Consider the following 509,357-nt stretch of genomic DNA (forward strand, 5'->3'; position numbering starts at 1 on the left):
TAGGTCTACCTACTAACCAAAAATAATGAAATGGGATAACCACATTTTTAAAATCTTTTTAAAATTACATTAACGATATTAAATGATATAATAAATAACTATAAGTAGCATACATAGATGATTCGCTATATGTACTCTCTCTCTCTCTCTCTCTTTCGCTCTTTACTATTGTATTCTCTTTCTAGATTTTAGATTTAATCAAATGCATATGTTCAAATATATATATATATTTATTTATGTATATTTATATATTTAAGACCCGCCCCTCAATCGGCATTCTTTATCTCGCTCAGACTGCGACAGGCCTCCCTCTCTCGCTCTCTCTCACGCTCTCTTTCTCGCTCTCGCTGCTCTTCTTCTAATTTAAGCACTTTGCTTTTGAGACCGCAGAGAATTTCCGCTGTCGCAATATTTTTAATGGTGCTCAAATCCAAATGTTGGCTGTGATTGTTGTTGTTGTCATCGTTGTCGTGCTCCCCATTGCTGTTGTTGTTGCTGTTGTTGCTGCCGTGCTCTGTTGTTTCAGCAACATGTTGCTGTTGTTCCATTTCCAAGCTGCGATTAATTGCATTCAACAATTTGTGTTTGCCCAGCGCCAATGCGAGCTCAACACCAACACCATTGTTGTTGTTATTGTTATTGTTGTTGTTGGTTTCGGTGTTGGCCTTGTTGCTGTTGTTGTTGTTCGAGTCGGTTTCCATGTCCAGGCCGTGATTGTTGTTGTTGTTGTCGTCGTATTTCGAGAGTTGCTCATCAAGTGCATTGTTGTTGTTGCTGTTGTTGTTATTGTTGTTGTTGTTGGCTTCCTCTAGTTCCACTTCACGTTTGACCAATTGTATGTCGGGTGGTGGCGGCGTGGGCGTTTGTGGGCGTGGTCGATTACCATTGACGAGATTTAAGGCTTCCTCATCATCATGATGATTATTATTAATAATATTATTGTTATTATTATTATTATTGTTGTTGTTGTTGCAACTCTTGCTGTTGTTGTTGTTGTTGTTGGTCAGCTGATGATTCTCCACCAGACGTATCTTAAAGTTATCGGAATTTCTAGGCACAATTGTTGTTATCGGTTCCATAATATCCTGGCTGTGGGCGTGGCTGTAGGCGTGGCTGTTGCTGTTGTTGTTGTTGTTCAGTGCATCATCATGTTGTTCCGCACTCGGATATCGTTCCATTTCCTTTAATCTCTTTGCCTCCGTGTTGCCCAGCTCCGTGTTGTTGTAGTGCATTAGGATTTTCCTTTTGGCCAAATATTTATGTTGCTTTCGTGCAGAATCGAGCATTTTTTTGCTATTCGCCTGGAGAATCGCATATGAGTTGCTCTCTGTCTCAGAGACTGTGTTGTTGTTGCTGTTCGTGTTGCTGTTGCTGCTGCTGTTGTAGTTGTTGTTGTTGGTGCTGTTGCTGTTGTTGTTGTTGTTGCGATTGAGATTCTTCATAAAGCTCTCGGCGAGCGTTGCCTTCGATTTGATATGCTCCCTAAAACCAGCATATCCTTGACCCCCTCCACCACTTCCCCCTCCTCCCCCGCCTGGACTGGCCAGAGACAGTGGAGTGGGTCCATTGAGCGAGGATTGCTCCAGAGCTGTGGCTCCATAGCCAGCATGGCCACTGGTGATATTCACACTATGCGTGCCACGCTCATAGCGACACTCGGTGCCATCACTTTCCAGTGGAGAACTGATGTCGCTCGCATCGCTGTCCAGATTTTTCTGCAACGAGTGAGTAAAGGGAACATTGATAAATATATTCCATCGGTCTACTTATTATAAATTTTCTTCCTTTTGCAGATATTGGCCATTTTTGGGAAAGGGATGTTTTAAACAAGGCTGCAAACCGGTTCTGAACCGGTACTCGTTGAACCGGTTCGGTTCAGGTTATTAAGCAGCCTGAACCGGATCATGAACCGAACCCTTGAAATTATTTACTTTGCGAGCCCGAACCTAAATCGATCCGCTTTCTAAAATAAACGGTTCGGTTTGAAAAAAAAAATAATTACATACATTTTATAGTTTTCTAATATTACGCAATTATATGAGACTTTGTATTAAAATAAGTCATATTTAAATCTTTAAATAAATTTAAAAAAAAAAAGAAAATTAAATTAAAATATAAACCAATTCGCAAACCGAACCGATGTCTTGCTCAATGGTTCGAACCGCCGAACCGAACCTTTAACAACGTTTTGGAAGCTTGCAGTCTTATTTTTAAAAGACATAATTTTAATCTAATTATATCGTGCTTTGAAAAACTTTTTTTTCCATATTTTTGTTACAATAATTTTACAGTTGATGTTAAATCAAAAAAGAAAGGAATAAAATAAGCAAATAAATATTCAGATATTTACCTCTGTGTGGAGTCCTTTAATTTTCATGGCCTCGGCGACCTTGAGGAATACGGGCAGATCCTCGTACTTGACATTCACCTGCCCGCTGTACATAAAGTCGAGCAGTCCAGCCATGTGACTGGCCTCGACGTCGGCCATCAGGAGTATGGGATGACTCGATGGGTTCTCAAGGAAGATCTGCTGGAAATACGGACTGCATACGGATAACACCTGCAATTATAGAGAAAGAGAGAGACAGAGAGAGAGAGAGAAAGAAAAAGAAGAAGAAGATAAGGAAAAAAGAGCACTGTTAGTTTACACTGTTAAAAAATATGTATGTATTTGACTGATTTTGTTAAAAAAACTTAGTTTTTTAAAAAAGCTATAAAAAAAATTATTTAAAAAAAATGGGTCGAGCGCTCTAAAAATAATCGTAATCAAAAACTAACTGATCGTTTACTGGTGTTTTTTTTTTTGGGTTTAAGGTTAAGTTAAACAAAATTTTTTATTTTAAAATTTAAATTTTTGACCCAATTCTTAGTTTTGTGAAAAAAATAATCATTAAAAAAAATTTAATAACAAAATTATAGTTTTCAAAGCATTTTTACCATATTTTTTTTTTTTTAATTAATCAAAAAAAAGTAGTTTTTTTTGTAGAATTTTACTCTAAAAGTTGTCTTATTTGCGAAAAAAATAATAAAATATATTATTATGACCAATATTCTAGAATCTAGATTTTAGAAACCGATCTTTTATATTTTTTCTCAGTGTACCAATTTGTGGGCCTTGAATATTTTGCCGCCAGCTGCGATTGTCACATCCACCATCTTCTCGTCCTTCTGCAGGGAGTGGAAGCCACGACACATGTTGCCATGGAAATTGTTCCACGACAGCAGATACTGATCAATGGTGTTGGGATCGGTGTAGGGTTGCTGTTGCTGCTGTTGCTGCTTGTGCTGCAGTTGCTGCTGTGCTGCCTGATGTTGGGTGGCTGTGATGTGAATCTGTTGTGCTGTGGTTGGCGGCGACGAGGGACGCGGCGTGGATGATTGATGTGGAATCTGATGATGATGTTGCTGCTGTTGTTGTTGTTGTTGCTGCTGCTGCTGTTGTTGCTGCTGCTGCTGCTGTGCTTGCTGCAATTGCTGCTGTGCCTGTTGCTGTTGCTGCTGCAATTGCTGCTGTAGATGCTGCTGTTGCTGCTGCAACAGATGCTGTTGTTGCTGTTGCAATGCATGTTGCAAGCCCGGCGGCGATCGATGCGGATGTGGCGACAACGAAGCTTGATGCCCCATGAAACGTTGTTGCTGCTGCTGTTGATGATGTTGCTGCTGTTGCTGCTGCTGCTGCTGCTGCTGTTGTTGCTGCTGCTGTGCCTGCTGCTGTTGCTGGCGTGCATGCTGCTTGATCTTGACCATGTTCTCCTGCTGCTCCTGCTCCCGCTGCCGCATCAGCTCCTGCTTAATCTTGTACTGTTGCATAGACAAATCATCGACACTCTTGGACAATTTAACCATGTCACTGTTGCTGTTGAACTTGTTGCCAATATTGCTGTTGCCCAGCATCGGTTTCAGCTCGAACTTGTAGTCCCCGCTCGCTCCACTTGCTGCCGCTGCCAGCTTCCGCTCTGCCGCGAGAGCAGCACGCTCCTTTTGCCGCCGTATGAGCTCATCGATTTCCATATAAGCGCCACTTGTGGCAGCTGCAATTGCCGAGGCAATTATTGGATCATCCTCGAACACACTGTCGTCGAGTGTCTCCTTCAGTGTCTTTGTCGATGAGAAAAGTCTCAGCGATGGATCGTTCACCTGATCGCTGAAATACACATCCATCAATGTGAAGAAGGGCCATTCCCGACGCTTCGGCTCCTCCGACATCTTGATGGCCTTGTATTCCTGCAACAGATTGTTCCATTTCTTGATGATCTTCGACAGCGGCAGCGGCACATTTAGCTCACGTTCCACAACGCTGTCAATAAAAATTAAAAATAATGTTTTATAGAATATCCAAAATTGATTACAAATATTCCCTAACAAAATATTTAAATGAATTACATTTAGAGGAACAAAATAGGATGAAAGAAAAAGGAAATTAAAATTTAAAACAAACATTTAAGAGCAAAACTCTAAATAAAACGTCCTTTTAATTATTAGCATAATGTAGCTTAAACTTTTTGACTTTATTTGATAATCCTTTCAAAAAAGTATTACTAAAAACATAATACAACAAGCACACGCATACCAAAATTATTCTGTAGAAATGGTAAGATACAATTTTATATTTTTGTGGCTGGTTTTTTTTTTATTTCCTTATGTCTGGAAAAAAAATTTTGCATTAAATAATATAAAGAAATTGTGTTTGCGCATCCTTTTTTACTAGAATAATTTTTTTATTTATATTTGATTTGAAAAAATTTCTTACTTTTGCTAAGTGAATTTTATTTAATTTTTATTAAATTTTCTTATTTAATTTGTTGTAAGCTTGGAAATTTTTTTAATTCAATTTACCTTAATTTGACATCTTTATTTTTTGTTCCTAATTTTCATATTCTAATTACATTTTTAAAAATGTTTGTTTCAAATTTCGTAGTTTTTTGTAACATGCTTCCAGCATTCCAAAATACTTTTTGGGTCTAAAAGCAATTTAAATCAAAAACCTTAGTTTCAGACTTTTCGCATAAAAAATTTGTCGAGAAAGCATACTCTTACTAATAGAGAAAACTTCTGAATTAAAAAACGATTTATTTTGGTATTTTTCTCTTGTTTTGTATGATGAAAATACAAGTTTTATGACAAATGTGATTTTAGAAACTGTTTTTTTTTTGTAGTATAATTTTTGTCTCTCTTTTTTGTATTCTTTCAATTATTTTTCAATATTATCAGACATAGGAAATCATTTTTTTTTACTTACGCCCAAGCATATTTCGAGGCATTTCTTTTGCCCGTGAAGAGTGGCGAGAGTTCGGCCCGTAATCTGATCAATGATTTGACTTTTTCAGCTTCCCCTGAAAATAATAAAAAAAGCAAAATAAAAATTAAACAATTGTACAAATTATGCAATCGATGGTGTTGCGTAAGTTGAGGGATCGTTATAAGTAGATGCTTAAGAGCAGAGAAATTAAAGCTGCCAGAGAATAGAGTGGGCAGAGAGAGAAGGGAGAGAGAGAGAGAGAGGAGGGAACTCAAGTGGAGAGTGGATAAAATATTTGCAAAAATAACTTAGATAACTGTTGCTTTTTCAAGCATTAAACATAAATGCGCATAAAAATAAAATATAAAATGAAATATTGTTAATCATCCGATTTAAATGATCTACCTCACAGCTGGGGGCAACGATCTGACAACGGCAACTTTCCACCTGCCACCTGCCACCTGCCACTTACCACTTGCCACTTGCTGCTTGCCACATTTGCCAGTTGCAACTGCAATTCAAGTCAAGTTTAAGACCTCCAGCAACAACAACAACTTAAAAAACAACTGCAATGTTTCAATGAACCCGTCACCAAACAATTCCACAAAAATAAAAATAAAAATAAAAATAAAAATAATCATTGCAATCTCGTGAAATATCTGCTTGAAATCGATGGCTGCCTGGCTAGCTGGTTAATTGCTATAACGAATCTAGCAACTTTTACCAAGTTAAGACCATAAGCGAGACCAAAATCGAAACCGAAACCAAAACCAAAAACCAAAGCCAAGAGCCAAGAAAACACAAGATCAACTTAAGCTTCGAGGCTCCTCAAATCGCATCTTAACTTGTCTTACACACACACACACACAAACACACACATATATATATATGTATGTATTTATGGCATGTGTATATATCATCAAGTATACGCCATGGGCAACAGCACATAATGACTGATAACTATTCAACGTTGAAGAATTCATTAGCAGATTTCACTTTCGCTCATGACGACGACGCGACGTTCGCTTATTTCTTTTTGCCGTCTTTCTTTATTTATTTATTTATCGTTCACTTTTTTTCCCTTCCCTCTCTCTCTCTCTCTCTGTTGGGATTTTTTCTTTGCTTCTTTCTTTCCTTCTTTCACTTCTTTCTCGTTTAAGCCAGGCCAAGCAAAAGAAGCAGCTACAACTGTGCGCCTGCTACTTCGTTCACTTTTTGACCGTTTATTTTACAACTCGAGAGAAAATAACGCAACTCGATTCGACTTGCAGCTCAAGCCGGATCTAAAGCTGACAAAAGGAGACAGGCTTAAACCGAGACTGTAGCTGAAACTGAGACTGAGACTGAGACTCGACTGCATTCTAGCTGGGCCCACGAAATAAATTACTTTCTAAACTTGACTTCGATTATTATTGTAAATCTGAAATGGAGCTGCCATAATTTACATATTTTTGTGCCAGCTGAGTACAAGTTAAGTCCTATAAGAATGTTTGGAAAATTTTACTAACTATAACAATCTAATACTAATAACAAAGTATTCAAAAACATGCTTATAATTTGGAAAATTTTTAGAGGAGAATAAACTTGGTTGTGAAAACTCGGGAAATTCTATTCTTATGGAATTTAAAAAATAATACTAACAATAACACATTAAACAAATAATTAAAAAACATACTTTTTCTTAGGAAATTTTTAATGGTATAATAAAATAATAATAAAAATATTTTGAAATTCCAAAATCAATATTTAAAACTTTTAAATAGACGAGAAATTAAAATTGGAATACAGAATTGGGAAAATCTAAAATTAAAAATTTGTAACAATTAGATTTCATATAAAACTTAGTTCTTTGTTTGGGATTATTTTAGTTTTTTTTGTTAAATTATATTTTTAAATAAAAATGTATATTTCTATTTAAAAAGAAAATATAATGATAAATCGATGCTACTATAGTCTAATATTTTTAAACTAGCCTTTTTACAACTTCTGTGGTCTGAAAGATTTTATAACTTAATTTTTTTTTTTTTTTTAAATTTTTCTATGCAACTTTGATTTCAGTTAATTGTATATAAATTGAATTCTCTGTTTTTTAGGTAGTTTTTTTTTTTTAAATTTGAATTGTAGGTATTTGTAATTCTCACACAAAAATCTGCTAAATTCGATTGAGGTAGCACATAAGTAACGCTCGAGTGATACGGCATCTATAACATGACAGGGCAAGGCCATATTCGATAACAATCTGGCATTTGATTCATTTACACAAAGCTATAACCTAGCCCAACCCCAAAAAACTACACTTAATAAAACTAAATATATATAGAGAGATAAACGATAAACAAAAATATTCGCAATACAACAACAACAACAACCACAACAATGACAACGTTCGCTGCAAATGCTTGTAAAACAACCTCAACCTTCTTCAGGTTTCCACGATTCGCATTCGCCAAAGATTCACAGACAAATAAAGCGCATAAGGCAGCATAAATAAAGCTCAGCTCAGAGAGGGAGTGTAATAGGATTGGGGAGGGGGTGTATGAACGGGGTGGGGAGGAGGTAAGTTGAAGAAGTGGCTCAAATTGTTGCCTGGGGGAACGAAGAAAAAATAAATGAGTTTCACTTTCTTTGCAACAAGTTTTGTGCGCTGCGTCTGCGAGTGTGTGTGTGTGTGTCTCACGCATACACACACGCATGTGTAGAGCCGTCTTCTGGTTTCTACTTTCCGTTCGCGCCCTTTTATGTAACCCAAATCATCTGCAGCTTCTCTTTCTCTCTCTCGCGCTCTCTTTCTTTGTCTTTCTACAGACCAATCGAAGTGTTGTCTTAGCAACAACAACAACAACAGCAATAGCAACAACAACGTGTACCGTTAGTTTCTCTTTTGACCTATATTTGAGCAAAGACGCGTCTTTGTTGTTGCTTTTGGTTCTTTAGCTGCCTCTCTCTACGTCATCTTCTGCTGCCTCTAAGTCTTCTCTCTCTTTTCGTTCTGCTGAGTAACATCTCTCTCTCTCTCTCTCTCTCTCTCTCTCTTTATCTTTCTCTCACTTCCGTTTGGAGCACTTTCTTGTGCAGAGAACCGGTTCTAGGCCTTAGGAACTGCACACTCATCGCCCCCATGAAGCAAACATTTGCATTTCTTTTGGGAGAATCTTCAACATTTTCTTTTCGTTTCAGATCATTTCTTTTCTTTACAGATCTTAAATTTAGACATGGCTTAAAGCATGGCCAATAGTTTGTATTGCTTCCTTTAGTTGTAGCCAACTTTTTTCTTATTTTTTTTGTAGCTTTCAGTCACGCTTATTTCTTTTCTTCTTCACTCACTTCTCACTTCTAATTCTTCCCCTTTGTATGTTTATTTGTTTATTTGATCAAATGCGAAATTGTTAACCGTGACGTTTTGTTTATTCACAGTTTTCTTCTTCTTTTTTCTTGATTCTTTTTCAATCTGTTGCTCGCGTGAGAATCTTCAATTGGGTCAGGATTTTGTGATCTTGTGAAGACTGTTTGCATCCAATGAAGCATTTGACGTGCCCTACTCTCAATAATCGCAGATGAAAGTGAATAGAAATTGGATCAGGCACGATTAAGTTTTATTTATCTGTCGAGCGATCTAACTTTATGTTTATTCAACAATCTATGTAGTTAGCGATCTTTTATATATTGGAATATTATCTATTTATTGATTCTTCTAGCTTTTATATTAAGAGATCAAATTTGCGAACGATCTATCTATCTTTCTATCTATCTATCTATCTATCTATCTATCTATCTATCTATCTATCTATCTATCTATCTATCTATCTATCTATCTATCTATCTATCTATCTATCTATCTATCTATCTACTTTAATGGGTATGTCTCTATCATTGCTAATTGAAAGGCTTGAGCAACTTCAAATAGTCATAACTTTGTTAAAACTCGACCAATTTTCAAGCGGAAAGTAATTTTAAACATGAATTTCCCTCTTAATTTGTTCTGCATTCAAATTTTAATAATTTCGGAAAAAAAATATTTTTGTATCTAAGTCTTGATTTCGATGCTAAGGGTCCCCCCTTTGATATTTCGAAAATTGAAAATTTTAAATCGCAAGTTTTCACTTTTAATCAAATCCTTATATCGTATTTAGTATAAAACAACACTTTAAACTTGATTTTGATACCTTTCATATTTCTGTAAAAAATCATGTCAAATTGCACAAAAATTTTGACTTGTAAAGTTGCCAAGTCAAAGGGTTATCCAACTTCAAAAATTCATAGCTTTGTCAAAAATAGACCGATTTTCAAGCGAAATGACGTTTTGAAAATGATTCTGCCTTTAAATTTATTTTGCATTTAAATTTAATTAAATTAAAAAAAAAAATTTCCATTTGGATCTCGGCTCCGATTTCAATGCTAAGGGTCCCCCCTTTGATATTTCGAAAATTGAAAATTTTAAATCGCAAGTTTTCACTTTTAATCAACTCCTTAAATCGTATTTAGTATAAAACAAAACTTTAAACTTGATTTTGCGACCTTTTATATTTCTGTAAAAAATCATGTCAAATCGGACAAGAATTTTGACTTGTAAAGTTGCTAGGTCAAAGGTTTGACCAACTTTAATCACTCATAACTTTGTCAAAACCTAACCGATTTTCAAGCGAATTGTCATTTTGATCATGATTTGGACTCTTTATTCATTCTGCATTTAAATTTATGCAAAGGGTTTCCTTTTTTTATCAGCACAAATTTACTTTGGCCTCAACAATCTCCTCACGATTGAAGCTGGCCCTGAATGCAATGTGAAACTCTTGTTTCGATTGGCGATGCAATGCCAAGGCGAATGCAAGAATTCGAATGCGTTTTGTGCAGTGACAGCAACAGCAACAACAACAACAACAGGAGTAACAACAACAACAACAACAACATTGACTGCAACTGCAATGGTAACAAAAACCAGACTCCATTGAAATACGAGACTTTGATGCGGCTTTCCAACAACAACAACTTGCAGTTATCTGAGTCTGCAGTCAGTTTTCTACTTGTGTTGCATTTCTTAAGAGTTTTCACCAACCGGAGTCAGACTCAAAGACAGAGACAGAGTCTCAGTCTCAGTCTTAGTCAAAGTCCCAGTCTCAGTCACTTGAAATTGCGCATACGACCCGTTGTCTAGCTTACCGTGTAAGTCATCGACCAGGCAAACAGCAGCTCTAGGCCTGGCATTTAATTCTCAGCTCGGCTTTTACTTTCTCCCAAATGTGTTTTGCCATAATCTAAAGCGTCAGGCGAATCTTTAATTTATTTTCATTTTCATTTTCATACAGTCAAAAGTTAGAAGAAAGGCAAAGACAGAGACAAAAGTCAAAAAGTTGCTAATTAACTGAAATTTAAGAGAGCAAAGAAACGAAAAAAAAAATAATGGTAAAAAAAAGCGAGCAGCATTTTTCACGTTTTCCACATTGGCCTGTGGCAAGTGACTTTTCTCTTTCTGGCAATTTTCATTCCCCAAGTTGAATGTACGCTAACCGACTGTGGAAATTCCGTACTACTTATAAGCAGACATGAATAACAGCATCATGATCATTATCATCATTATCATTATTATGATTATCATTGTGGCATTTTATTGTTAATCATTGACGTTGTCAGAAGTAATTTAGGAAATCCATACACTATATTTATATGTATATAATATAAATAACTGATTTATGTGCTCACTTTAGTAAATTTCTCTACTCTTGTTGTTGTTGTTGTTGTTGCTTTTGGGAAATCTATGGCTTTTCATGTTGCAGTTGCTGTAGAAGTCGAAACCTGCTTGTTGCAGTTGCAGTTGCTTCAAAGTGGATGTTGTTGTTGTTGTTATTATTATTGATGTTGTTGTTGTTGTTATTATTATTGATGTTGTTGTTGCTGCTTTGCTGCATTTGTTATTGTTGGCATCTCGTTAGTCGCTTTTGTCTGCCAGAAGGCTTATGAACTTTAACAAAGATTTTCCTTCTTTCTTTCTTTCTTTTTTGCTTTCCGCTCTTCAGCGAATGTTTTTTTCGAAAGTGCAACGCGGCGTATGAGCAACTTCTGCTGCAGCGTATTAATATACCCCTCTCTGCGTTTGCTTATTTATTTGATCATTTTATATTTGCATTTTCTAATTGTTGCTTTGATTTATTGCCGTTTGTCAATAAAAGCGAGTGAAAAACGTTTTTATTATTTTCATTGTAAATCTTATTGACTTTTTTGCCTACATATTGAAAACTAAGAGCATTCGACTCAAGTATAAATTAATTTAAAATAAAATTTATGATCTTAAGCTTAGTATTTTAAATTGAAATTAAATTAAAAAAGTATAGAATTTTAAATTGAAAAGAAAAGTAAAAAAAATGATTTGTCTAAATAAATTTTGAATTTATAGTTAAGTATTTTAATTGAAATTAAATTTAAATTAATATTTTCTTTCTCGCTCTTTAAAATTCTTAACGATTATTTAAGTATATATATTTTTATTACAATGAAAAAATTACACTTTTAAAATTAAAATTTGTTTATTATTTAATTTTAAGTATTACACATTTATGAGTCAATGAATGACAGCAAATTAATATTATAATTATTACACTGACATCTAACAAAAATTTGAATTTTGCAAATATAAATCAAAATAAAAAAGAATTTTATTCATCATGAAATTACATTTTAAAATAATTTAACTATTAAAAATGAAAGTTCAAATCTTAAAAATGTATTGTATTAATAAATACTTTTTTATGGAGTGATAAAAAATACTTTTCTTTTCTTTTTTGCTACTTGAAATTCTTATCGTTTGCTTTAGTAAAAATTTATATATATTTTTAAATACTAGTCACAATTTCTGTGTGTTCGCATAACGCGTGAGCTTAGCTCGGATTAGCACACAAGCACTCTCACACACACATAGGCACACACACACACACAAACACACACTCATACAACACACAACTTTCACTTTGCGCTGTCAGAAGCAGCAGCAGAAACAGCAACGACCACAAAGCATAAGTAAAGCTCTAATGTTAATGTAAATAGCGGTAAGAGTCACACACACACACACACACACACACACACACATATACACTCACGCACATAGTTACGTGCCATAGATGCGATCGTGTAGATACAGATACAGACAAAGGTTCAAATGACTTTGGCGCGTCTCGCAAAATTGCAAAACAGAAACAAAATCAAGATGGGGAATAAAAAACGAAAAATATATTAAAAAAAAAATCAAATCATTCATTAAAGATATTGTAGATAAAAGCGAATAAATGTATGTATGTATGTTACGATTACCTTAAAAACAAATTCAAATCAAATTGTGGCATCTTACATAAAAAAGACTTAACCTTCGCCAAATGAAAGCCAAAATCATATTTTTCTTCTTTTTGCAAGCGCAATTACCCACTTGCCTGTCATATTTTTCAATTCAAAATAATTATTTTGAAATTGTTAAATTATTGGTTTTCATAAAAAGTGACTTCTTAGACGGTCCAATGATAAATCGAGTGACTATTATTCAATTCCCATGACAAGAAAAGCTGAACTAAAGGTGCTACAGATAAGAGAGAAAGAAATGCAGAGGGGAGAAGGGAAAGAGGAGAGAAGAGAGAGAGGATGGTGGTGTAAAGAGACGCCGAAATTGAGGTGAACCTAAAGTGAAAGTTCTAATAAGTGAGCAAGTCGAGGAGGCAAGTCGACAGACAGACAGACAGACAGACAAAGTACAAAGACGAGTACTCAACGATGCGGGCAAGAAAACCACCAAATGGTGGATCAAACTGTGGCTCAGCAGGCGAGCCACTGTTGTGGTAGTCCGCCAGTTAAATATGTTATATGGGAAAGAAAGGCGAACGAAATGTGAGTACAACAAACTCATAGATACATAGGTGGATAGATAGATAGATGGTTGGATGGATGGATGGACGGATGAATGGAATAAAATTAAACATTTTCTATTGTGAGCTGCCAAAATGTATCTGTGAGATACAAAAGGCTCATTGTATCTATACTGGTTATTAGCTGGCCATAATGAGATTCTTTCTTTCTTTTAAAAGTATGTAATTACAACTACACCAGACTGTTCAACCATTTTCTGTTAATCTTTTTAGTTGTATAAAAAATGTTTTATACAATTTAAGTTTTTTGTGAATTTAAAATCTATTTTTTTAACTTTATTTTACATGACATGCATTTCATCGGCTATACAGTTACTAATGCTCTATTTTTTCTATTAATTTAAATAGAGTTTTTCCACTCCTCTTTACTTTTATTCTTAATATTTTCATATATTTTTTTAGTTATCAATTTAAAACTTTTTTTTAATCTGTTTTATTTTAGTTTTACAATTGAATAAAAGCTTCAATATTTATAAATCTAAAAAAGTTAATAAATAAATTTAAAAATGGGTAATATTTTTACTTGTTTTACAATATTTTAATACTCTTTTCTTTTTTATTTCATTTTTATAATATTTTTTACAATATTTTAATAAAATAATAAATATTTACAAAACTAATTAAATTATTAAATAAATTTAAAAAATGGAAAATATTTTCGCTTGGTACATATAATATTTAAAGCCTATTCTCTTGGCGTTTTTTACCTCATTTCTTGGCCCATTAAATGTAGAATTAACAAGCATTGCATATTGCAAAAAAGTACTTTTTGTTTTTAAGGAGGAAGCGAAAGAGTTGTCATAAAAAATATGTTAAGCTCTCGCAAGTTTTAAGGGATTATCGCAGCTAGACTTAGATTAAAACTTTTAAAATTTTATAAATTATAAATTTCTTGTTATTAAATTGCAGCTTTGTTACTTTAACATTAAAAATTCTTAAGTAATAATTATAAATAAAATCTTAACAATATTTATGAGCAGCTTATAGTAAAAACATTTAAGTAAAAAGCTTTAGCTTAATCGCAATTCTTTTTGCCAATGCAATTGCCGGAAGAGGGGGGTAAATTTCTCTTTTGGGTGCTTAATGACGGGGCTTTCATTAGATGCGACAACGAAGCGGTAAATGCGCGTTACTTGGCCAACATTTCGAGGCAAACAACAAACGACAAAAGACAAGCGACAAGACAAGAAACAAGAAACAAGCGAAGCTCAAGCGCAGGTTGCATAATCGCATTCAAAACGAAAATAGAAAACAGAAAACAGAAACGACAACAACACTAAAAATATATAACTATATGTATATTGATGAATGCCTGTATTTATTTATGTATGCTTGTATGTAATTTGTAGCGGTTTATCAAGCAAACGGTATTATTGAGCAACCTCCACTCGAATCAGCTCGAATCGACGCCAACATTTAAACTATTTTCTTGTTATGCACTTCAAAAAAGCAAAACGCGTGATACACACACACACACACACACACACACTCATTTTTTTTGGCAACACAATTATAACTTGGCCAACAGAAAACCCGATGAGTCATTCTAAATAATTGCGCGTGCTAAAGTGCCAGCAATAATAATATTTATAAAACTAAATATCAATAGCATAGAAATCAAATCGCAAAATCGAATATCGAAAACCAAATCGAAACCAGAAATCGATACAACATACAAATATTGCGCATACGCCGTGCATTCCAGAGAGATCCACACGCGTCGTGTATCGCCCAGGAGCTGTTGCAATCGAGCTCTGAGCTTGTAGACAAACAAGCAACAAGCAACAAGTTGGGACATTGAACTCGAAAAATGCGAAGCAACAATTTGTAAACAAAACTGGCTTATGTAACAGCTTAATTATAATGGAAATGAAAATGCCAAAGCAACCAAAAATGACAAAGACAGGCCACAATATTTATTTATTAATATACATTTATTTGCTTATCAGCGAAGGCTACGCAAAGCAAGAATCTACCTTGGACTTTGCTTGAAAATAGGTCAGGACTAAGACAAGATTGGGCCAATAAAAACAAGTTTGCGTAAAGAAAGATATACAAAAAAGGAAACATAAATTTTACAATTTGCAAGGGCTTACAGCGGCGATCAGTATTGCCATTTTGGCTAGTTTATAGCTAGAATATATGCTTAATTTTTGTTATTGCAAAGGTAGAAAATTTAAGAATTTTAAAAGAGATTTGAATTAAATTAATATATTTACTGGCAAAAAATATTTTACGAGCAAACAGAATATAATTGAAGCCTTTACATTTTCTATAGTCTTTTTATCAATTTTTTAGCTAGATTAGAAAAAGTAGTCAAAGCTTCTTGATTTGACTACTTTTTCTAATTGACTTATATTATTTAACTAAACCATTATATTTTTTTTGTAAAAAAAAATATTTGACGAGTAAATAAAATATAATTGATGAAGATATACAGATATACTATATATTTAATTTTTGTAATTGCAAAAGATAGAAAATAAGGTTATTTTTAAAAAGACTTGACCATTTTTTCTGATTGACATATAACTTCATCTTATAATACTTAACTAAAAGAATATATTTCCTATCAAAAATATATTTTAGTTGCAAACAGAATAAATTAGAAGCATTCTAATGCAAAAAAATACAAAAGAAATAAAATTGTGGTACGGAAAAATCCAAGTTATCAATTCACAGATTTTAATATTCAGTGATATTTTTGTAAAGCTATTTTTAGCTACATATTTGCTTGGAATAAAATTAGCTATTTTAGCCCTTAAAATTCTAGCAACACTAACCGCGACGGAGGCAGCAGCATAAATATAAATAAAAAAAAAAAGAAAATGAAAAGGCATAAGAAAAGAAAAAAAGAAATGAAATGAAAAAAAAAAATCAAGCAACAACTTTCACCTATTAATATTCGAGTCGTAGCAACGGCAGAAGCAAGCGGCCAAAGCTTGCAGATCGAGCGAAAGAGAGAGAGATAGAAAAAGAGAAAGAAAGAAAAAAAGAGGGAGAGAGAAGAGCAAGCAGAAGCAGAAGAAACGAACGCAGCTTGGCGCAGTTGATGGCGATGCTTATGAGGGGCAACAACGTTGTCTCGTGTCGACGGCTTTTGGGTGAATGCAGCTCAAGACGATGCTGAAGACAGTCAGTTTGAACAATTTCTACTTTCTACAATTTCTAGCTAAGTTTTATCCGAACTAACAATGCCAGCTAATGGAATATGGGCATGTCAAGTATACGACCCTTTGTTTAAATAAAACTAAGCACACTTACAGCAATATCTGGTCGAGTATTGACAGTTTGCATTGACTGTGGGTGCCATAATCTCGTTGACAGCCATATCCAATTGTAATGTGTCCTTTTAATAATATATATCCTTGCTTTTTGTTGTAGTTTGCGTTAATATTGTAATCCAATGGTAATGAACAAGCACACACCAAATTATTTGGTGCTTTCAAAATTGTTTTGATTTGATTTGATAGTTTCTCTTTGATTACGGTCTGCTTATATGGTTGTCTGCCTGGTTTCCATGGTAAGATATATTGGAATTCAAGAGGCACTCACGCACACTGAGGCCCCAAAAAACCACAAGCAACAAAAACCAAACCAAAAGCTTACACCGTTAAAAAACACTTTCACTTTTGCTGGTCGCTTGATATGCAGAGAACACAAAACAGTTTAATGCGACTTTTATCTTGAGCTCTTTATTTCTTTTTTATAGTATTAAGTATGTATCCAGTTGATTTTCTGTTAAGTGAAAATTAAATTCCAGGCGCACTAAAGTCAAGAGGAGTCAACATTTTGTTGCCATACAATTTACACAGCATCTTTAATATTTATAATAATAATGATAATTCTAGAATTGCTCAAGTCTCAATTCAAATGCACTTTAAACACACACACATTTGTTGTAGCTATAATCCATAGTGACTTTCTAACAGTTGGAAGTAAAAATAGTGCTCGTCGCTGTTATAGAGTCTTTACTGTGCTGGCGATTCTTGCGCGCCGACCGTTTGAACGTAACGTCTGCCTCGAACCACTGTAGACGTCTGTGCGGCAGCGCGCAGTGAAACCAGCGCTTATCCTCAAAGATCGCTAAGAAATTTCATGCCATTCCATTTTGTTTCAGCTTTCGCTTAACCAACACACACACACACACACATAGAGATATATAAGTGTATAAGTGTACACTCACTCTGCAAGTTACAAGCACAGCTTTGGTTCTGTTACCATTACCATTTCTTTCTCTTTCTCTCATACACTCACACTCATACTCTCGCACTCACACTCACACACTGACACTCTCTCATAGCAGACAGCTTTGCGCTCGCTACGAGTTTGGTTCTTCGTTGAAGTCTTTTGTTTTGGTCTGCAGTTTGGCTTGGCCATGTGCTTTCGCCTTGGGAGAAAAACACACACACACACACACATGCACACACATACATTTTGACAATGCTTAATTATTTTTAGTTTATGGCCGTTTCGTTTCCACCACGTTTCAAATGGACTTTTATAACTTTAACTTTCTTTGCCGCTTGCCTTCTAAGCATGCTTTGCTTTTTGTTCGTTTCATTTCATTTCTTTTCTTATCTTACTTTTTTCTATTTTCTTTATTCATTTTTTATTTTCTTTTTCTATTTCTATTGCTGTTTCATCTTTTTGTCGCTGCCGCTGCTTGGCTGCAAATTACAACTTTCGTCTATTTTCGTCAAGATTTTTTTAATTATATAATTTAAACTTTTTTCTTTTGTATACATATTGTATACATATATTTTTTTGTCTCTGGGCTTTTGTTTCGCTGTAACTTCTGCACAAGTAATTTACTTTCTTGTTGCCATTGTTGCTTTGGTTTTACTTTTATTTGCATAAAGCAAAGCTCACGGCTAATTACGCACAGTAGAAGAGTGAAATTTCCAATGGATTCTTAATTATAATTTAATTGACTTGTGACTACAGAGCATAGATCACCAAGCTTGTATCTAAGTATGCTCATATTAAATGTTATTTAGATATTATTTTTTGTAAACTTTGTTTAAATTTAAATCATATATTTTTATTTATTTATAATTTACACATTACAAAAAAAAAACAATATAATAAATTGAATAAAAATAGTACTAGTAATAAAAATTAAATAACTAAAGATACAAATATCAGAATATATTCATTATAATTTATAAGAAAATCCTTGTAGTAATAATACAAATAAAATTTAAGAATTTTTTTTTAAACTAAGGGCTTAGGAATGATCTCCGGAGATGGCAAAAGCTACTTGGCTTTTTTTTTTTTTATTATTTGAACTGTTTGTTTATTTGAGCTGTTGATGGTTTTTTTAAATTTATTTGAACTGTTTATTTATTTTAGCTGTTGAGTATTTTTTATCACTCATAAAATATAAAAATTTAACGTTTAACTCCTTCAGTTTCAAACTAAAATTTTATACAAATTTTTAATTTCTAGATAATATTTTTTTGTAAAATGGGGAAAATCAAAAAGGCTTTGATTTTTTTAAATGATATATATATGCTTTTTATACTTTAAAAAATATATAAATTCAACTTTTGAGTCTAAATTTTAAATGTTATATTAACTATTAGTATACATAAATTTTGAATCTTTTGTGCTGCAGTTACATTTGGTCAAGTCTTTGACTGCAGTCTGCTTAACAAGCGTTTCAAGATCGAGTTCCCTCCATTTGCCAGTCTTAGACTCAATCTCAGACTCAGTTCGAGACACAGACCTTGTTTAAAGTATCTCAATGTTTAGGCTCTTTTTGTTGGCTCTGCACTTACAGTTGCTTCTTTTGTCGTTTGTTCGTTGTTGTTGTAGAAAACTTTCTAATGTAGAAGCCGTCTGCTGTTTCCTCTCCCTCTCTCACTCTCTTAGCTCTCTTCTGCCTCATACTCTATCGCTTCAATTGAATCGACCCGCTGCTCACACAGTAGTTGGTAAGAGCAACATCAGTTGATAGGCCTCTTTTTCTTTTTACAGTCAGCTTTTTCTTTCTTTTGAGATTTTTCCCAAGCATTGTGAAATCGCTGGAGAATTTCAATCGTGTACGAGTAAAGCATTTGTAAGAGTTTCAAACTTTACACAATTACAAATTACAAATTACAATTACAATTCTATGCACATGGACGTGTTGCAGGTGAGTTCACATAAGTAAAGTACCTGAAAATCTGCTGATGATGCACTGCCTGATGATTATGATGATGGTCAGCGGCATCCGTTGGACCGATTGATGGTAATACTCGTACCGATGCCGTTACTGAGCTCTTACTGCTATTTGGGTGAAAGTTGTATGTTAAACACACTCACTGAGTACACTCAGTCTACGCTCGTAACGTAAATCTTCTTCTTAGACCATGCCAAGAATTGCATTTAAATCGATTTATTCGATTCGAAAGAAAGTAATTGCATAAATTGCATACTTTTATATATTCATTCACTAATAAATTGATTATTAAATGGAGCAAAATAATAAAAAACATTTTATCTTTCATAAGATTCTTAAAAAAAGTAAGCAATCTTTTTATTAAAAATTGTATGCGCCCAAAAAATCATAGAAAATTGGAAAACAATTCAGAAAATATAATTGTTTAATATTTAAACTTTTAAATTTCTTTATTCTAAAGTTATGAATCTTTGTATTAAATAATTTGTATAAGCTTAGAAAATTAAGAAAATTTGGAATCATTTAAAAAATATACAAAAAATTAATACCTCTCCCAAAATTTTAAAGGCCTGCAGCCTTAACTAATTTATTAATTTTAAAGGCTTGTTAATTTAAAAACCTTTATTAGAAAAAATTATTTTCTTTTTGACAGCTAGTTGCCATTAAATCAATAAATAGGTTAAGTTTTTAAAATGCAAACTTTTTCAATTGAAAAGTTGCTTAATTAGCATCGTTCATTATTTAAAGACTGAGAAAGAATCAAGAGAAGGTGACACATCACAAGACTTTTAGCTGAAATTCGAGAGCGTATAAAAGCATTTTCACTTTTTAATAATTAACATAATATTATTAACCAGCAAAGCAAAGAAAGAAGAAAACAAAAATAAATAAGAACCAAAAACGTAAAAAAAAAAGAGACACCATAACCAAAGCAATGGCAAGCGCATTAAACAAAAACCAAAATCACAGAGTCTGACAAATGTAAGAAATAAGCCATGAAAGTTGTAAATTCAATGAAGTGAGATTTCAGTTTTCAGATTTCATTACGAGTCGTAAAGAACAGCCCACGAATCCCAGTGCAAGCTGAACAGATTAAAGAGGAGAATCAGAGAATGACTAAAAATACATGTAAGTGAGGAAACATTAAGCCCAAAGAATTTTAAGTGAAATGAATTTGAAAGCTTTTCCCGTCGAGACCTGACCCAATTACCCATTTTAAACCATGGCCCAAATTGCCGTAGAAGCTAACAAAAATAACGAAGAGATTTGAGAAAAGAACCACCAAGATGTGAGTGTGACGGAGTCACAGTTATGTGACGAACCACGCCAGACAATCGAAAGTTTATGTCATGCAACAGCAGCAACGGCAACAAAGTTAAACGCTGCACATTGGGACAAAAATTTCTAAAATTTAAAGTATACAGGAAAACTTCTTTAATACTTTGATGAGCAAATATCTGAAATATTTATTAAAAATTATAAGAATGGATATTCGCAAGTTTGAGAAGTTTCAATTAAATACAAAAATACTTTTAGAAATAAAATAAAAATAGTAGAAAAGCAAAGTGAGAATTTTAATTATTAGATATAAAATATAACAAATTTTCTTTGAAAGTTTGCGGATTTTTTTTTAAAGAAACGAAAGAGAATCAGAAAAACAGAAAAAAAATGGTTAAGAATATATGAAAATATATATTTAAAATTAAATATGTTCATTAAAGATATTTTTAGAAAATGAAATAGACATTAAAAAATAAGTAAGAGTTTAATTTTATTTTTTTAAATATTTTAAATAATATTTGTTAGTTTGAGAATTCCCATTTTAGATAGTTTTACAAAAAGAAAAAAAGAAAGAAATGGATAGGAATTAAGAATATTATTTTGGAAAGTAATTAACAAAAGATATGTACGCTCGCCAGTGAAATTCTACAATTATACCAATTGCATATGTATGTGTGTAGGTACGCATAAATTTTGGAAAGTCATGACGATGAAATTGTTCTTGTGTAGATGCGCGTATCTTTCATAGGCCTACCAAACATCATGAACAATTGAGAGCAGCCGAAACGCAAGAAAAGAAAAAGTAACTTCACACCAACACAAGCACACCAAAACACTCACACACACACACACATTGATCAAAGTCTGCTGGCCAGCAAATCGAAAAGATACACGAAACGAACACTACAGAAAATAAAATAATAAAATCGAAACATGAAACATTCTGATTGTAAGAGCGTGGAAGTAGGTCAACGTCGCTGCCGCCGTCGCAGCGTCGCAGTCACCATCACCACAACCGTCGTCGTCGTCGTCGTCATCGTCGTCATCGCCAACGCGCTCTCGAACTTGGCTTTGGTCTCGACTCAGACACCAAAACCAAACGGCAACAATAAGAAGAATAAGAAAATATATACTCACACACACATTCACTTACGCTCACACACAAACATTCACTTACACACACACACACACACACACTGATACGCTGTTGGAATATTTAAGCATCCGCGTCCACTTGCACTTTCTTTTTCAAGCGCTGTCGCGTCCGCCGCTGACGTCGACGCCGACGTCATTGCTGTCACAAAACTTGATTTGCCTTTTGCTTTGGCTCATTCTACTTCTTCTACTTCTTCTTCTGCTCAGCTCCCAGTCACATAGCTTGCGGCTTTCAGCTCCCAGTCCAAGTCCAATTGCCATAGCGGCGCAAGTTCGTGGCTTAAGTCTTTCGTTTGGCACTCGCTCACGTTCGCTTCGCTTAGCTTTCGCTTTGTGCTCTTTCATTGTTTTGGGGTGCCCTGCTGTCCAAATATTCTCTTGGTCTTTTGAGCGTCTTGCATTTAGGCCTCAATTTCACCATCTTGTATAACCATATCCAATTTAAGTTGTGTAAGGAAACAGAACTTGTAGATTATTACATTAAACATTATTTTTATTTATTATTATTTATAAATCTCTAGCATACTAAAATAAAAATTTCCATGAGTTTTTTGTAATCCTGAATCCAAAAACTAATGCTATCTGGTGTTAGAATATTGATTGAAATAAACCTTGAAATAATTATATATATTTTTTTAAGTCTAAATAAGAAGTTCTCAAATACATTTTAAATAAATATATTTTTTTTTATAAAATTATTTGAAATTAATGGTTCTGTTAAAAATTAAATCCAGAGAAACATATTCCTTAAAATCTCCTACATTTTGTTTGCTTGATTTCAAAAGCAGTACACATATAAATCTGTAGAGATTTGGGGGGGTCACACTTGTATATTACACAACATTATTTTTTAAGCGTGCTGTGTTTTAATTTTTTGTTTTGTTTTTTGTATGTTTAAATTTAAATTTGAGATGCTCAAACGAGAAAATTTTTTTCGTCTCTCTCTCATTTCAAATTCTACCACATTTACCAAACCAAAACGCGATGAACTTTGTTTTCTGTTTTGTTTTGAACCTTTCAAGCATGTTAACCATAATTGTTGCACATTTTGGCATGATAATAAATTCGTTTAATATTTCAGTTGCATTTGAAAAAGATTTCAATATGCATAAATTGTTTCAGCTTATAAAAAAGGAAATAAATTATTGCATACTTTTAACTATGCCCAAAAAGTGTTGCCTACTTTCAGGCATGTCAATAATTTTAAAGCTGAACGAAGAAAGTTTTTCGAAGAAACTAATTTTTTTAATTATTAAAACTTATACGAAACAGTTCAGCTTAAATTGTATTTAATAAAAATTACAATCAACATTAATCACCTTTTATATAACAATTTACTTACCTTTAAAAGTGTAGGAAGAGCATTTAATAACACAACTATATGTTCTGCTGATCAGATGTGTGAACGAAATTAAACAATTAACCGAACAATTGAAAGAATTTCACTTAATCACTTCCGATTTGTCAATTATTTTTAGCTTAACAAATTCTATATATATAATCGAATATCATTTATATATAACTTGCCACGTAACAAAGCATGAAAATCTGCTTAAAAGGATAAATACAAATTGCATGAGTAGAGTATAAATAAAGAATGCGAGTAAAGCAATGAGAAATGCAAATAGTCAGACAAATATCTGTGAATAAAAAAATCTGCTCAAATGAATCTCTCAACGCTGTGGCTGATTTTGGTAAATTGCAATGAATTGGCATGAAAAATGCACGCCACGGTAAAATTCGCAACTTCACGACAATACGACGTGACGAGACGAGGGGAGGGATGAGGGATAAGTGAGGAGGTAGGCGTGGTGGATGCTCTTCCTCGAGCTGCTCGCGGATATCAACCTTGATGTTGATTAATAGGTGTCGCTCTGTTAGCGGCGTCTATTTTGGTGACTGCATCGTTGTCTGCATCGATGCTTCGATGCTGCGTGCCTGCGTCCCTGACTATCTCTTTCTCACAATCTCTACCTTACTCACTCGTTCATTTTCTCTCTCTGTTTCTCTTTCAAATTTTCTCTCGTTATTTGTTTGCATCAGGGTCCACGGTTCGCCAATTGTCTTGCAGCATCTGTCAGTCCTTCTAAGGTTCGTTTCTATTTTCTGAATTGGCAACGAGACGAAGTATCTTCGGCACTTTAACGATGACTGCGGGCAGGGGAACGGACAAGGGTTGGGCATGGGCACAAATGCTATTAGCCTGGCCACGCATATTTGCTAATCAGTCATTCAAATAGTTGGCATTCCCAAGCTCTCTTTCCCTTTCTATCATTCTCTCCAATTATACCCTACACTGTGGCATCCCAGACTAAGTCTGCTTAGAATTGTTCGTACTGCACTTAGAGACACTTTTGTAAACACAACACATACTAAAGAATCTAAAGCACATTATAGCAACTTTATTTTAAGTGCAGCGTGCTTAAATGTCGCATATAACTCGGCACTTTCTTCAATTGCTTTCTCGACAATTAAGAAAACGGCTTATATGGATCGATTCACGATACGCTCTACACATTTTCTCTGTCTCTGCTTGGCTGCCAACTAATTGAGTTCTTAACTCAATTGACAATCGCCATTTGGGAGAGCCTTCGATATAAAGACGACCCTTGGCGATTGCTGTGCCATTTGTTGTTGAGTCTGGACGCCAACAAGAATCGAACGTGCGATTTATTTTCACCACATCCTTTCGTTGGCCTAAAAGGTGTGTGTGGTGTGTGTGTCTGTGTGTGCAAGTGTGTGTAATATTTATACCATCGAATTCATAAGGAAACAAGAAATTCACAAGGATATAAAAACTCTACATCTCTTAGTCTCTCATTTGGAATACGCGATACAATTTCTAGCGTCTATTTTAAAGTGAAATATCAGCTTTCCCTTATTGAATTACAGTTAAAAATTAAAGAAATTTGACTAACTTATATCCAATTATCTGAACTGAGACACAAAAATAAACTTTTGTAACTTATCATCTCGTAGTAATACTTGGAATACGTGAAAAAATTGTAGAATACATTTCAAGTGGCATATTTTTTTTCTACTAATAAGTCACAATTGGAAATCCAAGAAATGTCATGAAAAACAATTGGAATATTTTAAAGTTAGACTTATTTTCTCTTAGTCTAAGTTGAAGTAAGTGAAAAAGTTTATTGAATCTATTTTAATGTGAGAACTAATGAATCAGAAATGAAATTCAAAGCTATTTTATGTATATTTTGTAGTTATTTTTCAAGTGAAAAGCGTGAAAACTACATAACATAACTTGAAATATGTGAGAGCTCTTTAGTAATCATATTAATACTAAATAAATATTTGATGCTAAATTTTAGAACAACCTATTTTAGCTTTCAATTTCAGTTTAATTTGGATTAATACTCGATTTTCCTATGATTAATTTTGTGTCACAGTTGAAAATCTCAGAAATTTTTATATCTATTTAAGTATCTCATGTTGAATGCTACAGATTCAAAAATATATATATAAAGACTCTTCTGTTACCTGTCTGATCATCGATCATGATATTAATTTTTATTTATATTTCCAATTAAAATAGAGAATATAGAGAATTCTGTAAAAATTCAATAAAAAGAATTTTATAAAAACATCGAATATTAGATAATCCAATTAAAAGTAGGAGCAACTCTCAGAATATATTTAGACTGGGAGATATATCTAAGTAATATTTTCTACTTGAGTATTCCAATTAAAAAAATGATCTAATATGCAAGGAAGTGAAATTTATCAGAGATCCATGTCATCTACAATTCCAGATAAACAACTGTCAAAATGTGTGACGATGATGCGGGTGCATTAGTTATCGACAACGGTTCGGGCATGTGCAAAGCCGGCTTTGCTGGTGATGACGCCCCCCGTGCTGTCTTCCCATCGATTGTGGGTCGTCCACGCCACCAGGGTGTGATGGTGGGTATGGGTCAGAAGGATTCGTACGTTGGTGATGAGGCTCAGAGCAAGCGTGGTATTCTCACGCTCAAATATCCAATTGAGCATGGCATTATCACCAACTGGGATGATATGGAGAAGATCTGGCATCACACCTTCTACAATGAGTTGCGTGTGGCTCCCGAGGAGCATCCAGTATTATTGACAGAGGCGCCACTCAATCCCAAGGCCAATCGCGAGAAGATGACCCAGATCATGTTCGAGACCTTCAACTCGCCGGCCATGTATGTGGCCATCCAGGCTGTGCTCTCACTGTATGCTTCTGGCCGTACCACCGGTATTGTGTTGGACTCTGGTGATGGTGTCTCCCACACTGTGCCCATCTATGAGGGCTTCGCTCTGCCCCATGCCATTCTGCGTCTGGATTTGGCCGGTCGCGATTTGACCGATTACCTGATGAAGATCCTCACCGAACGTGGCTACTCTTTCACCACCACCGCTGAGCGTGAAATTGTGCGTGACATCAAGGAGAAATTGTGCTATGTCGCCCTGGACTTTGAGCAGGAAATGGCCACCGCTGCTGCCTCCACATCCCTGGAGAAGTCCTATGAGTTGCCCGATGGTCAAGTCATCACCATTGGCAACGAGCGTTTCCGCTGCCCAGAAGCTCTCTTCCAGCCCTCGTTCCTGGGCATGGAATCCTCTGGCATCCACGAGACTGTCTACAACTCGATCATGAAGTGCGATGTTGATATCCGTAAGGATCTGTATGCCAACTCTGTGCTGTCCGGCGGTACCACCATGTATCCAGGTAAATAATTAATTAAAAACAAAAAATCTAACCCCAAGATTGCCATAAAAAATACTACACTCACTCTAAAATGTAGAAAATACCTTCAACTTGTCCACAAATTTTATTATTTGTTTGTCAAAATGTTGAAAGTCTTTTTTTTTCCAAATTAAGAAGCATTTTTCTTAATTCTAGGCCAGTTTTGCTTTTAAATTTAGAAAGTTCAGATGGTTGAAATCCTCTATAATTTTAGAAAAAATTTAAAATATAAAAAAACTTACTTAAATATTATACATATATTTTTTTAGAAATGTATAAGTTGATTTCTTTAATTAAGAGACAAGTTTACAAAGTTTTTCTTAATTCCTTCCTTAAGATTTAGAAAAATTTAACATTTTAGAAAAATTAACTAACATTTATGTTTTATATTTTTGAGAAAAAATTTCAAAATGTTAGATACATAGGTAATTTTTTCTGTCGATTTTCTTTAATATAAAAGTAAATGTTTTTAGTGCATAGTTATTTATGAATATATTTTTTTGTACTTCAGGTATTGCTGATCGTATGCAGAAGGAAATCACTGCCCTGGCTCCATCGACCATCAAGATCAAGATCATTGCGCCACCTGAGAGAAAGTACTCCGTATGGATTGGTGGCTCCATCTTGGCCTCTCTGTCCACCTTCCAGCAGATGTGGATCTCCAAGCAGGAATACGATGAGTCCGGTCCCGGTATTGTGCACCGCAAGTGCTTTTAAATCTTTCCCCCGTTGCGAAAGATCAACAAAGACAACAACCAACCTAGCAATGTCACAAACCACCACAAACACCAACACATACTCCAATACCTACACCAACAGAAGCGAGCTTTTCAACAACGTGAGCACGCTGCACATTAAAAAAGATCAGCAAAGAAAGAGAACAAAAAGAAGACAAAGAGGATAACAACAACAATCGTAATCTTTTGCACATAATTATCATTAATTATTCAAAGAGTCTATACTAAAACTCTTTATACAGTTACCAATACCAACAAAATAAAAATAAAATAAAAAAAAGGAAACACTGACGATTTTCACATTTTACATCTTCAAGTGAAATTTGTCACAGTGTTGAACATATTTTATAAACTTATCAAAAGTGTATATGAAAGCGCTTTTAATATTAGTCTGTGAAATTAAAGCCAAATATATATCTTCCATTAAAAATATAAACATTTTCAATAAAGACAATTTTTTTCTATTACCATAAAAAAGTTTGAGACGCAATATTAAATTCGGTTTAACAACAGTTTTTATTTTTATTCAATTATTGTTATTGTTATTATGTGTTGTGCTTATTTTAATTAGATTTATGTAAATGCTTAGAATAATTTATTAATTTATAATTTATAATACCAAAATACATTAGTATTGAATAATTGGCAGCGAGGGCAGTGCGGTTAGTTCAATATGATTGTATTTGTATATATGTATATGTGCGAGTATGTACATATATGCATATGCATGTGTGTGTGGGTGTGTTGGTAAGTTGCTAAGCGTTTTGATTGAACACAAAAGGAAAATTATTTTTAAATGTACTGATTTTTTCTAGAAAATCATCAAAAATATTCTTTCTGGAAGATAAGATTTAAACATTTTTTTTATTTTTCAAAAAAAAACTCTCATCTTGATAGAGCTGTGTGCTGCCAAGAATCAGAATACTATATTGATTGTCTAATCCTACACTTTGCGGAGCTGAAGTCGCAACTGCTCCAGGTTTGCTTTTGTCAGTACTATATAGATCTTCATTACTGGCAAATGCAAACCTGGAGCAGTTGCGATTTCCTCTGCCAAGGCACAAAAAAGGAGGTTTTAATTTTAAAAATTATAGTTTATATTCTTTCTGTTCTGACTTCTTTTAGACAATTCGGGTTTCTATTTTTCTTTCTTTTGGCGTGGATTTTATTAAATATGAGTATTCTTTTTTAGTGTTAACTAAGTAAATGTAATTATTTATATAGTACACATGTATACTCGTATATATCGTATATAAAATGACTTAATCAAAGTAAAATAAGTATACAAATATTGTATAAACCGGCATTGCACTTTGCTTAGTAAAGACTTCGAAAACAACACTTTACGTACATACAATGATCGTTCGAATATCAATTAGTTTCTTAAATGGATTGATTATTCTTGCATTTAATGAATAACTAAAGCTTTTTCATTTATCGAGCGAGCACTGTACATTGAAAACGAAAAGCGTTGCGAAGCCTTTGCATTTTTTAGCTTAACATCTGATTGTATTCTTAAAAATATTCTTTATGTACTTAAATTTATAAATATCATATGTTAATTTGATTAACAAGCTTCTTAATATATAGTACATGTAATTAATTTGTTAACTACTTGACTATTTACAGTGCTTAAACTCTATGAATGGCGATGAAATATGCTTGTAATTTCGTTATTTGATTTAATTTTTAAAGGTTTTTTTCCTTCCTTTTAATCAGACATCTACAACATTCTTTTGGCGTCCAGTTTGTTCGAGTTCTGGGATTCTCCAAAGTGGAGCCAGATTCATATTTCGAAAATACTTTTACTTTTTTTTCCTTTGACATTTTTAAACTATAGCTACATACATTTACTGTACTTGTGTGTGTGTGTGTATGTAAATCGTTTTAATACTATTAAATTTGTATGGGTTTTGTGCAGTTGACTCGTGTGCACATCACGATGCTTCAATTGGCAGATCTCATGGAGATGGCATCAATTGCTTGCTCTGGAACTGGCAGTGAAGATAAGCAAGTTGTTTTGCACAAGAGCCGACCGTTGCGCAAAACTAGCACCAAGGATTTATCAAGCCCACTTGGAGGCTGCACCAGTCAGTCAGGCAGTCTCCGCGATCACACAGCTTCCACGTAAAGTCCGGATGAGGCCGATATCGAGCAACGTCCGCAGAAGCCACCACAAAAGGCTCGTCGTGAGAACGGCGACGTATCAAACTGTTATTTATGGAGAGAGAAGAAATTAGATATCTGAATAAAGATGCGATTTTATACCGAATTCAAAAAGAATTTTAACAAATAATTGCATAAATATTAAAATTGCTCATAATTATGTATTAACAGAAAACAAGGAAACTAGATTTTGCAGAAACTATTATTACAAAATTAATATTAGATAAACAATCAAAAAAAAGCCAAAAATTATAAAAAAAATGTCCAAAATATTTTAGTGAAAGTCGCGTCTTAAGAATAAAAAAAATAATAAAACTTGTTAAAAAAAAAATTGTGGAAAAATATAAAGAACAAAAAACGAATATGAAGCTAGTAATTTAAAAAACCGAATTATGAATCATATTATTATGATAATTGGACAGTTAAAAATTGGAAAAATCCAATGCATAAAATATTTTAGAAAAAATACGCGTATTATATATTATTTGGTGAAACTTTGATAATACTCTTTAATGTATAACATTATTTTTAAAATCATCTTTATTTTGAAAAAACAAAAATGGCTTTAAAAAATAATTTTAAAAAGCTGCTACTTTGTACTAATATTAATGAACCATATGTGTTCTAATTTTTATACTTTTGACTTATTTTTACTTCCTTTTTTCTTCTAATTGGAATTTCTCGAAATTTCATTTCTAGTTTTATTGTCATGGTTTGTGTAATTCTTAAAAAATATACAAACTGATCTGTGTTCCATTACTTACGTCACTTGTCCGTTTCATGATCGCTCGACTGCCATAGGTGTTCCAAACGGTGCCTGGTCGCATGGCAAATCCGGTGCGTTGCAGACTGATGGAGAAATCTCCCTGGGGGCAGTTCATATTCCGATTATAGCAGTCACCCGCTGATCCCAGTGCCTGGCGATTTCCCCTCGATTCGGCAAACTCGAAATCATTCTCGACAATTCGCAGTTCACTAATGTTGAGTCGCAGTTTGCTGAAATGTGTGCGTCCAGAGTTCTGGGGATTGGCATACTCATGGGCACGTGATTCAGGTGGACAGCTATCAATATTCCGTGTCTTGTACTCGTAGTAGATGGAATAGTTCTCCTGTGGCTCCACAGTGATGTACTCCTTTGGCGCCGCCGTGTTCATTTGATGGCAATAGATTCGCACCTGGCGGGATCGCACCTGCAGCGAGTAGTCGCCATCCTTGTAGATGCGATACATGCGCTGCACATCCGCACAACTCTGTGCACTTCGACTGTTCACATTCTCCGCATAGCTATAAGTTCCCTTACTGTTGCTCATCAGACTTCTCGAAGAGCAGGCCAAGGGCGGCGTGCACTTGTGTTTCTCCACTTTGGGTTTGCCGGCAACTCGTCGTCTTTGCGAATCGTAGTAGAGGATGCGTCGTCTTTCGTAACCCGAGCAGTCGCACTGTAAGTACAAATTTAATTATTACACAAACTAAATTATCTTTAACCAGAGCTACACAAATTTAATTATTTCATTAACTAATTTATCTGTTACCAGAATTGTGATTAATTTTATGAATCCACCAAACTGTAATTTAAATACAAATTCTATTTATTAACTGTAGTTTTTTAAATTCTCAAAAGTCACGTGTTTCCAATTATATCACAAATTTTATTATAGCTCTGAGTAATACTTGGAAAAATGCTTTCAAAAACTAAAGTTGTTATTGAATGTGAATTCCAATTTCACTAAATACTTAGTTAGAATTTTACTAACACACACTCCGAAAGTTTGGTAAGCTCTGAATCTATTATCCTATCGTGTTGATATTTTTAGATCAGTTAGACAATGCAGTAAGTATTATATGGTCCAAATCTCAAAGTTATAGCTTAAAAAATGTCCTAATACATTGTTTTCTTTTTTTTTTTCGATTTGCAGGAACAAGGAAACATTCTAAGTAAAAGTATTATTATTAAATTTGGTATCTCTAGCTCTTTTAAACTCAGAGACCTAGGGGATAATACTGACGGACTTGGCTATTAAGACATTGTTGTTGCTGCTAATCAAGAATATATATATACTTAATCCCACCCTTAATACACCCTTTGGACATTTTAATAAGACATTCTAAATATTTCAGGCTTCACTCACAGGCGTCAACACTTTGTATTGTCGTCGCACACAATTGCTGCATATTTTCCGGTTGATCGGTCGCTTTCCCTCACAATGCTGCTCGCTGACTCGGTTTCCTTGCCACGCCTCGCAGTGCACAAAGCGTGTCTGATATTCCTCGGCACAATCCTTGGAGCAACGTGACCACTCCGAGCTGTTCCAGCGGCAATTGATCTTGCACACTTTGGTTGATTTTCGCAACGTGGGCTTGCGCACCTTCAGAGTTGTACAGAAGGAGTCGCCGATATATTCCCTTCGCTTGGGTGCACCTGGCACCTCTGGCTTGTAGACGCGAGTACATCTCTGCAACTTGCGTTTAATTCCCGTGCCACATTCCACAGAGCACTGCAGGAAAATATTTGTTAAGAAGTTAAATGAAAATATACATAAATTATTCACTTACCTTTTCCCACTCACTGGTGTACTTGATGTGGCAGCAGTTTCTTACAGCCTTAGGCTTCTTGTCCAGAGGACACTGATTGCCATAAGGATGTGTACAGCTCACAGTACGATTCATCTTGCACCACTCGCTACATTCGCCCCACTCTCCAGCTAGCCAGTGGTTCACCGATCGTGTGTTTATCTGTATAAAGTAATATATGTGGAGAATAATAATAAAAGAATAGTTGATTATTAAATGTCTTACTAAGAGATGTTTTGCAATTAAAATAGATGCAAAATAATGATAAAAATTACATTCCGCAAGGAAATCGGTAAAGATTTGACAAAGTTATGACAGTATACAATTTTTGAAGAAGTACGGAAAGTACGGAAAAGGGATTAAAAAAATGGACAGTGATCGAAAAAAATAAAAATTTTTAAGTGACTAAAATTTTGATGCAGAATTAAAATAGATGCAAAATAATGATAAAAATGACATACCGCAAGGAAATCGGTAAAGATTTGGCAAAGTTATGAGAGATTGAAATTTTGGAAAAAGTGTCATGGGGAAAGTACGGAAAAGGGATTAAAAAAATGGACAGTGATGGAAAAAAATTAAATTTTTTTAGTGACTAAAATTTTGATGCAGAATCAAAATAGAGGCAAAATAATGATAAAAATGACATTCCGCAACAAAATCGGTTAAGATTTGACAAAGTTATGACAGTATAAAATTTTTGAAGAAGTGTTAAGGCAAAGGTATAGAAAAAGGATTGAAAAAATGAACAGTGATGGAAAAAAATTAAATTTTTTAAGTGACTAAAATTTTGATGCAGAATCAAAATAGAGGCAAAATAATGATAAAAATGACATTCCGCAACAAAATCGGTTAAGATTTGACAAAGTTATGAGAGATTGAAGTTTTGGAAAAAGTGTCATGGGGAAAGTACGGATTAAAAAAATGGACAGTGATCGAAAAAAATGAAATTTTTTAAGTGACTAAAATTTTGATGCAGAGGCAATTTAGAGGCAAAATAATGATAAAAATGACATTCCTCAACAAAATCGGTTAAGATTTGACAAAGTTATGACAGTATAAAATTGTTGAAGAAGTGTCGAGGCAAAGGTATGGAAAAAGGATTGAAAAAATGGACAGTGATCGAAAAAAATGAAATTTTGTAAGTGACTAATTTTTTTGATGCAGAATCAAAATAGAAGTCAAATAATGAAAAAATGTATATTCCACAAGGAAATCGGTTAAGATTTGACAAAGTTATGACAGTATAAAATTTTTGAAGAAGTGTCAAGGCAAAGGTATAGAAGAAGGATTGAAAAAATGGACAGTGATCGAAAAAAATGAAATTTTTTAAGTGACTAAAATTTTGATGCAGAATCAAAATAAAAGCCAAATAATGAAAAAATGTACATTCCACAAGGAAATCGGTTAAGATTTGACAAAGTTATGACAGTATAAAATTTTTGAAGAAGTGTCGAGGCAAAGGTATAGAAAAAGGATTGAAAAAATGGACAGTGATCGAAAAAAATGAAATTTTGTAAGTGACTAATTTTTTTGATGCAGAATCAAAATAGAAGTCAAATAATGAAAAAATGTATATTCCACAAGGAAATCGTTAAGATTTGACAAAGTTATGACAGTATAAAATTTTGAAGAAGTGTCAAGGCAAAGGTATAGAAGAAGGATTGAAAAAATGGACAGTGATCGAAAAAAATGAAATTTTTTAAGTGACTAATATTTTGATGCAGAATCAAAAAAGAAGACAAATAATGAATAAATGTATATTCCACAAGGAAATCGGTTAAGATTTGACAAAGTTATGACAGTATAAAATTTTTGAAGAAGTGTCAAGGCAAAGGTATGGAAAAAGTGGTCAATGATAGAAAAAAATACAATTTTTTAAGTGACTAAAATTTTGATGCAGAATTAAAATATAGGCAAAATAATGATAAAAATAACACTCCGCAACAAAATCGGCTAAGATTTGACAAAGTTATGAGAGATTGAAGTTTTTGAAGAAGTGTCAAAGGGAACGGTTACTTACCGTCACATCTGGATAAAAGCGACAGGGTTCAATAGAGCAGGCGCGCAGAGTTTCACTGAATTCGTTCTTGGTCCTGGAATTACAGAGTTCATTTCCAACGGGCGTTCCATTCAGAAAGCAGCGCACTTCGCGTACTTGGCTGCCAGTTCCACAGGTCTTGGTGCACTGCATCAAGTTAAGAGATATACATTAAGATCATCTCAATGCCATAGAATGATCAATGAGTACTTACTTTTGACCAGTCCGTGTAGTTCCAGCATCCTTCGCGACATTGCTCGTGTCGCACAATCTCATACTTGAGTTGGCAGTAGGACATGTCCACAATATTCGAGCGCTGAATATCCGTGAATGTCTGGATGCAATTGAATTTTTTCTCGCGAGTTCCCAGCTCTCCACAGGCGGCTGAGCATTCCGATATGCTCGTCGTATTCAATCTAGAGCAAGAAGAGAATGGAAATAAGTATTTATTTTATTCTATTTTTATATTATTATTAAAGAATAAAACAGTTCTAGTAAGCTTAGTTTAAACTATATTAAATTTAAATGTTTTAAAATCAGGGTTAAAAAAATGAAATAAAAAACACCGACAGGATAGTGAAAATTTAGAGGGGAAATCATAATACGGGTTGGTAAAAAGGGAAACGAAGAAAAAAAGTATAAAATAAAAATTTGAAATAAAAAAATAGGGAATATCTAAAATAAGAATATTAACTTTGACTTTTCCAGATGATTTTTTTTGAAATAAATAGATATTAAATGTACTTAAATGTAAACACTTTTCCATAGTGTTAGTCTTTTTATGAGTATTTCTGGAACCAATTCAAAATATTTAATTATAGTAATTTTTTTTAATTTTATAGTATTTTTGCATGGCTTTTTGTTTCGACATATTCTTAAAATTTAGAATTTAAATTAGAAGATCGCCCGTTCTTAAAATTTAGGTATGCTTAGAATTATTTGTTCTTATAGGGAATCCTAAACTCACGTAAGCACACAGTCTGTATTGCAATCACGATACTCCGTATTTGGCATCGAGGATTTATCGCAGAATTGATTGGCCACTTTGACGCCCTGGTTGGTGCTGATGCAGGCGGCCTGGCGGTGCATGGTGCCCTGGCAGAGTGAGTCGCAACTGCTCCAGGTTTGCATTTGCCAGCGGTTCAGCATCACCACCTCCGGCTCGGCAGTTTTCGGCTTATCCAAAGTGTAGGTATATTTAAGCAGCACAGTGTCCTGTTTCTTGGCAGCACTCAGGTCTATCGAGATGAGCTGTTGTTGTTGAAGAAAGAGAAGTGCATAAAACGTTAATTCAAAGATTAAAATTATATTCGTTTGCTTTACCTCGAGAACTAGATTTCGTGTGGTTTTAAATGAGTATGTGGTGCTCACACGCTCAATAGTGCTGTTGGATCCATTGTAATCCATTGTAACGCCAGCATGGGAGTACTTCTTGGCATAGGGAGTGACCACCTTAACACTATTTATCAGTGGCACATGCTGATCATTGCTTATCACAATATAGTTCTGGTCTGGATAACCGGGCTGTGTGATTATTATATTGGAGGCACCTGCAAGCATTTTTGTAACTTTTTAATGTCTATGTAAAGTTTTTAATTTAGCAAAACAAATATATATACTTTAAATATAAAATATTATACTTTAAAAAGGTTGACGTCAGCTATATTGTTGTTTGACATACGTAGAGATTATAATTTTTTTAATTATAACTATTTTATGATTTTTTTTCCATATTATTTAGTCGCGAAATTCTCGTTCCAAAAATGTATTAATTTCGCACCTTGTGCGAGCAGAATAGTAAAATTTGTCGATCAGTGTTGCCTACTTTTTAAAAGCTTTTTCTGGCTGGAACTTATAAATGGATATCGATACATACCAAATGCATAGCTTTTATTTTCACGGACAAAGTTGTTATAGGAAATAAATTAATTGCAAGGATAAGCTAAATATATATATTTAAAATAGTCAACTTTCTGGCTAATAGCAATTAAAAACTATTTTTTTTTTGTAATCTAACTCTGAAAATAGTCAGAACTAGCATTAAAATATCGAAGTTGGCAATAGTGCTAGCAACGATAGTAACGCGATACATACCAAATGCATAGCTTTTATTTTCACGGACAGAGTTGTTATAGGAAATAAATTACTTGAAAGGATAAGCTAAATATATATATTTAAAATAGTCAACTTTCTGGCTAATAGCAATTATAACATTTTTTTTCTAGTAATCTAACTCTGAAAATAGTCAGAACTAGCATTAAAATATCGAAGTTGGCAACAGTGCTAGCAACGATAGTAACGCGTTAGTTTGGCAACGCCTTTTAGATCTTAACTGATATGGCAGCTCCAAACTAAGAGATAGAAGAAAATGGATATGTGTAAGTTGTCTTTTGCCGCCGATCAAATGAAGTCAGTGTTTTTTTTTTTAGCAAAGTGGCAACAACAACAAAAACAATAGAGTCTTTGTGTGTGAGTAACACACTTACACTTACACTACACACTTAAAAACACACACATGCAACTAATAAAAGAAGAGAATCGAATGTTCTCGTGAAAATTCAAGTCAGAAAATTTTTCAGTTGGATTTGATGTGCGGTTGCTGTCAAAACGCTTGCGTAATTTAATTAATGAAATTATGCTAATAATAAGTGGTTGAATTGTTTCGTTCATGTTTGCTTTGTACTCAAGCGTTGCATAATTTTAATTATGTGTTTTTTCACGTGTGTGTTTCACCTGCTAAAAATAATAATTATTGCATTTCCGGTGCAACGTAACAAGTGTGTGCGTATGTGATTAAAATAGCTCAATGAGCGCTATCAGCTGCCACACCGATTAAAGTGTTCGTGTGTGTGTGTGTGTGTGAAAATGACTGTCGCGCTGTCAGACTCCGGTCATCAGGCGCCGTGATTAAATTAAATTGTCCGAGAATCAGTCGGTACGTGAGACGCTTTAATGCTTTTCCAATTGGAATTTGCAACGTCAGCTGATCAAGAGAGCAGAGAGCAGACTTCATATCAGCCGCAGTCCAGTCGGGAGCAGTGCGGCGCCTTGAGTCACGTGTCTTCTAATCAAACAAGGTGAGCTGACTTATTAAATACGATTAGGTAAGGGGTAATCCCCCAATGCGGGATTCATGTAACAAATAGAAGAAGGCATCTTCGATCAGGCCATGTCTGTGTTTTTGAAGAATTACTAGAAGAGCTAGAGGTATCAAACTAGGTGCATGCATATCATATTTTTATTAGAATTGTTTTAAAATCCGAAATATTGATTTAAAATTTTAAAGCAAAATTAAAGAAAAAACGAAAATCTCCGACTATTACTTGAAGAGCTAGACGTATTAAATGTGTAGCACATTGGATTAACAATAATTTCAAAAAACTTTCAATGTAAAGAAACTGGTTACTGGGTATCTCACTGTCGAGCACACTCAACTTTAGCATTCCCACTTGTCTTATTCGCAATTCACGCTAGTGACGAAAGCAGACCCCAAAAACATACACGCATAGAAACACCTTTGATTAATTTTGTTTTCTTCTTCTTCTGCCCCTTTTTTACACTTTTTGTGTTCTTGTTGTTGTATGACTCAATTTGCGATCGATGTCGTAAAAACTATTTAATTGCACATTAAGTCCCGGAACGCAGAAACATTTACCATTAGCATTCATTCATCAAATCATTAGCCAAATTTTATTTATAGAAATCTTTTTGGATGTATGAGGGTGTGTATAGATTTTGAATTACGAATATAGTTTTGGGTGTACGCACCTTTTGGTATTGTCGTGATATAGTAGAGACTCTGGGGGGGCCTTTCCTGCTTCAACAATTCGGAGACGTACACAAGTCCGTTGACTTCCGTACATGTATCGTTGTCGAAACATTTGATGAATGATCTTAGTGTAACATTTTCGACATTATTATCAAAGCTGTCCACGTTGCAGGTGGTGCCGTCCTTAACCCTTTCCTGCAGCTTAAAGTAGGCGCTATCGTCCTCCAGGCGACAGTACAGTTTGCACTTGTCCGTCTCATGAGTGTTCACTGTAATATTATTTAATTACTTAAAGTTGTACATTGTACACGCATATAAAAATATTTGTCCCAACTAAAAAGTTTGACTTTGATTTAAAATCACTAAAAATTTCAAAAATTACTCTTCCTGTTTTAATGAACTCTTCTTGAATAGACTTGCGCTTTTCTTACTATTTTTGTAATTTCACAATTGTATTTAAATTTTTTCTAGTTTTCTAAAAATATTGTAGCGAAATCAAAGCTGAATTTCTGATAAGGGATTTTTGTGATTAGGTGTGATTATACTCACGTCCATATTTTGGTATCCATTTGGAGGCGGGACTAATGCCAGGAATCTTAAAGTTTTTGCCATTCATATCGTAGCACTGTTGCTCTCGGGGATCCGGGGTGTCCAGGGGGCAGTTGAAAGTGTTGCAAGAACGATACTTCTTGCGACTGCCATTACAATACTTGCCACCATTTGAGGGCACCGGATTGTTGCACTCACGTCGCGATTCCTGGACGCCTCCGCCGCAAGTCAAGCTGCATGGAGTAAATTCAGACCAAGGACCCCAACCGCCGTGCACAATCTGATCGGAGTTGCCACCGCGTGGCACACAGTGACCCCTTTGACACCAGTACCGGTCGTTGTTGCAGGGCGTGCCATCCGCCCAGGGCAGATTGCTGGAGCGGCACAGCTCGTTGGGGTGCGAATTGGCATTGCAGAAAAGTCGTCGGCACTCCGTCTCGAAGGTGCAATGTGTGCTCTGATTGCCATGAATCAACTGACACTGATGATCCAGTGAATATATCTCACCCGGCAATTTTGTGTTCAAATTATTCCAATATTCTCGAGTCGGTGTATTCTCTAGGCAGGATTTGTCCATTTTTCTAAGAATATTTTAAATATCAATTTTTTAAAAATCTATTTTTATATTATAATTTTTTTCATGACAACTCTTATTTGTCGCAATAATATTAATACAAATATGAATGAATATCATAAAAACAATTAAATAAATTTAAAATGAATGCTACTTACTCGAGAAACTCGGAGACATAGTGCTGGGAGCATTTTGACCAGGACCAGGGATGCATATGATCACCCATTATGCTGGACATGATGTGAAGCGTGCGATTCTTGCCCGACTTTGTGTTGTGTCGCTTGCAGCGATCATCATCGTCATGTGGCATATTCAGACTATAAACGGAATCGATAAAAAATTAGAATTTAGCAAACTATAGTACAGCTATGTGAGAGAATGTAATGACTCCAAAGTTCCAATTTAAGTGAAAGTTGTTTAATGTTCGGAAAAAAAATCGAATGATAATTTTCAATCAAAAATTAAAATCATCTTTATGAGTTTTTAATTTAAGCACGCATTTTATAATAAACTGAATTTGTCTCAGCTCCGTTGTGTCAAAATTTCACCCTCCTCGGTCTTACAGTTTGGCCTGTACAAATATCAGTCAGTTAGTCAGTCAGGACAAACTGTTTTATATATATAGATTTCTTATCAACGCTTTTCGAATTTATCATACGGTGTTTTAATCGAAAATTGTTTTCTTTGACTTTAAAAATTTTTAGTTTTTGACGTATTTTGTAGTCTTAGTCTCTAAGTTTTGAGTCAAAACTCTTAATTTTGGACATAATATTATTATTTTATTTTGATTTTTTTTTAGTGCCATACACATAAAAGTATCATTTATTTTTTATCTCTAATTGAGATTGTGTGATCGAAAAAAAAGAGGATTAAGTAAACTTACATGTGGCCCAGTTCATGGGCAATAGTGAAGGCGGCAGGAAGTCCATTGTCCTGCACAATGGAACAGGAACGTGCCTTGCAAACGGTGCCCAGCTCGGCCAATCCCAGAGTACTGCATCTCTCCTCGCGTTCGCTGCTACATATCTGATCCCTATGGGGTAGCCCAGACTTCAAGTACTTCAAGTACTCTTTAAATAGAGAGTCTTTACTCACCTTGTGATTAGCATGGCAGTGTCATAGTGATATCCTTGCTTGCTCAGGAATGTACAGAAACGCTTGAGTTTCTGCTCGGACGGTGCATAATTTTTTCCCCTCTCATGGGGAAATGGATCGCTCAGTTTCAATAGATTGATTAGGGAAATGTGTATGGAATTACCAATGCTGGCATCCGAAAATATATTCGATACAATCGAGAATAGAGTGAGTATAAAGGAATGCAGATCGCTCTGGTGGAACTCAATCATGGTTTGATCAACGGCAATTAAAACCTCCAAAGTGTACACCTGATTGCCCGTATTGAGAAAGTGTCGCTTGCTGCGCGTGAGAAGCGGTTGCTTATTCGCCGCCAATTCGAACTCCTCCAATGCCATATCCAAGTCGGAGACAGCGTGTCTGGGATTTCGCTGAGAGTGTCGCCAGACGCGGTGCAAAATCTCGTCGCCGTTCGTCTGGTTTACCGGCTGAATGAGCAGCGTGCCAAAACTAGTTTTAATATAACCAGTCTAAAGAGAGTGGAGGGAACGGAGAGCGGTAATAGCTAATTAGTAGTCATAATTTGTGATATTTTGATAAGCATAACTCTCAATGCAAATGGCAAATGAAGGTCTCAGCCACCTGCCGAACTTGCTTGCTTGAAGAGCAAAGATTACACTATATTTAAAAAAAAATTATATTAATTTTACTGCAAATATCCACCAAAGGAATGGAAGAATTATATTTTGACAAAGGTCTAAAACATTAGTCATTATTAGCTTTGTTTTATTCGAATTTAAACTAAATTTATCAACTTTACTCTAGTTTAGGTTTGGTATTTTATTTACTTTGTTGAAAATAATTTTGGGAAAAAACTTAAATAAATTATTATTATTTTATGTGCAGTCTATCTTATTAATATTAGATAATATTTTTAAAATTTGGGATAAACAAATTTGTGCAATTTGACTTTATAAATTTTGTGGCAGAACTCAAATATTTTATAAAGATTCCAAAAGAAGGCTTTAAGATCATTGTCCTATCATTTGTAGCAGGAAAAACTATTTTATAGCCTACTTTATTCAACTTTTGAGCATTTAATTGTTGGCCTTACCATCCCGCCGCAGAGTCTGACAGCCACTGCAGATTGATTGTCGCCCTCGACATGTCCCTTGTAATAGCAGCCGAGATAATATCCCTGCTCCTCTTCGTCTGATTCCTCGGTGCGATTGTTGAGTATGCGTATGACGCGAAAAGTATTCGAGGGTATAAATGAAGTGTCCTGATGCAGCACCAGATGCAGTCGCTGGTTAAATACTTTGAGCACATATTCCGGATGTGGATCCCAGATCTCACTGGACTTGTTGCGGAATGTGCCCGTCATGCTGAATGCGGATGTGGCATCTACAGGATGTAATCAGGATAATCCGGATAATTAGATATCCTTTGGTAGTACTTTACACTTTATTTATCCACTCACCTCGTTGACTGCTGCTGTCGCTGTTTCGCTTCGACTCGTACAGTAAATCCTCCTCGTTGAGACTAATATTGTGCACCTTGATGGGCGTGACAAAGGTGCTGAGATTGTCATCGCCAATGTCCTGGATATTGCCAAATACGTGATCGCTCTCAATGTCCGTTTTATCACTCCAATTGATCACAATAGTGTCGTTGTTGAAATTCTTAGATATCTGTCTATCGAAATTATCCAATCGAATGCTGGTGCTATGACTTGGTGCACTGCTCAGCAGAAAGATAATTCCGCCGATTGTGAAGAGCACCAAGAGGGAGATTAATATGGAGGCAGGTTGGCGCCAGTGTGTCGACATGTTCTGGCTGTATTTATACTTGTAAAACATCCACTCGCAGCTCTTCTTAAGCACGAGCTAAAAATATAAAGAAAAGAAAGTCTTAGTCGAGCTGTTGTTATAAATATGTATATCAATATCATGCGATTAGGCAGAAAGTTCTCTCACATTCTCTCACACCTTCGTGGCAGATTATGTCAGATTTTCAGCACGTTTCACTGAACCAGCTGGTCACAAATAATTCCCCAAGTGAGACACTGATTAACTCTCAAAAAAAAAAACTATTGATCAAGGCAAAAATGCACACCTGCCAATTTGTAGATCTATAGACCTGTTGAAAAGACTTCCTTGCAAACGCCAAATAATTCGCACATTTTCGCAGCATTTTTTTTCTTCTCTTTTTTTTTTTAAACTAAATTGTTTAAGCGCAGAGGTGTAAAGTGTGCCAAAGGCGCTTTCTGCTATTTCTATGCCAACAAAAAAATTGCAGAAAAATAGATGAAAAGGTGAAAAAGATGAAATACTCGTGGCTGTATTTAAGTACCACCTCGGGGCATTTATTTATATGCCTTTAATTTGTTAATTTACGGTTGAGATGTGTCTTGGCTTTTTCTATTGTTTCTTTTTCTTTTTGCTTTTTTTTTTTTGGTATGTGCAACAATGATCAATGTTGTTTTTATTGTTTTATTGCTGTTACGTTGGCATAGAAATAAATTTTAATTTCTATTAAAATTCAGACAAAAATATTCACGAAATTAGTTGCCAAATCAATTTGGCTAAATAATGGCCGCATTTTACATAATTTTACGGCAGCTCTGTGAACTCTGCGACTTGTCGCACCACCACAGCAACACCGCACCACCAAATCACCAGCGTAAACGACATGTCAAAGCATTTGTTATACCACCAAATTGTCGCATCGAACGTGTTTTGGCTTTTGGTCGCAACTGATTGACCGATAAGTCTTGCCAACTGGACTCAAATTGGATAAATGGATAAATGGATGATGGGGCGTGCCGTGTGCTATGCTCGAATTTCCGTTGTTTATGAATACTATGAATACTTTGGTTTAGGGGACAGACAAACCTTCAACCTGATCTGGCAATCGATTCGAATATTGTTTGACATTTTGTGTTGACTGATATTGAACATAGATCAAATGGATCACAAGATTTATATTCGCCTCAATAAATGTAGAGCGTACAATAAATCAGTAATTTAATATCTATCTTCATCGGAGTAATTTCAAGACACTAATGAACGTTTCTATTTATAGACACAATTTAAGTTCTTCTTTATTCTCATCCACTTCAACCTTAAACTAAAGAATAGTTGCCTACTTTTCGGACGACTCTTGAGTAGAATTCACGTATCTTAAATGATAGTGATGACTATAAAAATAAAGTTGTTTCGATTAATGAAATAATTCCTGATATAAGTCATTTGAATAAAGTATTCAAATTTTATTTAAATGCTTTTAAATATTAGCACCCAACAATGATTTAAAATTTAGCTTATGAGATTGAATTGCAGATTCTAATTTTTATAACTAACTATTATTATTGATTGGAATGAAATAAGTATAAAATAATAATTGATTTACAATTTTTGTTTAGAAATCATATATCAGCTGCAATGGGATTTTTGTATAAAGCATTGAATATATATAGATTTGTGTATACTTATTTTATTATAATTTTACTATAGGATATATATTTCAATTGAAATGGAATGTGTATTTTGCTGAGTGTGTTATAATATTTTTTTTTTTAATTATAATCTTTTCAGTTCCAATTGGAAAGTCATGAATTGTGACTTAGCTTTAAACAAGAAATTTTCTTATTTATTGCTGACATATTTATCATTAATCAAAGCGTCTATCTGTATGCACAGACTGTCAGGGTTATCAGTGGCTCTTTCTCAGAGCTGCTTTCTCGGAATTCTTGTTTAAGTTGTTGTTATTATTTTAAAATTCGTTTAAGAAATTCTATTGAAAATCTGGTGTGAGGCTTATCATAAATTTCATCCAATGTTTAAATGGCCGCGTGCGATTTGCAATGCAAATGTCTCTGTTTGATTTTTTTCTTCGGCTTTATGTATTTAATTAAAGCGCCATTCTGATGAGCTGTGTTTATCTTTCGATTGTTAGTTATGCAGGCTGCTTATTAACTTGTTTCCAACAGCCTTATAAATATGCAAATATGCTTTCGGTTTTTATCAGCGTCAAGTGATAGCCGCAAATGTTTGGATAATATATATATATATATATATATTTTTTTTTTAGTGGTCTGTTTTCATTTCCACTTAATATAATTCATATAATTTATTATAAAGTCAAAGTGGTTCCTGGCCTCTGACTAATTGAGCGCAGCGACAAAAGAAAAAATACTCAAAAAGAACCCTAAAGAAAGATGGCCAGCAAATGGGGGGAAAAACCTGTTTACAGCTGGTCAGCAAACAAGCGATTTGTGTGTCAGTCGATTACTTTATATATTTGCCGAGTGCTATAATTTATGCCAATGGCTACATTTTGGCCGACACTCTGTCTGCGCGGCAGTGTGACGATGACGACGACGACGACGCCTCACAGTCTGTTCCCTCGAGCAGCGTGAAGGCCGTTAACGATGCCACATTGACCACAGCTTCGCATTGGGCTTATAGACTTTTGACTCGATATTTGTTGTAAACCGCACAATTTGTGGCCAGCTAATTGAGCGAGAGATCGAGAGGGAGATCGCAGAGGTGTTGGTGTTAAGTGAACGCAACTGAGACGCGATCGAAGCGAACACAACGCGGCGTATGCGCAATGTACGCTTAATTACACCGCTTGTTGCGTTTAATTTGTATTTAATGACTTAATTGCAAAGCCAAACAACTGGCGCCCCTACACTTACTCTCTTTTTGGCCACGTTCAAAGTTTTGCGAATTTATGTCGACCACGTGTCGTATACGTAATGCCGTCAATTGTTTTTAATTTGCTGTCTCGCATGCGCAGACTACAAATTAACAAATTATAATTGGCAAATTAGCAAATTATCAGCTATGTATTTTATGGTATTCATATATTAATTGCCAGTTAAATCAAATCATTCAAACATTTGATGGAATTTTGAATTTAGAAGGCAGTGTTGAATTTCAGCGCATTTTATTAGCCACACGTTTACAATAAATTACAGACATGGCCTTATATGACCTTATACAGTTCATGCAATTGCATTCAATATTACATTTAGCCAATTTCTGTTCGATATTCAAATGCAGACACTACTCAAATCCGGACGGTTGTGTTTATAGAGTGATAAGTAAATAAACTTGTTGAATTTATGAGCATGCGCTTTTTTGGCTGCCTTAATGCACTGGAATCGTGATCGTGTCGAATTAAATCGAATACTCTATTGAATGCGTACAAATGAAGGCAATTGGCTTAAATAGGACAACGAATAAGAGTTGAATAAAGCAAACATTTGCAAACAATATTCAGCAGCAACGTTTAATTAGAACTCACGAATGCCCAAAGTATGTGTAAATATTTTCAAATTTCATTTGGGCATTTCCCGGAAAATGTTTTGCATTTTCTGCAACGGCAACAGACAAACAAAAGTAAAGTAAAGACCGTGGGAAGAACTTGATGAAGCGAATGGCAAAACGAAAACAAAAATGCGACTAAACATCCAGAACAGCAAAACAAAACAACAACATGTCTATAAAACTGTTTCATAGGTTTCCCTGGAAAAAAGAATCATTGTCGCTCTGTCTGAAGGGGAAATCCCCTTCAAGAGCAAGAATGATCGCATTCAACTGTCTCTATATATAGATAATGCCATTAAGATGAAAATGAAAATGAAAATGAAAATGAAGAGATGCATTTGGCATTGTGTATCTAAATTGAAATCAGCATTGACCTGAAGTGCATTGATAACTTAACAATTATACGAGTTTTCAATGCACAATTTACAATTGAAAGCCATCAGCAAAACGCAAATCAATTAACCTTGAGAAAAATGCGTTTGGCAAAAACTTAATTGAAAATTGAAAAATGGAAAATATAGAAAAGAAAAAAAATAGGCATCAAAATGCATTCAACAATAAATTCAAAACTACAAAATTGACTCTAATGCCATTTGGCTTAACGAGCCAACTGACTGACGGAATGACGGAATGGCGGACTGGCGGGACAGTGTCTGCGATTAAACGTCTGCCATGTGCTGTCCATATCATCAACATCATCAGACTCGTCATCAGCATAGACAACATGTCAGTTGTTTATACGCCTCTGCCTCTGCCTCCGTCTCTGCCTACGTCTCTGCCTCTGCCGCAGTCGACGCCACGCATATGGCGCAGCCGGAGGTAGACCCCCAAAAGTAATTTCGCCGAGTTAATTATTGCGTCTTTAACCTTGAAATTAACGAGTATATTTCGATCGTTTTAGAACTATAAAATTATCAACTTTGTTTAGCTTTCGTTTCATAAAACTTGCACAAAATAAACTCTATAGAAATATTAAGAAAAAACGAAACGAAAAAATCGAATGTTTGACTTTGATATTCTTATATTTTGCATACTAATACTGTGCGATTTGGCGCGATTCTAAATCATATTTGCCATTGCTTTAAAATTGCATCTCATAATTTTTTATGCAGAAACTTTGATCTGTAAGTGATCTCTTTAAAAATTTTACTGTCAGTGGATGAGTCATTTTGAGATACTCAAGTCCGGAACACACTTACACTTATCTGCAAAAGTGTCGTAAAAATTTTAATGTATGCAATAAACTGCAGCATGGAGAATCCCAAAGACAGAGACAGAAGAAAAGAGATTGCATGCAATATGTGTATTTATTCAGGTTTTATTTAATACTTTACTTAATGGTTCCCCTTTTTGATTTATTTGGCACACTTTTGCCCAAATGGCGTGGAATAACACAAGCAAAGTATTGCAAATTTCAATTTATGGTCACACGCGGCGTATGCGTTATGTGTATTATTATCATCTGTGGTTGAATGCAACTAACAATTACCTGTAATTGTGCTACAAAGTTCCCTAAAACATAGATATAAAGATTTTTTGGCTTGATTACATGTATGTTTTGTAAGCAATTTAATTGATATTCACATTTGAGATATAAGAGGAGGTTATTTTATGTTATTTGTAGTGCATTCAGCATTCCACACAGCCGCACATTCTCACGTTCACATTTACATTCGATTCGGTTTATTTACATATTTCATGTGTAGTATCTCTGCAGTTGCTTGCCCACGTCGTGGCAAAAACATATAAATTACAAATATTTATTTGCTTTTGGACGCTTACAAAGTGTGCGTGTTTATTTGGACAGTGCAAGTTAATGCCAAAGGCATTGGCCTGGTCCAAACTGGGACTGGGACTGCACATGAAGTGGAGGGAATTAAAACACCTGGCGCCACGCCTTTTAATTGCCAGAATATTGAACTGGATGTGAGAAATGCACTGATTATAAGAAATCCAATTTTTAGACGAAACATATTCGATTTGTTTGAAATAGATTAATTTAAAAACTATTAGTTAAAAAAATGTATTCAGAACTTAGTTTCTTAATACAGTTATGTTGTAGTTATTATATTATAAGAAACTTATGTGTAATAATTTTTAAAAAATCAAAATAGAACTATTTATATTGCTAATAAAATTGTGATTTTTTTTTAGCATTTTCCTATGCAGTTTTTCTTGTCAATAAAATTTTAATAGACACGATTCTTGATTATATAGATTAGTGTTTCTTATCACTATAATTTTCCAACCAAAAATGTTGACTAATTTACCAAAAAATAATCAGACACAAGGCACCTTTATTTTGTGGCTTAAAGCACTGCAAATTATTGGTCAGTTCAAAGAGGAGGTTTCTCGGAACACACTTTGGTTGGTGCGAAATAAACAGATGGCTAATTCGGGACACGTTTTGAGAGCTTTTGCGATCGTGTTTATAATACACGCATAAATGTGTTAATAAGCATTTAAGCTTAATTGCCATTCGTGGTGAGATCTTTGTGGCCAAAAACTGGACGTGGCCCGGCAACACAACTTGGCCAAAAGGAATTCACAGAATTTCGAATTTCGCATTTCACATTTCGATTGTAGATTATTGTTTATTTTTGATTTTCGATTTTCGTTCACTCAGGTTGCACATAAAAAAATAAGAGCTCTATTAACTAAACTAATCACTGGGCAAAGTGTAAACAAAGCAATATTCCATTGGTATGCCAACAATTTCAATAAACAACATACAAATTAAAACTAATACCTTCATATTTATGTTTAACATTTCGACAAGGAATACAAAATAATAATAATAAAAATACACTCGCACTTGGAATCCTTGTCGCAACGAATTGCACAGAGACGACTACAGCGAATAATCGAATCTGCCAGGTATATAAGTCGAGTTCACCTGGCAAGTGTTATGAATTCACCGGAAAAGACACGTAGCAAGTTAACCACAATGACACATCTCGAAAACCGCAGCGGATGTTGAAATTAAATGCTAATGAAATTCCTAATGAAAGCGAAAAGAGATAAAAAGACTGCATACATAAAGGCGCATATCTTCTCAAGCGAAGTCTCAACATCAGACTCTTTTATTTTGGTTGTTTTCCTGGCCAGCCAAGAGATTAAAAGGCAGTAAATATTGTTTAAGGATGACAATTATTGTATTTCCAAAAATATTTTTCTTTCCGGCTGTTACACAATTGTTTTATATATGGGTTAAGTTCCAAAAATACACTTAAAAAGAAACCAGTAAATCGACATAATATATTTTTGTGTAAAGTTTAACTTTGCATTTTTCGAAAGGAATTTTGATACCAAAATTAAAAAATTAAGCTTATAAAGTTTTTGGAGGTATGCATATTTTTTTGATTTTTATAATTGTTTTATTTTTCTGTTATGTTCCTACTTTGATTTCTTAAAATTTGTAGGTGTTTTTGTTATTTTTACAAGAAATATTGGGAAATTTTGTGTGGCAAATTACAATTCTGAGTACTGTAAGGAAATGTGTAAATGTGAATAAACTTGAATTACACTGAACAACAATTCATTGACACACGTTTTTTCTGTTTTCTCTCTTTTGTTTTGTTATTGTTTCATTCTTGTTGTTGTTTGTGTTGCGGTTGTTGAATGTGTTGTATTTTCTGTAGCTTTTTCTTCTTCTTCAACAACAACAAACACGAATTAATGAAGGTTGTTGCCATTGTCATTGCCATTTTTAATTGCCTCTGATAATGCGCTTGAGTTATGGGCTGCAACGTCTCTGAAACTTCAAGTTAACTATTGCCTGTCATCGTCAACGTCATGTAAACATTCTGTTGCATTTATTGTTATTCTTATTGTTATTATTATTCTTTTTGCTGTTTGTTGCTGTTACTGCTGCCCAGTTTGGTCGTGTTGACAATGAATGGGGCAACCCTCGCAACCATTAAATTGCAAGCTGACATCCATTCAATTGAATCTGCAACATGATTGATTGCATTTCCATTAAAGAAAAACCCAATTGTCATCGGCTCAAGAATGCAAATGTCTTAATAAATTATTTAAAAAAATTTTAAATATATATTTTGTCGAAATAAATAGCAAAGAACAAAAAATTATTTTCTGTTCCTTATTTATTTGTTTATTTTAAGTCAACTAACAACAGTTTTTAAAAATATTTCTTAGTGTTATTTGTCTTAATAAATTTATAATACGTCAAGTAATTATTTTTCAATAAAAAAATGAAATATTTATTTGGCAAAAAAAAAAATGTGATTTTTAATTCTTTATTAAAAAAAATATGATTTCCTAGTTTTATGTTATCTTTTTTTTTTTTGTCAAAATAGGGGAATATTGTGTTTCATTGACCTTAACTATATTTAAAAATAAGAAAAATACCTATCTGTCGTTTTTAGTGCTTTACATTCAGAAATTCACATTTTATTGCTTTTATAATTTTTTTTTGATGAGTGATATTTTTGTGGCAATTTAATTAAAAATAGTCTCTATATTTTTGATGGGAAGACCACACAGGGGACTTACTCACAGGTATTCTGATTGGCAGCCGGTCAGGGATTGAATCATAGAAAAAGCACATGCTCGACTCATCCAAATATATATTCATATATATAGTTAGCATATATATATGTATCTAAACCGCAGAACACAAAATACTTGTATTATTAAGTAGTTGAAAATGAAAATTAGATAATTAAGACTTTCAGCTCTAGATCTTTTGTATAATCAAGATGCTAGCACATATCCAGGTGAGCATTATTAATTTTATGTGCCCCAGTGTGAATGTGAATACGAAAGTGAGTGTGAGTGAGTGAAGGCGGCCAAAGTTCGAGTACTCGCACAAAAGGAAAAGTAAAAAAAGCCAAAGCGAATAAGTGGAATGCCAATTTTGCAAGAGAAAATAAACAAATCGGGTTAGAAAATTGGGGTGATGAGGATAAGAATTGGAGGCTGGAACTCTATAGCTGCTTCTGATATTTTATTTGATTTTGATGGGCGCATGTTTTGTGTCTGCGATTGAAAAAAGTTTCCTATGATATTGAGCACGCGTACTCAATTAATTGAGTATTGATATCAAAGCCCAAAATGCTCATAATGATAAACAGCCAAGAAAAAAGAATATGATGTCCAACAGCTGCAGCTGTCAGTTAAAAGATGTCTGAGAGTCGACTGTCAGTTGGCATTAAAAGCTGTCCCATTACCATGATCAATCCCCAAACCGAATCCCTGACATTGCAAGCTTTATTTTAAAAAGGCGCCACATCAATCATCGCATTAATCACATTCAGATGAACTTAAAAGAACTGAAAGTAATTTCTTGTTATCAGAATTAAGACGAAACCTAATGAGTAGGATCGATTACCAGCATAACTGTGGAATTTGCACATAATATACTGAATCATTAAGAGTCATTTAATTCCCAGCGGTCACTTCTTGGGAAATTTCTTAGTAGTTGTAGTTTTATATTAAATTCGTTTCCGGCGAAGTCAACCATTTAATTGGAGTCTAACGAAAACTGATATGAGTTCTTTTGAAATTTAAAAGCATTCAGCTTATAAGCGATTGAAATCTCCAATTGTTTAATAACCAGCTCATTCTCATTCTTAATTTGCTTGTGGCATAAAGTGCATAATAATAAATAAATACTATATTCAGGTCTGGTATTTGTATGCGGAAGAGATTTGTGTGAAACCTTCATATGGTTTCATTTATTCTAATAATAATTGTCTTTTATTTTTTATGTGCTACATTAATTTGCGGGTACAACACTTGGGTCTGGGTGAGTTTCTCTGCCAGACTGTCAATTAACCTCAGAGCTTTGCGTTGATAATATAAGTTATGGCTTTTTAATCGCTAAAAATTTGCATGCCCACTGTATGTGTGTGTATGTGTGTGTGTGTGTGAGTATTGCACTCGAACTTGCGCTCGTATTTCAGTCTGACTGTCTGTCTGTCTGTCCGTCTGTCTGTCTGTCGCTGTCATTAGCCAGGCCTCTTTTAACAGCCAAATGAGGAAACGGGCTTGAACGGGAAACTGTCCCTGACTCGAAGTGCAAGTTGAAGTTGAAGTAAAGTCGATGCCTTTTGATACACTCTGCATGCATTGGGTATTATCATTTTGTTACGAGTTTTGTAACGTATAAAAAAAGGCTTGAAAAACCCCATATATTGTATGACATAAAATATACACAAATAATATCTCAGGTTGCAATTCCCAAAATTTAATTTATTGCACAATAAAATTGTCTCAGCTATGTTGTGTGAAAATTTCAGCCTCCTAAGTCTTATGGTTAAGGTTGTGCAATGATCAGTCAGTCAGTGAGCATGTCAGGACAAAGAGTCTTATATATTTAATATATATTTAATATATTTTTATAAGACACTCTCAGGTTGTATATTTGAAATTCTATTATTCAATCTTATTTATGCTTAACTAACTTGAACTTAAACTAAAAAAAGGGTAACAAAACTTTAACATATCAAAGCTAAGGTTTTTGTCTTGTTTGAATTTCATTCAGAAAAGAAGGCAACTCAACTTGGGTGCTGTGAGTACTGAACTGGTATAAATAATTCATTAGTCGCTTACATTTTGTATCTGTCAGATACATATTGGCTTAGTATTCGTATGTCGCTTGTTGCACGTCAGTGACCCCTTCAGAGACTCAAACTGCAGTTGGCATTATACAAATTGTGAATTTGATTTGTGCTTCGTTTTGTTTTTGTTATTCCTTTTCTGTTTTCTGTCATTGTCTTTGTCTCACTTCTTTCTTCGTAATTTTTCAACGGGACACATGAATCAGTCGGAATTCTACAATTCTACATATATACTCATATGTACTCGGTACTCGACATTATATTTTTCTTTCAGTCTGTCCGTCTGTCCGTCTGTCTGTATGTATATCAATATTTTGGCGGGTCAGTGCACTTTGGAAAGCGCGACAATTATTTACAGCTCGAAATTGGGGATTGGTAATATATATGTGTGTATTCGAATTCGTATGTATATCAATGCGAGTATCAGGCGTATAATTAGACAAAGCGGGGCAATTAAAGCGCGCTCTAATCACATTAACCACGGCTCATTTAGGTCGCCATGCGATACGCTTAGGTTGGAGATCGAGCTCGTGTTTGGGATCGTGATCGTGACCGTCAATGGGATCGGGATTCCAAGTGCTCTCGCTATTTGCATAGGCAACAACTTGACGATCTGGATCTGTGTGTTGTGTGTAACGTTGCCACCCAGCTTGGTACAGCATCATTAATCTTAATGATACGAAAGTTGCGACTGATTAATTTGTTCGATAATTAAAATTGATTGGCCTCTGGCAAACGGGAGAAAACAGTACGCACACTGGACTCTCGCTGGCAAACAGGCAAAAAAAACAACAGACAGACAGACAGACAGACAGACAGACAGCCAAGCGACGATATTCACAGCCTCTCACATAATAAATGATCTTCGCAAAACCAAAACAAAACAAAACAACAATAACAACCACAGAAAGTGAGCAAAGAAACAATAAAACGGAAGCAACAAATGGTCAGAGAAGGAAGTGAGCCATAATAAAGTCATGGAATACCTTGAGGATTGTATACCCTAAAAAAAATAAACAAATCTGAGAGTGAAAAGGATATGTAGGAAATACTTGAATTATAGATAGAACAAAGGAGAGATACAAGTCGGTAAAAAATGTCAGGTATATTCTTAAAATTTGTAAAAGCTATAACAAACATTTGTAGATGTTCCTAATATCAACTTTGGTTGCTTAAATATTCGCTAAGATATTTTACAAAATTTAAAATTGATTTAACTAAATAAAATTCATTTATAAAATTTTAAAATACATTTTAAATTGGTTTATTTATTTTATAAAATGCAAAAACCGCCTTATTGCTTTTTCAAATCAACTCTTCTAAGTTGTGTACAAATTTCAGCCTCCTAGGTCTTATGGTTTGCGCTGTGCAATGATCAGTCAGTGAGTCAGTCAGGACAAAAAGTTTTAAGTACTTTAAAATCTCTATAACTAAAATGAGAAGAAAGTGTTTAAGAGACATTTCTTTAATCAGGATTTGGGCTGACTTTTAGTCCGTTACAAGCTCGTTGTAACAGCTTATATACCCAACAACTATGTTATATCATAAGAACTGAACATGAGCTCTAAATTTGAAACGGGTAATGCGAATTTTAGATATACGAGTTCGAGTATGTAGGGAAATGTTTAACGCGACTTTTGAGAGAGAATTTTAGCGGGTTTTGCAGTCACGCAATTTCCGGCACGTTTTTTGCATATATACTTGCATGAGAAATAATAACAAAAGCCAATAACAATTGTAGATCATGTAATTGTGACATGTCTATTAAATGTTTCCATTGTTATGGCCTACAGACAACGCCTAGTCAAATCATTGCATTGTTCAGGAGCATCTAGTTAGGATCTTTAAGTTATTCCGACTAAAATATCTTTATTTATTTATTTAGTTTATTTCGTAGTTATTTATTTATAACAGAGAGATTTGTCAGAATTAACAGCGTAATTTTGAGTTGTTTTATTATTCAATTATTCAAATTTTTGTTGCCGGTCCGCTAAGTCGAAAAATTATGTCACAGCAGAAAAGCGTCAAAAGTGTGCACAATATATTTATCTAGATACATTTGTGTATCTGTGGCTGATGCTCTTAAGTCGAATTTCGGTATGTCTAGTCGCAGCTAATAAATCTTACAAGAAAATATGCGCCGACTCGACAGACTCTACTCACATTTCGAGCACTCAACACTCAACTCAATTCAACTCGGCCAAATGTGCCACATAGTTTGTTTTTATTAATTTCATTATTTTATATTTACATTTATTTTCATATTCATTTTAACATATTTGATATGCTCGTATAACAAATGATGTTGCTGTTGTTTTTTTTTTACTTTTAATAATTGCCAATTTATAATTTTTCTTTTTTCTTTTGTTTATGTCTAGCATATATCACAGTTTTTATTGCAATTTGGACTTTTTCGCTGATGATGCTTTCGCTTGGTTTGCTTTGTTTTTGCCTTATGGGTGGATTAATTAAATTATTTTATTGTTTCCTCGTTGTTGCTTCTTTTCGGATTATATAACACTTTTAATAGCAGAGCACCGAGAACCGGCAAACGTTCAACCCTCTGCACACAGACAGATCAGAATCATGATCTTTTTTAAATTTCAAACAAATACATATATCAAAATCCTGACACGCTTCTATCTGTTCCCCAAACATAAGCACAAACAATGGGCATAGGTAAAGTAAATAAAAAGAAATGCCAAAATTATAAAAATACGGCCATGTGCTATTTTTGTAGCCATACCTCTAAGTATTCCTCTCGTTTCTATGCCATGCAGTTTTTTATTTGGGGTTTTCATATTTTTTTTTTTTTTTTGGCCTTCGATACCTTTGGAAATTTTATTTTTGCTATAAATCTAACCTCAAATCTTCTCACTCATCATTTGTCTAAATTTTTTTTTTGAACAAATTTTTTTTTATTTTCTTTTCCTTTTTTTCGTTTTTTGTTTATTTTTCCTACATTTCTCCTGCGTTTTGTTTGGCTTTGCGGTCGCTTTCTTCAGCTTTTGCCTTTAAAATATATTAACTAATTATTTTATATATAAATTTTTTTAATTTTTTTTGCAGCACGCTCACACCCACTAGCACAAAAAACAATCGTGGGTGTTACTATTTTTAGTAAAAGGGCGTGTTTAGTTTATTTTCAATTTTATAGTTTTCTTTTCTTGAATGTGTGAAAGTTTGGCATAAACATTGATTCGATTTCATTTCAATTGGGATTTCTGAAAGACATCCCAATCAACTAATTTAGATTTGCTGCTATGACTAAAGTTAACTAGGATGTATCGATTTTTTTAATCTTTTTATAATCACCTTTAAATTGATAGCTCGAAAATTAATCGCTGAAATTTCACTTTCCCAATTTCGTTTGGAGAATATTTTCGTAACTTTTTATAAAACTAATGACATTTGCGACGCCAGGAAGAATAAGTTCGATATAATAATGAAGAACTTATGCCATTATAAGAATTTCGAATGCATTTTACATTTTTGTCCCACAGTATTATGAATTAGATCACTTTTTTTGTTTTACACGCATTCCAATAATTTAATTTGTTTCGCAAATCTCGAGAAATATGAAAATTTGTGTGGGCATGAAAATGTTTTAAAACATATACCGCGCCGACTGTGCGAAATTCGAAAGCAGACTGAATCATTGGCAAGTGAAAACATAAAGTTTTTCCGCCGTTTTTCCGACTATCTCTGAAAAATTCTCTCGCAGCTTTGTATAAACACACAGAAAAGTATCGGCAATCTTGCAATGCTCAGGCTACGAAGAGAATGGCAATTCTACAGTTGGGGTTTACACAAATATTTTGCTTTCTTTTCGCAATGTATTTATTCTAATTTTCATCCTTGGATACGTTTACATTGAGTCATGTTTGTATGTGGTTACAGTTGCCTGCTCTTCTTTCCCTTTTCTGTTGACTTTATTATTTCCTGCATTAAAGCTAAACATTCAAAAAAATCTGTCTTGAAGCTTGGTACGCAGAAAATTACAATCCGATTCGTTAGACTTTAACTCTATATTAAAAAATGATTTTGAAAAACAATTGAAAAATTAAAAAAGTTATCGGAAAGTATTCAAAAACGAGGACAAGATAACTAAAATACTTATAAGCTACAATTGAATCTAAAAAAAAAAAATGTGGACACAAATTATGTTCACTTTTATCCCACTTTTTTTTACTCCGTACCTAGCTTTAAGAAATTGCCGAATTTTTCTCAAATCTAATAGATGTTCGTGTTTCTCATATACGATCGTTGGCGCCGATTTTAAAATTAGAATTGTTCTGCATTTGTGTGTGTGAGTGTGTGTTTATTTCGTCAAGCATGCTAATTATACCCTGTACGCATTTTAAAAAATATAGAAAGGGTATCTAAACTATGTGTAAGAAAATATATTCCCTGCTCACTAAAATATGCGTATATTCTTGATCAGGCTGTCGATAATGTTTTCTATATTTATAAAATATAGTATTCACTAAACACTATTAAGCATTAATCAGCAAGGGTATTAAGTGTTCGTCTATTCTTCATTGTTTTTATTTACATACTTTTTTTTGTAGTGTATAGTAAATTGGTGGATATTTCTTTTCTATAACTATATATTTATGTCCATATATTATAATATATTACAGACATCTGCAAATTGCAAAATAAAACAAGTCAGTACGCTTTAGTCAAGTCCCCGACTATTAGATACCCGCTACCCAATTCAAAATTTAAATATATTTCATTTGATTTTATAAATTATTTTAGTATTCATCACATTTAATATTTAAAGGAATTGTTTAATCTTTTAACGAGAGTCTTATCTTAAAAATTGTGACTGTTAGGCGTATTTATTTCAAAGTTAATTAAATTTTAAAATATAAAAATAAAACTCTAATTTCCTTAGGTATAAAACCGCTCTTAACTCCAGTTTGAGAGTGTCTAGCTCTTATAGTCTAAGTCCCTGACAGTTTTAACTAAATTTGCGTAAGAAATCAAGTCAAAATTTTGAAATGTATGTTTCAAAAATGTTTGTATGCCAAATTTGGTTCCTCTAGCTCTTAGATTTTTTTTTAGATCCAGGTGTCACAGACAGACGATCAGATTAGACTGACTTGGTTAGGTCAACTTGACTGTTACAGCTGATTAAGAATATATATAATTTGTGGAAGCTACCTGTTTGCAACGAATGCAATATACCCTTGTACTTGTACCGAGTACCGGGTATAATTAAATAAATTCGAAATAAAATCTTCTCAAACTGGCGCCAAGGACGCCTCGATCTTGACCATAGACTAGATATAATATAAACTTGGTTCGTTACACACACTTCCATTCAAGCTCCCCCCATTTATTAACCATATTTTTGTTGTGCGTGCCGTGACATAATCCGAGTGTATACTCTCAGATCTGTCCCTGAGCCTGGAACTGGAACTGTGGCGTGTGTCGAAAGTCTCCACAGTGTCTGTCGTTTTTTTTTTTTTTGGTTTTTTTGGTTGTTTGTTTTTTTGGATGCTTTGGATGTGGCTGAGAGGGTGTGGCAACGTTTTGCCTCATTGGACGCTGCGCATCAACGAATGCCTTCTATGAATTTATGATCCCATAAAGTCGGAACGCCTGGGCGACTGGGCGGGCATCTTTTTGGCGCATTTCCCGATTATTGTTGTTGTCGAATTTTTTTTGTTGGTATTCGGCGTTAATTGCCAAACGGCTGTGACAAGTCTCGTGCCGCGCCCACGAATTGTCGCCTCACTTGCCGCTCTCTTTGATACCCTGCCATTTATCGGCTAGTGCCGACATTGAGATGAAAGCCAAAGAATAACTGCTAAAAATCCGTTTTTGAATGTGATGTGGGTGCGTTGATCTTGTGAGTTCATCTCAATCTTCTAGGAAGTCTTTATATATGCAATTTATTATGCAAACCGTTTCTACATATTTTTCAGGCATTATATCAACTCTAATTAAATTGAATTTATGTGGCTTTTTCAAGAATATGGCACACTTTAAATATTTAGGGAGAATTTCGTTTTGTCAAACTCGTTCCGTTTATTTCCAAGAGATTTGAGATCATTGTCATTAGATTTGATAAAAAAAAAATAAAGGATAAGTAAAGCTTCACTGTTATTTGTTAAACTCGTTCTGATTATGTTTAAATGATCTGATAAAATCTGTAGCTTCTGTGGTTTGGACTGCGAGTTTTTAGCGATTTCAAAACACTAACTATGTTGTATGTATTTTAGTTTAAGCTATACCTTTCGACCGGTATATAACTCTATCTGATCGGCCAAAAGTAACAGATTATCCATTTTTCCTGTGTGCATATTCATTTCGTCACTAGCGTGTATTAAACACTATTATTTAACAATCACTACTTATCAAAGATAGATCACGTGTGGTATGTTTAATTTAAATGTATTAATTTAACAGATTTAAACACAAATTCAAGGCGGACCGCACAAAAAACCACGACTGTCTGCTACGAAAAGAGTTGGCTAATGTGCATCTCGATCAACTAGGAGGTCTTTATATATGCAATCTATAATGCAAATAGTTTCACCATAATCCTTAGCCATCATTTATTTCACAAAGCTTTAGTTAAATCGAATTTATCTGACTTTCCTAGAGTGTGTGACACTTATGTTATGCATTTAAGCGGAATTCCATTTTTTTTATCAAACTCGTTTTGCTAATTTCCAAGAGTTTTGAGATCGTTGCTAATTAGATTTGATAAGACAAAAAAAGGACAATTCAAAATATGAAAGCTACACATTTATTTAGCATATGACTTTTGTAGAGTATATAGTCGTATATTAAATCTAAGATGTTCGATTATAAACTGCAAAACTGGTTCCCCCAAAAGTGATGAGCGATCCAATTAAGATTAAGATTTCAATAGCTGCAAAGACAACAACTGCTTGCTATTTTTTAATGATTATGTTTTCCTAATTACAAGCATAATAAAATCATAATTAAACAATAAAAAAAAGCTAGCTGACTTTTATGGCAAACCACTTACACACACACACACACACACACACAGTACGAGTATTCATTTGAAAACAAGGCAACAATTCTATGATTCTATGAATATGCTGCGCACTTGGGAGCATAAATTTTACAACACATTTAACAAGACATTAAAATTTAGCGGCAAGCAAATTTTATTGCCCACCAATTGAGGTCAGCATAAAGAAAAAAGTAGCGGAATGAATTGAAAAACTGCTGAAAACAGAAAACTCGATTTCCTTTTTTTGACCACTTTAAGAGACTCAACTTAATAATAACTTGGACTCTACGCATTTTAATTACCTGAAGTAACACTTCGATGGCATAGTTTGGCTTTTCGGCCTCATTCTGTGCGGGCCTTGAGCTAGCGGCTAACATCTTGAGGTTCACTGATCACTGATCACTGGATCACTTTAACACTAGATCACTTTAGTAATCACTTAAACAGTATTTACTCTTACACCTAGAGAAAAATGCATTTTTAATTTTAATATTTACACTTTGATTTAACAGTCAGATATAGTCAGTTAAACTATAAATTTATAAAAAATAAATATATTTAATTTTGATAGTTTTCATATTAATTATAAATGTCCAACATACTTAATTGAAATAATATATTTTTAAAATAGCTAAAACTACAGTTTGAAAAACGCTTGGACTCGAATTCAACAATGCCGAGTTTAAAAAAAGTCATATATAAAAAAATGTTTAGCTGGCTAATTGACAGTCATAAAATTTAATGATTGTCCTAAAAGGACCTTAATTAAATCAAATAGTGTGAGAGAAAATAAACAAGCTAGAACCCATTGAGAATTCTTAATTAAATTTTACTTTAATATTTTCATTGATTATTAAAGAAAAAACTATGTTTAATCCTTAATATTGAATAAATTAATATAAAGAAGTTCTAAATAGATTTTTATTTGAATTCAATTTTAATAACTTTTACGAATGATGTTTAGTTAGATATTTGGTTAGCTCTACAAATTTTCCATAAAAAATATGTATTTCAATAAGTTTTACTAATTTTCCATTAAAAAAATATTGAACTTTTAGCCGTTAAGTATACGTATATTACTATATATTTATATTAGTATATTCATATAGTTTGTGTATGCTTTAATATGTTTTTAGTTAAATCAAAGTGTTTTATATAATTTTAGTCAGTTTTCTACAAAAATACGACTGTATTTAATATTACTAATTTACTATGCGTTTTTTCTCGGGGTGTATTGATTTCCACTTTGCCTTTTGGCTATTTGCACTGCATTTTCCTCGACACGATAACACTCTTGATAACTGAGAGTATATGCGCAGACGCAACACCCACATGCAATTTACGCTTGGCCACAACGCAAACAGAGCAACAGCAACGACAACGACAGCAGCAACAGCAACGACAACGACAGCAGCAACAGCAACAGCAACAGCAACATGCACGCCAGCAATCAACAACAGCAACTCACGCAATTGCAATGCGATGCGAGTTGCCCTGGGAAAAGGCAGGAGCCCAAGAAATGTCGTTGGTGTTGCATGAACTCGTGGCCAAGTTCACTAAACTGTTGCACAGATACCGATACCGAAAACGATACCTATACCTCTGGTCAGAGGCAAGACTTGAACTGTTTTTTCTCTCTCTTTGCACTTGAGCAATTTGTTAGGCGTTTAAGCTGCGCTTTTATAAATTGTGTTTCTTTTAAGGCCAAGCCTCGAACCCAATTGAGTGTGCAGTGTAGTCCTTTATCTTTTTAAGCGTGGGTGTGTTTATGTATCCTTGTGTGTGTGTGTGTGTGTTGTATTTGTTTATTGTCGCGCACTCGCGTTGTCCGCATGTTTGACTCTACATGTCGCGAGCAACTGAGAGATCACTGAGATCTATCTGCTTTTGTTGCTGCCTTCGGATGCTGCCTCGACGCTGAAGCAGACGCAGACGCAAGCGTAGACAGCGACGCCAGCAGCGACGCAAGAACGGAACAAGTTACAAATGTTACTGCACAACAGAAACATTAACACAACAGCAACAGCAGCAACAACAGCAGCAACAACAGCAGCAACAACAGCAGCAGCAACATCCACAACATCAACAAAACAGACACGAAAGAAAGGGCGCAGTTGCTGCTGTTGTTGTTGCTGCTGTTGTTGTTGCTGCTGCGTCTGCGTTGGCGTTGCTGTCTGCTGCTTAAGGCAAATAAATGACCTGCCCCTCCCCACTGTCTGCCACACAGTGGAACAATAGTGACCATCTGGTTTATATTTTGCAAATTTTATTTCTGCAATCATAAACTCATCAAGGATCTAATAAAATAGAAAATTATATCGATCACTTTTTCCAAAATGATCGTAATTTAAAATTTTTTAAAATTAATTGTTCTAAAATCCTTAACTAATCAAAAAGAGCCTCTTCCTATACAATTTTTTTGGTCGCTTAAGATCATTTTAAAATAAGGATTGCTATGTTTTGTTCACAATATACCTTGGAATGTTCTATAAAGCTAGCAATCCAAAAACATTGCCAAATCTCTTGCTGGTTTTCCAGAAACTAACAACTTACTTGTATAAATCAAACTATCTTATGACAAATTTGAGAATATTATATAATATTGTAAGAACTTTTTAAGGAAATTGCAATTGCAAATTATTTTCAAATTTAAATACTTATATTTTAAGTACTATTTAGTTGTAAAACGATACCAACAATTTTTATTTTCGTGGATATTTAAAATAAAATAATGATCCTTCGAAAATTAAAACCTCTGTCAACTCCATATTTCTGGTTTATTTCTTAAAATATGTTTAATTCTACAGCTCTAAGCTTGTCCAAGCTTTAGTTGTTGCATTTAAAAGCATTATTATATTTTATATTTATAAGCAAAAATGACCAATTTGCCCACTGTGCGTTCGTGCCACACATCTGAAGCATTGAAGCCTTGCCAATAAGCAACAACAACTGTTTGTTTTTTAGCTGTAAAAGTCAAACATTTTCCTAATGAATTATTATTACAATTTAATGAAAAATGAGCTGTGGCAACAGCTGTCCAATGATACGATTTGATCTTTGATCGACGTAAACAAATCTAAAGGCAATGATCGCATGGTCACTGCTCTGAATCTTTGTCTTCATTGTGGTCTTAATTACAACAACTGTAGAGTATAATGCGAAATGAGAAATTTCAGTAAAAGTGACGAGCCCATAACTCAGCTCGTATACCCTATGAATAACCATACTAAATACTATACACGTGTGCCAGGCAAAAAATCAAAAAGAAAAAGTAAAAAAGATTGTCTAGATTTATTTATATTTATAGTATGCAAAACTCGATACGACGGGAAGACATTCATGACATTCTTCTTCTTTTTTGTTTTTATTTTATGTGTCTTTTATCGTTTATTAATGAATTTCTGATGCCTATCAAATGAGCTATTTAGTGTGTGTGTATAAAGCCCTTCTTATAAAGAGCGCACATATTGGACACTTATTAACGCTTCATTAAATTCTTGTAGCGCCCACAAATAAAATTAAAGCGACAGCTGAGACATGTAAGAAGAAGCTGGAGAAGCGTAAGAGAAGAAAGAAACAAAGATTTTCTCAGTCTCGTATGTAAAACTGGTTTTTTTTTTGGCTTACGATAAGACTTCTGCGTTGTTCTCTGGGAGCACATGTTGGCCAGCAAACACACAAGATAAAATCTAAGTTAATTGAGCTTCTCAAGTGCCCTACACGGAGATTGGGGGAGTATAAAAGAGAGAGAGAGAGAGCGAACCGGAACTATTAGAAGCATTGATTAAAATAAACCGATAAAAAATTACCAAATTAAGTTAAATAGCGAAAGGATCAGATAAGCATAATTTGCTTATTACGTGCTCAATTCAATTCTCAAAACGACAATTAACAAAACATAAGTAAGATCCGCTTTATCTCAATCTTATGATAAAACGCCTATTTGAGTCGTGCGTACTTGAGTGTAGGGTATCTACAGAAATAAAGAAACAAAAATGCTGATTGAGGTCCAAAAGAAATCAACAGCATTAAAATTAATAAATTTTTCGTATTATTTTAACAGACCCAAAGACAATGCCAATGTACAGAAAACGAAAATTAAATAAAATAAAGGGGAAAACAAAACAAAGTTCATATAAAGCGAAGCTTTTGGGGACTTGAGAAACCAATTCTTGATCTGGCCTGGGCTCTGGTCAATCCATCAAAAGAGATTATATTCATTAACTAGGCAGGCAGTCGGCAACAGGCCTTAAGTTCGGACTTGGAATTGAAATTAAACAGCGAACTGCTGGAATTTCTGAAATATTTTTGACAGTTCTCATCAGAATGTGTTGAAATTGTTATTATTATGATGTTGATGATATTGTTGTTCTTGTTCTTATTGTTAGTTACGAGCAATTTTACAAAAATCATCCAGCAGATCGTATCGCATCATCATCGTAGTGCCACCATGACATACCAAAAATTTCAATTTCGAATGCGGACAGATCTGTGAACTCCATTAAAAAACCGTTTCAGCATACAAGTACTCATAGTTGTAGTTGTTGTCTTTAGTCTGATTCCTCGATCGTTTTTCCAACATGTGTCAAAGTCGTGAACATCTTGACATCACATATAAATATGATTGGGGGTCGATCAACGTCAGCTCTTAACCTTGTAATGATATATATCTAACTAAATGTCGACCAAGTATACAAGTAATACTTTGTACACAGCTATTTACATATATTTTAATGGTACAGATTTCTGCAGCTGTCGGATGTTCTCACAGTCCGACGAAATTATACGAGAATTACGAGTAATTTACAAATGTTCGGTTTGACATGTTTACATAGGCCAACAAAATTATTGGGAACACAGACAGACATGGGCCAAAAAAGGCTAATAGCTACTTACAGCTACTTTCCCAGCTGCTCTTCATCAGGAATTGCGTAAAAAACGAATCTGAACCGAGGCGACCCTATTTATAAGTATACATCAAAAGTGAATAGCTTCCGGATGCTGCGCTAGACAAGCTTTTTGAAGATTTAAATGATAACCGACCAGAGAGACACACACGAAAATTATAAAATAATTTGTTGTCTAAGGCCAAACCAAAACAAACATTTGAATTTTTAAGTTTTTAGCACCAAAAAGGAGCGAATTTTGTGAACTTGAAGCATCAACTCGACTCCGAAATGAAACTGCTTTCAATACCCGCAATATCAACTCATCAGATCTCAGATCTCCGAGATCCGTTACCAAATAAGTCTCTTGATTCGCAAGTGGGCTAACCAGTGCATTCAAGCCATTGTCTTTAAACAATTTAAGGCAACGAATATGGCATACATTAAAAATAATATTAATATTTATGCGAGTCTCTCTTTTTGAATTTAATTATCCAACGCCATTTGAGGTTTGATGCACACTCATTGGGTACTCGAAAGCCGCTTTTTTTTTTGTTTAAACTCATTTTTTCAGTGTTTAAATTGACAGTGCTTTTTTCCCTAGTGGGTAGCTCTAAGTTGCAACATGCGACAACGAGCACACATATGAGTATTTTTTAGTACTTAGTTAGCTGCTCAACCACCTGCAACATTCAACCTAATCAAATAAAGGTGCCAGCCGTACCTTCAACTACGGTTATTGCATTTAACTCTCTGGGAGGGGCATCTATAATCCAAGCAATTCAAGCCAATCTAGAGATTCCACATAAAATCTTGGCGTTCAATACGAGTATGGTAATAAATGCTTTCAGCTTAACGCATTTATAATATTAAGAAAATCAAATGCTAGAGTGTGATCGATTACGAAATACACTTCTGACACCTTTAAATTTTTTGTAAAAAATCATTCAAAATTTTATACAAATTTTGACTTGTAAACTTGCTAAGTCAAAGGTTTGACCAACTTCAAATATTCATAACTTTGTCAAAACTGAACCGATTATTAAGCGGAATATCATTTTGGTCATAATTTGGGCTCTAAATTCATTCTGCATTCAAATTTTGTGTGTTTAAAAAAATTAATATTTTTCGACCAAGATTCGATGTCGATGGTAAGGGTCCCCCCTTTGAGATTTTGAAAATTGAAAAATTTAAATCTCAAGAATTCACTTTTAATCAACTCATTATATCGTAATTAGTATAAAACAACACTTTAAACTTCATTTTGAGACCTTTCATAATTTTGTAAAAAATCATGTCAAATCGGACTAAAATTTTGACTTGTAAAGTTGCTAGATCAAAGGGTTATCCAAATTCAGACATTCATAACTTTGTTAAAACTAGACCGATTTTTTAGCGGAATATCATTTTGATTATGGTTTGGCCTCTAAATTCGTTTAGCATTTAAATATATTTAATTTAGCAAAAAAAAAAATATTTTTGATTCTAGGTCTTGATTTCGCTTTAACTAACTTCAAACTTCTATAACTTTGTCAAAACTGAACAGATTTTCAAACGGAATGACATTCAAAATTCTCCTGAATTTAAATTAAGGCTAAAATTAAGACAAGGCCAGTATACTTTTCTAACAATTAGTAAAAAGTATTCAATTTTTTCGAATTTTAATAGTTTCTCAAAACTGAATACGATTTACATCCAATTTGATCGTTTATGCAGTAGTTCGGCAATACCGTTACCTACTTTATAACATAACTCATCACACCCTCTAACAAGAGTATAAATATTAATAATTTAAAAGATCTACGTTTAGTTTTTCAATCAAAAACTTGTTTATCCAAAGATTATTGTTAAGTGGCCATACTTCCTGTCTTATAAATTTACCAAATTCGTTGGGTATAGCTATAAAATTGATAGACTATTACTTAAGAAGAAGACATTTAGGGATCGGCGATGTCTCTGTTATTATTAATAAAAAGAAGGTAATAAAATTTATAATATTGAATATAAAAAGTTGAGATTAGAAATGCAAACAATGCTAAACCAAATGAATACACTCATTAGCATGCTTTGGTATTTTGAGTATGTAGTCGATCTAGTTGATTATTGCTGAATCGCGTTTAAGCTTATAAATCGATGAATTTTTTTTTTAAACTTGATATGCGAAAAGCGCAAAAAACCAAGTTGGATTGGTTTGGTTGTTGATTGTTGGGAAATCAATCGCTTTTACTACCAAGTTCGAGTACAAATTTATTTATTATTTATTTATTTATTATGCATAACTGTGTTTTACTAACCAATCTGCAGACGATGGCAATTGTTTCGAAATTGTTGTTGAATTTTTATTGATATTTTGCATTGTTTGCGATTTTTGGTGCGTTCATTAACCGCTGATGTTTCTGACCCCCAAAAATACAAAAATTAAATACAGAGTCTCAGTTTATTAGGTTCTGGTTCTAATTTATTGTATTTATTATGTTGTATGCACAACCATGCCATCAATCTAAATGCTTTGCATTACCTGTTCAATTGGGCCTTTATGCTCATAGTTTGTGGTATTTTTATTTGTAGTTTGGCAATTGTCATGTTTGCCAGGTGGCATGACAAATCCAATGAGAGTTCACCTGTGGGTGTATATCTACGGGCATTGTTAAAACAAGTTTCTGCATTTTGTTTTTATTTTTTTATTTTAGCAAATCGAAGTCTCTTTTTGAAGTGTGTCTGATTCTTTTGGCCATATGATATGACCCAATTTCCTTGACACATGCCTGGCAGGTTTACAAACCCAAAACTGTTACGGTTAACAATTAATTCTGCTAGTGCGAATATTGCCCCAACACTTTTAACTTACAATATTCAAAGTAGTTGTTTTTTTTAGACCCTGTACCTAAAAAGTACAAAGGGTCTCTTAGGTGTGTCTCAAAAACTATAAAAGCTAAAGCCACCAAATTTGGTATGTATGCAAAAACATAAAATAATAATAAATTGACAAGTGTAACATACAAAAAATTCTATAAATTACCAAGTATAGTATCCAAAAAATTATTCAAGTATTTTTTGTATTTTTTTTGTATTTTAATATAAAATTTTAAAATAAAACCAAAACCTTTTCATAAAAAACAGGAAATAAGAAATATTCTATGACTTTATAAAGAATAATTAAATTGATTAACATTTTTAAAATTAAAGAAACAAAAACAAAAAATTTTTCTATCAAAAATAGTAAATGGAGATAAATTTTTCAGGTTTGATTTTTTGAACTCTGTTGTTTTTTCAATGTCCGATTTTCCAGATTAAGTACAGGGTCTTTCACAGTCAAGCTCTCTTAACTTCTGCCTTTCCTACGAGTCTTTTCTTGTTTCTTTCTTGCAGATTTCATTAGTCAATAATTGAGTTTACCTGTCTGTTTTGTCAGTGAACCCATAAACACGAACTGTGCCCCGGGGGCAGCCAAACCCGAAGCCAAAGTCGTAACGTTTAAAGCTCGGACTGTGGCATTCATTGAGAACTGAGAATTAAGAATTGAGAATCGGAGCGTCAAAGTTCCCACGCTTGAAATTCTTCACGCATGCCCAGAATGGGGCATGCAACTTGTGGCAACCTTAGACTTTCGCCTTCGACAAATATTCTCGTTAGTTTATTGTTAATGCAAATTGGCGGCCAGTCGACTTTAATTTATAAGTCGATTTTTAATATACTTATTTATGTAGAACAGATGCACAATCGATAGATAGATTGCAGCCCACAAATACATAATCGTATAATCATAATAAACACATTCACGCAACAATAACAACAACAACAAGAGCAACAACATCCACATCCCAAGTAGCCTCAGTTTCAGCCTCAGCCTAAAAAGTAGCACGTGTGTGAGTTTTGGGCTGCTGTTGTTGTTGTGTGTAGTTGTTGTTGTTGTTGTTGCTTTGGTAATGACCCAAATTTCATAGCTAAATACGCCTAATGGTCGTTTAATTATACGACAGACAGCGACAGCAGCAACAGCAGCCGCCGAAACATAAATACAAACTAATTGTACAATAACAAGACATTCCCGTCATACAAACACACACACACACACACATACACGCATATGTGTGTGTGTGTTTATATCGATCAGCCTTATAACAATAGGCCAAACAATGGATATCTTAACAAATACATTCATAATTGCATTTTAAATGCTTATTAAATAAATATAATAAATTTGAATGCTTACACAAAAGTTCCGCCAACGCTCAAGCGCCATCTAGCGTTCTGTGGCACAACTAACGCACACAGCTGTTATTGTTTTTCTTATTGTGGATCTAGCATCTGTTGGTCTAGTCTGCAGATTTTCATTGCCAAAAACAAAAGTGTCAATAAATATTCAAATTAATGTTCTATTCTATAAATAAATGAATATTAAATATTACAGTGTAGTATTTATTAAGTAGTATTTTTATTTGTGTGGTGTATCGGGAAAAGTGAAATATATTAGCTTAAAAACATATTTCAGGATAATCTTAATAGATTTAATTAAATACAATTTAATACAGTATAATAGTATTGCGATATTTTCAAGTAACAGTTGCAAATTGTAATCGCTAGTGATGGTAATTTAACAAATATCAAATTTATTGATAAATTGCAGCAACATTTGATAAATTGTCGCCTGTCTCGTGAAAGGTTCACAAATTTAACATTAATAGAGCTCACAGCAATTTACAGCAGCAACAAGTTGCTGTTGCTGTGCTTGTTTTTGTTGTTGTTGTTGTGGTTGTTGTTGGAACGCAGTAATTTGTGTATATTGTTGAGTAATTGACACGCCTGCTTTACCTAAGCAAAATTGTCAATTGTTTGGAGTGCTAAAAATTAATAAGTGTGTTTAGGTTTCTCAAAGTCTTTTCTTTAGGCCTTTTGACTGATTTCGTTGCGCTCTTCATGCTGTCTATATCTTGTTGTATTTAGTTTTGTTTGTTTTTTTTTTTATAATATTTTGTTTACTGTACTTGAAGGCAATGACTGTGTTCAGCATGCGGCATACAAATTGCTCCTATTCGATTTTATTTTTATATTTATTTTTTTTATTTTTTTGAGAGTTCGTGCCCGCAAGCTCATTACAATCAGCAGCAGTTAACATACTATATATATATACATACATTTTAATCTATAATTGAATTCAATTTTGCAAAAATATATATTGCAAACAAACTATACGCTTTAAAACAAATCGATTTAGAAATATTTCAAATTGTTTCTACCTGCGTAAATAGAATTCATGTTTCGCTTCAGAAATGCATTCTAAATGAAATGCTGAATTTGTATTTAAAATTTAAATTATTCTCTGAGCTACTAGTCTGGCATTGCTTGTGTTTTAATTATAAATATAAAATATTGATTAAATTTGTGCAACAATTATTCTTTTTGCCCATCAAAATAAAGTGTCTGAATTTTCAAAAATCTGTGAAACATGTGTGTGCATAAATCTTTTGTCTTGAAGCTATCAAAATTCATTTAATGCTGAGCGAAATAGATGGAAAAAAGGGTTTATACTGCAATAAAAATTTAATCATTGGCTTGACTTACGTCATCAATGAAAATGGCTTTGATTGCCAATCATTAGATTAATGTTTATCATATGCATATAGCTACATTTATATACTTAAACTGTAGATACATATTCTCATAATAGACTTTTGTATATATATATATATATGATGTGCACGAGTATTTTTTTAAACTTGATCGCACATGCACTTGTCTAAATAAAAAATAGAACAAGCAACGCATACAAATATGCACAATTCTTGAAAAGAAAACATATGTTATATATCGACCGATCTATAAATGTATATCAATATAAAGATCCATATGGACTTATGTTTATGTAAGTATTTAATCCAATTTGTTTAGCTCTTCTTTCTCAATTAATAATTGCATGTTTTAGTTACCAAACTAATAGATTATTTTAAATTAGCTTTTTGTTTTGATTGTCTAGTAATTATTAATAGCCAGAGGCAGACGTGCCTCAACTCATAAACACCAAATAAAGCTGCACTGATAAGAGAGCTTAGCTTATTCTGAGAATGTTATCACCAAACTCGATGTCATGTTGTTAGGCGTACATATGTATGTGTGTGTGATAGACAGATCATCAGTCTGTGCTGATGAGGAAACGATTTCATCTCGATCAATTGTACAACTTGGCGTATACATAACAGACACTTACGCACATTCATACGCCCCGTTGGCCCGCGTGAGTGTAAAATGTGTATGTCTTTGTGTGTATGTGTGTGTGTGTGTGTGTGTGTGTTCACTGTAGCTAAACATTTGAGTAAACATCACATCACATTTGTGCCACAAATTAACATCTATCAGTTGCCGAGTACTCTGTGTACTCTGAGCACAATATCAACAGCTATCACCAGGTGACTGTTCTTAAGGGCCAAGTTAATACGTTTTTGGCCGTGTGTGTGGTCCTAGGTCTATAAGCGGCATTTAGCAGCCGGCAGCGAAAACAAACACGGAAATATTTGTTCAAGCAAATGCAAATAAATAATAAACAAAACTGGTCAATTTAATTATGACAATAAATCGAATTTATATGCAAATTATAGTTTGTATCATTTTAACCAGAAGCCCGCCAGCAAACTTATATAGATAACAAACAACAAATAACAAATAGATAAAAGGGTGTGGGACTATAATGCGATTATGAACAAAGCTGAATATCCACATAAATAAATATATATGATTATCATGTTCATGTTCCAAGAAGTTTTTATTCAAATGATCCTTCACATCCAGGAACTGCACGCTGCATAGCAAATTCTTCTCTCCAATCAAAACGACCTCAGTCGATCCATAAATCATCTAAGTCAAATGTATAAATAAAACCTCAACATTTCGTCTAATTCCGGGGAATGGAAACAAAGGAATTCCGACAGATCGGGACTGCCCAATGAGCTCCTTGAAATAATCATAAAAACAACCAGAAGAAATAATTTGAAATCCCTGCCATTAAAGAATCTTTTTTGTTTCGATCTTTTTGTTAAGTTGGGCTTGTGTTCGGTTCATGGGATTGCTGCACCCATTTGAGTTCAATGATAAAGCGGTGATGTCTAAAGCTTTCAAATATTGCCTTTAAATATTGTAGAGGGGTTTGTCTAAGGGTGAGGGGGAGAGGGAGGGAGGCTAAGCCAGAGTGACTTTGACTTCTGAATTCAGGCAGAAGAGTTTAGCATATGAATAAAAGCATCGGGTCCCCACTTTATATGCAAAGCGTTAAACTTAAGTCGATAATACCAGAGCTATAGATGCATACAGTAAGTCAAGTAATTAACGTGACGAAACATAAAATTGACATATTTTACAAGTTGAAAAAAATAAAAAATATTTTATGTTATTTTCTTATAATTTTCTAAAGAAGAAGAAAAATATCTTAATTGAATTTAAATATTAAGGAAAATAATAATATATACGCATGTGAATCTTTATATCAAAATAACGGGTTTTTGTTTTTTAAATTTAATGAATGAGTGAGTCAGGATAAAGATTTTTATATATTTTTAGATTAAAACCAATTGAAAAATTGAAAACTAATAATGTTTATTTTGTTTGTCAATGTAACTACTTGACGCACTGTATATCTGGCGATGATGATGCCACCAGAGCGATGACAACAGTTTTTTGTTATAATTAAACGAGTGCCATAAAATCGACATAATAATAGTTAATGAAATTATGTAAAGTTATGTTACAAGTTCCATCTGCAAGAGTGAAGAACGCTCACAACAAATGACAGCAAATAAATAAAAAATCATTAAAAGCGTTTCTTCTCGTTTCGGTTAGCTCATAATGGCCAAGACTGCCGCAAACGAGCCAAAACAAACAGGCTAAATACCAAATAAAGCATTAAAACTGAAGAAGGCAACCTTAGGCCGAAACCGAAACCAGATTTAGCTAATTTTTCAAGTTTATAGGCGGTTCTAGCTTTGATGTAAGCCCAACAAATCAGTTAAACAAATTATTAGTTATCCAAATGCAAATACGTGTATCTTCCTCCCAATAACACTCAAATCGCTTTGCTGAAAAAATTCATTCACAACTTTTGACATGCGAAAAAAAATTAAAAAGATAAGAAAAAAAATATATACATATAGAAAACAAATGTGTAGAAAAATTGAACACACAATTATTAGAGGTGTTTTCGCCTTGAATGGGCGACTGGACATTGGTAAGCAATTATGCTAATACCTTGCTTAAAATGGCTGCCTAAACTCCATATTAATATAATAAATAGCCAGACGAGCTAGCACAACAAAATGAAACAAGATTCGTAGTCCGAAATACCAAAACTGAAATCTGTTTTAAAACCAACTAGGTTGAAAATGTTGAACATTAATCTTGACTGATAAATTAAAAAAGAATTAATTAAAATCAACAAACACATGTCGTCTCACATCTCTGCCGCGTTGTGATTCTTGCTGACATTCATTTTATTTTAATTTTTTAATCACTTTGACAGTTGTCGTTCTTTTTATTTTTTAACTTGAAATTGTTTAAGAATTTTTTTTTAATTTTAAGTTTATTTTTTGCACACGAACGTGGGTGGCTCTAAGCGGGCCGGGTGTGTAATTGTGGGAGATTTTGGGCCATATAGCACGTAATAATAATAATAAATAATATTCAAAATTTAAAGCCAACAAACCAAACTTGAAACCGAGTCGGAGACTTTGTCACCAACACCCTAAAGTCACGCCCGCAAAAAACACTTCAATTTACGATTATTTCTCTTTATTTTGCCCTTTTTTTTTTTTGTCTCAGTTGAAATAATTGGCCATTATAATTCAGTGGGCCTATTTGTCGCTCTTTATCACTAAGGGCCCTGACGCACCTTTTTCAAAATACAAATATCAAATAAAATTGAAAGAATTATTACCACAGATTCGTCATATTCAAGTACAACGTCTGTGCTGAGCAGAATAATTCGAGTTAATTATAAAAGAAGAATACTCGTATTCAGCAGAATGTTACCTTTAGTTACTATCGTACGATCATACCTAGTAATCGTACTCGTGGTCGTACCTATACCCTAGAGAGTATATGTATACCAACACCACCCATTGGAATCGTGCCTCGGCTTACAGCAAATTTGTGGCATTTGCGAGTGACAGACAAATGTTTAATTTCTTAAAAAAATGTGCTGCTTATACCCATTGGAAATGGATAGAGGAGGGTATTACAACTTGGTGAAAATGTGTGTGGAAAAAATGTGAAATAATTTTCTTTATTAAATTAATGATTTTTTTTAATTATCAACAAATGAGTCTCCAAAGACTCAAAGATGGTATGTAGCTTCAGAGCAAGTTTAATTTTATATTGTGTTTAATATTATTCTTTGTAATTATTTACATTTATTATTTCTAAATATATCGATTTTTATTTTACTTAAATTATTATAGTTTTTATTTTATAACAATGAAGAAGTTTATTTTAATATAGCCTTTAATATTATTTTTTGGAATTATTTACATTTATTAATTCTAAATATAAAGTTTATATATTTATTTATTTATTTTTATAACAATGAATAATATACTTAGAGATTATTTAAGAAATCATTTTCCATAGTGCTTATCAAGAAAAGCAGCACTGTCGCCATCTAGCTCTCATTACTTGCAATTCGTTACAGGGTATCTTGTAGTCGAGCACTCTCAATTGCAGCGCTTTTACTTGTTCCCCATTATTTTTTGTTGATGTCAACGAACGCTAAAATTTTTTCATGATATTTATTTAAAGTAGACAAAATAAATAACGTGAAAAGACAAAATAAAAAATTGGCAGCAACAACAAAATGGGCTAAGAAACATGCGCAAAGCGTCGTCGTACGACAGAAATAAATACATTCTATAAATATTCAAATTCTTAGCAAAGTACGAAAATCATTGTTGAAATACAAATTGAATGGGGCAAGACTTAAATTCTTTACAATAAATAAAAAAGAAAATATGTATACATATATAATATGGATATGTGTGCTCGTACTTACAGCAACTAGCGCCACATAAAAAATGACACAATTTATTTTTAAAAGGAATTAAGAACCAAACGAGAAAAACAAATGCAAAAAGCTAGAAAAATAAAACAAAAAATTGCCCCTATTTTTCATTTGCGCTTAAGTGTGCTCTTATAATGTCGAGTCGAGTCGAGTCTGTTGTGGGCGAGTTTTTAGCGGGATCCACAATAAGGGCAGGGCATTCAATTGACGCCATTAGGAACTGGGCGTGTCTAGTCCAGTTTCTGGGTGTCATGCCCAATGTCAATCCATAGGGGTTAAACACATGGCCATAAAGAGTCTTATCAATACTCGGACTCGTTGTCGTACTCGTACTCGGAACGGCGAACTTATAATATTGAACATGTGTTCTGACAGCCACATTGACTTCCTAATACGCAGCCAACATTATTTATGAATTCTATTTACATGTGAGTACACCCAACTAATATGAATATGAATACTCGTGTGGATTCATACGAGACGAGAACATGTAAGACTTCGTGTTGTTTTTCCAAATTACACTTCAGTGTAGATAGATACATGCTTACATCGTCCTCGTCTCTCTATGCCTAGAAAAATACGTACAGTACGTTAAATAATAATTTAGACAAAGAAAGCGAATTTATTTATTTCATTGGTAGAAATAGTTGAACGTTTAATCAGTTGATTTTTCTCTTCGTTTTAAACTTATAAGTCTGTTTGAGATCCCTTTTTTAATGTATATTTTTTAAAAAAGTGAAAAAGATTTTTTTTAGCAAACTAAAATATGTGAATTCTTATTGTTGGTCAAAAGAATTACTTGACATACTGTACATACATAGGTGACGAGGTGCTACAGGTCGTAGCGCTGATAAAATGTAAATGGATATTGTTGGGTGATTAATGGGTTTCCGTTTTGTTTACACAGGCAAAAATGTCACGTTCCGAAAACCAGACAAATTGATCTAATCACGCCTTCTGTGGGAGTCCGAAAACTGAGCTATCCGCAACTCTTAGACAACTTCAAAAATCAGCCAAGTAAGACATTAAAAATGTGCTGGATTTGCATTTCATAAATGCAGCTGCAACTTCAATTGTAGCATGAGATCTGAGATCTAAATCTGAATGTGAGTCTCATTCATGCCACGATATCAAATGTTGTTTTATGGACAAGTGAGTATAATAAACATGTCAATATTTTATTAATTTACATACATAATTATCTGGTTGTAAACAATATTGTTATTAACATTTATCTCGTGAATCACCTGATTCCGTAAATTTTCTAGCTACAAATATGTATGTAGTAGAATAAATCTTAACATTGTATACTGATAAAGATAAAGATCTGACTGATAAAGATCTTAACGGAAGCACATGTCAGAAATGGCGCAACTCTTATCGGTCACTTATGTATGATGTCAAGATATGATATGTATATGAGAAAACACACATAAACATTTACGTACTACATACTATATGACGTTAGTTAATGAAAGTGAGTGTTAATGTGTAAACAATTAGTTGGTTCATGCTCTTATCTTGTCTACTTATTAAGCGTTAAATATTATATGTTTTTTTTTTAAATGTAAACCATTCTTCTTTAACATATATCTTACATTTTTTGGAATCGATAATCTCTTTAGATATTTTTCTTGTATGTTTAAAAATTTTTTTTTGACAAATGGACTTACAATTTATTTTATTTTTTAAATAAACCATTATATAGCATTTGAAGCAAAATTTCTTTTAAAAGTTAAGTGTCTTTAAGTAAATAAATAATAGCATATAATCTAAAAGTTGATTTACCGATATATATTTCTTCTTATCTTAAACTTTTTAAATTTAAATGTATATTTTTGGTGTTAAGTATTGCTAAGGTTAAAATTTAAATTTGATGTACATTTTTTAATAGTGTACTGTTTTTTTAAGTTTATTTAAATATAATTAAATGTTTGCAATTTATTTATGACTCTTTAAATAAAAAATGTTTGTTTGTTGAGCAACATTGATTAAATTTTTATCATGCATTTTCCCTTACTGTTTAGGTGATCCCTGTCAATTTATACAAGATTTGTTTTAAATCTAACTACTTTCCAGTGCCTCTGCCGACTTGCAATTGAATTTGACTTTGTTTTCTATATTAATTTATTTTATTTTGTAACTTGTTGCTATTGTTTTTGTTGTTATTGACTGACTGTCTGTGTGCTCAGTGAAGCGTGTGTATTTAAATGCGGTGGTCGACGACGCTTTCTTTGTATTTCTTTGGGCTTTAGTTAACAAAAAAGTGAATACAAAAAAAAAAAGCAAAATCAAAATAGAAATAAAAACAAAAAAGACAAAATTGAAACCAAAAAAAGAAAACGACAAATCAAATGAAATTATAAAAGAAATGAAAGAACTCGACAAATTCGATGCGAATCAAAGCAATAAATTAAGTTGCGTTTTTTTTTTTTTTTTTTTGGTCTACGCAAGCCGATTTCGATTAAATAAATAAATGAAACAACGTGAAACAAAAGACAATCGATCGGCTAGTGAAGAGAAGAGAAGAGAAGAGAAGAGCAGAGACCCAAACTGAAAACCCAAAACCCAAAATCACGCCATGAAATATGAAACGAAGGGCTGGCAATCAGTTCAGAGAAGTCCGAGAAGTTTTTGAGCTACAATCTGCAGTATTTATGTATATGTGTATTTACCTGTTTCTCGACCAGCGGCTGTGTGTAGATAAATTCCTTTTTGGGTGAGTAGAGTTCCGGCGGCGTTCCTTTGTACGAATAGCGCAGGACATTGTCGTCGAGGGCGGCAAATGTATCTGTCTGCTCCTCCTCCTCCTCCTTCTCTTTGCTCTCCCGCTGCAACTCCTCATAAGGTATTCCATTGTAATTCGAATTATTGCTCCAACTTTGCTCCTGCTCCTCACTTGGCCAGCAGAGTTGCTCGGATTCATTGCCCTGACGGAGCAGTCGATGATCCTCAGCTGGCAGCGTTGATCCTGTCTCCGTTCCTGGCGACGCATTAGACATAGCGGTCTAACAATTTGCTTGGCAACGGTTTAAGTACGGCAACAATTCAGATATGTGTATCTATGTATCTATGTGTGTGCGTTTGTATCTCTTATGTTGATTTTGCGGGCTTGTTTTTTTTGTTAATTGAAATGCGGCACCGCACCACACACACACCACACACCACACACACACACACACACAAACACACCACCGAAGCACAACGCACGCGCTCAGGCATCCGCGGTTGAGACTGTGAGCAACATTGTATCTTCTATCTTGAGTAGGACTAAATTGGACCTCTACATAAAATAAAACGATTAAAGAAGTTAGCAACTAACTAGCAAAGATAAACGAACTGATACGGATGCTGCTATCACATGTATCTGCGTAAGATCAGGTAAATACACACAAGTACATGTACAGTTAGTAAAGTATTTATTTTGACCAAAAATATATATTATTTATTTTCCGAGCCCTTTTAATTTTTTTTTAACTTATTCTAAAAGTTATTAGCAACTAACATAAAATTAAAAAAACTTAAAGTTTTATTTTTTTTTTTTATATTTTGTTAAAGCAATTACTTGACTAACTGTATGTTTTTACTAAGTTAAGCTTGTCAAATAAAAGTGTTCACTGAAACATCAAAATCCAATGTTATATTTACACGATTTGCACATAGATACTACAAAAAGATACAAAAAGTATCTCGACATGTGTATTTATGTACTATTTATGTTGTTGCTTTTCATGCTGCATATTCAACTTAATATTTTATTAACTTTAGCATTTTTTTTTGGCAATTTTTTTTCTTTCTTTCGCTTTTAATTTTTGTATATTTTTTTTTGCCTTTTCTTAAACTTCTTGATTAACAACAGCGACATTTAACGAAGGTTGCCGCCAACCAAGTCAAAGTTGAGAGCAAGCACGAGATACACACAGCTATACACACGCATGCGCAGTCATAAATACATATATTTATATATATATATATATTTAATTCATAACAAGGCTCAAAGCATTATTACCGTTATTAACTGTCACGACGCGTTGCCAAACATTTTGAAATAATAATTTGAAATTGATATCGACAACGAATTTAGAAATTTGAAATTTGAAATTTCGCGTGGAATCTGAATAAAAATGTAACTCTCGAATTTGTCGAAAGATCGCCAAATCGCTGCGCGCGCAAAATAATAAAATCAAATCAAATCAAAACGACGACGACGAAAATACGAAAATACGAAAAGACGAATGCTTAAGAAAACAAAATGTTCGGTTCGCGCGCGTTTTCGTTGCGATCGGTCGAGTTATCTCTTCAGACTGTTTTATATGCTTCTGCTTCTGAGTTGCGGCTACGCTAAAAACTGCTGCATGTTTGAATATGCTATACAAACACACACACACACACACACACACACACACACACATACATGACTAAATACATACATAAATCACACACACACATACATATGCAATGCCTTCAAACACTTGCGATCGGCTTTAGATTTTTAGTTTGTTACCAGACGCCGTGGAGTATGGTTTCTAATGCTACAAGACTGCATCCTGTCTCTATATCCGGCCCGACTTCCCAGCGGAGGATACAACAATAACTCTTCTCGCTCAGGAACACGATCTCTATATCGTGCCGGCCCGAAGCACTCAGCACTATCGCAAACGTGTCAAGCGATCTTATACAGAAAGAGAGAGAGAGAGAGAGAGAGAGAGCTACACGTATACACACACCTATATATACAGACCTATACATATACGACAAACGACGCGCTGAGTAAAGCTTAAAAAGAGCGCAAGCTTCGAAAAGACTCTCTTAAAACCCACTCGCAGCTTCGGCTGAAAAAAGCACCAGTAAAATATAAAAAAAAAAATGCGATTATAATGCTGTTTACAGTGTTAACTCAAGAATACCCTAACAAACAATTTGCACCTATTATGCAATAGCTTCAAATTTCAAAAGCAAGCTTACTGAATAACTTTTAAAAATAAATGGAAAAATGTGTGTTAAATATGTACTTTTGAAAAATGTTTTCTAATTATTATATTGCATATAATTAACATTAAAGAACTCAAATATTACGAAGATTACGATTCCACATTGATATAGAGCCGGTTTTCAATATCTAGTTAAGGGGTTTGATAAATATATCAGCGCTATTTTTACGTCAAATGTATAAAAATTAACATAAAATTAGAAAATATCTTTATGAAAAAATGTAAGCAGACTTTGAAAACCGGCCATTATTTATCAAAATTTAGATATCACACCATTTATTTTCGGTCCAATAATTCCCCAGACTGCACTTTATTTAAGTGTCCGATTAAACTCCTATGTTTATTATCAATCGTAAAAACATTTTTAATAACTAGACAGTTTTTAGTTTATATATGCCACAGTTAATGGAAAAACAGTATTAAAATTACGTTTTATAATGAAGAAATCACATTCCGAATTTGCTATCTACTTTTGTCTGAGACTCACAGACTTAATATTTGTATACTTACATTACTTTCATCATTTGGCAATTAATCCATCTCAACGTTACATAACTTTGCACTAAGTTGAAATACCCAATATTTATCAAAATTTAATGGTCTCAGCGTAAAAAAAAAGCACTTTGAAAACACACACGCCCGCATCGTCTGTTTTTCTAGCTTTGATAATTCTGATTAAATTAAAATTTTTTTTTGATTTATCATGAACCGCAAATGTTATAGTTTGTTTTCAATAAAAAATTCTATGTTATAAATATTACACAATTTGATTATATTTCTTGAAAAAATACAAGTTTTGTTCAAATAAAATAATTACAATTTAATGAAAATGCATTTTTATATATTAGCTTTTTATTCAAAGCTGCGAAAGATGTAAAAATTCATATTTCACTTTTCCTTCAAACAAATTTGTAGTCTCCGATATCTCTATTACTTTTGGATGCAACTTAACGACTGTAACTGCAAATTGCTAAGGGTTTTCCGAGGGCTGCATTACGTGAATGGCGCCAAGATTGTAACGGATGATAACAAGATCAGCAGAAGTTCAAGACCGGAAAATGATATACATGATATAAAAATGTTTGATGCAATCTTGATGGCTGCTAAGAGTTTTAAGATATTACAATTTACCATTCTCAGAAAAACAGGTGAGAATGACTGACTTGACAACACCCGATACACATATATGCCCTTAAATATTTACCCAGCTTAAACTTATAAACTATATTACTATATATTTCAGAGAAAAACGTATATGTTCTTTAATTTGTTAATATAACATCTTATAATGTGAAAGTGATCAACAATGCAATACCCTATAAACTTTAAAAAAAAAGTTATAGTCATAGAGATAGAATTTTTCTGAGTTCTGAAACATATTTCTCAGAAAAATTAAGTAAATTTGGCCAATGTGTAGTGCTTTAATTTATTGGTCTTTTTAGAGACCTTGAAGAATAATTGGAAAATGTTAATTAATGATTCAGTTAGCTTCACTATGAGTTCTATAAGTTCAGCTCCAGTCTGACGACATCAATGTTCGAATATAGCATTAGGTTTCATTAGTTATTGAGAAGTGCTCTCCATACATGTATAAGACCAAGTATATATTATATTCTATGGCGAATTACCATATGTAGCAATTGACCTTTTTGCATATAAAAAATATTCTCTTTAATCAAACGCAACAACACAAGAATTAATCAATTAAAAAAGACAACGAGGCGCACATTAAAATATAGTTGAAAATTAAAAATCCATTTCGCAAACACTGTTTGTTGTTGTGCAACACTGGCAATGCCACTTAGAGCGGTAATAATAATGCTAAAAATTTGGCAAAGCGCAAAATGATAATGAATAACAGAACAGAATAGACGAATAGAAAAGATCAGAGATCAGAGCAAAGCTCCGATCTAAATACTAAATACGTGCAACAAGGCGTTGCATGATGGTTCTGCAACGTGCAACACATGTTGTGTAATTAACAACAGTCAGGAAAATGAAAATGCAATTTAAACAAGCAACATTAAACAGCAGCCGACCAACAAGTCTTACAAAACAGCCAACATTTTTATCTATTACTACACCGATGACCAAAATACACTCAGAAAGTTCACATTAAATCAAAATAAAAATTCCCGGAGTGCAAAGAAATTATGATGAATAAATTAACATATAAAAATATTATTATAAAAGACACTTGACTAGTTTTGATTAGTAACTTAAAGTGGGTTATGAAATCAAAATACCATTTAATAAAACTTAAACATGGGCAACTTCAAGGGGCAGAACGTAAAGGCAATGATCAAACACACTTGAGACATGGCATATAGTTGAAAATCTATAGACGGAAATAACTGATGCTGAGGCTGAGCATTTCAACCGCAGCGAACCACCCAACCACAATCTACAAACCACAAACCACAATCTACAAGCAATCTAATATCCGCTGGGCAATTCGATCATCTTAATAATTAACGCATTTAGATCATTTAGACTCGACGCAGCACGCGCAGCTATAAATTTAAAATGTAAACTTTTATTTCAATAAAGTATAGTTTCAGCTTTAGACCCTGTTAAAAAAAAAACCATATAAAGAGTTTTGTGGGAAAAAAAAATTCTGAATTTATGCTTACATTTGAACTCCTTCAAGATTTTTATTAAAATTAAATATAATAAAATAAAAAAATTTTAAAGCTACACTGATAAAAAAAAAAAATGTTCTAAAACCAAGATTTTGTTCTTAAACTAAGAATTATGGTCTAAAAAGCGCTTAGAAAACACAAAACTCTTAAAGGCAGAAAACACATTTTGTATCATTCTTAATATCAAATAAGAATTCTTTGAAGAGAACATTTCAAATGAGACCAATTTTTTATTATAAGGATAATATTTCTTAAAATGTAAGTCAACAAATAAAAAACAATTGGAATGATTGGTATTTATCATTCTTTTATTGTTGTTTTATTTTAATGTTTATACATTTTTTCTGCCTTGATAATTTTATAAGCATACGTTTAATTTTTTATTCCTTCAAGGAGTGGGACTCGAACCCGCACTTTCTTTTAACTACTATTAGCTTCAAATACATTTTTTATTTTTTTATACTTTCCTTATGTTAAAAACTGTTTTTTTATATTTAATATTATAAGTATTAGTAATTTGGATTTAAAAAGATTTTATCTTATATTTAAGATGAACGTTTTCGATTTTAAAAAATGGTATTTTTTTCAGTGTAAAGACAAAAAGAGATAAACTATAGTACAATTTGATATTCACAGAAACTCTACAGAGTCTCTCACAGTCGTGTACGCTGTACTGCTTTTCTACCAGTTTGTTTAGCATTAGTTGCCAAAATAGATTCGAAATCAATGATGTTGCCACACAGCGATCGTATCGATCCATTGCGGATGTGGCAGGTTCGTGTATCTTGCAGATGCAATCTCTTGGCCAACGATGATCGCAAAGTTCCAATAGATATGTACATAATATGTGTACGAATATTTACGATCATCTGTATATTGTATCTGTATCTGTATCTGTATCTGTGTTTATATAAATATACATCTAGAAGATGCCTGTCAGACAGTGCGTCTGTTCATCTGTCTGTGCGTCCAACACGCGCTGAACTCTTAGTCATTTTTTGGGATGTGCCGATGTGAGTGTGTGTGTGTGTGAGTGTGTATCTGTGTGCGTACATGTTGTGCGTGCTTTGCTATGTTTATGTCTCTTTTTTTTCTTTTTTCTATCTTCTGTTTTTTTTTTTTTTTTTTTTTGTTGCCAACACGCTTGATTAATAAATATTGATCCTGATTGAATGATGGAAAGCTTACGAAAACTTAAATGGCCATGCGAGTTGTGAATACACTCATACCGATACTCATTATTATTGTAGTATTCACAGATAGTTAAAGAGAGCTCAGGTTTTTTATTTTTTCTTTGCAAGTTCGCCTGACAGCTGCTCAATCAAATCAAATCAAGTCAAATCAAATATTTGGGCTATCTAAACACAAAACCTTTTTGACATTCACCCCCGGCATTCGGCATGCGATGGGATCGGATCTGTGCATCTGTGATGTCTAAATTTGCAAAAAATATAAAATAAAGAAAGAGAAAAAATCAAAGTCAATTACGTGCGCTGTCAATCAATGGCAGGAATCGAAATCGAAATCGAATATCGAGATGAAGATCCGAATAGGTTCAAGAAGAAAGAAGACATGCGTAAGAGCATTTTAGTGCGCAAGTTGCGTGGTCAAAATGACGAGTGCCGAGTATCTCAAAGATACATTTCGCTTAAGTGTATGGCATACATCATCCATTCAGCTACATAACTACATACATACGTACATTAATTCTTCCCAGATGGCGTTGTCGATGTCGATGTCCATGTCGATGCTGCCCATTGTGCGTTGACCCTGAGACAAAAACGCCCACGCAATGCGCAAATATAAACTAATGTATATATAAATATCCATTCAATATTCGTATTTCGTACATATATAGTATGTCTTGCCATTCAGAGAGATGGCACATGGAGAAAGTGTGTTGGTTCTGCACATTTTGAGAACAATTTGGCAAATGCTTCAAAAGAATCTCTTGGGAGTCGTTTACCCATCATCTAATGAGAATTCATTGATGAGTACATTGTGATCATAAAGTACTTCAATCTTATAAGTATACATAGAAGAGTTAATTATGATCATAACCCATCTTTCTTTCAATTATTTTCAGTTACATTTTTATCTTTTCTGCTTTCTTCTCTTATTTTATCTTGAATGCAAAACAATTTTTATTCGGCATCTTAAGTTTCAGCATCAAAATAATACAATAAGATAATAGAAACCCATCTTAAAAGCATAAATTGAAGATTTTATCCCCAATCTTATCCTAAAGCTGTTTACTTTTTTTAATCTTTTCAGTATTAAAATTAACATTCTATTTAAGTTATTCGAATTGTTAATCTAAAATATAATTTTTTTTAATTTTATACTGAATGTTTAATCACTATATTTGTCGACTGCTGTTAGCTGTCGTTAAATAAAATAAAAAGAACTCATTGATGAGTTAATTATGAACGTATTTCGGGGCAAAAAACCCGAATTAAGATGAATACAAAATTATACTAAACAACAGATAAAGGTACCTGCATACTGTTCAACTGTTTCCTGGAGAGTTCCAAGGTTGTTAACGCTTTTGAACTATGCGATGAATGATGCCAAATGAGAAATAGAAACCATTCAGATCCGAAAATATAAAAAATATGCTGCGGTCAAGCACTGGGCACTGGGAATAAAGTCAGGCCACAATTATGCTCTCAAATTTCAGAAATGCAGCTCCTACCTAAAAGAGCATAAAATTCTTCAATTGAAACATTGTTTTTTTATTCAATGAATCGCGAATGAGACATGCATATAATATGCAATGTCTAAACTCAATATGAGAAGCCCTCAAGAAGGCATGGGGAGGGAGCTAAAAAAAATATGTTGTCTGTATATATTTCTCATTAATTCGTTGGTTCATTGATTCCGAAAACGAAATTGAATGCACTCATAAAAATTATGGAGTTGCATAAATACCAGGGCGTATTAGAAACGGCAACAGCAACAGACGAGCAGCCCAAAATGCATATATCTACATACATAATTACATGCTTAAAAATATGTATACAATCGTATATATTTTTATGCATATATATACGTCTATATAGACGTTGATTCCACGCTGCGTCAGCAGCACGAGCTCCAACAGCAAAGAAACTCTCCAATTGCACAGTGGGGCTTAGAATTTGGTTAAAATAGCTACAAAATCAGCAAAGCATTTCATATTAAGAAATTTCCTGTAGTTTGACCCTCTTCTAGTTCGAATTTCGCAAAATGCCGTCCTATTTTCACGATAAATAAGTTTAAGCTACGTTATGTCAAAATTTCAACCTCCTAGGACTTGCAGTTTGGGCTGCATAGACGTCAATCAGTCAGTCAGTCAGGACAAACAGTTCTATGTATAATTGACTTAAAGAGGTTTTATTTTTCGGAGGTTCTTAAAGTTTTTTTTCATGTTTAAGGTCGAAATTTATAATTTTTGTTAGCTAAATCAGAGAAATCGCCCACTGTGCATCGGGTGGGCAAGAAAAACTAATGTGAGCCGCTTATGTCTGGTGTTCTATGGCTTATTGCTTATGGCTTTTGCATTTTGGCTTATTGCCTAAGCCTAAGCTCTTGTTTATGGTATGGAAAATGGGCTTATGTATTTTTAGAATTGCACATGATACTCGATTAATTGGAGATGCTGTCAATTGCAACACAACGCTCACCACTTGCCACTTGGCTGTGGCATCAATTGATCCTCGCCGGCGATAGTCACAGCTGTAGCCAACATTTTGCAGCTGCCAAGACAAGTCGAATACTTGAATTCCGGCTGAAAGAGAGAGAAACAGACAGACAGACAGATAGACAGGCCGAGTTGAGTTTACACCTTCAGTTGCCTTGACCTATTGACATTACACATTTGAGGCGCATTTTAATTACGCGTTGAGCTCTTCGTGAGTTTCTTGCATAAGTCCAGGAATGGAATAGTGGTTAGGAAGGGGGGTAAGTGGCATTTGTCAGCTAGCCGGTTGCAAGGGGCGGAATTTCTAGTTACGGTAGCGCCAACAAATTGTCATAATGATTTATAAACATGCAAAACAAGTCAAACTAGCTGTAATTCAATTGCTAGACTTCAGATACCCAGTAGACCATTAAAATACAAAAAAAAAAAACCATAGAAAAGTTAAAAAACAAATATTTTAATATTTAAATTGGAATATAATAAAGAAATAAATAATACAAAAACATTTTATTTTAGGATAAATTTATATTATGATTAGGTTTAGTTACAACGATTTTAGTTCATAAGCTAATGTGTATAATTATATGGAATCTACATGCTTATAGCGCTGCGCAATAAATAAAAATAATAAGGTAACAAAAAAACCGAAAAATATATTTTCATAAAAATATAGTTCATATTATAGTAATATGTGTGTTTTAATATACAAATTAATTTCATGTTGACCTTACCTTTCAATTAAATTATACACATCTTAATTTACCCAATTTCATAACTTTAATACAGGGTATAATTATATTTTTAGAGTCAAAGATCTACAGCATTATTCACAATATAGAAACTCACTATTGCTACCACTATATATCAACCACAATTGACCTTTTGTCACATGAGAACAATAGCGTCGTCTAGATACTCAGTCCCTATCCCAATTCCCATCCCCTTCTCGATCCGAGGCACAGTCACAGTCCCCAGACAGACGAAATTAATTATAGTCTTGTAAATTGTCTTGAACAAAATTATTAATTGATCGCAGATAAACGTTATGTGGCAAAATACAACAACAACAACAACAATGCTGTAATTTCTGAAAGAATTAAATGACATTTACAAGACTCTTAAAACTGGCGCCACTCGGAATGCTAAAAGTCACGTTGACAATATGATGATGTTACGACTATAGCGGGTTCCTCCCAACTGAATTATGAATTAAAAATTATTTCAATATTTAAATGGAGATATTGCCAACTAAAACATGCCAGCTGTATCTAAAAGCAGTATCGCATACATCATTATAAATTAAGTAAAGATTTGTTATATGTTAATAAGACAACACTATCTAATTAACTACTTGAAGCCGATGAAAGTATGCAATAAGCTATCTTATTAACACTTTTGGGAAATTAAAGTATGCTATTAAGATGTTTCATCACAGTTTTTCCTTTTACTGTTTAAGTTTTTTTAAACTTACAGAAATTTTAAATAACTAGAGAATTTTATTTCCGATTTACAAAATTGTGTAACTTAAAACAATTTAATTTATTCGAAACGAAACTGTTGCATATTTATAGGCTTTCTAATTAAAATGCATAATCTTAAGACAATTTTTTAAGAACATAGTTAACTGAATCCATTGCATTTAAACGTAAAATCCGCGGAAATTGATTTTAAATTAAATTTTTTTTTCATATTTCATCATAAATTCATTTAAATTTAATTATTTTCCTAAAAAAAAATGTTGGCTCTCTGGATCTGTGTTTCGATTTTAATGCTAAGGGTCCCCCCTTTGAAATTTTGAAAATTATAATTTTAAAATCTCAAGTTTTCACTTTTAATCAACATCTTATATGTTAATTAGTATAAAACAACACTTTAAATTTGATTCTGAGAGGTTTCATTTTCTTGTCAAAAATCATGTGAAATCGGACAAAAATTTGGACTTGTATAGTTGCTTAGTCAAAGATTTGAGCAACTTCAAATATTCATAACTTTGTCAAAACTTAATCGATTTTCAAGCGGAATGTCATTTTGATCATGATTTGTCCTCTTAATTCAATCTGCATTTAAATTTTAATAATTCCGAAAAAAATATGTTCCCGATAAATTTTTAGTTTTAAGGCATAGGGTCCCCCCTTTGAAATTTTGAAAATTATAATTTTAAAATCTCAAGTTTTCACTTTTAATCAACTCCTTATAAAGTAATTAGTATAAAACAACACTTTAAATTTAATTCTGAGAGGTTTCATTTTCTTGTCAAAAATCATGTGAAACCGGACATAAATTTGGACTTGTAAAGTTGCTAAGTCAAAGGTTTGACCAACTTCAAATATTCATAACTTTGTCAAAAGTTGACCGTTTTTCAAGCGGAATGTCATTTTGATCATGGTTTAATCTCTTAATTCATTCAGCAGTAAAATTCAATTAATTTCGTATAACATTTTTTTTCATTTGGTTCTAAGTTTTGATTATTAATAATAGAGTTAATTTCCAACATTATTTGAAAATGTAACGTAATACAAAATATAAAATACGTTCAAAGTGTTTGAGTTAAGCTAGTGTTGCATATCATATTAAAGTAATTGGGAGTTCTGCAACACTGTTCATTGACAGTTGTTGTGCCGGCTGAGGAATCAAACTGTAAATAAACGAAAACCAGTTAGAACTGAACGCACCCTCTGAACAGTTGTTGGCCATGGACGAAAGCGAGGAAACGTGTTACCCTGGCAACGACAGCCAAAGCAAAGACTCGAGCAAACAAAGGCATCGAAAATCCAAGAAGTCCTCTGGCGTCGAGGAACAGGATGAGATGCAAGATGCTCCAAGCACTGCCAGCTATTTTAGCCTATGCATCACGGGTCAAATCGTATCGGCCACATTTCCACTTGGCCCTGACAAGGAGTTTATATTCTGTCGCTACGAGCTGATTGCTGGCCCGGATTGGCAGCTGGCTTCTGGGCCGCAGCACGGTCTGACGCAGATGTCGACCAACAAGAGTGGACACTTCAATGACAAGATTGTCTTCAACATGCCCATCGAGGTCACCTACAAAAGCACGAGTCCCTTTGGCTGTAAGTTCGTTAAATCACTTTGAATCCATCGCTTATTGAACTCCTTTTGCAGGGCCACAAATCTTGATCAGCGTCTATGGCCAGAGCGGAGCCAGGGACGAATCCTTGCTGGGTTATGCCCATGTCCATCTGCCGGTCTTTGGCAGTCGTCCACAGGATGAACAGTCGTCCAGTTTAAACAAAGTGCCCATTCTGACGCCCAGGTGCCAAAATATGATAGGTGACGTGACCAGTTGGTTGCTGCGTCGCCAGCCAGAGCTCAAGGATCCCAAAGTCCTCTTAGACAATCTGCAGAGCAAGGGTAAGTTAACTGATTAACTATAAAAATATTGTAGTATATTATTAAAATTTCAAAATAAATCTAAAATATCCAAACACAAAAATAGTTAAGTTCTTATAAGCTAATAAAAATTAAATAACCAATATTAGGAATAGCATAAGTAGGAAAATAAAATAAAAAAAAAAAATTTGGAATTGAAAAGATGAGAAAAATTCGAAATTTAAAATTGTTTTTGAAATCAAGAAACAAATATATAACTTCTGATAAGATTAAGTAATTAGGAAAATTAAATTAGAGGAAACAAATTTGGATTAGGAAAGTTTATAAGAAATGTAAATCAAATGCACTTTATTGTAGATTATTTATTTTACTTAAAATCGATCATAATCAAAAAAAAAATACTTAAATCTATTAAGTTCGAAAAAAAAAATGTATAAATCTATTTTTAAGTAAAAACACTATTCTTTGTACTTAAAAGTCCAGAAATTCTATTAAAAAGCAAACAGCATAGAAACATATTATAATACTTATGTTTATTGAATAAATTGAGTATCTATCCATTATCTTTTGTATTTTTAGAAAACAAAATTTGTGATCATTACTTTAGAAATGGATTTACAAAATAAAATGTAAATGTATTGTACTTTTTAAAAGAAAATCCAAACAGCAATTTGCTAGTATTAATGCAATACATATTTTCAAATTCTAATTAAATTATTTCACTTTCTTTCTAAACTTGTCATTGGTTTTCTATCCTAATTTTGGTATCTCTAAATTTTAATTTCATGCTGCTTCTTTGTCTTAATTTATGTAATTCATTTGTATTTTTAATGTTAAGTCAACTCTTACCTGTTTCTGATATTAAACTGTCTAAAATTTCTAAATTCCTTTAGGTCTCTCCATCGAATCCTATGGCACGTTGGAGCTGCAACTGCACACGATAATGAGAGGAGCACATAAACTGGGCTATAATTGGCATAACTGAATACTTTTAAGGGAGATCTGTGAATAAAACGTGAAAATGGAAAACAAATGAAGCAAGCAAGCGTTTTTCCTAATCTAATTGGTCAGAGGGTGGTTCGTACAGTTAGTAAAGGGGAGTCAGGCGATTGCCTCAAACTTGACCATGACCAGAAGTGACTGCTTCTCTACACGAGTATGACGCTTACACTAATCCGACGCAGCAATTGGGAAACGAATTTGAAATCCGGCTATTTTGGATTGGCCAAGTGCGTTCTAATTGGATTAGGGGGCAATTAGTCTAAGACGCGCTGGACACAAGTGTTTCCTCAGGCAGCTCGCATATAAAGGCAGTCCAATTGAACGACCCAAGACATTCGCGTCCAGTCCGGCGCCAAACATTCAATTGCTATGGACAGCAAACTGTTGTAAATCGGAGTTGAGTGGAGTTTCGATATATTGAAAGCAGTTCAAGTTCTAGTCAAGTTGGGAAACTCTGTCAACTGTTGGAGTAAGCCACAGTTGGAGCCATGATCAGTCTAAATCATCCAACATACGCCTTTCTGCGGGATGGGCGCAATCTCAGCCTGGCGGAGAGCGTTCCCCAGGAGATCATGCACATGGTGGATCCCTACTGGTATCAATGGCCACCATTGGAGCCCATGTGGTTTGGCATTATCGGATTCGTCATCGCCGTTTTGGGGTAATGTTACTATTTTTATTATTTATTTTGCAAACAATTTTATTTATTATATAATTTAAATCACAATTAAGCAATTTTTTGATTAAACAATTTCAATGACTTGGAAATCATTTTTTCCCTGTATTTAACTGAATTTTTATTAAAAACTCCCATATAATATTTACATAAAATGTTTAATTCTAAATGTTTTCCTTACAGAATGATGTCGCTGTCGGGTAACTTCATTGTGATGTATGTGTTTACTTCATCAAAGGGATTGCGTACACCGTCCAACATGTTTGTGGTTAACTTGGCCTTCTCCGACTTCATGATGATGTTCACCATGTTTCCTCCCGTTGTCCTAAACGGATTCTACGGCACCTGGATCATGGGTCCTTTCCTGTGCGAGCTTTATGGCCTGTTTGGTTCGCTGTTTGGCTGTGTGTCCATCTGGTCCATGACACTGATTGCCTATGATCGCTATTGTGTTATTGTCAAGGGCATGGCTCGTAAGCCTCTAACGGCCACGTCAGCTGCAGTTCGTCTGCTCATTGTCTGGCTCATCTGTGGCACTTGGGCTTTGTTGCCCATGTTTGGCTGGAATCGATATGTGCCCGAGGGCAACATGACGGCTTGTGGCACGGATTACTTTGCCAAGGATTGGTGGAATCGCTCCTACATCATTGTCTACTCACTCTGGGTCTATCTCACTCCCTTGCTGACCATCATCTTCTCCTATTATCATATTCTCAAGGTAAGCAATAGTTTATTTTAATTTGAATGGGGGAGTCTTTTGATTCATCCCAATCCTCAGGCTGTAACCGCCCACGAGAAGGCCATGCGAGAGCAGGCCAAGAAGATGAATGTCACCTCTCTGCGCAACACGGAGGCAGAGAAGAGCAAGGCCATTGAAATCAAGCTGGCCAAGGTTGCATTGACCACAATCTCATTGTGGTTCTTCGCCTGGACTCCCTATACAATCATCAACTATGCGGGCGTCTTTGAGTCAATGCATCTATCGCCTCTTTCCACAATTTGTGGTTCGGTTTTCGCCAAAGCAAACGCTGTTTGCAACCCAATTGTTTATGGTCTAAGGTGAGTTTAACTTGAATTCGTAAAATGAATTCTAAAATACCAATATCTAAAAGATAAAATTAGGACCACATAAATAGGAATCTTGTTATTAGTATAAAAAAGTTAGCAAACATTTTATTACCATATGAAAATTAAGAAAAATTTGCTTAAAACGCAAAAAAGTCGTTAAAAATGGAAGTCAAAAGCATTTTATGAAAATCGCTCAACATTTTAAATTAAAACAAATTCAACTGAAATCTGAAAAGTCGAGGCTCCTTTTTCTAATATAATTAATATAATGCTATTATTTGTCCAGTTTAATTTGAACTAATTTCTATACATTTTAAGATTTTAACCAGACATAGAAAAAAAATGAGCATGTTTATATTTTTGATTTCTAGTTTTTGGTTTCATTAAATTAGTTTCTACTTTTTTGTCATTGTTTTTGAAACACCCTAAAAAAAAGATTTAAAAATAAATATTTCCTTTAATTTCCTTGCCAGCCATCCCAAGTACAAACAGGTGCTGAGAGAGAAAATGCCCTGCCTGGCCTGTGGCAAGGATGAGCTTGCCTCAGATTCCAGGACTCAAGCCACCGCTGAGATTAGCGAATCTCAGGCCTAGAAAAATAAAAAATGTATAAATAAATATTAAAACGACGACTGCAGCAGACGATGACGTGGATAATGAACCCGATGACTTGTGATTTTTGGGCACGGGAACTGAAAGCTTTACAGGATTCTAAACTATACTACGAGTAATTAAATTTATTTTGCATACAAACAATAAAACTTAAAAAAAAAGATTGCATATCAAAATGTAAAAAAAATCTAAAGTAAAAATAAAAAATTAAATTAAAGTGCAATTGATATAAAATCAAAAATCAGTTCTTTCCTTTCGAGTCTGAAATAAGAGATGACTGTATCAGCTGCTTTATAAAGCACATTGCCCCAAAGAGATTTACGCCTTTTATTAAAAAATTAACATTTCAAACAGTCGCAGAGGTCGAGATCATTTTCATCATCATGTGAATTGTTCGATCGAGGGATTGAGGATGATATTTAGCCATAGTACGTGTTTAGATCCAGGTCGATAAGAGTGCCGTTGTTTCGACGTTCCCGTAGTTCCTGCGTGTAAAGTGCATGTCCTTGCAGCAGAATAAAGTCTATGAGTCGCTTATTTGAGCTTTGGCGGAGTGCATCAGGATCGGCGCGTTTGCGTAGATAGTTAAAGCAGCAGGTTCTGTCAAAAAGAAAATAAAAAAAATATTAAATAAATATAGAGTCTAGACATATTGATGTATTCAAATATTTCTTAGGTACTATAAATATATAAATAAATAAATAATAATAATACTACGATTGATATGGCAGCCTGCTTCCTGACACTTACCGGAAGTGCTTGGTTCCACAGGCGCTGGCACACTCCTTGCCACAGGAGTCGCATGGTATGGCATTGGAGCAGGCAAACCACATGAGGCATATGCCTGGCATGAAGAAACATTAAACATATTTAATTATTTACTTATAGAAAAAAATTTAAAAGTGAAAACAAAAGTAATTTTTTAAATAACTATTTAATTTTTTAAGGAATTAAAAATGTGTTAACTTAAAATATAGAGTATTAAACAAAAAACTAACCAGAAAATGAATTAAAAACAACTAGAAATATTATAAAGATGTGAATATACTTACATAATAAGAAAATCTGAACATGCATTTTGTCGAAATCGTGGAAATCTTGGAGAGGAAATGTCTTTCAGCAGCTTGTGATACGCATAGGAAGTGCTGTGATAAGCTGACTCGACTGATACAAAAACTGAAAGAACAGTGCTAGAGGTGTATCTGCTTTTATACATGTCCAAGATAGACAAAGAAACACACACACATATATACACACACCTACATGGTAGTAAAATTCAAAGTGACCAGTGAAGCATGTTGCAGACCAAGTACTAAAAAGATTTATCCAAGTCTGGATATATAGACATGCAACGCATAATAAATTATCCTTACGCACACATACACACACACACACAGTCAAACGCACAATTGCAACTTGCGCAACAAGTTTGTGTAGCATACTTTTTGAGGCTGCTGTGTATGTGTGTGTGTGTTGTGGGTTAACCGCAATCAAAACTGTTTGTAACAGGTTATAAAAGTTTGAACTGGACATGACACGCATGTGAATGACATTAAAAATTTGAGAGCCATTCAGCTGTATTAAATTAAGCTATTATTAGAATAAATTTGCATTTATAGCATTCAAGTTTAAAATAAAGTTGAAAGAAAATTAAATCATTAGTTTAAAATTTCCTTTTGTCGTTTATTTACGACATACGATATAACGTTATGTGCCTGCGATATAAATTCGACAGCTCTAACAGGGTGGCAGCGCCGCAACACAGCAGCAACAGCTGAGCGCGAACAATCGATAAGCGATAACGAGGTGGCAGCGCCGTCAGTCAAACGCAACAGCTGAGCGAGCAGAAAAACAGCTGTTTGAATAACGCAGCCAAATTTAAGCAGGTGAAAATTGTAATATTTTGTGAGATAAATTAAAGAATAAATGAATATGTGGGAACCGCCACGACTGAGTGCATCACTACGTGCCAAAACAGAACTCGAATCAACGTCACAACGCTCCAATGGACTGGGAAATGGACGTTTCCCATCTGCAGCGTCCACGACGACAATTTGCTCTGAGTAAGCGACCTGTAATTAACACTACTGATGAAATTCCACTTATCTGTAATAAATGTGTGTGTGTGTGTCTGTGTTTATTGCTAGGAAAAGCGAACAGACCATAGGGAAACTCCTCGCACAGTTGCCAGTAGAAAAGCAGCCGGCAATAAAGGTGCAACTGCAAAAGCTACGCAATCTTGTCCAGGAATGCATGGGATACGAGGAGCAGCCACAGGTGGTGGAACATGCGGCACTCTATCTGTTCTGGCTGCTGCTCGAACAACGCGTGCTGCTGGTGGCCACCACAAATCGATTGCATGCCATGTTTGGTCAGACATTCGATAGGAAGAGTAAACAGATTCACAGCACAATCTTGGCCATAGCTGATGCACTGGAGGAGCATGAACTGCAGGCCTTGAAGCGCTGGATGCAGTCACAAAGGAAGACCTACGATCGTCCGCTGTGGGGTGAACATATCCATATAAATGTCACTCCCGCTGAATGGCAGGATGTGAGTTTGCTAACGAATCTTTCGCCGGATGCCTTGCTCAAGAATCGCACTGTTAACAAGTTTAGCATGAAACTCAAGTCTAATGGGGCGTCCATGCTGCCCGCAGTTCAGAGCACAGATGGCTACAAGCTCAGCTCGGAGCTGGAATCGCTGCTGAACATCTCACAGCAGCTGGAAGATGAGCAGCTACTCAGTCGAGTGGGTGAAATACTTGCCTCCAAGCGCAGCAGCGAGGATCTGCAGAATGAGCTGATTGAGCTGCTGGGCTTTGAGCACTTTGAGCTGGTGATGCAGCTGCTCCAAGAGCGCATGAAGATCGCCCAGCAGCTGGAACAGTTTGCGACGAGAACGCGGCGTGTCAAGCAGGTGAAACAGAAGCGAGAACAGGGAAATGTCGGCACAGAGAAGCGTCCAACAGTGGCCACCGCTGTGGTGGTGCAATCCGAGCAGGAGAAGCAAATTGGCAAGCTGCAGCGACGCGAGGAGAAGAAGCTACAACGCATCCTGCGCAGCATCAAGGACAATGAGGAGCATGAAGAGGAAGCGGGTGGAGCAGTTGCCATTTCCGCACAGCAGCTGCGCATGCAACATCAACGCAAGCTGCTGGAGGCGGCACAACGGGAACCGCTGCTGCTGTCCACCAAGGCGGAAAAGGCCGAGCACTCCACGCACACGTACACGGCTCCCATACGTTATCCCTATGTCTTTGATAGCCAGCTGGAGGCCAAGCAGCATGCGGGATTCATTGGCGGCAGTCGGATAACATTGCCAGAGAATGCACAACGCATCGACGGCAAACAGTGGGAGGAAGTCAAGATTCCAGCGAGTGAACCGCCACCTTTGACCGTGGGCAATCAAAGGATTAAGATCAGCGAACTAGATGACATTGGACAGATGGCATTTGCCAACTGTAAGGAGTTGAATCGCATACAATCCGTCGTCTATCCTGTGGCCTATCACAGCAATGAGAACATGCTGGTCTGTGCGCCAACTGGAGCGGGAAAGACCAATGTGGCCATGTTGAGCATCGTTCACACAATACGCTGTCATCTAGAGCAGGGCGTCATCAATCGGGATCAGTTCAAAATAGTCTACATTGCGCCCATGAAAGCCCTTGCCTCGGAGATGGTCGAGAACTTCTCCAAGCGCCTGAAATCGCTGCAGATTCTGGTGCGGGAATTGACGGGCGACATGCAGCTGACCAAGGCGGAGATGTCGGCTACACAGATACTGGTGACCACTCCAGAGAAGTGGGATGTAGTCACCAGAAAGGGTAAACCAATTGATCCATTAGTTCACTCTAAGCATTATCAAATATACTAATAACAAATTGTCTTCATTCCAGGCAGCGGAGATGTGGCGTTAATCAGTCTCGTGAAGCTGCTCATCATTGATGAAGTGCATCTGCTGCACGGAGAACGTGGTCCGGTTGTAGAGGCACTGGTGGCACGCACTCTGCGTCTGGTGGAGTCCTCACAGTCCATGATACGCATTGTGGGATTGTCGGCAACGTTGCCCAATTACATTGACGTGGCGCACTTTCTGCGTGTGAATCCCATGAAGGGTCTGTTCTACTTCGACTCGCGTTTCCGACCCGTTCCCCTGGACACCAACTTCATTGGCATTAAGTCGGTGAAGCCGCTGCAGCAGATTGCCGACATGGATCAGTGCTGCTATCAGAAATGCCTGGAGATGGTTCAACAGGGTCATCAGGTGATGGTCTTTGTCCATGCCCGCAATGCCACCGTGAGAACGGCGAATGTTCTCCGTGAGTTGGCGCAACAGAACAACACAAGTGCAGCATTTCTTCCGGCGGATAACAATGCTCATGGTCTGGCCAGTCGCTCCATACAGAAGAGCAGGAACAAGCAGCTGGTGGAGCTGTTCTCCTGCGGATTGGCAATGCACCATGCGGGCATGTTGCGTGCCGATCGTCAAATGGTCGAGAAGTACTTTGTGGAGGGTCACATCACAGTCCTCGTCTGCACGGCAACCCTGGCCTGGGGCGTCAACTTGCCAGCCCATGCCGTTATCATACGTGGCACGGATATCTATGACGCCAAGCATGGCAGCTTTGTGGATCTGGGCATCCTGGATGTCCTGCAGATCTTTGGACGCGCCGGACGTCCTCAGTTCGATAAGAGCGGCGTGGGCACCATCATCACCAGCTACGACAAGCTCAATCATTATCTCTCCCTGCTCACCAATCAGTTCCCTATCGAATCCAACTTTGTGCAGTGTCTGGCGGATAATCTGAACGCTGAGATTGGACTGGGCACCATTTGCAATGTGGAGGAGGCCATCGAGTGGCTCAGCTACACGTGAGTACAGTATAAATCAGTGACTGACCCAACTATCTACTTTTTCAATGAATTCGTCATTTCATCAGCATTAAAAAATTTTATGCTAATGCAAATTTCTTTTCTTTAGCATTGAAAAATGTAGATCTTATAAAAATCCCATCTCATAAGCCTTGAAAAATGTATTGCCAATGGAAATCTCAGCTCATTAGCATTGAATAATGTAATGCTAATGAAAATCTAACCTCATTAGCATTGAAAAATGTAGTGCTTATGAAAATTTCAACTCACTAGCATTGGATAAATAGTGCTGATAAAAGTCTTATCTCATTAGCACTGAAAAATGTAGTTCAAATGAAAACGACATTTCAATAGCATTGAGAAAAGTAGTGCTAATGACTAGCATTGAAAAAAATAGTGCTAATGAAAACGACATTTCACTAGCATTGAAAAATGTAGTGCCAATGAAAACCTCATCTCATAAGCATTAAAAAATGTAGTTCCAATGAAAATCTCATCTCATTAGCATTAAAAAATGTAGTGCTAAGAAAAGTCTTATCTCATTAGTATTGAAAAATGTAGTGGTAATGAAAACGACATTCAATAGCATTGAGAAAAGTAGTGCTAATGACTAGCATTGCAAAAAATAGTGCTAAAAAAATCGATTTTTCACTAGCATTGAAAAATGTAGTGCTAATGAAAATCTCATCTCATAAGCATTAAAAAATGTAGTGCTAATGAAAATTTAATCTCACTAGCATAGAAAAATAGCAGTGGTAGTGAAAATATTTAGAATTGTAATTGAATAATAAAAGTAATTCAAACTTTTTCTTTGCATTGAATATTTCTTATTAAATCTAATTTTAATGTGCATTGTAATTACATTTTTTAATCTATAAATCCCTTGACATTGTTCTATAAACTTTAATTGATTTCTCTTTTAGTTATCTCTTTGTCCGCATGCGAATCAATCCCCATGTCTATGGCATTGAGTACGCCGAGCTGCAGAAGGATCCCACCTTGGAGGCACGTCGTCGACAGCTCATCATGTCCGCATCGATGAGTTTGGACAAGGCCAAGATGATGCGCTTCAATCAGCGCACAATGGACATGAACATCACTGACTTGGGACGCACTGCATCACATTTCTACATCAAATACGACACGGTGGAAACCTTCAACGAACTGATGAAGCCTTTCATGAACGAATCCGAGCTGCTGGCCATGATGTCACAGGCCCAGGAATTCCAGCAGCTCAAAGTGCGAGATGACGAGATGGAGGAACTGGACGAACTGCGGGAATATTACTGCAAGCTCAAGGCGTTTGGAGGCAGCGAGAATGTCTGCGGCAAGGTAAGATATATAACAAGTTATTAACTAAATTATTTAATTTTGGGAATTGATTTAATCGATTTAATTAACAAATACGTTTAACTAGTCCAAGAAAATACTTCTAATTATATAATTAAAATAATTTAACTTCAATTTATATTTATTTTTAGAATCTAAAGCTAAAATTGATCTTTTTGAATGAGCATTAATAGAATAAATTGTCTGCCAAAATTGACCATACTTTTAGGATCTTTAATATCGGTCCGTTAATATTTTTGAAAACAAGCTAAAAATATATATTGTTTTCCAATAATAATATCCGGAAACTCGAAAAAACTATTATATATATTATAAATATATATTACATACAATTTGAAGTTATTTTTTATTTTAATTTTTAATTAATATTACATAACTAATTTAAAAAAATTATATAAATGATAAGTCAATTCTTAGCTCATTATTTTTAAGCTTATAAATCTTTTGATCCCACTTTACATGCTCTTGCTCTTTATTTTTCCAGGTGAACATTCTGATACAGACATACCTGTCCAATGGCTATGTAAAGTCCTTCTCCTTGACCTCGGATATGTCGTACATTACCCAAAACATTGGCCGGATTGCCCGAGCTCTGTTCTCCATTGTGCTGAGACAGAACAATGCAATCCTGACCGGAAGGATGCTGCAGCTGTGCAAGATGTTTGAGCGGAGGCAGTGGGATTACGACAGTCATTTGCGACAGTTTCCGGCTATTAATGCGGAGACGATTGACAAGCTGGAGCGACGTGGACTGAGCATCTATCGGTTGAGGGACATGGAACAGCGGGAGCTGAAGGAATGGCTAAGGAGTGATCGTTATGCGGAGTTGGTGATACGATCCGCTCAAGAGTTGCCTTTGTTGGAGGTGGAGGCGAGTCTACAACCGATTACGAGAACTGTTCTTCGGATCACTGTAAACATTTATCCGGATTTCACTTGGAATGATCGTGTGCACGGCAAGACAAGTCAACATTTCTGGCTGTGGATTGAGGATCCCGAGTCCAATTACATATACCACTCGGAGCTGTTCCAAGTCAATCGTAAGAGTGTGTTTAGCGGACAATCTCAACAGCTGGTGATGACCATACCACTAAAGGAGCCACTGCCTCCGCAGTATTACATTCGAGTGACCAGCGACACTTGGCTGGGCAGCACCACATGTGTTCCCCTGTCATTCCAGCATCTGGTGCTGCCGGAACATCATCCACCACTGACGGAGTTGCTGCCACTGCGTCCACTGCCCGTGAGCAGTTTGCAGAACGATCTCTACGAGTCGCTCTACAAGTTCTCACACTTTAATCCCATCCAGACGCAGATCTTCCATTGTCTCTATCATACGGATAACAATGTGCTCCTGGGTGCGCCCACAGGAAGTGGCAAGACAATTGTCGCGGAGATTGCCATCTTTCGTGCTATAAATCTGAATCCCAAGTGCAAAGTGGTTTATATTGCTCCACTCAAGGCGCTGGTTAAGGAACGCATCTCGGATTGGCAGCAACGCTTCGAGAGATCCTCCTTGGGACTGAAAGTGGTGGAGTTAACTGGTGATGTTACTCCAGATATACAAGCTATACGTGAATCCCAATTGATTGTGACCACGCCGGAGAAATGGGACGGCATCAGTCGGTCCTGGCAGACGCGGGAGTATGTGCAGCATGTTTCACTCATTGTCATCGATGAGATTCATCTGCTGGGCGAGGATCGTGGTCCTGTCATTGAGGTTATTGTCTCGCGAACTAATTTTATCAGCTCCCACACGGGCAGATCCATACGTATTGTGGGCTTGTCCACGGCTCTGGCCAATGCACAGGATTTGGCCAACTGGCTGGGCATCCAGCGCATGGGATTGTACAATTTCAAGCCCTCGGTGCGTCCGGTGCCGCTGCAAGTGCACATCAATGGCTTCCCGGGGAAACACTACTGTCCTCGCATGGCCACCATGAATCGTCCCACTTTCCAGGCCATCAGAACCTATTCTCCCTGTGAACCCACCATTGTGTTTGTCTCCTCCAGGCGACAGACGCGTCTCACCGCCTTGGATCTGATCACCTTTGTGGCCGGCGATGAGAATCCCAAGCAGTTCCTCCACATTGCCGAACAGGAAATGGAGCTCATACTGCAGAATATACGTGATCAGAATCTTAAGTTCTGTCTGGCATTTGGCATTGGATTGCATCATGCCGGCTTGCAGGAGCCGGATCGCAAGTGTGTCGAGGAGCTGTTCCTCAATCGAAAGATTCAGGTGCTGGTGGCCACCGCGACGCTGGCCTGGGGCGTCAATCTGCCCGCCCATCTGGTGGTCATCAAGGGCACCGAATACTTTGACGGCAAGGTGAAGAAATACGTGGACATGCCCATTACGGATGTGCTTCAGATGATGGGCAGAGCGGGTAGACCGCAATTCGACAACGAGGGAGTCGCCGTCGTTCTGGTCCATGATGAGAAGAAGAACTTTTACAAGAAGTTCCTGTACGATCCGTTCCCCGTGGAGTCGAGTCTCCTGGGTGTGCTGCCGGAGCACATCAATGCGGAGATTGTGGCGGGCACAGTGCAGACGAAGCAAGCTGCCCTGGATTACCTCACCTGGACGTACTTCTTCCGTCGACTGTTGCGCAATCCATCCTACTATCAGCTGGAGGGCGTGGAGCCGGAGAATGTGAATGCCTTTATGTCCAGCCTGGTGGGCAAGGTTGTTTATGAGCTAACGGGAGCTGCCTGCGTTGTGGAACGTGATGGTTATCTGGTGCCCACATTTCTGGGCAGGATTAGCTCCTACTACTATCTGTCCTATCGTACCATGAAGCATTTCCTGGAGGATCTAGAGCCAGGCATGGATACCAAGCTGGTTCTCCTCGCCATCTGCGATTCCTACGAGTTTGATCAGCAACCTGTGCGCCACAACGAGGATAAGCACAACGAGGAGCTGGCGGAGATTTGTCGCTTCAGGCCACTCTCAGCCAGCTGGGATTCACCTTACACCAAGACATTCCTGCTGCTCCAGGCACACTTCTCCCGTCTGGCACTGCCCAACTCGGATTATCTGACGGACACAAAGTCGGCGCTGGATAATGCAACACGTGTGATGCAGGCCATGGTGGATTACACGGCGGAACGAGGTTGGCTATCCACCAGTCTGGTGGTGCAACAATTGATGCAGTGCGTCATCCAGGCACGCTGGTTCGATGCATGCGAGTTCCTTACACTGCCCGGAGTGGATGACAGCAATGTTGATGTCTTCCTAAACATACCACATGACAATCATGATTACTTGACACTGCCGGTCCTAAAGGAGCTGTGTAGAAAGGACTATGAGCTGCTGGCTGCTCCACTGCGTGATGCCTTCGAGGAGCACGAGATCGAGCAGATTTATAGGGTAAGTAGACACAGTAAATTCTCCATAATTTCTCTATCTAATCAATCTTTTTCTGCAGGTTATTCAAGATTTACCAGAGATTGCATTGCAAATATCTGTGGAGGGACGTTATCTGGGGGAGGAATATGCCAAGCGACCGCTTTCCATTGTGGATGGTACCATCGTGTGGACTCCATTGCATGCCAACGAGGAGTATGTGCTGTGTGTGGATCTGCAGCGTCTCAATGTTGCCGGACAACGTCGAGGCGCTGGACAAAGCAATGCCATCCACTGTCCCAAGTATCCCAAGCCGAAGAACGAGGCTTGGTTCTTGACTCTCGGCTCGCAGTCCAACGACGAACTGTTGGCCATGAAGCGTCTGAGCTTGCGAGGAACCCGCTCCTCCAATCGCATATCATTTCAAGCGACGCCTCGTCGTGGACGCCTGCAGCTCACCCTGTATTTAATGTCCGACTGTCTGATTGGCTTTGATCAACAGTACGATCTGCACTTTGAGATTATCGATGCCAAGGCATAAAAAAAATGACACAAATTATTAATTAATATTCATTCATTCTTCAAACTGGAGGCTTAATTAGTACAATAGTTATTATAATAATAATAGTAGTCTAACTGAAGTTGCATGTGATTCCCAGTCTAACATTTTTATATATTGCAATCTGCGATCTTGAACTTGCAGTGACAGCTATTATGTTAAGTATCCATGTTGTAATTATGCCCATTAAAGCCAACCACTGAAATCTTTTTACCAACAATTATCAATATTTCTATCTATCAATTTTTGGACCTACCACAAACTAAAGTGGGGGGTACGTGGAATTGTTTTACGTGTATTTATAGACATTTAGAGATAAGAGTATGACTTTAGACCCTGTAGCTAAATATGACAGAGGGCCTACTAGGTGTGTCAACAGGAAAAGGTGTCAAGAAATTGTGGAGAAGGCTTCATTCGCTGGCTTAAAATTTATTTTATTATTTTCAAAATGTTTTCAATTTTTTTTGAATTTTGTAATCTTATAAAATTCTTAATATATCTATTACAGTCTCTTTTAAAAATTATAACTTTAGATAATGATTTTATTATAATTTTTCATCGTTTTACGGAGCTGTTCTAAAAATTTCATCAGGCTAATTGGCTAATGAACTCTAACTTTAAGAAACAATTTTACAAAGCACAGAACTGAAGAATGAAAAAGATATAAATGAAGTAGCAATAGCATAATTAACATTATTTAATTGTTTATATGCAATTAAAATAATTTATTTTTAAAATAAGACACAAGTAAGCAATCTAGTAAGGTATTTCTACAAAATTTTTGGTTTTTTTCATAACTAAAAACTTTCTTCTAAAAAATACGCAGAGAATAAGAATTTTCTTTGATCAGTGTTCAGGGTCTCTGCTAGCTGTGTTCGCTCGACTGTTCTAATAGTTTGATTAATGTATAGATTAAATTAGATTAGATTGAGACCTGCCTACTTTTCGTACTTTGCTTACACTCTTCGTGCCATGAAAAAGCAAGTGCAAATTATGAAATACGAGTGATATAAGCGAGACTCTATAAAGTGGGCTGTCAGTGAGTCGAAGGCAGTCAGACGAGTTTTACAATTGATCGCGTCAAAATGTTTTCTATACTTGTGTTGGGACTCTCGGTGTTGGCGTTGGTTTGGTATTATCTCAAACACCATTACTCACACTGGGAGCGAATTGGTTTTCCGTATGATAAGAGTGCTGGTATTCCATTTGGATGTCTGGGCAGTGTTTGGAGAATGGAGAAGGCCATGGGCATGGCCGTCTACGATGTCTACTTGAGGAGCAAGGAGCGCTTTCTGGGCACATATCTGCTCTTCCGTCCGGCTGTCTTGATACGTGATGCCGAATTGGCACGACGAGTTTTGGCCCAGGATTTCGCCAGTTTTCACGATCGTGGAGTCTATGTGGATGAGGAGAAGCATCCGTTGTCGGCCAATCTCTTTTCGCTGCCTGGCCAGAGTTGGCGTAATATGAGACAAAAGCTCTCGCCGTGCTTCACCTCCGGCAAACTAAAGGGCATGTACAGCACCTCGGAGGACATTGGCAATAAAATGGTGGGACATCTGCACAAGGAGCTGCCGGAGCAGGGTGTCAAGGAAGTCGATCTCAAGGCTGTTTTGAGCACCTATGCCATCGATATAATTGCTTCCACCATTTTCGGACTCGATATCAACAGTTACGAGCAGCCGGAAAATAAATTCAAAAAGATGGTCTCATTAGTTCGAAATAGAACTCGCTTTAATGCACTTTTGGGCATGATGATATTCCTGGTTCCCGCGTAAGTAAACTTTTCTGCGAGACAGTGTTTTATTATTTAAATCAATTTATCGTAATTTGGCTTATTAGTATATTTATTAAAATTCATCCTTTTAATTAATTATCATCTACTTCGTGTATTTTGTATTATTTCTGCCAATGTTACAAAGAAATGAAGATACGTTGCCCAAATTAATAAAAAAAAAGATTATTCAGGTGTGTTCCACAAATACAAAACGTACGAGAACCAACCAAACCTATACATTGTTGGTTGGTTTACATTTTTGGAACACCTTTATCAAATATTTTACTGATTTATTTTAAATACAATATTTATTCAAATTATTTTATTTATGTATTGATTTAATATTTCTCCCAGTATGAACAGCTTCTGTAACAAATTTTTGTGAAGTTAAAAGTTAAATTAAAATTATTTCTTTTATTTTTTTGGTGTACTTATTAATATTTATTAGAAATATAAACGAAACAAAAATGTATGGGTTTCTGATAGGTTTTCGGTTGATTAGTATTTCTGGAACACCCCTGATTTACATACTAATTTGCATGTATTTTTATAAATCTTTTTTTTCTCACAGTGTGCCAAAATTGTTCTTCCGATTTGGCTTACAGAATCCGGTCGGATTGGCCATGTTGGCCATTGTCAAGGAGACCATCGAGCATAGGGAGAAACATGGTATTGTGCGCAAGGACATGCTGCAGTTGCTCATGCAACTGAGGAACACTGGCAGCATCGACGAAGATGACACAAAGATCTGGAGTATGAAGACCTCAGCCGACGGTAGGAACCTTGAATATAAATCTATTCTTCACTTAATTTTTAAAATCCAAACAGTATTTGTTATCATAATCCCATTTAAACAATTTTTATCCTTTCAGGACGCTTAGAGAGCATTTCTATGGAGACCATTACCGCCCAGGCTTTCATTTTCTATATTGCCGGACAGGAGACTACGGGATCAACGGCTGCATTCACAATTTATGAGCTTGCCCAGCATCCGGAGCATCTGAAGCGACTGCAGGATGAGGTGGATGAGACACTAAAGCAAAACAATGGACAAATAACCTACGATGTGCTCAACAAGATGGAATTTCTTGAATTGTGCATGCAGGAAACCCTGCGCAAATATCCTGGACTGCCAATGCTAAATCGAGAGTGTACACAGGACTTTACTATACCCGACTCCGACCATGTGATTAAGAAAGGCACTCCAGTGGTTATTTCCCTTTATGGCATACACCGTGATCCAGAGTACTTCCCCGATCCCGACAAATACGATCCCAATCGATTTGCCGAGGAGACAAAGAACTATAATCCCATTGCCTACATGCCTTTTGGTGAGGGTCCCAGGATTTGTATTGCCCAGCGCATGGGTCGCATCAATTCCAAACTAGCCATAGTCAAGATACTCCAGAACTTCAATATCGAAGTGATGGGCAAACAGGAGCCACAATATGAAGCGGACGGAATTGCTCTGCAGCCCAAGGATGGAGTCAAGGTGCGTCTGTCCAAGAGGATTCCCAAATTTTAATACAAAAGTGTTAAAATAATGAAATTAGTGAATATTTACGATGCTGAATATTTAATTAGATAAATTACCAGCCAAAATTGTGAAATTAATAGAAAATTTACCAAAAAAAAAACAAAAAGCAACGAAAATTGAAAAGACAATTTATAATACAAAACCCTTTTAAATCAATTAAATTTTACCGAAATTATAAAATCGACTCAATCAAAATTTACCAAATTTAGAGATTCGATTTATATAGAAAATTCACTAAAAATTTTAATAACATTGAAAATTGTTGTGATCAAAATTCGATTAGTTAAAGTCCCCTTGACTCGATGAAAATTTAAAAAAAAATGTGAAATCAATGAAAGTTGACTATGGCTGAAAACTAGATTAGATAAGATATCCATTAAGATAGTGACTAGTAGATAACTAACAGTAGTAAAGCCTTCTTATCAACGAAACACAAATACTTTGATTCTAGTCAACAAATTTGCTTGTTTATGATGAATATGAATATGAGTGTGAATATGTATGAATAGAATAAACACTTTTTATTAAATGCTTGAGATTGTTGCACTTGTATTATCTCTGAATTAAGTCAGTATTTATATATAGTAGTAGATTATAGATTAATAGACTGCAGAATAAAGTTACATATATACAGGAACTGATGCATAGACTTATTTAATGGCGGCTCGTTTCATCGGGAAGATGTGGGGGGCCTATCGTATAATGCCGGATTAATTATTCTCACGCTGTTCCAGTTGCTGTTGCTGCTGTTGTTGTTGTAGTTGCAGTTGTTGTTGCTCATTCTCATACATTTTCTGTTTGTTCTTTTGCCTAAAGATCTCCTTGCTGGCCTCCTTAATGGCCTCAAAAATCTTCGCCTGTGACATTATTTGCTTTTGTACATTCTCAACAGCGGGCTCTGCATTGATGTCAATTAGATCGCTTAATCCCTCATTTAAGTACTCATTATTATACGGCTTCTCATCGATATCGTTGCGCTTAATGAGCGAATAGGGCGGATATGACGGATACGAGGTACGCTTCCGACCACAGCCTTAAATTAATAATATTATTATTAAATTTCAACTAATTTAGAAAATAATTTGTACAATTTGTAAAATATTTAATTACATTTATTTCATTTAAAAAATTTAAACTTAACGTTTTTTTCAATATTAGAAAAAATATGATAACTAGCAATGTCCAAAATTACCTGTAAATGCATTGCAGAAAGGACGTTTCTCGTATTTCCATTGAATAACGCCGCTCAGTTTGTGCTGTTGAATAAAACAAACAAAAAGTGATATTAAATATAAATTTTTTAAGTTTTATAACTATACAAATATACAAAAATACTCTCTTCAGAAAATTTCTGATATTGTAAAATACTCATATTTTATTAACTAAAATTACGCATAACTTGGTGATATCCTTGCACATTTTGCCAGGACTTAGCTATAATAAACATTATCGATTGCCAAAAGTTCTCGAAAAGCATTGCATACTTTTGAGCATGTTGATTAAATTACTTAAAATATACAATATCGCAAATATATTTTGTATTGCATACTTTTCTGCTGATAGACAAAATCAACACTCAATGTTTCTACGCTAGATGCCGCCACTTTCAGCTTAAACGAATTTTCGAATAATCCTTTCACAAAAACAGTGAAAAATTGGCGATCTGACGAAGTTATTGCCGACTTCTGCCATGAATATATTGACTTCATTTTGTATTTTTATTGTATTTTGTATTTTATTTATTGCACATTTACTCACATTCACTTCATTGTTTTCGGTCTCTAATGATGCATGGGTTAGAAATACACATATGAAAATTGCAGCCAGGCATAGAGAAATTTCCAGAGTGGTTTTCATTTTGAGCAATATTGTTGATTCGGCTCGATTTAACTGAAACTGGGACTGAGATTAGCCGCTTGATGCCTGCACCGTTAAACGCTTCAGTGGCAATTGAAAGAAAATCGCGTTCGCGGTCCTTGGTCAACAAGTCGGCTACGCAATGTGAGACTTGTTCCTTTCAGGTTATGACAGGACAGCCCGCTGTGCAGCGAATGTATTTCGGTTACCACTTAATAGCCTTTTGTGTTTTTCCCGACCTTACTCATACCCCGTCCGCGGAGCCTTCACTTCGTCTTTGCATTGACATTTAACGTTTGGCCTTTGCCTTTGCCAAGTTTTTCATAATTTAAGATTAAAGAAGATTAAGATTATGCAATCAGTTCTAGTCTTTTAAAGTAACTCTTTGTTTTTATTTGGTTTAAATAAAAAAACGGATGAAAACAAGGGGCATAACTCTTTTTTTTACAAAGTTCTGAAAGAAAAAATTAAATTTTTTTATCATTTATTTGGTATTCTTAAAATTATTTGCCCAAATTCTTATAGAAAATCTTTATGTCTATGAACTTCTGTCTAACCCATGAGATACTACGAAACTTACTTTGATCTATCAGGTAATAGCTTGTAGAAGAACAAAACTAATTTGAACAGTGTAAATGCAACACCGACACATTCTCGTGAGAGCAGCGAGAAGTCCATCTATTTATAAAGAACCGACACGAAAAGCAACTCGCAGACATGTATATATACATTATATACGAGTCCGAGTACGATATAATCAGCGGTTCTTGTTCCTAAGTGTGCATTTTCCGAAAGTTTTCTTCACGATTCCACAGGAATTTTCGGCCAAAACAACGGGCCATTTCGAAACGATTCTCAGTGGAAACGGAACACGGTCGTCTCTGGGTCGGAATTTAATAAAGAATAATTACAACAGACATCAGTTCGACGGGCAATAAATAAACAATTACTGCAATTTGTTTAAGCAAAATATACAAAACGAAAGATTGAAATAAAGGCCAAAATAACAGAAATATTTGTGGCACGCTTGATATTGGATTTGATTATCGTTGAATTGTTGTTTGTGAATCGAAACGGTGTCGGAATTTCTATCTCATTTCTACTTGTACTAAAATAGCATGTGAGTAATAAAGAATTCTATAACTTATACAATTTAATTGATGAACAACAAACCGGAAAGAGTTGGGCACATTTTACATAAATTTGTATCTAGCAAATATCTAGCAGATACAAATGTATCTGTACCTGTCTGCGACTATCTATAAGTGTCACACATTGCACATTATACGTTTTTTTTTGTGTTGTTTGCTGGTAAAGTAAAACACTAAAAATACCTCAGCTATTTTCAGTTGTCGTCAGTTTTTACTGTCTCACGTTCGTGTTTGACAAGTTTCCAGTCCTGTTTCGGCTTTTCCTTTCACTTGTCGCCCACTCGGTTTGTCCGAATTTCCGAATTCCCGAATTGCCGACACTTTGTTTATAAATAATTAAAACGAAAATTGCGAACATATAAACATTTCAACACGAGTGTCTGCTAATTACAACGAATACTCGTAAAGTCCAAAAGGTGATCGTTAAAAAATAATTTCACATGAGCAGGAAAATTGTCTGCATTTTCAGAAACGAACACGGAAAAAAACATGTCGCTGCATTTGTGCTTTGTTATGGCGTCGTCTTTTTATTTATAAATATGATAATTTATTTTATTTATTTTATCCGATTCGATTCTCTCACGCTCCTATTTTTAGACAAAAGATGTCAGAGCCCACGGCCCAACAACAGCAACAGCAGCCACAGAATGGCAAGGAGCGTTCCAAGTCAACTGAGGAGAAAGAAATTCCCCGTGAACCGGCGTTGGTTTGCAAAGACATCAATGTAAGAATCCTCCCTCTCTTTTAAAACCGGGAATATACACATAATATGACAGGGTATATTTTTTCGAAGCATTGTCTAAAGAATATAAAGTCAAGCAATAGTTTTAATAAATTTAAATATTCACACATTTAATTTTAAGCAAAAAATATTATTTTGTCGGTTGTTTATTTTTATATAAATTGAATATAAGTTTGTATTAGTTCCTAAGACAATTAATGAAAAGAAAGAATTTATAAAAAGAATTTCCCTAAAGCTCAACTATTTTTTAAATTAAAAAACAAATATGCAAATTATTTAATTTTTCAATATTTTTACTTAATTTGGTTAATTTTTATTACTTACAACTTTTTTATACATTTTTTAAATCATATTAATATAAACTACCGGGTATCTTATAGTCAGACATTTAACAATAGATATCTTATTTGTATTTCACTATCTTTTTTCCTTATTAATATTCCTTTCATTGGTTCCCTTATCACAGATTAAGACTGAATTGGAGTGCCTGGTAAAGCTGCTCGATGGCAAGATCTACAAAGAAGAGGAAGTGGCCATGGAGGAGCTGCATCAGTATTTGATCGAGGACGATGGCTCCTGGGCGCTGGGTGACAATTTCCTTGTGTTTGTGCAGCGTGTACTGCGCGATTCTCAGGCTTTTTCGCCGGACACACGGATACACATGATTCGCACGTTGGCCTATGCCGCATTGAAGGATGATGTGATCATAATACTGCATCAGGATCGCAGGGATCACACCTTGATGAACTTTGCACAGGACATTGATAAGCACACACCCGAGGAGCAACAGGCTTGGGCCATGTTTGTGAGTACAAGAAATCTATTTATAAGTAGAGATCGCAACATAACTGATCTCTTTCCTGGCAGACTTGCAATCTCTTTGAGAATGTGGGACCCTCGGAGTGGCTGCTGTACATTTCGGAATGGGAATACAATGGACAGACCATCTCAAACATAAGGGTTACCACCAAGGTGGCGGTACACTGCATCCTCTCCAATTGTCCGCAGTTGAAGAACATTGGCTCGATGATCCTCTACAACATTGCGATCAAGGAAGTCAAGACGGTGGTAAGACTGGAAAACTTTTCTTTACACTTCTCTTAGTAAACAGTTTTATTTCTTAGGTATTTGATGACGTTGCTGTGGAGCTGGCCATGGCCATTTTGCAATTCTTCCAGAGCAGCCCCAATGAAGATCAGATCTTCCGCACGCTGAAGGCGCTAGCGCGTTTCCTCGAGGTATTGACCCATATTCGGTGACCCATTTCTTAATTCTCCCCATTGACAGCTGTCAACTCATGTCATTTTCATTTGTTTTTTTGCTTAGGTATCGCCCGATGTTCAGATGATCATTCAAATGATTGGACCGCATCCAAAACAATTCGCTGGCAAAAGCGAACGTGTTGACGAGCTGATAAAGATTATTTCTCGCAAAGTGCCCGCCTAAGAGAAGGATAGATATGGCGAGTGCACGGTGGGAAAGAGAGAAATAATCATAATTTAAGAGTATAATCAATCATAGGCATACACAATGTAGATCTTTCATTTTTGTAAAGCATTTTCGCGACACAATAAACATTTCTATTCTTTATTTCGATAGCTCTTTTGAATTTTCTCTTTCAGAAAACAAAATGGTAACGAGATTTATTGTTAGAATCATTATAATTATATTCCACGAAACCAATTATTTAAAATATATACAATATTAATAATTTTCAAATTTTTTTTTTAAATTATTAATGTTACAAATACAAATTCAATACTTTTTTTTGAAACATTTTAAAATAAGTTTTTTAAGCGTGAATTGTATAAAAGTGACAATTATAAATGTTTCCGTAGCTTTTATTTTAAAACTAAACAATTATAGTTAATATCAAATATTTGCTTAAATTTTTTCAATAGATACATATTTAAAACTGTATAACATAATTTTATTTTATATTTTTTAATTAAAATCGGATATTCTTCTTTTTACTTTTAAAATAAAATAAAAATGTTTTTGATTTTATTTTAGTTTTTCAATTGAAGTTAAATTATTGTGTTAGAATTTTATATAAAAATATCTATTATTTCTCAAGCAATATAATAATAATTTAAAAAAAAAATTGTATAATCCCAATTTAAATTTTAAAACTTATTAGAGTTACATATCCAGTTTCGAAATTTTCTCTTCACATCATGTTATCTCCACAGCAGAGTTTGAGGAGTGGAAATCCATTTCCACCGTTAGCTCTTAGTTGGAGCCAATGCTTTTGGTTGGAGACGAACATTTCGGATGGCAGCTGAGTGTCCTGGGCACTCGCATCCTCTGTGGATTAAAGAGAAAGCGGTGAGAATAAGGGTAAATCCTTAGCAGGAAAATTACTTACGCGACTTCTTGTCGAATTTGGGGGAATGTGTAATGGAAATGATGTCTTCCGGCTTGCGAAGTAGAATCTTGCCAACGCCTTTGCACATGCGGAGCACCTCATGGTTGCTCAGCTTGTCCAGCTGCTGCTCATCCAGCAGAGTACAGCTCAGAATCCATTCGCGGACATCATCAAAATCATTTAACAGACGCAGTGCACCATTGACACTAAAGCGAATGCGTTTCTGGTAGATAAAATCCAGCCACGCCTCGCAGATGAGCTTCAGTATGAGCTTGAGTATGACAATGTCCTTGGTGGCCCGTATGCTGGGCAGGAAGATCTCGTCCAGCACATAGCCCACATACAGGCTCTTCTCCTCGTCGTTGTAGACACTCCTCTGCCAATGGCTGGCGGCGGGAAAGCAAAGTGTAAAGTTGGCCAAGCTCTGGACGCGGCAGACCGCTGACAATATCTGAACACATTCATCGGTAGTTTTCTGGAAGGAAATGCAAGGATTAGAGAGTGTTTAAATAGCTAAATGTTATATATTTTAGTTTTTAATATGGAATATTTATTTAGTAATTTAAATAGTGACAGAGGATATCCGCTACAATTAAGAAGTTATAATTTCTGATTGAAATAAGAAAATAATTTGTTTACTATGCGTATGTGTAATTTACAGTGCGTATGAATTATCTAAATGTACTTTAGTATAATACTTTTAATATAATTAAAAGAATAAAGTTCACTTAACACTCCTAACTTGTTTCATATTTATTTATTATTTATATAAATCTATATTTAATTATTTGTAGTCTTTTAATAAATGTGCAGTAGCTTTGATTGCCCAAAATAAAAGTTGAATGGAATATTTAATTTAATTCCTTTGTTTATTCCTTCCATTTCTTTGTTTATTTGTATATTCATTTTTTTTTTATTTACTCACTATGTATTTATCTGCCTTTATTTATTATTATTTTATTCGATTCACTGAAAGTAAGCTTACCTTGAGCAGATCAATGTTGTTGGTGGATTCGGTGATCAGCTTGGTGCGCAATGCGACACACACCAACATCAGAATATCACTCAAATCGGCAGTGAGTTTGGGCAGTTTAAAAGTGGTAAAGACACTCAGACAGAGCTTCACATCGTGTTCCAGTATTTGAAAGAAACGATCCATTTTCCATTCGCAACACAGCAACTTCGCCTGCTCGGTGACCCAAAGACGCATCGAGTGCACGGAATGATCTGAAATGGAAAAGTGGGTAAGCCTCAGCTTGGGAATATAAAATAAAATAAAATAAAATGCATGTTGTATTAAATAAATTAGCTACTAGAAAAGTGGTGAAAACACGACAAATTAAAAATAAAATAAATAGTTAAGAAAATTATTCGGTTCATTAGCACTAAGTTATTATACTCTTATACCCTGTAGAACTAGTATTACTCACCCATCCTATGGAGTATGGGAATCTGTTCGGCAACCGGCAACAGGCTGGAATTGTTGTGCACATCCGTGTTGGAGAAGTACTGATTACTCAGGCTGACCAGGTTGGAGAAGACACTGATCCACACAGTTCCCGTAGGAGTACCATGTTCCTAATAATAAATATCTAAATAGTATTAAAGCGCTCACTTGAAATTGAGTCTTACATTCTTGGGAGCATCGCGATATTGCTCGACGACCTGTTGAACGAGACGCTTGGGATTATTCGATGATATGAGAGTCAAGCGAAAAAATTGATCCCAAATATTATTGCACATAAATCCAGTCAGAATTTCGCCAATGCCACGCAATGTGGAGTAGACAGGTTCGGGAATATCTGAATAAAAGAGAAAGCTCTTAGTAAATATAAAATATATTATATGTTAGTAAATTTACCATTAACATTCTGATGATAAAGCCAACAGCGTATGGAATCGATGTGGGTGAGATTGTAGCAGGACATGGGAGTGTCTATCCACCAGAGCAGTATGTGATCCAGAATAATGCCCACATAGGACCAAAGTAGACGCAATCCACGCACAATGTAGACATTCATATCGATCTCAGCTGCCTTCCGATTGTCTTCAATATAAATCACTTTTAATACTTAGACAAAAATTTTCAAATAATAAATTGCTTATAAATTTTATTTAAATTTCATAATTTAATACTTTTTTTTTTGAATTTTTTCAGAAAAATTAAAAATTTGTGTTATTTTCTAGTTTTATTATAACATTTTCAAATTTCTTTAGCATTTGAAATCATTTTTGATATTTTTATAATTTGAAGGTTTTTTAGATATTCTAAAATTTTTATAATTTGCTTAAAAATTTCTGCAAAAATTCCGCCAACATAACAAAAATATATCGTAATACACGAAGTCAAAAATTTTTTATAATTTGATTATAGTTGAAAAATTATAAATACGTGTTAAAATATAAATTTTAAATAAAACTTTTAGTTGATTTATTATTATGTAAATTTAAAATAAATATAAATAAACTTATTTTTTTCACTTGTAACAGTTTCGCACAGTACTTACCAAATATAGTTGGACATATTTCCGTGGCCTTCGCTATGAGTTGGGCTATAAAAATGCGTTCCTTTTGCAGAAAACTCTCAGTGTGTTTGCAGCGCAGACTCTGAGGATCTTGGCCCTCAACTGCTGGCTCCGCTCCAGCTTCGCCCAATGCATTGTAATCCTGGGCAGAATCACAATACGGCTGATAATCGCCGGCTGCAAAGGAGATGTTGAGAGTGCGCAGTATCTCCAGGCTGGAGGATGTGGACTCATCGTTATGCTGCTGCTGATGCTCTCGCCAGGCATCCTGCTCTCCCATGTTGAACAGCCCGAAAACCAAATCCAGAGCATTCTGTTCCACCCTCGTTTGAGCCACATACTACAAATTCACAACGAAAGACAGAAGACACACTAAAAACAAATTGAAATTATGATAAAAATGCGAACTAACCTGAAGCACAAATCCAAAGTCAATGTTCTTCAGGGACATCAACAGAGCTGGATACATGTTGCTGCAGACATTGGCGTGCATCTCCTCCTTGCACTTGCCACTCAACTTTGGCTCCATCTCCAGCTCCGTCTGTGCATCTTGCTCCGGCGGCAGCTGTGATTGCTCCTGCTTTATCCTCTGATCCTGCGTAGCATTCACATTACGGCAACGATTGTAGAGTTGGGTAATATGAAGCGCCCAGTTAAGCCACATCTCGGACTGCATCGACTTGCGGAGCAGCAGACTCAGCTGCAAGAGGGGAACCAGTTAAATAAATCATAATCAATAAATCGTAATCAAAAAAAAAAAAAAAAATTTTACATATTCTAATATTATCGGCCTAAAAACTAAAAATACTCACAAAATAATAATAAAAAAACAATTGAGAAAACCAACGCTTTTTTAATAAAATTGAACCAACATTTTTAAATTTTCAAAAAAAATTTAAAATATGATTATACAAATGTTAAGCTATTTTTATATCGCGTCAATACAAATATATTCGTAATATAATATATGACAATTAATAAACCAAAAATTAAGTATTTGGGACTATGACTAGAAAATAATAAAATAATACATTATAGTTGAATCATTAACTAAATTTAGGATCTTTAAAAAATTTGCAAATATTTTTAATCAACAATTTGATTGGCTTACAAAATATAAAAAAAAATAAAAACAAAGTAAAATAGAATAAATAAAAAAGCACTGTAAAAATAATTTTGGTTTATTAATGGACTACAATATTCAAATTTTTAAGATTGTTAGAAAGAGAAAGAGCCGGAATAAAAATATAAAAAAAAATATATTAAACAGAATATAAAATAATAAAGGTTTTAATAAATTTATCAAATGCTCAAATTTCGAAAATTTTACTGTATAAGAGTCCTGGTAGTCATAATTACTGTACTCACTGTACGCTTGAGCACAAAAGTCAGTTGACAGAATCGTCGATCGTTGAGTTCCATGATCAGATTAAACTTGCGCATGAGGAGCGCATTATAGGGACTCCGTTTGATCTTCTTGGAGAGGGACTGAAAGTCGGCATTCTTCGTCTCGTCCTTGAGACTCCAATAGAGCTCCACCACATGCTCGCACTCCTCCAAAATGGTATCCTAAGAGGCGTGACTATAGTATACAAAAGATATCACCAAAAATGGAACTTACATGTTCACTGAAAATGGCCGAGTTGACATCGATCACAATCCGCTTTGTGATGCGTCGCAGCTCCAGGCCAAGATTACCAATTTCCGCGAACGTGTGCATTGGCTGCGATTTGTTCCGGCAGTACCATTTTGGTGTCGTGCTCATTTTCGGAATAGTCCTCTCTCTCACTCACTCACCTACTACCTCTCTCTCTCTCTCCCTCTCTCTCGCACACTGCAACCCGGAACCAATCACCTGCCCCTCAGTAAATCGCTTTTTAATTATTTTGTGTCTTCCTGGCACGCATTCGCCTCACGTCCTTTTTTCCGTATTTCCTGTGTCTTGTCTGTGTTATCAAATGCAAATTTCGCCAGCTGTTTAATCGATGCCAGGACGCAACCCCACATCGCCTAGCAACGCACGCATGTTGCCACATGTGGCAGCCTTTGGCAAAGGTCTCCCAAAAACTTTGCCTCCTTCAAGCCAAAACGGTGTCTAGTCATTAAAGCAACATTGACAGACAATCATCAGTGTACCCTACGTGCCGCAGGCAGAGTCCATCAGTTCATCACATAAACTACATTTCGGAATCAAAGCCCAGTAATACATACTTTCTTAACAAATACATGATTAAGTCAAGGTATGGTAAAAGTGGACAGTGATCGAAAAAAATAAAAAATGTTAAGTAAATTAAATTTTGATGCAAAATCAAATTAGAGACCAAATAATGAAAAAATTGGTATTCCGCAAGGAAATCGGTTAAGTTTTGACAGAGTTATGCAATTTTAAAATTTCTGCAAAAGTTTCAAGGGTAATAGTATGGTAAAATTGGACAGTGATCGGAAAAAGCAAAATTTTTTAAGTAAATTAAATTTTGATGCAAAATCAAATTAGAGGCCAAATAATGAAAAAATTGGTATTCCGCAAGTAAATCGGCTAAGTTTTGACAGAGTTATGCAAGTTTGAAATTTGTGCAAAAGTGTCAAGGGTAAGGTATGGAAGAAGTATAGTACAGTGATCGAAAAAAACAAAATTTTTTAGGTAAATTAAATTTTGATGCAAAATCAAATTAGAGACCAAATTATGAAAAAATTGGTATTCCGCAAGGAAATCGGTTAAGTTTTGACAGAGTTATGCAAGTTTGAAATTTCTGCAAAAGTGTCAAGGGTAAGGTATGGAAAAGGTATAGTAAAATTGGACAGTGATCGAAAAAACAAAATTTTTAGGTAAATTAAATTTTGATGCAAAATCAAATTAGAGGCCAAATAATGAAAAATTGGTATTCCGCAAGGAAATCAGTTAAGTTTTGACAGAGTTATGCAAGTTTCAAATTTCTGCAAAAGTGTCAAGGGAAAGAAAGGAAAAGGTATAGTAAAATTGGACAGTGATCGAAAAAACAAAATTTTTTAGGTAAATTAAATTTTGATGCAAAATCAAATTAGAGACCAAATTATGAAAAAATTGGTATTCCGCAAGGAAATCGGTTAAGTTTTGACAGAGTTATGCAAGTTTCAAATTTCTGCAAAAGTGTCAAGGGTAAGGTATGGAAAAGGTATAGTAAAATTGGACAGTGATCGAAAAAAACAAAATTTTTTAGGTAAATTAAATTTTGATGCAAAATCAAATTAGAGGCCAAATAATGAAAAAATTGGTATTCCGCAAGGAAATCGGTTAAGTTTTGACAGAGTTATGCAAGTTTCAAATTTCTGCAAAAGTGTCAAGGGGAAAGAAAGGGAAAAGGTATAGTAAAATTGGACAGTGATCGAAAAAAACAAAATTTTTTAGGTAAATTAAATTTTGATGCAAAATCAAATTAGAGACCAAATAATGAAAAAATTGGTATTCCGCAAGTAAATCGGTTAAGTTTCGACAGAGTTATGCAAGTTTGAAATTTCTGAAAAGTGTCAAGGGGAAGGTATGGTAAAATTGGACAGTGATCGAAAAAAACAAAAATTTTTTAATTAATTAAAATTTTGATGCAGATTCAAATAAAAGGACAAACAACGAAAAAATTTATATACCGCATGTAAATCAGCTAAGTTTTGACAAAGTTATGTGACCTCAAAGACTTCATGATATTTTAAGTACGATAAAGTGTTGTGGACAAGGTACAAAAACAATACCATTTATTTTAGTACGAAATGTGTACAAATTTCACATGGTAGGCTAGTTTTTTTGAGTAAACTGAGTAGTAATAACTATAACAATGTAATGCAAAGCAACAGAGTCTTAAGGATTGTAAGACCGAGTGTAGCGCATTTTCGACTAAAACAAACGCATCTAATTTTCGGAGTAATTTCCCCATTATAAATGAACAGTTGCAAAAGAGAGTTCAATGAAGTAATACAATAATCACGGCAAGTTTATTGATATATGTATGTGTGGCTATAGATAAGTTTGATTTGATTTTATATATGTGTATAATATATTTTGTGTAGTATTTCATTTTCTTGAATAAACGAGCTGTAAATATTCAACACATTCTTTTCTCGCTTGTTTTGTTTGTTTGTTTGTGTTATATCATTATCAACTATGCTTATTTCTCTCATTATCATCATCATAATCATCATCGTCTTCATCTATACACATCAACATCATCTGGTTTTGTTTTGCTATCACATTGAATTGTTACATTTATAGTAGTAGTTGCTCTTGCTGCATTGTTGCCTGCTTAAAATCTTTAAAACATTATTTAAACTTCATCTGAAACATATAGGTATACAACTGTATCTTTATCTGTATCTGTATCTGAATTTGTATCTGTATCTGTGTGTGTGTATCTGTGGGTTATGCTTGTGTTCTCTTGTGTTGTGTGGTGTACAAAACTAAAATGTTAAACATTTGCTGAACATTAAACGAACTGATCCGTCATATAATCATAATAAAATTATTGCGCCATTACGTTTACACAAATTACATTTAAAATTGCTTGCGCTTTTTTCTTTTTTTTGTAACTACACACTAAAGTTTAGTGGTTGTTGCTTAGTTCCTTATTCTCTCTCTCTCACTTTCTCTCTATCGTTCTTCATCCTTTTTCTTTTTTTGATTTTCGGTTGATTTTTCTTTCTTTACGATACTGTTTAAAATATAGAAATAATATGTGTATACATATAGGTATAATATATATGCTTCATCTGTTTCACGTAGTGTAAAATATATGTATAACGTATTTGTATATATATAGATTGATTTATATATATATATATATATCTGTATAGAGATTTTCTATGTCTATGCTTAGGCCTATCCACGCTTCGTTTTGCTTCGCTTAACCCTCTGTAGTAGTTGTTGTTGTAGTAGTACAATTAGTAGTAGTAGTAGTAGTAGTATCCTGCAGCTCTTCAAGAGTTGGAATATCGTCTTGTAGTTTCAGCACTTGCAACCTTGGGTTATAGTGCCCGGCTAAATAATATGTATCATTGTTATCGTATATGGTTTGATATTGCTTCGAGTCAGCTCCAAACTTGTCAACGTAGCTAACAAACTGCAGCACCTCGCAACGATGTGAAATTGTCTGCACATCGTTCTCATCCTCATGTGGCGATTCAAATAAAGCACCCTGTAAACAGAAGGTTTAATTAGTAATATAGTTATTATTAAGCTTAACGGAGTGATTTGATTTACCGGATATTTGAGGTTTGGACAGCCCGTGGTCTCCTCCGGATGATAGAACCACGCCACACGCACCACTCTATTGCCCGCGGTGGTCTCCCACATGGACTCGATGCGTCCAATGTAGGGACGATCCGGTCTACCCGTTGATAGAAATACTGCACAGTCCCCGACCTGGAATATAAAGTATATTTTATTGAAATTTCTATAAGAAGTGCTGTTGAATTTGTGGTACTTGTGTTTACTTACCGTTATAGTCTCCTTGCCCCTTTTGATTGTTTTGTAGAATTGCTTTCTGGCACGCCCCTTGACGCCTGCCTTGCGGTAGGCGGTTCCAAACCAACCCCACAGCTGCCGTTCCGGCAGAAAGGCTGCAATCTTGCTGCTGCCCTTGGAGTTGTTGTGCTCGACCAGATCGTCGCCCTTGACCTAAAAGAAAGAGACACACAATTGTAGATTAAAAATGATTTTTAAATTCTAAAAAAAAATTAATGAAGTAAATGAGAAATGTGCATTGCAAAGTAAGTAAAAAATGCACAGAATTGTGAATTAGAAAGCATTTTAAACATTTTAAAAAAAATTAACAAAGTAAAAGAGAAATGTGCATTTAAAATTTAACTGTAATGATTATAAATTATAATAAGAAATTTTATTGTATCTATAATTGAATAAATAATTATTGTTTATTTTTTTAAAAAAAGTTGAAGTCAAGTAATTACTTTAAATTTTTTAATTTAGAAGTAATACAATAATCCATTATTACATTTGTATAATAATGTATATATTTTGTATTCAAATCAAAAGTTAGATTTTAAACTGAGTTAGTTAAAGAAAGATGCAATTGTAATTTTCTCATTCATCCAGTTAAACTTGTAACTCTTATTCAAAATCTCTAACCACTAGACCTTACCTCATCGGATACCTCGGACATAAGGTTTGACGTGGTCTCCTCCTCCATGTCCAGTTGCTCCGCCTTCACCTTAACTTCGACCTTGACGCGTTGCGCTGCCGGCGCCGCAGTTGCAAGTTCCTCTGCTACTGTCGCTGCCGGCAACTCTGGCTGCTCTGCATCCAGCGTCGTTGTCAAATATTCCTGAGCCGACGGTTCAGCCTCTTCGCTGTCATTCTTTCGATGATGCTTCTTATGCTTCTTGCGCTTCTTATGCTTGTGATGCTTTCGATTGCCATCGTCCAGACAGTTGCCATCTCCAGGTGCTGCCACCTGTCCGCCGTCCTCGTTCTGAAAGCCATTAGACTCTACGGATTGGCCAATGCCATTCTGTGCCTTGGACAGCTTCTTTAGGCTCTTCTTAAGCCGCTTCTTCTCGCTGCGCTGCGTAAACAGTTCCATGGTGGCGGCCAATGAAGTTGTGTTATCGCTGCTCATACTGAATCCATGATGACTGTGAGGCGTCGTCTCATCACCAGCTTGGGATGTGGTTGTCTGCTCCGGTGCACTGCCTGCTCCACTGTCGCCACTTCGCATCGCGCCACGCTTCTGTTTGCCTACAGAGTAAAGGGGATTATCGTTGTACTCTGTATCGTGGTCGTGGACGGGAACGGGAATCAGGGGGAAAACGAAAAAAAAACAACAGAGATAAATAAAGAGATCCCACACAGAAAGCATAGAAAAAAAGAGTCGCAAATTGGGATAATGCGTAGGTAATGAAACCGCAATTTGTTTCGGCTTATAAAAAGTCAAAGATTGCTCAACAAATGTTGATTTCATTTTCCAAATAAATGCAAAATTCAAATCATTGGCAATAAATATAACAAACATTTTCGTTTTGCCATTAAATTTTTATAGTAAAAACTTAAGTTTATCTGGCATTGATATTTAAATATTTGGAATATCACAATACAAAATGATAAGTTGTAATTTATACCAACATTGTTAATGCCAAGTTTTAATTACAAATATGCATTAAAAGTAATGTAATTATTGTTTGTGATGTAATGTAGTATGAATGTTTCTGTCGCACCTGCAATGGGATAATTGCTGAGGAGTAGACGTATGTTTTTCAAGCGGATCCTGCCGCTGTCGCCGTCATCAAACTCCACGCTAACAAAGTCCTGAGGCGAAGTTGTCACCGCTGACGTGGCTGGAGGATTTGCATCCTCCGTTGCTTCCGACTCGATGGCACGACCCGGATAGAGGCATCTGTATTGTTGACTCCAATAAGCGCATAAACGCGTGCCCACGGGCACACAATCCACACTCTTTGGCTTCACCTCGAGTATCTGTGGATGAAGAAAGAATTGGAATATTTTTGTTAAATTAGGTGAAACAAAAAATAAATATTAGGAATCAGAAGAAAACAAAAAATCAAGCCAAAAATAGAAAATTCAATCAGTAAAAATATAGCTAATTAATATACAAAAAAATAGTATCTTTGTTTTTTTTCTATTTTTTAAATAATACAAAAATTACAAAAATATACAATAAATTTTAAATGGTTCTTAATAGCTGTTACAATAAAATGATACTACTATTTTGTGGTTTCTTTTTTTTTTGAGTATTTCTGAAAATGTGTAAAAGCCGAAAAAAAAAGATTCTTAAATTATGCGATCTTTAATAGATAGTTTTAAGTTTGGATTTTTCCTATTATTGCAATAAAATCGTTTTTTTACTCAATCATTTCCTCAGTTTATAGACTAAAAACTTTGGTTTCCTAATTTTTATGACCTGATTACAAGTTTCCTAGTACTGTGCTCCTGCTATTATCCCCTAATATAATATCTCATAATGATTATAAAATTAGTTATATAAATAGGTATAGCGTGGAGGATCTGTCAAACCCACCGTATCCTTGAGTATATCCTCGCGTGACATCACATGCGATTTGTTGCCTCGCTCGCCATCCAGCGTGATGGCATAAACATCTGGTGGACGCAGTGGTTTCATCACTCCCGCATAGAACAGTCCTCCCATATCGGTGAGGACACGTGTCTCGTCCCGATACAGATGCTCGCTGGTCAACTGCAGTTCCGCATCCGCGGCGCTGAGTCGTCGCTTGGCTTCGGTGGCCATTTGAGCATCTGCCGCATTTGCTTTCAGCTTGCGCTCCTTGCGTGCCGCGGACTTTGTGCTGCCTGAGTGTGAGTGTGAGTGCTTGTGCGAGGAGCTGGAAGAACTGGAGGAGGTAATTGGTGCAGCAGCGACGGCGGCGTCCAGAGCACTCGGTTCCAGACGCACAAACGACGACGATGTGCTCGGCGAGCTGTTGCTCGGCAAGGTACTGAGCTCCTGTGCCTGTGTACTGGGCGGAGGCGGTGGAAACGAGTGCGTCTTCTCCGGGAAACGCAAGAAACTCGAAGCCTGCAGATTTCCACTCGAGAATTTGGGGAATTTATAATCCCGCAGAGGTGAAGCGGTCCTGGGGAGTAAGAGAGAAATACTTGTGAGTTAAAATGTATAACATTTGTTAATCATTGACAAGGGGGCGGCTACAGTCGAGCACGCTCGACAGTAGGATACCCTGTGCCCAGATACCTTGTACTAAAAGTTGATTTTCAACCGATTGCTCCTATGACAGCTATATGAACCAAATTTGGTCAGGATGTATAACACTAGCTTAAATGCATATTATATCAGTTTGGTTTAGATATCTCAAAAATCAAAAATCTTTTTTATACTAAAATTTGATTTTCGACTGAGCATCTGTATGGCAGCTCTATGATATAGTGGTCCGATTTGAAACAAATTTGGTCAGGATGTATAATACCAGGCCAGATGCATATTCTATTAGTTTGGTTCGGATATATCAGCAAACAAAAAACATTTTCATACTAAAACTTTATTTTCGACCTATTGTTCCTATGGCAGCTATATGATATAGTGGTCCGATCCAAAAATAAAAACAAACATGATCTGCGTACGGTATCCAGGAAACTACATGCCAAGTTTGAAGTCCTTAGCTCTAATAGACTCCGAGTTCGACGCGATCAAATAAAACGGACAGACGGACAGACAGACGGACGGACAGACAGACGGACGGACAGACAGACAGACGGACAGTCAGGCTTTTCTGTCCATTTTTAATGGGTATACAAGGAATACAAATTATAGTCTACTCACCCCAGGACACTGGACAACGTGGAGCTGAGCGTCAACTGCGGCTGATGGATGGGCGTCGACGTCTGTTGCATTGGCAGCGTCTGTTGGAGCTGTTGCAACTGTTGCAATTGCTGCAATTGTTGCAGCTGCTTGGAGCACTTCTTCTTCTTCTTGTGCTTGGAAATCTCGTCGAGCTTTCGCTTCTTCTTGCGATACTGTCGTGTTATGTCCGCTAAACGCATTCGCATGCTGTTGTCCATGATGCTAAACACCTCCTGGCCAAATCTCTGCGCATAACTGGGATCTATGGTGTGCAGCGCGCTTCTCAGCTCCGATTGCAGCTCCTCATCCTGCAGCTCTGGCTCCTCCGGCTCTTGTTGCTGTTGCTGTTGTTGTTGTCGACTTGTGCTGTGACGTCGCTTCTTCTTGCTCTTCTTGCTGCAACGCGAGGATTTGCGACTGTCGCCGCCAACCAAACTGGACTTGGAATGTTTGTGCTTCTTGCGCTTCACGGGCGTCAATTCGACCGGAGTGCCAGTCGCGGATGCAGCTGCACTGGACGTTGTGGGCAACTCAATGCCTTGCATGGATGGAAATGTGGGTGAACTGCGAGTCGTCGCTGGCGGCGTGGGAGTGCGTGAGGTGGGCGTGGCAAACAGACTGCTACCCTGCACCTCCTCCTCCTCCTGTATGCGCTGCTCGGCCAAAGCACAGAGCAACTTTAAGCCGCCCAGCGGCTCCGATTGCGTCCGCTCCACATCCAGCAGCGGCGTGGACTCCAGCTGAGTCATCTGAGCGGGCTCCGACATGGTCATGGCCATGGAGTGGGGCATGGGCAATGGCTGTGGCGGCACCAACGCCTCACAGTGCTCCATGGGCTCCTGTTTGACCCGCAACAAGGGTGTGCTATTGGTGCTGATGTTGGAGAGCAGCACCAGACCCGTCAGATCCTCAGGCGTTGTCTGTTGTGTGGGCAGCTGCTCCAGCTGTGCTCCGACTCCTGCTCCAGTTACTGCTCCCGTTCCTACTCCTATTCCTGCTCCTACTCCCGTTCCTACTCCTGTTCCCACTCCTATTCCCGCTCCTGCTGCTGCACTGGCACTGTATATGTCACTGGGACTCGTTTGGGTATGGCACTCATTCGGTTGATTGGCGTTTGCTTCACTCGCGCCCGCTGGCTTCGTCAGCTCCAGCGGCAACTGGGATTCCTGCACTTCCTGCGTCGTCGCTTTAAGCGGACACGAAGAGTTCTCATCCTCGCTGCAGACGGGCGTATCCGTTTGTATATTTACATCCTGCATTTGGGGCAACAACAACGAGTTGCCGCCCGCCAATCTCGGCGGTGTCTGCGGCGTCAACGGTGCATGCAACTTATAGTTGAGCGCCGTCTCATCGCAGTGGGTTGTGGGTTCAGTTGTTGTTGCCGCCGCTGCTGATGCTGCACTGCCTCCATGCATGGATAGATTGAGTAGTGTGGGCGTCGGCGTTGTAGGCGCCGTCTGGAAGAGTATTTGATGCGGCGTCAACTGGGAGGCATTCGGTTCCATTGTAGCCGATGTGGGCGGCGTGGGCAGACGCATTAGATTCAGTGCCTGTTGCTCTGACTCACGCGACGCTTCCGGCAGCGGCAGTGGCAACGGCAACGGCAGCGGCAAAGGTTGCGTCACCGCATAATCCTCCAGCTTCAGCGCCGTCGGCGGCAGCAGCAAGGAGTTCATGGGCAACGCCGGCTTCGGCGTCTGCGTCGGCAAGCTGAGGAAACGCGAGGAGCTGGAGGAGCTGAGACTGCTCAGGCTACTTAGACTGCTGCTTGTGCTGCTGGTGACACCGGCTCCCAGCCCGGATGCAGCCAGGCTCAGATTGATGCTGGAATTCGTGGTCGTTGTGCTGCTCGTCTGTTGATTGCTGTGCTGGCACAGCGTTGAGCTTCCTCCCGTCGCCGTCGCCGTTGCCGCCGCTGCCAGATACAGCTGCAATGTGGATGCATACGAGGGCGTGGCGCCCAACGTGTTGTGGGCGCCCAACGTGGAGTGTGCACCCATCGAGGGAAAGATAAAATTGGACGACGCTGGCGACGACGCTGCACCCGCTGCCGTCGCCTGTGGAATATAGGCCGAGGGCCAAACAAACGCCGCTGCCGCCGCCGCCTGCTGGAACGGATCTGTGGGCGTTAAGAGGGGAAAATTTGATATGCCTGTCGAGTTCGAGTTTCGAGTTCGAGTTTCGGTTTGCAATTCACAATATTTGTTTGGTTTTTGTATTTTTTTTTTTTTAAAGGATTTCGAGTTGGGAGGGAAGAAAAGCGGAGTTATAAAAGCATGAATTAGTTTTGTTTCCAAATTAAGTTAACTTACGAATAATACAAAGAGAATGAGATAAGCATTAGTTATGATCAGAGAACCGCAAAATAAAATTGCAATATCATCAATATTTTTTAAAATTAATTATGTTCATTAGTAAACTAATAGTATTTTTTCAATTTATTTAAAATGTCACTAAATAATAATGAAACTTCTGTTTAAATTGAATTATCACATTTTTCTTATTTTATATTAAGCTATAAAAAACAAGTGCTATTCTTGAATTTTTATTTACTTGTTAACTTTAACCGAAAAACTCAAATAAATTTGTTTTTTGTTAAGCAAATGTTAAGAAGTGTATCTTTTATATTTTCTTTACTAAAAACGATTATAAAAATCCTCGGATAATACTGCAATGCATTGGAGAAAACAAATTTGTGAAAGTTTTATGAAATCATTTTCCAAATGTGACTTGTACGATCGTTAATAAAGGTCCTTTTTGGTTACACCAGATAAAGGGTATTGTGATATAAATTAATACATTTGTAATACACTACATGTTTCAAAAGATATTAAAATTTGACTATTATTTCTTTTTTTTTTAATTATTTACTTATGATTTTGAATACAAAAAATAAAAAAGGAGTTGACTTTTAAATTAAAATTATTAATTGGCGATATTTTAATTAATTTAAAAATTATTTACCACTTTAAATACATTTTCATATTTTGTTCAACATATTATTTAATTACAGATATTTTCGGTTTCTGAATATGATAAATGATTCATGAGTATAATGGCGCGTACTTAGATGACAAAGAGACAAACACAAAGAGAGAAAGATAGAGAGAAAGAAAGAGAGAGTTAGAAGAGAAGTGAGACTTACCGAGCGCTGCTGGAGTCGCCGGGAGCAGCACCACCTGACCTCGACTGGCCTCGCGAGAGTATTGCAAACCCACCGTAGCGGGCGACATGGAAATCACTGATTCAATGGGCAATGCATCTACAAAACAAAAGCCAACAAAATCAACATAAATAAATAAATGCAAATCGAATTTGGAAGAAAAGGGGGAAAAAGAGGGGAAGTAAAAGAATAAGAAGCACATGCAGACTGCAATCAGCACTGAAACTCACTTGGATATTGCCAAAAAGTCGACGGTGCTCGATTGATGCCCGCTGCACTCAAAGCTAATTCCTCGGCGGTTGCCGTTCCCGTTGTCATCAGATCCCCGTTGCCCGTGAAATACAGATTACCGCAACTGGTGGCACCTGCAATAATGGAACAGATAAATACACAACATTAGTCATTAGTCTAGTCAGCAGTCGTTAGTCTATTCGCTAGTGATACGAATTTTCAGCAATAATAATAATAAAGGCACAAAGGGAATAATATACAATAATAATCACTAGGCAACTCGTAGCTGGCTGCTTAAAAAAAGAAGAACAAAAATTAATTATTTTAAATAATTTAATCAGAGAAGGAATAAAATACATACTTTCTCCCTATTTTAGATTTCCTATAAATGCTTGTACTTTGAACATATTCCTTATTTAAATATTTAGTTTTGTTTTCTTGCTTTTATTATTTTTTTTATTTATTTAAAATATTTTATTATTTTCCATACGTCTTTCCTTTTTATACCGGTTACTTAACAAATAATTTAAAATTACAAATGGGTGTACTCTCAATATATGTCTTATTTAAATATACACATTTTTGGTTCATTTCTTTCATTATTATTTTTTTAATTAGTTTTTATAACTTTTATACTGGGTTTTTCTGGTCTATGTTGTTGTAATTCTTACTAAGAAATAAATATATACATATATTGTAATTTATATTTAATATACTTGTTTAATTAAAATTGCAGCAACTGGTGGCACCTGTGATAATACTATAAATTTCACACAATATCACTAGTATATAAATTAAATGTACTTTTTTAGTTGGTATGCATTGCAGGCACAAAGTTTGCAACTTTTCGACTCGAAGTTCAATTATTTAATAAACTTTTTGTTTTGCACCGCAGCTATACATGAAAACTACCTATGTGTCAATGTATGTGTGTAAGTGAGAGAGAAAGAGAGAGAGAGAAAGAGCTGTGTGTGTGTATACGTAAAATATTGCAATGTCCTTGAACTATGCATTTGGCTACTCCGACCCCGAACCCGACTCCGACGCCCTGTTGACTTGCCACTGCCATAATCCAAGCGACCCACCGACCTATCAACCCCACTGACCCACAGTGGTAAAGAGACATAAATTAAGTTATACTAACTAAAACTTTTAAAGCTCAAAAAATTGTTTATTTTACAATATAATCAATTACCACTTTTCGGCATTTTTTCGGTAATTTAACAAATATTTTGCATTAATTTAAAAATAAATTTAAAACAAGTTTTCTATGATTCAATTTTACCTTTAAAAAAATATATGTAAGAATAAAATAAAAAAATGTCTTTACTACTTTCGATGATATTTTTTTAATTTAAGCTAATGTAGGCTGTTTTCCCCACTGTGCGACCGACCCGCAAGGAACATCCCTTAGTCAGTGGCTGAATAATTTTACAGAAATTCGATTAAAGCGTACACAACTCACTAATTGCATTACATTATGGGACTATTAAGGACCTCAGATTGATGTTCTCTCAACAGCGAATGCAATTAGCGTTAAAGTTCTATTTTTTGAGACCAAGATGTACTATATGGTATATATTTACTACTGCAGCCAGTTGGTATATAAAAATAGAATCCGTACAGGCGTTGAGGGGCGACTTTACCATATGGTCGCATACCCAAACCACTTACGCGTGTCATATTGCTTTGGCAATCGTCCTGTTTTCCGCCTCGAATCGACTAGGACTCGGGACTCAGCATGAGCATCCCTTGCCAACAAGTTACCCTCAACCACAGCATCTGGCTCAGCCTCAGGCTGTGAATCTATGCTCCCCTCATCCACATCCTTCGGCACTTCCTGCAACGCCAACGCACCACCTTCAACTTGTACCTTGTACAAGGACAACTCAACACGCACCCACGACCAGCAAAAAAAAAAAAATATAATAAAGCAAACTACCTATGAGTAATCCATCTTTAGATCTACGCCACTTTGTACACCCTGTACATAAAAAATACAAAAGGTATATAAAGTTTGTAAAAATTGAGAAACATAAAATAGATTTTTAATAAACGTTACATTAAAAATCGGTTCACAATGGACATGTCCCTATGTCTATCTGTGTATACACCAATATCTTGTAGATTTTAAGAGCTAGATAAACCAAAATTGCTATTTAGACTGATGAAATCAACTGGTTTCGAAAATGAACAATAGACTACTTTTTATATATTTTATTTTTCAAATAAAACAAAAATAATTTGTCGATTTCAGCATTTTTCTGTAATTTTTTTTTATTTCTGGACCCATTTTTAGACAAAAAATTAATGTTTTGACACAAATATCTTAAATTTTTAAAATGTTTCTTAATATTTGGTAACCGTCACATTTAAAAACGAAACGGAAAGAGCTCTTAGAGACAAAAGAGCAAAATTCCGCCTTTTGAAATGATTTCTGTAGTTAAGATTTGCTCCTATAAATGTTATTTCATTTCCCTGCTTTTTACAGCATAAGTACTAGGTCTCCCACAGTCTAGTTCTCTCGACATTAGCATTTCCTACTTGTTAAATACGACGCAAAAAATACCCTAGTTAGTCTATCATAGAAGTAGTTTCAATGAGTTTTTCCCCGCCCTGCATTTTACGTTTCAATCTGAGGGCACAAGTCAGGGCTGTCACAACATCAACAAGAAGAAGAGAGACCGAAGCATCTACATCCTCGTCATATGATTTCTGTCCTGTCAATTTTAAAAGGGGGTGTGTTTATTTCGAAGCCCTTCTACATGGACAACTTGTAAAAGTAAAAGACACCCCTAACTCACTGATGGAATTCTTTTAATATTTGCCGAAATCCTATTAGTGCCATAACAGGCATCGAGTCACAATTATGAGGATAACAATGCCTCGAGGGATCAGACGAGGCACGACGTTGTCCAAGCCAAACAAACAATCACTGGAAAGCACAAAATCTCCGCTCTCAAATTCAATTAGTTGCTAGAATTGGAGATACCCTACCTTACACCGTTTCTTCGAATACTTTGAAGCACTTCTAGGCTATGTACAAGGATATGAGATCTGTTCAAGTGTGAAGTCTTTAAAGGGGATGCTCCACAGCACGGAAATAGATGCAATCAATGTATATACAGTGGTCACTCAACAAATTGAACGCTTATAAATTTATCTTATATAAATAAAATTATATAAATACAGAAAATAAATTTAATAACATAACATTTTAATTCAATTCGTATATAAGAAAAACTATAGATATTATAACAAATTTTCGCCGATCTACGAGTGAAATTCTGTGTTTTAACTATATTATTACAATTACAAATAGTTGCACAAACTGTAATTATTCAGAAATTTATATTTTGCACAAATTAGAAACAGAAAATTTACCTACTTTGCAATAATTAAATTAATTTCGAATATTAAATTGAAAATTTTAATTTTTAAGCAAAATTAAATTGAAAACTTGAATGTCTAAGCAAAATTAAGTCTGACAATTATAAATATTAAAAAAAAAATCAATATAGTATATTATAATTGAACAAATTTTTCATCTTATATTTTTTTTTATGACTTTTTACTAAACTTTTGTTTGGAAACAAAACGATAAAAACCAAGTGGTTCTAATTTGTGAGACTATACTTTAATAAAATGAATAATAGTAATAATAAAGCAGTAATGCTGAATTATTATTATAAAGACTATACTTCAACTGACGACCGAAATTATTGATCTCGTTACTATGATGTATATCCCTGTATACTACTTGACACAGAAATCACTCGTCAAAAAATAATTATATTATTTTAATTAAAATATTCTAATGAAAATGAATAACAAGTAAGTTTAGAAAGAAATTTGAAATCTGGGATAACATTAAATAAGCAAAGTTGTTGCTTGCGAGTGACTACTGTATCTGTGATGAGTCACGTTTCGTCCAGGTTATGAATAAACCACAGACGGAAAAGCAAAACCACGACAAAAATATGGATCTGGTAATGTTTGTCACACTTCTTATAGAAGCATCAGCCAAGAGTGACTGATGGTGGTGATGATACTTGTAATGATGATGTTTATATTGCTTACCCAGATCGGCGACACGTATGCCAAAGCAGTTCATGTCCTTGTTGAGTGGCTGTTGCAGAGGAAGAGTTGATCCGCTGTTGAGTGCCACGTTGTTGGATGCCTCCTGTGGACGTTTCCTGGCCACCGCAATGCCAATGGGCACCGAATTATCTGTAGGAATAACATGGGACATTTTTAAGATATGTTTATGATAATTATAAGGATAGACAACTTACTTGTGCTGCAGCTGGACTTCTCCAGATCGGTTACCTTGGGCGAGGAGGCTTCAATTTTGACCAGTGTAGTTAAAGTGGATGCAGACATGGTTTTGGATGTGGCGGAGGCGGTAACCGATGAGGAGGTGACACTGCCCAGGCCAAGGGAGGTGGAAGCGGTTTGCAGGTGATGATGATGTTGTTGTTGATGATGGTGTTGCTGGTGTTGTTGTTGGTGGTGTTGTTGCTGCTGCTGTTGTTGTTGTTGATGGCAATTGTTGGAACTAATCTCAGACACCTGACATGGCTCCCTTTTGATTTGGACAAATGTATACGAGGAGTTTGTCTGCTGATGATGATGTTGTTGCTGTTGTTGCAAGTTGGGCAAAGGCAGCGGCATATAATGCGGCAGCGAGGCGCCACCAAACTGTTCCAAATGCAGCGCATGTCCAGCTGTTCCTGCTGCTCCTCCACCTGCTGCTAATCCTAATCCTAATCCTGTGGCTGCTGTTGTTGTTGCTGTTGTGGCGGGCATTAGAAATGTGGCAGCTGCAACATCCGCGCTGCTGTTGTTTGCCACATTTGCTGCATTAAATGTGGCCATTTGTTGTTGTTGTTATCGTTGTTGTTTTTGTAGGGTATATAGTCTCTATATGGACTCTAGTGTAAAGTTGGCAACATGGGGCATCTTTATGGCCCCCACCATATGATTCACATACAAGTAAGTATATATAAATCTATATCTATATACTTTATATCTGCTACTAAACATCCATTATCATCAACACACACACAGGCACACACACGCACACACAGTCTACATTTTTACGTGTGTGTTTATTTTGTTGCCACAAATTTTCTTTTGGTTGCAACATTTAGCGCGCATTTGTTTGCATATTGTCAACTTGTATGCTTTTTATTATAAATAAATGACATAATCCACGCGCGACGTACGTATGCAACTTGCAATATCTATATACATATATATATATATTTATATATATATATACGTGAGTATGTACAAACTGGACCCGTGCTAGCTTCACTGCGGTGACAGCGGAGGTGTGAAGAAGAGGAAGACGAAGCAGCAGAAGCAGAAGAAGAAGAAGGTGGAGGCGAACGATCCCCACAAAAACGCAAGCGTCGTCGTCGTTGCACAGCGTGTTTAAGATTTTCGCACACACACGTACACAGCGCACAGCGTTCCACCTACAAAATGGCACGCAACTTATACGCGCTTTTTTTGTTTTTGCGAATTAGTAATCCCTGGAAAAAAGTCCACGGGAGACAACAAAAAAGAAGCAACTTCAAGTTTTCACTGTTTGGCAAGTGACAATCGTTTCGATAGTTCAATCTGATATTACTTTCGATACATTGCACTTACTCGATACTTTGACTGCTGTCAAAAGTATGTTCATCGATAGCATTGCACGTTTACAATCAGCGCGGTATATTTAAAAGAATATAATAAATAAATAATAATAATTAATATTCATTTATTTCCATGCTCTTTATTATAGCAGCAATCTATATAAACCTCGTATTTGCGTTCAACTTTTAATTTTGAATGATATTTAAGAATTTTTTAAATTATTAAAAATAGGTATGATGTAAATAACATATAATATGGCTTGACAATTAATAAATAAAGAATTTCGCAGTGTATTGGCAATTGACAATCGCTACTCGATATTAATCGATGCCATTGCACAAGTATCTTAAAGTATCAATTGATTAGCGCGCGCTAAGCTGTCATTTTGAAAACATTGAAGTTGTAAATAAATGTTTGAAAAGCAATTTATTCAAGATTATTGCTGTAATTGTTTATTGTAAGTTACATTATGCTTATTGTTATGTCACGTATGATAATCATAGCTGCATTCTTTGTAATTAACTGTATAAATATGGGGATTTGTCAACTTAAAATACTACAAAAAGGGGGAAAAACATTTCGACAAGAAATGCAATAATAATGTAATAAGCTACATTTGCAACATTTTAACACAAGTTACAGTAATTTTGTGTTGGATATCAACTTAATCTAGAGGTAAATGCGTCGCAAATCCTTTGGCGTGGTTATGGAATTGCACTGCGGGCACAGTTTGCGTGCTCCGAGTGTCTGGAGCCAGCACTGCTCGCAGTGGACATGCCAGCAGGATACGGAAATGGCGGGATTCTTGTAATCATCGATGCAGATCAAGCATTTCAATTTACTCTGCGCTTGTTTCTCATAGAGACGCAGACGCGCTTTCAAGGATTCAATGATTTGTTGTTGATTATTATTAGTGCTTCTGGATGCTTGAGATGTGGATGGTTCCAGACTGGTTGGGTCATCCATCGGTTCAGTCGTTGCGGCGCTGGAATGATGATTTTTCTGATGAGCTGTCTCATTGGCGGAGATCAGTCGCCGCACATACATGGTGACATCCGCCGAGGTAACTCCCTCAGCTCCTCCTCCTCCCTCCTCGTTGTTATCCTCGCTGGAAAGTGGTATGACATCCGCTTCACCATATTGCGTCGGTCCATAGATGTGTGTATCATCCTCATCCACATTCACATCATCCTCATCCTCATTGCTCTGCTGTCCATTATGATATTTAATGGTCTGTCCCAGGTTGAGAGCACTGTAACCGCCTTGCACCAAGCTGGAGACACGTATGCGCTTCTGTCCCGCCCACTCGTATTCCTCGTACTCCTCGCTGTCATCCTCATCCTCGCTGGACGGACGCTGCTCACCATTGTGTCCATTCTGACGCAGACACTCATTGGCATGCTCATGGATCTGGGATTGGGGGAAATTGACATTGCAAACGGGACAAGTGCGGCTTAGCTCAGCAGGAGTCGAAGTGGGTGCAGGTGTGGGAACAGCAGCGGGAACAAAAGCGGATGTGGCTGCGGAGGCGGAGGCGGGCTGAGCTGGCGGAGGAGGAGGTGTGGCACGTTTGCGTGTGCGTTGACGCTGTCGTGACTGTCGATTGCGCTGCACACGCTGGAACACACTCCAAGGCTTCCTCTGACCAGTTTCCCCGCCAGACTGAGATTGTAATCCAGTTGTGGTTGTTGTAGTCACTGTTGTTGTTGTTGTTGCTGTTCCTTCTGTTGTCGATCTCAATTGCATGCTGTGCAAACGCTCCACTTCCACCTGACAGTGATCGGCCACCTGACTCCGCTTGATTGTCGCCTCGCAGCTGGGACAAATCACATCAACATCAACATCCTCGTCACTTTTATTATTTGTTGCCAGCGTAAAGTTCTCCGAGTTGCCAACTGTCTCGGTTGCCATTTTGTGCTGCTAATTAATTGTTAGCAACCTTGCGATTGCAACTGGGCGCCACTCTTCTTTCTTTAATTTTTATTTTTGACTTGGATTTCCTTTATAATTGCAGATTTAAAGTTAAGTTTTTTCCCCCGAGCGTATAAAATAAAAAACAACAAACGCGACGCCGATCTAGTGATGTAACTTCAGTTGTCAAACAATCGTCAGCTAATAGCGATAGTATCGATATAAGTCACATATACGCGCCACCATCGATACATTATTAAGCATGTTCTTGCAACTATCGAAATTTCGCACAATCAACCAACACCACTCTTGGCAATTTTATAGCTAGTTTTGGCTATTTTCATAGTTCAATAGCTAAAAATATTTTGAAGTTGCTACTGCCCGAAATTTGGCCATCACTGACAAAAAATGCAAATTTTAAAATGCAAAAAACTCAATAAAAAATTAATAAATTTGATGATTAAAATTTAGAAATTAGACAATATTAAGCTTAACATTTTAAAAAAGGGTTGAAGTTCGTCAGCTGTCGGGAAGAGAAGTTATCTAATTTAATTTAAAAAAAAAAAGTTATATCGAAAAATCAAGAAAATTCAAAAAAAAATTATGCAAAATTTAATGTTTTTAAATAATACAAGTAATTTCTTTAAAGCACTTTTATATATATATATATATATATATATTTTTTTTTAAAAAGATTTTTAGAAGGTTTCAAAGTTTTTTAAATTAAACCAAAACACCAAAATCATAATTTTTTTGTGGTTTGACCGTTTGCCGAGTTTTTACGAAGTTGACGGTCTCGAGGGAACAATGAGCCGAGCGAGCGTACAAAAACGATCGTCGGTTGAGCGAAGAGTAAGCTAAACAAAATCAAAATTTAAGGGTTTCCTCGCAACAGTTTCGCATAGGGGCAGTCAGCGAGTGGTCATTTTCTGACATCAAGCACGATTAATAACAACTATTGCAAATTTTTAGCATTTAACTTTTTTACCATGGATAACTCGACTTCAAAAAACGATGAGATAGTACCCAAGTACAACATGAATCACGGCAAGCGCGGCAAGGCACTTATCTTTAACCATAAGATATTCGATGAGAATTTGGACTTGTCAATCCGGGACGGCACAGATATGGACTGTAAGAGATTGGACCAGGTGCTTAATAAGTTGGACTTCCATGTTACCGTGTACACAGACTTGTGCTACAAAGAGATTCACACAGTTATGAAGAAAACTTCATTGGAAAATCACGAGGACATGGATTGCATCGCGGTGGCCATACTCTCCCATGGCGCAGAGGACGCCATCTATGCCAAGGACACCTTCTATAAGCTCGACGATGTCAGTGACCTCTTAACGCCCGACAATTGTCCCACGCTGGCCAACAAACCAAAATTATTCTTCGTGCAGGCTTGCCGAGGAGATCGGGTGGATAAGGGCATCCGTTCCGCCTTTGTCGACGCAGTCGAGTCCAAAACGAACACAAGTTTAACGATGCCTTCTCAAGCGGACTTTCTCATTGCCTACGCCACCTCACCAGACTTTGTTTCCTTTCGCAATCCCAGGAATGGCTCCTGGTTTATTCAGACTCTCTGTGACGTGATGGAAGAACAAGGTTATCATCTGGAGATTGTTCGCCTCTTGACTTTGGTCAACTATCGTGTCGCCAGGATGTTTGAGCCTGAGTATAAATCTGGGGTGGCAAAACAAATGCCTTGCATTGAGACAAGGCTGACCCGTGATTTACTATTAAAACCTAAGTGTGTGGTTCTGGAAAAGTGCGACTGTTAGAAGCACAGTACCCGTAACTAAACAAAGTGCAAAAAAACATTCAAGAAAATATTTGAAATAAAATTAATAAAAGACAACCCGCACTGAATTCCAACTCGAATCACCCAGATCTGAGGCATTGGCTCTATTCGTTAGACTTGAATAGGTTCCTGCTAAAATATAGTATACTACTTTGAACGCATTTTAAAAATGTTGTTGTCGTTGTTTTTCTATAAATTAAATTATAAATATCCAAAAAAAAAAAAAAAAATTTATGATGGCTAACAAAAATATTAAAAAAGCGTTTAATATATGTATATTTATTTGATTTGATTTTAATTATCTTTAATCCAAACAAATTATGTTAATATATGAAGTTCATGTTAGAGATTTTGATGACATTTGCTTTTGATACTGCTTGTTTGTAATTACTGCCATATTTTTAGACAATAAATATATTAAATTAAAATATGTGATTATTTATATTATTACTTAATTTCTAAAAATGCAAATGATTACAAAATATTTTTGATGTTACATAAAAAATTATGGGTTAGGAATGAGTACTTCAACTTTTACTCCTTAACAATCATTTTTAATGGTAAACAAATTGCATAAAGAAATAAAGCATTATGCCGGGACTAAATTATTATATATTATGGCGAACTTTGCCATCAATTACTTCTAAATCTGAAGGTATGCGATAAAATCCTATCCAGGTCAGCAGTAGAAAATTTAAATCGGAAGGTATTCTTTAGTCATAGTCACAACACGAAACCACCATGTGGTTTAATATTAATAATAATTTCGCTTCAGAAATAATTTATTTGTACGCGTTTTATTTAAAAGTCACTCAAAATTGGCTGATATACATATTAGTCGACACAGAAATTGTATGAGCAATATTTTTTTTCGGTGCATAAATTTGTTGCTTACATGATTATATGACAATGTACAGGTGATTCAGGTAATAAATTGTTCCTTTTCATTATTTCAGATTGTTATCGCTTTTTCCCCTTGTCTTGATAAATATATACTATCATTTACTATATCAGGAATACAGTTTTCTTACAATTTTAAGCCTTTACCCAGATGGGCTATTTTACCCTTCTTTCGGGCTGTGAAATTCAATTTAGGATCTGATGTTGGTTTTTTATTTAGAGGCCAAATTAACCCAGTGTACCCGCCATTAGCCAAGGTTGGGCATTCCTACCCAACATTAGTCAAGTTATTTATCTTTCATCGAATATAAATGTTTATAAATGCTTTATATTTGACTGTGATATAGAAATTCAACTTTTTACATTTGAATTATTTTAGTTTTTTTCAGCCTTCAAAAATATTTGAAAAAATTTGACCGAAATGGCCATTCTTAAAGGGGGTTAAATAAAAAGTAATTTGGTTCAATCGGTAGCAGCCAATAAGAGCTTTATTGTGAACTTCAGAATTTTTAAAAGTGATAAGTATATTTTGTATTATCAGAAGGAGAGTACTAGGTATAAATGAACGCACTCGACAGTAGGATACCCTGTGTCCAGCCACCTATATACCGGTAGGCACGCTGAATATTTGATTTCGATGTCTCCACAAACCCCATGAATTTTCTTACTCATAAGTTGTTCTTATGGCAGCAATATGATACGACCGATTTATAGCAAATTTAATCCGGATGTATAAGATCAACAAAGCTCTTATAGTTTCTAAGACTGACGGACAGGTCTAAATCAACCCGGCTGTTGGGACTGATCAGAAATATGTGTAAGGTCTATCTGCCTGTTACAAACATTTTACAAAACCAATATACCCCTTACCCTTTTTGATCTTCGTCAATTGGCTCAAGGTATTAAAAAGACATGTTAGCCAACAAAAATGCAGTTCAATTGCACAAAGCGGTGGATAAGGTTGTCCGAAGTTCTAACTATATATAGTGATTTTTTCAAAAGGTGCTACATATAAATAGTGAGTAATCTAGTAATTGAAATAATGAGCAACGTATTGAAAATAGCTACAAACTGAATGTAATCAAGCTGTGTAACCTGTTATAAATTATTATAACTTATAATTCCATTTTGACAAAAAATTTTGCGAGCGGAATTCGATTTGAGTTTGAAAATTACCGTGCTATAAAGTAAAAATCTATGATATATAGTATAACTTTGCTGAATAAGGTTATCCATAAAAACAAAAAGTATGATACTAAATTTAAAATTTAAATTTGATTACCAATTCTATTGTTTGTTTTATTTTTAATAAAAATTAAAATTATAAGCTACTTACTCATGATAATTTTAATTATAATTTCGTGGATATATTCAGCAGGTAGCTGGAAACCGTGATGGTTTCTGATACCGATAGTTAAATTGTATATAAGTTAAGTGTAAATTGAGGACTAAAATTACCTGTTGTCGTACTGAATGTACAATTTTTTTTTTGTTTTAGCTTAACTATCAACTATCGAGAAACCAAACATGAATAATATTCAATTTGATGCCACTCTCATGGAGGACGACGCGACCTCGACATCTACTAAAGCTTTACCTAAACCACCTACAGATCGTAATGCTCCCGAGTACAATATGAATCACAAGAATCGCGGCATGGCTATAATCTTCAATCATAAGAAATTCGATAAAAACTCCTTGCCAGATCGTCATGGCACTGATAAGGACTGTACAAGATTAAAGAATGTACTCAAGAAGCTGGACTTTGATGTTGCCGAGCACAACGACCTGTGCTACAAAGAGATTGAGGGAGTAATTGAGAACGCAGCATCGAAGAATCATGCGAACAACGATTGCATTTTAATTGCCATATTCTCACATGGTGGAGAGGGACACATCTATGCCAAGGACACGAAATACCAGCTGAACAATATCTTAAAGTACTTTACGGCCAACAATTGTCTCACGCTGGCAGGCAAACCAAAGCTGTTCTTTGTGCAGGCTTGCAAGGGAAATAAGAGTCAAAAATCCTTTATGTTTATGTGTCAAGGGTCTATAGATTATGACTCCTACTCGATACCTGATGAGGCGGACTTCCTGATTGCCTACTCCACCATACCGGGCTTTGTCTCCTTCCGCAATACCATAGAAGGCTCCTGGTTTATTCAGAGCCTCTGTCAGGAGTTGGAAGAAAATGGAAGAAGCTACGACTTATTGACTCTACTGACATTTGTCAACCGGCGTGTCGCCAATGAAAGTAAAGAAGAAAAAGAGGTAGTAAAGCAAATGCCTTCTATTGACTCACGGCTTAGACATCTTGTTTATTTCAAGGAAAAGTCAAAGTCAACCGCCACATCGCAAGAAAAAAAAACATAAGGGAATATAAAAGAATAGAAAAATAAATCCAAAAAAATATTTAAAAAAAAGTATAAAAAAATAAAGTAACGGGTATAAAAAGAAAGGGAGACTACTCTTCCAGTATTTTAGTTCTGGTCAACTAGATCTTATGCGAAGGCTCTACCCACCAAACTACTACGTAAGCGAATGCAGACCCAAATTTTTTGTATTTTTTAATTTTTACTGTATTTGCTGAAAATAAACAAATTTAAAAAAATATATATATAGCAAGAACTTTAAATATATAAAGTGACAAAAAATTAAATGGAAATGTACTTATTCATTTTGTTCACACGAAAGAAACTGGTTCTTTTCGCATCTTCATCTTTGTTATCAGTTCTTTCTTTTTCTCTTCTTTCTCTGCATGATTCAAGCAGAGAGAGAGAAAGAGTGTGAGAGTGGACTATTAAAGCAAGTAAACAAAAATATTTAGTTCTTCAAGCAGACAAATCGTTGCAAGACGTTGCTCACAGAATAATATTTTGTTAATTATTTAATTTTTCGTTTTTTAATGTACGTAATTGCATTCTCTTTGTAAATAATTAATTTATATTAAATCAAACAATTTACTGTTAATTTAATATTTTTAGTGAGTGAACTTAACAATTTAATAATCCCAAATTTCTCTACTATTGCGAAAAAGAATTTCACAATGATTGCGAAGAAAGACGAGTGCACTTACAAGAAAGTAATTCAAAATGCAGACGATTCAACTGATGCCGGTTTGGAGAGTCCGGCATCCTCAAGTTCCTCGACTTCCAACATTAGAGGAGCAGTTCCTAAGCAAGCTTTTAAGAACTACAACTCTCCAGTTCCGGGTCGAAATGCTGCCGAGTACAACATGAACCACAAGAATCGCGGCATGGCTATAATCTTCAATCATAAATATTTTGATGCAGAAATGAAACAGGAGCCCCGTCGGGGCACCGATGTGGACAGTGCGAATTTGGACAGAGTGCTAAAGCAGCATCACTTTGATGTTATCCAACACAATGACTTCTGCTACAATCAGATTGTGAGAGTAATTAAGAGAGCTGCTTTTGAAAATCACGATAACAACGATTGTATATTAATTGCCATACTCTCCCATGGAAATATGGGCTATATTTGTGCCAGCGACACCAAATATAAGCTAGCGGATATCTGTAACCTCTTAACGCCCAACAATTGTCCCACGCTGGCTGGCAAACCGAAGCTGTTCTTTGTGCAGGCTTGCCAGGGGAAGCAAATGGATGATGGCTGCAAAATTCAAACTGACGGCGACTCCCAAATGGGCTACAAAATACCGCTCCATGCGGATTTTCTCATTGCCTACTCCACCATACCAGGATTTCTCTCCTGGCGCAATCCCCTGAATGGATCCTGGTTCATTCAGAGTCTGTGCCTGGAGCTGGAAACTAATGGAAAACGCTTGGATTTAATGACTCTGCTGACATTCGTCTGCCGGCGTGTTGCTTTCGATTTTGAATCCCATACAAACGATCCAAGAAAGGATCAGAAGAAGCAGATTCCTTGCATTACCACAATGCTTACGCGCATCGTATTATTTAGCGAAAAGCCAAAATCAAATTCCAAACTTTTTTAAGTTTTACAGCTGACTTTGTTTACTTTTTTAGCTGATATAGCTAATAAGTACAACAATAAGAAATTTTGGTGTATTGCATGTTGTCCTAACATATTTCTATCATATTGATTTATTTAGTTCAAATTTGCTAACATAACTGTTATTTACGGTCCCTGATTTAAATGCAATTTGATACCAGAAAATATACACAAAATATTAATTTTAAATTTAAAGAATATTAAATATTACAGCTGTCTGTTTTGACCGAGTGGGCAGGACCGCGACAGAAAAGTGTTACCCATAATAAAAACAGCTGTTCCTTGTTTATTTTTGTTGCTTGATTCCGATTCGCGACGTACTTCATTCAATCAAAAATGTCCGTTGCACCGCCGCCTCCACCGTTGCCAGTAAAAACCACTGCTGAAAAGGAAAAAAACATAGCTGGAATTCAACTGCCAAAAGAATTGAGTGAATGCAAGTGGGCAGCTGGTTATCCGGAGCTGCAAAAGGGCTGTTTTCTAAGTCGCGTGTGCCAATATGCTCATCCCAAGCAGTGTCAATATTATGATATTCCAAGTTTACTACAAGTAATTATGCTATATATTTATATATGTGTTTTGAGTAAATATATTTTGTAATTCTGCAGGTTGGTCCCACCTGTGGATTGACAGCGCTGAGCATGCTGCTCAATGGAAAACCAACTGCAGCTGAATTGCTGGCGGATGCCATAGTGTTAAAATATACCATAAATGGAGAAATGTTCAGTGCACAATATTTATGTGAGTTGACGCAAAAGCATTTTAAAAGCATATTTTACAAAGGCATTTTAAATTGTGCGTATATCAAGGAGCAGTTAACCACGAATGGTTGTTTATTAGTGCCGTATCCTTTTAATTCGAACATAATAATTTTAATTTAAAATGCTTTTATCGATATACATTTTGTGTATTTCAATTTGTATTTTTATGGGCAGCACTGAGAGAAGTTACAAATTTAAATCTAGAAAAAATATAAAAAAAAATCGACAAAATTCTAACAATATTCTGTAAAAAATTAAAAATAGTTGAATTTTCTAAGTTGCAACTGTTTTTGCAATTGGATTAAAATGGTACATGTTGCCAAATCGGAAAATTTTGCAGAGCGGCAACCTTCGGTCCGGGTGGCAGCCTCGAAGTATGGCAGCTGTTGCTTTTATTTCCTCTAAAAATTTGGCAACAGTGGCTAACAACATTAAAGTTAAGAAGTGCGCTGCTTATATTTTTGTTGATTATTGCAAACTTCAAGGTTTTTGAGTGTTTATCAAATGGCAACTGAAGAGGAACAGGTACGATTACTAAATATGTTAACAAGGAATTGCGCTAACTTATGTACTTGCAGCTTAGCCAGGTAATATTGCCGGTAAAGGAGCCGCTGGATCTCATACGTCTCAGTCTGGATGAGAAGGTGTATGTGAAGATGCGGAATGAGCGGGAACTGAGGGGAAGATTGCATGCATTCGATCAGCACTTGAATATGGTGCTGGGCGATGCCGAGGAGACTGTCACCACTGTGGAGATCGACGAGGAGACGTACGAAGAGGTGTACAAGACAACGAAACGCACAATTCCCATGCTGTTTGTTCGAGGAGACGGCGTCATTTTAGTCTCTCCGCCCATGCGAGTGGGGTAGGGGGAGGGGCAGGAGCTGACCTTGAACACAGTTAATTTTAATTCGCCGCATTTATACAACTTGTATTAAGATTGGATTTTAATAAAATGCCTATGAAATTGTAGCTATGTCAGTTGCCAGTGCTGCCCAAATTTTTAGCGATAAAATAGCTAAATCGCGCCAAAAAAAAACAAATGACTTAAATTTAAACTCTGTTCGATTTAACAAATTTATTTATTATTTGACATTTAATTAATATTTGTCGGCTATAATTGTGACATTTAAAATATAATTTAGCATTGGCAAATATTTCATTCTGTTTACTTAAGTAAATTTATGGAAAATAACTGTCTAACATTTTTGCTCATTCGTATGTAGCAGATCTGCTATTTAAAGAAAATGCCAGAAATCATGCTAGGCAAACAGAATCATGAAACAAAGCAGCACATCACGATGTCCACAAGATGGCCACATGATCAGGACAGCAGCTGTGGATGCTAAGCGCAGCACATCACGATATCCACAAGATGGCCACATGATCTGAAGAGCAGCTGTGGATGCTAAGCTCTGTGGAATGTAAGCTTAGACGCGAATGGCCGGCCATGCATGTGAGGTTGAGTGTGTGCTTCGATGCTTGCTTAAACGTTCTCTTGCTGCCGACTCTGTTTGCCTGATATTTTCCTTGACAGAATGAATCAAATTTGCGATTTTTCGAGCTGTCTCGACTCTACAATAACAACAAAAACTTGATATTTCTTGTATTCAGATAACAACAATGATCAGTTTTAAAGCTCATGAAACATTTGATTTTCCTTAACTTGAATTCTTGACGCCAGTTATGATGCAGATGGCAATCATGCGCCTTGCCAGAAGTCTGGCCATAAAGCACACTGGGCGCTAATTGTGGGTTACCTAATTGATGACCAAGATGAGGTGAGTATTGAAATTAAAATTTATTTTCCTTAATTTTATTTAAAACTTAATATGTTGATAGGCTGAAAAATTTAGCTTTTTTGAATGGAATTACTTTATTTGGTGATTCTTTAACTCATTTAAGCTCTCCAATTAATAAGATTGGTGCAAGTAAATTTTTTTTAGCTGGGTGAAATTTATTATAATTTTTTAAATATACATAAATCTCCTGAAAGTTGCCTGATTATTTTATTTTTAGTTTTATGTTCTGGCACGCCATGGTAAAACGCGCAACTTGGCTGTGTGGACACTATCAAGTCTAAGCCAAAGTAATGCCAATCTTGTGGAGTTTGCCCAGCCCAATGGTTATCCAGATTGCACCTTTCTGTTGCCACCTGGTGGCCTGGATGGTCCGCTTGGCCTTAAGGAGCGCGCTATTTTGATTAAAGGGTTAACACAAGCAGTTGTGAAAATTGTCTGACCATAACAATAATAAAAAGAGATTTCAAATATTCATGTCTTTAAATGTAATATATTTAATAATACAATTATAAATTACACACCTTACAATATTTCATCTCATTTCGTTACATTTCTGCACACATTTTTGACTTTACGACTTTGCATATTGCTTGAAACTGATGTATACTCTATACATGAACATATATGTATGCTATATATATATATATATATGTATATATCCTTTGCTTAGACAACTTTTTGCATTGGCTGCTCATACTATGAATTTTCAAAAATCACAACAATTAGAGTAGTATATATATATATAAATATGTGTGTATATTGGATAGGTATATACCTATCAGTTATACACCTATCTAATATCTACATATTGTTTTATAGGTATGTATAATATTGTATACATACACGTATATATATTTAGTTACACATCCAGATAATTTGTCTGATTTAAGGTAGTATATAGACGACGGGTTTGGTTAAATATTCGCATTCGCAATCGCATTTGCTAAATAGTTGTAGTTATAACAGTAACATACATAGATACGATCGATAGTTAAGTTTCGTTTAGTTTAGATAATGCCAATTGAGATCAAGGATATTACCCTGATATTTGCATGAAATACAAATCGAAAACGGCAACGGAAACACGCTAACAACTTGGCTAACAGGCAAAGTTAAGTTGTAAACTGTAACTACTATGGATAGTATTTTTAATTTGCATTTTTTAAAAGGATATTTGATATACGCGTCAATTGCTAACAAGTGTTGAACGCTTTATAATTTCAATATGCATACATATATTAACCATATAATTACTTGTGTCTGTGAGTGTGTGTGTTTGTGTGTGTGTGATGCATGTGGCTCGAAAATCTTTTGATAAATTCACAATTCTCGACTTAAAATCAAAATTACAAGCTAAATGTTTTTTTTCTTTCTGTTTTTTTGTTATTAACTAAAAATTTACAAATATTAATTATAAAATAAATTATCATTCTTCTTAGTTAATAATATTTATTGCCGTGCATGTGTCTGGCTCCCTTGCTCTCTCTGTGTGTGTGTATGTGTGTGTATCTGTGTGTGTGCTAGAATGTTTATAGGGTATTATGATGACTAGGTTAATTCAGCACAGGACATGGGCGTGCATCCAATTAGAGCAATGGGAAAATTCTTGACATGCGTTTGCCATTGCGACGACAGCTGGAAGAACTTGACGCCAGTCCACTCAGTACCATCGATATACACTGCAAAAAACGCATGAGAATTAGTAAAAAATTTGTGTAATTTAAATGAAAGAGTTTTACTCACCACGCAACGGAACTGGATGCGATTGCTTTGGTGAGCAAATGAGGCGTGCCACGCCCTCCACACACTGCTCCTTCTCGAGATCACGCTCCTTATCCTTCTTCTTACCCAAGCGCATAACTGCCGGAATAAAGAGATTTTAATTATATTTCGTGAGAATTGCAAGAATTACACTAATAAATTGAGAATAACATGAGAATAAAATTTAGGGCAAACAATATTTGGATAATTCAAAAACAAGAAAAAAACTAGAAAATTCGAATTTTGAACAATAAGTTTAAATAAATAAATGTTGATGGCAAATATTTTATATGTAAGATTCGTATTCGTAATTAAACTAAAAGTAAACTATAAGTTAGAATACTACGAATATTTTAGTTTTTTTCTTTTGGTTTCGGTTTCAGTACCGGTACGCAACGGTACAACAAATAAATTTTGAAACATTTTAAGATGTTAAGGTGTCGTTTTATAATAATTATGACATTGAAGTTAATACCTTGATTCAGAGAAATAATATTTTTTGAGCAAAATTAACGAAAATCGGTTGTGTTTCTGGCAAAGTTATGACAGCTCAAAGTTGCTCAAGCCTCTGACCTAGCAACTTTACAAGTCAAAATTTTTCTTAACTTTTACATGATTTTTTACAAAAAAAATGAAAGGTTTCAGAATCAAGTTTAAAGTGTTGTTTTATACTAATTATAATATAAGGAGTTGATTAAAAGAGAAAACTTGAGATTTAAAATTTTGAATTTTAAATATTTCAAAGGGGGGACCCTTAGAATCGAAATTAATGTCTAGTAGAATCTAGAGGAAAATATTTTTTTTTAAGAATAAAATCAAATTTAAATGCAGAATGAATACAAATGCCAAACCAAGATCAAAATGACATTCCACTTGAAAATCGGTTCAGTTTAAATCAAGTTATGACAGTTTGAAGTTTGTCAGACTTCGAATTTAACCACTTTACAAGTCCAAATTTTTGTTCAATTTCACATGATTTTCTACAAGAAAATGAAAGGTCTCAGAATCAAATTTAAAGTGTTGTTTTATACTAATTATGATATAAGGAGTTCATTAAAAGTGAAAACTTGAGATTTAAAATTTTGAATTTTCGAATTTTCAAAGGGGGGACCCTTACCATCAAAATCGAGTTTTGGTCGAAAATAATAAAATTTTCTAAATGAATTAAATTTGAATACAGAAAGAATTTAGAGGCCAAAACATAATTAAAATGACATTCCGCTTGAAAATCGGTTTAGTTTTGATCAAGTTATGACAGTTTGAAGTTGGTCAACTCTTTGACCTAGCCACTTTACCACAACCGAACCGGTACGAGCGTTTCGGTTTTTTGGTTCTTTTTAGAGCATTAATTTTGGTTACGGTTTTGTAATTCTTGATAGATTTGTTTTTAAAAATACGCATGGGGAAATCTTTTGTTAAATGATGCACTTACTCTGCTTCTGCTTCTTCTCCTTGGTGGCAAAGCTGACAGTCAGTCCATTGGACATATCACCCAGTTGCTGTGCATGCTGTGGCAGACGCCACACCTGCAGATTCCTAAACGTACTCTTAATGCTATTCTTGCCACCGCCCGAGTCGCCACCACGGGACATTCCCCCCTTTGATTCCTTGAGATGCGTTTCACCGGGTCGCACCAGTGGCCAGTAATCCACCTGCAGTTCCACAGCCTCGGCAGCAGCGGCCAATGATCCGCTGAATGTCTGCACCGATTGCAGCGATGAGGGCGTATTTTGTGCATCACTGGAGCCCCGTTCCCGTTCCCGATCGCGATGGGAGGAGGCCGATGACGGCGGTGTCTGCAGCGGTGGTGATATGCGTCCCATATTCTGGCCCTGATTTGGGCCAACTTGTTGCAATTGCTGCTGTGGCGGAGATCCTGAAATACCGCCATGCATATTGGCCGTATTCTGATTGCCAATTGCAATTGGCAAGCTGGAAGTGTTCACTGATCCTCCTCCTCCTCCGCCTCCACCTCCTCCTGCCCCACCTCCAGCTGCTTCTCGGCCAGCAGCCGCATTGGCGGCAGCATTCTCCTCGAGATCCAGCGAGGCCTGTGCACCATCCAGATAACCAATGCGTACATCCTTAAAGAGAATAAAACCATCAGTATTTGTATTTTTTGTATTTTTGTTGGATCATCAAAAAAATGTATGCTATTAAAAAACAGATTTTAGACCCTGCAAAATATCTTTTTATCTGCAAATAGCATAAATAAATATGTTTATTTTATTTTTTTTTAAGGATATTGCTTAAAGAAGTATAATATAAAACAGGATCAAAAAAATATTTCTTCAAAAAAAAAAAAATAAATATAAAATTTGTAAATTACTACCAAAAATATATGTTTCGTTTACTTGGTATTTAAATCCACTAAGGTTTGTATTTTTTTTATATATTTTTATATTTATACTATTTTAATCAAAGCTGCTAACCGGTTCTGAACCGAACCTCGTAGAACCGGTTCGGTTCGGATTTTTAAGCAGCCTGAACCGGATTATGAACCGAACCCTTGAAATTATTGACTTTGCGAGCCCGAGTCTAAACCGAACCGCTTTCTAAAATAAAGGGTTCGGCTCAAAATAAAAAGTTACATAAATTTTATGGTTTTTATACTACGCCATTATTGGCAACTACGGAGTAAAAAAGGTCATATTTAAATCTTCAAATAAATTTAAATTATCATCAAAATTTGACTTACAAAAAAAAAAGTTAATTAGTTAAAAAATTAGAGAAAAATGTATAACAATACAAATATTTTTTGTATGCGATTGAACCAAGGTTCGAAAACCAAACCTTGGGTTCAGGGGGTATATAAACCAATTCGCGAACCGAACCGATGTTTTGCTCTATGGTTCGAACCGCCGAACCGAACCTTTAACAAAATTTTGGAGGTTTGCAGCCTTGATTTTAATTATATATTTTTTTAGCACTTTTACAGAACAAGTACAGGGTCGCTCATGTGGGATTTTCCAAATCAAATAAAATTCTTTATGTACCCTTAATATAACTTCTTACTTCTTTTTTAGAACAGAATTTATTCCTATTTGAAATTCTACTTATTGAAAGAAACTAATTATATTTCAAACTTACGCTGACAAAGGGCACAAAGATCTGGCACGAGTCCTCGTCCTTGTAGTTGACCATGGCCTCGGCAATGGGGATTTGGGTGCACGGACCCGCCGCATGCAGATACCGCTGGATGCGCTGCACCAGCTCGGCAATGTCCGACTTGGACACGGCCGCCGCATCCGCCAGGTTGGCGGTGAGTGCGGTGGCATTCACAGTGGTCACAGCACTGACCGCCGCCGCCGTTGCCGCCGCCCGTTCACAGAGCTGGCACCAATTGTCGGAGCCAAACATGGCGGCATAGGCCTGATCCATTTGACTCAAATGACGCGCCACGCTGCCGTTGCTGCTGCCACCGCCAATGGGCACCAGGTAGAAGCGCAGGTGATGCAGCCAGTCGGGCGGACGCACGCCCAGCAGCTCCACATAGTGACGCAAAGTGGCACCCTGTAACCAGTCGCCTCCAATCAGCAGCACCTTCACCGTGTGCGGCGGCTTCGCATTCGAGTTGCAACTACAAAAAGAAAGAGTATCAAAATTAGTAATGGGAAAAAACCACTCCAACATTGATAAATCGATTATTGTAAGAAAAATGATTTCCAAAAAACAAAAGTATTATTAACAAAATCATTAAAAATTTGAATGCAGAATGAATAAAGAGGGCAAACCATGATTAAAATGACATTCCGCTTGAAAATCGGTTCAGTTTTGACAAAGTTATGGAAGCTTGAAATTGGTCCGACTTTTAACCTAGCATCTTTACAAGTCCAAATTTTTGTTTTTTTACAGAAAAATGAAACGTCTCAGAGACAAATTTAAAGTGTTGTTTTATACTAATTACTTTATAAGGAGTTGATTAAAAGTGAAAGCTTGCGATTTAAAATTTATAATTTTCAAAATTTCTAAGGGTCCCCCCTTAGCATTGAAATCGATACACAAATTCAGAGAGCCAAAATTTTTTTTGCGAAATTAATTAAATTTGAATGCAAAATGAATTATAATGTCAAATCATGATCAAAATGACATTCCGTTTGAAAATCGATTAAGTTTTGACAAAGTTATGAATATTTGAAGTTACTCAAATCTTTGACTAAGCAACTGTTTGAAATTAAATTTAATAATCAAAACCTAGCACCAAATGAACAAAAATTTTATATGAAATTTATTTAATTTTAATGCAGAATGAATTAAAAGGCCAAATTATGATCAAAATGAAATTCCGCTTGAAAATTGGTTCAGTTTTGATCAAGTTATGACAGTTTGAAGTTGGTCAAACTTTAGAGTTAGTCACTTTACAAGTGAAAATTTTTATCCAATTCTTCATGATTTTTTACAAAAAAATGAAAGGTCATAGAATCAAGTTGAAAGTGTTGTTTTATACTAATTATGACATAAGCAGTTGGTTAAAAGTGAAAACTTGAGTTTTAAAATTTTAAATTTTCAAAATTTTAAAGGGGGGACCCTTAGCATTGAAATTGAAACCCAGATCCGGAAGGAAAATAATATTTTTACGAAATTAATTAATTTTGAATGCAGAATGAATTTAGAAGCTAATATATGATCAAAATGACATTTAGCTTGAAAATCGGTCTATTTTTGACAAAGTTATGAAAGTATAAAGTTGGTTATATCCTTGACTTATCAACTATAAAAGTGCAATTTTCAGAATCAGGATACACTGCGAAAATGTTTTTTTTAACGAAACTAATAAATTTTGAATGGAGAATAAATAATGAAGCCAAAACCTGACCAAAATGACAATCCGTTTTCCGTTACCCACCCTACTCCAGGTTACATATCTCTGTGTATACTTACTACTTTTGAATCTTGGTCATGAGCGCCTGCAGCACAGCCTTGACCTCGGCCGTGTTCTGTGGCACAAAGGCTGGCTTAAACGAGTTGGCAAACAGTGTGACCAGCTTGGCCAGGAGCGTGCTGCCGCCCAACGCCTCCGGGGGACTGATGATGGTCAGCACCTCGGGAATGACATTATCGTCGCCGGCAAAGACGCGACTCAGCTGATCGAGGAGCATCTTTCGCGGCTCCACATTGGTGGGCGAGAGGCAAGTCTCCAATGCGGATCTCGGCTCTGAGCTCAAGCTCAAAGTGTGCTTTCTCTTGCCGACGGCGCTGCTGCTGTTGCTCACATTGATGCCACCTACTCCTCCTCCTCCTCCAGGGGCACCGATGATGGGCGTATTGCTAGAGGTGCGAAAGAGACGGGAACGCTTCTCGGTTTGTACGTGAGGGGGAGTGACATTGGTGCCGCCTCCTCCACCTCCTCCTCCTGCTGCTCCGCCTGCCATGTTGCCGGTCACAGAGCTCACTGGAGTCAATTGCTGATGATGTTGACGCAGATAGTCCTTGTCCCTGGGCGGACTGTTCTGTGTATCCGAGTTCTGGCCATCCTCATTCCCGGAGCTCTCATTGCCGCGATCTGTGAACAACAGATGGATTCATCAGTGAATTCATGAGTGAATTCATGACACTAAATTCCAAACAAATAGTGACAAGAGCGGGATTTAAAACTAATTTGATTTGAGAGGTGCAGGATACCATATTCCACATACAGTTAGTCAAGAAAGTGTTTTGACCAAATAAAAATGATTTTAAAATATATAAATTATATTTCTTGGTTTTAACTTTATTTTTTTTAACTATAGAGCCAAATAAATAATAGATTTTTTTTATATATATATTATTTGCATAAGAAATTTTTTATTTTGTCAAAACACTTTCTGACTAACTGTTAGTATATATGTACATATAAAAAGGACTTAAATTTAAATGACATGCAGGTTATGGTCCTGACTTCACATCCAACACTCCACACTCTACCCCCCCATCCACTGTCCCTTTGCAACACTGACCAATATTAATGAAGGTCCAAGGCGGTAAAGTGCGTATGTGAATAAATAATAAATACATGTGTACTTGGTAAATATAAACAAAAGTTCTGACCATCCGAATATGAAATGGGGAACTAAGCACATAATAAAAGTACACACACCTAAAAGTAAATACACAGTCATGAACAAAAGTATTGGCAATTTGAGGATCTCTCTATTTATTACAGATTAGCAAATAATTGTATTGATATTATTACGGATCGAATAATTTTATTTCTTAAAATAAAAGTATTGCAACTCAAAAATAGCAACAAAAAAATGTAAAACAGGAATTTAAAAGTACTCTATATTGTTCTTAAAGACTCCTAATAAATATGCACCTTAAAATAATTTTACGCTTTCAAAAATAATGACAGTCCGTTGAGAAATTATTTTAATATTCCACAACCTCAACAAATGTTTCTTTTTAAAGATATATGATAATGTAGATAAGTATTTCAAGAAATATATAACATAAATTCTTCGTTTTTAGTTTGTTACCTACGACAACAGCAACTAGTGCCAATACTTTTGCTCTTGACTGTATGTTGAATGCAATGTCGTCAAACACCTTTGAGCTTAAGATTTATTTTTATTTATGTGGCGTGTTCCGCTTGAGTTTTCTTGGCAATGCCACAATTAATCAAATCCAAAAAAAAGGGGGACACAACATGCAAGCAATTAGGTTAAGGTGGGAGAAATGGACGTTGTGATTAAGGCTAATTTTAAGGTTTTTTTCCCCCCACTTTAATTGAAATGAAAAAATAGCCTCGAAATGTGTATTTATATTTTTCCGGTTGAGAGTTACAGGGCAAAGTATTTGACATGCTATATGGTATACATAACTGTATTTTCGACCAATGTATAAATGGATTGTGCTATTTTTAGCGTAAACCAAAATAAAGTCAAACAAATGGTCACTCAAATATTAATTTATGACGCCACAAAAATGAACGTTTTCTCTTTTTTTGTTCATAAGCTAAAGGTGTGTGCGTGTGTATGTCATATGTGTATATTTTATGTGTGTGTGTGTTTTAGGGACATGCTTAATTTAAATAAAGAAAAAAGCAAAAATCATTTAATACAGTGCACACATGATATGATGAATAAATTACATTAATAGTGCAATTTTGATAATTTTATAAGGTGACAATAATTTATTTATAGCCCGCGGTTCCACTGATCATATAAATATTGAAATGTACATAATTTTTTTTTACTTGTTTTATTTAAAATTATAATAAGCATTAAATAAAAAAATAATTTTTTGTAAGTCTTTTTCTACTGAATTTTTTACAATCTTTGTTGATAATAAAATAAATACTAAATAGGTCTTTCAAGTTTTATTCCATCAAATTTTTCACAATTTTAAGAGTTGTTGAAAAAATTGTTTTTATTATTTTGATAATTCAGAATAAAATGCATACCATTAAATAGTTTAAATACCACCTTGTTTTCTTATTTTTAATTAGCTATTTTGTATGTAATATTAATTAAATAAAAACATAATTTCTTTGGTTTTAACAAGGCGAATGGTAGTATTTAAAAATAAAAGCCTTTTTTAATTTGACATTCATCAAAATTATGTACACATGTTATCAGTGAAATTGGGTTATTAGACAGACTGTTGCGTCATATCGAGTGTGCACTGTATGAGAAAAAAAGAACTAAAGTGTGTAAATTAAGTCTTGGTGTTTGGATTGGAATTTAAGGATTTTTTTTTGGTGTACTAATTATATCAATTGAGTGTTTTATTGTATTTTTGTTTTGTTTCTTTTTGCTGTAATTTACACAGACCTGGTGTTGTAGCCGAATTGTTATTGTTTGTTAAATGAATGCATTTTTGGTTTTTGTTATTTTCAATATTGTAAGATGAATTGGTCAATTGGTCGCTCTTATCCGATGATCGGCGCTCAGAGTTTCCTGCAAAAGAAATGTTGTTCAAGCCATGCAAAATGTTTGTATGTTTTTCTATGTTGTTGTTTTTCTTTTTTTTTTTTTTAGTGTATGTGTGTTTTTTATACATAATTATATATATGTTATGTACATATATGTATAAATAAAATATAATTTTATAATATAGTATATAAACTGAGCACTTTTAATTGAAAACAAAACTAATTGTAATCGTAAATTGCATAATAATTGTTTTCAGCTTGTGCACTGAATTTACAGTTTGTCGAGTAATTGTTTTGACAACAATATCAAAAAAAAAAAGCTAACATATTTTTTTTATGTTTATAAAATAATTTAAGTCAATAATGTCTTAAATTTTTGTTTTTAAAAACAAGAAAAATAGCCAGAAAATTTAAAAAAAGAATTCAAATAAATAATCATAGAAATATATATTTTTTTTATATAAAATGTGTAAATTTTTGATTTTGTTTTAAAACTTTATTGTAAGAGAATTTTGTTTCCTTATCAAAACAATTACTTAACATACTGTATACTGTATATATTGTAGTGTGTAGGTATTTTTGTCGCACAAGTGGACAAATTGGTCAACTGGAATTTATTGCAAGTGTTTTTGCGCTCTGGCTATCTCCCTCCCGCTGCAGTGAATATGGCCTTGCGACTGACACGTGTATGTGTGTATGCATGTGCGTGTTTATTTATGTGTAGAGAATGTGCAACATTCTTTTTTTTTTGCCTGAAATGTAACGAAACGAGGCAACAACAATAACAACAACAGCCTTGACCGAAAGCTGCTAAAATAAAACCAGACAGACAGACAGAAGGGAAAAGAGAGAGAGAGAGAGAGAGAGAGAAGCAGGAGAAAAGTGTAGCCTGCTTTTTGGGGCGGCTCAAACGGAAACGCAAATGGAGACGGAAACGAGCGTCATTTTTTTGCCGGCAGTGTATTTCATGTTATGCAATAATTCAACAACGAATGTCATCAATTGATCGCTTATCGAAAGTAGAAATTGTTATGAATTTTCAAAAGAAAATTATTTGATTTAATTAGGAATTTTGATTTCAGAAATAAAAAAATACATTAATTAATAGCTAAATTGCAATTTTAATTTAGCAATCATATCAAAGCTCATGTATTTCACAGCTTTTATTTTTTATACAAAAAAATACATTTTAAGCATGATATAGATTTTTGTATAGCAAATTCCAAATTTAAATTGAAATGTAAGAAAAACTTTAAAAATTTATTATAAATTATATTTAAGACAAGATATAAATTTTATTTAAGCAATCATATCATAAAAATTTCAATTTTTTTTTTAAATCATATTAAAAATTTGTTTTTCTTTAAATTAGTTTTTTGAGTTTCAAATTTAAATTTAAATTTAACTGATATTATATATTTTTTTTGTAGATATAAGGTTATTATAAAAGGGATTCAAGAAACTTTATAGGATTTGATTTCGATACCGCGATCCGCTGTTTTGTAATTTAAAAAAAATATAATTGTTACGATCGCTGATAAAATATGATTCCTTCCCATACAAAATGATGACATCTGAAATTTTCTCATTTATGCAGATAATTTTGAAAACTAAGAACTCTTACTTGTGATGCCTGACTTAATGCAATGGGAGTACATGAGAAATGCCCCAATTAGTATTGAAACAACAGTAATTGTAACAGCAACAATAACAACAACAACAACTTTAACTGTAACTATGACTAGAGCAACAATTGCAACAATTTGAACTCACCTGTTGTACCTGTTGTAAGGACGCCTCCCCCGTTGCCCGTTAGATTCTCGTGGAGCATTATCCGCGAGTTGGTGAAGAAGGGACGCAGTGATGGCTTTGGCGTTGAGCCAATCGATATGCTATCCATATCCGGTCCGGAATCATCGCCCTCGCAACAGGAGAGCGACTCCAGCTCCTGGAAGAGTGCATCCAAATCGCGTTCACCCCTCAACGCCGCCGTCCCACTGTGCGTCTCATCCTCCAGCTCCTCGCTGGCCTTGAAACGCTTCAGCAGCGCGACAATTTTCTGCTTAAAGTTGCGTTGTTGCAGTGAAATTGTCTGTGAACATCGAATAAAAATAATGCAAATTTTTACGGTTATTTCATCAGAAATTAATGAACTGGAAACATATTGAAAGCTATTATCTATATAACTTATACTTGGTATAATTTAAATATTTATTTTTCAATTACAAGCTTTAATATTTAGTCGATAAGTTTTGCAGAAACTCAATTGAACTGGAAAAATGCGGATAACTGTCTATTGTATCAGGTTTTTCGTTATATTTGACAAATTTTAAGCTTTAAAATACATAAAAAATTGTGTTTGTGGGAGCATCCAAAAAAAAAAAAAATATACAAAAATAGCTGAGTTTTCAAAACTAAATATCTTAAAATAATTAATAACGTTTTTGAACAACAAATAATTTTATTCATTCATTTTGCATAATAAAGTTTTCTTCTATTTTTCCTTTTTTAATAATTTTTATAACTTAAAAATTACAGAACTCTAATTCGAAAATTTTAAAAATATTTTAGCGATTTAAATTCTTTTCTTGTCATATTCAAAAACTTCATATAAATATTGACAAAGCTCTGTCATATTTCTCTGCTCACAAAACTCCATTTTAATAATTTAAAAGCATTTTAGAGCTGCTTTTAAAATCGACCTTAAGTAGTAGAACTTAATGACAAACTCATATATTTTGAATGAACAGTCTGACTAGTTTTTACAGTCACAATAAATACCCTTTAATGCTAATAAATACCCATTAAAAGCTATAGGTCGTTGAATAAATCTCAAGGAACTCGACTGAAAAAATTAATGCATCAGTGAAGTTAAAGAAAAAGGAAAGAGAAGAGAAATCTGACTGTCGAACTGTCATTTTGACTGTCATTAAAGTACTTTTTATCTACGGCAGACATTTAAATGATCCTGGCAATAAAAAGCAGGCCCATTAATAAACAACAACAACAACAACAAAAACCATCATAATGCTGACAGCAATATAAACAAAAGCTCGAGGCTTAAATTACACCTGTGCTTGAATAAAATAATAGGGGGAATATTGGGAAGGGAGAGCAGAGGAAGTAGAGGAACACACATACACATGTTTACCTCCCTCCATTTGTTGGAAAATTGTTCGCTTTGTTCGGCTACGACTTGTAATTGGCCTGGTTCTTAGTTCTTGTTGTTTAAATATTTATAAAAGTGCTTAAGGGGTTTTCTTTCTTTGTCTGCCTCCCTTCTCTTCCTTCCCCTCTCGGCATATGCAAACTTTTTGTCGTTTCCTTTGACGCATCAAAATTTAAAATTGATTTTCTAATTATAAATCGTAAAAGGTAATATCTTAAGAAAGTACACGAGTCTCTGACATGCTTCCCACAATTATTCTAATTGACATGTTTTGGAAATGATTAATAACAATAATAACAATTCAAGGAAATTAAAAAGGTTAACTTTTCCTACATCTATTTTTAAGTTCTTAGAATATTTCTGAAAAGGAATTAAATAAATAAAACATGCCACTTAATATTTGTTTATTTTATTGGGTCATCAGACCTACAGTAAGAAATACACTAAATAACGTTTTTCATGCTAAGGGTAATTTTAAAAATGTTAAATATAAAATCTCAAGTTTTCACTTTAAATCAACTCTTTATATCATAATTAGTATAAAACAACACTTTAAAGTTGATTCTGAGACGTTTAAATTTTCTGTAAAATATTATGGCAAATTGTCCAAAAATTTTGACTTGTAAAGTTGCTAGACTCCAAGTCAGACCAAATTCAAGCTGTCATAACTTTGTCAAAACTGAACCGATTTTCAAGCGGAATACCACTTTGATCATGATTTGGCCTCTTAATTCATTCTGCATTATTTATTTTGCAAAAAAAAAATTCTACGAAAATTTAAGTGCTTCCTATTTAATAAAAGTGTTTTCAATAATATGAAATCTTAAGTTTTTACTTTTATTTATTCAGCCAGATAATTTATATCTTTGTATTTAAATATTTTTTTTTAGGTCATAGCCAAAGGAAGTCTTCCAAATAGATATAGATAAGACATTTTTTGTATTATAGTAACTATGGATATGAGTGCTTTTTTTACAACAAAAGCTAGTCAAGTTACGCATTTTTTACTCACTGACATTTGAGCAAATGGCATTTCTATTCAAGTCAGTTGGAAAGTCAGTCAATCAGTCATTCAGTCAAAAGTAATTCATTCAGTTGCGTGTGCAAATTGCATTGCATACATCAAGGCGTTCGCACCTGCAATTCCCATTTGTTGCGTAGGAGGAAGCGAATTCAATGCCTCTCTTGATAAATATTGAACATTCAAAGGGCTTGCAACAACAGTAAAAGTCTTTTCCAATATCGTTACACTATCAACAGTTTGATAGAACTTGCACTAATGTTATTTCTTTTTATATATTTTTTGATTGCTTGGCATCGTTTTGGCCCAAATGCTCTCAAGGCCAAGACACAACAATTGTCAACAAATTCAACAGCAAATTCTTATAGGTTGTGTGTATATCTATCTAGATATCTAGATGTGTAGATATCAATATACCATGTATATATCGGTCATAGTGTTATGCTATTTAAGCTATTTCTTGAGATTGTGCAAGTGAATACCCGAAATGTTTCAATTTTGCTTTGAGGAAATAATTGCAGGCAAAGTGTCTGATTATTGCGTCATCGACAACGACAAATTTTGTAAAAACAAGCGACAACAATAGCCAAAAACAAATAAATAAGTATATTTATATAAATATATATTTTCAGTCGTTGGTTTGTATCTATGTATCTAATGTAGAGCATTGTCACACGCCACAGACTTTGATAATTGCAGCCATGCGAAAACGATCATAACAAAAATCGTTTTCATACATAGGGAATAAAATAATAATGACGACTTTGTTGAAAAGTGTTAGTTTTATTTAATTTAATAAAAAGAGACTAAATGTTTTAGTAACCTTAAAATATACAATTTAAAATTTGTTCCCTTGTGTAAAAATATTAAATAATAATAAATATTAATATTAAAAATTAAATATAAAAAAAATTGTAACAAATTCAATTATTAGTCTTTAAAAAATTAGTGAATAAATAAAATGTCCTGTGAAAAATTATTTTTTTTTAAAAAAGGCATAAACTTTATATTAAAAACAATAAAAAAAATTTGAACAAGTTGGAATATCAATCTTAAGATTCAAAAGCCCAAAATGAATAGTTTTACTATCAATTGAAAAAATAAATTTATTTCATTGAATTATTTCCCATGCGGGATTGAGGAAAAGAAGCAAAATTAAAAGTCAGAAAAAAGTCAAATATTTTCGCTATATTTCATTCTTTTTAAAAACTACAATTTTGTTGTCAAGTGTAAAAAGTATTTGTTTTAAGCCTGCAAGGTGTATAATCTACTAATATTTATGTTTATATACGTATACTTATTTGTATTCGTGTTTAGATAGCTGACAACAACATGTGTAAACTTTGCCTAATCGGGAAACAAAAAAATTAACTGAAAATTGAAAGCTAGTATTACTTGACTTGGACATAATAAAACGCCCTTGACTGTGGCCATGTCGAAAAATGACAAACAATTATTTAAAATTAGTAGGAGGTGAAATTAGGGCACACCTGCTGTGGCTTACACAATGCAAAGACATAACTTGAAGAATGTAATGACTAATTGAATAATTGAGGAACTGAATTGAGTGGTATTTGTATTGACTCACCCTACTAAACTTGGCACGGGATGAGCTCTTGTCCTTCATCTCGAACTCGCTGTCACTATCGACGGGATGCGGATGATGTCCAACTATTGCGATATCCTCAATGCCCGATCTTTGCAATTTATTGCGATATTTGCGCATATCATGCTTGGTCGGGTTATAATCACGCTTCTGATCGTAGCCGGTTATGGCCAAATCATTTGATTCGTCGTTAAATTCACCCGAACTAAATTCAGCTTCCTCGTCCTCGTCGGAGTATTCAGTAATGCGATCTGAAATTGCAAAAGGTAAAACCCGCATATCAAATAAAGTTCACAGACTTTTGAGCTTAACAAATTAAAATACTAGATTTTTCTTTATTTTCTAGTTCATCAACTTTGGTTTAAATAATTTTTGATTCATGGGTTCCAAATTTAGTACCTTCAGTTTTATTTTTCCATAAAAATCCCATTTGAAAAATCGTAATTTTTTTACAAATTATTTCTATATTTTTAAAAATTTTAAATTGGTTAATTTAGTTACTCAAAAAACTTACTTTATTTGTATAATTTTTACTTTTTCGGAATAGTTGTTATTGCTAAAGTATTTTATTTTATTTACGACAATTTTAAAAATTTTTTTAGTTTCTTGCACTAAATAAATATCGACAGTGGATAGTCGATTTGACAGACTGACAAACTTCTTGAATGACTTTGCCTGTGCTTAACCGTTTTCTCGAGACGTGACCGAATTGCCGGCAGCTTCTTTTTGCGTTGTTGTTAAACAGTTTTTCAAGTTTGTTTTATAATTTCGTACTGCGTACTCAAAATTTAATCACAAGAATATATAATAAAAAAGAAAAGAAAACACGCGCGAGTTTTGTTTTCTTATTTGTGGCTGCTGTTGTTGTTTTTAAATACGTAAGTAAATTAATCACAAGATATCAGCGACGAGTTGAGTTATCGGCTCATCTCTTTCACCTGCTTCTTTGCACCTAGTTCCCGTTTCTTATTCGATTTCGACTTCGATTTCGATTTCGTCGTGCGCTTCGTTGCACGCTCGCGAGTTAAATGAATGCGCTGTGCCGACGCTTTACACGTTTTGTGTTTTGTATTGCACGACGCCGAGACGCCGACCACAACTGAGGACGTTGACAGCGACGCCGACAGCGACAGCCGACTGAGGCAGCAAAAGTCAATTGCGACTGAGAGCGTCACTTTCTCACCTAAGCACAGTGTCGCTGAAGAGCGGACAACGGACAATGAGCGATGGACATTGGGGGAAATTGTATAAATCATAGCAAGAAATGGTCGAGCATTGCCGGGTAATAACATTGCGAGGGTCATTCAACAAGTTGCTCATAAATTTGTACATCTATAGAAATATGTTACCAAAAACATATTAAATTTACTCAATTACAATATAATTTACACATATATTTATTCAGTTTAACTATATATTTGCCCATTTTCTAAATTAAATTAAGAATATTTATTACAAAACTAATCAAAGTGCAAAGAAAACACTACAATTATGATTTAAAATTTGATTTTAATTGCTAAATAGTTAATATTGTCTTAATTAACTTAACGTATCATACAAAGGTTAAAAAAAAGGGGCTCCGTCCTCTGCTCACTTTGCTCGCCTGCTCACGAGCACAATTGACAATAAGATACACTGTGCAAAATATATGTACTTGTACCATATTTTAGTTATAAAATTGTAAAATTTATAAAATTTCGTATTATTAATATTCAAGAATTTTTTGGGCACAAAAAATGGGTACTAAATTCGTGACAAATTATGTTATGTCAATGTTGTGATACAGTGGCTAATACAGTAGGCTAAAAAAACCGAATATTAACTTAAGATTCTTGGAAACTTTCTTAAAATTGTGTGAAATTCCTATGAGTAATCCAGGTAGTTAAAAAGAATAATTCAGTTTCGTTTTGTTTTTTATGCATTATATTTGATGTACATAGTTTATTTACATTTTAACATAAGCATTCAGTCAGTAATACTCGTAGTCATAGTCAAAGTCTATGTCTGAGGATAGGTACACCTGTACACAAGAATATTCAAGCATTTCACAAGTGAATCTCCTTGCATCCCGTTTGTATCTTCTAAACGGAAGATACAATTTACGACAACGACCATTGACTTTCGTACACGAGGCTCCCCAAGCTTGACGTTTATTTATATGATGTGGGGCAATATTGTATAACACAGAAGTATTACAAATCCGGGCCAACATAAATAATATTACTAGTAGTCCAACAGCGGTACGACCCTTCATTTCGATTACAATATTACGACTGACGATTCCTAGCTTGCTCCTATCTGAAATGCTTCTATTATATTAAATATAATAAAGAATACAGAACTTTATGTCACATCTATTGATAATGCTTATAAGCATTGAGAGTCTTATCTCTCGACATTACACAAATGCTATAGATTTAAACAAAACCAGTTTAAAGCAGAAAGTTATTTTTTGTTGTTCATTGCGTATTTACAATTGTTATAGATTTTGAAAATAATTAAAGTTACGACAGGTTTTCTGCATTTGTATAAAATTTTGGACATTATATTGATAATTATCAGGAATTACAAATAAGAGTAATATATGTTGAAAAAAAAAAAATAATTTCAAATATATTTTATTTTACGAAAATTTCAAAAACTTTCAAGATCTGTGGCATAATTTTTAACGAACAGCCCTCGTATATGGATGTGTAACATACATATAAATACATACATATGTACACACATAAATATTAACCACACACATAAATATTAACCGTACTCGATGTTCGATATTTTTAAACAAGTGTTGAGCGCGAGGAAAATGCCGCTTATTAAAGTTATTTTTACGCATCGATTCAGTCAATTGGCGACCGAGTCATCGATAAACAAACGGACACACATACCTACATAAATATGTACATATGCATACACAAAAAAAAATAAAATACTGGATCAATTCAGTGCGGTGTCAGAAGTTTTTTTTTTTTACCAACATTTTGATTTTTCGATTACTGCAAAATTTTTTAAGTTAAATCAAATATTTAATTCATGCTAAAATAAATTATTTTAAACTTGAATGTTAAAATGGATGTTTATACCCTTTACTTAACAAAATAAGTAAAAGGGTATATTGTGTTCGTTGGTATGTTGGCAACAGGAAGAAAGGCGCATTTTCAACCCTAATCTAAAATTATCTATTAATATTATCTATTATTCCACTTAATCTCAGCAAGGTCGGACAAGTAGAACGGCAGTACTAGCAAACCAAAGTAGTTCAAATTAAGGCAATACAAGCACACAAAAGTATGCAGTAGTTTTTTTTTATGTAGTAATTTCTTTAAAGTACTTTAGTATATATGGAAATAAGTAACAGGTTTTCTATGGTCGGGATCGCGACTATACCCCTTCCCACTTGTTTTTTTTTTCAGTGTACATTCTTATACACATGTTTACAAAGCCGCTGAGACAAACATAACATCACTTGCACGAGCATTGCACTCTATTTTAGGCTCGCTCTCTCTGTCTCTCTTACATGCTCTCTCCCACGCTCTCACTCACTCTCTCTCTCACTCTCTCTCTGTGGGTATGCAAGACTTAAAGCTACAGCTGATTGGAGTGCGCAAAGCAGAAGAAGAAGCAAAAGTCTTATTAGATTTGTTGTCGTCGCTTCGTATTATTTATTGTCTACGAGTAATTCGTAGATCTGTATCTTGCTCAGTTTGTCTCTCCCTCTCTCTCTCTCTCTCTCTTTATCTCCTTCTCTCTGTCTCTTTCGTTTACACTCACCCTGTTTGTTTGTTGATTTGTTTTTGTGTTGATTCGCTTGCATGTTTTGCTGTCGTTATCATTTACACACTATTCCCATTCAACCGTTTACCGGCCGGCAACTAATAGAAATTTTGTATTTTTTTTTTTTGGGTGCTCATTCGTGTGACTATCATTTAGATATATATATGTGTGTGTGTGTCAGTTTGGATAAGTGTTACTTTTGACGGCATTAAACAAACAGTTAACTGATTAGAAAACGCAGTTGATTAGAAAACAAAACAGAGCAAAGCAAAAACAGAATAGATTTTTTATACTCTGTAAGTTATAATATAGAGGTAAAGATTTTAAATACCCTGTAGACGATTAAAACAGTAAAAACTGTAGTTAATTAAAAAATATATGTACAGTAAACATTCTATACAAGCAACTCACATAATCCTTTTTTTAAAAAAAAGTTTCCTGTATAGAAAAAGTTTAATTTACATTTTAAATTAAATCCGTTTTGCGACATAAAGATAACTAAAAAGTGTTATTTGTTAAAATAATATCATTTAAGTCTATTAAAATCTGATTAATCGCAAAAACAAGATTTATTTTTAAGAAATCGGTTTTCTAATTTTTTTTGTCTCCATTTTTATGGAATTATGGAACTGTAATAAAAAAAAAATACCAGTTGCTTGTGTAGAAAATTTGAAATCAAAAAAGTTGCTAATATAGAGGTTGCTACAATAGAATGTTGCTTTTGTAAAGATTGCTTATAAAGGATGATTACTGTATATAAAAATATATCATCAATGTAATCAACTGTTTAATGGAGTATTTGTCAGTCGAGCATATACTAATTGTAGTAGACTGCACTTATATCGTCGTATTTTAATCTTTAACAATTGGCATGTCAACGATAACAACAATGTGAAGACTTGCATTTGAAGTGGAGCAACATCTGTAGACTGAGAATAAAGAAAGGAGAATGAAGAATGGGATTACAATTATCTGTCTTTATTATCATTACAATTGCAAGTAATGACAATATAATGCGACTTTACATTTTCCAGTCTATCTCACATTTTTCTCAATCTATTCTCTCTCTATACATCTTTTAATTGTAGAACGATTTAGTTGAATGATTTATTTGATATTTAATTATATTAATAACAATTATAATTATTAATTATTATATATAAATTTTATGATAGATTCCGTAAAGTTTATTTTTCTTCTTTTCTACTTAACTTTTTATAAATTTATTGTATACAATTCCCAGTTGCAGTTGCTCGTCTCATGTTTTGTTAATTAATGAAATTTCCACGAAAGCGAGATAATTTCCTAGCTGCACAAAAGGTGCACGATTTCCGCGGAAAATTGCGCTTAATATGAGTGCAAAGTAAATTTATATACAAAACGAATGAAATGGCAGACAAAGTGTTGCCACTGACAGTTATTAGCTGGCTAAAAGAAAGGGGAACGAGTCATGGGCAAAACCCCCCATGAAAATATTCACCCTTTTATCCACACACACTCTTCCACCTCCCTGCTCACACCCCACGCACACGCACAGATCATCACACTGAGAAAAATACGCCCACGCTTCGTTCCACGCGGCGTATGAGTAATGAAAAACGTTGAAAACGTATTGAAAAGCGGCAAACGACATTGATTTAATGTTTATATAAACAAGAAGAAAGTAAGACTATCTAAAGCAAGCCGAAGATTCGATACCCTGTATAAAAAAATTATATTTAATTTAGATAAATATCTTAAAACTTAAAAATATTATAAAAATATCCAAAAATTAAATTTTCGAAGTATATGATATAGAAGTCAAATTTTAATCACATTTGCCCAAGATCAATAACCGTAACGATTAAAATTATAAAAAAAAATATTTGTTGTTATTTATCAAAAAATAATTCTAACTTTTTTTTTAACAAGGTAATTATAAATAAATAACAATGATTATTTTAAAATAATTAAGTAAATTAAAAATAAGAGACATTGTTTTATTTATTATTATTTAATTTTATTGCAAAACTCGATTTAAAAAACGTCCTACAAAAAATAAAATTACAAAAATAGGATATCTAATACATTCCCATTCATCTGAAGAAAAATATATTATCTACTCAGATATATATGCGTTACTCATGCCCTGACAAAACTATAATACCTTCTGCAAGGGTATTAAAAGTTGTTTTTATTGTGGCTGCTGGATTGGTCCATGGTTTGTGGCTCGTGGCTGCCAACAAAAAGATAAACAACACCTCACAAAAAAGTAGCACACACGAAAAAAGTACTATATATAATATTGCTTTGACCTTGAAAGTGGCACACAAATCGGACGATGTCGTTAGAGGACAGCAGGGGAAGGGGGAGGGGAAGGGGAATGTAGAAGAGCGGGACAGTCATTGAAAGTGAACAATAATAATGAACCAGCTTGACATAATTTACGCATTTTGCCATCAAACACTCAAAAGAGAATGAGAATGAGAAAAAGATACAGCATCGTTTTCCAGCTCAAAAGGAAATGCGTTCTTCTTCTTCTGCCTTCGTTTCCCTTCTCTTTACCTATATAGAAAAATTCTTATACACTTATCACTGTTGTACAAGGACAAATGATTTAATTCCTGTCGTTACAAATTACAATGGTGGCACTCAGTGCGTATGAGTAATATGAATACTCGCACCCAAGGATTCACTTTAACGTTCTGCTCTTGACAATTGACAAGTTGACAATGGTTACACCTGCTCAGAAATACTCTAACTATGCTTGCATCCAAGTAATACAACCAACTAAATAAACTAAATAAAATATTTACCAAATATTGTTTGTTATCCTACTCTACAAACTTAATAAACAATTTGCCTGTAGTTTTTCTATTGTCATAAAATTTACATTTGATAGAAATTGTACAGACAACAAATGTAAATTTTTAACAATAATTAATAAGTTTTAATAATCAAAAAACATGTATAAAAACATGGAAAAAATATATAAGCTCTGTTGTGGAAAGAGGATATCTATATATATACAATTCTTTGACCTTCATTTATAAATTTTTTGTGTTGCAAGCTTTATTTTCGCTGAAAGATCGAAAAAAAAATACATATCAGATAGCAGTTAATTCATTTTTATTATGTTTTTACGGAAAAATTATATCAATAAACATTTTTCTCTTTTTTTTACAGTTTTTAAACGGAATTGCAATTTAGAATATGTTGAACCAACACCACTACAAAAGCAAATCGTTAATATATTATGATATTCCTTTTGATCTCAATTGAATGATTAAGCTAATAAAGTTTGTTATAAACGATTTATCAGCTGGAAATATACAAATGACCATATATTTATCTTCAGAATATTTGAATTCAAGTTTAGCCAAAAATGCTTAAATTCTGAGAAATCAGTTATAGTTATAAATTTAAATTTTTAATTAAACAACGATAATGATATTTTGTTTGCTATATACAATAATAATGAAGCTATTTTAAAAGCATAAAATCAGCTTTTGTAAGATTGCTTAAATTGCTTACAATAAAAAAAGAATACTTTTATAATAAGACAAGAATTTCTCTATATTCCTATAAGAAAGACACTGATTAGCCTTAATTCGCTTTTGCTTAATGGAATATTTGGGCATAGTTGGGGATTGGATCTATGCCCCACTTAAGGGTATAACGAAGGCAAATGTAAAGCAGACATCGAGCTTAAAAAACGACATACACAGGAGTGGCTAACAAATGACACTGGGCAATTGTTCTCTAGGGATTTCTCTCTCTCTCTCTCTCTCGATTTACCCCGCTCTTTCCTAATCTATTTTTCAAATTTGGGCGTGGTTGGCAGCATTCAACAAGCTACATTCGTCGCCTTTTGCCTGTTTTCCAGTTAAGGTAGAAAAATCAATACGCCAAAATATGTTGAGGGGAAGAAAAAAAGGATTTTTCCACCCATTCTTAATCGTCTCGAAACTTAAATTAATTTTGCAAATTAGAAAGCGAGCACAAGGAAAGTAATTCTGTTTGCGAATAATGGAAAAGTTACACTTGGGGAAACTTTTTCAAAAACAAGTAAGAACCTTCTAGTCGAATAAACACGACTATGAAATTTCCTGCATTCAATCCTTATTTGCATCCATACTCATACAAAAAAATACTTTGCATTCGATGTTTATTATAATGCCAGATTTTTCTCCCCTTTTTTTTACAATTTTTTTTTACTTCCAGGTAAACAATCTATTCGTGTTGAAATTTTCCATTCACATCGCAACTTCTTTATCTAAAATGTGTGCCAAAACTCAAAGCTATAACATTTAAATTGCGCTAATTACTTGTTTTTTCGAAGTGCGGGAATCTGAAAAAATTTTAAAAATTAGCTTGAGCTGCCTAGAAAATATAGAAACCCAATTACAAAGTATTTTTGATTTTAGATTCTTTATATTACCATCTACTATTTAAGCACATATTGAACTTCTATATGCTTAATTGACCCTTTCTACATTTGAATTACAGGATATCACTAGTTGTCCTGGTCAGCAAATGTTGACCCTGAGCTGAATACAGTTTTTGGGCATATTGCCAAGTGAGGAAAATGCGGAAAATATTGACCCTCAACCGGCGAACACTTTCAACAAATTGCAATTTACAAGGACGCTGCAACATGTCCCCAAATTGTGAGTCAACAAAGAGAGAGAGAGCGAGTGGGAGAGAAAGAGAGAGAAATTATTGACCTTTACCTTGGCATCGCATGTGTATTTGCATTACTTGGCATTGGACAAGTTTACAAAAGCAGCTCAACAGTTTGACACCTTGAAAAGTTGTATGAAAAACAAGTTGCAACATGCCACAGAAAAAAGCCTTGCCACAACTGCTGCATGCCTAATGAATTTCCTACTTTGCTATTTTCATAATTGAATTTTCCCACAATTCTTTAGCTGATGTTGATTCGGTGGTTGAGTGGTTTGCCAATGGGATTCTCTTGTGGTTTGAGCACATAAATAGCATAGAGTATTTCTGAATTCAAATATTTCAAACACATTTCTGCTGCTGTTGCCATGTGGCAGCTGCCACAAATGAAAACTCGGCCAATTTCTCATTACATGTTGCAAGTAGCACAAAATATATATATATATATTCACTTGTTTATGTTGAAGCAGTTGGGAATTATTTCACAAGTAATTATCATAAACATAAAGTTCAATTGGTAACATCTTTTGGGCATGAAATGAATTGATTAACAACAACATCAACGTCATCATGGCCTGGATAAGATCATCTGCTGCTTCTCTCTTTCTCACTCTCTTTCTTTCTACTATCTCTCCCTTTCTCTGTCTCGATACTCTTGGTCATGCCTGTTTTATGGTGTTGCCTACAACTTGCGAACTACTTGGGGTAAAGTTAAGCTAAGTATATGTCTGTACAAATAAAGGGTGTTTTTTTTAAGAGGATAAAAAAATAAAATTCATAAAATTCTTAAAAATTTGACAAATTCAACAAAAAATTATGCAAATTTATCACGCAAATCAAGCATTATTGCAAAGATCAATTGAAATACATTGGGCTAATTATATATTAAATCATAGGATATTGATATACATTATAATAGGATAACTTTTTTTTTAAATTTATAACAAGATTAATAATATTCAAATTTAAATATTGCTCAAATAAATTCTATTTTTAATGAATAAAATGTTTCAATTTAAATATAAATTATGTCGAATACAAATTTTAATTCGTACACCTCTAAAACCGACACCCTGTATAAGAATAAAGTTTTGGAATAGAACTCACCTGCCAGCAGGACGCTGTTGTTGTTCTTATTGTCATGATCAACTGGAATGGAGGAGACGCGCTCGGCGCGCAGACAGGCAACGACAGTTCCAGGTCTTCCGTTCTTCCCAGATGCAGTTAGCTCAATAATCATGTCCATCGATTTCTGAAGCACCGCATCCATGCGAATAATGCCCTCGGCAAGCGTCTTGTAACCCAAAATAGTGCGCGATTTATATTTCTTGCGGCGTTGCAACAAAATCACCAGTCTGAAGAGCAAAAATTGTTTAATTAGAATCGATGGATTTTTAGAAATATATTTAATTATTATTAATTTAAATTTAAATAGGCTTTAACTTGAAGAAAGTGAAGTAAATCCAAGCTGAACATTAAGTTTAAAATTGGATTTTAACGAAAACCTCAATTCTTTTGAGAAATTAAGACTGGGAATAATACCGGAACTGACTGGCTAGCCGTATTATTTTTAGTACCGTCAAGCTTATCCATTTAAGGAACTTTCAATTTTAAGGAATTTTGAAAATTATTCATTTTAAGTCTCAAGTTTTCACTTTTAATCAACTTTAAACTTTATTCTAAGACGTTTAATTTTTCCGTAAAAAATCATGGGAAGTCGGACAAAAAATTAGACTTGTAACGATGCATCGCGATGCTAGATTAAGAGGCGGACCATTTTCACACTTTCATAACTTTGTAAAAACATAATCGATTTTCAAGCGGAATGTCATTTTAATCATGGTTTGGCCTCTTAATTCATTCTTCATTCAAATTTTTTTCATTTCTTAAAAAAAATTATTTTTTGCTAGAATTCGATGTTGATGGTAAGGGTCCCCCCTTTGAAATTTCGAAAATTCAAAATTTAAAATCTCAAGTTTTTACTTTTAATCATCTCCTTCTGTCGTAATTAGTATAAAACAACTCTTTAAACTTGATTCTGACACCTTTCAAATTTTTGTAAAAAATCAAGTGAAATTGAACCGAAATTTGGACTTGTAAAGAGGCATAATCCGCAGTCTGACCAACTTCAAACTGTCATAACTTGATCAAAACTAAACCGATTTTTAAGCGGAATTTCATTTTTTTCATGATTTAGCCTCTAAATACATTCTGTATTAAATTTTTGTTCATTTAGAAAATTTCATATTTTTCGATTCTAAGCCCTCTATCATCTAATTTTCCATACCTACCCCTTGACTTTTTTTTCAAAAACTTTGATCTCTCATAACATAATCAAAAATTAACCAATTTTCAAGCGGAATGTAATTTTGATCATGATTTGGCCTCTAAATTCATTCTGTATTAAATTTTTGTTCATTTAGAAAATTTAATTATTTCCGACCAAGATTCGATTTCGATGGGAAGGGTCCCCCCTTTGAAATTTTGATAATTGAAAATTTTAAATCAAAAGTTTTCACTTTTAATCAACTCTTTTTAAAATATTTAGTATTAAACAACACTTTAAACTTGTTTCTAAGACCTTTAATTTTCTTGTAACAAATCATGCCAAATTGAAAAAAATACTACAAAATTAAATAAAAGAGTTGATAATTGTGTGGTTCAATTGATTGTCTCACCTATTGCCATCTCTCTTGATAAAGTGCGGATATTGCAGGCTAAAGTGCAAGTCCAGTTCCGTCTCCGTCAATGGCATCATGTTGTTGGTGCCAATTCCCGCATTTCCGACATTTCCCGGGGTGCCAATCAATCCGGAACCGCCAATAACATTGGCCAGCGGCGAGTTGCCCTGCATGGAGTTCTCTCGACTGGAAGCCATTGAGGTCAATGCACTGCCATTAATGGGTATCTCATGGCTGCGCAACGTTCGCTTCGAACTTTGCATTTTCACCGCCAGTGACAATGAAGTTGTGTCTCCGGGCAACGGTGTCAATATGGAAAGACGCGTTATTGTCAATGAGCATAATCTGCAAATGGAAGAATAAAACAAATACAAATTAATTAAAAGTTAACATTTCTATATAGACTGAGACTCGGTCAAGGCCCTCTGCCTTATAAAATTCTGTAGAATTGACAATAAAAAATCAACTCAAAATTAAATACAACTTTCAAGCAAAAATAAATTTACTGGACAGCAGATCTTATCTATATATTTTTATAGTGTTTATCGGAATATAAACAAAACAATAAATCCATCATAAAACTCTTAGCATAACCGTAGTATTTTCTTTATTTTTTTTTTATCAACCTTAGACACTTTATTTGATTTATTGCCATTGATAACACTTAAAAGTCTAATTAAGTGACAAATCGCATCAAATGATAAATTTATAATGATTTGAAAGCAAAATGAAAATTAATTGTATATATACATTACAAACATGTTTTGGTTTAGATTACACATTTTTTCAGGCGAAATCTTTTCGGAAAACACAAAGCATTTATTGCAATAGATCATAAAAAATATGTCTAAAGGAAATTGACTTTTGGATTGACCAATAAACAAAGCGTTAAATCAACTCAAAATGTTGACAACTTTGCACGGTAAATGAGGGAAGATGATGTTAATTTGATGATGATGATGGTCAGCACTTTGTTGAAGAGATTGTGCAACATATATAAGATATATGAACGTATAAAAATAAATTATTTCCTGATTAATAATGCCTCGTAATGCGGTACAATGAAATGAAGAAAGAAAGATGTATGAAAATAAAAAATGATATATACCAAGAGCTAAAAGATTACGCACTTCATAATAAGCTTTTGTACATTTTTCTTTCTTTTTTATATTGTTTTTTTTTTAGCTTGAAGCGAGAGTTCATCTGGGTCAACCCCGTTATATGAGATACATACTCGTAATACTCATATCCGGAATGGGGGAAATGCAAATGGACAGTCAACAGATAAAAGATGAATTCTTGGCGACAATTGAAACTGGCCGCTTACTAATTAAATTCCATTTCTTATAAATGGAATGTCTTTGGGATCCAAGCTCGGAATAGTCAGAGAATTAAATTAATTAATAAATAATTCAAGCGGTCACCTCTATTCTTAATTCTATGCAAATTTCATGGCTTGTTGGTGTCTTGTCTAGACGCTTTAAAAGTCGAACAATATACATAGTTATGTACAAATATAAATATGCCAAGTCGGTCAGATTTCTTTGTAAGGTATTCATTTCAAGGCTGGTATGCTGCTTGCAAATATTTGCATTATGTTCCATTTAAGGAATGAATGCTAATGAATAGAAAAAAATAATCATCTATACATACTGAAATGAAAAAAATAATAGAAGCGTTTGATTGTATTAACACTAATTTTCTGTGAAATTGATTTTCTATTTATTATAATTAGATACAACATAAAATATTATGCCTAACAAAAATAGATTTTTATATTAATTTATAATAATATTTACTGCTTAAAAATTTGACAAAATAAAGAAAAATAACAATTAGAAAAAAACAGTAATAATATTAAAAACTACAGAATCCAATTTATTAAATCAGCATAAGCAAAATTTTTTAAGATCATGTTTTATAAATTAAAGGAATACATTTTATTTATTACGGAACATTTCTATTTGAACAACAAAATAACTTTTAAAGATTTGGAGACATAAAAGTTACAGAAATAAGTGGGAAACTTTGCAACTTATTTATTGTTTGCAATAGTTCTTTAAAAATGAGCTGAAATTGTATAAAATAAATTACTTTAAATAACTTCCACGCTAATTAAACGCTTAAGTTAAAATATTTTAATATGTTGATTAAGTAAAGTTTAACAAACTTGCATAGTTTACACTTTAAACTATCTAATAATATCTTATTCGATCGATATTTGTACTCGTGATTATTCAATTTATTCGTCGACACATCTATTTGAAAATGTCAGAGACCTAAAAAAGAGTCTATTTTGTTTGCATGCACTTGATAGTAAATTTGGTTGCATGGCAAAATAAAAAAATAAATATACAAGTGTCAATGGTTATTTGTGTTTTCTGTTTATTTATTTATACTTTTCCTCTTTGCGTTTTATTTTTGGATTTTGTGCAAAACGCACGCAAACACGCCCCCTTTTTTTTGTTATGTGTATTTTGTTGCTTTTGTTGTGGCCATGTGAATGACTTGGTCAATAAGAAGCGCCTTTTGTTGTCATTGTTATTGTATGTAGTTTTTGTATATATTGATTGATTGATTGATTGACTGTCGTTTTCTTTCATTGCGTTCTTTCTGAGCATTATCAAAATGAATTTAGTCAATTTTTATGAATGAGACACGTCAAAAAAAATATTAAAAAAAAGAAAGGCAACCGGAAGGAAAACGTTTTTCCTTGTGCTTTCATTTCATATTCAGATTTCGCAAGTTTTCGCAGAGAAAAGGTTCATTGTACCCACGATAAGAAAGTGACTGTGATAAAGTCAAGTCTACAATTTCTATATACAATTTATTGTTTGTTATTTGCTATTGTAAAACGATGATTGACTCATCGTTTGACGGGTCAGACATTAATCTTTAAGTCTAAATTAAAACTCAACGTGCGATAATAAAAGCTATTAGCAATTGCTTTTTAATTACTCAGACTTGTAAACTGTTCAACACTCGATAATTTCTTAATCTGCAAGAAATTAGCTATTAACGTAAACAGGTTTCATTATCAGCTTATTGTAGTATATCTGATATGCCGCGAGGAGGGCAAAAGGCCACAAACTTAAACTGATTAGTGCCAGTTTTTTACAGCAAAAAAAATGGGGAAAATAAAATAAAAATGAAAATGAAAATGCTGCGCATAAATAAATTGAAACTGCGAGTGCGTCAATCAAACCCAGACAGTCACTCTCTCTCTCTTTTACTCTCTCTTCTCTCACTGCACTGAAAACTGTGTCACTGGCACTCATATTTGAAATCGTACTCAGTCCCGGACGCGACCCATCATCATGATAAGCATCTATTAAACAAATGGAGAACGCTTTTAGACTCTTTCTATCTAGGGTAACACAGACAATATCAGTTTTGTTGAACCATACCAAATAGTAACATAAGCATGAGTATTTTTAAACATTGTTATAACTTGTTTTGCTACTGACCAGTACAACATATCAATTTTGAAAAGTTTTCAAATATTAAGTATGAAATAAAAAGTTGATTAAACGCTGAAAGTTGTGATTAAAGTGTTTGAATTTAAAAAAAAATACAAGGGTAAACCCCTTGCATAAAGATAATTAGTTGATTAAAAGGAAAAACTTTAGATTTAACATTTTTCTTGCATTGAAATCGGAGCCGGGATCCAGGGTGATAATTTTTTTTTTTTACAAAATTATTTAAATTTGAATGCAGAACGAATAAAGAGGCCAAACTGTGATCAAAATGACCTTTCGCTTTAAAATCGCTTCAGTTTTCATGAAGTTATGTCAGTTTTAAGTTGGGCAGACTTGGGATTTTTTAATATAAAGCAAAATTGTATACATACAGAAAATAAAGAACTTTGGGAAAATGCTTAACATTTTAATGCATGTTAATATGCTTTTATCGATCGGACTAATCGATCCTAAGTTGTACCACATTCAATTGGCTTTTATCAGTGTATTTGCTGGTTCGGTCTTTACAGATAGATACCACAACCCCCTACTTTGTAGCAATCATTCTATCAGCACCTTTTGACACAATTAAAACAATAAAAAACAGATAGAGACGGATAAGCAAATGTGATATTAAATAAAAAAAAGTGTTATGTGAGATTATGGCTTAAACTTGTGAATACTCTGAGTATACTAAGCACATTCGTGTACATACATATGTATCTCGACTTGTTTAATAATGGACCACAATAATTGTAGTTGCTGCTGCTGTTAACAGACAAACAGACAGACAGACAGACAGACAAACAGATAACTAGCAATTCTGTTAACATGTTAATTTGCAGTTTGTTGTCGCTCACTTGGCAAATATTCTCTTGGCAGTTAACGTTTTGTTTGCGTGCAATGTGAAATTGTTTATATTACTTTTCTGGGAGGGGAAGATCATGAGTCACGAATTCAACAATGACTGACAAAGACGAAAGACGGAAGACTGGAGACCTGAGACAAAAGACAGCGACTGGGGGCTTTACTTAAATAGCATTTTGCATTTCCTGCAACGACAACAACGACAACAAGTGTCAAGCCGATCCAACAACGAGTCGCTGTCTCTGCTAACTAAACGAGGGCCATTTAAACAGTATTTCAAAAGAAAAAAATATGGTAAAATTACTTTTCATTAACTATCAATAAACTGATCAAGATCATATTTAACTGGAAAACGTTGGCCACAAAACTTAATTTTTTAGCCCATGATATATGAAAAATTAATTCTTCAATAACTTGAAAATTTTTAGGATATCAACAACATGAATACTTTTCTATTTATAAAAATTTTAAATGTCTAAAATTTTATGTAACTGCACAATTTTACACATTCTGAAAACAATTTTTCATTTTTGCACATCTTTTGCATTAATATAAAATTAGTTTCTAAGAAATATAACTTTTTAATAATGGAACATAAATTTTACTACTAAGAAAAGCTAATATATTTTTTGGCAGTAAAAAGTGACATTTACAAATTACACATAAAATACATTTTTTTAAAAATAGATACAAATTTGTAAAACTTTTTTAGACTTTTTTTAAAGTCATTTTGTAAGTGAAAAGTAATTTTTATGGGCAGGTTAGCTACAAAGAGTATGAGAAAATTATTTTAAGAAAGATTAAATGTTGCAGTTGCTGTTCTTCGATAGATTGAAAATAAAGACACAGTCAGCCTTTTTTAAATTAGTTTATCCACAGCCCACGCTTATGCAGATATACTGGTGAATAATGTGACAAAGAGCTGCTCAAGTCCGCGACCTCAAGGACAACAAGGAGAAGAAGAAGAAGAACAACAACGGGTTTTACAGCTGGCAAACAGACATCAAGTGTCATTGTACAGTAAATCGTCGCATTACTGGTACAATAACAACAACAACAAGAGTCACAACAACAGAGGTTGAACCTACTCCTCCTTAACATATGTGAAGCTCATTATCCCGAAAACCCTTAACCCCGAACCCTTAACCCCTATCACATATCCCCTATCCCATAATCGTATGAACTACACTAAGCTACCCTAAATAACTCGTAGTTTATGGCATGTCGCGACTTATGGGCTACTTTTAGGGTTTCATTTAACTACAGGCTACATTTAAATGCGAGTGTGATCGACTAGGAATACCCTTACTAAGGAATTTTTTCTTACTTGGCAAACTTGGGCTAAAAGCAGCACCGAACTTTACGACCCTCACTTGGGTAGAGCACAGCTCCCGAATGCTTACGAGTACATGAAGTATGTTCGACTAGCGAATACCCTACAGAGCGCTTTTAATGCCTAATCTCATCTAATACAGTTCTAAATTGGATTTTCATAAGTTTGTGTTTAATTTAAATTGTAAAATGATGTATACGAGTAGGTGAAGCATGCCTGACTAATAAATACTCTACAGACTTATTTTTTTTTACATATTAATGGGTTGCAACTCTACCAAGTTTCAGGGCCCTTGCAACACAACTTACTCACGGATGTGTACGAGTGTATGGAGCATGTTCGACTAGAATATACCCTACAATACAATTTGCGACATGATATTGCTGTCAAAATTAATATATTTTATCTACATAACAGTGGCCAGCAATTTTCAAGTTTTACGACCAATTCACCTGCAAAAATAAGGGATTTTCTTAGGCTTGAGAATGACTCATGAATTTATAAACTGCTTGAAATTGACTACAGTGCTGCCTAGCAATAAAGGGACGGACGCACGGACGGACGGACCGTCCGACTCGGTCATGCCTTAAATGCTTAATGAATCGACGGCACGAAACGAGTTTGCAGCAACCTGCAGGTGTGGGGGCGTATAATTAGGTGGCACTGTTCAGCCACCAACTACAACTTTTCCGCCTAATCATAACTTTGACGACGGCGCCAGTCTGTCAGTCAGTTCGCCCCGCCCCTCTGTCTAGTTTCCCTTCGTTCAGTGTTGCCGATTTAGCTATTTTATAGCTAGTTCTAGCTTTATTTTAAGTTGGAACAATTTAAAAATTGTCATTATCCGACAAATCAAAAAATATATTTAGTTTGCTTAGCTTTTTTTATAAATAAATATACACTTTGTTTTTAAAAATAAGTTGGCTATTTTTCCTTGGATGCTTCCCCACCAGAAACTGCTACTTTTTTCTCTAAAACGTTGACAACCCTGGGGAAAGGCACTTTGTTCTCCATTCTTCGACTGGGTCATTGCATTATTGATTCAACTGCATTTCAAATGCATTACGAGTTTGTATGCATCAAGTCGTAATTCAAGAATTACGCATACCTCGACAAATTCAGAACACGCCCGGAAATGGCAATCGTTTAACAATGGGGGAGAAATTGTGAAATGAAAATTGTATATCAAATGGGGGAGGAAAAGGGAACGAAGAGATTGGCGAGCATAGAGAGGGGAATGTACAATTCACAAGCCTTGGGCTTAAATATTTAAATATTCTAAATAACTATCATTACGCTCAATAATAATGAAAGCAACAATTGAGCACAGCACATAAAACAACAAACGAGACTAGCAAATACCCCGCATTGAGTAAAAAACTGTAATACCATTTTAATTTTAAGAATTTTCAACTTTATCTGCCTTTGAATGCTATTTTTTGCAGTCTCACATCATTTACAATTGTTAAAAAAAAAAGACCATTTTAGCTAAACAGTAATAAAATGAAATTGTGCGAAAAATAAGAAAATTAAAATGGGACAGTGTTCGAGAAAAATTGAATTTGTAAATTTTGATGCAGAATCAAGAAAATTAATCGAGTCAAAGCAGTAAAAAATCGATCCAGCAAAAATCGGGTTTTTGGTTTTTCGAAGTAAAGAATATATGGACAAATGCAATATGCTCATTTTACAGAGTATTTCGATTTAACGCCAACAACACTTGGTAGGTTTCCTCACAAGGGAAATAAATAAACCGACTAATACTAATCGCTAATTACTGAAAGTGTTGAAAGTTTAATTCAACTTTAACATGCTTCTCTATTAAATCTTACAGGGTATAGGAAATCGATTTGATTGCCACTTACCGCTGCAATTTGCAACAATTAGCAACCGAAGTGCAACTGAAGTTGCCAGCAACAACAAAAACAACAACAAGTAGCATATGTAATTGACCAAAAAGGGTGGTAAAGTGGGCGTGGTCAGTATGACGTGTTGTCGTAGGTTACTACGGTTCATTCACATGCCGTGTAACAAGTATACGCCCGATTGACCCCAACCACTGCATTTATTATCAATAATTGAGAAATGCGAATCGAAAATGCTGCATTTCTCAACAGTTAACGACGCCACACGACCGTCTATAAATAAATTAATACAACAATAATAATAGTGTTAAGAAAAAACTACAACAAAGTTATAAATATTCGACATGACCAATTAAAAATTGTTTGTTAATTGCCGTTGCGAAATAAATGCAACAAATGCGCTTAAATTGTTGTGTATTTTCACACTTTTCTTTCAGTCTCAATATTTATTAGAATTTATTCTTATTACGTCAATTTCATGGTTCTAAAATGAACAGAATGAATAGAGATGTAGAATAAATTGCGGCATTTCATCACTTTGAAGAAAAACACGAAATGAAATGTTAATTTTTAAGTTATATAGTAGACAATTCAAATTATATACAATTACGAATTATTATTAATGCAAATTATTATGGAAATAACATTAAAATACAGTTTAAGTAAAAATATTTAAATTAAATGTTTTTTATCCTTATTTCTATATTTATTTATTTAACTGCAACTTAAAGCAATCGACAAAAAATAATTGAACATTGAGACAAAATTAATAAATTAGATATTACTTTAATAAAAGTATAGACGGAATTTTAAATAATATACAAATTTTCAAACAGGATTTTTCATTATATTTTGTAAAGGCATAAGCCATAAAGTTGCAGTCAATTTCAATGAATTGAATTATTACGTCTTTGTCTAACATAATCCTGACAAAAACTCATTCAATTAATTTTAGCTCTCATTTTTCGAAAAGTTTTTGCCTAAGTCTTGTTTGGATGTTAAATTAAATTAAGTTTGGGTATTAAAATAATGAAATAAGCCAAGAAAGCGGATTAAGCAAAGACTTTCTCTCTCTTTTATAATTTATTAATTTGTATAATCTCTTTTGAAATTCATAAAACTTTAAAGTTTTCAATCCATACTAATCCCTCAACTTGACTGAGTTTCAGTAACTTTTGATGGATTATGCAAAGTTTTTTTTGGCCAATGTTGACAGCTTGTTGAACGAGTCCTCGAACAAATGAATGAGTGAATGAATCAATGTTAAAATGGAATCAATAAAATGACATTGGCAAATTGGTACGTATTGCCAGACAAATGCAAAAATATTAAGCAAAGAAACAACGCATACAATGACAGAAGCCGCAACAATGCTTAATAAAGAGTGAAGTGAAGCAAAGGGAGGAATATTGAAGAGGGGCGACAGACGGTGTAGGGGGTTGGGTCATATGATATATGGGTCATTAACAAATTGTTCAATAGCTTGGATATTAAATACATATATTGGTATATGTGTTTTAAATACATAAATACATACATGTACATATAGAAGCAATAACTAATAACGAGTGTCGCATGAATCTGTCAACCGGTTACTCATACGCCCCGTCTGACGAGGGCGGTTCGACACAAAGCAAAAAAGTGAGAGAAAGAGAAAAAGTGTGACAAGCGATGAGGGGGCGGGTAAAAATAGGAGGGGGTCACTCGCTTGAAACAAACGACCAACACAGATGACTGACTCTGAAGAAAAAAGTTATATTTTGTAACAAATTTGCTAACAATGGCAGTTGCTAAAAATAAAGCACATTAGTCAGTCCCCAAAATACAGTCAGACTTTACTGTATGGGCATAAATATATATTATATCTTCAAATAAAGTAAGTACATAACTTTTGAATATTTTTCTCATTGATTCTTACGAATTAAAAAAACTTTGCTTTAAAATTTAGTGCAGCATAAAATATTGGTTCTAAGAAAAATCTTTGCCATTTTGTTATTAAAAAGAAAGTGATTGATATAGCCAACAATATAAAAGGGCGGCTATAGATATAGCAGAAAAGGAAATAAATTATGAAATCAATAAAAACTAATTAATAGCAAATGGCAAAAGGTAAAAAGAAATATTTTTTAAAGATGTTCATAAGAAACTGTTAACTGTTTGCTGAAACAATTTTAATTAGCTGAAAGTATAAAAAATATATATCGGCTAATTAGCCCATTAAAGTTTACATAATCGTTATAAACGAGCACATATTATATTTCAAGCGTAAACACACCTCGTCAAATTAAATAAACAACAGGAGAAAAATTACACAAAATTATGAAATATTTACGGAAATTAAAGAGCGCTCTGACTATAGAAAGCTATTAGAATTTTTGTTTATATATTGGACAAGTTGTGACGCAAATCTGTCGGAATTTGTTGATACTTTTTAAACTATATAATATACACATAAATAAATTTGCAAGTGGGTCAAAAGCAAAGAGGATTACGTTCAATTTGAGCAGACAAGCTGACAGAAATGTATAAAAAAAATAAAAAACAAAATAAATTGTAAAAAATTCTCTCAGCGAGGCTTCGCACAGTGGACTAAATACTTACATTGGTAAGTATTACAAAAAATTAATTTAAAAATTAAAACTATTTTTTTTTAGATAATGATTGTTTTTTTCGTTCTTAAGCTATTAATTAATCCGGCTCAGATTGCCCATTCTATCCACTGTGCGTGGGAAACACATTTTCCAATAAAAGCAACGACGACGCCACGTCGAGTTAATGGAAAAGCTCCGCCCTCAAATGGAAAAACTTGAAGACTTTTTGCACTGCTGGAGAGTGTAAAACAATCCCATAAAATTAACTAGCGACTGACACTTTGCTTTTCAAGTGTTTTGGGCGATGGCAGCACAGTGAAGACCCCCTATGGTGAACCTGGCTCAGCAGGTTGGCAACTCTAAGAGGAGTGCAAGTTTTCTTTTTAATTGAAATTGTTTGACCACTTGAAGAAATCATTTTAAAGAATTCCTCAACTATTACACACAATAACTAATTTTGGAAATAATGAAAATCTTTCAATAATTAATTATATAATATGTACAACATATCAGTCTATGAGATTATTTCAATTTTAAAATAGCTGCAACAGTATGAATGCTTTGCTTTTGTTTACAATGTGGCAGCATGTTTTGTGGCATGCCACACATAAACAATAAACGACTTTTGTTTACACATTGGGCATTGGAAATATTTTTATAGATTCTTTTTTTAACCCAAGTATGCAAAATTAGAAATACTTTTGTATACGTAAGATGCGTGGTAGAATTGAGATCGATTCGAGAATTTGAGAAATGTTTAGTGATTTCTCAACTTATCGCAAGAATGAATAAATAAAGTCAAGTATTATTCATCGACTTTACATAAGATAAAATACTCGTTACTATGAATAAAACTTATAAAAGTATACAAAAAATGGGCAGTGATGAAAAAGAAATGAATTTTCCAATTTTGATGCAGAGATGAAGAAGAGGACAAAAATTGATCAAAATCACACTTCTCAAGGAAATCGGTTAAGATTTAACTAGGTTACGACTACTTGAAGTTTTGAAAAAGGTCTTAAAATTTAGATTTTTGAGTCAAAATTCACTATTTGTTTTTATAAGTTAGTAGTTAGTTAGTACAAAAATTGGTAGCTCTAGCTCTTCATGCTCTCGAACTTAAACATATGTATGTATATACACTATGGGATCTGGCATGCCTCCTTCTACCTGTTATACCATTGTACTCTACAATTAAAGGGTATACAAAAACACATGAGGTGGTATAGTCTACCTCTTTCTCTTAATCTCTTGCTATCTCTGTCTCTCTCTATCTCTTACAGTTTAGACTTGAAAACCGGCTAGGAAATACTTGTAGTTGCACAACTCCTACGCTAAAAGTGGATCATTTACCCTTGGAGAGTGTGTCAGCCCCTTGTCTTCCCGTCCCTTGTCTTCATTCTCCTTTCAAGCGGCTTTTTGAGCTGCAGAAAAAACTATGCCAAGTGGCAAAGGCAAAGTTGAAACCACTTTGTGACTTATACACTCAATATGCAAAAAAAAAAAAGAAATAAAAATATGTTAAACTATTATTAATGAATAAAAATGTATGCATGTGTTTATAATGGGAGTATAATCTAAACAGAAACGCGAATTGATGTCAAGTGTCGTCTTTCACTTTGGCAAAAAGAAAAAGAAGAAGAAAAACAAAAAAAGCTCCGTTTTCTGGGACAAACATCATTTCATAATTGAGCCCAATAACAATAACAGTGACTGAAAATCATTAACATATTTTGTGGCCTCGTTGACTTTAAGTTCTCGCTTTTGTCTATCCATTTTAGTACAAAAGATTTTTTTTTTCTTTTAAGATAGGAAACATCAAAAACTTTGCCACATTTTGTGGCACATGCGAAAAGTTGTTCGATTCGCAACGCCTTTCACTTTCTATTTACAATTTGAACACACATATGCCGCAAGCAGCTTCATTTCAACTTTTGCCAACGAGAGTTTTAAAGTTGTTTCTTTTTATGTCTTTTTCTCTCTATATTTCTCTCTTTATGGTTATTTTTATTTGTTTACCAAATGACAAGGAAAAACACGTGCAAAATGAATACGTCTCACATTCATACAGCACATATATATATATTTTATTTCAACTCCGACTCAACAATGATTCATCATAAGATGAGACAACGCATTTGTTGTACACTTGAAAATGTGCATTAATCATTTGTATTTGTGTCATGTGCGAAATTTAATTGAAATTTCGTTGAACTTTAATTGATGATGATGATGATGCGATATCAACAGACTGTCGATAGATCTTGGGTATTTTATTTAGATTGGTTTTAATTCTTAATGGATATTAAATAAGACTTCTATCACATTGAACTTTTGTAGATTGTACTTCTTATAATATTAGTACTTATTTTTGTATTTTTAACTTCTCAAGTTCGAAAATTTTGCTTTCTTTTACTTCTGTATTTTTGACTTTTCTTTTATATTTTAAAATACTTAACCATTAACTTTTCTAACTTCAAAACTCTAAATATTTTCTATTTTTTATTTTATAGTTCTCTATATATGGTTCTTTTGTATCAGCAACTTCCCTTTTTATATTTTCTTTATCTTCCAATATTAGAATAACTACTGCAGTATTTCTAAAGTTAAACTGATCTATTTCTAATCTCCAGTTAAAGTCTTAACTATTATCATGTTTGAATATTTGTTAATTATTTTAGCCAATTTAACGCACTCTTAAGATTATACCAATTAAAATGCAAATTCAGCAATTATTCGCTGTACAAATCGATAACAAATAAATGTCGGAATGTTGTCGGTGGAAAACATGCATTTCATTTGATGCCAAGTGGAAACAGGGCAAAGTAAACAGCCAAATTCAATGCACATGAGAAATGCATCCCAATTTGATTGCATTTTTATGGCCATGCATCCCCCAGTAAATATATGTATATAGATCTGTGTAGAAGTATGCATATGTGTTATATAAATATGGCTGCATGTTTGTCATGTAGGGGGACTACTGAACAACCCACTGGAAAAGCAAACAATCAACTTCTAAGATACTATATATTGAGTTTTAGTGTTTGTATTTCGTTTCTTTATTTAAATACCCTGTAAGAGAATTTGTAAACAAGTGAAGTTATTGTGTTAACTTTTTTAATTATTATTTAATTTAATTTTTGTGATCATAGTAAAGACCAAGCCGTAAGACCTAGAAAGCTGAGATTTTCACACAACGTAGCTGAGACGGTTAAAAATTTAATTTATTTAAAATTGATTTTAAATCATTATTTAAAATCACATCCTCTAGTTTAACTTAAATTTAAGCTTTAGTGTGCTGCTCTGCGTTGATGTTGAGTAAATTAATAAATAAAATAAATAAGCCTGTGCATAATTGACAATAAAACAAACACTTAATGCATTACAGGGTATCTTTTCAGCAACCAGTCTCTTGCTTGCCATCAAATTTATTCTCTTGTTTCTTTTCTTGGCCCAAAGTAAACCTGCACACTGCACATTCAGCCTTTTTCAGGCTGTTTTAGCCTGGCTAAAGTCCCAGAGCGCACTTTATATGCTAATAAATTGCAGTTTTATGGTCTGTATGTGAGTGTGAGTGTGTTGGTGTGTGTGTGTGTGTGTGTATGCAGATTTGAGCGACAGACAGCCAACAACGATTTATGCAGCTGACATCCGTAGTTCTTTTTGTTTGGTTCATCGTAGCGGAAGTTTCCTGCGACTAGACTTAGTCTCATTCCACATTCGTGTTGTTGTCTTTGTTGTCTTCGTTGTTGTTGTTGTTGTTGACAGTTTGGCAGCTTGAGCTGCAGTTGAAGCACAGGTTGGCGGACAAGTCAACAAACTTAACGTTGATGTTGACGTTGCACTTGCAGTTGGCCAATGGCTATTGACCATGGCACAGTGGTTCAATATAAAGCAATATATCAGTGAGAAATTTAAAATAGTTATGCTCAACAAGATTTTTTGAAAACGAAATAAGTGTAGGCAGTAAGAGTATTGGAACGGGCGTAAAAAAACTTAAAATATTGACAGAACTATTTTTAAAAAAAAGTCAAATATATCTGGCACTTCTTTTAAATTTGAGCACAAGTTAAAAAAAAAAATTTATACAACATAGTTGTGCTAAGAATTTTAAAAAAAAATTTAATTTCTGCATAATCTTAATTATTTTATTTTCTTTACCTTCATATTTTTAAAAGTATTCCAAATAACTTGAAAAAATACATTTGATACTTTATGTTTCTTATTTATCTTTTGACATTTTTTTTCAACTATTTCAACTTTAAAAAGCTTTACACACTACAAAGCATTTTTATAAATATATAAATTTCTCTGCATTTATGACGCTAGTCAATCCTTATTGAAATTGTGACACTGTGCATTGGCTATTGGCCATCTCCTTTGTCCAAGAGCTCAGTAAACAACAAAGGCTCCTCTTTTGGCTGAATCACAAGTTTTGTGGCAACTCCTGTTGCTGCCACAGTCGCAACAATGTTTACAGAAGTTGTTATTCACTGTCTCTCTCTTTCTCTATCTCTCTCTGTCTCTTTCTCTTTTTCTCTCTCTATCTTTCGCTATATAAACATTTTCCAGCTGTCGTGCATTTGATTTTAATTGACGCTTTTGCCCCTTTTTCTTTTTCGACTTGGCCCTAATGACCGCAGAGATTTTCCAGCTGGCCAGTGAAAATGCATTAACCGCCAGAGAATGCGACTAATGCGCTTAGCAAAAGGTCTTGCTCCAGCTAACAATACCCCTCTCCCTCTCCCTCTCATTCCTCTTCCCTCTCCCCATTTTCTATTCTCTGGATCCCGAGTTTTAAATGTGAGTCAAGCTGGGCTCAAGTTGATGTGGAATTTAGGTCAACAAAAGCATTGGAAAATCGATTGGAGATTTTGTCAAATAACAAATTACAATTTTTACAATTTTCAAGTAAGTTTTTTGATGAATATTCTCGACTTGAAATTTTCAAAAAGTGACATTTGTTTTTCTAAAACTTCAAAACAAAAAATTCTTAAAATTTTAATAAAAAATTCCTCAGGGATGTCTTACATTTTTTTCCTACATATCCATTTTCGAATTAAACTATTCTATTCCAGTCATTTGTATAAACATTTTCCAAACGGTAAAAGGGCAAAAAAAACCTCAAATAAATTGAAACATCAGCAGATTAATTCCATTATAGATAGAGAATAAAATCAATATCAAATACATTTTCAAGCGGTGGCATTACAGACAAATTGAAAGCAGCTCGAAAATAACAAATTACGACAGTCCACCTAGCGAATATTGCTGTTGGAATACCCTATAATCGAATGAATCATCTGTAATTCTTACAGCATTTTTCCCATTTATAGTTATTAAAAAATATGCACAACAAATTAAAATTAATTGACTTATTTACCATCAAACTGATCATTGCCTACTTCAGCATGAAGTATAGGGTATACAAATGCAATAGACACAACGTTGTGACGCTGCAACACAAAACTTTCTATTCAATTCAATTTGTCAAACTGCAGATACGTGCTCACATACATATGCATACATATTTACACACATAAACATATATGTTGTTGTTGTTATTCTTTTCTTTATTATTGTTTTTGTCGTTGTTTTGCCAGGCACAAACAAAAAGTTCAAGGCTAAAATTTGGTGGGCAACAAAAAGATGCATAAAATAATTGAATTGAATGCATGCTGACAATGGAATACCCTTTGAAAAATCTTAGCGCAGCATATAAGACTAAATATGAAGCTATAATTATATGCCCAAATGATCAATTTAACTAAAAACAAGTCAGTAAAGTAAATTTTTTTAGTTGCAAAATTCAATAAATATCTTTTGCAACTTCAAGATACTTTTTGAATTAATATGAGCAGATTTAGTCAATTTATTTTTACCTAAAACAGCTACAACTTGTTAATACATTACAGTAATCTATTAATTAAATAAAAGGAAAAAAAAAAGTATGTTTATCAGTTCTTAAGTTCAATAAACATCTTCAAGATACTTTTTGAGCTCAAAACTGTTGCCAATTTGATGGCATAGTGCATTTATCTCAATTTAAAAACAGCTACAACTTGTAGATACATTTGAGACACGTGGTTATCTGTGCAGCTGCCAAACAGCTGTCGCGAACCGTCGCTATAGATACAAGATACAAAATGTATCTGTAAGTATGTCACTGCTAATTCTGCTGTTGGCTTACAATTAATGTCTAGTAAAAACATTGCCCCTGTTTACAAATTATCATTTGGCCGCGCATAAGATGTTTTTCCCACAGAGAAAGAGCAAGAAAAACAGAGAGAGGGAGAGGGAGAGAGATATATAGTTCATCATAAAATGTTGTCGCCAAGCGGTTTATTTTTAAACACTTTTCTCAGCCAGCAAATAAAATTAACGCACGCAAAATTTGCCAAATTCAACTACAGATATAAAGATACATTTATATCTATAGATTCATGTTTATTGTGGACATAGCTTATGCTCACAAAATTGTAAATTTATATTGCGCATAAATATTTGTCAGCTGATAAGGAATCGATCCCAAAAAGAGGCCTTATAATGTTATTTGTACTTGCTATTTCAGAAAACAAATAGAGTTGGATAAAGTATCCGAGTTGCTGATAAGCAGCAACAACTGACAACTGTGCAAACAGTTAAGAAAGGTGAAGGTAATTCTCATTAAAGATATTTGAAACTATTTAAGAGCACTACCTCCATATAAACAGCTTGTCAACAAACAATTTACACCACTTAATGGCAATTTATGACTTTGAAAGTCGGAAAATCTTATCGAAAAAATTTATATAAATATTATAACTCTTTATCCATTTGCCGTAGTACTCAATTTCAAAATACTGTATCTGGATTATTATAACTCAACTGATACTTTTTTCTGGGCTGTTTTTTTTTTATTAATTCCATAACTGTTATTTGCAGTTTTTAATTTTAAGTAAAAGGATACAAATTGCTTGACATTTTAATTTATGGTTTCAGTGTTAATTAAAAACTCGCTTTTAGTTTTATCAAGTGCTCATTTTAAAATTAAGCCAGCTTTCAGTTAGTCATATTCAGATTGCCTAAACTTGATTTAATTCACGTGAAAAGCATTTCACTCTCGATATATTATTGGCAATCAGTTTCAGTGGGAGAAACACACTTGATTTGAATTTGATTGCAATAATGGGTTAAACGGGTTTCTCGACCGGACACGTATCTTTTTTGGTCAATCAAAGCTATAACCGTTTGTTGCCCAAATACGTGTACGTGCCGCATTCATGTGAATGCCAAAGATACAATTCAATACACATAAAAATACAATTTGCGTATTGCCCAAGAAGCAAATAAAAAAAGGTTGCCTAACTTTAATAAAGGGAGGAGATTAAATGTCACTTGTTTTAGGCGTTGAAACTGATATCGAGATTTATATTGTTTAAATTGCTTCAATTTCTTATTATAGACGGGGCAAGCAAGCGCATAATTATAAACAAACATATCCCAGAGATACAAACAAACTTTACTCCTCATCTCTCTCTCACTTCCTTTTCTATCTGTCTCTCTTTTGTCAACGGTGCATGACCTTTTTTGGTTGAGGCAAAAACAAACACACAAAAATAAGGGAAAAGGTTACAACCAATTAATATGGCAGATACTCGCAACTTTTTACGAGCTGTTGAGCTGTTAAGAATTTGGAGGGAAACATGCAGTGCCCTTAATAAAATATACTTGTATATTCAGATATATAATACACTCAAATTTTATTGGACTTATTTTAAATTCATTTTGATTTACAATGAAAATACATTTTTTTCATATTTTATTTTATTTTAAATTTCAAAATACTTTTGATGCTCTCAGTTGATATTAAACGAATTAAAAAAAAATCATTGAATTTAAAATTCTCAATCGGTTAAAAAAGGTATATTATTTAACTCACTTTTCTCAGGGTGTATACTCGTATAACTCGTATCTAGTAGATACTATCTATACCTATTTATAGATCTAAATTGCCTTATCATATTTTTCGAATCTCGAGTGTTGCCTATTGATATTTTAATGGTAGGGTAGGAGGTTTAACTGGTTTATCTGTGTATCTTGCAGTTTATAGATTGTGGATTGTATCTTGTATCTGCAGGTGACTCACTGCCAACATTTTGGGGCTTACTAGCACAATTTACAACACATTAACAACAAAAGTTATTATCAAAAGGGAAAAAATAAATCAAAGTAAACAAACATGAATTTCAAGTGCAAAGGGGGAGCTAACAAAAGTAACAATAATATAAGCAACAACAAAAGCCAAACCAAAACAATGCAGTTGTGTTGTGTATTTTATTGTTGTTGCTAAAAATAGAAAACAAAACACAACAAAATCGAACGGAAACGAAGTCAACGTCAGATTTTGCAAATAAAATCCAATAAAAACAAAAACTAACGGTACTTAAAAGCCGCACGTTCCACACGTTACCCTCCCTCTCACTCACTCACTCTATCTCTCTCTCTCTCTTTCACACACTCTTCATCTCTGCTGCTGTTAATTGGATATTATGTAAAAGCTGCCTGATCTGACACTCACCTTGGTATGCAATTGGGCGGCGTTCGATCAACTTCCCAGGCGGCAAAGAGTTTCATAGGCACCGGCTTTTGTCCATTACTAGTTGTCATATTGCTGCCGCTGCCGCCGCCAGCTGAGCCCGCTGCCGTTGCAGACGCAGCGCCGCCAGCTGCTGCATTGGCTGCTGCAGACGCTGAGCCGCTGCCGCTGCCGCCGCCGCTGCTGTTGCTAGCGACAAATTTATCCATCAATTTGGCTGATTTGTCAACCATCTTCATGTTGAATTTGTTGTTGCTTGTTGTTGTTGTTGTTAATATTGTTTGTTTTGTTTTGTTTATTTGCTGTTAGTTTCTGTTGCACATTGTGAATCTAGCAAAAGTTGTGTTCAATTATTAGACTTAATATATTTTGTATTATTTAAACTTGTCAAACATTTGCTCTTTATTTGTATTTAAGTATTTTTCTCAGTTGCAGGGATTGAGCTGCTCTGCTGGCTGCAGGCTGCGCTGCTCGCAAAAAATGTTGTTCGTATTTTATATACAAAAATCACGACGCACCCAAAAAACCGAACAGCTTTGGTGTGGCGCGGGGGAAGGAGGAAACGAGACAGCGACGTTTGCTGCGCTGCAACTGCAAAACTAACACATACACTTACACAAACACACACAGTCACACAGAATCAATAACACAACCGTTGTTATTTTTTTTTTGTTTTTGTTTTTTTTTTTGCAAGCCTCCAATTTGAATTTGTTATAGAAACTCAAAAGTTCTACTCTTGTTGGTTTTTGTAGTTGTAACGAGGATTGGGGAGCTGCAAGCTGCATGCGTTTATCTTCTATCCGCATCCGTAACCGTATCCGTAACGACCGTCATGCTCCAAAGTAGACGTGCAAATGTCGCGTTATAAATTTCTCACAGTTTAGTTTGCATGCTAAAAACACTGAGAGCAACTGAGAGTTGAGTTGAGAGAGCAAATCTGTTGTTGTTGTCGTTGCTGGGGCGCGTCAAGAGCTCAAAACGGCAACAATAACAATGTTGGACGCTATGTGCGCACTCCCCACTCACACATACACACACATACACTAATACAAGACTCACATACACTCACACAGCGACGGCGCTTTTGCAAATTTTGTTCGTGTGTTGTGTTTATTCGCGCATTTTATGCTCTCTCTCCTACGCGTGCATAAACAAAAAAAAAAAACAAAAAAGAAACAAAAGGCCCACAGTGTGTATGTATGTGTGAAAGGCAGTATGTATGTGTGTACATACGCACAAACATGTATATAAAAGAGAGCGCAACTACAGCAGCACAATAACAGCTTTTACAAATATAATTTACATCTAACTCACATTTCACTGAACACACACTGCATAATAGTTGTACCGAGCAATTTCTCATTTATTATTCAATAGTTTTAGCACGTTTTGTTGAGCAATTATGAGCAGAATTAACGTCGAGGAACAGCTTCCACCAACGACGTGCCGCGGTAGACTGCAGACCCCTGTTGCCAATTTGGCAGCACTGGAGTGGAAGGCTGCCACCCAGTCAAAAGGCTGCCCTGCAACATTTTCCGATCTGGCAGCATGTACAATTTTAATCAAGTTGCAACTAAAAAATTCCTTTTTTTTAATTTTTCTTAATATTGAATATGGAATCTTTTAAATTTTTTCAAAAGTATTTTTAGAATATTGTAGTTTTTTCGATATTTTTTTTTGAAATAACTATGTAACATCTCTCCCATTAGGGTGACGAACTTTAAGCCTTTAAAAAAATTATAGCCTTAAATTTATCTATTTTCAAATTTTATATTTTTCTTAAAAATTTTTTTTCATTGCTAAATTATTGCTAAATGAAGTATTCATTTGAATAGTGTGCCGTTCAGAAACTGCTTATCGATACACCCCCTTAACTGTTTTGCACTATCGATAGTCGATATAAGCCAGGGGCTCAGTAAATCATGAATGGCGCCCACACACGTCACAATTAATAATAAATTATTATTAATTAGATCGCGTTATTGGTCTCGTGTGGCCACACCGAAAAATTTATATTCAGTTATGTGCAATTCAAAATGAAGAAAAATTGCAATTTAGGTGAATTTTCTTGGGTGCAACCAAATTTTCATTTTGATTAAATTAGAGCAAGCTGCCAGATCGGGAAAATTTGCAGGGTGGCAGCCTTTGGTATTTTAATGTAAACAGTCCGGCATTTTGCAGTTTTTATTTACAAGCAAAGCATAAAACATTAAATTTATAAATAATGGCTGATGCGTGGGACATTAAATCGCTAAAAACAAAGCGCAATACACTGCGCGAAAAGTTAGAAAAGCGTAAGAAGGAACGTTTCGAAATACTTTCCGACAAACAGGAGGATCAAACGAATCCCAAAAAGGAGCTTGGTATGATGATAAACAAACAAGTAACAAATAAATAAATAAATATCACATAAATAATATGAATCTGTTGCAGTTGAGGCCGATGTGGAGGTGCAGAAGGCGGTGTTGCAATCTTTAAGTGCCAGCACTTTGGTATTGCCCATTGTGTCCACACAAATTGTGGATAAAGTTGGCGGCACCATGGAAATGATTAATTTTATACTTGGCAAGCTGGCAAATCAAGGTGCAATTGGCATAAGGAACGTCACGATTGGCACTGAAGCTGGCTATGAGGTCATCTCGGTGCAGACCAAGGAACTGCTCGAAATCTACGACGATGTCAACGACAGTTGCCAGCAAAAGGAGGACGCGGATGTCAAGCGGAAGTGTGAGTATCTTAAAGATACATTTTTCTTGAAATTTGTATCTCCCGTTAATACCTAGGATTTTTTTAAGAAGTTATGAAGTTATCTTACTCACGCCGATGATTTTATACTCTCTATTCAGTTTTCGACTTATCTTTCCCTTGCGACCTATATGATATAGTAGTCCAATTTTCACCAAACTTGGTTAGGATGTTTTAGACAATACAAAATACACAATCTGCTAGTTTGCAAAGAGTTGTCCAACTTCCAACTGTCATAACTTGATCAAAACTAAACCGATTTTCAAGCGGAATGTCATTTTGATCATGATTTAGCCTCTAAATTCAGTCCGTATTCAATTTTTGTTCATTTAGAAAATTTTATTATTTTCGACCAAGATTCGATTCCGAAGCTAAGGGTCCCCCCTTTGAAATTTCGAAAATTCAAAATCTTAAATCTCAAGTTTTCACTTTTAATCAACTCCTTGTATCGTAATTAGTATAAAGCAACATTTTAAACTTGATTCTGAGACCTTTCATTTTTTTTGTAAAAAAATCAATTGAAATTGAACAAAAATTTGGACTTGTAAAGTGGCTTAATCCGCAGTCTGACCAACTTCAAACTGTCATAACTTGATCAAAACTAAACCGATTTTCAAGCGGAATGTCATTTTATTCATTATTTGGCCTCTAAATTCATTCTGTATTCAATTTTTGTTCATTTAGAAAATTTGATATTTTTTCGATTCTAAGCCCTCTATCATCTAATTTTCCATAATACCCCTTGAAATTTTTTCAAAAACTTTGATCTCTCATAACTTTATCAAAAATTAACCGATTTTCAAGCGGAATGTCATTTTATTCATTATTTGGCCTCTAAATTCATTCTGTATTCAATTTTTGTTCATTTAGAAAATTTGATATTTTTTCGATTCTAAGCCCTTATCATCTAATTTTCCATACCTACCCCTTGACATTTTTTCAAAAACTTTGATCTCTTATAACTTTATCAAAACTAAACCGATTTTCAAGCGGAATGTCATTTTGATCATGATTTGGACTCTAAATTCATTCTGCATTCTAATTTTGTTTATTTAGAAAATTTGATATTTTTCGATTCTAAGCCCTTATCATCTAATTTTCCATACCTACCCCTTGACATTTTTTCCAAAACTTTGATCTCTCATAATTTTATCAAAAATTAACCGATTTTCAAGCGGAATGTCATTTTGATCATGATTCGGCCTCTTAATTCATTCTGTATTACATTTTTGTTCATTTAGAAAATTTGATATTTTTTCGATTCTAAGCCCTTATCATCTAATTTTCCATACCTACCCCTTGAAATTTTTTCAAAAACTTTAATCTCTCATAGCTTAATCAAAAATTTACCGATTTTCAAGCGGAATGTCATTTTATTCATTATTTGGCCTCTAAATTCATTCTGTATTCAATTTTTGTTCATTTAGAAAATTTGATATTTTTTCGATTCTAAGCCCTTATCATCTAATTTTCCATACCTACCCCTTGACATTTTTTCAAAAACTTTGATCTCTTATAACTTTATCAAAACTAAACCGATTTTCAAGCGGAATGTCATTTTGATCATGATTTGGACTCTAAATTCATTCTGCATTCTAATTTTGTTTATTTAGAAAATTTGATATTTTTCGATTCTAAGCCCTTATCATCTAATTTTCCATACCTACCCCTTGACATTTTTTCCAAAACTTTGATCTCTCATAATTTTATCAAAAATTAACCGATTTTCAAGCGGAATGTCATTTTGATCATGATTCGGCCTCTTAATTCATTCTGTATTACATTTTTGTTCATTTAGAAAATTTGATATTTTTTCGATTCTAAGCCCTTATCATCTAATTTTCCATACCTACCCCTTGACATTTTTTCAAAAACTTTAATCTCTCATAGCTTAATCAAAAATTTACCGATTTTCAAGCGGAATGTCATTTTGCTCATGATTTGGCCTCTAAATTCATTCTGTATTAAATTTTTGTTCATATAAAAAATTTAATTATTTCCGACCAAGATTCGATCTCGATGGTAAGGGTCCCCCCTTTGAAATTTCAAAAATTCAAAATTTTAAATCTCAAGTTTTCACTTTTAATCAACTCCTTATATCATTATTAGTATAAAACAACACTTTAAACTTGATTCTGAAACCTTTCATTTTTTTGTAAAAAATTATGTGAAATTTAACATAAATTTGAACTTGTAAAGTTGCTAGGTGAGAGGCTTGTGCAACTTTGAACTGTCATAACTTGATTAAAACTGAACCAATTTTCAAGCGGAATTTCACTTTGATCAAGATTTGTCCTCTTAATTCATTCTGCATTCAAATATTTTTAAATTCGTTCAAAAAATTTGTATGCTCTAGGTCTAGCTATTTATTTCCATGTCAAATTTAATATAAAACGACATCTTAAAATATTAAAATGTTTCAAACCTGATTTGTTGTTTGTTTTTTAATCATTGAGTTTAATTATTAATAAACATAATCTGTCTTATCCGTAGTGGACGATGGCCAGGAAGTGGAGGATGTGCAGCGGAAACAGCTGAAAGTGGATGCGAATTCGGCTCGCAAGGAATCGACAAGTCTGGACGCATCCGATGACATAATGATGCTCCTTTCCCTTCCCTCAACACGTGAGAAGCAAAGCAAACAGGTTGGCGAGGAGATTCTGGAGTTGCTGACCAAACCCACCGCCAAGGAGCGTTCCGTAGCGGAGAAATTCAAATCTCATGGCGGTGCACAAGTGATGGAATTCTGTTCCCATGGCACCAAGGTGGAATGCCTCAAGGCGCAACAGGTGGCCAATGAGATGGCGGCCAAAAAGAAGCTGGAGCGGCGCGAGGAGAAGGAGCTGCGAAGTGCCAACACAACAACAGCAGCAGCTGACACTAACAATACCAGCAAGAAGCTGGTCAAGATTGGCTCTGAGGATGCCGAAGATGGTGAAATTATAGCGGAAACTCTGAACAATTGTGAGGGTGAATCTCAAGAGTCAACGGATGACAGCGAATCCTCTGGTGATTCGGATAAATGCACCAAGTTGCATTTTAAAAAGATTATACAATCGCATACGGATGAATCCCTGGGCGATTGCAGTTTCCTCAACACCTGCTTCCACATGGCCACCTGCAAGTATGTGCACTACGAGGTGGACACCTTGCCCCACATCAACACCAACAAACCGACGGATGTCAAGACCAAATTGAGTCTGAAACGCAGCATCGACTCCAGTTGCACCTTGTATCCACCACAGTGGATTCAGTGTGATTTGCGGTTTCTGGACATGACGGTGCTAGGGAAATTTGCGGTTGTCATGGCCGATCCACCATGGGATATACACATGGAGTTGCCCTATGGCACCATGTCGGATGATGAGATGCGTGCCTTGGGTATTCCTGCACTCCAGGAGGAGGGTCTGATTTTTCTTTGGGTTACGGGACGTGCCATGGAATTGGGCAGGGATTGTCTGAAACTCTGGGGTTACGAGCGTGTGGATGAATTAATTTGGGTCAAGACGAATCAATTGCAACGCATTATACGCACTGGACGCACGGGACACTGGTTGAATCACGGCAAGGAGCATTGTCTGGTCGGCATGAAGGGGAATCCCACAAATTTAAATCGCGGCCTCGACTGCGATGTCATCGTCGCAGAGGTGAGAGCGACCAGTCATAAACCCGATGAAATCTACGGCATCATTGAGCGTCTCAGTCCGGGCACCAGGAAAATAGAACTCTTTGGTCGTCCACATAATATCCAACCCAATTGGATAACGCTGGGCAATCAACTCGATGGCATTCGACTCGTTGATCCCGAGCTAATCACACAGTTCCAGAAACGTTATCCCGATGGCAATTGCATGTCGCCAACGGCAGCGGCTTCCAATGCCATCAAAAACTGACACACGGAGCAAGTAGCTCCAATTTATGACAATTAACACGATTAATCTTAAGTTCAACAAACTGCTAAACTTAAGTTTAAAGCGAGCAACTTGTAAATGCTATAAATTTTTAACTTAATATTGACATGTAATTATTATTTTACAACTTTTCTTATATATGCTTAAAATATTATAGGTATGTTTAATAAAAAATTACCAAATAATGTTTAAAGATTTTTGATTACAACAAAAATTTTATCTCAAAAAGGTATTTTGTATGAATGAGAAAATTCCAGATAACATTCAAAAATATTACTGTTTTTACTTCTAATTCTAAAATATATTGAAGTAATAATCGATTTTCTGAGTTTTGCTAAAAATCTTGCCGGTGCTAAAAACTTACCACCAAGCTTTATTAAAACTCTCTGTTTGAAAAAATATTTAACTCGATCAGCCTGATATTATAAGAACTCTACATTTCAAATTTGGTGCTCTTAGCTTTTACCATCTCAGAGATCTAGGGAACGGAACAATGATAACTTTTTATTAAAACTAATTTGAATAAGAAGAATAAAAACAAATTATTATATTTAAATTTTCAAACAATAAAGTGAACCATAACTCCAATTTTAAAAATCAAAAATATAGGGTTTTTCAAATTTTATTGTGGTTATATATGTTCTTTAAGGACATGAGAGCAGGGACCGTAGTCATTATAAGTTTTATTTTAAAAATCACGCTTCAATGATTATATAATAATGTTTTCGATTTTATTCACCGATAATCATTATTTTTGATCAAAAAAATAAAACTCAAAAAAAATAATTATTTTTGATCAAAAAAATAAAACTCAAAAATAATGATTACACTAGGCAACAAATTTGAAATTTTTGGCTATTAAATGAACGAAACCCACTTTTTTGGATAGATTTGGGGCCAGAACCAACGAAGAACATTCTTAATGTATTTATATGAATGTACAGGTTATGGTTTTTTAATTTTAATTATTATTGTTATAAAGTTTAAGCTTAATATATAAATATTACAAGGGAAAGTTAAGGCATTTAATTTACATATTTAAAAAATATTTGTAATATCACCCTGTTTGTTTATTTATTAGAATTCATTTCACACTTCTTCATGACCCCGAATATATATTTGATTTCTTATCACTATCAACAATTCTGCGCAATTAAATTGGGTTGTATTTTTAATACCGAAAGCTACAAAAGCCAAAGAGTTTAAGCTTATGATTTAGTATGTCAAATTTGTTAATCCGGAACAGTTGGTTTTCGATGAAACGGAACATTTTTTAATATATTTAAATAAGTTAATAACGCAATATCAATGTTAATAAAAATACATAATTATAAAGTGATTGGCATTTGCCTAGTTCTTCAATATCTGCAAAATGGTAAGACACTTTCGTGGATTAAAAATTTCTGTCAAAATTCTGAGAATTTGTATAAAAATATTTAAAATAAATGAACAATTAATAATAATATTAATGTTTTCAGCTAATGCTGCCTGCCACGAGGGTCAATTTCAATGCAATAATGGAGAGTGTCTGAGTGCTGATGTTAAGTGTAATACTAAGTTGGATTGTCGAGACGGAAGTGATGAGACCTTTGAGCATTGCTATCAGTCCAAGTGTTCGAGTTATCGATGTTCCTACGGTGCCTGTTTGGATGAATCTAAATTCTGTGATGGAAAAAAAGACTGCTGGGATGGTACAGATGAAGTTCAGTTAAATTGTGCGAACAACACTCATCTGGACGAGCTTTATAAAAATGAAATACGTGGAGAATGTATGTAAGTATATTAATAGGTGTTAGCTGTCCAACTTCCAACTGTCATAACTTGATAAAAATTTAACATATTTTCAAGCGGAATGTCATTTTGATCATGATTTGGCCTCTAAATTCATTCTGTATTCAATTTTTGTTCATTTCGAAATATTAATTATTTTCGACCAACATTCGATTCCGATGCAAAGGGTCCCCCCTTTGAAATTTCGAAAATTCAAAATTTTAAATCTCAAGTTTTCACTTTTAATCAACTCCTTATATTGTAATAAGTATAAAACAACACTTAAAACTTGGTTTTGAGACCTTTAATTTTTTTGTAAAAAATCATGTGAAATTGAACAAAAATTTGGACTTGTAAAGTGGCAAAGTCCGCAGTCTGACCAACTTCAAACTGTCATAACTTGATCAAAACTAAACCGATTTTCAAGCGGAATGTCATTTTATTCATTATTTGGCCTCTAAATTCATTCTGTATTCAATTTCATTTAGAAAATTTGATATTTTTTCGATTCTAAGCCCTCTATCATCTAATTTTCCATACCTACCCCTTGACATGTTTTCAAAAACTTTGATCTCTCATAACTTTATCAAAAATTAACCGATTTTCAAGCGGAATGTCATTTTATTCATGATTTGGCCTCTAAATACATTCTGTATTAAATTTTTGTTCATTTAGAAAATTTGATATTTTTTCGATTCTAAGCCCTCTATTATCTAATTTTCCATACCTACCCCTTGACATGTTTTCAAAAACTTTGATCTCTCATAACTTAATCAAAAATTAACCGATTTTCAAGCGGAATGTCATTTTGTTCATGATTTGGGATCTAAATACATTCTGCATTCTAAAATTTTTAATTCGTTAAAAAAAAATTGTTTTGCCCTAGATCTGTTTATTTTGATGTCATATTTATTATAAAACGACTTCTTAAAATTTTAAAATGTTTCAAAAATGATTTGTTGAACCATTACGTACCGGTACTGATACCAGAACCGAGAGAAAAAAACGGAAATAGAACCTTTTGCCGCAATATTTATATCGGGACGTACCGGAACCGAAACCGTAACCTATATTTGTATCGGTTAATGATTTCGTTTCCTGTTTCAGTCACGAAGCGTACACACAATTTCAATGTCGGCGATCCAAGGAGTGTATTTCATACAATCGGGTATGCGACGGTGTTGAGGATTGTAAGGATCAATCGGATGAATCAAGTAATCTATGTGTTGCTAGCATCTGCCCTGAGGAATCTTTTCGCTGCGCCTATGGAGCGTGTATTGCAAAAACCGCTGTCTGTAATGAAAAATACGATTGTCGCGATGAATCAGATGAGCTGGAATCTATTTGTAAAAGTTGGCCTAACATTTCCTCTGAAGCAAATACAAATACACACACACACATCAATACAGATACTCCCAACATTTCAATACCACCGGATCGTAGGAAGAAAAGCTGCACTGTACCGACAAATGACACGGCTCTGGTAATAGGGACCGCGTACAGTGGCATGCGTATAATGAAAGTTGATGTTTCCCATCAAATGACAGTTCGTTATCGCTGCGATCCGCAGCACGTTCTTGAAGGCACCGACATGAATACCTGTGACAATGGTAAATGGTTGGCACCTTGGCCCAAGTGTGTTAAAGTCTGTGACAGCAGAAGGATTACAATCGATACCAGAATTAATGCCCTTTGCCGTTATCAGGGTGAGATCTTCGACTGTTCCAAAGAGCCAACAATTTTGAACACCACTGTGGAAGTTAAATGTGGTCAGGGCTATATTCACCAAGATGATGTCAAAGAAGATAGTCTATTCTGTGATAGCGATGGTCATTGGAAACGTTCTGATCCCAAATCGCCTGTCCTTAAATGTGAGATTGATTGTGGCAAGACTTTTGGCACAGTAAAAGAAGATCCTTGGTTGGTCAGCATATATCACAACACTTCAAATAGTAGTTTTAGTTTCAGTTGCCTGGGTGCAATTATCGATCCGTTTAATGTCATGACTACAGCAAAATGTTTTCCCGCAAATTCCATCTCCCATAAGTTCCTTGTTGTCTTGGGCAACAATACAATTGGCTTTAACTTGGAGGAGGAACACGGCTTTGATATAAGTTATATTAATAGCATCTACAATTTGTAAGTTGACAAGCCTTGCTGAACTTAAATAAACTTAAAATATTAACTATATTAATAATAAATATGACTGTGACTTAAATAAAAATAATGACTGTGTATTTACAGTGGGTCACTTTCCATGATCACGACGGTTAGTCCCTTCGTACTCTCAGCCAAAGTGCGTCCAATTTGCCTGCGGAGTTTCCCAGATGACATTTCGAAAAATGAGGAGCCGGTGGAATCTTGGAGAGCACTTGGAGAACCTTTGGTGTATTTTGATCCCGAGCTACATAGATACTTTCTCACAAATATTGTGGTAAACCATAAGAGGATGGGTTACTATTATGAAACGAAGACATTATGAATAATTATGAATTAAAGGGTTGCTAACTTTTCATTTTTTTCTATATTTGTAATAACAGAAATAAAAACAAGTGGAATCCGACCACTGCTCACTTCGCTAATCAAAATTTTTTAAATCAGCTATAAAATTGTCGACTCTTATTATTTTACACCTATGTGTCAAATATTTAATCCATTATCGTCTGAAATTTAGATATCAGAAATTTTAGCGCATGAAAAAGAGGTGGTTTTGATTCGTATACGATAATACTTCTAGATGTTTTAAATAAAATTTAAAAATAAGCAACTTTTTTTCCTATTTTAAATTTCCTAATATCCAGGGGTGCCACGGAAAACGAAACCAACCAAAAATTTCTCAAATCTCCTGACAATTGTGGGAGATTTTCGGTTGATTTCGATTTCTGTGGCACCCCTAATAATTATACTTATTTTTTATTTTATTAAATGTTTCCCAATAAAGGAAAAAATAGCTCGTAACAAAAAAAAATCAAAATTAAGAGTAACTTATAATTTTTAACTATAAATTTATTAACTTTTTGTATTTTTAATTATTTTAATTAAAACTAACCAAAAGTTTGTACTTACAAAATTCTAATTACCTTCAAGTTTTTCCATAAAAATCGCAGAAACGTGTCTTTTTTGATATTTATTATAAAAGTTACAAATAATAACTATACCGTAACTTTTATTTAAAAAATCCATTAACATTAAATAACTCATCAATAATTAATTAAAGTATAAACTAAATGTATGTTTAAATAGATTTATTGCTCAGTTTTGGGGATTTGCGCGTATTTACAAGATTCGGACGCCAAAAACGATAATATATACCACAAAATATATAAATAAAAATATGCATGTGTATGTACATCCAATATAAGTATGTAATACATAAGACTATATAGAGTACTCGCTAATCACAATAAATTGATTGCGTGATCGGCCATAAATATGATGTATTTAATTGTTAACGTAAGCTAATAAGACTTATCAGAGTATACAGCGTTAAGTATATAGTTTATAATTATATATATATCGATATATATATATTTGCACTATATATGTAGAAATGCAACGTATTTTAGTAGTGTGCTTGACTAACAATAATGTTATTAATATTTTCCTGTTACTGCCTTTGTTTTGTTTTTGCTCTGCCAATGCTTATAAAGTTTAAATTAATTAATTATTTATGTACATTGTAAAACTCTACAATCCATGGAGAGTGGTTTTTTTTTCTTTTTAACAATAAATTTAGATTTGCAATTATTATGAAGCAAACGAAACGAAACAAGAATTTCTATTTCTAGTTTTCTTTTTTTTTTTTTGTGTTTTTGTAACTCTTAAAGTGGATGTTGTATTGTGGATTGTGGATGGTATATGGGGAGCTTCAGTTGCGCGTCTGCCTTGGCAGTTGTGTCGTTCAGTTATTTCTAGATTTTCGACAGAGTCCTTAACGTAAATGCGTTCCACTTATGGCCTTCAACACAATAAAGCCCAAAACTGTGGCCGCTGCCACGCCCAGGCCCGCCTTAATCCATACTTTCGGATCCTCCGTCATTAGTCCAAATTGCCGTAAATATCTGAGAGAAATAAAATAAATATTAGTTTCAGTTTTTAAACAAAAATAAGAGTAATTAGGCTAAGAATTAGAATCTGTCCATAACCATATTAATTAAGCAAGATGTTAATATTTATGATGTTAATATGTGAACAGAACTTGTGAAGCATGTGTTAAAGACAGAAACAACATTTGATTATTAAATTCAAGTTGTAAAATTGTTAACTTACGCCGATTCCCACAGCTGTACCAACCTGTGCTTGTAGAACAATATCCAGGCGGCTTGGAAACGCCTACGATCCGTTCAAATCCAGCAGAGATCCGTGCAGATGCATCCAATAAAAAATAAAGGGTATTCACAACAACATCAACAATACAAACAGGCACCAACAACAACAGGGAGGGGAAAAAGTTTTTGTGAAATAAAAGAAAATAAGTACAAGATAGTAAGTTTATCTTCGGCATGCCGAATGCTCAATACCCTTGCAGAGAAGTAGAGATTCTTAAAAAAAAAAACATTAGTAAACAGTATAGAAAATAAATAAAACTTATGCAACTCATTTGTCTTAAGAAACAGAAAAGATATTCATAAAAAACATAGAATTTTAAATTTATTATTATTATTATTATATTAAATATTTTAGATAGTTGTCCGATTTTATTAGTAGTCAGATTTTAAATAAACTGAATCATGTATTATGAATTAAAGCCAAGTCTTTAATGTGTGAGTTTAGTTTAAATATCTTAAAAAACAAAAAGATTTTCATACAAAAACTGGATTTTCGAACGATCGTTTCAATTTAAGCTATAATATATATCCGAATCCGATATATTATTAGAATCTGCACAATATTTGCACAATATTATAATACCCTCTGCAAGGTTTATATTCGGAAAAAGCCTTTAAGCCATGATGTAGATGATGACACTCCCAGATACATGAATTCAAGAGCCAATCTCAAGATCCACGATAAATTCATGACCCACGGCCATGCGCACCGATGAATTCACGAACCACAGCCATTTATACCCATGAATTCATGACTCAAAGCTAAGTTCACCGATGAATTCATGACCCACAGCCATTTTCACCCATGAATTCATGACTCAAAGCTAAGTTCACCGATGAATTCATGACCCACAGCCATTTTCACCCATGAACTCATGACTGAAAGCTAAGTTCACCGATAAATTCATGACCCACAGCCATTTTCACCCATGAATTCGTGACTTACAGCTAAATTCACCGATGAATTCATGACTTAAAACAAATTTCACCGATGATTCATGACCCACACCCAAGCTCACCGATGAATTCATGACCCAATGAGGAAAAAGCATGTGGAATACTCACGGAAATGCTGCCATTGTGGCCAGCTTTGTGTACAGTTCCTTCTTGTTGCTCTTGAGGCTAAATAGATGCGGCGGCAGAAGTTTATACTTTTCACAGAACTCATTTGGTTGCATTAGATAATCCTGACGACGCTCGTCCAGATCACACTTGGTGCCCACAATCATGACTGGGATTTTGCTCTCCGCATAGTATTTAATGTAGATGCGAGCGATGTACTCAAAGGAACGCGGATTGGAGGCATCATACACCAGGCAGGCGACATCGCAGTTCACCTCCTGCGGCTGGAGAGGATCGAGGGCGTGTCGCACATCAATGTCACGCAATATCAAATGCTTCTCCTGGCCATAAACCTGCACCGAATTGATGCAGTGCACCACATTGGTTTTAAACTCCTTGCCCAGCAGTTTAGACATATCCTCGATAAGGAAACCACGACATAAACCGGTTTTACCCGATCCCTTGGGTCCAATCACATGACACTTGTAGACGGAGCGACTCGACTGACGCTTGGCGAGATCAATGCGTCGCTCCCGTGTCACATGTATCGCCACCAATTGACTGTCATTCTCATGGACATTGAAACCAAGATAGGCCAAGTACTCCAGTGTTTTGACCACATCCACCAGCGTCATCAGCGTCCAGCGACACAACCAGCCATGTAGAGTAACCCAACCCGCCTCATTGGTGGGACACGATTTGCGTATATCCGTGGAATAGGACCATGGAGCCGCCGGACAAGTGCTAAACAGCATTTTATGCTCCTCCGGACAGAGTGCACCATCTCCATCCCGATCGTAGCGCTCAAAGACCGCAATCAGGAACTGTTGACCACGATGCGAAAGTTCCGTACTGCTTCCAGGTGGTATCTTCAAGGGCGGACGCAAATACTCCTGGCACATCTCCAGCTGATCGTTGTAGCCAAAGCGACGCAGTACCGCCCAAGTGGTTTCATTGCGTCCCCGCTGTATGAACAGGCAGTGCAGAAAGAGGAATCCCTTGAGAGTCACTGCATCATTGTAGATGCCATCGGGCACATTCTTCTGTATCACACTCTTCACTTCATCCAGTATCTGCGGCTGCAGCGGCGTATTAAAGCAGCGTCTTTGGAACAAGTTCAGCTCGTAATCATTCAACAGATTGTCGCTATCAATGTCGCAGATCTTAAAGATGCGCACCAGCGATTTCTTGCAGGCGGGAGTCAACTAAAAACATACTCCAATTAATTAGATTATAATTAGATTTTAAGTATTCTTTTATGCTAATAATAATAAAAAAAAGTTGATTACAAGTAAAAACTAAAGATTTCAAAATATCAATTTTTAAAATATCAAAGGGTCCCCCCTTAGCATCAAAATCGAAATCAAGATCTAGTGCGAAAAAATTATTTGAGCGAATTTAATAAAATTTGAATGCAGAATCAATTTAGAGGCCGAATCATGATTTATATGCTTTTCTGCTTGAAAATCGGTTAAGTTTTTACCAAATTATGGCAGTTTGAAATTGGTCAGTCTTAGGATCCATCAACTTTACAAGTCTAAATTTTTATAAAATTTGGCATGATTTTTTACAGAAAAATTAAACGACTCAAAATCAAATTTGAAGTATTGTTTTATGCTAATAACGATATGGGGAGTTGATTAAAAGTGAGAATTTGAGATTTAAAAATTTCAATTTTCAAAATCCCAAAGGGGGGACCCTTTGCATTAAAGCCGAAACCAAGATCAGGAAGAAAAATATTTTTTTAACGAATTTAATTTAATTTGAATGCAAAATGAATTAAGCATCCAAATCATGATCAAAATGACATTCAGATTGAAAATCGGTTCCGTTTTCACAAAGTTATGCAGGTTTGAAATTGGTCCGACTTTTAACCTAGCAACTTTACAAGTCCAATTTTTTGTCCGAATTCACATGATTTTTTACAGAAAAATAAAACGTCTCAGAATCCGATTTAAAGTGTTGTTTTATACTAATTACGATATAAGGAGTTGAATAAAAGTGAAAACATGAGATTTAAAATTTTCAATTTTCGAAATTCCAAAGGGGGGACCCTTAGCATTGAAATCGCAACCAACATCTACAGGCCAAAAAATTTTTTTCAAAATATATTATAAATTGAATGCTGAATGTATTTAGAGGCAAATCATGATCAAAGTTACATTCCGCTTAAAAATCGGTTCAATTTTGACCAAGCTATGACAATAACATAGTACCCACTGCAAGAGCATTAACATTGGGTTCAACTCACATCTTGGTCTTCCATGATGTACAGTGGGGAGGTGGGATGCAGCACGGCCTTTTGTGCATAGTAAAACATTTCGGAAATATTGTGCAGCGTCTTGGCGGAGCATTCGACACAGCTCTCGATCTCTGGATAATCCTCCATAATGGCCAGAACACTGTCAATGGTGGAATACTCAATCAAATCGATTTTATTGCCAACCAGAACAATTGGTTTTCGTGACAATTCGGAATCGCCGCTTGTGTTGTTGCTGGTGTTGTTGGTGTTGCATGTGGCGCGCACGAGGGGCAGCCAATGAGTTGTGATGCGATCAAGGGAATCATCATCATCCACGGCGTAAACAATGCACACAACATGCGCTTTGTTTATCTCCACGGCCAATGCGTCATCCGATTGCTCGACACTCGAGAAATCGACTATATTTGTGGGCACCTGTTCGGGGGTCACATTTGCCGGTATTGTGATCTCCTCGGCACGTGGCGGCACCTCCTCCGGATATTCCTCGCTAACCAGCGACAAGATTAACGATGTTTTCCCAACTCCAGCATCGCCGACTAGCAAAATTCTCACATTTTTACGCTGTGACGCCGTGTACTGACCCATTTTATTATTGCTGCTGTTGTTGTTCTTGTTGTTGTGTATTTTCAACTAAGTCTCTACGTTTTTTTTCGATTTCAACAACAGTTTTGACTAAGTATTCTTTGGTCTTCAATTAATTTTTTTTGTAAGTTATTTTTGTTATGCAAAAACCGCAGTTGTAGCCGAGACCGAGACGGCAGCTGATTTAACACACACACACGCACACACACAAATATAGTAACAGTGCTGCCAAACTGTTGTAATAGTCAAGTCGCAAACATAAACGGGCTGGCAGCCTTGGTTACCAGAAAAAGAGTCACCAAGCCTTATATCAATTTTTAGTCAATTTATTACGAACTATCTCTAATATTGAAGCTAGATATTTTAAATTACGCTTAGATTCACGAATTTACAATATAAATTCACGCAAGGAACACTGAAGATTAATAAAAATAAATCATTTTTACTTTATCTAAATTATATTGCAAAATTAAACTATTTTTTTGAAACTGAATTTTTTGATTTATATTTCGCGCCAACAGACCATTTTTAGGTCCAATTCTAATCGATATCCGTACAATGAAATTTTCGTAGGTGAACAGCCCTAGAACAAGTCAAATGGTGCTGACGGACCAAGGGTAAATCTAAATATCTAAATTAATTGGCCTTTGTTATTTATTTGCTAAACTCAAACTGTATAAATCGTATGCTTGTCCTAAAACTCAAAACCATAGCATTTAATGTCCGTTGGCATTTTAAAGTTTGTTGTTGGCAAACGAAACGCATAACAGTCTGGCAACTACGTCAGCGGAGACAGAGAAAATTTGTTTTGTGAGTTGAAACGGCACAAAAAACGGCGCTCAATATAGAACAAAAAAAAATGAGCAAGCAAACAATTAACAAATAGCGCGCGTCGTGTGTTTTATTTCTGTTTATTTGTTATTATTTTGTAATTTTTTAAAAGCAATTCGCGTACGCGTTTCAAGCTAGTGTCTTTTGTGTCTGAGCTTTTTGTATTGGGAACGGAAAACTTCGCTTCGTGAGTTTTGGTGGGGGTGGTGGTGGTGTCCGTGGAGGGAGGGTGTTGCGAAAAGTTCGCATAGTGTATATAAGTGAGTGTCAGTGAGTGTGCTCCGGGAATCAATATCGATGGTACGCACCAAAAACCAATCGTCCTCGTCCAGCGCCAGCAGCAGCACCAAATCGCCGGTCAAGATCAGTGGAGGCGGGGGCGGAGGTGGCAGTGGTGGAGGTGGCAATCGTAGTCGCAGCTGTAGTGAAGCATTAATCGATGACAGCAAATCCCAAACGAAATTGTCGTCAAAGCGTACAACAATAACAACAACAACGCCTGGCAGCTCACCAGACGACGATACCACCGATGATGCGGATTTAACACCAACGAGTGGCAACGCCCCGTTGCGTAGCGGTGGCAACTCAGTCCATAAGCAGAATCTTTACGTTGTTTCATTTCCCATCATCTTTCTGTTCAACGTATTGCGTTCGCTGATCTATCAGCTGTTTTGCATTTTTCGTTATTTATACGGTGCCAGCACAAAGGTGATCTATCGCAGTCCACATCGACGCGACTGCAACATTGAGATTGTTGTACAGAATTCCAAGGAGCAACAACAAGCCATCAGCTGTCGTCCACTGGAACACCGCTCTGAGGCAGAGCAGACGACACATACACAGACACTGCCCCAGCGACAACGCGCTCTCCAACCGCTAGAGATGGCAGCCAATCGGGGTAATGGTGGCTATTCACCAGGACCAGGTGATCCATTGTTGGCCAAGCAGAAGCATCATCATCGTCGCGCCTTCGAGTACATTTCAAAGGCACTCAAAATTGATGAGGAGAACGAAGGTAAATGTCCGTTTCATAGGGCTGCTTTGTTTACAAGTTCAGTTCACATTTTCGTTGTATTGCGTCGGTGGCTGCTGGAGTGGTGCTTTATGAGTCATCGCTTTGTTATCGTATCGCGGTGAGAATCGATAGCTCCACACGCACACATACACAAATAGAATTGCACACTGCAAGCTTTGTTATTGTCACTGGATTTTCCACTCTCCTTTTTGTCTTGCGTTTTTTTGTATACCCTTGCAGAGGGTAACTTGATTTAGACTATGTATTTTGAAGCTTTCACAGGCACGATAGATCAAAAATGAACTTAAGTATAAAAAGTTATTGGTAGAAGTCTGTTAGTCTGGGACAACTCCAAATCAAAAAAAAAAAAATCCAAAAAAATAAAATAAAATTAGTTGTAAAAATGCTTAAAAAAAACTTTAAACAAAAATTTAAATTTGAAAAACGATGATAGCACGCTAACACAAGTGAATTTAATGCATGATTGAATCGAATCTAACTGTTATACATGAATGGGTTACTAATCGGTTATTTCGGTTTCGGTAAATCCCAACAGAATTGTTTCGGTTAGGTTTACCAATTTATTTCGGTTATTACCGATTAAAGACTACGGTTTCGATTACGGTTTTAATTTCAGATAACGCATTCTTTTGTTAATTCTTGCAGGTCACAAGGAGCTGGCCATTGAGCTGTACCGCAAGGGGATCAAGGAGCTGGAGGATGGCATTGCCGTTGACTGCTGGAGCGGACGCGGAGATGTCTGGGATCGTGCCCAGCGACTGCACGACAAAATGCAAACGAATCTCTCAATGGCACGAGATCGTCTCCACTTTCTAGGTGAGTGTAGAAAGAGACGGAGCATGGAGTGTAGAGTTGCCCCTAGTGATGTAAAACAAATCGATATCTCGTTATATCGACTCTTGTAGAATCTTTATATATAAAAGTGCTTGTCCTGACTGACTGATTTAAAATTTGATTTGATTGATTTTGAAATCGATTTTTTTACATCACTAGTTCCCACTTAACCGTAGTGTACTTTCGTTTAAATTTTTATTTACTTTATTTTTTATGTTTTTTGCACATTTGTTTTTGTTACATTTTGTTTACACGTTTGTTTTTTCATTCGCAAACATTTTGTCCTTACCTTAATTAAAAAAAAAAAAAAAAACTCAGCATTGCGTGAGGAAGATTTGCAACTGCAGCGCTTAACGCTGAGGGAGCAGCAACTGAAGCAACAAAAGGAGCAGCAAAAGGTGCAACAACAACAGAAATTGCCCATGCTAATTGCAGGCAGTGGCAACGGCATTTCCAACAGAATCAGCTCGGAGAATTCCAAATTAAAACTCCGCAGCAGCGGCTATGGACCTAAAACTACAACCAGCAGCTCAATTTCCACCTCCACTTCCAGTGCAGCCACATCCAGAGTTGCATCAGCGGGTAAGTGCAACATACGCTAATGCCACAGCCAGTGTTGCCAACTCTTCAGGACCTAAACAAGCTACATTTATCAACATTTAACGAAAAGCTTGAAAAAAGCTAGAAAACTTCAAGAAAGCTTTTATAGTTCAGAGGTTGATTTTAAATCCTTTTATTTGTTTACTTGTAATTTTTTTTATATAAACATTTAAAAATATTCAATGGTATTATAGAAATTTAGAGTCGGTATTATAGAATTTTAAAGTCGAAAAATACCCAAAAAAATAATCATATTTTTTTTAATTAAAAAAGTAATAGCAGTACACCTATCAGATTACAATAAAAACTAGGATAAATGGATTACAGATATATTCATTAGCTTTTAAAAAATATGCAAAGCATTTTAAAATCGGTTATAGCACTATCGTGTAATAATGACAAAAAAAAAAACATCTAAAAATAAAAAAGCTAATTTAAAAAATTTAAAAAAAAACAACCACAGAAAATTTTTTTTAAGTGCCGTAGTTTTTCAATTTTAGAAATAGCTAGAATTGTCGCCAGCCGCAATTTCAAAAATTTCTCCGCAATTGAGGTTCGAAAATCTTAGGATCTGGCGGACAATAGCCGAGTTGGCAACACAGGTCACAGCCTGCACAACTGTACCGCTTTCTGTACACTGTACAGAATGGAACTGCAACAAAATAAACAACGACAACTAAAAATCAACGATTTTCCTCACATTTTCACGCTCGCTCTGATTCTCAAACTCTCTCACTCTCTCTCTCGCAACTGCATGAATTTTATTATCATTTTCATTTGTAACTTGTAATTTTGAACTTAATTTACCTTTTTTATTTCCACAAAATTGTAGCTTATAAGCAACAGCAACTGAAATATCACCTTACTAACTCACACACTTTTTCATGTACAGCCTCTGGACGCAAGTTAACCATTGGCAATAAGCGTCCTGGTAATTTGGCCGTGGTCAATAAATCTCAAACGTTACCACGTAATCTTGGCTCAAAGACAACCTCAACAACTGTGGGCGCCGCATTGCAACGTCAGCCCGGAAAAACAGCTGCCACGCCCCCTGCAGTGCGTCGACAATTCGTAAGTGATGCAACAAATAAAATTATCCTCTTTATAGCCGTAATCAGAGATCTCACTGACTCTTCTTTGCATACAAGAATAATAATTTCTTATTCAAAAAAAAATAAATAGAAAACAATTTGTTTATTTAAATATTAAATTTTTAATAATAAAAATAAATAATAACTATAATATTTTAATTTGAATATAAAAATTATACCATTACTCTTATTTTAAATTTTTCTTTTAAAAATATCAATAAAAGTTTGTGTTCAATTTTTATTATAGATGTAAAATAATATAAGATACGTTTAACATATACATGCTTTAATTAAGTAACTCTTATGCTGCTATTTCTTAAATCATATTTTTTTCTCATTTTTAGTCCTCCGGCCGTAATACTCCGCCGCAACGCTCCCGTACGCCGATAAACAACAATGCTAGCGGCGGCAGCGGCGCCAGCACGCCGTTGGTGACCGTTAAGGGCGTAGAACAGAAGCTGGTGCAGCTCATAATGGACGAGATTGTCGAAGGTGGCGCCAAGGTGGAATGGACAGACATTGCCGGGCAGGAAGTGGCCAAACAAGCGCTACAGGAGATGGTCATACTGCCCTCCGTGCGTCCCGAACTATTTACGGGTGAGTTTCTATGATCGCAATTTTTTTTTCTTTACAAATTTAATACAACTGAAATACAGAATGAATTAAGAGGCCAATTCATTTACAAAATGACATTCCGCTTGAAAATCGGTCTATTTTTTACAAAGTTATTTAGGTTCCAAGTTGGTCAAACCTTTGGCTTGTTTTCTTCAAATTGACATGACTTTTTACTGAAAATTTATAGTGCTATAGAGTTGATAAAAAGTATAAAAAAATTAATTAAATATTTCAATTTTTAAAAATTTTAAAGGGGACCCTATGCCTTAAAATAAAAATCCAGATCCAGAGAAAAATAATTTTTTTTAACGAAATTAGTTAAATTGAAAATGCAAAATGAATTTATGGCCAAATTATTATCATAATGGCAATAGTTCTTTTTCAATCGTGTTACATTTTGACATTTAAATTAAAGTTATGCAATTTGAAATGAAGTCTATATAAAAATGTAAAAAAAAACAATGAAGTTCAGTTAATCTATATATATATACAAATTTTTTATCCTGGCTCACTCACTGACTAATAATTGTGGAGACCAAACCGCAAGACCTAGAAAACAGAAATTTTTACACAATGTAGCTGAGATGATTTAATAGTGCAATAAGGTGGCTATTTGAAAAATTCGACCTGCAAGTCAGTCAATATTATATACAACTGAAATTCTTTAAAATAAATAAATGAAAAATGAAAGTAACTAAAAAGAACTTTGTATATTTGAAGGTCTGCGTGCACCTGCCAAGGGATTGTTGTTATTTGGGCCACCTGGCAATGGGAAGACGTTGTTGGCCCGTGCGGTTGCCACCGAGTGCAGCGCCACGTTCCTAAACATCTCGGCTGCCTCGTTGACGAGCAAATACGTCGGAGATGGCGAGAAATTGGTGCGTGCTCTGTTTGCCGTCGCTCGTCACATGCAGCCATCGATAATCTTTATTGATGAGGTGGATTCCCTGCTCTCGGAGCGCAGCAGCAGTGAGCACGAGGCATCGCGTCGTTTGAAAACGGAATTCCTAGTGGAATTCGATGGTTTACCGGGCAATCCCGATGGCGATCGTATTGTGGTGCTGGCAGCTACCAATCGGCCCCAAGAGCTAGACGAGGCTGCACTGCGTCGCTTTACCAAGCGTGTCTATGTCACACTGCCGGACGTGCAGACACGTGAACTGCTGCTAAATCGTCTGCTGCAAAAACAGGGCAGTCCGCTGGATACGGAAGCCCTACAACGTTTAGCTAAAATCACCGATGGTTATTCCGGCTCGGATCTGACAGCGCTGGCCAAGGATGCCGCCTTGGAGCCCATACGTGAGCTAAATGTGGAGCAGGTCAAGTGTCTGGATATAAGCGCCATGCGTCCCATTACCGAAAAGGATTTCCACAATTCCTTAAAGCGCATCCGGCGATCGGTGGCGCCACAAAGTCTCAATTCGTATGAGAAATGGTCACAGGATTATGGAGATATTACCATTTAGATCTTTCTTTTCTTTACGGCTAACAGTCTTGTTCAACATTATGTGATGTGAGTCTGAAGGAATTTTCTACGTTATTTTCCACTAGTTTTTCATCATTGACTCGTATTTTTTAATGTTTCAAGTATTTAGCTTTTTACTTAATAATTGTTCACACACAAACTTTGTTAATTTATATTAATTATGTGAATATGGAATTGAAATTCATTTGTTTAATGTTTTAGAAACTACATATTATATGTCTAAGCAGATTTTCATACTCTTTTCCAAATGCTATATGTTCAAAAGATGTTCAGACATACATTAACCATAAGTCACAATGTCTAAATATATATAATACAATTAATTTTAGATTATACTCATTTATATCTTTAAAATCATCCAATGTTTTCAATCTATTCGCTAATTGTTTAAGTCAAATATTTGTTGAATGTATTTCTCATTTCATTAAAAATTCTTACCTCTTTTTTGTACCTATATCTATATCTATACCATATATAAAAACATTCCATGTAGTTGTAATATTAGTTTACTGTTTAAAAGCTTAGTTTAATTGTAAAGTGCAGCTCAGTTGGCATTTTAAATACTTTTGTTGTACAGTTTACATGCCATATACACTACGCTATATAATCGTAATACCTATATTGTTTTAGGGTACACCAATCCTTCCCAAAATTAAAACTACAATTACACGTAATCGTAGACCTAAGCATAGTCGTAAGCCAAAACGCGCATCACAAAAAAAAACACGATTACAGTTTTCAACTTGAAAAATTTAAGTTTTAGCAAATAGCAAAAACATTTAACTAGTTATTAGTTCCTCAAATATTGTACAATAGAGCTACCGTTGCTGTTTATCTTATAAAAAAAATACCCATTAATACGGCTATCATTTATAAAACTGTTACCAAAATATTGTACCTAGAAATACACCACACACACACACACACTCACAAACATTGCTTACGACGCTAATTAACAGCAAAAAATTTAAAAAACAAACTATAGTTTTAAACCTGGTTAAAAGCAACCCAGTAAATACATAAGCTAAAGCGCTAAATAAAAAGGATTTCAACTGATAAAAATTAATGCGAGTTTACATTATTTAATTAATTTTTGACAGAATATAACCATTGAGAAAAACAAATTTTACTGCTGATTTTGCGAATTCTTACAAACTGAGAGAAACAATTCTCTCTAGAACATTAAAAAAACTTCAAAATTTATTTGGATTTCTACAAAACGTTTTCATATCTGAGAAACAGTTAAAAAATAAACTTAAATGAAATTGTTCTAAAAATTTTGGATAGAAAAATCAGCCAGATTTCAAAAAAAATTTAACAAACAGAACTATAGAAAAACTCGGTTAAAGGTCCCTATAATAAGAATACAAGTATTAAAATGATGAATCTTTACAAGTGTTAGATATTTAAAAATTTCTTGCGATTCGAAAAAGCGTCAAAATTAAAGGTATACTAAAAAAAAAAAAGGACTAAATGTTTAACCATTTAAAAATAAATGTTTAGAAAGCGTAGATTAAGTTTTTTGGTTAATCTTTGGCAGTTAAAACTTATCCAGTAAATTAGTGACATACTGATACTAAATAAATCGTATTTAGTTTAATTTTTGAATCTATTTTTTGTAGTCGTCAATCAATTGAATGATTGATTTAAACTTTTTCGTTCGCAATAAAAAATGTATTGTTGATTTTGTCCGTTGTTTTATATATTTTTTTGTTTCTTTATTTTACATTTTACATACATAATTCACACATCGCAATTATGAATATACATATGTTCGCATTTACAATCGCTTACTAACTAAATTTGTTTATGCTTTTGTTTTTTATTTTTTTCTCGGCCTGTTGTTGCTGCTGCTGTTGTTATTGCTTTTCTGCGTTTCTTTTGTGTTGACATACGTAACGCGAAATTAGCAAATTTTACAACATTTACATTTTGCTTTGTCACGATTTCGATTGTTTTTGTTTGTTGTGGTTGCTGTTCTCAATTGTTGTTGATGTTGTTGCTGCATTTTGTTTTATCTTTATCTTTACTTATTTTGTTTTGTTTCTGTTTCCGTTTCGTGTATACGCCTATATCTGCCTTAAATTACAAATCATTAAATTATTTTAACATGTACTTAGATTGGATTAGATTGTTACAGCTACCCGCCCGTCGCCCGTCGTCGCTTATCATCGCCCAGAGCTTTCAGAGCGCGTTTGCCGCTTTTCTCTCTCTCTCTTTCTTCCTCTCTCTAAACTTTTAGTTCAACGCTTTGCTTCGATGATCAACTAACGCACGCACGCAAAACACACACACACTCACGCATACAAATTCACGTAAGCAGAAGCGCACACAATTAACAGTATATCAACGTAGGGTTGCCACTTTGCTAAAAACGTGTAACGTAACACAAGTCAAACAAAACGTTATAAGGAATTGATACTTCCAGCGTGTTACCAGATTTCTTCTTTTTTGAGTGTCGTGTGTCAAGTGTTACCAGATCTATTAGTTGTTGCCAAGTAACGTAACATCTGTTATGCTACTGTTATTGCTGTTGTTGTTGCTGTCAATTGTAAGGAGCACAGATCCTGGCACGATTTTATGTGGATAATGATATTGCAAGAGTGCTGTTGTTGTTGTTGTTGCTGCTGCTGTTGTTGTTGTTGTATGTGGACGTTGATGTGGATGTGGTCGTTGATTGCAGCGGCTGCCTCCTGGATGCAGATGCGGATGCGGATGTTGCAGACGACGTCGAAGCAGGCGTCACGTCTCCGCTCATTGGGTTTGATATTGTGGCATCGCAGCGCTGTACATCATCTGTGGGGCAAGCGAACCGTTAGCGGCAGCTGCCGCACTCGCAGCGGCAGAGACGCCCGGCACAACAGTGGTCCCTGGCACGCCCCATGCCACATTTGGTGGCATCACTCGGTACCCGGCAGCTGCAACAGACAAATAGAAAAGTTAACAACTTTGTTCTCGATATCACAAACAACAACAATATCGAATTTGCTAGGTCAAAGAGTTGACCAACTTCCAACTGTCATAACTTGATCAAAACTGAACCGATTTTCAAGCGGAATGTCATTTTGATCATGATTTAGACTCTTAATTCATTCTGGATTCAAATTTAATTCATTTAGAAAATTTTATTATTATCGACCAAGACTCGATTTTAATGGTAAGGGTTCCCCCTTTGAAATTTCGAAAATTCAAAATTTTAAATCTCAAGTTTTTACTTTCAATCAACTTCTAATATCGTAATTAGTATAAAACAACACTTTAAACTTGATTCTGAGACCTTTCATTTTTTTGTAAAAAATCATATAAAATTGAACAAAAATTTGGACTTGTAAATTGGCTAAATCTGCAGTCTGACCAACTTCAAACTGTCATAACTTGATCAAAACTGAACCGATTTTCGAGCGGAATGTCATTTTGATCATGATTCGGCCTCTAAATACATTCTGCATTCAAATATTTTTAAATTCGTTCAAAAAAAATTGTTTTGCCCTAGATCAGTTTATTTTGGTGTCATATTTATTACAAAACGACTTCTTGAAATATTAAAATGTTTCAAAATTAATTTGTTAAACCGTTACGTACCGGTACTGAAACCGGAACCGAAAGAAAAAAAATAAAATAGAACCTTTTACCGAAATAGTTATTTCGGGACGTAACGGAACCGAAACGGTAACCTAAATTTGTTTTGGTTTGATTCCCTGGATTATTATAATAATAATACTCAAGAAATAATCATGATTTTTGAGCAAAAAAGAAATAAAACTCTTAACATAATGATTATATCTTGAGTTTTATTGGTATAAATATTATTACGGTTATTTTGACTAGGAATAACAACTTGAGTTTTATTTTTGATAAAAAAAATAAAGCTTACAAAATAATCATTATTTTATGAGAATTATTTTTTTGTTCAAAAACAATGATTATTTTTTAGTTTTACTATTTTGCTTAAAAGTAATCATAGGTAAAATAATAAAACTTATAATGATTACAGTCCCTGATTAAATTTCCTGATCATTCTACTATTTGGGTACAGGGTCTAAATAGATTATTGATCTGTTTATAAGTGGAATTGTTTGATACGTACGCACGCCTCCGGCCTGTTGAGCACTGGTGGTGTAGTAAGGATAATAACCCTGTTGCATGTACTGCGTTTGCATCTGGGCGGGATAGCTCTGCTGCAAGAAATGATGGAATATAAATTAGAGATGGAGATAGCGAGGAGAGGAGAGGAGGACTATCACTTACAGCTGGGGGATACCAATAGCCCATTTGTTGATAAGCTGCCGCATAGGGATATTGCGCCTGCGCCGCTGCCGCGGCAGCTGCAATCTGTTGGGGCGTCATCATTTGGCCGGGTAACGCGGTGCCCGTGGCAGCGGCCAGTTGCTGCTGTGTCATCATCTGTCCCTGCATCCCGGCAGCACCCGCAGCGGCGGCAGCAGCAGCATTGGCCGCTGCCACAGCGGCAACATTGGCAGAGGCCGCTGCAGCAGCGGCGGCATTTAAATTGTTGGCCGAATTATCGCCACCATTCTCTTTGCCCCAGAAGCATTTGACGTGGTTGCCATGGACCTCGCTGTTGTGCGTGTGTTCGATGGCACGGGCGGCTGCCTCCTTGGTCACAAACTTGATGAACGCGAATCCCTTGTCCTTGAACACCCGCACATCCTGGATGGGACCGAATTGCATGAAATGCTTGTGCATCAGCTCATCACTGATGACATTGGGCGGAAAGCCGCCACAATAGACGGTGGTATTTGTGGGACTCGATTGATTGTACACCTCCTCAAAGGTGTGTCGTTGTTGGCTCTTGATGCCATTGCCAGCACCCAATCCACCGCCTCCTCCTCCAGCACCGCCGCCCATGCCACCGCCCATGCCGCCACCTTGGCCACCAGACTTGGATGATTCCCGCGGTGGCGGCAGCTTCCGTGTGGACCAATTCGTGCGTATCGAACGCGATCCAATCCATTGGCCATTCATCGCCTGTATGGCATTCTCCGCCTCCGCCTTCTTCACAAAGGACACAAAGGCATAACCCTTGGACTTCATGGTCTGCGGATCACGGACAATGCGACAATTTGATATCTCGCCAAACGGTGCAAACGCCTCACGCAGCGTCTCCGTCTCAATCTCCGGACTGAGATCGCCCACGAATATGTGATGGTGCGAACTGATGTCTGTCTTGGGCGTATTGCCTGGACTAGTGGCCCAATTGACCTAGACAAAGAAAAGACAGAATAAACCATCAGTAATCAGTTAATAACAGTTGATCAAGTAATTGTTTTGACAACAATCATAAATGCAAATTAGGATGGAGAAATTATTCTTAATCTACCATCGATTCGAAGATGTTTTCAACTTCAAAAATAAACTCCTATTCTCCGCTTTTTGAAAAAAAATATTATTTTCTTTAGAAATTTTTTAGCACATTCATATTAGCAAATCTTCAATTTTCTTAATCCCATCCTGACAAGATTGGCATCAAAGCTTTTGTTGGGAACAGGACTTTAAAAATTTCATGGAATCAAAGGATCAATTGTCCTTAAACCACAAATTTCGCTTATGCAACGACTAAATACACAAAGTTTTTCAAAAAGCGAGAGCTGGGAATTGATTTTAGAACTATGGTTTCTGCGTGAAAACATCTTAGAATTAACCGTAGAATACGATTTATGAAAAAACAAATTGATGCCCCTTATGCACATGTGTTTAAATTATTATTTATCAATAGTTTTACTTGCTTTTACTACTTTAACTATAATTAAAATATACAAAAGTTTTAAATACAAATAAATATCTGAACTTTTACAATGGATCTCTTTCTTATGTGAATTTTTACAAACATATGAAGAATATATTCAATATATCAAAATATATTTTGATAATGGACATATTTTTAACTTTCTAAGTGGATCTTAAATATTTTTATAAACATGTTCTTATCATAAATTAAAAAAAAACATATTAAATTTTAAAAAAAGATGTTTTTATATTGGCCAAGGCAATTAAAACTAAATAATATTAGTAATAGTAATAGAGTAATTACCTTGATCTCTTTGTCGAGAAAGACACGTTTGTTCATGGCCGTGAGGGCGGTGCTAGCTGCCTGATAATTGGAATATTCGATGAAGGCATAGGGATCGTTGCCGGGCTCTCTGATGATTTTACAGCTTTTGACTGGACCCATTTTACCAAATAAAGCAACCAGTAGATCCTCCGATACGGAACCATCCAGATTTCCAACGTACAACGTTTTTGGCTGTGACTCGTCCATGTTTTTTTCAATTCACTTTTTCTCTCGTCTCGTCTCTTGATGTGACTATTGCTTTTGTTTACTGATCCTGTGATCCTGCTGATCCTGCTCCTGATCCTACTTATGCTGTCCTGGCAATTGTTATAACTATTCTACAACTACGCTGCACATCAATTTCAAATTCAATTTCTGCGAATTTCTAACTATTTCTTTTTTTGTTATAAAAAAAATGCTCACAATCATATACAAAATATATATCTATATAGTGATATATATATATTGTTTTTTTTTAGTACAACTAAAACATCAAAGAAAACAAATTTTGAATACTTTTGAATGTCGACTATACAACTACTCTATATTCTTAATATATGTATATATATCAGTGTATACAGATCTAGATATATATACGCATATATATGATAAATCAGTAAATCTTTTTGCTTAACGCTGAGGTTCGTCGTTTATTGCTTTCGCTTTCGCTGTTGTTGTTTTTTGTTTGTTGTTGTTCTTCTTCTTCGTGTTGTTGTTGTATTTGTGGCTTCGATAAATTTGATTAACATATATCCTAACTAATCACTAATGGAGTGTTTTGGAATATATTGATATCGAATGAGTTGCTATCGAAATTGTTCGACTCCAGCTGTTGTTGTTGTTGTCTCTTTTTGCACATACTCTACAGCAGAGTTCAGTTGCGTAGAATCGAGCTCTAATTATGTTATAATTCTTTTTATATCAATAGTTATTGTTTAATCCATACAAAAATTGCTGTAGTTTTTTTCAGTGCTGCATTTATAAATTATTTCAACTGGATTCCTGCTCATTTCTGGTACAAAAATTTGTTGAATATATTTATATATTTATTGTTGTTGTATATAAACGTTTGTAGTTTAAGTGAAAGTTCGCAAGATAATTATTGGTTGGATTCGAAGTTAAAGATTGGAATCACTGCAACAAGAACGGGAGATAATGAGAGATAGGTGAAGAATTTTCATTAGTTATGCGTAAAATAAAAAGTGCGATTGCTGTTGTATTGTTATTGTTGAAATATTTAATTAGTTTTCAAAAGTCAAAACTTCATATAATTAGTGCGCCATCGAAAACTAACAGCACATGATCGAATTATTACTATGGGGAATTAGGCGAGTAAATGATATGCATAATGTTGTATGAGTATGAGAGAGCAAAAGTATGAAACAAAGGCAGCGGGTAACTCAAAAGCAGTGCCGACACACACACACGCACGCACGCAGAAACACACACTCACACACACAAACATACGAACGCTCTCTTTTTGCTCTCTCTCTCTGGGTAAAACATGAGTGTGAGGCGAGGGTCGCGGCAGTCTCGATTATCCGCATTTATATATGACAAAACGTTTTGCATTTTATATGCAGCTAACAATTTCTACGTATAACTATTTCATAATTATTTAATTTGTTCACCATTTTGTTTTTCTTTGGCATAGTTATTACAGAGTATTAACAAAACTCACATTCACACACACACTCACGCGCGCGCATAGAAAAAGAGGGGAGAAAGAATTAACGAAAATCAACTAGGAGATGAATGACCGTCGATAACAAAATACACAATGGCAGAGAATATAGAGAAAGAGGAAAATTTGCAAAAACCGAAAACCGGCCAACAAAAAATAGAAACGCGCACGGTTGCATTATTTAATCGCATAATTAATCGATGTCATGATATTTAAGCAATTATTTTATGTTTAATTTTAAGTTGGAGTAAACCTGATTTCCTCATCGCACGAAGGAAGCAGCGAGATGTAAATGTCAGTCAAAGTCAGAGTCAAAATAAAAGGAGCGGCGTCGAAACGAAACGGGTGGGAAAAAGGGAAAGAAGGCAGAAGGCGTCGCGTTTTTTTTTTGTCTTTTTGTTGCGATTTTCGGTTGCTCTGCTCTCAACTCTGCTCACACATGAGTTGCCACTTATTTTGCTTTTGGTTGAACTGAACGTTCAAACCAATACCAATGCAAATTAAACTGCGAATTTCACATTGCTTTTTGATTTTCTATTTTTTTTTCTTTTTAGTCTTTTTTAATATGCACGTATGTATGTACAATGTACATATGCATGTATGTACATATGTATATGATGTACATATGTATGTATCTTGTTCACTTTTCTGCTGCCATCTTTTATGTTAAGCGCTGTTCGATTTGCTGTTTTACCCCTCCCCATCCCAACGAAAACGATGCAGAATTTAAGAATTATCATTAACACTAACACCACTGTACAGTGTACACTGTCCATTGTTCGTACGCTTTCAGCTTAGAATTTTAGATTTCGTAGTTTGCTTCCCAAAAATTCACATATTTTATTGCGCTCTGTGACGTGGCTGCGGCTGTAAATTTAACGCATTCTATTTCACCATCGTTGCTTTAGCACATATCAATCGGCGCCAAATAGCGTACGCTACCGGTTTTTGTTTAATTCTATTAACTTTCTTTATGTTATGTTGCTTAAATTGTTCGAGAAACGCGTCGTCAAATTTTTACCTTTCGTCGTCTAAAATGCGAACTAATTAAATGAGCACTTTGTGTGCGAGAGCGAGTGCTGCCAACTCGTCGATATTGCATTGTCGCAATGGCGGCAACTCAACGAGTTACTTATAAACCATGTTAGAACTCTTATTTTTGGCATTGACATTTTTTAAATAATTATTTGCAGCAAACACAAATGTTTTTCCTGTAAAATCAAACAAGATTTAAGAAATTTAACGCCATTTTAATAAACTAATAATAAGGTGGCAACTCTATATTGGCTGATTAACGCTTGCATTACCGCTTGCTCTTTCTAACGCACACTAAAAGGGCTGATGAAGCAGCACAAAAAGAAATTGCCGAGAAGTACAACAGAAGAAAAAGAAAAAACTGAAATGGTGATTAATATTTTTATAAACAATAAACAGTTAATTACTGTCAATACTAATGGCATTAAATATGACAACATTTGCGACTGTATCAAAGAGGCAACAGTAAGTGATTACAAATTGCTGTTGTTAAACAACAATAATAATAAACGGCATTTCTTACAGCATTTACAACCCGAAGATTACTACCTCATAAGCAATGGCAAACGTTTAAATGAAAATGATAGTAATGACAATAATGAGACTGCAAGTGTCCACTGCATATTGCGCCAGGTGGGTGGCAAGGGCGGATTTGGGTCAATGCTGCGAGCGATTGGCGCCCAAATCGAAAAGACCACAAATAGAGAAGCATGTCGCGATTTGAGCGGACGTCGCCTACGAGATATCAATGAAGAGAAGCGCGTCAAAGCATGGTTGGAGAAGCAAGGAGAACGCGAACGTGAGGCAGAGGAGCGCAAGAAACGCAAAATTGAGAAGCTTCTTGCGGTGCCCAAACACGAATTCAAGGACGAAGAGTACGAGAAAGCAAGGGCCAAGTTGACGGATAAAGTGAACGATGCCTTCGAGGTGGGAATGAAACAGACAGTGGACGATGGGGACAAACCCTCCACTAGTGTATCCACCACGACTGCTGTTAAACGAAAACTCACCACCAACGACAAGACAAAGGATAACAAAAAGAAGAAGAGCGCGCTCTGGATTGATGATGATCTGTCTGGTAGCGATTTGGATTCTGATGACAGCGAGGTGGAAACTGACAAGAAAGCGGCAATTAAATGTTAAAAGATTTATTTTTAATTAAGCACTAATCCATATACATAAATAAAATTATGACAATTAATCGACATTCGACCACTTCATTGCGTCACAAACTGGGATGAGACCCAGGCGAGTCCCCATTTCAGATTCGTTAGCATGAACTTTAAAGCTTTCGTCCACTGTTCCTCTGAATTGAATTGGATTCTAGAAAGAAAGAAACTCATTAAAAATAGGTACATGATAAAATATAAGTTAGATTTGTAATAATTGTGAACATGGGGAAGGTAACGTAGTTTGAAGTATAGATGGTGAATTTACAACTAAAGCATGGTGAAAATAAAGTAACCGAAGAGAGAAAGAGAGCAGCTTTGATGACTACGTACGTCAGCTTGTTAGTATATTCACCACGCTTGTGTATACTCACTTGATGGAATAGGAATTGCCAGTGGAAGGATCAATGATTTTGCCCTTTTCCATTTTGTAGGGCAACAGGAAGTCGGTGTCGCGCTTCTCCACCTCCTGCTGGAACTGCGTCAAGCAGTCGAGAAATGCCACCATTGCCGCATCGAATTTGGTGTCCCAAAAGAACTTGAATCCACCACTGCCATAAAGTGGCAACTCCCGATTGTCACCCAGCACCTCGACATAGGAATGATTACCGAATGGCACCACACGATAACGCTCGAAGGTCAGTCCGATTTTACGCGCCAGCGCCGAGAGCAGCAGAACCGTTTGTCCCCACGCAGCATTAATCTCCGACCAGTCGACGGAGACGGACGGAAGGCGTCCCAGGCGAAAATTGTTGATGGTGCCAAAGTGTCCGGCATGCCAGATATGAAATGTTATATTAAATATGTTGGTATCACGCAGCTTGTCCAGCTGCTGTTTCGAGTAGGCGATCTGGCATTCCAGACTGCGTTTGTCGTCCTCCGTCAGCATTAGCTCGCGTCGATGTTTCGTATATTCCCGCCAGTAGCTTTCCTCCTGCTCGTGCAGCTTTTCCTTTTCCAGTTCCTCCTGCTCGATGGCATCATTCAAGACTTTCTCCTCCGACTTCCAGTAATAAACGTATAAATACATCGTTAAATAATTTTCCGATTATATATATTTTCGATAATATCAATATTTTTGTACGCAACAAAAATCGAATTTTTACTGGATGGACAACCCTCGGTTTAAGGACGCCGCCCCGAAAAACAACAACAACAATTGAAAGAAAGAAACAACTTTGCTTTCTTTTGGACATTTTAGGAATAAAATGTCACTGCCTACCTTCAGGGTTGCCAGTTCGGCAAGTAATTGCTGTTCGCTTTGCTTCAGTTCTTCCAGCTCCCTGTCCAGGGCATCCACATTGGGACCTTCCTGTTGCTGTTCCAGCTCATTGAGATACTTCTTATAGACATGCCACTCATCCTCAGCAATGTGCAGCTCTCTGTCCATGATTTCCAGCATGGAATCGGCGCACTCTTCGCACAGCGGATGATCAATCTCCGAATTGGAGGACAAGCAATCAAAGAGCTCTGCTTTCAGTTTAAAGGCAGCACTCAACTTTTTATTATCACGTCCATCGGACACGAGCATAAAGCCCGTGCCATTTATGGAGTCAGTCAGCCTGAAAGGCGGCACAAAGTGGTCAAAACTGTTGGCATCCTGTGGATCAATCGTGTTCACATTACCCCCATAGATGGGCACTGCAAAGAGTTCAAATTTTTAATCACACTTTGTTTATATCTTTATCTGTATATAGATTTGTCATACATTTCAGTTCAGCCATGGCATGCACACTAATCTTCTCCAGCTGCTCGTCCAGCACTATTGGTTGCAGGCATCGCTGGCAGGCGAAAGAGGCCGGCTGTTTCTCTGCCTCAGTCATGATTTCTATGTATTTTTCGTCACTGCATAAAATATAATTTTTGCATGAAAAAAAGTCAACACACAAAAATAATCAATCAGCTGTTTGTTTTGCTGATTCACAGAGTTGCCACACAGTTGCTGCGAGCGAAACAGTGCTGCCATTTCAGCTATTAAGTCGCTAGATTTAGCAATTTTGTAATTGCAAAATCTAAAAAATTTTAAGAGACTCTTGCCAGAACAGCTTTTTGCAACTCAGTTTTTAGAATGCTAAAAATTTTTTTAAATTATAGCAAAACACTTAAATATTAAATTTTTCATGTGATTACATCATCTTTACTTTGTATTACTTTTTTCAAACTCATCTTTTTTTATTCATAACTTTTAGATTTTAAAAAACACTTTAGCTATTTCTAGCTATACCGATTCGTTTCATTGACACACAGAGTTGCCATCCACTTGCACAAAGCTAGCCAAAGTACTGAAATAAATGGCAACAAACAGATGTCAGCATAACAGAGAGTCCAAAACAAAAGCTTAAAAAAAAGTAGTAAAAACCAGTTTGTCAGCAAACACACATTGTGGTCCACTGAAGAGATTTAGGCGCGCGCCACGGCAACCTTGAACAACTGAACGGCTTGTTGTTGATGCTACAAATAATAATCAGAAGCACAAAGTAAAAAAAAGAGAAGAGACAATTGATAAGCAAACAGACTGCGGGAGAGCGTTTGTTGCTTTTGTTTTGGTGAGCAAAATCACATGCGACGTAGTCATAATGGCGCCTACATACCAACCACACAATCTCAATCTCATTTTCGTTCTTTTCAACGCACTTTACGTTCATTTCAGTTTTTTAGTCGTCGCCCGGCTACATAACGGAAGTGTCGTTTTTCTCACTCCTACTCGAACGCAACCATTCGCATTGAACTTCAACAAAGACAAGGAAAAAAAATACATTTTCTGACTGAAACTCAACTTGCTTAAGTCTATATGCGCATGTTTCTAGCTCCATAGCATAATCTACAGCTACGCAACGCGCCACCTTTTTGTTTTTTCTTGTTTTTATCAAAGATCAACGCACGCATTAAGCGTTAATACGTAATCAGTCAACGGCGTGGTGGCGCTGCGTGCGGTAAGAAGCAGAACCAAGAGAGCAGCAAGAACGAGACGGGAAGCAGAAAGGACGTGAACGATCATAACAAGCAACAACAAGTGGCGCTGCGCACAGAAAGAGTAAGACGAAAAGCAGAAAGGACTATTAAGCTATACAACAGCTGGCGCAGCGTGCGGTAAGAAGCAAAACCGTGACGGGAAGCAGAAAGGACGTGAGCGATAAACACACGCAACCACAGGTGGCGCTGCTACAGAAAGGCGAAAGGACTATTACGCTACACAACAACAGCTGGCGCTGTGTGCGTAAGGGAAGCGATAAAGAGAGAACGATCAGTCTACGCTACAAAAGACGGCGCTGCGCACAGAAACAACGAGAAGCAGAGAAGAGCGATAATTCCAGACAAGAGCAACAACAACAATTATTATGGTTTCGTATTTTGTACCGCGCGGTCGTTTTCTATTAAAAGCTGGCAATGTGCGCAAGGCAATGCAAGAGCAACAGCAGCAGCTGCAACAACAAAAACAACACATGCCACAAAATGGCAATTGGTCAATGCTGCGACACTTTCGACAATTGCCAACAAATGCGGCGTCCAATGAAACGACAGCGCTGTCCAAGTCGAAATCGATTTCGAAGTCGAATGTACAACAACAGAGTCAGCGTCAGTTAACAGTGCGTCGCAATGTGCTCGCACGCTGGACGGGATTCCTGTTGCGCTGGGCGCCCATGGGATTGTGTGTGTTTGGCGCCATCGAATGGCAGCTGCACAAGCTGCGCTGCTCCCGCAAGGGAACACCCAGTACCGCCTCCGAGTTCCAGTCCATGGTGTACTGCTCACTTCCGCTAAGGATCATGAGTCGCTGCTGGGGTTGGTTGGCATCCTGCTATATGCCCAGTATGATGCGTCCATATGTCTATGGCTGGTACTCGAATATGTTTAATGTGAACTTGAATGAGGCACTGCATCCGGATTATCAGCATTACAACAGCATGGCCGAGTTCTTTACGCGTCCTTTGAGGGAAGGAGCACGTGTCATCGATGCCAAGGCTCCATTAGTATCACCTGCCGACGGCAAAGTGCTGCATTTTGGCAGCGCCTCCGATTCCCGGATTGAACAGGTCAAGGGCGTCAACTATAGCATTGAGGATTTCCTTGGACCCATTGAGAGATCGGGTTTGAGTTATGCAAAGGCGCTGAAACAGCAACGAGATGATTCCACGGAGCTCTATCAATGTGTCATCTACTTGGCACCGGGAGATTACCATCGGTTTCATTCACCCGCCGCATGGCAGCCGACGGTGCGTCGTCATTTCACCGGTGAGCTGTTATCAGTGAATCCCAGTGTGGCCAGCTGGTTGCCCAATCTCTTTTGTCTGAATGAGCGTGTACTCTATATGGGCAACTGGCAGCATGGATTCTTCAGTTATACAGCGGTGGGTGCCACCAATGTGGGATCTGTGGAGATCTATATGGATGCACAGTTGAAAACCAATCGCTGGACCGGCTTCAATGTTGGCGCTCATCCACCCAGTACCTATGAATATGATGAACTGCATCTGGCAGCTGATAATGATAAGAAATCCATCACTCGACCAAACTTCAATAAAGGCGATCTCATTGGACAGTTTAATATGGGCAGCACAATTGTGTTGCTCTTTGAGGCGCCAAAGAATTTCAAATTTGATATTGAGGCAGGTCAAAAGATAAGAGTCGGTCAATCGATCGGTCACATTGAAGAGCGCAAATGAGTTATCGATTACAGCCATCGATCGATCGGTCTATCGACACAACAACAATTTGTGATGAGCGCTGCTGTTTTACCAATTTCGTTTTGTATCCTATATAATAGATATGTATGTGTATTAAGTTGCCATTAATTCAGTTGTATTTTGCAATTTCAATATTAGTTTTATACATGTTAATTGATAAATAATAAATATATATAATTTGCATATAAATGATGACTTCATCTTAATTTCCAGCTTGTTTACTACAATTTACTCACATACAATTTAATATTGTAAACTAATTAGTAGACACAACTTGTTTACTAGTGATTAAATTGTAGTATTCTGATTAATCCCCATCCTGTCCGATTTGCTCCCAAGTAAACTCTTATGGCACGCGCCGCTTTATGACGTCGATGACCCAAGATTACCGGTATTAACACACATAAATATAATATAAAAATATATACAATAACGTATGCCTTGTTATCAGTCAGTGTTGCCAGAGTTTCAAGGGCTATATCAGCAAATTTGAACATACAGCTAGCTTCAAAAGGCTAAAAATTTTTTAAATTAAAAAAAAAAAGATTTTTTGTTTTTACATTTATAAACTATGTTAGGAAAACTGAAATTATGCGTTTTAAATTATAAGTTTTAGGTATACCATGCCATGACGCCACATTTGGTACATTTGTACCAAAACTCTGTTGGTACATTTCGTACATGTTTTGTATAAAACAATTTAGTTTATTTTAATGTTATGTAATTCAAACTATGATATTATTATGATCACAAAATATTGTTGTATCCATATTTCATATAAATTTTAAACTATTTAAATGCACTTTGATCTTTAAATTATTCTTAACAAGCTGCACTTGACTAAATAGCATTTAGTAAATACTATTTTTTTTTTCTAATTAGAAAAACGGAATTTTTCCATGACACAATCTTATCTGCTTAGAAATTTCTTCATTAAAATATTCCACTACTGCGCTTATACAATTTTTGTTCTTTCCTTATATAGTTTCTACAATGAATTCATTGATTTTTTAAAATATATTTAAGTAATCTTATAATCTGAAAAAGTAGTCAGCTCATTTTTTTTAAACGTCAAGCTTTTGTTATTATACAAATTGCTAAATTTAGCTATAATCTAGCTATAATTGCATCACTGTTATCAGTTGAGCTTTATGGTCGATTGTATTAACGGTCAGTTCATGGGAAAATAAAACAATCGCAATTCACATTAACGCCTTTAGAATTGTGATTGTGAACGCGATATGGTATGGAGGATAAAACCAGGCTTAATAAATCATCCCTAGTTATATATATTTTGTTGTCATAAAACTGCTTATTTTTCAAAAACGAAAATTGTAACTGCCATAATCTCAAATTGCACCAACAGCTACCACTATTTTACTACTATTTCAAAATGGTACAAGAGTAGGTATATTTTAAATGCAATGGCTATATCTAATATGGCAGCCTTAAGTAAGTTACATATTATTATTATTATTGTACTTGTTTGCTCGCATATGCATAAAAACCCCATTTTATTTAATCAAATTAATGCGGGAAGAAAAGGAAAACAACTTTTTTTTTGTTCTCTTATCAGTGTGAATACACATCCAAATACGCGAGCAAACGAATGCCTATGTATGTGTGTAATTGAATCCGGGATCGCTATTCTATTTAACGATTAATTGAATTAATCAAGCAACGACAGCAACTACCAAGAAGGCGGCTTGAGTATGTAAAACTTATCATCATGTGATGCGAACTTGATTGAGCCTTTGCCTTGACACACACACTTCACGCTGTCGTTTAGTGATAATGTCAAGCACTTGGTAACAATCCCATCTACATACATGTACATTCATCTACGTCAGAGCTAATAGTTTTCACTATTCCCCATAATCTGTTCAAAAAGCGGCAGATTATATGTCGCGCAAAATTTCACTGGAAAGTCATTGCGCAGTCTGGCAGCACTGTCATGCAACGTTGATGTTAAAATACATGTACATGTAATTGTTTTCCAATAAGTCAATTAAATACAATAAATTTTAAACTGCTAAAATAAGTTATTCGCTTTCAACAAGCAGTATACATACGTGAACGATAGGCGAAAGGAAACAATATCGATACAACGATACAATAGTTTAATAAACTTTTGTAGTCTGGCAGCACTGTGAAACAGCTGATTGCCGGCAACGCAAGTACAGCGATTTTACATAACGTTTGTTTTTCAAATAATTGCAATAAATAAATAACAAATGCTTCTCAAATATTGTCCAATTGCGCTGAGAGCAGCTGGCTGCCTATTGCACAACACTCGCAATCTCCAAACACAACCAAAGGCTGTAAATCAACTTTCCTTCCTCGTCTCTCAACGTTTCTACAGCAAGAACAACAACAATGCGATTGGAATTGTGGATTATGCGACGGTTAAGAAATTGGCAAATGAGCCACAAAAACTGCTAATTGATGTGCGTGAACCGGACGAACTGAAGGAAACTGGCCAGATCCCCTCAAGCATTAACATTCCCTTGGGCAACGTTAGTCAAGAGCTGGCTGTGAGCGATCAGCTCTTTAAATCCAAATATGGACGGAATAAACCTAAATCCGATACTGAAATTATATTCCATTGCAAGATTGGCAAACGGAGTTTGAAGGCCGCAGAAGCTGCAAACGCCTTGGGCTACAAAAACGTTAAAAACTACGAGGGATCCTGGCTCGATTGGGCCAAGAACGAAGGATTGCCCAAATAGACAAATTCCTAGTTAAACCAACATTGAATTATATTTTAAACATTTAGTTTTACTGAATCCAATTCAATTAAATAAACATTAGTTTATGTTCAAATAAAGTGTACTCAATTTTAACTGAAATTTATTGAGCATATTTTGAATATTAGCAAACAACGAATTCAAATGTTCCCAAATAAACACTTAGTTCAATTAATTACATTTTAAACTATGTTTTTTTTTGCTTGGACATAAACTTCGTTTATAAATCAATTATGTTTAAATATTCAAAGCAAATAACGATTTTAATCTAGCTGATTAATAAATTAATGAATTTAAAAGTTTTGTTAAAGAATAACATTCAATAGTGCATGTTTATTTAATACTTTTATTTGGAATATTAGTAACAATATAAATATGGTTAACAATTATTCTGTTTGTGAGATCTGAGTAATATAATTGAACAATACTAATTAGAATATTATTTAATCTTTGGTTATTTGAGTTTAATCCACCTCCTCGAAAGTGGGTCCTCCACTGTGACCACCAAAGCCTCCCGCCTGCTGACCACAATACGCCCCCTGAGCTTGCCCCTGAGCTCCTCCTGCTCCTGCTCCAGGTCCCTTCTGATGCATCCTCGTCATGATGGGCAGACAGAAGGTGGTCAGCTCCTGCAGCTTGTACTCGAACTCATCCTTGTCGCCTGTGGTATTGGCATCCAGCCACTGGATGGTCTCTCTGCACTTGGCCAGGACACTGCTCTTGTCCGCCTGCGAGATCCGCTCCCCGCCATGCTCGGCTGCCTCCTTCACCCCGAAGGCGTAGCTCTCCAGCTGGTTGCGAGCCCCGATCCTCTTTCGATGCTTCTCGTCGTCCTCGGCATACATCTCGGCCTCGCTCAGCATGCGGTCGATGTCGGATTGGGAGAGGCGTCCCTTGTCGTTCTTGATGGTGATGTTCTTGGCATTGCCAGTGCCCATCTCCCGGGCGGAGACATTCAAGATGCCATTGGCATCCAGGTCGAAGGTGACCTCCACCTTGGGCACACCCCGAGAGGCGGGCGGAATCCCGGTCAGGTTGAAGGTGCCCAGCACATTGTTGTCCTTGGTCATCGCGCGTTCTCCCTCGAACACCTGGACAGTCACCGCCGGCTGGTTGTCCACGTACGTGGAGAACTGATTGGACAGCTTGCAGGGAATCGTGGTGTTCCTCTCGATCAACTTGGTCATCACTCCACCAGCTGTCTCTATGCCCAGGGACAGAGGAGTGACATCAACCAGGAGCACGTCCTTAATCTGGCTGCTCTGGTCTCCAGATAGAATGGCAGCCTGGATGGCGGCTCCATAGGCCACCGCCTCGTCGGGATTGATGGACAGGTTGAGGCTCTTTCCGCTGAAGAAGTTCTGCAGGAGATTCTGTACCTTGGGAATTCGAGTAGAGCCACCAACCAGGACAATGTCCTGGATCTGTTGCTTGTCCATCTTGGCATCATTGAGAGCCTTCTCCACGGGCTGCAGCGTGTTCCTGAACAGATCCCCGCACAGCTCCTCGAACCTCGCCCGACTGATCCTCGTGTAGAAGTCGTGGCCATCGAACAGCGCGTCAACCTCAATGCAAGCCTCCGTGCTCGAGGACAGACTCCGCTTTGCCCGCTCGGCGGATGTCCTCAGGCGACGCAGTGCTCGGGGATTGGAGCGAAGATCCTTCTTGTACTTCCTGAGGAACTCCTCTGCCAGGTGGTTGACGAGTCTGTTGTCAAAGTCCTCGCCTCCCAGATGCGTGTCTCCAGCCGTGGACCTCACCTCGAACATGGAGCCCTCGTCAATGGTCAGCACGGAGACATCGAAGGTGCCGCCTCCCAGATCGAAGATCAGCACATTGCGCTCTCCCTGCAGATGCTTGTCCATTCCATAGGCCAGGGCTGCAGCCGTCGGCTCGTTTATGATGCGGAGCACGTTGAGTCCAGCAATGGCACCCGCATCCTTGGTCGCCTGACGCTGCGAGTCATTGAAGTATGCCGGCACTGTGATGACGGCATCTCTGATGGCCACGCCCAGATACGCCTCGGCAGTCTCCTTCATCTTGGCGAGCACCATGGAGCTGATCTCCTCGGGGGAGAACCGCTTCTCCTCCCCCTTGAACTGCACACTGATCTTCGGCTTGCCCCAGTCGTTGACCACCTTGAATGGCCAGTTCTTCATGTCGTCCTGAATCTTCTCATCGTCAAACTTGCGTCCAATCAACCGCTTCGCATCGAACACACTGTTCCTCGGGTTCATGGCCACCTGGTTCTTGGCCGCCTCTCCCACCAATCTCTCCGCATCCGTGAATGCCACGTAACTGGGAGTCGTCCTGTTCCCCTGATCATTCGCTATGATGTCCACCTTGCCATGCTGGAATACTCCGACACACGAATACGTTGTCCCCAAATCAATGCCAATTGCTGGCATTTCGAATATTTAACGGATTTCTTCTCTCATTCGCAATTTGTTCTTGTAGATACTCCACTTATGTTTGGTATTTCACTTCTTTCACTTTATTAAATAATATATATTTTATAATACTTTTATATTGTTAGTAAGCCTCTTCTTCTATTCTCAGTTGTTGTTCCACTTTGATTGCTTGTTTTGAACTGAGACGTGGTTGCAATTTGCACCGCTATTTATACTCGGATACATCTGCCGCTACATTTCCCCTCTCTCAGTGGATTCTTCGAGAGCATACTCACATACAGTGTGGTGAAAGGAGAGAGGATTCCTTCGGAAACTTTAGAATGTTCCAAATATTATGGGTGTGAGGGAGCGAGATGCAGGTAATTATTAATAATTGTTTCTCTTTTTAGTGTTGTCCAGCTTTTAATACTATCAATAACTTGAATCAGCAATTCCGTAAAAGAATAAACAAAACTAACCTGCCTCAACCTCCCAGCAGTTGTGACAGTTTCCCCTTAATACTAATGTATTTCACCATGCACTCATGCATGTATGTTGGTGAACTTGACATTGACCTTGCACACACCACAGTGCATGGTGGAAAGTCACCACAGTGCAGTGCAGTCTGTGCACTAACTGTCTGATCTCCTCCCACTTGCAATGCAAGGCAGTGCACATTAACTATTTTATACCCAAAACAAACTATTTCGTAATTACAAAACGACCAAATTTGAGCTAAGCATCTGGCTTTATTTTACTTTATTTTAACTTTGTTTGACTTTTTCACATTGTCAGATAGGTTCGAGTATATGTATGTAAATTAAGGAAATATTAAGATAATTAAGAAAATTGAGTGCATTTAAATAAACCATTATTTTTAAGGCTTCATAGTTATACAATTTTTCAAATAACAAAACTATTATTCAAATAAAGTAATTTTTTATGAATCAAGTTGATATGTTGGGAAATATTTATTGCCAACTGCCCAGATTGGCGTAGGTTAGTTATCATGATTATAAATACGAGTAATTTGGCGAAAATGCTGAGTCCAATTATTGATATTAATAAAAGCTGGACAACACTAAAGAGTAAACAGTCGTTAATAATTTGCCTGCTTGCATAGTGCATCTCGCTCTCTCACACCCATAATATTTGGAACATTCTAAAGTTTCCGAAGGAATCCCCTCTCCTTTCACCACACTGTATGTGAGTATGCTCTCGAAGAATCCACTAAGAGAGGGGAAATGTAGCGGCAGATGTATCCGAGTATAAATAGCGGTGCAAATTGCAACCACGTCTCAGTTCAAAACAAGCAATTAAAGTAGAACAAAAACTGAGAATAAAAGAAGAGGCTTACTAGCAATATAAAAGTATTACAAAATATATATTATTTAATAAAGTGAAAGAAGTGAAATACCAAACATAAGTGAAGTATCTACAAAAACATATTACAAAAGATAGAAGAAATCCGTTAAATATTCGAAATGCCAGCAATTGGCATTGATTTGGGGACAACGTATTCGTGTGTCGGAGTATTCCAGCATGGCAAGGTGGACATCATAGCGAATGATCAGGGGAACAGGACGACTCCCAGTTACGTGGCATTCACGGATGCGGAGAGATTGGTGAGAGGCGGCCAAGAACCAGGTGGCCATGAACCCGAGGAACAGTGTGTTCGATGCGAAGCGGTTGATTGGACGCAAGTTTGACGATGAGAAGATTCAGGACGACATGAAGAACTGGCCATTCAAGGTGGTCAACGACTGGGGCAAGCCGAAGATCAGTGTGCAGTTCAAGGGGGAGGAGAAGCGTTTCTCCCCCGAGGAGATCAGCTCCATGGTGCTCGCCAAGATGAAGGAGACCGCCGAGGCGTATCTGGGCGTGGCCATCAGAGATGCCGTCATCACAGTGCCGGCATACTTCAATGACTCGCAGCGTCAGGCGACCAAGGATGCGGGTGCCATTGCTGGACTCAACGTGCTCCGCATCATAAACGAGCCGACGGCTGCAGCCCTGGCCTATGGAATGGACAAGCATCTGCAGGGAGAGCGCAATGTGCTGATCTTCGATCTGGGAGGCGGCACCTTCGATGTCTCCGTGCTGACCATTGACGAGGGCTCCATGTTCGAGGTGAGGTCCACGGCTGGAGACACGCATCTGGGAGGCGAGGACTTTGACAACAGACTCGTCAACCACCTGGCAGAGGAGTTCCTCAGGAAGTACAAGAAGGATCTTCGCTCCAATCCCCGAGCACTGCGTCGCCTGAGGACATCCGCCGAGCGGGCAAAGCGGAGTCTGTCCTCGAGCACGGAGGCTTGCATTGAGGTTGACGCGCTGTTCGATGGCCACGACTTCTACACGAGGATCAGTCGGGCGAGGTTCGAGGAGCTGTGCGGGGATCTGTTCAGGAACACGCTGCAGCCCGTGGAGAAGGCTCTCAATGATGCCAAGATGGACAAGCAGCAGATCCAGGACATTGTCCTGGTTGGTGGCTCTACTCGAATTCCCAAGGTACAGAATCTCCTGCAGAACTTCTTCAGCGGAAAGAGCCTCAACCTGTCCATCAATCCTGACGAGGCGGTAGCCTATGGAGCCGCCATCCAGGCTGCCATTCTATCTGGAGACCAGAGCAGCCAGATTAAGGACGTGCTCCTGGTTGATGTCACTCCTCTGTCCCTGGGCATTGAGACAGCTGGTGGAGTGATGACCAAGTTGATCGAGAGGAACACCACGATTCCCTGCAAGCTGTCCAATCAGTTCTCCACGTACGTGGACAACCAGCCGGCGGTGACTGTCCAGGTGTTCGAGGGAGAACGCGCGATGACCAAGGACAACAATGTGCTGGGCACCTTCAACCTGACCGGGATTCCGCCCGCCTCTCGGGGTGTGCCCAAGGTGGAGGTCACCTTCGACCTGGATGCCAATGGCATCTTGAATGTCTCCGCCCGGGAGATGGGCACTGGCAATGCCAAGAACATCACCATAAAGAACGACAAGGGACGCCTCTCCCAATCCGACATCGACCGCATGCTGAGCGAGGCCGAGATGTATGCCGAGGACGACGAGAAGCACCGAAAGAGGATCGGGGCTCGCAACCAGCTGGAGAGCTACGCCTTCGGGGTGAAGGAGGCAGCCGAGCATGGCGGAGAGCGGATCTCGCAGGTGGACAAGAGCAGTGTCCTGGCCAAGTGCAGGGAGACCATCCAGTGGCTGGATGCCAATACCACAGGCGACAAGGATGAGTTCGAGTACAAGCTGCAGGAGCTGACCACCTTCTGTCTGCCCATCATGACGAGGATGCATCAGAAGGGACCTGGAGCAGGAGCAGGAGGAGCTCAGGGGCAAGCTCAGGGGGCGTATTGTGGTCAGCAGGCAGGAGGCTTTGGTGGTCACAGTGGAGGACCCACTTTCGAGGAGGTGGATTAAACTCAAATAACCAAGGATTAAATAATATACTAATTAGAGTTGATCTATTATATTACTCAGATCTCACAACCAGACAACTTGTTAAACATATTTATATTGTTACTAATATTCCAAATAAAAGTATTAAATGTTGTTATTCCTTATCACAACTTTCTGTCTCTTTCATTCGCAATTGCCAATCATTCCAGGATCCTTTATATACCCAGACATTGCTATATCCAAGTTCAACTGCTTTTTGTGCTGATTTCTCAGCTCTTTTACCTGAGCGACAGGTGAATATTAATTGCGTGGTTGTTGACGGCTTCTTTCGACCAAATTGGGAACAGAATTCATTGCTGCTGGTTGTTGAGCCCAGTTTATTGTGCAAATTATCTAAAGGAATGTTAATGCTGCCGGGAATTCGTCCAGTTTCCTCAATTTCCTTCTCGGATCTCACATCAATGAGCAACTTGTCCGTTTCTTTTACGATTTTTTTAACAAAACAAAAGTCGACTTGACCAATTTTCGATACATTTGTGGCGTAGGCTTTACATGACCAATTTTTAAAGTTTGCATTACAAATTTTGCGATTTAAGCTGCAACAAATGGATTTAAACATGTTTGCCAATATTTTAATTTTGAAACTTGAACGGTGGCACAGCTGATTCCCAAGTGCTGCCAACTTTTTATAATTGTCATGTCGCAACACAAAATGGGCTGGCAGGCTTGGGTCTCAGATTCAAGCCTATTTTCATTTTTTGATCAACTTACAAACTAAATATGAAAATTCTTATATTTTAAAGCTAGAATTTTGAGAATGTTTTCATGATTTTTTGTTAAAATTTTGTAAGTTTATTGGATGAACTAAATTATACCCTATTACACAAGTTCCCCCCCAGAAGCACAACGAACTCATAGCATTACTAAATAAGCTTGGCTTTATTTTATCGAATCTCGAATAAAAGTTTTAATTAAAATGTTTATTTTATTGCCAAATAATTGCTAGAAAAAAACTAAGCAAAAATTAAATTGCGCGCCGCTCCAGATTGTGATCACAATTTATTGAAACGTCTATCGATTATTTCGTTAGCTGGTGGTGGCAGGTCGATAATTTTTGTAAAGCCGCTGTGAATGGCAATCGGAAAACGAAGCTTCTTCACGCAAAACATTTGGAATAATTTTTAAGAGTTTTGTCGTTTTGCTTGTCGCATTTGAAAGTGAACCAAACTAAAAGATGGCTGAAGAAGACGAGGAAATACCACACAACAGGACGCAGGCACCCACTAGACGCAAGCCAGAGGAGGACACTGCGTTTCTTCAGTTCATCGAGATGGAAAACTTCAAGTCCTATCGCGGACACATTGTTGTTGGTCCACTAAAGCAATTTAATGCTGTTATTGGACCCAATGGCTCAGGTAAATCCAATTTCATGGACGCCATCAGTTTTGTGATGGGTGAAAAGACATCCAGTCTGCGTGTGAAGCGTTTGAATGATTTAATACACGGTTCGTCCATTGGGAAGCCCGTGGCGCGCAGTTGCTATGTGACCGCCAAATTCGTGGTGAACGGAGAGAAGAATATGGATTTCCAGCGTGCTGTCATCAGCGGCTCCTCCGAATATCGCATAAACGGCGAGGTATATTTTATTATATATATATGTGTATATATATTGTATACAAACAAACCTATATCTTACAGAGCGTCTCGAGCAACACATATCTGAATAAGCTGGAAAAACTGGGCATCAATGTGAAGGCAAAGAATTTTCTCGTTTTCCAAGGTGCTGTGGAAAACATTGCCATGAAGACGCCAAAAGAAAGAACTGCGCTCTTTGAAGAGATTAGCACGTAAGTGCCACAAACCGGAATTCAAATGTTTTGTATGTTTTAAAAATGTGTCCAAAATATCATATATTTATTCCAGTTCGGGTTTGTTGAAGGATGACTACAATCGTCTCAAGCAGGAGATGATTGTTGCCGAGGAGGAGACGCAGTTCACGTACCAGAAGAAAAAAGGAATTGCCGCCGAACGCAAGGAGGCGAAACACGAGAAAATGGAAGCCGAACGATACACAAGATTGCAGGATGAATATGTAAGGGCTGGGAACAATTTTTGCGACCCTCCAGTTGAAAATTACAATGGGACTATCTAGCCTATCAATAGGAAAACGCTCATAACAAGCAGATGAAGCCATCGCAGACCTCAATGTTTATATATTCAGGATACAATCATGTCCGTCTGTCTGACTATTCGCCTGTAGAAACAACCAGATCCCAGGGACTATAAACAACCATAACAGAAAGTATTTGACCCAAAGAATTCTATGAAGCTCGCATAAATGTTGTTTCCAATTATTTATGCCCCTCTTTCTTCCCCGCAAATTGAATAAATACATCTAGCTCTTGCAGTAGAGACTCCAATTGCGGTAGATTAAGGCTGCGTTTTTTAAAATTATATAATATGTATCCTATAGTCTGGTAATAGACAAAGCCGATCTTAATTTTGAAATTATTTAATTGTAACCAATTGCTTGATTTTAATTGCAGAACGAGAAACAAGTAGAGTATCAATTGTTTCGACTTTTTCACGTTGAGAAGGACATACAGAAGTACAATGCGGACCTGGAGGTGAAGCAACAGGAGTTGAAGGCTGTCGAGCAGCGCAAAGAGGCAGCCGACGAGATACTGCGGGAAAAGAAGAAGGATGCGGGTAAAATAACACGAGATTTGGCTAAAATCGATCAGGAGATACGTGAATTTGAGACGCAATTGAACAAGCGTCGCCCACTGTACATCAAGGCCAAGGAGAAGGTGGCACATTGCAAAAAGAAGCTGGTGTCCTTGCAGAAAACGCTGGAAACCGCAAGAGAGGCGGACAATGCGCATCAGCAGGACATACAGAAGCTGGAGAAGCAACTGAGCGATGTGGAAGTGCTGAAGAAACGTTTTGAGGATGAAATTGAGAACGAATCGCAGCGACGTGGCAAAAGTGTCAACATGGAGGAGGGACTTGTTCAGGAGTATGATCGCTTAAAGCAGGAGGCCGAAGCAACCGCCACACAGTATCGCTCCGAGTTGGACTCGGTGAATCGCGAGCAAAAGTCGGAGCAGGATATGCTCGATGGGGAGACAAATCGCATGGCATCTGTCGAGGAATCCTACAAGAAGCTGTCCCTGCAACGCGAGGAGGCCGTCAAACGGCGGGACAAGCTGATGGATCATATTAAATCCTCGCAGGCTGCGCTCGAGGAGCAGAATCGCATCAAGGACGAGCTGCGACGCGATGTGGGCAGCTCCAAGGAGAAGATTGCCGAGAAGCAACGTGAGCTGGAGAATGTACGCGATCAATTGGGCGATGCCAAGAGCGACAAGCACGAGGATGCCCGACGCAAAAAGAAACAGGAGGTGGTCGAGCTGTTCAAGAAACAGGTGCCGGGTGTCTACGACCGCATGATCAATATGTGCCAGCCCACCCACAAGCGGTACAACGTGGCCGTCACCAAGGTCCTGGGCAAGTTCATGGAGGCCATCATTGTGGACACCGAGAAAACAGCTCGACACTGCATTCAGGTAGGCTATTCAACTTGAATCCCAATTCGATTATAAGATTTCAAATTAATATAGATTTTAAATTTAATATAAAATAATACACGAACAAATAGTCTTAGCTACGTTGTGTGAAAATTTCAGCTTTCTAGCTCTTACGGTTTTGATCAATCAATAAGTCAGTTAGTCAGGACAAAGAGATATATATTTAGAATTCAGATTTAAAATGAATCAGAGTTAAAGTATTATTTTATGTTAATCAAGATTGATTAAAAGGCTATTTCAATAACTCATATAAGATTTCAAATTTAATATTCAAAATATAAACAAATATTGGTTCTGGTTCCGAAGCAATTAAATTTTAATGCAGAATGAATATAGGGGGGAAAAAATTAAATTTTAAATAAATAATGCAGAATGAAAATAGTTATGACATTTTGAAGTTGGTCAGACTTTGGATCTAGTAACTTCACAAGTCCAATGATGATTTATTTAGTTAAAATGTTGTTATTTTCAGATCTTGAAGGAACAAATGCTGGAGGTGGAGACGTTTCTGCCTCTGGACTACTTGCAGGTGAAGCCATTGAAGGAACGATTGCGCAACATCAGCGAACCGCGTAATGTGAGATTGGTATTTGATGTGCTCAAGTTTGAGCCGCAGGAGATCGAACGTGCTGTTCTCTTTGCCACCGGCAATGCCCTGGTCTGCGAGACTCCGGAGGATGCCATGAAGGTAGCTTATGAAATTGATAGATCCCGCTTCGATGCCCTTGCGCTGGATGGCACATTCTATCAGAAGTCCGGTCTCATCTCCGGTGGCAGTCACGATCTGGCACGCAAGGCCAAGCGATGGGACGAGAAGCACATGGCTCAGCTCAAGATGCAGAAGGAGCGACTTAACGAGGAGCTCAAGGAGCTGGTCAAAAAGTCACGCAAGCAGAGCGAACTGGCCACGGTTGAGTCTCAGATAAAGGGCCTTGAGAATCGACTCAAATACAGCATGGTGGATTTGGAATCATCGAAAAAGTCCATTGGTCAATACGATAATCAGTTGAAGCAAGTGCAAACACAACTGGATGACTTCGGGGTGAGTTATTACACTTTATTTAAAATGAAAAACGATACTCGGATTCTCTGTAAACATTTTTACAAACAAATATTAAAAAATAAATGTTGGAAAATAAAGCTAGGTATCCTGTATCTAAAAAATAAATATTTGAAGAAGGAAATACATAATTTATTTTAGAAAAAAAAGATTGTTAGCAAGCATTTTGAAACTAATTCAAAATCAAAAAGTTTTTTTGTTGGTAGCATGTAATTATGTCATAAATATTTAAATAAGGAAATATGTGATTACGTAAATTAATAAAAAAAACATAGGATTGTAAATGATAAAATGTAGATAAAAATTCAACTTAAAAAATTGTTTATTGAATTTTGTGCGATGTAAAATTAAAATAATAGAAAAAACTGTTACCAAACTTTCTTATAATATTTACTAAACTATAAAACTTTTAATTTTTAAACAAATTTTTTCCCACATAATTTTTGTTTACTCAAATTTTATTATTAGTTGTTTATTTCTATGATTTTGTATTCGATACAATTATAATTGGAATTTACATGAGAGATGTCGATTATAATTAATGTTGATGTCTTCATTTTTAGCCCAAGATCAGCGAGATTGAGCGTCGCATGCAGGATCGCGAGGAGCACATACAGGAGATCAAGGAGAACATGAACAATGTGGAGGACAAAGTGTTTGCCGCCTTCTGTCATCGCCTGGGCGTGAAGAACATTCGACAGTACGAGGAGCGGGAGCTCGTCATGCAGCAGGAGCGGGCACGAAAACGAGCTGAATTCGAGCAGCAAATCGATGGGATCAACACCCAGCTGGACTTTGAGAAGCAAAAGGATACGCGAAGTGAGTTGAGCTTACAATATAAACACGAACTGCACATAATTGTTAAGAGCAGGAAATAACACCGGAACCGGTACCGGAACTAAAACTGTAACCGAATGAAAATTGTTTGTCAAGAACCGAATACCGAAACGTTTGTACCGGTACGGTTGTGGTAAAGTTGCTAGGTCAAAGAGTTGTCCAACTTCCAACTGTCATAACTTGATCAAAACTAAACCGATTTTCAAGCGGAATCTCATTTTGATCATGATTTGGAATCTAAATTCATTCTGCATTCAAATTTTGTTTATTTAGAAAATTTAATTATTTTTGACCAAGATTCGATTTTGATGGTAATATTAATATTTTGTAAATTCAAAATTTTTAATCTCGAGTTTTCACTTTTAATCAACTCCTTATATCGTAATTAGTATAAAACCACACTTTAAACTTGATTCTGAGGCCTTTCATATTTTTGTAAAAAATCATGTGAAATTGAACAAAAATTTGGACTTGTAAAGTGGCTAAATCTGCAGTCTGACTAACTTCAAACTGTCATAACTTGATCAAAACTAAACCGATTTTCAAACGGAATCTCATTTTGATTATGATTTGGCCTCTAAATTCATTCTGTATTAAATTTTTGTTCATTTAGAAAATTTCATATTTTTTCGATTCTAAGCCCTCTATCATCTAATTTTCCATACCTACCCCTTGACATGTTTTCAAAAACTTTGATCTCTCATAACTTAATCAAAAATTAACCGATTTTCAAACGGAGTCTCATTTTGATTATGATTTGGCCTCTAAATTCATTCTGTATTAAATTTTTGTTCATTTAGAAAATTTGATATTTTTTCGATTCTAAGCCCTCTTCCATCTAATTTTCCATACCTACCCCTTGACATTTTTTCAAAACCTTTGATCTCTCATAACTTAATCAAAAATTAACCGATTTTCAAGCGGAATGTCATTTTATTCATGATTTGACCTCTAAATTCATTCTGTATTAAATTTTTGTTCATTTAGAAAATTTGATATTTTTTCGATTCTAAGCCCTCTATCATCTAATTTTCCATACCTACCCCTTGACATTTTTTCAAAAACTTTGATCTCTCATAACTTTATCAAAAATTAACCGATTTTCAAACGGAGTCTCATTTTGATTATGATTTGGCCTCTAAATTCATTCTGTATTAAATTTTTGTTCATTTAGAAAATTTGATATTTTTTCGATTCTAAGCCCTCTACCATCTAATTTTCCATACCTACCCCTTGAAATTTTTTCAAAACCTTTGATCTCTCATAACTTAATCAAAAATTAACCGATTTTCAAGCGGAATGTCATTTTATTCATGATTTGACCTCTAAATTCATTCTGTATTAAATTTTTGTTCATTTAGAAAATTTGATATTTTTTCGATTCTAAGCCCTCTATCATCTAATTTTCCATACCTACCCCTTGACATTTTTTCAAAAACTTTGATCTCTCATAACTTTATCAAAAATTAACCGATTTTCAAGCGGAATGTCATTTTGATCATGATTTGGCCTCTAAATTCATTCTGTATTAAATTTTTGTTCATTTAGAAAATTTGATATTTTTTCGATTCTAAGCCCTCTATCATCTAATTTTCCATACCTACCCCTTGACATTTTTTCAAAAACTTTGATCTCTCATAACTTTATCAAAAATTAACCGATTTTCAAGCGGAATGTCATTTTGATCATGATTTGGCCTCTAAATTCATTCTGTATTAAATTTTTGTTCATTTAGAAAATTTGATATTTTTTCGATTCTAAGCCCTCTATCATCTAATTTTCCATACCTAACCCTTGACATTTTTTTCAAAACTTTGATCTCTCATAACTTTATCAAAATTAACCGATTTTCAAACGGAATCTCATTTTGATTATGATTTGGCCTCTAAATTCATTCTGTATTAAATTTTTGTTCATTTAGAAAATTTGATATTTTTTCGATTCTAAGCCCTCTATCATCTAATTTTCCATACCTACCCCTTGACATTTTTTCAAAAACTTTGATCTCTCATAACTTTATCAAAAATTAACCGATTTTCAAGCGGAATGTCATTTTGATCACGATTTGGCCTCTAAATTCATTCTGTATTAAATTTTGTTCATTTAGAAAATTTGATATTTTTCGATTCTAAGCCTCTACCATCTAATTTTCCATACCTACCCTTGAAATTTTTTCAAAACCTTTGATCTCTCATAATTTAATCAAAATTAACTGATTTTCAAGCGGAATGTCATTTTATTCATGATTTGACCTCTAAATTCATTCTGTATTAAATTTTGTTCATTTAGAAAATTTGATATTTTTCGATTCTAAGCCCTCTATCATTTAATTTTCCATACCTACCCTTGACATTTTTCAAAACTTTGATCTCTCATAACTTTATCAAAAATTAACCGATTTTCAAGCGGAATGTCATTTTGATCATGATTTGGCCTCTAAATTCATTCTGTATTAAATTTTTGTTCATTTAGAAAATTTGATATTTTTTCGATTCTAAGCCCTCTATCATCTAATTTTCCATACCTAACCCTTGACATTTTTTCAAAAACTTTGATCTCTCATAACTTTATCAAAAATTAACCGATTTTCAAACGGAATCTCATTTTGATTATGATTTGGCCTCTAAATTCATTCTGTATTAAATTTTTGTTCATTTAGAAAATTTGATATTTTTTCGATTCTAAGCCCTCTATCATCTAATTTTCCATACCTACCCCTTGACATTTTTTCAAAACTTTGATCTCTCATAACTTTATCAAAATTAACCGATTTTCAAGCGGAATGTCATTTTGATCACGATTTGGCCTCTAAATTCATTCTGTATTAAATTTTGTTCATTTAGAAAATTTGATATTTTTCGATTCTAAGCCCTCTATCATCTAATTTTCCATACCTAACCTTTGACATTTTTTCAAAAACTTTGATCTCTCATAACTTTATCAAAAATTAACCGATTTTTAATCGGGATGTCATTTTGATCATGATTTGACCTCTAAATTCATTCTGTATTAAATTTTTGTTCATTTAGAAAATTTGATATTTTTTCGATTCTAAGCCCTCTATCATCTAATTTTCCATACCTAACCTTTGACATTTTTTCAAAAACTTTGATCTCTCATAACTTTATCAAAAATTAACCGATTTTCAAGCGGAATGTCATTTTGATCACGATTTGGCCTCTTAATTCATTCTGTATTAAATTTTTGTTCATTTAGAAAATTTGATATTTTTTCGATTTCAAGCCCTCTATCATCTAATTTTCCATACCTAACCTTTGACATTTTTTCAAAAACTTTGATCTCTCATAACTTTATCAAAAATTAACCGATTTTTAATCGGGATGTCATTTTGATCATGATTTGACCTCTAAATTCATTCTGTATTCAATTTTTGTTCATTTGGAAATTTTAATTATTTTCGACCAAGATTCGATTTCGATGCTAAGGGTCCCCCCTTTGAAATTTTGAAATTTCAAAATTTTAAATCTCAAGTTTTCGCTTTTAATCAACTCCTTATATCGTAATTAGTGTAAAACAACACTTTAAACTTGATTCTGAGACCTTTCATATTTTTGTAAAAAATCATGTGAAATTGAACAAAAATTTGGACTTGTAAAGTTTCTAAATCCGCAGTCTGACCAACTTCAAACTGTCATAACTTGATCAAAACTGAACCGATTTTCAAGTGGAATGTCATGACTATGTTATATATATATTTAAAATTTAAATTTTTACTTAAATATTTCTAGAGAACGTTGGTCGCTGGGAGCGCAGCGTGCAGGATGAGGAAGATGCCTTGGAGGGCCTAAAGATAGCGGAGGCGCGTTATTTGAAGGAAATGGATGAGGAGAAGGAGAAAATGGAAAAGTTCAAGCAGGAAAAGCAAGCCAAGAAGCAGGCAGTCGATGACATGGAAGAGGACATTTCCAAGGCTCGTCGCGACGTTGCCAACTTGGCCAAAGAAATACACAACGTGGGCAGCCAAATGTCATCGTCTGAATCCAAAATCGAGGCGAAGAAAAACGAGCGACAAAACATTTTGCTGCAGGCCAAGGTACGAGTATAAATAATTAATTTTAAACATATTTTAATTTGTTTATTGTTTCATCACAAAGACGGACTGCATTGTGGTTCCCTTGCTGCGCGGCTCGCTTGATGATGCAGTGCGTCAAAGTGATGTGGACAGTGTCGAGCCATCGACATCAATGATGAACGATAATCTGTGAGTAACTCTTGCTAAATGAGGTATCGCAAATAAGACTTTAAAATCAAACCTGATCTAAATTATTTGAATAATTGGAAAAATCACGTCAAAATATTAATTTTTATTTTACATTTACATTTTTAATATAAATTCCAAGAATACCTTTTATTTGATTTTGTATAAAATATAAAAAAAATCAACAAAAAATTTTTAGGTTATAAATCAATTAAGTGTAAACCAACCAATTTTAAATTTTTAAAATTGTAATTTTATTTTATCAAATTTGAGTTTTTTTTAATGCAAATTTATGATTTGATTAAATTTTTTTTATTCCTACGAAATTTTGTATAATTATAATTTGAATTTAACTTAGTTGACAATAAATAAATCAGAAAAGTAATATTTAAAATCATAATCCATTTAATTTAAAGTAGATGACAATAAATAAATTTTTTTTTTTATAGAATAACATTTATTTGTAAAATATGAAATACTTTTATTAAAACATCAACATATAATTTTTACGTTATAAATCAAACAACAATTTGAATCGTTCCGTTTCCTGCTATATATATAGTCGACTTTTCTGTACCAATTGAATAACTGCAGACTTACCATATTGTAATCTAAATTTTAATTTTTTTCAAATTGAGTTTTTTAATATTAAATTTGAGTTGTTTTAAAAATTCAAATTTATAATGTCATACTGACTTATTTATATTTACAAACTTTAATTTAATATGTTTGGCAGTAAATAAATTAAAAAAAATTAATATCTATAAACCTGATCCATTGCAGCATAGAGGTGGACTATCGATCGTTGCCTCATGAGTTGTGCAGGCTAAAAGATGATTCTGCCTTCAAGAAGACCAACGAACAGCTGTTGAAGGATCTGCAAAGTAAACTGGATGTTTTGGAGCGCATTCAGACGCCGAATATGAAGGCCATGCAGAAACTGGATTTGGTTACGGAGAAAGTGCAGTCCACAAACGAAGAATTTGAGAATGCTCGTAAAAAGGCCAAAAAAGCGAAAGCGGCATTCGAAAAAGTGAAGAATGAACGTTCGTCACGCTTCGTACAGTGCTGTCAACACATTTCGGATGCCATCGATGGCATCTACAAGAAGCTGGCACGCAATGAGGCTGCCCAGGCATACATTGGACCCGATAATCCCGAGGAGCCCTATCTGGATGGCATCAATTACAATTGTGTGGCACCTGGCAAACGTTTCCAGCCCATGAGCAATTTGAGTGGCGGTGAGAAAACAATTGCAGCTCTCGCTTTGCTCTTCTCCACACACAGGTGAGCTAAGGTTGCTTAATATATTTCTAATTATTTAATTTATAACTATCAATTGACATCTTGTAGCTATCATCCTGCGCCCTTCTTTGTGCTTGACGAAATCGATGCCGCTTTGGATAACACAAACATTGGCAAGGTCGCCTCCTATATTAGAGATCACACGACCAATTTGCAGACCATTGTCATATCCCTGAAGGAGGAGTTCTATGGCCATGCTGATGCCCTGGTTGGCATTACACCGGCGGTAGGCTTTAAATATCTACCTATAATTTCAACGAGTTATTCAAGTTGTTTCTTTGTTTTACAGGAAGGCGATTGTCTCATTTCTAATGTCTATATAATTGATTTGACTTGCTACGAGGATAAATAATGAGTTGATCTTCAACGGAATTTAGCATAAGATCTTATTTATAATGTGCAGCCAAGAGCTTCAATTTCCATTTAATAAAACATTATTTTGATTTCCATAAAATACCAGGTTCACTAACAGAAATACCAGGCGAGCAGAATAAAGAGCAAGCAAAATAAAAATATCTCTGAACTCATTAGTTACATGTAAGAGAGCAGCTGTAAAAGCTCTGATCCGCTCGGAGAGCGCAAAGCTTTAATTGGAAAGAGCTTGCATGTAAGCGTGCTCGCGAGTTTGAGCGCTTGTGGATCTTGTGGAAGCTAAGCTGCATGTGTGTGTGTAGATGCGTGCACTTGTTTTTGTGTATTGCTACCTACTCTAAATATCTGTTCGCCTGGTAGATAACGCCGTATTGTCGACATTTCAGCCACAGCTCGCCTTGGCCATAAAAAAGATAGTTTGACCGTAAAATACCTATCAAACTATCAGCTGCACTAGCAGAAATACCAGGCGAACAGAATCAGCAGAAAGCAAACAACCAAGAAATATTGCTACACTTATTCATTACATACTAAGCACAGGAGAGCAGCTGCAATAGTTCTGATCATCTAAAAAAAGTCGTTTGTCCGTAAAATTAGCTATTAAAATATAACCTGCATTAGCTGAAATACCAGGCGAACAGAATAAGCAGCAAGCAAAGAACAAATAAAAGTCTGTGCATTGTTTGTTTACATGTGTATGTGTGTGAGGGAGCACCTGTGAAAGCTCAGATCCGCTCAGAGCAAACAAAGCTTTAATTGGAAGGAGCTTGCATGTATGTGTATTCCTGAGTTAGAGCGCCTGTGGATCGTGTGGAAGCTAAGAGCTGGCGAAAGCTATCGCAGCTCTCATTGCTTTTGCAGCTCTCTTTGTTTTTACTTCTATTCCTGTTCATACAATTGAGTGGAAACAAATTCACGTGGATTCGATTTCGTCGCACTAGCAAAATTGTCCCCTTTTGCAATTATTAAGAACAATAATTTTATTTAAAATATTATCTGCAACTTTAATAGTTTTCCTTTTGTTTGTTTTTTTTTTCTATCGTTTGGTTGTACTGTACTGGAAGTTCATATTTTGTGTGGGCAATAGATCTGTATGTGCGTATGTGGGCTGTATGTCCTATATAAGTAAATACAGTAAGTATATATGTAAAACAACTGGGTTTTTTTTTGTTTCAATATTTTGTTTTTTTTTTTTCGTTTTTTTCTTCTTTTCTTCATGTAAAAAACTTGTATTTCTTGATGAACAAAAACAAACAATTTGATTATTCAGTTTCATGTTTTATCATAATTTTAAAATAATCATCATTTCAAACAGATAAATATAGATAACCACTAGCTGATGGTTTTTCGAATAGCTATGGAGTTGTTGAGTGAATTTATTTAATGTACATATGCTGATTAATATTAGTTTTGAAAAGGCTGCTAATGGTATTGTATATTTGATGGATGTGAGGATAGAGAATTAGAGAGTGGGATTGGGAGTTTGTAGATTGTAGGAGAGTCCAAAAATAATTACATTACATAATATAATATTAATAAAGAAATGGCCAATGGGTTTCATAGTCAGCTCAATGTTGGGTTAATTCGCTTATAAACATTTTAATTGGGAATGGCTAATGTAAACTTTATACATACAAACTAAAATATTTATGGCGTTTCATATATACAACTCACTTTGTAAAATGCTCATGGTTTTTTGTTTTGTTTTTTTTTCTTGTGTGTTTTGAAAATACAAAGATTTGTCTTATTAGCGCTTAAATATATTTAACTGTTTTGTCTTGCTAACAGGGGTGGGGGAAGAATATGGGGCTTGGGTGGGGGAAGTCTTCAAGTTAGTTTATCCTCATCCTCATCCTCAGCATCATTATCATTATAATAATTATTATCATTAGTTGATGTCCGTGTGTTGTTTGTGCTTGCTGTTGTTCTTGTTGTTGTTGCTGCTGCTATTGTTGTGTTGTGTTTTTGCCATATGATTGTTGTTGTTGTTGCTCCTTTGGCTAGTGTCCAATTCATCTGTTTGTTGATTAATTATTGTTTTTGCTGTTGTTGTTTTGTGTTTGTAGTTATTCACTGAATTTCAGCTTTTCAACGCGCCTTTATTACTGCAAAAAAAAAATAAAAAGAAAAATATAAATTATTGTATATTTAATAAATTTGTTTTAACAATTTTATACAAATTAAAAGTTGTCAATTTGATTAAAGGACTCAGTAAATTAAACGAAAAAACTTTTTATTTTTTCGTATACAGAGATCGCAAATAATACTCAAACTAAGAATAAAATTAAATTGGCTTTATTTCTCATTTCACTGAAAGTCTTTTATTCGTCTATTTATTTTTTTTAAATATTAAACAAATAAAACATTAAAATTTTTTAAAAATAAGCAAATAACTTATTTGACAGATAAACTGAAAATGTTTAGTTAGTTCGTTTAATTTGTTGATAAGATCAACTTCATAGTGTGCGAATACTTACATTGAAACGTATTTAAGGCTATCACAGTGTATCTTATACTCCATTGCCGTTGTCGAAGGTATATTTAATATCCTGCGTAACGTATCACGGATACGTGTTGTACTGGTCATATCAGTGGCAGTTCTGTTCCATACTGATAAGCTATCCTCCTGCATCAAAATAAAACATGATTAATTAACAAATGATTAACATAGTAAAGGGCTAAATCTTAAATTCCTTTTCAGAGCACCTGAAAGCCATTTGCATCGCCTTAAAATATTATTAAAAATACCTTTATTATGTTTAATAATTTTTATTTCTTCAATCAATTTAAGTAAATCATTTTCATGATGTCTGACCAATTGAAAATGTAATTTAAAATCAGGAAAACTAAATAACACAACAAAGGCGAAAAACAATTTCGTTACATCTTAAGTATAAATGTTCGTTTTTTTTAAATGGATTTATCGGTATCGGTATCGGGTCTATCGGTTATCGCACTTGAAATTTGTTGACTCGTTTTCGTTTCCGTTTATTAATTTATTTATATATTTGTTTGTTTGTTTTGTTTTTCACTTTTAATATAATTATAATTATAATTATGCATGTATATAAGACTAACACTTAATTGTAATGTATATTTTCGTTTTTATCTCTTGTTTTTGCTTCTTTTCATTTACTTTCTCAATAATTAACTAAATTTTCTAAAGAGGGGAAAAATATATGTAGATGCAAGTATGCTTTATGTTTTTTTTATATAAACTTTTACACGGCTCGTTTTTGACTTTTTTTTTTTTTAATATATATGTATATATTTTTTTTATATTTCTTTTGTGTATTTTAGCATTTAAACATGTTTATTTTTTTGGTTTTTAATTTTAACAATTATGAGTATTTGCTCAAAAACTTGACTTGAACCGTTTAATTTATGTTTTCTTGCTTTTGTTTATATATAATAATAATTTATAATAAATACAGTTTTAAGTTTCTTTTTAAGTTTTGATTTTTTTTTGGGTTATAGGAGTGTGTGTGTGTGTGTTTGTTGTGTGGGTGTGTGTGTGTGTGTGTGCACGCAAACTAAATGATTTTCTTTCGCTTTTCTTTATATTTTTGTTATTGATTTATATGTATAATAATTGTTTGTATATACGTTTATTAATGTATGTGGGTTTATGCATGTTTTAAACGCTTTTCAATTGCACATTGATATTTTAATATTTTGTAAATATTAAACATTTTTCACTCCCAGCGAGAGTTGCAATTTTTCGCATTTTATTGGACTAATTAAATGTATATATATACATATATATTAGTATGTATGTGTATGTAACTTTAATTAAAATATATATAAATATTCATGTTTATTTTTTGATATTTTTTATTTTCATTTTTACTGTGTTCCATTTGTTAAACATGTTTTCAGTATTATTGCTTTAATGAATATACATACATATATATGTTATATATGTATGATTCCTACATCTTTTCCTTCGTTTATTTATTTATTTATTGTGTGTGTGTGCGTGTGTGTGTTGTGTGTTTTTATTGCCGTCGTTTTTTTTTATTATTTTATTTGTTGCCTTTTTTTATTGATTGCTGTCTGAGTGTTTCAAATGCTTCGATATGCCTGAAATTATTGTTGGAGTAACTGTCCCCAAATGCACTCGCATTACATTGGGCGAACACATTATTTTTATCATCATCATTATCATTATCATTATCATTGCATGCGTGCGCCGCAAAAGCTGGTTGCAAGCTGAGAATTGAATTCAACTTGAAAACATCTCGACATGTAAGCAGTTTTTATAGAATTTATTTAATTAATTCATTGATTTATTCATGTTTAACTATTGTTTAATTGTGGGATATTTTTTGTTGAATTTTATTCAATTTTTTAAGTACACAATTTTAACGAGTCTGAAACAAATTGTAGGATTTTCTGAAACTCGCATTTTTTATGCATAAGAATATAATTGTATTTTTTTCTCATTTATTTTCTTTTGCTTCAATTTATTTTTCAATATTTATATGCATATATTTAGATATATATATGTATATATATATATTTAAATTATGTAACTATATTAAAATACTAATTTTTATTAATTGAACTTCTGCGCTTAAATTGTTGTTTTTCCTTTTTTTTTCTTGTTATTTGTGTCTGTGTGAAAAGTTCTATATTTATTTAATAATATTATTAATATAATTTTGTAATTTGTACAATTTTTATTATGATGATGAAAATAAAAACAACATAGAGAAATGATTGTACCAAAAATATATTATGCTTATATTTGAAGTTTGTTTTGTTTATTGCGAATTGAAACTTATGCTAAATAACTATGATAACATTATCGATTATAATATATAAATAACAAAAACTAATAGAAACTAATAATAATTATTAGGCGCGCCAAAATCTTTTGAGCGTGGCAGAATAAATAAAAAATACAAATTAAAATTGTTAACAAATCATTTTCGTTCATTCTTCGTCTGGTTTTCTTTATTTTCCTTTTGTTGTTTGTTTATATTTTTGTGAAAGTGGAAGAAATGCGATTTAAGTAGAAATCTAAAAAATTAAAAATATTTGTATATAGTATAAGCCGTTAACATTATACATAATATATATATTTTTTTAATTTGCTTTGTTTTTTTTTTTTTATAGGTTTTTAATAGTTTTCGGTCAAGAAGAAATCGTCGTGTCGTGCATAAAGTAGAAGAAGAATTCTTATAAACGACACTGAATCGAATATGCTCCAGATGAGAGCACAATTCTTATAGAGTATACAATTAAATACACACACATCATTAATTAACTTAATACAAAAACATTGCAAATTTATTAATCATTAATTATCAATTTCAATTCATGTCGTCGCTAATTGCTGTTCTTGTTCTTGTTGTTGTTGTTGTTGTTGTTGCTACACATATTTCATATATATTTATTTATATTTATTTAATTTCGGTTTATCTAATCGATTATATTTCGCACAACATTTACATTTTGTTAATAGCAAGCTAAATTTTGAAAAAATTTACAATTCTAGTTTCGGATTCGACAATATCTGTTTAAGTAGAAAAACGCATTTCAAAGATTTTCTTTCGTTTATTTTTTTGTTTTTTTTTCTTGTTTATATTGTATTATATTTTTATATGTATATGTACGTAATATTAAATTTTAATTCAAAAATCTACTTAATAAAATTTGTTTCATCATTTTGTTGTTGGTTAACATTTTGTTTAAAGTTGTTGTTTTTGTTTTTTAATCTATTTTGTTTTTCGTTTTATAATATATATTATATGTATAACATCACATTATAATAATTACTAATTAATAGTTGTTATCATTTTTTGTTATGCACTTTTTTATGCTCAATTATAAATTTAGTTAATGCACAAATACTAAATGTCGTAATAAATATACTATATTTTCATTTTTTTTAGTTTTTCTTGTTTATTTAAGTTTAGAAAAAAACGTAGAATTTTGTTACTAAGAGTTGTTGTTGTTTTGTTTTTTGTTTTTGCTGTTTGTTGTTGTTGATTTACAAGAGTTTTATAATAATTATAATGACTATTTACATGTAGAATCTTCAACAAACACAACAATTAAATATAAATAATACAATTAATAGCTCATAAATTTGTTGGAAAATGTGAAAATGCAAAACACGTGACTACAACAACAATAGAGTTGGAAAATTAAATTACTTTGGGCCAGCTTTTTATTATGTATTAGCCACTTTTGGCCATGGCCAAGACGTTCTCTGACTTTTGCCAAACATTTCGTGTTCATTTGCAGCCAAAAAAACTTGACTCAATTTAATTTAGTCAGTGGGCGTTGTGCGTGGTGGGTGGGCGTGGCACTATTTAATTTATCCTCCAGCAATGCGTTAATTAGTCCTGTTCCTGCTACAATTTCTGCTCCAGTTGCCGCTGCTTCTTCTTCTGCCACCTGAAGCTACGTGACTTTTTCACCAATTTATTTTCCCGCCTCTTCTCTGCAGTTTCCTTTTGCTGTTGTTGCTTTGGCCTTTCCCTTTTTGTTGGTTGGTTATCATCTGCAAGCGAGAGATATGAATAAAATAAATGAATTTACTTGTTTTACAAATTTTTGTTCTCATGAATGCATGAGAATTCTTTTTTTTATATTTTACTTAAGTTATTTTTATTTTATTGTTTCTTTTTTATGTTTTTGTTGTTGGCTGCACTTTTTTCGCACGTTTTATCCAAATCGCATAGTTGGCAAACAAAAAAAATAACTGCAGGCCATAAAATATACGTGGCCAGTAGATTTTCAAAGGCGTGGGTGCAGTGGCTTAAAGGGCGACAAACGAGCAAAGGAAACGGAAACGGAATTATCAATGTGGCCAAGAGTGTGACACAGTGTGTGTGTGTGTGTGTGTGTGTGTGTGTGTGTGTGTGTGTGTGTGTGTGAGTGTATTCAAATGGGTCAAGCAACAGGATATCACACTCATGTTCATTCCCTCCATTTCCACTGCTTCCCCTGCTTTCTACTTACTGTCTCTCTAACTCCCTCTCTGTGGCTTCTCCTCTTTTTCTTAAATGTACCCTATGCATGTGTGTGGGTGTGTGTGTGTGTGTGTATGTGTGGGTGTGTGTGTGCCGTGGCTTTATCACATGCCGAAGGCCAGCAAGTGTCGTTCTTAATAGCCATAGAGGTCGCATACCCTACACCATGCACTTCAAAGGGCATACTAGTTTAAGTACATTTATTTTTAACATAAAAAAATTCTTAAAGATGTTTTAAAGAGTTAATTTGAAGAGATTAAATTTTACGAATTGATATAATAGTTGATCCATTAAACAAAAGTACTATAATTATAAAAATATCAAGGCTGCAAACATATAAAATTTTAAAAGGTTCGGTTTGGCGGCTCGAACCATAGAGCAAGACATCGGTTCAATTCGCGAATTGGTTTATATACCCCCTGAACCCAAGGCTTGGGTTCGAACCTTGCTTTAATTTCATAAAAAAAATATGTTTATTGTTATAAACTTTTCTCTATATTTTGAACTAATTTAATTTTTTTTTTAAAGAAATCAAATTTTGTTGTTAATGCAAATTTATTTGAAGATTTAAATATGACTTATTTTAATCCGTAGTCTTAAATAATTGCGTAATATTAGAAAAACACTATATATTTGTTTAATTATTATTTATTTTCGAACCGAACCATTTTTATAAAAAAAGCGGTTCAGTTTAGGTTCGGGCTCGCAATGTAAATAATTTCATTAAAATGGTACCATATAATCTTTACTTTTCTATCATTAGTTAAGCATATAAACGTTACAAGAAATATTTTTTTAGATATTAAAAATATTTAAATGTATTTTATTCAATTTCGAATAAAACGTTGAAAAACAAACTTTTTTAATGTTTTTTTTTTTGTTTATAGGGTATGTTAAAGTCGACTAGACCTTTACATTTGTTACTTGCAGTGTTTCTGTGCGTTGCTCAAGTGTTTCTTGTGGCGCACACACACTTACACACACACACACACTCCTACACGCGTGTTAGAATTTTCATCAATGGCTTTAGCGAATTTTCCCATTTATTTAATTTGTTTTTTTTGTTTTTGCCATTGGCCACAAGGCCACAAGTTGCAAATACAACTGTGATAAGATGACATCAGCTGTTGCTATGCGCCGCATTTTGCGTCATCAGACGTTAATAACAATTTGGCATTTAGCTGGAATTTCAAGTTTAAGCCAGAAACCCACGCACAGCCATAAAAACAACCACGCAACTGACAACCAGAGGGTGCAAAAGTGGGCGGAGGGCGGTGGGAGTGGCAACAACTGCATTCCAATGCATCCTCCGCATTACATCACAAATTTTACACTGTTTAGATATGTTTAAGTATAGATGCAGATTTGAATAAGCGTAGGAGAAACTGCACATTAATTTCTCCCTTTTTATTATCACTTGTTCTAAAAACCATTAGCAACTAAACACAATATACGAGTTTTAATTCTATGTGAACAATTCTTATGACTCAACAAATATTTGTAATTCTTCTATGAACCATAAGGAATGTTAATAAAATAAGAATAATAAATAAAAACTAATATAAAATGAAGAAAAAATGACATTATAATTGAAATTTGTAATTTTATTTTCAATTAGAAAGTAAATTGCAGCCAAGAATGCATTATTAATAGTTCATAATTTAATTTAATATTAATTTTAATTGTTAATGCTTTATATAATTTGTAGCCATATTTTATTAGTCTGCTTTTAGTCGAGTATTAATAAATAAATAAAAAATAGCAATTGCAAGCAATCAAAAAATTGATTTACATTTTCTATTGTTTTCTCTCGTTATTACCTAACTTAAAAGTTAATTACAATTGCCATAAATTAGGCTAATTGGAGGTTGTAGTAAAATGTCCAAAAAGTATGCTATGTTTATTCTGTGAAAATTGCTGCTAAAATGCAAAAAAAAAACTGCAGAGTATTTTATACTGATTACTGCAGAATCATATTATCGTTATCAAACTTTTATTTTGATATTTATATTTCGTTCATTATGAACCTTAACCTTATTAACCTTAAGTTTCTTAAGCATTGTGTTGCCTTGATTTTAATCAATTTCTATTTGCAGCTTTCCATTTTCTCCAGCTTCAATTGGAAACGTTATCAGAACGTGTTGGCCGATAAAAAGAAGTCTAGAAAACACAACGTCCACAATCAATTGTAAATGTCGAAAGGCAAGTTCAGTTCGCCATTATTTATATCTAGCTGACAAATTGACTTTGCTTATAAAAATAGCAAAGCAACCGCAAATTGAATTGAGCTGATGCAAAATTAACCCAGGAGCGGAATGCGGGGCACAAAAGAGGTGGCGCAAATATGCAAATATATTTGGAAAATTATATACAATGAAATCAAGAAATATTTTAGAAGAAACGTAAATTTTATCTGAGATATTTGGGTACGTTTTTTTTACATATGTAATTAAATAAATCAATTAAAAATATATACTGGATTGTCCCTTTAATTATGCATTCCAGCCCTGCGGCCGTTCGTTTGAAAACTGAAAACTTTTACTAACGCAGATGGACTCAAAGTGACTTTGCGTTCTCACTCACTCTCTTTTTCCTTTAAAAACTCTCCTATCTCTCTCTCTGTCAGTTTGGTATATGGTTGTCAGAACAGCTTTTTTCCCGACAAATCTCCGTTTTGGTTAAGTTCAAATTGAAAACAGCAGACAGCGGAAATTCTGGCTTTGTTTTTAAATGTATTTGGTTTTTATTTAAAAATATATAACTTTTTTTATTTTTAATTCAGATAAGAGATGTGAAATGTAAAATATATCCATTTCTATAATCGGTATAAGTCAAAATGTACCCAATTCTGATAGATTTAAAAACAAAAATAGATCTTTAAAAGTCTTTGTAGGCCAATTTCTTTAATGCATTTTAGTTGAAAATTCTTCATTTGGATAAAGAAGTTGGAGAGTATATTAAATACGAATGTTATCGACATTATATAACAAACAAAAAATTAAATAAACCCAACAACATAATGATATTTTCAGATTTGGAAAATTTGTATTATTTTATATTCTTTAAAGAACTTTGAGTGAACATATATTAGATACGAATACATTGAACACATCATGAACTTTGAGTTTATAAACTTTAAACAAACTTTTAACAAATATTACCATTAATTTTAATAAAATTATAAAAAATTTAAGAAACATGAAACAAAAATTATACAATTTTTTCAAATTATTTCTTGGAAAATATAGTTTTTTACTTTTAAAAAATTTGCAACTCTGGCTTGAGATGCCATCAATGAACGCATTGACGGACGCTGACTTTGACATGACAGATTAATTGAAGGGAATGTCGGTGGGGGGAGAGAGGGACGTTTTCCTCGCTCGTTCCGCCTTTTAATCAAAGGCAAATTCGCGCAGAATATGCAAATTAGTTAGCAAAGCCTGGCAACGACAGACGAGATAAAGAGATAGATAGGGAGCGAGAAAGAGGGAGAGAGAGAGAGAGCGAGATAGAGAGAGAGAGAGAGAGAGAGAGTGAGGAAGAGGGAAGGATTTCTCTTGAGTGCGCTGTTGACTAAATTTAAAATTTATGACTTTGGTTTGAGTCTGGTCAAAAGGCTGTTGGCCACTTGTGACTAGGCTTAGAGCAGCTCGATTTGCTTTAATGGTTTAATTTGCTCTGTGACTCCGTTGTCTGCAAACAACACTGAGTGCCAACTGTATACAGACAGCACAAAAAAGGATACACACACACACACACATACACACAATGCAAAGGCCGAAAAACAAAAGCCGTAACAATCGGGCAGACACAACTCACTTGGCTTTCTAATTGGCCACGCTACCAGGTGCGACAGAGAGAGAGATAGACTGTTTCTCTATTCCCATTCTCCAACTCCCTTATCGGTCATCTCTCGGCTCGTGCTGGGGATTTGCGGTGCAAATCGTCCGGAACTCGGACTATGGTTTTGATCCTTTGTCTCCCGTTGCAGTTACTACGTTTATACGACGCTACATTCATGAATTATTGAAATTGCTTATTTTACAAATTCTTAATACGACACAGAAGGAATTCACGAAATTAAAGAAGCAGAGTTGTCAGAAAACTTTAGTAAGAAACTTTGTGATAATAAAGTAAAAAATAGAAAAAAAAAAAAAAATCAAATTTTAAAAAAATTCCAAGTTATAATATAACGGGTTAGTTAAAACAAATCTAGTTTGAACCAAGGAATTCACGAAATTAAAGAAGCAGAGATGTCAGTTAGTATAAAAATTTAAGTAAGAAAACTCTGTGAAACTAAACTAAAAAATTTAAAAAAATAAAGAAACTCAAATTTTAAAAACATTTCAAGTTATAATATCACGGGTAAGTTCGAACAAATCCAGTTAGGACCAAGGCTGCAAACCGGCTCTGAACCGAAACTCGTAGATCCAGTTTAGTTCGGGTTTTTAAGCAGCGTGAAACGGATCATGAACCGAACCCTTAAAGCGGATTAATTCGCGAAACTTAACCTGAACCGAACCGCTTTCTGAAATAAAAGGTTCGGTTTAAAAAAAAATATTTACATACATTTTATGGCTTTCTAATATCACGCAATAATTTGAGACTTTGGATTAGAGTAAGTCAAATAAATTTAAATTATCATCAAAATTTAATTTCTTAAAAAAAAAAAAAATTTTATTAGTTCATAATGTATATACAAAAAAAAAAATTTTTTTGTATGAAATTGAACCAAGATTCGAACCCAAACCTTGGGTTCCGGGGGTATATAAACCAATGCGCGAACCGAACCGCTGTCTCGCTCTATGGTCTGAACCGCCGATCCGAACCTTTAACAAGATTTTGGTAGTTTGCAACCTTAGGACAAAATTCTAATAAAAAATGCGTTTCTTCACAAATTTTTGACAGGTTTGCTCGATATAATATTTTGCAAAATGAACTTCGTGTGAACATGATGAGTGCGCGCGTGTGTGTGAGAGGGGTGTGTGTTTATGTGTGTGGGTCTGCTTTGCATCTCAATTTATACACTCAAGAGCTGCATTCGACAGTGGACAATGGTCAAAATGCATTGAGAAATGCAGCTTGTAACTCAATTAGAGTGTGTGGTCTGCAATGACAGAACACACACATGCTAATACACACACATACCCATAAACATACACACACACACACTCAGACATACGGTATTAACTGGACAGAGATAAGTGGCACGTATGTCAATCAAGGACATTTGCTGGTCGATTGCAAATTCCGTACGTCAGGCAACACACACACACACCTGTGCACTCTTTGGTGGTGTTAACATATGCAAATGAACAGCAGCTGCAAATCAGACATGCAATTTGGAATATTTGTCGATATTGCAACATCAAATGTCATCCGCAACATCATAAACAAACAAGCAAGTGTTGTTTTACACTAATTACAATATAACAAGTTGATTAAAAATGAAAACTTGACACTTCAATTTTGTGATTTTCAAAATTCTAAAGGGGGGACCCTTACCACCAACATAAAGAGGCAATACAATTTTTAATCGAAATTCATTAAATTTTAATGCAGAATGAATTCAAAGGCCAAACCATGAACAAAATGACATAGCGTTTGCATATCGGCTTAGTTTTGATCAATTTATTACAGTTTGAAGTTGGTCAAACCTTTGACCTTGCAACTTTACAAGTCAAATTTTTTGCATGATTTGCCATGATTTTTTACAGAAAAATGAAAGTTGCCAGAATCAAGTTTAAAGTGTTGTTTTATACTAATTACGACATAAGGAGTTGGTTAAAAGTGAAAACTTGAGATTTAAAATTTTCAATTTTCAAAATTTCAAAGGGGGGACCCTTAGCATTGGAATAAAAATCGAGATCCAGAGTAAAATTTTTTTTTAATGAAATCATTAATATTTGAATGCAGAATGAATTAGTAGGTCAAATCATGACAAAAATGACATTCCGCAAGAAAATTGGTGCAGTTTTCACAGAGTTATGTCAGTTTAAAGTTGTTTTATGACAGCTTTTTTTTTTTTGCCAATTTTAGTATGATTGTTTTAATGTTAGAAATAGATTAATTAGTTTATTATAAAGAGTGTATAATCCTTAAATATTAAGTACAAAATAAGCTTAGTATTATATCGATAAAATGCAAAAGTTGTTTCTAAAACTATTTTCGACATTCCAATGACTTTATAAAAAATAAACTAAATTCTGTTTGCTGATTAAGCAGACAAACAAATAAGTTTAAGCACAATCAGAGCGAGTTTCAGGTTTCAATTTGGAATTGAAATTTAGTTTTTAGTATGCAGCTAACGAAGTGAAACTCACGTTGGACTTGAGCAGACGAAAAAGCAGCAGGAAAAAGGGAGAAGATGCTAATCCTGGATAGTGGATGTGGAAACTAGCAAAGTGACAGCGTAACTAAATAGCAACTGAGCAGATAAGACAACATCTACAACAACAACAACATCTACAACAACAACAAACAGCAATACTAAGCACTATCATGACAACAATAGTTGTTGTCAGACACAAACTCATCCTACAGTCGCAAATTCCCACTCTGAGGGGAGCAGAGAGTAGGGAAGAAAAAGGAAAAACTGTCACTCTGCGCTCCCGGCAATTTCAGTTTCCACAGCGTGCACGTAAACCAATTTTAACGGTTTAACTTTTAGCTTGTGCTTTTATTCCAGCTTCCCTCTCTTTCATCTTCCATCTCGTTCAACGCAATGGCACGCCCCGTTACGCCCCTTTATGCTTGCGTGTATTAAGCAGTGCCATGTTTGTTTACAATGCTTTTATGTTTGCACAAATGACGTCCGCTACTCGGACCATGTGCTGATTTCTCCCCTTACCACCTCCTTCCTTTTCCCTTTCTCCCTAGTGGCACATACGCACCCACGCCCACACACACACACACACACACACACACACACACACACACGCACATATATTTGTACCCACAATCACCCAACAACAAACATAATACAACGGAATGTTGCGCATTGAAGCAATTTTCTAGTCTATGTTTAGAATACCCTGTAAACCAAATGTAGGATAGAGAAGTAATATATCCTGTTGAGTAGTTTCATTCATAACTTAATGATACTTAAATAACTGTACACAGATTAAAGAAATATGCTTGCTAACCTAAAAATACATTTCCACATTCAATCGTTATATTATTATTATTATTTTTCTCAACGATGTTCATTGTCATTGGCATTATCATTAGCATTAACATAATTATGCCCAGAAATTTCCTTTAATATTAATTATAATGTAATGTATTACATAATCTTTATGTATTACATTAGAACTATCATTGACAATTTTATTTTCATTATTATTAATAAAAGCGCTAGCTTTATCGAAATTTTTAATTTCATTAGTATAATGTCTCTCGTCATTATAATTATGCTCAGAAATTTCCTATTTATTAATTATACTATTATATATAAGTTTGCATAATCTTTATGTATTACATTAGAGCTTTTATTGACAATTTCATTATCATAGTTGTTATTAAGAGGATTAGCTTTATCGAAGCTATTAATTTCATTGGCATTATGTCTGTCGTCATTATAATTTTCATATTTATGATTTTTACCATATACCATGTAACTTTTTAATCATTTTTCATTATTTATTCATTATTATTATCATTATGAATATCATTACTGTCTTTGTTACTTTAATTTGAAGAAATTTGTAATTCGTATTTAAATGATTCATTTCAGAGACATCTGAAATTTTATGTTCATTATTCATTAGCATTTTCATTATGTTGAACATTTTTGTTGTTGTGTGTAATGCTGATTACTGAGTATTTCATAATTCTACCATTTCAACACACTGCTTAATATGATGAGCGTATATGCTGACAAGGAAGAAAGCAGAGACAAGGAGAGTTATGTTGTTGTTGTTGTTGTATGTGTAAGTGTGTGTGTGCGTGAGTTATTGTTATGATGCCACAGTGCGCAATTTATGACTCGAGGTCGAGGCAATGGTTACCAGCCGAAACAAACTCCCAACTTGCAGTTGGCCCTTAAAAATAGACAAACACTCAAGTGGGTAGATGTATGTTAAAACGAATTCAAAGCCGAAAGAGAAAGAAAAGCTTAAAAGAGTGAGAGAGGGGGAAATAAAAGTTACAGGTCGTTGTCTAAAACCTACGACTGCCATAAATACATTGGGTCTTAGTCTCTGGAGCACTCTTCTACGCTATGGGATTAAACTGGCAGCATCTTAACTTGGCTCTATTTAAGGATTTTGCATGCTTGAAGAGGGGCCCAAAGAGGCGAGGGGAAAAGTAAGTAAGGAAAGGCGTGAGAGTGTGCTTCCCACTTGCTGAATGCTTTCATTAAAAAGTTACCAACTTAAGCGATTTTCTTTAAGCTGCTGTCGCTTTTCCTTCTTTCCCTTTCCACTTCTCCTCTCCTTCAAGCCACACTCTATTTTTAATATTAAATCAATTTCTAAAGAATTAAATTGGCTTTCAAATGTTGCGCTGTGGCAAAAGCCAAATGGGGGGGGGAGCCATGTTTATGCAAAATTGTTGCATAAATTTTCACAAATATGCCTTGTCCCTAAAAAGTATGCAGCACTTAATTTGAATTGCCAGCGTGTGTGCGTAACGGTTGGGCGAATGTGTCTGTGTGTGTGTCTATAGTCAAGTGCTTTTTAGCGGGTGACAAAATACAAATACAAAAAGTACGATAAACTAGAGATGCTCGACTGTTAGATGCGCAGCAAATGTTCGATTCTGTCACCACAAATTAAATAAAAATTACAAAACAAATAGCTTAAAATATAAATACAAATATGAAAAAAAAGGAACTATCCTTATCGGAATTCAAACTCGAAAATCCAAATATATTTTTGTAAAAATAAATTTTTCATCGTCTTTAAAAAATTGTGTATTTATTTATTTATTTTAATGAATAGTAAAAATATTGAATATGTACTATAAAAGTAAATTTTAGCCATTCATAGCTTTAACTTACTTCTTTTCGTTTAATTAACTGATCGAATTTAAATTTGCCACCTTTAAGATTTGTTTTTATTTATTAAGTGAAATTCGAGAACTTTTAATTGTATTTCACAACATGAAAGTATATTTAAAAAATGTTCTTTCTTTAACTGTTTTAGCTATAGGTTTTCACAAGGACACAACTTGCCACAAAGTTATAGGTCTTTATATGCTACGATTACTGGGCTAACAACGTTGTTAATTCATTGGCAACTGCTGTTGCTGTCATTGTTGCTGACGTCACCTGCTGATTGCTTTATTTTATTTTTTCAACCTTGTCTTCAGGCTCAAAAGTGTGCTACATTTTCTTAAATTTCTTTTTCAAATTTAGCACGTCTTCACATTAACTCAGTCAAGTTGTCTCCCTCCTGTTTTCCATTTCCTCTCTAATCTGCAACTGCCACGAGCGGCCAATTTTGTTGTAAAAAAAAAAAGAAAAGAAAAGAAAAGCTTACAACGTGTTTCATTTGGCGCCGAGTTGTTGTCATGTGCGTGTTAAAGGCAAGTTTCCGATAAAAGGAATGAAACCAAAAGAAACCAAATGTAATGTCTTCCTCCTTACCCCTCTCTCCCATTTTATCCTCCCCGCAATGTTGCCCGGAAGTCGACTTGAACTGCAGGCCAAAGCAATCTTTAGCCTTATAGCCATAAAACAAACATTAAAACCAACATCGAAGCCCATATTAAGCCTCGGGTTTGCTCAAATATGATATAGATATAATACTCACTATATATAAAGCTACCATAAATAATGCCAATAAAACTGTAATGCCAGTAAAAATGTTACTTTAAGAGATATTGAGTGTATAAATAATACCAGTAAGTTAATACATTTTAATTTGTTTGCATTAAAAGTTAATCGGCAAGTTGAAAGATGGGTTTTCATCAAATATTTAAGCTGGATTCAATTACAGTAGGCATGTAGTTTATTATTAATCTAGTCCTATTTACAGCTAGTTATAAATGATGCTTAAAAAAAAACATTTTAAGCTAGAAACATTTTTAAAATAAAAAATATAAATATTTGTACTTTGTAGAAAATGTAAGTAGTATAATAAGAATATTATCGATAAATATTTAGTTTAGGCATTTTTTTAAAATATTTTTTTTATAAGCTTAACTTTTGTTGCCTATTTTTCTCAACCCAATATAAGTTAAAGGGTGTTCCTGTAGGGATAATATTATCGCACAGGCGGCAAAGTTTTTTTTTCGGTAATGATTTTGTTTTTGGCCAAGTCAAGTTCACATAACGATAAGTAGATATTCTTTTTCTATTTTTTTTCTTTTTTCATCTTTCGGTTTAATGGCCAAGGCAAATGGCGAAAGCAAAAGACAAAGAATCGGAAACGTGACGCCATCTGCAGCATTGGAATAATTTGGATCGTAAATCAAAAAAAATTCAATGGGAAAACCAAGAGAGCGGGAGAGTGTAAATGATGACTACTTAAGTATACATTAAGTATACGCAGTGTGTAGCAAGCGCGCTATTCACTGACAATTGCCAATTTAAGCATACATATATTTTTGATGACGAAAGCACAGGTGAAAAATAAACGACGACGACGACGACAACGCGAATAAAGTTTAATTAATCATGACAAAAGGAAAATAACGTATATATCCATGTCTCTTTTCATGTCAACAAAAGTTGATTCTTTGCATATAGCACATTGAAAACAGATTTAAACTTCTTTGGGTATTTTGCATACTGTCAAAGTTGAAAGCATTTGCAGCAGATTCATGTGAAATATAGTTAACCCAAGCAAACAATTTTAGTTGAATGATGTTGCATATCTAAACAGTTTGTGGATTAGATTGCAAAATCGTTTTAATTGCTTTTAGTGTATGCCACAGTTGCATAGGGAATTAAGAAAACTCACACTGACTTTAATTAATTGTGTTCAGCGTCTCAGCTCGAAGCAGCGCATTTGCTGTATTTTTTCTTCTTCAATAAATATATATATATAATAAATAAAAATTTTATGCGGCTGAGTTGAAATTGAATTTCAAATGCAAATATGCTTCAAAAGACATTTCTTTGCAAAAGTTATATAAATAAAAAGTCAGAATCAACTTGGAAAAACCCAATTTACTTGCAGCATTTTCTGTACATACATTTTTTATACATTTTTCAGTATATCAGCAAAAACTATTTAGTTCTTAAACATTCATTTCGTGTAGACTTTTTCCAGATGTTTTCTTTTTTTTCTTTGAGAATTTCAAATCACTTTATTTAGCAAAAATCCACTAGGAGAATTCATTCATTAAGCATAACACGAACTTTGGCCCAGTTTTAAAATCCCTCACTGACATGTTTGACTACACATACATATTCATATACACAATGTGTGTGTGTGTGTGTGTGCAAGTATATGTACACATACTTGGCTAAAACTTTTTGTTGGCACTGTTGCTGCTGCTGTTGCTTCCGATTCCGATTCCGCTGCCTCTTGGCCAAGCTGTTGCTATTTTGTCATGCAAACGTCGTCACGTAATGTTAACAACACTTATACAAACATAAATCTACATACAGACTCTCTTATACAAGTAAATATATACATATATACACGTATTATGTATACGCATAGTGTGCAGTAGTGAAAAGTTTCCTGCTTTAAGTTGCATGAGTATCAAAAACCCATCATGCATCGTTATAATTGCACAAAACATTTTCATGTAGATAATTATAATCGGCTTAAAGCAGTTTAATGACTATAATTCTGTTTTAAGCGAAATTATTTTACACGATTTACAATTTGGACTTGTCTTTCATAGTCAGCTTAATTGGTTGAAAATTGTAAACTTTTATGGTAAATAACGTTGTTTATTAAAATTATCTATAATCTCACTTAACCGCAGCAAGATTGGACAAGTAGAACGGGAGTAATAGCTAACCAAAGTTATTAATAAAGTTATTATTTCAATACAAATACCTAAAAGTATGCAGTAGTTTATGTTAAATAGTAACTTCTTTAAAGTACTTGTTTTTAAATCAATTCGTAACTTATCGATTTAAGACCAAGAGATTTACACAAATTTTCCACTCATGGAAGCCTAAATCTTTCATGTTTCCAACAGATTTAGTAAAATTTATTTGGCACACAAGTTTCTTTGTTTTGCAGACAGTTCACAGCAGGCAACTAATGTGTACAATAAATCTGCACAACTAACTTTACTCAGTTCATCTATCTAGTTTAAGTCAACTGACGTCTGGTCGATCATTTCATTCAATCAAATGGGCGTGTTCGGCACAAAAAACGTGCATGGAAAAACAAATGGTAAAGGTAGAAAAAAAAACTACACAAAATTGGAAGCTGGGCAAAAAAAAAAAAAATAGAAAATTGTTTGCAGTTTACAGCAAATTGAAATGCAACGAGAAAGCGAGAAAAAGCCACAGGAGGGCAGCTTGAAAAACCATACACACAGGTTTTCTGGTGGAAAATGCGAGAATTTATAAGCCAAATATGTGGAAAAACAATGCACGAAACACGTGTTAAATCAATAGAGTTTTGTGTGCAATTTAATTGACAACGTTGCGTATACGACATGTGCAACAATCAAAAATAGTCGCAATGATGGCGACACATTAAATTACACACACAGCTTTTGTGTGTGTACGTTTCATTAGCAATTTTCAAGCTCTGGTCAGCGTCATTCAACTTGAGAGTAATAACAAGGTCGCAATCATCATCATTAGCATCGCATCATCATCGTTATTGGAGGGCACTATGTCACTTATCAAAACATGACACATAATGCCGCCTCCCTGCACTCAAATCCGTACACTAATAAAAAAAAATCGATTCTAAAATCAAGATTTATGAATGTTGGTCAAAAGTTTCTATAGTTAGAATACACATCTTTTTAGACCAAGTTATTATTAATAAGATCAACAATTTGTACATTAGGTGTTAGTTTTCATAAAGTCGTATATTAAGAACTGCGATTTTTAAAATAAGCATACGTAGCATTAGAAATTTGGTCTTAAAATTGTCTTAACTTAACAACCAAATATGTAAAATGAATTTTGGAGTTTACAAATTGGTCTTTTTTTTTCCAGTGTATTCATTTAAGAGACTTTTCTCACGGCGTTTTGCTAAATATTTCATGAGTGACTATATTTGGACGCGGAATTGCGCATAGTTGACACTTGAGCTTAATATAACGACGGAAATGTTATAAATATTTGACAATGAAGTCACTTTTGTCAAGCTTTATTTTGAGATACTATAAATATTTATAGTTTTGAAATCCATTTAAAGTCTCTACTTCTATCAAATGAAATCTAATGTAGAAATTTAAAACAGTTGAAATAATTTAACTTTTGACCTTATAAACAAAGTTAAATTAAGTTTAGTATCAACATGCTTACACAAATTTATTTTACTTTAAGCTAAGCTATAAAAAACAAATACACAATATATAAATAATATAAATACTAATATTTGTATTTATTCATATTTTTTCCTAGACCTGAGATACTGATTTGTTATTGTAATTTATTTTAATCAAATTAACTAGAATTGTCGACACATCGCATGCTGAGAAATTTGTCGACCACAAACAATGAGAAAATCGCATAAAGTTTAATAAAATTGCCCCAGTCAATTGGCGATGTGAGTAATACACAACAACGGAAGGCGGCAATTACAATTTCACAGGCGTGAATAATAAAAACTCAATACACACATGCTATAAATATATTAAAAATGTTTAACTTGAATGACTCGACAAGTTGCATTTTTTTTTTAATGAACTACATGATAAATGGTGAGGGAATGAACCAAACAAATCACAGAGTGACGTCAAGTGAATGCATAATTAAAAATGGGGCAGTCGGCACAACAAATTTCACACCCAAACAAACAAATTCCACCCACAGCAATTGCAGCTGCACATACGAGTGGTAATCGATAAAGTTTAGCACACAGTTCAACAAATTTTTTGCTTTTAATTTGGGAAAACTTTTGAAATTAAAAATTTCAGAGGTAGTTTAATAAAATGGATTTTTGATTAGCATAGAGTGATTAAATAATGGAAAAAAGTGCTACACCATTTAAACGGAAGCTGAAACTAGTGAAATTTTAATTATAAATATTTAATTATATTTATTTATTATATTTTTTTTTTAGTTTAAAAATTTGTGCAGAGCTTTAGCTATTTCAAAGCATTAACTTTTTTTTTAAATTTTTTTTTACCATTGCTACTTAATGGTTTGTAAAAATATTTTGCAATTGGCGCCCAACGTGTGTTAAATGATGCAGAAATAAAACACTTAAGCGCTAATAAACAGCGTAAATGGATATATTTCCGTTTTTTCTATCTTAAAAGCCTTAACAGCTGATTGAATTCAAAGTCTTATTAAGAAAATAATAAAAATATATCAGTATAAATGTAATTTTCGAAATTTCTCAAATTTCCCACAGCAACATTAACTTAAATATCAAGCATTTAATTGCTAAAAGCAAGATAAACTGTATCAATATACGACTATTGTGGGGCGAAATCAAATAATTAACAATTGGCGCCCAACGTGTGTGAATGGCCTTAACCCCGAAAGCGCTTAAACGATAATTAATGGATTAATTTGTACAACAGTGTAAACTGATACACACATACATGTATATATGTGTGTATATAGTCATGTACAATGTACATATATGTGTAACAATGCACTGTGTTTCAAATATAGATGATATTAATGACGATGAAAGAGATGGAATGGGATGGGAGAGGAAGAAGAAGCCCTGCAACATTTATAAGGTCACGTATATAAAAGTTACGCACGTTCTGTTTGTTGTGTGTGTGTGTGACAGACTGTGAAAATATACATGTGTTTTGCATAAGTAAATCAGCTGTCGCTGTTGCAGCTGCTGCCGCTGTTTTTTTTCCTTTTTTTTTATCATTATTATTGATTAAATCAAATACTTAATGAATTATTATTGATTTTATCAAGTGTTAAAGATTAAGTTTATTTTATAATGACATAATTTTAATAACTTGCAGCTGTCGCCTTGACAAAATGCAGTCAAATTGTGTCCTGAGTCCTTGACTACAAAAAAAAAAAAAAAAAAAAAAAAGTATGTGCAATTTCCTGCGCTGTTGTTGCATGTAAATGTGACACAGATTGCAGTCATGTTTCAGACATTGATGGATACGACACAATTTAGAAATACACATCTCTAAATATATAGTTGTTATTGGTATTTTATAGATAGAATTGTGATCCCAATTTCTCATTACTTACATTGAAATTGTAGCATTCGGAGTAAGACAATAAGCTATTAGGGCTACAGTAAAGCTTCTCACATAAGCTGCACTGACTTTGCTCAAGTTCTTAGAAAGAAACCTCAGTACAATGCCAATCGATTCGTCAGAGTGTTATGTCTACACACAAATTGGGCAGATCCTGGAAACGAGTCGAAATTTTCCAAGCAGTAAATTGCCATTTGCGTGAGTCGCATATAAGTAACACACACACACTCGGAGAGAAAGAGAAAAAACAGGAGAGAGTGAGAAAGATAGACAAACACTTGTAGTAAAGGCAAAAATCAACAATATAAATGACATAAAAATCGCATTAACCCATATTTGCACTAGGCACGAAAGCAAATCACATTACATGGGACTGCGGGTCTCTTAACTGCCTCGGCACAGTGGAAAATAAAGCTAGACAAGCTTATACTTATATAGATTTTACAATAAATAATATGTTATTTTTTTTCTTCTCATTTATCATTATGTTTTTATAATTTATTTGAATAAATTAGTTATCTTCAACAATGTGATTTTATATTAAAGCATTTATTCTGTGACTTCTTGAGATATACTTTTAAGTTATTAAATTACTTTTGTAGCTTTAAGCCTATTTCCACGACAGCACATTTGGCTCATTCGACGCCATTTTCATCATTCGGCCCAATTGTGAACTTCATTTCAGTACAAAATCCGAATGATCATTTTGGCTCATTCATAATGAATGTGAAGATTTTTTGCCATTCGCCCCGGCGAATTTCAGTATTTTTTTTATCGAACACGTGATGTTTACCGATAAACTCGTGAAAAAAGCAGTTATCACCTTAACCAGCTGTTTTCTTCAATTAAAACGGTAGGCACATTTGGTCGTGGAAAGCCAAATACGAGCCACATTCAAATGTGAGCAAATGTGGCAAATGTCTATTTAATAATTGTTACAATATGTGAATTTTGTTCCATATTGTAGCCTATTTTTCCCACTATGCAGCACCTAGAGTTTGCTACCATTCTCCATATCAGAGGCTGGCATCTTATCGGCAACAAAAGTCGTGGGCTGAATGTGACGGAAATGGCAGCCATTTTGAGACTAGCAAAAAAATATAAGAAGAAGGAGAGCGAGACCAAGACCGAGAGAAAAGTAAAAGACGCCAAATTCAAAAGTGTCACATACATTGAAAATTATGATGTTCCCGTTGTAAATGATGTTGAGTACACGATAATGATTGTATATAGCATATATATATTGATCACGACGATGAGTTGCCATTTTCTTGCCTACTTATGAGCGTCAGCTGCTGCTGCTTTTTGCTTCGTCTCAAAGGTTAATTTGCATTGTTGGCAGGATGTGCCTACAGCAATAAAAATGTTAAGCATTTGCAAGACTACAAGTTACCCTGAAAAAAATAAATCAAGTAAATGTTTGTATAATTTTTTTGAACATAATTTATGAAATGTTAAAATTTACTAAATATATTTTTGAAAAGTTTTCATTATTTTTTATTTGTTTAAAATTAAAATTTTGAGAGTGTACAATTTTTGTAAAATTTATTTGAACATAATTTATTTAAAGTTAAAATTAAAATTTAAAATTTCAAATATTGTTTTTAAATAATCATTTTCATTATTTTAGCATACATTAAGTTATTTAAAAATTTTAGAGTGTGCACATTTATACCCTACGCAAAGTGCCTTTTATAGGGTATAACACACGTAGAGGATGTGTTGCTCGACATTTTCGGCGGAAATTTGCAACTGCTCATAAATACTTGGTAAATAATTACACAAATTAGCGTCGCAATTTATTTAATGAATTTATATATAATTTAATGCGACAACGACAACGAAGACGATGACAATGTCTTGGCCTTGTTATTCGACTGGGTTAAGAGAGCTGAGATCTAATGAAGCCACTTGATGCTGTCTAAAAATAATTAAGAAGCAACATAATGCAAGCGATGTCCTCGGAGGGATGCACAAATTGAATGATAATAACTATATATGCGAATGTCAAGAAGCTGCAGCGTTCACAGCTTGCAACTTGTGGCAAGGACAAGGACAAGGACGTGGCAACACTGCACTGCACTGCGGTGCGAATTTGCAGGAAACAGGAAGAATGAAAAAAAAAGCAACACAACAAGCAGAAGCAAAAAGTAGAGCAAATGAAATTGTAGACAACAAATGAAAATGCAGCTATTGATTTTGAGTGGGTGTATCCATGTTTTCTCTCTCTCACTCACTCTTATATATAATCTCTCTCTTTTTTGGACTGTATCGAAATGTATTAAGCTTCCATTACATTTTGGCAGCTGAATCTGCTTTTATGGACATTGAACAAGTTGATTTCAAACAGGACGAAGCATAAAAACAATATAAAATGTCAGAGATAAACATGTTCTCCTCCTTCTCTTCATCTTCTTTTTCCTCTTACGGATGCCACTTGCCACTGCTAAAATTGTTGAGCCAGATTGTGGCAGACTGCATTTAATTAACCGCATCTTGCTCAATTGAATCATTTGTTCTTTTTTCCTTTCTTCTCGAGAATCCTCTGAAATTTCAATAGTCAGAGCACAACAATGCGTATGCGTAATATTTGCAAAGTAACAATTTTGCATTGGTATCTCCAAAAAAATATACCGAACAAATAAAGTGATAACCGTTACTGATTGATTTTACTGGAGACCGCTAGGATTATAACCTTAAAAACATCAAGCATAAAATTAAAATTATATGTTGATTTTTATAAACAAAAATTTAATAGCAAATACTGTAATTTTAACCTTTTCAAAAATAAAAAATCTTTTAAAACTAGGATTTTAAAGTTAAAATTTAATAAAAGCTTCAACGTTTTATATGTACTAAGTGCTAATTTATTTATTAATCTCATCTTAGCTTTCTTATTTTCTACCGCATCTTATGTAAGCATCCCTGTTTTTCTACATTTTCCCTTATTTTAATTACTTATGCTGCTATTAAATTATTAATTTAGCCATTACCTGATTTTACACTGACTGCGATTTTATTATTTATAGATTTTATTTTAAGTATTTCCTTTTTAAAGGCCTTCAGCATCAATCAATAATTTTGTGCTCATTTTAACACAGCATAAAACTTTGTCATTATTTTAATAAAACATTTTTTGAAGCGTGCGGAAAAGGAAGCAAGTAGGGAAAGGAGGAAGAGGGGTTGGGAATGGAAGTGGGTTAGGCGACTCCACTCTGTTGTCGTAACAGGATGCCAGGATATGCCCGAGTCGCAACATTTTTGTCACATGTTGCATGTAACACATAAAAAAGCGACAGATTATTAATTGATTTTGAACGCAGCTTTTGCAAAATTGCTTTTGCTGATAATTAATGAAGTATATTTTTTTTTTTATGCTTTTTAGCCCAGTATTCAAAGCGTACAAAAGCTTATGGATTTGTGACAATGTCTGTCCGCTTATGATACCGATATCTCAGAGAATGTAAAGGGCTGTTCAAATTCCATGTAAGAAACTAAAATGTTTCTTTTCTTGCGATAAATTTTACTCAGCTATGTTGTGTGCAAATTTCAGCCTCCTCGGTCTTACGGTTTTGACAGCACAATGATCAGTGTGTCAATGAGGATAAAGAGTTTTATATATTTCTTGAGTTCAAATACTTGTATGCTCTTTTTTTTAATTTTTCTCTTTATATTTTCTTTTTTTTTGACAAAGTGAATATTATTTATTGGAAAATGGACACACAACTCTTTGTTAAACTGTTATCAATTGCTGGAAAATCGCGTGGTGAAAATCCATTTATTGGACTTCATCTGCAAGTTTTGCAACAATTTCAGCTGCAAGCGGTTTTGTAATATCCACCAAAACCGCAATGCCAACTGTTTGCAATGCGTTTCCCAGTTTTACAGTTGAAAAACTGTTTCGTTATACCCTATAGTTGAATAGAAGCAAGGGGATGTTAGACTATATCAAGTTTTGAAACAGTTGCAGCATGAAACTTGAGTATCAACGAAAACTGTAAGCCGTATTATTATCTCTGCAGCTGAAAATAACATTTTTGGGTTTTAGACCAGACCCATAAGCATAAGGGCTTTTAGCTATCTGTTTCTGTTTTTGGATTTTGTGGTTTGCCTGCCTTGTCTCTGCCACTGAAATATTTATGTATTGCACTCTATTTTGTGGTGGAAATGCCTCAAACATTGCCCCCTCACAGAACGGGGGGAAAAACCGTGCCAAGCAACCTCCTTCTATCGAGCAAAAAGTTGGTTGAATAGATAAATGCCCTGTAGGCAGATGATGCATAACGCAAAGCAGACTTTGAGGCAAGTAACTGATTATGATTACAGTGGAGCACGGGAACAAAAATGGAATTGAAATAAAGCACAAATGTGCAAACAGAAAATCATATCTTCCTGTGGTAATCAGCTCACTATTTGCCAGGTTAAAGATTACAAGATGATACTTTTTGTTTAAGAAATCATATTTTTTTTTTCCTTTAAAAAAAAAGCGACAAGTCAGGCATAAAACAAAGTTGGCTGAAAGCAAAAGGGCCAACTGCTGATATGACAAATTTGTAATATTCCAAAAAAAAAAAAAAAAATAAAAAAAAATAAAAAAAAATTAAAAAAAAACTGAACAGAACAGAACAGAAAAACGGAAAAGAAAGCGGAAAGACAGAACACAAAGTTTTCTGCGAGTTCAATGTAAAAGATGCAGGCGGAGGCGGCAGGCGTGGCCAAAGTACACACACACATACACACAATGATGATGATGATAAAACATATATTTTGGATGACGCAGAGAAATTGCCAATAAATTGGCCCCACATTAAGCGAATGCGAGAAGCTTAACAAAGTGAACCCCATAAAACTGGGGACAACGTTTCACAAATTTATGTCTATACATTAAGCAATTATGTTACACAGAATGTGTGTGCCGAAAAGAAAGGAAAGAAAATGAGGCTGGAGAGCGAGCAAAACAAGTGTGCAAATTATGGAGTGTAAAAAAAAAAAAAAAAAAAAAAATATTAAGTTGCTGGGTCAAACATTTTTCACAAAAGAACCTCCAAGCATACTTGGGGTGTAATTGCTCGTTATTGCTTATTAGCTAACTATTTCAATAAGTGACTATATATAGGCATAATAATTAGATTTTTCGAGAAGAAACTGGAAGATTTTGTTGTATTTTTTATTTACTTAAGAGTCAACTGTTTTTAATTTGTTAGTTTAAATAAATTATTTCTTTATATTAAATGTTTACAAATTTAATAAATCATCTATTTTATCAAACCTCAAATTCTAGAAAAATGAACACAAATTGCGTATACGCTTACGAGTTTATAAATCGCACAAGGACTCGAAGTCCATGTGATGTAAGGAGCCTGTTATGTGGGTCAAGGGGGCCTCCACAATGTCTGGTTGGAGTCACCTTAAACTATCCAGCGCATTATTTGCATAAATGTATATATATATACAGACATACGTATTCACATGATATCATTATTTTTCCGCCTGTCAGCATTTCTTTGGCATTTTATGAATTTATGTGTGGCTTTTGTAATTGTTTTTGCATAAGTATGTTTGTGTGAGAGAAAGTGAGAAAGAAACACTGAGCATAAAAATGAATGAAGCTTAATAATTTTTTTTTTTTTGCTGGGCATCATTTATAATGCTGTCTGCATTTAATTCCGACAACACGGTAAATGAAATATAAAAAATGCGTCCGCTCAAATCCCAAGAGAGAAATGAAAATTCTCAACTGGATTATGTATGTTAAGTTGATTCTCGTTGATCCCTTATAGCGGAATATACAAACTGTTGTTGTATTTTCTCATGTTATAAAATGTCGATCAATATGCTTCGATTTGCAGTCACTTCAGTTAATCCAATCAGCAATCAAATTTAAGCTCCAATAACGCATGGAAAATATTAACAAAATAAAAAAGAAAGAGGAAAATGTAACGCGAATCATTTAATAAATAAAATAAAGGCCAAGCCGAATTGACCTGTTATTTGTTTGCCAATCAAATATTTATCAAATGCAAATGCATGCAAATACGAGTCGTATACGTAATGTAAAAATATTGCGAAATAATAAATATATTGTAAAAAAAATGTTGAGTCTTTGGTTTTCTTTATACATATCCAAAAATGCAGGATAATTTTTTCATATTGATATTTAACTTTTTTATTTCTTTATATGACTCGGGTATTATTCATAAATAGCTTAATCTACATTAAACAATGTTGTTTTTAAACAAAAAAGGTATTGAATTAATTTACAACTGCGGAAAAAACAATTTGCAGAATGTAATTAATCTTCAACTAGTCAAATTGAACTTTTCTTCCGTGCTTTTTTTAACATTTTGTCAACGCTGTTGCTGAAAAGTATTTGTAAGTTCGAAAAACAAAAATGTGTTGATTAATTGCGTTTGTGTAATTAAAGCAAGGACAAAAACAACGAGAATGATAACAACAACGGTGCGTTTTGTAATTACAAGATAAGTTCACAAGGAAATTCCTGGCTGCCACCGAGAGGAAGTTGAAGTTGAAGCTGAGACTGAATCTGAAGCTGAAATTGAAGCTGTCCTTTTGCCAGTTAATTTATGTGCAAAGTTACAAGTGCCTCGAGTCTACAACAAGGCAACCTCGGTAACGAGCTCCTTTTACATGCTAAAAGCACACACACACACACACAAACTCCTACATACATACACGCATGTATATGTAAACGAAAATAGCCAAGTTAAAGGTCAGGCAGCCGTTTTTAATAGACGCCCCTCGCAACCCGAAAATAAAAACCTTGCTAACATTTTTGCCTGCACCTTTTTCCCTTCATTCCTTTGTGCGTCGAAGCGCAAACCGAACGAAGGCAGATGATAAGGAGAGAGAGAAAATAAAAAGAAAAGCAAAATAATATAACGTATACGCCACGTGGATCACACGCTGTGAGATTTACGATGGGTCAATCAGCCATGGCGCATTTCGTGTTATTGTTTTTATTCCTTCTTGCAAGTTCAGCAAAACAAAACAAAACAACAACAGGGCGAAAGAGGGTGAAAAGGAGAAGGGGTTACAGATTGACAGCATATTGAGAAATGACAGCAGCTAATCAAAAGTATACTCTTCGATTGCGGCCATTAAATGCTAGCACAATTCATAATTAAGTTGTTATTTCTATGGCATCTATATAATATAGGAAACTGATTTGAAACAAATTTGGTCAGGATGTATAACACTATATTAAATACATATAATATCAGTTTGGTTTAGAAATCTCAAAAAAACAAAAAACTTTTTCATACAGAGTTGTTTAACTTCCAACTGTCATAACTTGGTCAAAACTGAACCGATTTTCAAACGGAGTGTCATTTTGGTCTTGATTTGGCCTCTTAATTCCGTCTGCATTCAAATTTTATTAAATTCTAAAAAAAAAAAAAAAATGTTTTCTAGATTGTACTAGATATTTATTTCGAAGCTAAGGGTCCCCCCTTTGAAATTTCGAAAATTCAAAATTTTAAATCTCAAGTTTTCACTTTTAATCAACTCCTTATATCGTAATTAGTATAAAACAACACTTTAAACTTAATTCAGAGACCTTTCATTTTTTTGTAAAAAATCATGAAGAATTGGATAAAAAATTTGACTTGTAAAGTGACTAGCTCCGAGGTCTGACCAACTTCAAACTGTCATAACTTGATGAAAACTGAACCGATTTTCAAGTGGAATGCCATTTTGGTCTTGATTTGGCCTCTTAATTCAGTCTGCATTCAAATTTTATTAAATTCTAAAAAAAAAAAAAATGTCCTCTAGATTGTACTAGATATTTATTTCGAAGCCAAGGGTCCCCCCTTTGAAATTTCGAAAATTCAAAATTTTAAATCTCAAGTTTTGACTTTTAATCAACTCCTTATATCGTAATTAGTATAAAACAACACTTTAAACTTGATTCTGGGACCTTTCATTTTTTTGTAAAAAATCATGTGAAATTGAACAAATATTTGGACTTGTAAAGTTTCTAAATCCGCAGTCTGACCAACTTCAAACTGTCATAACTTCATCAAAACTGAACCGATTTTCAAGCGGAATGTCATTTTGGTCTTGATTTGGCCTCTTAATTCATTCTGCATTAAATTTTTGTTCATTTAGAAAATTTGATATTTTTTTCGATTCTAAGCCCTCTATCATCTAAATTTCCATACCTACCCCTTGACATTTTTTCAAAAACTTTGATCTCTCATAACTTTATCAAAAATTAACCGATTTTTAAGCGCGATGTCATTTTGATCATGATTTGGCCTCTAAATTCATTCTGTATTCAATTTTCGTTGATTTAAAAAATTTTATTATTTTCGACCAAGATTCGATATCGATGCTAAGGGTCCCTTTGAAATTTGCCGAATTGAACAAAAAATTGGACTTGTAAAATCGTTATTTCAGGAATTACTGGAACCGAAACCGTAACCTATATTTGTTTCGGTTTGATTCCCTGGTATAAACTCTTTTAAAAGAAAAGGTTTGATTAAGAAACAGATTAATATAATATTCAATTCATTTTTAATATAATATTAACAAGCATTTTTCAATTTTATTTTATATACATTTTCTCAACTCTTCAAAGGAGCTAGAAACCCTTTATATGGTACAAACATGCAATATCTTGAGATACAGTCCCCCTATATTCTTTCTCCATTAAATTTCTTGCCTTTCCATAAATGTAATATCTATTTGTTTACATAAAATATTATGGCAAGAGAGCGTAGCAAATGTAATGCAAATTGAGTTTCCCCCTTGAAGGCCAATACAATCTACATAAGTGTAAGTGTAGTAGAGTCACAAGTCTTCTAAACGGCATCGCGCAATTTCATTTTGACTTTTCCATCTTGTTGTTACTGTTTCTGTTGTTATTGTTGTTGTTGTTGTCGTTATCGTCAGGGCCTCTCAAGGTCGTCGTCTATGGGGCGACAGGTTTTATGACACGCACACGTTACGACCAGCGAAAACAGCAAACAAAGACGAAAAATAAAAGGAGTTGAGTTGAGTTCTTGTGTCATCGTTTAAGAGGAAGAAGGCAAGTGTCCCCCAAAAAGCAAAAGAGTCCTCGATTATTTATATATTTATAGTATATAGATGAAGATGTGTTTCTTGTTTTCTGTTGTTGAAATTTGGCACATGAAATTAGCTAAAAGGGTTTCTTATAGCAAACATGCTTTAGTGAGGATCTTTATCTATGTTACATTTTATAAAATGTGATAAGAAAATAATGGTAAATTTACCGAAAAGGTAAAACTGACCAAGAAAATAAAACATTTATAAAATAACACGGCATTTTATTTAAAATTAATGTGGATTTTACTTGACAAATCAATTTGGAAGAGCTCAATAAATTGTTTCTAAATCTATTATTATATTCAAAAGTTCGGAGAATTTTTATTTATTTTTCAGCATTTATTATATTAAGTAGAATATTGGCAATGCTTTGGAATTACTATCTATTTGGTACAAGATATTGGTTTTAGCAAAACATCTAATATAAGTAAACTTTAGCCGAACTTTTGGTAGTAATTTATGAGTAATATTCCAAGGAAATTTAAAGATTTATTGTGAAGCACTTTTAGCATCTTGGAAATTGAACACAGATCTATATAATTTATATGGCTTTTGTTATGTTTGTGTTCTAAACTTTTCATATGAACAACGTGTAGAAAGATAACAAAAATAAAATTTATATTTACTGAGTATGCACTTCAGTTAGATAGAAGGTAAATATACCAATGTGATAATTGTTAAGCTGGTGGTGAATGTTGTGGTGTATGCGGTGGTGATTTCACTGCTGGTGTAGGTGATTTGAGTGGTGCGTGTGTTTGCCATAACATAAAATGCCTTTGGGTCGACAGCAGCTGGGCACAAAAAAATAACAAAACACTTTTATAGCCCACCTTCCAATACAGAATACAGCAAGTGGCGTTGTCAGCAGCAGAAAAAGCTGCAGAATGCGAGTGCGCTCAGCTCAGGGGCTCAGTAAAGCACCGTTAGAAGGAGGACCAGAAAACGACAAATGGCCAAAAAGCAAATTACAAACGCCACGTACTTGAGGCTTGTCAGATTGCCGAGAAGAAGAAAACCCCCAAAGCAAACAAGCCTGATAAGAATTGTGGAGAAAGAGAAGGTACAAGAGCGGTAGGAACCGCAGTTTTCCAGAATTCCGAATTCAGTTGCTTTGATTAGCCCCTTTGGCATGGCAAAGGTTTCCAAAACGTGTTTCATATATTTTCGCTGCTTTTTTATTATTCCCTCTTATTATTTTTTCTTTCGAGCCTAAATGAAAACAAATTGCCTTAAAGCGTCGGTCAAACTCAGTGCAAAATGCTGATAATCATCATAATAATGATGATGATTGACGGAATTTGGGTTGAAGTGAGATTGTTGCTGGAATAGCGGGACTCCGACTTATAACGAATGCAAATGCAATAAAAACGAATCTCGAGAACTCGCAATTTGTTTGCACTCCAATTTAATTTAATTAAATTTATCAAAATCTAAAAAAAAAAAACGAGACTAAAAATAAACAATAAATTATGCGACTCACAAATTGTTGCATAATTAATTGGATTTACACTGTTTTCAGCAGTTGCTTGAATACTTAATGCGTTTATCTCACAAAAACCCGACAGCGATAAACTACAAAAGGACATCAAGATATCATAAAAACCCTTCATACTGTTAAAAACACAGAAACACCATTAATAAAGCCAAGTATGCCTGCTGAGCTACAGTGAAGACTGCCTAGAACTGAGCAGATGCAAAAAAAAAGCATTCAAAAATAAATCTTTAAATTTAAAAGGGTGAGAAAATTAGGTTATAAAAGTCAAATTAATTATATTGATAAGAAAAGAAAGAAAAGAAAAGCATTACGTCACCAGCGTGTATGCTCTTTTGTCACTAGCAACTGTAGAAAAAGTGATAAGACTTTTAAGAGTTTTATAAAGCAAAACATGTATTTGTAACTAAGAGAATTAAACTTTATTCTTTTAAAATAGCCTGTTATTAGTTAGCTATGAAATTTTTTTTTCTCACTAGCAATTCAGGTCTAAGCTTTTGAGGTACAAATTTTATAATATTGGAAAAAATATACACGGAGTCACTACAAAAATTGGGATTATTTCATTGTGATCTTAAGCCTATTTTTTAGAGTGAAAGTCTCATAATGAAGAATAAAATCGTGTTTGTATTCTGAAAAAAAAAAATGGACTTGAATAAATGAAAAATCTTAGTGATTACCAAAGTATTTGGTTTGTTATCAACTTAAAAGCATCAATTACGGATTAAATTTTGTCAAGTTGATAATAACGAGCGGATATGTGTATGTATTGGGCATATTCAATTGCAATCTTTACTGTGGTCTGACTGTCTGACTTTGTTGTACCATTAAGTGCCAACAACACACAAAGTCAGAGCCACAGAATGTGCTTTTAATGATGACAGCACGTGGAAACAGGACAGGATGAGATGGCAGAGGGAAGGAGGAAGGCGGAGGAAGGACACTACCACAATATGAGGCGATTATTGTAAATGATGCACAAATGCGGCTTTAAGTAGCCATCATCATCCAGCATTATTCTTTCCATGGCCTGGATAACTCGAGGTTGTTGATAGTAGCTTTAATCTGCACTTTTATTGTGGTGTAAATTTAATTTGAAATGATATTGTGCAAAGTAAAAGGGAAATTGTTAAGTTAAATAACAAATATGAACACAGAAAATAAAAATACGGGGGGAAATCAATTTTAAACGGGGTCAAAAGTTTGGTTGTCTCAAAATAACTTAAAACGAGCTCAAAATACTTTTATGTTAATGATTGTTTGTTAATATTTGTTAATGTCGCAAGTATTTTGATTATTGGGGTTCTATTAGATTTTGTAAATTAAATTAAATTTTTTAAGCTTTTCTTAATTAATTTAATTTTGATTTTGTATCGATTTTAACCTGTGTTTTTTTGTTAATTTAACACAAAAGTCAATCTAAAATTTAAGTTTTAGTTTCAGAAAAATATTCATAAATTGGAATTTTAGAATAACTTTTTTTGAGTGTACATTACATTTTTGACATTAACAATTCCATTATGTTGACACACAAAAAAAAAAATACGCTTGGGGGGCGTTGACAAAGCGTGCAGTAATCTGGTTACTATCCCCAGTTGGTCTGACTAAATCTCTCTTGACAGTTAAAAGAAAAAACTTGACACCGAAAAAGTAAAAAAAAGTATAAATGTATAAAAGAAAGGAAAAAGTCATTAGACGACAGTTACAGAGATGTAAATTGAGATTGAATACATGTAAATAAACTGAAAGATGCGTCATATATGATGATTATACATATATGGCGAAATGCTTGGAAATTGTAAATTTGTGACTGATGAAAGTCAGAGTCTACAGCTGTCACAGCGCAAACAAAAACAATCTGCAAGGTGACAAGCAGCTGAGAACCAGAAAACAAAAGCTAAATGCTAAAAAACAAGACAACAACATAAAGTCGTTAAACAATATGATACGAGTTGCCCTTGATATAAACAAGGAAAAAACAAAAGCTAGATAAATACGACTGCTAAATACGCTATTTAACAATGCTCCAGTAAATTGCATAAATAAATGATTATAATTTTAAAATTAAAAATAATATTTGCATAACTATCAATAAAATAATAAAAAAAAATTGCATATGTATTAAATTTATAATTAATATACAATTCTTAAATTTCATTCTATTTATATTAAAAATAAGAATTTCTTAATTATTGTTTAATATCAAATAATTAAATTTCATACATTTTAGTTAGATCAAAAATATTTATTAAAATCAAATAAATAAGAATGAAAATATGATTACTAAATAGAATTAGAAATTAGTAAGCTAAAATTTATGTTAATTTACGTCAGAAATGTATAATTAAAAAAAAAAAAGATTGTAAATAAAACTATAACGTTTGATTTTTAAAAAAATATTTTACTCATTAAAATTATAATAACAAAATATTAAAATTATTTATTAATTTACTCAACAAATTTTTTTTTTGAGCGTTAGCAAACCGTCTGATTTAATCCATGTACCCTCTCTAAAAGGTGCAATGAACTTGGGTTTTGTGAAGCGCAAACCGGGTCTAAAGATATGACGTGAGTTTTAAGTTAAGAACTTGAGCTAAAATGCAAATTGGCAGCAACAGCAGATAACAGATAGCCACGTTGTTAGCAGTAGCTACAGTAAGCACTGCCTATAATACACGCCCTGGTGTCATTTACAGTCTGTTGTGCAATCTTTTGTACATAATATTAGCCATCGATCAATCAATCAATCAATCAATCGACCCAACCTTTTTCGGCTATTACAAGTTGCTCAAATTGCCATATATTTGAGTGGGCTCATTTTCACCTGGGCGTGGCTGAATCATCCAGTCCAGTGTTGGCCCAGTTAGTAAACACAGGCCACAGTGAGTAATTGTTGTAATATGTTTCATTTTATTTTGCGTGTGCCAACCACCATGGCGTATGATTAATTTCAGTTTTTCCAAGCACATGAAATGTAATTTAGTGTCAAACTTAATTGCACCCCAAAGGACAACAACAACAATATACGGGGAACAACAACAACTAGTCAAGTCATCTGCACAGATAGCAAAAAAAAAAAAACAAAATAATAATAATAATGAAACGACACAAAAATATGTTGGCAAATTTTCCTTGCCGCCAACGCACAGTGGAACAACACCGCTAGTTATGTTTTTATTTATTCAAAGTTTCCATTCTCAGACATGGCATTTTTTCTTATCTATAAAATTATCTATACTTCAAGCAGTGTTGTTTTGAAAAGCTAAAAAAGCTGTTCTGGGTAAGTTGGAGTTTAAAAATAGCTAAACTGTTCATCAAAAAAATCTGAATAAAAAAGCTGTTGCCGTCTTAATGTTTTAACAACTTTTATTTTTTATTTATTTTCATTAACAATCAGCATTTTCTTTAAGTTTTTAAAAAAGCAAAACACTTAAACAAATAAAAAAGCTAGAACTCCGTTTTTTTCAATATTTCTTACAAATGGATTTTATAACTAGCCAAATTTAAAATACTAAAAAAATCCGATGATAACACAAAAAAGTTATTAACTATCGGGTTTTCCCACGGTGCAACTGTTTCTCTCTATCTCTCTTACTCAATGTTCCTCTCCCTATCTCCCTCTTTCTTGTAAAGACAAAGTTTTGTGCGCTTTTGTTGGTTTTACGGCCCTTTGGGCAGTAGCATCGGAAAAACTAATTAATAGCACATTTTATGTTTGCTAGCGGCCAGATTAGTCCACCTCTACCCTTCCCACTCTTTTTTGCACTCACTGTGTGACAAATAACGTGGAAATTAAATGATAAGAGACTGTTTTTCTTATTTTTGTTGTTGTTGGAGCAAAGCTGAAGCCGCAATAATGCAGCTAACGGCAATACAAAAATAAGAAGAGGCTAAGTAAATTGTGACTATGACCACGCCTTCAAAACGCCCTACTATCATTGGTAGCGACAGAGAATGCGAATGTTGCCACAACAAATTTGGCAAAAATCGTTCCCAATTGTTGGCCACCTAAATATATATAAAATTTTGTTACATTTAGGTCTACTTTATACAAAAAATAAATTATTTTTATCTTATTTTATACGATTTCATACTGGCTTTAATCAAATTAAATAAATTTTAAACTTTACAAATTTCTTATGAAATATTTTGAAATATTCCGGGAAAAGCGGTTAAGGATTATAAATAGCATTTAGGGGTATTATTAAGGCCGTTGAAATTGCTGCTGCAAATTTGTAGCCTACTTTTGAGCACAGCAATTAAACTCACACATACAAACATACTTGTGCACATGCACACGAAAAGAACAGCTAAAGCAGTAAAAATGGCTAAACAAAAGCATATGAACCGCATATTTGTAAGTGTGTGAATACACACACACACACACACACACATGTATGTATTGAGTGGAAAAAAACAAAAACTGTAACCAAAATACAAACACACAAACACAGGCAAAAACTCGCACGCGACATGACAGGAAGTCAGCGGCAGAAGAAGAAGAAAGCCCATAGGAGGGGAAGAAAGAGGAGCCAGCAAATAGGGCAAGGCAAGGGGCGGGGGGGACCTTTGAGAACGTCGCTGACGACAGAAGTTGTTTTTCTGCGGTGTATGTCGTTTTTTCTTCCTCTTTAGTTGCTTGTCTCCAGTTCATGTATGTGTGGTGTTTGGGTGTGTGTGTGAATGTTGTGTGTGAAAATTAACACAGTGGCACAAAAAAATATATGTACATGCACACACACAATACACTTGAAAACAACCACAGGCACAGTAATGTAAAACAACTACAACAATGGCGCACAGTGGTAACAATTCGCTGTGGTTACAATTTGGTTACATATCTTTGGACATATAATGCCATTTAATGTTCGTCGCAAATGGAGTTGGGAAAAAAGTCAAACTTGGCGAGAAATCTGATCTGTCAACACTGATATTTATAAATTATATACATTGATATCAATGACTGTTCTGCAAGTGCTGACAGCTAACAAATTAAATTGATATGCATAGGAATTTCCAAAATAATCTTTTATCGCAGTTGTAAATTGCATGAATCACGGTGCGCAGCAATGACAATTCCAAATCACACAGCCAAAAGAGCTAAGCAATTGAGCGAGAACGAAAGAGCGAAAGAGAGAGAGCGTGCGTTGGAGAGCGCAACATTGCAGAGAGCCGAAAAGCTTATACAATAAATGGGACGCCATGCGCTCAGTGCGTTGAGTACCAAAAATTGTAGCTCAAAGCCAAAGGAGAGGCCTATGCGTGTGTGTGAGTGTGTATGTCTGTGTGAGTGTGCATGTGTTCAGCTTTTGATTTGCTCTTGTAGTTGTTGTTGTTGCGCATGTTAAAAATAGCAAGCGAAATGGATTAGTTGCTTGTGTGCGAAGGGGGCGAGGGGGGAAGAGGGAAGAGCTGAGTAGGCGCATGTCGACTCCATTTTGCTTCTATGCGTGCGTGTGTGTTTGTGTGTATGTTTAAATGTGGCTTGGTGTGCGTGTTGTGCGAATTCAACCATCCTTTTATTGTCCTACTCTGTGTACACTGTACAGTGCCTATGTTTGACATTGTGACCGAGACGTCAGCGTCAACGTCAACGTCGCCGTCGACGCAGGCCCGCCCGCTGTTGTTGTCTGCTCCCTGCAGTACGATTGACCAGAGAAAATCTAGGGAACTGCCTAGAGAATTGTTTATAACCATTGCTTTACCATTAGCTAACGATTTGCCTGACACCAAGGGGTTAAAGATCAATCGTTAGGACGTGGTAGAGGGCTTTTGGAAAATAAAATAATTTCGATATTTGTACTTGTATTAACAAATGAACATCTTATGTTATATCTAATTATCTATCAAATACAATACATATATTTTTTTTTAAATCGACTAATTGGTTTGGCCAATTTACTTTAATGAAAGTCATGAACGGCAGTGTATAATCCCAGTAAAAATTTCCAGTGGGACATTTTAGTGGGACGCATGCTTCCTGTACTTCCGAAAGGATTAAATTGAATTCGGAAATTTAAGTTCGATAGAGTGAAAAACAATTTGTCGTTTTAAATACATGTAATACATAGATTCAATGTCAAAATTTACATGTTATTAAATAAATGAAAGCCGTAACAGGCCTGAAATATTACCCTTTTTATTTTTAAAATTATTCCTTTATATTTAGATCACCTTATGCAGCTCATGCCCATACTTGCCTAGTGACTAATGATTAAGCTAACTACTAGTGATAAATGCGTACTGCAGGGCTGTATTTCACTTACTTACACACACACACACACACACACACACACACACACACACAGCCCTTTTCGCTGTTATCTTGTGAATGAATTTTACAACAAAACCTTTATGTTCGCCCATTGATTTGGCGAGTTGTAAGTGTTGAACAACAATAAAATAAAATAAAATAAAATAAATATGATGTCAGCCACAGTGACGTTTCCTTCAAACGGCGACAGTTGGCGGTCCTTCACACACACACACACACAAACACATATTTTTCTATATGAAATATATGTATGTAATAAAAATGTTTTTACTGTCGTTGCTGTTTAAGTTTTATTTACTGCATAAAGATGGCAGCCAGAAACCGGAAGAAAAAAAGGAAGGAAGTCGACAGTCAAGCTGGCATTTACCACGCCCATCAACGCCCTCAGGAAACGCACTGGACAAATTGGGACCCAACTGCGAAAAGACAACAGACAACCCAGGAACACACAACAAAAACCACAGCAAAATTGATAAAAAACAGCAACAAAATACAATTTTACAAAAATAAAATAAAAACTTTTGCATAAAAGCAGAATTATGAGTTTGTTGTAAATAAATTGCTGCTGGGCTTTTTATATTTTATTTCTTCTTTTTCTTATTTCAGTGTTGCCAATTTAGTTATTTTATAGCTAGTTGTGGCTACTTTTAAAGTTTGATTGCTAGAAAATATTGAAAATTTGCTATTAGCTGTAAATCTGGCTAATTTAAATATATTTTTTGCTCTTTTTGGTATTAATTTCTTTAAAAAAAAAGATAAAATAATGAAATTTATGAAAATAATATAAAGTTTATAAGTTAGATATATTCTAAGCTTTTTTTTTTGGAATATGAGCTATTTTTTTAATGCTTTCTTTCTTATTTGGAATTTGAGCTATTTTTTAATGCTTTCCCCTCAAAAACAGTTAATTATTCCTCTAAAAAGTAGGCAACACGTTTTTATTATCCGCTTTAAGTGTTGTTGTAAAATTAATGAGGCCTTTTGTGGGAAAATGTAATATCAGATTAACAGAATAAAATAATACATAGTACATAGTAATAAAGGGTGAAAGCAAATTGAATACTATAAATAGCGCTGGTTATGCCTACGTTATTAAATGCAACAGACCAAGGATTTCTTAATTAATCTCAGCGCTACAGTTGCAAGATAACGACGTTGTTCAACACGGCTGTAAAATGAATTAAAGCGAAATGTCATCCGGCGAGGTGCACAAAAGGGAAGTGCGATAAAAACAGTTGAATTATTATTATATTATGCAATGCCAGAGAAATGACTGCAGAGTGCAAGTGAAGTGTGCTTAATTCGGTAGTACCCTGTAGTATATAAAATCGATATAGCTATTTTAAAACGTTCATAAAAATGGGCAAAAAATGAAGACATAGCTGACCCCATAAAGTACATATATTCTTGATAAGTACCAACATCCGAATCTGTACATTTGTATGAACGCGTTGATCTCAGAGACTATAAAAACTAAAGACTTCAAATTTGATTTGTACGTTCCTGTATACCAGACGCAGCTCATTTTTTTTATTTTCGAATCATTAAACTGATGAGAAATTATTCTGAAATAAAAACACGACTTATTGACAGACGCAACTAGATATAAAAATAATAGTAAAAATATGCACTTTTTCAAAGATATAAACACCTCTAATAAATTCTAAAGATACTTTCACAGCTAGTATTCAACTTAAGGATACATATATTTAGAGTGCATTTTTAATGCATACAACACTAAAAACCACATTCCATTCTGCCCTTTTTCAGTAGCACTTACATTTTAATAACATTTCTAAAAAAAAAAAAATAAAAAAAAAAAAATAAAACGGTGAGCTACATTTTTGGCAATTTCATTTCGCTTTGAGTGAAAAAAGTGCAACTGTCTGACGAAACAATAAAAGCTAATGCAACAACAACTACAACAACTAGAAGAAGAGGAAGAAGCAAGCAAACTAACAGTATTTCCATGGCAACCACAGCATTGCAAACTGACGAGCTGCAGTGTTAAAGAAGCAGCAAAAAAAAGGGGAGAAAGAAGAAGAAAATAAAAACTGTGCTCAGCACGCTCCACAGACACTGAACATCCAATTTACATGTAAGAAGAAGATTGGAAAGAACAAAGAGAGGCAAATCCAAATCAGAAATGCTTTTATCTTCTTCCGATTTATCTCTTGAATTTCGCTATGTATTAAATAACTGGAGAGGACAAAGTATCTGGCAATTCTGCTTCCTTTTATTTCGTGAAAAGTGTGCAATTTCTCACTTGCAAATTAAAGAATTCATAAAAAGCATCGTATAAACATGGCAAATATCATGATCATTTTATTCCTTTTTTCTTAAGCCAATGAGAAATGCTGGTCTTATATTTATATTTACATATTTATATATTTATTTATGGTAAATGTGATTTATGCCCTTGTTTGCCTGTTGCCTGTCAGCAGTGTTGCAAATTCAGCTATTTTAGAGCCAGTTCTGGCTAAGTTCGATTGCTAGAAAGCTTTAAAAATAGCTTGTGGTTGAATATCTGACTGTTTAAATTATATAATTAGTTATATTATGCTATTCATTTTATTTCTAAATATATACAAAAAGATGAATATTTTTATGAATATATATAAAAGTGGTTGTTGAAATTGTATTTTTATTTTGCAGTTTTTTAATTCATATATTTTTTTGTTACTTTTTTCTTGTAAAATGCTGACAACACTGCCTTTTAAACAAAAGACTGTTGCTTTGGTTCAGACGCTAAGGATTTCTCTTTAGTACTTTACCTTCATCAAAAACAGTTTGCCTCAATGTTTGGGTTAGGTCTTTTAGAAATTCTAGGCCACAGCTGCTGTTGCTTTACCCTTTCCCTATCCTTCGCTCTTCCTCTTCCTCTGTCCACATCAACTGTAATTAGTCAGCGCTTTTCGTTGATTGCGCTGTTGCTGCTAACTGTAACTGTGGGCCAAGTTTACACAACGTCAACTGCCAACTGCCAACTGTGAACTACGAGATGCAAATAAGCTTGCAATTTGTGCAACCTTTGGGAAGCTTTGCTCCGTAAATTATGTCCTCAAGTCAAGGTTGTGACAACCACAAAACCACCAAATATCTACTAATCAAATCCCAAATTTTTTTTTATTTCGAGAACAATTGTCAAAGTTGTCTATTAAAATAGTCAAACCATAGGTCATAGATTAGTAGAGAGATTAGTAATTTAGATTAGATTAGTAAATTACTTTAAAATGTTTATAATGCTCCTTTTATAAATATTTTAAAATCATCATCTTTTTAACAGTTATTTTGAATTATTTCTTATAAACTTCTTGTAAATATATGCACACCTTTAAAATAATATCATTAGTTTTAGAACTATATAATTTTTTAATTTAAAAATTGTTTTTTTTTGTAGTATTTTTTTACGATAGTTTTTTTTTTTTGGAATTTCAAACTCTTGGAAAATTTGACCAACTTTTTTTCAACTCCACATTTAGAAAATTGCATTTATCAAGCGTCATTTAAGATTTTAAAATTAATAGGAAAACGGCTGAAAGAAAAGGACAAGTTTTTAATAAAAATAATTGTTTTTCTCTATAATATAAAGATTCAATCTTAACCAAATATTGTAAGACAATAAAGCATAATATAGATTTTTATATTAGAATTTGATAAGAATTTTATAAATATAACGTATATTTGCAACCTCCATTACCAAAAATAAGCATACGATTTTGACTGATAAAAACCTAAAAAAAAAACCTCTCTAAATTCTTAAAATTGTACTCGGTATGAACTTTGACTTTATTTGTGATTCGCTTTACCTTTACCAAATCTGACCCAAACAATAAAGAAAGCAAATTGACGTTTGTACATATGTTGGGAAAGCGCATGGAATTAAAATGTGAAAAATGTCGACTAAAAAGTGGTAGAAAATTTTCTTTACTCGCCTCGCTGCGCCTCAACGAAATCAGTACAGAAAAACAACTAAAACAACAACAAAAGTCTCTACCCAACAAAATACGAAATTATAAAAAAAAAACCACACAAACTTTGGCCCAAACTTTAAAGCGATCCGTTGAAACTGCCTTTCTGGGCCTCGTTGCTATTTTAAATGGGCTGCTCGTTAACAGTTCAGTTACGGTTTATATTATTATTATTTGTTGTAGTTGTTGTTGTTTCAACAACATTAAATACACATACACAGGTGGGAGGGACTCTCAAGGTTCTCTTTTTGGCCCCCAAGTCGGGCGAATGAACTGAGTGGACGACCAACCAAAAACGAACCTACGAAATAAAATATAAAAAAGGGTCAAGATGTGCTGGTATTTGTATGTGTCTGTATGTGTGTGTGTGTGTAAGCCACGTTATATAGTTGTGTAAAAATGAGGCCCTTTTTCGCTTCACATTTTGAAAACGATAGCATCTTGACTGCAGGAATTGTATTCATTTAAATAAAAAGGTCACAGGTTTTTCTAATTTCAATAAAAGTTAATTAGATCTATAGTATGTAGTTTTGTCAACTCAAAGGAATTGCTTGTAATTAAATAAATTAAATCTATACATTAATATGCTATCTATCATAATATAATGTTATGTCTAGTAAATGAAACATATCGTTTTTACTACCTATTATAACAATAGTCTAATCATTAAATTGTAATGTAATAATGTAAACAATATTTATGTTTTATCGTCGTATTTTTTTCCTATTTTGTAGTTCTCAGTATTTTAAATAAATATGCCGACTTATTGGTTATAATATGTGACAAATTGTTATCGACATAATTTAATAATAAATAAACGAATTAAATCAGGCATTTAACCACAAAATGTTTCAACAGCAACAAGATTAACAATTTGTAGCTCAACCACAATTGTAATGCATTTATTTCAATTCCATTTTTCTAAATATTTTATGCCACAAAAATACTTCATCAGCAACAGAGCAATATTAATTCCAGTTTTGTAAGAATTATAAAGTTTATAAAATATTTATGTATATACATTTTTTTCACTTCTAAATTTGTTATTAAAATTTATAAAGCCTATATATAAAGAGCACAGGGTATGCAGAAAAGATGGCTTAACTAAAGCCTTGCTATTCCTTACACATAGGCAATTAAATAGTTTTGCAAACTTTGCCTTTTTTTAGGCATACAAACGCACACACAGCCCCGTCTTCCCCTTTACCTATATGTGCATATATTTGTACATATGTACAATGTTTGGTCACATCGATTGGACCCATGGGTCGTATACATTTTCCCACGTCCTCGAGCTCTCAAAATTTGTTTTCAATTAACAAAATTGTTTACTCGTAGGAATAACCAAAAAAAATCGATATACATGTGTAGTATAAGAAAAGAAACAAGAGGCTTAAATTGAGTTTCGGCCTGGCCAAAAATAAATATATACGGCAAGTCTACAGAAATTGATTAATGGTTCAGTTATGCTAAAAATAAAAAGAAATGAATAAAGAAAAACATTTGCAATTCAAGCTGTAACTTTTGCCCCATTCTTTTGATATTCATATTATGAAAACAGAACAAAAAACTAGCGACTAAGAATGGCTAAAATATTCAATTCAAAGATGTAGCAAGCAACATTCCTTTAGCCTGGTCAAGCGGCAAAAAAAACTTTTCCAACAAGTTGTAGGTTGACAGTTAAATGGGACTTAAAAAAAAAATTAAGAGCTAGTGATGGAAAGTCAGACTGTCAAAAAAAATCGAGTTGTCGATAAACTGACAAAAAATACATCGTTTTAAAAAAATGTCAAGGAAAAATTATGGAAAAAAAAGTGGACAGTGATGGAAAAAAATGAATTTTTCAAATTAAAATTGAGTTATCGATAAAACGACTTAATTTATTTGATTGATTGTGCAATAAAATAATGTAGTTTAATTTGAAAATTGCTTTGGCGAAAATCAAGTACTCGATTTTGCAATGTATTTTTACATTACTATAAAATAGTGTCTGAGCTATTTTAGCAACAAAAATGGAGTCAATTGAATGCATTCAATGACAGAAAAAATAAAATGCCGAGCTAAATAGCCAAACAGCACTTCAAGTTAACAGAGTTCATGACCCATCAGTCAAGAGAGAAACAAAAAGAAATAAAGAGGGAATGAAACGTACAAATAGAAATGTCCAGACAGACAGAGAAAGGGAAGAGTTAGAGAGGAGGGAGGAAACACGCCTAGTGAAATGGCAAAAAAGCGTTGGTCTTGGTCTTGGCCAACAACAAGCAAAGGGCAATGTAATAGAAAAATGTGTAAACATACAACACAAAAGCTAAATACATACATAAATTGATTTCATGACGGGTTGCCACAAATAGGGGAAGATGGAGGGGACAGGTGAACGGGACAGACGACCTGTGTGTGCCCGGTGAATGTTTTGCACTGCAGCAGTCATCAAACTCAAGAGTGCTGGCTAAAAACAACAAGGCAAGGAAGAAGCTCAATTTAATTTTATTATCGTACAAAAATAATTTCTTTGTACTAATCAAAACATATAAATGTTACCCATTTAATTTACATTTTGGTTCGTATAAATATATATATAAAATTCTTTGTCCTGACTGACTGAGCAGTGTACACGCCAAACTGTTAGACGTGCGACCTTGAAATTTTGACACAACATAGCAAAGATAATAGAACTATTTTTATTTATTATTGCCCAAACTTTAATTTATTTTAGTTTGCTAATTTAAATTGTGTTGTTAAGGTTATCATTGATCAAATACCTGACTCCTGATTTTCACTTTATGTTGTGGTAATAGGTAATAATAGGTAATAGAAATATGAGTTGTTTTTTTTAATTGAAGAATTAAAGAATGCAACATTTCTAAAAGTCTATTATCGTTAGAATAAAGGGTATACAAAAACAAGTGTTGAAATAAAAGCAACAAAGCAAACATAAAAAAGATATGTGAGTGAGCACATTGTTAGATAGCAAAATAGAGAGCCAGGGAGAAAGAGAGACCCAAGATAGGTGCAAAAATAAAAACTTTAACAATTAATTGTTGTACATAAACTTGAAATGGAAGAAGCAGGGAATACACTAATCTCTATTGACACACTCTCTCTCTCCCTCTACTTCTCTCTCTGTTGCTTGATAATAAATAAAAGTATTTCAGAATGCATAGCCGCACTTCAAGTACTCTCTATTAGCGGGTAAATGCTAAAAATCTTATCAGCATTTTGTGGCTGTTCATTTATCACATGATTCATTCAGTGTACAAACCAAATTTATTCCAACAATAAGCTTTTAATAACTAATTAACAAAGAATGTAAATAGTTTACTATCCATTTAACGCTCAGTTTTATTTATTTATTTTATTATTTTTTTTTTTGATGGGCAGTTTTCACAGCAAATTGATGACTCAACGTTGGATATATTCGTGTTGTATATAGGGGAAAATGGGGGCGGTGCATGTTTAACTGACATTAGGGTCAGTTTATTTAGCTTGCGTTAACAGGAAGTTGAAACCAAATGATACATGAAATAGTATACCTTATAGAGGAAACTATACTTGGATTAATTATATCTATTTGATTAAACTAAAGAAAAAAACACAATATTATTTACTCTGTGTATTTCTAAAGATGATGACTTCAACGAAAATGTTGAAAGATCCATAAATATCTAATGAACGTCAGCTGTTACTCAAACTCCAAAGATCCAAGAGCAATGAGTCGATAAAATGAGATCATACTTCCCTAAAGATAAATGAATTGGATAACAATGTGTACAAGTTGCTGTCAGTGTGGGATGAATGAACAACTTTAATACATGAGAACATGTATATAAGTACAACTGAAGTGTACTCTACTCTATGATATACCCTGTATTTAGCGATTTTCATTAGAACATGATTAAGTTCAGTGAATCAAAGTGACGAAATAAATTAAATTTGAATGAGTTGTTTGTTGGTCTTATTTTAGACTACTATGATATATGGATTTGGTAAAAAGTGAAAATTTAAATTGTATTTTTGAAAATATTAAAGCGAGGAGTACTTGCATTGAATTCGGAATACAAGGATCAAGTCAGAAATTTTTTTTTTAAATACTAACAAATTTTGAAATCAGAATGAATAAAGAGGCTAAACCATGGTCAAAATGACATTCCGCTTGAAAATGGAATCAGTTTTGACAAAGTTATGCAAGTTTGAATTTGGTCCAACTTATGCCCTAGCAACTTTACAAGCCAAAATTTTCATTCAACTTGGCATGCTTTTTTACAGAAAAATGAAAGTTGTTAGAATCAATTTTAAAGTGTTGTTTTATACTAATTATGACATAAGGAATTGAATAAAAGTGAAAACTTGAGATTTAAAATTTTCAAATTCCAAAATTTCAAAGAGGGGACCCTTAGCATCGAATCCAAGATTTTAGAGAAAAATAATTTTTTTTACAAAATTAAATAATTTTGAATACAGATTGAATAAAAAGGTCAAACTTTAATCAAAATGACATTCCGCTTGAAAATCTGTTCAGTTTTGACAAAGTTATGTCCATTTGAAGTTGGTCTGTTTTGGGAATAAGTAACTTTACCTACTAAAATCTTACAATGTAGCTTAGTTGAGGAACAAAGCGAACTATAGAAATGTCAATGATTACATTCGATTAATGAATACATTATTATAAATCTATCATTATCTACTTAATGACATTATTAATTCATCGTTTTCTCCTATTAAAATTATTCAGTACAATTCCAACTAACTTTCAACTTAATCACAAGCTCAATTGACTCATTCAATCGCATTTATAATACAATTGAGACACAGTTTCAGAGAGCAACAAATGAATCTGTTATTGATAATTCTGAAATGCGCATTAGACGACAAATTTCTGAGCTACGCCGGAAACAAAGGGATAGCATTCATAAAAAGTCGAGATTTCTCGACTGTGTACAAAAAATGTACAGCCAACAAAAATACAGTGTGAATAATGGGAATAATTTAAACAAATAATAATAAAATTACTCACCTTGTATGTGGAAATGACGTTTTGGCAGTTGCATCTGAAGAGGCGAAATTTTTGGAGATTTTGTAAACTGGAATTGCGCGTTTCAATGTTAACTTTTGCATGTTTATCACGTTTTTTGAAGAGCGTTTCTCTTGTTGTTGTTATTCTCGTTGCTGCTGCTATTGTTGTTGTTGCTGCCGTTGTTGTTGTTGTTGTTGTTATGGACAGTGGGCGTGACTCAAAGCACATTGAATTGTAGTCAAAAATGTTGACAAATTGCAGTTTGATTGACTGCCATAATACGAAGTTTTGCTTACACAACAATGTTGTTGTAGTTGTTGTTGCCGTTGTTGTCGTTGTTGCAGTGTTGTGTTTGTGCAAAATTGAATATGCGTGCCATTTGTTGCATGTTAGATAAGTGCAGCAAATATGTTGCAAGGTTGCAGTGAACTAGAAATTATTTGAAATTTCTTTCGCGTTGTTTAAGTTATTGTTGTTCTAGTTGTTGTTGTTGTTTCTGTTGTGCTTACAGGTGCAATTCCTACTTAAGCAAAAGCATTTTCTCGACAAACAATTTATTATTTATTTATTTAGTTAGCTTAGGTTAGTGTGTGCTATTTGTTGTTGTTGTTAGTTATGCATTTCATATTGTTTATAATTATGATTTATGTATAGTTTAAGTACGCATGCTACTTGCTGGCTTTGATACTAAAAGTTATAACAGTTTCAACAAAATCACAAAATAAATAAAGCAATTGAATAATGTCATGTTTTTTGTTATTGTTTTTGGACATGCGTTGGAAAATAAAATTAATCCAATTTTGTGGTTTTGAATGGTGGTTTGTTGTTGTTGTTGGCGTTGTTAGTCAGTGATGGATTTGAAATTAAAAGCGAGAAAAAAGAAGAAATTCAATAAATAAGTAGGTTAATATAAGAGCTGTGTGAAAATGTTCGAGTGTGTGTGTGCGTATGTGAGTGTGTGTGTGAGTCAACTATTTTTGCAAAAAAAAACAAAAATAAAACAAAAAAAACTAAACAAACTTTTGTTGAAAAACCAATACAAAAAATGCGAAATGGAAAAAACAAACTGGTTTCTCGCTCGGAAATAAATGTTGAACATTTATTTGCGCAACAAACTGAATAAACAACTTTAATTTGCAATACACCGATTAATTTGAGACTCGTCTATTAATCATACAAATTCAATATTCAATATTTCAATAAAGTTTGTTTGTAATGTGCATTCAATATAATATGAACACGATTCGGATAAATGTCTATAGTAAATAGTCACTATAATTATTATTATATAAGCTATATATCATATCATATTATTTAATAATTATGCATATAAATGTGTATATATTCAAGAAGTTAACTAGACTTTTTAAACATTAGCATTTTTTGCTGAGAGATTTTGTTTTGCTGTGAGATTTTTTGTGTTTTAATTTGTGTGAAGACTAATTAATTATAAAAAATTGTATAGTATGTATTAGGCATTGAGATTTAAATCAAAAACCAAATTTAAATGCACAAACAAATTGGTTAGAATTGGTAAGAAAGAAAGTGGCAAAAGAAGAATGTAGAAGAATATACATATAGTAGCAAAGCAAATCTACAAATTAACAAATTTTTTGTGTGTTTGTGTTTTTCTCATTTCGTTCTTATTGTTTTTCTTCCATTTTTTTTTTCAAGTTTTGCTTCGCATTATAACAATAATCAATAAAGTTTCGCAATTACTTTTTGCAATTACTTTGTTTTTTTTTTTTTCTTTTGTTGTTCAATTTAGTATTTATTATACTACTATATATCTAGCAATTTTGTTTTGATCATATATATAGAAGACGATATAATTGCTTTACTTTCTGTTCTATTATTTGTATGTTATTTGTGGCTGTTGGCTAATTTAAACAATTTGCAAATGTCATTAAAGCCTTGTAATTGTAATTGGCTGTCTGTGTGTGTGTGTGTGTTTGTGTGTTTGTTGAGCCTTAGGATAAGCATATCCTGCCCAGGATAATAATAACAACAAATATGCGCACTTTTTGCCGCTAGACTCTCAAGGTATTCTAAACTAATCTCATACCAATTAGCTATATAATGTGTCTATACAGTTGGCCAAGTAATTATTTTGACAAAGCACAAGCAATTACATATTTCTTTAGCTTACAATTTTTTGATCACAAGGGAATCAATTATTTCTTTTTTTTAAACTTGTAAAGCAAGTAAAATGTACAAAATTTAGTAATTTATTTATTTTTGGAAAAAACAATTACTGGATTAACTGTTTTGGTAGGTTTAAGTAATTGTTTTGACAAAGCACAAAAATGTACATATTTCATTGCTTATTTTTTAAAATTTTTGGAACCCAATGGATTATATAATACTTTTTTTTTTTATTGTAAAGCCAGAAAATAGTAAAAAAAAAAAATCTAAAAAAATTATTTATTTTTGACAAAACAATTACTTGGATAATTATGTATATAGGTTTAATTGTTTTGAGAAATTTATATATTTCTTTGCTTATTTTTTTTAATCTGTGGAACCAAATGAAAAAGGAAAAATATTCAAAAATCTATTTACTTTTGGCAAAGCAATTACTTGATCAACTGTACATGTTTGTTTATATATTACTATGTATATATATATATATATATTCTTGTTAATAATAGAGCCTATATTATCAAGTGTGTGTGTGTGTTTGAGTGTGTGTGTGTATGTGTGTGTAATTCACTGGCAAGGGGCCTCGTTTTATAGGGTATTACATATTTTTATCGAAATATTTCTGGGTGGGTTGCACAACATCCTAAACAGACATCGAGTGTGTGTGTGTATATGAGTGTTGTATGTGTGTATGGGTGTAGTGTATGCATGTGTAGTTTAAGTAATTGCAAATCAAATTACATCACAAAACTGCTTAAATATGCAGCAGCTATGATACCGAGTACAGTTAAGCAGATCAGTATCATGATCTTCTTTCGTCGCGCTTTACTTTGATATTTGAGCGCCTTTTTAGTATCCTGAGTTGCTGTCTGCACATAATCCATAGCATGCTCCACATGATACTCAATGCGATCGATCATTTCACCCTGTGACTCCACCAACATGGCCATATCCATAAACATATCGTGTAGCTCCTTAATCGATGTCTCCAATTTCATAATATCGGCATGTCGTGCCTCGATATCGGCTAATGTTTGTTTCGCCTGTTGCGTTTCCATAATGATGCCCTGGGTGAAGACAGCGGGATTTCCCTGCTCCAACATATCTTCCAATTCTTCGCTTGTGGTGGCACGTCCCGTTATCTCCAGTTGTCGCTGTATTCTTCCCTTGCAACGCTCTCGATAATCGGTTTGAGTTCGATTATATTCGGTCATCACCTCGACAAATTTACGGGATAATGTTGAATGCTGCGTTTTACGTATACGCAAATCGGCCGATGATTTATTTTGTTGCTCCTCCTGTTCGATATTTTGTTCGATTCCCTTAAGTTTGCCACGCACACGATTCGCATTCTTCTTGATATCGGCCATCAAATCTTCCAGCTCCTGTTTGGTCTTCTCATCGGATTGTGGTGCCGATAATATGGCCGAATGTTTCTTTTTCACTTCCTCGACATTATCCTGCACCTTATCGATCATGCCACGTATTTCCTCCACCTGGGCAAAGAAATCATCCATATAGGAATCATGACCATCCACATTGACGGCCACATCCTCCGATTCCTCATCGTCCGACTGAGCGGCATGTAATGCGGCTAATCTGTCTTTCGTCATGATCTTTTACTTTTGTTTACCACTCAATTCTAAGCAGGAAGTTTTAAGAGAGAGCGCTCTAGTTGAGCGATCTTTTGAGTTCAAGTTCAAGTTGAGTTAAAGAGCGCTTGCTGTTGCTAGCTCCTTTTCCTTCCTTCGTTGATTTTTGAGTTACTTTTTTTCTACTCAATTCTTAGCAGTTTCTGTTTTAAGAGCGCTAGCTTCGCGATCCCTCTGTTTTTCTGTTTTGAGTTAAAGTTTTAGTTGAGTTGCTCCTTCGTTGATTTTTGAGTTGCAATTGCAATTTATAGTTGCCGTTTAACGCGAGTTTTTTTTACGTAAGCTTTTTGTTGTGGCGGTTTTAAGTTGTTGTTGTTAATTTAGCAGTTAGTTGTTAACTGTCAACTTTTGTTGCTCAACTTGTTCGCACGATTTTCCGTCACTGTTTTTTTTCTTTGTTTTTATCTTTTTTTCTGTTTTCTTTTGACTGCTGCTGCCTTGCAAAGTTACTATTGATTTTTCCGTAGATTTGTGTGACCGCTAAATGATTTTTCGCATGGCCTAAATAAATACGTATCGCACTTTTGTTGTTGTTTATTTGTTTGTTGCAATTCTCAACTCTCAGTTACTTTTGTTGTTATGTTTTCTACACGCACCTCACTTTATTTTATCTTTTTTTTAACTTAATACATATACACGTAAATATATTTATATATATGTATATTTCTTTGGCAGTCGGTTTTTTTTTTTTTTTTTCTTTAACGGCCGCGCGTGTTTTGCGCTCAAGAGAGCCGCTAAAAGAGAGAGAGCACCAAAGTGACAGCAACACGAAGACAAGACACTAACACCACCAAGCACGAGCTGCTCAATGCCAATGTGAGAGAGCAGCAACAACTTTATTTAATAAAATATATAGATGACTCACGGCAACAGCCAAATACTTGGTTTATATATTTTAGTTGCTGTTTATTTTTTGTTTTGCGTGGGACTCTTTTTTATTAAGCATATTATTATTTCTTGTTGTTTTATTGAGTGTTTTGTTATGCACTTGCCGATCTTTGAACACGCACACACATTCATATACACACACTCACTCCGACGCACGAGGAGTGTTGGTGGGCGGGGCAGCAGCGTGTATCGGTATTGGATGTTGTTGATCTCTTTTTCTGATTTTGCACTTATCGTTGCTTTTCACACGAATTAGCAGGTGCAAGTGCAATGCGATTGGGTTACGGTTTCGTTTTCGATTTGGTTATTGGTTTACGTTTTGCATCTGCTTTACTTCTTGCTCTCATTTAACACATTTGCACACACAACGAATTTCGAGGGGGGGCAATAACAAAAAATCGATTTCTGCGCAGGGCTCCAAACGGCGGCTCTCTTCTTCTTCTTTATATGCTGCTGCTTCTGCTGTTGCTGCTGCTGCTTCTTCTTCTTCTTCTTCAACTACTACTGTGACGTGATGGTTGCTTGTGGCAACAGTAACACGCGCGAGAGTGACAAAGAGGGGGGCGGAGACGGTGGGCGTTTTTCTCTTTGCGTTCCGTTTCGTTACGTTGCGTTACGTTTTGTTGTTTTTTTTTTATTTTGCGTTTGCTGCCTGCTTGTTTGTTTGCATATGTGTGCGTGTGTGTGTGTGTGTGTGAGTGACACTTCACACACATTCGCTTTGTGGGTGGCAAATAATCATTCACTCACTCACTTACTCACTCACTCTTGCGCTCACACACTCACTCGTTTTGATTATTTTTTTGTTGTTGTATTTTGTTTTTTTTTTCTTTGTAGTTGTCGCCTATTGTTTTTTACGCGCACGTCGCTAAATAGCAAACTCGACGCGTTGCTGGCTCTCGTCAATCTGAAACACGCTTCGCCTTCCGGCGCAGACAAGACCGAAAATATCTCTATTGTTTTGTATTGTGGAATGTGGTATTTGTTAGTGAGTGCGTTTGCGCGCTCTCTCTCTCTCTCTCTCTCTCTCGCGATTCACAACTGCGTTGGATTGTAGTATTTTGCGTTTGTTGTTAGTTGCTTGCTCTTTCGCTCTCTATCTCTCTCTCGCTGAGACTCTCTCACACACATGCGAGACAGCGACGCATATGCGGCAGTTTTGTTATTGCTAACATTTTCTGCTTTTGCAGCGTTTGGTTTTCTTTTAAGCGTTCACTTTTTCTTTATGGTTATTGCACAATTACTAGACTGTTGCAAAGTGTAATAATTTCGAGTGTTTTTTTTTTAGCGTTTGCTTTTGTGACTTGTTTCTTGTTTTCACTTTTCGTGCGACACGACGCCTCGACAAAAAAAATACTAGTGACTGCAAAAATGTGCCAAATAATACCATAAAGCGTTTGCGTTACGTCAGCACCCAAATGCCGCTACACAATACTACAACAACAACAACGGGAACGGGAACAGGAACAACAACAAAGAGCAGCAGCATTCGGTTTGTTTGTGGAACCTAATTTCAGCACGACGCGTCTCACACACTCATTCGTAAATTGAACGGCGTGCGCAGTTTTTATGAATGGAATTTACCGGCACTTGCAATTAATACGACTAATAATAATAATAATAAACTGCAGCTGTAAAAATATTAATTTAACATGTTCAAAATTCACCAAATGGCGAATAAATTATAAATAAATATAAATTTGGTATATTAATATAGAAGGGCAATACAACTGTCTATCGATACTATATCGATATGTGGCAGTTGAAGGCGTTTTGCAGCACTGCAAATGGGCGCATATTTTGAATTGTGGTGGCTTCCAGGGTAAATTGCTCAAGGAAAGTGAATTAAATGGAAATTTGCTGGACTTACCGGATACTTTGTTTGCAGCACAATGCCGCAGATTTCATCGCCAACCAAAAATTGCTCACCCAACATGGCCATACAAACATTCTCCCAGGCGCGCTCAATTTTATTCTTACGCAAACGTATTAACCACTGTCCGCCTTTACTGTTGGCCGGATCCTCCCACATTGGCTTAATGCCCTGTTTGAAGAGACTCAACTCCCGATAGGGCTTTAACGACGTTGGCCTGATGAGATGCGAGTAAAGCGACCACCATTGTTGCACACTGGCACAACGGCCGACAACATGCAACGATTTACTATAATCGGTGGCAGCTCGTTGCGTCCCCTTGCGGGAGAACCACAGGCAATATGTGTGCTGCAGGCGATTCTCATTGGGACCCACCTCCAGAGGCGGCAGTTTGTCCACATCTATTTCGTTCTCCACTTCGCTGTCATCGCTGTCGACAATGTCTGGCCAGATTTTCCTGCAATGCAAACGAAAAATATCATACTAAATACCATTGATATTGATTCAAGTTTTTAAAGCAACATCTAAATTACACTATTCGAAATAAACGGATGCCTGAAATCTTTCTATTAATATACTAAAAACTAATAATTTAGTAGAAATCTGTTGGGTTATAAGGATGTCAATAAAAATAAATGGATGCCTAACAACTGTTAATAATAAAACACTAATTTTAAAGCAATTAATTGGATTATAAGAATGCCAATTAGATTATAATAAATGAAATAGATGCCTGAGTACTTTTAATAAATTCTATTAAAATTCTAATTAAATAGCAATTAATTGGATTATAAGAATGCCAATTAGATTAAATTAAATGAAAGGTTGCCTGAATTCTTTTAATAAATTCTAATTAAATAGCAATTAATTGGATTATAAGAATATTAAATGTTATATAACGTCGCAATTCAGTGAGGATTTTAATAAACCCTTTAAATTAAGTTTCTCATAAATCAAATTAATTTTATATAGTAGAAATAAAAAGAATATATGCATTTAGTCAAGAAAATGCTTTGACAAAATTTAAGTTCACATATTTACATTTTGAACTTGTTATAATTATTAGTTTTTATTTTTGCATTTTCCTATTTATTGTGTTCTCATTTTTCATTACTTTTTAAATGTTCTTTAATTTATTTCTCATTTTCTTACTTTTTCAATTCTAAACTTTTTTGCTTAATTAAACTTATTCTTATTACCTTTTTTTAATTTATTTTGCGATTTTCAAATAATAACATTTGATTTTTAAACATTTTTTAAGGATTTATATGCAATCATTTGTATTTGCTCGATTAAATAATTTAAAATATTTGTTTTCCTAATTTTAATTTGCTGTTTGTTGTTTTCATGATTAGATTTTACATTATTTTAATTTTTTTTTCTGTCTTAATTTCTTGCAAGTATAGTTTTCTAATTAATGTTTTGTTTTTTGCTAATAAATTTTGCGGATTTTAATTTTCTTTTACCAAGTTTTTTAGTTTTGATAACTCCGATTTTCCGTCAAATTGCGATATGCTTAGTATTACTTGTCAAAATTCCTTCAGGGCAACATTTGTAACATTTTCTACAACTAGACAGAGAACTTTCTCTGTGAATTTCTATGAAAATCAGTGCGAAAAATGAAGCTATCGATACGCACGCTGGATCAGAAGACCATAAGTCTGGAGTGGGAGGATGAGACGGAGAATGTGTTGCAATTGAAGCAGAGATTGGTGCAATTACCGGAGATTTCACAGACGGTAGAGAGTGTGCAATTAATTTATGCCGGACGCATAATGCAGGATGATCAGTTGCTGAACAATTACAATATTATGGAGAATAAGTTTATAGTGCTCATGAGCAAGCGGAATCAAGGGGAGACCAAGGTGGAGCAGGAGGAGGAGCAGCAGGAACAGGAGCAAAAGAAAAAGGATCAATTGCCTATGTCTGTGGAACCACAAGCTCCTTCGATTGCACCACATGAGCAGCGTGTGCGTGATCTTGTCCAGATGGGCTATGAGGAGCAGGATGTGCGTGCCGCATTGCGAGCCAGCTTTAATCATCCGGAGCGTGCCATCGAGTACTTGATTACGGGTATTCCCCAGGCAGCCACACCCGTGGAAATTGCCTCGGCACTTGGAACTCCTCCGGCCGTAACAACCACAGTTACCGAAACTGCTGGCCGGCTGCAATATCTGGCCACAGCTCCAAGATTTGCCCATGTGCGTGACATGATCAGACAGAATCCCGAACTACTCGAATTGGTGCTACAGCAACTCAGTGAATCAGATCCGGAAACCTTTGAGGCCATACGCAGCCATCAGGAGGAGTTCATCAACATGTTGAATGTGCCACTTGCACCGGAAGCAACGGAAACATTGAGCCCGGAGGACGAGGCAGCTGTGGAGCGTCTAATGGCACTCGGATTCGAGCGCGATTTCGTTGTCCAGGTCTATCTGATATGTGAAAAGGACGAGGAATTCGCTGCTCAAATGCTTTTCGATCAGACCGACGATGAAGATGAAACTCCAGCTCAAGATCAGGATCAAGATCAACCTGAAGCTGAATAATGCAATATATTTGTTATTATACTTTTACACGATTTCGGTAAATGTTGAATAAACAAGTGTAGGCGGCAATTTGAGAATTCTAACCATTTTTTGACCAAAATATACAGCACAAACTAAAAGTATATACGCAAAAATCAAGTTGCAATACAAAATTCATTGCATTATATATTCAAATAATTTTTTTAAGAATTATAGAAACAAGGAAAGGAAATATTAGGAACCCAAAACAAGTATACCAAAAATAGCATAAAATAGGAAAAATTAAATTTATTTTAAAAATTCAAACTATGTATTTTTTTCTTAAGAATTTCGCATTTTATTCTTCCTTTTTGAATACTGCTTTTGAGATCTTTAACAATTTTTTTTAATTTTCCTATTATATGTTTTTTTTTTTGGTTTTTCTGTTTTCAATACCTATTTTATAAGATTTCATAAAATGTATTTTCTAGTTCCTCACTTTTTTCGATTGAAGGCCCGTGCCGAGTAGACCAAAAAACGTTCTGGTAGGTCGAAATTCCATATAAAAATATGGGTTCCGTAAAGAGAAGAAGAATTTGACAACTGTTCCATAGAAAACTTTCCGCCGGCGGAAATTTCTGGTCAACTCGAAACTGACCTTTAAAATAAAATGAATTCGCTTCGCAATAATTTTTAATGAAATAAACCGGTATAAAAAATTAATTTTTGTAAAATACTGTTGACAGTAAAATTGGTATTAAGAAAATATATGGAAAACTATATAAAAATTGACTACAAGTCGAGAAAACATCAAAGTGCCAATATTTTTGTGCATGACTATAAGTCCAATTTAAATATTTATAATTGTATTTTTGTTCATTCGCAATGCATAATGATAAAAAATAAACATTAATTGATTTCACATTTCCTTAATTTTCTTTATATCTCAGTATTACACTTTTTATAGATATTTTTTCTTGACTAAATATTTAAGAATTTTGGTTTCCTAATTTTGTAATCCTAGCGAATAGTATTATTTCCTGATGAATTTTGCATGTGACTTTTGTTTCTTTTTTTATAAGGTATAATTTTTAAAAAATCTTGTAAAAAAAATACCGAGGGAACCTCAAATTGCCAATACTTTTGTGCTTGAATGTAGGCGGCGAATTGGAGAGAGAGAGCGAGAGAAGTTCTATAATTTTTGGAACTTTTTTTTGAACAACATAACCTAACAAACGTTATTGAAGAGATGTTGCCCCAATTTTCGAAAAAATTTTTTGAGATGTTTTTCGGTTTTTTTCTGACTTACGATTCAAATTGTTTGCTTGCTACTTTTTCCATGCTCATACTGCAACCTGCCACCGTTTGCTGCACAATTGTTATTGTTATTATTAAAGATGTTGTTGTTATTGTTGCTGTAGCGGCTCTTGTTGTTGTTGCCGCTGTTGCTGCTTTTGGCCTTTTAGCTTAGTTTGTGTTGTTGTTGTTGGCGTGCACGTTGCACACTTTTTTTCTGCTGCTGTTGCCAAATTGTATTTTTTATTTATTGTTCTTGTTGCTGTTATTTTTGTTGTAGTACTTTTTGAATTGAGCTCCTTGCGTGGTCGTTGTGTTTATTTGTGGGTGTGCGTGTATGTGTGTCGCTCACTGTTTATAGATGTGTGTGTGTTTGTTGGTGTGTGTGCTTTCCACACCACGATATTTGCCGCGTTTGGCTTAATTGGCCGCCGTTTTGAGCGTCTGGATCGCGTTCTCAGTCGCGTGGCGTTTATTGTAATTGATGGCGTCCAGTTGGTAAACAGTGCGTAAAGATGTTTGGCTCTTTTTGATTTTAATGGTTTTTATCGGCGTGCTACGTAAATAATTGAGTGCTGTAAAATGTGTCGTAAATATTAACGTTTTACAACACCATACGTTCGTTGTGAATGGCATTCACTATTGCCATCAAACACTGTTGCCAGCTTAGCTATTTTATAGCTAGCTCTGGCTATTTTCAGAGCTCGAGCTGGCGCCAGTAGTGATAAATTTAATTTTAGGTAATGCAAACATCAAAATGCCATAACTTTGTAATGAATTAATAATTTTAAGAAAATTTTAAACTAGAAATTACATAAAATTAAGGTAAGTATTTTAATGAAGGTTGGAACATTTTGAGTTACCAATTTTGACATTTGACCCAAAATGGTCGGTGAATTTAACAGGGTGGCAGCCTTTCGGTTGGGTTGCAAAATTTTAGTCAGGTGGCGACGTTGTGGGTAGAAAAGCGTTTTGCAAAAGAAGTATTTATTTATTTTTACACCTTACATTAAACAATTGAACAATTAAACATCAAAATAAATAAATTGAGCTTAATAGTTCATGAAAGACTGAACAAGTTCACTCGTTCATTTCAATGACCCGTTCATTTAAAGAAAACATACTTAGTACGAACAACTCTAATTTCTTGCAATTTCAATCAATAACAAAATATTTAGCTAAGCACAAAAATGGGTAAAAGCGAAAAAAAAGCGAAGAAAAAGCACAAGAGCAAGCGCAAGGAGCACAAAGAGAAGCACAAGAAATCAAAGAAGCATAGCAAAAACAAGCTAACCAAAGAGGAGACGCCAAAGATTGAGACGCCAAATGGACGAGGAGCAGAATGTGAAGGAGGAGAAAGAGGAGCTGCTCATGTGGACACTGGTAGCGAGGAGGATTTCGCCATACCAATAGGTCGGTAAGAATCAGTGTTGCCACAACAGCTTTTTTCCCCGCCAATTTAGGAACAACAACCATCAAATTAGTTTTTTTCGGACCTCATTAAAAATTTAGCTATTTTTTCAAGGAGTTACAAAACCAACCAAAAAAACTTTATTTTAGAAAACCTACAGTAGGAAGAAAAAAAAGAATTCATAAATTAGGCAAAATTGAACTAAGAAAAATATTCAAAATACAAAAATTAGGAAAAAAAAACTTCAAAGAAAAGTCAAAAATAGGAGTCATTTAATTAGAAAGTAAGAAAAACTTAGGAAAACACAATAGTTTTTATTAAATTTTTACACAGGGTGGCACACAATATTTATATGTTGACCCTTTGGATTTCTAAATTAGATAAAAGTTCAAAGACAAACTGAAAAATATTTGATTGAAAATCGCGCGATTATTTAATAAAATATTTTTGATTTTGACTTTTGCTAATTATGTCTTTCCAATTTTGTATCCCCAAAGTTTATATCCTAATGGCAATTTTGGTCTTTCCTAATATTTTTCAATACATTTTGTATCCTAATTTTTATATTCCTAAAATCACAATTTCTAATTTTGGTTTCCAAATTAAAAGCCTCTAGTTTTGTTTTACCAATTTTCATTTTCTTATTTTCAAAAGTAATATTTTTTTGACTTTTGTAGAGTGAATCCTTTTTAAGCTACTTACCATTTTAAAAAGCTATTTTTTTGTTTTTGAAATATGTTGGCAGCACTGATCAAATAAAAATCCGGTCAATCAGCACAATTACATATATTTTCTATATATATTTAAGCGTTGATGAACAGCAAATCGCATGCTCCAGAAACGCCGGAGGAATATCAGCGTCGTCAGAGCCAAATACGCCGTGAAATAGATCCCGTAACTGGACGCACACGTCTCATCAAGGGAGACAGCGAGATTTTGGAGGAGATTGTGACCAAGGATCGACATCGCAGCATCAACAAGGCGGCAACGAGCGGCGACGGGGAATATTATGAATCCCAATCACAAATCTTGGCCAAGCGTCAGAAGCCAAATTAAAGACTTGACTTGTTCACAAATTTCAATAATAATAATATTACAATTACAATAATAATAATAATAGGTATAATTAATAACTGTTACATCTAAATAAACAAATTGTTGTTTAGCATTTTTTTGGAAATGTTATGCCAAAACTTAAGCTATTTACACATAGTATGAATATGGATACAAAACTTGCAAGAGATACAAAGATACAAAGATAGTTTCTGATAGAGGAATAGAAGTATAGAAGACGCTCTAATAGAGCTGATGGAAATATGTTGTGCTGCCATCCTGCCAGGCGGGATCATCACTGACCTTGGCACGGCACATGGGACACGTCTGCTCCCGCTTGAACCACGTCTGGACGCACTCATCACAGAATATATGCCCACATTCCAGTATAATCGGAGAACAGTACGCATCATGGCAAATGGGACAGACGGAGCCGGCTGCCTCCAGTTCCTCCTTTGTAGGCGGACGCTCCGAGTCCTATAAATATGTTCAAAATTAATAACACTTTATATTATCAAGTTTAATATTCTGATTCTTACAATATTGCGTCGAAATGTGGTTATAGCTTTCTTCAAAGATTTGCCACGTTCCAGCAGCTCAAAGATCTTGGCACCAATGTAGAATGAGGAGAGCAGTCCACCAGAGATGACCTCCAGTGCCGAATACGATTCAAAGAAAAAGAGAAACCACTGCGTGATGGGAGTTAGAGCACGATAGAACTGGGAGATGTACTCCACCAGAACATAAAGACGTGCCTACAAAATATATCACAAATTACAATTTATAAATATTAGTATTCATTTAAAATTACGAGTTTTACGAAATATTACAAATAAAAATTTGAAACAAATAAAATAATGAAAACAGTATTGGGACAAATTTAATCAAAATTTAGGAAAACAAAATGTAAGGCCCTCCTAAATTGAAAAAAGTCAAAATCAAAAATATTTTATTAGAAAACAATTAATTAGAAAATTAAAATAGAAAACGAATATATCGAATTTGTTATCATTTTTAATATGCCTTTTTTAGATTTCTTCAATTTAAATCGTACTCTTTTTTGACTTATAGTATTTTGCTCATTTTGATTTCTACAAAAAATTAAAAATTTTCTTCTTACAAAAAATTAAAAACTGAAATTCTGATTCTGATAATTCTAGATCTTCAAAATTAAAACTAACGCAAAGTTTTTCTAATTAGTATTTGCTAGATATAAATAAATTAATATTTCAGCTATTTAAAGCTACTTTTTAAGAATATAATTAATCTAGATTTTTAGCAATTTTTGTACTTAGATTGTTTATTTTTTCTTAAAAATTTCCTTGAATTTTTGTTTAAAATCCTTAAATTTAATTCTCCTTCTAATGAACTAAATATTATCGTCCTGATTTAAAGTATAAAATTTTCAATATCTACAATTTGATTTTTATAAATGTTATCTTTAGTTTTTTTTGAATTTCTTACAAAAGAATTCGAAAATAAAAATTTTTATAAATGTAATCTTTAGTTTTTTTGGAATTCTTACAAAAGTATTCGAAATCAGTTGAAATTTGTAGAACTTACTCGAACTTTCAGTCGTATCACATGCATGGGCAGCATCGTAATTCCGATCTTGACGAGGATCGTGAGGAGTTTCAGCAGGAGATCGCTGACTGCAATATGGTAGAGCAGCAATCCCAGTGGAACGACTCTGGGCACAACGAGATCGGCCTCCTTTAAGGCCTCCACACCACTGGAGTGCAAAGTGCTGGGCACCACAATCTCCTCAAATCCCGTGTGGCTGACGGAGGCCATTTTGTAGTCTGTTGACGGTGGCACCAACAAACCCAATGGATCTGGCGGTGTACTAGCCAGAAAGAGACGCAGTGTGACCACAATAACCACCAGGCTGGCATCTCTCAACAAGATTGCATAGTTCTTTTGGGCCAAGTGAGCGACCTGGAAGCGCAGCGAACGATTCAAATTGTACATGATGGTCTGGAGCAGCAGCAGATCGAGTATGCCCAGCCAATGATCATGGACGAACTTGATCAGGAGTATACAGATAATGGGCAAATAGCGCACAAAGTGACTCAGGATCTGGACAACCATGTCTGTGATGATATGATCATCATCGGCATTATTTTGTTGCTCAGCGGGATCAGCGACATTTCCAGTTCCATTGCCAGTTGAGGCAGCGGGTGAAGGAGTTGCATCCGGACTGGGAACATTGTCAGCTGTCGGATTTGTGGACAGACCGAGCACACTGGCTGTGTGTCTGGTATTAAGGCCATGTCTGGCTGGCTGCAGTTCATCCTCCCGTAATGAGATGCTTCTGCCCATGGAAATGGTGGAGGAGGCACTTGTGCTGGCTTCTGCATCATTTAAATCAGTTGCAGCTGCTGTTACTGCTCCCGCTCCTGCTGCTGCTCCCGCCGCTGTTCCCGCTCCTGCTCCCGTGCCCGCTCCCTGATAACGAAAATTGGAATGTGCTATAAAGGAACGCAACGCTTCTGTCGATGGCGCCGTTGATAGCGAAAACATTTCATTCAGATTCACACGCCAAAAGCCCAGTTGACGCACTGCAGCGGGCACTGTTCCTGCTGCTCCTCCCGCTCCTGCTCCCGCTGCTCCTCCCACTGTTGGCTGCTCCTCCCCGCCACCCACACTCCTGGACTGCTGCAGTCGTCGACTCATAAGAACAGGTGTACTCCGCACAGGTGTGCTGCTCACCGGCGTAAAGGAGCGTTGTCTGGCCAGAAAGGAAGCTAGCAATCTATTGCCAGCTGGAGCTGGACGTGTTGCCGCCGATGTCGCCGCTGGCAGGTGCTCCATGTTAATGGTGGTGCTGCCGCTGCCGCTGCCACCGCCACTTGAACCGCTTATCATCTGTTGATATAGCTCGTGTTGTTGTTGTTGTACCGAGGTCAATGGCGAGAAGGGCGGCGCAGGCAGCGACGGCTGCGGCGTCGTCGTCTGCAGCAGCAGAGGCTGCGTCGGCGCTGGCGCTGGCAGCAATAAATCGTGCTCAGCTGTCGTTGACTCATTGTCGTCCCCGTCACTCTCAATGCTTATGGCGGTTGTAGCTGATGCCGACTGCTTAACACGTTGCGGCGGCAGTGCAGCATCATTTTGCCAGTTTTTCATGCTTTGCTTTTCCTTTATCAAACTTATTATCAACTTATCAAAAACTTACTTGACTAACTAAATTCGTGTTTTCGTTTTGTGCGTACGCGTGTGCTGAATGTTCTTAACAGTGTTGCCAACTATTTAGTAGCAAAATAGCTAATACAGCCGAAAAGTAGCTGAAATTGCGATGCAAAAGAGCTTAAATACTAGCCAGCGGCACAGCTGATTTACAAATGTAGTAGCAGTGCTGCTCACTTTTAGAGTTAAAATATCTATTTCTGGTCGGAATGCAACTTAATTTGATTTTACGTACACTTTGACATGTTTTGTTTAGTGCTGAATATATATTTACATTAGCCACACTTTCGGTTAATGTTAAATTTCAAATTTTTCTAACAATCAAACTTTGAAAGTAGCCAGAGCAAGCTATAAAATAGCTAATTTGGCAACTGTGGTCCTTACAGTCAGCTGTGAACGTTTAACATTTGACATTTACATGTTAACGTCTGCAAGACAGGGTCGTTTGCACCAATATAACCGTTACCGTAAACGATAACCGTTGTGTAATGTTAAGCGACGTTAAATTCAAATTAGTAAATTATGCATCAACTGAGTGACAGTAGTTTTGATTTTACAATTCATAAATCAATTCGAATTTCAATATAGAAAGAAACAAATGAGATGCTTGCACTTTTATATTGTTGAGTATGTGATGCGACACATCTGAATACAGTATGTCAAGTAATTGTATTGATGAAATAAAAACAATGCATATAAAATATGTATACATATTCTTGGTTTATCGATGATTATGGTTTCTAGAAAAAGTTAAAAATAAGTAATGATGGTGATGAATGCTTTCAACTGTGTATTTTTAAAAATAAAAAAAATATGTCAAAGAATTTCTTTGTGATTCTCTTAATTTTAAAACAGCCTTTCTTTGTTTTTTTTTTTTTATATTCGTAATTATAATACATATTTTAATCTTATATCATTGCAACTTAAATATATGAATAAAATTTGTATATATGTGGGCAACGTGTTCTTTGTTAAATCAGCGATTATGTGTGTAAGGAACAGTTGGTCACGAAAGTTCTTTGACAATATCTAAAATATACATATATTCGTTAGCAAATATTAATTGAAAAAAAAAAAATTTTCACTTGACCATTTTGAAAAACAAAAAACCAAATATGTGAATTTTTGTATAGTGGTAAAGAAATTCTCTTGACTAACTGTATATGCGAGGGTTAGTCTGATAAGGATAATGCAAATGACTCAGTTACCATTGACGCCTGCACTAACCGCAATTAAACTGACCTAAAGCCGTTTGGTTACTAAGCAACCGGGCCATAAACGAAAACGAAATTGAAACTGAAATGTGGCCAAAAACAACCACCAAGCAGAAAAGGACACAATGATGGTCAATTTAGTGTGTTTTCGTTTTCCAATTGAACAAAATGTGCAAAAAACTATTAATAGTGCAGTGAATTAAAAATAGAAAAAAGAAAGTGCAATTGTAACTAAATCTAAAATGGGTAATTTCAAATCGCATTTACAACGCAAAAGATTAATATATGTATAAGCTTTATTATGCAAAGTCAATAAACTGACGTACATACGATCAATGTTTACAGTATATATATATGTATATATGTAGTACAGTATAATATATACATATGTATGTATAATTTATAAATTATGTGTTTTATGCGTAGTCTAATCTTACTAAATAGATGTTGAACCCCATTTGATGAGTGTGTGTGTGTGTGTGTGCGATCTTTAAGTAAACAAAATATAAAATAATGCACAAGTGTGTACATATGTATGCATGTACAAGTGTGTCCATATGTACATTTTCTGTTCGATACCATGGCGTATTTAGAAAGGTGCAATTGGAATCGATATCATAGACCAATCCAAGGTGAAACTACTATAAGATAAGATAAGATCAGACATTACACTGTAAGACTTTGTTGTTGTTGCATTGTTACTTGAATATAGTTCACAACTGAAAAGTTTTAAATTTAACTTTGAAAATTTAGTTTTGAAAAATTCATATAAAGACGTTTTTACTTTGGTGATGTTTGATTTTAGTTAACTCGAGATAACTAAATTAATGTTTCAAAAAGAGGAAATGCTATGCATAAAAAGAAAAATGTATGATTTTAGTGTTTTTCTTTATTTTAAGAAACTTTAAAACCCCTTAAGAATTGCTAAAAATAGCTAAATAGGCAAGAGTGTCTATTGACACAGTGCTCATGATTGCACCTTAATTATTACACCATGTGTGCTACGATGTGTACACTTTTGATGTGTGTACCGAGTGTGCACATCTTATCTGTGGTACGAGTGCGTACATGTGTTGTATGCCAACGCCGTGTAGCGAGTGTGTACATCTTGTATATGATAGGATTGGGTACATCTTGTGTAAGTGTACCGAGTTTCTACATCATCTGTGTGGGACGCGCTTGTACATCTTATATGTAAATAACAAAAGTTAACAGCTTTGTTTGTACATCTAGGAGTGTGTACATTTATGATGTACATATTTACGGGTGTACCAAGTGTGTACATCTTTTATGTTCATATGTACGAGTGTACCAAGTGTATACATGTGAGTGTACATTAGTATGCATGTACCCAGCGTACACATATTATAATTGCTCAGTCTGTTTAATCTCTCTCGCTCTCTCGCTGTCTTGCTGTGTCCCCTTGCCGCGTGTCGCTTGCCAACAAGTGTGCGTGCGGTACCGTCGGTACAATTGCTGCAGTGCGTTCAATGAACCGACGCCGTGATGCGCATTGCCGATAAACTTTTGGTCTCACTGCGATGCGGATTTGTATTTGGATGCGGATGTCGATTGCGTCGCTGCAAAAACAGCTTGACGGACTCCAATGGCAGCTGAAAGTGATAGTAGGCGCAATAGGGCAACGGATCCCAATATGCGAATAGCGCCTCACGTTTATCCAGTGCCGCTGTCGAAGTGCTCCGCTCCAGCGTTGACCAGCTCCAGCTCCAACTGGGCTCCTCCTGCTCTGTCTGCTCCTGTCTGCGATGTATGCACATGCATTTGATGGCACGGCACAGCAGCTGAGCATGCGATCGGTTGTGGCAGATGTAGGGCAGTGCCACGCCCAGTCGGACACCCAACGGAATAAATTGTCCCGCATGTGCGGGAGATTTGACCAGGCGGAAACTAATATGCCCGTTGATGGCACGCTGGAAACGCACCTTGGCAAAGAATGTCCTCAGCCAGAGTTCGATTTGTGCCTCGTCATCGCGACGACTCAGCGGAATAAGATTCTTGGTGTGATGCTCCACCCGACAGCTGACATTGGCCACCACCCGTGAGTCCTTGACAGTGGTACAGGTGACATAGTGATGGTAACCCGGCTGATCACGTACCACCAGCCAGGGTTGTCGCTCGCTGATCTCATGCTGTTGGAACTTGGGCAACTCCACACGCCGATTGGGTAGTATATACTTATGCCGCTCCATGACGCCCTGCATGCCACCGGCCATAAAGATGTGGCGATAGCCACCGGCGAATCCCTGCTCATAGAGTTGCTGCAGTTGCTCCTGTGCCGTGATCATGGTATGCGGTGGCAGCGTTATGCCCTGTGCCTCACAGCGCTGGAACAGCTGCAGACAGTCGTCCAGCTGTTGGGTCTCCTGCACTCCGGGCACAAAGCTCGCACAGCCCAGCAGCTCCAGATGTGGCTTGGCCAGGGAATCATAGTACGCCGGAGATGTGGCGCACACGGGCACATAGACAGTGGGACGCTCCTTGCGCACAATGTGACACAGGGCGGCAATATATTGATCCGCATTGGAGCTACTCGGCTTGGGCACCACATAGAACTTGTCCACGCTCGAGGAGAATCGTGCCAGGCCGAAGAGACCCTCGAATTCAAAGACCACAACACGTGCGCCGGATCCATAAAAGTTACGTGCCATGTGCAGTGTCTGTATGGTGCTCCCGCCACTGAGCAGTACAGTGCGCTGTCGCTGTGATGCACCCACACCCAGTTGCTCCTCCTCCTTGGCTCCGCCGCCGCTGAGCAGCCACTTGACCAAAGCAATTGGTATCCTCAGCAGCTTCCAAAAGATCCACAGCAAAGCGGACAGCCAAAAACTGGGCGCTGCTATCGACAGCGGTATATAGAGTATATAGCGTATAAGAGTGAGGAGTAGACGCATCAAAAGTTGCGGTCCAAAGAGCAGCAAATTTGTGCTCCTTGAGGATTGCTGCTGTGCCGGGACATGGGAACGCAATAAGCTGCCATCTGCAGTGCGTTGTCTTCTTAATTTGATAAAATGCCTATGTGGTGTCTTATCCTCAGTCTCCGATTCATCCTGGCTGGGATGTTCCGGTATGCGATCCAGGGAATTGATCCGTCGGATCAGTTTGGGCCGTGTGGCCAGACGCAACTGACGGGCTTGCTCCTGCCGCTGCAGGAGATCATCCAGAGTCTGCGACATCCTCAACACTCGACAATTCGCGTCTATATTTTTCACGATTTCGATTTCGCTTTCGACGTTATCTCTAATCTACGTTCTGGCTCGGGCGAAATTCAAAATCTGACTAAAGCGACATTTAGTCAGAAGTTCTACTTAAAGCCTATGCTTAAAATTGAATGCAATCATCACATCACAGACATACATAGTATTCAGTAAATACAGATACGAGCTGTACCTATGAATACTATGGATTACTCTTAGACTGTCAGATTTTGCAATATACGAGCAGTTACACTGAAAGAAATGTATAAGTATAAGTATAAGTATAAGTATAAGTATAAGTATAAGAGGTATAAATATAAATTATAAGTATGAGGTATAAATTATAAGTATAGAATTATAGTATGAAAGTATAAATTATGGAGTATAAGTATAAGAATATGAGTAAGAATTATAAATTATAGAAAATTATAAGTATAAGTATAAGAATAAGTATAAAATGGTATAAGAGATGTATAAAATTATAGAGTATAAGTATGAGTATAAGTATAAGTATAAGTATAAGAGTATAAGGAGTATAAGTATGAGTATAAGTATAAGTAAGTATGAAACATAAGAGGTATAAATTATAAGTATAAGTATAAGAATATAAGTATAAGTATAAGTACATAAATTATAAAGTATAAGTATAAATTATGAGTATAAATTAAGTAAAATTATAAGAGTATAAGTAAATTATAAATTATATATAAGTATAAGTATAAGAGTATAAGTATATGAAGTATAAATTATAAAGTATAAATTAATAAAGTATAAATTATGAGGAGTAAGTATGAGTATAAATTATAAGAATTATAAGTAAGTATAGTATAAAAATTATAAGTATAAATTATAAATATAGAGTATAGTATAAATTAAATTATGAGTATAAAGTATAAGTACAAAGTATAAAGAGTATAAATTATAAGTATAAGTATAAGTATAAAATTATAAGAATGTAATTATAGAAGTATAAGTATAAAAGTATAAGTATAAAGTATAAAGAATATAGTATGAAGTATAAAGTATAAGTATAAGAAGGTATACATATAAGAATATAGTATAAATTATGAAGGATAGTATAAGTATCAAGTATAAGTATAAGGTATAAATTATAAGGGTATAGAGGTATAGAGGTATAAAGTATAAGTATAAGTATAAGTATAGTATGAAGTATAAGAGTATGAAATTAGAGTATAAGGTATAAGTATAAGTATAAGTATGAAATTGAGTATAAGTATAAGAATAAGGCTATAGTATAAATTATGAGGGTATAAGTATAAGAGTATAAGTATAAGTATAAGTATAGATATAAGTATGAGGTATGGTATAAGTATAGAGTATAAGTATAAATTATAAGTATAAGTATAAGTATAAAAGTATAAGTATAAAATATATTATAAGTATAAGTATAAGTATAAGTATAAGTATAAGAATATAAATTATAATATAAAAGTATAAGTATAGAGTATAAGAGTATAAATTATAAATTATAAGTATAAGTATAAAGAAATTATAAATTATAAGTATGAAAGTATAAGTATAAGTATAAGGCCAAGTATAAGAATATAAGAAATTATAAAAGTATAAGTATAAATTATAAGTATAAGTATAAGAATTATAAGTATAAGTATAAAGTATAAATTATAAGTATAAAATTATAAGGAAGTATGAAGTATAAATTATAAGTATGAAATTATAAGTATAGAGTATGAAGTATAAGAGTATAGAATAAGTATAAGAGGTATAAATTATAAGTATAAGTATAAGTATAAATATAAAGAGTATAAGTATAAGGAGTATAAATTATGAAGTGAAGTATAAAATTATAAGAATATAAGTATAAGGTATAAATTATGGTATGAAGTATAAATTAACTGTAAGTATAAGTATAAATTATAAGTATAAGTATTATAAGAATTATAAAATTATAAATTATAAAGTATAGATATAAGTATAATTATAAAGTATAAGTATAAGTATAAATATAAGTATAAATTATAAGTATAGTATAAGTATAAGTATAAGTATAAGTATAAGTATAAGTATAAGGTATAAGTATGATATAATTATAAGTATAAGTATAGAATATAAGAGATATAAAAGTATAAGTATAAGTGTATGAAGTATGAAGTATAAGAATATAAAGAAATTATAAGTATAAGTACTAAGAGGTATAAGTATAAGGTATGAAATTATAAATTATAAGTATAAGTATATAAATTATAAAGATATAAAATTATAAGTATAAGTATATTATAATTATGGGAAGTATAAGTAGTATAGAGATATAAGTATAAAATTATAAAGAATTATGAGTATAAGTTATAAGTATAAAATTGTAGGAGTATAAGTATAAGGTATAAGTATAAGAATATAAGTATAGTATAAGGTATAAGTATAAATTATAAGTATGAGAGTATAAGGAAGTATAAGTATAAGTATAAAGTATAAGTATAAGATAGGAAGTATAAGTATAGAAATTATAAGGTATAAGTATAGATGTAAGTATAAGAAGTATAAGTATAAATTGTATAAGTATAAGTATGAGGTATAAGAGTATAATATAATAAGTATAAGTATAAGTATAAGTATAAGAATATAAGTATAAAGTATAAGTATAGTATAAGTATAGAAGTATAAGTATAAGTATAAGTATAAGTATAAGTATAAGTATAAGTATAAGTATAAGTATAAGTATAAGTATAAGTATAAGTATAAGTATAAGTATAAGTATAAGTATAAGTATAAGTATAAGTATAAGTATAAGTATAAGTATAAGTATAAGTATAAGTATAAGTATAAGTATATTCTAACAGTTATTCCTGATTTCTCTCAGTGTGATTCTCTTCCCAAGGTTTGTCTCTGTTGCCAGCGGCACTTTCTCCACGTCTTACCAATTTTCGAGACGCTTGACAACCGAAATTAACAACCAAATCTAAACAATTGGTCTAAAGGTGTTAGTTGTTATTGATGGATGGTGTTAAGTCCGGTTAATAATATTATTACATTGCTTGGATTAATCTGCAGTCATGCAGTCTGTGTGTGTACTTTGACCCTGTCGTTTAAAAAATGAAATGAATATTGAAATAGGGATTCAATCCATTTGCGGCTTTACAAATGTTTCCGACACTGTTACTCTGGCTGGAACTGATAAGAAACTGACTCTGTACCCAACACTCATTAAGCAAGTCACAGCAGCAACAACAACAACCACAACAATAATAATAACTTATGCTACACAGCAACAAAATAATCACACACCTACACATAGTATACAGTTCTATACATATGCTTTTTATATAGGAAAAAAGTTATACTAGTTGAAAAACGGAAAGTGAAAAAAACATACCTTAACCTTGCCAATGATTGGACTTTAAACATTAAATTACTATACCCATTATTGTCATAATTATTGGATTGTTTTTAGTTCTACAAGTACTATTTAATATTCTGTTTTATAACAGTCTATTCGAAATATTTGCACCTTGATATCGGGGCAAGGTTCCCATAGGTTAAATTCAGACACTTATTTCTAAATAAAATAAAAATACCATCGCTTGTTGATAACAAATGTTTAAATACTCGAATCATTCGCGAAAAATTTGTCTCTATAAATATTTTTATTTTAATTGTATTTTGAATATAATTTATTGTGTTTGTTGTTTTTGGTTGTTGGGCAGAAAACACCGCACCCACCTTTAAGCGTGTTGTGTAACTGTTGTTTGCATGTGTATGCAATTCTGATAGAGCAGGAAGGAGCATCACCTATGAGTCGTGATAACCTTCCCAGCCCGGGACTGAACTGCTCTGAGCGCTGCCATTGCAAAATTTACTTAGTCGCAAAATCATTTTAAACTTAAACATTTTTTCAAATGCCATTAACAATTTTTGAATGAAAATAAATACACATATTGCATATTTATGTATATCTTTTAAATACCTAACTATCATAGAAGACGAAAATATCTATACAAATATCTGATGCAATATTTTTGGTTTACGATTACTAGACTTAAGATTCCAATTAATTTCTCAAAAATTTACTACATTTTCAAGCAATGTGTCTTTAAATTGATTATGTCTGTAAAAATTGTTGACTCCAAAAAATAAATGCTTGCTTGAAAAATATCCTTTCCTTTCCCTATTGCAAGTACTTTTTTTTTACTTTAAAGCAAGACTTTTTATTTTTACTCAACTTTATTTGAAATTTATCATTTACCTAAGTGATAAGGTCAAATAGTATATTTATCAAGCTATCTTTTATCGCTTATGTAGTCGACCCTTGAGTGATTAGCATAAAGTGCTACGGTGGTTAAATTGTGTGCACAGCAAAGAATCACCAAAAAAAAAAGGAAATAAATAAATAGAAAAGGGGTAAACCTTATTGACGGAGCTCAACAATTTATTGCCGTGCTGTTGTCGTTGCCTGTGACTTATTAAACGCAGTTAGGCATGAATACTTGCATTTGAGACCACGAAAAAACTGTAAGATGCTCCAGTACACACACACACAGACACACACAGAGACACACACACACACACAGATAGTAAGGATAATTTTAGGAGGTGACTACACAAAAAAAATATTATCTTCATTTAAAAAATTTGTCTTTGTCTTAAAATTAGTTTGATAGAAAAATGTCTATTTAAAGGAAATATCTATTTTAATATTTTCTTGTGACTACACAAAAAAAAAATATTTTCTTCATTTTAGAAATTTGTTTTGTTTTTTAAATTAGTTTGATAGAAAAATGTCTATTTATATGAAATATTTTTTTTAATATTTTAAAAAATTACCTTTAAAATTGTTTTTAAAAAATAATTGCTTCTAAAATAAAATAAAAAGTTTTTTACTCATTATTAGATACAAGCTAAATAATAAAAAACTATTTTTTTTTAATTTTTAAAAGTGTTCTTGATTTTAAAAATGTTTTTCTATTTTCAGTAACCACTTTAGTAAAACTTAGTAATAATATTTCTTATTAATAAAGATATATATTTTATAATTCAGAAAAAAACCACATATTCAAGAAATGTACTTTCTATTATGAATGGCTCTTGAGAGCTAAATCAAGCTGAAGTTTGTTATATTTTTTGTTGAAAAACGGATCGTTTTTCTGAGTGTAGAATAGACCGGGTTGCAATTTGCATTTGTTGCTCGCAGGCACGCCAAACATAATTGTGAGTTAGTTTTGTTTTCATTTATTTTTTCTTGGTCTTTTCCTGGGGAACAGGAACAGGAACAGGTACGCCTTTCGATGAGTCGAGTCGCAATCGCAATCAATTGCGGTTGTTAGGGGCAACGTGGAATTTGTTAATTCAATGTTTATTTTACCCTAACCCCAAGGAATCAAAGCGCCACAATTCGTTGCAGTCGGTTGGATCGGGTTGAATCGGGTTCCTTAATGGCGGTTCCTCTGTCTTCCTTTATTTCTATGTAAATTCAGTTTTGGGGCTCAGTCGTTGCTGTTCCACAGACATCGTCAGTTGAGGACGCAGCTTCGTTTTATTTCCATTTAATTGTGTTTAAGTATCCTTAAGTTTCGTCCTCGATGTGAGGAGTATTCGTTGCGTATTTCCGCATTCTTGCAAATTTGTGTCAATTGCCGACTCTCGAAGTGGAAGTGGGCGTAGAGCTCCAACAAACGGGCGTGGTTGTGTTACCTTTTACCCCGTTAACGGTTAAACGTTACCGGTTACCGCCCCACCTTGGAATCACAGTGGTGTCTTCAAAGCGAACCACACGAAAGCTTTATGAGTATTCAATTGAAGCTCAATCCGTTAACAACATTCCCAGTTTTGTGTTCCCCCTTAAAACGCATTTAGAGTGATCTTACAGCTTAGTGCTTTCCATTAGTGGATTTTATCCAGAGAAGTAAGTCATAAAACTATGAAATATAATTTTTTAAAAAATATTTTTTTTTATCTAAGCAAATGTCTTAAATATACATTTTTTAATGCAAACTAGAAGCATAAATCCTCTTTATTGTAGAGAAACACCCATTGAATTTTAAAGATTTTATTAATTTTTAAAACTATTATTAATTAATAGATATTTTTTAAGCTTACAGATGTTTTTAGTTTTTTTTTGATTATATGTACACTGTTAAAAAAAAGGTTTGTGTTCCCACGTATTTTAGAAACGAACGGCATGAAATAACAATTTTTGTCTCAAAACTCAGAATTTTTGTTTAATTAATAAAGAACAAATTTTGATTGCAAGACCCCTTATTTTAGCATTTTTTTCTTTTTCTCCAAAGGTTGTTTTATAAATGAAAAATATTTAAGACGAATACTGTTTTATTTAGAAGCCTTTTTCGATTTTATCTTACAAGTATGAGGGATTTGTGACATTGATTCCAATGAGATTTTTAAGAATTTTTATAAGGATGAAATTTGTGAATGTGTAGTGTGTTCAAGTTACCATGCAGAATGATCTTTTATGTATTGCCATTAGAAAACTTTAAGAAAAAATATAGTTGCATATGTTAATAACATTTTATAAATATATTTTGCACGGCTTTTGCAATAAGAATGTTTATTGATAATTCGGAACTTTTCTAGTAAAATTTATAACAGTAATGCAGTTATCCATGCTTCCGTAATATATTTTAAATATTTCTCCACACATTTATTCTAAATATCAATCTAATTTCATGATGAATTTTACTTAGCTGTTTTGTGTAAAAATTTGAGCGTTCTAGCTCTTACCGTTTGTGCTCTACAAAGATCGGTCAGTCAGTTGATCAGGACAAAGATTTGTAATTATTTAAAAAGATTGAATATGATACTGTACTAGCTACTAAAACATATCTATCAAAGTCAGATTTTTAGCTCCGGACTGCTTTATGATTATGTCTTTATGTCGACTCCAATCGGACTATAAGAAAGAGACAGTTGAATCTTCAGTTGTAGCTATAAAATTGGGTGTAATAAAATAGAAAGTAGAGTCGCATGGGAACAAGGAAACAGCTAAGCAGACTGAAGACACTGAGATTGCATGCTTAAGGATATTCGAGATTCAAGTTATTATTCATCCGTCACGGAAAACTAATAATTTTGTTGTTGTTGTCTCTATATAAGTTGACAAAATTAGAACAAGACAAGAACATTCGTGTCGAAAGAAGTTTCAAAAACAACGACAACAACAAAAACAATAATAAGAAGAAAAGGAATAAGTCGAATTTTTTTTGTTTATTAATATAAATAGGAAACGACAAGGAAATTATTATGCATGTTGTTGCTGTGACAAAACTAAAGGCTGGGAAATGGGAGGGGGAGGTACAATACGCTGTCCTGGTGACAAACGGTGTCAGCCCAAAAAAAAAATAAAATAAAAAAAAAATACCCAACATGATTTTGTATCGTCAAGTGGAGCAATGTTTTCCGCATGGGAAAAATATCATTTTGAGTAGATGATAAACTAAAGGGGAGTCTTGTTTATTTATGAGGGCTAAGCATAGAAATATAAATACAACATTTTGCCCGCTATAGCTGTCATGGCAATAGTTGCCTCCCCCCTTCCCATCTTTCCTTTCCTTCCTTTCCTATAATTGCCTCTTCTTCCCGTCGTCCATCAAGTTGGAGTTAATAAATCAATTTGGTAAAAGTTATCGAGCATTTTAGGCGTAGGCGGCAAAGTTTTCCAAAAGTTTTTGTAACACGCAAACCGCAAGCAATTTCACGAACATCCCTCGCTTTCTGTCAGTGTTCACAACCTTTGAGAAGCATAAAGTTTATTTAAGTGAAGAGCAAGACACAAAAAAAGCTAAAGGTTCTAAAACAAAAATCTCTATTGTTACATTTTTCACGTTTATTAATATAGCTTTTTTAAATATTCAATATAAATTATAATCTTAATATATTAAGCTTAATTATATAAATAAAATTATGTTGAAATTGTTGTTAGGGTAAAAACAAGCGAAAATTAAGTAAAACTTTTGAATACAAAATTCCCATAGATATATTTTAAGGTTTTAAGAATAATCATAATTAATCAAATTTTAATTGTGAAAACTTATGTTTTACCTCAAAGATATGCACATATTTATGTTAACATATTTATAAATACCTATTGGTTTGTTTTTTGTTAAAAAATACAACATATTTATAGTTTTTATTTTTTTGTATATTTTTTTTATAAATTCATATAGTAATCATGATCATTAAGATTTATTAATATATAATCTCAAAATGTACAAATAATTGGTGTTAGAACAAAAAAACACTTAAAAAAACATGTTCAACATAAGTCAATATTTTTTCTTGCTGTTTTAGATTTCTTATATATTTTCTCAGTAATCATGATCATTAAGATTTATTAATATTAAGTGCGCAAATTTGTATATAATCTCAAAATGTACAAATAATTGGTGTTAGAATAAAAAAACACTTAAAAAAACATTCTCAACAAAAGTCAGTATTTTTTTTTTGGTGTTTTAGATTTCTTATATATTTTATAAGTAATCATAATCATCAAGATTTATTTTTATGAAGGGAAAATAAAACGTTAAAAAAATAATACATTTTTTCAAGCCAGATTTGACGGAGAAAAAGCTAATTTGCACTGCTTTCTACACATTTCTCAACCCTCACTCTCTCTCTCTCTCTTTCTGCCGTCTCCTTCTTTAGATGCAAGCGTATCGCGATAATTTCAAGCAGACGCCTTGCCCATCGGCCGTCGACCTTCCTGGTCCGCCAACAGGAGGAGGAGGAGGTGGAAGAGGAGGAGAAGGAGGCACAAGTTCCCAGCGTCTGCCCTTCTCCCGCAATCGCGGTGGGCGTGGCGAGTCGTGCAATAACGCCCACAACGGCTCTGGAGGTGCCATTACGCCCCGCATGATGAGTCCCGCCCCGATTCCGACTCCGGCTCCGGCACCGCCAATCGGGGATTGCTCCGCGAATGCGCTGCTGCGTCAGAATCAGGAGTTGCGTCAGCGTCTGGCCGATGAATCCCATAGCTATCGGCGACGTCTCGACACCTACAAGCAGGCTCAACATAATCAGGCCAATCTCGTCAGTCGTCTGCAGTCCAAGATCCAGCAGTACCGACAACGTTGCAGCGATCTCGAGGATCGCATGCATGACACCATCAAACCAACAACAACAACGACAACAACAGCGACATCGGTGCCATGTGTTCCCAAGCTGACAACGGGACCAACAGCTAGCCAAGTGCTGGTGAGTAGAACCAACGCTCTTTAGGCCTTTATCCTGTATACTGATCTAACTTTTGTACTATAACACCATAGATCTCAGAGACTATCAGAGCTATAGACTTCAAACTTGTTACAAAACGCAACTCAAGTTGGTTTTATTTTTACTTATTTGCAAGGGGGCATCCAAATTATATTTTTATAACCTGTACTTTAATAAATGCCAAGAGTCCTTTAAGTTTGAGAAAACAATCTAAGTTAAAAACTAGTCGGAAAGGTAATAGTCGAGATCCCGACTAAGTTTACCCGTAATTACTTCAAAATTTATAAGAGTACTTTATAGAAATTACTGCCTAATAAAAACTACTGCATACTTTTAGGGGATTGTATTGAAATAATTACTTTATTAATAACTTTGGTTAGCTATTTCTCCCGTTCAATTTGTCCGATCTTGCTGCGGTTAAATAAGATTATACTTAATATTAATAGATAACGTTATTTACCATAAAAACTGTATTATCTTAAAATCTGTGGGTGTGGTGGCTTTTCGCGATTTGTGGAACCGGAAATGGGCGTGGCTTATATTTGAAACAAGCTTGATCGGCGTGGGGTCTATAGAAATCTGTGTGCCAAATTTGGTTACTCTATCACTTTTAGTCTCTGAGATCCTTTTGTTTATACAGACGAATATACGGTTTTTTGCGATTTGAGGGGGCGGAAGGGGGCGTGGCTTAAATTTGAAACAAACTTGATCTGCGTGGGGTCTATAGAAATCTGTGTACCAAATTTGATTACTCTATCTCTTTTAATCTCTGAGATCCTTTTGTCTATACAGACAAATAGACGTTTTTTCGCGATTTGCGGGGGCGGAAGGGGGCGTGGCAATAATTTAAAACAAACTTGACCAATTGCAATTGTTTTGCAACACTATTAAGTACAGTCTCATTCCTTTGCAGTGCTCCACGTCACTGACCTTAGGCCAGAGCAGTTTGCCGTGCAGTTCCTCGCTGGATTCTCCACCGCCGAGTTGCAGTCGGGATTATCTGCTGGACGATGGCGGCAACGAGCTGTGCCGCAAGCTGGAGGAGGAGCGCAATCGTTGCGAGCAGATTGTGGCCCAGAACAATGCGTTGCGACAGCAGCTGGAGGAATCGAATCGGACCAACGAGGCGTTGACCAATGACTTGCAGAAGTTGACCAACGATTGGGCGGGCATGCGGGATGAGCTGCTGATCAAGGAGGATGAGTTCAAGGAGGAGGAGCAGGCATTCAAGGATTACTACAACAGCGAGCACAATCGACTGCTGAAGATGTGGCGTGAGGTGGTCGCTGTCAAACGTGCCTTCAAGGATATGCAGAGTGCCATGAAATCGGAGGTGGCCAAAATGGGACAGGAAATCAATGGCGTCAGCAAGGACATCAATTGTTCCAACTCCTCGGTGGCATACACACTCCAACAGGCCAAAAGAGCTGCCGACGAGGAGCTGAAGCAAACACGACGCATCAATGATGAATTGCAATCCCAATTGGCCACATTGAAGGTACAGTAAAAATATTTAAAAAAAAAGACAAATCGAAAAAGCTATAGTCGAGATTCCGTCTATAGAATACCCGTTACTCATTTCAACATAAGTAAAAGTACTTTAAGGAAATTACTATCTAAAAAAAACTACTGCATACTTTTGGGTGCTTGTTTTGCATTAATTATCAATTACTTTGGTTAGCTATTACTGCCGTTCTACTTGTCCGATCTAGCTGCGATTAAGTGGGATAGTAGATAATATTAACAGATAACGTTAATTACAATTAATAACGTATTATCTTAAAAACTGTAAGTGTGGTGGTTCTTCGCGAATTTATTTTAAGTAACGGGTATATAAAGTGGTTCTTTGTCAACTAGGGCCCTATATGTATACAAAAAATGTGGTTTAAGTACCCGATCACCAGAAATGGACAATATCGTTAACTAAAACGAGATGCAACCACATATTTTAAAGCTAGTTCTCATATTTGGCTATGTTTTGCTATTAATATTTTTCTAAATTTATTAGTTTTATAAGTTATTAAAATTTTCTAAAAACAAAAGGGTCCGAAATGTATGAGAAATAAACAAAGTAATGAAAATTTTATAAATAAATTTAAATAAAATAAATATTTATAAATTTATTTTAAGTTGTCTATTTTCTAAGCTGTTTTTGATTGACAATTGAAAATTGTTTGCTACTATCTTTTATATTTTTTGTTTAAAATTATAGATGCTATTTCTTTATGTTTTCTTAATAAAAACAACTATTTTTTATAAATAGGTATTGATTACTTTGTTAGCTATTTTACGTTGAAAATTCAGCAATTTTTGTATTATTTCCCGCAATTCGCATGACTAATTCAAAAGGAAATTTTAAATATATAATCATATGTTTAAATATATTTTGTAAACTTTTTTTAAAACATAAACTAAAAAACCACACTTAATAAAAACGCCTGTGAATTTTGAAGAAAACTAAATAATTGATATACTTTGTAATCTGGCTCTCTACAGGTGCAATATGAGAGTGCACGGCACGAGATCATGGAGCGTGATCAGCGGCTGTTGGAGCTGATGAATCAATTGAAAAAGCTGGAGGATCGTTGCGCTCAAGCGGAATCGCAGGCGGCATTAGCGAATCGTTATAATGATGAAATCGAGAGACTTAACAATTCCATGCGAGAGATTGCCCAAGCGGTTGTTCAAGATGCCGAGATCGCTGATCGTGAGGCAGACGCCGAGGTCAACACGGCCATGCAGCACATGCATCTATCACGTGACGGAGCAGCTGGAACCGGAGCCGGAGGGGGTGGGGGAGGGGGAGCGAGTACGGGTGGAAAATCACCGCGACGCAATTCGACACGCGCCTCGCAAGCCTTTGCCGAGGGCACCATTTCCGCCGTACAGGCAGCCCTACATAAATATCAATTAGCCCTGCATGACATGCAGGTCAAGTTCCAGCACAGCAGTGAATCCTTGCGCAACACCAGAACCCAACTGGACACCAGCGAGGGCACCAAACAGCTTCTTACCAACAAAATGCAGCAGCTAACGGAGAAACTCGATGCCAGCAATTCCAAATTATCCGAATTGCTGCAGGAGCGAGAGAGTCTACAGAAAACCCTTGACGAGGTCCGGGTACAAAAACAACAGTCGGAAATGGGACGTGCCGATCTCAACAATGCGGTGAGTGGGCGTCTCCACAGACACAGCTGATAAGAAGTCTGACAATGTGTCGGAAAAAAATAATACAAACAATCTTCGGCTAGACGGTCGGTAATAACCGTAATATATGGTTTTTTCTAGATTTCTCTACAGATTACAATTGGCATCTTTTGACTTGTACGAGTATAGTTAATAAAATCCATTTACAATTGAACTATAGACTATTACCTGCCTAGAAACTTGGAGACAGCATATTTTTCAAAAAGAATTTGGAATTGCGCACAATAAATGCTAAGTTAAAGAATTTTGAAATTTTAAATGATTAAGTGTCCTTAAATAGTGACTTATAGTCTTTTCATATTATCATCTTATCTAATTTATATTTGAAAAACAATTTCAAATCAATTTACAGTTGAATTTTTGTCAAGTTTGTAGTCATTATATTTTTCTTTTTTAGAAAGAATTTCGACTTAAAAAGTGTTGGAAATTATATTGCAAAAGTAATCCAATATAACCCTATTTACAGCAATGATGGTCAGGCATTTAATTTAGTTCAATTTATACTACGACTTTAATTAAATATTAAGTAGACATGCACTTAAATTATTTCAAAGTACGCGATTACAAAAACTGAACTAAAAAAAATCTGGAAAATGGCTATTACTTGAAGTTGTTTTGTTCTTTGTCTCATTATAATGGAAAAAAAATTAGTAGTAGAATCAAGGTAATAGTTTTCGATTTTAAAAGAAACAAATATCGCTTTCGATTCCGGAAAAATTCCAGAACAACTATTTGTCCTTTCGGATCCATTAACAGTATTGGCATGATAATTAAAACGTCTCAGAATCAGATTAAAAAAAAATGTTTTTAATGCTGAAAATTCACATACGTATATTTCAGTTTGAAAATCTAAGCGGCGACTTTGAGAAGCTGCAATTGAACTATGGAAAATTGCAAAAACGCATCGATTCCATGGAGGAGGATAAGAAGGCCGTGGAGTTGGAGATACAACGCATACTCAAGGACAAGAACATAACTGAGCTGAATCTAAGGTGGGTACAACTACACTGATAAAAAAAATGTTATAAAATCAAGATTTTGGTCTCATAACTACGAATTTTGGTCTGAAAAATGCGTCGAGAACATAAAATTCATAGTTTAAGAAAACATATATTGGTTTTGAGAACATTTTAAATAAGACCAAGTTCTTATTTTAAGAATAAATGATTAAAAAAATTAAAAATGATTTTTTAAATTTATAATATTTTTAAAATTTTTAATTTTATAAATTTCATTGTGTGTTGATAGTTTTATAAATGTTATTGTAATTTCTCACAACAAAATAGTTGTTCTCAATGCATTTTGTTAATTTTGTGACATATAATTATTAGAACTATTATTTGGCTAAAATAAAATAAGCCGAGAAATAAATTTTTTTTAAAAATATTTATTTCATTAGTCTCAAATTAGAACAGTTGACATAAGTTTAATCAAAATTATGAGAATAAAAATATCAAACAAATTAAAAATGGAAAAGAATAAAAAAATTAAAAGTCTGGAAAAATTCAATAAAATTATTATGGAACCTTTTATTAAAATTTAGATTTTTAGTTTATTTCTTTTAAAGATGTCTTATATAAAAAAACATTAATATTCTTGATATTATAGAAAGTATTTTTGTGGTTTTTCGTTTACTGTAACTTTTTGCAAACTGTTTACAGATCGGAGGAAGATCGGAGCAGTCGGTTGAGGGAGGAGACGATATCGCTGCGAGAGGAGCTGAATCGTGTGAGTCTCAATAGAGATCTTCTGGAGCAACAACGCATTGAATCCGATAATTTGATTGGTTTGCTGGAGAAGCAAAAATCGGATCTGGAATACGATCTGGATAAGATACTGCTGGAGAAGTGTGACTTGCAGGAGAAACACGAGAAGCTATCGAATAACAATTGTTCCACCAGCGATGAGCTGAAATCGGTGCAGAATTGTCTGCAGGATGTGCAGGAGGAGCGAAAGAAACTCCGATTGCAATCCACAGATCAGGCCAATGAAATTGGCGAACTGAAGAAGGAGTTGGCCGTGTTGGATAAGGCACGTCTCGAACTGGAGACGGACAATCTCTCCTACAGCGAGAAGCTCAAGTGTCTGCAGCTGGAGAAGGAGAAGATTCTACAGGATTTGGCATGCATGACGCGGGAGAAATGCGATATACACAATCAACTGACCGCCACCTGTCGTAAAAAGGAGGCAACTAATGAGGAACTGATGCGCACCCGACAGAGATTGGAACAGACGACGGAGACAAACAGTCGCCTCAATAGGAACATTGAGGATATGGTCAAGGATGTGGAGGAGAAGCAGGTGGTCATTGATCTGCATGAGAAGGATACACATCGTTTAAATGAATTGCTCGCTGCCCTGCGCTCCGAAAAGGAATCCCTGGAGACGGTGCTTTTTGATACCAATACCACCCTGGAGACGGTCGAGGAGAAGCGCAGCCAATTGGAGCGTGATCTGCAAGAGGCACTGGTGCGCGAGGAATCCCTAAAGAATCATGTGGCACGACTGCAAAAGGATCTGGAGATTTGTCAACGCAAGGCGCAGGAAACCAAGACGCAGTTGCTCAATGCCGCCCGTGCCGCCGACAGTGAGTTCAATCAGCGGATTGCCAGTCTGCAGGCAGCTGCCGAGGATGCCTCCAAGCGACATGGCGACGAAGTGCTCCAACTGCGCACGGCACTCGAGAAACGCATGCAACAGGCTCTGCAGGCACTGCAAACCGCCAAGGATGATGAGATTGAGAAGCTGCAGGAGCGTCTGGCCGCCTTACAGGCACACATTGAGAGTCTGGTGCAGCAGCATGAGGAGACGCTCATCCGGGCCGAGAACGAGAAGCAACAGGCTCTGCTGATGGCCCATCGGGATAAGCAGGCGGTTGCCGAGCGTCTCGAGTCCGTGTCGAGGGATCTCAAGACCGAACAGGAGGCCCTGGATCGCAGCAAGCGGGAGGCCAATGCCAGGGATGAGAAACAACGCTCGGCAATTGCCCAGCTCAAGGATGAGATTGTCCTCATGCGCACCAAGGAGGAGGAGCACAAGTAAGTCGTACATATATATATATGTATATAAAATGTATTCAAAATTATCCTAAAGTTCAAATATTACTCAAAGGTTTCAACTGCTTCGAAAATGAGTTATGAAAGGTGTTAGAATCAGATATAAATAAATCATATATAGAGATATAGAGCATAAAAAAAAATTTTTAACAAAACTAATCAACATTAATGCAGATTGAATAAAGAGATCAATCAATGATCAAAATGAAATTTCCCTTGAAAATCGGTTCAGTTTTGACAAAGTTATGACATTTTGAAGTTGTTCAGACCTCGAATCAAGCAACTTTACAAGTCAAAATTTTTATCCATTTTGAAAGAAATTGAAATGTCCAATTTGAAGTGTTGTTTTATACTAATTACGATATAAGAAGTTGATTAAAAGTGAAAACTTGAGATTTAAAATTTTGAATTTTTAAAATTTCAAAGGGGGGACCCTTAGCATCGAAATTGAATCTTGGTCGAAAATAATTAATATTTCGAAATCAACAAAAATTGAATACAGAATGAATTTAGAGGCCAAATCATGATCAAAATGACATCCCGCTTAAAAATCGGTTAATTTTTGATTAAGTTATGAGAGATCAAAGTTTTTGAAAAAATGTCAAGGGGTAGGTATGGAAAAGTAGATGATAGAGGGCTTAGAATCGAAAAAATATCAAATTTTCTAAATGAACAAAAATTTAATACAGAATGAATTTAGAGGCCAAATCATAGTCAAAATGATATTCCGTTTAAAAATCGGTTAATTTTTGATTAAGTTATGAGAGATCAAAGTTTTTGAAAAAATGTCAAGGGGTAGGTATGGAAAATTAGATGATAGAGGGCTTAGAATCGAAAAAATATGAAATTTTCTAAATGAACAAAAATTTAATATAGAATGTATTTAGAGGCCAAATCATGATCAAAATGACATACCGCTTAAAAATCGTTTAATTTTTGATAAAGTTATGAGAGATCAAAGTTTTTGAAAAAATGTCAAGGGGTAGGTATGGAAAATTAGATGATAGAGGGCTTAGAATCGAAATAATATCAAATTTTCTAAATGAACAAAAATTTAATACAGAATGAATTTAGAGGCCAAATCATGAAAAAAATGACATTCCGCTTGAAAATCGGTTTAGTTTTGATCAAGTTATGACAGTTTGAAGTTGGTCAGACTGCGGATTAAGCCACTTTACAAGTCCAAATTTTTGTTCAATTTCACATGATTTTTTACAAAAAAAATGAATGGTTTCAGAATCAAGTTTAAAGTGTTGTTTTATATTAATTACGATGTAAGGAGTCGATTAAAAGTGTAAACTTGAGATTTAAAATTTTGAATTATCGAAATTTCAAAGGGGGGACCCTTACCATCAAACAATGGCTATGATCGAAAAATATAAAATTTTCCAAATAAAAAATATTGAAATTAGATTTGCATTAAAACCAAGATCCACAGATAAATCCAAGGTACAAATTAAATAAATTGCAATGCAGATTGAATTAAGTGGTCAAACTCTAATCAAAATATGTTCAGTTTTTATCAAGTTTTCACAGTTTAAAGTTTTAGATAAAATAGTCAGTGATATTTTCCGCCCATTTTTTTTTACCAAAAAAATTGGTTTTCCCAAACAAAAGTCGATTTATTTCTAATATGTTTTGTGTGCTTTTCATTAAAAGGATTAAACTGGAGGAGTGCATCAGGAAGCAGGAGCTGCAGCTGAACAGCATGCGGGAGGAGAGGGACACTCTCTGTCGACTGAGCGAGGAGTTCAAGATGGAAATCCGCCTGAAGGAGGACAAAATGGAGGGCACCAACAATGAGCTGCAGGATGCGCTCCGCAAGACCAAAGAAGGTGAGTTAGACTAAGAAAAGATTACTCGTCCAAAAAAAAAAAAAGGATTATAATTTGAGAAATCCTAACACTGAAAAAAATTATCTGTATGTATGGAAAAATCTTGTATAAACAGCACAAACTTTCGTAAATATTAATTTCAACACTTAAAAAAATAAAAAAAAATGTAAATATGATATCTCATGTTTTCAAAATTAATAAAAAATTACCAAAAATAGCCAAAAAAAAAAAATAAATAAAATAAAAATTACTTTGATATTCTTTTTGTAACATTTGGAATGCGTATTTAAGTTCAATTTTTTATTAAAGAAATAAATAATTATTCAAATTAATAGACTTCCGATCCCTACAACTTAGTTGTTTGTTTAGAAATATTAACACTGGAAAAAATTATCTGTTATGCATGGAAAATTCTTGTATGAATAGCACAAACTTTCATAAATATTAACTTAAATACTTAAATTGAAAAAATTCTAAATAAAATATTTAAAAAAATTAAAAAAAATACCAAATAATTGTTTATACACTTTCAACCATTTTTTTTTTGTAATTTTGAATATGTGCATCTAATTTTAATTAATTTTTAAATATAAATAATTTTCCTATTCCTGCCTACAACTTACTAATGATCTGTCTCTTTCAGGTGAGGGCTACATCGAGAGTCTGCGCAAGGAGCTGACGGACAGTCGACGTCAGCTGGCGGACAGCAACATTGAGCGGGACAAGTATTCGAGCAGCAACAAGGAGCTGCGGGATCATGTGAAGCGGGTGGAGAGCGCCAAGCGGGAGCAGGCACGAGCCATTGAGGAGGCGCTACAGAAGATTAGCAATCTGGAGGAGACCAGGAATACGCTGGAGAATGAACGCACGCGTCTCAGCACCATATTGAAGGAGACAGAGAATAACTTTACCAAGACAACGCAGGTAGGAATCTTGATTAAATATTCATATATCAGTAAATCGATAGTTCTGGACTGAAATTCGATGACACTACATCTAAATACAAACTTGCCAATAAATAGTAAATATTATTGAAAACAACTAATTTAGAGTAAAAGCTCAATTAATTTGAAGTCAGACCTGGATTTTTCCTTAAATGTAGATCTAATTGATAATATCGATATTTTTTTGAAAAATATGTTTCAGATCAAAATATTTGCGATATTAATATTCACACCTTGGATAATATTGATATAAATATGTTGAAAATATCAATCTGTTCAAATATGTTGAAAATTAAATCTCAATATAAAATCGATATTTTTGAAAAAAAAAAATAATTTTAATATAATAGGTTTTCATTTCGAAATATGATCGATATAAATATGTTAAAAGTTGTGTGCTTGCCGATTAATTGAAATTCGCACCAAAATGTTGATATAATCGATAATATCGATATATACATACATATTATATCGATATATTATCGATATTAATATAGGTCAGCTTAACTATTTCAAAATCACGCCAATATATTAATGTTATTGATAGTAACGATATATTTTGAAAAAAAAAACGTCTTCATATCGAAATACTATCGACAAAATATCGATATTGATATTTTTGATAGACACTTTACTAATATAAATATTAAAACTATCGATTTGTTTTAAATATCAAGTAAAAATTATATTTCTATCGATATGTTGAAATTTTAAAACGCAGGAACTAAATTCGACCAAGTCCACGTTGCACAAAACCCAAATGGAGTTCGCCCAGAAGGACGAGGGCGGCAAGGAGCTGCAGACCAAGCTGTCGGCGGAAATGGAACTGAAGGAGCGGGCCCAACAGGAGCTCTGTCAGATCAAGAAGCAGCTGTCGGATCTGGAGGCGAATCTGTGCGCGACACGTCAGGAACTGGGCAGAGCCAGGTGCCACAACAACCAGGAGGAGCATCGCTTCCATGCGCGGGAACAGGAGCTCGCCACACGCATGGAGGAGGCACGTGGACGTGAGAAGCGACTAGAGGATCAGAAGCATAATCTGGAAGTGTGTCTGGCGGATGCAACGCAACAGATCCAGGAGCTCAAGGCACGTCTGGGTGGAGCGGAGGGACGCATCCGGGCGCTGGATGAGCAACTGGCCTGTCTGGAGCTGCACAAGCGGGATGTGGAGCACAAGCTGAGCTCCGTGGTGCACACCTTAAGGAGAATCGCTGGCATTCAAGTGGATGGCAGTGTCAATCTCTCACATCGTTTGCTATCTCCCTCTAGAAGATTCAGTCCCTCACGCAGTGTGGGAGATTACGATACCAGGAGCACATCCCAATGCCCGGATGCAGCCATCGATGTGGATCCCGATCTGATAAGAAAGGGCGTGCGCAATCTGATGCATCAAGTGGCCCATTTGGAACGCGAAAAGGATGACTACAAATCCCAATTGGCTGCGTTTAAGAAACAGCTCCAGGATGCCGCCGAGCAGCAATTGAGATGTGACGCCAAGCTGGGTAAACTCCAGGCCATGCTGCGTAATCTGCAAGAGGAGAAGAGCAATCTGGAAACGGAGCGCAAGATGAAAATCAGCGCTTTAAATGCGCTGGAGGAGAAGCTCAAGCAACGCTCGGATGAATGCCAAATGTTGCGGGAACGTTTGGCCCAAACCGAGATGCAATTGGCCGCCACCTCCGAGGAGAATGGCCAGAACGAGGAGCGCTTGGAGAAATCGCGACAGCAGTGCGGCAAATTGGAGCAGGAGAAGCGTCTGCTGCAGGAGGAACTGGCCAAAGTGGAGGGCAGAGCCAGCAAATTGGATCTACAACGTGTGGCACTCGAAGGCGACTTGACACGCCTCCAAATGGCGCTGCAAGAGAAGGACTGCAATATCCGGCAGCTGTCGGAGCGTCTGGAGAATCAAAATCGCGCCCTCACACAGCTGGAGGATCGCTGCACCTCGCTCAAGTCCACGGTGGATCAGCTCAAGGAGCGTCTGCAAAAGTCAGCGGTTAATGAAACCCAATTACGTGGCGACATCAAGACACTGCAAAAGGAGCTCTCCGAGCAGGGACATTGCTACCAGGCCAACGAGGACAAGCTCAAGCTGCTGCAAAAGACCCTACAAACGGCGGAGAATGAGAAACGCATCCTCAACGAACGTCTGGACAGCGCACAGACGAATCTCAACGAGCTGCGACGCAGTCAGCAGGCCCAACTCGATGGCAATCAGCGGCTCCAGGAGCAGGTCACCGATCTTGAGGTGCAGCGTTCGGCACTCGAGTCCCAGTTGCGTATACTCAAGTGGAATCAGGAGAATGGCGACAAGGGACTCAGCAATGGCAATGGCAGTGCTCCGCGGGAGGAGGAGGAGCTCAGTCGTCAGTTGAAATCGTCTCAGCGGGAGAAATCGGAACTAAGGAGCAAACTCCAGACACTACAGGACAAGGTGAAGCAGCTGGAGTGCGATCGCAAGAGCAAATTCGCTGGTGGTAGTGCCTATGATCGTGCCGAGAAAGCCAGCTCCTATTACAACGGAGCAGGAGGTGGAGGTGGAGGAGGAGGAGGAACTGCTGGTGATGCTGGAGAATATGACTCCAATCGCTATGATATGGGTGGCAATGGTGGCTCCTACAGCTGTGGTCTGGATCACAGCACCATTGAGCAGGAGACTCGTGATCTACGCTTGAAGGTGGGTTATCGATATGTTATCGACACAGGCAAATAATTTAAAAAAACTGATTTTGATTGCGATTGATTTTGATTTGATTTTGACTTTGGTTTTATTTTATTTGGTTTTGATTTGATTTTGGCTAAATTATCGATAGGTTTTGATTTAATTATGCCCTGATAAATTATGTATAATGTGTTTTGGCAGAATGTATGTAATAAGCAGAAAGAGGCTTGGCAGAACCCCAAAGTATATATATATTCTTGATCAGGATCAACAGCCGAGTCGATTGAGCCATGTCCGTCTGTCTGTCCGTCTGTCCGTCTGTTTGAACGCGTCGATCTCAGAAACCATAAGAGCTAAAGACTTCAAACTTGGTATGTAGGTTCCTGGATACCATACGCAGATCAACTTTGTTTTTATTTTTGGATCGGACCACTATATAATATAGCTGCCATAGGAACGATACATCGAACATGAAGTTTTAATATGAAAAAGTTTTTTGCTTGTTGAAATTTCAGAACCAAACTAAAAGAATATGCATCTGGGCTGATATTATACATCCTTACCTTAATTTTGTAACGATATGATATTAAATTTAGTATAATAATTTCCCCTGATGTTTATATCGATGCTTTTTTAAAGGTGCGTCGCCTGGAAACGCTGCTGGCGGAGAAGGAGTCGGAGCTGGCTCGCTGTAAGGCGCGCATGCATGACACCTCCAAATGCAACGATGGCCTGGATGCCGATCGATATCGCAGTGCCCAGATGCATGCCGAGAAACTGCTCGATGCCCGTGAGCAATCCCACAAGCAGCAGGTCTTGAGACTGGAGAATCAGGTGGGTTTTTGTATACCAATGTTCAATTTGGGAACTAAGCAACTATTTTACCATTTTATTTAACTAACATTTAAAATATGTAGTTCTGATTTGGCCAATAAATAATGTAATTGAAACTTAATTTAAAAAGAATTGACAATTTAAAATATATGTTTTCTTACTTGTTATGCAACTGGTTCAACTCTTAACTGACTTGCCAATCTTTTTAGATTTCCATGCTGAGGGAACAACTCGCCCAGGAGGCTAAAAGACGTCAGCAATATGTGTTGCGCAGTTCCAAGGCGAACCGAGAGATGCAACATTTGCGCAGCACATTGGGGGATTCCCTAAGGAATGTCTCCCAGCATCCAGTGGATGCACATTTGCTGGAAAGCGAAAGCAGACGGTGAGTAATAAAATAAAAATATTTATGTTCAAATATTATAATAAAAATTTAATGTTTAAAAATTTAAAATTTTTATTATAATATTTGAACATAAATATTTTATTTTTGTTTGCTATTTTTCGTAGTTATATTTTCATCATAAGATTTTTATAATATAAATTAAAAAGAATATCTTTTGCTTTTCAATTTACATTAAAAAACAAATTTTAGTTACATTTTGAAAAGATATTTGCAAATAATATCCAATTAATTAGAACTTTTTTTTAAATTAAACTATATGATAAATATACTAATTTTTACATATAAGTTTATATTTAATTTTGATAAGAAGTTTTAAAAATAAGATAATTTTTTAATTGGATGAATAAAATATGAATTTCTAACTTTTTTGTACAAAAAAATCGTGTTTTTAAAATCGTTTTGTATGTAAAATTTTTTTTTTCTGTTTATATTAAAAAACAGAAAATTATAATCGCTACTTTCAGTGTATTTTTATAGACCAACCTAATTTAATTTCTATATTCCAGCTTGGACTCCGCGGTGTCCATGAGTCTGCCGCCATCAACGTGTCGGGACTATGATCGTGATTAGAAAGAGAGAGATATAGAGAAAGCAATCACGTTGTCATCTGGTAACTTGATCCCGCCAAGACGTTAACTTTAACTGCCAGCGTAGTTACAAAACCAAGTGCATTTATTTTGAGGCAAAACATTTTAGGTCCATTACAATATTATTAACTAAATATAATTAATCTCAGCTGTTCATTGTCTGCCTGATTAGACAATTGAATATAGTGCGTTCCCCATGATCTCGCATATCTATTAGTTATACCCAATTGGACATCTTCATTCTTCACAACACACACACACACAAAACATAAAAAAAAAACAACTATAAAACAAGTCTGCAAGTCTTAAACAAAGTAAATACTTTAAAGACAAGCAAGAAGAATAAAATTAAATTAATAGCATTTGCAGCCTTGTTAAGTTTACATTAAAGGGTCACAAGTTCCGCTTCTCCTTGAGAATCAGGAGAGCACAGAACTATATACTTCAACAAATATCATATATATGAATTATATAAAACATTTATCACATGATTTAAATAACACACTCACATAGAAGGCACCACAACACATTTGTCAACATGAATACATCAACAATTTGTCTTCATTTATAAACAATATACAAGAAGAGAATAAAAACACAACTAATAACACTTGAAATCCGGCATTTTCCATTTATTTCTTAAGCAGCTTTTCCAGACAATCAACGACTATTTTCATATTGGCCTTTTGGGTCGACAACTTAGCCACTTCACCGACAATGGCAAAAAGCGCCTTGGACTTTCCTTTCTGGTATTGCTGAACAGCTTTGGACTGATTGGCAATCGCCTGCTGGCAATATGCCTCAATGGTAGCCAAATCACAGATCTGCTGCAAATTGTGCAGCTTCACAAGCTGAAAAATATAAACAAAGAGATTAGTTTTATTCCAGGATCTTACAACTATAAAGTTGCAAGTTAGAAGATAGCAGATTGAATAATAATGCTTTGATAATAAATCCTAATTTTAATATTTACTTATTGGTCTATTTACATTTTTAAAAAAATTTTATTAATAATAAGTTAAAAATAAAAGAAATAGTGCGATGCAATTTTTTTCCCCAATTTGTATAATATTGCTTTGATAATAACTTTTAATATAAATTTGTAATCAAAAGATTTTAAAGGGAGGACCCTCAGCATTAAAATCGCAACCAAGATCTACAGTTGAAAATTGTTTGCCAATTTGGCATGATTTTGGCTTATATTAACTTATGTATGTCTGCCTTTTTATTTAGTAACTGTTATTAACGATCTTATTCTTTTATAAAAAATAGTGATGTACTTACCTGATCCACATCTTGAGTGGGATTATTGTGTAAAAGTTGTATAAGTTGACGTGCCGCCTGCAAATTGATTTGCTCCGCATGCAGAGACTGTATAACATCCTTTAAGGCATTGGCGCTTATAGCACTAGAATTATAACAAAAATTTTTAGTCAACTTGAACTTGTATGACATGGATTAAACTACCAATCTTCGACATCCAAATTAAGCTTATTGCAGTAAGTCAGCAAGTCGTTGATTAAAAAGTTGGTTATCACTTTGGTCGGCACACCAGCTAGTAACTTGGTAATATTCACAAAATGATCCAACAGCACAGGTTCATTCTTTACATTAAAAATACAATTAATAGCATAAATAATCTGGCTTGTGAAATTACTAAATTACCACTAAAATAATAGCTGTGTCGGCATTTAATTTGTAATGTTCCATAAGACGTTGACGCGTATGCTCGGGCAGCTCGGGAATTTCCTCGCTTAATGCAGCTACCGATATCAAATCTTTGGTGGAACGCGAGCCTGGTTTCAGATTTAAATGTAGCGGCGGCAAATTGGGCTCTGGCATAAAGCGATAATCTTGTAGTACTTCCTTGTCTCGCATTGCCACAGTGCGTCTGTTCTCCGCATCCCAATTGCGTGTCTCATTTGTAACCACACCGCCATCGGCCACGAGTTCCAGCTGCCGATTGATCTCATATGTGATGGCCTGGGAGATGCTGCGTACGGAACCAATGTTCTTAACTTCGGTGCGCACTCCTAAAGGATCGCCTTCCTTGTGTATGGATATATTGGCATCCACACGGAGTGCGCCCTCTGCAAAATAAATGGAGATAATTCCATTTACACAAATATATTTTTAAGAATACAAAAGTCGGGAAACAAAAATAAGCAGCACAAAACTAGGGTACCATAAAAAATTGCAAGATCTTCATTTTTTAACATAATTACCTTCCATTTTACAGCTGCAGGTTTGTAGTCTTCTTAGTATAAGCATCAGTTCCTTAACCAATGAGGCAGCCTCTTCGCCGGTTTCCAAATCTGGCGCAAAGACCAGTTCCATTAAAGGTAATCCCGCTCGATTTAGATCAACTAAACTTCTTTTCAGATACTCGTCATGCAACGATTTGCCACTGTCCTGCTCCAGCTGCAATTGCAGCAGATTAACCGATTTGTAATAGACCTTTTTGCCTGGTGTTATGACTGGAAATGTCATTAAACCATTGTTGGCCAATGCAGCGCGTTGTTGTGTAATCTGGTAACCGTTCTACAAACATGAAGACTGAAGATTTTTCAATGCAATTTCAAATCATATATTGACTCACTGGCAAATCAGCATAGAAGTAATGCTTGCGATCGAACATGGACACCTCGTTCACCCGGCAACCAAGCGCTAGGGCAGTTTTTATGCCAGATTCCACGCATTTCCGATTGAGAACCTGTCATGAAACACATTTCTTTAAAGATTTGGAGGCTTCTGTTAGTTAACAAGAACTCACCGGCAGTGTTCCGGGTATGGAGGCATCAAAGTAGGCTACTCCCGTGTTCAGTGGTGCTCCAAAGGCAGTGCCGCTGCCAGAAAACAATTTGGAGGCACTTGCAATTTGTGCATGTACCTCCAAGCCAACCACACTTTTCCATTTCCTGCAAAAATACATACAAATAGAGACACAATATTTAACACAACATACTTCCATACCGCTTGGGTGCATCGGCCAACTTGGGCTGTGTTGCCAGTCGACGCACTATCAAATAATTTCGCATTTCAAGTCAATTCTTTGCCGGCTGAGATTTGATAACATCAACAGCTGTGAGAGCACAATTTGAACAAAGTTATCGATAACATAACGAAGCAATAAGTGCAAGTAGTGCTGCCAGAAATTTAAGAACAAAAATAATTAAATTGTTTTTTAAAAAAATGATCTAGGAAAGTCTAATTTAATCAAATACAAAAATTTTTTAAAATTCTAATAAAAAATTTTTAAAATTTTAAAAAATTCCAGCTACAAAATTAAGAAAATTCGAAACAAATTTGTTTTTAGAAATTCTACTATTCTTGGAAATTCAACCAAAATGGTACAAGCTGCCAGATCGTACTGGAACCAACCTTTTGTGCCGGGTGGCAGCCCTGAGCTATATTGAGTGCTTAAACTGAAACAACAACAACTACAAGCAGAGCACGAATGGATTAAATTAAAATCTGCAAAACTAATGTAGAAAAAAACGCGAAATAACCTTTTAAGAAAACATGTGAAAAAGATGAAACTAGCAGAGGTAAGTACAACAGAAGCATTGCACAACAATTTGCCGCAAGACAAAAACAGAAAATGTGATGCAAATTTTGTTGCTACAAAAATCAGTTGACAACAGCGACAGCGAGAACGACGAAGCAGAGAGCAAAAAGAAGCACAGCAAACACAAGAAAAAAAAGCACAAGAGGAGACCACGACAACTTTGGACGACAAAACTACTTGGAGTGGCGGCGGCAGGAGAGTGTGAAAAGGAGTGGAGAGGAGTGGAGTCAGCAAGGAGGAGCGTAAAAGTCCAGGGCTGCAAAAATCAAACGAAACAAAAACAACAACAAAACACAAACCACATGCTGTCCTCCAATTAAATTAAAAAATAACAAAATATGGACATTGATAAGATCTTTAATGATTTGGAATCAAATCAGACGCAGGAGAACGAGGAGGCAAAAAAGAAACTTGTTGAGCTTTTTACACAGAGTAAGTGGGAGGAGATGGAGTTTAAATATATATCCAGTAATTGTTTGTTATGGGTTGTTTTTAGCTAAGGAACAATGGCCGGTGCGCTATATGCTGGATTATTATCTAAAAACCGGCTCGTTGAGGATTATGGAGGTGCTGGTCAAGGCGCAATCTCCGCACGATGGTTACATCTTTGATCGCCTGGACGATTGGCTGAAACAGCAACAATATCGTGTCCAGGCATTGAATGTCTTTTGTTTCATAGTGCGACGTCATCCCACCTGGTTGCACAAAATCGAGAAACATCGGCTGATTAAGAACGTCTTTAAGCTGCTAACGGTGACTTGATCCTCGCCAGAAATTCGCTATAAACTGTCACTTATATATTCTCTTTAATCCTTTGCAGCATGAAAAGGACATTGTGCCGTTGATGTGTGCGCTGTTGTGCATCATTACCTTGCTGCCGATCATACCCAACTCGGTGCCGAACTTTTTGCATGATCTCTTCGAGGTCTTTGGACATTTGGCCTCCTGGAAGCTGCAGAATCCACGACTGCCCGATGAGAAGCTGGTACACCTGCAGTTGGGCTTGCAAATGCTCTTTCATCGCCTGTATGGCATGTATCCATGTAATTTCCTAGGATATCTCTCGGATTTCATCAAGAAGGACAAAGGAGGGGGCGGCATCTTTCAGCATACGATAAAACCCTTGTTGGACACGGTGCGTGTGCATCCCATGCTCTTGACTGCCACCATGGAAACGGAGGTGAGCAATGCACGCTGGAAGGAAATGGAACCACATGATGTGGTCATGGAGTGTGCACATCTCTCACTGCCCGTGCTGCATCCGGATGCGAGCAATGAGGACATTAGCTCGACATATCCTGGAGGAACTCCTAGTTACAGTCGCATGACATCGACAACATCCGATTATAATAATGGTAGCTCCATGGTGGCATTGTCGAGCCAACGACAAACGCGACACTTTGAGTCGAGCAGCAATACGCCCATCTGGAGTCCACACAATGAGATCACCACGACGAGCAGCAGTTCGGCTATTCCCTTAACTCCCACTGCTCCATTTATATTGCCATCGTCGAGCAATTCCCAGCTGTTGGGTGTTACAGGCTCATCACCGCCAGAGGCTGCCGTGGAGGCCACACCCGAGACAACGCCGCTCAAGGATCTGCGTGACTTTAAGCAGCAACAGCAGCAACAACAACAACAGCCCAATTCACATGCAGTGCGCGCAATCTTTGCCAGCAGTCAACCATCGTCACCCATGCGCAAGGAACAGCAGAGTCAATTCCATTTCCCCGACATGGAGGAGCAACAACGTTTGCCACAACAGCTAAGCAACTACGAGCGGCGTGTGCAGCAAATGTTGCAGGAACGCAAGCAGGCAGAGGAACTGCCGGAACTGCAGCCGGAGGCGTTGCTCACGGCAACGCTCAGCACGACGGGCACAACGCTGCTGACGCTGGCAGAGACGCCCAAGGAGCCGCAGAGGAATGCGGCGGTGTGCGGCGAATGCAATGAAACGGAGCGTAGCTTGTGCAGCGTGGGTGGCTTGCATATGCCCACCAGTCGATCCATGCAACAGCTGGCCAAGGGACTCAAGCGACGCAACCGCATGGCCAGCTATTGTTGCAACGAGACGGGCAGTGGCAACGGGAATGGCTCCGGTGGCTCTGGCAGTGGCAGCTCCTCCAGCTCGGCAGCCAAGAAACTGACACTGCAAAGGCATAATCAAATGCGACGCAGCAAATCCTGTTCAGCTTTAACAGCAGTGGGTGTGGAAACTGAAGAGGATGATGAAACCGATTGTCCCAGTCTATCACAGGAGAATGGCAATGGTAATGGCATCGGCATTGGCATCGGATTCACTCAACCAAACCAAAAGACTGTGCTGGCTGGACGAGGATTGCAGCGTAGTGGACGCGTACTGACCATGGTGGCACCCAAAGCCAACGAATCCTCCTCTTCAACCTCATCCTCGAGCGCCAATGCGGGCACACAGACGCTGCAGGTGCTGCCACCGCACTATGAGGATTCGCTGTTTGAGCTGCTGTTTGAGTGCAAGGAGCAACGAAATAAATATGAACGTAGTCAATTGTATCCGCAGGATATACTCGATCAATACATAATGCGTTCCATACACGCCAAGGATTCGATTGATCTCCCTGCCACAGCATCTGTATCCGCATCCGCAACCGCATCTTCGCTGCAGGAGCAGTGTCAACTCATGTGCCTGCAGCTGCAATATGAAAGCTATCGTCGTGGCATCCACGCCGAACGCAATCGTCGCCTGATGGGACGCAGTCGGGATAAGCGGAGTCTGGAAATGGAACGCGATCGTTTGCGGGAGCAACTGAAGAACTTCGATGCCAAGAATCGGGATCTCGCACAGCGCATGGACACCGCCATTCGGCTGTCCAATGAGCGTCAGCATGGCTACAACGAGGAGCTGTCCGATCTGAGATCCAAATATCAACACGAACAGGAGCAGAACAAGTGTCTGCGGCAGGCAAACGATGATCTCCAGACGCGTCTCAATGCGGAACTCCTGCAACGCAAGGAGTCCCACTATGAGCGTGAATCCCTGCGGGGTCAACTCTTTTCCATGTCCACCGAACTGATGCGTTGCCAACAGGAGGCGGAAATGGGACTGCAATGCAAACAGGAGTTGGCACGCCTCGAAGCTGACTTCATCATCATGGGCGAGGTGCAGGTGCGTTGTCGGGATCGTCTCGCCGAGATTGACAATTATCGGGCACGCGACGAGGAGCTGCAAATGCTCCAAGACAGCTACAATGTCGAGCTTAAAGGTGAGCTACCTTAATTACTATTAAACCCACTATTTTCTTGAAAAAAAAAAAAATATTTGAAAACAAAATTTTTTATGATAGAACTTTTTCTATTTTCTAAAATACTTTGTTGTTTCTTCACAAATTTCAACCAATCTTACAAGTTGTTTTGCTAGTATTATTTTATATGTTCTTGCTAAATTTTTCTGAAATCGAACGAAATCGTAAAGCTGTCAAAGGAGCGATCGATTGAAATCCGGACTTTAGTATGAAAAATTTGATTGTTTCTAGACAAATCTCAACCAATCTTACAAGTTGTGTAGCTGGTACTATTTTCTATGTACTTGCTAAACTTTTCTCAAATCTAACAATATTTTATAGCTATCATAGAAGCGATCGGTTAAAAATCAGATTTAGTATACAACAATTTTATTGTTTCCTGAGATATCTGAACCAAGCTGAACCCAAAAAAATTATATATAATATATATATTAATCATTTCATTGTCATCTTCATTGATTTACAGAGCTAAAGCACAGTCTGGATGAGAAGACTTCGCTGCTGGAGAGCACCAGGCATAAGATAAGTGAGCAGCAGGCTCAATTGGTCAACAGCGAGAAGGTCATCGCAGAACAGAAGCGTATCCTGCGCACGGTCAAAGATGAATATGATGAAAGGTTCAAGGTGAGCTAAACACATCTGTCGTATAATTTGCTCTATAAGATATTTAAAAATTCAAAATGTGAAATTCGAAAATCAATAATTCGGAAAATCTGAAAATCAAAAGCCCTACAATTTGAGCGTATAATTTCTGATAAGAAATTTTTCAAATAATAAACCACAAATTTAACTAACTAAATTTATCAACATTTTATACAGTTTAATATAGTTGAAGTTTTAATGATTATATAATGATTTTTACGATTTTCTTCACCGATAATCATTACTTTTGATCAAAAAAATAAAACTCAAAAATAATGATTATAAATGATTTTTATTTTTTTCGCTCAAAATAAAACTCAACATTAGAAATAAAAATCATTTATAATCATTATCCCTTGGTCTTAAGATCTCCGTTATTTTTATTTTTTTTTTTAGGGATTGCTTAATTTAATTGATAGATTTTTCCTAATATTTTGTGCTCTGATTGTTTTTTCTTATACGAGTTTTTTAGTTTTTGTTTAGATTGTTAAAGGTTTATTTAGCATTTTAAACTTTGTTTTTGTACCCTGTTTTATATCGCAAAATATATTTGATCATATTACAGTCTACAGACCTTTAAGTTTGGATTAGTGTTTAAGCTACTATTATATAAATAATTAAATGATTAAATGTCAATTGTTATGTTCTTGTAGTCGGTTAACAAGAAGTACGACACTCAGAAGAAGATCTTTCTGCAAATGGAGGAGAAGCTGATGATGTCGTTGCAACAGCCACAGAGCGCCATGGGGCATACCACCTGTTCGCCGGACACGGATCGTACAGGTGAGTGGGAGGATTACCCGATTTAATAAAGATGCCAATAATGAATAATGTTTCCACTTTCACAGACATTGCCTCATCGATGGAACGCAACTCGCCGCTCTCCACATCGCTGGCATCAAGTGAAAGTTTGTCGGCCAGTCTGCGATCCACGGAGTTGAAGAATCTACAGCAGCTGCTGGAGACGCCGCCAGTGCCGGAGGTGATGAGCAGAGATGCTGGAGCTGGCAATTTGCCGGCCATTGATTTGGCCACATCGGCTGGAGGCACTGCAAGCGCCATAAATATAATGCAGACAGATGAATTGGATATGCCTACAACATCCAATCATACACACTCACACACACATACACACACCCACACCCACCCACATTTACATTTACAACAACAACAGCAGGAGCAGCAACAACAACAACAACCAGAACAGCCGCAAAATATGCGTTTGTAATTGATAAATGAGAAGAAAACTACAAAAGAGGGCTGTCAATTATAGAATGAAGGGCAGATAATAATTATCGACAGAAACCAACTGATTAAAAATTGCATCATAAATTAGCTGCAAATATTTCTCTTCTTTAATTTTCAATTTTTATTATTTTTTTTTTTTTTTTCGTTTTTGTCTCCACAACCAAATAAAATAATTAATGTCGATTTTTGAAACAAATTGTTCAGGGTTTACGCATTCAGTTGAAAACTGTAACTAAAGTAAAATTAAATAATTATAATAAAAATAACAACAACAAAAAACGCAGACTCCACGCAATAATTATACATAATAATGATTATAAACGTTTGAAATTTTAACTTGTTGGCACATTGCAATGTGTTTTTGTCGTATAAAAATGTACAAAAAAAAATATAAAAGAAAAAGAAAAGAATAAAGCGAACATAGGTTTTGATATGATAAAACATGTTAATGATTTTATATTAAACAATTGAACATGCAAGTTAGTTGCGCAACAGCCGCATATTTAAATGGCGCGCCAATTTAAAAATCAGCGCAACAGCTGCGCAGAACAGCCAAAGAAAAAAAGTAGTTTGATATATTAGCTGACTTTCAACTTATAAAACACAAAGAGAAACGAATAAATTGAACAAAGCTTTTAAGAGTTGATTTGATTTTGCAATGAGCAAATGCATTTGCAATTTTAATTTGCAAATCTCAGTTTAAATAAAGCGCGCAACAGTTGCGCAGCATTGCCAACATAAGCAAACACTTGCTTTCTACAGCGAACCACTGTTTGCAGAGATGGCGCCACTTTGCAGCTATGAATCGAGTTGGCAGCCCTGTCAAACAGCTGAGCCAGCACTGAGTAAGAAGCAGAAGATAAAGCAGCAGAAAACGCCTATAAAACAAAAAATAAATAAATAAAGATGATGTCCCAATACATGGAGGAGTTTGAACAGGTAAAAATATGAATTTAATTGGACTACTTGCAACTGTTAATATATGTCAACATTTAGGAGCCCTTTGAAGTGGGTGAATTCATAGAACGACTCACCTGGCGCACAAATAATGAGCTGCAGAATAGCGAAGATTTCAATCCTGTCGCATTGCACGACACCTTCATCCAGACGATCAAGGATCTCAAGATATTGCAGGAGAAGCAGCAAAGCAAGTGCGAGCGCCTGGAGGAATCGCTACGTCAAGAGCAGGACTCGCATGCCAAGAAAATCACCAAATTGCAGGAACGTCATCAAACTGCCATCGATTGGTTTGGCCAGCTGGACGAGAAGATCAATTCGGTGGCGGGAAAAATTATGCATCTGGGCGAGCAGCTGGAGAATGTGAATACGCCACGTAGTCGCTCCGTGGAGGCACAAAAACTACTCAGCTATATGGCGGAATTTTTAATGGCCGGTCCGGTTATAGTCAATGATATATTCAGTGATCCAGATAGACTAAATGAAGCGGCCGATGTTATACAGAAATTGTATGCCATTTCACAGGATCTACCGCCGGGTAAATTTGCCGAGTCCAAGCGCAAGATCGAAAAGAAATATGATGAAGTGGAGCGTCGTCTCATTGAGGAATTTGCCACCGCCCAGAAGAGCGAGGATATTGAGCGGATGAAGGCTTTGGCACAGATTCTGTCCCAGTTCAAGGGCTATACACAGTGCGTGGATGCGTACATCGAGCAGAGCCAAATGCAGCCGTACAGCGGCAAGGACATCTTCATAGGAATTGTGCCCATGTGCAAGCATCACTACGAGATCATCAAGAAGGTGTTCGCCAATCCCCAACAGGTCATGTCCAAGTTCATACTGAACATCTATCAGCTGAAGCTGCATCAATATGCCATGACCAAGCTGGACGACAAGAAGGATGAGGAGAAGTATCTGCGCACCCTGTATGAGCTGTATTCACGGTGAGTAACAAATCATCATTTAAATCAGGAAATCAAACCGTTAACGAAACCGTTAACTTTAACCGGTAATAACCGATTGAATTTGGTAACCCTAACTGGAATACAATTTTTTCTTATATAACAAAGAAGAAATACCTTAAATATTTTATCCGTTTTAATGTTTAAAATTAAATCCTTTTAATTGTTGTAACAACTTTGATCTTTTATCATAGAAATGTTTAAAATTATACTCTAAATTATAAGTATACTGTTAATGTAAATCTGTTTGCAGCACCTTGAAGTTGTCCAGCGATCTGCAGGTCTATATGTCCACCATCGATGATGATTTGCTGCAGAAGCTAACGCAGCAGATTTTCATGAAGAACCTGGCCGGCTATGCTGAGATTGAGATGAGATGCCTCACAGCCAAGTGCTCCTCGGAGCTGGAGAAGTTTTATGCCAGCAAGAAGCATCAGAAGACGCAAACTACTAAAGGATTTCGACGCAACATGGAGGTGTTGATTGCCACCAGGGCGAACATCAATATAGCTGCCATAGAGGATTATGGCGGGGAGACGTTTCTCTCCGAGGAACTCGCCATCAATATGTTGCAGGAGGCAAAGGCGTGTCTCAAGCGTTGCAGACTCCTCTCCAGTGAGACGGAACTACCCGGCAATGCCATCAAGTTGAATGATATCTTGTTACGCTTCCTAATGCATGAGCATGTGGATTATGCCTTGGAGCTGGGACTGCAGGCAGTGCCATTGGCAGAGGGCAAAGTATTTCCACAATTGTATTTCTTTGATGTGGTGCAAAAGACAAATATCATTGTGCATCTGCTGGACAAGTTGTGCAACACGTCGGTCATACCCTGTGTGAGCAACACTGCCAAATACTCGGACTATGTGTTCAAGAAGCGCATATTGATGGAACAAATCGAAACGAAGCTGGATCAGGGTCTAGATCGTTCAATTGGCGCTGTCATTAGCTGGGTTAAGGTCTATCTGCAGTACGAGCAGAAAAAGACCGACTACAAACCCGAAACTGATGTGGATACCATTTCCTCAGCTGTAAGTTCTTCAATATCTATATAAAAATTATAAAAAAGCCTTGAAAACAAGCCTAAATTGGAAAATACATTTACCAGCACAGTATAAAAAATCTAGTAATATTAGGAAATAAACATTCACATAAGGAAAAATATTTGAAATCTAAGATTAAAAAAGGGGAATCAAAAATATTCAATTACAAATTAGGCGATTTATATGAAGCAAAAATCGAGAAACCAAAATTTGGCATAATTCGATTAGAACATTAAAATTAAAAAAAGTAAAATATTAGGATAACCCGAATTCACAACATATTTTATAAAAAATCTATAATACTAAAACTATAAAAATTGAGAACATATATATAGGCATACATTTAATAAACTTATTCGTAGAAAACGAAATTTAGTAAAATAGAATTAGAATTGTTTTAAAAGGATTTGAATATTTTTTACTATTAATTTGTTTATTTTCCAGTGCTACATGTATTACTTATAAAATATCGCACTAGTCACTACGTTGAATTAGAGTCTATTTTCTATATCTATTTATATATAATTCCTTGAAAATGTAGTATATTATATAAATTTTATTCTTAGCTTTTACTTTATTTTTTGTAATTTTGCAAGAATATTTGGAACTTTTTTTTTGCCATTTACTTTTTGTTTTTCTTTATATTATTATTATTTGACATGCTGATTTTATTTTTGCAGGCCTGTCTTCAAGTGGTGCAGAATCTACAGCCGGTTATTGTGCAGATAAAGAAATGCGTCGATGGCGAAAATCTGCAAAATGTATTGACTGAATTTGGAACACGACTCCATCGCATTATCTACGATCATTTGCAGACGATGCAATTTAATACAGCCGGCGCCATGTGTGCGATTTGTGATGTGAACGAGTATCGCAAGTGTATCAGGGAATTGGAGAGTCCATTGGTGACTCAGCTCTTTGATATACTCCATGCTCTGTGCAATTTATTGCTGGTGAAGCCACAAAACCTTCAAGAGGTCTGCACGGGAGATACTCTGGTAAGTTGCATCTAACATTTTATTATGTATATATTTTGATTTGTCTTACATTTTACATTTTTTATTTAGAATTATCTGGATAAGTCGGTTGTGCGTCAATTTATACAACTACGCACCGATTTTCGCATCATCAAGAACACCAACTATTTGAAGGGGATCATCGAATAGAAGTACAGAACTATTGCCAGAATTCTGAGTCACATTCCCATTCAAACCAATTTACTGTACGGTGTACTAATTTATACTATAACATATATTGATAATTATTATTTCGTGTTTGAACTTTCAATTAAACTCAAGTGCTTGAGGGTTTCTTTTTTTTATCTACACTCAAGACATCAGTCTAATTATTTATAGCTATCTTCTATTGGTATTATCAGTTGACTTCGCATTGGTCGATTTGTTTGTACTCCAATCAGTTTCGGCTCCTGGCAATAAATCAAAGTTTATTGCTTAAGTGTACACAAATTATTTGGTATTTTTATACATTGTCGTTTGGCAATTGGTTTTGTGTTAGCCGCAATATCAGTCAATTGGCAGCCGTGGAACCAAACGTAACACTCACAATTCGCATTATCGTTGTTTTGGCTTTTGTTATTGTTTTTTAATACCCCCGTCCCGAAAATTGTGTATTCGATATTCTAATCGTTTAATCAAATATTGATTGAGCCATGCGCGGCTATTTTGTTTACTACCTGAAAATACTTTGGGCCAGTTCTTTAATTGCTCTATTGGCCGCAAGCGCCATCAAATTCAGTCGGGAGGATGCATACAAGAAGCTGTTATCGTTGCGTTCTCTTCCCTTCGAGGATTGCGGTGAGTACGTAGTTTCATCTTATCAATTCAAGTATTTCGGAGTTTCCAAAAATCAGCAAATAAATTTTATTAGCATTTCAAGTAATATAAATAATATTGTTAAGTGTAGATGTTAGTTCAAATTATTAAAATATATTTAATTAAGTACTTAAAGTTACTTTAATCAATAAGTTAATTCATCCTAGTTCATTTAAAGCATTAATTTCAATTATTTTAAGCGTTCATAACTTTATGAAAACTTAACCGATTTCCTTGAGGAATGTAATTTTTACCCTTACTTGGCCTCTATACTGTATCAAAATTAGAAAATTAAATTTTTGTCTATCATAGTCAAAATTTTCATTACTTTTCACTTGACTCTTTTTTAAAATCTTCAAACTGTCATAACTTTGTCGAAACTTAACCAATTTCCTGTCGGAATGGCAGTTTGATCATTATTTTACCTTTTATTTGATTCTGCATTAACATTAGAAAGTTCAAATTTTTCCCATTACTGTCAATTTTTTCATACTTACTAATCTATTTAATTAATCTATTAATTGTAAAGCTCCTAATACGAATAAAATACACCTAAATTTTTAAGTCCCTCAACTATGAAGAGTTTAACTTAAATCTTATTGATTATTAGCTACTTGTGGATTACTAAAAGTCAATATCATGAATCTCTAATACTGTAAAAAACGATGACATTAATCAGTGTCAAAAAATGTATTGAGAAAGTCAACGGATTCATAGCTCAAATACCAAAATAAAACGGGTTTTTCTTGGTTGATAATAATTAAATGCATACTAAATCAATCAATTTGGCATGCTTGAACTAACTTTAATACTTATAGCCATATCAGTTGCACTAAATGACGGTATCATTATTATTTTCAACTTTTTGTTATATTGTTAATGATGATGACATTTATGATATATGTGTAGAAATTAAATATATATATTTGTACATATATATATTTGTATATTTATAATTTAGATTTATTATTGAAAAGTCACCTGGTTGATTTTTATTTTACGTCTTACTTGGTATCGAAATAATATAAGCTCTAATACGGGGAATTAATATATATTATTAAGGGAAATTATGTGATTTTGAGGGTATTTTAAAGGTGACACATGATCAGAGGCACGAGTTGAGTTCATGTAGGCTAGACATAAATGGGTGCTAATTAAAAGTATATAGAAGTATTAAGACACATTTTCGCAAAGGTAATACCTTAAATAAGGTACTTTTATATGGTACTTTAAAATTAAATATCAAATTTAAAAAAAAAATTAGATCATTATTGACTTAAAACTATTAAAAAAGAAAAACACCTAAGAAATGATTCTGTACAATTTTGTTTTGAAATATTGTGTTAATATCAGGAAATAACACCGGAACCGTTAACCGAAACTAACCGTTTCATGAATTAAAATTCTCTGTCAAGAACCGAATACCGAAACGTTTGTACCGGTACGGATGTGCCAAAGTTGCTAGATCAAAGAGTGGTCCAACTTCCAACTGTCATAACTTGATCAAAACTGACCCGATTTTCAAGCGGAACGTCATTTTGATCATGATTTGGCCTCTAAATTCATTCTGTATTCAATTTTTGTTCATTAAGAAAATTTAATTATTTTCGACAAAGACTCGATTTCGATGCTAAGGGTCCCCCCTTTGAAATTTTGAAAATTCTAAATTTTAAATCTCAAGTTTTCATTTTTAATCAACTCCTTATATCGTAATTAGTATAAAACAACACTTTAAACTTGATTCTGAGACCTTTCAAATTTTTGTAAAAAATCATGTTTAATTGAACAAAAATTTGGACTTGTAAAGTGGCTTAATCCGCAGTGTAACCAATTTCAAACTGTCATAACTTGATCAAAACTGAACCGATTTTCAAGCGGAATGTCATTTTGATCATGATTTGGACTCTAAATTAATTCTGTATTAAATTTTTGTTCATTTAGAAAATTTCATATTTTTTCGATTCTAAGCCCTCTATCATCTAATTTTCCATACCTACCCCTTGACATTTTTTTTAAAACTTTGATCTCTCATAACTTAATCAAAAATTAACCGATTTTCAAGCGGAATGTCATTTTGATCATGATTTGGACTCTAAATTCATTCTGCATTCAAATTTTGGACTTGTAAAGTAGCTTAATCCGCAGTCTAGCCAATTTCAAACTGTCATAACTTGATTAAAATTGAACCGATTTTCAAGCGGAAAATCATTTTGATCATGTTTTGGCCTCTAAATACATTCTGCATTCAAATATTTTTAAATTCGTTCAAAAATTTTTTTTTCGCCCGAGGTCTGTCCATTTCGATGTCATTTTTACTATAAAAGGACATCTTAAAATTTTGAAACTTTTTTAAAATTGATTGTTTGTACCGTTACGTACCGGTACTGATACCGGAACGAAAGTAAAAAGCTGAAACAGAACCTTTAACCGAAAAAGTTATTTCGGGACGTACCAGAATCGAAACCGTTTCCTATATTTGTTTCGGTTTGATTCCCTGGTTAATATAATGTTGAACAAATCCCTAAAATTTTTTTTAACAATTTGGTAGTAAGGGCTTAATGTCATCAAGTGTTTTAAAGATTTTTCCGGTTTTTCCTTCCATATAATATATAAAAATGGCGCCTTTTAGAGTGGATCCCTATTTATTTTCCCTTAGATTTCGTGTGTGGCCAATGAAGCGTTTAATATGCACAAAATGCACGTACGAAATTTGTAAACAACTTGAAATAATTGCCAAAATCGCAATTAATACAATTATACCTATATTATATATAGATATGGACATACATTAATTATTAAGAATGCATTTGTTTATAAGTATGTTTAATCTAAAGTGATTTAGTTAATTTTTTGTGTCTTATGTTTTTTTTTTTTTGGTTTCTTTGCAGGTTCCGAGTATAGAGTGAATTACCTGAACATCGACAGCTGTTCGAAGGTTCCCTGTCCCATGGCCCGCGATTCGATTGTTAAGGTTACGGTGCTCTTCGATGATAACGGTAAATATATATTTATATAAATATATATATATATATTTGGAAAACTGATAACAAAGCGTTCCGTTCCATGCATTTAAATTCTTTTGCTAAAGTCTCAGATTCAGAGACATATATATATTTTGTAGTACTCGGAAACAGAAATATCATGACGATAGGGCGAAAAATTCGTGTGTTTCGAGAAGGGGGAAGTAGCACTTAAAAGCGGATAGGGAAGCTATGAGGGGCGGGGGAAGGGGGGGAAACCCCTGCGATAATTTCTTGTTGTTGTACAATGTCATAAATATAAATTAATTGATGAAAGAGGCGTGTAAATCAAATTAATACCAGCATTATCAAATTATACGTCTTCATTTATGACACATCTACTATATAGGACTGGGAAAATATACGTATTTAGTTATCTCTATATGTATTCAAATGTTGACTACTAACTGCAATTATCTGGATTATAGGGTAGTTAGGGCTATCGTTGATAATGTGGATTTGTAGCCTATAATTAGACCAATTTACGCTTAACTCTGTTTTGATTATGCAGCAAATTATTTTAGTGCCAATACTGCACTCTTCGGACCCCAGGGAAATCGGGGACTAGAACTGAAGTTCAAACTGATAAACACGGTGGAAATTATTGAATACTCTGTATTGTATTGCGATCAATGATTTCAAATCTTAAGCACCAATTAATCAAATTTCACTTGTACTTGGAATACGTAACTAGGAGTACAGTGGACACTGTTTATATTGAATGATGGTATAGTGTCTAATATAATAAAAGCTAATACTATAAACAAAACTAAAAAGTGCTTGAATATCGTTTCAAGATCCACGTTTTGTTGGAAAAACTATGTATTTCCCTTAGATATTACAACCGAAGCAAAATTTCCAAATTGACATGATTTTTTACAAAAACTTCATATTTAAAATTTTTTTTAATTTCCAAGTAAATTAAGATCGAAACCTAAATACAAAGTGAAAAAATTTCTTAACGAAATTAATTTGAATGCAGAATGATGTTTGAGGCTAAACTATGATCAAAATGACATTCAGTTTGAATATCAGTCTATTTTTAACCAAGTTATAGTAGTTTGAAGTCTTAGAATCAAGTTTAAAGTGTTTATTATACTTATTATGATATAGGGAGTTGATTAATGTAAAAATTTGAGATTTAAAATTTTCTAATTCCAAAGGGAGAGAGAGTCTTAACATTAATATCGCAGTCTAGATCTAAAGGGGAAATATATTTTTTTTAAATATTACTTAAATTCGAATGCAGAATGAATTAAGAAACCAAATCCCTCTTTTTCTTTTTTTAAATTTCTTATACTCAGGCAGTGGAGTTTCGTTTCTGAAACATAATGTTCGTTGGCTCTTGGCCTTCACGAAAAAAGATGCGGCTATAACTCCCGATCCCTGTGATGGCGATCATCACTGCATAATGAATGTGAACGATGGCAAAAGCTACTTTGCCTATATCTATGTGAATGATACATTGCCTGTGGTAAGTACAATTGATCCATAATTAATCAGGAGTCAAAGACTTACTAATTATGAGATTTTTCTTAATCGTAGATGAGTGGAAAAATGCACTGGGAGGCATGGGATGAGCAAGAACAGAAGATACTCATTTGCTTTGATGTGCCCATAAAAATCACAACTTAAATACACACATACACAAATAAACATATATTTATATATATGGGTATATGTAAATGTACATTGGGGTGCAATGATTTTTTCACACAAAATATGGTAACCCAAATTCGATAACACCAATACGATCAATTCTAAAATGATTTCACAAAGAATACATAGTTCTAAGGACAATTAGTTTATTTGATTCTAAGCAATTTTGAAAGTCCTGGTTCTAACAAGAGTTTTGATACCAATCTTGTTAGGATCGAACTAAAAAAACTAAAGATATGCTAAAAATTTCAAAAATTAAACCATTTTTCAACTCAAAAGCGGGGACCAGGAATTGGTCTTGGAATTGGCCGTAGATTTTTAAATTCGGCTTACTTTTTTAAAATTTTTTGGGTACATACAAATCGTTGCACCCTAATGTACACACATATACACTCATAAACACACATATGCATATTTATGTTACTTTTGTAAAAATAAATTAATTGGTGCATGCAAAAACAATAACAAGTGTTCTCACTACACAAACACACTTATATTTCTATATCTATGTGTGTGTGCGTGTGTGTGTGCGTCCTTAAATGAAACACTGAATGAATGGCAAGACAGAGACGGCACGACAAAGCAGTGCAGCATTACATACACACTAAATGCATGCATAAATAATGTGATCTTTTGTTTTTGGTGCCACATGCGACACAATTGGAGCACAAGCTTTTGTGAGCGCCAAGAGAGAGCCACAAAACCGAACCGAACCGAACACGAACACGAAGCCGAAGCGAAACTGTTCGGCTGTGCGTGAGCGAACGTTTGTTCGGCTCTTCAGCATCCCAGATGCAATGCAATTGGCTGCCCGGTTCAGTTCAGTGTGTCAGTCAGTCTTTGTGGGTGCAACGGGACGGTCGTACGGTCTGTCGGTCGGTCAGTCGGTCTGTCGTTTTGGTCACGCGAGTCTCCAACAGATTTTGTACGCGCAGTTCACACGCAAATCTTTAATCAAATTCAATAATAAATCACGATCAACGATCGATTTCAGAGTCAAGGGCCACTCTCCGTGTAGACAACGTTTTTTTCGGGTGGTACCTCTAGGGTGGTACCTCTGGTGTTGGTGGCATTCCCGCTCTTTGTGCAGCAAGTGTAAGTAAAAAATAAGAAAACAAAAAAAAAATAAAAATAAGTCTTGCTCGGTTCGTTTGCTTGCCATTTGCGCAATTTGGTCGGCGTAAAATGAGATTGCCTTCGTGCTAATTGCGATCATTGGTGGGGGTAAGTATGCTGGGGGGTGGGGTGCAGGGTCTGAGGATGGGGATGCGAATGGTGACATGCAACGCCGCATTGCCCATACCACATGCATACACTCAGAGAAAAAAAAAGATTTTGGTACTTAAGCAGGAGATACTCGTATTCAATTACAAGCGTTCTCAAAAGCTGACTGAATGCAGAACCTTCAAAACCCAGTACAAAAAACTCATTTTAAATTCACTTTTCGCAATCTTAGAAATCTTATCATAAGAATTTGGAAGTACACAAAACTCTTGAACTAATCCTAAAATGTAGTTTTCTAGTACAAAGCATTCGCCATTTCCATCTTAAAACAAACTAATAGTTTGAAACTATTTTCAGTACATCAAAATCTTATTAATTTAGTATAAAAAACTCTGTTGTTTTTGGAGGTAACAAAACCAAACCAACAGAACTTATATTTGTCAAAGTCTTGTATACTCCGACTAAGTTTGGTTAAAATCGGGCTATTATATTATATAGCTGTTATAGGAATGGAATATTAAATTAAATACTTGATAAAATTTTAAAACACAGCAATCTTAAAATTGTAAGAACTAAATGGAATAAATTCAAGTACAGACGTAGCTAATTTTAGATTGAAATATTTTTCAGAGTGTACACTTATTTGCCCTGGCAAAGCAGTCATTGTCATACTCTTTTCACTGCATCGGAAGTAATGTGGCACCCAATATTCATGCCCTGAACCTGAACCTTGAGAGACTCTTCAAATTTAAGACTAGAATTTGAAACCATTTCGAGTCATTTCCTTGTTCAGTTGAGCTTTTGTATTCCATAAATGGGCTAATGTATTAACTTTCAGTACGTTTCCAATAGCACAATGTGAAGCATTCATTTTCATTATTATGAGGTAAAAAATAGAGTTCCCAATATGGTAATTAAATTACAACATTATTAATAATTTATAATAAGTGAAAAAAAGATTTATTATACTCAAATTAAAGAAAAAAATTAAATTAAAAATGTTGTTTCAGTTAACACAAGTTAATCCTTACAAAGCTTAGGAAAATTTGTAGAATTGTACAGTTAATTTGAAAAGAATTTTAATGCTTTTATTGACACAAGTTTATTCTTCAATAAGTGAAGGGACTTTAAACTAATTATGTTTTTACAGGTTATCTTTTTAGTGGAAACTTTTTGTTCAAATTTGAATTATTTTTTCAAATTGTTTTGCAAAGAATTTAAATGACTTATGATGTGTATTTCATTTATACAAGTTTTATAATTTAAGGGAACAATTAGTGGAAACATTTTTATAATTTTTGCATTATTTTTATAAAGAAATTAAATTAAATATGTATTAAATTAATTTCCTGCAACAAAAAAATTAAAATATGCAAATTTGCAGAGTATTTGCTATTCGTATAAGCTGAAATGTTGAGTGCCCCCACCTCCCCCTTTTGGTAGTTTACTTTGCTCTTCTTTGGGGTTTACTTAAACGTAAACACTTTTTTATGTGCGACTCTGCCACTGCACTTGAGGAGCAGCAGCAGCAGCAACAATGCGACGAGGATGACGCTGACTCTGACGTTGCTGTTGTTGTTGTTGTAGTAGCTACTCTGCATCGTTGTTGTTGTTGGTCAAAGTGTTAAACGATTTGCATCATATTACACACTGTTGTTGATGCTTCGCTGCTTTGGCCATTGTCGCCCAGTGCCAGTGTCGCAGTCGCAGTCGCTGTCGCAGTCTAAGTCGACGTCGCAGTTGCTAACTGAACCTGCGGCTATTGTGCTAAGTTGAAGAAACAGAGCGAGAGAGAGAGAGAGAGACAAAAGCTACCACCAACGATTTATCATAGCAGCAGCGACGAAATCGATCCGGATCTGTTAGTAACAGATTGTTACTTCCCTCCACTCTCCCCAACCCCAACGCTGCTGCTCTCTTGCGAGAGCGCGCGCTTTTGCACTCTCTTCGTCACACGTGTGCATGTGTGTGTGAGTGTGTGTGTGCAGCATAAAAAGTAATTTTGAATTTTTGAATCGTTAAAAGCAATTAATTGCTACTACGCAGCGACTGCGGCAGCGGCAGCGAAGCAGTCAGACAGCGAGACGACAAGCAAAGCAGACAGCAAGAGAGACGGCAAAAGAGAGGCAGTCCTGGCTGCTGCGCTGCTGACTGCGCTGCCTCTGCCACTGCCTCGCCTCATTCCATTTGATTGCATCGCTGTGACAGCGCTGCTTTTGACAGGCTTTACTGCCCAATTTTGTTGCAAATTTTTGCTTTTCGCGGAACTTGCTGCATTTCATCTTGTTGTCATCGGCAGCAGCAGTCGGGTTCTTTTTCTTGTTGTTGTTGTTGTTGTCGCACATTCATTTGTCGCTTAATGTCCCTCAGTTGGAACTCAGCCTCCCCTCCTCCTGCTGCATCTCTCTGTCTCTGCTGCAGCAAAGAGATCGCACTATGGAACATTTTGCAAAAGTACTTGGCAAAAATCCGTTTGACAAGTATATTGATGTGATTAGATCAAGAATTGGTTTTAGTAATTTATGGAGATGATTTTATATTTTTAGTATCATCTCTTCTAAGTTAAGATATTTAAAGAAAAATTCTAAACGAGAAAAAATCGCCTTACAAGGCTAAATTTGAATCAGTAAATCTTTAAATCGATCTAAGATCTAGTATTAAATCTACTTATTTATGTTAATTGATTTATATTTCAAGTTTGCTCGATAAAAATAATTTAAAATTTTGAAAAAAAAAACAAACATTTTTTTATCATATGAGCCTGTCTTTTTGGGTACTTTTCCAGCTCAAGGCAGATTTGATTTTTATATACAATTCAAATATTCAATAAGCTATGTACAAAAAAATATGGTTACCATTTTGTCCGATTAGAGATTTTTAGTCCGCTAATATTTGTATCCAATTATTCAATATTAAATAATTTTTGAAAATTTTAAAGTGTGTCAAATATATTTTCTAAACTTCAGACTGATTTCTTAACAGTTGTAGATTTTTGCCACTTACTGTTCTTAAATGTGCCATTGTGGATCGTTCAGTCGTCTGAACGTCTGTCCGTCCGTCTGTCTGTTTGTCGGTCTGTCAGTCTGTCTCTTCTCACAGAGTGTCTGTATCTGTATCTGTATCGTCTTGTGGCATGTGCGGCATCTGCTGCCTGGGCTTCTGTGATGAGATCGCTGCCTGTGAATCTGAATCTGGTGACATCCACTTGCATGCGCACATTCATCCTCATCATCGTCATTCTCATCCTCATCATCCTCATCGTCATCGTTGTTGCAGTTTTCTTTTTGCTGCGCATTCACACGCAACAACAACAACAAACACACACACACACACTTGCTCACGCATCGAGCTAACCATAAAACATTAGTTTCCCATTTGCGTGCTAAATACCCTATAAATGGTTCGCATAAGCTGCATGCCAATTTCAATAAAAGGTTTGTCTCTGGAATGCGGTTAAGGCCACTGTCAAGTGCAGATCTTCTACATCAGGAATTCAACTGCATTCCCAGCTTATAGCTATCAGTAAATTTTATTGATTTATTTAGTGATAAATTTAACTTAAGGAGAGATTTAATGGGAACTTAATGGGAGATATTTAGAGCCTTAGCTTAGCTAATTAAAAATGCTTAAAAAGACAACTTAGAATTTGATGTAAGCATGAATAACATAAGTTGTATAGGGGTTAATATCAAAGGAACACGAAGGACATACATTTAATCGGAAATTTACTCGTCTTAAAATCTCCAAAATTCCTAAGGAGGTCTTTGCATTAAAATCGACTCCTAAATCTAGGGGTGAAATATTTTTTTAAATAAATTAATTCAATTTAAATGCAGTAAGCAATAGGAGGTCACACATTGATTAAAATGACATTCCGCATAAAGATCGGTCTTGTTTTGAGAAAGTTATGATAATTTGAAGCAGGTCCAACTGTTGATCTAGCAACTTTACAAGTCCAAATTTTTGTCCAATTTTACTTGATTTTTTTACAGAAAAATGAAAGGTTTCAGAATCAAGTTTAAAGTGTTGTTTTTTACTAATTACGCTATAATGAGTTGATTAAAAGTGAAAACTGGAGATTTAAAATATTCAAATTTCAAAATTCCAAAGGGGGGACCCTTAGCAACAAATCCAAGATTTAGAGAAAAATAATTTTTTTTACAAAATTAATTAAATTTGAATGCAGAATGAATTAAGATTCCAAATCATGATCAAAATGACATTCCGTATAAAAATCGGTTAAGTTTTGTCAAAGTTATGTCAATATGAAGTTGGTCAGACTGTGGACTTAGCAAGTTTACAAGTCAAAATTTTTGTTCGATTTAACACGAACTTTTACAAGAAAATGAAAGGTCTCAAAATTAAATTTAAAGTGTTGTTTTGTACTAATAACTATATCAGGTAAAATCAATTCAGATGTCAAATGTACGTCCAGTTTGGCATGAGTCCAATTTGTAGGGTATCATTGAGATTATCATTTCGAGGGTAGTGTGAATGGTTTCGCAGTTGGTCTATGTGTCCATTGGTTCGTCTGTCCATCTGTCCGTCTGGCGGTTGCGTTCATGGCACGCACCGTGATGCGCGCTTTGAAGTCCTGTCAAGCACTTGAGATACATTTATGTATTTTTGCATTTTCATTGCTTGCACTAGAGAAGGAGAAGCAGTAGAAGAGGAAAGAGGAGAAGGAGGAGGAGGGGCTCAAAATGCAAAGAATGATTAGTTAGTTGGTCAGTCAGAGAGGCAGGAAGACAGGCAGAAATGGAATGGAATAAACCGGTTAGAGCGATCGGTCGATCCTTCAGCATAATCAACATACATGCTGTTAATTATGAATGCACGGGGAATGTGATGAGTAAAAGAGACAGAGGGAGTGGCAGTGAGAAAGAGAGGGAGAAAAAAAGAGATGATCATCAAACATTATTGCAGATTGCAGATCAAGAGATCGACCCACCTGAAAGATCGAGAGGTACAAACTAGGGACTCAAAATAACAATTATTAAAACTTATTATTGAATAAATACATGAATTTTGAAGCAAAAAGGTAAAACAAATAGTTCCAAAGTTCCTAACAACTTACTTATTATAAGTCGCTCTATGGAGATGATTCAATAAATAAATGCAACGTATACACAGACAGTTTCAAAAAAAAATTCAAAATTAGTGTAATTTTTGTTTTTTTTTTTTTGTAAAAGACATAAAAGTCAAGCTCGAATACACGTACATTTTAAACCAAGTCGTATATAAGCTTAGTTTATAAAAAATACTCATAATCTATGGTTTAAATTTTTTAAATTTGTATTTAAACATTTTCAATTCAATTTGTACTTAAAGGTTCATACAAAGTCTATTGAAAAATACTTAAAATAAAACCAAGCAGTATGTTAACTAAATTTATAAAAAAATACTCATGATCTATGGTTCACATTTTTTAATTTCTGTTTAAACATTTTCAATTCAATTTGTACTTAAAGGATCATACAATTTCTATTGAATAAAACTCAAAATATAACCAAGCAGTATATTAACTAAATTTATAAAAAAATACTCATGATCAATTAAATTTTTACTTAAAGGATCATACAAATTTTATTAAAAAATACTCAAAATATCTGATATTTGTTTTAAATCTTTCAACAGATAGGAACCCCGGTAACAAGATGCTGATCATGCTGGCGCTGGCCCTGCTCTCCACTCATGTCTCCATGATGGAGACTCTCTCGATGCACCGCGACAGCACGGACATCAAGGACAAGATCATTGAGTTGCAGTGCCTGGCACGCTGTGAGAATAGCACTCAATCCCAGCGTTGTCTCGATCACTGCAAATTGGAATTGTTGCGTGCTCCAAGAGCTGGGAGTTGTCCCAGCAGCATGCTCCTCTCGAGACAGGCCCGTCTGTCGTGTCTAGATAATTGTGGCCATGATCATGACTGCATTGAGGTGCACAAATGTTGTGCCTCCACTTGTGGTCCCATTTGTGTGGAGGCTCTGGGTCTCCGCAATGCCACACAGTTGCCGCCTATACCGCAGATCTTGCGTTATAAACTGCCACGCAGTCACAAAGTGGAGCTGACCATCAAGTCATCCTTGTTGCCATACTATTTCCATGTGGAGGTGCGTTCCCATATCGGACGTCTCTTTGCGACACGCAAACTGGGCGCCTGGCAGTCGCAGCAGGTGGAGAAGATACTGGAAACCACAGACGGACACAGCAAATTGTAGGTACTCAAATCCCGGCACAGGTCGCAAATATTGATCCTCACTTTGAGGTGGTTTCAAAAAAGTAACTGCTATTTTCTAACACATCAAGTAAACTGAAAGAAATTTTGTGCTATGTTTTCTTGTTATTGCTCAAACACTTTCAAATTCGTATCCTCACTTTTCTGGTTTTTTCAGTCACCTCAACTGAGTCAAACATCAAGATCCATTCATACACTTCTTAGACTCTAATCCTTATTTTATATGGGTCTCAAAAATGGCTGTACTTTTAGATATATCATATATATATAAACTGAACTATATATGAGCTTTGGATTCTGTGTTCTATTGTCATTGTAAAAACACTTTTTCAAATTTTGAAACTTACTTTAAGGCTATCTCAAAAAAAGAAACTATTATTTTCGGACAAATCAAAAATAATAAAATTGCGTATTAAATCCTGTGTTCAGTTTACTTCTGCCCAAGCAAAAACCTTTTTTTTAATATTTTTCACTACATTATTTTTCCAAAAAAAGAAAACAATTCTAAAGTGTTTTGTTGCGTTTTTGTCAGGGACCGTAACTACTATTATAAATTTTCAAATAAAAAATTGTTGAGTCAATTATTTTGTTGCTAGTAAAATAATAAAAAAATTTTTTTTATAAAATTAAGGACAACCTTAACACTTTCATATTCCACTTATTTCATTTTGCTCTTAAAAGAAACATATATTTTGGGAGCTTGTACAAAGTGTCTTTCTGTGTTGTTACTGCTCAGACACTTTTATTTTATTGCTTAACACAGAATAAAATAATATAAAAATATAAAAACCACTGATGTTCGGTCTAGTGACAGAATTTATGTGTACTGTTATTTGCGATCGCTGATTCCTGAGACTTAATCAAGCCATGTCTGGCAATCCCTGTTCTCTATTTACAGCATGGATATCTTCTTTAATATACGTCCAGGTCGTTGGTACCAGGTGAGAGTGGCAGCTGTCAATGCCTATGGATTCCGTGGTTACTCGCAACCGTCGCATGCCTTCACCTTGGCCAGCAGTAAGTACACCTCAAGATTCACTTAACCCCTTTCAAATTCTACAACTTTACAGATCCGAAGCCACCCAAGGCTCCCAATGATTTGAAGATCATTTCCAAGCAATATGATGGAAGACATTATATGAGTGTCAAGCTCGTTTGGTGTCCATCCAAGTCAAATCTTCCAGTGGAAAAATATAAAATTATCTGGTCGCTCTACGTGAGCAGCGATGGGGGATCTCTCATAAAACACGAGGCCCACGTCAAGGATGTAAGTCTTGATGATCTTTAACTGACATATTATAATGTAAATACACTTGGTCAAGTAAATATGACAAAAAAAAGAAAAAAATGCATATATGGTTTAAAACCTATTGACCATTTAAATTGTCCGTCTGTCTGTCCGTCTGTCTGTCCGTCTGATTGAACGCGTCGATCTCAGAGACCATAAGAGCTAGAGACTTAAAATTTGGTATGTGGGTTCGTGTATGCCGAACGCAGATGAATTTTGTTTTTATTTTTGGTTCGGACCTCTATATCATATGGCTGCCATAGGAAAGATTGGTCGAAAATCAAGTTTTAGTATGAAACATTTTTTTGATTTATGAGATAACGTAACCCAACTAATAGCATTTGCATTTAGATTGGTCTTATACATCCTGACTGAAGTTGGTGCAAATCGGTCTACTATAGCAAATAGCTGATATAGGAAACATCGGTCGAAAAAGTTTTTTTTTGCCAAATAACATAAGGAAAGTGTGGTTTTTGTCAAGACACTTTCTTGACTAACAGTGTATGCAAAGATCTATGACATTTAATTAATTTAACTTGGTTTTTTCGAATTTTTCCTTATAGACGCATCAATTTGAGATCGAGAGACTGAAACCCAACTCCTCGTACTACATCCAAGTGCAGGCCATGTCCATCAGCGGCTCGAGACGTTTAAAGTCGGACAAGAAGTCGTTGCTGTATAATACAACACTTCAGGCACCCGTGGATCCATTCGGAGCTTTGGATTGCAGCACACACAACGGCATCCGACATAGAAATCATCATGGTCTCTCGGAGATTAGTTCCACGCCAACGATACACAGCACAACGTCCGCTGCGGAGTTGAATAGTGCGTCCTATGAAGTACGTTTCCGGTTGAACCGGAAATTTGGCATGATTGTGCAGATTTTGGGATTTCAGCCACACAAGGAGAAGTGAGTAAATGTTTCCCTTTGGCTTTTACACATGTTATTCATGTCATTGCGATTGTTGTTTACAAACAATATTTGTTGCCTTTTCCATTTGCCAGAGTCTACGAATTGTGCCCCCAAGAAACGAACTGCGAACAACGCGAGTTCAGCGCAATTCGCGTCAAAGTAAGTACAATAATAAATCTCAAGTTCATGCCACGAGTTTGTTTCATGCCACCCGTGAATTCATTAGGCAAATCATCGGTGTCCATTTCCATTTCCATTTCAATTTCAATTTGTAGTTTATTAATTAACACGTGAAACACGTTTTAAGGCAGGCGCCAAGAACAATTGACCAATTGTCATGTGCCAATGACGTGTGAGATATTTAATTTCATAAAAGGAATACATCATGTAAGAGTGTAGGTTTATTTTCAATATTTCGTAAAGGGAGTAATAAACTTGAGTAAGAAAAAAAGATCATGAAAATAGATAGAATGGTTAAAAAAAAAAATTAATATTGAATTTATAACTTGAAGAAGTGAAGAAAGGATGTGGGCAAATTTATAAATAGTCCCAATATAAAAACCAGTGGGCGGTTGCAGTCGAGCACCCTCGACAGTGGGATACCCTGTGCCCAGTTTCTCTGTACTGAGGTTGATTTTCGACCAATTCTTCCTATGACGGCTATGTAATATATGGATCCGAATTTAACCAAATTTGGTTACAATATACAAAACCAACTCAAAGACATATTCTAACAGTTTGGTTAGTATATCTCAAAAAACAAAAAACTTTTTCATACTAAAAGTTGATTTTTGACCGATCGGTCGTATGACAGCTATATGATATATTTGACAGATTTAAACGAACTTCAGCCAGGATGGACAAAACCAAGTTAAATGCATATTCTATCAGTTTGGTTAAGATATCTCAAAAAACAAAAAACTTTTTTATACTAAGCCTTGATTTTTGAATGAGCGTCTCCATTGCAGCTATATGATACAGTGGACCGATTTGAACCAAATTTGGTCAGGATGTATAATATCAGCCCAATTGCATATTCTATCAGTTTAGTTAAGATATTTTAACAAATAAAAAATTTTTCCATACTAAAACTTAATTTTCGATGTATCGTTTCTAAAAACAAAATTTGATCTGTTTGAATAATTTAACTTAAGATTGGTAGGAAGAAAGAATGGAAAAGAGTTTTAAAATAGAGCAATCAGAAGAAAGAATCGATGAAAGTAAGATGAACTAACTCCATTTCACTTATTCTACATTACAGAAAGATTCGCTGGAGTTTAGCAAATTGAAGTATAATACAACTTACGTGCTGAAAGCATTACGTCCAAATCCCAATCCCAATTCCGTATTGGATGACAACCGGAACGCGTTCACATTCACAACGCCCAAGTGCGACAATTTTCGAAAGCGTTTTCCCAAAATGCAAATCAGATGCAGCGATTAATTCTAGTCGATGATCATGATAATGAAGATGATAATAATAATAATGATGATGGTGGTATTTGTATGCCTTATAGACCATGAGATTACACTAGCTTGTAAATAATTGTATCTATTGACTTAACTTTTTTTACTTATTGTTAAATTTAAGATACGAGTAACAATAATAAAATGTTTCGCAAGGAACTTTATTTATTTGAAAAGATCCTTAAACTCTTGCAAATCCTTTTGTTGCTGTGTCATTTGTTGTGAGCTCGGTTTGCCCAATAATTGACAGGTTTTCAGATCAACACCCAGCTCTATGAGTGCTCCAATCAGTTTTGTGGTATATAGTAAAGGTCCGCCCACCAGATGTAGGAAATCATAGTGTTTCTCACGTCTTGAGCTGAAGAGAATACGCTTGGAGACAAAGTTGCCATAGTTGCTGATGCGTCCCACTGTAATATAACGCTTCAAAGATGGCGCATAAACCTCCAGGCTGGCACGGAGTGTTTCCGAAGGCGTCAAACTATCCGCCGGGCTGTAAGTCACACGGAAGGGCACATCCAGTGCTTTGTAGAAATCTATGGCCAAATTAAGCAGCTGCTCCATTTGTTCTTCGGCTTCTTCAGCTTTCAAAGTGGCCACAAAACTCTGCACGGCATTTGTTTGGGTGGCCGTATAGAGACTTGCCGTGGGTCCATAGAGTTTTCCCTCCTCGCGGTTATAGCTGCGTCCACAGGCAACGTATTTCAGGGGAAGCACCGATGGATAAACACAGAGTTTCGTCATGGCACCCAGGAAACTCTCAAAAGCACCGCCGCCCGTTAAATAAGCCACATTTAATTTATTCTGCAAATGCTCCTCTTTAACGAGATGATAATGCGCCAGGGGCGTGGCATTCGCCTCCAGCAGCACACAGCGCACAAAGTCCGGATTGGAGGTGGGAATAAAATCCCCCCGGGTAACCAAATAATTTGTTAATGCCTGCATGGCATTTATGTCGAAATGTGCTGCCTGCTCCAACAGATAGTAACGATTGTTGTCTATAAAATGCAGCAGTTCCGTGTGCTCCAAGTGGCAAGTGATTTGTCTGTTTTTTTCAGGCACTCCATGGCGATAGATGAGTTTCAGCTGATCCTTGGGCGGACACTGAGCGTGCAGACGATTGGGCAGCTGCAGAAAGTCATGTATGAAATCATCCTCAATGGGATACAATTTTAGCTTGATTGCTTTGACCTCATTGCGCAACGCTTTGCCACGCTCCCGTAAAGTCTTTAGTTGCTCCTCTTCCTTGCCTTCCTTTACTCCCGATTTCAGTTGTTTTGATATCAAATCACGCTCCTCGTGCAGCCGCTGCAGTTGCTCATGATGTGTCTGATATTGTTGGTACTTTTGGAGTACTGTTTCCAGTTTAATGTCCAGACCACGGCTGGCGATGCTCTGCTCCAAAGTTGCACGATCTCGAAATGTGCCGGCAAAGTCCAAATAAGGCTGCAGTGTTACATAGTTCTCATTTGCCTTATCGCCGGTTATATAAAGTGCGGATATGTGTCGTTTATTAGTAAAACAACTTTGTGCTAAACGACGTAAGCTTAACATGGCTCAATTTTTAAATAACAAAAATAAAATTATTTTACAATCAGCTGTTTTTCTCTTTAATAGAGATAAGCGCAATCAGCTGTTCTCTGTTAGCGATGAGTGCTTGCTCAACTCTGTTAGCTAGCTCACCAGTGACATATCAGAAATGTTACTTGGAAGACAATAACATAACGTTATTAGCAGACATTTAAAAAACAGCTCTAAAACCACTGTTGCCAACTTAGCGATTTTTTGGTTAAGTTGACTGCTAAAAAAATTGAAAAATTTTATTTGGCCGGATATCTGACTATTTTAAATAATCAGTTATGTTTTGTTATTAATATTTTATATATATTTAATAATGTAAAAGATGTAAAAAAAAAAATTACACCAGATATGTAATTAAATATACTATAAAAATTAAGACACACTACTGTTTGTTAATTAAAAAAAACTAATTTAATAAACAAAGATCAAACAAGAACAATATATGTACATTTAAAACATAACACAAAAATATGAAAAAAGACTATCTGGTAATTTTTTGAACAAATTCATTTGTTGTTTTTGATAAACGTTTTGTGGCTAATACTTGGCAGTCATGAATGTGTTTTTCACCTATCACTTGATGCCTTGAAGTACTTCGGCAAAGGACGGAGGTGGCTTAAAGTTAATAACTTCCTTATAGACGAGCTCCTTCCATTTTTCCACAGAGATATTCATATCCTCAAAGCTTTGATCATAATGCGGCGATATACGTTCATCGCTTGGATCGGCGTATTTCTGCAGATAGGGATGAGCAAGTGCCTGCTCGGCCGTAATACGTTTGTCCGCATCCAACTCCAGCATTTTCTCTAATAGATCAACGGCCAGAGGATTGGCATTCTTGAAAATATCATTAAAGTTTGTACGTTTCATCGGCGGCAGGGATTGTATATAATTGCGTGCATTATCCGAAGATATTTTCTTCATGAAATCATCGGGCGGAGTGCCGAGCATTTCCATAATCAGATTCAGCTGATGAATGTGATCGGTGCCGGGAAAGAGTGTACGACGTGTTATCAGCTCGGCCATAATACAACCCACCGACCAAATATCGACAGTCTGACTATAATGCATCCAGTTGAGCATGATTTCGGGAGCACGATACCATCTGGTGGCCACATAACCCGTCATCTCATTCTCCGTCGGTCGCGCCAAACCGAAATCCAAAATACGCAACTCACAATCCTCATTTACGGCAATATTGGATGGCTTCAAATCCCGATGTATGATCCCGGCACTATGTATATATTTCAGACCTCGTAGTATTTGATACACCAAGAATTGTACATGATCATCCGATAGATTTTGCATTTTTATAATATTATTGAGATCCGCATCCATTAGATGCGTCACCAGATACACATGCTGAAAATCTTCCAGTGTAGACTGCGGTGAATGTGGATGAAATATGTCCAGCAGACCAATAACATTCTCATGATCCATATGCTTTAACAGCATTAATTCCCGATAGGTTCGCTTCGCATGCACCGTCGATTGAAAGGGACGGGAGAGTTTCTTAATCGCCACATGCATGTTGCTCCCTCGCACTGTTGCCTTACACACCTGTCCGTAGGCACCCGATCCCACCACCTGCAACTGCTGGTATATTTCCGGCACTTCCCATTCCGTACGATTAATATCCAATTTGTAAAACTTTTGCATTTTTAGCTGCCAACTGAAGATATTTGATTTTTAAGTACGCAATACGAAACCAAAAATAACTGATTACGTTTATCTTGATCGGGTTTCCTGTCAGCACTATCAAACAAAGTATTAATACTTCATTCTTATGGGTGGTTTACAATCTACAGACCTTACTTACGTTTGTGTATGTGTGCGTGTGTGTGTTGTGTGATTACTTTTAACACTGTTATTAACTGATCCTTAAGAATTGTTCTCAGTTAATCAAACGCTTCTGCTGGCTTGCATGTCCTTATTTATGTTATTTTAATTTTATAAAATTGAACAAAAATTCAGCTTATTATTGTTATAAGCAGCGACCAATTAATGCGTCATGGCTGCTTAATAAAAACAAAAAAAAAAAACAAGATAATTAACATAATCTTAAAATGTTATTAACAGCAAACACTTATCTTGAGGCAGTGTTGCCAAAGCAGCGTTTTTACGCCATTCTAGCAATTATAAACTACAACTGCTTTTAATTAAATAGTATGATAAATATTTTCTAGGCAGTCTTTTCTTGCAATTTGTCTAATAAGGCGCATATTTTAATTAAAAATGCAGTTCACTGTTTAAAAAACAGTGTAAATTATAACATAACCAAGTGAGTAAAACAGAGCCATTTTGAGCAGTATTTATAATAACGGACACTGTAAGATTCATTATGTTATTAATTTCAAATTTTAATTTTCTAATTTTAATAGCCATATCATAAATAACTATTTAAAACGTCAGTAAAGTTATGTGATTGGAAACGGAAATAGATAAAGTTGAACTTTACCTCACAATTTATCTATTGCTGATAAGCAAATATTAAAAATTCAATTAAAAACTTATCGATAATTGAATTCGATTAAATAGGGCTGGCGACGCAAATTCAATCAGCTGTTAACAGGGTAAACATGAATAACATGTTACAATAGTCAACGCTCTCGCTCTCAATTACAATATTTGCAAAGTAGGCTGGCCCATAGTGCATATACATATATGTGTGCTTAACTACTTTTAAATATTTTAAATCAGCGAATAGTTACCTAAAGCGCCTGCGCGATGTACACTAAGCTTATCTCATTAATCTAATCGTGCCATTTAAATTGAAACTCTGGATCCGCGTACACTGTGCGGTCAAAAACAGTTGGTCGTCGAAGCCGCAAACAAACGGGAGTGTGTCCAATTCTCTCTCTCTCTCTTGTCATTCGCCTGCAGTTGTAACCTATAAAATTACGTCGAGTAAGTACGATAAAATAAAGTTTAAGTAGTTGCAATTCAAGATATGTACTTAGCAATTGTGATGATACTGAGGCATCAGAGAGAGATGTCCTCCAAAATTATCATAGACAAACCGGCCTGACCTTTGGAACGGCCCTCAAATCTAAAATATGCATACTTACTTATATTATAGATAGCAGTTTCGAAATCGATTAACTTAAACCACACACAGAGAGAGTATCTCAATCTCAGTGCTCGATAAGATAGCTCGCCAAGGCGGTTCAAAGGGTATTCCACCAAATAAATATATACAGTTGGTCAAATACATTTCTTGACAAAATTCACGTTTTCATATATTTTCTAGTTTGCATGCCTTCTATAATTTGCTATAGTTGATCTTGGTTTTTAATACACGTAAAAAAATAAATTATGTGTTGCATTGAATAAACGTATTTTTTAAAAAGAAATATGTGAATATTTTTTTTCTATCAACAACAATTATTTGATTAACTGTACACAGTATATCAAGTATCAAATATCACATATTTTATTTTGCAAAAACAAAAAAACATTATTTTGTAATTTTTATTTTAAATATATGAAACATTAATATATTTTTATTATTTTATGAGTCTTATAGTTTTTAGAACTAAAAAAATAAATTATCAATTATAATTGAGATTTATTAATTATTAAAAAAAACAATGAAATAGATATACTCTTTATTGTATTAAAATAAATATAAATTAATAGTTTATATAGTAAAAATAATTAAATGCTTCCGATATGTAAGTAGAAGACACCCTGTGACCCGGCATTTCTACCTTGTACTTGCAGCTCATCATGACTTCGCAGTTGTTGCCCGGTAATATCGTTTTTGGAGGCCCCATTCCCAGCCAGGTGGCACAGAGCTATCGCTCCCTGGGACAATATGTGTTGGATCAGTACAAGAGCTTTGGTGACCAGACGGTGATGATTGATGCGGTATCTGGCACTGAATATAGTGCAAAGTTCATGTATGATTCGATTGTGAGATTGGCACAAATCCTACAGAAACTGGGTGTCAAGCATAACGATGTCGTTGGACTGTCCAGTGAGAATAGCGTTGGATTTGCCATTGCCATGTTTGCGGGCTTTGCAGTGGGTGCCACTGTGGCGCCCTTGAATGTCACGTATTCGGATCGTGAGGTGGATCATGCCATAAACCTGTCGAAACCAAAGGTTATATTCGCCTCAAAGATTACCGTGGATCGTGTTGCCAAGGTGGCCAAAAGCAATAAGTTTGTCAAGGCCATCATTGCACTCAGCGGCACCTCGACCAATCATCCCAATGTGCATTCCTTCTCGGATCTCATGAACAATGACAAGTTCAAGACGACTCCCGATTTTACAACGCCCAAGGCGAACAAAACTGAGGATGTGGCATTGATTGTCTGCTCCTCGGGCACCACGGGGCTGCCCAAAGGTGTCCAGCTGACCCAGTTCAATCTCCTGGCCACCCTCGACTCCCAACTGTAAGTTAAAAGAAATTAGAAAATGAAGATTAGAAAACAAAAATAAGGAACAATGCAATTAGGATAAAGACAATAGAAAGAACAAATCCGAAGTATTTATCAAATATTTTGCAAACCAAAATTAAGATAATTTTAATCAAGACATAAAAATTCGGAAAATAATATTAGGAAGATAAAAGCTATCAAAATCGGAAATCAAAAATATTTTACATAAAATCTTACTTTTAAAAATTACAAGGATCGTTTAAGTTTTTAGACACAGTGCTTATTTAATATTTTTGAAATTAAAATTGGGGGAAAACAAATTAGAAGGTAAAGTTATAAAAAATATTTTGTTAAAAACTGTATGAGTTTTGTTAAATATTTTTGAAAGCAAAACGTTTTTAAAAAAAGCACAACTAGAAAATTCAAATTAGAGCAAAATTTATTAATATTTGAAATCAAATATATTTTTTAAAAAATCAGACGATTATCTGAATTAAGTTAGTATTCATATTGTTAAATAAGATTCTTGCCATCCGTAAAGTAAATCTTGCTACTTAAAAATTCTTAACAATATAATTTTGTTCGCTTAGACTTTAAAAAAATTTAAAACCTTTGAGAAATACAATTTTTGTTATTTTTAATACTTTTAACCAGGGTACTTGAACTATACTGATCCAAAAAAATGTTATTCCGAATTTTTGCATACATGAGTCTTATTTTCCTTTTTCTTTTTAAATTTGATTCTTAGTATTTTTGGATTGTTGTTTGTAATTCAATTCGTATAAGGTTTTTAGTTACTTAATTGACTTGTATTTCTTTCTTAAAAACAGGCAACCTACCATGGTTCCTCTCAATGAGATAACCCTGCTGACAGTCATTCCATGGTTCCATGCCTTTGGTTGCCTCACGCTCATCACAACTGCGACAATGGGAACACGTCTGGTCTACTTGCCCAAATTCGAGGAGAATCTCTTCCTCTCCGCCATTGAGGTAATTACATATAAATTATTATTAAGTGATCATTTAATATAAATCAAATGAATTGCAGAAATATCGTGTGATGATGGCATTCATGGTGCCACCATTGATGGTCTTCCTGGCCAAGCATCCCATTGTGGACAAGTATGATCTGTCCTCGTTGATGGTTCTGCTGTGCGGTGCTGCGCCGCTTAGCCGTGAAACTGAGGATCAGATCAAGGAGCGCATCGGTGTGCCCTTCATCCGTCAAGGATATGGATTGAGCGAGTCCACGTTGAGTGTGCTGGTGCAGAATGATGATTTCTGCAAACCTGGCAGCGTTGGCGTCCTCAAGGTTGGCATCTATGCCAAGGTTATTGATCCCGATACGGGCAAACTCTTGGGTGCCAATGAACGTGGTGAACTTTGCTTCAAAGGTGATGGCATCATGAAGGGCTACATTGGCGATACAAAGTCCACACAGACGGCGATTAAGGATGGCTGGCTGCACACTGGTGACATTGGCTACTATGATGATGAATTCGAATTCTTTATTGTGGATCGCATTAAGGAGCTGATCAAATACAAGGGCTTCCAGGTGCCACCAGCTGAAATCGAAGCATTGCTCTTAACCAACGATAAGATCAAAGATGCTGCCGTCATTGGCAAACCCGACGAAGAGGCTGGTGAACTGCCCATGGCATTTGTGGTCAAGCAGGCGAATGTGCAACTCACCGAGGATGATGTCATACAATTTGTGCAAGAGCGTGCTTCTCCAGCCAAGCGTATTCGTGGTGGTGTCATTTTCATCGATGAGATACCCAAAAATCCCAGTGGCAAAATATTGCGACGTGTTCTACGCGACATGTTGAAGAAGCCAAAGTCCAAGTTGTAAACTATTTAAGCGTAGCAAATCATTTGTTGTACAAATTTTATAAATTTTCCATTACGCTTTATTATTACATATTACTAAACTATGGTTTTGTTTTCAATGTGTGTTTTATAAACTACCAACTGGTTGGATTGTGTTTAAACTTTAAATATAGATTTATACTTGTCTTGTATTTGGCTTTTTAAAATCTAAAATAAAAACTATTTCCATAGATAGTCACATACATAATATGTATTATATATATATTCTATATATTTGAAATGAGACACGCTTAGTTACATTTGTTGTTTATGTCTGAACTAACAATAACATGTTACATATATATACAACTACATACTGCATTTGTATACGTAATTGTATCTGTAAGAACGATCAACAAACATTCTTTATATATATCTTTCTTTTGTAATTGTTCTCATATTGTTTTCGTTTCACTTTTCGCTATAGATGTATATATATTTCTTCTATGTATTTGTTATGCATGTATATATAGATATATATTTGAAATATTTAACTACATTGTTCTGGCTTTGTAAATAGTTGCTTAATTAACATTTTTTGGGAAAAAGTTTCACACTAGTTTTATTATATTGTATTCTCTCTCTCACGGGATATTGTTTATGTTTTCTTTTCATTTGTTCTCTAGCATTAGTTCACTAATTATTGTGTATGAAACCTTAAATTTAAGAGAAATGCTTTGGTTTCTTCTATTAACGGAAATTATCATCGTAAGTAAATTGTTTATTTTCGTCTTCTTGTATTTGTGTAAAATGTCTAACGTAGTTGTTTGTTTTGTTTTGTTTTTTTTTTCTTTTTATTTAGTTGTTTGTTGCAATGCTAATCGACTTTTGGTGCTTTACTTAAAACTAAACCTAGTGTCGACAAATTAGTTAAATAAATTCAGTTGTTCATTTCGTTTCATTAGTTACTGTTACTTAATTTAATTACATTATAACATTACATATATTTAATGTGAAAGAAATGTTTGCAGTTTTTCATAAAAGTAAGTTTTTTGTTTTTTTTGTTTTTTTTTTTTGGCACAATTTTGACAACAAATTTTCTAAGACTGATTGTCAGTTGTGAGCAAATCAATTAAAGTTTTTCCTCTGTATTTGAATATGGCTAAAATCGTTTTTTGGTCCCGTGGACCAAGTCAGAGAGACCTTAAAAAAAACACAGTGCATACAGTAAACAATAAATTGAATTTTAAAATGTTGAGTTTGTTCCTCCCAGCTGGACCCTGATGCTGATCCTGATCCTGATCGTGATCCCAGATCATGACATTGATCGATGATCATACAATAATCTCCATGCGATTTGCCTTGCGCGTGACCTTTGGCGGCCCTTGTGCCAAATCCGACATGCCGCCGTATTTAAATGAGAAGATGACCGTCTGTTGTCCAAAGTTCGCCTCGAATCTGCAAGGACAAACATTAAATTTTTAAATGAATTAATCATTATACCATTAATATATTTGTTAATTTACTAAACATCAAATAAAATTGATTGACAAATATTATCCAAACATATAAAACTCTTTGTCCTGGCTGACTGACTCACTGATCATTGCACAGCTGAAACCAAAAGACGTAGGAGGCTGAAATTTTCACACAGCACAGCTGAGGCAATTTTATTGTGATATTAAACGGCATATTGCGAAATTCGAGTTGCAAGGAGGTTTAATTAGGGGTCAGAGTTCACACATTGAGAAAAAGGCTTAGTATGGAAAACTTTGTCAGTTTTAGAGTTATCTAAAGCAAACATACAAATTGGGTTTTCCTTACCCTGAAAATCAGATGACTATAACATAGGAACAATCGACAAATTCTTTTGATTTAAAGATTAGCATTTATACACAAAATCTCACATTTTTCTGTTAAATCTAGCGTTTTTCCCGCAAAATCTTGCCTTTTCCCGCCAAATCTGGCTTTAATCCGGCAATATATGGCTTAATTCCTTCGTCAAATTTGGCAGTTTACCCGCCAAATCAAGTGTTTTTCCGTCAAATCTGGCGATTTTCACAAAGCCCAGTTGCAGGGACACATTTATATCTAATTTTTGAACTATGTTTTTTACAATTAAAGTTACTTAAGTATCATTTTAATGAATTAAATATGTATACATATTTATTGATCACTCACTCTGTGCTTATGTGTATCTCTGGCGGTTTGCCTGTGGCATTTTGAATGACCAGAAACATTTTAGTGACAATCTCAATGACATGTCCCGTTTGGAATACGAAATCGCCCTTTTTGCGACCAAATTCCGACTGCAATTAGTAAGAAGATTTATTACATTATAGATTTTTATACATTTATTTCAATACTTACCGCCTTGACGTGAAAGACGGCAATGTCATCTAGGTAAGGGCTCAGAGACATGCGATAAATCTCCGAGGCAGGCACTCGATACTTGATTTGCAGCGTGCGCTGATCCAACAGAAGCAACGACGATGTGGACAACACCAACAAAATGGGCACAAACTGTGGATACACCAATGAATAAATGTTTAGAGTAAGATATATGATATCCTACCTTCCCACTGGAGCGTGCTATCTTGTTAATTATATCCGCAAAAACTACATATTGATCATTGGTCTCTGCACAAATCTTTTTCCACTGCTGATTGTGTCGCAATCTCACATAGTCGCCCACAAAAGGATGTGCCACGCTGCAAAAAGGATAAACAATTAATAAAGCTATTCGTTAATAAATAATAAAAATTGTTTCTTTAATTAAAATTATCAAATATTAATTACATTTAAATTTTCATTTATTTATTTGCAATTTTTTAGTTAAAAAATTTAGAAATAGCTTTCTGTTAAATTTGTACATTGACATAGGAACCGATCTCTAGGCCGGAATTTTTTATTTTACGAAATAAGTAAAATTTGAATGAAGAATAAATGTAGAAGCCTCCCGTTTTTTAAAACGACATTCCACTGGAAAATCGGGTTAGTTTTGACAAATTTATGACAGTTTAAAATTGGTTAGCATCTTTTCAAGTCCAGTTTTTGGTCCGATTTCCCATGATGTTTATACAAAAAATTAAAGGTCTCAGAATCATGCTTAAAGTGTTATTTTATACTAATAACGACATAAGGAGTTAATTAAAAGTAAAAACTTAAGATTTAAAATTTTGAATTTTCGAAATTTGAAAGGGGGGACCCTTAGCATCGAAATCTATATCTAGTAGAATCTGGAGGAAAATATTTTTTTTTATAAATTTTAAAAAACTTAAGTGCAGAGTGAATTAAAATATAATAAATATGGTATTAGTATTATTTAATATCTTGAATTGGTACCTGCGCGCATAGGAAGCCTTGCGATCCTTGAATATAATGCTGGCAGTCACCTTTTCTCTCATGCGATTGCGTGCCGTCTGATCGAATGAATTGCGATATATATAGCACTTCCAGCGATGATATATGGCGCGTAGGAGACGCGATGCATCCTGCAGAAAATTCGGTGCCGCTGGCCACTCGGAAGAGAGGGGACTCAACGTATTTGGCGGCAGACGCAATGGAATTGTGAGCAAATATTGTCGTATCTTCCACTGATGATAATATCTGGCAATCACATCGACGGCCCATTTGACTTGTCGCTTGTATTTTAGTGTACGATATTCCTCACGCGCCTGAGAATGAGTATAATTTAATTGGAATGAGTATTTGTGTGAGATATTGGGATTACAGGGTATTGCAACACTTAATTCGACTCAATTTTTATTATTCAAAGTGACGTTTCTTAATTTTTTATTTAAATGGAATATTATATTACTTCTTAATACAAATTATAAATGCATTTGTTTATTGCACAAATTAATGATCAACTTTTTTTTTAAGATGAAAATACAAATTGAATATAAGAGTTGTATTTTTTATTTTTGAATTCAAATCGAAAATAAAGTTACAATAAATATTGAAAATATATAAATTATTGTAACACTTAGATGGCATTTAATTTTTACAAGTATTTACAATAAAAAATAATTTCAATTTTTTAAGTTAAACGAAGTATAAGATTTCAAAGTATCAATTCATTTAATTTTCATACTCTTTAGTTAAATATTGAAATTATTTATTTAAGGTTAACTTAAAAGAAGTCAGCAAACATATTTATTAAGATTTTAAAATATGATTTGAAATGAAAAAAAATGTGTAAAACTAATTAAGGATTGGAATAAAGGACATGCAATGCTTACAACACGATATAAACTCCACAAGTGCCTACGGCCCGTGAAGGGAATGCCAAAGCGGCACTCCTAGATGATGCAAATAAACAGAATAAATAGTTTAAAGAGGCATGCAAGTGATGTGGTGGATGCAGTGCATCCCATTACTTACACGCCACGTGCGCCACGCACTCGAGATGACCATTTGGCTGTGCCGCATGAGTCGATAGCGTTTCCTCGCATGATACATGCGGAACATCTTCTGGATGAGCACGGCCAGCTCGGAGATGCGCAGACGGCGAAACTGTTCCAGCTCATAAACAGTGCGCGGACTGCGCACGAACACATTTTTGGTGCCCAGTGTAAATTCGGCCGAGGGCAGCGGCAGATTGCGTATGATTAAAGCAATGCCCTCCACTTGACTGCCGCCATGGAAATGCGGCCAGGTGAGACTATTGAGCAGCTTGTAGCGATGAAAGAACTTCGAGTGCGGCAGATGATAACAGTGTCCGGTGCGGCAGAGATGCACCAGCGGCATCAGTGACATGTAACGCACCTAGGAATGGCAAAAAAAAATCATTAATCGATTGATTAATTTAAGTCGAGCGATTAATAATCGAAAAAATTACTTAAATCGATTAATCGAAATTCGATTAAGTTATGTATATGATCATATGATTAATTTAAGCCGAGCGATTATTAATCGAGAAAAAATTACTAAAATCGATTAATCAAATGTTTTTTTAAATTAGAGCCTATTTCTAATTTTTGATATTATTACATTAGAATGTGTAATGCATTTGATATAAATAGTAATGTATATGATCATATGATTAATTTAAGCCGAGCGATTATTAATCGACAAAAATTAATCAAATGATTTTTTTACATTTTTGATATCATTACATTAGAATGTGTAATGCATTTGATATTAATAGTGATGTAAATTCAAATTTTAGTTCGAGTTTTATATCGTAATAGAAAATCGCTAAAAATAAGTATTGAGTTGTCGATATATCGGAAAATAGTAGGTCGAGTTGAAAATATTAAGCTATCTCAAAACAAATTTTTTTTATTGGAAAACGCAGTTTTAATCACACGCGTTCACGCGTTCATTTATTACAAAACTTATTTTTCTTGTATTGTTTTCATGTTTGTTTTAAAAAAAATTGGCAATTTTGTGGATTATTTATTACGGTCGTTCATCAAAAATTGAACAACCAAACTCAATTCTACACATTAAATACGATAACAATCCGCAGTGAGTTTTTTTGAAATCGATTTAATCAACTCGAAAAATCGTTAAAAAAAATTCATCAAGTCATAGTATCGCTTCCGCGAAAATCGAGTTGTCATTATTTCGATATATTTCGACATCACTAATTGATGAGTATCATATGATTAATCGAGCCATCACTAAACGCACCTGATGCTGCACCAGCGCCATGTCAAACTGATGCGACTGCTTGCACTCATTGGGCTTAATGCAGAACACATAATGGGCACGACGATGCTTCACAATTGCCAGCAATGTTTGCAGCTGCGTTCGTATATTCGAGCTGAGTGTTGTCGGCTTTTTGCTCGGCTGTCTGCGGGGATTCCCCTCTGGGAAGAGACTCTGCACCAGCGACAGTTTGCTCTGATAAAATCCTGTGCTTATATACTTGGGCAACATGTCCGAATTCTTCTCCAGAAAGCGATGTATCGAGTAGTTCACAACATTGGCAAAGTGACGTATTCTGTGAATTGATAAATTATTATTAATTATGAATATGTGTGAAAATATCATTTGGTAAGGTCACAATACAATTTAATGTTATAAAAATACTTTGTGATTTTTATTTAAATTATTTAAATTAATTATATGTTATTTTTATATTAAATTTCAAATTTTTGAAAATTTAAATTGCGTAACAAATAAAATCACAATACAATTAAAAATTGCAAAAATACTTGTGATTTCTATCGAAAAGATTTTAAATTATTTTGTTTGCTTTTTCAATCAATGAATATTTTAATAATTACTTTCAATTCTTTTTTTCATTTATTTAATATAGATTCTAGAATAACTGTTATTAACAACTTTTATTAAAAAAAATTATTAATATTAAAAAACCAGGCTCTTAATAAATAATCCCAAAAATATTTTAAATAATTTTGAATTTATAAAAAATAATGGTTATATGTAAAAAAAATTTGAAGAAAATTAAAACAATAAGTATTATGGATTATGATTAATAAAATAAGAATTTTAGCTTTTAAGGTGCCTGCTTTCTAGAGGCTTTTGAACTCACTGAAAGCACATGGAATTGCTGCCGCTGGTCATGAAATTGGGATGACCCGCACAACACTGTTGGACACGCAGCAGAAGCGCCTCATTGCTGCTCAGATGTGGCTCATTGATCAGACTCAAGATGCCATAGCTGGGCTTATCAATCAGCTCGCAAATGGACTCGTTATCAAAGTAATCAATGCGCGACCATTCCAAACCTTCCCGCAAATACAGCTCTTGCTCCGAACGCAAAACATTAAAAACAAAGTTCTGCAAGAAAATACAAAAACATTTGGCGTACATAGGTGATTAAGATGGATTTGGGGAGTAAACATAGGTAATAATAAATAGTAAACACTTTGTCATAGTTAAGTACAGGGTCTAAACAATGTTGTCTGTGTTGACACACACCTGATGCGTTTTCTCAGCGCTGTAGTTAATGGCAAACTGTTCAAACGAATTATGATCGAGCACCTCAAAGCCATAAAAGTCAAGCAAGGCAAGATTCTTTTCACGCTGCGTTGATTTGAGTGTCTCATTGATCTTGTTGACCAGCCAGGTGAATAGACGACTGTACAGTGTACGGCAGAGTGTGTTCCGATAGCTGGCTGCCTGTCTGGCATCCATTTCACAGCCCACATCCTCCTGTGTGCTGCTCGTGCTGTTCGCTCTCGTCAGGCAATTGATTAAAATTTGAGCTTCCAAATTGAGCAGCTGTGCCGTCTCCTGCACCTCTGTAAATGACAATCATAAATGATTATTCGAAATTTTACAAAAGACACTTCTGCTTATACTCACCATAAACATTGGAGATCTGACAGCCTTCGGTGCCATCAATATTCGTTACGGGCACAAAAATAAAGTTTCCCAGCTTCAATACCACGGCAATAACACGAAAAATTGAGTTGATCTCATCACAGCTCAGGCCGAGCACATCCAAAGAGCGCTAAAATTAGTATAATTAATTATTTATGATAATATAATATAATAAATATTACTGTATTATATTACTTGTAATGATAAAAAAAAAATATCAACCTATTAAAGTATTTATTAAAAGAAACAAAAAGCTATCTAAAACAATTTAAATACAATTATTTTCTCTTAATAATATTTTTCAGGGAATAACTTCGGAGCCGGTACCGGAACCGTTAACCGAAACTAACCGTTACACCTTTTGCACCGGTACGGTTGTGGTAATGTTGCTAGGTCAAAGAGTTTTCCAACTTCCAACTGCCATAACTTGATTAAAACTAAACCGATTTTCAAGCGGAATGTCATTTTGATCATGATTTGGACATTAAATTCATTCTGTATTAAATTTTTGTTCATTTAGAAAATTTCATATTTTTTCGATTCTAAGCCCTCTATCATCTAATTTTCCATACCCCTTGACATTTTTTTAAAAACTTTGATCTCTCATAACTTAATCAAAAATTAACCGATTTTCAAGCGGAATGTCATTTTGATCATGATTTGGACTCTAAATTCATTCTGCATTCAAATTTTGTTCATTTAGAAAATTTTATTATTTTCGACCAAGATTCGATTTCGATGCCAAGGGTCCCCCCTTTGAAATTTCGAAAATTCTAAATTTTAAATCTCATGTTTTCACTTTTAATCAACTCCTTATATCGTAATTAGTATAAAACAACACTTTAAACTTGATTCTGAGACCTTTCAAATTTTTGTAAAAAATCATGTTTAATTGAACAAAAATTTGGACTTGTAAAGTGGCTTAGTCCGCAGTCTGACCAACTTCAAACTGTCATAACTTGATCAAAACTGAACCGATTTTTCAGCGGAACGTCATTTTGATCATGATTTGGACTCTAAAATAATTCTGTATTAAATTTTTGTTCATTTAGAAAATTTCATATTTTTTCGATTCTAAGCCCTCTATCATCTAATTTTCCATACCTACCCCTTGACATTTTTTTAAAAACTTTGATCTCTCATAACTTCATCAAAAATTAACCGATTTTTCAGCGGAATGTCATTTTGATCATGATTTGGACTCTAAATTAATTCTGTATTAAATTTTTGTTCATTTAGAAAATTTCATATTTTTTCGATTCTAAGCCCTCTATCATCTAAATTTTCCATACCTACCCCTTGACATTTTTTTAAAAACTTTGATCTCTCATAACTTCATCAAAAATTAACCGATTTTTCAGCGGAATGTCATTTTGATCATGATTTGGACTCTAAATTAATTCTGTATTAAATTTTTGTTCATTTAGAAAATTTCATATTTTTTCGATTCTAAGCCCTCTATCATCTAATTTTCCATACCTACCCCTTGACATTTTTTTTAAAAACTTTGATCTCTCATAACTTAATCAAAAATTAACCGATTTTCAAGCGGAATGTCATTTTGATCATGATTTGGACTCTAAATTAATTCTGTATTAAATTTTTGTTCATTTAAAAAATTTCATATTTTTTCGATTCTAAGCCCTCTATCATCTAATTTTCCATACCTACCCCTTGACATTTTTTTTAAAAACTTTGATCTCTCATAACTTAATCAAAAATTAGCCGATTTTCAAGCGGAATGTCATTTTGATCATGATTTGGACTCTAAATTCATTCTGCATTCAAATTTTGTTCATTTAGAAAATTTAATTATTTTCGACCAAGATTCGATTCCGATGCTAAGGGTCCCCCCTTTGAAATTTCGAAAATTCAAAATTTTAAATCTCAAGCTTTCACTTTTAATTAACTCCTTATATCGTAATTAATATAAAACAACACTTTAAACTTGATTCTGAAACCTTTCATTTTTTTGTAAAAAATCATGTGAATTTGAACAAAAATTTGGACTTGTAAAGTGGCTAAATCCGCAGTCTGACCAACTTCAAACTGTCATAACTTGATCAAAACTGAACCGATTTTCAAGCGGAATGTCATTTTGATAATGATTTGGCTTCTAAAAGCATTCTGCATTCAAATATTTTTAAATTCGTTCAACATTTTTCTTTGCCCTAGGTCTGTTTATTTCGATGTCATATTTAATATAAAACGACATCTTAAAATTTTAAAATATTTCAAAATTGATTTGTTGTACCGTTACGTACCGGAACCGAAAGAAAAAAACTGAAATGGAATCTTTTACCGAAATAGTTATTTCGGGACGTACCGGAACCGAAACCGTAACCTATATTTGTTTCAGTATGATTCGCTGATATTTTTATTTTTAAAAAATTTTTTTGTATTAAGGCTTTACTATTTTTTATTACCTTTGTGTAATGAAAATTGGTACGATCCTCTTCAATGGCAGTTGTATTGCGAAGCAGTTCATACTTCTCCACATTGCGAAAAAGTTTCAATGATTCTACAAGAGAAAAAATAAATAATAAGGACACGGCAGGAATATATTTATCTTTTGGTAGCTCACTTAATAGCTGCAGATCCGCGCCCAACAGCAGCTGATAAAATATGTGAAAATTGCGCTCTCCAATCACGGTATCCGTAATGCGAGTCTGTGAATAATAAATTGAATAATAATTAAAAAAAAAGTCATTTAAGAATAGTTAATAGGTCGCAGTAAATCAAACCTTTTCCAGCATATCTTAGGATTGTGAGACAGACATGGAAACAACAGTTAAATATTATTCAATTATATTATAGTATAAATATTATTAAGTTAACTTTAAGGTGGGTCTAAAATTTACAAAAACTGTAAAATGAAAATAGTCGCCTGATTTTTATCAAAAAATAATAATTAAATTTTAGTTTTTATATGCAACTGATATTTTTAATTAATAAACATATTTGCATTTAATTGAATCAATATATATATTTCCAGGATGCCTTAATCAAAAAAATATTTCATGATATAAAAAATGTAGAGTTAAAATGAATTCATTAAAAAAAATTTACAAATAAAAATGTATTTTTTCAAGTTAAATTTATTTAAAAATAATCCATATGAATAAAATTCTTTGTTCTGACCTAATGACTGATCATTGTACAGCACAAACTATAAGAACTAGGAGGCTGAAATTTTCACACAACATAGCTGAGACAATATTATTAAGTGAATAAAATTGAAAAATAAATTAATTTGGAAAAAATTAAAGTAGTTTTTTTTTTTTAGGATACAACATTAAAAAAAGAAAAGATATATATTTTTGAAATCTATTTATTTATAAAGTTACTTACAGTGGGTTATGTGTACGCCCATGGGATCGCCCTTGAAGTCAATTTCAATATCAAAGAGTTTGCCCTGATATAAAAATATGAAATATTAGCAAGAAATGTATAGAATTGAAAAGAGAAGTATCTTTACATATCTGCTGGAGTTGTTGTTCTTCAAGGTGCAGGCATTGCCCATGGCCTCGAGAAAGACATCCGCGCAGGTGACGCATTCCCTTAAACGTTGACTGGGCGACTTGTGGCGTCGATGCAGCGATGAGCTGGCTGAAGGCGTTGGAGAAATGGAACTGCTGCCAAGAACTTTGCTCAACTTGTGTGCATCATAGAGCGAGATGCGTTGCGTGGAACCCATGGAGATTGATTGTTGTCGCTCCGGTTGACTCTCCGTTGAGTGTTGTCTCACCAGATTGGAGCAACTGCCGCGCTGCAGTTGGGATTGGGCAGTGGCAGCGGAGGATGACAGAGGCAGGCGATTGTTGCTGCCGCGTAGCATTTGCAATGCGGCATCACGTTCCTCCTTCTCCAAGCTCTGGGCGCGTGTGCATTTGCTGTGTCCACACTGACGACAACCTGCAGCGTGCAAATGCTTCGATGTCAACCTGGAGACGTTGGCAGTGCAGCTGTTTACTTGTGTCTGTTGATGCTTAAAGCAGGATTTCGTTGGATGCAAATGACCAGGCATCGGTGTGGGCGTCAGCATGGGCGTGGCCGTGGGCGTGGCAGTTGTTGCTGTTGATTCCAACAGTGTGCTTATATTTTCGGTGCTTTTGTGATGCGAGAAATCAAAGTCGACATATTTTTCACGCTGATTGCGTCGCGCCTGTCGCTCAATGCTCTCCGTGTGCGATCGGGAACGCTGCGTGGCTGATGGAGAAGCACCAGGACCCGCAACCGTACACGGACCCGGTGAAGGCGACTGGCGACGTGAATTCATTGCATTGCTCTTGCATATTATAAAATTGGCATTGCCGGAGCAACTACTCGTTGATCTTGGATGAGCTGGCAATATAATGCCACTTGCTGAACTGCTCGAGGATTGTTTACGCAACGCATTCGCCTGGGATTTGTCCTGGATGTGTGTTAGGAAATTGACAATCATTTTGAAGGTCTCCGTTTTGCCAGCGCCACCTTCGCCCGTGAGCAGCACACACTGATCCTCGCTCTGATCCTTGAGCGACTGATAAGCCAGGTTTGTAAGCCCATAGCTGGCGAGGATTCAAGAGAAGATTCAAGCATTAATTGTTGGTCAGGGGAGGAAGGTAACATCACTTACATGTGTGGTGGCAGCTGAAAGATGCCTTTATTGCCATAGTCGCGTATAATTTCCAACGAATGCTCCGATATGTGATGATATGGATTCAAAGCCACAACTGAAGTGCCTATATAGGTCTGAAATCGTATGAAATATAAAGATATATCAGCTTCTTTAATGGACTCATACTTAATAAAAAGTTGCTCAAGTATTCCTTTTGACAAAGTACTCAAATAATTCATTTGTATTACTATATATTAATCAATTAATAATTAAAATATAATAATTTAAAAATGCAATATAAATATAATAAATTTTATTTTATATAAAAATTTAAATTTGTGTCATCAATAATATAAATCAATTAAGAACAAGTTAAACAAAAAAATATTATCCACTGTGTTTACATATTTTGAAAAATAAGACAGTGTTTTGTATTTTTTTTAAATAGTTAAGTTCAATGAATAGATTGTTCTGAATTTTTTTTTGATTTTCTTAAAATGTTAAACCCAAATGATGTCATTATTTTATTATATTTTTTTATAAATATAGGTAAGAATATTAAAAAAGGAATTAAAATACATATCTATAAACAATTTTTCTTCTGCTAGACATAATTTATTAATTTTGGATTTCGTCAAATCACTTTACTGACTGACTGTAAATGCGAATGCTTATTTTTGAGCTTGTCAAAAAAACTACTAGACTGACTGTTGGACTTACATATATATGATCGCGTTTGTAACGCTGATGTATGTTGTTTATGAAACTATCCTCGGAGAGGTTTTCCAACAGCACCGAGTCCCAGGTGCCAATCTCCTGTTCCATTTTTCCAACAGCAACCACAAAAACAACGACAGCAACAACAACGGCAACAGCAACAACAACCACAAATGCAAATGTCAAGCATAAACATTTGAATTTATCAACTGTAACTGTAACTGCAATGACACAAATAACACACACACAACAATAGAATCATACTTAATGCACAATTGGCACAATTGCATAATTTATCATTCAGCCTCAAATTCGTGTTTTGATTTTCTGATTGAATTATTGATTTTAATTTTCTCTCTTTTCTGTCTTCATTTCCCCAACAGCAACAGTTTGGTTTCAATAACCCTACACGTTGTAACTTGATTTCTTCGTTGCATTTATTCTTCCATAATTCCTCACATAATTGTTTATAATTTCGATTTGTTTATTAATCATTTTTAAATAACTTTGTTTACCTTTTCAGACAATATTTGGGCATTTTGTAGAGAAATGCAAAGCACTACGGGCAGTGCTGCCAGCTTTTTAGTGGTTGGTTCCACCAAAAAGTTTCCGATCTGGCAAGTCATACCATTTTAGCTAAATAGCAAAAAATAGTAGAATTTCTAAGAACAAACTTTTTTTTAAGTTTTCTTAATATTGAAGCTAGAACTTTTATTAACTTTTGCATTGTTTTTGTTAGAATTATCTCGATTTTTTGTATATATTTTTTAGAATTCAATTTGTAATTTCATTCCCCGAGGGGTTTTGAACTTAAAACCTATTTAAAAATGATCACCTAAATTTTATCTAAATTCGAATTTTTAAATTTCTTTTAAAACTTAAGTTTATTGCTAAGTTATTGATAAATAAAAAGTTTACATTTGAATTGCGCGCCGTTAAAATAGCCAAGCCTGGCTTTTTTCAGAAAAACTTAAAAATTGCTATTAGCTGAAAATCTGGCTATTTTAAATATATTTTTAGTTTTTTGCCGGTGCTAAAGAAGTTGACTAGTATTTTATTCGGATGCTTTCCAGTCAGAAACAGCTTTTAATCCTCTGATAAAGTTGGCAACAGTGACAGGAAGTGGAGCCCCATAACAGCTGCTGTTAAGGGTGCATGGCACAGTCTATCGGCCGACCGCCACAATCTGTCATTCGTGGAGTAATCAGATACTTTTTAAGAACCAAAAATTTAAAAAGTCCTGCTAAACCTGCCAGCTCAACTGCCAACTTTTAGGCAAAAAGAATTTTTTAAATAAATCGACAACTTTTTTTACTTTAACTTCCATTCGTTTTCAATATGACTTTAATTCAACTCCAACGATAAAGTGGACATTTCAATAAAGAACATTTTCAATATTAATTATATTAATGGTGTCCCTGCTTCTCAGCCTCGATCTGCTCCTTGGACTTGTATCCAACCTGTTCCTCGGGAGTGTGGGGCCAGAAAGTGGGCTTGTTGATGGGATCCAAAGCTGCGTCGGGGAATGCATCACGATAATCCTCCATGGTCATTTGCTCATATGGCATCAATGATTTCAAATGTCCAATTTCCCTCTCGTAATTCTTAATGCGCTCCTCCGATGCCTTCTTGTATGAGGAAATGTCGCTCTTGGACTGCTCAATTTCAGTGTCCACCTGAGACGAGTAAGTATCCTTGGGATAGGGCACCGACAGGGCGTCGTATTGCTTCTGGAAGCTATCGACCAGTCCAGCAACGGGCACCAAGTTCTTGTAGTGCGCCCAGTTGATTTTTGGTGGACTCTCTGGATTGGCCATCACGGCGCGCACATAAATGTCCGCCTTGGTCTTGAAGGCGCCAAAGCTGCTCTTCTGATTGGCGGGCACACGCTCGGCCAGAGCGGTCCAGTTAATTGAAGACTGCGCGATGCGTTTGGCGGCCATTATACTATAAAAACAACAACAAACAGCAATTAGAAAAATCATTTATTCAAATTTCATTCGCGCGCCTAAAAATATGACTTTCTAAAAAAGTCCTTTTTCTACCAACCAAGCCTGCCAGCTTGTTTTTGGTATGACATGCTATTTAAACAAGTTGGTAGCACAATTCCCCAATAAAAGTGAAAAAGAGGACATATTAAAGGGATAAATATTGTATTATCGCTGGTTATTCAATTTCAATCGTTTTGTATCCGTTTCAGTTATTCAATTCAAGCATTACTTAATTCTATTCACATTTTGCTACTTTTATACACATTGAAAATTCTTTGGCCTGCCAATAATTATGTAATTTGTTGCCGCAACAGAAAAACGCACTGCAAAACTCATGCTTCAACTAAACAAATTTGGCAAGCTAACATTATTTCTGTTGCGCGCATGTATTTGCTTGAATTATCTTGTAATTTTATGATTGATTTTTTTAAATTTTTATAATTTATTTTTACATACGTTTTTCACACGACTTACTTGAACAATGTATATCAGCGTTGCCAACTTTTTAGTTACTGACAGCGTTGCCAGCTTTTTAGTTATTGTCAGCGTTGCCAATTTTTGAGAGAAAAAAATAGCTAAGTGGCAGTAAGGATAGTTGTCGAATCTGGGTGTACATCCGAATCGAATACTTCTAATCGATATGGGTTCGGTATTTTGTCATACGGTCACACTGTCAGCACATATGTGCATTTGTTTTTAATTTGCTGTGTAAAATATATAGATTTAGCAATTTTGAGGAATTCTTGAATTAAAATGCTTAAAGTGATACCTTTTGGACTGCAACAGGTCCGCGCCCTTTCGTCGGCAACAGCATCCGTGACGCGTTTACATCGATCTGTGTATTGCCGCAATTATCCAACTGTTGTTGTTCATCCAGATGGATCCACAACTACTATTCGGTATCATGAACCACGTAAAATAATCAAGGTAATTACATAAGCTAAATATTCTTTAATAACTAATTGAGCTGCATATTTCATTTAGCTGCCACTGGATTTGAGCACATTGTCCGACGTGGAACGCAAGGCGCGTTTGGAGGCTAGAAAGCCGCGCAAGAAGGTCAAGATTATGGAGGAAGTGGAGGATAACTTTAATGCCAAAAAGTACATGAAGTACATTAAGAAAAAATAGAGTCATTTGTTATTTATAATAAATAAAAACATTGTACATTTGTTATATAAGTCTGGCAGCACTATGCGATTGGCTTGCGTATTCATTTAATGAATTCCGATAAAAATACTAGAATATATATCGATAAATATTTTTTGAGATAATTTTTTTGCGTGATAATTTTTTCTGACGATAGTTCAATATCGATATAATTATGCGATATTTTTTGCCGGTGAATGTAAATTTTAGGTAATACTAATTTTATTTACAGAAATATCTAACAACAAATTAAAAAATTCTAGCTTTGAAATAAGGAAATTGTCTAAAAAGGGTATAACATTTTTAAGTTACCATTTTTGGCATTATACCCAAAGTGGTACATGCTGCCAGATCGGAAAATGTAGCAGGCTGGCAGCCTTTGGACAGGGTGGCAGCTTTTGGGCTCAAACAGTGGCAAAATGACAGAAACGATTCTGTCTTCGTTAGCTTCGCGTCGTGAATATTTTGCAAACGGTTTTACGCGAGTGCAAACATAAATATATGAAATGCTCGTAAGCTGCAAATAAGACTTTATCCTTAAATAAAGCAAAGTTGCAATAATTACCGGTACATAAACTAAAGCAAAGTTGTACGAAGTACAAAAGAAAAAGCCACAAACAAATTTTGAATGGGCAGCGTCTAATAAAATGCATATACATACATACGTGTGTATGTGTGTGCGTGCGATTGTATACAGCATGCAGTAAACAAGACAGCATAATAATAAATAATACATAGTGAAATTTTGCTTCCAAATAAAATTGGTGTCTTTTTGGACAAAATTAATGACGCGTTGAGTTTGTGTTTCAATTAATACTATTGCAGTAGACAAAAAAAAACGCATACATACAGTACGCACTTATTGGATTAATACAACAACTACAACAATTGGTAAATAATGTTTTCTTTTACATTGCCAATAAGAAACGGTCAAATTGTGAATTTAGTTCACGACGCTTTCTTAATTTTCTTTTAATGAGATTTCTGCTGTACAACAATATCATACGTATATATATATATATGTATGTATATGTATCTATGCCTGCGCTTTGCTATGTTCGTGTAGGCGTGTGCATGCCGTTGTCTGTGTGTGTGTGTGTCTGTGTGTGCATGTTTCGTTCTCTTTTCTGCTGCATTTTCGTCGGAACTGTCGCCGCTGCCATAGATGGTGACCTTTGTCTGGCAGTAGAGGAGGGAGAGGAAGTGCAGAGTACATCGATAATAATAATATTATTTCGTGAAACAAAATATGTGCTGAAATAGACACAATTTATGCTATAACATTAATACATTTCCAAATGCATGCCTATATAACATACATATATAAAGTCTGCTCTGCTTCTTCTCTGTAACGACAAGCCTCTCTATGTGTGCGTGTGTGTGTGCTTGGAGTCAGTGTTGCCAACTCTGCAGTGCCTAAAGCTATATCAGTAAATAAAAATAGCTAGAAAAACCGAGAAAGTCTGCTAGAAAGTCAAATAAAAGCTTTGTATAGTATTAAGGTTTATTTAAAACTATTTAACCATCAAAAAAAAAAAAAGAAGGAAAATCCGAAACTAAAATGCATATATATACTAGATCAGTATTAAAAATCGACTCGATTTAGTCCTTTCTGTCTGTCAGTCCGTTTGAAAGCTAGAAAGATCGAAATTAGCAATATATCAGTATCTTCAATTAGAATATCTTTTAAAATCATTAAATAACTAGTGTTTCGTATTAAAAAAACACCAGGTCTGGCGGTAAAATAGCTAAGCTGCCAACACTGCTTGGAATGCTGTTTAATACGCGGGCCGACATACACACACATGCATACATACATGTGCATGTAAATATTTTTGTAAGCAGCGGAAATGTAAAAATAACACAAACACATTTGCAACACATCACAGACTAAAAAATAAAAAAGATGATGATGAAGAAGCTCAGACGTTTTTCCAATTCCAATTCCATCAGTTTATCTCCCCTCTCTGTTGTTGTAGAGTGGATGGAAAGCCACTTTTCAACGGAAAAGCGGAAAATGCAAATGCTGCGACAGATGTTTCGCTTCTTCTTGTTTGTTATGTTTGTAAAATGTGAATGCATGAATCCATGAATCCATTCATATTCATTCAGACAACTATTTACCACCAAATTGAGTGAATGATTTAGCTGCTGCTTATTGGATATGCTTGCTGGTGGTGGATTGTGGACTGTATTTTGTGCATTGTAACATGCAGCAAGTGGATGCCAAGTGCATTTTGTGGTATTTAGAGAATTTTGTAAACAGTGCGGCCCTATTATTTTCTTCTTTTTCTTTTCTTTTCTTTAATTTAATTTTATTATTTTTATTTTGCTATAGCTTAAAAAACGGCAACAACAACACGAAGCGCCAAATGCGCCATTTGTTTCCGTTTTGCACCTTTTTTCGCTTTGGCGCTTTGGCAGATGCACTTGTGTTTGTATGTATGAATGTGTGTGTGAGTGTCTGTGTTTGTATGTGTGTACTATGCGCTATCGTTTGTTGTCTTCTTCTTCTTTATCTTCGTTCTTTGCTTCTTCTAGTTTAGTTTCTCGCCAATTTCTTATGTTACTTGCACTTGAAGTCGAAAATAAAACAATTTCTTTTTTTGTTTTTCATTTTTCTTTTCTGTTTTGTCTTTTATTACTTAAAGTTAATTTTGCTTTGCTTTTTGGTGTGACGTTTCATTGTGCACAAGCCCCCATAATTCTCACTCTTTCACACTCTCCCTCTTCGCTATTTCGCTACCTCTCTTTCCTCTCCCGCTCGCTCTTGATGTTTGTTCACGGGATTTAGTTCAAAGTTTGCAGTTACTAGAAAGTGAATACTTGCCAATATTCCAATTAGAATTTAGACCAATGTATGTGTGTGTGTGTGTGTGTTTGATGTAAACAATAGTTTTTGTTGAGAATGGATCTTTTCTATGACAGCTTTAAAATATGCATATAATCAGTGCATTTATTATCTAGATCAGACTTATTTTGACTATCTGTTTTGTCCTAGGGGTAGTCGACCCTTAAATACCCTAGCCGAATCATTAGTTGTTCCAATATTAACTTAATATTAATATGATTTTAATAACTAGAAAGTGGCGTTAAATACAGCAAATAATTGACGATGTATTAATTATTGGAAATGTATAAATTGTCTATTATAAAATTTAAAATAAAAAAAGTCAAATTAAAGAGTTTATGTAAATTTTAAATAATCTATCATTTAAATATCAATTAAATTTACTGACAGTTTAATTTTTATGGAAAGGAATCTATGCTCTATTTATCTTATTGTGAACCAGCACAGACTCTATATTTATATATCTTTACGAGGTCAATTCTCTCTCATTTCAAGTGACAAAATCTTAATAACTTAGACAAAGGGCACTAAAAAGATAACCATGAAAGAAAATGAGTCAAAAAACTTCATCAACATAACTTTGAAATTGACTTGAGAGCAACTTTCTCTAGACAATATTCTGTTTAGATCTTTAAGTTATAAACTGTACGATAATTTTGGACAACAAATCTCGATGAAATTTCCTTTGAAATTAGAATTAACTGTCGTTAAAAAAAATGGCCCTTAAACGTTTCTATATTTGGCCAATTTAATATGTGTATATGCATTGCTTGGTGTCATGAACTAAATAAGTTGGTAATTTACAGTCTGGCGACTTTGTCTCAGTGTGTGAGTGAATGTATCTTTCTCTGTGTATCTGTGTGTGTGTGTGCATATCTTAAAGATACTTAACAGCGACGACGCATTAGAATTGATGAAGCGCGACGGCGACGGCGACGGCGACAACATCAATTTCATTTCATGTATCTCATCTGTGTTTCTATTGTGTATCTTGTTCCATTTGTTTATTGTTTTTTCTGATATTTTTGCTCTTGATAAGATTGATTTGCTGATGGTTTAAAAGAATTTTTCGCTATAAAATATTTTCTTTTTAATAATAATCGTTTTATTCTTCTTAGTTTCGCTTTATCGAAATATCATTTCAATATTTTTCGCCTAAACTTTTAATGTTATTTCATAATTTTCCTATGTAAAAAATTGCAGTTACTTGCCGAGGAATTTAGCAAAAATTTATGTCTCATATAGAGCTACTTGTAAATATAGACTGAGAAACGTTCTCTTAAATGAGATAAAGATATAAAAGGATTCAGCAAATATTTGAAATGCTTTTGCGAATACCTTAATCAAAGCGGTATAAGCTGTGAAATGATAATAATTATGATGGCCTGATTAAAAATTCTCATTCGCGAGTAGAGACAACATTTACATTTCTAGCATTGTTTATGTTTCTGTCGAACACAAATATAGAAGAAAGAGGAAGAGCAAGAGGTGGGAAAGGAGGAATAGGGGCAGGCAGGTGAAAAGGTGTGCTGCTCAGGTGTGTTTAACATACTTTGTCATGGAGCCTAATGAAGTGTAGCAGGTTTCAGGTTAACTCTGGTTACTTTTGAAGCTGTTTATGTTATAGTTGTTGTTGTTGTTGTTGTCGTCTTGTCAATTGGCGGCGTCAGTTACTCGGCGCAATTGACCCTAATTAGGGGCTGCTGTTTTTTTTTTTTTTTTTTTTGCTTGTAACGTTTTGTTGTATTTTAAAGAAATCTTAAGACGGTTGAGCAAAAAAGAAAAATGTGCTTAGTAATTGAAGTAAGCAAGTTTTTTTTTTTGGGGGGATTTCAAACTTAAACATTATTACTATGCAATGTTTATTTCATGCTTAAATTAAACAAAGCATACCAAATAAATAATCTTGTCTATTTATTATGCTTAATATTATTTCGACATTTTTTGTAACACAAATAATAATAATATAAGACTTACTATTTTGGAATAGAGTTTCCAGGAAAGAAGGACTTAATTTGATTTGCAAGTCTTATCAAATAAATATTTGCTCGCTCAATATTGAAGTAATAATAATAAAAGCAATATACAAAATTTAAATTTACATTCATTTCTTATTTTATTTATTTGATTTGTAATTTTGCTTTTTCTTGTTAGTGAAATTTATTTTTATTATTATCTAAAAAAAACAGAAATTTTATTAATTTGTAATTTTTTAATTCATTAAAAAAATAAAGCAAATAAATTTATTTATTAATAAATATAGTAAGTTATTTTTAATTGATGAAATATATTTGACAAATTATAATCGTTACGGACGCTAGTTTATGATACTTGATTTTTGTGCACCTGCTTTATTTTGTGTTTCTGGCCAATTTCATAGATTTGCTGAGCTATTTTTTGTGCCATTATCTTATCGCAATGTCCCTGATAACAAGGTGCAAAATCAAATTGCCAACACGCTGTTGTTGTTCTTTTTGATTAGAACACACACAAAAAAAAGAAAGAGAGCAAAATAGAAAATAATTTGTTATGTCATCATTTATCAGCTCAGCTGCACGGCAGTTTCGGCTCGAGGACTGTGTTCGCCAATCGTAAACAACAAAATTTTTTATTTTCGTACTTGAGCGGAATTTAATTGTAAGTTGTTGTTTCCATAAGTACACAAAAGTAGTGTAATCACAATGTACAGTGTACACAGTTCAACTATAGAAATTGGTCTTATCTGAATATTTAGATTTCAAGGTATGTGCTGCCATTTTTTATTGCCCTCAAAAGCAAAGGAAGGTTGTTATCAAAGAAACCTTGATAAAATTCACGCTAGTGACGAAACAAGTGCAACAAATTAAAGAAAAAGTTGTGCATGTGACTTTATTAAAGTTTTTAAATACAGATTGTTGCAAACTTATTAAAATATATATTTAAAACTGTTATATCAGTTGACATGACAACAGAGTGAGAGAAAATCTAATCGGAAACTTCAGATACTGGCATTATTTTTTTGTTTGAGTTAATCATTTCTACTTTATTGATAAGCTGAATTTAAAAATTTGGTTGACGCAATCAGCATGAGATTAAACAAATGTTATAATAAATATATGATATATATTTATTTAATATTCTCTTACTTGACGCAGTCTTATAGAACATAACAAATAACGGTTCCGATTTGAGTTCCAAAACAACTATTTTGGTAAAGGTTCAGTTTTGACAAAGTTATGGAGGTTTGAAGTTGGTCGGACTTCGAATCCAGCAACTTTACAAGTCCAAATTTTTGTTCAATTTCACATGATTTTTTACAAAAATTTGAAAGGTCTCAGAATCAAGTTTAAAGTGTTGTTTTATACTAATTAGAATATAAGGAGTTGATTTAAAGTAAAAACGAGAGATTTAAAATTTTAATTTTTCAAAATTTCAAAGGGGGGACCCTTGGAATTGAAATCGAAATCCAGATCTGGAGGGAAAATAATTTTTTAACGAAATTTATTAAATTGAAATGCAGATTGAATTTATAAGCCAAATCATGATCAAAATGACATTCCGTTTGAAAATCGGTTCAGGTTTGACAAAGTTATGGATGTTTGAAATTGATCAGACTTATGACGCAGTAACTTTACAAGTCAAAATTTTTGTCCGATTTGTCATGATTTTTTACAAAAAAATGAAAGGTCTCAGAATCAAGTTTAAAGTGTTGTTTTATACTAATTACGTTATAAGGAGTTGATTAAAAGTGAAAACTTGAGATTTAAAATTTTAATTTTTCAAAATTTCAAAGGGGGGACCCTATGCCTTAAAATCGGATCCGTGAGCCAAAAAAAAAAACTTTTCTGTCGGGATTAATGTAATTTGAATACAGAATGAATTAAGAGGTCAAACCATGATCAAAATGACAGTCCGTTTGAAAATTGGTTCAGTTATGACTAAGTTATGGAGGTTTGAAGTTGGTAAAACCTCTGACCTTGCAACTTTTAAAAGTAGCGTTACAAAAGTTATTCGGTTCTTGAGAATAGGTTTATTTTGGTTACTGGTTCGGTACTATAAATGATAGAGTTAGTTTCGGTTAACGGTTACGATATTATTCCCTGATAAAAACTTATTCAAAAATAAAAAAGAAACTCAAAATAAATTATTAATATTTTTTTAATAAATACGTTTATTAATTCATTTTTTTCCTTTCTTCTACAGACTTCCAATTCTACAGCGCTTCCCACAAATCTTCCTTCAATTGTGCCAAATTGAAGTGCTAATGACGTCACAGTTACTGAAGTTTATTCTTCAACTGAAAATTGTGTGATTAATAATAGTTGATATTTTCGAAACTTGTCAATTTAGTTAGTTAATGTGTTTTTTGTTTGTGTAACGACGTGCCTGAACAAAAGAAAAAAGAAGTTATAAATATTAAAATTTGATTGGGCAAAGTTAAAAGGTATTTTCCTGTTTGTCTTCGTGTTAATGTTTGTGTTCGGTTCCCGTTCCCATTTCCATTTCCATTCCCGTTTCGGCCCTCGGTCAATGTGATTAGTATAAACGGAGGCGAAGGCCTACTTCCTGAATCGAGATTATTTCCACACGCAACTACAAATCCAAATACCAACTACAACATACGACGTAGCTGATAAATATGAGTCTAAACCAACATAGTGGACCTGGTCCGCCAGAGAGTAACCTGACAATCCCCAAATCGTGCGATCAAGTTGATTCGGCGCCATTCCTTTGGCAGGAGATGAGCACATCCGGCATGTGCAGCTCCTCCACCTCCACCACCACCTACTCCCCCTCCTCATACCGCGCACACTCCTCTAACAGTCTGCCCAAAATGGGCAATGGTGATGGTGATGGTCCTACAACGGAGGACAACCTTCAAATTAATGGCAATGGAATTGGAAACGGAATTGGTATTGGAATTACTCCACCTCCAGTTACACGCACCATATCATCAGATCGTCTCGTCACCGGCTCCTCCTGTCTCGCTCTGCGCACCGCCGTCTCTGCATTATATTCTGTGGATGACTTTGTCAAGGAGAAAATCGGTTCTGGCTTCTTTTCCGAGGTTTACAGGGTGAGTGTACCTTCTTAATTTAATAGATAACTTTCAAGACATGAAAATGTATAATCATTTTATGAGAATTCAGCAATTTTTTAATTAATTATTTGCTAATAACACCATCATAATTTATTTGTGTTCAGCGGCGCATTTGCTGTGAAACTTTATTTTTTTTGGAGTTGTTTTAATTTGAGTAAATATTATTAATCCAAATTACTAACACGAAGTTGTTTTTGTTTTTTTTTTCCTCGACGACGATAGAAGGTGACTTTGTGCAATTGAAATAAAGATTAGAAAATTTTCCATACTTTTCAAGTCTACAGTTGAGAAAGATAGTATGTATTTTAAAGTAGCAGCTTACACTTACACTACACTTTGTTAAGTATATATATTAAACACTTGCCTTGGTTAGTCTAATTATTGAACTTTGAAATGCCAATTTCCACTTGAGTTATAGGGTTTTTTCATAGAAAAGAATGGGCTATAAAATTCATTAAAAAATTACTTATTAAAATAATTTTTTTTAAAGAAAACTCAACTTATATTTATATTTTTAAATCTACCTCTAGACTCGGAAAAATGAAATATGTGTAAAAGTATATTTTGAATGCAATATAATAACATTAAAGTACTATTTAATAAAGGGGTTTTTTGTACTATTCTTTTAATTATTAGTTAAAAAATAAAAAGATTTTAAATTTAAAAAAAATACTAATTAATAACTTAAATTCAAAAGTCTTTTAAAACAAAATAAATTTTAATTGTAGTATAGTTTATATATACAATAATTTTGAAGCATTTAAAAAGGTTTGTAAAAAAAATTAGAAAATGTATTATAAAATCTAGATGTTTAGAAGTTTATTAACACTCACTTGAATAAAAATTATAAGAATCACTTTACTCAGCGTTATTTGCTATAGAAAATGCGATTAGATTGCAACAAATTGCAAAATGTGAGTGTCACGAGTCTGATAAATAACAATGAAATCTATTCGATTGACCACGAGTGTATTAGATGCCATATCTCAATTGAGAGTTGCCTCCTTTCTATCTAAATATACAAACATAAAAATACATACGTATGTTATATAGTTGACGCTCATCGTGACATTGTAGTTCAATGAAATCGCAGTTATTGGTAATAACCTTCGCAACGCTTTGCCTATAATAACTTTCTCGGTTAACATATTTCAAAGAAAATTTTTCGGTTATGTATTTGAAACTTTCATTTTCTTTTTTTTTTTTTGTTTCGTATCTTTTATATTTTTTGTTTGCTGATATTTATTTATATGTTTTTCTTTGTGTTTTACGAGCATTTGTTGTTAAATTTGTAACTATTTTCATTTGCTTTCTCATGGATGTGTAACAATAATAGAAATTGTTGCACAAACTTATTTTAAATATGTGTATTTTGTTGAATGAAAGTACGATATAAGGGCTCAGGGTATTATGCACTTTATTTAATTGTTGTTTATTGGTGAAAATTATTAAGTTGTAATTATAATTTATGTACTTTCTATTGGCGTGAATTGCGTGCGAATTTTTGCGAGAGTATCTTGAAGATAAACGCGGTGAACGATCGAACGTATCTCACAGATACGCTTGCCTCTGTTTTATGTTTTTTTTTATTAGTTTTGTTTTTGTTTTTTTCTTTCTTGCGTTTTTCTCTTTTGCGTGTGAAGTGCGTTCATTTGTCCGTTATTCCGTTTGCTTCGTTTACATTTCCGCATTGCAATGTTGGATTGGGGCAATTAATGTGTTGTTGCCACGCGTACGAGTTCGAGTACTTCCCCTATTATTTGTTGCAGTGTAAATTGCCGTTAACAGAACGTGCATCATTCCAAGTTGAAGCTAATTGAATAGTCATCAATTTGATATCTATATCAATTCAATAATCTTCAATCGAATGCAACAAAAGTTAATTCAAATTGATAAAAGCCCATAAATTTGAATTGAATTGAATTATTTTGAGGGTAAGGTCTAATATGATATCAATAATAAACTTATATGCAGATATACACTGATAGAAGTAGTGGTCGCTAAAACCAAGAATATTCCTATTAAGTATACACAAATAAAACACAAAAAAGTTAATTTATTAAAAAAAAAAAATGAAATAAAATAAATAAAATAACACAACGTTGTCTTATTGCGTGAAAAACTTGTCTCAGCTAAGTTGTGTGATAATTTCAGCCTCCTAGGTCTTATGGTAGGGGCTGTGCAGTGATCAGTCAGTAAGCCAGGACAAAGAGTTTTATAAATGTATTTTTAAAAAATATTTATTAAATATATAAAAGTAATAAAATTCAATTTTTCGTTGTGTCAGTGTATTGAAGATTCTGAATAGGTATCTCTAAACGTTTTGCTTTTCTTTTCATTTCGTTTGGCGCCGCGATCACGTGAAATTGATTGCGATAATAAGTATACGCCCAGTTGCATTCTTAGTTTATGAGGCACAACTGGAAATCTTGAGTGGGCAGCGATAACTTATGGCTTGTTAGCTAACTTTTGGCTATTTCAATTTAAGAACTGTAATTGCTTATAAGTTTGTTACAGAGCAAACTTCTAATTTTCTCACTGTCATAAATTAAATAATTAAAATGCCTACTCTAAATGAAATTAATTAATTAAAAATAATTATAATCACTTTAAACAAAATACAAAAATTGAAAGGAAAAATACATTTACTAAATTAAAAATAAAAATAACAATAACTTGGTTTACTATTGGCGAAAATTCAACAATACTTATACAAACAAAATAACCAATTACAATAACAAAAGCTTAATCGTTGAATGGGAAATGCAAAACCGAAAGTCTTTAGGAACTTATATAATATCTCGTTGTCAAGACATTTCATTCAAACATTTACCGTAATCATTTGGTATGCCATATAGCGTTTATACTCCCTATATAGTGTAACCGCAGTTAGTATTGTGTATTTATTTTGTATTTATCACTACTGAAAAAATTGCCAAAGACTTTTGTCAACAAATCGTTGTAATTTATTTTTAGCTACGGTTATTTATTGCTATATTATTTATACATTTATTAATAAATTCCAGCTAGGTATAACAGTTTGCTGTTAACAGTTAAAGCTGTCACAGTTGACAGACTGTTAAGCGGCAAATTTTGAATTGAATTGAATAGTGCAAAATGTTAAATTTTATTTATAAAATCCAAGTTTGTTTGTCATCAAATAGTTGCAATAGTGTAAGGTTAATATAATTTCGTAGCATAACAGTTTGTTAAATTAAAGGTTTAGCTAGTTTTTTTTTTTTTTTTTTACTAAAATTCAACATTAACAAAATGTAATTATTATTTATTTAGCATAACAGAGTCAAAAAGTAATCGTTTTCTCAAGGCGACACAAGAATCTGTTGATGCTGTCAAAACTGCGACAATTCTCGAATGTGCTGCTCATTGAAATATGTGTATAGATACTTGTCATATATATATAGTGCATATATATTATATATATACGACATTTATAGATTCGCTGTTGCAGTTGAGTGACAACAGATGGCGTTGCAAGCGTCAACGGCGCCAATCAACAAGTCAAAATGCGAATAGAATGCATCTTTTTCTCCCCACTTCTCTCTCTGATAAGCCAAAGATGTATGGCCAACACGATGCGTCGACTGGTTGCACATGCAGCTGGCAGTTGGGGCATATGGTATGTGGCGTGAGGCATGAGGCATGTGGCATGAGGCAGGCAGCCTCCGCTGGAGCAACATGCAATTACGTGTGCAACAAGCGTGGAGACATATTTTCAGATTCATTCACCTCTTCTTCATCCGAGTGGTTTAACATTCACACCAATTTACCATTGAATTGCCCAAAGTACAACCAGAACAACAAACTTGGCCCTTCACAACATCTATTGCGTTCTTTGGGTCTTATACCAAACATTCACTTCATCTAATGCTTTGTCATCTGTTAAGCTGTCTTTATATGCAGTAAGGCAGCAACACACACTGCACAACACACACACACACCTACTTTTCGTATGTGTAGCCCACTATCTAAAGGGTATATAGACTCTTGGGTAAGAGCAGCTATGTAGATCTCAGAGAATTATAAGAGTTTAGTTTTTATTTATATTTATTATTTTTGCTTAATTTTTTTTTGGTTATATTTTTTATTTAAATTTTTTTTAAATATTTTTTTATTTATATTTTTATTTTATTTTTATTTTATATATTTTTTTTTATATATTTTATTTAATTTTTTTATATTTATTCATTAATTTTTTCAATTGGTTTGCTTGGCGACTATCTTATTATTAAATTGCTAACCAACTCAATTTATTTTTTTTATAAATGTATTTCTTTATTAATTTTTATTTATTTATTAATTTTTATTTATTTATTAACTTGTATTTATTTATCTTGTTTTTATTAATTTTTTTTGGTTTTATTTTCATTTTTTTTCTAAATTTTTAAATTTTTTTTGCATATATTGTTTAAAAATATTTTGTGTTTTACTTTTATTTATTTATTGTCAAGCTATAAGCTGCGGACATGATATTATAAATTTAAATCAAAAATTAAAATAATATTATTTAATCACAATTTTCAATGAAAAATGAAATAATCAGAGCAACTTTAAAATTACAGCCTTATGATGTAGCAAACGGTATGTTTTCTATTTTCCGCAAGATATTTTAATATTTTTTTAAATAATAGTTTTATCAATTAACTTCAATACATGTCCGACGAGTAATTGCTATATCTTTTTTTATTTTGTCTGAAAATAAGAAATAAAATTTAATTTTTTTTTTTTTTTATTGACTTTATTGATTTCTTGTTTTTATACTTGCCTTGTTTATTTCATTTAAAAAAAAAATTATTATATTTTTATAAATTCTGTATTTGTTTCATTAAATAAAATGTATATTTAATATTTAATTAATTTATTTTAAAACTTGTACCGGGCATCTGAGAGTCGAGCTTCTCGACTGTAGTGCTCTTGTTTATTGCTTGTTGCTTGTTTATAGCTATTTCTGTCCACCACGCGCCCCCACGTCGCATGCCACAAAACCACGCCCGCTCGTTCTGCCCACAAATTTGTACGATTTGTGACACTGTATTCAGTGTTTGAGTGTTGAGTGTGTGCCAAATATTTAACGCTTTGAGTATGATTCAAAAATTAAATTATTATATATGCGACACACATATATATGCATATATACATGTTTTTGAGTATGTGGTAATAAATAAGTATGCATGAGTAATAAATTTAGTTAAGCCAAAGAGGGGTTCCCTTGTGTCAAAAGATAATAAAAAAAAATAATTAATTGTATCTCTAAAGTAACCTAGTTTGTCAAGGGAATTTATTAATCTAGAATTTATAATACTAGAACTTATTTTATTGGCAATTTTGTTGGAATTGTGAATTTCATTCATAAAATGAATCCGTTACGTGATTTTTGCATGTCATGGTCACACTTGGAATTTCAACAGCTTAGTCACATTTAATTTGATCTCATTTTGTGTACGTAGAATGGTCATACTTAATAGTGTTACCGCAGCTTAGTGTGGTCACATACGATATTGTAAAAATATCTTGAAAATTCATTGATGAATTGTTTACCTTTTTTTACTCTTATTAAGCCACTGTATGTATAAGAAAATATATAAATACACTCAAACATTCACATATATGTTTGAGGTCTGCATCCGTGGTTGCCAAACCATTTAAGCCACCCCTCCCCTCCCTCTGCCGCCACGCCTATTGTTTTCAAAAAAAATTTTCAAAATCATTTTTGGCGTCTTTTGCTATTTTTCATCATTTTACGCTGCTTTGCAACGCCTTAATTTGTATACACCTCGTTTGTTAGCGGCTCTATAAGAAATTTCCTATTTTGCAAGACTTTTCAACATGATTCACGTCATGTCGGTCGGTTTGGTCTTTATTTGTAGTTATTCTAAGCATTTCCTCTGCTCTTTATATAGTACAAAAAAAGTATTTGCTGCTTTTGAATATTTTGTTATAGTTGGCCAACTCGCAAATATTCGATATTTACCACCCGCTTGGGATGAGATGCAAAATTGCCTTGTAATCTATACGAAGAATGGAATTTATGTGAAATTTTAAATAATATTTCTTTAGTATATATGCTTGATATGTTCCAAGTTTCATTACAAACACTTAAAAAATGATGAAGTTCTTAAAGAAAAAAAATTGTCTTGTAATCTATAAAAAGAATAGATTTATGTGTATTTAAAAAATATATATCTTTACTTTATATGCTCAAAGTTTCTTAATAAATACTGAATTTAAAAATTAAAAAAAAAAACCCAATTAAACTGATTATTCTTAATTTTAAACCTAGACAGTAGATCTGGGAAGTGTATAAACACAATTCCATAGGGTAGTCACTAAGATATTCTCTATTTATATAGTTGAACAATGGAATTTATATACGTTCTTTGTATAGTACGTAATTACAATTGTCGGAGATCGTAATATTATGAGAATGTTGATGTTGACTCATCATCAAAGTCTATAATGGAATGTAATGGGAATCAGCAGGGAGCTCCATTAAATATTCACTATTCTCTTGATTCACAAACACTTGGATGTTGACTAATGTCATCATAACGCACAGTGGGTCAAGGTCATATACAGTCGAGCCTAGCTATAATAAACATCGCTCTAAAAATGTAAATAAATGTGTATAAAATATGTGCAAACTCTTTTTTAATGATTTGTAATAAATTCACTGCTGTGTTGCTTATAGCCAAGTAACACGGTAGTTGTATTTATGCGGAAATCCATCACTGACATTATATACAATGAATGAACAATGCATTAAGGATAAAGAACATTTATTTATGTCATCACAGAATGGTTCACAAAGACTTATCCCCCCCAATTATTATAGGCGTCATTATGGTTGGAACCCTGGGATGTGTTATTGACCCCTAAAACGACGATCGTATGTTCTGTTTATTTTTTAATGCTGGTCTTAAATTTGCAATATATAGAAACATATATTCTCGATCGACAGATGATGCTGGCATTATTAATCTACATATATTTGATTTGAGGTTATGACAGACATAAAACTGAAGACAGATAAGATTTATCGGCACTTGAATTGGGCATAAAAGAGAGCGGAAATTGTAGCGCAAGAAATGTCGTTCGCATTTCGACTCGATGATAAACAATGGCAAGTTGTGAACTCGTTGTGTTCTCTTTTATTTTTATTTTTTTTTCATTCCATTATTTTTATGTTTCTTCATTCAAAAGCTGACAGATTGGTGTTTTTAAATGAGTTTTTGTGGAGATTTGCTGGCGAAATGGGATCAACACAAAAACAGGCAGGAGACAAACTGCTTACGGTACACTACACTGCACTACTTTGGAGGTCTACTTTGTATTTAAGCAAAAGCCAAACAAGTAAGAATGCTTTTGTCGAGCTGCTCGACTGTTCGATGCCCAGTAACTGTATGTTTGCAGGCGTTGAAAACAAAGAAAGAATAAAAAATAAAATAAAATTATGAGATAGTTAATTGTAGAAGTAGTAAGAAAGTATAAATTTAAACTTGAATCCACTAATTAAATAAATATTAAAAGAAAAAATCAAATAAAGCACAAAAAAAATGAAAAAAAAAAAATTTTAACACTGTCATAACTTCGTCAAAAATTAACCGATTTCCTTGTGGAACATCAATTTTTTCATTATATAACCTCAAAATTGATTCTGCATCAAAAATTTTTTTTTTTAAATTAAAATTATTGTTACACATTTTGGTGGCTTTACGAAAAGATAGACATTGCCACAAACTAATAAGCTCTTGTTGCCTTTGGTAATAAAAATATATATATATATAATTATAAACTAGGTATTGCAGCTATGCCAAGTTGTACTGGGAAAGATGGCTACGGTTTAAGCATAACAGGTTGCTTTGCAATTACAATTTTGGCCAAGTCGTTTTGACCAAACGACAAATTTCCAGTTAGTTTTCGGTGACAAATGTACTAATAGTTTCGGCTAGACATGAAATTGATCATATGAAATGGCATAGCTAACAATAAGTGTAAGAATCTAAATTTAGCAGCTTTATTAACAATTTCATTTAACTGCCTCTATTTTTTTGTTGTGACCGCAAATTTGGCTAAGCAATTTGTGCTGATAGCTTATCTCTGATTTTTGCGGTATTTTTTTTTTTTGTATATGTCTTTTATGGTTGTGTTTGTTTGTTGGGTATCTGAAATTGAACAATAAAAAACTTTATGTGATAGTACACAATTGGCATATTAATGCAGAGGGTATCAAGCGGGTATATATGTGCACTATTGTCTCCTGACTTTTGTGACAGTGGGAAGTAAAATGATTGTGGGAAACTTAGGATGACTTTTTAATTAAATATGAAAATGAATTTGAAATATTTCTATGCATGTGATTCGAAATTTAAAATAACAACAACTGAAAAGAAAACAAACGCAATTAATGCAGACTTTCCATTTCAACTGAACACGCGACAAGTTGTAGGTGTTGGGAGGGGTTATAAGAGGGGGGAAGAGGGGGTGTTGTGGGTGCGTGAAGTGTACGGATAATATATTGCCCGTCGGGTTTACGAACTACAATAAAAAAATACAAAAAATAAACAACAATGAAGGCAACAGCAACTTGAACAGTTTTCAAGTGGAAACATAATTTTTCTCACATTTGAAATAGATGAAATGGAGTTAGCTGAAGCGCGGCTTAAGTTGGCAGTTGGCGTGCCTTTTTGGCCATGGCCAATGCTTTAATTGTTCAGCCAACTGTACCGATCTTTAAAGAGGGCCTTAAAACAAAACAGCAATTTTTTACGTGCATTTTGTTGTTGTTGTTTTTTAACAGCATTTCACTTTTCTACTTTGTTTGAAGCGCTGCAAATATTTTGTGTATATGCTTTGGCACTCTCTTCTTCTCACTTATTGTTTATCTATCTCACTTATTTACTGTCCATCTTCTTTTTTTTTTTTAATTTAAAGCTGTATTTATTAATTGCTTAAGTTCATTGCCGCTAACAAAACATACGTATCTATTTCAGCCTCTCTTTATCTTTGCCTATCTTTATGTATCTCATTAATAAATATTTTGTAAAGTTTGTTTTTCTCTTATCTTATTATCTGTTGCATTTATCTTGTTTTATTACAATTCTACAAAAATTCTTGTGACGCCAATGTAACCGCTGATTGATGAACTTAAACTTGAAAGTCGCAACCAGTTCAACTGGTTTTTTACCCCACTAACTAATTAGATTCAATTAAACAACACGCAAAGCGCACAGTTGGTCCATTAAAAGTAGTCAACAGTCAACTGTTGACACATCTGAGAGTACTTTGCCATAAAGAATTTCTCCATTAATACGTTATTATTCTCTAGTTGAAAGTGTTTAACTTAACGATACCCTGTAGTTACTTACTTATTGAATTTGCTTCTCTCAATGACGCTCACTTTTTGAAATTAAAAAAAATTTAAAAAAAAATATAAGTACTAAAAAAATAAATATTAAAAAAAATATACAAAAATAAAACAAAATATATAAAAATAATAAATTATAAAAAAATAATAAATTATAAAAAAATAATAAATTATAAAAAAATAATAAATTATAAAAAAATAATAAATTATAAAAAAATAATAAATTATAAAAAAAAAAATAAAAAAAAATAAATAAATAAATAAACCAAATAAATAAATTAAATATAAAAAAAAAAATTAAAAAAAAAATATAAAAAAAATAAATAATGAAAAAAAATTAAAAAAAAAATTAAAAAAAAAAAAAAAAAAAATTAAAAAAAAAAAAAAAAATTAAAAAAAAAATTAAAAAAATTAAAAAAAAAAAAAAAAAAAAAAAAAAAAAAAAAAAAATTAAAAAAAAATTAAAAAAAAATAAAAAAAAAAAATTAAAAAAAATATAATAAAATTTTTTTAAAATCAAGTTTATTTTTTAAAAAAGTTATGAGAACGTGATGTTTATATGGCCAAGCATTCTTCTTCACATGGTCTTATATTTAATTTTTTTTGTAAAAAGACCTTTTTAAATTTTTAGTTAGTGTCACTATACTTTCATTTAAAAAAAATTGTTTATTCTACATAATATAGCAACAACTTTTTATTTATTAAATTTGTGTAATGAGTGTTTAGCATGCAAATACCCTGCAACAAAGTTTTAACAACCTTTAAAATTATTCATACTTTTTTCTTCATAGCTCTTATTTTGATTTGTCTTGAATACATCATATATGATATGATAATAGCTGAATGTGTCTCTAAGACTGTAAAATTTTCAAACAATTCATAGAGTCAAATTCTATGTGTTTTTATAGGGTATAAAAACCATAAAATGTCAGCAATTGCAAGGTTGTCATTGAAATAGCAGATAGCAGAAAAAGTCCATCGATTATATTGAACAGTTGTTTCCCTTTTTATTAAATACTGAGTATGTGGGTGTGTCAGCTAAACAATCGATTTTTCACTTAAAATTGTATGAACATATTTCAAAAATTGAAGATAAATTAGTAAAGCAATTAACAATTAATTAAATTGACGAAAAAACTGAACATGTGTTAATACTTTGCCCACATTTTTAATCATTGTTTACCGCAGAGAGTATATATATATTTAAACAAAACTTATCTGACAGACTGACTAATTGCAAGGAAGCCAGTACACTTACTTCAAGTACAAAAATGACACTCTAAAGTTGAAGTTTTGGGGCCTAACCCTTGACGTTGAACTTGACCGTCAATTTGGCAGCACGGGGTTAATGGCAATCTCATGTTTTCGGACTTATATAATCAGTATGCTGTGAGTGATAACATCTAAAGAAGTCACGATTGTCATAAAAAGGAAATGTTTGTCACACCTTTCAAGAGCTTAATGAATTTGTCATGATCTTGGTAACATGTCTGTTTCCGGTCAGAGTTTTTGACTCAAATAAAGCTACACTGAAAAAAAGATCAACTTTTAAAATCAAGAACATTCATCTTAAATATATATTTCTTTACATAAAACCATATTAGTAATATTAAGAATATTAACCGCAAGTTTTCATGTGAAATCATTAGTTGGGTAGTTTAAAAACACGCGGGTTCGAATTCCACTCTTGTTAAGGAAAAATATATTAAATGAATATTTATAAAAACAATAACAATCTAAAAGCAAAGTAATATATTAAAAAAAAAAAAAAAAAAAAAATAATATTAATGAAATAAAATGAAATATTTAAAAAAATGTTTTCTTATACTTATAATTGTGATAGTGAAAATATTCGAATTTTTGATGTTATATACGTTTAAGAACTTTTTCTTATTTTAAATGTTCAAAAATTAAAATGTGTTTTCTAACTTAAAGCATTTAGTTCTTAGTTCTGAGACCAAAAACCTGTATTTAGAAACTTTTTTCATCAGTGTACTAATAGCAGGCTTACAAAGGAATTGAGGAGGGTATTAAGGTTTCGGGTAGATACCTTGTAATGTACTAACAACGACAACAATTAAAGTTGAATTACAGAAACACTTCTCAGCGCGTGATTGTGACGGGTGTGTTTGCCTCTAGAATCTCATTAAATTTCACAATATTGAGTGTGTGCATCAGAGTTATTTGAATGAGTATGAGTGTGTGGTAACGTTTAAGGTTGGACGATGAATCCATTTAAATTGCATTACTCATGCAATGCACGTTGTTCATTCTAAATGGTATTTGGGCGCCTATAATGTTGTCTATGTCTGTGATTTGCTTAAAATAATAATTAATTGATTTTAACTCTCAATCGAATAATGTGATTATTAAGATTTATTTACTGAACTATACACAGATTACAACATTTTTTAATATGTATTCCAGTTTGCTGTTATCTATCTATTTTTTATATATTGTTTATTGCAAGTCACATGTTGAAATGTCATACGACGACATTCGATTTTCAGTCTGAATATCCAATTAGCGAATCAAACGAGGAATTCAGTTTTTGTTGTTATTTAGCACACATCGAGCTGTCTTCGGTTCTCTTTTTTTCTTTTTTCTGTTTTCCGTTCTCTGTTTTGAGCGCACTTACGTAAAGACTGGCAAAATCTAATTGATTTTTGCGGCGTCATACGACGTTACCTATTTAATAGAAAGAAAGAAAAGTAAAGTGAAAGAAATTAAATGTGGAACACACATACGGGGTATTAAATTGTGTATACCGTTCTTACAACATGTTGACTTGTAGCAATTCCGTTTCTTTAAAATGTGCTTGTAATGGTTATTCACTAGTAGAACAATTTTGGCTAGATATATGTAGAATTAAGCAATATTTTGTATTTTTAAATGCACGGAATAATGTCTTAATAGCTATCGGTTGCGGTTTCAGTTCCGGTACGTCCAGAAACAACTATTTTGGTCAGGTATCATTCAAGACATTCTGTTTGAAAATCAATCCAGTTTTTACAGAAAAATTCTTAACAGGAAAATGAAAAAAGTCTCAGAATCGAATCTAATGTCTTTTTATACTTATTACGATAAAAGAAGTGGATTAAGAGTGAAAACTTAAGATTAAACGCTTTCAATTTTCAAAATTCCATAATTCCTAATGCAGAATAAATATGGAGGTCAAACTAGGATCAATATGACATCCCACTTAAAAATCGATCTAAATTTGATAAAATTATGACTGTTTGAACCTGGTCAGACAAAATTGTTGCTTTTTTTATTTTTTTTAACATATAAACAAAATTTATATACATCAAATTGTTTTTGAAAAAATATAAACCGAAACCGTATCGGTAGAAACATTTCGGTGTTCGGTTCTTGAGAATGAATTTATTTCGGTTACGGGTGCGGTTCCGTTACTAAAAATAAAAGGGTAATTTCTGTTCATTACCGGTTCCGATATTATTTCCTGGTGTTACCTTAACATAATTCAGACGTTGGGCGCCAAACTTAATTGGTTATTTCATTCTAAGTGGGGTATCTGTTAGTTGAGCCTTCTTCTGTTACATTTCAAAAATTAAATGTGCTACGATTTCTATGCTAACTATGATGATGCATTTGTGCAACATCAACAAACATAAATACTGATATACGTTGGGCGCCACGTTGTTGTTGAATAACATGTTTCTTGTTAAATAAATGATTTGCCCAACTCGAAATAAAAAATTTGTTAAACATTTGCAGAAATGAAAGGTAAAGCAAACAAAACAAACGAAACGAAGCAAAACATTTGCATAACTGCAGACTTTCCGTTAACAATTAAAAGCACATAAAATGCATTGGGCCGTTGAAATGAAATTGTTGTTAACAACAATCGGTCAGTAGACTGTCGACGTAACGGGATCAATCAAATGTTGTGTAAAGTCTTGCTTAATAATGCCTATGAAATTAACACCAAGCTTAATGGATTATTGATATATGATGCCAAAACTAATATAACTCGTTATAATTAATCATTAATTATATCCAGCGATGTTTAAAAAATCGATGAATCGATTTTTACGGATGCAATTTTTGACTACTCTTAAACTAATTCTTTTTTTTACGACTTACATTAATCAATTTCCATGAAAAATCAAAAAAAAAATTTTTTTTAATTCTACGCGAGGTAAAAGTCTATTAATGAAAGCATTTTCATGACCCAAAATTTCTGTTATCCAATTTTGTGACAAATGATGATTAATATTTTTTTAAGTGATTTCTAATAACTAACAACAAATAATATTTATAAAGAAACCTAAGAATTAATAGCCGCTTTCTACTTTTTTAAATATTTGAAACTTTTTGTATTGAAAGTTTGGTTAACTTCAAATAATATTTGTGGATTATTGATAAACGATTCCTAAAACTAATAATACTTAATCATAGTATAACAATATATTGTTGCTTTTACCTTTCTGAAATTGTTGGCTCGTGTTGATGGGTGGTCTTCAGATAAGATTGGATTCGCACTTGACCATTTCAATTTTTTAGCTAATAAGTAGTTGCGTGTAGAAATGTAAACGTTGTCGTCTTCAAGTTTACAACTGATTATAGGAATGAAGGCCACTTAGTGTTGGCATTTGACGTTGAAGAGTTGCACAACGGAGAAGAAGCATGTCCAAAAACCAACGGAAAGCAAGTTAAGAGACGACACAACACGAGACGAGACGAGACGAGACTCTAGGCAGGCGTGAAAGAAAGCAAACTAGGTCAGATTCCATTCAAGCCGGTCGACTAACTGGCTAACAGTTTGTTTTGCTAATGGCAACGACCTCAATTCAAGAACTCCACAACTTCAACAGCAAAAACGACACCTTTAAACTAAAATTGGTCTTATTACAGAAATATATATATTTATGATAGAGTGTAGAGAATATTCAAAGCAGGCGGTTTTAAGAGGGGGAACATGGAATCCACAAAATTGAAATATGGTTATCTTAAATTAATTAATCTTTTTTTTTTTTTTTTTTTTTTTTTTTATAGTGTTTTAAGTCCGATTCTGGCAAGATTGGTATCAAAACTCTTGTTAAGACCAGTACTTTCAAAATTTCATAGAATCAAAAGTATAATTGTCCAAAAACATAATTTTTGTCGATGCAAACACTAAAAAACAAAAAATATTTTAACTCAGAAAGCGGGGACCAGGAATTGATTTTAGAATTGTGATTTCGTAAATTTCGAGCTTCGAATCACCCTAATGCTTATACACTCAATTAAGTGAAACAGTCGTTTTTAGAAAAATATGTTTAGGAAAATCCACTAAAAATGCAAAAATATGAATAAAAACTCTATCATTACAGGGTATTTATGCCTAGTTGAGTTATTTCTCTGGGGCAGAACACGTTTCATTTTCTCTCTCTCTCTTTTTGTGACATTGTACCGCTAAGAGTTGTTGTTGTTGTTGTTGTTGCTGTGGTTGCAACAAGTTGAAGTTGTTGAAAGATGATTGAAAAAGTTGATCTCTTTGGGCATTTCGAACTTGTTCGCGGCTCTTGATAAATGAAAAAAAATTGAAATGCAACCTTTAAGTCGTCTTAAATATTTGTTAACCTGCGTGTGGGGAAATAGTTGAAATAATTGCAATGCAATAATAATAATAATGAAAATAATCGATGTCACACGTGGTCAATGCCGTTTCAGCAAACGTGTTTCGTGTCCGTCTGGAAATATCCCCCTAAAAAAAAAAAGAGTTAAACCTGCAGCTGAATTGACCATGTAACAAACTACATACAGGCGGGTTTTTATTTTTTTTCGATTTTGTTTTTTTTCCGCCTCTTTCTTTAATTTTTTTTTTCGTGTTACTCGCTGTCAACTTTGCTTCAAACGGACGTTCGACTGGTTTTCTGAAGATACAGCTCCATCGGGTTGCAGTTTTTGGTGGAAAAAGGATGTTTTTTTTTTTTATTTTAATTATTATTTTTTTTTTTTTTTTGGCGTTTGTCGCTTTCGTTGTTGTTTTATTTCCGCAATGGCCATTATTTTGCTGCCTGGTTGAAAGTGAAAATACCACAAACGAAATGTTGACATAACAAAAAAACGTTGCGACTTTTGGCAGATGCATAAAATGAGTAAATTATGATCATGCATCTTAAAACATGTGATTAAAAACAGTTGCGGGAGTGTTTAGCTAAGCTGTAATTATTATATTTCTTAAGTATTGTTTTTTAGTAATTATATTTATGATATTTATATCTTTTTTTTAATTCAATATTTGTTTCCCATGTTTTTACAAACTTGTTGAGAAATTACTTGCTGTACTTTGTTTTTATTTAACAAGTATTTTTTTATAGTGTTTCTACATCACCTCGAATTTGCCATTTAAAGTTACATTTCAGGTTTAATTCTATGCACTTTTTTTTAGCGAACAACTCTATATAAAAATATTAAATTAATGTTATAAATGTTTTCTCTATTATTTCTAGGTCACACATCGTACAACGGGAGAGGTGATGGTTCTCAAAATGAATCAACTGCGCGCCAATCGACCCAATATGCTGCGGGAAGTTCAGTTGCTTAATAAATTATCTCATCCCAATATATTGAGGTGAGTTTAATAAATGTCATGAATTCTAAAATTAATAATGTATCATAGAAAAATTAAATATATTGAAATTTGATTTATTTTTAAAAATAAAACCGAACCGTATTCAGACAATTAAAAATTAATTTAAAATGTACCTATAATATAAATTTTGTATGAAGACTAAAATAGGTTCCTTCAAATTGTATTTATTTGATTGAAGATTTTAGAATGCGGAGAAATCTTTTCCGATCTTCCAAATTGTATTCACTTTTCTTAATTCCTCAATCAAATCTAGGATTTTAAATTTGGGATTAAAATTCAAATTTGAATCAACTATTTTTCTTGAAGAATTTATGATGTGTATAATTTTAGAATCTATTGCTACTAGATTGGTTAATACAATAACAAAATTAAAAAAAAATTTTTTTTTTTTTTTTTATATTAAAATTTTGTATATGTCGAGAAAATTATTTTTTATCTGTCAATAATATTAATATTGACATAGCTTTACTCTTTTTTCACCGGTGTTTCTCTAAAAATTATCAATTAAAAATTAATTTATATTTTATTCGTTACACAGTTTGTGATAAATTAATTCTACCCTGTGTGAGAGTATAAATAGGAACAATCTCTCAGTCGTGTGTGCTGGCATTGTGTAAGGCTGTGCTAAGTTCAAGTTCAGATAAAGTAGTTAGTCATTTGAACTCGGCAGTTGAAGCTTTTTGCTCATTTTTCTTATAATTATTTATTTATTTTTTTGTCGCACGCCAATTATTTTCAGGCCCTGCAACTTGACATTTCCATTTGCAATGCGATTGGCACGAGTTTTCAGATTCCATATAGCTATAAGTCTGTCTGTCTCCGCTGCTCATAAACTGAGTCATTCAGGCATTAAGAAAAACTAAAGCTAGTCATAAAATCAAAAGAGCGTAACAGGCAATAAATATTTAAATACAAACTGAACTTGACTTTGATATATAATCGTGAGTTGTATACTAAAAATGAATACTTCCTGATATTTAATTAAAATTTGCTGAGTTTCGTTTAAATAAGATCAGATTTGAACTGTTCAATCTTAAGTAATATCGATCCATTTATAACAATAACAATAATAATCGAATAGAGTTGCATTTTGCAAAGCAAACATTCACTTTCATTGAATTGCTGATGTTTTGTGTTGACAAAAATGATGCCATAAACTTTCAATCAATTTCAATATACTTCATTCAAATTTATGCAATAACTTGGGTTACTCCATGCAGCAGCTTTCTTTTAAAGTCGTATTCATTGTTCACTCACAGCTTTTGTTTTGGGCAACTATAACTGTAGAGGCAGAGAGGTAAAACTGTGTTTAATTAATGTTTTCAATTATTGTTTTTATTTACTAATACTTTGTCTTAATTTTCAAGTTTTAATAGGGTTGCTTTAATTAAAGATCTTAAATTAAAATGTAGGAAAAATAATCTTTAAATATAAGAGTTAAAAGCGAAGTAAATGTTAAATATTTATTAAGATTTATAAAAAGAGTACTCCCAGGAAAAATGTATTGAAAAAAATTTCGGAAATTTTCCATTTTTGAATGGAAAATTTAAATTTAAATTTAGGTTCAATTACACTTACTTCTTTTGTAGTCTGGACACCTCTTTTTTTTATTGCTTTCTTGACAAATTATTAAAAATTGGTTTCTCATGATGATTAGATTATTAAGGGTATAATATCCGATATGTGCCAGCATGACCTAAAGTACCCTATAAAGCTTATCTAAACTCTGAGCAATAAATGATTCTTTAAATATAAATTATTATACGAACATATGCACAATAATAAGAGACTTTTGACTGATTGGAGAGCAAACACGACAAACCAACGATATCATAAATTGTTAACAAAAGAAACAAAATATTGTATTAACACCTTCAAAGTGCATTGTTTATTAAATAAATTAGGAAACAAAGAATAGAGTAGCGTCTTAAGTGAATAAACAATTATGTAGGGTCATTATTAAGAGAATTTTTGTTGAAATTTTTGGCATACAAATTTAGGGTCAACACGATGAGGTAAAAGTCTATTAACGAAAGCATTTTCATGACCCAAAATTTCCGATGTTCACTTTTGTGAGAAATGATAATTAATATTTTTTTAAGTGATTTCTAATAACTAACAACAAATAATATTTATAAAGAAACATAAGAATTAATAGCCGCTTTTTACATTTTTTTTTTAAATTTGAAACTTTGTATTGAGAGTTTCAAAGTGCATTTTTCATTAAAATGATTAGTAAAAAAAGAATAGAGTAGCGTCTTTAGTGAAATAAAAAGTTGTAAACATAACAGTCCCGAATTTAGATATATATAATTTTTTTTAATTTTTGGATAAAAATAAGTAAATATTTTTTTTATTGTCCTTTTCTGGAGTTTATTGAATAATATTTATTTTTCTCTGTAAATTTGCAGTTTTATGGGAGTCTGCGTGCACGAAGGCCAACTGCATGCACTGACCGAGTACATTAACGGTGGCTCTCTGGAGCAGCTGTTGGCCAACAAAGAGGCGGTGCTCTGCGCTGCCCAGAAAATAAGACTGGCGCTGGGTATTGCGCGCGGAATGACATATGTTCACGACCGGGGAATATTTCATAGGGATTTGACAAGCAAGGTGAGTGCATACATTTAATACCAAAAGATATTCAAATAAAGCTTACAAATTGTTGCTATCCCTTAAAACAGAATGTACTTATTCGTCAACTCGCAAATGAACAATATGAAGCGGTCGTTGGGGACTTTGGATTGGCTGCTAAAATACCAGAGAAAACGTGAGTTTAAAAATATATTTATCAAATCTGCTTGCGAAATGTTCGTAAGGAACATTTTTGAATAAATTTACTATTTAATGCATGAGTTGCTTTAAAATTCTTAACTAATCAAAAATAAAATTAAATTTAAATTTAAATGCGGAATGAATTTAAATGCCAAGTCATGATCAAATTGACATTCCGCTTGAAAATCGTTTCAGTTTTGGCAAAGTTATGGAAGTTTGAAATTGGTCAGACTTTTGACCTAGCAACTTTACAAGTCAAATTTTTGGTCCGATTTTACATGATTTTTTACAGAAAAATGAAACACCTCAGAATCAAGTTTAAAGTGTTGTTTTATACTAATTATGACATAAGGAGTTGTTTAAAAGTGAAAACTTGAGATTTAAAAATTTCAATTTTCAAAATTTCAAAGGGGGGACCCTTGGCATTGAAATCGAAATCCAGATCTGGAGGAAAAATAATTTTTTAACGAAATTAGTTAAATTGAAATGCAGATTGAATTTAGAAGACAAATCATGTTCAAAATGACATTCCGCTTGAAAATCGTTTCAGTTTTGGCAAAGTTATGGAAGTTTGAAATTGGTCAGACTTTTGACCTAGCAACTTTACAAGTCAAATTTTTGGTCCGATTTTACATGATTTTTTACAGAAAAATGAAACACCTCAGAATCAAGTTTAAAGTGTTGTTTTATACTAATTATGACATAAGGAGTTGTTTAAAAGTGAAAACTTGAGATTTAAAAATTTCAATTTTCAAAATTTCAAAGGGGGGACCCTTAGCATTGAAATCAGAACCGAGTTCCAGAACAAGACATTTTTTTTTAACCAAATCAGTAAAGTTTGAATGTAGAATACATTTAGATGCCGAATTGTGACCAAAATGACAATCCGCTTAAAAATCGGTTCAGTTTTAATAAAGTTATGAGTGCTTGAGGTTGGACAGATTTTTCCTAAGCCACTGATTTGAGATATATCAAGCAATCTGTGTAGCTGCCTAGGGAGCACTCATAGGGCATCAAATCTGTGTCTGATCACAGGGTGTTCAGCTGTCGAGTACGCTCAAACTTAAATTTAATTGAATTTTTTTCACTTTTCAGTGGCAGATCACGATTGGAGACTGTTGGCTCGCCCTATTGGGTTAGCCCGGAGTGTCTGAAGGGTCAATGGTACGATCAGACGAGTGATGTTTTCTCCTTTGGCATTATACAATGTGAGATTATAGCCAGGATCGAGGCAGATCCCGATTTGATGCCAAGAACATCCTCCTTTGGATTGGATTACTTGGCGTTTGTTGAGCTCTGTCCAATGGATACGCCACCAGTGTTTCTACGACTGGCCTTCTACTGTTGTCTGGTAAGTAAAGAGAAACAGGAAGAGAAATAGAGAGAGAGAGATTAATGAAGAATACGCTTGCTTACAGTACGATCCGAAGAGTCGACCAACATTTGCGGATGCCGTTAAAAAGTTGACGCTACTGTTGGAGAAATACACGGAGGAATCATCGACAGTGGCGTCCAGTCCATTGAGCTCATTGGAATTGATTAACTGCTCGCCCATTGGCAGCGATACGGATACAACAGTGGCGGCCATAAGTGCAGAGACGACACCACGACAACATTATCACCATCATCGTCGGGATGTGGATGAGGATGGTTTTCGTTTTCCCAGCACTGGCAAAGTCAGCTGCAAATCCGCATCAGCTGCGCTACCCTGTACACCCAACTGGAGTGACTACGATGAACTGCATGTGTTCAAGTCGCGTGTGCGACGAGTTACACAGAAACTGGAGGCAGAGATCCTGTTGCATCGTCGTTCGTTAAGTGAGAATATCATACACTTTCCACTGCACACTTCGCCCAGCGACAAGGCGCGCTGTCATCAAATGCAACGTCAAAGATCCTCCACACATTCACCCACGCCGCCCAGACAACTCAATGGTGGCGCCCAGACCGCTGTGGTGCTCCTGCCCATTGTCAGTGTGGTGCCAGAGCCACCACCGTTGCCACCCCCCGTGTCGGCGGTGCTAACACTGCGCAAAGTGGGTGAAACCATGTGCTTAAAGGATCCACAATATAAGCCGTCGTCAACAAAAGATCCGAATCCATTTACGGCACTGGCGCAGCTACGTGGTGTCAAGAAAATACTGGGCGCCAATCCCAAGACCTATGCCGCCGGTGTAGGAGATTTGTTTAGTTCATGCTTTGAAATGTCGGCGCCCTTCTTTAAGGAGCTGGTCAAGTCCATGGCCACGGATGTGCCGGATGAGCCTAAAAGTCTGCCCGTCTCACCGCAATTGACGCGAAAATACAGCGCCATTGAATTGAAATTGCCACAAAGAACCACAACAGCTGTCACAGCAACGACGACGACGACGACGACGACAGCGGAATTGGATGATTGCGATGAGTCGGAGGGCGAGGATTTGGATGGCGGGGGGAATTGTGCCGATGCGGAGTCGAGCAGCGATGACAGCGCCGTGAGACCAGCAACAATGCCCACAGCACGCAAATATCGCGCCAATTCTCTCTATACGCATCCTTTATTTCGTGGCAGCAGTGGCAGTATTTTAAAGTACAGCAACAGTGACTTGGAACTGAAAGGATGCAGCTCGACGAGTACTTTAACAGCTGCTCCAGCTGCCACAGTTGAGGACAAGTCCAAGGAATTGCTGAAAAATGAAGCGGACTGCATTGCAAGCGGCACAGCAGCAACATGCACAACAACAGCAGCAACCACAACATCCACAACAGCAACAACCACTTGTAACACTCTACCGTCTAAAGGGGATTCCCCTTTATCCACTTCCTTTGCGGATTTGGCATTGAATTATAATGAACTGAAGAATTCCTGTGAACTGTTGCCACTCAAAAGAAATGTCACACGTCGCGATTCCATCGAGAGCGGCTTCTATTCCTGCTTCAATGAGGAATCGGATGCGGCCATCACAAACACGAGCTACAATCGCCAGCTGTGCGGCATCGGCAACCTCGTCGTCGGTGGCAGCAACGGCAGCTGCTGCTACGAGCAGCTCAAGTCCCAACTGATGCTCGACACGGCAACGGCGGCAGCAGCGAGTAATAAAATCAAGTAAGAACAACCAAGAATTGCTATGCATTCATTGACCTTTTTTTATTTAGCTGTAGTTTTTAATTTAACTGAAAAATAATAATTAAACATTAATTTACATTTAATTAAAATTAAAATAATTTTATAAAAATCAAGTAAGAGCAACCAGCATTAATAGGAAATTATTGAATTAACTTTTTAATATTTAGTTGCATATGTAATTAAATCCCATTAAAATAATTTTAAAAAAATAATCAACTAGAAGCAACCAGGATCATTGGCTTTACAATTCATTTTTATTTAGTTTTATTAGTCATGCACTTTTTTTAATTCAAAATAATAATAAAAATTGAATATGTATTTAAATCTCATTATTATTCCTTTGCTATGGAATTATTCCCATTGCTTTTACATTTCATTACATTTATATTAAGTTGTTTTTTTTTTTAATAATACATTATACATTATTAATATCCCATTAAAATAATCTAAAAAAGAATCAAGAGCAACCAGCAATTACTATGTAATTAATAATTTTAGATTTTTATTAACTATTCTTTTTTTTTTATTCAAAATTTTAATTGAAAGTCATTTTGTATTTAATTCCCATTAATATCCCATTGATATGTAATCATTGCTTTTACATTTCATTACATTTATATTTAATTGTTTTTATTCATGGATTTTTTTAATTGCAAAATAATATGTATTCAAATTCCATTAAAATAATTTTAAAAAAGAATTAAGTGCAACCAGCAATTGTTATGCTATTATTGATTTTAGATTTTTATTTAGTAATATTATTTGTGCTTTTTTTAATTCAAAATAATAATTAAATTTTAATTTGTATTTAGATCTCATTATTATACCATTGCTATGTAATCATTGCTTTTAGATTTAATTACATTTGTATTTTATTTTTATTACTCATGCATTTTTTAATTACGAATCACAAATTGAACTGCAATATGTATTTAATACCCATTTAAATAATTTAAAAAAGAATTAAAAGCAACCTGTATCTATTTAATATTTAGTATCTACTTTACTAACTTGAAGTTTTCTTTTGTTTTGCAGTGATAAGCTGGCGAGTTTGTGTCGTTGTTGTTACTATGCAACGCCTTCATCCACAGCTGCAATTGTTGCTGCAGCTGCTGCGACACAGCAGCAACATCAGCAGCAGCAGCAGCAACAACAACAGCAAGCTAATGATTCCCCCTCTACCTCGTCGTCTGTATTGCTTATGGACAACGATGCTGCTGCCGTTGTGGGAGGTGGTGGCAATACATCATCCTCGACAGCGTTGGACTCGATGGATGAACTGGATGCTGAGATTATTGCACCGCGACAACATCAACGTCGCTACACGTGTCATCATGCGTTTGTCAGCGGCAATGTGGGTGACACACATGGCATCATTAATCGCTTGGCCCTGGACTCGGAAATCCATTCGTTGCTGCAGCGCAGTCCGTTTGCCACAAATCAATTGCTGTATTGCAAGAATCGCACTTCATCCATTTACACGGACAGTTCGGATGACATTAGTTCGGATTCATTGCTTTGGGATGATCGCTCTTTCACAGCACTGCCCAGCACACGATCCGCACAGATAGCCAAAATTGTGGAGTATTTTGAGCGAAAGCGACAGGATTTATCACCGCCATCGGTGCATCATCGGAGTGGCAATGGCAGTGTGGCCGCTGCTGTAGCTGCCTCGGCATTGGGCTCCAATTATTTGTCCTACGATTCGCATCGTTATTCCGACTTTAAGCGGCACTTAAATACGGATTCCCTGTGCTTCGATCTGGACAAGAAGCCGGCACAGCAACGTATGATGGTCTGTGAAGGAGCTGTCAAGTCCAAGTTGTCCATATTCGACAAGAAGAAGCAGCAGCAGCAACAACAACAACAACAACAGCAGCAGCAACATCAACTGGGGGGTTAATTTTAAGTTCATAATTTATTCATCGATTTACGATTCTTGTTTTTTTTCCATTTCCAATTCAATGCGAGAATTTTAGTTTCCTCTGAATGCCAAGTGAATCCTTAAGTTTCAAACCGATTTATAAAAACGGATAATTTTCTCAATAATGAAAGTGTAAAAGAAACATACAAACCGAGAAATTGCAGTTCAATTTATATTGAAATCGATATGTTTTTAGTAAGCATAGAAACAACAACAAAATTTAAGTGTGTGAAATTCGGAACATCTTTTCTAAATATTTTATACTGGTTCCTAGTCCTTTTTATATTTATAAAGAATAAACATTATGTAAAGCAAAAAAAAAAAAACTAGTAAATGTTATAAATGTAATCAATCAAAGTATTTATTATATCATTATCATTTAGTTCTTAATATAATTGCTAGATTTAAGCAAATGAAAACGGCAAAGCTGTAATAATTATATGGTATATCAACATATTTATATATACATGTATTTTCTTGGATACCCTGGATCTATTCATATGGTTAAAGAGGATATATTAAATGCGACCCTATAAAATATATATATAAACACATATATATTTCGAATGATCAGCCCAGTTGGTTTAGACGAGTCCGTCTGTTTAATATGCATGATGATTGATATCAGATTGACTGATTGATGCATGTAAATATATATGTTTATATGTACTAACATCATTTTGTTCTAGTTACAGGGTATCGGCGAGTCGAGCACTCTCGATTCGATAATTCTTACATGTCTGTTTACAAATAAGTACGAAACATTAAGTTTAAACAAATTATATACATATAAATAATAAGAAACTATGACGGCAAATTGCAATAAATAATAAATAATTACATATTAACTAAAAATAACTGTAATTTTTTAGTATAATCTACAAGTTAATAATAAACACAACAATATCGATCGTAGACTTTTTCAACTCGAGCTTGTAAGACATCAAAATACCATTATATGATTTATTTTTTGAAAGAAAAAAATATAATAGATTTATTAAATTAAAATGTGGAAATTGCATTTTTAGTATATTATTTTAAATGGTTTTTTATTCAATTATTTATGTCAATTTGACTGCAATTGGTCTAGAATTTAGCAAATTGAAAAGCATCGTAAAGACTGAGTCTAAATTTGTGGATTGGTTGTAGTTTTCCCTATAACAAATAATTGACAAACAATTAATGAATTATTTAATTAATCATTTATAGTTAGTACGAGTCGATTCGAGGGCTTCTACTTACTCTAAGAGTGAACATATAACATGCAATCTATCTATCATACAAAATATATATATATATATATACATATTGTCTATTTAAGTCGCTGGCATATAAGTTGTATATATGTAAAATGAATTAACTATAACATTACAATTCAAAAATCGTCCAAGTGAACATTGAAAGCACGTCAACCTCCATTGCACATTGTTAAATTTATTCAATTTATTTGTGTCAATCTAACGATCTGTACCAGTGTGCACAGGGCTAACACTCAAGTATTATATTACAATTGTTTTTAAAATTAAACTAAAAACATTAACATTCGGGCGCATCGCTGAATTACAAGCAAAAATAAAAATAAAAAACAAATACATATGAAACATTTAAATGTCAACTGGAATGTTCCGGAAATACTTGTGTATTATGAAAAAAAAAAAACAACACGACATCGATTATCGAGTTTTATAATAAAAATATGTCTTTTTACACAACGATTTTGCAAACTAACTGGGAGAGAAGAATTCAACTTGGTACAGTTCTGTTATTTCAATTATATAAATATTATTTTAAATTCTAATTTCATACAAATCATATAACACAATTCAAATTTAACGTTCGTTAACGCTATCATTTAGCAGACAGCATCCACTAAGCCCACTTGCATAGACGCTACTGTGGACTCTAACTGTTGTGGGCTCTCTCGCTCTCTCTTACTTTTAGAACTGACGCTGGCTCAATTATCGTTTGTTTGCTGTCGACTCTGTTCGCCTGGTGTCAATTGCCAGCTGTCTAAGCAGATTGAATCGATTTTGTACAAACTGGCGTCACAGCAAAAAAAAAAACGGAAATTAACAGTGTGCTGTTATGTAATTTAACAGCCTGCTCAAAGTGTCAGAAGTACAGCTGTGGGCTTCGCTTGCTGTCGATTCTGTTGGCCTGGTGGAAGCAGTTGTCAGATGGCAAAGAAAACAGCTGGCGAAACACAAACAAACAAAGCGATAATTAACAGCGTGCTGTAATGTAGTTAACAGCAGCAATTAGCAGAAACTTTGAGCAAGAGAGATACTATAACAGAGACTTCCATTGGAATTGTTAAGCAAACCAGAGCTTTTATATAGTTTAACATTACTCTGAAATTAACAGAGGCTTAGAGCGAGCGAGAGCGCACTGCAATGTCTGGTAACAGTGGCCTCCAAAAAAAAGTGCGTATGTTGAACAGAAGAGAAAATGTGTGTACACTGTCTATATACAAAAATAATGAAATGAAATAAAAAATAATAGATAAAGACTTTATTCTCATTTTATATACTTTTACCAGTAAAATGGTTACGTTTATTTAATTATTTGTCTATTGTAAGTATCTGTATCATAAATAAATAAATAAATAAATATTAATGTTAAATGTGGTCATGCATATTACATAAATATTTAAGAGGTTTGTACGTAGATTCTGAATACAGTCGACGATTCGGGAGTCCAATAAGAAATCGATTTATAAGGTAGTATGTATATTTCAAATTGGACTCGCAAAAGTCGTTATACATAGTTATGTATGTATGTGTGTATGTTGTTAAAGTCCATTGTTGAGCTTACGACTTAATTTGAGCTGCCAAAGCTCATTTAAAAGCTCTGCAAAAATAGCAAATATTATAAATACAACAATTAAGTACAAACTAAAATTCAACTAAGCATTATACATTTAGATCAGAAAGTATTTTGACACAATAGCAATTCACATATTTTTTTATTTCTAAACATTTTTTAAGTTCATTCAATAAGAATTCAAAGAAATATGTATTTATTGTAAAATGTAGAAAAAATGTGTGTTTTTTTTGTATTTTGACAAAATACTTGCTTTACTATTTGTTGGTGTTTTTAGCCCAGTTAAGATTGCTTAGCTACGTAGACTACGTGGTCCCATTCTGGCCACATTTCTTGGCCCAGACGGTGCGGCGGTTTTAACCGATTCGGTTTGGGATTTAGTTTGGGATTCAGATTTGCGTGCTTCATTCTCAAATTCATCATCTTCGCCAAAAAGTAAGGCGGCCAGGCTTGTTTCAAAGCTGGATTTCTTGGTAGGATTGCTGGCTAGAAGCTGAGGAGCTTTCGTTGTCGTTGTTGTTGTGGAGCTTGTTGTTGCAGCAGTTGTTGTTGTTGTTGTTGTCGAGACAGTTGTTTGTTGGCTGGAGCTGGAACTGGAGGAGCTTATAACTCCAGTGCTTAAAATCTGAGCTCCTGTTAAAGCCAAAGCTACAGGTTTCTTTGCTGCCTGCACACTCTCTTCTCTCAGTGCTTTCTCTTGCTCCTGCTCCACTTGCCTATAGTTTGGTGGATAAATTGGCTTGAAGCCGCCTTGCAACTCCGGCTGAAAGCTGTCCAATTCCGTAGACTTTTCTGTAGTTAAATCCGTGGAATTATTGACTGACAATTGTGGAGTTTTATCTTCCGCAGATGTCGTCACATCCGCACGATTAATGCTGTTCTTCTCGTAAAGCGTTGCAGCTGGAACTGGAACTGGAACGGGAACTGAATCGGAGACAATCTTCCAGTTGGTGGGCGTGGCAGCAGCGCCCAAACTGGCGCTGGGATAAAACGGAGCCATGAAATTCTTCTCATAGTTGTGACCACGCAAATCGAAATCATTATTTAAAATTTGCTCCGTTTGGGATTCGCCATGGAGCTGGGAATGAGGATTGGATTGCTGGCGTAGATTGGGCTCCGTGGGAGTATAGGCAATGGCAATGGGTGATTCGGTGCCGCTGCTAAAGGCGCTATTAATGATCCGAGGAGCAATGAGGACGCCGGGCACAGTTGTCTGTCCCTGTGCCTGATGCAGTTCCGTATAGGATGGATCTGGTTTCTCGATGGCATATGGGAACTTCAGCTGTTGTTGTCCCTTGTGCTGCTGTTGTTGTTGCTGCAAGGATTGCGGTTTCTTGTTCTTGAGGATCGGTTCCTGCGGCTGATCGCGTATTACCGAAAATGGTGTATTCTGATATTCGGTATTCTCGCTGGGATTGGACTCTTCTTTGGTGTACGCCGCATAGTTGTCTGCCTGGGCATCATTATCAGCTGTCACCTGTATTTCACCAGCTCCCGTATCTTCCGCATTACTGCTCGGTTTCTTCTGGGATTGCAGCATTTGCAGTGTGACGACAGCTTCCAGTTTGGATTCACTTGCTGTCTGACGTTCCTTGTTGGGGGCCTGTGGTGGATCATTGATGACCAGATCCTCCTCCTCCAGATCCTCGAGATCACCAGGATTCAGCTTATAAGCCTCAGCAATGGGAGCATGACGCTCCGCCGGATAACCATCAACAGCGCGAGCTGGCGGCAGATTGGGCAGATTGGAAGAATTGGGCAGACTGGGCAGATTGGGCAGACTGGGCAGATTGGGTCTACGGGCATAGAGACGATCCCGCATTTGTGGCACCATGCGTTGCACGCCACCTGGCGGCGGCAGTCGATAGATGCGTCTATTCACATCCAGGGCGCCATTTGTTGGACCATACTCCGAGATGCGATTCATGGGATAACGCTTCTGGATCTCCTGCTGACGATGTGCAAACTGTGGCGCACCCGCAGGATTATAGTTCATCTTGACTCCAACCTGTTGATGTTGGTTCAGTCGGATATTTCCCGGCTCCTGCTTCACGTGCGGATTGTGACCATTGGAGATCTTGGCATTGGGACGAAACTGTGGCAATATATTCGGCAGATTGAGATTGGCATTGGGACGTGGAACACCCTGTGACTTGCGATCGAATTCCTTGTAGAACTGTGGACGCTTGCCAGCAGCAGATTGTGGTTGGGATTGTTGTTGCGATTGCGGTGCATAGCGTGGTGGCGGTGGTTGCATCTCCTGCGAGGGTCCTGCTTGCTCCTGGTTACTCTGAGCTTGTGTCTGGGCAGGGAAAGTCTGAAAAATAAAAGAGAATTTTATCAGTGAAAGCAACTACACTCGAAAAATTTTTTGTTTTTATATCAAGACACTCGCCATAAAATTTACATTGCTTTAAAATTGAGATATATTAATAAATATAAAAAAAATGAATTATAAGAAAAAAAATTGGTCTAAGTGTTAGTTTTATGCTGGGGGAATTTAATAAATGAAAGCAAATTAAAGTTTTTTATCGACTACACACCAAAAATTTCTACATATAGTAAATACATAATTGTTTAAGATGTTTTTTTTTTTTGTTCCTAAAAAACTCAACATTGCTTAATATTGTCAAACCACTTTTTTTTTAAATCATCATTAAAATATATACAATAAAAAAGTGTTATTCTTATTATTTTTTAATATTTTTAAAATATATTTCTTTTAAGGTATATATAATTTTTGTTCCTAAAAAACTCAACATTGCTTAATATTGTCAAACCACGTTTTTTTTAAATCACCATTAAAATATATACAATAAAAAAGTGTTATTATTATTATTTCTTAATATTTTTAAAATATATTTCTCACTTTTACTATCAAAATTCTTTAAGGCTCATTTCAATATTATCTTTTAGTGAAATTAAAAAAAAATTTGAAAACATTTTCATTATATTCCGATAAACACTTTTATAATTGAAAAAAAAAGTATAATGCAAGATATCTTTTAAATGTCGAAATTATAAAATTTTGGTGAAAAAAATGTATAATGCAAGGTATCTATTAAATGGCGAAATTATAAAATTTTAGTGGATTTTTTTAAAAGAAGAACTTTAGTTTAGTTGTTTTTTTGGAGTGTACTTTACCAATTGCTGCTTATGCTGTTGTTGTTGATGTTGCTGTTGTTGTTGTTGATGTTGCTGATGTTGATTGATGTTGAGCACCTCATGCTGTTGGATCTGCACGGATTCGTCGTCGTTCAGCTTGGGAAAGACGACAGGATTGACATGTTGAATCTGCTGGAGACTCAAGGGTTGCGCATGTCCATTGATATGGGGACCGGCAGGTGGACCAGGCAGTACACCAGGAGAGGATTGCTCAATGGATTGCTCCTCATCGTTGGCGGGAAAACGTATGTTGGTGGAGACCAACAGTTCCTTGGTGTCCTGTGCTTCATTTAAAGTTGCTGCCGGTTTGGCGATCGAGGCGGAAGCGGATGAAATGGTGTCCAACACTTTTGTGGGTTGCTTCTTTGTGGGACGCAAATTGGAGCCAATTAGAGGGAGTTGCTGATAGGGAGTGGGTGCCTCTGGCGGTGGTTGTGGATAGCCTCCAGATGCGGTGCCGGGTGCCACTCCAACTGTAGCTCCCACTCCGATTCCCATTCCGACTCCATTAAGAGTTGCCTCCTGCTTAACATGCTGAAATCAAAGATCAAATATAATGGTTATAGTCAATATATTTATTAAACTAATAAAAACTATGAAAAATCATCAAAATAATCTAAATTTCATAATCTATATATATAAAACTCTTTGTCCTGACTTACTCACTCACTGACTGACTGATCAATTGCAAACCATAAGACCTAGGAGGCTGAAATTTTCACACAATGCAGCTAAGACGATTTAATCGTGCAATAAGGCGGCGTTTTGGAAAATTCGACCTACAAGGCGGTCAGATTCGGTTCAAATTTCACATCTCAAGTGAATTTGTTTGAAAAATTTTGCTGTTTTTTGAGCTATCTCAACCAAACTCAAAGATTGTGTAATTGGGACTGCCTGTTACATCCTGACTAAATTTGTTCAAAATCGGATAGCTATAACATATAGCTGCCATAGGAACAATCAGATTGAAATTAACCTTTTCCCAGTCAGTATATATATTAAACTAATCAAAACTATGAAAAATCATTAAATAATTTAATTACTATGTAAATTTCATAATCTATATATATAAAACTCTTTGTCCTGACTTACTCACTCACTGACTGACTGATCAATTGCAAACCATAAGACCCAGGAGGCTGAAATTTTCATACAATGCAGCTAAGACGATTTGATCGGCGTTTTGGAAAATTCGACCTGCAAGGCGGTCAAATTCGGTTCAAATTTCACACTTTGAGTGAATTTATTTAAAAAATGTTGCTGTTTTTTGAGCTTTCTCAACCAAACTCAAAGATTGTGTATTTGAGACTGTCTGTTACACCCTGACATAATTTGTTTAAAATCGGATTACTATATCATATAGCTGCCATAGGAACAATCAGATTGAAATTAACAGTTTGTATGAAAAACCTTTTAATGACTTTTAAGAAATTTCTCCTGGTTAGAATTGATTATTCACCTGAAGATTGGGCATCTGTTGGTGACTGCTTGGTGGTGTGGGCTGTGGTCGCTTAATGTTGCCGATATCCTCATTGATCACCTGGCCATATTGCACCTGAGCAATGGGTTCCTTGGGAAACAGCGGTGCCTTCTCCATTGTGCCATGATGAGCCGAATGTCCCACCTGCTGTTGACTGCCCAGGACAAAGGATGCCGACTGTTGACCAGGTGAGATGACCACATTGTTAATCTGTCCCGGCATGGGACGATATTGCATTACATTTGGCTGTTGCACCTGATACGAGACATACTCATTGCCATAGCTCTCCACACTGGCATCCAGCGGATGCACCGGTTTCTGGCCAAGATTTTGTCTCAGTGGATACTGTGGCTGCATCGCAAATGGCGATGGTTGAGATGGTGCAATGGGCTCTATGAGATTTCCTTGGGCATCAAAGCCTTGATTTTGTTGGTAGTTGTTGGCCACAGCCACCTCCTCCTCCGCCAGACTGTTGAAGATGTCACTGAGTGTCATCGTTGGCTTTGTCACCTGTTGCTCCTGCTGTCCCACCTGCTCCTCCTTCCTCCTCTGCTCCAGCGTGTGATAAACATCCGCTGGATCTAAATTTGGCAACTTTGTGGCATCTTTAAAGGGTATCCTCGTCGTCGTTGTTGTCGTTGTAAATACCACAGGCTGACTCGTGCTTGTTGTGTATATTTTGGTGGTGGTTGTGGGATCTGTGGGGAAAATGGCAGCTGGTGGCGTCGGATGATGTGTGGTGAACTTCACCTCATTGCTGCTCAATGTGGGTTTTGTGCCCAACAACTTGTGGTTAACTGTCGTGCTCGATGGAAGACTCGTTGTTGTTGTTGTTGTAGTTGTCGTTGTTGTTGTTGGATTTGATGTGGTTTTCTTCAGCGGCACAAACTTCTTGCGTGTGGTGACCAAACGTGGTGGTGGCACATGTGTGCTGGAGCTCACTGTGCCTGCAGGACGATCAGTCGATCTGCCAAAACAAATAATATACATTTTATTGAATTGAAAGAAAATTTAATTAAAGAAAAGTTTCTAAAATTCAACTCAAGAATCAATAAAAGCGTTTTTAAATTTACACATAATTTATGGAAAAAATTTTCTAAATAAAAATTCTACAATTTTTACTTTTTTTAAGTAAATTTTTCAAAATTCCATATTAAAATTTATTTATTCAAATGGAGTATAGGGTCTTTTTTTATTAGAAAGAATTTTTAAATTTTCAGAAACAAATCTAATATTTCCATGGATTTAAAAAAGAGTTATTAAATTTTAGAAAATGCATCCATAATTTATTTCTTTTCTAAATGAAAATTCTAAAGCTCATAGCAAGTCGCCTTCAATCTTTTTATATGCGATTTTTTTAAATTTTAATTTTAATATTTACTTTATTTAAATGGAATCATTTTTAAATTTTCCGGAAAAAAATATCTAATATTCAGCTTGAGATGTACTTTTTTAAATTAAAAAAAAAACAATAATAAGTCTCGTAGGCCTTTTTAATAGGTTACTTTTAGAAAATTATTCTAAAAAATTTAATAAGCTAAAAATTTAAATGTATTTTTTCTTCAAAAATTAAAAAAAAACTAAAATAAAAAAAATATATATATATAACTTTTGCGTTGTTGTATTATTAATCCAGAAAAATTACTATATCAAAGAAAACTAATTATTGTATAAAAATAAAATTTCTTACGCTGAATCAGTGAATTCGCCCACTGTGCGACGTGTTGTGGTCGTGTACCGCACAGTGGTTGTGCTGGGCGTGGTGCTGCGGGTGGTGCTGCTGCTGTGGGTGGTTCTGGGCGTAGTCCTGGTCGTTGTCCTGGTCGTGGGACTCACAGTGGAGCCCCTCGTTGAGGTGGTGGTGAAATAACCCGCTTCGGTGGGTGTCACCGCTGTCAGTTTGATGGTGGTTGTCACCGGTAAATAATGCTCACTATGACTGTACCGTGGTGGTACCACCGTTACAGGCGCCACCACCGAAGTGGGTTTCTTGTTGGTCACATAGTTTTTATTGCTGCCCTGGTACTTGAGATTGGCATACGAGCTGGAGACCAAGGGATAAACAAACTTCGATGACGAATACTTAACGGGTAGATTGAGAAAGTCGTGGATGTTTGGACTGGAGCCGCCGTTCAATACAATCTTCTCCCGGGAATTGAGCACTTCATTGAATTCCGGCTCAATGCCAGCTGGTTTCTTGGCCGTAAAGTCCAGTTGACCCGAAACGGGATCCTGTCTGGCATAATAGGGTTTGCCATCATTGAAGATCTGATTGGGCAGCACATAGCTGTTGGAGATGACATCTTCCTCCCCAGAAATATCCACATTACGTGCTTCCAATGGCAACAACGACGACGCTGTCTCATCCGTTGACTTTGATGCGATCACACATGATCCACACAGCAGGATGAGCAGCCCAAAAAAAGGGTATCTGGCTCTCATAATGCACCGAGTTGGTTTTCTAGCAACTGCAAAGGAATTTTAAAATTATTTCAATTAGATAACATGTAATTATTACAATTTTCAATGTTTATTTATTATTATTTGAACTCTATTTTGATTCTGCACCAAAATTGAAAAACTCAAGTTTTTCCCTTTTTTTTGTAACTTTACTTAACACTTTTCAAAAATTTTAAACTGCCATAACTTTGTCAAAACTTAACCGATTACCTTGCGGCATGTTAATCTTATCATTAATTTGACTCTATTTTGATTCTGCATCAAAATTGGAAAACATATTTTTTGTCCATTACTATCAATTTTGTCTATACTTTTCTATTCAAATCACTTTTTATCCTTTAATGTCCATTTTATTTCATTACTTTTCCCTTGACACTTTTTCAAGAATTTTAAATTGTCAAAAATTCCTTATTTTTTTCTTCATCACTGTCAATTTTTTTCATCCTTTTTGCCTAACTTATTTTTGAAAACTTCAAACTGTCATTTCTTTATCAAATCTCAACCAAATAAAACCTATTTTGTAACAAAAGCACAAATATATAACTCTCTAAATTTCTCATAATAATTTTGTGATAATATTTTCCATCTTTGACACCCCAAATAACTTTTATAATTATTATTACACATTTCAAAGTATACTATAATCAGTACTTGTAGACATTTGTATTTATAATTATGTGATACACTGTCTACAGTCAACTCTCGCTGAAGTGTTGCTGTTTTGTGTTGCGTTGACGCCCCTTTATTTTTTATTGTTGTGATTACAACTTGGCATTGACTTGCAACTGTAAGTGCAACTTCAACTTCAGCTTCAACTACAACTTCAACTCAAACTCCAATAACAACTACAACTCCAACTAGATCTCGCCAGATTTGGTGCTGGCACTTACGCAGGCTGCCTTTCATATGAAGCAAAGAAAAAACCAAACAGCAAATAAAAGGAAAAGTGAAAATTTTCCAAATACACAGCAGCTGATGCTGAAACCCAGCTAGCTAATACCCTGCAGCATATTATAAAATATCAAATTAAATGACATAAAAACTTAGTTTTAATTTGAAATAATTTTTTGTCAACTGTTGTTAGTTGACGTTAAATAAATGTCTTTGTCCTTGTCACAGCCAAACCATAAGACCTAGGAGATTGAAATTTGTACACAGCATAGCTGAAAAAATTTATGAGTGCAATAAGACGGCGTTTTGCGAAATTCGAAATGCAAGCGGCTTAAAGTTCACTCATTGAGAAAATGAGCTTTGTATGAACAGCTATGTAAATAATAAATCAATAAAATTTTATTGAAATTTTATATACTGTTATTATTTCTTGTAAATCATTAACAATAATGTCAAAATCATTCTTTATTTTGTGCTTGTGTCTTGCTCTTATCTATTATCAGTTAAGCTTGTGCCTTCAATTGTGATGATTGCAATTAATCGAGATTTGCTCTGAAAAGCTATAAAAACAATTGTGGCAAGACAATTGACAATGCCACAAGCAAATGCCACAATAACTCTGCATGGCCATTAAATGGCGACAAGTTTTACGTTGAATTGTATTTTGCTTTCAAGTGGTTTTCGAGTGAGTGCAAGTGCACGATACTTGATACTTGATACTTTATACTCGATACTTGATGCTTGATGCTTGATGGAGGTACCAATCAACTTTCATTTAAATTGTCAAACGAATTATCAATTATTCTTAAAGACCGTGTCGCTCTTGGTAGATATGTACATACATATATAATCGTAATTGCGTTTTCTTTTCTTTTCTGATTTCCTTTTCTTTTTTCTGTTTTCTTAATCGAAATTCAGAGACAACAACAACAATGAATCTTGATACTAAACAGCTATTTGCATTGCGAATAACTCAAAAATTGGCAGATCACAGCAACAAAAACAACAGCAACAACAACAACCACAACAACATTGACAACCACACTTTAACTGTTAACTGGGTAAATGGGTCATAATTTAGGAAACTTGTTTACTTTGTAATGCTCGTTACGCACAAGTTGCAATGATGCTGTCGACAACACCAACGACGACAACGTGTTGACTTTGCCTTATTTTTTATCAGCATGCTAACTAAAAGTAATCATTATAGCGAATGTACGACTAGCAAATATCCTGTAGATAAAAGAAGCCTAGAGAAAACATGGCAAATAATGCAGAAATTAAATTCTTATCGATTCTACGAATATGTAAAAAACAATACGTATAATAGTGAATATACGATTAAATGCTTTCCTGTAAACAATAATAAGTTACGGTATCGTTACATTCATCCAAAAAATATTTAATATTCAATGCTAAATATTAAAGAATTTCAAATATTTAAATTTGTAAAGTACATGAAAGTTCTGATTATATTCAATCACTCATAATTTTGGCAAAACTGAACCGATTATCAAACGAAACGCCATTTTAATCATGACTTGTTCTTTAAATATATTTTGCATTTAAATTTAAACTAATTTTGTAAACCAAAAATTTTTCTTTTTGATCTTGATTTTGATTTCAATGCTAAGGGTCCCCCCTTTGAATTTTTAAAAATCTTAAATCTTAAGTTTTCAAGTTTAATTAACTCCTTATATTATAATTTGTATAAAACAACACATTATATACCCAATACCTAGTTTATAGGGTATTAAAGAAAATAAAATGATGCCACTGTGTCCCGATTTTATTTTAAATAAAAAACACGAAAAACCTGTCAATAGCACACGACACAGTGAACGAGAGTACAATTTGTGCATTTTTACAGCTGTAGGGAACAAACGAAAGACTTAAGGCACAAACTTGTCCCCAGTTGTAAGCAATGAAAATTCTTTATACGCTCGCTACATTTTACTCCCACAACAGCAAAGTGAATTTGACCAGTTGTAGCTTTCAAACGAAAGACTTAAGGCACGAACTTGCTGCATGTAAGTATGTGTGTTATGAAAAATTCCTTAACAACCTTAATATTACCAAACCTGTGATTTTTAATCTGTCAAAAGTACACAAACATTTCTATAATTTTACAGCTAGCCAATGAAAGACTTAAGGCACAAACTTGTGTGTAATTGCTTTACTACTATAGGTGTAAGCGAAAGACTTAAGGCACATACTTTTTATTAATTAATTTGTTTTATCTTTTGTTTTGTTATAAAAACCATGGATTTCAAATAATAGCAAGTTAAAAAAAAAAAAATTATGGGCACAACATTTTTGAAGTACATTAAAAATTAAAATTAAAAATATGTTGCACAGCGTTTTAAATATTTGTACTTGTAATTTGCCGCCTGCGTGAATTTGTCTTAATATAATCATTTGGGTCACTGTGCTAATTGCTTGAAATTATTATTCAATATGAAACGCAGCAACAACAAATCAGTATTGACCGTCGTCCGTCGTCTTCGTCGTCCGGTGTAGAGTAGAAGACGTGTAGAAAGTGCTAATTTAATTAAAATTTAAATATTTTCAGAGAGTTATGGCTAGCTTGCTCGGTACGTTGATTTGACGGCAGCCGTTGGGCAAAAGTTTAACGAACTGTGCTAAGAATTGACCCACTTTAAGACAGAAATTTAATCAAGCTACAACTAACTAAACTTATATAAAAAAAAAAAGGTAATGCTACAATTTCACATTGCATAATCTGGTGAGTAATTAAAACTTTCCTTTTGGCCACCCTGCATTACATGGGAGTACAATTAAAAGAATACAAAACTAAAAAATAATAATAATAATGCGCTGCAATTAACATGACATGGCACATTATATTATTAACTTATTAAAGTCTACGAAATTTAAAGACCAAATGTAATAGCGAGAAATTTGTTAGCTTTTGTTGTTTAATGATTGTTGAGTCAGTTATAAATCTGTAGGAGCTTAAAGAAGGCGCCGTTTCTCAGTTCCCAGTCTCAGTCCCAGTTTCAATTTCAACTTTAAACTGTCGCCGTATAGTAAGCTGATTCATCAGGCGGGGCCAAAAAGCAGCTACCACTTTTCTACATTTCATTCAACGGCATTGGCATTGGCTGCAGCTGCAACTTTCACTTTTGACAGCCAAAAATTTCTCGCTCAACTTCTGACAACGATGACGACGCACACACACACACACACACACACACACGCACACACGCCGAGCAGGCAGTTCAAAGAGAGAAATATTTATGGTTTAACGACTTTATGCTCAACTTTAACTTTAAACACAAAACATACACACAAACAAAAGAGTAGCCACAGCAAAGTGGCGAAACCAGAATGGTAAGTAAAAAAAAAAATAAAAATGTAATGAAAATCAGTGAAATTAGTTTTGTTCTCCATATACCACAATACATCCGAGTGTAAACAGTTGTAGATCTACAGCAGATGTGTCTTCTATTTAATCTTAATTTATTTAAATGTAACACACGCTGGTCAAAGCCCAAAAAAAAACAATTTAAAAGTTGACCTCGTTAAGCAACAACTGCGAATACGAGTACGAGTACTCAATGGACAGTGTCTACTTCCATGTCTGCCTCTCTGTCTGCCTTCCGGCCTTGCCACAGACACTTTTCATCGCCTTCTTGAATGGAATGTGGAATGTGGACGAACAGCTGGCGTTAGAGTCTCTATTTGTTCGACATTTGCCCGGTAAACATTCATGTAAATGTTAAGCAAACCAGGTGACGCATTGTTAAAGCAATTTTCTAACATTTTCTGTTAACATTTTTACGTTAACATATTTGTGGCTAGGTAGATTTTAAATAAAATTAATTAAGCTGCTGTTAATGGTCATCTTTAAAAAAAAATGTTAAGGCCAATTTTATAGTAATTTTAACAATTAATTATTTTTTGCTGTAAAATACAACTATATTAAGTTATTAATTCAATTAAAATTTAAGTCAGTTAAAATCAAAGAGAACAATATTTATTTCTTTTATATGTTATAATAAAAACATTAAGATGTATTCCCAAATTCTTAAGATATTTTGATGACAATTGCTATTGCCCGAGATTTATATTTCTTTTAAATTTCTACAAAATTATGTGATAAATTAATTTCAAAAATGATTTTTTTGTATTCTTTGTTCGAGGAATTTAATTTATTTCAATAAAGAATATAATATAATTACAAATTTTATTGAATCTTTTAACAAATATACAAACATGTTCTAATAATTTATTTACTTGTTTTGTACTTAATATAATAACAATTAAAATGTTGTTGAAATTAAAAAATAATATTCATCTCTGACCTTTCAGTAACACATTGCATTTAGTTGTTTACAAAAGCAATTGTCATCAATTAAAATATATAAAAATGTTATAAGAGTATTTTCTAAGCATTAATAAAGACAGAATTGATATTATAATGCAGGTATTTAACTCAGTCCTCAAGTAAGTCTATTGTTTATAATTCTTTCGGTGGTTATGCGTGGCCATAGTTCACAAATTTGCATTTATTATTAAAAAGAAAAAGATCAAATCTTTTAGACAGAAAGCCAAATAAAAAACAATGCCAAAAATTTCACTTTTTAAGGTGCGTAATCGGAGTTGGCCATTCATATTTACATAAAGACAGTCAGACAAATGTATGTATGTACAGATGTATGAATGTATGTTATGTACATACATGGATGATCTTTATGGCTCGCTTGTTGTTGTTGTTGCTGTCTTTTAAGCTGTTGTTGTTGTGGTTGTGTTCAAAAGCAAGTTTCAGTTTGGTGGTTTAAGTTTTGCAAGTTTGGCTTTGGAAAGCACTGTGAATCACTATTTGAGATATTACGACCTATCAAATAAATTTTTGAAAATCAGTTAAATTTTGACCTAGACCATTTTCACTAGAAAGCAAGTAACGGTCAATCAAATCCAAATTCATTTACATTCAGTAATGCATAACCCCATTAACTAAATCCGGCAAACTTGCAGTGCGTGCTTCAAATTTTTAGTTTAATTTCGTACTACAAAAACATAAAAAAGAAATGGTGAAATTGTTGATGTTATTGTTGTTGTTGTTTTTTGTTGCTGAAAACTCTAAAAAAGTTCAGGCCGCTTGCTCATAATTAGTTGGCGAAACAGAAATTGTACAGTACTTAGTATAATGATGGTCAATCGTCTCAACAAAACGAAATAAAAGTGTTCAAGTTAAGTTAAAAATAAAAAGTGCCTAATGACAATTTGCTGTTCAGAGTTTGTTGTAAACAAAATTACACAAACAACACGCGCATCACATCAAATAAAAAATGAAAGTGCTGTATGTGTCTGTGTGTGTATCTGTGTGTGGCATAGGGGGCAGATAGTATATACACTGGGGCACTGAGGTGTCACTCTGTGGTGGCAAGGATACAATTTAGTTCATGTCACCGCAAATTAAAGTGAATGAATTCAATTATTTTAGTAGCTATTTTGATAGAAAACTAACAAAAAGTCGCTGAAATTGTGGTTACAACCAAACTATTTTCAATAGATGAACTTTTTTATTTATTTATTGACAACTATAAAAGTCGGCACAAAAAAGCTAAGTCAAAGAATTGACAAACTTCCAACTGTCATAACTTGAAGAAAACTGACCCGATTTTCAATCGAAATGCCATTTTGATCATGAATAGGTCCCTTAATTCATACTGCATTTAAATTTTTTGCATTTGGAAAATTTTATCATTTTTCTATCATCATAGCCATGGTTCCACGTTAATGGTAAGGGTCCCCCCTTTGAAATTTTGAAAATACAAAATTTTAAATCTCAAGTTTTTTTTTTAAATCAACTCCTTATATCGTAATTAGTATAAAATAACACTTTAAACTGGATTCTGAGACCTTTCATTTTTTTGTAAAATATCATGGTAAATTATACAAAAATATTGACTTGTAAAGTTGCTACATCCAAAGTATGACCAACTTCAAACTGTCATAACTTTGGCAAAACTAAACCGATTTTCTAACGGAATATCATTTTGATCTTGATTTGGTCTCTAAATTTGTTTTGCGTTCAAATTAAATTAATTTTTTGAAAAAAATTTTTGACTTGTAGATCTTGTTGCGATTTTAAAGCTAAGGGTCCCCCCTTTGAAATTTTGAAAATTCAAAATTTTAGATGTCAAGTTTTTACTTTTAATCAACTCCTTATATCATAATTAGTATAAAACGACACTTTAAACTTGATTATGAGGCCTTTCATTTTTTTGTAAAAAATCATGTCAAAATGAAGAAATATTTTGGCTTGTAAAGCTGCAAGGGATTTACAATACAACAAAAGAAATAAATAAATAAACATGTTAAAGTTGAATGTATGCACATTAAAGTCAAACATTTCACATCAGTTCTCTCTACGTTTATTTCATTTTATTGATCGTTTATTTAAATTTATTTAAACTGCTGTAAAGTTTCCTTTACTTCTGGAAAATTTGCGAAATCTTTTGGCTACATTGGTGGCAAGTTACAGCTTGCCACTTGCAACATACAATTTTATAGACACTGATCTGATAAGGCAGGGAAAAGTGAGATGAATTATTTTTCTAGTTAACAAATCCAAATGAAAAGCTAAAAGCTTTCAAAAATTTTGGCCAAATAGTCGCTGGCAAAGAGCTGAAGCTGAAGCTTGCCGCGTGCCACAAATTGCAGTCAACTTGCAGCTTGCCACATACATGTATGTATGTTTCTTGTTTATGGTCACTTGACTTTTTGGCGCAGAATACGCAGTAGCAGCAACTTGGCGTCGTGTTTTCAATAGAATCGCAATTGCAATTGATTTGAGTGCGTCCATGCGTGGCATATAAATAAATGGGTCGGTTAACAGTTTTGTTTTATTTAAACTGCCCTCGATTGGGCTGCATTTGGCCTAAATGCGAAAACAAATTACTTCATTTGGTTTCTGATCAATTATACAACTGTAATATGCAACATTTTTGTTGCATGTATTAAATAATTAAACATAAAGAAAACACGCAAACAGCGGCTCTCTTGAAGATGAAATTAAGTTGAGATACAATATCTTTCTCTCACTTTTTATATGTATATATATACCCTACTAAAAGATACATTAAGTTCACAATTATGTGCAACTGGAGCATATGTTAGTGGGTCAATCGAATAAGATTTAGCAAAAACTTTACTAATGTACTTAAAAAAAACGGTTCACAATCAACACACATCTAGATAAAAAAGTTCTTGTTCAGCTAACGAAAATATGTCAACAAATGCATAAAAAAACATTAGCAAAAAGGTTGCAATCAACGTAATCAACAGCAAAAAGTGACGACAAGATAGACAAATGAAATAAATAACATTAGGAGAGCGTAAGCGACTGGCAGATACTCTATATAAATAGCTTAACAGTGTCTTGAGTGAAATTTTTAATGTTTCTTAAAAAAAGTTTGATAAGAAATAAATATAATTTGTTATTTTATTAAGGTTTCTTATTTTTTTTAGAAGAAATTAAAAAAATATGTATAGCCATTGGCTGTTTACTATTTTTAGTCCTTTTTTTAATTGGTGACGGGCAATTTTTTTAAAATATAAACATGGTCACACTATTTGTATGTGGACCAAGTTAAAAAGAAAATATTCAACAAATACGTGAATTTTTTTTTCTATGTAAAAACATTGACTTGACAGACTGTAGTAGATTCCTTGTTTTCCGTTTTTAGTCCTTTTTATTTGGTGACAGGAAATTGCAGGGAATTAAAAACACACAAGGTCACACTGAATGTTAATCAGCTCTAACAGTAAATATTACTTCCGGGCGGTTTTCAATTACTTAGTTATTAGTTAAGGTTATTTTTACATATCCATATGATGCCCCTTTCTTTTATTATTTTAATTATATTTAAATAGTTTTGTCTCCTTATCACTTTTACATTTGTCGTTTTGCTGATCGATGCGATCAGTAGTTGATCGATATCAAGCAAAATATTCGGCGCACAACAAAAAAGTGCACACAGCGAGAGGGCACAATTACCGTTGTATTTTGCGATTTCCGATGGCGACGGCGTACAAAATCAAATTTATTTTCCTTCCACGTCTTCCACTTTTCTTTTTCTATTTTTTTTTAGTTGAGTTGAACTCTACACACACTTATACTGTTAACAATAAATTCCAATATTGTATTTCTATTGGTTTAACGTTTTACATTTCTCTTGCACGTCGTCGTCGTCGTCTTTTCACACTCTCTTTCTTTTCCTCTGCTTTAGCGACGCGTCTGTTACTTTTAACGGTCTCGCACTGAATGAAGAATGAAGCGTCGATGCGTCTGAAGAAATTTTTATTAAAAAGAAAGCACAGTCAAAATGAACAGCTGGATCAGTTGGGCGCGCAGCAGTGCTGTCAGCTTTTTAGAGGAAAAAATAGCTGAAAGCATCTAACTTGGTTTTTGCGTGCACTATTGCGTAGTTTTAAAATAAAAATGTAAACAGCAAAATATAGTTTTATATATATTTAAAATAGGCAGATTTCTGGCAAATGGCAATTTTTCTAGCAAACGAACTTTGAAAATAACCAGAGCCAGCTCTAAAATAGCCAAGTTGACAACAGTGGTGGGCCGCTGCTGAGCTGTTACTGTTAACATCAACGGTTAACACTCTGTAAGAGTGTGGATTTTAAGTGTTTGCCGACTTGTGGAACGTTTGCAGAGCGGAGGCAACTGTTAAGATGTTTAAATTTATTTTAGCTGCCGAAGCTGATTAAAATTTAATGTACAAAATAAGATAACATAAATAGTAGTAAATCTAACACATTCGGGACATTAAATTATAGTATATATTGATATTTATAGTTTTAAATATGTCTTTAAATATAATATTTTAAAATTGGCTTTAAATACATAGTTTATTTAAAACTTGACAAGAAACTTTAATATTAAAAAAAAAAGCGCTCAAATTGTAGTGCTTAATTTAAATTAAACTTGTTACAGACATTCTTACCTGTTTTTATATGTGTTCACATATTTATAAATAAGTATTGCTATTATTTTTATCAGACAGCTTTCGCTTTGAGTTATAAAAATATACACAATCACATTTAATTCAAAGCGCACGCAAACGCAATGCAACCGGAACTAGATCAGGCAAAAAAAAAAAACAAATAAATAATAATAAGACGAGCAGACAACTTATTGGCTATTTAATTTTGAAAAGAAAACAGTCGACAATTGTGCTCCAAGATGTGATCATATACCATGAATGGTTTTCAGGGGTTTCAGCTTTCGTTTGCTCATTGCATAACTATTATTTGGTAAATTGGCAATAAATTGCACGTAAGCTTTTAAGCCAACAATCCCTACATACAAAATAAGCTACACTTCATGCATTAACAATAAAAGTGTTTACAATCTCGGTACAATAAATAATGTAGGCAAATTTTATTTTGCATTCTTAAATCAAATTAAATTATATTGTTGATGCTGGTTTTTTTCGGGATTTGAATTGGGTTCCCACTGCTCGGCAGTTGAACTTCTCTTAAATTCTCAGTTTATACCGCTGATAAGCGCGCCTGATTATAGGGATTATCTGGCGACTTGTTCCATTCCTTCATAAGGATCTGTTTCCACTGGGACAGGCGCAGGGAAGGATTCTCAGCCTTAACTCGCGGCAGATTGTGGGCCTCGAAAGTTTTGTATGCTGCTCGCATGCGTTTCTCAGGATGCATGTCCTCCTCCTTGTCATTGACACTAAGAACATAAATTAATTAATAAACATGAATTCCGAATTTTTTTTAAGGAATTACAAAAAAAAGGAATACAATTTTAGGAATGCAAAATCAGAGAGAAAAAATAGAAATCATAAATTATGAATTTCAACTAAGGAAAATATTAATTTAAAAACTATGAAGATATGTAATAATGACGTACATAAACATTAACAATTGCATAGTCTGGTGAAATAGCTTAAGGAAATACGTAGTTTATGTACTTTAACAGCACGCAATTTGAATGTATAAATTTGAAGTCACTGTAACAGTATTCCTTTTTTTTTGTTTACTAATTTAAGAATCCTAATTTTGCTTTTCTTACTTTTAATTCCTATTAAAAGTATTTCTTGTTTCCTAACTTTTGTCTTCCTAATTTGTTATTTCTAATAACTGTATTTCTAATTTTGGTTTAAAAAATTTGGATTCCTTATTTTGTTTTTCTTCCGAATATTCGTATTCTGAGTAGAATTTTTCGACATTCGTATAGGGAATCTTATAAAGGATATAATAAATTAGATGCTTTTGGTCTTACCTAAGAACGGCCAGAGCCTGATCCACATTGGAGGCCACATTGGTATCGACCAGAGATCGATTGATGTTCTCCTCGATGATTTCCGGTTGTACAACAACACGAGTGGGAGCAGGTTTATTGGCTTCATTGATGGCGTCTATAACGCGTTGCTTCTTTTCCAGCTCACTCAAAATCTGCTGTCGATTTATTTTGGCCAAGGGTTGTTTGCGCTGCGTTACAATTGAGCTGGTTTCCTCATCCAATAAAGCTTTCGATTCCGCCTTGCGACGCGCTGCTTCAGCCTTTTTGCGCTCTTCTTCTTCCCGCCGCTGTTGCTTTTTGGCCAAATTCTTGTCATCGTCTTGCCACAAACGATCTTCGGCCTCCTTTGCACTGCGCTCTTGATTTGCCTTTTTGCTGGCATCCTTGCGGTCACGCGCCTCCGCTGCCTTTGAGTTTATACCCATTTTCTTTGGCATTTTGATAACTTGACTGGAATTGCAGGAAATGACGGTCTTTTTTTCTATGTGATGGCTGAATTTTGATGAAATATGTTTGCCCTTTGCAGTGTTGCCAACTTTTTGGAGGAGCAGCTGATGTAGTAGCAGAGCTGCCAACTTGTTTTAACAGTCATGTCGCAACAAAAAACAGATTGGCAGGATTGGTTCTCGCATACAACTCTACCACTTATCGTTATCGTTCGAGTGACATCCCTAATTGCAACATTATTTACATCTTTATTATGTTTACATATTAATTTGGCAGCAATAAATAAACACGAAATGGATGTATTAAAAGCTGAAATAGCGCGCAAACGCAAGTTACTCGAGCAAAAGCAGCTTGTGGATGACAAAAAGAAATATTTTCGACGCGGCGAACTCAATGCCAAAGACACTGAGGAAGTGCTGCAAAAGGTGGGATACAAAAAGCAGGAATCCGTGGAGGCGCCTCGAGCTGAAGGCGCCTACAGTTTTGTAGCCGATGGACAGAATATACTACCCCGTGCGGAGGTAATACGTAGATTACGTGAGCGGGGTGAACCCGTTTTATTATTTGGCGAAACGGAGAACGAGGCATTTGACAGACTGCGAATCTGCGAAATCTCACAGCCAGAAGCGAATCGTGGCTTTCGCAATGATTTCCAAGAGGCAATGGAACAGGTGGATGCAGCATATCTGCAGGAAATGTTCGCCAACACGCCCACAGCCAAAGAAGATAAGAAATCCGATTTTGCAGAGCTGGATGAAACAATTAGCTGGGAGAGCATACAAACCATGGCCCAGAAGATGGGACGTAATAAGGATTATGACATGGATGTGATCATTACACTGCTGACCTTCCTGCTGAAGCTGTGGAACGATCAGATTGCCAGCTACACGAAGCACGAGAAAATGTCGACCAAAGTGAAAATGACACGAGTTATTTACACACAGACCAAGGAGTATGTGAAGCCATTATTCCGCAAGCTAAAGCATCACACGCTGCCCGAGGACATCCTGGACAGCTTGCGGGACATCTGCAAGCATCTGCTGAATCGCAACTATATTTCCGCCAGTGATGCCTATCTGGAAATGGCCATTGGCAATGCTCCGTGGCCCATTGGCGTCACCATGGTGGGAATTCACGCCCGAACTGGTCGCGAGAAGATCTTCTCCAAGAACGTGGCACACGTGATGAACGACGAGACACAGCGGAAATATATCCAGGGACTGAAACGTTTGATGACCAAGTGCCAGGAATACTTTCCCACTGATCCATCCAAGTGTGTCGAGTATGTCAGCAAAAAGGAGCGCGATTAAATATACACTAAGTCTAGTAGTTGTTATGATAATGAACAAATTTTAAATATTTTAATTTATTTTTTTATAAAACAAATAAAATAAATAAATTAATTTGAAAAAATACCATAATCAACTATAATAAAATAAGAAAATAAAAAAAGTAAGATACCCTTTTATCAATTTAAATATTTAGTAGACAGGGAGCGTAAGAATTATAATAAAAAAAATATTTGTAAATTAAACAATTTGTTTTTTTTTTATTTAAAAATTAATTTTTTACTCATATTTTTTTCTACAAATAATCCGTAGTTGTTACAAATGATTAATTTTCATAATGAAACACCATAAGCAACGATTACAAAAACCAGAAAAAAAAATTGCTTAAAAATATTTGTTGATTTTTCTTATAAAAATAAATAATAATATTAAGTATTAGGTTTTAATTTTAATCTCTTAATAAATAATACCATTTACAAATAGATGTTTATTTGCATTTATAAATTGGTAATTTTAATAATGAATTAAAAAATAAAATGTTTTAAATTCATTATATTTTAAAAATATGCACAAATTGTCTTTTTTTTTATAAAAATCAGAAAATAAAGAGACCTTAACTACTATTTATGAGATACTCAAACAAAAAAATATTAATTGTTGTTTATATTTACAAATAAAATGCATGAAATTGTTCTTTGTCAAAACTATAACTTGACCAACTGTATATATTTACTAAATACATAGTATATTGTATATTAATTGAATGCACCATTGCAACATTTAATGCAACACATATTAACATGTAAATATTCATAATATTAATTTCGAATAAGTAAATACATAAGTTTTAATGCAACACTATTAAATGGAACTGCTTGTAGTTTATAGAGAGCATATTTATTATTATTGCGGTCATCTTATCATCTTATTTCTTTCCCAGCTCAGCTGATCGTTGTGACGACTTTTCCACAGCATTGATAAGAGTAGATCTGAAATTAGAACAGTTGTAGAACAGTTGCTGTTTATTGAAGCGATAACAGATAAGAGATATCTGATTGAAACCCACCTGAGATTTCCCTTTTCGAGCTCGTGTACGCCAACAATAGTGGCTCCACCTGGCGAGCAGACTTCATCTCGCAGCACAGCCGGATGCTTGCCCGTTAGCAGCACCGTCTTGGCAGCTCCCAGCAATGTCTGGGCTGCGAATTGTAAGGCCATCTGGCGGGGAACTCCCTGCTTCACTCCACCGTCGGCCAGAGCCTCAATGATGGTATAAACAAATGCCGGGCCACATCCCGCAATGCCAGTGACAGCATCGATCATGGATTCCGGCACCTGTTGTGCCAATCCCAACGAATTCAGCATGAGATGCACCTTTTCCAGATCCTGATGCAGCACACGTGAATTGCCCGTGTACACAGTGCATCCCTCGCCCACCTGCATCGATGTGTTGGGCATGCTGCGTATCATCTTCAATCCCGCACTCTCAATAAAGGCAAACTTCTCCTCCAGAGTCGCTAGTGTTGTTCCTGCCAGCACAGAAACAAACAATTTGTGAGCATCCTTGGCCGACGGCACGTGCTTCTCCTTGAGCTGAGCGGCACAGGGTCCTAGAATATGTGGCTTGACACAGATGAAAATAATGTCCGTGTGCTCGAGAACTTCGCAGTTATCGTCGGTTGTTGTTGCTCCCAATTCACGCCAGCGGGAGAGATTCTCAATGTGCGGTCCGGAGACCATTACCTGACTGGGCTTCACAATGCCGCCACGAATGAGGCCAGAGCCAATGGAGAAGGCCATATTCCCGCCTCCAATAAAGCCAATACGCTCATCCAATTTTGCCATGTCGCCGAGTTTGCAGTCAATCAAAATAAATGCAAAATAGATAAATCCGAGACGACACAGCTGATTTCCAAACACTGTTGCCAACTTAGCTATTTAATAGCCAGATCGGGCTTTTTCAGAATTCAGTACTGCCAACTTATCTTAATAGTCACGTCGCAACAAAAAACTGGCTGGCAGGATTGGTTAACAATCATCGAAATAGCCAGAACTAGATATAAAATAGCTAAGTTGACAACAGTGTGTGAAGCCTGCCATCACTGACAAAAATTGCAAATTTTAAAATCCAAAAAACTCAATAAAAAATTAATAAATTTGATGAAAATTAAAATTTAGTAATTAGACAAAATTAAGCTTAACATTTTAAAAAAGGTTTGAAGTTCGTCAGCCGTCGTTTATGATTAATTTATGATAAAGTTATGTATATACATAGATTTGTAGCTGGCAACCTAAGAAAGTCAAACTAGGCGCACTTATCTTCAAAATTAAACAAAAAAATTTGGTTTTTCGGTACATAATTTAATTTTTGTATAGTTCAGTTAGCATAGGTATATACAAAAAGCATGGATATTTGTTTATATTTAAAATAGATATCTGTTTAACAAATATATATACACTACATATGCAAGATTCATTATGATTTATGGCTGATCCAAAGAACACTTCTTTATTTGTTTATCATTTGATTTTTATATAATTAAAATATATAGCTTGTACCCTTACTTAAAGAAAACTAATGACTGCAGTTGCTTGATGCTTATGTACAAAAGAAATAATTAAATCTTATCAGTTTTTTTTTTGTTGTATTTATACATTATATTTACATATTCTCATTCTCATTATAATGGCAACTGCTAACTAAGTTAAATTAACTATAAAAACTTTTTCAAAATTGGCAACTAATTTTTGTTTAGTCTTTCATTAATAAATACATCGAATTGTTTACTACTTAGAATTGCAGTTTGTTGAGCCTTTAAAGTTCCGTTGTGGTTTCCACCTCGGATCGATCCAAATCGTTGAGATACGAAAAACTCATCTGGCCGTAATCCCGCTTGCCAAAAACCACATTCTCGTTGGTGTGACTCACATGACTGTGGCTCAAATCCCCATTGGATCTAGAAAGGAGGAAAACAATTAATACATAAAGTAGAAGTTTTAAATTATAAAAAAACTTGTAATATAGTTTTTAGCTAGGAATGAAAAAAAGCAACAAAAAAAAACTACAAATTTTTAAAATAAAAAACTTTTCTAACTCTGATCTTAATTTTCTAGAAAATACCTGAAGTCAAAAATATTTTATTGTAATATGCGGTATTTCATTATATATTCTTTTGAATTTTTTAAATATTTCAATCGTGATAGTTTGAGTAAAATATTTTTGATTCCGAAAAAACAATATAATGTTAAGGGAATTTCAACTCACCTCTGGAACAGAGGATTGGCAATGGGCAGTTCTCCGGCATATAAGCGATTGTTCTGCTGGTTATTCCTGCCCAGAGTGTTGGTCATCAGCTCGTTGCCATTGAGGGTTGCCATGCCACCAAAAGTGTTGCCACGTCGTCCCATCGTGCTGTATCCGTTGTTTTGAATGCTGGCCAAGTTGTTGCGACTGGATGAGTCTATCTTATAGCCACCATTCTGATAGTGATTGCTATTGTGGTGCTTAATCCTGCCCAGAGTGAGTGTGCCGGGCGTGCTGTTACCCGGAATGGCCAAAGGATTCGCATTATTGCGAGCATTCATTTCCAGAGTGCGATTAAATGTATTCTGACGATTGTTCATTGTCAAATTGTTATTGTTAATATTGTTGGCCAGATTGTTGAGATTGTTGCGTCGCAGTGTGGAAATTGTTGCTGTGGTGGCATCCGAATGCGATGGACTCGACTGTCCTTCTGCTCCGCCATTTTGTTTGTGCGTTATATAGCTGACATTGTCCAAGGAGAAGGCATGATTCTTGGCACTAAAGTCCAACTGCAGATCCTCATCACCATCTGGAGGCACTGCCATGGCCAGCATCTGTGTCTCATACTCCTTCATATTGGCCACCGATTCTCCAGAGTTTGCTGCCTGGGAATTGACAATAACAGGATCATATCTCGTTGGAGTTGGAGCCGAATATTGTCGCATTCTCTGCTTAAAGTTCTTGTATCTGAAAGGAAAACAAAAATAATTAGTATAAGCTCCCATTGCTCTATCCTTTATGTCTTCGCAAGTGGCGCCAGTGAGACGCACAAGCACTCGAGCGGACACTTTCACTTACTTGGACCAAGAGACACATATGTAAATGATGCCAATCGTGCCCAGAATGAGTATAATAATGGATATGGCTATTAAGGTGAAGGAAAAGACTTCGTCATCAAGAGATGCCATCGTAGCTTTGATCTACAATTATATAAAAGGTAAAGGAAAAATCATTAATTGTAAGTTATGACAGTTTAAAGTTTTCGATAAAGTATCAAGGTGGTGGAAAAAAAAAATATTATAATACATTTATCAATTTTGATGTAGAATGAAATTAGAGTTAAATTGACGATAAAAATTACATTCCGCAATGAAATCGGTTAATTTTTGACAAAGTTATGACAGTTTGAAGTATGTGAGAAAGCGTCAAGGACAAAGTAGGAAAAATATTGACAGTGATCGAAAAAAATAGCATTTCCCGATTTTGATGCAGAATGATAATAGAGGTCAAAATAAGATAAAATTGACATTCCGCAAAGAAATCGGTTTATTTTTGACAAAGTTATGGCAGTTTGAAGTATGTGAGAAAGCGTCAAGGACAAAGTAAGAAAAATATTGACAGTGATCGAAAAAAATAGCATTTCCCGATTTTGATGCAGAATGATAATAGAGGTCAAAATAAGATAAAATTGACATTCCGCAAGGAAATCGGTTAATTTTTGACAAAGTTATGACAGTTTGAAGTATGTGAGAAAGCGTCAAGGACAAAATAAGAAAAATATTGACAGTGATCGAAAAAAATAGCATTTTCCAATTTTGATGCAGAATGAGAATAGAGGTCAAAATAAGATAAAATTGACATTCCGCAAGGAAATCGGTTAATTTTTGACAAAGTTATGTCAGTTTGAAGTATTTCTCGTACCTTGTGAACCTGTTCCTTCATCTGAATCGGGGCAAAGATGCCCTCGGCTGTGGCTCGCACCAGATTCGATGCCGCCAAATTGAGTTCCGTGCTCGCCGAGGCACCGAAGAGCGTCTCCTGGACCAAGCTGTCATTGCGGGTCAACAATTTCTCCGTCTTGGGATCGATTAAATAGAACCAGACATCGGTTGCCTCGGGATTCTCCGAGACGGTGCCATTGTCCGTCAAATACTTGCGATTGCTGAAGCGTTCGATGCCAGAGACCAAGCCATTGGTCTTCTCCTCGAGCAGCTCTTCCAGGGCTGCATAATGATTGCGTATTTTATTCGGGGCTGCATTCGAAAATGTCAACGCCATGCGATGCGAATCTGTCAGTTTGTTGACTACAATGCGTGCTCTTGTATTATGTGATCCCTGTTCCAGGGCTGCATTATCACTTGCCTCCACGTAGAAAGTTAGTGGGAAGTTTGTGAGCTCATTGAAGAGTTTTGCCGTGCGCAAAATGCCGGAATCTTCAGTTATGCTAAAGTAACTAGAAGGTTGATTCTCCCTGGACAGGGCATTCTCCTGATCCTCCTCGTCGTAAAGTTTATAGCTCAATATGCCGAATTTTCCCGAGTCGCGATCAGTGGCACGAACTTGTAAAATAGTCGTATCAATGTCCATTTCCGGTGTGATTACGGCGTAATAAGTGTCATTCTGACCGTGGAAACGATTAAAGACAAACTCGGGCGGATTATCATTTTCATCCTGCACAATAATCTTGATCGTGGCCCGATCCTTGCGTGGACTCACAAAATATCTGTGCGAATTGAGGCGTATTTCCAAATTGTACGAAGTCTTGGTCTCATAATCCAGCGGCTTGACCAGCACAAGCACACAGCCGTAATCCTCGAGCAGCAGTTCAAAGATGCCCAACTCATTGCCCTGGGAGAATTCGCATTTGTAGTTGGGTGTCTCCCGTGAAGGTTTCTTTGAGTTGATGATCTGTATGAGTTTCAGTGTGGAATTCACGGCTGTCGATTCCGGCACACTAATAATGTAATTATCATCACTGAACGCCAGGCCAACTGTATCCGAGTTCATGGAGTTTTCGCCAATGGATTTACGCTCCAACTGATCCTGATCCTCGGCGGGATCGAGCAGCAGATGACGCACAAAGACGGGCAACATGGCCACGGAGCTGAGCTGGGGTTCTCCCATATCGTAGGCTCTGATGTCCACCTGGTACTCCGTATCCTCCTCCTTGCGCAGCTCATCACGTATACGTACCGCACCCGTATCCGGATCCACTTGGAAGTACTTTAAGGCCTTGCCCCGCCCCACCAGCTCGTAGCGCACCACATTGCCGGGTGAAGTGCCATCCGCATCGATGGCCGGCATTGTGGCAATGATGGAGCCAATGGGTTGATCGTCATTGACGGTCACGGGTCCGGGTACGGTTATAAATACCGGACGCACATCATTGCGATCCTCCACATCGACAATCAGACGCACTGTATCGCCCTGTGCCTCACCATCGTTCTCAATGGTTCCGATGACCAGTTCATGTTGTCGCTGCTTCTCATAGTCCAATCCCTTGGTGGTGCGTATTTCACCGGTGATTGGAGAGATCTTGAAGAGTTCCGCGTCGCCTTTGCGCAGCACATAAGTGATCTCTGGCATGGAATCGGGATCGTAGGCCTGCACAGTGGCTACCAGAAAGTTGGGCTCATTCTCCGCAATTCTCACATTGATCTTGGCATCATTAAACTTGGGCACCTCGTCCGGCAGATCGTTAACCAACACTGTCACACTGGCCGTGCCCAGACGAGCATCCGGAGCTCCATCCTTGGCAGTCACCACAAATCTGTACTCATTGAGACGCTCGTAGTCGAGTTCGGAGGCGGTGCGTAGCTCCCCCGACTTGGCATTGATATTAAAGGGTATATCCGTGGGTATGGAATAAGTGATCTCGGCATTGATGCCCTCATCCGCATCCGTGGCATGCACCAGTCCCACAAAGGCATTCGATTTACCCTCATCCACATGGAAAACGTAGGGTAAATTATCCTCATCGAATTCCGGATTCTTATCATTGATATCCGTGACCTTAATATTTACGGTTGCACTGCTGGAGAGTCCGCCATTATCCTCCGCCTTAACGATCAGTTGATAGCGTGTTAAACTCTCGCGATCCAATTTTCGGATCACCATAATGACACCACTCTGCTGACCGACCGCAAATTGCCGTAGATCGTTGCCGGACATGATCGAGTAGACAACTGGATCGTTTTCCGGATCATCGGCATGGATAACAGTGACGGTCGAATTGATTTCGGCACCTTCGCTGACTTGCACCTCGTAGACGGCACTACCGAACCGTGGTGGCTTCGTATTCGGTCCCGGCGTGACTGTCACCTCCACGATCGCCTGCGAGGAGAGTCCGCCAATATCCGTTGCCTGTACCGTAATGCTATACTGCTCTCCGGCCAATAATCGGCCACGTGTCTCAATCTCGCCCGTTTTCTCATCGATCTTGAACTTTTGCAGGCCATTGTTGGACACATGGTAGATGGAATAGCTGACCACCGCATTCGGGCCCTCATCAATGTCCGTTGCCATCATTTTGGCGACCAAACGCTGCTCATGCTGATCTCCGGCTGCAATGGAAATTGGTGCTACCATCGCCAGTTTGGGTGCATTGTCATTGACGTCCCTTAAAATGACCGTGAGACTTAAGGGAGCACTTGCTGCATTGGTTTTTGGCTCTCTGGCCACCACTTGGAACTTGTAGCGTCCCGGTGCGGGAGGATCACGATCTAATCCCTCCTCGTTTACCACCAAAATGCCCTCGTTTGTCACATTAAACGAAGGCGTTGTCAGCTCGTAAATGTAATCGGGTTTCGGATCATCTTCTCCCAAATCTTCATCGGTTGTTCGAAATGTGATGGGCTTTCCACTCGCATCCAAAACTCTTGTGCCAATTGGCGAATTCTCATCCACATAACCCTCGATGTCGGAGGAGGATATTACCGGCGGATTCGCATCTACGGGCTTTACGGCAATCGTCAGTTTGGCCGTCGTGAAGCGTCGTGGCGGTGCCGAGATCTCTTCGGCTTTCACAATGATATCATATCGCTTTGCTGTCGATGTGTCCACCGCTTTTATCTGCTTCAGAACTCCGGTTTCCTGATCGATCTCAAAGTAATCCGCATAATTGCCCGGCATTCCACTCGCAAAACTATAACTTATTGGCGAACTGATCGTATCCAGATCCACAGCCTGTATCCTTTCCGGTAATACATTGAGCACACCCTGCACCGATCCTGCAGGAACTGAGGCTGTATATTCCGGATTAATGCAGGCGCCATCCAACAAAACACATCCCCGATAAATAAAAGACGGATCCATGTCATCCGAGTCGGCTATGTTCACAGTTAGAGTTGTGGTCGACGAAAGACGCTCTGCCACATTTCTCGCACGATCCTAAAAATGATTAAAAATAAAATATATAATTTTTTTCAGATATTAAAAAAATTTTTTAAGAAAAATGAACAACAATTAAATCAAAAATGAAGTGAATCAAACAACAGTTTCCCCAAAAACCATATAAAGCAATGAAATATTAACTCCCGAATAATAAAAAAAATTTCTTACGAAGAATAAACAGGGAGCAATTCGAAAAAGAAGTTAGAGGTTCCTGAAAATTCTCAGTTTCCATAAAATTTCTAATATTTCCTGGATGATAGTAAAATTTTCTCAAAATGACAATAAAAAGTTTTAATAAATTTGAGAATTTCGAGGAATAAAATGAAGAAAATTATGTGAATTGTTTGAATAAATTTTAGAATTTCGAGGAATAAAAATAAGAAAAATATATGAATTGATGAACACTGAGGTTAACGAAAATTCACAATATCTATAAAATCTTAAATGTTTCCTGGACTATAATAATATTTTCTCAAAAAGACAATTAAATGAATAGTTTAAATAAATTTGAAAATATCGAGGAATAAAAATAAAAAAATTATATGAATAGAAAAAGAAGTTAGAGGTTCCTGAAAATTAAAAATTTCTATAAAATCTTAAATGTTTCCTGGGTGTTAATGATATCCTCTTAAAAAGACAATAATATAAATAGTTTGAATACATTTGAGAATTTTGAGGAAATAAAAGAGATAATAGAATAAAAAGCTGAAAACAACTGAAAGGGAGCTTCTAAACTGAGACTGAAATACTTGGGAATAACTGTGTTTTCTCCTTTTGTTTGTAAGAAATTGCCTTGGAAATATATCATAAGAATTTGCTTTTCTGGAAGAGCTTTAAATGAACTAAATTGTAACTAGCTCTAAAGTTGACATGGATTACAATACATAAAGCTTACTGATTTACTTGCGGTATCTCTGGAATTTATTTCTAATTCTTTAAACCATTTTTCGCATTGTCTACATTTACATCATTCAATTTTCTTAATCTGTTAAGGCTTTCAATGAACTTTGAAGTAAACTTTCAATGAGCTTTAGCATTAGAGCTTTCTGCTGTCACATATGGATGTGAAAACAATGGGTTAGCCTAGGCCATTGGCTTGTCAACGGGTTTGGTGAGCGCGATATGCCAAACGCCAGGTAATTTGATGCCCCACTGCCTCAAGGAGCAGCCAGGTAAATAAACCAAGCAGATACTCGGGACACTGGACCAAAGTCGGACCAAATTGACAGCAGTCTTGAGGAAGGCGCGCATATGTAAATGTCAAATAAATTCTTTTGAAATGTCATAAACCGGCGATACTCCATTGTTGCCGTTGTTGTTGTTGTTGTTATTGTTGTTGTTGTTGGTATCGCCAGTTGCGCCCAACAAAATCATGTTTATCATGAGTTTTTCATTTGTTGAATAAAAATTATTTGGTTATGCTTGATATGCCATAAAGTTTAAACTTAATTTATAATTGTAGCAGAAGCACGTTTATATGATTTAAGCTCATTACAGAATAAAGGTTATACATAATTTTTAAACTCGTATAAAATATAAAAAACTAAAAATTTTGATGATAAGTTAAATGATATATCATTAAATCAAAAGCTCCATAAATATATCTATTTAATTAAATCAACTTACGGATGCCACAATAGTCAGATAATAGCGTTGAATCTTCTCGTAATCCAATGTCTTAGCGACTGTTACCTGTTGTTAACAAAAAATAAAATATATATAAATAAAAAAAAGGAATAATTAAACGAAGGAATTCATTTCGCACTTACTTGTCCTTGATGTGGAAATGATATTGCAAATGTACCATAGCCATCGGCACTGGTTAACTTCTCATCTTCGGTCCTATTAGTATCTCCCTTGACTATAAAATACTCGACTAGGCCGTTTACGCCGGCATCCTTGTCGAGCGCCTGTATATTACGATAGATTGTCGATCCCAAAGGAGTGCTCTGCAAAGAAATTAATTATTTACTTTAAAATATTTAAAAATGTATATATGTATCGGCCGTATTCTACAAATCTATACAAAATCAAAAGGAAAAAATATACGAATTTTTACTAAAAATTAAGAGTAAAAATATTTTTATAGCATTTTTTATAGCACAGAAAATTCCATATTTTCTTATATTTATTTTAAGCATGTATTTCAAATATTTTGTAATTTCTATTGAATGATTTTTGGGTTTAATATAAGTAAACTAGTATAATTATATGTGGTATACTATATATACTATTATACCGATACTCAAATATACTATAATATATTTATAAAGTAATTATTTTTATAATTTTCATAGATGCTCTAAGCATATATTGCATTTCAGATTAATATAAAATTATATGATACTAGTTGACTTGTTTGATGTACACTGTTATACTAAGTAGAAGAATGAATCGTACACTATCAAACTGTTATACACATATGTATATTTATATATATATATATCAGTTTATATTCACATTTATCATGTTTTCAAATATTAATTTAAATAAATTTGCAATATATTTATTGGTTCCTATTGAAAGCATTTAAAATACTGCTGTATACTGGTATACTATTTTATATTACAGACAAACTGTTATATAAGTGTATACAAGTTTATATACTTGGCAGTTGTGCTGTGTCCTTAGATCTGGCCGCATACCAAAGATAATTTTGACTTCTAGATGAAAAAAACAATAAAAGTTACGATAATGATTGTTACCGTTTTTATACCGTGCAAAAATGCTAAATACGTTTCTGCGATGGCAACCAAAAAAGGCATGTTCATGAAAATTAGGTAGCAACTGAAATGCTATTGTTCTTGTTGTTGTTGCTGTTGCTGTTGTTGCTGTTGTTTGACTGTTGAAGCAGCACCACGGCAAACAGCAAAAGTAACAACCATAACAACAACAACAGGAGAAACAAGCTGGGCGACAAAACGTGCACAACAACAACAGCAACAACAAAAGCAACAACTACACAAAGATGCACCAAAAGTGCAGTTATGTAACGGAGCAAAGCAAACAGCCTTTTACATTCAACTAAAAGTAACCCAGCAAGCATTTGGTAGATCGATTTAAGAAGAAACACCAAAATGAATCTTTGCCTTAAAATCGGAACCAAGCACCAGAGGGAAAATATCACAATTAATTAAATTTGAATGCAGAATTAATAAAGATGCTTGAAAATCGGTTAAGTTTTGACAAAGTTATGACAGTTTGAGTTGTTCAGTCCCTTGATCTTTGCACTTTACAAGTCAAAATTTTCATCAGATTTGGCATGATTTTTTACCAAAAAATAAAACGTCTCAGAATTAAGTTTAAAGTGTCGTTTTATACTAATTACGAAATAAGAAGTTCATTAAAAGTAAAAACTTGAGATTTAAAATTTTCAATTTTCAAAATTTCAAAGGGGGGACCCTATGCTTTAATACCAAAACCAATTTCTAGAGGGTAAAATATTTTTTTTTTAAATTAAATTAAATTTGAATGCAGAATGAATTTAGAGGCCAAATCATAATCAAAATGATATTCCGTTTGAAAATCGGTTCAGTTTTGATAAAGTTAGGAAAGTTTGAAGTTGGTCAGACTTTGATTCAAGCAACTTTACAAGTCAAAATTTTCATCAGATTTGGCATGATTTTTTACCAAAAAATGAAACGTCTCAGAATTAAGTTTAAAGTGTTGTTTCTTGCTAATTACGATATAAGGAGTTGATTTTAAGTGAAAACTTGGGATTTAAAATTTTCAATTTTCAAAATTTCAAAGGGGGGACCCTTAGCATTAAAATCAATATCTAGATCTACAGGGTAAATATTTTTTTTTATCGATTTTAGTAAGATTTGAATGCAGAATGATTTGAGTTGCCAAACAATGTTTTAAATGACATTCCGTTTGAAAATCGGTTAAGTTTAAACCAAGTTATGGAGGCTAGAAGTTGGTCAAACCATTGACCTAACAACGGTTAAATGATCCGGTATTATTCGCTCCTCAAATGTGTTTGAAAATTTCTTAAAATGCCTGCTGGGATGTGTATCTCTCTAGGTATGTATGTATGTGTGTGTATTTGTGTGTAGTTGCCTCTTTCCTCGAGGTTAAACACAGCAGGTACTAAGTAAGTAAGTATATATACTAAATGCGCCTTATACTTTACGCCTTTGGCAAAACGAGCTGAACTTTTGATTTCGGTATTTTTTAGTGCTTTATGTTAAATGGCAAGTGAATTTGAGTAGAGGCGCAGTTGTTGTTGCTGTTGTTGTTGTTGTTGTTGTTGGTATTAAATGAGTAATTTGATGCTCATTATTATGTAATATTTATTAAGCTGAAGAACGCATCTTCCCATGAAAAACTCTATTAAAGACTTAAGCTCAAAGGAGCAAGTATGTACAGTTAGCCAAATAATTATCTTGACAAAGAAATATCATAATATATTTGTTAATTATTTGTAGCTAAAATAATTGAACTCATTATATTATTTTAGACAAAGAAAATTCATAATTTATATGTTTTTTTCTTTTTAGTAATTATATTATTTTAACAATTTTTAAAAACCATAAACAAGTAAATGTAAAAATAAATAAATAATTTTTTTTATGTAGAATTGAGCCACAATTTATATTATCTTTTATAAATTTGTAAAAATATTATACAATACATTCTCAAAATATTACAATTTATTTTAATTTATATTAATAGTCTTTTTAAAAAAACATATAAATATTTTTCTATATATTTTTTGAAAAAGGACTTTGCCAAAATGAACAGATTCCTTTCTACATTTTCTAGAACCATGGTTTTACACACCTAAGCCGTGAAACTTGACTAGTGACAACCTGGCATATGTATTTTTTTTCGCATAGTCAAAATAATTGCTTGACATACTGTGTGTATTTTATTGTAGCTTGATGGTGGCCCCAAACTGTGCGGTATATGTTAGTTTAAGTGAGATAAACATTTGCCTGTTGGGACGCGCCGCATCGTGCATCAGGTTGAACACCACAACCGCCGAGCACCACCGAACACCGCCGAGTACCACCAAAATGTGCTATGTTTGAGTATGCGAGCGGAACGTGATATACGAGTATTTGAGTACTTGGGGACTCTGTGTTGAATAAATATTTGCGCTGCATCTGGCAATTGCCTGAAAATTGTTGTTGATTTTCCTTGTATTTACATACAAATACACATGTACATACATATGCACGTACATTGTACAATGTACATATATATATTTATATATATGCATCTTTGTGTAGGCGGAGGGGCATAAAAGATTTGTATCGCCTGCACGAAATTATTTGTTAAGCGTGCCCGTATACAATAAAAGCAGCATGGCGACTTGTAAGTATATCTGTCCATTCGATATTGTTGTACCCTGTAATCATAAATGGCATGAATGGGTATGATGCGACTACGTTGAGGTGCTTGCAATTGACAGAGAAACCCCGACTCAGAGGTTCTAAGAGCTAGAGCTATTAAATTTGTATACTCTAAATATAATCTGTTCATTGAATCCGAAAGCGGATGAAAATATTTCCACTCATTTCATATATTTATTTTATATTTTACTAACTAAATTATGCCGTTGAAACAATTAAAAATTAATTATAAAAAATCATTATCATAAGTTAAATTCTTCAAAAAATTTGATTGACTTTAAGAATCCAGAATAATGGGAAAGCATTTAAGAAATATAATTTTTTTTTTTTTGTAGGATACTTTGAACCAGAATTTTTGGTTTAGGGATTCCTTAAATCAAATCAAATTGAAATTATTCTCTATGATTTGAACCACATATTCTAAAATTTTTAATATATATTACAAAAAATTAATCTTATCCATATAAAGGACAAAAATTAGATAATTTTTTTTTATATAGTACTAACTATAAATTTTTTTAGATTGATTTTGAAACAGTGAAAAAATCATAATCCTATCAGTTTCATAAATTAGATTCTTCTTAGATTCTTTAATATAATTTTTAATGTCTTAAAAAATCAAGAATTTTTTTTTAAATATTTGAGAAAATAAATAAATTTTTTAGTATAAAATTAATGAAAGTCTTAAAACAAAAACATGGATTAACCCCTGAATTTTTTTCAACAATTTTAAATGTTTATTATACAAAGATCATCTCATCAATGTAGAATACAAAATAATTCTTCTCACCAACATCAAAGTTGATATTAGATCATGTTTATTTAAAATTGTAGATTTCCGTTCTATGCGAATCGGTTCCGTTCGGTTTCGTCCCGTTTCTTAGGAGAATGCGGCCTTATTGGGTGTAATTGCTTGTTTAATGAGCTTAATCAATGCCAATCTCAGGGGATACTATTAGTTGAGCAATCTGAGGCAACTGAGCAACTCGGGGAACTGTTGTTTTTCATTTATAAATTAAAATGCAACACAATGGCTGATGGCTTTTTACGGTTTGTTAGCTGATTGCCAGACCAATTGCATTCTAACCAATAATGAGTTTAGCTTTGGTCATTGCCATCGTCATCATCATCATCATCATCATTATCATTATCAGTCTGCAAACCAATAAAAATCATTCGCAATTTCCAACGTTTTGCTTCATTTCAAATGGATCGCTGCATATTCATCTGTTTTCTGCTTTCAAAATCAATTCCCACTGTGTGAGTCTGGCATTTGTCACAATTAATTATTAGACTCTGTGGCACCCGCTACTAAATTTATGTGCATACATCAGACTATCACAGAGAGAGAGAGGACTAGAGAAGACTCTACCATATTCTTCTTATGAAGATCCCGTTCCAGGCACGATCTGAAAGCCCTGGCACAGCTGCAACAGACAAAGGACAACTAGTTCAGCACGCAGCTTATGATTATAAAGTCAGTTCCAGGCCCAAAACAAGTTAAAGCAGTGGAGAATAAAGCTGTACGCAAAAATACCCTGGAGGCAACAAAATTACTGCATTTAAAAATAATTTTTTATTTAAATTAAAAACAAAATTTTTCTATATTTGTTTTTCAAATTTACTAAAGGAGCTAGTAGCCTTTTATTTTAATAGTGTTGCCTACACTGTTTTTTTTAAATATAAAAAATAACTATTCCTTAATCAAATAAGCTGTCATCTACGTAGGCTTCTAGGCAGCTTTCCAAGAAGCCTGTTCTTAATCAAATAAACTTTCATTTGCCTAAGGAACAACCAAGCTCACAACTTATCATCATCATTCTCATCTACTCGTAACTCTGCTTTGTGAATCACCTTTTGCGGCTGTTCTTTTGATTCCCTTTTCGCATGCTGCATTATGAATAATTTATGAATAGAAACGTTTTGCTATAAAAAAAAGGGGGTACAACATTGAACGCTGTCCAGATGGGCTACTTTGACATATTCAAATTGATTATATGTGTCGCAAAGGTGCGGCCTGAAGCCTCTAGCTTGGATAGGTGCTGTCGGGATGGTTAACGTGATGTTAGCTGGTTACTTTTAGTGGGCAATTCATCCACCAGACAGACGCTTGACATCAAGTACAATTACACTTATTGACATGGCGTTGCCACACTTGTGCACAGTTTAAATACTACGTACGTACCGATACAACAAATCAATTTTGAAAAATTGTTGACTGTTTTTGTGATGTTTTTTACAAGGAATCAAGGAATGGGTTCGGATCCGGTACGTTCCGAAACAACTATTTCGGTAATAGAATCTATTTCAGTTCTCTACTTTCGGTTTAGGTATCAGTCCCGGCACGTAACGGTACATCGAATCAATTTTGAAACATTTTAAAATTATATGGTTTCGCTTTATAATAATTATGACATGGAAAAAAAGTAAAATAATAAAATTTAAATGCAGAATTATTTAAGATGCCAAACCATGATCAAAATGATATTCCACTAGGAAATCGGTCAAGTTTTGACAAAGTTATGACAGTTTGAAGTTGCTCAAGCCTCTGACCTAGCAACTTTACAAGTCAAAATATTTCTTAATTTTGACATGATTTTTTACAAGAAAATGAAAGGCCTCAGAATCAAGTTTAAAGTGTCGTTTTATACTAATAACGATATAAGGAGTTGATTAAAAGTAAAAACTTGAGATTTAAAATTTTGAATTTTAAAAATTTCAAAGGGGGGACCCTTACCATTAACTTGGAACCATGGCTATGATGGTCGAAAAATGATAAAATATTGTAAATGCAAAAAGTTTAAATGCAGTATAAATTAAGAGACCGAACCAGGTTCAAAATGGCATTCTGATTGAAAATCGGGTCAGTTTTCTTAAAGTTATGACAGTTGGAAGTTTGTGAATTCTTTGACCCAGCAACTTTACCACAACCACAACCCGGTACAAGCGTTTCGGTTTTCGGTTCTTAAAAGAAAATTATTTTCAGATACGGTTTCAGTTTCGGTACTAAAAATGAATCGGTTAGTTTCGGTTAACGGTTTCGTAATAATTTCCTGTTTTCAATATTTCATTACCTTGAAGATGCAAAAACATTTTTTGGAAGTGAAAAGAGTAAGCATAAGATGGAACTCTCTCTACTTTAATTTAACCATCTTCCAGGACTTTTAAAAATTGGCGTTGCCGTACTATCACACATTTCACAAACATGTAGATAGAAAGGTATTTTGTAAGTTAAGAGGAGTGGAAATGTGAGCTGATTTGGTCTACTTTAATCGAGTTATCTTCCAGTAGTAAGGGAATATGTGACTTACCTCTGGTACAGTGATCTCGTAGGGCGTGTTCATAAAACGAGGGGCATTGTCATTGACATCGGACACTCGCACAATAAGCGGAATGTTGCGCTTCTTATTTGACTCACGAATGGTGCAGGAGACCTATGTAGAAAAAAAAGAGAATAGGGAAATGGCAAGATAAAAAGCAGAAGAGAAGAAGCATGGTGAATTCTGTTGATTTTGTAGATTGTGTAGATTAAATGTGGCATGTCGCATTCATTAGATGACTGTCTGAATGTTGCAACTGATTTATAATCGAGAGATAGATAGAGAGAGAGAAAAAAGAGAGGCAGGAAGTGAAAAGTTGAGCTCACCTGGAACACAATGTGACTGAGATTCTCCTCATCGCGATCGAGGGGCTGCAACAGCTTTAGCTTTTTGCCATCCAACAGGAATGTCGGTTGTCCCTTCGGGAAGACTAGATCCAAAGCAATTTCCGTGTTAGGATCACCATAAATTGGTAGTTCGGCCGGCGTGGTGGGTTGTCCAATAACTTTAGATGGCAATGAAATGATATATACAAAAAATTAAATTTGAATAGGCCTTTCTCAACTGAAAGATTTTCCAAGCGAGAGAAGAATACCGCTATGGTAGCCTTTCACTTTGTTTTTTTTTTTTTTTTGTTTTTCTTAAAGATATAAGTCTTAACCATGTGTATAAGTCGAGTAGAGTCTAGAAAGTCAGCGCTGCAATTATTGCAGAGTGTGTATGTTAGAGAGTGTGTGTGTGTGTGTGTGGAAGGAAACCAAATCAATGCTCCGATTTCTATTTTCCGGTTTTTCAGCCACTACTTGCCACAAGTTGCAACAAGTCAATGTCTATCCATTTAAGTTGGGTGGAACAACAGCAGCATGTGAGTACTCAACGAGTACTCTTCTACACTCTGGAAAAATTGGACCTACTTCACTTCCAATCTTCCTATAAGTATTCCCTTTTTTCTAAAAATATTTCTATATTAAATAACAAAAATGATATTCCTAAACCAAAGCAATAATTATAAACACAAATGAAAAGCCCCTTTAAAGTAAGATAGAAGAGTACATTTTTTTTAATTATCAGAGGAAAAAATAGTCTTTTTAAAATAAATAAGTTAGTGTTACTAACAATGGTTAATTTAGGTGAAATAGTAAGACAACTATTTTCTAAAATCAAAACATTTTTTTCTAATATATGTATTTCAAATTTTTAAAATACTTTAATATTTTATAAAAAATAGGATAATTTTTTTTAAATCGTAACCCATCTTCAAGATTCGGAATTTCCATTTTCTTTTAATTGTTTTAAAAAAATTTTAAAATAAAATTTGCCTGGAATTTTTTACTGTGATTAATGCAAATTTAACATTTTTCAAACTGTTTTAAAACAAAGACGCATTTCTGAAATGTGTGTTAGATTTTTTCCCCAGTGTATTTCTGAGTATCTAACTGAGACCCTATCGGAGTAAGACCATTTCTTTTATAATTCTTCGCTTGTTGTTTCCTTTTCGCAGTGCTTGGCATTCCTTAGCCAATTCTTGTCTCTTCTCACGTACCTTAATTAAGGCCTGGCTATTTGCCAGTTACCACATGCCAGTTGCCAGTTGCAAGTTGCAAGTTGCCAGCTCGAAGTTGTTGCCGCTTTCTCATAATTTATTTTCTGTTATATTACATTTATTTAATTGCATTTTCCTGCACTTGAGAGTTGTCTTCTCCCCATTATAATTTATCTATATATATTATTAAATTTAATCTTTGTACACTTTGTTGCAACCCAAGTCGATCCTGTTGATTAGTCTCAAATATATTGAGTGTTCGACGTGCCCCTTGGCTGTCAATTCGACTTCGAGTCTGGCAACTTGCAACTTGCAACTTGCAGCTTGGTATGTGCCTGGCTGAAACCCTATACTATCAGTTAATAACGAGTCCAAGTACGAGTACGAGCCTGCTCCAAAACCTGATGTTGGCCAAGACTAAGAGAGTACAAGTCGCACAGTGGGAAAACGCGACAGATTATCTACTTATAATTCAAATTTCAAGTGTCGCATATGGTTTATTTTTTTAATCTATAATAATAATAATTGCTTAATTTTAGTATTTAATTTATAGAACCTATGAGCTTTACTGAAAAAACGACAAATTTTTGACGTAAAACCAAGTATCTTTTTAAATGCAATAAATAATACTTTTTGTTAAAGCAAATTTTTAAAAATGATAAAAATTAAGAAAACCATAAATGTATTTCATTTAAAAATTAAAAATAATTCTCAAAAAACAATAACCATAGAACAAAAATTTTATACTGGGAAAAATTCTTGATTACCATAAAATAATAACTCGTTTTATTTTAATTATTATTATAAAAAATAAAAAATTAATTTAAATTTAAATAAATAAAAGCCATTACCCAAAAATGTATATGGTGAATAAATTTTTTGAGTTACATATAATGAGAAAATTACTGACGTTATCTTAGCAACTGTTTCGGATATATTAATTTAAAGCAGCTTATCCAGCTGTTTTAACCACTGTGCATCGTAGCGTGTTAAGCGCTACATTCTTATGTAAGTACTTTAATGCGATTTGCATCAAAGGCGCATTCCCTCACTCTTTCTACTCCTCTCCCTCTCCTTCTTCCTCTCTTTCTTGCCTCCCGCTCTGTCTGTCGTTGGGCGTATGAAACAATTTTATTATAATAAGAGCTTGACTTGGAGTTGAGGCTACTGAAATGTGTCTAACAGATTGTGAATTATTGTGGAGCGGGGAGAGGGAGAGGAGCAAAGAGTGCTCTACAAAATAAGCCTGAAAGGCGCATAAAACGACGATAAATTGTTGCCAAGATGCACAACGTCGTAAGCCTCCATCAATGTCCAAGTTGTTGAAGGCTTTCGGGCCTAATGAAGTCAACAGACTGAAAGTGTTCCGAAAGCCAAAGATTTCGAACTTAACTGCTTATAATTACACATAAGCACGAGTCTGGTATGGTTCGAGTATGTAAAGAGTACGATTAAATGTTCTCAAAATACTTACAGTCCCCCCGACTCTCTTCTATATCCAGTATTATATTTGTCTGGCCCGTTTCCACCTCACACATTTGGGATTTGCCCAGAACACCAACCGTGTCTTGGCAGCTGCCGAGTAAGAGTAAAAGTCCCAGAAATCCTGGTCCTAAGCCTGTCAACGCGCTGTATGAAGTCATCTTAACTGCAACGATAAAAATATAAAATATTTTATGTTAAATAATAAATTTCCTTAAGATTGTAAATCCATATCTATTTTTTTTCTAGAGAACTGTACTTAAAATTACAAATAAAACACAGTTTTTTTTTCTCAAATGAAGTTTTCTTAAGATTATGAACCCATTTTTATTAATTTATTAGAAAACTTTACTTACATTTGAAGCCTATCACAATTGTCTTGTTTAAAGAATTTATTAAAATTCTTTAAGATTGTGTACCCTTTTCTGTTTATTCACTAGAGAATTATGTATTATAAAAAAAATTTGCTTAATTTTTGTATAAATAAATATATAAGTATAACAATTCAATATATTTACAGGGTAGTTTTGAGTCGAGCAAACCATGTAAAACTTTTTTTTATCTTATGTAGACTACCGAGCGTGAAACTAAAGTGTTTATATTGATAACATGTGGTATGTTTACAGGGTATCTTCAGGTCGAGCACAAAGTTATATTTTTTATAGCTAGTTTAAACACATATTAATGTTTGAAATTTAAAAATGTATAGCCAAATTAATACATTAGCTACATTTTACGGAGTATTCTGTAGTCTTACTCTCTTTTATTTTCTATTTATTTTATTTATTTATTTTCTGTCTATTCTAAAATGAAAAGGAAACGCATTTTGCGCTCTATTTAAACAAAGCATAAAAACCAAAAAATATACAAACGGAACTATTTGATCAGAATCATAAATATGGAAATAGAAAACCCTCGAAACGGGCAGTTTGAGAAAAGTCGCAAATGCTGCCACTGTTTGAATGTTTGAAGTTATAAGGATATGGTCGGAAAAGCCGTCTCGTACTTGTACTTGGTTTAGTAAGTATACAAAGGCGGCAGAACAGAGCCTTAAATGGCCCGACATCAATATGCAATAAATATTTAACTTAACCATCTTGGCGCTGTCTACGCGTTTTTCTTGTTGCCCACTTTAGAATTGACCATATATAGGCCTATGGAAATCTATGATCAGATTTGTTTTCTTTTCTTTTTGGCCCGTTGGCAATACGTAAACGGTGCACAGCACAAACGGGCCAGAACTTACCACAAATAGTAGGAAAAAATAAAAGAAAAAAATAAAGAGGCAGAAACCAAAACTATTTTTATGGTTAACTTCACACTTTGCCTGTAGTTTGCCATAATGGATTCCCAAGCAAATTTTAGTACTCTGTATTCTTGGTATGTTTTCATAATGTAACTGATCGATCTTCCATTTATACACATACAGTTTGCATTTCAAATTCTGATTAATCTTTTGTTCTCTTCCACTTTTTATTATATCAACCTTTAAATCTTCGTAGTATTATTTACTGTAAGAGTTTAATTTAAGCTCGTAATTTTTATTATTTTACTCTTGTTATATTGTGTACTAAGCTTCTAAGATTATTGTAGACACTTTCTGTCTTTATAAAAATTCCTTTCAAATTTTTTCCAAGCTGTAATATTTTATTTACTTCAACTAGAGAAAGAAAAGTTATGGCCACATTCTATAATATTTTAAAATCATTTATGCTAGCCATAATAAGGCTCTTTATTCTGAACGTAAGTATTAAAATCCTATTATTGATTTTGTATGGTAGTAATGAGACTTCCTGTCTTTAAAAACAAATTCTTTTCTAGGTTGTTAATGTCTAGACTTAAGACTCTTCCATACTTTAATTTTAAGACGATAAGTTATAGTCACATTCTCTAATATTAAAATCCTTTATGTTAATCATAATAAGGCTCTTTATTATAATTGCTTCTCTACGGTTGTTTTGCAGTTTTTATTAGGCTGTGTAATTACGCAAATGTTGTATTTTTTTAAAAACATATTTCTTATTATTCTTCTTCCTCTCAACGGCTATCATCATTTGCCTTAAAAGATACATAAAAGCTTTACTGAAAGTCTCTCGCTTGCTTGTTCTGTTGGTCTGTTTGGTCTTTTAAGCACTTGGTCTGTTGGTTTCTTGGGCTGCTTGTCGTCTTGTCGCTTCGTTGTTGTTTGCCTCTCAATTAACGTAATTTGTGAGGTGAAAGCAAAAAGACGTTAGCACTAATAAATTGTTGGTAAGATACATATACATATTCACATACATTAATAGTATCTGCCGGATGGTCAAACGTTGTTCGGAAGACTAATGAGGTTAAAATTTACTTACAGCTAATAAGTGTCTAAGTTAATACGAGTTTCTTAATACCCTGTACTAACTGACTTTGTACAAAGGGAGACTAATAAAATAAAGAATACTATACAATAGAGCATTGTACAATTCTATAAACGTTCCTGAAACCAATTTGGGCGGCTTTAAAATGTCAAAATATTTGTTAAGATTTCTTGATATCTAAAATTTATTGAATTAAATTAAACTAATTTTTAATTTTAATCCGAGAGCATAAAATAAATTTAAAAAAAATTATGGTATGAAATTTATCAATAATTAAAAATTTTGTTGAAATTTGAAATATACTTTAATTTTTAATAGCCAATTTTCGATATTCAAAAATATGTCTGAAAAAATTAAGTCTTTGACATTTTAGGACTTATTTTTGTGTTGTTTTTGCAAACAGATATTAAACAGATGTAGATTCAGAATTCCTTGCACAAATATAATCATTATATCTCTTATCTAATCATCTAAGAATTCTGTACAGAGCATCTTTTAGTCGATTACTCTCATTCACTTCATTCTCCCTTGTTTTCTTGCTGTTTCTCTGTGTCTCGGGTTAATTTACATCCACCACGCAGTTATTATTTTAATAAAAATTGGATGCAAGGGAACCATTACGCCCATATTAGCCAAAGTGTTGTTTGTGGTTTTTTTCCCTATGAAAAGTGAATGAAAAAAGTGGAGATGACCTGTGCGGAGCGTGTGAAAGATTTGATACCGAGCTTTAAATATAAATTGAGCAAATTTTCATTATTATTATGTTTTATACACACTTTCGTGGGGATAAGTCAAAGACTAAGTCTTTTCTTCTTTTCTTTCAATTCTTTCACATCTTTTAGTTGTACTTATATAAGATGTTGCCAATCTTTGCTTTTCTTCGCTGCTTCCATTTGGCAATCAAAAGCGATGACATGAGATTCTCCAGCTTTACTGTTGTTTTCCGATAAGTTAAACCTTTGTCTCTACAGATTTTTTTACATTGTGTATAATCATTTTGTCACGAAAGATACATTTCCGAATCACATAAAAAAAAGTTACGTATGTATACTTGTAAATATGTATATATATATATATAAGTATGTTCTTGATTATGACAACTAGCTGTGTAGATATGACCATGTCTGTGTTTCTGTGGGTTTCTTTGAAAACTAGTCTCAGCTTTTTTTTTTCTACACATATCTTAACTAAGCGAACGTGTTTTAGTCGCTTTTATGTAATTTTCATTTAAGCAATTTAGATTGAAATCGGATTACTTTGTATTTATGCAAGTATACACCATATAAGTGCCATTGGAATGATGTGCCAAAAATTAAGTTGTTCAGCAGATTTTTGATAGCCGATATATATAGATTATACAGTTGGAGTTGCCTCCATCAACTATTTTGTAGCTATAGGGTATACAAAGTGAGATATAACGATAAAATGATGATTAATTAATTTTGCATAAACTATCTATTTAAACTATCTCTAATTGAGTTAAAAGATACTATCTACATATTTAAGTCGCTAACTTAATTTCATAATATTTATATAGTTCATCTGCTTAATATTTTTTAATGATAGAAACTTTTTTTGTAAGAACTATTTTAATTTAATTTTACTTTATATAACTTGTTATTTAATTGTAGGAACTTTTAATTACGTTTATTATTTAAGTTTTAGAAAATATTGCAATAGCTCAAAAAACAATAAAGTTTTTTATCTTAATACACGATAAAATTATCTCAGCTATGTTGTGTAAAAATTTCAGCCTCCTAGGTCTTATTGTCTTATGCTGTGCATTGATCAGTCAGTGAGTGAGTGAGTCCGGACAAAAAGTTTTATATATATATCGATTTAATGATTATAAAAGACAGTATAAAAAATATATTCTATCAATTTCACACTTTACAGGGTATTCCCTATAGCCGTACCCCTCATCTACGTAACGGTTTCCGTTTGCTGGTGTCATTTTTCATCAATTCAACATGAAATTTGCTGAACTGTCGATGTCAGCATTAAAAGACAAAAGTCAAAATGCAGACATAAGAAATTAAAAAATTTAGCTACGTGCATGCAGACTTATAAATGTATATACATACATATACGTGAACATAATTATATACTTAGATATTCCCAAATTGCGAAAATGCTGTGCCAATGAAATTGTGCAATTTCAAAATAAGCATATGGAAAAGTTTCCCTTCTTTTCTTTTTTTTTTTTTTGCATATGGAGTTCATAACTTTTGAGGAAAGTTGCAACATATTGGAAAAATATAGATGTTGAATCGGCAGATTAGTCTTGAAATTGAATATATTTGATTATATCGTATTACTACGTCTCAAATGTTAATTCTATCTTATGATATCATTACAATTCTAACTTTAGAAATCGAGAATGTGAATGTAAAATAATAGTATAGCCAAGAAATAAATTGTTACTTACTGTTTTATACCCAATAAATCCAATTGGTAAGCACCTAAAATAATTGTTATAGAGAATTGAGCATAAATCAGAAGAAAAAAAAAATGCATTTACAAACAATTAAGATTTAAGAATGGTTCAAGTCTCGAGTGCTCGACTAATATCAAGGTTATTTCTATTTGAGAATTGTGATTGTAACTCTGTCTCGACCTCAGACCTCGAAACGAGAGAAAGAGAGCAAAGGAGCGTGAGAGAGCGAGACAAAAGTTGGAATGTAGTTTTCTCATAAGCATAAATCAAATTTTCAATTTGGTAAATTTTTAGAATCGAGCACTCTCAACTATTAAATTCCCGTTACGTACAAGTTCAGTTACTATAATTAAGATTCCTTTCTTTATAGCGACAGAGCACTACATTTTAGTTGAACAATTCGAGGCACTCGGAACTGATTAAACTGGTTCAGTTAACGGCTTGACACTTCGGCTTAATCACTTGGCTTTTAATTGAGCATTTGACCCGAAGCACCTGTAAGCAGTAGACAAATGACATAATTAAGTCGACAATGTCAATTAATTAACGGAAATTAATCAAACAAATAGAGTCTATGGTTTATAAGTGTACGAATTTCGACAAATATTACTCAGAATATTGAATTTTGGCAGCAAAAATAGAAACTAAACTAGGTTGAAAATGTAATTTGAATACAAATATTAGAAAAAATGTATTTTGAAATTAAATACTTGAAATATTGTTATTAAAAAACACTTTTGCAAAGCAAAAATAAGACAATGCTGAAATCAAAAATAGTTCATTGAAAAATACGCGAATTTAAATATTTATATATTTATGATTTCGACTTTTGAGCTGTTTCAGACTACTAGTTAATATTTTGTTGAAGTTTCATAAATAATTTTAAAAAGAAACTACATTTTATCATAACATTTTTTTATGTAATTATCTCAAATTAAGAAGTGTCCTCATATAAATCCAACTTGATTAAAATTGTTATTTTTTATTGAATGAAATACATTTTTTTTCTTTTTTGTATTTTGAATGCTTTTGTAATTAGAGTTTTTATATGTAGGTAACCTGACCGTTATTCTTAGTTTAATTTCCCAACTTATTGCTTTCCTCTTTCATCCCTCTTTCATCACTTTTTTAATTTACTATTAATTTTTTTTCTTATTTTATTTCTTTGTTTGTTTTATGTTATTTTAAAGAATAACATTTGTAATTCGTATGATATTACATTTTGTATAGACATATAGTCCTATACCGGTAGCTGATTTCTATGCAATTTTCGGGGAGAGAAAATAAGAGATTTAAGTTTCACTTTTGCCAACATGGCGCTGGCCAAAACACACACAACAGCAGCAACAGCAGCAGCAACAACAACAACAGCACCCACACGTTGTTGGCCAAAAAGCATTTAAACCTGCTCAAAAATCTATAAAAATCCAACAACATAGCCGACGGGGCTTTAACTCCAACTGCGACTGAGCCAGAGATTGAGGCAGAGACTGCGACTGCGACTGCGACTGAGGCTGCGACTGAGGCTGCGTGCAGTAAAAGTAGTGTGGCAAGTTGATGTTGCCTGATCGTTGATTGTTGTTGATCGTCGTCTGGCGACTCTCCGTGTTTACCATTTAGCTGTTGTTGCTGTTGTGGCAGCCACAACTTGGCCAGAAGTATTTGCAAACACTCCGCACACGTGACCTCATTTGGCCACCCCCCCTTGCTCCCCTTCTCGCCCAAAAAGACTATTGGCCAAAGCAATTGCTATTGCTTTTCCTAAGCAAACAGCCTCGTCCACACAATTGGGGTCAGCTACGTCGCGCAGAGCACGACAAACGTCCTGCAATTATAATGGACTTGCCGGGGCCTCCGACAGCTATACAGTAAGTCAAATAATTGTTTTCACAAAGCAAAAATATCACTAATTTTATTTTGTCAAAATAAAGTACTTTTCTTGGATTTTTATTCTATTGTATTTTGTTATTTTGATTAATAATTTAAATGAAATCAAGTAATGAATTCTATTCAATTTAACTATTTTCATTAATTTAAAAAAAATGTTTGACAAAGAAAGTTTACATGTTTAGTTTTATTATTTGGATTTTTAAATTAATTCTTAATTGTAGTTAAGAAAACTCTGATAACAAGATTCATTGAGTTTAACTATCCCAATATTTTCCTTGGTCAAAACAATTACTTGTCGTACTGTATTGTAGACATTTCCGTTACAGATCGCAACATCACATTCATTGATATTTGCATAGCGGGTCTTCAATTTTTGCTCAACAGTGTAAAGTTTCACTTTTTTGATTTATTTCTTTTCTTTTATCCCACAATGGCAGATCTTTTATTTTATTTGTATTTTAAACAGTCTGGAATTTCGCATCATTTATTTGTATTTATTTATTTTTTCTTTTACCTTAACAATTTCACAACAACATTATCATTTCAGATCTTGAGACACAACTGGAAATTGGGGCTTTAAAATTTAATTGGTCAGCTCAATATATTCCTTAGAGCTTTGCGCTTATTATTTAGATTTTATTAATGGATTTTATTATTTGATTTTCTTCTCTTGATAATTCTCTTTGTGAGCACACACACACAGACACACACAGGCACGCACATACACACGCACGCACACGTAGAGACTACTTGAGGATTGAGCCTATCGGGAAACCGGTAGTTCGTAAGTGTAAAAAATGATTTGAGCCAAGCGCGCACGACGATTATAACACCTGAAATCACAGGTAGCTGGCTCGGAACTGACTTTGGCGACCATGGCAGCATAGTCAGGGCAACAAGTGGGCGCTCTATACTCTGTACTCTACAATAATACCGAAACCGAAACGGTTAAGAAATCTCGTTTGTGGTCGCTCTGTGGTAAACCGGTTTTGTTACTCGTTTAGCTGGTGAAACAAGTAAAAGGATTACATACATATGCACAAACACACGCACAGACAGACGTAAATAAAATTTAAAAAATAGATATGACTATTGCATACAACGAGACACATGAATAGGGAGGCTTAAATAAGAGAGTTGCATAAATTAATAATAATTTTGTTGTTAACATTTAGTATTTAGTAGCTATGTTAGCGTTAATTAGTATTTTTAATAACATTCTTAGCTATCGATAATGTCGATCGATATATGTCAAACTAAACTGTTAATTGTATTATGTATATTACATTGAACTGTAATCTGCATATTGTTTGAGTAAATTATTAAAGCCCAGCTAAGAAAATATTTATTGGTATTAATAAAATTATTTAATATTATTTATTATATTTTATGTATAAGCCACATTTATATATGTACTCATCACATTTAATGACATCATTATCCCTATGCAACTTGCCAGCACTGTTGACATGCTTGTATTTATTTTATGGCAATCTGCAGGTGCAGCATATGGCAAAGCGAGCGAAATGTTAACGTTAAGCGGTTAACATAGCGCTGTTAAGCTAACATGCGCTAAACAGCTTAAACTTGTTTCATTTACATTGTGTTGAGAACCAGTTTGGAACTCTTCTCTTCTTCTTTGTTGTGGTTTTTACAGCTTCTCAATTGTTTTATTGCTTTTGTTTTCCTCTCTCACTCGCTCGCTCAGTGTCTCTGTTATTTTTTTTTTGTTTATATTGTTTCCCTCTTGTGTCGACCAAATTTCCTTCTATTAGCTGCATTAAATGAATGAAGTTTCAGAAAGGCAGGTTACATTTATGCGTTGGCTGCAACATTCGAAGTTACTTACAGTGAGTGAGAGAGACTTGATCTCAGCCTTCTCTATTTGCTGCATGTTGCAAGTGGCATGCCACATTTTCCTACTACCAACTGCCGTTATGCTGGCTTATGCTGCACCATTTGCATAAATCACAGCGACATTTTTGTCATTAAACACCTGTTTGCTTGTATGTATCCCGAACTGTGCCAAATATTTGCACCTTAACTGACGCCTGATACCAACTTCGATTTCGACTTCGAATTCGTATTCGTATTTGACTTCAGCTGTAACGTATCAAATTCAAATCAACACTTATTTGGTAATATGTTAACTGTATTTTTATTGCCAAATATTTGTTTAAGCCAATCATAGTAAACACAGTTGGTCAAGTAATTATTTTGACAGCATAAATCATTCACATGTTTGTTTTTTTCTTTTATAAAATTAGATATATACCTTATATACTTAATCTACTGTAAAATAATAAATGAAAAAACTTTATATTAGCTGTAATATTCTTTTTGCCATTTTAAACTTGTGAAATTTATATTTCTGTTTAAATTAATCATAGTATAAGAATTATTTATAATAAAATTAATTCAAGCTTTTCTACGTATGTTTTGGCATTTTAAGTTGGTCAAAACTGGTTGGGTTTCTTATTTAAATTTGTTAAACTCTGTCATTGGCTGATGCAGTAATTATGTGATTATATTATACGGCTTCTTATGAAACTTGGCCAATATCAACACACAGATTGGCTCACACGCATTGGGTTCTGTTATAGATTACGTTATGATATGATATGTGGTTGACCTGCTTAGCGGGTTGCTAAAATGAAATAGATTAATTATATGATTGTTTAGAATACTTTGGGGTGGTTAAATTTATAAGTTATATGATGATAAATTATACTAAATTTCTTTTAAATTTAACAATAATTAATAATAATTATAAGATAATAATAAATTAATATAATGTTTAATTTATCAATAGTTATATTTTTTAAATCTTACGTTTAAAGTAATACATCAAAGTGTTTTGGGTAAGAATATTCCATATTTCGATAAATAAATAACTAACTAAATGTGAATTTAGGAATGGAAAGTTCCCTAAATTCTACAAAATCTTTTAAAATAATAATACATATTGTTTTATACATGTTTTACAGACGTATACTACATATAGAGTATCTTCGAGCAGAGCATTCTTTATGTTTTTACTTATATAGAAGCGTTGAATTTGAATGAAAAGCAAGACAAGAGACCCAACAAATGTAAGAGAGGCCCAACAAGTAATTGACGTGAGAACTCTTATGAAATTGCTGCTCACACGACATACATACACACTGACACACACACACACACACACATTGTGTTAAACACATTCAAATGCTTAAAAATGCAGTCGGTGCATCTGCTTTTAAGAAAACACCATTAAATAGGTTATAAGTAAGTTTATACAGCTGCATATTAAGATGTAATGGCAGATGATTGAATATGTAAATAGTACATATAGTAGTTGTACATCTGTGCATACTAATTTATCAATAAAAATTCTGATTAGACTTTACAATTCAACAGTTTCTTTTTAATGACTAATATTATTACTTGTAGTAAAAAATCTTTTAAGAGAATCCTTATAGTTTAGGCATTTATCTATTAAAGTTCCATCTACTGCCAAAGTTTATTATATTGCGGGTGGTTTAAAACTAGTAAATTTTGATTATTTTTATTTATTAATTTTTTTCTCTATTATTATTTGGTTTATACATATTTATTTAGATATTTATTTATAAGTGAAAGGAACAAAGCAAGCCGAAGGTCGGCGAGCAAAGCGAGCAGGGCGCAAAGCTCTCTGTTTATCATAATTTTAAAATAATTTAAGCTATTTTTTGTTTTTGTGTTGATATCTTACGATATTTGTATTTTTATTTATGTCCAATCAATTAAGTTGTAACTGCAGTAAAAAATAATGCGCGACAAGCCCTTTTATGGCCAGATTATTTAAGCCAAAGCCGTAGCTGAAGTCGAAGCTGAAGCCTTGACTATTCTTATGTGGCCAAAAACCGGCTGGGCACACTGGTTAGCCAGCTAACAGGAGAGCAGGAGAACAGGAGAGAGCAAACGGGCAAACGGGCAAACAGGTGTCGATGTTAATTGTCGGAAATGGTTGTTATGAATTCGCTTAGCAATTTGCATAAAATGTGCAATTTATAACAGCGAAGAGCACAATTTAGACATTTGTTCACTTAACGGAATAAAGAAATATATATTCATGATCTTGATAATAAATTGATGTAGAAATGGAAAATGCAAGCACATGCATATTTTTTATGGCATTAATTAAAATCGTTTATCGTGGTACGAGTAAAGCAAGAGCAACCACAACAATTGAAGTTGAAGTTGAAGTCGAATATCCTCGGCTTGCATTTAATTTACAATTGGATTTGAAATTGGAACCGGCCACATAATGGGCTTAGCCAAGAAGAACACGGCCAGCTAATCAGCAGGCCAAGATCAATTACATACTACGAGCATACAATGGCCAACAAAACAGTTGACGGTGACGTATGTTGCGCAAAGGCCATTAACTTTGCTTAATTGAATTTGATTTCGTGTATGGATAATGAACGGCACCCCATTCTAGACTACGAGTATACTATTTGCTCCATTCCTTTATTCCTCCATTCCAACTGCCAGCTTCCATCCATTCTTTCATCCTTCCATCCTTCCGTCCTCCGAGCCTTTGCGTAGCAGCTTGAATTATTATTTAGTCTAAGAGGATTTCGTTACTCGCAGTACTCAAAATGTTTATTTGTATACCCTGTAAGCAGTTTGTCTCTAAATTGGAAATTTAAGAAATGAGCAATGTTAATAAAATACACAGCATATTTATTTGAGAATCAAATGATTTACACTTAATTATTGCGCGATAATATTGTTTCAGCTATGTTGTGTGAAAATTTCAGCCTTCTAGGTCATACGGTTTGGATTGTGCCATGATCAGTCAGTCAGTGAGTCAGGAGAAGGAGTTTTATATATATAGAATATATTCGGCTTTACAACAAGTACATAGGGTATCTCCTTAGCGTGTCGTCTCGCCTAAAACATTCTTACTTGTTAACTTGGCTACTTTCGAGCTGTTACAATGTATTGTAGAAGTTTGCATGTTATAAAACAATTTTAATTGGCTTTGCGTGTTTCGTGATGTTTTGATACGTTTGCTTATATTATGCGTATTTAGAACATTGAATAGTTTCGAGATCTGGAGAAGTTCACATACTCCATTCGATTGTCTCCTTTAAACGTTTTTAATTGCTACCCAATTATTAATATAGCTCACATCATTTGCAAAATATCTCTAAAGGCAATCAGTCAATTATTATTAAAGTCTAGACGGATTATATATATTAAAAACTTTCAAATTATTTAGAAAATTATTAAAATTTGCAATATTTTATTTCATAAGTTTTTTTTCAGTTGATCTAAATTTGGTAAAGCGTGTATTCCACTCAAAAGTGTTTTGTTATACAACCATTCAAAGATTTTTTTATTTATACATAAGAACAATTTGCATAATGATTGATTGGAAAGATTGAAGATAACATTGAAATAGGTACAGCTTGAATTAAGGTTGAAAAATAATAATTTTATTGCAAATAATATGCTTTTGTTGTGGGTTTTACAGTTGCGGTTAGTCTCAAAAGGTCGGGTTCATTTAGGTTATGGCAAAATTTTGATATTATTATACAGGGCCGTAAAGTAAAAGAGTTCATTATAAAAATGAGAACCGGAAGTCAGTTCGCAATTCACAAAATACAATTTCCATGCAGCTAAACGATGAAAAGAAATTTTAAATAATTTATCTATACAGTTTTAAGTTTTAAATGAACTGCAATTTAATTAAATTGTTAGATTAAAATTATTTGTTTTTAACAATCTGTTAAATGTAAAAATAATTTAATATAAACTTAAACAGAGAAGTAAATAAATAAGTAAATCAAATAGTAAAAAAAAAAGGAACAAACAAAAAAATAATTATATAGTGAAATAAATAATTAACAGTTTGTCACTTCAAATGTTAAGCATTTTGTTTAGTTACTTGAGTTGTGCAATTTCAAGTTTCAGTTTGCCACAATTTTCTTAGCTTTCATAAAAGCGCTGATAATTCAAATAAAAACACAAACTGTTTACGTCAACGGCTTTGCACTAACGTAACAACGCCAACGTTCTCTGTCGTTACGTCAACGTTTTAGTGTTCGGTATTTTGGTATCTTTTGTCGATAGCCGATTAAACAAACTATTGTCCGACCTCCACAATGAGTAACAGCTGTTCGGCAGCGTTAAGCATTTATCGTCAGACCACAACAAATTCTTGAAACAAGAAAACAAAAAACTGTGTCCAAAAGCGGCTTACTGTAATTAATTAAAACAAGCTGCGGGTACCGCAAGTTCAACAGTGTGCCATTGCCAACATAAATATGCCGGCAAAAGGTCTGTGACGACAACAACAACAAGGTGCAGCAAAATAAAATTAAGGCGGAGCTCGAGATTGAGATTTAGACCTGGCAAGGAAGATGTCCACGGAGGAGTGTGTGTGGCGGGAACACGTTGTCCGGAGACTGCGACAACGTGATCGCAAGGAGTGTGAGAACTTTAAGGAGATAATTGTGCAAAGTGAGTAACGCACACACATACATATATACAGCACACACATGTACAGTGGGCGTCTTTGTCAAAATTGTCATTCAAAACTAACATTTTGCGTCTTTCCCTTTATCAACGACGTAGACAACCGTCTCATAGATCATGTGGCACAACTGAAATCGGACAATCTAAAGCTGTCGGTGGAGAATGAGCAACTACGCAATGCGGTCTCAACAGGTGGCAGCGGTTCAAATGTGGCCATAACAACGCTGGAGAAGAAGCTGCTGGCACAGCAGGAGGAGCTGACGGATCTGCACAAGCGGAAGGGGGAAAACTCGCAGATGATTGTCGACTTAAATCTTAAAGTGGAGCAGCAAAAGAAGCTCATTGCCGAAAAGGAGCACAGGTGAAAGAGAAGAGAACAAGCAAGAAAGGGACTTGATACCCTTGCATGTTGATATTTCCTCCCACAGCTATATGATACAGTAGTCCGACTTGCCAATTTTGATCAGCATGTTTTAGATACTAGATATCCCAAAAAACAACAAAAATTTATTACTAAATCTTAATTTTAGAACGACTGTTTCTATGGCAACTATATAATATGGTGAACCGATTTGAACCAAATTTGTTCAGCGTGTATAAAACATTGCTAGATGCATACTCTGTAGAATTGGTTGGGATATCTCAAAAAACTAAAAAGTTTCTCATACTGTATTTTCAACTTCAAGTAAAATCAACTTTTATTTTTGTAAAGTAAAAAAACATATTATTTTTGCTTATATTTATATTATTTATTGCATATTGTTTACTAAAAATAGTCAGATTTAATTGCTACTCAGGTATAAAAATAAATTGACAAAAATTTGACCTATTTTATGTTTCTTGTCACATATTGACGAGCGAGTGTCGCGGTGGAAATTTCATTATACTTTATGAGCTCTGATTTAATTACCAAAATTATAATACACATTACAAGGGTACAAAAAAGAGTTGATGTCACTTTAGTTTAAAATTTTAATTACTTTTCTTAATTTATTTACAGTCTGTACGAGCAACAAACTGTGAACAATCGACTGCGAGCTGAAGTGCAGTTGTTGCACTCTAGTTTGGATGAGCTGAAAAAGTTGAACACAACGCTGCTGGACGAGCACACGGCATTGCAATTGGCATTCAGTTCCCTAGAGGATAAAATGCGAAGTGTACAGGTGAGTTGACATAACTCATGAATACCAAAATTAATATTAGTATCGTTATAGCCTTGCTTTATCATTTCTCATTTATTACACATAATTTCAACAAACTTTCAAGTGATGCGTTTAATTAAATTGCAAGTTTTCTAGTTGTTGTTTTCTTAACAAAATTATCTTGTTTATATTAAAAATATATGTAAATATTGTCAACTAAATTGTCATTGAAAAGACGCGGTGAGTAGAAAGATGTTTATAATTTATAAATCTACAGTGAATTTAGAAGTATTCCCAACTGTTTGTAGAAATATCAGTTAAGATAAGTACGAAATCAAATTGAAGAATTGAAGCAAAATATTTGTATTTTTATAAATTTTGCTTAAATTAAACTTTTTCAGATTGTTAAATAGGCTAGATATAGCATAAAATGATCTAAACTGGCAACACTGCGTAGAGAAATATTTTATTTTAATTAAACAGCTACTTTTCCAAGTTGATCCCGTGCTACGCATATCTAATCTAATCTTACTTATTATTTATATATTTATTAATTATATTTTTATCAACACTTTTCCCTTAGATATTTATCACCTCACCTGTATACATATGAATTTTCCAAGCAAACAATGTCTACCTACTGCTGATAAGAAACAGTTTAGCTTTTCTACTACTCCGTTGACTAGCAAATATTTTTGTTGTTGTTAGTAAACGTTTTCCTTTGGTTTAGTTAAACGAACCAAGTGAACTTAGAATGTATGTTTTTGCTTATAAGTATTTCTATTTCATTTATAAATAAATCTGTTGACCCTTTGTTCAAAGAGCAAAACTATTTTTACGTCGTTTAAAGTTTTAATTCCAAGACTTTGCTATAAACTTTATTATATGATAGTGAGATTAATTCTATTTGGTCTACAATATTATCATAATAGACTAGTTCTCGTGCAAAACTTGTCTGTTTGCCATTTCTAGATTGTGCTTGATTTATATGTTTTCAAATTCCAAATGTCGTGTTTATTTATTTTCATAATTTTCTCTTATAAATATACCATATAAATTAAGTGCAATCTTAAGTCTGATAGACTTTGGAAGCTAAATAGTTTAGTTGATGGGCATGTGAATACATATCTTGGCATACAGGGCATCTTCTAGTCGAGCACTTACTAGCACTAAATGCGCTCTTAATTTTTAGTATGCGTTTTAATAGCAACAACTGGCCTAAATAAAGCGTATATTAAATTGTACATAGTACCTTATATACACAATAATTGTGTTTTTTTTTAATGTTCACATACATATACATATATTCACTAAAAGATATAGCTTCTTAATTTTCTCGTGCTCATACGCTTTTGTTTTGTATATTCTATTTGTCTGTTCACCCATGCACGGTTCAGTTCTAGTCTTAAAATCATATGAAATGGCTAGTTATATAATCTTTTGTATTTATTAAAAAAATAAGTTAATCATATTTGTAATCGCATTTAATCTCTGTTCATTTATAGGATGAAAATCGCTGTTTATTGGAACGTTTAATGCGTTATAAGTCAAAAGATGCTGACAAATTGAATGAGGAAAACGAAAGTATAATAAGGTAATAATCTAAATGTGTTTTTTAATACCAGTGCATCTTATACACATTTCCCTGATAACAGATAATCCCTTCATATATACTAACTATCTCTCTATATGTGTACGTCTTCTTGTTTCTGGTTATGATTCATCTATAACTTATTGCTGATATCTAAATGGTCTCACTAATGTTTAGCATCTTCAAATAGTACAAAATCTTTATTTTTTTCAATTCTATTGGGTTTTTTTGATGTTTTATATTATTATTTGGTTATATAAAATTAAATTTTCATATACATTCTTTTTATTTCTTACCATACAGTTGAAAAAATGTATTGATTACATTGGAATAATATATTTTTTTATTTAACAATATGCATACATTATTAATACTAATGTTTTTCCATTGGACATGCCTCGAAGCTCCTGTATTTCCGCCGCACTTAAACGTACAAAATCAATCCACAAATATTCGGACATTGTGTTTGGAACGTTTTTGAATTGTCATTCATTATTTGTTTAATGTTTTATTTGTTTCCTGTACCCATAAAGTATGAATTTTATTACTCTATATTAGATTTACTGTATACAAGCATTTCGACCAATTAGTGATAAAGTAGTCCGATTTTCACGAAAGAAAACTTACCCTATAATTTAAAAAAGAAAGTATGTTGACTTGTGCGTTGGCTTCTTTTCTTTTTTGTATAAAGTAATATCTTGGTGTATTAGTTAGTTAAAAAAATAAACTATTGAGAATACTAAATAAAAAAATGTAGATCGTCTCAGCTATGCTGTGGTAAAATTTCAGCCTCGTAGCTCTAACCGGCTTAGCGAAAGTAATAGAACTATTGATTAAATTGTGAATCTAAGACAAGTTAAATTGTTGAAGTAAATAATTGACAGTGAAAATTGTAGTAGAAATGAGGACTAAAGTAATGATAGTAGTAAATGTAGTCATTTTAAATAAGAGTCGTAATATTAATACGATTTGAAACATATTTTGTAGTGTTAGTAGAATCAAAAATTGTATTTAAACTAGTCGGAAGAATATAATAAGTAGTTACATAAGTAGTAGAAGTTGAAGTACCTTTAAAATTATAAGCATTGAATTAAAATTAAATTTAAATTAATAGAATCAAAATTAGTATCAATTAGTAGTAGTAGTAGTATAATAATGACTAGTTACTCTCTGTGTAGATTTGTGTCACATTGATAGACACTTTTCGATGCTTTTGGGTGCAGGATAGTAAATAGTCGAGCATACTCGATTTTGTAGTTTGTACTTGTATTTGTTTTCTCTTGTTTTGCTTTTCTCTTGTCCAACATAAGATGTGTAACCGTTTTCAAAAATATCTAGAAAAAGACTGCCGTCAATTTTCAGAAAACGTTCGGCTAAACTGAAACGCGACCTTGAGGACGCCGTGCGTGAACCGAATTCACCGATAAGTCAGACAGTTCCTTCCATTCCCCACAACAATAGTGCCGGGCAATTTGTGGGCAACCCTGTGAGCGACGACGAGTTCGATGAGGCGTCCATAAACGGCGCCATGGAAGCCCTGGGACTCGATGATGAGGAGTACATAAGTGCCAGATTTTCAGCTGGCGAGGCTATCCACGATACAGTGCGCAACTCGGCAATGTCCATGGATACACTCAAGGCAGCTGGTTACCTCGGACAACCGAATCCAACAAAAATACTGATGAAGTTCGAGGCGCACGAGAATGAATCGCATGCTGTGCGTTGGAGTCCCGTGGAACGCCTGGTGGCCACTGGAGGAGCCGACAGAAAAGTCAAACTGTGGGACATTGGCAAGGGTAAGTACTACTACTCTTTTTAATACTATTTTTATTACTTTACCACTACTATAATTTTTGTTACTAATGCTACCATTTCTATTTATGCAATTATTTGGACTACATTTTTTACAACTACTGCTATCTACTACTACTTTTTTTTAGTACTATTTTTACTACTTTTTTTTAACACTTCTAAAACTTCTGCTACTACTGCAATTATTTGGACTACATTTATACCTTCTACTTTTACTACTACTGCTATCACTTCTATTTATCTGCTTTTACTCTTACTACTATTTTAAGTTATATTATTACTAGTAATTTAACAACTACTACTACTAATTTTAGTTATAATATTACTACCAATTTTACAACAACTACTACTAATACTTTTACTACTACTGCTTTTACAATTATACTGCTATTACTACTATTTTTTGCTCTTACTCTTACTACTATCTTAAGTTATATTATTACTAGTAATTTAATAACTATTACTACTAATTATAGTAATATTATTACTACCAATACTACTACTACTACTACTAATACTCATACTACTACTATTTCTTTAATACTTACTACTCTTTTTAGTACTAAGAAATTTTACCACTAGTTCTATTTTTATGATTTTTACTATATTAACTACTACTAATTCCAATGTTTATCGTCCTTAGGTGGTAATGAACCCCGTGCTGTGCTAAGTGGCAGTAGTGCGGGCATTAACTCGGTCGATTTTGATTCAACCGGAGCTTATATATTAGGCACATCTAACGATTACGGCGCTCGAGTATGGACCGTGATGGACAGTCGATTACGGGTGAGTATTTATTTAAAATATCGATAAAACATTTTTAAACAGATCAAAGCATTCACTTCGACAAATAGACCTTTAAATACCTTTTCTGACCTTTCATACTAGATATAGTGTTTATATCATAAATAATCCTTCAAAAATGCATCTCAAAATTATCTGCAAATCTGTCATAAAAATGTAAACAGCTATTGAAAATTTAAATTAATTTTATACATACCAAAACAGACCAAAAACTATAAGATATAAAATTTCTTTTTCCCTTAAATAAAACTCGATATGTTAAAGAATACTTCTATATTATTGTAATGTATTTGTTTAATTTATTTTGTTAATTTTTTATTAAATTTAAATTTTGTTATTTAAAGTATACCCCGTTTATTAAAATAGTTCACAAATAACATAAATTACCGCAATAAGAATCAGAAAAGAGGACAAGTGCTTAAGAGAGAGAGAGAGAACAGTCGTCCTATTTTCCAAATTATTATTATTATAAAATAGATTTCCCAGATGAAAATGATTGATTTGCTTTTTTTTTTTTCAAATGATTGAAGCTTTTTCTTTGCGCTATAAAAAATGGCTTGGCGGTAAAATGGAAATCCTTTGAGATGGTTTTTTATGATCTATCTGATCTGATTAAGGGATCTAATTACTAAAATTGGCTGCCATGATGATCGCTATTCCCATAGAATTTACAAAGGGAATCCACCTGGGCATTTGGCATGTTATTAACCATTGTGGAGTTGCCACTGTTATTGCTGTTGCTGTTGCTGCTGCTGTTGTTGCAACCATTTCGATACTTGGTTGTGGCACTCAGAAAGTGATTAATATAGGGCTGATGCTTCTGTCGTCGTCGGTATAAAAATGACCAAATGGCAATAACCGACGACTGGGCCAATAAAAAGACTCCGACAGCGACAATAAAACCTGAAAATGTATCATGATTAGACTGCAGTTTCTGTGCTCCCTTTTTTTTTTTTTTGATGTATGCCTACCGATGCCATTAACACAGAGTCCAGGTACTCCTCCCTCGTTGACCACAAAGACTTTGTCATAACTTTCAGCGGGGTTCTTAACTTGGCTCGTTTCCTGCTGCAGTTGCTCCTTCTTGACGAATCCAAATTTGTCGGTTATTTGAATGGATTGCACCAAAAGCATGTCCTCCTGACTAGGTTTATTTCTTGTCTCACGAATTGTTCGCTGACCTATGACCTTGGCTGCAAAAAAAACAAGGAATATTACTTTGCTTCAACTAGAGAAAATTGCCTTTCAGCCAAGAATCGCAAATAGAAAATCAAACGCAAAAAAAAAAAAAAATTAAAATAAGAACCGAAAAATCTTAGGTATACTTTCTGTGAAACAGGTTTAAATTTTGTTTTATATTTTATGTAACTACAAAAATTTATTTTATCTCTTATTTCGAATTTTAATAAAAATTTGAAATAAATAATAATATTTAAATTTTAAATTTTTTTTAACGTGCAATAAAAATATAAATTAAGCTTTTTTTCGAATTTGTATAATAAAGATATAAAAATTTGATGCACTTACCAAAAATACCATAAATATTTGTTTGTATATTGGTATGTGCATTAAATTTTTATTTATAAATTTTTTTTGAATAAAACTGTCTTCTGTTTCCAATTTTAATAATATACTTAGACTCTCATTTTAAAAACACTTATCAAGCAATATTAAGTGCATTTAATTTTTATTTTATATTCATAATGTTCAAATTTTCTAATAAAAGTTGATAATAAGAGTCAATCTATGATTTTTAAATAAATATTGACATTTTTTTAATTTCCTTATTTGTTATCAAGTTTCAAAAAAGGATTTTGTTCTTTATTTCTTGATAAAACTTAACAAATAATATATTTTTAGCTAAATTAATATTTTAACAATTAGAATTCTTGCGTTTTCAACTTACTTGTAAGATCTCGTCTCCTGCGGCGTCCATAAGAGAGCAGAGATTTGTAGTCCCCACTGAGTTCGTCCTGTTGGCAATTGACGGGTTCACAGCTGGGCATACAAGGTGTGACCAGAGCTCGAAACTGGACGACCTCGCTGGAGGGGAACTTGAAGGCATCAAAGTGGGCAAAGAGAATTTTGCCGGACAACGAACTCTTGTAGATGGGACCCATAATGAAGTGATCCGTGGGACAGCCCTGGGAGTCGATCAGTGTAATCTCAGCATTGTCTGCACCATCCATGGCCACCAGTTCCCTCACAAATATCTCGTAGGGACTCTGTTGATCCAATATCTCGAAACTGAGAGCAAGAGGATCGCCAACCTCGGCAGAACGCATCATATCGGAGCCATCTCTGGAGGTGATCTTCATGAGGACATTGGGTGAATCCACAATAACCTCCTCCGACAATGCCGGCTCCACATCTCCCATGACACCCAAGTCCACATCATTAGTCACCGTCTTGTTGGTCAGATCGTATTGACAAGTCACCGCCAGTCCCAAGTCCGAGGATGTCACGATCGTATCATGATGCTGTATGACAACATCATTCATATAGCGACCCGATCCGCTTTGTCGCACATTGCACTCCAGATTCTGGTAACCCATGCGCAGCTCAAAGTCCAATGCACTGTTCACGTCCACCGCACAGGATTTGGGTGCTCCCTTGGCATAGACCTTGCCATCAAACAACTTGGAGGTGCGGATGCGAGCAACCATGTCCCCAGCTCCACACTCAATGGTCACATTGTAGCAGGAGGAGAGCTCGTAGGTTGCCGCCTCTGGCACCTCCAAATACGGATCCTGCACATCCGAAAGTGTCGCCCGACTGTGATGCGAGAGTCGACAAACCATGTCTCCAGTGTCCCCATAATCATAAGAATGACATCTAAAAAGAGAGGAGTATTCTGTTTAAAAAATCAAACTCATAAAAGGATCTAGATAATTGAAAAATCGCATATTGTACGTGTAGTACAATATTTTTTAAAGAACCTAAAGTTTAGTGCAATTTGAATTAAGCGGCTTATTTATGATCATAATGACATTCCGTTTGGAAATCGGTTAAGTTTTGACAAAGTTATACAATATTTAAATAACTGTCCTGGATCCAGAGGCGAAATTTTTTTTAAGAAGTTCATAAAAACTTGAATGCATAATGAATTAAGAGGCAAAACCATAATCAAAATGACATTCCGTTTAAAAATCGGTTGAGTTTTGGCAAAGTTATGACTGTTTGAAATTGGACCGACCTTTGACCTAGCACCTTTACAAGCTAAAATTTTAGTACGATTTCACATGATTTTTTACAGAAAAATGAAAGGCCCCAGAATTAAATTTAAAGTGTTGTTTTATACTAATTACGATATAAGGAGTTGATTAAAAGTGAAAACTTGAGATTTAAAATTTTCAATTTTCGAAATTCCAAAGGGGGGACCCTTAGCCTTAAAACCGAAACCAAGATCTGGAGGGAATATATTTTTTTTTTAAATTAAATTAAATTTGAATGCAGAATGAATTTAGAGACCAAATCATAATTAAAATGACATTCCGTTTAAAAATCGGCTCAGTTTTGACAAAGTTGTAGAAGTTTGAAATTGTACCGACCTCTAACCTAGCATCTTTACAAGCTAAAATTTTTGTACAATTTTACATGATTTTTTACAGAAAAATGAAAGGTCCCAGAATCAAATTTAAAGTGTTGTTTTATACTAATTACGATATAAGGAGTTGATTAAAAGTGAAAATTTGAGATTTAAAATTTTCAATTTTCAAAATTTCAAAGGGGGGACCCTATGCCTTAAAACCAAAACCAAAATCTAGAGGGCAAAATATTTTTTTTTTATTTAAATTAAATTTGAATGCAGAATGAATTTAGAGGCCAAATCATGATTAAAATGACATTCCGTTTAAAAATCGGTTGAGTTTTGGCAAAGTTATGATTGTTTGAAATTGGACCGAACTTTGACCTAGCATCTTTACAAGCTAAAATTGTTGGACGATTTCACTTGATTTTGTACAGAAAAATGAAAGGTCCCAGAATCAAATTTAAAGTGTTGTTTTATACTAATTACGATATAAGGAGTTGATTAAAAGTGAAAAATTGACATTTAAAATTTTCAATTTTCAAAATTTCAAAGGGGGGACCCTATGCCTTAAATCCAAAACCAACATCTAGAGGGTAAAATATTTTTTTTTTTAATTAAATTAAATTTGAATGCAGAATGAATTTAAAGGCCAAATCATGATTAAAATGACATTCCGTTTAAAAATCGGTTTAGTTTTGACAAAGTTATGGAAGTTGGAAGTTGGACATACCTTTGACCTAGCATCTTTAACCTTTTTCACTATAAAGAACCACATGTTATATTTACCTGTAGGGTGAGTTGAGACACAAATCGCGACACTCATCAATGCTACCTATGTCCTGGTATACCGAGTCTACTGTTTTTAGAATTCTTCCCGACATACGTTTAAATTCGCACAATTTGTTTGGTTCCTCGGCGCAATTGTTTTCTAGATAATCGGCACCTTCATGTGCCTGGAAGGAGTTTGAACCCGCCAAGGTAAAGCGATCCATTTCGGCCAGTTCACACGTATTTGTTGCACGATAATAGTTGGCAGATCTAGAAGAAAAAAGAATTTGAAAGAATTGCTTACAAAAAAAAGGAAATTTAGCAAATAAAACGACAAAGTAACGTTCGACTTTCTTAGAAAATATTTATGAACTTGTTTAACGCGCACTTTCACATACTTTAAAGTATTGGTAATTAAGTTATTTAAAGAGGTTTATAGCTTCTAAGACAAAGGCTACAAACAATAGTTTATGATCCTGTCTTATGTGTCTTTTGCTGACGGGAAGAAAAGCTTTCTATAAAGAAGTTTATTAACCAATTGAGATCTTGAAAGTAAACTAAATATTTATTTATTATTTTTTTCTTAATAAAAAAAAAACATTCTATTTCTGAAGAAAGTCAAGCTATATACCTATATTTTTTAATTGACTCACCTGCAAGTAAATTCAGTTTCTCCCAGACACAATTCGAGGCAATCTCGTCGAGAATTCACTGAATGCACTCGTTTCGCATGTCCATCAAGTTTATAGTTCTGGACCCGATCAATGCACCAAGCTCGGGCGCAGGGTCGAACACCTAAGCAGGACTTTTGGGCATAAATCGTAAACACAGGAAATTGAGATTTTGTCAGAGCACCTATAAATATAAATTTTTATGAAAGTTTACATTGAAATAAATGAAATAAAAGTGGGAATTATTTTATAAGCTGTTTTACCGGTAACTCATTCGATTTCCGAATATTTGTCAAGGAATTACAAAGATGAAGAAATAAAAGTTAAGATTACAGTTTTAGGCATCCAAAGTAAGGAAAAAAAAAAAGTCAAATTAGGAAATTCAACTTAAAAAATATTCATATTACAAAAATGAAGAAAAAAAATTTGTAGTTGACAATTAATAATATTTTTAATGAAATAATATATTTTATAAAATATTCTTGATTATTACTTTTCCCAAATTTTGTGTCTCCAATTTTATTTTTCTAATTTTTATTTCCTAATCATAATACTCCTAATTTTGGTCGTTCCTAACTTTTATCTTCTCAATATAATTTTCATACTTTTAATTCCTAATAACAGAATTCCTTATTTTGGTTTTCTGATTTTTCTTTCCAAATTAAATTCTTCGTAGTCTGAGTAATATTTTTCGACAGGAAATTTTTTCTACCTTTTGATTGTGGAAATATTATTATATATATATATAAGTTTGATGCTTTTGACTTACCAGGCAAAATGTCAGCATTTGATGAAAAGAGCACGCATAAACCCGTTTCGTAATTAACAGACTGGCATGTTTCATTATTCTGACAAGACTCCAAGCAGTCCGTGAGCATTAATGTGCCCGGCAAAGAATCCAGAAGTCTTCCCGGTGCTGAGAACACATAACTGCAAATGAAAGCATTTACTTACAATTAAGCTCACAGTTGAATCTTGTTCTTAATGTGAACTAACTGCTCAAATTCCATTCGTGAAGCTTAACTTGGTCTTTTTTTAACCTCTGCAATTAAGCTTTAACAAAACATAGAATGCAACCCTTTCAGATAAGTTTTGAGTTTAAATATAAAACAATCAATTTTCGAGAAATTTTGCATGTATATTTTTAAAAATTTTAAAAAATGTTTAATTAAAGTGCGAAATAAAAACTCATGCAAATTTGAACCTGTTCTAGTAAATAGCTATGCATTTTGAATAATTATAGCTACTGAAATTGGAGCAATCTGAATTTACCCGGTGATAATTTCAAATCCCAATAAATCTGGGTCACACTCTTCGATCGTATTGTGTTGATGATGGTGTTGTTGATGTTGTTGCTGTTGCTGCTGTTGATTATTCAAGGTTGCAGGCGCTAGGCGATCAAAGTCCAGACCCAGACCAAGATCTAAACCCAGACCGAGACCCAGACCGATTTCTTCGCCGGGTTGGGAAGGGGAAGACTGCTCTTTTTGCTCCTTCTTTAATTGCAGAGCGACGCCTGCCTTCTGTTTGGCATCTGTCAGAGAGAAAAATAACAAAGTTGTCGTTAGTCGTTTTGGACGTGGGTTTAATCGTTGGCTAAGTCGGCATTACACTCAGAGAAAAATGTTTGCACTTAGTTTTAGCTATATTACATTTTGATTTAGCTTTAAGTATCGAACTTGTCCATCTATAGTGTGCGCATTTTAATAACAATTCAAATAAAAGTATGTTTATAAAATAAAATCCATTTCAATTAAATATAAGATTCCAACATTTTAAAATTAAATAATCAATTTTTCTCATTTAAAATGTTTTGTAGTTTATATAAAATATTTTAGATTACAATTGAATTTATAATAAATACAAAATTCCATCATATTTCAATTAAATAACAAACTTTTCATTTTTAAATATTTTTTCATTTTGTAAAAAATTTAAAGATTAATATAAAGTTGTTGTAAACGTTAATTGGATGTATAAAATGGTGTGGAAAAAAGTATTCATATCGATTTAGTTATATTTAACCGAATATTTAAAATAGCTATAAAAATTTTTGATTTTAAGTTGAACAAATAATTAAAAAAAAAAAAATAAGAAACATTAAATATTGATAACATTCACATTTTAAAAAATAAGTATCATTTACAAATAAACCAAAATCTGAATATTCATTTTTTTTTTATGTATTAAGATCGCTTTTAAAACACTACATATCATTTCGGAAATGATTTTTTTTTTTTTTTGGGAACTAAATTTGAATTTTTTTTTAATAATATCTTCTTTTATTTGTCTATAGTTTGAACCCTTATTTATTTAGTTAGTAAAATTAAGTATGATTTCAGTTGAATCAAAGTGTTTTATATATGTAAAATATGTTAATATCAAATATGATTATATTTAATTTTCTCTGGGTGTAGCTGTGATACGTGTAATGCTTTTAGAGTTTTTATTTTCTCCCGCTTCGTATTTACCGTCAACCAATTTGGACTTTGTTGCACCAACGGCAGCAGCATTGGAATTGGAATTGGCATTGGTATTAGCCAGAGTCAGATACAATGATTGATCATTCTTAAGGCTCGGATCAGTGGCCTTATGGCTGAGACTGAGACTCTGGCTGAGATTGCTGTGACTATTGTCGGTGCTCTTTGTGTCGTCACTTGCCACTGTTGCTGGCTGCAACTCAGCCAAATTGTCACTTGCAGCAGCTTCCAGTGTTGCCGACGCTGTTGCCGCATGTGGTGGCATGTTGCCTAGGCAAACGAGCAGTAGCAACAGTTGCAGTTGCACTTGCATTGCCGCATGCCACATGCTGCGTAATGGTTTTATGCTGTTTTTCATTGGAATTGAAATATGCACTCTCCCTTCTTCCCTCTCTCCTCTTCCTCTTCCTCAGCCTCGCCTGTTCCTTTTCTAGTGCTACTGCGTGCGTTGTCTATTTATGAACTGGCCTGAAAAGGAAAAAAGGCATAAAATACGGATAAAAAGTGATGGAAAAATAATGGCAAAGGTATTAATTTAATTAGCTTTTCGTGCCATTGCTCGAGGTGTCACTTGGCTCAATTCAATTGCTTTGGCGCCCCTCGTATACCCTATAATTGTAGCTGTTGCCTGATAGGCTTATTATTCTTTTGATTACCTGGTAATTTCGTATCCCAATAGTCTCGCTTAGACACAATAAATCCACATTAATATCCATTTTGTCATATTAAATCTGTTTGCCATCATCAACGGTGTGGCCAAAAGGCATAACCAACTAACTGGTTATTATCTACCTTCACTTGTGCTGCTCTTCTTTTCACTCTCTTCTCTGAGAATTCTCATGTAGGCGTTGGGTCTTAAACCCATTCCTAGAACTCGTGGTTTCAAATTTGTTATGGACCAACAATTACCATTTAAATGTCTTTACTTTATTTATAAATTAATATGCTTTGCTGCACCCAAGTTTAATCTCGAATAAGAGGTGAACTATAGGGATTCCACGGCTATTGAAATAATGATAAGCAGAGTTTTTACGCAGACGCTTGAGAAATCCATCTCAATTTCTTGTTTTCATAACATAAATAAGTACAAAAAATTATTCAAAATTAAAAGAGTTGTAAGCCAGAAACCAGCATTTTTTTTCTTTGGATTAACTTTTAAATATACAGAGAATATTCTTAATAAAAAAAAAATAAAGTCGAACTTTCTTAAATTTTTATAAATAAAATTTTGAAGTTTAAAAAAAAAAAAAATTGTTTTGCTTCACAAAATTTCAAGCTTTTTATTAAAAATTTTCTTTTTAAATTGTTTTAAGTATATTTTTTATTATTAAAAATGTATGTATATTAAATTGGAGGCAGTTTTAATATGTTACTTACAGACATAACAATTTTATTTAATATTTTTTAATGCTTTAAAAGATAATACAATTTTAGCCTCACATTTCTTAATTTCATGTAATTTTAATTTTGAAAAAATCAAAAATATTTCATTTTAATTTCAGATTGTTTATATAAATTAAAGTTTTATGGATGTAAAAATTAGTTAACTTTGCAAAATTTAAATTTTATTATTATTTTTAAGGAAATTTATAATTGTTTTCCTTTTTTTTATTATTTCAATTTTTTTTTTTTTTTTTTAACGACATATAATATGTTGATTTGTAAAGATTCTAATGTACGAGTATTCACTGTACTTGAGAGCAGGCTCGCATATAAAGTTCAAGACAAGATGATTTGCAAATTGAGTCTTCTTATACATTTTATTCACTTTTACTCGATCGCTTTGCAAGCTGAAGTCAAGCACAGTTCAAATATCAGTTAGATCTATTTGAATTAGTAGCATTATATGGTCAATAGCTAATTCGTTGAGTTGGCCAATAGCCAAGAGGAGGAGATTGTTGATCGACAATAGCCGGGATAAGTGACCAATGAAGAAACAATGTTTATCCCCCTGCCAATAAACGCTATTGTTATTGTTATAAGCATTGTTCGATAGCTCATCCATTGTTAGTCTGTTTTCACTTCCAGTTCCTCCTCTTAACTCACAACTTACAACTCACAAGAAGAGGGAACAAATTGAGAAGGAGACGTGTATGATTACGCAATCAAGCGCTGTCAAGTTTGATACACAGGGTCAACAGAGGTTAGAGCTGTTCGCTTGCTTTTTGCACAGACTGTGGCTACCTTTTAACCCTCAGCTAGTTGACCAGATAATATAATTTCCTCAACCTCAACTTGCTTTCCATCTAGCTACTTACTAGGCGGCCTTTGTATAAATACCTAAATTCAATATCAATATTGTTTTAGGCTATAAATTAAAATGTTTGTTGTCTATTGGCGGGCAATTTACGGGGCACGCCTCTTTTACAGAAATCATAGCGATAAAGAGCCTAGCTTAATTTTTCCATAAACAATCCGTGCCAGTTCATTTCTCCCATTTCAAGGTCCAATGTATAAGCAAACGACCTATGATCTAATCTGCTTTCATTGCGAGTTCTTTGTTTAGTAAAAGCTTTAATAACAAGTTAAATAGGGTATCCTGAAGTTTGCTTAAATAACTTATTTTTGGTTACATTAACTTTATACTAAATTTGGTAGCGCTAGCTCTTGGAATTTCTGAGTTCGCATAGGCAGCTCGTTGGAGTGACTGATAGACAATTTATCAAAGTAATTCACAATTAATACACTTTTGCTGTTCAAGCAAACTAATATTTTGCTATACTTTCGTTATACTGAATTTAGTAGCTCTAGCTCTTGGAATTTCTGAGTTCGCATAGGTGGGCAACTCGTTGCTGTGACTGAGAGACAATTTATCAAAGAAATTCACAAATAAATACACTTTTGCTGTTCAAATTAACTTATTTCTTGCTATACTTTCGTTATACTGAATTTAGTAGCTCTAGCTCTTAGAATATCTGAGTTCGCATAGGTGGGCAACTCGCTGAAGTGACTGAGAGACAATTTATCAAAGAAATTCACAAATAAATACACTTTTGCTGTTCAAATAAATTAATTTCTTGCTATACTTACGGTATACTAAATTTAGTAGATCTAGCTCTTAGAATCGCTGAATACGCAGCTCGAATGGCTAAGAAACTATTAATTTAAATATAAATTTTACTTACATGTCAAAATAATAGTTTGTAAATTGTTAAAACAAGTTATCTTTTTATTTAAAATAAATCGACATATATTTTACCGAATTAAAAAAAAAATGTATTCATTAAGTTCAAAGTACGCAATTTAAGCAATCTTGACCGTCTTGACTTTAAAATAAACTATTTACTAGAGTTATTGATCCGCATCAACAGTTGAGTTAATTTATACAGTGCCAATCGAGTCGGAAATTGAGGGAAATATGATTAATAAAGTGTCTTGCAGGTAAATCTCTTCCGTTCTGCAGTTTTATTTGCGTGTTGCGTGATGGCAATGAACTGGTTATTGTTGAATGTTGAATGTTGAATGTCCAATCATTAACATCAGCTGTTACTTAAACTTAGCAGTGAATTTTCATTATTGTTTTCTTTTTATTATTCTTAGCTTTCCCAAGCGTATAGCTGCACTTGAGTCGAGCTTAGTTCAGTGATGTGTAAATGTTTGCATCGGAAGTTTGAGTACATTGAACCTATTGGAGTTCCTATGCTAAATGAATGGAAATACAGTTTCTACACTTGTAACGGCTTTCCCGCTGTGGGTGTGCGAGTTTCAATGATATAATACTATACTACATGTATCGATTCAAATAAGATTCCAATTTGAGACAACTCTTCTTATGCACTCCATTCTTATTTGTCTTTCCTTTCTTTGCATAAGCGTAAGTCAAGCGTGGGATTGGTATTATATGAATACAACAAAAAAAAAGCAACTCAAGTGCGGCTCCTCAAGCGGTGGCTCTTCAACTGAAACTACATTCTTGCAGACGTCTTCACATCTCCCGAGAATTTCGCCGCTTGTTTAGTGTAGAAGCTGAGCTATCTAATCAGTTTATTTAAACAACGTTCAACATTACACATTTTTTTAATAACATATTTCTTGCTAAGGCTTAGCTTGTGCCTTTATTTTGAGAATAACACTTAAGATGCGCTTATTTGGGTTCTTAAAAACCAATTACCATGTAAAGTGTCAGTTTTATTTTTTTGGGGTATTTTCGTTGTCATTATCACCTTTCTCTTTGTGTCCATAAAATCTTTAAAAGTGAATGAATGAATTACTTCAAATCTATCTTTGAATCTCAGTCTGCATATAAAACTGTTAAAACTGAAAGACAGGAAGTTCTATCGTTAAGAAAATTTCGCTTTTATGATAGGAAGTGAAGAAATTCTTAAATGTAAATTGTATCTTTGAATTATCTATACATAATTCATTTTAATAGCTTTAATGTTAATAAGAACTACGCTATGCTTTCATTGCAAATTGATAGATTGACAGTTCTAGATACATAGATAGAAAGAAGGAAGTCTTTCATATTGATTTGAAAATCGTTCATTGTTAGCTTTTGAGTCAATTCGATAGATAGAACGATTTTTGCACTAACAAACAGAACTAAAGTAACTGCAACTAACGAAGCTATTGAACTCTGTCTGTGGCATCTATGGAATGACACGAAACATCTTAAATGCAACATTGACGAGTGACATTTACTGATTGACAGTTTTCGAGCGTAACAACGAAATTAACCAGATCTACTTGGCGTTTTATTTGTTTTTTTATTAAAATACATTGTAGGCGAAAAAGCATAAAATGCAGAAAATCATGGATTGTTGTGGCGTATTGTTGGCGAAGGAAAATTCAGTTAATTACAGGTTAGATGAGGTTCTTGACTGTTGGATCTGATTACGGGTCTGGATCGTTGGTCCAGGCGCGGATGGTTGTGGTTTCGTTGGGGTATATTCTGATCAAGCACATACCTATATGTTAAAAAAAAAAAAATATACAAAAAATGCGAGTATTAAATGATGAATTTGCCGTCTTTAGTGAAACAGTTGAATTCTTCGCTTTGTATTCCCATTCTTCTTCCCGAGAACTACAATACCTATCTAAAATTGTATTACCTGCATCCCAATTTACATAATGTTAATATTCCGAGATAACTGAATGCTTTTCTACTTGTTGCTTATCCGAGTCACAGCACAAACAACAACAACAACAACAGCAATACCAACAACTGCAGCATTGACAGCAGGAAAAATTGTTTACACTTGAACAATACGAGTACTATGAGTGTATTCATGAGTATTCATGCCAGCAGGAAAGAGGAAATACAACACAACCGCCAACTCATAATCTCACATGCACAAGTACATATATTTAGATAGATAGATGCACATTTATACATACATATATGTATGTATATATTTCATCTCTCTTGCAAGTAACAGCAAAAGTGGTGACGTTGGAGTTTCAACTTCAACTTCGACTCATCGACTGTCTGTCTGTCTGTCTGTCTGTCTGTCTGCCTGTCTCATAGTCTGATCGACCCTCTTCATGGATGAATCCGAAACTGACAACAACATTGACCATTGCGCAGTGTCCCTGAAGTCTTGGCCCAATCCATTGCTGTTGATTGGCTTTATTTGGTCAGTCTCTTCACTTATAGTACAAATGGCCTCCACTGTCTGCGCTTAATGCCAACTCGCAGATAAACTGGCTAAAAAGAATCCGTTTGTGCCTTGAGGTGCTTCAGCTTAACATTTTTGACTGTCACTTGATAGACTTACTCTTGTTGCTGTTCTCCGATTCTGTTCTCAACTTTTTTAAAAGAAGTTTTTTTAATCAAGGATAAAATGATGTTCCGCTTGAAAATCAGTTTAGTTTTGACAAAGTTATGTCAGTTTGAAGCTGGTCCGAATTCGGATCTAGCAACTTTACAAGTCCAATTTGTTGTCCAATTTGGCATGATTTTTTACAGAAAAATGAAACGTCTCAGAATCAACTTTAAAGTGTTGTTTTATTTTACGGTGGGTTGTGAATACCTTAAACATACAGCGCCTTACCCGGCATTGTTCCCATTGTTGGCCATTGACCGTAATGATATTGCGTGATGATGATTTTATTGGTGATGACATTGGGCGAATTGTTGATTGATGATATTGTTAACTGACCGGTGATGACCAGTGATGATGATGGGAAGACGATGGTATTGTATTTATTGATGATGTTGCATTGAAACGATGTGGCGTAGTGATGACGTATTATTATTATTATTGAGCGATAGTAATGGCAATGATGGCTAACGTAATGACGTGATGATGACAATATATTATGATAGTATTGAAATTATTGGCATTAGTGATATATTATTATTAACCCAGTGATATTATTGTTAAATGTGTGAAAATGATATTAAATACTATTGTGTTATTATTGTGTGATGATGATGATGATAATTATTATTGGCCTTTATTGTTAATATTTATTGTGATATTGTTAATTGTTATTATTGATGATGTGTTGATGATGATGAGTATTATTGATGATGATGACTGGTAATGTGTGATGATGATGACTAGTGAAGAGTATTATTGTGTTATTGGTAATAGTGATGACGTGGTATTATTGACTATTAATGATATTGTGCATATTGTGGTATTGGCGTATTGATTGCAACTGACTGACTGATATTATTGATGATATTATTGTATTAACAAAATAATGGCAATATTAATATGGCTTAATGGCTAATGTAATTAATAATAATAATGAAATAAAATATTAATGAAAATAATGAAAATGAAATAATGGCGAAAATGATAATGGCGTAATAATGGCGCTCAATAATGTGGTAATGGCATGTGGCGTGAAATAATAATAATGTAATGAAATAATGAAAATGAAAAGTAATGAAATGAAGAGAATAATAATAATGGCCAATATGAAAAAGAGAAAGAAGAGCAACCAATATGAAATAATGAAAAATGTCATAATGAAATATCATCAGCGTAATAATGTGGTAATAATAATGAAAATAATGAAAATAATAATAATAATAATAATATAATGAAATAATAATGAAATAATATGGCATCAATAATAATGGCATCGAAAATAATAATAATAATGTCATCGATAATAATAATGGCATAATAATAATAATAATAATAATAATAATAATAATGAAAATAATGGCGTAATAAGCGTGAAATAATAATATCGAAAGTAATGGCAATAATAATAATGTGTAATAATAATAATAATAATGTCGAAATAATAGTAATAATGTAACAATAATAATAATAATAATGAAAATATGTAAAATAATGGCGTAATAACAATAATGTAATAATAATGGCGTAGTAATGGCGTAATGAAAATAATAATGATAATAAAATAATGAAAATAATGGTAATAATAATAATGTAATAATAATGGCAATAATAATAATGTATGAAATAATAAATAATGAATAATAATAAATGTGGCGTAAATAATAGTAATAATAATGGCAATAATAATAATAATAATAATAGCCAATAATATTAATGGCCATGAATAATAATAATGGCTAATAATATGTAATAATAATAATAATAATCAATAATGTCAATAATAATAATAATATGTCGAAAATAATCAGCGTAATAATAATAATAATAATAATGTCATTAATAATAATATTCAGCGTAATAATATGTAATGAAGGCGTAATAATAATAATGTCGAATAATGGCATGGCAATATGTAATGGCAATGTAAGCGTAATAGCGAAAATAAATAATGTCATAATGAAAATATGGCATAATAATCGAAATGAAAATAATAATAATAATGTGGCATGAAAATAATATTGGCAATAATGTCTCATCATAATGGCTAATCGTAATGAAAATAATGAAATAATAATGAAATGTATGTAATAAATAAAGCGTAAACGTAAATAATGGCGTAATAATAGTAATGAAAAGTAATAATAACTATAATGTAATATGGCGGCGTAATGTCGTAATAATAATGGCGTAATAATAATAATAATAATGGCAATAATAAATAATAATGAAATAATAATAATAATAATAATGTCGAGAAATGTAATGGCATAATAATGTCTAATGGCAATAATAATAATAATGGCATATTAATAATAATAAATAATAATATGGCGAAAATAATAATAATAATGTCAGAAATGATAATATTATGCCTCATGCAAAAGTGTGTCTAATAATCCTCTCATTCTTTATATATATGTCTTTCTGCTAACCTAATCTGCCTCTCCTGGCATGATAAATGTCATGAAGGAAAATGATAATAATTAAATGGCGAATGAAATAATGTCAATAATGGCGAAAATAATGAAATGATAAAACAATGAAGCGTAATAATAATGAAAATGGCAATGGCAATGGCATCATCGCTTCGGCATAATAATGGCATGGCATCATCGTAAATATGAAAATATGGCGCAATAATAATGTAATGTGGCAATAATAATATATTAATGTCAGCGGCGTAATAATAATGGCATCAGTAATGGCGTAATGGCATGGCAATAGTGTATCGCGTAATGTAATAAGCATCGGCGTAATAATGAAATATGTGGCGGCGTCATAATAATGGCGGCATGGTAATGTGGCAGCGTAATGGCATGTAATGGCGTAAATAATAATAATGTCTGTCAGCGAATAATAATGGCCGAAGGCGTAATAATAATGTGTGGCGTAATAATGGCGTGGCATAATATTAAATAGTAATAATGTCTGTGGCGTAATAGTAATGGCAATGTGTATGGCGGCGAAAATTAAGCGTAATGAAATGACGAAGTAATGGCGTAATAATGGCATGGCGTGGCGTAATGGCATCGCTGTGGCGTAATAATAATGGCAGGCGTAATAATGGTAATAATAATAATGTAATCAGTAATGTCAATGGCGTCATGGCGAAAGCGTAATAATAATGGCATGTGGAGAAAGTAATGATAATGAATAATGGCGGCGAAATAATAATGTCGAATGGCGTGAAATAATGGCATGGCGTAATATCGTAATAATGGCGAAGAATAATGTAGCATGGCGGCGCGTAATAATCTCTGGCAGAAATCAATGGCGCTAAGCGTGGCGATGGGCAGCGTGAAATATGGCGTTCGCTGAATAATGGCGTAGCGGCAAATAAGTAATGAGCGGCGATAATGATATTAATGTAATGAGAGAATGGCTAATAATGGCGTAGTATGTGATGTAATAATAATGGCAATAATCAGCCAATAATAAATAATAATGGCAATAATAATGATATCAATAATAATGTAATGTAATAAATAATGAAAAATATTAATATTAAATAAATAACCAATATTAATAGTAATGAAAATAATGGCAATGAGAGAAAATAATGGTAATAATAATAAACCAGCGTAATAATGAAATGAAAATAATGGCTAATAATAATGTGGTAATGTCAAGCCAATAATAATCAGTAATAATATGGCAATAATGGCGTATCAAATGGTAATGAAATAAATGGCTGTAAGCATCTTAATAATAATGGCATGTCGAAATAATGGCATAATGAATAATAATGGCATGAAAATAATGGCATGAAATAATGGCATCGGCGTAATGGCGAAAATAATAATAATAATGAATAATGTATGGCGTAAATAATAATAATGGCGTAATAATAATGTGGCATCATAATATGGTATGGCAAAATATAATATGAAATAATGGTATGGCATAATAATATAATAATAATATGTGGCGTAATAATAATAATAATAACAAAAGCAATAATGGCGTATAATAATGTATAAATGTCGTAAATAGTAATAATAATGTCATGTAATGGCATATGTAATGGCAGCATGCTCAATAATGGCGTAATGGCATGAAAATAATGAAATAATAATAATAATAATAAGTAAATAATAATAATAATGGCATGAATAAATAATAATGGCATAATAATAATGTAAATGAAATAATGTAATGAAAATAATAAGAGGAAATGTAATGAAAATAATGTCGTGAAATAATATGTAATAAATGGCAGCAATAATAGTAATGAAATAATGGTAATGTAATAATGTAATGTGGCAATAATAATGAAAATAATGGCGAAATAATAATGTAATGGCATAATGAAAGAAATAATGGCTAATGAAAATAATAATAATAATAATGTAATAATTAATAATATGAAATAATAATAGCGAAAAATGAAAATGATAATGGCGTAATGAAAATAATGGCAATAATAATGGCGTAATAATAATGAAATAATGCGTAATAATAACAAAATCAATAATAATAATAATGTGGTAATAATGGCGGCATAAGCTCATAATCGCATCATAAATAATAATAATAATGGCGTATGTGGCGCTAATAGTAATGCATAATAATGAAATAATGAGAAATAATGGCGAAAATAATAATAATGAAAATAATAATAATAATGTAATAATAATGGCTGTATAATAATGGTAATAATAATAGTAATAATAGTAATAATAATAATAATGGCAATGGCTAATAATAAATAATAGTAATAATGGCGTAATAATAATGTATAATAAATAATAATAATAATAATGTAAATGGCATAATAATGTAATAATAATAATGTAATAATATCATCAGCGTGGCGAATAAATATGGCGTAATCAATAATAATAGCGTAATCAGCGAAATAATGTAATAATAATAATAATGTATGGCGTAATGGCGTGGCGTAATGGCGCTGGCGTAATGTCAGCATCAATAATGGCGTAAATGTAATGGCGAAAATAATGTCGGCATGGCGAAAATAATATGAAATAATGTGTAATGGCAATAATAATAATAATAATAATAATGAAAATAATGAAAATAATAATAATAATAATAATAAATAATGGCGTATAATAATGATAATAATGTAATAAATAATGTCAATAATAATAAATAATAAAATATGGCATAATAATATGAAAATAATGGTAATAATGTGAAATGGCGAAATAAATAATAATGAAATAATATGAAAATAATAATAATGAAAAGCATGTAATGTGTATAATAATAATGTAATAATAATAATAATGAAATGTATAATCGAAAGCAGCTAATGGCGTAATGAAAATGAAAATAATGGTAATAATAATGGCGTAATAATATGCATGGCGCGTAATAATATGAAAATGAAATAATAATAATAATGAAAGCGAAATAGAAAATAATGAAAGAAAAATGGCATAGCATGAAAATAGTAATGTCATATCATAATGAAGGCGGCAATATCATAAGCGTAATAATGGCGTAAGCGTAATGTCGGCATAAACAGCAATAATGAAATATGGCGTAATAATAATAATGAAATAATGTATGGCATGTATAAATAATAATAATAATATCAAATGAAAGCATGAAATAATGGCAATAGTAATGGCAAAATATAATATAATAATGGCAAGTAATGTGTAATATTAATAATAATGAAAATAATGGCAATAATAATATGATCGGTAATATTAATGGCGTAATAATAATGTAATGGCAGCGTAATAATGGCGTAATGGCATGGCGTAATAGTAATGAAAAATAAATAATGAAATAATAATAATAATGAATAATGGTAAGAAATAAATAATAATGAAAAATATCGCGTAAAAAAATAATAATAATGTGCGAAAGCGAAATGTGGCATAATATCATAAGCATAATCAGCATAATGTGGCGTAATAATAATAATGAAATAATATGGCAATGAAGAAAGCGCGTGAAAGAAATAATGAAGAAATAATGAATGTGAAATAATAATAATGGCGTAAAAATGGCATGAAATAATAAAAAAGGCGAAATAATAATAATAATGAAATAATAATAATGAAAATAATAATAATGAAAATAATAATGGCGTAATAATGAAATAATGGCATAATAATAATAATAATAATGAAATAATAATAATAATAATGGCTCATCAATATGAAATATAATAATAATGAAATAAATAATAATAATGAAATAATAATGAAATAATAATAATGTCATAAATAATGAAAAATAATGAAAATAATAATAATGAAATATCATAAGCATAATGGCGAAATAGAAAATGAAAATAATGTGGCAGTAATAATAATCAATAATGAAATATCATGGCGCGTAATAATAATAATGGTAATGAAAATAATGTCATCGCGTAATGTAATGGCAATAATGAAATAATGGCATGGCGTAATAATAATGGCAATAATAATAATGAAAATGTCAATAATGAATAATAATGAAAATAATGAAAGAAATAATGAAATATGTAAGCATAAGCAATAATGAAAATGAAAATGAAATGGCGCTAAATAATGAAATAATAATAATAATAAAATATCAATAATGTATCATATGGAATAATGTGGCAAATAATATGGCGTAATGTAATGGCGTAATAATATGTAATGAAAATAATGGCGTAATAATAATAATAATGTCAATAATAATAATAAATAATATGAAAATAATAATAATGGCATAATGTAATAATAATGTAATAATGAAATAAATGTCAGCATGGCGTAATATGTAATAATAGTAATGAAAATAATAAGCAATAATAATAATAATAATGAAAATAATATCGTAAATAATAATAATGAAAATAAATATAATGGCGTAATAATATGAAAATAATAATAATAAATAATCAATAATAATAATAATAATGAATGAAAATGTGAAATAATGGCGTAAAATAATGTGAAATAATGGTAATAATAATGTGAAAATAATGTAATGAATAATGGTAATGGCATGAATAATAATAATAATAATGTAATGTAAATAATGAAAATAATGAAAAATAATGAAAATAATGTGAAAATAATGTAATGGCATGAAATAATGAAAATGGCAATAATAATGGCATGTAATAAATATAATGGCGTAATAATAATAAATAATGAAATGGCAATAATAATAATAATGTAAGCATAATAATGGCATCGTAATGGCGTAATAATAGTAATAAATAATGAAAATGTCAATAATGGCGTAAAATAATAATATGTAATAAATAATGAAAGAAAATGAAAATGAAATGAAATAATAATATCAGCATGTATAATAATAATATGGCGGCATAATAATAATGTCATAATGGCAATGGAAAGAAATAATCAATAATAATGAAATAATAATAATAATGGCATAATGAAAGAAAATGGCATAATGAAATAATGGCGAAAATAATGGCATAAGCGTATAATAATAAGCATAATGGCGTATAATAATAATGGCATGTATGGCGTAATGAAAGAAAAATAATAATGAAATAATGTCATCAAATAATGTAATGAAAATAATAATGTAATGTGTGAAAGATAATAATGATGAAATAGTAATAATAATAGTAATGAAATAATAATAATAATGAAAAATAATAATGGCGTAATGAAATATGAAAGCGTAATAATGAAATAATGTAATGTAAAAATGTCGAAAAATAATAATAATAATAATGAAAATAATGAAAATAATGAAATAATGAAAGCAATGAAAATAATAATGGCATGAAATATGTAATGTAAATGGCAATATGATAATAATAATAATGTAATGTGAATAATGGCAATAATGAAAATAATAATAATATGTAATAATAATAATGGCATAATAATAATAATATGAAAGCATCATAATAATGAAAGCATGAAAATGAAAATAATAATAATAATAATGAAAAATAATGGCATGAAATAATGAAAATAATGAAATAATGGCATGTGGCATGGCATGAATAATGAAATGGCGTAATAAAATGTCGAATGAAAATAATAGTAATAATGGCGAAAATGGCAGTAATGAAATAATAATGAATGTATCAATAATGTAATGTCATGTCGTAATGTCAATAATGTAATAATAATGAAAATAATAATAATAAATGTAATAATGTATAATAATGAAATAATAAATAAAATAATGTATGTAATAATGGCAATAATATCATAATAATGTAAAATAATAATAATGGCAATAATAAACAAATGATGAAAATAATATCGAAAATAATAATAAAGAAAATAATGTGAAAAATGAAATAATGAAAATGTATCATAATAATGGTAATAATGAAATAATGAAAATAATGTGCGTAATAATAATGAAATGAAATAATGAAAATGGCATAATAATAAGCAATAATGAAAGTAATAAAATAATGTAATGGCATGAAAATATGAAAGAAAGAAATAATGGCGTAATGAATAATGGCATAATAATATAATAATAATAATGTCGAAATAATAATGGCAATAATAATGAAAAAGAAAATAATAATAATAATAATAATGAAATAATGAAATAAATAATGAAAATAATAATGAAATGAAATAATAATAATGAAAATGGCGAAAATAATGAAATAATAATAATGTGAAAATAATGTAATATAATGGCATCATATGTATAATGTAATGGCGAAATAATAATGAATAATAATGGCATGTGGCGTAATAATATAATGTGAAAATGTGAAAATAATGAAATGTGGTAATGAAAATAATAATGGCAATAATGTAATAATGTAATGTAATGGCATGAAATAATAATGGTAATGTAATAATGTGGCAATAATAATAATAATAATGAAATAATGTAATAATAATAATGTAATAATGGCGTAATAATAATGGCGAAATAGTAATGAAAATAATGAAAATGAAAATAATGAAATAAATAATGAAATGGTAATGGCGTAATAATGATAAGCGTAATGTGGCGTGAAGAAATAATGGCGCGATAGCGTAATGCGTAATGCTAATAATGTGTATAATAATAATGCATAATATCGCGTATAGTATGGCGGCGATAATGGCGTAATATCAATGGCGGCAATGGCATCATAATAAATAATATGAAAATAATGAATAATAATGGCGTAATGACAGCGTGCGCTCGTAATGGCATAATGGCGGCATGTAATATCGCCATGGCGTAATAATAATGGCTCAATATGTCGTAGTGGCAATATCATCGCTGTCGATAATGGCGTAATGAAATGGCGGCGTAATCGCAGAAGAAATATCAATGGCGTAATGGCGTGGCGTAATGTGGCGGCATGGCGTAATGAAAATGTCGTAATGAAATAATATAATAATGTGGCGTATAATATGTAATCAACAATGAAGAAATAAATAATGGCCGTAATAATAAATAATAATAATGAAAGCAAATAATGAAATGAAAGCGAAGCGTAATGGCGTAATGGCGAAAATAATGAAAATAATAATAATGAAATCGTAGCATAATGTCAATATCGAAAATAATCTTTAATGAAAATAGCAATAATGTATAATGGCGTAATAATGTCGTAATAATGGCAATAATGGCATTAATGAAAATAATGAAATGAAATAATGAAAATAATAAATAATAATGGCATGTGGCGTAATGAAAGCGAAAATAATGAAATGGCATGTCATGGGCGTAAATAATGTCAAAGAAATGGCGTAATAATGGCATGTCGTAATAATGGCGCGTAAAATAAGTAATAATGATAATGAAAATAATGGCGTAATGTGGCGTAATGGCAGCGTAATGAAAGAAAATGGCAATAAAAAATGGCGTAATGAATAATAATGAAATGAAGAAATAATGAAAATAATAATGGCATGAAAAGCTAATGGCATGAAATATGTAATCAATATGTAATGAAATAATAGTAATAAATAATAATGCTTCATGTCTTATAATCAGGCGTAATATGTCATCAATAATCAAATAATAATAAGCATATATGAAATATGTCGATAATAAACAATAATGAAAATAAATAATAATAATGGCGGCATGAAAATGAAAATATTAATAATAATAATAATAGCCTCAATATTAATGAAAGCAATAATAATGAAAAAAATAATGTAATGAAAATATAAGCATGGCTAATAATATGTAGCCGTAATGAAATAATGGCGTAATAATAATAATAATAATAATAATAATATTAATGGCGAAAATAATAATATGAAATAATAAATAATGGCATAATGGCATGGCGTAATAATAATAATAATGAAATAATAATAATAATAATGGCATAAAATAATGAAAAGCATATGTATGAAATATTAATGTATATATGTAATGTCGAAATAATATAATGAAAATAATATCGGCAGCATCTGAAAATGAAAAGCAATAATAATGGCGTATGAAAAATAATAATGGCAATGGCGTAATAATGTCGAGCGTGGCGAAAGCGCATGGCAATATCGCGAAAATGAAATGGCGTGGCGTAATAATGTAGCTATGAAAGAATAATGGCATCGCTAATAATGGATAATAATAATATCGAAATAATGAAAATAATGAAGCGAAAGCGTAAGCATGAAATGAAATAATGTCTGGCAAGCGTAATAATGAAAGCGTGGCATAATAATATCTTCAGCATGGCTAGCATGTGGCGTAATAATAATAATGTGCATCATCATCGTAAATAAATGGCGGCGAAATGGCATGGCGCTATAATATGTAAATAATAAATAATAAATATGGCATGTAGAAATAATGGCGCGTAATGTCATATCATATGTAAATAATAATAATATCTGGCATGTCGTAATGTCATGGCGTAATATGAAATAATGAAAATAATATCATCAGCATAATGGCATGTAATGGCAATAATAATAATGGCATCAGGCAATGAATAATAATGAAATAATAATGGCGTAAATGTGGCGTAATAATGTGGATCAATAATGTAATAATAATAAAATAATAATATCATATTAATGAATAATAATGTAACAATAATAATAATAATAATAATAATAATGGCAATATCGCGTAATAATAATGTAATGAAATAATGTGAAAATAATAATAATAATATGTAAGCAAAGCATGTCATCGCAATGTAATGTATGTAATGAAATATAATAATAAATATGTAATGGCAATAATATGAAATGTCAATAAGCATCGAAATAATAATAATGAAGTAATAATGTGGCGTATCAATAATAATGGCGTAATGGCGAATAAATAATAATGAAAAATGGCGAAAGCAATAATGGCGTAAATAGTAAGCGTAATGTCAATAATGTATGGCATAATAATAATGAAATATGCTCGAAAAATAATGGCAATAATAATGGCGTAATAATCAGCATAATGTATCGGCGTAATAATAATAATAATAATATGTGGCAATAATGGCGAAAATGAAATAATGTCAAGCATATAATGGCATCATGTATAATGTCAATAATCATCATGTGGCGTAATGAAATATAATAATGTAATATGAAAGAAAGGCATCAATGGCGTAAATAATGGCGAAGAAAATGATAATAATAATATCAATAATAATGGCGGCAAATAATGTCATGCGCTGAAAATGGCATGAAATAATGGGCGTAATGTAAATATCGAAATAAATGGAAAGCGAAATAATGGCGCGTAAATAATGGCGAAATAATGGCATAATAATGGTAGCGGCGAAATGTCAGCGTAATGGCGTAAATAATGGCATCGCTAATGGCGAAATGGCGAAATAATAATGGCATGAAATGGCGCATGAAAATAATCAGCGAAAATAATAATAATGGCAGCGAAAATAATGGCGAAATAATGTCGTAATTAATGGCGTAAGCATAATATCAATAATAATGGCGTAATAATGTCGGCGAAATGGCATCAATAATGGCGTAATGGCGATCAGCATGGCGAAATGGCATCGTAATGGCATGTAATGGCGTATCATGGCGAAATAATAATATCAGCGTAATAATAATGGCATGGTAATAATAATGTAAATAATGTCAATAACAGCAATAATGTCAGCAATGTCGCGTCGCGAAATAGTAAATAATGAAAATAATGCGTAATAATGGCGGCGCTCAATGGCGTATAATGTATGTGGCGTAATGGCGGCATGGCATGGCATAATAATGGCGTAAATGTGGCTCATGGCATCTCAATAATGGCATATGGCGAAAGCAATGGCGCGTGGCATGTGGCGTGGCGTAATGAAATGAAGCGTAATGGCGCTCATCAATAAATAATGGCTCAGCGTAATGTATCGTAATGAAAGCGAAGGCGGCGAAGTAATGTCGTAATAATGGCATGGCGTGAAAAGTGAAGAGAAAATGGCGTATCGTAATGAATAATGGCGTAATGTCATCATAAATAAGCAATAATCATGAAAATAATCAATGGCG

General features: G+C 34.4%; 55 protein-coding genes, 1 long non-coding RNA gene and 1 pseudogene across 75 annotated transcripts; 31 read left to right on the forward strand and 26 right to left on the reverse strand.

The window, feature by feature from the left end:
• Positions 1-227: 227 nt before the first annotated feature.
• On the reverse strand, positions 228-16,471 carry LOC117790883 (myb-like protein I). The gene is made up of 6 exons (XM_034630491.1): positions 16,405-16,471; positions 5,240-5,333; positions 3,484-4,297; positions 3,103-3,435; positions 2,351-2,560; positions 228-1,715 (listed from the first exon to the last, which is right to left on the reverse strand). Exons 1-6 carry the CDS (start codon positions 16,469-16,471, stop codon positions 267-269), a joined length of 2,967 nt encoding a protein of 988 aa, XP_034486382.1. The 3' UTR covers positions 228-266.
• Positions 16,472-24,346: 7,875 nt separating this feature from the next.
• On the forward strand, positions 24,347-27,326 carry LOC117790368 (actin, indirect flight muscle). The gene is made up of 3 exons (XM_034629803.1): positions 24,347-24,446; positions 25,513-26,453; positions 26,983-27,326. The coding sequence occupies exons 2-3, from the start codon at positions 25,529-25,531 to the stop codon at positions 27,186-27,188; spliced, it is 1,131 nt and encodes a 376-aa protein (XP_034485694.1). The 5' UTR covers positions 24,347-24,446; positions 25,513-25,528; the 3' UTR covers positions 27,189-27,326.
• A 403-nt stretch (positions 27,327-27,729) lies between these two features.
• On the reverse strand, positions 27,730-78,087 carry LOC117790366 (A disintegrin and metalloproteinase with thrombospondin motifs 9). Its single transcript, XM_034629802.1, has 18 exons — positions 77,804-78,087; positions 76,727-77,077; positions 76,470-76,651; positions 41,430-41,835; positions 41,064-41,353; positions 39,971-40,479; positions 39,759-39,908; positions 39,034-39,192; positions 38,302-38,882; positions 37,752-38,021; positions 35,307-35,533; positions 34,951-35,234; positions 34,198-34,399; positions 33,966-34,130; positions 31,928-32,107; positions 31,504-31,869; positions 30,139-30,813; positions 27,730-29,419 (listed from the first exon to the last, which is right to left on the reverse strand). The coding sequence occupies exons 2-18, from the start codon at positions 76,794-76,796 to the stop codon at positions 29,321-29,323; spliced, it is 4,815 nt and encodes a 1,604-aa protein (XP_034485693.1). The 5' UTR covers positions 76,797-77,077; positions 77,804-78,087; the 3' UTR covers positions 27,730-29,320.
• A 4,282-nt stretch (positions 78,088-82,369) lies between these two features.
• On the forward strand, positions 82,370-82,998 carry LOC117791693. Its single transcript, XR_004618094.1, has 2 exons — positions 82,370-82,440; positions 82,729-82,998. It is a non-coding gene; the product is annotated as an uncharacterized LOC117791693 (long non-coding RNA).
• A 4,639-nt stretch (positions 82,999-87,637) lies between these two features.
• Positions 87,638-89,494, forward strand: LOC117792651 (B9 domain-containing protein 1). The gene is made up of 3 exons (XM_034632865.1): positions 87,638-88,177; positions 88,230-88,478; positions 89,351-89,494. Exons 1-3 carry the CDS (start codon positions 87,802-87,804, stop codon positions 89,440-89,442), a joined length of 717 nt encoding a protein of 238 aa, XP_034488756.1. The 5' UTR covers positions 87,638-87,801; the 3' UTR covers positions 89,443-89,494.
• A 315-nt stretch (positions 89,495-89,809) lies between these two features.
• Positions 89,810-91,967, forward strand: LOC117792649 (opsin Rh6). Its single transcript, XM_034632864.1, has 4 exons — positions 89,810-90,120; positions 90,319-90,853; positions 90,914-91,194; positions 91,677-91,967. Exons 1-4 carry the CDS (start codon positions 89,948-89,950, stop codon positions 91,795-91,797), a joined length of 1,110 nt encoding a protein of 369 aa, XP_034488755.1. The 5' UTR covers positions 89,810-89,947; the 3' UTR covers positions 91,798-91,967.
• A 130-nt stretch (positions 91,968-92,097) lies between these two features.
• On the reverse strand, positions 92,098-92,968 carry LOC117792652 (trissin). The gene is made up of 3 exons (XM_034632866.1): positions 92,868-92,968; positions 92,566-92,659; positions 92,098-92,415 (listed from the first exon to the last, which is right to left on the reverse strand). The coding sequence occupies exons 1-3, from the start codon at positions 92,890-92,892 to the stop codon at positions 92,235-92,237; spliced, it is 300 nt and encodes a 99-aa protein (XP_034488757.1). The 5' UTR covers positions 92,893-92,968; the 3' UTR covers positions 92,098-92,234.
• A 637-nt stretch (positions 92,969-93,605) lies between these two features.
• Positions 93,606-102,167, forward strand: LOC117792648 (activating signal cointegrator 1 complex subunit 3). Its single transcript, XM_034632863.1, has 6 exons — positions 93,606-93,878; positions 93,963-95,641; positions 95,714-96,689; positions 97,613-98,021; positions 98,524-101,412; positions 101,471-102,167. The coding sequence occupies exons 1-6, from the start codon at positions 93,742-93,744 to the stop codon at positions 101,927-101,929; spliced, it is 6,549 nt and encodes a 2,182-aa protein (XP_034488754.1). The 5' UTR covers positions 93,606-93,741; the 3' UTR covers positions 101,930-102,167.
• An 830-nt stretch (positions 102,168-102,997) lies between these two features.
• On the forward strand, positions 102,998-105,799 carry LOC117790673 (probable cytochrome P450 6d4). Its single transcript, XM_034630181.1, has 3 exons — positions 102,998-103,721; positions 104,296-104,498; positions 104,597-105,799. The coding sequence occupies exons 1-3, from the start codon at positions 103,033-103,035 to the stop codon at positions 105,247-105,249; spliced, it is 1,545 nt and encodes a 514-aa protein (XP_034486072.1). The 5' UTR covers positions 102,998-103,032; the 3' UTR covers positions 105,250-105,799.
• A 160-nt stretch (positions 105,800-105,959) lies between these two features.
• Positions 105,960-107,118, reverse strand: LOC117790674 (cardioactive peptide). Its single transcript, XM_034630183.1, has 3 exons — positions 107,020-107,118; positions 106,454-106,517; positions 105,960-106,294 (listed from the first exon to the last, which is right to left on the reverse strand). Exons 1-3 carry the CDS (start codon positions 107,116-107,118, stop codon positions 105,972-105,974), a joined length of 486 nt encoding a protein of 161 aa, XP_034486074.1. The 3' UTR covers positions 105,960-105,971.
• An 818-nt stretch (positions 107,119-107,936) lies between these two features.
• On the forward strand, positions 107,937-110,601 carry LOC117790159. The gene is made up of 6 exons (XM_034629473.1): positions 107,937-108,238; positions 108,867-108,993; positions 109,478-109,816; positions 109,879-110,079; positions 110,136-110,249; positions 110,338-110,601. Exons 2-6 carry the CDS (start codon positions 108,874-108,876, stop codon positions 110,455-110,457), a joined length of 894 nt encoding a protein of 297 aa, XP_034485364.1. The 5' UTR covers positions 107,937-108,238; positions 108,867-108,873; the 3' UTR covers positions 110,458-110,601.
• Positions 110,602-111,181: 580 nt separating this feature from the next.
• Positions 111,182-116,072, reverse strand: LOC117791400. Its single transcript, XM_034631139.1, has 10 exons — positions 115,526-116,072; positions 115,273-115,473; positions 114,317-114,604; positions 113,887-114,244; positions 113,241-113,426; positions 113,012-113,181; positions 112,810-112,957; positions 112,365-112,606; positions 111,380-111,854; positions 111,182-111,318 (listed from the first exon to the last, which is right to left on the reverse strand). The coding sequence occupies exons 1-10, from the start codon at positions 115,667-115,669 to the stop codon at positions 111,182-111,184; spliced, it is 2,349 nt and encodes a 782-aa protein (XP_034487030.1). The 5' UTR covers positions 115,670-116,072.
• A 1,763-nt stretch (positions 116,073-117,835) lies between these two features.
• Positions 117,836-132,218, reverse strand: LOC117790288 (protein winged eye). Of its 3 annotated transcripts, none has more exons than XM_034629690.1 (11): positions 130,905-132,218; positions 130,690-130,839; positions 126,609-126,743; positions 126,361-126,477; positions 123,195-125,334; positions 121,920-122,493; positions 121,099-121,357; positions 120,027-120,652; positions 119,366-119,545; positions 119,129-119,290; positions 117,836-119,063 (listed from the first exon to the last, which is right to left on the reverse strand). In XM_034629690.1, exons 1-11 carry the CDS (start codon positions 131,485-131,487, stop codon positions 118,773-118,775), a joined length of 5,217 nt encoding a protein of 1,738 aa, XP_034485581.1. In that variant the 5' UTR covers positions 131,488-132,218; the 3' UTR covers positions 117,836-118,772. The 3 variants fall into 3 exon arrangements, with proteins under 3 accessions (XP_034485581.1, XP_034485580.1, XP_034485579.1); XM_034629689.1 differs by having other exon boundaries at positions 120,027-120,622; positions 123,195-125,367; XM_034629688.1 differs by having other exon boundaries at positions 123,195-125,367.
• Positions 132,219-132,662: 444 nt separating this feature from the next.
• Positions 132,663-134,367, reverse strand: LOC117792060 (E3 ubiquitin-protein ligase Rnf220). Its single transcript, XM_034632016.1, has one exon. The coding sequence runs from the start codon at positions 134,164-134,166 to the stop codon at positions 132,925-132,927; it is 1,242 nt and encodes a 413-aa protein (XP_034487907.1). The 5' UTR covers positions 134,167-134,367; the 3' UTR covers positions 132,663-132,924.
• Positions 134,368-135,155: 788 nt separating this feature from the next.
• LOC117789528 (caspase-like) lies at positions 135,156-136,125 on the forward strand. The gene has a single exon (XM_034628559.1). It carries the CDS (start codon positions 135,156-135,158, stop codon positions 135,951-135,953), a length of 798 nt encoding a protein of 265 aa, XP_034484450.1. The 3' UTR covers positions 135,954-136,125.
• A 2,275-nt stretch (positions 136,126-138,400) lies between these two features.
• Positions 138,401-139,249, forward strand: LOC117789529 (caspase-like). Its single transcript, XM_034628561.1, has one exon. It carries the CDS (start codon positions 138,401-138,403, stop codon positions 139,247-139,249), a length of 849 nt encoding a protein of 282 aa, XP_034484452.1.
• A 521-nt stretch (positions 139,250-139,770) lies between these two features.
• On the forward strand, positions 139,771-141,061 carry LOC117792620 (caspase-like). The gene has a single exon (XM_034632826.1). The coding sequence runs from the start codon at positions 139,923-139,925 to the stop codon at positions 140,853-140,855; it is 933 nt and encodes a 310-aa protein (XP_034488717.1). The 5' UTR covers positions 139,771-139,922; the 3' UTR covers positions 140,856-141,061.
• An 8-nt stretch (positions 141,062-141,069) lies between these two features.
• On the forward strand, positions 141,070-143,905 carry LOC117792621 (UPF0692 protein CG33108). 2 transcript variants are annotated; one of them, XR_004618191.1, is made up of 5 exons: positions 141,070-141,421; positions 141,481-141,613; positions 141,688-141,716; positions 143,318-143,414; positions 143,653-143,690. XR_004618191.1 is itself a non-coding variant. In XM_034632827.1 (4 exons), exons 1-4 carry the CDS (start codon positions 141,209-141,211, stop codon positions 143,872-143,874), a joined length of 768 nt encoding a protein of 255 aa, XP_034488718.1. In that variant the 5' UTR covers positions 141,093-141,208; the 3' UTR covers positions 143,875-143,905. The 2 variants fall into 2 exon arrangements, 1 of the variants encoding a protein (XP_034488718.1); XM_034632827.1 differs by having other exon boundaries at positions 141,093-141,421; positions 141,481-141,716; positions 143,653-143,905.
• On the forward strand, positions 142,010-142,608 carry LOC117792622 (U6 snRNA-associated Sm-like protein LSm3). 2 transcript variants are annotated; one of them, XM_034632828.1, is made up of 2 exons: positions 142,010-142,158; positions 142,212-142,608. In XM_034632828.1, the coding sequence occupies exons 1-2, from the start codon at positions 142,138-142,140 to the stop codon at positions 142,500-142,502; spliced, it is 312 nt and encodes a 103-aa protein (XP_034488719.1). In that variant the 5' UTR covers positions 142,010-142,137; the 3' UTR covers positions 142,503-142,608. The 2 variants fall into 2 exon arrangements, with proteins under 2 accessions (XP_034488719.1, XP_034488720.1); XM_034632829.1 differs by having other exon boundaries at positions 142,056-142,158; positions 142,217-142,608.
• Positions 143,906-189,603, reverse strand: LOC117792619 (phosphofurin acidic cluster sorting protein 2). 2 transcript variants are annotated; one of them, XM_034632824.1, is made up of 11 exons: positions 188,639-189,603; positions 169,959-170,306; positions 168,388-168,635; positions 158,827-159,095; positions 154,822-155,140; positions 152,948-153,073; positions 150,078-150,699; positions 148,287-148,776; positions 146,629-147,280; positions 145,179-145,295; positions 143,906-145,114 (listed from the first exon to the last, which is right to left on the reverse strand). In XM_034632824.1, the coding sequence occupies exons 1-11, from the start codon at positions 188,893-188,895 to the stop codon at positions 144,984-144,986; spliced, it is 3,579 nt and encodes a 1,192-aa protein (XP_034488715.1). In that variant the 5' UTR covers positions 188,896-189,603; the 3' UTR covers positions 143,906-144,983. The 2 variants fall into 2 exon arrangements, with proteins under 2 accessions (XP_034488715.1, XP_034488716.1); XM_034632825.1 differs by lacking the exon at positions 152,948-153,073 and having other exon boundaries at positions 188,639-189,599.
• A 1,238-nt stretch (positions 189,604-190,841) lies between these two features.
• LOC117792237 (N6-adenosine-methyltransferase MT-A70-like protein) lies at positions 190,842-195,448 on the forward strand. Its single transcript, XM_034632293.1, has 3 exons — positions 190,842-191,019; positions 191,090-191,383; positions 193,895-195,448. The coding sequence occupies exons 1-3, from the start codon at positions 190,881-190,883 to the stop codon at positions 195,292-195,294; spliced, it is 1,833 nt and encodes a 610-aa protein (XP_034488184.1). The 5' UTR covers positions 190,842-190,880; the 3' UTR covers positions 195,295-195,448.
• Positions 195,449-196,603: 1,155 nt separating this feature from the next.
• Positions 196,604-199,664, forward strand: LOC117791145 (modular serine protease-like). Its single transcript, XM_034630814.1, has 4 exons — positions 196,604-196,687; positions 196,791-197,085; positions 198,190-199,221; positions 199,327-199,664. Exons 1-4 carry the CDS (start codon positions 196,621-196,623, stop codon positions 199,562-199,564), a joined length of 1,632 nt encoding a protein of 543 aa, XP_034486705.1. The 5' UTR covers positions 196,604-196,620; the 3' UTR covers positions 199,565-199,664.
• A 648-nt stretch (positions 199,665-200,312) lies between these two features.
• LOC117791303 (mitochondrial Rho GTPase) lies at positions 200,313-205,543 on the reverse strand. Of its 3 annotated transcripts, none has more exons than XM_034631016.1 (4): positions 204,724-205,543; positions 202,476-203,677; positions 201,376-201,414; positions 200,313-201,143 (listed from the first exon to the last, which is right to left on the reverse strand). In XM_034631016.1, exons 1-4 carry the CDS (start codon positions 205,318-205,320, stop codon positions 201,014-201,016), a joined length of 1,968 nt encoding a protein of 655 aa, XP_034486907.1. In that variant the 5' UTR covers positions 205,321-205,543; the 3' UTR covers positions 200,313-201,013. The 3 variants fall into 3 exon arrangements, with proteins under 3 accessions (XP_034486907.1, XP_034486906.1, XP_034486908.1); XM_034631015.1 differs by having other exon boundaries at positions 201,352-201,414; XM_034631017.1 differs by lacking the exon at positions 201,376-201,414.
• A 498-nt stretch (positions 205,544-206,041) lies between these two features.
• LOC117791302 (spastin) lies at positions 206,042-220,897 on the forward strand. Of its 3 annotated transcripts, XM_034631013.1 has the most exons (7): positions 206,043-207,163; positions 207,830-208,000; positions 208,337-208,600; positions 209,511-209,689; positions 210,054-210,306; positions 211,045-211,837; positions 220,837-220,897. In XM_034631013.1, the coding sequence occupies exons 1-6, from the start codon at positions 206,446-206,448 to the stop codon at positions 211,788-211,790; spliced, it is 2,331 nt and encodes a 776-aa protein (XP_034486904.1). In that variant the 5' UTR covers positions 206,043-206,445; the 3' UTR covers positions 211,791-211,837; positions 220,837-220,897. The 3 variants fall into 3 exon arrangements, with proteins under 3 accessions (XP_034486905.1, XP_034486904.1, XP_034486903.1); XM_034631012.1 differs by lacking the exon at positions 220,837-220,897 and having other exon boundaries at positions 211,045-212,873; XM_034631014.1 differs by lacking the exons at positions 208,337-208,600; positions 220,837-220,897 and having other exon boundaries at positions 206,042-207,163; positions 211,045-212,873.
• On the reverse strand, positions 213,841-220,642 carry LOC117791304 (nucleolysin TIAR). 2 transcript variants are annotated; one of them, XM_034631019.1, is made up of 5 exons: positions 220,589-220,642; positions 217,863-219,017; positions 216,059-217,033; positions 215,898-215,985; positions 213,841-214,728 (listed from the first exon to the last, which is right to left on the reverse strand). In XM_034631019.1, exons 2-5 carry the CDS (start codon positions 218,088-218,090, stop codon positions 214,565-214,567), a joined length of 1,455 nt encoding a protein of 484 aa, XP_034486910.1. In that variant the 5' UTR covers positions 218,091-219,017; positions 220,589-220,642; the 3' UTR covers positions 213,841-214,564. The 2 variants fall into 2 exon arrangements, with proteins under 2 accessions (XP_034486910.1, XP_034486909.1); XM_034631018.1 differs by having other exon boundaries at positions 215,898-215,988; positions 220,589-220,641.
• On the forward strand, positions 220,881-221,803 carry LOC117791307 (replication stress response regulator SDE2). The gene is made up of 2 exons (XM_034631021.1): positions 220,881-221,067; positions 221,128-221,803. Exons 1-2 carry the CDS (start codon positions 220,909-220,911, stop codon positions 221,743-221,745), a joined length of 777 nt encoding a protein of 258 aa, XP_034486912.1. The 5' UTR covers positions 220,881-220,908; the 3' UTR covers positions 221,746-221,803.
• LOC117791306 (beclin-1-like protein) lies at positions 221,735-223,710 on the reverse strand. Its single transcript, XM_034631020.1, has 4 exons — positions 223,480-223,710; positions 222,994-223,412; positions 222,146-222,774; positions 221,735-221,925 (listed from the first exon to the last, which is right to left on the reverse strand). Exons 1-4 carry the CDS (start codon positions 223,592-223,594, stop codon positions 221,820-221,822), a joined length of 1,269 nt encoding a protein of 422 aa, XP_034486911.1. The 5' UTR covers positions 223,595-223,710; the 3' UTR covers positions 221,735-221,819.
• Positions 223,711-224,099: 389 nt separating this feature from the next.
• LOC117791354 (phosphatidylserine decarboxylase proenzyme, mitochondrial) lies at positions 224,100-226,564 on the forward strand. Its single transcript, XM_034631083.1, has 2 exons — positions 224,100-224,317; positions 224,422-226,564. The coding sequence occupies exon 2, from the start codon at positions 225,110-225,112 to the stop codon at positions 226,433-226,435; it is 1,326 nt and encodes a 441-aa protein (XP_034486974.1). The 5' UTR covers positions 224,100-224,317; positions 224,422-225,109; the 3' UTR covers positions 226,436-226,564.
• Positions 226,565-228,618: 2,054 nt separating this feature from the next.
• LOC117791137 (rhodanese domain-containing protein CG4456) lies at positions 228,619-229,307 on the forward strand. Its single transcript, XM_034630804.1, has 2 exons — positions 228,619-229,188; positions 229,231-229,307. Exon 1 carries the CDS (start codon positions 228,691-228,693, stop codon positions 229,183-229,185), a length of 495 nt encoding a protein of 164 aa, XP_034486695.1. The 5' UTR covers positions 228,619-228,690; the 3' UTR covers positions 229,186-229,188; positions 229,231-229,307.
• Positions 229,308-229,637: 330 nt separating this feature from the next.
• On the reverse strand, positions 229,638-231,822 carry LOC117791135 (heat shock protein 68-like). The gene has a single exon (XM_034630802.1). It carries the CDS (start codon positions 231,609-231,611, stop codon positions 229,668-229,670), a length of 1,944 nt encoding a protein of 647 aa, XP_034486693.1. The 5' UTR covers positions 231,612-231,822; the 3' UTR covers positions 229,638-229,667.
• Positions 231,823-233,054: 1,232 nt separating this feature from the next.
• LOC117791136 lies at positions 233,055-235,162 on the forward strand (annotated as a pseudogene).
• A 954-nt stretch (positions 235,163-236,116) lies between these two features.
• LOC117791134 (structural maintenance of chromosomes protein 1A) lies at positions 236,117-246,463 on the forward strand. The gene is made up of 11 exons (XM_034630801.1): positions 236,117-236,634; positions 236,697-236,845; positions 236,922-237,090; positions 237,545-238,567; positions 239,061-239,630; positions 240,212-240,467; positions 244,235-244,539; positions 244,601-244,707; positions 245,488-245,991; positions 246,058-246,235; positions 246,299-246,463. The coding sequence occupies exons 1-11, from the start codon at positions 236,233-236,235 to the stop codon at positions 246,359-246,361; spliced, it is 3,726 nt and encodes a 1,241-aa protein (XP_034486692.1). The 5' UTR covers positions 236,117-236,232; the 3' UTR covers positions 246,362-246,463.
• Positions 246,464-247,638: 1,175 nt separating this feature from the next.
• On the reverse strand, positions 247,639-305,442 carry LOC117789738 (eukaryotic translation initiation factor 4E type 2). Its single transcript, XM_034628853.1, has 4 exons — positions 304,859-305,442; positions 301,040-301,499; positions 248,859-249,007; positions 247,639-248,486 (listed from the first exon to the last, which is right to left on the reverse strand). The coding sequence occupies exons 1-4, from the start codon at positions 304,894-304,896 to the stop codon at positions 248,462-248,464; spliced, it is 672 nt and encodes a 223-aa protein (XP_034484744.1). The 5' UTR covers positions 304,897-305,442; the 3' UTR covers positions 247,639-248,461.
• Positions 252,785-300,398, reverse strand: LOC117789737 (syntaxin-1A). Of its 2 annotated transcripts, XR_004617926.1 has the most exons (3): positions 297,371-300,398; positions 294,488-295,174; positions 252,785-252,895 (listed from the first exon to the last, which is right to left on the reverse strand). XR_004617926.1 is itself a non-coding variant. In XM_034628852.1 (2 exons), exons 1-2 carry the CDS (start codon positions 298,240-298,242, stop codon positions 295,156-295,158), a joined length of 891 nt encoding a protein of 296 aa, XP_034484743.1. In that variant the 5' UTR covers positions 298,243-300,398; the 3' UTR covers positions 294,484-295,155. The 2 variants fall into 2 exon arrangements, 1 of the variants encoding a protein (XP_034484743.1); XM_034628852.1 differs by lacking the exon at positions 252,785-252,895 and having other exon boundaries at positions 294,484-295,174.
• A 499-nt stretch (positions 305,443-305,941) lies between the features above and the next one.
• On the forward strand, positions 305,942-307,458 carry LOC117789739 (ADP-ribosylation factor-like protein 6-interacting protein 4). Of its 2 annotated transcripts, none has more exons than XM_034628854.1 (2): positions 305,942-306,258; positions 307,065-307,458. In XM_034628854.1, the coding sequence occupies exons 1-2, from the start codon at positions 306,036-306,038 to the stop codon at positions 307,310-307,312; spliced, it is 471 nt and encodes a 156-aa protein (XP_034484745.1). In that variant the 5' UTR covers positions 305,942-306,035; the 3' UTR covers positions 307,313-307,458. The 2 variants fall into 2 exon arrangements, with proteins under 2 accessions (XP_034484745.1, XP_034484746.1); XM_034628855.1 differs by having other exon boundaries at positions 306,149-306,262.
• On the reverse strand, positions 307,024-310,528 carry LOC117789735. Its single transcript, XM_034628850.1, has 3 exons — positions 308,873-310,528; positions 307,849-308,064; positions 307,024-307,786 (listed from the first exon to the last, which is right to left on the reverse strand). The coding sequence occupies exons 1-3, from the start codon at positions 310,433-310,435 to the stop codon at positions 307,553-307,555; spliced, it is 2,013 nt and encodes a 670-aa protein (XP_034484741.1). The 5' UTR covers positions 310,436-310,528; the 3' UTR covers positions 307,024-307,552.
• A 1,467-nt stretch (positions 310,529-311,995) lies between these two features.
• Positions 311,996-315,071, reverse strand: LOC117789736. Its single transcript, XM_034628851.1, has one exon. The coding sequence runs from the start codon at positions 314,901-314,903 to the stop codon at positions 313,197-313,199; it is 1,707 nt and encodes a 568-aa protein (XP_034484742.1). The 5' UTR covers positions 314,904-315,071; the 3' UTR covers positions 311,996-313,196.
• Positions 315,072-323,555: 8,484 nt separating this feature from the next.
• Positions 323,556-338,270, forward strand: LOC117789530 (rootletin). Its single transcript, XM_034628562.1, has 11 exons — positions 323,556-324,104; positions 325,036-325,620; positions 326,619-327,290; positions 328,170-328,321; positions 328,991-330,367; positions 332,045-332,220; positions 332,864-333,144; positions 333,886-335,841; positions 336,466-336,660; positions 336,870-337,045; positions 337,573-338,270. Exons 1-11 carry the CDS (start codon positions 323,556-323,558, stop codon positions 337,634-337,636), a joined length of 6,183 nt encoding a protein of 2,060 aa, XP_034484453.1. The 3' UTR covers positions 337,637-338,270.
• LOC117792350 (glutamyl-tRNA(Gln) amidotransferase subunit B, mitochondrial) lies at positions 338,259-340,738 on the reverse strand. The gene is made up of 8 exons (XM_034632435.1): positions 340,627-340,738; positions 340,427-340,571; positions 340,253-340,366; positions 339,879-340,194; positions 339,319-339,743; positions 339,121-339,257; positions 338,938-339,061; positions 338,259-338,504 (listed from the first exon to the last, which is right to left on the reverse strand). The coding sequence occupies exons 1-8, from the start codon at positions 340,689-340,691 to the stop codon at positions 338,286-338,288; spliced, it is 1,545 nt and encodes a 514-aa protein (XP_034488326.1). The 5' UTR covers positions 340,692-340,738; the 3' UTR covers positions 338,259-338,285.
• A 303-nt stretch (positions 340,739-341,041) lies between these two features.
• LOC117792347 (hamartin) lies at positions 341,042-346,833 on the forward strand. Its single transcript, XM_034632431.1, has 7 exons — positions 341,042-341,201; positions 341,288-341,653; positions 341,718-341,974; positions 342,042-344,463; positions 344,969-345,126; positions 345,798-345,927; positions 345,993-346,833. Exons 2-7 carry the CDS (start codon positions 341,560-341,562, stop codon positions 346,370-346,372), a joined length of 3,441 nt encoding a protein of 1,146 aa, XP_034488322.1. The 5' UTR covers positions 341,042-341,201; positions 341,288-341,559; the 3' UTR covers positions 346,373-346,833.
• A 392-nt stretch (positions 346,834-347,225) lies between these two features.
• Positions 347,226-350,686, forward strand: LOC117792348 (exocyst complex component 5). Its single transcript, XM_034632432.1, has 5 exons — positions 347,226-347,331; positions 347,389-348,293; positions 348,565-349,342; positions 350,035-350,352; positions 350,422-350,686. The coding sequence occupies exons 1-5, from the start codon at positions 347,299-347,301 to the stop codon at positions 350,518-350,520; spliced, it is 2,133 nt and encodes a 710-aa protein (XP_034488323.1). The 5' UTR covers positions 347,226-347,298; the 3' UTR covers positions 350,521-350,686.
• A 170-nt stretch (positions 350,687-350,856) lies between these two features.
• LOC117792352 lies at positions 350,857-355,892 on the forward strand. 2 transcript variants are annotated; one of them, XM_034632437.1, is made up of 4 exons: positions 350,857-351,168; positions 354,075-354,182; positions 355,511-355,680; positions 355,752-355,892. In XM_034632437.1, exons 1-4 carry the CDS (start codon positions 351,024-351,026, stop codon positions 355,839-355,841), a joined length of 513 nt encoding a protein of 170 aa, XP_034488328.1. In that variant the 5' UTR covers positions 350,857-351,023; the 3' UTR covers positions 355,842-355,892. The 2 variants fall into 2 exon arrangements, with proteins under 2 accessions (XP_034488328.1, XP_034488329.1); XM_034632438.1 differs by having other exon boundaries at positions 350,859-351,172.
• Positions 355,893-355,984: 92 nt separating this feature from the next.
• On the forward strand, positions 355,985-367,080 carry LOC117792349 (anosmin-1). Of its 2 annotated transcripts, XM_034632433.1 has the most exons (7): positions 355,985-356,960; positions 362,727-363,306; positions 364,226-364,344; positions 364,398-364,594; positions 365,179-365,528; positions 365,624-365,690; positions 366,793-367,080. In XM_034632433.1, the coding sequence occupies exons 1-7, from the start codon at positions 356,663-356,665 to the stop codon at positions 366,973-366,975; spliced, it is 1,794 nt and encodes a 597-aa protein (XP_034488324.1). In that variant the 5' UTR covers positions 355,985-356,662; the 3' UTR covers positions 366,976-367,080. The 2 variants fall into 2 exon arrangements, with proteins under 2 accessions (XP_034488324.1, XP_034488325.1); XM_034632434.1 differs by lacking the exons at positions 365,179-365,528; positions 365,624-365,690; positions 366,793-367,080 and having other exon boundaries at positions 364,406-364,564.
• A 58-nt stretch (positions 367,081-367,138) lies between these two features.
• On the reverse strand, positions 367,139-368,602 carry LOC117792351 (serine--tRNA synthetase-like protein Slimp). Its single transcript, XM_034632436.1, has one exon. It carries the CDS (start codon positions 368,550-368,552, stop codon positions 367,164-367,166), a length of 1,389 nt encoding a protein of 462 aa, XP_034488327.1. The 5' UTR covers positions 368,553-368,602; the 3' UTR covers positions 367,139-367,163.
• A 467-nt stretch (positions 368,603-369,069) lies between these two features.
• Positions 369,070-370,591, reverse strand: LOC117791914 (mitogen-activated protein kinase p38a). Of its 2 annotated transcripts, none has more exons than XM_034631849.1 (2): positions 370,399-370,591; positions 369,070-370,334 (listed from the first exon to the last, which is right to left on the reverse strand). In XM_034631849.1, exon 2 carries the CDS (start codon positions 370,236-370,238, stop codon positions 369,153-369,155), a length of 1,086 nt encoding a protein of 361 aa, XP_034487740.1. In that variant the 5' UTR covers positions 370,239-370,334; positions 370,399-370,591; the 3' UTR covers positions 369,070-369,152. The 2 variants fall into 2 exon arrangements, with proteins under 2 accessions (XP_034487740.1, XP_034487739.1); XM_034631848.1 differs by having other exon boundaries at positions 370,390-370,591.
• Positions 370,592-371,236: 645 nt separating this feature from the next.
• LOC117790181 (4-coumarate--CoA ligase 1) lies at positions 371,237-374,985 on the forward strand. The gene is made up of 4 exons (XM_034629506.1): positions 371,237-371,486; positions 372,303-372,979; positions 373,795-373,954; positions 374,013-374,985. Exons 2-4 carry the CDS (start codon positions 372,309-372,311, stop codon positions 374,814-374,816), a joined length of 1,635 nt encoding a protein of 544 aa, XP_034485397.1. The 5' UTR covers positions 371,237-371,486; positions 372,303-372,308; the 3' UTR covers positions 374,817-374,985.
• A 618-nt stretch (positions 374,986-375,603) lies between these two features.
• Positions 375,604-387,762, reverse strand: LOC117790182 (unconventional myosin-Ia). Of its 3 annotated transcripts, XM_034629507.1 has the most exons (18): positions 387,396-387,760; positions 386,694-386,809; positions 385,554-386,625; positions 385,427-385,490; positions 384,820-384,833; positions 384,660-384,744; positions 384,502-384,596; positions 382,058-382,205; positions 381,671-381,993; positions 381,282-381,529; positions 380,414-380,726; positions 379,160-379,543; positions 379,018-379,077; positions 378,119-378,450; positions 377,349-377,484; positions 377,144-377,296; positions 376,955-377,082; positions 375,604-376,231 (listed from the first exon to the last, which is right to left on the reverse strand). In XM_034629507.1, exons 1-18 carry the CDS (start codon positions 387,498-387,500, stop codon positions 376,108-376,110), a joined length of 3,900 nt encoding a protein of 1,299 aa, XP_034485398.1. In that variant the 5' UTR covers positions 387,501-387,760; the 3' UTR covers positions 375,604-376,107. The 3 variants fall into 3 exon arrangements, 2 of the variants coding, with proteins under 2 accessions (XP_034485398.1, XP_034485399.1); XM_034629508.1 differs by lacking the exons at positions 379,018-379,077; positions 384,820-384,833 and having other exon boundaries at positions 385,443-385,490; XR_004617960.1 differs by lacking the exons at positions 375,604-376,231; positions 376,955-377,082; positions 377,144-377,296; ... (6 more) ...; positions 381,671-381,993; positions 384,820-384,833 and having other exon boundaries at positions 382,134-382,205; positions 387,396-387,762.
• A 944-nt stretch (positions 387,763-388,706) lies between these two features.
• LOC117790189 (ATP synthase subunit d, mitochondrial) lies at positions 388,707-389,949 on the reverse strand. The gene is made up of 2 exons (XM_034629516.1): positions 389,858-389,949; positions 388,707-389,339 (listed from the first exon to the last, which is right to left on the reverse strand). Exon 2 carries the CDS (start codon positions 389,333-389,335, stop codon positions 388,799-388,801), a length of 537 nt encoding a protein of 178 aa, XP_034485407.1. The 5' UTR covers positions 389,336-389,339; positions 389,858-389,949; the 3' UTR covers positions 388,707-388,798.
• Positions 389,950-390,061: 112 nt separating this feature from the next.
• LOC117790190 (39S ribosomal protein L55, mitochondrial) lies at positions 390,062-390,564 on the forward strand. The gene is made up of 2 exons (XM_034629518.1): positions 390,062-390,310; positions 390,368-390,564. The coding sequence occupies exons 1-2, from the start codon at positions 390,137-390,139 to the stop codon at positions 390,512-390,514; spliced, it is 321 nt and encodes a 106-aa protein (XP_034485409.1). The 5' UTR covers positions 390,062-390,136; the 3' UTR covers positions 390,515-390,564.
• Positions 390,565-390,948: 384 nt separating this feature from the next.
• On the forward strand, positions 390,949-423,554 carry LOC117793039. Its single transcript, XM_034633410.1, has 8 exons — positions 390,949-391,423; positions 397,566-398,439; positions 414,304-414,425; positions 416,858-417,056; positions 417,128-417,213; positions 418,314-418,569; positions 418,637-420,303; positions 421,360-423,554. Exons 2-8 carry the CDS (start codon positions 398,002-398,004, stop codon positions 422,225-422,227), a joined length of 3,636 nt encoding a protein of 1,211 aa, XP_034489301.1. The 5' UTR covers positions 390,949-391,423; positions 397,566-398,001; the 3' UTR covers positions 422,228-423,554.
• A 1,736-nt stretch (positions 423,555-425,290) lies between these two features.
• LOC117789531 lies at positions 425,291-432,158 on the reverse strand. The gene is made up of 4 exons (XM_034628563.1): positions 431,426-432,158; positions 429,696-430,663; positions 428,216-428,761; positions 425,291-427,388 (listed from the first exon to the last, which is right to left on the reverse strand). Exons 1-4 carry the CDS (start codon positions 432,156-432,158, stop codon positions 425,364-425,366), a joined length of 4,272 nt encoding a protein of 1,423 aa, XP_034484454.1. The 3' UTR covers positions 425,291-425,363.
• A 10,066-nt stretch (positions 432,159-442,224) lies between these two features.
• LOC117792045 (coiled-coil domain-containing protein 124) lies at positions 442,225-443,932 on the reverse strand. The gene is made up of 2 exons (XM_034632001.1): positions 443,356-443,932; positions 442,225-442,803 (listed from the first exon to the last, which is right to left on the reverse strand). The coding sequence occupies exons 1-2, from the start codon at positions 443,811-443,813 to the stop codon at positions 442,605-442,607; spliced, it is 657 nt and encodes a 218-aa protein (XP_034487892.1). The 5' UTR covers positions 443,814-443,932; the 3' UTR covers positions 442,225-442,604.
• A 101-nt stretch (positions 443,933-444,033) lies between these two features.
• Positions 444,034-445,173, forward strand: LOC117790199 (pre-mRNA-splicing factor 18). Its single transcript, XM_034629532.1, has one exon. It carries the CDS (start codon positions 444,117-444,119, stop codon positions 445,131-445,133), a length of 1,017 nt encoding a protein of 338 aa, XP_034485423.1. The 5' UTR covers positions 444,034-444,116; the 3' UTR covers positions 445,134-445,173.
• A 654-nt stretch (positions 445,174-445,827) lies between these two features.
• LOC117790313 (pyrroline-5-carboxylate reductase 1, mitochondrial) lies at positions 445,828-447,027 on the reverse strand. Its single transcript, XM_034629726.1, has 2 exons — positions 446,179-447,027; positions 445,828-446,101 (listed from the first exon to the last, which is right to left on the reverse strand). The coding sequence occupies exons 1-2, from the start codon at positions 446,955-446,957 to the stop codon at positions 446,038-446,040; spliced, it is 843 nt and encodes a 280-aa protein (XP_034485617.1). The 5' UTR covers positions 446,958-447,027; the 3' UTR covers positions 445,828-446,037.
• A 425-nt stretch (positions 447,028-447,452) lies between these two features.
• Positions 447,453-470,513, reverse strand: LOC117791255 (cadherin-99C). The gene is made up of 11 exons (XM_034630960.1): positions 470,351-470,513; positions 470,010-470,043; positions 465,226-465,399; positions 462,535-462,713; positions 462,200-462,322; positions 455,298-455,477; positions 455,155-455,220; positions 450,058-453,525; positions 449,215-449,336; positions 448,378-449,103; positions 447,453-448,069 (listed from the first exon to the last, which is right to left on the reverse strand). The coding sequence occupies exons 3-11, from the start codon at positions 465,392-465,394 to the stop codon at positions 447,928-447,930; spliced, it is 5,175 nt and encodes a 1,724-aa protein (XP_034486851.1). The 5' UTR covers positions 465,395-465,399; positions 470,010-470,043; positions 470,351-470,513; the 3' UTR covers positions 447,453-447,927.
• A 7,523-nt stretch (positions 470,514-478,036) lies between these two features.
• On the forward strand, positions 478,037-483,811 carry LOC117791920 (autophagy-related protein 16). Of its 3 annotated transcripts, none has more exons than XM_034631855.1 (6): positions 478,037-478,403; positions 478,518-478,779; positions 479,419-479,581; positions 481,066-481,154; positions 482,490-482,947; positions 483,607-483,791. In XM_034631855.1, the coding sequence occupies exons 1-6, from the start codon at positions 478,304-478,306 to the stop codon at positions 483,774-483,776; spliced, it is 1,242 nt and encodes a 413-aa protein (XP_034487746.1). In that variant the 5' UTR covers positions 478,037-478,303; the 3' UTR covers positions 483,777-483,791. The 3 variants fall into 3 exon arrangements, with proteins under 3 accessions (XP_034487746.1, XP_034487747.1, XP_034487748.1); XM_034631856.1 differs by having other exon boundaries at positions 482,514-482,947; XM_034631857.1 differs by lacking the exons at positions 478,037-478,403; positions 478,518-478,779; positions 479,419-479,581 and adding an exon at positions 479,630-479,800 and having other exon boundaries at positions 483,607-483,811.
• Positions 483,812-484,121: 310 nt separating this feature from the next.
• Positions 484,122-491,483, reverse strand: LOC117789532. Its single transcript, XM_034628564.1, has 6 exons — positions 491,210-491,483; positions 488,721-488,922; positions 488,086-488,337; positions 485,674-486,602; positions 484,739-484,960; positions 484,122-484,670 (listed from the first exon to the last, which is right to left on the reverse strand). The coding sequence occupies exons 1-6, from the start codon at positions 491,481-491,483 to the stop codon at positions 484,396-484,398; spliced, it is 2,154 nt and encodes a 717-aa protein (XP_034484455.1). The 3' UTR covers positions 484,122-484,395.
• Between the last annotated feature and the right edge of the window lie 17,874 nt (positions 491,484-509,357).

Source organism: Drosophila innubila (assembly GCF_004354385.1).
Source record: "Drosophila innubila isolate TH190305 chromosome 3R unlocalized genomic scaffold, UK_Dinn_1.0 2_E_3R, whole genome shotgun sequence".
Classification (NCBI taxonomy): Eukaryota; Metazoa; Arthropoda; class Insecta; order Diptera; family Drosophilidae; genus Drosophila; species Drosophila innubila.

Bases quoted from the DNA above. Each gene is read 5' to 3' on its own strand.
- LOC117789531 (XM_034628563.1), bottom strand. From the start codon at position 432,158: ATGAGAGCCAGATACCCTTTTTTTGGGCTGCTCATCCTGCTGTGTGGA. The intron at 428,762-429,695 runs GTGAATAATCAA...CAGCATGTTAAG, and splicing joins AACAGATGCCCAATCTTCAG to CAGGAGGCAACTCTTAATGG. The intron at 427,389-428,215 runs GTAAAGTACACT...TTTATTTTTCAG, and splicing joins AACAGCATAAGCAGCAATTG to ACTTTCCCTGCCCAGACACA.
- LOC117789529 (XM_034628561.1), top strand. From the start codon at position 138,401: ATGAATAATATTCAATTTGATGCCACTCTCATGGAGGACGACGCGACC.
- LOC117792060 (XM_034632016.1), bottom strand. From the start codon at position 134,166: ATGGCAACCGAGACAGTTGGCAACTCGGAGAACTTTACGCTGGCAACA.
- LOC117790313 (XM_034629726.1), bottom strand. From the start codon at position 446,957: ATGGCAAAATTGGATGAGCGTATTGGCTTTATTGGAGGCGGGAATATG. The intron at 446,102-446,178 runs GTGGGTTTCAAT...TTCTAATTTCAG, and splicing joins CTCGAAAAGGGAAATCTCAG to ATCTACTCTTATCAATGCTG.
- LOC117791400 (XM_034631139.1), bottom strand. From the start codon at position 115,669: ATGAGCACGACACCAAAATGGTACTGCCGGAACAAATCGCAGCCAATG. The intron at 113,427-113,886 runs GTAAGTACTGTG...TTTATATTGAAG, and splicing joins AATATGTCCAACTATATTTG to ACAATCGGAAGGCAGCTGAG. The intron at 113,182-113,240 runs GTAAATTTACTA...TCTTTTATTCAG, and splicing joins TTATCATCAGAATGTTAATG to ATATTCCCGAACCTGTCTAC.
- LOC117791137 (XM_034630804.1), top strand. From the start codon at position 228,691: ATGCTTCTCAAATATTGTCCAATTGCGCTGAGAGCAGCTGGCTGCCTA.
- LOC117792622 (XM_034632828.1), top strand. From the start codon at position 142,138: ATGGCAACTGAAGAGGAACAG. The intron at 142,159-142,211 runs GTACGATTACTA...ATGTACTTGCAG, and splicing joins TGGCAACTGAAGAGGAACAG to CTTAGCCAGGTAATATTGCC.
- LOC117792652 (XM_034632866.1), bottom strand. From the start codon at position 92,892: ATGCATGTTCAGATTTTCTTATTAT. The intron at 92,660-92,867 runs GTAAGTATATTC...TCTTCATGCCAG, and splicing joins TGTTCAGATTTTCTTATTAT to GCATATGCCTCATGTGGTTT. The intron at 92,416-92,565 runs GTAAGTGTCAGG...TCTTTTTGACAG, and splicing joins TGTGGAACCAAGCACTTCCG to AACCTGCTGCTTTAACTATC.
- LOC117790366 (XM_034629802.1), bottom strand. From the start codon at position 76,796: ATGTCTAATGCGTCGCCAGGAACGGAGACAGGATCAACGCTGCCAGCT. The intron at 38,022-38,301 runs GTGAGTATAATC...ATAATATTACAG, and splicing joins ATGGATACCAAAATATGGAC to TGAACACTCATGAGACGGAC. The intron at 34,400-34,950 runs GTGAGTTTAGGA...TTCTTGCTCTAG, and splicing joins AATACAGACTGTGTGCTTAC to ATTGAATACGACGAGCATAT.
- LOC117790189 (XM_034629516.1), bottom strand. From the start codon at position 389,335: ATGGCCGCCAAACGCATCGCGCAGTCTTCAATTAACTGGACCGCTCTG.
- LOC117789530 (XM_034628562.1), top strand. From the start codon at position 323,556: ATGCAAGCGTATCGCGATAATTTCAAGCAGACGCCTTGCCCATCGGCC. The intron at 327,291-328,169 runs GTGAGTGGGCGT...CGTATATTTCAG, and splicing joins GTGCCGATCTCAACAATGCG to TTTGAAAATCTAAGCGGCGA. The intron at 328,322-328,990 runs GTGGGTACAACT...AACTGTTTACAG, and splicing joins ATAACTGAGCTGAATCTAAG to ATCGGAGGAAGATCGGAGCA.
- LOC117790159 (XM_034629473.1), top strand. From the start codon at position 108,874: ATGTCAGAGCCCACGGCCCAACAACAGCAACAGCAGCCACAGAATGGC. The intron at 109,817-109,878 runs GTGAGTACAAGA...CTTTCCTGGCAG, and splicing joins AACAGGCTTGGGCCATGTTT to ACTTGCAATCTCTTTGAGAA. The intron at 110,080-110,135 runs GTAAGACTGGAA...TTTATTTCTTAG, and splicing joins TCAAGGAAGTCAAGACGGTG to GTATTTGATGACGTTGCTGT.
- LOC117792651 (XM_034632865.1), top strand. From the start codon at position 87,802: ATGGACGAAAGCGAGGAAACGTGTTACCCTGGCAACGACAGCCAAAGC. The intron at 88,178-88,229 runs GTAAGTTCGTTA...CTCCTTTTGCAG, and splicing joins AAGCACGAGTCCCTTTGGCT to GGCCACAAATCTTGATCAGC. The intron at 88,479-89,350 runs GTAAGTTAACTG...AAATTCCTTTAG, and splicing joins AGACAATCTGCAGAGCAAGG to GTCTCTCCATCGAATCCTAT.
- LOC117791306 (XM_034631020.1), bottom strand. From the start codon at position 223,594: ATGACTGAGGCAGAGAAACAGCCGGCCTCTTTCGCCTGCCAGCGATGC. The intron at 222,775-222,993 runs GTAGGCAGTGAC...TATTACTGGAAG, and splicing joins CCGAACTGGCAACCCTGAAG to TCGGAGGAGAAAGTCTTGAA. The intron at 221,926-222,145 runs GTGAGTATACAC...CTTTCTTTCTAG, and splicing joins GGCAATTCCTATTCCATCAA to AATCCAATTCAATTCAGAGG.
- LOC117790674 (XM_034630183.1), bottom strand. From the start codon at position 107,118: ATGAAAACCACTCTGGAAATTTCTCTATGCCTGGCTGCAATTTTCATA. The intron at 106,518-107,019 runs GTGAGTAAATGT...TTTATTCAACAG, and splicing joins CCGAAAACAATGAAGTGAAT to CACAAACTGAGCGGCGTTAT. The intron at 106,295-106,453 runs GTAATTTTGGAC...TATTAATTTAAG, and splicing joins TTTCTGCAATGCATTTACAG to GCTGTGGTCGGAAGCGTACC.
- LOC117792621 (XM_034632827.1), top strand. From the start codon at position 141,209: ATGTCCGTTGCACCGCCGCCTCCACCGTTGCCAGTAAAAACCACTGCT. The intron at 141,422-141,480 runs GTAATTATGCTA...GTAATTCTGCAG, and splicing joins ATATTCCAAGTTTACTACAA to GTTGGTCCCACCTGTGGATT. The intron at 143,415-143,652 runs GTGAGTATTGAA...TTTTATTTTTAG, and splicing joins TAATTGATGACCAAGATGAG to TTTTATGTTCTGGCACGCCA.
- LOC117790288 (XM_034629688.1), bottom strand. From the start codon at position 131,487: ATGGCCACATTTAATGCAGCAAATGTGGCAAACAACAGCAGCGCGGAT. The intron at 126,744-130,689 runs GTAAGCAATATA...CCATTATTGCAG, and splicing joins CATACGTGTCGCCGATCTGG to GTGCCACCAGTTGCGGTAAT. The intron at 119,546-120,026 runs GTAAGGTCTAGT...TCTTTCTTTTAG, and splicing joins TGTCCGAGGTATCCGATGAG to GTCAAGGGCGACGATCTGGT.
- LOC117790190 (XM_034629518.1), top strand. From the start codon at position 390,137: ATGCTTAAAGTGATACCTTTTGGACTGCAACAGGTCCGCGCCCTTTCG. The intron at 390,311-390,367 runs GTAATTACATAA...TATTTCATTTAG, and splicing joins AACCACGTAAAATAATCAAG to CTGCCACTGGATTTGAGCAC.
- LOC117792352 (XM_034632437.1), top strand. From the start codon at position 351,024: ATGCGCGGCTATTTTGTTTACTACCTGAAAATACTTTGGGCCAGTTCT. The intron at 351,169-354,074 runs GTGAGTACGTAG...GTTTCTTTGCAG, and splicing joins TCTTCCCTTCGAGGATTGCG to GTTCCGAGTATAGAGTGAAT. The intron at 354,183-355,510 runs GTAAATATATAT...TCTTATACTCAG, and splicing joins GGTGCTCTTCGATGATAACG to GCAGTGGAGTTTCGTTTCTG.
- LOC117792351 (XM_034632436.1), bottom strand. From the start codon at position 368,552: ATGTTAAGCTTACGTCGTTTAGCACAAAGTTGTTTTACTAATAAACGA.
- LOC117790673 (XM_034630181.1), top strand. From the start codon at position 103,033: ATGTTTTCTATACTTGTGTTGGGACTCTCGGTGTTGGCGTTGGTTTGG. The intron at 103,722-104,295 runs GTAAGTAAACTT...TTTTTCTCACAG, and splicing joins ATGATATTCCTGGTTCCCGC to TGTGCCAAAATTGTTCTTCC. The intron at 104,499-104,596 runs GTAGGAACCTTG...TTATCCTTTCAG, and splicing joins TATGAAGACCTCAGCCGACG to GACGCTTAGAGAGCATTTCT.
- LOC117792045 (XM_034632001.1), bottom strand. From the start codon at position 443,813: ATGCCAAAGAAAATGGGTATAAACTCAAAGGCAGCGGAGGCGCGTGAC. The intron at 442,804-443,355 runs GTAAGACCAAAA...TTATGTTCTTAG, and splicing joins CAGGCTCTGGCCGTTCTTAG to TGTCAATGACAAGGAGGAGG.
- LOC117793039 (XM_034633410.1), top strand. From the start codon at position 398,002: ATGAGTCTAAACCAACATAGTGGACCTGGTCCGCCAGAGAGTAACCTG. The intron at 398,440-414,303 runs GTGAGTGTACCT...TATTATTTCTAG, and splicing joins TCTTTTCCGAGGTTTACAGG to GTCACACATCGTACAACGGG. The intron at 417,057-417,127 runs GTGAGTGCATAC...CCCTTAAAACAG, and splicing joins ATAGGGATTTGACAAGCAAG to AATGTACTTATTCGTCAACT.
- LOC117791302 (XM_034631013.1), top strand. From the start codon at position 206,446: ATGGTACGCACCAAAAACCAATCGTCCTCGTCCAGCGCCAGCAGCAGC. The intron at 208,001-208,336 runs GTGAGTGTAGAA...AAAAAAACTCAG, and splicing joins AGATCGTCTCCACTTTCTAG to CATTGCGTGAGGAAGATTTG. The intron at 210,307-211,044 runs GTGAGTTTCTAT...GTATATTTGAAG, and splicing joins GCGTCCCGAACTATTTACGG to GTCTGCGTGCACCTGCCAAG.
- LOC117792620 (XM_034632826.1), top strand. From the start codon at position 139,923: ATGATTGCGAAGAAAGACGAGTGCACTTACAAGAAAGTAATTCAAAAT.
- LOC117789528 (XM_034628559.1), top strand. From the start codon at position 135,156: ATGGATAACTCGACTTCAAAAAACGATGAGATAGTACCCAAGTACAAC.
- LOC117792349 (XM_034632433.1), top strand. From the start codon at position 356,663: ATGCAATTGGCTGCCCGGTTCAGTTCAGTGTGTCAGTCAGTCTTTGTG. The intron at 356,961-362,726 runs GTAAGTAAAAAA...ATCTTTCAACAG, and splicing joins CCGCTCTTTGTGCAGCAAGT to ATAGGAACCCCGGTAACAAG. The intron at 364,345-364,397 runs GTAAGTACACCT...ACAACTTTACAG, and splicing joins TGCCTTCACCTTGGCCAGCA to ATCCGAAGCCACCCAAGGCT.
- LOC117790199 (XM_034629532.1), top strand. From the start codon at position 444,117: ATGGATGTATTAAAAGCTGAAATAGCGCGCAAACGCAAGTTACTCGAG.
- LOC117790181 (XM_034629506.1), top strand. From the start codon at position 372,309: ATGACTTCGCAGTTGTTGCCCGGTAATATCGTTTTTGGAGGCCCCATT. The intron at 372,980-373,794 runs GTAAGTTAAAAG...TCTTAAAAACAG, and splicing joins GCCACCCTCGACTCCCAACT to GCAACCTACCATGGTTCCTC. The intron at 373,955-374,012 runs GTAATTACATAT...AATGAATTGCAG, and splicing joins TCTTCCTCTCCGCCATTGAG to AAATATCGTGTGATGATGGC.
- LOC117791303 (XM_034631015.1), bottom strand. From the start codon at position 205,320: ATGGGTCAGTACACGGCGTCACAGCGTAAAAATGTGAGAATTTTGCTA. The intron at 203,678-204,723 runs GTGAGTTGAACC...GTATGTTTTTAG, and splicing joins ACATCATGGAAGACCAAGAT to TTGACTCCCGCCTGCAAGAA. The intron at 201,144-201,351 runs GTAAGTTAACAA...TATTTCTCTCAG, and splicing joins GTACAGCTGTGGGAATCGGC to ATATTTACGGCAATTTGGAC.
- LOC117789735 (XM_034628850.1), bottom strand. From the start codon at position 310,435: ATGAAAAACTGGCAAAATGATGCTGCACTGCCGCCGCAACGTGTTAAG. The intron at 308,065-308,872 runs GTAAGTTCTACA...TATATTTTGTAG, and splicing joins TGATACGACTGAAAGTTCGA to GCACGTCTTTATGTTCTGGT. The intron at 307,787-307,848 runs GTAAGAATCAGA...ACATATTTATAG, and splicing joins CCACATTTCGACGCAATATT to GACTCGGAGCGTCCGCCTAC.
- LOC117791307 (XM_034631021.1), top strand. From the start codon at position 220,909: ATGAAGCAGCACAAAAAGAAATTGCCGAGAAGTACAACAGAAGAAAAA. The intron at 221,068-221,127 runs GTAAGTGATTAC...CATTTCTTACAG, and splicing joins ACTGTATCAAAGAGGCAACA to CATTTACAACCCGAAGATTA.
- LOC117789738 (XM_034628853.1), bottom strand. From the start codon at position 304,896: ATGAGCATGGAAAAAGTAGCAAGCAAACAATTTGAATC. The intron at 301,500-304,858 runs GTAAGTCAGAAA...TTTGCATTGCAG, and splicing joins GCAAGCAAACAATTTGAATC to GAAAATCTGGCCAGACATTG. The intron at 249,008-301,039 runs GTAAGTCCAGCA...ATTTTGATGCAG, and splicing joins TGCTGCAAACAAAGTATCCG to GAGGATAGCTTATCAGTATG.
- LOC117791145 (XM_034630814.1), top strand. From the start codon at position 196,621: ATGTTAATAAAAATACATAATTATAAAGTGATTGGCATTTGCCTAGTT. The intron at 197,086-198,189 runs GTAAGTATATTA...TTCCTGTTTCAG, and splicing joins GAAATACGTGGAGAATGTAT to TCACGAAGCGTACACACAAT. The intron at 199,222-199,326 runs GTAAGTTGACAA...GTGTATTTACAG, and splicing joins ATTAATAGCATCTACAATTT to TGGGTCACTTTCCATGATCA.
- LOC117791255 (XM_034630960.1), bottom strand. From the start codon at position 465,394: ATGACTTCATACAGCGCGTTGACAGGCTTAGGACCAGGATTTCTGGGA. The intron at 462,714-465,225 runs GTAAGTATTTTG...TGCCATCTAAAG, and splicing joins AGAAGAGAGTCGGGGGGACT to TTATTGGACAACCCACCACG. The intron at 462,323-462,534 runs GTGAGCTCAACT...TTTTCTACATAG, and splicing joins TCAGTCACATTGTGTTCCAG to GTCTCCTGCACCATTCGTGA.
- LOC117791920 (XM_034631855.1), top strand. From the start codon at position 478,304: ATGTCCACGGAGGAGTGTGTGTGGCGGGAACACGTTGTCCGGAGACTG. The intron at 478,404-478,517 runs GTGAGTAACGCA...TCAACGACGTAG, and splicing joins TAAGGAGATAATTGTGCAAA to ACAACCGTCTCATAGATCAT. The intron at 481,155-482,489 runs GTAATAATCTAA...AAAAATATCTAG, and splicing joins GAAAACGAAAGTATAATAAG to AAAAAGACTGCCGTCAATTT.
- LOC117790182 (XM_034629507.1), bottom strand. From the start codon at position 387,500: ATGGAACAGGAGATTGGCACCTGGGACTCGGTGCTGTTGGAAAACCTC. The intron at 381,530-381,670 runs GTGTGTGTCAAC...ATTTTCTTGCAG, and splicing joins GCGCTGAGAAAACGCATCAG to AACTTTGTTTTTAATGTTTT. The intron at 379,078-379,159 runs GTAAGTAATGGG...TGCATCATCTAG, and splicing joins GTGCGTGGCGCACGTGGCGT to GAGTGCCGCTTTGGCATTCC.
- LOC117790883 (XM_034630491.1), bottom strand. From the start codon at position 16,471: ATGGCTGTCAACGAGATTATGGCACCCACAGTCAATGCAAACTGTCAA. The intron at 4,298-5,239 runs GTAAGTAAAAAA...TTTTATTGACAG, and splicing joins GCCTCGAAATATGCTTGGGC to CGTTGTGGAACGTGAGCTAA. The intron at 1,716-2,350 runs GTAAATATCTGA...CACTCGTTGCAG, and splicing joins TTAAAGGACTCCACACAGAG to AAAAATCTGGACAGCGATGC.
- LOC117791135 (XM_034630802.1), bottom strand. From the start codon at position 231,611: ATGCCAGCAATTGGCATTGATTTGGGGACAACGTATTCGTGTGTCGGA.
- LOC117791354 (XM_034631083.1), top strand. From the start codon at position 225,110: ATGGTTTCGTATTTTGTACCGCGCGGTCGTTTTCTATTAAAAGCTGGC.
- LOC117791134 (XM_034630801.1), top strand. From the start codon at position 236,233: ATGGCTGAAGAAGACGAGGAAATACCACACAACAGGACGCAGGCACCC. The intron at 238,568-239,060 runs GTAGGCTATTCA...TGTTATTTTCAG, and splicing joins CAGCTCGACACTGCATTCAG to ATCTTGAAGGAACAAATGCT. The intron at 245,992-246,057 runs GTGAGCTAAGGT...GACATCTTGTAG, and splicing joins TTGCTCTTCTCCACACACAG to CTATCATCCTGCGCCCTTCT.
- LOC117789737 (XM_034628852.1), bottom strand. From the start codon at position 298,242: ATGACGAAAGACAGATTAGCCGCATTACATGCCGCTCAGTCGGACGAT.
- LOC117791304 (XM_034631018.1), bottom strand. From the start codon at position 218,090: ATGGACGAGTCACAGCCAAAAACGTTGTACGTTGGAAATCTGGATGGT. The intron at 215,989-216,058 runs GTAAGTGATAGT...CATTTCTTGCAG, and splicing joins GCTATTGGTATCCCCCAGCT to CAGAGCTATCCCGCCCAGAT. The intron at 214,729-215,897 runs GTACGTATCAAA...TGTCTGTTGCAG, and splicing joins TCAACAGGCCGGAGGCGTGC to CTGCCGGGTACCGAGTGATG.
- LOC117792348 (XM_034632432.1), top strand. From the start codon at position 347,299: ATGATGTCCCAATACATGGAGGAGTTTGAACAG. The intron at 347,332-347,388 runs GTAAAAATATGA...GTCAACATTTAG, and splicing joins ACATGGAGGAGTTTGAACAG to GAGCCCTTTGAAGTGGGTGA. The intron at 349,343-350,034 runs GTAAGTTCTTCA...TTATTTTTGCAG, and splicing joins TGGATACCATTTCCTCAGCT to GCCTGTCTTCAAGTGGTGCA.
- LOC117792350 (XM_034632435.1), bottom strand. From the start codon at position 340,691: ATGCGAAATTATTTGATAGTGCGTCGACTGGCAACACAGCCCAAGTTG. The intron at 340,572-340,626 runs GTATGGAAGTAT...GTATTTTTGCAG, and splicing joins TTGGCCGATGCACCCAAGCG to GAAATGGAAAAGTGTGGTTG. The intron at 338,505-338,937 runs GTAAGTACATCA...TATATTTTTCAG, and splicing joins CCACTCAAGATGTGGATCAG to CTTGTGAAGCTGCACAATTT.
- LOC117792649 (XM_034632864.1), top strand. From the start codon at position 89,948: ATGATCAGTCTAAATCATCCAACATACGCCTTTCTGCGGGATGGGCGC. The intron at 90,854-90,913 runs GTAAGCAATAGT...CCCAATCCTCAG, and splicing joins CCTATTATCATATTCTCAAG to GCTGTAACCGCCCACGAGAA. The intron at 91,195-91,676 runs GTGAGTTTAACT...TTTCCTTGCCAG, and splicing joins CCAATTGTTTATGGTCTAAG to CCATCCCAAGTACAAACAGG.
- LOC117792648 (XM_034632863.1), top strand. From the start codon at position 93,742: ATGAATATGTGGGAACCGCCACGACTGAGTGCATCACTACGTGCCAAA. The intron at 96,690-97,612 runs GTGAGTACAGTA...TTTCTCTTTTAG, and splicing joins ATCGAGTGGCTCAGCTACAC to TTATCTCTTTGTCCGCATGC. The intron at 98,022-98,523 runs GTAAGATATATA...TTATTTTTCCAG, and splicing joins GCGAGAATGTCTGCGGCAAG to GTGAACATTCTGATACAGAC.
- LOC117790368 (XM_034629803.1), top strand. From the start codon at position 25,529: ATGTGTGACGATGATGCGGGTGCATTAGTTATCGACAACGGTTCGGGC. The intron at 26,454-26,982 runs GTAAATAATTAA...TTTGTACTTCAG, and splicing joins CGGTACCACCATGTATCCAG to GTATTGCTGATCGTATGCAG.
- LOC117789532 (XM_034628564.1), bottom strand. From the start codon at position 491,483: ATGCCACCACATGCGGCAACAGCGTCGGCAACACTGGAAGCTGCTGCA. The intron at 484,961-485,673 runs GTAAGTTGAAAA...TTTTTTTTGCAG, and splicing joins CAGGAGACGAGATCTTACAA to CCAAGGTCATAGGTCAGCGA. The intron at 484,671-484,738 runs GTAGGCATACAT...ATACATTTTCAG, and splicing joins ACTCTGTGTTAATGGCATCG to GTTTTATTGTCGCTGTCGGA.
- LOC117792619 (XM_034632824.1), bottom strand. From the start codon at position 188,895: ATGAAGATGGTTGACAAATCAGCCAAATTGATGGATAAATTTGTCGCT. The intron at 168,636-169,958 runs GTGAGACAATCA...TTTGCTCTTCAG, and splicing joins ATCAAGAGAGATGGCAATAG to ACTGGTGATTTTGTTGCAAC. The intron at 153,074-154,821 runs GTGAGTTCAAAT...TTTCTTTTGCAG, and splicing joins CCTTACAACAGGTACAACAG to GAAACTCTGAGCGCCGATCA.
- LOC117789736 (XM_034628851.1), bottom strand. From the start codon at position 314,903: ATGTCGCAGACTCTGGATGATCTCCTGCAGCGGCAGGAGCAAGCCCGT.
- LOC117789739 (XM_034628854.1), top strand. From the start codon at position 306,036: ATGGGTAAAAGCGAAAAAAAAGCGAAGAAAAAGCACAAGAGCAAGCGC. The intron at 306,259-307,064 runs GTCGGTAAGAAT...TATATATTTAAG, and splicing joins GGATTTCGCCATACCAATAG to CGTTGATGAACAGCAAATCG.
- LOC117791914 (XM_034631849.1), bottom strand. From the start codon at position 370,238: ATGCAAAAGTTTTACAAATTGGATATTAATCGTACGGAATGGGAAGTG.
- LOC117792237 (XM_034632293.1), top strand. From the start codon at position 190,881: ATGGCTGATGCGTGGGACATTAAATCGCTAAAAACAAAGCGCAATACA. The intron at 191,020-191,089 runs GTATGATGATAA...AATCTGTTGCAG, and splicing joins GAATCCCAAAAAGGAGCTTG to TTGAGGCCGATGTGGAGGTG. The intron at 191,384-193,894 runs GTGAGTATCTTA...TCTTATCCGTAG, and splicing joins CGCGGATGTCAAGCGGAAGT to TGGACGATGGCCAGGAAGTG.
- LOC117792347 (XM_034632431.1), top strand. From the start codon at position 341,560: ATGGACATTGATAAGATCTTTAATGATTTGGAATCAAATCAGACGCAG. The intron at 341,654-341,717 runs GTAAGTGGGAGG...GGTTGTTTTTAG, and splicing joins TGTTGAGCTTTTTACACAGA to CTAAGGAACAATGGCCGGTG. The intron at 345,928-345,992 runs GTGAGTGGGAGG...CCACTTTCACAG, and splicing joins GCCGGACACGGATCGTACAG to ACATTGCCTCATCGATGGAA.